The sequence below is a fragment of the Dendrobates tinctorius genome, unplaced genomic scaffold, assembly GCF_039654945.1.
Source record: "Dendrobates tinctorius isolate UK_male_01 unplaced genomic scaffold, ASM3965494v1 ptg000224l, whole genome shotgun sequence".
Taxonomy (NCBI): domain Eukaryota; kingdom Metazoa; phylum Chordata; class Amphibia; order Anura; family Dendrobatidae; genus Dendrobates; species Dendrobates tinctorius.
The window spans coordinates 1,105,267-1,657,887 of NW_027361891.1; the positions used below are offsets into that span (position 1 = coordinate 1,105,267).

Here is a 552,621-nt window from a genome sequence, read left to right on the forward strand (position 1 = left end):
CCCGAGACCGTGCAGTACCCGCAGCCCGAGACCATGCTCTACCTTCAGCCCGACACTGTGCTGTACTCTCAGCCCGAGATGGTGCTGTACGCTCAGCCCGAGACGGTGCTCTACCCGCAGCCTGAGACGGTGCTCTACCCGCAGCCTGAGACGGTGCTCTACCCGCAGCCCGAGTCCGTGCTCTACCTGCAGTCCGAGACAGTGCTGTTCCCACAGCTCGAGACCATGATGTACCCACAGCCCGAGACTGTGCTCTATACGCAGCCTGAGACCGTGCTCTACCCACAGTCCGAGACCGTGTTCTACCCGCAGCCCGAGACCGTGCTCTACCTGCAGCCCGAGATTGTTCTGTACTCGCAGCCAGAGACCATGCTGTACCTGCAGCCTGAGACCGTGCTGTACCCGCAGCCCGAGACGTTGCTCTACTTGCACCCCGAGACTATGCAGTACCCGCAGCCAAAGACTTTGCTGTATCAGCAGCCCGAGACCATGCAGTACCCGCAGTCCAAGACCATGCTGTACCCGCAGCCCGAGACCATGCTGTACCCGCTGCCAGAGACCATGCTGTACCCGCAGCCAGAGACCATGCTGTACCCGCAGCCAGAGACCATGCTGTACCAGCAGCCCGAGACCATGCAGTACCCGCAGCCCGAGTCCATGCTGGACCCGCAGCCTGAGACCATGGTGTACCCGCAGCCCGAGACCATGCAGTACCCGCAGTCCGAGACCATGCAGTACCCGCAGCCCGAGACCATGCTGTACCTGCAGCCCGAGACCATGCAGTACCCACAGCCCGAGACCATGCTGTACCCGCAGCCTGAGACCATGCTGTACCCGCAGCCCAAGACCATGCTGTACAAGCAGCCAGAGACCATGCTGTACCCGCAGCCCGAGACCATGCTGTACCCGCATCGCGAGACCATGCTGTACCTGCACCCCGAGACCATGCAGTACCTGCAGCCCAAGAACATGCTGTACCCGCAGCCCGAGACCAAGCAGTACCCGCAGCTTGAGACCACACTGTACCTGCAGCCCGAGACCATGCTGTACCTGCAGCCCAAGACCATGGTGCACCCGCAGCCCGAGACCATGCTGCACCCGCAGCCCGAGACCATGCTGCACCCGCAGCCCGAGACCATGCTGCACCCGCAGCCCGAGACCATGCTGCACCCGCAGCCCGAGACCATGCTGCACCAGCAGCCCGAGACCATGCTGCACCAGCAGCCCGAGACCATGCTGCACCAGCAGCCCGAGACCATGCTGTACCCACTGGTGGTTTAATAAATCTTCCTCTATTGAATTTATGACATCCTGAATTTCACTTCATTGCCTGCACAGAGTTTGATTACATGCTGCTCCCTACACTAGGCAAATTGCTACGCTTTATTATCTAAATTCTCAACCAGAGCTATCACTGCCTGGCCTAAGTGTCCAACGCTGCCCTCTTCCCACCCACTACACAATCATTGGCTGTTAGGCTGTTTTCACATTTGCATCTGTTTGCGCAGCGTTTCATCCACAGCAATCTGTATGCGTTATGTTTCCCTATCTTTAACATGTACGCAAGGGCATGCGTTTGCATTAGTTCGCGTGCATCAGCATATGCATGCGTTGTTTTTTGGTGTGCGGCGGAATTTGGGGAACGCATCATATTGATTTTTTGGAAGTGGCAAAAATCCGCCAAATATGCGCATTCATGTGCATGCGAATGAGTGCGTCAAATCAAAGCATTGCTGTCTAAGGGAACGTATGCGTATTCAAGGACGTGCGTACTCATGCATTAGAAATGCATGTGTTTTTCACATAATCATGTCGGGGAAATGAGACACACCCATTGGGTTTGGCTAGTGTCAAGGAAATTCTCCGAACGCATGCGCTGAAAAAAAACGCAAACACATGCAAAAAACGCATGCAAACGCAGTGTTTTTTTCCCGTCATGCTTATCCTTTGCGGATAAAAATGTGGCATAAACATGAATTTGTATGCGTTTTGACATGCGTCTGTGCATGCAGACGATACGCTGCGTACACAAATGCTAATGTGAACCTAGCCTTAGAGATCAGTGCTGGGGCAGATACTATCATTCATTCCAACATTGGAACTGACTGAGTAGTGATCCAGTAGCCGCCAGACGAGACCCGGAAGTTTGAAGGGGAGGCGGGCACGACACTGGCAGGGAGCGAGTGAAGAAAGGACAGATGGGAATAAATTGGGAATAAAGCAGGGGGGAAGGCGTGGGAAGTGACATAGGCAGAGGAAGGGTCAGGACAACAAAAGGATCTGAAAGGGGCTATTCACCCTCTTTGAACACGGACGTCCGGACAAGCAAGACCCAACCACCCACCCTAAGGAGGAGAGGATCGATCGGGTTGCAGTGGCCACATCAACGATGTTAATTTAATAATACCAATTTCATGCGGAGTTAATTTGGCAGTTACCTTCCAAGCCTAGGAGGGCAATCCGGAGCCATGGTTCCCTGGAGGTTTCCCCCACAGGGGTTTTTTCCTCTACTGAATGGCGTCGGATGGCTCTTCGTGAGCCGGAGGTTTTCTGTACACTAAATGGATTCATAATTTGGAGGATTGGTGGGTCCTCGAAGCTGGTAAAAATGATGGAATGGGGGATTCCTGCATTGCGGGGTGTCACGATCCCACCGCTGACACGGGTATGTCAGTGGACAGAGGGATGCGATGCACTGCCAACACACGGCTATCACAGGCACAGTGGGGGCTTATCTTAGTTATCCCACCACTGGCACCATGTGACAAAAATACAGCAAGCCAGTCTTCCCTAGCAATTTATCGCAGGGGGGTTATTTTGGATACCCCACCACTGCTAACAACCTTTCAAAAACTGCGGGGATTTATGGATAGCCCATTTTTCGGTTCCACTTTGGAACTCGCAGCTCTCCGGCACCCCCTTTACCCTCAGGTCAGTCAGGGAACTACACTTGGGATAATTGGTCATCAGCCAGCTGCTTCAATGAGGTCTTGCCACCCGGCATGCAGCAGTGAGGGAATTATAAACGCTCTGGCCGCAGCCACCCAATTAGCTTATAAAGTCCCTTTCTGTCACAGCCAGCAGTGCCCGGGGTCCAAATCACACTTCGCTGCCACCAGCTACGATTGACTTAATCAATGAGTTTATTAAGAGGGTCCGTAGCAAACCGCCAAATTAGTAGCGATTATCTTAAAGGCACGTGTTCGTTTCTTAGAGCATGAAGACAGAGCTAATAAGTTTGCGATTTATTCCCCAAAGTGGGGCAGTGATTACATTGATAAAAGTTGTAACAAGGTTGAGACATTAAATATGTACATTGCAAATATAAAATAACAAGGATTAAAAAAACAGAGATTAACACTTACATGTGCTTAGTTGGTATTAGGCAAACCATGTGGCAGGGGGGATGGGCAGCAGCCATCCATCCCCAGACATCTGGTGATCCCTTCAGCATGGAATCTGCAGCTCAACTACCTGGGCTGAACACTGAAAAAAAAAGATAAGGTTTTTAATATTAGACAGTGTAGGACCGTCCCGACCACAGTGTCACCTTGTCAATGGTGGGACGGCTTTTATGCTATGTTTGACCAAATACAGTATTACTAAGGACTCTGTATGATTTAAATGCACTTTTGCTTTTTACTTATTTAATTACAGCAGGGTTTTTTTCATTTTGTCTTTTGTAGGTTTTGTCTGCTTTTTGGCCATGTGAACATGCATTTATATGCTGCATGTGTAGCAACTCAAACCAAGCTCAATTTTTGTGTTTTTTCTTTGTATTTTTGCATTATGTGCAAGCTGGGGTGTGGCCTCCCTCTCCTGAGCTGGAAATTGTATTTAAAGGCTTCACCTGACTGGTGTCCGGTGGTTGGGACCCAGTCCTTGTCTGCCCTTATTCACCCAGACGTCAACTTTAACACATGATAAGGTTTTTAATATTAGACAGTGTAGGACCACCCCGACCACAGAGTCACCTTGTCGATGGTGGGACAGCTTTTATGCTATGTTTGATCAAATACAGTATTACTAAGAATTCTGTATGATTTAAATGCACTTTTGCCTATTACTTATTTAATTACATACAGCAGGGTTTTTTTCATTTTGTCTTTTGTAGGTTTTGTCTGGGTTGCAATTTAAATAAAAACTTATACGGCGTGTTTTCACTGTGTGGTGCGCCATGCTGCGGTCGCGTCACCCCGGGCGTCTCTGGCTCCTCCTCCTCTCTGACGTGTCGGACGGGGGAATGCTGAGGCAGTGGGTGGGCGTGCCTTGGAATGACGTCACACGCCGAGCACACACGGCTGCTTAACGATCGCCATTGTGGCGGTGGAGGCACGGTATGATACAGAGGTGCATGTTCACACTGACAGGAGTTGGGTGCAGTGTGTGTCAGAGCACAACATGTTGAATATCAGCACGATATGGCGGGACTATCTTTAGCACACATGCTGCATAATTTTCTAGCATTATGGGGTTATATAAGGATACTAGTCCTTGAGAACCACACAATTTACCCCCCTGGACGAAGCGGTGGCGAAACGCGTGTCGGGGATAACACCACACAAGGTTGTATGTTTCCTCAATGCACTTTGCACTTTATTTAGGCACTCTGCTTATATGCTTGAGAAATTGCATGGTGGCTGTTTTGTATAATATGCTCAACTATTGCACTATGGTCAGTCTCTGCCTGCACTAGTAGGAATGAGAGAGATATATATTGATCTCCATTGCAGGAAATAGTTGTTCTCTGATATCCGGGAATGTTTTTGTGATCAGTGATTACATAAATCTGCACCTTAAGTACACAGCCGACTCTGCGGCATAATTCTATTCAACACTGACCATTATTTTGCAAGCCATATTTAGTAATAGTCACATAGGGTCTGAGTAACATTCTCACCCCTCTGAGCAGGCATATATTGAGTGGTGAGTGCACTCAACATGCGGTTACCCAAAATTTTTTATCAATAGTATTATGCAATGAGGACACATATTATATCCTGCAGGGAATGGTGATTGAGCAGCCACTATTTGGGCATTTGCAATTCAGATATCCCTAGTAGGTACATTTTTCATGTATAGGATGTATATTTGCATACTTACCTTGTTTGGTGAATGGATTGGCATCTCTTTTTAAGTATGTGTTTTATTGTTTGCACACTGCTGTTTTAATAAAGTAGTAATTTTTATGGCTGAACTTCCTTGTCTAGTTGGATGAATTTGATATTTTGAAGTGCCATTTTTTGGTAGGCCCTTTTTTTAGGATATGTAATAAATTTTATAGTTTATTCCCCAAAAAGGGCAGTGATTACACAGATAAAAGATGTTATAAAGTTGAGATATTAGATATGTACAATGCAAATATAAAATAAAAGGGATTAACAGCAGAAATTAAACTTACAGTTATTTAGATGGTCTGTAGGCTACCATGTGGGGAGGGGGAGGGGCAGCAGCCACACGTCACCCTGCATCTGGGGGGTCCTTTAGGCATGAAAACCTCCAGCTCATCTGAATGATTTTTGGCAGGGGATACCTTAAAGCTTTGGCTTTGTGACCTCACGAAAGGGGCAGTCTGGAGAGGGTCAGCCCCCTACTCTTGGAGTTGTAATCTAACTACAAAACTTATAATAACTCTATCTCCTAGAGGGTACCTCGTATAAACTCGCACATGGTATCATTCTTTTTAGCCGGCCGAATACAATAATTCAAAGCCAAACATGCAGTAGTTATGTTACACCATAATGGAGAAATCCAGTCCTCTGTTTCTGCTGAGGTTAGAACTTTGCAAGAGCCACCGTAGTGAAGCCGGGTCAGTGCATATCACAGAAATGTCCGTTTCATTTTTCTGCTGCAAGTGGAGTGCACGCTAGGGCTTCTTTTAATATTCCCCATAGCTGAGTTGGCCTCATGGCTTCAAACAAAAGAAATCCTTTCACTTAGCTAATCAACATTCCTTAGCTGGAGAGAATGTCTGTACAGGAAATGGCTGGTGTCCTATTACAGATGCAGGCAAAGCAGTGGCTGAATAAGGGGGTTTGCAGCTGTGACAGGCAGATTTCTCATCTGTAGTGTAGAGGAATGGAAGATTCTGGAATGTTCCAGAAGTCATATCTTACTTAACATTACAGTAACCATATGAATAGAGATTGATGTAGATACACATTTAATTATACTGATATACGGCAAAAAAATAGCAGTACTCTATGCATGATATAGTGAAAAAAACTGTGGTCTTTATTCACCCAGATATGCGCGACATTTCAGCTTTTCAAACTGTGAGCCTTTCTCAAGCCATCAACATTCACAGAGTATAAACACAGTACATATAGGTTACACTCTATAATCAGTGAGTAATCAATATACATCAGGAAAGCATAGTGGATATGTACAGGGCCGGCTCAAGGTTTTCGTTGGCCCCGGGTGAAAGCGTCTCAGTGGGTCCCTTTAAGACATACCACGATACATGATTCACAGATACGGCAGAAAAATACAGGTATAGTACAATGCCAAAGATTTCACTTACTTCTTACATTACATGAGTGTTCCCTATTTAGCTCAGAAACCGGACAGTTTAGTTCTCTATACAGTATTATGTGCTCCACATAGCTCTCCATACAGGATGATGGGCCCCATATAATGCTCCAGTATACGATGGGCCCATATATTGCGCAAAGTGTAAAAAAAATTTAAAAAAATGAAAAGCTCACCTCTCTTCGCTGGCTGCTGCTCTGCTCCAGAATCCTCAGCGTCGCAGTCATCCGGCTTTTTGCATTGTGACTGTTCAGAACAGAGAGCGTTCACTAGTCACGTCATCGCACCTTCTGACGTGAAGCATCACAGAGTGAGAACACGTGAAAGACGATGCAGCGGATGAACAGGGAGAAGTAAGTATTGCTAGTACTGGGGCCATAAGCAAGCGGGGGGCCCACTTGTAGGCGCTGGCTTGTATCATGAGCCAGTCAGTAGCCTTTCTTTACTAATGCTCTTTGTGCTTTCTTATTGAGATTTGGCTTTTTCTTTAATATACATTAATTTTGATGAATGTGTACATTATGCACTATGTACTTTATATGTCATTCATTTTTTTGATATTGATTTAATAGCCTGTTTTCCTTTATTGAAGGTTGCTTGTGATTATTTATTTGTAATTTGCTTAACCCCTTTCTGCCATATGACATACTATCCCGTCCATGTGCCCTGGGACTTAATTCCCAAGGACGGGATAGTACGTCATAGCGATCAGCGGCGCCCCCGTGGGGGGAGCGCCGCTGATCGCGGCCGGGTGTCAGCTGATTATCACAGCTGACACCCAGCACTATGTGTCAGGGGCAGTCACGGACCGCCCCCAGCACATTAACCCCTGGCACACTGGGATCAAATATGATCGCAGTGTACGGGGGGATTAGAGAAGAATCACGCAGGGAGGGGCCTCCCTGCGTGCTTCCCCGAGACCCTCAGAGCAGCGTGATGTGCTGCACTGCACCGAAAGTCTCCTCCCTGCAGGCCCCCAGATCTAATATGGCCGCGGGGGCCTGCAGGGAGGTGGCTTCCTCAGTGCCTGCTGAGAGCAGGCGCCGAGAAAGCCTGCTGCAGTGCTTGTGTCAGATCGCTGATCTGACACTGCACTGCAAAATGTCAGATCAGCGATCTGACACTTCATAGTGATGTCCCTCACTGAGACAAACTAATAAAGTAAAAAAACATGTAAAAATAATTTTTAAACAAATTCCTAAATTAAAAAATATATTCCCTAGTAAATTCTTTTTTGTGTAAATAAAACAATTAAAATACACATTTAGCATTGCCGCGTCCGTAACGACCCACCCTATAAAACTGTCCCACTAGTTATCCCCTTTAGTGAACCCCTTCAAAAAAAAACTAGGCAAAAAACAATGGTTTATCATCATACCGCAGAACAAAAAGTGCAATAACGCGCAATCAAAAAGACGGATATGAATAAACATGGTACCGTTGAAAACATCATCCTGTCCCGCAAAAAACAAGCAGCCACACAGCATCATCAGCGAAAAAATAAAGTTATAACTTGCAGAATAAAGCGATGCAAAAATAATTATTTTTTATATAATTGCTTTTATTGTATAAGAGCGACAAAACATAAAAAAAGATATAAATGAGGCATCGCTGTAATCGTACTGACCCGAAGAATAAAACCGCTTTATCAATTTTACCATATGTGGAATGGTGTAAACGCCCCCAAAAAAGAAATTCTCGAAATGCTGTTTGTTTTTCATTCTGCGTCCCAAAAATCGGAATAAAAAGCGATCAAAAAATGTCACGTTACAGAAAATGGTGCCAATAAAAACGACAACTCGTCTCGCAAAAAATAAGACCTCACATGACTCTGTGGGTCAAAATGTGGAAAAATTATAGCTCTCAAAATGTGGTGATGCAAAAACTATTTTTACAATAAAAAGCGTCTTTCAGCGTATTGCAGCTGACAAACATAAAAACCCGCTAAAACTAGTAAATCAAACTCCCCTTTATCACCCCCTTAGTTAGGGCAAAATAATAAAATAAAAAAAAAAATGTATTTATTTCCATTTTCCCATTAGGGTTAGGGATAGGGTTAGAGGTGTGTTGGGGTTAGGGTTGGAGTTAGAATTGGGGGGTTTCCACTGTTTGGGCACACCAGGGGTTCTCCAAATCCAACATGGCGTCTGATGTCAATTCCAGCCAATTCTGCTTTGAAAAAGTCAAACAGTGCTCATTCCCTTCCAAGCCCTGCCATGCGCCCAAACAGTAGTTTACTCCCACATATGGGGTATCAGCCTACTCAAGACAAATTGCAAAACAACATTTGGGGTCCCATTTCTCATGTTACCCTTGGGAAAATAAAAAAATGGGGACTAAAAGGTCATGTTTGTGGAAAAAACATGATTTTTTTTATTTTCACACAGGGCGTTATAAACTTCTGTGAAGCATTTTGGGGTTCAAAGTGCTCACCACACATCTAGATAAGTTCCTTGGGGAGTCTAGTTTCCAAAATGGGGTCACTTGTGGGGGGTTTCCACAGTTTAGGCACATTAGGGGCTCTCCAAATGCAACAAAAAAAAGTCATTCTATGTGCAAGTGTGAGTATGTAGCCCATTCACTATCTCTGTCCCCCACCTTCTCAAAATGGCTGGACCATCATTGTAAATACATCATTGTAAATACACACCTGTACTTTGTATCTCCCCCACCTCATTGTAGATTGTAAGCTCTCACGAGCAGGGTCGTCTTATTTTACTTTAATTACTGTATTATTAACGTTCTTACTTATGACTTGTGTGTTGAAACTGTTAAACTGTAAAGCGCTGCGGAATATGTTGGCACTATATAAAGATTATTATCATTATTAACATGACACACGCAGACCATTCCATCAAAGTCTGCATTCCAAAATGTCATTACTTCCCTTACGAGCCCCGACTTGTGCCCACACAGTAGTTTTCTCCCACATATGTGGTATAAGCATACTCAGGACAAATTGGACAATAACTTTTAGCATCCAATTTCTCCTGTTACTCTTGGGAATATAAAAAAAATGGGGACTAAAAGATCATGTTTGTGGAAAAATTATGATTTTTTAATTTTACAGCTGTACGTTATAAACTTATGTGAAGCCCATGGGGGTTGAAAGTTCTCACCACATGTCTAGATAAGTTCATTGGGGGGTGTAGTTTCAAAAATGGTGTCATTTGTGGGGGGTTTCCACTGTTTAGGCACATCAGGGGCTCTCCAAATGCAACATGGCGTCCGATCTCAGTTCCAGCCAAAAAAGTCAAATGACACTGCCTCGCTTCCGAGCTGTGCCAAGCGCCCAAATAGTGGTTTACCTCCACGTATGAGGTATCAAGGAAAAAATCACCAGCAGGGGTAGAGGGAGTCAGCTGTCTTAAATTCAGTCAGAAACTCCAAATGTCCAATTGTCCTCCTCATTATCAGGTGGCAGGCCTCTGTTAATTAGATCAGCTCCATTACCTCCTGTAACCAACAGAGGGAGCCCAGAAAGAGAACTCACGACCCCTCTGTCAATATAACCAGCTCCACTACCTTCACTAGTAACCAGAGGTAGGCCAGAAAGTGAATTCACAACAGTACCCCCCCTTGAGGAGGGGTCACCGAACCCTCATCCACGCCACCAGGCCAATCAGGATGGGCCCGGTGAAAAACACAAACCAATCTTTCGGCATGAATGTCAGAAGCAGAGACCCAAGAATTATCCTCCTGGCCATAACCCTTCCATTTGACCAAGTACTGGAGTCTCCGTCTAGCCAAACGAGAATCCAATATTTTCTCTACCTCATATTCCACATTGCCTTTAACCAATACAGGGTCAGGAGGTGCCGCCATAGGAACTACTGGCTCCACAAACCTCTTCAGCACAGATTTATGAAACACGTTATGGATCTTAAGCGTAACTGGAAGAGCCAATCGAAAAGAACCAGGATGAAGAATCTCCAAAATCTTATAAGGTCCAATGAATCTTGGCTTGAACTTTGGAGACGCAACCTTCATAGGAATATTCTATGACGACAACCAAACCATATCACCCACTTTAAACCGGGGGCCAATGGTCCTATGCCGGTTGGAAAACCATTCGGCTTTTTCCTGAGAGGGACAACTTATCCACCACTTGGTCCTAAATCTGCTGCATTCTCTCTACCACAGTGTCCACACTTGGGCAGGTCGAAGATTCCACTTGCCCTGAAGAAAATCGAGGATGAAACCCAAAGTTACAGAAAAAGGGCGACATCAAAGTGGCAGAACTAGCTGTATTGTTTAGCGCGAATTCGGCCACGGGCAAAAATGAGACCCAGTCATCCTAATCAGCAGATATAAAACATCTCAAATAGGACTCCAAAGTCTGGTTTGTTCTCTCAGTCTGCCCATTGGTCTGAGAATGAAACGCAGAGGAGAAAGATAACTGAATTCCCAGATTGGAACAAAAAGTTCTCCAAAATCTGGAAACAAACTGGACTCCTCTGTCCGACACAACGTTCTCAGGAATCCCATGCAACCGAACCACCTGTTGTAAAAACAAGGGCACCAACTCTGAAGAAGATGGCAACTTTGGGAGCAGTACAAGATGGATCATCTTAGAAAATCTATCATAAATCACCCAGATAACAGTCATTCTCTGAGAGACAGGAAGATCAGAAATAAAATGCATTGAGATATGGGTCCATGGCCTCTTGGGCACCGGCAGGGGCATCATCAACAACCCACTAGAGCGAGAATAGGGTTTAGACCGAGAACAAGTCCCACAGGACTGCACAAAATTCCTGACATCACGAGATAAGGCAGGCCACCAAAAAGACCGACTCACCAAATCTCTGGTATCAAAAATACCTGGATGACCAGCCAATGCGGAGCAATGAATTTCAGACATTACTCTCTTCCTCCACTGGTCAGGAACATACAACTTTCCCATAGGGCAACGCTCAGGTTTGTCCTCCTGAAATTCCTCCAGGGCACGTCTCAAATCAGGCGAGATGGCGAAAAGAACTACCCCCTCACCTAGATTGGCAATAGGCTCGGTCACAATAAGAGAATCCGCAAAGAAACTCCTAGAAAGAGCGTCCGCCTTAACATTCTTAGTGCCCGGAAGAAAAGAGACCACAAAATTAAAACGCGTGAAAAACAAGGCCCACCTAGTCTGTCTAGGATTCAAGCGTTTGGCTGATTCAAGATAAATCAAATTTTTGTGGTTGGTGAGGACAACAACTTGATGTCTAGCCCCCTTCAACCAATGTCTCCACTCTTCAAATGCCCATTTTATGGCCAACAATTCCCGATTCCCCACATCATAGTTACGTTCAGATGGGGACGATTTTCGAGAAAAGAAGGCACAGGGATTCATTTTAGAAGTCACCGGATCTTTTTGGGACAAACAGCTCCTGCACCCATCTCAGAAGCATCTACTTCCACCTGAAATGGAAGTGAGACATCAGGTTGCCGTAGAACTGGAGCAGAAGTGAATCTCCGCTTAAGCTCCTGAAATGCCGAGACTGACTCTGGAGACCAATTCACCATCAGCGCCCTTTTTGGTCAGATCAGTCAGTGGTTTGACAATACCAGAAAAATTACCTATAAATTTATGATAGAAATTAGCAAAAACCAAAAACTTCTGGAGAGCCTTCAAAGAAGTGGGCTGAACTCAATCATAAATGGCCTGTACCTTTGCCGAGTCCATTTCAATAACCGACGGAGACTAAATAAATCCCAAAAATGAAATCCTCTGTACACCAAAGAGGCATTTCGATCCCTTAACATACAGAGAATTTTGCCTCAAAATCCGGAACACAGTCCGGACATGTTCCACATGAGAATCCCAATCACTGGAAAAGATCAAAATATCATCCAGATAAATGATCAAAAACTTATCCACAAAGTCCCGGAAAATATCGTTCATAAAAGATTGGAAGACTGAAGGGGCATTAGTGAGTCCAAAAGGTATCACCAGGTACTCAAAATGTCCCTCCGGAGTATTAAACGCCATCTTCCATTCATCCCCGTGCTTGATGCGAGTAAGATTATACACCCCCTGAGGTCAAGCTTGGTAAACCAGCAGGCACTTTTAGCTCTGGAAAATAAAACAGAAATCAGGGGTAACGGGTACTGATATTTAACAGTGATTTTGTTAAGGGAACGATATTCAATACAAGGCCTTAATGAACCATCTTTCTTGGTCACAAAAAAAAAAAACCCAGCACCTAAGGGTGAAGAGGATGGTCTAATATGACCCTTCTCCAACGACTCCTTGATATAAGATCGCATAACATCATGTTCGGGTACCAATAAGTTGAAAAGCCGACACTTGGGAAATTTACACCCGGGCATCAGCTCAATTGCACAGTCATAACTCATATGAGGAGGCAAAGACGCAGACTTAGGCTAGTTTCACATTAGCGCTTTTGAGCGCAGCGACGGCCTGCGCACGGCCGCCGCTAAGCCCCGCCCCTGCCGCGCCTCCGCCGGTAGCTCCGCCTACCGGTGCATGACGCTGGATGCGTCCTGTGTCCCCTATCTTTATCACTGGGGGTGCAGGCTGTGCGCAGTATGCGTTTGGCGGTGCATGCGCCTTTTTGACGGTGCGCCGAGCGCAACCAAACGCATACTGCGCACGGCCTGCACCCCCAGTGATAAAGATAGGGGACGCATGCAGCGTCATGCGCCAGTAGGCGGAGCTACCGGCGAAGGCGCAGCAGGGGGCGGGGCTTAGCGGTGGCCGAGCGCAGGCCGTTGCTGCGCTCAAAAGCGCTAATTTGAAACTAGCCTTACTCTCGCTAAATACATCAGAAAAATCAGCCAAATAATCAGGAATATCATGAGACTGGGGAGAGGTGGAGAAAACAGGAGTGTCACTAAGAACACACTGACAACCCCAACTCACCACAGACACAGATTTCCAATATCCAAAACAGGATTATGAGTTTGCAACCAGGGAAAACCCAGAACAATAGTATCATGCAAATTGTGCAGCACCAAAAATTTACAATTTTCTTGGTGGTTCAGGGCGACCCACATTATCACCTGGGTCCAAAACTGGGGTTTATTCTCCACCAAAGGAGTAGCATCAATACCCCTCAAAGGGATAGGAGTCCACAGGGGTATCATAGGAAAACCACAATGTTTAGCGAAGACCAAATCCATCTGTCATGATCCATGCTGGATCAGGACATATAAAAAGCACAGGTAACCTTTTTTTTTTTCCTAAGTTGTGCTTAAGGTTGGTCTTTGCCCCCGGTGGCCATTAGGATTATTGCACTGTGGTGTCGCTTGTTCTAAGTTTACCACCGGTGGTGGTGAGCGTCATTGCACTCTAGTTTCTTTAGATAAGTGCACATGATTATAATGCAGGTGTAATTGCTGGCTCTGCTATAAAAGAGTCACAGGTGTTGCAAACAGTGTTGGTGATTGTGTTCATTTCAACCATCCTTGGTGGAGGAAGGAGCTGGAGAGCCTTCCTTGCAGCACTGTCTTAGCCTGGTGTGAAAGGAGTCATAGGGGATTTCCTTGTAGCGCTGACAGAGCTTGGTGGCAGCGACTCAGGAGGAGAGTTGCATGCTGGTGGTGGACTCTGTTGCCAGGAGCAAGTGCAACAGAGTAAAGCTAAGTGGTGTTTCCCTGTTTGTGTTTTTCCTTAGTGTGTATTAGTACAGTGGTGGGGCCAGTGCCTGCGCCACCCAGCTCCCTAGCAAGGGATATGTGTAGGGTGTGCTAGGGCGACAGGTTCCTGATGGGCGCCCGGTGCGGAACCGGCATAGGGAACGTTAGGAGAATTAGGGACACTGACTCAGGGGAGCGAAGGAGGTCTCCACATCCCCTTTCCATATCACAGGGCCCACCATTGTAACTGTTTCCCTTCCCTTTGTCTTGTTGTTTTAGTTACCGGCCTGCAAGCCGTGTCGCACAGGACAGTATCACGTGCCGCATCCTGTTGTTCTAGTTACCGGCCTGCTAGTTGCGTCACACAGGATGGGTCCACGTGACACCATCAGATTCAAAGCTTCTCCTGAATCTACAAAAGCCTTAGTGGAAAATGTAGATAAGGAGCCTGTCAGAGTAATTGCCAAAAGGAACTTAGGTTGTACACTGCCCACAGCAAATGTGTGCGCAAAACGTTTCTCTCCACACAAAAACACAGCTTATTACGCCTTCTAAACTCCTGATGTTGCGCCCTAGACAAAACCCTATCACATTGCATGGGTTCAGACGATTGTTCAAAAGGCGGCAAAGACTCTCGTGTAGTTTTACGTTCACGTAAATGCCGATAAACTTGAATGGCTAATGACAGAGAATCATCAAGACCTGAGGGAACAGGAAATCCCACTATAACATCTTTTACGGTTTCTGATAAACCCTTCCGAAAAAGAGAGCTGCTAAGGCACTGTCATTCCATGTAGTAAGGACCACCCACTTTCGGAATTTTTGACAGTATAACTCTGCAGAATCCTGACCATGGTTCAATGCCAATAGGGTTTTCTTAGCTTGATCAATAGCATTAGGTTCATCATACAACAACCCCAAGGCTTGAAAAAATGCGTCCACATTAGTCTGGATTTACAGGTGTCAGAGAAAAAGACCAATCCTGGGGATCGCCGCGCAGCAAGGAGATGACAATTTTAACCTGCTGCACAGAGCTCCCCAATGAGTTAAGCTTCAAGGCAAGAAATAGTTTACAATTATTCTTAAAATTCAAAAATTTAGACCGATCCCCAGAAAACACATCAGGAGTAGGGATTTTTGGTTCAACAGCAGATGATTGAGATAGGCGGAAATTCCCCGCACTTCAGCAGCGAGCTGCTCAACACGATCAGACAATTTCTTAATCTCCATTAAAGAAAAAATCCTCCTACGGCCCCAGAGAAAAAGAGGAAAAAATATATATATAAAAAAAAAATCTGACACTTTTCTCTCTCTTTCTTTTTTTTTTTTTTTTTTTTTACAATTCTCTCCTGCTTTTGAGTACCCTAGAATCTGCGGTTTAGGCTGGTGATTCTGTTATGATTGGGTCACCGAGGAGGGAAAGCAAGACCAAGCCAAGCCACAGAAAAGTAGAGAGGTTGATAACTAAGCGGATTGCAGACCCCTGATCCTATCCACACAACTAGCAGTAGCTGTGGAGCGTACCTACGATGATTGTAGACGCCTTGACACAGCCCGAGAACTAAATAAGCCTAAAGCAAGAAAGGGGAAATCTAAACTGCCCCAGAGCAGACCCCAAAGGAATAGATAGCCCCCAAACATATATTGTCGGTGAGACAAGATGAAAACACAAATGCAGGTAGGAAAATAGGCTGAGAAAACGATGGGGCCCACACTAACTAGACAGGACAGGAAAGGAAAGATACTGTCTGCAATCACGCAAAAAACCCTGCAAGAAATGCCCAACACGTCTGATAGAAAAAATACTGAAGTCACTAGACTTCGCCCACTATATCAGCACTCTGGTATATTCTGAAAGCAGAGCAAAGAGAGGCCAATATAATAAGGGACAAAAACAATCTGGCACAAACAATAACATAAGGATGGAAATTCAGCACAGCCCCAGCCTGGGCTGGCTGACCACACAAAACTGAAGCAGACAAAACCAAATCAAATGTGAACAATTGCAAAAGAACACTTAGCTTGAGCATGCAGGGACTGAGCTGGAAACTAAGACCTCAGGAGGTAGGAAAAAATCACCAGCAGGGATAGAGGGAGTCGGCTGTCTTAAATCCAGTCAGAAACTCCCGTCCTCCTCATTATCAGGTGGCAGGCCTCTGTTAATTAGATCAGCTCCATTACCTCCTGTAACCACCAGAGGGAGCCCGGAAAGAGAACTTGCGATCCCTGTGTCAATATAACCAGCTCCACTACCTTCACTAGTAACCAGAGTTAGGCCAGAAAGTGAATTCACAACATATGAGTGTCTTGGCAAAGTGTCTGAATACTTATGACCATGTGATATTTCAGTTTTTCTTTTTTAATAAATTTGCAAAAATTTCCACATTTGTTTTTTTCTCAGTCAAGATGGGGTGCAGAGTGTACATTAATGAGAAAAAAATGAACTTTTTTGAATTTACCAAATGACTGCAATGAAACAAAGAGTGAAAAATTTTAAGAGGACTGAATACTTTCCAAACCCACTGTATATGGGGAAATGGGGCCATCAGACTATCTTTCTATCTATATATATGGGGAACTGGGACCACCATACTTTATATATGGGGAGAAGTAGGGCCATCATACTATTTGCATGGGGAGAACTGGGCCCATCATACTATATAAATGGGGGAACTGGTGCCATCATACTATATATGAGGGGAACTGGGGCCATCATACTATATATATATATGGGGTAACTGTGGTCATCGTACTATATATATGGGGAACTGAGGCCATCAAACTATATATGGGTGGAAACGGGCCCATCATACTATATGTATATTGGAGGAATCAGGGCCATCATACTATATATATGGGGGGAACTGGGGCCATCCTATTATATATGGGAGGAACTGGGGCCATCCTACTATATATATGGGGGGGAACTGGGGCCATCATGTTATATATATGGTGCAGTGTGGACCATCATACTATACATGTGGGGAGCAGTGGGGACCTTCAGTAATCCTAGTAATGACATAATCCTTTAATCTTGGGGGTCAGTGTCCACGCCTCAGGTGTAGACAGAGTGGGGAGTTTTTGTAGGTTGGGAATAGATGGAGATGTCGCTAGAAATGTTAGAAGTCAAATGTGTTTTTGTTGTAATCTGTGCAGATGAGTCGTGACTGATAATGGAGGTCTGGGACAAATGGAAAAGATGGGAAAAGTAAACAACCTGAATCAGAAAGATCATTATCTGTAAGTTGCTATATATAACTGTACTGCAATCACGTGTATGTTCTGCGGGACTGGAATCTACTATTGCTCTTAGTAGCATTTTTTTTCCCCTTATTTTATTTAGTAACAGCTTATTGTATTTCAGTGGTTATGCAGTAGGTGGTGTATGCTGGCATCATTGGACTTTGTATAAAGTGTTTTGTTATGTAGAGGTAATGGTCGAGGTAAAGTATCAGCCGGACATGAAAGCGAAGTAGTAGGGGGAGGCTGACATGACGATGGTAGGGAGGGACGAGAAGACTGTGGGGGGGATGAGATGACGAATAAGGGAATAGGGGGCTAAGAAAGGAAATGACATAGGGAGGTGGGGTTAAATGAGGACAAAAGGACAGGGCAAGGGGTGATTCATCCTCTATGTCCTCAGAAGACCTGCAAGGAGGAAGAAATTCCCACAGCCAAAGACCAACAAAGGACCCCCGGGCCCAGGCGCTACTCCCCTTCTTACCAGTATGGAGGCGCTGATGGAGCAGCTCCAGGCGGTGGCCAGCCTGCATCCCCCTGGCTGACTGGAAGAAACCATCAGCGGTATTATCGGGGGTAGCGGGGGAGCCGCGGCAAGTCCCCGCGGTCATCCAGGAGGCAGGAAATACCCCAGGCAATTATAGGGAGGGTTACAACAGGACATGGCCAGGGAGGGACCCCATTAGGAGCCCGTGCGCTCATGGATGCTCGGGGGTGGCATTTTATTCCGAGGGGGGAATTGAAGCTACATCATCGGAGATGGGTTTTCAGCAGAGCCAGGGCCCCTCCAAGGAAAGGGGCAATGGCCCGGAAGAGGAGCAGCATCACCACCATGATATGGAGCAGCCCGATAGGGCCTTTGAAGTATGCCGCTCGGATGGCACCCGGCAACGGACCCGAGTACAGTATGACGAGGATGATGACACCGAGGATTCCGGAACCGCAGCGGCCGGAAGGAGTTCACCTCCCAGGTGGCCCATTATTAAGATTTCATGTTATGTTCGTCCTTACATTTCGTGACATTGTACAGGGGAGGGGGGATAGACAGGGTCAGCAGTAATGCACAACAACAATATATCCCCCACTGACTCACCCAGCAGGCAGTCGATAGCCCTGCTAACAAGTCTTAAGGATGGGCTGGAACGCTTTGAAGGGTCTGGGCCAAGTCATTTAGCAGCCTGGACTACTCCCAACACTGTTCAAGGGGGGAACACAGGCGGAAGTGAAAGGGTTGTGCCTGAAACATTAATAGTGGGGAAGCAAGAGAATGGTCATTTAGATGACAGGGCGCAGGGGGAAGTATACATTTGTTTTTCTGGCCCCCTTGGCGCTCACCTTAAACAGAAGGTTAAAGAAAAAAGTTGGAAAGATGAGTACATTGATATCTTTTCATTGTTACCAATGGAAAAGACGAGTTTTGATAGATTTGGAAGAGGGGGTGGAAAAAAGGATGATGAAGAATGGCGTCGAGCTCAGGCAGTACCACAAACGTTTTCTAACTGGTGGCAAGCCTTTGTGATACTGGCTAGTGTCATAGGGGAAAAGGCACCACAAAACTGCTCGCAATTGTTCTGTTATATGGACTCCATTGGGGAAGCCTATAGAGCAGCTGGTGGACAAGGGTGGTTATGATATGACAAGCAGTTTAGACAACGTAAGGCTCTTCGCCCGTCCATGAAATAGGATCAAAAGGATATTGGACTCTGGTTAAAGTTTATGGGCCCCAATAATAACAGACATTTTAACTCCTTTCAGGGTTGGGCCGGTAACGCCGGCCAGACAGGGAACAGTTCAGGAAATCTGGCACGAGGGGAGTGAACAAAAATTGGGAGTATGTTAGCCATTTAACGATAGTCAATGCAGGTTCGCCCCCAACAATTGCAAATTTAGACACGTTTGCTCATTATGCAGCAGTGCCACACACGGGGCCAACAAATGTTTCCGAAGGAATATTGATATGTCAGGAGGCAACGGGTTTGGTCAAGGGGCTAGCACCAATCAATCTACACGCGATGCTCCCTTACCTAAATAAATATCCCGATAAAAGCAAGGCTAACTTACTAATCCATGGCTTCAGAAACGGTTTTATAATTCCTTCCCCGGCATTACATATACAACGGGGTATAAAAAATTTACGTTCGGCTTATCTGCATGCCGAGGTGGTGAAGGAGAAATTAAGTAAAGAGGTGCTGCTAGGCTGAATGGCAGGTCCATTTAATTCACAGCCCATTCCAAATTTGGTGGTCTCACCGCTGGGTATTGTACCAAAAAAGAACCGAATAAGTATCGTATGATTCACCACCTGTCTTACCCAAGTGGAAAATCTGTGAACGACGGCATTGATCCCGGCTTCTGCTCGGTACTATATGCATCCTTTGACAACGCATTGAAGTGGGTGAGGAAATGTGGTAAAGGGGGTTTAATGGCAAAAACGGATGTGGAATCAACTTTTCGGCTGTTGCCGGTGCATCCGGCTAGTCAAAGGCTGCTCGGCTGCTATTGGGAGGAGGAATACTTTGTTGACAGGTGTTTGCCCATGGATTGTTCCTTGTCTTGTACGGTGTTTGAAACTTTTAGCACCTTTTTGGAGTTGGTTGTAAAAAGGGAATCCCGGTGGGATTTATTGATCCATTATTTGGATGATTTCTGGTGTATAGGCCCGCCTGAGACACAAGTGTGTGAAACCATTTTGAGGAGCCTGGAGTGGGTAGCAAAGGAATTTGGGGTCCCATTAGCCCCTGAAAAGACAGTTCGTGCGATGACTTGTATTTCCTTTCTAGGTATTGTAATCGATACAGTTAAATGGGAATGTCGGCTGCCAGAAGAGAAGGTAATAGCGCTTAGGGCTGAGATAAATAGGGCGCTGAAACTAAAAAAATTGAGGCTAAGGGAGGTTCAGTCCTTGCTTGGCAGTCTAAACTTTGCATGTTGGGTGTTGCCCGTGGGTAGAATTTTTTCAAGACGGTTAGCCGGGGCAACGGCGGGAGTTCGATCGCCACATCATTACATCCGATTATCAGCCGAAAACAGAGCGGATCTATCGGTCTGGAATAATTTTTTGGAGAGGTGCAATGGTCGTTCCTTGGTGATGGATGACTTATGTTGCAATGTTGATATTGATCTGTACACAGAGGCAGCGGGCAGCTCAGGTTTTGGGGCATATTTCCGGGGACAATGGTGTGCGGAAAAATGGCCTGAGAATTGGGTCCGCGAGGGGTTGGTAAAGAACATAGCGTTATTGGAAATTTTCCCTATCTTAGTTGCCGTGTCATTGTGGAAGGAAGGGCTACAGAACAGTAGGGTTCGTTTTAAGTGTGATAACATGGGAGTAGTAATGGCAATTAATAATATTACCGCTTCTTCCCCTCCAGTCATCAGAGTTTTGCGCCAGTTGGTGTTGGAATGCCTATCCATCAATGCTTGTTTTACCGCATCACATGTACCAGGTGAATATAACTCAATTGCTTATGCACTTTCTCGTTTTCAGTGGGATCAGTTCCAGTCACTGGCCCCGGAGGCAGAAGAAAAGGGGTTACCCTGTTCTCCCGAACTCTGGAATGTGGTCTAAGGCCTGTCGAACCTCTAATTAGGTCATCATTAGCAGGTAGCACCTGGGCAGCCTATCAACGGGCCAGGCTGCTCTGGGAAAAATGGTTAGGGTGTGAGAGGAAACAATGTAACCGAGGAAAGACAAAGAGGATTGTTCAAAAAGGCACTTTTCAAACTTGGCGTACAGTCTGTTCTCCCTGAGCCTCTGTAAGACTAGGCGTACTTGCCTCCGATGCAAGACCAAGTTAGTGGAAAAAATCAGAATGTCATCCAGGTAGACAGCAGATCCCTGAAAATGTCATTGATGAACTCTTGGAAAACAGCGGGTGCATTGTTTAGACCAAACGGCATTACCAGGTACTCGTAGTGACCGTCACGGGTGTTGAAGGCTGTTTTCCATTCGTCTCCATCCCTGATTCGGATCAAGTTGTAGGCACCTCTGAGATCCAGCTTGGTGAAGATCTTGGCCCCTCGGAGATGGTCAAACAGTTCTGAAATTAGAGGCAAAGGGTACCTGTTTTTTACCGTGATCTGGTTCAGTCCCCAGTAGTCAAAACAGGGCCGCAAGGATCCGTCCTTTTTCTTCACGAAGAAGAAGCCTGCTCCTGCCGGTGATGATGATTTTCAGATAAACCCTCTGGCCAAATTCTCCTGGATGTAGTACGACATAGCCTGAGTCTCTGCCTGGGAAAGAGGGTAAACTTTCCCACGGGGAGGAGATGTTCCAGGAAGAAGATCTATCGGACAGTCATACAACCTGTGGGGGGGGGGGGAGTTTTTCAGCCTCCTTTTTCCCGAAGACATCCGAGAAGGACCAGTAAGCGGATGGTAATCCAGGCAGGGTAGCAGGTTGGACCGGGGGTGAAACTGGTGCAATCCGGGTTAAGCAACGGTCTGAGCAGGAATCTCCCCAACATAGAATTTAGCCTGTTCTCCAATTAAGAACTAGTTCGTGTTTCTGAAACCAAGGCAAACCTAGAAGCAAGGGGTGAGACAAACCAGGGTACACATAAAAACGGATTCTTTCAGAATGCATAAGACCTACACAGAGTTCCACTGGCACAGTCTGGAACTGGACGGGTTCAGTCAGTGGCTGGTCATCGACAGCGGTCACCCTCAGCGGATTGGGAAGAGCCTGAACTGGTAAGTGGTAACGATCCACAAGCGTTTGCTGGATAAAAAGTGGAACCTCGGGACCACGGTCCGGGGGGCTCCGAAGGGGGCGTGACTAGGGGGCCCCGGGCACCCGTAGTAAAGCCTCTCAGACAGGGCCAGAATGGAGTACCCGGAGGACACAGGTGCTACCTCCAGTTAGACCCCGAACACGTGGCAGCTGTCCAAGCGGGACCAAAAGGGATAACAGTAGTTACAGAAGAGTCCGTAATGAGCTGGGCCCTGGATCTGTGTAGATGGTAAGGAGTCAGTTCCAGTGACCTTCACACAGTCCTCAGATACGGATAGCTGTTGGCGGAACGGGATGGCTTTCGCCCAGATGGTTGCAGATATAACCAGGAAGCACAGGATACTGATATGCTGTGGAGACAGAGAGCATTAGAAAATGCACAGAGACTGCAGATGCAGTGCAGACAGGTTAGCATGAGAACCGGATGTAGCAATGATAGATGCTCATTGCTCCGGCGCTCTCCCTATGGAGGAGAGGCCAGAAATAGCAGCCAGTGCGCTGCCATTGGTTAATTGCACTTTTTGAATAATGCACGCCATCCCTTTAAGAAGGCAGGGAGCGGGCGGGTATGCCTTAATAGCCATAGCTACAGATCTCCTCACAGGACGCCAGGAGGTGGAGGCAGGCCTGAATGCTGAGCAGCAGCATGAGATCCAGAGGAGGCCGGCTGCTGACTAAGGATAGCATGTGAGGCTCGAGGTGAGTGCCCATAACGGAGGGCAGCGGCAGACCTGGATGTAGCGCCAGGACAGGTACTAGGTGTAACAGTGGCAGACCTGGGCGCCGCGCCAGGACAGGGACCGGGTGTAATAACCTATACCAGCAGATGACATGGCTCCCCAAACCATCACTGATTGTCGAAACTTCACACTTGACCTCAAGCAGCTTGGATTGTGTGCCTCTCCACTCTTCCTCCAGACTCTGGGACATTGATTTCCAAATGAAATGCAAAATTTACTTTTATCTGAAAACAACACCTTGGGCCACTGAGCAACAGTCCAGTTCTTTTTCTCCTCGGCCCACGAAAGACACTTCTGGCATTATCTATTGGCCTTGAGTGGCTTGACACAATGCGACACTTGTAGCCCATGTGTGAGGTGCTGCAAAGAAAACATAATGTCCTGTCTGTTGTGTCGTGTGGGAGTATTGCAAAAAACTCATGTTGCGTTTGCAGATCCTGTTGATCCCATAATCCCATCTCCGGATGTTATCACACACTTGTAAGAAGATGAGACGAGACAGTCAGCAGTTTCCGGTGCCCTTTATGGCCGGAACTATCGGGACTGTCACCACTGTTGCCGGGGGGAGGCTTCTTCTGGGAGGGAAGGACCTTCACGCTGGACAGTAGGGGGCGCGGGGAATATAAGGAGGACTGAGCATGGGAACGGGCCAGACTTGGCGGGTAAGAGACAGGAGAAGGTTGACTCCCTCTTCGCTGCTACGGCTGACATCTCCACACCATTCATCCCTCAGCGTACTGACTTTAAGATTGACTTTGACACTACTGACTTATCGTCTTACCCTGCTCCTTTGGACTGCTCTGTCCTGTCTACAGTTACAGATAAGCTGACCTGCTCCATTCCTAGACACTACTCCAGAAGACCGCTCGTTGCCATGGTCTGTGAGCGTGCCCACGGTTCCTGTCCGGCACCATTCCTGAGAAATCTACACAAAGGACTGTTACCACGATCCAGCGCACTCTAGCCAAGCCAAACCGGATAAATCAGCACCGTCGGGAAACAGTGCTTCTCCTTTCTCGTAATAGAGCCAGAGACTTTGTCCACGATTTGCTGCGCCGTTGGGAAATTTTCGAGCCTTTCCCCTGCAAGAACTGCAAGCAATAAGTTACCTTGTTTTTTGTATATCTTTCTCTTGTGCATTGTGTTTGTGTACAATTCCCATCGTTGCTGTTACTAGTCTTGACTCCCTGCGTGAAGTATTCCTTGTTCAATTGACTGTTCAGTAAATCCTGTTAACCCCTTCTCTGTCTCCGGCTCTCCACTGCATCCAACGAACCTGTTGATAACAAATGATCCATACCAGCTTCAGTACAGCACAAGTTCATATTTTCAGCCTGAGCTTTCCCTCTCAATGCTGGCTCCTCTAGCCTCTGAGATGCTCGTCCTGGATCTGGGGTCCCCATATTCCTGTGCCCACTTTCCCATACTGGTTTTCACTCTGACTCCCTTCGCTGTGAGATGAAATAGTTTCCTCTGTACTGATTCGAGCCTTAGACTCCGAATTCTCTAAGGGATACCATCGTGCCAAGTGAAGGCTGACCACATTCTGCTTTCCCAAGTGTTCTGTTCCTTTTCCATAATGTGTGGTCATCTGGCCTATTCTGCCTTCTCCTAAATCACTCTAAAGCACTTTATCAACGTTACAACTATAGTTTACTACTTTACACAGCTCCCACTGACTGACTGAGAATCAGGAAGTGTCCGCTAGAAAAACTCACTCAGTTTTACCCCTCCCAACTTGGAAATCCCCAACTTTAACTATTCTTATACTGGCACCCTAGTTTCTTGACTCTATTGTGCCACACTATACTAAACCCAATCCTATCCTAATTTATAGCTATCCTCTTGTGTTAACCTTTACATCATTCCCTAATCTTGTAACAATATGAAAACACATAAAGTTAGATGTTAAACCCTTATACAATATAACAATCAAATTATTATTAGCAAGGTACATATAAGCATCATTTACATTACCACGTATTAATTGTATGCACATGAACACTAGGGGGAGATGCGCATGACAGCTTCTGTAACACTCTTACACAAGTCCTGGATAAGTCATGTGTGTGGTGGCTCTTGAAGCAATGACTCCAGCAGCAGTCCACTCCTTGTGAATCTCCCCCAAATTTTTGAATGGCCTTTTCTTAACAATCCTTTCAAGGCTGCGGTTAACCTGGTTGCCTGTGCACCTTTTTCTACCACTGTTTCCTTCCACTCAACTTTCCATTAATATGCCTGGATACTGCACTCTGTGAACAGCCAGCTTTTTAGCAGTGACCTTTTGTGGCTTACCCTCCTTGTGGAGTGTGTCAATGACTGCCTTCTGGACATCTGTCATGTCAGCAATCTTGCCCATGATTGTGGAGCCTACTGAAACTGTCTAAGGGACCTTTTTAAACGCTTAGAAAGCTTTTGCAGGTATTTTTTGTTATTTATTCTAATTTACTGAGATAACGACTTTTGGGTTTTCATTGGCTGTAAGCCATAATCATCAAATAAACACTTGTAATAGATCACTCTGTTTGTAATGACTCTATATTTTATATGAGTTTCACTTTTTGTATTGAAGAACTGAAATAAATTAACTTTTTGATAGAAAAATATTCAGAATTGAGAGTCCTTAGTGGTTGATACCTTTTAATGGCTAACTGAAAAGATGGTAACACATTGCAAGCTTTCGAGACTACTCAGGTCTCTTCATCAGGCATAGACTAATACAAAATCTGAAGAGTCACATATTTATGCACAATACAGCACAGAAAAAATGCAATAGATGAGACAAGTGACGTGAAGCAGAATTATGATTATGGGAGAGGGAGAAGCATAAATATTGGACCAGTTCATAGATAAGGAGTCCGGATGTTTTATTGTCCTCTGATTGGGGTCTCCTAATGTGTTGTGATGCCCCCACAAGGTCTTAGGAGCAAATTCCTTAATTGATGTAAAAAGACATAAATCCATGCGATACATTCATTCCAGCATTTAGAGTGTCCAAGGTCGTCATAAATTTATACTCACAGACTCTTCTCTCTCTTTGAGATGTGAAGTTACCTTTCAATACCAATACGGTACAAAGATATACATCTTTCCTCTTTCAATACCAGTAATTTCATATCCCTGATGTCGTGGTCCATCATACAAAAATGTTTTGACACCGGTAGATCCATTCTTTTTTCTCTTATTGTGTGACGATGAGCATTCATCCTTGCTCTAAGCTTTTGCCCTGTCTCCCCCACATACAGACCCCCATTTGGACATTTAGTACAAATAATTGAGTACACCACATTATATGGAATGCAGCTGAAAGTACCTGAGATCTTGTAGTCCTGATGTGAATTGGGGATCTTTATCTTGTCCATGGTCATTATAGATGGACAGGTTTTACATTTTTTCTGGTTGCAAGGAAAGGTTCCTCCAGCTGTAGGAGAGGACAGGGAGCTTCTGACAGTGATGCTTCTTAGATTTGGGGTCTGCCTAAAGCACAGTAGTGGGGGGTCTGGAAAAATGGATTGTAATCGGGCATCTTTTTGTAGTAAAAGTTGTACTTTCCGTGCAGCTCCCCTTAGCACTTCCAGATTTGGGTTGTAAGTGACTACTAGAGGCACCCGGTTATTTTCTTCTTTAGCTTTGTAATGTAGCAGGTGATTCCTTGACATTCTGGTGGCCCTTGTAATTTGGTTTTCAATTGTTCTTGGATGGTAGCCCTGATTCAAAAAGGTCTTTTTGAGGCGACCAAGGTGTTTGTCTCTATCCATGGGGTTGGAACGTATGCGATTGTATCTGATGGCTTGGCTATAGATAATAGAGTTCTTTATGTGTTTTGGATGGAAACTGTCCCATTTAAGGTATGTTGGACGGTCGACTGGCTTCTGATACAGGGATGTCTCTATTTCATTGTTTTTTAGTTTAATGATGGTGTCCAAAAAGTTAATCTCAGTGCTGGAGTAGATGAGTGTTAAATTGATGGTGGGATGAAATTGATTAAACTGTTCGTGGAACATCTTTAGCTGTTGCTCAGACTCCGTCCAGATGATTAAAATATCATCAATGAAGCGGTAGTAGGCCAGGGGCCTGATAGGGCATGAGGACAAAAAGTCGCTTTCAAGCTTGGCCATGAAAAGATTTGCATACTGTGGAGCCATTTTACTTCCCATAGCTGTGCCAGTCTCCTGTAGATAGATCTTGTTGTCAAATTCAAAGTAATTGTGGGTAAGGATGAATTTTATAAGTTTCACCACAGCATCAGCATCAGTCCCTGTGTTTTCCATGAAGAATTTGCAGGCATTTAATCCATCTTGGTGTGGGATATTAGAGTACAAAGATTCCACATCCATGGTGGCCAGGATGGTTCCTTCTGGTAGAGGACCTATTGCTGCTAGTTTATTCAATAGGTCAGTTGTGTCCTGAATGTAGCTAGGTGTATCCTTTACCAGATAACTTTTTGATGATATTCTAATTTAGTGAGAAGCACTTGTAAATATATATTGTATTCACTTATTAAACATGCAAGTTTTTCCTAGATATGTCCTCATTATTGTGTTTATATGTTTACAGGAAATGTATAGTTATGCAGTTTTGCACATTTTGTACTTTGATATTTCAATATCTACATATAAATTGAGGCATCACTTTGTATGTATATTATTCCTCTGCTGTGATATTACTGTGAACATTGACCCTGTTAATGTTCACAGGGTCAATTTATGTTTTATGTTAATTTTAAGTTTAGTGTCAGCAATACAGTATATATTATTGGACTATGCTCCAAAAGGCCCCATACACATTATAGTATTGCTGGCTTCACCTGCCGATATCAAGGGATTTGGCTGACAGTCTAATGTTTATAGGGGCCCCAACAAACTGATCGTTGAGTGAAATGTCGATCGGGCATGTTCAATTTTAGAGTGACAATTGCATAGTTCACCTGGAGATAAGCCGAGGAGGGTGTGACATATTTAGGTGAGTTAACTGTCTCTTTTTGTGAGGATGGTAGGGGCTGGTCTCTCTCTGTGAGGGGGGGTGGGGGTTTATATAGAGGAGGTAAGTTTGCCTTTTTACCTCTTTCTTTCCTCCAGATGAAATGGGGAAGACATCATTCACATTCCCCATGATGGGATCCTCATTGCAGGATGTTTACGGACTGATATTTCGCTTTAGTCACAGTATTATCGATCATACTTTGGTAGAGTTGCATTGATAAAATTATTCTGTTGGAGCTCTTGAATTGTGTTACTTGTAGGCACAGTCTTTCCATAGCATATAGAAATGGTTGATGGCTTTATTAGGCATGATTGATGGCGGTCGAGTCCATTTAAGGTATCAAATGGCCTTTTGGTGGCGGTTTAGGAGTCAGGTGGAAGTTGCGGACAAGTTAACGTGGACTCATTTTAACTAATAGAGGAAGTAAAAACCTCATAGTGGTAACAGGCTCGGCTTTGGTGGCCAGCCTCAAGGACGTTGTAATGGTAACGTCAATCAGGGGCGGGCACAGTGGTTAAGCACAGGAGTGAGGATAATAGGGTCATTGGTGCCTTGAAAGTTTACTGGCTATGCTTGAATGGCAAGCCAATGAGTGCCACCCCTTTATGGTTGTCTGTCCTGGTGCTGTATGTCAGACAGCTGGGGATATCACAGTACTTGTGAATACCAATGTACAAGCACTTCACCTGACTCCTACTGTGGTTGTTTTAATCTTGTGATTTAAATAAAGCTGTGGCCAGTTTGACAACCAAAATAGAGTGTTTTGTGTATTTATTCTAGTTCCTAGGTTTACTGTAGTTATGGTGGTTTTAAGATGGAGTGGGGATCCGTCCCATATCCAAAAGTCAAGAGATCTCATGCCCTCTGTGCCTTTTTTACAGCGTAACCTGGCCTGCGCTGCTTGTTTCACATCTGCAACTTGTCAATTTCTCTGTCAAGCATGCTGAGTTTACTTGCATTAAATGCTTATTACAACAAGTCTGATGCATCCACATGGTTAAAATTAACCATATGGATAAAAGATTTAATAGCTTATCATCAATTACTACATAGAACGCATATGAAAAGGATGATCAAAAGGAAATACATAGAAAAATACAAACTTTTATTATTGCACAATTAAAATCACATAGCCACATAGTGGTAAGAAATGGAAAGGTGTAAGATGCATTCACCACTCACGACTCTCAAGGACACGCAGGTCCAGGAAAAATATCACAGATGTAAAATTAAATAATACAAATATTTATACACCAATGACTTTGTATTGGGCAATGGAAAATTGGCATTCAAGGGGCCCCTTGAGGAAGGAGGTCGAAATGCGCATTGGGGCGGACGCGTTGGCTCAGGAATCGCACCACCCACCACCGTTAATATCACAGGCAAAATTGAGAATTCTCATATGTGGTCCCTTTAGCCATCGGCAACAGGGATGTTTGGGTGTTGTGTTCACGGATGTGCAATTGTACCATGGGCTGGATTCATGGGCATACATGCATTATATTGCACATAATGTGGTGGCATTAACCCCATTATGGGGTATTATTAGTATTCATTCAAGACCATTTTTGCCACCCTATAATAGAGTTTTGGCACACTAGGTGGCGTCAGACATACATGCATTGCCATATCAGGACATATGATGGCATTTACCCCATTATAAGGGATTGTTAATATTTTAATTATTCCGTTGATCCAACACTGTTATGATATGAATATTCACTGGATGCTATTTGCCTGAATGTTTTGACTATTTTATGGCGCCAGAAACATATACATGCTTCTCTATTGGGATATATTGTTGCGATATTGAACCCCATTATAGGGGATTGTTTATCTATTTATATTTAATCTGGTTTTCTTTACCATCCCAATTTTGCATCACATATTATATATCAGATGATGTTTTGAAATAGTGTGTCTAGGTATTGGCTCCAAATTGAATGCCCATTTTCCATTGGTCATTGGTGTATAAATATTTGTATTATTTAATTTTACATCTGTGATGTTTTTCCTGGACCTGCGTGTCCTTGAGAGTCGTGAGTGGTGAATGCATCTTACACCTTTCCATTTCTTACCACTATCTGGCTATGTGATTTTAATTGTGCAATAATAAAAGTTTGTATTTTTCTATGTATTGCCTTTTGATCATCCTTTTCATATGCGTTGCATTAAATGCGGAAAATCCGCAGGTAAAAACTCTTGCATTCTGCACATGACTGTATCAATAAAGTTTTGCTATTCCAAATATTATTAAAACAACACATTGAGATGTGGGTAAGATCTGAAGAAAAGTAGAGAACTATGGAATAGTGTGAAAAACATACAAGTTTATTGAAACGAACATTTTTATAAACAATTATTAAAATGCAATAGTAAGTACCTCACTGAAAGGAACACTGTGTACCTGGAAAGAAACTGATACTTATATAGACCAAATAGAATAGCATATAGGATATGGGAAGGAAAAGTGAAGCAAGTGCATAGAAATAGTATACTTCTCCCACAATAATATAATCTTGCCAAAGACTTGATGATGAATTAATTCCGAGTACAGTCAACATATAGAAATAAACAGTGATATTGACCAGGCCATAATTTACTATTCTGATTAGTGTCACTTTATGTGCTAATAACTCTAGAACGCTTCAATGGATCCCCGTGATTCTGAGATGTTTTTTTCTTGACATATTGTACTTCATGATAGTGGTAAAATTTATTCAATATGACTTATTTGTGAAAATATCATACAATTTTCAAGTTTCAATTTTTTAATTGCTATGCCCTTAAACCAGAAAGTTATGTCACACAAAATAGCTAATACATAATATTTCCCACATGTCTACTTTACATCTGCATCATTTTTTAAGCATTTTTTTTGTTAGGAAGTTAGAAGGGTTAAAAGTTGATCAACAATTTCTAATTTTTCCAACAAGATTTACAAAATCATCTTTTTTTGGGACCACATCACATTTGATGTGACTTTAGGGGACCTATATGACAGAAAATACCTCAAAGTGACACCATTCTTAAAATTGTAAACCTCAAAAACCTCAAAACCACATTCAAGAAGTTTATTAAACCATCAGGTGAGTCACAGGAATTAATGCAATTTGGAAGGAAAAAAAAATAAACAACCTTTAAACACATGTAAAATCAAAGGACTGCTCTCAGACAGCCATCCCCATTGATGACATGATAAACCCTAAAATATACATATATCTATGATGAAACAAATCTGGATATAGTAATAACATAAAAACCCTGCGGGAAAAAGAACCATTCATAAAGTGAGCATATGTGGACATGGACAGGAACCTACAGATTCAGGTTGTACAAATATGTGATAAGTAATGTACAATTAAAGCCAAATATATATATAATTATTATATACAGTTGAAACCAGAAGTTTCCACACATTATAAAAAAAGACATATGTATGTTTTTCTCAATATCTGACATGAAATCAGAATAAACCTTTCCCGTTTTAGGTCAGTTAGGATTACCATAATTATAAATATTTGCCAAATGCCAGAATAATGAGAGAGAGAGAGAGAGAGAGAATGTTTTAAGGCATTTTTATTACTTACTGTAAAGTCAAAAGTTTACATACACTAAGGTTAGTAGGCACAAAAAACCTCAGTGGTAAGAAAAATGCCAATTGGCAAAATGCCAATACTCCCTCGCCAGTGAGAGAAGACAGCCGCTCAAACCAAACATGTGCATAAGGAGAAAAGAGAGCTACTAGGTGATTGATGTAAAAATATTGGTTGCGCTTTATTAGACAGTCAAAAAATACATAACAAATGCATAATTATAAACATCACAAGACTGCAGCAAGATAATCCAGGTGCGTCACAGGGAGATTTTACGGTGCCCATTCACGCATAAATAACATGTAAACATAGAGTTAATAGAAAGTGCATGTGCTTATGGCAAGTTATATGCATGAAGGAGGACTCCAGGTAATGGTCCAGATTGACAATAGCCCATAAGTATGGATAACCATAAGAGGTTAGATGGAAGATCGAAAGCCAGAAGACTCACCAAAGATGTAGAGGACACCGAAGGAGACCCCGGACCGGGTATAAACGCCACAACGCATGTTTCACGTGCACAAGGCTTTCTCCCTCATGCATATACAGTTGTGGCCAAAAGTATTGACACCCCTGCAATTCTGTCAGATAATACTCAGTTTCTTCCTGAAAATGATTGCAAACACAAATTCTTTGGTATTATTATCTTCATTTAATTTGTCTTAAATGAAAAAACACAAAGAATTGTCCTACAGCCAAATTGGATATAATTCCACACCAAACATAAAAAAAGAGGGTGGACAAAAGTATTGGCACTGTTCGAAAAATCATGTGATGCTTCTCTAATTTGTGTAATTAACAGCACCTGTAACTTACCTGTGGCACCTAACAGGTGTTGGCAGTAACTAAATCACACTTGCAGCCAGTTGACATGGATTAAAGATGACTCAACCTCTGTCCTGTGTCCTTGTGTGTACCACATTGAGCATGGAGAAAAGAAAGAAGACCAAAGAACTGTCTGAGGACTTGAGAAACCAAATTGTGAGGAAGCATGAGCAATCTCAAGGCTTCAAGTCCATCTCCAAAGACCTGAATGTTCCTGTGTGTACCGTGCGCAGTGTCATCAAGAAGTTTAAAGCCCCTGGCACTGTGGCTAACCTCCCTAGATGTGGACGGAAAAGAAAAATTGACAAGAGATTTCAACGCAAGATTGTGCGGATGTTGGATAAAGAACCTCGACTAACATCCAAACAAGTTCAAGCTGCCCTGCAGTCCGAGGGTACAACAGTGTCAACCCGTACTATCCGTTGGCATCTGAATGAAAAGGGACTGTATGGTAGGAGACCCAGAAAGACCCCACTTCTTACGCCGAGACATAGAAAAGCCAGGCTGGAGTTTGCCAAAACTTGTCTGAAAAAGCCTAAAACGTTTTGGAAGATTGTTCTCTGGTCAGATGAGACAAAAGTAGAGCTTTTTGGGCAAAGGCATCAACATAGAGTTTACAGGAGAAAAAAAGAGGCATTCAAAGGAAAGAACACGGTCCCTACAGTCAAACATGGAGGAGGTTCCCTGATGTTTTGGGGTTGCTTTGCTGCCTCTGGCATTGGACTGCTTGACCGTTTGCATGGCATTATGAAGTCTGAAGACTACCAACAAATTTTACAGCATAATGTAGGGCCCAGTGTGAGAAAGCTGGGTCTCCCTCAGAGGTCATGGGTCTTCCAGCAGGACAATGACCCAAAACACACTTCAAAAAGCACTAGAAAATGGTTTGAGAGAAAGCACTGGAGACTTCTAAGGTGGCCAGCAATGAGTCCAGACCTGAATCCCATAGAACACCTGTGGAGAGATCTAAAAATGGCAGTTTGGAGAAGGCACCCTTCAAATATCAGGGACCTGGAGCAGTTTGCCAAAGAAGAATGGTCTAAAATTCCAGCAGAGCATTGTAAGAAACTCATTGATGGCTACCGGAAGCGGTTGGTCGCAGTTATTTTGGCTAAAGGTTGTGCAACCAAGTATTAGGCTGAGGGTGCCAATACTTTTGTCTGGCCCATTTTTGGAGTTTTGTGCGAAATGATCAATGTTTTGCTTTTTGCTTTATTCTCTTTTGTGTTTTTTCATTTAAGACAAATTAAATGAAGATAATACCAAAGAATTTGTGTTTGCAATCATTTTCAGGAAGAAACTGAGTATTATCTGACAGAATTGCAGGGGTGTCAATACTTTTGACCACAACTGTAACTTGCCATAAACACATGCACTTTCTATTAACTCTATGTTTACATGCTATTTATGCATGAATGGGCACCGTAATTTCCCTGTGACGCACCCGGATTATCTTGCTGCAGTCTTGTGATGTTTATACTTATGCATTTGTCATTATGTATTTTTTGACTAACTGTCTAATAAAGCGCAACCAATATTTTTATATCAATCCCCTAGTAGCTCTCTTTTCTGCTTATGCACATACACTAAGATTACTATGCCTTTAAACAATTCCAGACTGCCCATATGATGATGTCATGTGTTTGGAAGCTTCTGATAGATTTTTGGCAACATCTGAGTTAATTAGATACACACCTGTGGATGTATTTTAATGCACACCTGAAACACACTGCTTCTTTGTTTAGCATCATGGAAAAGTCTAAAGACATCAGCCAAGATATCAGGAAGAGAATTGTGGATTTGCACAAGTCTGGCTTATCCTTTGCAACAATTTCAAGATACCTGAAGGTGCCTCGTTCATCTGTACAAACAATTATATGCAAGCACAAACAAGATGGGAATGTCCAGCCACCATACTGCTCGGGAAGGAGACGGGTTCTGTGTGCCAGAGATGAACGTGCTTTGGTCCGACATGTGTATATCAGCCCAAGGACAAAAGCAAAAAACCTTGTGAAAATGATGGCGGAAGCTGGTAAGATTGTGTCAATATTCACAGTGAAACCAGTACTTTATCAACATGGACTGAAAGGTCACTCTGGCCTGATTTCATGTCAGATATTGAGAAAAACAAGCATGTGTATCTTTTTATGTGGTGTATGTAAACTTCTAGTTTCAACTGTAATATGTAGGAAATACATAATGGTAATGCCAACTGTATACAGATATTACTGCAATTCCATAATATCCAACATATCTAAAAGTAGCATAAATTGCATACACCAATAAGATACACCAACATCCAACATATCTAAAAGTAGCATAAATTGCATACACCAATAAGATCACATTTCAAAGCGCACGAGGATGTTAAAATCGTATAAATATTATATCACCTTTGGTCCATATTGTCAAGGTATTATATAATCACTTAGGTTAATTTCAAGAAAGAACATGTATGAAGAAATCTCATATTAAATAAAGTACCTTACATCATTCACATTGTATGGACTAGCTAATACAAGAGTATATAGGGTCCAAACAGAAAGCAGACAGTCATACAGCATTGTAAATAGCAAAAAGGGAGCAGCATCCGTTCCGGGTGAAAATTAGCTTTATTTTGCCAATCAGAGATACAACGTTTCCACCAAAAAGGTCTTTTTATCAAGCATAACAAATGGCAGAAGGAGCGACCATATATAGTGTGGATAAACCAATCACCATCATGGAACCGCCCCTAAATCACAGTGCATACATAACATTTACAAACAAAACATCAAGTGCATATAAAAGATAATATAATATCCAAAACACAATATACAGTCATACAAATCTGAGAAATCACATTGTTTCAAAACAACAGATATATATAAACAAAGGCATTGAAGCGATCTCCCAATCAACACATGGCATAGTCGTTGTTATGGTGATATCTCACCAATCCCCAATGTCCTAGCATGGCCCACCTATTCCTACCAATAGAAGCGCCATATCACATTAGCGCCAAAATTGTGGCCAATCATTGCATAGATTCCAGCACAGACTGCAAGATAGCAGACGTGGGTACCTGTATAGGAGCTAACCAATAACCAGTCATACAGCATTGTGACACATCCCTACCTCTATGAACAGTACACAGGTAAAATAACCACATGCAGGAAGGCAGACAGATGTAAGATTCCCCAATTTTTAAAATGGCAATGAGGAACATCTGACCAAGAGGCTCAGATGTAGAGTTTTCTGCCTGAGGTAAAGGTTCATGTGGCAGAATCCTGAAATAAGAAGACAAGAAAGTTACCCACTGACATAAAGGGAAATCCGGACAGAAACGTAAAGCCCCCATCACACACAGCGATCTCGCTAGCGAGATCGCTGCTGAGTCATAAGTTTTGTGTGTGACTCTGTGTGTGACACCTATCAGCGACCGGCCCCATGCTGGGTATCACTGATCGTTATGAAAAGCCCTGGACATTTTTTTGATCATTGGTCTCCTGCTGGCCAGCACGCATCACTGTGTGTGGCAGGCGGGAGACCAGCGATCAGCGAGCTGGAGCTTGTAACCTAGGTAAACCTTAGTTACCAGCACGCTGATGTAGGGAGATGGTAACCAAGGTAAACAGTGGGTTTCTACGTGCCGCGCTGTGCTTAGAAACCCGCTGTTTACCTTGGTTACCAGCTCCCTGCACCAGCGCACTGGTATCTATGGTACACAGTGACGTGCGCGCTCGTCGTCGCTGGTGCTGATCGCTGGTGAAGCTGCCTGTTTGGCAGCACACTAGCGATCATGCAGCGACACACCAGCGATCCTGACAAGTTCATATCGTTGTCGGGATCGCTGCTGAGTCGCTATGTGTGACAGGGCCTTAAGAGCTGAGGATGCAGGGAGCTCAGGGAAAGTCCCATGCGTATCGCCGTGACAAGCACAGCTTTGCCAGGGGAATGTGAACCATAGGGCACACATAGTGTTATGATTGGGTCACCGAGGAGGAGAGCAAGACCAAGCTAAGCCACAGAAAACCAGAGAGGTTGGTAACTAAGCGGATTGCAGACCCCTGGTCCTATCCACACAACTAGCAGTAGCCGTGGAGCGTACCTACAATGATCCTAGACGCCTCGACACAGCCTGAGAACTAAATAAGCCTAAAGCAAGAAAGAGGAAATCTAAACTGCCCCAGAGCAGATCCCAAAGGAATAGATAGCCCCCAAACATATATTGTCGGTGAGACAAGATGAAAACACAAACGCAGGTAGGAAAATAGGCTGAGCAAACAATGGAGCCCACACTAACTAGACAGGACATTAAAGGAAAGACACTGTCTGCAATCACGCAAAAACCCTGCAAAAAATGTCCAACACGTCTGATAGAAAAATACTGAAGTCACTCGACTTCGCCCATTATATCAGCACTCTGGCACATTCTGAAAGCAGAGAAAAAAAGAGGCCAATCTAATAAGGGACAAAAAGAAACTGGCACAAGCAGTAACATAAGGATGGAAATTCAGCACAGCCCCAGCCGGAGCTGGCTGACCACACAAAACTGAAATAGACAAAACCAGATCAAATGTGAACATTAGCAAAGAACACTTAGCTGATCATGCAGGGACTGAGCTGGAAACTAAGACTTCAGGAGGCAGGAAAAAATCACCAGCAGGGATAGAGGGAGTCGGCTGTCTTAAATCCAGTCAGAGACTCCAGATCTCCAATCGTCCTCCTCATTATCAGGTGGCAGGCCTCTGTTAATTAGATCAGCTCCATTACCTCCAGTAACCACCAGAGGGAGCCTGGAAAGAGAACTCGCGACCCCTCTGTCAATATAACCAGCTCCACTACCTTCACTAGTAACCAGAGGTAGGCCAGAAAGCGAATTCACAACCCCATAGTATATAATATATAGACATTAGTCAATGAATTACAAACCGGTGGTGAAAGTTCTGTGGCTGCCAATCCATGGAGCCCACCGGTGTCATTTTTGACATGTCTCTCATGCGAAGCAGCAGGAGTGCAGTACTTAGTTAAGAAAGTTAACCGCCCTCAGCCAAAATTGTATGTGACGCGGTGTAAAGACAAGAGATCCCACATGCCAGAGATGCGCACTGCGTGTGTGCGAGAAGTAGATGGGTCACCTCGCAAGATCAGAGTTAGCTCATGCGTGTTGTGCATCAAGATCTGTAGAGCGCAAGTCGCTGTGGTACCTGGCGATCTGTATATGTCTGCAAATTCACAATGGCCTAAAGTCCAGATAAACACAAGAAGTACTGAGTGGGACCTCATGTGTATATGGGTCGCTCCTCACACCCAGGGCAGCGGGGTACTCGGTACCGGGCCAGTGTCAGGGGGATTTGTCACAGCAGCGGTGACCCGGTCCGTGGCCCTGGGCGCCCAATATCAATGGCGGTGATGTTAATGGTGTTAAAGTTTAATTGAATAGTTCGTGACGCCACCCGTGGTGTTTGGCAAAGGAGATGGTAAGCCAACGATGCATGCAGATCCACCAGAACTGATGGTGTGGTGCAGCAAAGATGGTGTAGCTCCCCACAGGTGGAGCTGTAGTCCAAGGGCAGTGTGGGTGCAATGGATGGGGAGAGGCGCAGAATGGTATGGATGCTGGTACCCAGATGTAGCTGTGCTGAAGGTGTTAGTGGCGAATGAATGGAGGACAACAGGGCTTGCAGTTTCAGTGCTTGACTCACAGTTCGTGGTACCCACTGGTGCCTGCCTCCATGCCGTGTCCTCCGGGGTAAAGACTCAATCAACCTCCCGGGCAAGTCAGGGTTCTCCTCTCCAACACCCCGCCAACATGTGCCTTTCCTGAATGACTCCTCTATTGCGCCTTTAGTGTGAAGAGCTCCAGTACCGTGGTTACTCTGAAGTTCCTCCTGTCAGATGTTCCTAGAACTATACTTGTATGACAGACAGCTGTAGCCTCTATCGGGGACTCCTCTCAGAGTCCTGGCTCGCTAATCGGTTGCTGTTGTGTCCCAAGTCTTGGATGGGAGTAGTGCATTTACAGCCAACTACTCCACCGGTGTCTGCTGCAGAAGCATAAGTGTCCATCCAACCTCGGGGACCGGGCCCTGGCCTTGCGCTGAGAAGCTATAGGCAGGGTTCCTCTTCCAACCCACAACTCCTCTCTGTTCTCCTACTCCTTCGTTCCGCGCTGTTCCTTCTCTCTCTTATGGAAGCTTAGGTTGCAGGTCTACGTCTTTCTCCTTCTCTTCTCTTTCCCGTGCCAGCTGGCTCAGATCACTGAGGCAGCTGCAGCACTCTTTCTAAACTGAACTCAAACTGAACTCAAAACTAACTTCAGAACTGAACTTCTCTGGGACTCACCCCAGGCTGACCTTCTGTCAGATTGATCTCCTTCTCTGGGACTCACCCCAGACTGACCTACTATCCTCAACTTTCCCTCTCTTTTATACTAACGCCACCCACCTCCCAGCACATCTCGTGTTACGAAGCAGGGTTCCACGAAGGGTGCTCTGCTACCCCCAGCCTGAAGCTGCTAGGCGGACCTACTGAACTATTCTGTGTGTGGGGGATGCAGGTGTTGGAGTGTGGAAAGCAGTTCACAACTTACCTAGTTGGTGGGGCACTACACCTTAGGAGAAGGTGCAGTACCTCTGTGGCGACTGAGCCTCAGGGGCGCCACATATAACTAGGTACAAAGTCAACAAATTTCATAGGCATTAAGGGAAAAGGAGATAATCTATCCACATTGCAATTTCATTCATTTTGTAATCAAAAGAACATATCTAAGCATGGATTACCGGAAACAGGGGAGACAACAGCCACCACACACATTCCTTTCGAAAATTAGTCTCATTAGCATGATAGATCTATGTGACATGTGGTTAACACCTGGGCTCTATGTTTAACAATGATTTTCTACCTCTGTTGTAATTGGCTGAGAGCTACTTAAATACTTCATTCATTATACTCTGCCATGTCCTATGACTAAGGGCACTTGGACACCAGAAATACGTCAGGTTTTTACATATTCTTTGTATTTCATGTTTTTAATGAATCTTTAATAAACTTTAATGAAATAATTTTATATATCATTCGATGGATCTAATGTATGTAAGATGTGACACTGCTCCGTCTACTTCTATGGGTGCAGTGGTTTAATGTGTGACCCTGTTACATCTACTATATTACTAGTCCCATAGAAGTAGAAAGAGCAGGGTCACACATTTCACCACTGCTTCCATAGAAGTGGGAGTCACATATTTCTAAGGGATCAGTGGTGTAATACATGATATCCACTCTGTTCACTTCTATAGGAGCAGTGTGACCCCGCTTTGTCCATTTCTAAGGGACTAGTGGTGTAATGCATGACCTTGTTCCATCCACTTCAGACAGCTGGGGGCTTATGCTACAAGGCTGGGAAGGGCTCTGATTATTGGGCCCTTCCCACCCTGAAAATAGTAGCCTACAGCCACCCTATAATTGGCGAATTACATTATATGCGCCAGGTCTGGAGCTTTGCCTTCGTTCTTCCCAGTTGCCCTGGTGCGGTGGCAATCAGGGTAATGGTAGTTGGGGTTGATGACAGCTATGATTTGTCAAAAATCATAGCTGGCATCAAGCCCTGGTGTTAGCAATGGAGAGACATCTATCAGACATCTCCATTACTAACCCAAAAATGAAAGAAAAAACGCACAGGCAGAAAAAAAATATAAAAAAAAAAACACATTCCCTGGTTCACCAATTTATTTTTGAAAAAAAAAAGAAACCATGCACGTCTGCCGTAGTCGAGGGAATCCACCACAGTCCACAAATGGAAACCTGAAGAAAAAGAGAAAAATAGAGGCAAGACACTGTCCCTTGTTCACCAATTTATTAGAAGACAAAAAGATCCCATGCAGGTCCGACATAGCCCATAGCTGTCATGGGTGTGTCAGAGGCTGCAGACAGTCGCACTGCATCTGGCTGCAGAAGGTCTCAGTGGTTGGCCTTGCAGACTAGTGGCCACCTCCCCAAGCTTTAATGGTCTCACCTAGATCTGGGTGTTTCTAACTACCAATTTTGTGTTGGGAGTTGTGGGTGTTATTTCCTATTTGCACTTCTCTGTTGAGGCTTGGAGCTGTAGCAGGCTGCTAGCGTCCTCTTGGAGTTTGGAGGGCGTCAGATTTTCTCTCTGAATCTACTCAAGCTAAGTGTCCCCCTTGTTTATTTTATCCTTGATGTCTTTAGTGTTAGTGGGATTGACAAGAGCTATCCTGTCCTTCCTCCTGATGCAGGGTTTATCCCCAGGGCCACACAGGGATTAAGTATCCTGCTCGGCGATAGGTGCGGAACCTATATTGGGAAGGTAAGACAGACAGGGTGACCTTAGATCAGTCCAGCGGTCTCTACTTCCCCCTTCCCTAGTGTTTGGTTCCCCTTCCCTTATCCCTTTGTGTGGAACTTAGTCTGTCCTATACTGCGTGACATTAACTCCCTCCGTTCATGTTTGCAAAAGAACAAAGATATAAAAAAATTGACAGGTGTTTATTTTTGTGTGTGTTTTTTTCCATGTAGGTTTTTTTTGCTGGGTTCATGGATCCTGTTTCTGTGCCGGCAGAGCAGAGGCAGAGGTTGTCACTGGAGGTGACTGACATTCATTCTGATGTGCAACAGCAATGGCAGCGGCTGCAGGTTCCTATTGTGGGGGATGCTGCAGGTTGTTCAGGTCCAGCTTTAACCCAAAATTGCCCTCCTGGACAGGTTTTCTGAGGGGGGGACAAGTTTTTTGTGTTTAAAGAGGCATGCAAATTGTACTTTAAACTATGTTGTTACTCCTCTGGAGATGAGGAGCAATGAGTAGGAATTGTTATTTCACTGTTGCAGGGGGAACCGCAGTCTTGGGCTTTTTGTCTACCACCGAATTCTATGTGTCTCCAGTCAGTGAAGGAGTTTTTCAGGGCTCTTGCCCTTATCTATGACAAACCTGACTGTGTTTCCTTGGCTGAATCCAGGCTGCATCACATTCAGCAAGGGAGTAGTTCAGTGGAGACTTACAGTATAGCTCTAATTTCCACAGGTGGTCAACTGATACTAAATGAAATGACCTGGCTCTCAGAAGCCAATTCCTTCAGGGTCTTACTGAAAGGTTGAAGGATGCTTTGGCAGTGTACGAAAACCCAGAGTCCTTGGAAGCAGCTATGTTCTTGGCTATTCGTGTGGATAGATGCCTCCGGGATAGGTGGGTAAGAACAACTTCTCCGCAGCCTCTTTTTAGGGGTATTGCCCCTCTGCCAGAAGAGCAGTCTAGTGGTAATCCTGTACTTGGGAGGGAGGCGGCGGCCATGCAGTTAGTGGGTGCCTCTGCATTGAACATTTCACAGGAGGTTTGTAAAAAAATGGGGGAGTTATTGTGGAAAAAAGGGACATTTTATTGGGGTCTGCCCTTTGATGTCTAAACAAAGGGAAACTTGTTTAACCCTTGGTAGTCTGGAGATAAATGAGGAAGGGGTGCATTTTCATCAACCTGCAGTTACCTGTTTGTCCTGTCAGCCGAGGTGGTGCTGGAGAGCAAAACCAAGGAAATGTCTGTGTTTCTTGACAGTGGAGATGGAGTTGATGTTGAGTTTGCCAGAACTCACAGGCTGGTTTGATATGCTTTAGCTAAGCTCATTTCCATCTTCGCCATTGACTCAGCGCCACTTGCACAGAAAGCTTTCACTCACATTGTACATAATGTAAGACTGAGGGTGGGGTTAGTTCATTGTAAAGTAATTCCTTGGTATGTCCTGGATGGTTTTCCCAATTCATTTTTTATTGGGTCTTCCCTGGTTGGTGAAACATAATCCGTTGGTGGATTGGCAAATCAGGGAAGTTATTGAGTGAGGGGTTTACTGCCAGAACTGTTTAAACATTTCTCTTTCTTCAGTCTTTACAGAAACCTTACCTGTCTTTTCATCTGGGTTTGAGGATGTTTCTTGTCAGAGGGTGGAGCCGGATATGCCTCCGCAACGTGAATATGACTGCCCTGTTAATCATGTTCCTGGAGCTAAACTGCCAAAATCCAGACTGTATAATCTTTCTGGTCGTGAGAGACAATCCTTGAAGGATTTCATTGCGGGAAGTCTGGAGAAGGGACACATCAGATCCTCATCTTCGCTTGTGGCGGAAGGGTTCTTCTTCGTGAACAAATAAAGATGGCGGGCTACTCCCCTGTTTAGATTTCCAGGAATTAAATCAAATTACCATCCGAGATCCATACCCTCTTCTTCTGATTCTGGTTCTGTTCAGCCAGGTCGTGGGAGCTAAGGTGTTCTCCAAGTTGCATTTAAGGGGGCTTACAACCTAGTTAGAATCAGAGAAGGGGATGAATGGAAAACAGCCTTTCGGTCTGACCAATGTACCTGCGGTATTCCAGCATTTCATTAACAATATTTTCCATCATTTGGTGGGTAGGTTTGTGGTGGTGTATCTAGATGATATTTTGGTTTACTCACCTGATTTGGAGACACATCGGGGGCATGTTAGACAGGTGTTGCAAATATTAAGAGATAACAAATTGTATGCCAAACTGGAAAAATGTGTTTTCGATGTCCAGGAGGTGCAGTTTCTGGGGTACCTGTTGTCATCTTCGGGTTTTCCTATGGATCCGGAGAAGATCCATGCTGTACTTGAATGAGACCATCCAGAGATCCTGAAGACCCTATAGCGTTTCCTGGGATGTAATTTTTACCGGAAATTCATCAGGAATTATTCAGTAATTGTGAAACCCCTTACTGACATGACAAGGAAGAGGTCTGATTTTCGGACGCTGCCCTGCGGCTTTTTCCTCCCTAAAGAACTGTTTTGCCAGGGCTCCTATACTCAGTCAACCCGAGGTTTCCCAACCCTTTGTTGTGGAGGTTAATGCATCTGAGGTGGGGTTTGGGGATGTGTTGCCTCAGGGTCCATCACCTGGTAAATGTTGTCAATGTTCCTTCTTTTAAAACAATTCTCTTTGGCTGAGAGAACTTATGAAGAGGGTAATAGGGAGCTTTTGGCAATCAAGTTGGCATTTGAAGAATGGCAATATTGGTTGGAGGGGGCTATCCCTCCTATTAATGTTATCACTGGCCATAAGAACTTGTCATATCTCCAGTCGGCTAAACATCTGAACCCTAGGCAGGCTAGATGGTCCTTGTTTTTTACTAGGTTCAATTTTGTGGTCACTTTCCGTCCAGGAGTCAAAACTGTCAATTCTGATGCTTTGTCCCGGAGCTTCCTTGATGGTGGTGACCAAGAGAACCCTGCCCAGATTTTCAGATTTTGCAGAAGGGGGTAGTTATTTTGGTATTGTACCCTGAGCTGGAGGGTGAAGTGTTGGAGGCCCAGGGGGATGTCCCTACCTCCTGCCCTCCAGGAAGGTTATTTGTACCACCAAATCTGCGCCGCAAAGTAATAAGGGAACATTATAACTGTGCTTGCTGGTCATCCAGGTGGTAAGGCAATTGCGGAACTAATTTCTCGTCTTTTTTGGTGGCTGGGGTTGCATCGGGATGTGGTTGAACAGGTATCTGCTTGTAGTGTCTGAGCACATTCTAAGGTATCACATACCCTTCCGTCTGGTACTCTTCTTCTGGTGCCTATTCCCAGCAGACTATGAACACAAATGTCCATGGATTTTATTACTGACCTACCGGTATCTGTGGGCAAGACTGTGGTTTTGGTGGTTGTGGATAGGTTCAGTAAAATGGTCCATTTTGTCGCATTACCGACACTTCCGAATGCCAAGACTCTTACTCAGGTATTTGTAAATGGGATTGTGAAACTTCATGGGATTCCCTCCGATGTGGTGTCAGAGGTTGTTCCCAAGTTCTGGAGGGATTTTTGTTCTCAACTGGGGATGCAGCTGTCATTTTCCTCTGCCTTCCATCTTCAGTTGAATGGACAGACTGACCACGTCAACCAGAATTTGGAGACCTACCTCCAATAAAAAAGAATTTGGAGGCCTACCTCAGGTGTTTTGTCACCGAAAATCAGGAGGATTGGGCATCCTACTTACCACTGGAAGAATTTGTCATTAATAATCACTGTCAGGAATCTACCGACAGGTCGCGGTTCTTTAGTGCATACGGTTACCATCCACAATTTAGTACTTTTAGTGGGGGAGGGGCTTTGGGAGTTCCTGACGAGGAACATTTTGCTTTGTTGCTCTCCTCTGTGTGGCGGGGGGTTCTGAGTAATTTGAAGATTATGGGAGACAGGTACAAATGTATGACTGACAGAACACATGTGCCAGGTCCGGATCTGAATGTGAATACCATTGTGTGGTTGTTCACCAGGAATATCAGGTTGAGGGTTCTGTCCTGGAAGTTGGGACTTAGATTCATTGGTCCCTATAAAATAACCACCGTCAATAATCCAGCAGCGTTTCATCTTGAGCTACCTCTGTCTCTTAAAATCCACAATGTCTTCCACAGGTGGTTACTCAAGTTACTCACCCCTACTGCCTCCCCCAATAATGGTTGATGGAAATCTGAAGTTTCAGATTTCGAGGATTGTATATTCTGGTCTCCAACGTCATTCGTGCAATGCTTGGTGCACTGGAAGAGTTATGGTCCAGAGGAAAGGATGTCTGTCTCAGCATCAGAGGTGAATGCTCCCAGATTGGTTTGTTCATTTTACACCTGTTATCCTGAGAAGCCTAGTCCTGAGTGTCCAGAGCCCACTCATAGAAGAGGAGTACTGGCATAGGTGTGTAGGCTGCAGACAGTCGCACTGCATCTAGCTGCAGAAGGTCTCAGCGGTTGGCCTTGCAGACTAGTGGCCACCTCTTCCAGCCTTAATGGTGTCACCTGGATCTGGATGTTTATAACTCCCAATTTCCAGGTGGGATTTGCTGGTGTTGTTTCCTATTTGCACTTCTCTGTTGAGGCTTGGAGCTGTAGCAGCCTGCTAGCGTCCACTTGGAGTTTGGAGGGCGTCTGCATTTCTCTCTGAATCTACTCAAGTTAAGTGTCCCCCTTGTTTAATTTATCTTTGCTGTCTTTAGTGTTAGCAGTATTGACTATCGCTCATCCTGTCCTTGCTGCTGCAGGGCTTATCACCAGGGTGACGCAGGGATTATGTATCCTGCTCGGCAATAGGTGCGGAACCTATATAGGGATGGTAGGACAGACAGTGTGACATTAGATCAGTCCAGAAGTCTCCAGTTCCCCCTTCCCTAGTGTTTGGTTCCCCTTCCCTTATCCGTTTGTGTTGCACTTAGTCTGTCCTACTGTGCGTGACAATGGCATTCCCACGACGATCCCCGAGTCCGACGGCCAAAGGTTATGGAAGCTCCTTCAGAGAACGGAAACCCAGCTGCTGTGATGAGTGGTGATTCCGATAAATTCTGGTATATTGCCCCATCCTGTGCGTTTTTCCCCATTCCTGGTATATGTCCCTCCATCCTGGTATATGGACTCCATCAGTGTATATGGCCCAATCCTGTGTATATGGCCCCCATCCTGTGTATATAGCCCCATACTGGTATATGGCTTCATCCTTTGTATATGGCCCTCTTCCTGGTATATGTCCCTCCATCATGGTATATGGTCCTACATCCTCATATATGGCCCCCATCCTGTGTATATGGCCACATCTTAGTATATGGCCCCCATCATGTGTATATGGCCCCATCCTGTGTATTTTTCCCCATTCCTGGTATATGTCCCTCCATCCTGGTATATGGACTCCATCAGTGTATATGGCCCAATCCTGTCTATATGGCCCCATCCTGTGTATATGGCTCCATCCTGTGTATATGGCCCCCATCCTGTGAATATGACCCTCATTCCTGGTATATGGCCCCCATATATTTAATGCATAGAGAAAAACAAACGCTTCTACACACCTTCCTTGCGCTCCCATGCAGCACTGTGCCTTATTCTGTGGGCTCTGGACACATCGGCGGTGAGCGGTGATCACAGCCTGTACTGTAATACTGACAGGCTGCGATTACCACTCCCCACCGCAGATACTCACCTCACCCCAAACCTCCACTTATACTGCAGGCTACACAAAGATGGCTACAATCTCCTCTCACAGCTGTGACCTGGACAGCCCAGTGGGTGTGCCCAGGTCACAGCTAGAGGCAGGAGGAGCAGCATCATTACAAGAGATTAGAGTTGAGCGACTTTTGCTTTTTTAGGGTCGCGTTTCGTTTCGTGAAACCCGACTTTTCCAAAAGTCGGGTCGAGCAAGATCGTCCGATTATAGGGAAAAGTCGGGGTCGTCCCGAAACACGAAACCCAATGTAAGTCAATGGGGAATAAAAGTCGGCAGTGAGAGGAGGACAGGAAACACACCTACAGTGCCCATTTGAATGCCAAAAGCATCAATTCTTCTTTCTTAAGCTTGTCAACCTTAATTAACTTCATAATACAAGTTACGCACTGAAAAATGGGGGTTATTTGGCTACAAACTGTGGGGGGGGAGGGCTGGCTCCAGGTTTTCATGTGCCCTGGGCGAAAGAGCGCCCCTTTAACACATACCACAACTCATCATGCTCCGATACGGCAGAGAAATAGCGGTATAGTACAATGAAAAATACCTCACTTTTTACATCTCATGACGAGGCCCATCTATTTCTCCATACAAAATCATTGGTCCCATATAATGTTTGAAACAGTATATGATGAGCTCCACATAATGCTACAGTATATGTTGGTCCCCATGGATGAAGCTCCACTGTCTTATGGGCCCAAATAATGCTCCAAACATAATGGGCCCCATTTCTAATGCTCTAGTGTATAATGGGCCCTGTAAATGCTGCTCCAGTGTCTGATGTCCACCTTTGGAATGTTCCAGTGTATCGTGGGCCCCATCTATCATTCTCCAGAGTATAGTGCTCCCCAAAAATTGCTGTCCCAACATAGAAAACAATCAAATAAGTCTCCTCGCTAGGGAATCCCTGTACTTGTCTGGACAGGTGCTGTAGCTTGCTTAACAGCTCGCCAGCCGTTCTCACGCCCAGTATGGATTGCACGTGATTGCACAAAGGTTAGAAAGGGTACCGTATCCCTGGATAACATGTATGGATAGCGTACACATTCAAAATATATGTCTATACAGCATGAGGCAGGCTCAGACGGTGTTAGGCCCAGTATGGATTGCACGTGATTGCACAAAGGTTAGAAGGGGTACCGTATCCCCGGATAACATGTATGGATAGCGTACACATTCAAAATATATGTCTATACAGCATGAGGCAGGCTCAGACGGTGTTAGGACCAGTATGGATTGCACGTCATTGCACAAAGGTTAGAAGGGGTACCGTATACCCGGATAACATGTATGGATAGCGTACACATTCAAAATATATGTCTATACAGCATGAGGCAGGCTCAGACGGTGTTAGGCCCAGTATGGATTGCACGTCATTGCACAAAGGTTAGAAAGGGTACCGTATCCCCGGATAACATGTATGGATAGCGTACACATTCAAAATATATGTCTATACAGCATGAGGCAGGCTCAGACGGTGTTAGGCCCAGTATGGATTGCACGTCATTGCACAAAGGTTAGAAGGGGTACCGTATCCCCGGATAACATGTATGGATAGCGTACACATTCAAAATATATGTCTATACAGCATGAGGCAGGCTCAGACGGTGTTAGGCCCAGTATGGATTGCACGTCATCGCACAAAGGTTAGAAGGGGTACCGTATCCCCGGATAACATGTATGGATAGCGTACACATTCAAAATATATGTCTATACAGCATGAGGCAGGCTCAGACGGTGTTAGGCCCAGTATGGATTGCACGTCATTGCACAAAGGTTAGAAAGGGTACCGTATCCCTGGATAACATGTATGGATAGCGTACACATTCAAAATATATGTCTATACAGCATGAGGCAGGCTCAGACGGTGTTAGGCCCAGTATGGATTGCACGTCATTGCACAAAGGTTAGAAAGGGTACCGTATCCCTGGATAACATGTATGGATAGCGTACACATTCAAAATATATGTCTATACAGCATGAGGCAGGCTCAGACGGTGTTAGGCCCAGTATGGATTGCACGTCATTGCACAAAGGTTAGAAGGGGTACCGTATCCCCGGATAACATGTATGGATAGCGTACACATTCAAAATATATGTCTATACATCAGGAGGCAGGCTCAGACGGTGTCAGGCACAGTATGGATTTGACGGCCCAAATTACACAGCGGAGGAGCAGGGAGAGGTAAAGATTGCAAATGCTGGGGCCCTGGCCAAGCAAGGGGGGCCCACTCGTGGGCGTCGGTACTGGCACTGGGCCCCTCATAGTACAGCGGTGTGTCTGACGGCGGGTGTGCACCACCACCGTCAGAGACACTTGATTGCACTATGAGGGACCCTGTGCCAGTGCCCGCGCCCAAGAGTCGGCCTACCCACCTGTCCAGGGCAACGGCACTCGCACGGTGTCGTGCGCTAGGTGGTGACCCCGGCCATGGGGGGGGGGAGGCAGCACAGTTAGGGAGTTTTAGAAAGTGGCATATGTTGATGTTGGACATTCAACTGATGCAAAAGGCGAAATAGGTGAAGTACCAGGAAGAGGTGGACCAAAGCAAGCCATTTTTCTGTCACCCTATGTGTCATCAGGGGAAGGTGGGACAAAATCCTTGGAAACCCATGCGTGGTTCATTTTAATGAAGGTTAGATCATCCACATTTTGGGTTGACAGACGGGTCCTTTTTTCTGTCAGGATTGATCCAGCTGCACTGAAGACTCTTTCCGATAGCACACTTGCAGCTGGGCAAGCGAGCTCCTGTAAGGCATATTGGGCCAATTCAGGCCAGGTGTCCAGTTTAGCGGCCCAATAGTCAAAGGGGAATGACCTGTGTGGGAGAACATCGATATGGGAGGAAAAGTAGTTTGTAACCATAGTTGACAACTGCTGTCTCCTGTCACTTTCTATCGATGCAGTATTACCAGTTGTGTGAGCGGTATTTGAAAAATCAGTCCACAACATTGTCATGAAACCCCTGTCTCCAACGCCACTTCTGCTGTGTGCACCACGAACACCTCTGCCAAGCTGCCCCCGGCCCGTACGGCTCGTGTGAGAACCATCACCGCTGCTGTGTGCTGGGAATGCCTCAAGCAACCGATTTACCAGAGTTGCTTGTTTATTAGCCAATATTAGGTCAAGGTTCTCCTGTGGCATGATGTTTTGTAATTTGCCTTTATAGCGTGGATCCAGGATGCTGGCCAACCAGTAGTCGTCATCGTTCATCATTTTGGCAATGCGGGGGTCCCTTTTTAGGATCCGCAAGGCATAATCTGACATGTGGGCCAATGTTCCCGGTGTCAATGATGCACTGCGAGTGCTGGGTGGAGGAACACTTTCTGGCAAATCCACATCCCTCCAGTCACGCACAAACCCTGTACCAGACCTTGCCACGCCAACATTTTCACTTGCCCCACGAGATGCATCCTCCTCCCCTAAGTAATCATCCCCATCATCCTCCTCCTCCTCCTCCTCTTCTTCCTCCACCTCGTCCAGGAGAGGTCCCTGAGCTGACAATGGCTGAATGTCATCAAGGATTCCCTCCTCCTCTTCCTCCTCATCAACATTGGCTGCAGACGCCTGCTCCTTAAGGTGCGTCAAAGTTTGCATGAGCAGACGCATAAGTGGGATGCTCATGCTTAGGATGGCGTCGTCTGCGCTTACCAGCCGTGTGCATTCCTCAAAACACTGAAGGACTTTACAAAGGTCTTTCAGCTTCGACCACTGCACGCCTGTCAACTCCATGTCTGCTCTCAAAGTGCCTGGCCGTGTATCCTCCCACAAATGCATTATGGCCTGCCTCTGCTCGCACAGCCGCTCCACCATGTGCAGGGTGGAGTTCCACCTTGTTGCAATGTCGATAATGAGGCGGTGGTTGGGAAGGTGGAGCAATCGCTGCAGCTTCTGCATACGAACGGAGTGTACAGGCGACCGGCGGATGTGCGCGCACAGTCTTCGCACCTTCTGGAGCAGGGCTGTTAACTCCGGATAATTTTTGAGGAAGCACTGCACCACCAGGTTCAAGGTGTGAGCCAAGCAAGGTATGTGGCTGAGTTTTGAAAGGGCTATGGCTGCCACAAAATTACGGCCGTTATCACTAACTACCTTGCCTGCCTCAAGATGTACACTGCCCAGCCATGACTCAGTTTGTCGCTTCAAGTACTCGGCCAGCACCTCGGCGGTGTGTCTGTCGCCCAAACACATCATCTGCAACACAGCCTGCTGACGCTTTCCACTAGCTGCTCGATAGGGGGACACATCGTGTGCAACAGTGGCAGGTGTAGATGGAGTGCTCGTACGACTGCACTCTGTGGACGAGCTGTCGCTTCTGGAGGAGGAGGAGGAGGAGGAGGGTCGAACGCCTACAGCCAACTGTTTCCTAGACCGTGGGCTAGGCAGCACTGTCCCACCACCGCTGTCCCCTGTGGACCCTGCATCCACCACATTAACCCAGTGCGCAGTGATGGACACGTAACGGCCCTGGCCATGCCGACTGGACCATGCATCAGTTGTGAGGTGCACCTTTCCGCTCACTGACTGCTTGAGTGCATGGACAATGTGGTCTTTCACATGATGGTGGAGGGCTGGGATGGCTTTGCGAGAGAAGAAGTGGCGACTGGGTAGGTCATAGCGTTGTACTGCATAGGCCATGAGTTCGCGGAAAGCTGTGCTTTCCACCAACCGAAAGGGCATCATCTCAAATGAGATTAGTTTGGCAATGTGGGCGTTCAAACCCAGTGTACGCGGATGAGAGACTGAGTACTTTCTTGACCTACTCATAGTGTCTGGGAGGGTGAGCTGGACTTGAGAGCTGCATATGGTGGAAGTAGCGGTGGACAGGGCGGACTGAGAGAGGGTTGATGATGGTGATGGAGTTGGTGTTCTTTCTGATGGCCTAGAATCAGTCTTTCGTTGATATAACAGTGGGATTCCCTGACTGCTGTGGCCTTGCAACGACACCTCAACATTTGCTGCTGTGCTAACCGGTGTGCTTACAGTGGGGGAAACAATGTAGCGTTGCTGACTACCTTCGTTGTGATCAGTTGCACATGTGGCACTTGAGGTTTGGTGTTGTGTCCACGCTTGCAAGTGCATGCTGGTTAAATGTCTAAGCATGCAACTGGTATTCAAATTTTTCAGATTTTTCCCTCGGCTAAAGGTCTTTGCGCACTTCTTACAGATAACCTTGGCCTGATCATGAGGATTTTGTTCAAAAAACTGCCACACTGCACTCTTCCTACTTTGGCAGACATTTTGCGGCCTAGCACGCTGTGATTTTTTGACCCTCTGGACAAGCTGTCCAGCAACTCTTTTGATGTTTGGAACCTGTCTTTGGAGTGCTCCGGGCCTGCCAGATAACAGCTGTTGCGATGTCGATGTCTGCTGTGGATGCTCCTCATCTGAGCTATTGGAAGCAGCACCCTCTTCCCCCAATGGATGCCAATCTGGGTCAACAACTGGGTCATCCATCACCTCCTCTTCTATGTCATGTGCACCTTTCTCTGTGTCACCGTGTATGGTGGTATAGTGTGTGGGAAGGGGCACCTGAGTCTCATCAGGGTCAAAATCTGGCTCTGTACACTGCGAGGACAATGTAGTGCTCTGAGTGAATGTACCAGCAGAATCATCCATCAGCGGCTGTGCATCAGTGCACTCCATGTCAGATTCATCTTGGCCTGGGTAATTCACCATTTGACTTGATAATCCAGGCATGGTATGTGAAAACAGCTCCATGGAGTAATCAGTAGTATGGCCTGCGTCATCCTTCAATCTTGGTTGGGGTGAAGGACACAAGGAAAGGTGTGGTTCATGAACATGAGCCTCCAATGACGACTCAGTGCTTTTACTTTTTACAACTGAAGAAGAGGAGGCGATAGAGCTGGAGGCTGAGTCAGCAATGTAAGACAAAACTTTTTCCTGATGCTCTGCCTTTAAAAGCGGTTTGCCAACTCCTAGAAAACTAAGCGTTCGAGGCCTTATGTAGACAGACGATGACGCAGGGTCAGCACCTCCTGCATTTGGTCCTATTTTGCTCTTGCCACTACCATCAGATCCACCACCAACACCATCATTACCAGCTGCCAACCCCCGCCCAATTCCACGGCCTCTTCCACCAGCCTTCCTCATTTTTGGTAGAAATGTAGACAAAATCCAACAAACTATATAGTAATGTAAAACAAGGTACAAGGTGTCTATAGGACAGGGGAGTTTTAGAATTTCTGCACACACTTGTGGACAGTGGACACTTGTGGATTGTGTGCGGCCCACTGATATCTGAGCGCTATGTGACACGCTCGATGGCACAGCTGCCTGTGACCAAAGTGACGAGAGGATAATGGAGATTTTGAATCTCTGCGTACACTTGTGGACAGTGGACACTTGTGGATTGTGTGCGGCCCACTGATATCTGAGCGCTATGTGACACGCTCGATGGCACAGCTGCCTGTGACCAAAGTGACGAGAGGATAATGGAGATTTTGAATCTCTGCGTACACTTGTGGACAGTGGACACTTGTGGATTGTGTGCGGCCCACTGATATCTGAGCGCTATGTGACACGCTCGATGGCACAGCTGCCTGTGACCAAAGTGACGAGAGGATAATGGAGATTTTGAATCTCTGCGTACACTTGTGGACAGTGGACACTTGTGGATTGTGTGCGGCCCACTGATATCTGAGCACTATGTGACACGCTCGATGGCACAGCTGCCTGTGACCAAAGTGACGAGAGGATAATGGAGATTTTGAATCTCTGCGTACACTTTTGGACACTGGACACTTGTGGATTGTGTGCGGCCCACTGATATCTGAGCGCTATGTGACACGCTCGATGGCACAGCTGCCTGTGACCAAAGTGACGAGAGGATAATGGAGATTTTGAATCTCTGCGTACACTTTTGGACACTGGACACTTGTGGATTGTGTGCGGCCCACTGATATCTGAGCGCTATGTGACACGCTCGATGGCACAGCTGCCTGTGACCAAAGTGACGAGAGGATAATGGAGATTTTGAATCTCTGCGTACACTTTTGGACACTGGACACTTGTGGATTGTGTGCGGCCCACTGATATCTGAGCGCTATGTGACACGCTCGATGGCACAGCTGCCTGTGACCAAAGTGACGAGAGGATAATGGAGATTTTGAATCTCTGCGTACACTTGTGGACAGTGGACACTTGTGGATTGTGTGCGGCCCACTGATATCTGAGCGCTATGTGACACGCTCGATGGCACAGCTGCCTGTGACCAAAGTGACGAGAGGATAATGGAGATTTTGAATCTCTGCGTACACTTGTGGACAGTGGACACTTGTGGATTGTGTGCGGCCCACTGATATCTGAGCGCTATGTGACACGCTCGATGGCACAGCTGCCTGTGACCAAAGTGACGAGAGGATAATGGAGATTTTGAATCTCTGCGTACACTTGTGGACAGTGGACACTTGTGGATTGTGTGCGGCCCACTGATATCTGAGCGCTATGTGACACGCTCGATGGCACAGCTGCCTGTGACCAAAGTGACGAGAGGATAATGGAGATTTTGAATCTCTGCGTACACTTTTGGACACTGGACACTTGTGGATTGTGTGCGGCCCACTGATATCTGAGCGCTATGTGACACGCTCGATGGCACAGCTGCCTGTGACCAAAGTGACGAGAGGATAATGGAGATTTTGAATCTCTGCGTACACTTGTGGACAGTGGACACTTGTGGATTGTGTGCGGCCCACTGATATCTGAGCGCTATGTGACACGCTCGATGGCACAGCTGCCTGTGACCAAAGTGACGAGAGGATAATGGAGATTTTGAATCTCTGCGTACACTTGTGGACAGTGGACACTTGTGGATTGTGTGCGGCCCACTGATATCTGAGCGCTATGTGACACGCTCGATGGCACAGCTGCCTGTGACCAAAGTGACGAGAGGATAATGGAGATTTTGAATCTCTGCGTACACTTTTGGACACTTGTGGATTGTGTGCGGCCCACTGATATCTGAGCGCTATGTGACACGCTCGATGGCACAGCTGCCTGTGACCAAAGTGACGAGAGGATAATGGAGATTTTGAATCTCTGCGTACACTTTTGGACACTGGACACTTGTGGATTGTGTGCGGCCCACTGATATCTGAGCGCTATGTGACACGCTCGATGGCACAGCTGCCTGTGACCAAAGTGACGAGAGGATAATGGAGATTTTGAATCTCTGCGTACACTTTTGGACACTGGACACTTGTGGATTGTGTGCGGCCCACTGATATCTGAGCGCTATGTGACACGCTCGATGGCACAGCTGCCTGTGACCAAAGTGACGAGAGGATAATGGAGATTTTGAATCTCTGCGTACACTTGTGGACAGTGGACACTTGTGGATTGTGTGCGGCCCACTGATATCTGAGCGCTATGTGACACGCTCGATGGCACAGCTGCCTGTGACCAAAGTGACGAGAGGATAATGGAGATTTTGAATCTCTGCGTACACTTGTGGACAGTGGACACTTGTGGATTGTGTGCGGCCCACTGATATCTGAGCGCTATGTGACACGCTCGATGGCACAGCTGCCTGTGACCAAAGTGACGAGAGGATAATGGAGATTTTGAATCTCTGCGTACACTTTTGGACACTGGACACTTGTGGATTGTGTGCGGCCCACTGATATCTGAGCGCTATGTGACACGCTCGATGGCACAGCTGCCTGTGACCAAAGTGACGAGAGGATAATGGAGATTTTGAATCTCTGCGTACACTTTTGGACACTGGACACTTGTGGATTGTGTGCGGCCCACTGATATCTGAGCGCTATGTGACACGCTCGATGGCACAGCTGCCTGTGACCAAAGTGACGAGAGGATAAGGGAGATTGGATTGCTTTTAAAAAAGCAGTTTGCGGAGCAGTGGGTAAACAGCAATGCCAGCGTGTCAGGAAGCCTTAGAAGGCAGCCCAACAACCAACACCACTGATACACCACAATATAGCCTCCCCTTGCACTGCACACACAGTGACTTGTGTGTTGTGCAGGCCAAATCACTAGCAGCAGAAGCAGTTTTTTTGTCTTCTTCCCTGCCTAACGCTCTCCCTACAGAATCAGCAGCAACCTCTCCCTATACTAAGATCGGCAGAAGTAAGATGGCGGTCGGCGTGCACGCCCTTTTATACCCCCTGTGACGCCCACCAAAGCAAGCCAATCACTTGCATGCCCTTCTGAAAGATGGTGGTGACCCGTGCCTATGTCATCACGTTGCCCACAGTGTCCGTGGATCCTGATTGGCTGAAAAAGAGCGCAAAACAAACTTTTGAAACGCGACTTTGGCGCGTAAGTCGCCGACCTCGTGGCCGACCTCATCCTAGGGTCGGGTTTCGTTTCATGAAACTCGACTTTGCCAAAAGTCGGCGACTTTTGAATTTTTTCGACCCGTTTCGCTCAACTCTACAAGAGATGTGGTCGCTGTCTGACCGCAGTCTCTTATGACCAAGAGCTGCTGTATTTGAGGTAAGTGTTGTGCTCAGACATTTACACACTCCCAAATGAAAATGGCAGCCTCCAGTGGCTAATATAAAAATTAATATATACAAAACTATTAAAGTTGTACATTAATTTTGTATTAAAAATAATAATTGATTATACTGTATAATCAATAATTATTCGTACAAAATAAAAAATTGCTGCACCTTCCCTTTAAGGAAGTCATCTAGGGATGTAGTGAGTATTTTGAACCCACAGGTGCCTCACAAAATTATAAAATTGAGACATGATTTCCACATTTCAATATTATAACACATTGAGATGTAGAAATATAACCTTTCAGTGGCAAAAATGTTTATTTTTCATTATCTGCAAATTTGTCAGTTATACAAGGGATAATAAGTGGAACTGGACCCCACAATTTATTGCATGATTTCTCCAGGACGCAGCGATGCCCTATATGTCATCAGAAATTACTGTTAGGCAACACACCAGGGCTGAGAGGGAAAGAGCGATATTTGGATTTTGGGGCAAAGATTTTGCGGTGCCCTTAAAGTTCCAAAACAGCAGAAAACCCCCACAAGTGACCCCATTGTAGAATTTGCACCTGTAATGAATTAATATACATCTGCAGCGACTATTTTGTAAAACCCATGGCATGCTTTATTCTAGAGAATTGCAAATATGCCAGTTTAGTACCCATACATTGTGTTCTTAGTGTAGTGCCCCATGTATGGCAGTTGCCCCTATACATTGTTACATTGTGCCCAGATGTACTTCTGAAGACATGCACCTTGCAAATTAATTGGGCTTTCCCCGCTACAATAATGTCAAACATGTGGCCGCTTACTGTGGTTTAGGCACAGTGGGGGCTCAGAAGGAGGGGGGCGTTTGAATTTAGGAGCGCAGATTTAACTGGATTTTTTTTTTTTGAGGGGGTGGGAGCCATGTCGCTGTTCTACAAGTAAAGCGGAAACCACCCTATTTCCAGTGACTGATGACGGACCTGAGTGGGGGCTTGTTTTGTGTGGGTTAAGTTATGATTTTTATTGGTAAAATTCTAAGGTACATAACATTTTTTGATAGCATTTTGTAGAAGCCTGGGATCACATTCTTGTGTTCTACTATGAGCACTTGCGCTTGGGTTTTTGGTGGAAATCCCACAAAAATGCGAAGAAGACAAAACCCCTGATGGAACCACTCACTCACCAAACCCCAAAAGTGACCCTATTGTAGAAACTGCACCTCTCAATGAATTAATCAATGGCTGCAGTGACTATTTTGTAACATCCATGCCAGGCTTTTTTTCCTGGAGAATTGCAAATCTGCCCATCTAGTGGCCATACCTTGTATCATCATACAGTGTAGTTCCTCATACATTGTAGCGCCCCCATACATTGTGACCAACTTGTGCTTCTGGAGCTAGGCACCCATAAATTAAGTGCCTGCTCTCCATTACAATAATGCCAAACATGTGGCTGCTTACAATGGTTTAGGCACAGTGGGGCTCAGAAGGAGGGGGCATTTGGATTTGGCGGGGCAGAATTCACAGGATTTTATTTGAGGGGTAGGAGCCATGTCACTTTTCCATAGTTTTTGTTTCACCAGTAGCGTGGGAATCCTTCATAGTTCCAGTGACAGATGACAGACCAGAGTGAGGGTTTGTTTTGTGTGGTATAACTTTGGATTTTTACTGGTAACATATTAGGGTACATAACATTTTTTGATCGCTTTCAGTATAAGGCTGGGATCACATTCTTGTGTTCTACACTGAGCACTTGTGTTGGGGTTTCAGTGGAAATCCCACAAAAACATGATTCAGACTAAACCTCTGATGGAACCACTCACTCCATTGAGACAGATGGAGACACTTTAGAATCTGTTTGGCGTATGTCCTGGTGGTATCCATCTTTTTAGGCGTTCAAAGAACTGTGGTTGACCACATGACACTTGTGTGCTGAAAAGAGGCCTAAAAAAATGTGACATCACCGGAACAAAGACCAAACAGAGTCCAAAGTGACTCCATCTGCCTCATAAGTGAGTGGTTCCACTGGGGATTTTGTTTGAATAGCATCTTTTTAAATTTAACCCCGACGTGCTCACTCAGCAGAGAGTGCAAGATAAATGAGAGGCCCTTAGAAAAAGCCAGTATACCGGCGAAACGCGGGTCAAGGACTTTGTCCCGGTGGAATTGCAAATACCCGATGTTTTAGTCTATAGAGTATCCAAATGATATTAGTGCAGATCGACGTTTCAGTGACAGCCTATGCATGAACACAGGCTTGTTGGATATACTTACCAACACTGACATGTGCGATCACAGCAGGAGACCATGCATGCACGAGCCGCGGTGATCAGTGTCGGACTGGGGTGCCAAGGGCCCACCAGTAACACTGACTTTGGGGGGCCCACTTTTCATCTGCATACAAATATCACACTACCTTTGTTCACAAATGTACATATATTTCTCTATAATAATAAACTAGATAACTTGGTTACTGAACGATGCTTTTTTTCTGCACAGAGTGAATAAATGGTCTACTAATAGCAAAGGTACATACCATTGGGGTACGCAAACTAGGCCTTAAGAGTCACTGGTTTATACGATACTTTCTGAGGTCATGTTCAGATTTGCGTAGAAGATTCCATTAACACAGTGTTCCCCAATTCCAGTCCTCAAGAGCCACCAACAGGTCATGTTTTCAGGATTTCCTTAGTATTGCACAGGTGATGGAATTATTGCCTATGCAGGTACTGCAGTTATCACTTGGGAAATACTAAGGAATTCCTGAAAACATGACCTGTTGGTGGTTCTTGAATACTGGATTTGGGGAACACTGCATTAGGAGGTTGCAGCACAAGATCATCATTTATACCAGAATAAAGTGCAGCATTCTTATTTTTTTCTTTAAGTAAAAAGACAGGCACTAAAGCAAATGCCATTATAAATATAGTTTGGCACGATTCCTATCCAATTATAGAACAGAGATTTTTTTGCATTAGTTCTGTTCCTATAATGGAACAGAAAAACGTAGTTCCATACGCTAGTGATCCTAGCTTGAGATAAACAGCTTTGAATCCAGACTAATATATTGTACCAAACTAAGAGCCCTGAATTGCTGCTGATGCACTCAGTTTGCAGAAGGTTAGGCCAGAGTCACACGAGCGTATAACATGGCCAAGTGCTATGCGATAAAACATCACATAGAACTCGGCCCTGTATTATTCTATGGGCTCATACCCATACGTGAGAAAATAAAACGGTCTGATTTCCGGACCGAAAAATTGGACGAGTGCCATGCGCGTGCAAAGTGATTTCTGTGCGATTTTTACATGGTACATCCGTATGACATGCGTATGCAATCCGTATGCAATACGATTTTAACATGAGCTTTTAAATACTGCAGTTCTCTGTATGTAAAAGCTCATGTTAAAATCGCATTGTAATACATAACTGTACACATTGTTTTAAAACCAAACCAAATGAGTGACTAGCGGTGACGTCACTGATGCTGCACTGCCTCACAGCCTGACCCACGCTGAACTCTCGAGCACGGGAAAATGCCTGTTCATTCTCCCACGTTCCAGAGTTCAGCGTGGGTCAGGCCGGCAGGGATGGCAGACTCAGTGACGTCAGTGCTTGTCTCTGAAGCAAGCGCTGGCATCTCATTCATTCACCAGTAGTTTGCAGCTGGAGCGGTCGCATTTAGCACCGCTCCTGGTTGTAAACTGTATAGCCCCTAGATATGGATTACGGCGTGGGACTAAACGCCAGACAGGTATGGTATATTGTTGGTTTATTATTTTTTCTTTAATTACAGGAGAACGAGGGCGTCGCACGGATTAGCAGAACAATAAAGATGGCAAACTGTGTTTATTGTTTTATTTCATTAAAATACTTTATTCTGGCTGTGTGGTTTTTTTTTTAACCCTTTCACAACTCTAGGATTAGTAATGGAGAGGTGTCTTATTGACACCTCCATTACTAAGCCAGGTTTGATGTCACCTTACAATAGAAAGGTGGCATCAACCCCCATCTATTACCCCATATGCCACCCACTACAGGGCAGTGGGAAGAGAGAGGCTAAGTGCAGGAATTGGTGCATCTTAGAGATGTGCCATTCCCGGGGTGGCTGGGGGCAGATGTTTGTAGCCAGGGCGAGTGGGGGGGAAATAACCATGGTCCCTTCCTAGGCTATGAATATCTGCCCCCAGTTGCTGGCTTTCCCTCTCTGGCACAGAAAATTGCGCAAGAGACCACGCCATTTTTTTCTCCAAAAAACCTGTATATTAATTACATACATGTCCCATAATTTGCACGCATACTATACTAATTGGATTGGTCACTGACATATACATATCTAACTATTATGCATGTGTTTACTGTATGTAAAGCATGTCTTCTATCCTGTAGTCTCCTGCATTAATTTTACAGAAGCTGACAAATGAATTACTGGCTATTCTTCTATGTATCTCTCCATGAAATATAAATACATACATATATATATATATATATATATACAGTAAGCATTTGTACTCACGTAGGTGCAGCAGGAGGAAAAACAGGAGGCGTGCTTCTTTAAAAGAGACTGTGTGGGTTTATTTGCTCCATAAACCCCAAAGCAACAACACAAGGTAACCGTCCTTCACAGCAGGCAAAAGCAACACAAAACAGTCCTTAGCTGGGCTTTGTTCCCTCAGGCCCTGTGATCACACAGGCTAGGGCAATGTCCAGCCCGAAGGCTCGGTCTTAAGCCATACACACAGGAGGCCTTCTACCTCCCAAGTCACAGGCTATGTGTGTGCTAAACCACAGCCTCCATTATATAGGCTGTAACCACACCCACAGGTGAGGTATGGATCACATGGGCTGGTCACATGGTCATGACCTCACTGCAGGTCCTGTAACACCTGCAGGATCTGAAGGAAAACAGGGGTACAGTCAGCACCCTCACCCAGAGGTGAGGTAATATGGGTAGCCAGACCCTCCCATCTCTCATAGCTACCTGCCATCCGGACCCAGGTGCACTAAATGACATCTTTAGTGCTCATGTGCACTAGACACAAAATGCTCCAGGTTGCATCGCAGGGAGCATCCAAACCTGTGACATATACCTCCCATTACCCACGCAACCACCAGTCACACCACAAATTCCCCCCCTCTGTTCAAACCTGTGGGGTTGAACACTTGTCCTAAACCGAGGGTCTCGAGACAGGGCACCCATGTCACCTTGCCCTACAAGTCGAGAGGACCATCTCAGTCAGCTTTGGGCGTCATTCAGCAACACATATTTGTTAGGCCACCCCCGCCCCCAGTGGTCAGTATGTCGGCCTTGGGCTTCAGCCCTTGAGTTACCATCTGTCTGTGTCACCAGACCCTTTTTAGTCAATCCACTTTCCAAATGTCCCTTTTCACGCGACTTTTCTTTCCATGGCCGCCTCCCACGGTTGTTGCAGTCATGAGTCCACCATCCAGTCAAGCCTACTGACTGATCTGAGTCTGACCCTTTGTCACTACATCCACTACCGTGTCTCCTGCTTATGCTACTCAGCCCTGAGATAACAAAAGGAGTCGCCACCTCTAACCCCCTTTTTTTCAGACCACGTACTGCCAGTCTCAAGAGAAGCCCCTCGTCTCTCCCTGTCCCGGGCTGGAAGCAGTTGCCATCTTCTTTCCAACTCCTGTGGCTGTACCTTAATCTGCATTTTTTTCCGGATCAGCTGCTCTACCTCTTGTAGGTACATCACCCGATATTCCAGGAGCATGCGGAGGTTCCAAATGCTTTCCACTGAGTCAACAATGAAAGGAACCATGCCATCTTCACCAGCAACCTGGACTTCACCATCCGGTGGAATCCTCACTCTCGCCACACCGGATCTATTCATGAGCTCTTGCATCACCTTTCCAAGTCTACCAATGACTTTCCCCACCAGAATTCTGGGTACCGGAATTATGTCTTCCACAAAGCCCAGCCAATTTCGAGCTTCCCTCGCAAGCTCCAGACATTGAGTGGCTTCCTTATTCCTTAACATCTGTTCATCTGTTTCGTGCGGAGGCATTGTAGATGAAAATCCCTCAGGACAGCCACCTGCTTCACTGTGACTTCCCTAGTCGACAGTATGACCAACTGCTAAGTCTCAGATGCCCACTATACGTTTCAACCGCCTTTTTAAAGGCGTCATGCACATCCTTACTGGCACACGCTTCTCTCAATTCTTCAGGTACCTCTATTATGCACTTGAAACCCGAAGTCTCACCTTCTTGAACATACTGTTGGACCTCCTCGTCATGAGAGACAGCGCAGCTTTCCAAGACGTCAACCTCCCTTGTGTGGCTGTCTGCATGGCACTTCCCCGGCTGGATTTCTTCCTCCGTAGAGGCCCCTTCTTTGGTCAGCCTCTCCAGCTCACTCTTCTTAATTGCAAACAGATTAAGAGAGCGCAACAGTTCGATTTGCCAGTCATCTGTGGTTTTCTGGAGCTGGACATTAGTCTCCTTCTCTATCTTGTGCTCTCGGAGAACTTTATCTTGCTCCTCTGCCAAGCAGCGATGCTCATCCTCTCTCCAGAGAATCTCCTGCTGATGCTTCTCTTGGGCCTCTCTGATCACCTCCATATCTTTCAATATGGCCTTGTTCATGGTTTGACATGCTGAAAGGTGACCTCTGAGCTCAGAGACTTCCTTCTCCAGCTCATCCACTCTGTGCTCAACTGCTTGTCTCAGGACCCTTTCTCACTCGACACACTCTTTCATTGTCTCTTTAAGTAGCTCTATCTTGGGATCCTGTTCTCTTTTGGCCAGCACATGTCGCACCATCAGTTCTTTAGTTAGATTTTCAGATGGGCTCTCTTGCCCACCCACACTCTGCCTCTTCAGAGTTCCACCTGTTCCTGCATCCGCAGGTTCAACTCTCTCTTGACTCTTGGTAACTTCTGAGAACAGCTTTTCAGCATCAGGTACTCTGGAGCCTTCATCATACTGAGCCATTTCACCCTTCCCTGGCATCGCAGATGTGGGTCTACTACAGATCTATATTAATTCCAGCCAGTCACCAACTAACTCTGTGCTGGGGTTTGTCATAGAAAAGGTGACCTCCTTATCAAGGACAGTAACCCGATCTGTACCTGACACTGACTCTCTCACATCCTTCTTCTGAGAGGGTGTAGCCTGTCCCGCCTTTCCGCGTTTCCTGCGACGAGAGGAAGATCTGCCATTTTTACTCGGCTCCACCTTACTGCACACTCTTTCCATTGCGTTTGAGTCACAGTCTGAATTGGAGTCACCCCCACTCCCCCTGTCATCCTGGAACAGCAAGTCCCCACTTAAACAGGTGTCGGACCCCTTTTCTGGAGCTACCCTGTTTCTCACGGTCCCCCCAGCTAAGTCCCCAAGTTGGTCAGATCCACACTTTCTTCCGGTCACCCGGAACTCTGGACCATCGACCTTAGGTGGTGCAATCTCCTTTTTATACATCACACCACCAGGAACCACTACAGCCACCTGCTGTGGTGGGGCTCCCTTAGGGTCATTCCGGCTCCCCCCTGAGCAATCAGACACTCCCCTTTCCTCCCACAAATCCCAAAACCGTTCAAAGTACTGGCCTATTACTACAGGGTATGGCAAGTCTGGGACTACAGGGACATGATGGCTGGAAATAACAGTGAACGTCTCAGTGATTACCCTTGACACCGGATAATCCCTAGCGACTCCATGAACGCAGTGGACTTCCATCTTCCTTCCGGGAATCAGATACAGAGTGTGGTGCTCAACAAGGTTACCAGGCTCCCCAAGTCCAGAAGTCCAGTCATGCACTCTCCATTGACTTCTACAGAACAACTCTGTGACACTTTGTCAGATGGAAAGTCAGTACAACATCCTGGACATGTGCTGTTTGAACACTGAACCTGGCAACAGTCCATCAGCGCATTCACTGCTGCCCCTTTTTTTGCCACCACCCCAATTTGGGTTACCGCCCCCTTTTGTGACTCTATCCCCTTTTGGGCAACAGCTCCATTTTGGGATACCACCCCCTTTCGGGACTCCGCCCCCTTTTGAGCACCCATCCGTTTTGGGTCACCGCCCCCTTTTGGGACTCCACCACTCTCTGGGGTACACAACGTGGACTCCCCCACAGTTCTCCCAGGCCCCAGTTTGCTTAGACCCTTATGTCTCTCGGTGTCACGTCGCCGTCAGACACAGGGACTGCTGTTCCTGCCTCGGCCACTTGGAGGCGCCAGACTGTCACGTCGCTGTCAGACACAGGGACTGCTGTTCCTGCTTCGGCCACTGGGAGGCACCGGACTGTCACGTTGCCGTCAGACTCGTGGACTGCTGTTCCGGTCTTGGCCACTGGGAGGCGCCAGATTGTCACGTCGCCGTCAGACTCGGGGACGGCTGTTCCTGCCTCGGCCACAAGGAGACACCATGGTTCGCCCGTGGGTGGTGCTGACAGAGAAGGGGCTCCTGCGCAGGTATCTGGTGGGCGCAGGCTCCGCTCCTCTGTCAGTCATGAAGGGATTGGTGCATCACCATCTGGCCTGGTCCTGGGAGCGGTCCAAATTATATCATCAGACTGTGAGCCTGTGAGGGATAGCCTGATCCTTCAAATACCTTGAGGCCTGTCTTGCAGGCCGCCAGATATAGTCTTGGTTTCCCCAGTGTGCTAGTGTGTTATTTGCTATTGCTATCCATGACCTTAGCCTGGATTTTGACTCTGCTACTGTCTGCCGATTTTGTACCTCTGCTGCCCTCCCGGTTAATAACTCTGACCTTGGCCTGGATTCCGACTCTGCTACTGCCTGCCGATTTTGTACCTCGGCCGCCCGCCTGGTTTAGACTACGCTTTCGGTCCCGTTAATTTATTCCTTGCTGGCAAACGTCCTGCCCTGGTCTGCTGCTCCTATACAGACAGCTACCTCCTGGGCTCTGCTGTAATTCCCGATCCCTGTATAGGGGTAAAGGGTCTCGGGGTTGCTTGGGGTGCTGTCTCAATTGCAGTCCAGTGTCGCACCAGACAGACGTCACATTATATCTGGCCCCAAAAAATCTTTTTTTATATATCCAGCGTATATATAAAAGCATTATCCCTGAACTTTTTTTTTCCTCTCCTGCCTCGCTGCCTGAGCTGATTCTTTGCCTAAAAGCACCTGTTACCTGCTTCATTGCACAGCCTGGAGGAACACTCCCATTCTCTTACACAAGCATGCCGCAGTCTGGAGACTTCAGGGAATCATAGAATCATAGAATCGTAGAGTTGGAAGGGACCTCCTGGGCCATCTGGTACAACCCCCTGCTCAAAGCAGGATTCGCTAAATCATCCCAGTCAGATGTCTGTCCAGCCTCTGTTTGAAGACTTCCATTGAAGCAGAACTCACCACTTCTCGTGGCAGCCTGTTCCACTCATTGATCACTCTAACTGTCAAAAAGTTTTTTCTAATGTCTAATCTGTGTCTCCTCCCATTCAGTTTCATCCATTTGCTTCTAGTCTTTCCTTGTGCAAATGAGAATAAAGATGATCGTTCTACAATGTGACAGCCCTTTAGATATTTGTAGACAGCTACTAAGTCTCCTCTCAGTCTTCTCTTTTGCAAACTAAACATTCCCAAATCCTGCAACCTTTCCTCATAACACAGGGTTTGCAGACCGATCACCATTCTGGTCGCTCTTTTCTGAACTTGCTCCAGTTTGTTGATGTCTTTTTTAAAATGTGGTGCCCAAAACTCGACACAATATTCCAGATGAGGTCTGACCAAAGAGGAGTGGGGGCCCAGGTACTGCCCGCAGATGCAGCTAAAGTTTTTTTACCCATCTCTCTGTCATACCTTAAGAAATCTCTGTGTTTGGAGGCTTATGCGGATAGTGGTTCTGATGAAAACTTCATGGATTTCCTGGTAGCAAGGAATCTTGGTGTACCACTGCTAAGGCTTAATGCCCCTATTAAAACCACTGCGATTAATGGCACATCTATTGTCCAAGGTGGAGTAGAGTTTATTACTGCAGAAATTGCAATGTCAGTGGGGACATTACATACTGAACATGTGTCATTTTTTGTGATTGATAATTTATCAGCAGCAGTTATTTTGGGTATGCCATGGTTGCGTAAACATAATCCGGTCATAGACTGGCATCTTGGTGATATTGTGCGCTGGAGCCCACAGTGTCAGGACAACTGTATATCGCTATCGGTGAACCAAGTTAGAGTCAAACCTCCCTTTGTACCTTATGCATTTAGAGATTATGAGGATGTTTTTTTCCATAGTGGAATCAGAGAAATTACCCCCCACAGAGGATACGATTGCCCCATAGACTTGATACCAGATTCTCGTCTCCCAAAGGGGAGAATTTAATCTCTCTGGTCCAGAGCGTCAGGCCATGAAAGACTACATAGCAGACAATTTACATAAAAGGTCCATCACCTCACCTGCTGGAGCTGGGTTCTTTTTTGTGGAAAAGAAAGATGGTGGTCTCAGACCTTGCATTGATTACCGTAAGTTAAACGCAATCACTGTAAAAAAACAGTATCCGCTTCCACTCATCCCTGATCTTTTTAATCAGCTGTTGGGAGCCCGTTGGTTTACTAAGCTTGACCTCCATGGAGAATATAATATTGTCCGTATAAGAAAGGGAGATGAGTGGAAGACCGCGTTTAACACACCCCTTGGCCATTTTGAGTACCTCGTAATGCCGTTTGGGCTCAGTAACGCACCTGCCGTGTTTCAGAATTTTGTGAATGATATCTTCAGACATCTGTGGAGTATATGTAGTCGTTTATTTGGATGACATCCTGATCTACTCTGCTGACCTTATGACGCACGTCCAACATGTCTGTTCTGTTCTCCAGAGACTTAGAGAACATTCTCTATTCGCCAAACTAGAGAAATGCGTTTTTATGGCAGAGGAGGTACAGTTTCTGGGGTACATTGTCTCAGCTAAAGGGTCTCGCACGGATCCTGCCAAGATCCAACCCATTAAGGAATGGGTACAATCCAAGTCTCTTAAAGCGCTGCATCGATTTTTAGGGTTTGCTAACTATTATCGCAAATTTATTAAAGGTTTTTCAGAGATCGCCAAACCACTCACAGATGTAACCCGGAAAGGGGCGGATGTGGTTAATTGGAAGCCTGAGGCACTTCAGGCTTTTTCTGTTTTAAAAGAATGTTTTCCTTCTAACCCGATATTGATTCAGCCTGATCTAGACCACCCCTTTGTTGTAGAGGTTGATGCCTCTGAGGTTGGAGTAGGAGCAGTGCTATCGCAAGGCACTGCATCCCTCACTCAACTTCGTCCATGTGCCTTCTTTTCCCGAAAATTCTCTTCCACTGAGAGGAATTGTGATATAGGGAATCGGGAATTGTTGGCAATAAAATGGGCCTTCCAGGAATGGTGCCACTTCCTCAAAGGTGCGAAATATAAGATCACTGTGATCACGGATCACAAGAACCTGGCCTACTTGGAGTAAGCTAAAAGACAGAATCCTAGACAGGCAAGGTGGGCCTTGTTCTTCTCGAGATTTGATTTTGTGATCACTTTTCGACCAGGTGCTAAAAATGTAAGGGCTGATGCCCTCTCTCGAAGTTTTTGCCCCTCACAGGCCAAGGACTCTGAACCAGCTCCAATATTGGCCAACGGGATTGTTGTTTCGGCTGTGTCTTTGGATCTTCTGGAGATTTGTAGATCCCCAGAACAAGCCCCTGACACTACACTTCCCCAAAAATTGTTTGGTCCGGCCACATTCCGCCTGCAAGTTCTGAAGGAATCGCATGATTCTGTCCTTGCAGGGCATCCAGGTATCAATAATACCATCAGACTGGTGACCAGGAATTTTTGGTGGTCAACTGTAGTAAAGGATTGTAAGGACTATGTACTGGCTTGTGAATTCTGTGCTCGCGCTAAGTCTCCCAATAAACACCCTGCCGGCTGGGTCCAGTCCTTGCCTACCCCTGAGGGTCCATGGACCCACATCTCCATGGACTTTATTACTGACCTACCGCCCTCAGAAGGGAAGACATGTATCTGGGTGGTAGTGGATAGGTTCAGTAAGCAGTGTCATTTTGTTCCTCTGTCTGGACTACCTAATTCCGAAACCCTAAGCAAACTGTTCATTACTCATGCTGTACGACTGCATGGCGCTCCTGTGAATATTGTGTCCGACAGGGGTACCCAGTTCGTTTCGAAATTTTGGAAGGTGTTCTGCAAACGCATTGGCATTGAATTGTCCTTCTCCTCTGCCTATCACCCTGAAACCAATGGTCAAACCGAGCGCACCATCCAAGCTCAGGAACAATAGTTCCGTTGTTATGTGTCTGAGCATCAGTCCGATTGGGTGGAACATCTGCCGTTAGCAGAGTTCGCCCTGAATAATCAGTACCAGGAGTCCATCAAAACTACCCCTTTTTTCTGTAATCTTGGGCTGCACCCACGCTTTGGTTCATTCTCTGCTAAGATGTCAGAGCTCCCTGGGGTAGAAAGATCTATACATCAGTTAAAGACGATTTGGTCAGAAGTGAACACAAACTTGAAAGGGGCTCAGGTTAGACAAGCTTTGGCTGCTAACAGACGGCGATCCAAAGGGCCGCACCTGGGAATTGGAGACAAAGTCTGGCTTTCTACTAGGAATATTAGGCTTAAAGTGCTGCCTGCAAAACTTGGTCCGAGGTTAATTGGTCCGTACGAAATTATTGAGGTGATTAACCCAGTAGCTTTTCGTCTGAAACTCCCTCAGTCATTCAAACTGCCAAATGTTTTCCACAAGTCTCTCCTCAAATTGTACTGCTCCCCAATTCATCCTGTCCAGTCCCCTCCTCCTCCAGTCTTGGTCAGGGGTGCCTTGGAATACGAAGTCCAGGGTATCCTTGACTCCCACTTAGTGAGAGGGTCCGTGCAGTATCTGGTGCACTGGAAGGGCTACGGTCCGGACGAAATTCATGCCAAGGGGTTGATCAGGAAATTTCACCTCCTTCACCCTAACAAACTAGGTTTTGAGGGTCCGGATGCCCCTATTAGAAGGGGGGGGGTACTGTCACGTTGCTGTCAGACACAGGGACTGCTGTTCCTCAATAATGAAAAAGTTTCCAGCTTCCAAACATACAAAAATGTATTCAAGGCATAAGAACAAGGATAAACGGACATGCCCCATCATAGCGGAAAGACACAGCAACGCGTATCGAACAATATGTTCTTTTTCAAGCTTGAAAATCAGTACCAGGAAGTGCTGAAGTGTGGGGAATTTCCGCCTATCTCGCTCAATCACCTGCTGTTGAACCAAAAATCCCTACTCCTGATGTGTTTTCTGGGGATCGGTCTAAATTTCTGAATTTTAAGAATAATTGTAAACTATTTCTTGCCTTGAAGCCTAACTCATCGGGGAGCTCTGTGCAGCAGGTTAAAATTGTCATCTCCTTGCTGCGAGGCGATCCCCAGGATTGGGCTTTTTCTCTGACACCTGGAAATCCTATTCTGACTAATGTGGATGCATTTTTTTCAAGTCTTGGGGTTGTCGTATGATGAACCTAATGCTATTGATCAAGCTGAGAAAACCCTATTGGCACTGAACCAGGGTCAGGATTCTGCAGTTATACTGTCAAAAATTCCGAAAGTGGGGAGTCCTAACTACATGGAATGACGGTGCCTTAGCAGCTCTCTTTCGGAAGGGTTTATCAGAAGCCATAAAAGAGGTTATGGTGGGATTTCCTGTTCCCTCTGGTCTTGATGATTCTATGTCATTAGCCATTCAAGTTGATCGGCGTTTACGTGAACGTAAAACTACACGAAAGGCGTTGCCACCTTTTGAACGAACATCTGAACCCATGCAATGTGATACAGTTTTGTCTAGGGCGCAACGTCAGGAGTTTAGAAGGCGTAATAAGCTGTGGTTTTTTTGTGGGGACGCCTCTCATACTATTTCTGTCTGCCCTAAATGAGAGAAACGTTTTGCGCACACATTTGCTGTGGGCAGTGGACAATCTAAGTTCCTTTTGGCAATTACTCTGATCTGCTCCTTATCTACATTTTCCACTAAGACTTTTGTAGATTCAGGAGCAGCTTTGAATTTGATGGATTTGGACTTTGCTAAACGTTGTGGTTTTCCTATGATACCCCTGCGGACTCCTATCCCTTTGAGGGGTATTGATGCTACTCCTTTGGCAGAGAATAAACCCCAGTTTTGGACCCAGGTGATAATGCGGGTCGCCCCGGACCACCAAGAAAATTGAAAATTTTTGGTGCTGCACAACTTGCATGATACTATTGTTCTGGGTTTTCCCTGGTTGCAAACTCATAATCCTGTTTTGGATTGGAAATCTGTGTCTGTGGTGAGTTGGGGTTGTCAGTGTGTTCTTAGTGACACTCCTGTTTTCTCCACCTCTCCCCAGTCTCATGATATTCCTGATTATTTGGCTGATTTTTCTGATGTATTTAGTGAGAGTAAGTCTGCGTCTTTGCCTCCTCATAGGAGTTATGACTTGCAATTGAGTTAATGCCCGGGTGTAAATTTCCCGAGGGTTGGCTTTTCAACTTATCGGTACCCGAACATGATGCTATGCAATTTTATATCAGGGAGTCGTTGGAGAAGGGTCATATTAGACCATCCTCTTCACCCTTAGGTGCTGGGTTTTTTTTGTGACCAAGAAAGATGGTTCATTAAGGCCTTGTATTGACTATCTTTCCCTTAACAAAATCACTGTTAAATATAAGTACCCGTTACCCCTGATTTCCAGAGTTAAAAGTGCCTGCTTGTTTACCAAGCTTGACCTCAGGGGGGCGTATAATCTTATTCGCATCAAGCATGGGGATGAATGGAAGATGGCGTTTAATACTCCAGAGGGACTTTTTGAGTACCTGGTGATGCCTTTTGGGCTCACTAATGCCCCTTCTGTCTTCCAGTCCTTTATGAACGATATTTTCCGGGACTTTGTGGATAAGTTTTTGATCATTTATCTGGATGATATTTTGATCTTTTCCAGTGATTGGGATTCTCATGTGGAACATGTCCGGACTGTGTTCCGGATTTTGAGGGAAAATTCCTTGCATGTTAAGGGATCGAAATGCCTCTTTGGTGTACAGAGGATTTCATTTTTGGGATTTATTTTGTCTCCGTCGGCTACTGAAATGGACCCGGCCAAGGTACAGTTCTATCGTAAATTTATAGGTAATTTTTCTGGTATTGTGAAACCACTGACTGATCTGACCAAAAAGGGCGCTGATGTGGTGAATTGGTCTCCAGAGGCAGTCTCAGCATTTCAGGAGGTTAAGCGGAGATTCACTTCTGCTCCGGTTCTATGGCAACCTGATGTCTCACTCTCATTTCAGGTGGAGGTAGATGCTTCTGAGATTGGTGCAGGAGCCATTTTGTCCCAAAAAGATCCGGTGACTTCTAAAATTAATCCCTGTGCCTTCTTTTCTCGAAAATTCTCCCCATCTGAACGTAACTATGACGTGGGGAATCCGGAATTGTTGGCCATGACATGGGCATTTGAAGAGTGGAGACATTGGTTGGAGGGAGCTAGACATCAAGTTGTGGTCCACACCGACCACAAGAATTTGATTTATCTTGAATCAGCCAAACGCGTGAATCCTAGACAGGCTAGGTGGGCCTTGTTTTTCACGCGTTTTAATTTTGTGGTCTCTTTTCTTCCGGGTGCTAAGAATGTTAAGGCGGACGCCCTTTCTAGGAGTTTCTTTGCGGATTCTCTTATTGTGACCAAGCCTACTACCATTCTAACATTCTAAATGAGGGAGTAGTTCTTTCCGCCATCTCACACGATTTGAGACGTGCCCTGGAGGAATTTCAGGAGGACAAACCTGAATGTTGCCCTATTGGAAAATTGTATGTTCCTGACCAGTGGAGGAAGAGAGTAATGTCTGAAATTCATTGCTCCGCGTTGGCTGGTCATCCAGGTATTTTTGGTAACAGAGATTTGGTGAGTCGGACTTTTTGGTGGCCTGCCTTATCTCGTGATGTCAGGAATTTTGTGCAGTCCTGTGGGACATGATCTCGGTCTAAACCCTGTTCTCGTTCTAGTGGGTTGTTGATGCCCCTGCCGGTGCCCAAGAGGCCATGGACCCATATCTCAATGGATTTTATTTCTGATCTTCCTGTCTCTCAGAGAATGACTGTTATCTGGGTGATTTGTGATAGATTTTCTAAGATGATCCATCTTGTACCACTCCCAAAGTTGCTATCTTCTTCAGAGTTGGTGCCCTTGTTTTTACAACAGGTGGTTCGGTTGCATGGGATTCCTGAGAACATTGTGTCAGACAGAGGAGTCCAGTTTGTTTCCGGATTTTGAAGAACTTTTTGTTCCAATCTGGGAATTCAGTTATCTTTCTCCTCTGCGTTTCATCCTCAGACCAATGGGCAGACTGAGAGAACAGACCAGACTTTGGAGTGCTATTTGAGATGCTTTATATCTGCTGATCAGGATGACTGGGTCTCATTTTTGCCCTTGGCCGAATTCGTGCTGGACAATAGAGCTAGTTCTGCCACTTTGATGTCGCCCTTTTTCTGTAACTTTGGGTTTCATCCTCGATTTTCTTCAGGGCAAGTGGAATCTTCGACCTGCCCAAGTGTGGACACTGTGGTAGAGAGAATGCAGCAGATTTGGGACCAAGTGGTGGATAAGTTGTCCCTCTCTCAGGAAAAAGCCCAATGGTTTTCCAACCGGTAGAGGACCATTGGTCCCCGGTTTAAAGTGGGTGATATGGTTTTGTTGTCGTCAAAGAATATTTCTATGAAGGTTGCATCTCCAAAGCCAAGATTCATTGGACCTTATAAGATTTTGGAGATTCTTAATCCTGTTTCTTTTCGATTGGATCTTCCAGTTACGTTTAAGATCCATAACGTGTTTCATAAATCTCTGTTGAAGAGGTTTGTGGAGCCAGTAGTTCCTATGGCGGCACCTCCTGACCCTGTATTGGTTAAAGGCAATGTGGAATATGAGGTAGAGAAAATATTGGATTCTCGTTTGGCTAGACGGAGACTCCAGTACTTGGTCAAATGGAAGGGTTATGGCCAGGATAATTCTTGGGTCTCTGCTTCTGACATTCATGCCGATAGATTGGTTCGTGCTTTTCACCGGGCCCATCCTGATCGGCCTGGTGGCGTGGATGAGGGTTTGGTGACCCCTCCTCAAGGGGGGGTAATGTTGTGAATTTACTTTCTGGCCTACCTCTGGTTACTAGTGAGGGTAGTGGAGCTGGTTATATTGACAGAGGGGTCGCGAGTTCCGGGATCCCTCTGGTGGTTACTGGAGGTAATGGAGCTGATCTAATTAACAGAGGCCTGCCACCTGATAATGAGGATGATTGGACTTCTGGAGTTTCTCACTGGATTTAAGACAGCCGACTCCCTCTATCCCTGCTGGTGATTTTTTCCTGCCTCCTGAGGTATTAGCTTCCAGCTCAGTCCCTGCATGCTCAAGCTAAGTGTTCTTTTGCTATTGTTCACATTTGATTTGGTTTTGTCTATTTCGGTTTTGTGTGGTCAGCCAGCACCAGCTGGGGCTGTGCTGAATTTCCATCCTTATGTTACTGCTTTTGCCAGTTTGTTTTTGTCCCTTATTAGATTGGCCTCTTTTTGCTCTGCTTTCAGAATATGCCAGAGTGCTGATATAGTGGGCGAAGTCGACCGACTTCAGTATTTTTCTATCAGATGTGTTGGACATTTTTTGCAGGGTTTTTTGCATGATTGCAGACAGTGTCTTTCCTTTCCTGTCCTGTTTAGTTAGTGTGTGCTGTTGTGATCTCATTTTTGGGTTTGCCTCTGGCTTCTGGTGAGGGTTATGGAGCTGGCTGTGCTGACAGAGGAGTAGTGAGTTCTCTATCTGGACTCCCTCTGTTGGTGAAGGGAGGTAATGAAGCTGATCTAAATGGCAGAGACCGGCCACCTGAGGAAGAGGACTGCGATTGGACATCAGGAGTTTCTGATTGGATTTAAGGCAGCCGACTCCCTTGTTCTTGCTGGTGATTTTTCCTGACTCTGGCTCCTGGTTTCCAGTTTGGTTCCTGTCTTCCTAAAGCTAAGTTTTCTCTGCTATTGTTCATATGAGTTTTTGTCTGGTTTACTTAGTTTTTGTGTTCAGCCAGCCCTGGCTGGGACTGGGCTGAATCCCCATTTTGTCTCTGATCAGTTGATCTCTTTTGCTCTGTCTTCAGAATATACCTGAGTGCTGATATAGTGATTTGAAGTCTAGCGACTTCAGGGTCTTTTTCTATCAGACGTGATGGACTTTCTTTTTGGCAGGGTTTTTTGCGTGATTGCAGACAGCAGCTTTTCTTTCCTGTCCTTTCTAGTTACCGAGGGCCCCATCGTTTGCTCAGCCTATCTTTCTACCTGTGTCTGTGTTTTCATCTTGTTTCACTGACAATACATGTTGGGGGCTGTCTATTGCTTTGGGGTCTGCTCTGGGGCAGTTTAGATTTTCCCTTTCTTTCTTTAGGCTTATTTAGTTCTCCAGCCATGACGAGGTGTCTAGGACCACCGTAGTCATGCTCCACGGCTACTGCTAGTTGTTGTGGATAGGATCAGGGGTCTGCAATCCGCTAGTTACCAACCTCTCCAGTTTCCTGGGCTTTGCTTGCTTTTTTTTTTCCTCCTCGGTGACTCATTCATAACAGTGTGCCCCATCGGTTGCTCAACCTATTTTCCTACCTGCGTTTGTGTTTTCATCTTGTCTCACCGACAATATATGTTTGGGGGCTATCTATTCCTTTGGGGTCTACTTTGGGGCAGTTTAGAGTTCCCCTTTCTTGCTTTAGGCTTATTTAGTTCTCCAGCTGTCGAGGCATCTAGAATCATCGTAGGTACGCTCCACGGCTACTGCTAGTTGTGTGGATAGGATCATGGGTCTGCAATCCACTAAGTTACCAACCTCTCTGGTTTTCTGTGGCTTAGCTTGGTCTTGCTTTCCTCTTCGTTGACCCAATCATAACAGGAGGCTCGGTCTTGAGCCATACACACGAGGCCTTCTACCTCTCAAGTCACAGACTATGTGCTAAACCACAGCCTCCATTATGTAGGCTGTAACCATACCCATAGGTGAGGTATGGATCACATGGGCTGGTTACATGGTCATGACCTCACTGCAGATTTTGAAACACCTGTAGGTCCTGAAGGAAAACAAGGGTACAGTCAGCACCCTCACCCACATGTGAGGTATGTGTGTAGCCAGACCCTCCCATCTCTCATAGCTACCCGCAACCCGGACCCAGGTGCACTAAACGACATATTAGTGCTCATGCGCACTAAAGACAAAATACTCCGGGTTGCATCGCAGGGAGTATCCATCCCTGTGACATATACCTCCCATTAACCACGCTACGACCAGTCACACCACAATATATATATATATACACATATACTTATTCTTTGTGTATATATGTATTCTATCTGCTGTATTTTAACCTGTCAGTGTGATTTTAATGTATAGCCGCATATGAATTGCCGACTTTACAAAGGACACCGATGTGTAAAAATTGGACAGCACTCTCATGGTGTGAGTGCTGTGAGATTTTTTTTCTCGCTCCCATTGACTTGCATTGGTGAGTCTCATCAGAGATACGCAGCAATACGCAGCATGCTGCGATTTTTTTCTCAGTTCGATTACAGCTGAGAAAAAAAAAATCGCAGATGAGATGACATCCATTGAATAACATTGGTGTGAGTGCAATCCAATTTTTTATCGGACTGCACTCGTCCGTATTTCTTTCAAGTGAGTATGAGCCCTATGGGGCAGCTCAGATCTGCGATTGCTTTCTCATGTTGATTCGCTCCACACACACCCATATGAGTACAAGTCTATGGGTGCACGTGAAACATTGAACTGCACTTGGATGTCATCCCAGTACAGTATTATATATGCTGAGGCAGGCAATGGAGGATATGCGAGAGAATTGGAGTACAGAGCACCGACACTCAGCTCACGCTTACAGCAGAGTGGCTTAGCATATCGGATCGTATGTTATACACTGGTGAGTCCAACCTTACCATGACTAGAAGCAAGTGCATCCACTTATCAGCTGAGAGCAGAACTAAATATGTACAGACAATTTTGCAACATGGCTCCGGAATAGTTCGCATACATATTTAGTGAATTATTAATTGACCAGTTATCAAAAAAAGTCACAGACAACTTAGGAATATTGAAGGCTATTATATTTATTGTGCTAATCAGACATTAAAGAAATATGTTCAACAAGCAAGCCAATTAACGTACAATCACAGACATGAAGTCTATGCAAGAGCGAGGCAAAGGTTAGAGGACATGTACAGTAGAGAACAAGAATAAAAGCAAACATTAGGGAAGCATTCTGATACTTTTGCTTCTTTACATCACCAAAATACTGTTGAAGTAAGAATTGAAAAGTAAAATGTCCAGTCTTGTGTACAGGTGACCAAGAACAGCAAAGAACAGTCTTATAAAATTTATCTCCCACAAAAATAAACAATATGTATAAAAATTTATAATGTTCTTTCTGTTTGGATGGCCACCAGCTGCTTTTGTTCAGTCTGAAAAATGAGGTATAGTAAGCCCTAAGAGGTAGTAATGTCTTTATCTGATTGTACTAAAAACATAGAAAACACAATGGGCACCACAGAGATACGAGTTCCTCAGTGCATAATGTTTCAGCGGTCAGCTTACAAGGGCCAGGGCCTCATATGTGAAAGATCACTAGAATTTAAAATCAAACTGTCAAATAGTATCTTAGATATTTTTCTTTCTTTCTTTCTTAATATATGGAAAATTTGGTCTTAGAATGTTACATTATTGGCGAGTATTACATGATCTTAATAAGGAGTCACTTATAGCAATCTGTTCTGGCATTTTTTGTGATATCTGTAAATATATAGACTATAGAAAAGATTCAGAAAAAATGCTCCAATGGAAAAAAAACAACCTGCTGCCCATGGAAAACAACAAACACAATTTTCAGTACTTACAATACTCTTGAAAAATGAAAGTTGCTATGGGCAAATAAAACCAATGGTACAATGGTCTGGTTACAGTTTTCATTTCAATGCCCCATGTCATTCATCTGAAATTTCTATTTATAAAACAGGACACTGTGGATTCATACCTTTGACAAGCATGCTATGTTTCATGTAGCAGAAAACAGTGTGCATTACAAAGGTTCACACGTCAAGTAAACACAGTCTCTGCCTTAATAGAGATGTCTCATTACAGCCATTTATGGCATATTCACGGAACATGTGATAAGTAGCTGATACTTATGGGTCCCAGAGGTGAGACTTGTATTCAACTTGCATCTCCAGAAACAGTACCAACACAAATTAATGGAAAGAGCTGTGCATTTACAGCCACCTCCATGGTAGTCGTTGCATCAGTTGGAACAGGTGATTAGATGGCCCCAGCGGATATACATGTAGGCCGGCCATAAAATTCTGTGATGAGAAGACCCCTTTAAGGATCACCAGTGGTGCATATCCCTCTGTATTCTTTGGGATAATATTGCATTTTAGAGGTACAAGCAAAATTTCACACAATGTGCATATGTGTTTTGACAAGACAAATAATACTACACATTAAAAGATTTGATAGAGAAGAGACGACTATTCAAAATTAGGCCTTATGTGAATGTCATTGTGGTCTAATCCAATTAGACAGCAGGATATAGTTTGGGTGATCTGAATATTGTAACAGCAATTTCATCAGATATGTCTTTCATCTCTACTGAGAATCTTAAAACCAAAACCATTTTCAAATTTGTAATTGGCACACAGAACAATTGCAAGTCTGCCAGAATGAGCAAAAGTACTCTTACAGGGAACCTGGCAATTCCAAAAGCACTATTTAGCAGCAGGTATCATGGTATTCTGTAGGTAAATTGCATTTAACTCCTGCTTGGAATGCCTGCTGGAGCAGCTGCTACAGGGAGAAAAGTAAAGCAGAGAATGGCTGTTCAAACGAAGTTCTGCCACTCGGTGCTTCATAGCAGGGACAATCATTTATATACACCTTCTCCCTGCTTGTTTTCCCTCAATCTTCACCCGTCCTCTTCTTTGATTGACAGCTCTGGCATCATAGAGCCAGAGAATGGTGGAGATAAATGGATACTAGGCAGGTGAGAAGGTGTATATAAATGATTGGCACCACCATGAAGCACCAAGAGCCAGTACTTGGTTTGAATAGTCATTCAGTGCTGATTCAGAGTTTTATTGTCCCAGCAGAGGCTTACTCCGAATCATCAGCTCATTGCAGGGAGCTGTTACAGTCTCCACTCACTATTCAATGAGCACACTGATATCACTTCCCTGCATATTGACATTGCTCTGCAGCGTGTCGGTATCTGTAAAGCCGGCTGTCAAAGTGCAGGGGAATGATTATAGAACACTGTGCAGTTAGCGCTGACTGTAGTAGCTCCCAGCACCGCCCTGATAACTGGAAAGAAGCAGCTGCAGAGAGAACACAACTTCATTGTTTTCCTGTAGCTTCTGCTCTAGTGAGCCAGCCACTCATGACTTAAATGCTATTATCTCTATAGCTGCAGGTACATTGTGTTTTTGGAGACTATACAGACCGCATTGATACCCCTGAGGAACTCCCTCTTGCCCAGTTATTAATACAATGTTAAGAACGTGTAAATACTGGCTAAACAAACAGAATAAAAACTCTACTTGAGAACTTATAATACATCTTAATGAAACAATATAAAATCACATTTGTGTAAAATACATGAAAATACATTTCAGTCCACTACATTAAACACATACTTATGATTGCATTATGCAAAAGACAGACTTGCATCTTCCCGCCTACAAAGCTTCAAGTTTTTTTTTTTGAAGATTTTCACTAGAAGGCATAGGCATCCATGTGAGTTAAAATAGAGTGCTATAACAGGACGCTGCTTTTAGCTCTCCAGTGTTGATGAAGGCAATATCAAACATGGACCGACATATGTGTTTACGATGTTCTACAAAATACTTGGTTAAAGATTAACTGCAGTCCTAAATATTGTTGAAATTATCTAATGGTAACTTTGTCCTAGATGGAAATCTGGAGGTACAAATGTTTGTTTTTATCATTCACTCCATTTTCCTTTAACAACACAAATTTGAGGTACACGTATGGACAGTAATATATCGAAAAGAGGCTAACAATGTTCTGTATTGTGTATTATCAGAAAGAATATCCTTAAAAACCTAGAAGAATTCAGTACAAAAATATATTCAAGTTAACAGTTCATTATACAGAAATCTAAATACAAAGCAGAAATCTAAGGAACAACCTGATGAAACAAATGATATTACTTGCATAATGGTCTTATTGTGTTTAAGTAGATACAAAATGCAATTATGAACCTTTAACTGCTCTATTGCAGGTCTCTGCAATATACTGAGTTTAGCAGCATTCAATAATGAGGCTGTAGGGATCTATGAAAATCAGAGGTAGTCATGAGTAGTGAGGAGAGTAAAACATCTGCTGGTAAGGGCATGTTCTGGGAATAGGCACGTATAATTGAACATATGACCCTGATGTTCATTGAGCTATGTCCTGTATAAAAGCAAAGTATGAAATTACTGCTCTAGAGTTTTTTCTTTTTTGCTTTTATTTGCTATTAGCTATGAGTTATCAACAAATAATGAATATAATATTCTCAGTATAAAGACACACAAAATCCCATGGAGCTGTAGATACACATGTTCCCTTTCATGGATGATGAAGACAATAACCTAAAGGCCAACTGGCACTATAACACTGGCCAAACACTTATCACTAGGATTATATCATGTTTGCTTTCTGCCATTTTTGTTATAAAGAGTTACTCGTTATTTGTGCAGTCAGTTAACTGCAAGTGCTGAGGTGTCACATGTATTTTATATGATTAAATTGTTGTCCGTTTTAATTATTTTTAATTTGTTGGTTTTCCATTCATAAAAAGGAAAAAGAAACCACAAGAACAGCTGCCTCTGGTCTTTGCGAGACTGTGGTCATGTCACGTGGCCGCTGCAGTCTAGCACTGGGCAATGTAGATGGCACACTACCCCTGATGAAGCTGTTACATGCAGCGATACGCATGGGGTCTGTCTCTTACTGACATCTAGGCTATGCTTCCATTCAATTAGGTGCTATAATTTACTCTATTTTACTAATATTCAGGCTATGTTCTATAGGACTTTGTTTCTCCAGGCTACACCTTCATTTATTGTTATAGCCTTCTTTTTGAGTTTATTTGGCTTAATCTCTCATACTATGGGCTTATTTGATACCTATGGACTTTATATTTGGTTCAATATTTGGCTACTTTGTCTTTACAGCTGTCACACTAGTTTGTTATATTACTCCACTGGTTGGTATGTAGGAAAATTTGTTACTTTTTGATCATTACCTTATTACATGCTTCTTCACAGGTTTTAGCTCGGTATTTGAAATTACATCTGTATACATAGCCGGACTGGTCAATATATTCTTAATTAGTTCATGTCTTGCTACACATGTCAATTATGTCTTTAGCTTACTGCCTATTTCTTCACTGTATACAGTGGATATCAGTATGTGATTTAAGTGTTTTCATGGTTTTGTACTTGTATTGTCTGTAATAAAAATATCATTATTTTAGGTGTGCTCATCGCTATTGTATTGCTTTTTCCTTGGTAGTCTTTCGGACTGCTCAGGAGTCACAAATAGCAACATGATGACCAGAGGCAGGAGCAGAGAGCTGGCCCAGGAGCAGCAATGGTTAAATATGGTTGTCTTTGATCTTTTTATGAACAGGGAAAATAAAAAGATAAAAAATGTAAATGGACAACCCCTTATACATTTTAAGATTGCTATTATACCCCATTTGGTTTGTAATAATTATTTTGGTTTATACCCTCACATAATGCGGGACTAGGCACAATCTATGGACAGATGTGGTGTAGCTTCTTGAAGATAGCAGCCAAGTGTTTCTAATCCTGTACAGGCACTTTGATTCTGCACATTCTCTTTGCACTGACTACACTGCAACAATTCATTTGTTACTATGTCATAGCTTCCTGATGTCCTCAATTTTGAATATACACATTTTATAAACCTGAAAATGCCAAATTCATAGAAAAAAAGGCAATTTACACTGAGCAGATGAATCACATGTAATAGAAATAGAGCCTGTCACTCAAAAGGTGTAAGTGCCATTTTACTGAATGAAAAATACAAGTCCTGTCTTCTTAGGTAACTACTGCTTCCTTACTATCCCTTCAGCAAACAAAGAACTATGTGCATGCAGACACTAGAAATCTATGTGTATATATATATATATATATTTTTTTTTTTTTCAAAAAAGCTCTAGACAATGGGGTCATGTATAAGAACAATACACTAAAGAGAAATGTATACTATATTGACAAATTATTGGGACACATCAAAAGAACTAAATAAACTTGAGCATGGTACTGTAAGAGGATGCCAACATTGCGACAAGTAAGTTTGTGAAATTTCTTCCCTTCCTAAATGTTACCCTAGTGTTTTCTCTATTGGCAGTCTGATGGATAGACTGGGTTTGGCAAATGGAGAATTGCATGCTTCCAACTTTGAGGGAAGTTTTGGGAAAGCCCTTTTCTATTCCATCATAACTACAGTGGGTACGGAAACTATTCAGACCCCTTTAAATTTTTCACTCTTTGTTTTATTGCAGCCATTTGGTAAATTCAAAGCAAGTTCATTTTTTTCTCATTAATGTACACTCTGCACCCCATCTTGACTGAAAAAAAATAGAAATGTAGAAATTTTTGCAAATTTACTAAAAAAGAAAAACTGAAATATCACATGGTCATAAGTATTCAGACTCTTTGCTCAGACACTCATATTTAAGTCACATACTGTCCATTTCCTTTTGATCCTCCTTGAGATCGTTCTACGCCTTCATTGAAGTCCAGCTGTGTTTAATTAAACTGATAGGAATTGGAAAGGCACACACCTGTCTATATAAGATCTCACAGCGCAAGTCAGACCAAATGCGAATCATAAGGTCAAAGGAACTAGCCAAGGAGCTCAGAGACAGAATTGAGGCAAGGCACAGCTCTGACCAAGGTTACAAAAGAATTTCTGCAGTACTCAATGTTCCAAAGAGCACAGTGGCCTCCATAATCCTTAAATGGAAGAAGTTTGGGACCACCAGAAGTCTTCCTAGACCTGGCCGTCCATCCAAACTAAGCAATCATGGGAGAAGAGCCTTCGTGAGAGGTAAAGAAGAACCACAAGATCACTGTGGCTGAGCTCCACAGATGCTGTAGGAAGATGGGAGAAAGTTCCACAAAGTCAACTATCACTACAGCCCTCCACCAGTCGGGCCTTTATGGCAGAGTGGCCCGACGGAAGCCTCTACTTGACCTATGAAAGGCTGCAAAGAGTTTGCTAAAAAAGGACTCCCAGACTATGAGAAATAAGATTCTCTGGTCTGATGAGATGAAGATAGAACTTTTTGGTGATAATTCTAAGTGGTATGTGTGGAGAATACCAGGCACTGCTCATCACCTGCCCAATACAATCCCAACAGTGAAACATGGTGGTGGCAGTATCATGCTATGGGGGTGTTTTTCAGCTGCAGGGACAGGATGACTGGTTGCAATTGAAGGAAACATTAAAGCAGCCAAGTACAGAGATATCCTAGATGAAAACCTCTTCCAGAGTGCTCTGGACCTCAGACTTGGCCGAAGGTTTACCTTCCAACAAGACAATGACCCTAAGCACACAGCTAAAATAAAAAAGAAGTGGCTTCAGAACAACTCTGTGACCATTCTTGACTGGCCCAGCCAGAGCCCTGACCTAAACCCAATTGAGCATCTCTGGAGAAACCTGAAAATGGCTGTCCACCAACGTTAACCATCCAAACCTGATGGAACTGGAGAGGATCTGCAAGGAAGAATGGCAGAGGATCCCCAAATCCAAGTATGAAAAACTTGTTGCATCATTCCCAAGAAGACTCATGGCTGAACTAGCTGAAAAGGGTGCTTCTACTCAATACTGAGCAAAGGGTCTGAATACTTATGACCATGTGATATTTCAGTTTTTCTTTTTTTTAATAAATTTGCAAAAATTTCCGCATTTCTGTTTTTTTTTCAGTCAAGATGGGGTACACCCCATTAATGAGAAAAAAATGAACTTTTTTTGAATTTACCAAATGGCTGCAATGAAACAAAGAGAGAAAAATGTAAAGAAAAGGACACAGAGCCCTGACCGCAAGCCATGGAACACCTTGGGGATGATCTACAATAGAGATTATAAAATAAGCCCTCTTATTGTATTTCAGTGTATGACTTCTCCAAGGTTCTTCAAGATGAATGGACAAAGAATCCCACAGACATACTCCAAAGACTTGTGGAAAGCCTTTCCACAACAGTAGAAGCTGTTACAGCTGCAAATGGGGTCATAGTAACTGTGGATTTGGAATGGGATACCATAAAAGCTGCTCTAGTTTTAATGTTTAGGTGTTCCAATAATTGTATCCATATACTATGGACCGGAACATAGAACAATTCCACATATCAACCATTTTGACAGCTCATTAAATCCTATTTTCATTTCTTATTATACATGACACCAATGAATAGATGCATTTTAGAATTTCCTTTGCAAAAACATTCCTGCTTGTGCACTTTAATTTTCACCTTCAAATATCTGTAATGTAATGAAACCAGAGGGATTTTCCTTTCAGAGAACAGTCTAAAAATATTTTTATCTGCAACTATTTCACACTAGATACCTTTTATGAGATCTTTAAAAAAATAAAAATAAATAAATTATATATATGCCATGAATGGCTAAGTTGGCTCAAACCATTATGTACCTAGATATAACTGCTATTCTGACATTTTACAGTACATCTGTCATCAGATACAAACTGTATACATTAATAAATAGGTTTATAGATCTAATATGGCTGGTATACTTTGAAAATTCATGTCACAATGGCTGCAAAATCATGATATTTAAGTGTTTGTGCCAACTGAGCCATTCATGTCATAACCATAGTATATGTGGGCCAGGTGGAATGACAATAAGACTAAACTTTCAAAAAGGATCATACATCTTTTGTGGCATAGATCTTTATAGTATGTACACCAATCTATAAAGTGGGCAGTTGTAATGAATTCTGGAGACAGATAAGTTTTATAACATTCTACACTTGCAAAAAAATGGCAAAAGCAGGAATATTATTCTGGTAATTTTTATGGTACCTAAAAAAGAGAAAACCTTGCAATATAGTTTTAAAGATGAACAGATAAAACACTGTTGTCTAGTTTTAATTTTTTTTTTTTTATCCCGCAATTTTTCACGAACTTTAAATACACAAATGAATCAGCATTCACTAGCTGTAAGACAAAGGTAGCAAAAATTTGGGATATCAAAATTCTCAATTTTTGGTTTCTATGGGGTATTGATCAAATGAAGATGTTAGCTGGTTGAAAACTACTTAAGGATATCCACCAAAGTTTCCTAGTTCAATGCCCATTTTAACATACAGATACTTGTAACTTAAAGTATGTTTATGCAGTGCAATGAGTGGCAAAAATAAAATCTGACATAAAAATGTCTGTCCAACAAAATACTTGATTAGTAGGTTAAGAATAAAACAGCATTTAAAAAATATCTCCATTTATCTTGTATCCCCGTTTTACAGCAGTTTTTTTCTCAGCACTAAAACTTGGACAATTAAAGAATTACAAAGTAATGAATTGAAAGCTCTTATAGAGTTTCGGTGACTTTGTTCCTTCCCTTAGACAAGAAGTGGAGAGATGGTGGTAGTACAAATTAAGTGGTCAAGGCAGTATCTTCATTTCTGAGATCCAGATAAACTGAAGGGACTGAATCTGAACCTAAGAAACACAACTGCTTTTTGAGGTAGAATTTCATGTTGGTTGCGGTTTAATCCTCTTCAGATTCATGTGAGGAGGCCTCTTCTGTTTTAGCCTGTAAGAAAAAGTAAAATGATTGAAAATAACTAAATTTACCATTCATGATTCAAAATAGAAAACTGAAAGAGATACAGACAGCAAAAAAAAAATTGGTGGCGTCAGTTGTTAAAAAATTAGTACCTCTGATTACTGAGGTTTACTTCCCTTGAATGAGGGTCATTCAATGGTCGTTTGGCTTCATGCACCTAATGTGACACTGTTAAAAACATACCATTGATCTGTAGTGGAACAGCGGGTGTTCTATGATAGAAACTCTACAATGGAATATGACATAGAACCATCATTATGAAATAGAGTGAGACAGATATATGGAGCATCAGGCTGACAGGTATCAGGGCGCTGGTAATAGTAATCCGATGCTGCTCCTGTCGGGTGCCTCTAGAGAGGATATAAACATGGGAAGCAGGGTAACCCGATCGCAGGGGAGCGCAAAGGAAAGGGAGAAGCTTGAAAGGTTTTCTTCTTTATTAAGTTCCACTACGTCTTCATCAGCTTGCTACCTGATGAAGACAGAGGTTATCCGTTGAAACGCGTAGTGGAACTTAATAAAGAAGAAAACATTTCAAGCTTCTCCCTTTCCTTTGTGCTCCCCTGCTTCCCACTGAACCATCATTAGGCCCACTGTTTTGTGTCTCTACATTGTATTCCTGTACCATGTTGGAACAGTAAATTATCTGGGTAAGGTCTGCCGTGGGTTCACTTGTCTTTTACATATATGTACGTATATATATATATATATATATATATATATATTGTGAAAGACAAGTGAACTCACTACAGACCTTACTCAGATAATTTATTGTTCCAAGTGGAAAGTATGACAGACAGCACTGCTGATGTTTTCCTTTAGTATGGCTAATATATATATATATATATATATATATATATATATATATATATATATATATATATATATATATGAATCAGCACTCCAGATTTAGCAAAAAATGTAAGAGTGGACTTTATTAGGCCCACATGGCGTGGTGCAATGTTTCGGCTTCAAAGGCCTTTTTCAAGCAGTGAACATACAAGTGAATACAAGCACATAAATAGGTGCATGAGATATATTTATATATATACAATGTATATATTATTATTATTTATTTATATAGCACCATTGATTCCATGGTGCTGTACATGAGAAGGGGTTAGGCCTGTTTCACACTTCAGTTTTTTGTTTCAGTCAAAATCCACCAAAATGGCTTAAAGCGGATCCGTTGCTAAAGTGATGTGAACGGATGCCACCGGACCGGTTTTTTTACGGATCCGATGAATGAAGAATTTTAAAGCAACCGTAGCCCAGGGAGGAGAGAGAGAGAGAGAATTTTTTCCGTCCGCCAGAAATGATTTCAGGGTTAAATTGCCGGCTGACTTTCTTCCTGCGCACTCTAAAATGCGGATCCTGCAGCAAAAAAAAGTTGCATGGTCCGTCCGGCCATGTCGGCGGACAGAAAAAATTTGGCGGATCCGCAAAAAAACGGATCCAACGGATGGCCATCCGTCAAGATCGGCCGCTAATGCATCTCAATGGGGAAAAAAACGGATCCGCCAAAAAAATGGCGCATCCGTTTTTTTTGAAAAACGGCGGATTTTGACTGATGGTCAAGAACGGAAGTGTGAAACAGGCCTTACATGCAAATTACAGATATCACTTACAGTAAACAAACTATTGCAGCCATTTGGTAAATTCAAAAAAGTTAATTTTTTTCCTCATCAATGTACACTCCTCTGCACTTCATCTTGAGTGAAAAAAACAGAAATGTAGAAATTTTTGCAAATTTATTAAAAAAGAAAAACTGAAATATCACATGGTCATAAGTATTCAGACCCTTTGCTCAGACACTCGCATGTTCTACTCCATTGGAGTCCAGCTGTGCTTAATTAAACTGATAAGACTTGATTTGTAAAGGCATACACCTCACCCCACAGAGCTTGTCAGACCAAATGAGAATCATGAAGTCAAAGGAACTGGCCAAGGAGCTCAGAGACAGAATTGTGGCAAGGCACAGATCTGGCCAAGGTTACAAAATAATTTCTGCAGTACTCAAGGTTCCTAACAGCACAGTGGCCTCCATAAACCTTAAATGGAAGAACACTGTGGGGGCATTGTATCTCAGTGCTCGCTCAGGTTTTGTGTGTCACTTGCCTGCTTCGCCTTTGCTTTGTCTGGAGACCCCCTGCAGCAGTTGGACCCCTTTTGTGCGTCTTCTTTAAGCCAGGACTTCCCCCCAGCTTCTCGGGACTTCATGTCTGTATTTTACCCTATTCCTTGCACTGATTACTTGAGACCAGCTGAAATGGCTGAAGTTATAATGAACACTCAACCCATGGACGAAATCGGCTTAAGTAATCGCAAAGATTCTTATCAGATCTTCCCAGACCCTTCAGACTTTGAATGATAAATACAACCCACTATGGAAACAATATATCTGTCAAACAGGCTCAACACCAAGTGGGGGAGCAGAAAGCAGAAAGATAGAAATGCGGACACTCCCAAATTAAATCCTTGTATTCACAGAAAAGAGAGGAGTTAAGGTCCAAAATACATAAAAAGGTATAGATTTATTACAAAAATTACATAATTCACAAACAGTAAGAAATCACCAATAGAAAGTACTGTAGATTTACATTTTCAGCGAGGAGATCAGATAGACATCCCAAGTGTCAACCAGACAATACCACATACATTATATGATAAAGTGCTTAGTTAATTGTAACTAAATCAATGGGAAGGTACACCAGGAGAAAGGGTGAGAAGTATACTTAAGTACAAGACATCAATACTTCCAGGGTCCAGTGCACTGTAACCGTAAATACCCCCTAAGTCCTGGTTATCTTACCCATAATGTGGCTGTATCTGGGTCCACACCTTGCATGCGCCCACCATTTTCCTCCCGGAAGAAAACGCCGATTACCGGGATCGGGGAATGCAGGAGGGTCCATGGACCCTGGAGGTACCGTGGAGGCTCGGGGGACCCCATGTGTATCTCCTCTGATGTGCTAGATCATATCAGAGGAGAGAGAAATTAAATGGGAAATCTGACTTTTTATATTTTTTTGCGGTCGCCGTTATTCTGTGAAAAACGGTGGTCGTAACACTGGAGTCGGTAAAAAACGATCCAAATCATGTTCTCTGGGGTCTCAACTACCCCCAGAAGTCGAAACCCCAGAGAAAATTCTGACCCTGGAGCGTGCTATAACCTTATTTCTCACTGCTGTTAAAAAGCGGTGCTGAGAAATAAGTATCCTTAACTGCCGCCGTTAAAAGGTGTATCAGCTGTCGGTAAGGGGTTAAACAAAGATTGTTTACACAATTGTCCCTACCTGTTTTCTCAGGATGAGTACATACATATATAATGGCACAAAATAATATCTATATAGGCAGAGTCTCATTTATATAACGCAAAATATAACATACATGGGACAAAAAAAGTAGGGCAAACAGATCAAAAAATGGAATCAATAAGTGCATAACCCCAATTTTAATCTTAGTAAAATAAGTAACAATGGTCAGATATACACTGACAGGCACCTAAGGAAGCCACTGTCAGTGGTGACACCTGTGAGGCACTTCTCTGCCACAGGTTTTCTGACTATATGTGAGTCTTGGACCGTATTGCCAAATGTATTAGCGCTATCTTTTTTCAAGCAGTTAGAAACCTTTTGCCTTATCACCTACAGTAGCAAGTAAAACTTTGGGCACTCCTGGTCAAAATTAATGTTCTTGTGAACAGTTAAGTAAGTTGAAGATGAAATGATCTATAAAAGATAAGTTAAAGATGACACATTTCTTTTGCATTTTAGGCAAAAAATACATATATATTGTAATTTTTCACATTTTAAAAATGAAAAAAAAAAAGAAAAATAGGAAGATACAAAAGTTTTAGAACCTTGGTTAGTGCCTAGTAGCACTCCTTTTTAAAAGTTATAATAAATATATGTACTGTGACAAAACGAATCCAGATATGGTTGTAATACACTTTGGTGGTTCATTCAAAGCATTTCAAAGCCTATGACTTCTTCAGGAAATTACCACAGAGACATGTGAAGACAGTGCTGTTACATCATTTATATACATTCAAAATTCAAAAACGGCGCCAAAAGACCTTCTGACATGTAACATATAGTGTCAACGTTCATGGAGCAATAATACATATAATAAAGTTATTTTCAACATATGTATATACAGATGATATAGTTATTTAAATAAACCAATATGATAAAATTTCATTCATTTTTCAGAATCCAGAAGAAAAAAGAAAATAAAGAATTTATACGAAAAAACAGGGCAAGAACCTACTTGAAGATGTGAAATAATCCCCATTCATCGTCCCATCTACCTATGCCACGCTTTCAATCACAGGAATATTACCTGAAAATTTATTATATGCGTATATAAAGTTAATTTCCACCATTAGATATATAGCTATTAGTGTATATTTAACTCACACCATCAGCACAACCATTATGCAATCAGTATAATTCATCCTATCAACTTAATTTTTATGAACTCTCAGTTGAGCACAATCAATTTGTTAGTAGGTCCAGAGCACTCTGGAAGAGGTTTACATTCAGGATATCTCAGTACTTGGCTGCATTCATGTTTCCTTCAATTGCAACCATTCGTCCTGTCCCCCATAGCATGATGCTGCCACCACCATGTTTCACTGTTGGGATTGTACTGGGCAGGTGATGAGCAGTGCCTGGCATTCTCCACACATACCGCTTAGAATTATCACCAAAAAGTTCTATCTTCTTCTCATCAGACCACAGAATCTTATTTCTCATAGTCTGTGTTCTGCCTTCTTCCACGTATGACGCTGTGTGGATTCCAGCATACGGCTAAACCATTCATCCACTCCCAGTAACAAGATTGTATGGGTGCTTAAGTCTATATTTATTGGGATGATATGGACAACAATGGGAGATGATAACAGATGGTAAATACAGTAGTAGATGAGATCAGGGATTGTTGTACAAAGGTGTAGATGATATCAGAGATTGTTGAACACAATTATGGATGATTCAGGTAAAAACAGAATCTGCTTGTTATAAGCAGTGGTTTTGCAGAGAGCTAAGCTCATGTGAGCTACTCAGAAGACCGGCTGAAATGGTTACATGTTGTTGACCAGGGAAGGAAGAAGGGTGGTTCTGAACAGGTAACCATTTAGGAAAACAGAAGATTCCAAACATATGAATAAGAGAAGGGCAACTACTGTATGACACTTACTGGCAATAGCTGGAACAGCCCTTAAAATTATCTTGCTGCCCAGAATGGGCAGAACAGTCATGGAGTCATTCATTTGTTTTGTAGCAAACTCTATGTGGGCTTTCATATGTCTGGCACTGAGGAGAGGCTTCCGTCGGGCCACTCTGCCATAAAGGCCTGACTGGTGGAGGGCTGCAGTGCTAGTTGACTTTGCAGAACTTTTTCCCATCTCCCTACTGCATCTGTGGAGCTCAGTCACAGTGATCAGTGGGTTCTTCTTTATCTCTCTCACCAAGGCTCTTTTCCCACGATTGCTCAGTTTGGCTGGACGGCCAGGTCTAGGAAGACTTCTGGTGGTCCCAAACTTCTTCCATTTAAGGATTATGGAGGCCATTGTGCTCTTAGGAACCTTGAGTATGACAGAAATTCTTTTGTAACCTTGGCCAGATCTGTCCCTTGCCACAATTCTGTCTCTGAGCTCCTTGGCCAGTTTCTTTGGCCTCATGATTCTCATTTGTTCTGATATGCACTGCGAGCTGTGAGGTCTTATATAGACAAATGTGTGCCTTTACTAATCAAGTCCTATCAGTTTAATTAAACAGCTGGACTTCAATGAAGGAGTAGAACGATCTCAAGGAGGATCACAAGGAAATGGACAGCATGTGACTTAAATATGAGTGTCTGAGCAAAGGGTCTGAATACTTATGACCATGTCATATTTCAGTTTTTCTTTAATAAATTTGAAAAAAATTCTACATTTCTGATGGGGTGCAGAGTATATACATTAATGAGAAAAATATGAACTTTTTTGAATTTACCTAATGGCTGCAATTAAACAAAGTGATTATTTTAAAGAGGTCTGCATACTTTCCGTACCCACTGTGTATATATAGATATATACAGTATATATATATATATATATATATATATATACTAGCTGAAGAGCCCGGCGCTGCCCGGGCATAGTAACTAACTGTGGTTAGTTATAGCAAATTATAATTATCCTCCATCCCATAGTCCCGTGCCCATATACCCATCATAAATATCCACGATCCCATAGACCCGTGCCCATATACCCATCATACATATCCTCCATCCCATAGTCCCATGCCCATATACCCATCATACATATTCTCCATCCCATAGTCCCATGCCCATATACCCATCATACATATTCTCCATCCCATAGTCCCATGCCCATATACCCATCATACATATTCACCATCCCATAGTCGAGTGCCTATATACCCATCACACATTCTTCATCTCATAGTCCCATGCCCATATACCCATCATACATATCCGCCATCCCATAGCCCCGTGCCCATATACCCATCATACATATCCGCCATCCCATAGTCCCGTGCCCATATACCCATCATACATATCCTCCATCCCATAGTCCAGTGCCCATATACCCATCACACATCCTCCATCCCATAGTCCCGTGCCCATATACATATCCGCCATCCCATAGTCCCGTGCCCATATACCCATCACACATCCTCATCCCATAGGCCCGTGCCCATATACCCATCATACATATCCTCCATCCCATAGTCCCATGCCCATATACCCATCATACATATCCTCCATCCCATAGTCCCGTGCCCATATACCAATTATACATATCCGCCATCCCATAGTCAAGTGCCCATATATCAATCACACATCCTTCATCTCATAGTCCCATGCCCATATACCCATCATACATATCCTCCATCCCATAGTCCCATGCCTATATACCCATCATACATATCCGCCATCCCATAGTCCCGTGCCCATATACCCATCATACATATCCTCCATCCCATAGTCCAGTGCCCATATACCCATCACACATCCTCCATCCCATAGTCCCGTGCCCATATACATATCCGCCATCCCATAGTCCCGTGCCCATATACCCATCCTACATATCCTCCATCCCATAGTGCCATGCACCCATCATACATATCCTCCATCCCATAGTCCCATGCCCATATACCCATCATACATATTCGCCATCCCATAGTCGAGTGCCCATATACCCATCACAAATCCTTCATCTCATAGTCCCATGCCCATATACCCATCATACATATCCTCTATCCCATAGTCCCGTGCCCATATACCCATCATACATATCCGCCATCCCATAGTCCCATGCCCATATACCCATCATACATATCCTCCATCCCATAGTCCAGTGCCTATATACCCATCACACATCCTCCATCCCATAGTCAACCATTATGACATCATAATGAGCGGCGGGGCTTGCAACCTATGATGACATCAGCGTCGCCATGGCAACCATTGTGACATCATAATGAGGGGCGGGGCTTGATACGCACAGTTTCCCCATTATGCAAATAGGGGCATTATGACATCATAATGAGGGGCAGGGCTTGACACGCACACACTTTTTCCCCCAGTATGTAGATAGGGGCAAAATTGTTTGGTGAATTGGAACGCGCTGGGTTAAAATTTTGCCTCACAACATAGCTTAGGACGCTCTCAGGGTCCAGATGTGTGACTGTGCCAAATTTTGTGGCTGTAGCTGCGACGGTGCGGATGCCTATCCCGGACATACACACATACATACACACATACATACACACTTTGAGCTTTATATATTACTAGCTGAAGAGCCCGGCGCTGCCCGGGCATAGTAACTAACTGTGGTTAGTTATAGAAAATTATAATTATCCTCCATCCCATAGTCCCGTGCCCATATACCCATCATACATATCCACGATCCCATAGGCCCGTGCCCATATACCCATCATACATATCCTCCATCCCATAGTCGAGTCCCTATATACCCATCACACATCCTCCATCCCATAGTCCCATGCCCATATACCCATCATACATATTCTCCATCCCATAGTCCCATGCCCATATACCCATCATACATATTCTCATCTCATAGTCCCATGCCCATATACCCATCATACATATTCGCCATCCCATAGTTGAGTGCCCATATACCCATCACACATCCCTCATCTCAGTCCCATGCCCATATACCCATAATACATATCCTCCATCCCATAGTCCCATGTCCATATACCCATCATACATATCCGCCATCTCATAGTCCCGTGCCCATATACCCATCATACATACCCTCCATCCCATAGTCCAGTGCCCATATACCCATCACACATCCTCCATCCCATAGTCCCGTGCCCATATACATATCCGCCATCCCATAGTTCCGTGCCCATATACCCATCATACATATCCTCCATCCCATAGTCCAGTGCCCATATACCCATCACACATCCTCCATCCCATAGTCCCGTGGCCATATACATATCCGCCATCCCATAGTCCCGTGCCCATATACCCATCATACATATCCTCCATCCCATAGTCTCATGCCCATATACCTGTCATACATATCCTCCATCCCATAGTCCGGTGCCCATATACTCATCACACATCCTCCATTCCATAGTCAACCATTATGACATCATAATGAGCAGCGGCGGGGCTTGCAACCTATGATGACATCACCGTCGCCATGGCAACCATTGTGACATCATAATGAGGGGCGGGGCTTGACACGCACACACTGCTTCCCCAGTATGCAAATAGGGGCATTGTGACATCATAATGAGGGGCGGGGCTTGACACACACACACTTTTCCCCCCAGTATGTAGATAGGGGCAAAATTGTTTGGTGAATTGGAACATGCGGGGTTAAAATTTCGCCTCACAACATAGCTTAGGACGCTCTCGGGGTCCAGACGTGTGACTGTGCCAAATTTTGTGGCTGTAGCTGCGACGGTGCGGATGCCTATCCCGGACATACACACATACACACACACATACATACATACACACATACATACACACTTTGAGCTTTATATATTAGATATACTGTATATATATATATATATATATATATATATATATATATATATATTACAGCTTTGGAAAAAATTAAGAGACCACTGCAAAATTTTCAGTTTGTCTGATTTTTCTCTTTATAGGTATATTTTTGAGTAAATGTAAATTGTTCTTTATTCTATAAACTACTGACAACATGTCTTCGAATTTCCAAGCACTAAATTTTGTATTTATTTTCAGAAAATGAGAAATGGTCAAAAGAACAAAAAAAATGCAGTGCTTGCAGACCTCAAATAATGCTAAGAAAACAAGTTCATAAACATTTAGAAACAATAATACTACTGTTTTAACTCAGGAAGAGTTCAGAAATCAATGTTTTGTGGAATAACCATGAATTTTCATCACAGCTTTCATGGCATGCTTTTCACCAGTCTTTCACACTGCTTTTGGGTGACCTTATGCCACTCGCCTGAGCAGAAAGAATCAACTGTTTTTCCAGGATAACCTTTTATGCGGCTTCCTTCACAAGGATTAACATGCCCAATTCCAGCCTTGCTGAAGCATCCACAGATCATTACTGATCCTCCACGAAATTTCACAGTGGGTGCAAGACACTGTGCATTGTACGCCTCTCCAGGTCTCCGCCTAACTATTAGATGACCAGGTGTTGGGCAAAGCTGAATATTAGACTCATCAGAGAAGATTACCTTACTCAAGTCCTCTATGGTCCAATCCTTATGGCCTTTGGAAAACTTCAGCCTGGCTATTCTTTGCTTCTCATTGATGAAAGGCTGTTTTCTAGCTTTACATGACTTAAGCCCTGCCTCTAGGAGCCTGTTAAAAACTGGTCTTGCCATGCACTTCCCCCAAGCTGCCATTTGCCATTCCTTTTGTAGGTCACTTGATGTCATCCTGGGGTTGCTGAGTGACATTCGAATAAGATGACGGTCATCCCGGTCAGTGGAGAGTCGTTTTCACCCTCTGCCAGTTTTTAGCTTTGTTGTCCTCAATGTTTGCTGCTTGATATTGTTGTAATGGACTGCCGTCTTAGAAATTTTAAGGATGGAGGCAACATGACGCTCACTGTATCCCTCTGCTAGTAAAGCCAGAATTGAGCCCTTCTTTTCCTCACTCAAGACTTTTTTCAACTTCTTTGGCATGGTTAAAAGTTATTTTTTCATTCCTTTTACTTTTGGGATATTACTAGCACTTGTTTTGCCATCCAGCTTGTCCTACTGCAAGAGGATTATGAACACCACAGCAGGGTTTTTTTATGCATTCCTTTGTTAAATATAATCTGGTTCAGGTGATTACCTAATCAGAAGCACATTAAGTAGAATGAGGTGTACTCTGGTTGAAATTCAACTGACACTGGAATGGAATGACTGTCAGACATGTAGAGAAGCTGATTTTAATAAAACTGTGCAGTGGTCTCTTAATTTTTTCCATAGCTGTATATATGTGTATATATAGAATAAAGTAATTATATATATATATATATACACACACATATATATAAAATAAAAGAGCAGTTTACATTTTACTCAAAAATACACCTATAAAGATCAAAATCAGACAAACTGAAAATTTTGCAGTGGTGTCTTAATTTTTGCCAGAGCAGTGTATAATATGTGTACAAAATATATATGCCCGAGCATAGTAACTAACTGTGGTTAGTTATAGCAAATTATAATTATCCTCCATCCCATAGTCCCGTGCCCATATACCCATCATACATATCCACGATACCATAGGCCCGTGCCCATATACCCATCATACATATCCACCATCCCATAGGCCCGTGCCCATATACCCATCATACATATCCTCCATCCCATAGTCGAGTGCCCATATACCCATCACACATCCTCCATCCCATAGCCCCATGCCCATATACCCATCATACATATTCTCCATCCCATAGTCCCATGCCCATATACCCATCATACATATTCGCCATCCCATAGTCGAGTGCCCATATACCCATCACACATCTTTCATCTCATAGTCCCATTCCCATATACCCATCATACATATCCTCCATCCCATAGTCCCGTACCCATATACCCATCATACATATACGCCATCCCATAGTCCCGTGCCCATATACCCGTCATACATATCCTCCATCCCATAGTCCAGTGCCCATATGCCCATCACACATCTTCCATCCCATAGTCAACCATTATGACATAATAATGAGCGGCGGGGCTTGCAACCTATGATGACATCAGCGTCGCCATGGCAACCATTATGACATCATAATGAGGGGCGGGGCTTGACACACACACACTTTTTACACATGACCTGGCCTCCACAGTCACTAGACCTGAACCCAATCGAGATGGTTTGGGGTGAGCTGGACCGCAGAGTGAAGGCAAAAGGGCCAACAAGTGCTAAGCATCTCTGGGAACTCCTTCAAGACTGTTGGAAAACCATTTCCGGTGACTACCTCTTGAAGCTCGCCAAGAGTGCAAAGCAGCAATCAAAGCAAAAGGTGGCTACTTTGAAGAACCTAGAATATAAGACATAATTTCAGTTGTTTCACACTTTTTTGTTAATTATATAATTCCACATGTGTTAATTCACAGTTTTGATGCCTTCAGAGTGAATCTACCATTTTCATAGTCATGAAAATAAAGAAAACTCTTTGAATGGGGAGGTGTGTCCAAACTTTTGGTCTGTACTGTATATATATTAATCCTGCTTTGAGCAGGGGGTTGGACCAGATGGCCCAGGAGGTCCCTTCCAACTCTACGATTCTATACACACACACTGATCAAAAAAATAAAGGGCACACTAAATATTACAATGAATTATTTAGTGTTCCCTTTATTTTTTGGGCAATATATATATATATATATATATATATATATACACATATACACACACTCATACATATACACTACAAAGGAAATTAGTCATCTTTAACTTTATGTCTTTAAGAGATGCAACTGTATTCTGCTTGTATGTCAGAGTTACTGTGCATTGTCTCTTGCCGATGGCTTAGTCCCTTTAAATGTTCATGCTGCTATGTACATTTACCTGTATATAATTGTAACATTTTGCATTGTGACATATTTTCGTACTATATGTAAGCTAGAGACAGTGCATTTAGGAAAAGGGCCACTAGATGGGGGCACTGAGTACACTGCATAGGAAGGTTTAGTTATAGGACTCTTAGAGGTTAATGCTAGGAGGGATAGCTGGGGAATAAGGTAGTGAGATTTCCTGGTTATAGTCAGTCAGGGGCAGACCCCTTTGTGTGCTCAGGGTTGCCCAGCTATCATGTAACAATAGAAGCAGAAGCCCAGCCATCCAAGGAAACAAGTGGGAGTATGAAGAGAGAAGAGTTAAGAGCACAGTATATGCAGCAACATAGTGACGAAGTTACAGAAGAAGTTTGGGTACAGAAGAAGTAGAGTAGGCCACCGTGAAAGTGCGCGGGCAGGATAACCGTAAGGGGGTGGACAACCCAGGAGATAGTATTTCCGTGTCTGGGCTGAAGTCTGTTCCAGGGAGATATATTGAAGTGGCATTTTCACCGGGCTCCTTGTCCCGTTATATCTTTGTGGCCTATTCCTGTGAAGTAGAAGAAGTTAGGGAAAGATGAAGATAATGCATTGCTGGTACTGTGACAAGTGTGCTGGAAGTGCTATGTCCTGAAGAAAATAAATCCGTTTTGTTTAAAGTTGCTTTGGACTCTGCCTCCTGTCTTTTGAATGCAAGGAAGAATGGGGGACACAGCAGGAAAGAAGCAGCAGCCAGCACAGTGAGAAGGGATTGTGCTGACATGACTACAACCCTGTCACAGTTTTACACAGACATTTACACTCATTAGTGGTTGTTTGGCTGTTTTGCTAGCTTTGGATTATTGTTTCTTAGCTGCTCTACAAATAAAAATACAAATAAGAAAGATCAATTTTCTTACCTAAGATGCCTTAGGTGATCTCAGTGCTGATTTTATTTCCTATGCACCTTTATTTGAGAGTTTCATTAACATTAACCTCTGTTTATAGTTAAGGTATCATGTTTATGCTGTGTTTTTGGTGCTGATTAGTGATGGGCAAACGTTATCACATAATGTCTTATCCGAGCATGCGCGGGCGTTATCCAAGTATCTTGGGCATGCTCGTATATTATGTTTGCATCCTTATGGCTGCATGATTTGCGGTTGTTAGACGCAACAAATGTGGGGATTCCCTAACAAACAGACAATCCTTCGGATAACACCTGAGAATGCTCGGATATGATGTTAACCGAGCATGTTTGCCATCACTAGTTCTGATCATCACATTTGGCATTTTTGTACCATTAGGCCCTGGGAACTATTGGTATATTATTATAGCTAATGTTTTTACATTCATCAGTTTGTTAATAATTTGAGATCTCTGCAACTCTATTGTTGGTCGAGGTTTACATGTCATGTTGTGACTTTTTAACCCCTTCACGCCCCCTTCAGCACTTTTTCCTTTTTGAGTTTCTATTTTTCGCTCCCCTTCTTCCTAGGACCATATCTTATTTATTTTTACTCCAGTATGTCCATACGAGGGCTTGTTTTTTGCGGGATGAGTTGTACTGCTGAACAACACCATTGGTTTTACCATATTGTGTACTTGAAAACGGGAAAAAAAATTCAAAGTGCGGTGAAATTGCAAAAAAAAAGTGCAATTCCACAACTGTTTTTTGGACTTTCTTTTTACCATGTTCACCAAATGCTAAAACTGACCTGCCATTATGATTCTCCAGGTCATTACGAGTTCATAGACACCAAACATGTCATAGTAACATAGTTAGTAAGGCTGAAAAAAGACATTAGTCCATCCAGTTCAGCCTATAAAATTCTGTTAGAATAAATCCCCAGATCTATCTACGTCCTACTAAAGAACCTAACAATAACTGTAAGATACAATATTGTTACGCTCCAGGAAGACATCCAGGCCTCTCTTGAACCCTTCGACAGAGTTCGCCTCAGGCAGGGAATTCCAGATTCTCACAGTAAAGAATCCTCTTCTATGTTGGTGGAAAAACCTTTTCTCCTCCAGACGCAGAGAATGCCCCCTTGTGACCATCACCTTCCTTGGTATAATCAGATCCTCGGAGAGATATTTGTATTGTCCCCTTATATACTTATACATGGTTATTAGATCGCCCCTCAGTCGTCTTTTTTCTAGACTAAATAATCCTAATTTTGCTAATCTCTCTGGGTATTGTAGTTCCCCCATCCCCTTTATTAATTTTGTTGCCCTCCTTTGTACCCGCTCTTGTTCCATTATATCCTTCATGAGTACCTGTGCCCAAAACTGTACACAGTACTCCATGTGCGGTCTAACCAGAGATTTGTACAGAGGCAGTATAATGCTCTCATCATGTGTATCCAGACCTCTTTTAATGCACCCCATGATCCTGTTTGCCTTGGCAGCCGCTGCCTGGCACGGGCTGCTCCAGGTAAGTTTATCATTAACTAGGATCCCCAAGTCCTTCTCCATGTCAGATTTACTCAGTGGTTTACCGTTCATTGTGTAATGGTGATATTGATTCCTTCTTCCCATGTGTATAACCTTACATTTATCATTGATAAACTGCATCTGCGACCTTTTGGACCAAGTTCCCAACTTATCTAGATCCATCTGTAGCAGAATACTATCTTCTCTTGTATTGACTGCTTTACATATTTATGTATCATCTGCAAATATCGATATTTTACTGTGCAAACCTTCTACCAGATCGTTAATAAATATGTTGAAGAGAATAGGTCCCAACACTGACCCCTGCGGTAACCCACTGGTCACAGCGACCCAGTTAGAGAATATACAATTTATAACCATCCTCTGCTTTCTACCACTAAGCCAGTTACTTACCCATTTACACACATTTTCCCCCAGACCCAGCATTCTCATTTTGTGTACCAACCTCTTGTGTGGCACGGTATCAAACGCTTTGGAAAAATCAAGATATACCACATCCAATGACTCACCTTGGTCCAGTCTATAGCTTACCTCTTCATAAAAACTGATTAGATTGGTTTGACAGGAGCGATTCCTCATAAACCCATGCAGATATGGCGTTAAACAGTTATTCTCATTGAGATAATCCAGAATAACATCCCTCAGAAACCCTTCAAATATTTTACCAACAATAGAGGTTAGACTTACTGGCCTATAATTTCCAGGTTCACTGTCATGTCTAGTGTCATGATTCCTCTGCTCAGAGTGTCTGGGAATCTCTGATGGTCAGCTCTGGCATCCTATCCTGTGCTGGGGTGTGCTGAGTTGTCGATGCGTTGATTGACATCTTGGTTGACCTATATGACTGGAAGGTGCAGAGACTTCCACAGGTGCTCCATATTCTTGGTAACTGCTCTGTTATTTAGGTGAGCTGTCTGGCCCAGATCATTGCCAGTCAAAAGCTTGTTCTAAGCTGGTGCTCTCTGGTGTGTTCGCCTGTACCCTGTGTCGTAAGTTCTGATCTTCTGCTGCTGACTTTTGGACCGTGTTCAGACTATCCATTTGTAAAATTATAGCTCTCGATATGTGGTGATGCAAAAACTATTTTTACAATAAAAAGCGTCTTTTAGCGTGTGACAGCTGCCAAAAATAAAAACCCGCTATAAATAGTAAATCAAACCCCCCGTTATCACCCCCTTAGTTAGGGAAAAATAATAAAATTAAAAGAAAATGTATTTATTTCCATTTTCCCATTAGGGCTAGGGTTAGGTCTAGGGCTGAGATTAGGGTTAGGGGTGTGTTGGGGTTAGGATTGGAGTTATAATTGGGGGGTTTCCACTGTTTGGGCACATCAGGTGCTCTCCAAATGCAACATGGCGTCTGATCTCAATTCCAGCCAATTCTGCGTTGAAAAAATTAAATGGTGCTCCTTCCCTTCCAAGCTCTGCCATGCGCCCAAACAGTGTTTTACCCCCACATATGGGGTATCAGCCTACTCAGGACAAATTGCAAAACAACTTTTGGGGTCCAATTTCTCCTGTTACCCTTAGGAAAATAAAAAATTGGGGGCAAAAATATCATTTTTGTGGAAAAAAAATATGATTTTTTTATTTTCACGCCCGGGCGTTATAAACTTCTGTGAAGCACTTGGGGGTTCAAAGTGCTCAACACACATCTAGATAAGTTCTGTGGGGGGTCTAGTTTCCAAAATGGGGTCACTTGTGGGGCGTTTCAATAGTTTAGGTACATCAGGGGCTCTCCAAACGCACATGACACCCGCAGACCATTCCATCAGTCTGCATTCCAAAACGTCACTACTTCCCTTCCGAGCCCCGACGTGTGCCCAATCGTATATGTTCCAACCCCATGGATAGAGACAAACACCTTGGTCGCCTCAAAAAGACCTTTTTGAATCAGGGTTACCATCCAAGAACAATTGAAAACCAAATTACAAGAGCCACCAGATTGTCAAGGAATCACCTGCTAAATTACAAAGCTAAAGAAGAAAATAACCGAGTGCCTCTAGTAGTCACGTACAACCCAAATCTGGAGGTGCTAAGTGGAGCTGCACGGAAATTACAACCTTTACTACAAAAAGATGCCCGATTGAAATCCATTTTTCCAGACCCCCCACTGCTGTGTTTTAGGCAGCCCCCAAATTTAAGAAGCATCATTGTCAGAAGCTCCCTCTCCTCTCCAACAGCTGCAGGAACCTTTCCTTGCAACCAGAAAAAATGTAAAACCTGTCCATTTATAATGACCACGGACAAGATAAAGATCCCCAACTCACATCAGGACTACAAGATCGCAGGTACTTTCAGCTGCATTACATCTAATGTGGTGTACTTAATTATTTGTACTAAATGTCCAACTGGGGGTCTGTATGTGGGGGAGACAGGGCAAAAGCTTAGAACAAGGATGAATGCTCATCGTCACACAATAAGAGAAAAAAGAATGGATCTACCTGTGGCAAAACATTTCTGTATGCCTGATCACAGCAGCGTAGATATGAAATTACTGGTATTGAAAGGTAACTTCAATTCTCAGAGAGAGAGACGAGTTTGGGAGTACAAATTTATGACGAACTTTGACACTCTCAGTGCTGGAATGAATGTGTTGCATGAATTTATGTCTTTTTACATCAATTAAGGAATTTCCTTTTAAAACCGTGTGAGGGCATCACAACACAGAACTAGACCCCAATCAGAGGACCATAAAACATCCGGACTCCTTATCTATGAACTGGTCCAATGTTTATATTTATGTTTCTCCCTCTCCCATATTGATAGTTCTGCTTCACGTCACTTGTCTTATCTATTGCATTTCTTCTAGGCTGTATTGTGCATAAATATGTGACTTCAGTTTTTGTATTAGTCAATGCCTGATGAAGAGACCTGAGTAGTCTCGAAAGCTTGCAATGTGTTACCATCTTTTCAGTTAGCCATTAAAAGGTATCAACTACTGAGGACTCTCAATCCTGAATATTTTTCATTTTTTTTAAATATTCAAAAGATTCCTGTGATGCACCTGAAGGGTTAATAACCTTCTTGAATGTGGTTTTGAGCACCTTAAGGGGTGCAGTTTTTAGAATGGTGTCACTTTTGGGTATTTTCTATCATATAGACCCCTCAAAGTGGGTTCAAATGTGATGTGGTCCGTAAAAATAAAATAGTGTTGCAAAAATGAGTAATCGCTGGTCAACTTTTAACCCTTATAACTTCCTAACAAAAAAAAAATTTTGGTTCCAAAATTGTGCTGATGTAAAGTAAACATGTGCAAAATGTTACTTATTAAGTTTTTTGTGTGCCGTATCTCTGTGATTTAAGGGCATAAAAATTTAAAGTTGGAAAATTGCGAAATTTAAAAAATTTTCGCCAAATTTCCGTTTTTTTCACAAATAAACGCAAGCTATATGAATGAAATTTTACCATTAACATGAAGTACAATATGTCACGAAAAAACAATGTCAGAATCACCAGGATCCATGGAAGCGTTTCAGAGTTATTACCTCATAAAGGGACAGTGGTCAGAATTGTAAAAATTGGCCTGGTCATGAACGTGCAAACCACACTTGGGGGTTAAGGGGTGAAATGCTGCTATCAGAGATTGACAGCGGCATTTAATGGGTTATCATCCGCGGGTGGATCGCGATTCCATCTGCGACTGTTAGGGGCACATATCAGTTGCTCAGAACAGCTGACATGTATAGGGAAAGATGTGGGCTCAGCGCCGTAACCCACATCAAAGGTAGAGACACAAGATGCGCAGTACATGTATGGCGCATGTCGTGAATTGGTTAAGTGTTACTAATTTTTTATGGCTAATTGTTTATCCATAAAGAATTATATTTTTATAATGATCCATGTATACACGGCAAGTTTCTTTCCCCTTCTTTGTCATAGCTTTCTTTTTTACTTGCGACAGGTGGATCTTTCATTAGATCGTGCTCTCCATTATCTGTTTGTTACATATATACTGACATTTGAGACGGTGGATGTGCAAATGCTAATAAACATTATGATTGTCCCTGGCTAGGTAGGTAGGGCCAGAGATGACAATTATGAAAAAACACTTCCTACTTTACCCTATCAGACGAACCTGCATGACTAAAGAGGTTGGAACCCTAAGGGTACGTCTCCACAGGCCGTATTGTCAGCACTTTGGACGGATCGGAAACCCCGCTCTGTGCAAAAAGCGCTGCCCCCTTCTGTATGCACGGTGATTCCGGATATGTTCATTGAACACATCCAGAATCGCCACACCACATACATAGGACTGTGTTGTTGTTTCTCTTGCGGAGACGGAGCGTCACCGTAAGGTAAACAGACATGCCGCGGTCTAAAAAGACAAGCCGCATGTCCGGAAACGCAGGGCCATCGATGCGTGTTCGCAAGCATAGTGGAGACGGGATTTCATAAAATCCCTTTCACTATGCTGGAACATCTGGACACTGCGGACTGAACGCTGCCGCTGTACGCAGTGTTCAAACCGCAGCTAATCCGGATGTAATCTGGCCCGTGGAAACATACTCTCATAGAGACAAATGAAATGGTACCTTCCCTTGTGTGTTCGCTGACCCCATATATTTGCCTTGGTAGACACCTATTCTTTAATAGAGCACTGCCACAAAAAGACAAATGCAATTCCCAATCGGTTTGCATGTAGCTGATCATTTGTAACAGCCGCGATCGTACTATGTTCCCTCAGCATTCATTTTAATAGCATTATTTTACATATTACTTGGAACATGATGTGAGGGGAAAGGAATCAGCAGCTACTCCAAGCTTAGTCTATGATACTCGTTTACACGATGGTCTAAAAATGTTTATGCCATTACAAAACTTTAGCTAAAAAGAGAAAAGAAAGCACTACCATAACATGCACACTACACCAATTAATAAACAAAGTAGTGAAAACAAGGCTTTATTGGTACACACAATAGAAAAGTGCATGATAAAACACAATTAAAAACAAGGACCCAGAACCGGGTACCTGCCAATGTGCAGACATGTCGCATAATATAATACAATATAAAAAAATCATGCTGGAGACCCAATGAGCAAATATGCGATGCAAAGAACAATGCTTGCTTAGGCTAAGGCTAATGCGAAAAATCCATCAAAGTAACATAATATATAATGGTACTAGCTGCTGAACTGCCAGGCTGCTTCAGGAGTAGGAACCAGAAGATTGCAAGTCATATATATAATAATAAAGACCGCTGTAAAAAAGGTTCACAATAATAGTGTAGATATAATCAATCCCACAAATGAGCATATAGAGTTGAATGCATTCCAAACCATAGCATGTGGGCTAAGTGTAGCCACAGAGCAGCGGTCACAATAGACCTGGGAGCAGTAGCCACAATAAATGATTCATGGTGAGAGCATAAAAGGCAAAAGGATTACCAGACCAAAATCATACATGCACAAGAAACGGCAGGACCCGTCCTGGGGACCCGAACGGTGGCCCCACGCGTATCGCCGTAGCAGGTACGGATTCGTCAGGGGAAGTACTAGTGGTGTGACCAAACCGCTGATAAATACCTTAAAAAATCAGTTACAGGAGGCACAGATGTGAGAAGGCAGCAGCCGCGATGTGGGCGGGGCTAGAACAAGAAGTCAGCGGGGGGAGGCGGAAATAGGCATGAAGCCCAAGATGCGGTGAGCAGACGTCTCAGCATTACCATATACAGGGCGCATGCGTCCAGAGGGATGCATGTAGCGTGCCCTGGAACGCAAAAGAGTAGAAGAGGGATCCCTCATGGAAGTATGTTGCTATTGGCACAGTGAAAAAAGCCTGTATCAGGCAGAGGGCTGCACCAGAGACAAGAAGTTATGCAAACACATATGGCAGAATAAGGGAAGACACAATACAAGGATGCCTGTCATCCACATATGTAAAAAAAAAACACAAAAAAAAAACACAAAACAAAAAACAGTCGGACACGGTGTATACATGAAACACAGTATGAAAATAAGCACAAACACCAAACAAGGGCACATAGCATACTTAAGGAACATGAGGGAACATGTTTCTTGTGCATGTATGATTTTGGTCTGGTAATCCTTTTGCCTTTTATGCTCTCACCATGAATCATTTATTGTGGCTACTGCTCCCAGGTCTATTGTGACCGCTGCTCTGTGTCTACACTTTGCTCACATGCTATGGTTTGGAATGCATTCATCTCTATATGCTCATTTGTGGGATTGATTATATCTACACTATTATTGTGAACCTTTTTTACAGCGGTCTTTATTATTATATATATGACTTGCAATCTTCTGGTTCCTACTCCTGAAGCAGCCTGGCAGTTCAGCAGCTAGTACCATTATATATTATGTTACTTTGATGGATTTTTCGCATTAGCCTTAGCCTAAGCAAGCATTGTTCTTTGCATTGCATATTTGCTCATTGGGTCTCCAGCATGATTTTTTGTATTGTATTATATTATGCGACATGTCTGCACATTGGCAGGTACCCGGTTCTGGGTCCTTGTTTTTAATTGTGTTTTATCATGCACTTTTCTATTGTGTGTACCAATAAAGCCTTGTTTTCACTACTTTGTTTATTAATTGGTGTAGTGTGCATGTTATGGTAGTGCTTTCTTTTTAGCATATATTTTTACTACCAATTTGCACCTCCCTCCATTTGCTACATCAATTGTGCGCCCTTTTGATATACCGTATTTTCCGCTTTGTAAGACGCACTTTTTTTCCCCCAAAATTGAGGGGAAAAAGGGGGTGCGTCTTACAAAGAGGATATACATTTGCGCTGCCACTGAGGGTACTTGCCGCGGCACTCTGTGCCCTGATGCTGCCGCTGCGCTGTCCGCCACCGCCGCGCTCCTGTCCCCCGGTGGTTTCTTCCGCCCCACCGCCGCCGCCGCGCTCTGTCCCGTTCAGCGTGGGGGGGTCTCTGTCGCTCCATGCCTGCTTTCTTCCTGGAAAATGGCCGCCGCGCATGCGCAGACGGACATCTCGGCACTGAAATCTCGGGAGATGAGATTTCAGCGCTGAAATCTCATCTCCCGAGATTTCAGTGCCGAGATGTCCGTCTGCGCATGCGCGGCGGCCATTTTCCAGGAAGAAAGCAGGCATGGAGCGACAGAGACCCCCCCACGCTGAACGGGACAGAGCGCGGCGGCGGCGGTGGGGCGGAAGAAACCACCGGGGGACAGGAGCGCGGCGGAAGAAACCACCGGGGGACAGGAGCGCGGCGGTGGCGGACAGCGCAGCGGCAGCATCAGGGCACAGAGTGCCACGGCAAGTACCCTCAGAACGGGACAGAGCGCGGCGATGGCGGCAAACACCGGGGGATAGGAGCGTGGCGGTAAGAACCGGGGGACAGAGCGTGGTGGTGGCGGTAAGAACCGGGGGAGAGCGCGGCGGTGGTGGCAAGCAGGCACCGGGGGACAGCGTGGCGGTGGTGGCAAGCACTGGGGGACAGAGTGCGGCGGTGGTGGCAAGCAGGCACCGGGGGACAGAGCGTGGCGGTGGTGGCAAGCATCAGGGGACAGAGGGCGGCGGCAGTAACAGACACCGGCAGCGGCACGCTGCACATCAAAACACCCCCTCATCCCAGCAGCAATGTTCCACTCCGGCCTCCTCCATCACCACCCCTGGTAAGCAATAAGACGCATGGATTATAAGATGCACCACCATTTTATTAAAAATAAAGTTTTTTTCCTATTTTTCTCCTCAAAATTTGGGGTGCGTCTTATAATCCGGAGCGTCTTATAAAGCGAAAAATACGGTATATACATTACAAAACTTTAGTTCAACGACAAATGAGAAAATTATTTATTTTGTACATTTTCCAGTGAAATGCTTGCTATAATTTTCACAGCAATCGCTTTGTGTGAAAGGTCCTTCAGAGCAAACATGTAAAACTAGTGGTTTAATGGAGTAAAAACCCAATTTTATAGAAGAAAAATAAAAAAATGCACACAGTCAGCCAGCATCTGATGTCTCAAAGAAAACGAAAGAACAGATAAAACTGAGTGGGCTGTTCTTGCTGGCAATAAAACTATATGGTGATAAGTGTTTTAATCTCCAAAGATCTGTCAGCTATGTAACAATGAATACTTGTTCTAGACACCAAACAGGAAACGAGAGGAAATGTAGCATATGCAAAGCTGGCATAAAAACCCAGACCTACCGTCAAAACTGAAACAGAGATATCTTATATATCCTTTTCCGATTTCATTGAATTTCTAATAATATACATAGTATACATACATATTTTTCGCACAAAAAACATGTTTATATTCTTTTACTTCCTTCCTGCAGCTGGGAAAAATCTGCACATAAACCTCAAAGTCAGAATGAGCATTCATTGATCTATAAACATACACGGATTAGTGTAACAAATAATTATTTTACATTGACATTTGCAAAGGTTCTCAGAAGCTATATTAATAGCAATTAATATGGCCATGAACATTTTATGTGATGCCAGCTGAACATGTTTTGTCCAGACAGATCAGCAGACCAGATACAGTGGGGAAGAAAGTATTTAGTCAGCCACCAATTGTGCAAGTTCTCCCACTTAAAAAGATGAGAGAGACCTGTAATTGACATCATAGGTAGACGAAAACTATGAGAGTCAAAATGAGAAAACAAATCCAGAAAATCACCTTGTCTGATTTGGCAAGATTTATTTTGCAAATTATGGTGGAGAATAAGAATTTGGTCACCTAAAACATGCAAGATTTTTGGCTCTCACAGACCTGTAACTTCTTCTTTAAGAGACTCCTCTGTCCTCCACTCATTACCTGTGGTAATAGCACCTGTTTGAAATTGTTATCAGTACAAAAGACACCTGTCCACAACCTCACAACCTGTCCACAATATATATGTAATACCAAGCCCGAGGTTTAGTAATGAACAGGTGTCAACCAGATACCCTCATTATTAAAACGGTACATAAAGAGTTAAACAAAGACAGACACACACACACACAATCTGTGTGAAACGCAATGGGTTTTTTTTCGAAAATTTTTTTTTAAAAATTGCGTGGGCTCTGGCATAATTTTCATAACCAGCAGAGGGAAAGCTGATGGTTAATGTTAATAGGAGCCAATAGCCATAAAGGTTCCAAGGCTATTAATATCAGTTCACAGATGTTTGCTTAGCCTTTACTGGCTAGTTTACAGGGGAAACAAAAAAAAAAATTGACATGGGGTCCCCTTATAAAATCAAACCAGCAAAGGCTAAGCAGACACCTGTGGGCTGATATTAATAGCCTGGAAGGGGGCCATGGATAATTGTCACCCACCCAAGCTAAAAACATCAGCTCTCAGCCACCCCAGAAATGGCGCATCTTATAGATGTGCCAATTCTGGCACTTAGCCTTGCTCTTCCCACTTGACCTGTAGCAGTGGAAAGCAGGGTTCATATTTGTGGGGTTGATGTCACCTTTGTATTGTCCAGTGATATCAAGCCCACGGCTTAGTAATGGAGAGACGTCTATAAGACACCTATCCATTACTAATCCTAGATACATGGTTAATAAACACACAGCCAGAATTAAGTCCATTATTTGAAATAATCACACAGACTCCTTTATTGAATCTTAATTTGCCATACTTACTAAATGCCTAATCCCCGATTCCCTCGCCTTCTGCAACAAAAATAAAATAATAAACCAACATATAATACTCTCTATCCACCATAGTCCATTTAATACCGAGTGTTCCACAATGATCTCATGTGTAGAACAGTCACATCGGGAGATGTGACTGCTCTACCTGGCCTACGGCGATACAATGACAGGAGGTAATCGCATCGCTGGTTTATTATTTTACATTATTTCTAGGAGACGAGGGTGTCAGGGATTTGGTGTGAGGTGAGTATAATTGGTTTTTATATTTATGTGAATATGTATTTAATTTTACTATTTTTCTTTAACTGTGAGCACAGGCGCCAGCAGATACTACTCCCCCATCTGCGGCACCTGCTGTTACTGTTATCAGTGACAGCAGACATAGCCCGATGGGAGTAGTCTTATTGGCCTACGCCTGCTTTTTTACCGCAGGTCATCTGTTACGGTACTGCAGCACAGGACTAGGGTAGGAGGGGGGAAAACTGACCCTGCACTGCAACTAGGCTGATACCCTACGATAGAGTGGGTGACCCATTCCTTGTGAATAGACCCACCGATGATCCTAGGTTAATCTCAAGTGAAGACCTATAGATAGGGGGAAGGGGGTCCCTGAAAGATCTAAGAGCTGGGTACAAAAACTGGTCACCTCCTAATAGAAAACAAAGAGAAGGCTGTAGAAACAAACTGAAAACAGAAACTAAAACTAGCAGAATCAGAGGTCCCAGAACTGCACTAATGAAACACACAGAAGGCAAAGCAAGGCTCCAAGTCAGACTTCAAGTGGATTAACACTGTTGTCCAGCAAGGAATGGAAGCAGGTTCGCCATCAGGGCATGACAGCCCTTACTGCTGTATGGGGCATGGTGAACAGCAGTACAGAAGGGGGCCCACAGATCAGGGGCCCCACTCCTGTGCTGCCAGTCATCGGTCCCCAAGTGCTGTGCATCATCGGGCGCCGGGCAGGCCCCAAGTGTGCGCTGCGGCCGGGCCTGCAGCGCACACATCAGCAGAACCGCCACAGCGCCCGACATCCGAAAGTTAGAGAAGTGCTGAAGGACCTGTGGTGACATCATTATCACAGGCCTTCAGCATTGATCAGCTCCGCCCCTGATCACATGACGATGACGTCACCACAGGTTCTTTCAGCTCACACAGCAGCAGCTCCATCTTCACCGTAGGAGCGAGGTCAGTAAGAAGAAAGTTTTTATTTTATTTTATTATTGAAAGGGGCAATATGTTTCCCTGGCAGAATGGAGACACCGGGGCGGGATTGGAGACATACAGGGGCAAATATGGAGACGGGGCAGGAATGGAGACACACAGGGGCAAATATGTAGACAGGGGACAGGATTGGAGACACACAGGGGCAAATATGGAGACGGGGCAGGATTGGAGACACACAGGGGCAAATATGGAGACAGGGGGCAAGATTGGAGACACACGGGCAAATATGGAGACAGGGGGCAGGATTGGAGACACACAGGGGCAAATATGTTGAAAAGAGGGCAAAATGCAAGACATGGGGTCAAAATGCGAGACATGGGGTCAGAATGTGAGACATGGGGGCAGGATGCGAGACATAGGGGCAGAATGCGAGACATGGGGCAGAATGCAGACATGATGGGGCAGAATGTGAGACACGGGGCAGAATGGACATGGGAGCAGAATGCAGAACGTGAGGGCAGAATACAAGACATTTGGCAGAATGCAAGATATGGAGGCAGAATGCAAGACATGGGGGCAGAATGCGAGACATGGGGGCAGAATGCGAGACATGGAGGCAGAATGCGAGACATGGAGGCAGAATGCGATACATGGGGGCAGAATGTAAGACATGGGGGCAGAATGTAAGACATGGGGGCAGAATGGACATGGGGCAGAATGTGAAACACGAGGGCAGAATGCAGGACATGGAGGCAGAATGCAAGACATGGAGACAGAATGCGAGACATGGGGGCAGAATGTGACCGTAAGACACAGGAGGGGGTAGAATGCGAGACATGGGGCAAAATGCAAGACATGGGGGCAGAATGGACACGAGGGCAGAATTCAGGACGTGGGAGCAGAATGCAAGACATGGGGCAGAATGCAGACATGGGGCAGAATGTGACAGTAAGACACAGGAGGGTGCAGAATGTGACACTGAGACACAGGAGGGGCAGAATGTGAGACATGGGGCAGAATGTGACAGTGAGACAGGAGGGGGCAGAATGTGACAGTGAGACACAGGAGGGGGCAGAATGTGAGACACAGGGGGCAGGATGGGAGACACATGGTGCAGGATCATGGGGCAGGATGGATACGATGTAGACAGATGGGACAGGATCTGGAGATCATGTGGGGGCAGAATGGATACTCATGAGGGCAGGATGAGAGACAATATGGCTGGAGCCAGGATGGGGGATATTATTACCATAGGGGCTAATTAAGGGATATTATTACTGCAGTGATGTATTTATTTTATTTTTTTGAGGATACTGTTTTAAATGGGGGGAAGTTCTGTTACTGTGCAGTGACACTATGTCACCTTTTTTTCTTCATCTGGTGTAGTGTAGAAGTTGGGAAAAAAATTAAGTAATGTGTTCTGCAAGTGGAGCTCTAGATAACTGTTATTTCCTTCAGAGACGAGCCCTGGCTGGAAGACGTGATGGCGATCTGTGCTGGATGAAAGATGAAGGACTTTGCCTAGAGACGTCACTGGTGAGTCAGTGTGTTACCTGTACAATGACACTATACACTATATACAGAGTGCCTTTGTACAGTGATCACTGTATTACCTGTACACTGGCACTATATACAGAGGTCCAGTGCATAATGTCACCGGTGATCACTGTATTACCTGTACACTGACACTATATACAGAGCTCCTGTGTATAATGTCACTGGTGATCACTGTATTACCTGTACACTGACACTACATACTAAGTACAGATCTCCTGTGTATAATGGCACTTATGGTGATAGTAATATGTTTTTTTAATTAATGATCAGTATTGTAGTATCCAGTCACCATGTGCTGGTAATATGTGGTCTGGTCATGGTGCGGTGGTATTTGTCCCTTGTATGTGCTATTATTCTGTCACTGGTGGTAATATGTGGTCTGGTCATGGTGTGGCTGTATTTGTTCCTTGTATGTGGTATTATTGGTCACCATGTGGTGGTAATATGGTGTCTGTGCACGGTGTGGTGGTATTTGTCCCTTTAGATGTGACATTATTGGTCATTTTAAAAATTGAAAAATAAATAAAAAATATACCTAAATTGTATTGGATATTTTAGCAAATGTTTAATAGGTTAGAGTAGAGTAGGGCCCAGCCAAAAGAGTCTACCTTGTCGTGGTGGCAGATTTAAAAAATCTTTTGGCCATAACAAGAGCTGCTGGCTATGTGTGTGATCTGGAGATGGGAACTGTTAATGTGTGATTGGTGAGAAGTGGAGTTTTTCCAAGAGAGAGCAGTGGAGCTGTGGACAGTTCGAGGGGTGGAACCTGGGTGGAGTCTCAAGGGGGCCCCAAAAATTTTGCCAGTATGGGGACCGAAATTCCTAGTGGCAGCCCTGAATTGAAGACAGGTGCAGGTTAATAAAGGGTGATACAATCACCTGATCCAAGACAAACCCAGCACCAGGGGAAAAAGACCAGCAGCCAGAACACTACAAGAAAATGGTGTATAGTAACAAACTGAACAGATTCTAACATCACCACTGCGGGGTACCAGTCAGCTGCAGGATCTCGCTGACATCGGCCAGCATGATCCCGCAGCGCTGTGACTGACAGTACCGGTGGTAGTGTTACCGCACACAGCCGCAGACAACCGTACACACAGACACCCGAACACAAATGCAGACCCGCGCGCGCGCGCACACACACACACACAAAGACACGCAGACACCCACAGACACACATATTCTCCGCTCGCACAGGCTCCACCCACACACATTCTCCACCCACACTCTTCCTCCTTCTGACATCATTTCGTTTTCTGAAGTGTTTTGACAGCAACTTCCCAGCAAATCCGCAAACCTTTTTACACCTGCAGTTTTGCTGCAGATTTGAATGACTCAATGGAAGCCAATGGGTCCCGAAACGCTGTAGATCCGCAAAGAGAAATGACATGCGGTGGAAAATAAAACGCTGCAAATAAGGATGGAAATGTCCGCAACATGTGCACAACAATTCAGGAATGTCATTGATTAACATTGCTTTAATAATCCATTGCGGATTTATAGCATTTCCGCATGGAAAAAATGCTGCGTAAACGCAACAAATCCGTAACGTGTGCACATAGCTTTAGGATATGGTAAATTAAAAAATTAAGTTTATTTTCTTCTTTCAAAACAGCTTCCCTGGGTGCCAGTGAGGCATCTACTAAAAAGTGCATATAAAGTCACAACATCTGACACAGTGTTAGCTACCTGCTCTCATGTACAATGGAAATTACAAAGGTCACAAATAAGGCCTCTTTCACACATCAGGTTTTCGCCGTCAGGCGCGATTCCGCGCTTTTGACAGAAACCGGATCCGGCGAAATGCAATGCCGGATCCGGTTTCCCCCCCATTGACTTGCATTTGCGCCGGATCGCGCCGGATGGCCATGCGTTTCATCCGGTTTTCGCCGGATCCGGCAATGTGTCGCGATCACACAATGAAAGCCTATGAGCGCCGCAATGCGCCTGATCCGGCGAAAGCCGGATCCGGTTTTTTTGGTCTGAGCGTGCTCAGTAGCTCTGCCCACAAGACATATATAAAAGCAAGACAGTGGGACCCACAGCCACACCCAACATGCCACCCAAGAAAGCAACCAAGCGCAGCAGGAGAAGGCAGGAGACCACTGCAGCATCATCAGCACCACCACCACCCCAAATGGAGCAGCAAATGGAACATGCTGAGGAGGGGAGGCCAGCAGCAGATGAGAGACGGTAATTATCAAATCCCCCATTCCTCCAAACTAGGGCTATTGAATATCAAGATATTCATTGGCCCTTTGTTTCTCTTTATTCAACAGCCGCCCAATAGATGCAGCAGCAGCAGCAATGGCAGCAGCTGGAACACCACCCACAGGCATGGAGTGTGGCCACCAGGAAGACAGCACATCATCTTCTGGGAGCCCTCCCTCGCATCGTCAGCGTTTGACGGTAAGTTTTTATTTCCAAAATCCATCATCTCTGTAATATATGTCTATTCATTGCCTTTTATTTCAAAACAGGATTCACAAGATGAAGAGGAGCTCCCAGAAGAAGGAAGGGGTGGACAGACACTTGGAGTGGGCTCACAATTGGTAAGTTTTTTGCATCAAACGCAGAAACACAACATCACACTACACACAACACATAGAAAACAATGTTCTGCAGACCACACACAGCAAACAAATGCCTACATCCAAAGACATAACATTTTTTGTTTTCTTCTCTAGTCTTCCCAATCTGGTGCTCGGCCAAGAGGTCCTCGCAGTGCCTCCCAGGGTCGTCGGCGACAGCAACGCGGCGGTCACCAGCGTGTAAGTATAAATATTTTTGCTTTGTTTTTTTGCACTTTTTATTTCATTTCTTTTGTGGAGGCTAATTATGTTATTTTTGTCTTTTTCTTTAACAGCCTTCACAGCGTGCTCCCGACTCTGACAGTGAGGATGGAGGACTCGATGTGGACCACCTCATCGATCTCGTCAGAGAAAGGGAGCCGCTCTGGAATATGGCTGACCGCCGCCACGCTGACCTTATCGTTACCCGACGACTCTGGGAGGAAATCTGTTCGCTCCTTGTGGGCCGCTGGGAGGACCTCGATGTTCGGGCCCAGATTAAAGAGCGTAAGTATATACAGTACCGGTTGCTTGATGTAAACCAGTGTTTTCCGAACTCCAGTCCTCGTGGTCCCCACGGATCATGTGTTCAGGATTTCTATTTACTATGGAAATCCTGAAAACATGACCCCTGGGGACCATGAGGACTGGAGTTTGTGAAACACTGATGTTGTATACTAACCACTCCTTTCTCGTTTCAGGGAACAGAATTGTGAATCGGTGGCGGTCTGTGAGGGATCGTTTCAAGAAGGAGTTCAATAAAGAGATGCGGGCCCCGAGTGGATCTGGAGGACGCAGGATCAAGTGCAAGTACGCACAAGCCCTGTCGTTCCTCCGGGAAACAATGGTCACTAGAAGGTAAATATTACACACCACATGTGAAAAAAAATGTTAGATGTAACTTTTTTTTTTCAGCCAGGGCCATACCATGTCAGTATTTTAATTGTTTTTTTTTCTCTTTATTCCACAGCACGGTGAGCAGCACTCGGGAGCCTGCACGATTGGACCCTTCTGAGGCGATCCCTGAGGAGACCGGCACCGAGGGACACTTCGACCGCCCCGGTACATCTGCACCTTCCCAGCCTTCCCACACATTCGACCCATCTGTCCCATCCACCAGCACAGGAGCATCGTGGCCGCCTACATTACATGAAGCTGCTGGTGAGGAGATCGCTTTCCCTTTACCCCACCCTTCTGCCCCTGCCACCTCTAGTACACCTGCGGGTACTGGGCGGCAGCGGCAGAGGGGTCAGGAAAAGAGTTATGCGCCAGAGTTCTTGCATCTGAATGCATCTTTCCAGAACTGTCTAAAAGTCTTGTCAGAGCAAATCTCCGCAGGCTTTCAGCAGATCAACTCCAGCATTCTGGAGGTGAAGACACTTCTGCAAACCATGCATTCAGAAGCAAGATCTTCGCCAAACCACACCTTTTTCAGGTCTGTTGTGGAGCGCATGGCAACACTATCTCCTACCCAGCAGATGCATGTAATGCATTCGTGCCACGGTGCTCTACAGCAGGTTACCTCCCAACCTCCACCTCCCACCACTGTAGTTCCTCCACCTGCACCCCCTCCAGCCACTTTCCATCCTCCCCCTCCTATTACATCTGCACCCCCTCCAGCCACTTTCCATCCTCCCCCTCCTATTACATCTGCACCCCCTCCAGCCACTTTCCATCCTCCCCCTCCTATTACATCTGCACCCCCTCCAGCCACTTTCCATCCTCCCCCTCCTATTACATACCAGCAACCTCACCAGTACCAGCAACCTTCCCAGTACCAGCAACCTCCCCAGTACCAGACATCTCCCCACTTCCAGCAACCTGCCCCGTACCAAACTCCTTCCCCGTACCAAACTCCTTCCCCATACAACTTTCCATCAACATCATCTGCTCCTACAGTCCCTGCCCAACCCTCCACTCCACCGCCCACCACCTCTTCTGCCTCCCACATGTCCACCCATTCTGTAGCTTTTTCCACACCATCACCTCTAACTGTTCCTTCCCCACCACGATCCCAGTCCTCTCTCCACACTCCCATTGTCGAAGTGTCCCGCAGCCCCTCCAGCAGTATTTCCACCCCACACTACACCGAGTTATAATGTTTTTTTTGTAACAAAAATGCCCATTTGGTTGGTTTCAAACCTTTATTAAAAAAGTTTTTTTAACTTTAAGAACAGTTTACACAAAAAAAAATATTTTAAATAAAAGTTAAATTATTGTTTACACTGGTTGTCTGTCATTTCTTTCTGCGGCGAAATATGTTTAAAAAAAAGGTTAAATACAGGGTATTTAAAAGGTAAAAAGGTATTCAAAACCAGGTATATAACTGTGGGTAAATTTTAGCTTTTTGCCACAGTTGTGTTCCTGGTTGTGTTTGAAGCAAAGTATTTCACCTGAAAAGTTGTGTTTATTGTTGGTGATTTCCTAACAATGTACACAACTTTTGTTAAAAGGTGAAATACTTTGCATAAAACACAACCAGGTACACACCTGTGGCCTAAAGCTAAAAATAGTAAGACCATGACAAGATAGCCAACTTTGGTTGGCAAAGGTATATACTGTTGGTCCAGAAGGTACACAAGTTTGGTTAGGGCACAAATCTTTCACACTCTGTCATCCTGCCAGTGTACTCTGCCTTGAGGTGACATAAAGTATAGTGCAAAAGTGTCCCTCATTACTGAAACCGTCACAGAACTTCTAGTGGTAATATTTCCAATGACAACATCCATCTTCGCCAGTAACTTGCTCTTCTCTCCAACCTGCACTTTCTCCTCTACAACCTGTCAAAGAAGGGCTGTAGGAACATGCTATATATAGTTTTCCAGTAGCCAATCCCGTTCGAAAGGCCACAAGGGTCAATTTTAAAAACCAGATCCGGCGTAATCCGTCAAAAAACGGATAGAAAAACGGATGAACCGGATGAGACGGATCCGGTTTTGTCTGTCAAGAACAAGACGGATCCGGCAGAAAACCGGATCCGGCACATCAGGTTTTACAAAACATTTGCCGGATCCGGCATTCCGGCACGACGCCGGATCGCGCCTGACGCCGAAAACCTGATGTGTGAAAGTAGCCTTATACAGTATGTTCCTCAAAAAGTAGCTACATATGCCAAAAGAGAATCTAATCATTTTCTGTCCATCTTAACTTCAGTCATCTGTCTCTTATATAGATGGCAGAAAATGTTCCAACAAATGTCAGCCATGACTGTGTGAAACCTAATTATGCTACATCATTCCTTCATTTAGGACAATACACATAACAGGAGATTGCTTGAGTGGTAAATCTTAACTAGTTGCAATACATCATGGTCAGAAGAGACCAAGTGAAGAGAACCATGGCGGATGTTTAGACAGGAAAAAATCCAGGGAAATCATCTATAGCCACAGAAAACTTAAACCTCTTAAGAAGAACTAGCTAAACCTGATTATAAAAGTCTACATACTTTACTAGATTAAATTTTGCACATGGCTTCCTTTTGTCTGTGTGGATTACTGATAGAATTTATAACCTTCTTCCTTTCCCAGGCCACTACAGTGCACCATTCAGCAAAGTATGCCTTAAAGTTTGTCTGCGTTGCGCCAGCAACGTTTCATTCATTAGTGTTTGAAGCACTTCAGCTGTGAAGGGGCTGCTAAACGCTACCACGTGTGACACTGCTGCTGGGGAGCACCCGGCTCAGAGAGAGCCTTTAATCACTGGCTAATGCTTACAGTAAACCTCATGCGGTATGCTTTAAATACATTCACAACACTGTTTGCTGTAAAATCAGAGAATAAACACATGCACACATGAATGGATGACAGCTTCAAGATGCTACAACAGCATCAAGCTGTAACATTTCACACCACTTCTGTTCAGTCTGTTTAAAGATATGTGGGAAACATGAAAGCCATGAATCAGAGAGTAGCCTTTTCCATGATAAAATTTGCCTGGAAATACACTTTGCCACAGAGAAAATACCACTGTAAATATGAATATTGACATCTGATCATTATTAAGTAGCTGAAAAAACATGCAACTATTTAAACTACTATGTTTAGACTTGCGAAAACCAGTAATTTGTATGGAAATCTCATTGTTTTCCATAATAGTCTTGAATTACGTGTTTACTGGCCAAAGGGACATAGAAAAGACAGAAAATGAAAAAAAAATGGAGTATGATGAGAATATGTATGGTGTACAAACCAGATTACCTTACCATACATAGGGTGACCCAGAGTTACAAAAATGCATGAATGCATATAGGGTTCAGTTGCCACAGTGATTCTAACATTGTAAACTCATGTGAGAAAATACAATGAAATAGTACAGGCAGAAAATGAAAGAAAATGTTCTTGGAACAAATTATAAATGCCACTCAAAACTTGTATTTTAGTTGTGGCATTTCACCTTTTGCTCTCTTACAGCTGCAATCAAAATTATTTATCCCCCGTTGCAAATTAATTTTATTAGTAACATTTACAAACGTTTTGCTGTTTGCAATAAACCAATGAAACAAGAACTAATATAGAAACACAACTAATATAACAAGTGCCTTCTCCAAAGTCAACAAGAAATGACACTTTTATTGACTATAACTACACAAACATTCAGATGTAGTAGACTGCCTTTGGCTGTCCGCCTCCTGTAGGTATACATACCACCAAGAAATTGGAGCAAACAATATGATAATATCAACAATTCTCAGTATTAAAGAAGTCTTTAATAATCATATAAATGTTAAAATACAGACATGAAGTATATCAAACAATGTATAATAGATATGAAACAGAGAAATATTTGTACCCGGGCCAGGAATGCCAGATTACAAAAAATCCTTCACAGTGGGGCAGACATCAATAGGGTAGGAAATATATAGTACAAACAGACTTCCAGGTTATAGTCACATCCCTAAATCTAAGACATAGTGCCATGGGGAAATCCCCTAAAGTCTCTAAAAATAGTACCCCCTGCAGTAAATCCTGGTGAACACCACCAATATATCATATCAAAAGACCCAGGGGTAGGAGATCAGCCACAATAGCTGTAGCTTTGGAATCTGTTGCCCCTCTCAAACATACCAAAGCTCGCAAAATCAACAGACAGCCCTGGCACACCAGTCTGACCAAAAAACTGAGGCGGGTTTCCAGGGCTGCTGGGCGGAGATGGAAAGGATCCCACTCCAGTGAGGACTTTATCACATTCAAACAGTCCCTCACAACTTTCAAGGACACACTCGCTGCAGCAATACAAACCTACTTCTCATCTCTCATATCCTCCCTGTCTCACAACCCTAAACAGTTATTCAACACCTTCAATTCTCTCCTCTGCCCCCCAGCACCTCCTCCCTCCCCACTCATCTCAGCTGAAGACTTTGCCTCATTTTTCAAGGAGAAGATTGATAACATCAGATACAGTCTTGGTCAACAACCTCCAGTGCCCTTCCTCCTAACTGCCCTGCCCTCCTCCTCCAAAACCAACTTCTCCACCATTACAGAAGATCGACTCTCCACTCTGCTCTCAAGATCACATTTCACTACCTCTGCACTTGATCCGATCCCATCCCACTTCATCCCAAACCTCACCACAGTCTTCATCCCAACCCTAGCCCACCTCTTCAACCTGTCACTAACAACTGGTGTTTTCCCCTCAAGCTTTAAATATGCCTCAATCACAGCTATCCTCAAAAAGCCCTCTCTTGACCCATCCTCTGTATCTAGCTATCGCCCTATATCACTTCTCCCCTATGCCTCAAAACTACTGGAACAACACATCCATCTTGAACTGTCCTCCCACCTCTCTTCTTGCTCCCTCCTTGACCGATTATAATCTGGTTTCCGGCCACACCACTCCACTGAAACTGCCCTAACTAAGGTCACCAATGACCTACTAGCCGCCAAGCAACACTACACTGTCCTCCTCCTCCTGGACCTGTCCTCTGCCTTTGACACAGTGGACATTCCCTATTACTACAGACCCTCTCATCTCTTGGTATCTCAGACTTGGCCCTATCTTGGATTGCTTCATACTTAACAGACCGAAAATTCAGCGTCTTCCACTCGCACACCACCTCCTCACCGCGTCCCCTATCCGTTGGAGTCCCGCAAGGTTCAGTCCTAGGGCCCCTGCTCTTCTCCATTTACACCTTGGGCCTCAGACAGCACATAGAATCTCATGGCTTTCAGTATCACCTCTATGCTGATGAGACACAGATCTACATCTCTGGACCAGATTTCACCTCCCTACTAAACAGAATCCCTCAATGTCTGTCTGCTATTTCATCCTTCTTCTCCGCTAGATTTCTAAAACTTAATATGGACAAAACAGATCTAATCATCTTTCCCCCATCTCGTGTGACCCCCCCAACGGATCTATCCATTAAAGTAAACGGCTGTCCACTCTCTCCAGTCCCACAAGCTCGCTGCCTCGGGGTTATCCTTGACACTGATCTCTCTTTCAAACCACATATCCAAGCCCTTTCCACTTCCTGCCGACTTCAACTCAAAAATATTTCACGGATCCGTACATTCCTCAACCAAGAATCTGCAAAAACCCTAGTCCATGCCCATATCATCTCCCACCTTGACTACTGCAACCTTCTGCTCTGTGGCCTCCCCTCTAACAGTCTCTCATCCCTCCAATCTATTCTAAACTCTGCTGCCCGACTAATCCACCTGTCCCCCCGCTATTCCCCGGCTTCTCCCCTGTCAATCCCTGCACTGGCTCCCCATTACCCAAAGACTCCAGTTCAAAACCCTAACCATGACATACAAAGCCATCCACAACCTAAGTCCTCCATACATCTGTGACCTGGTCTCCCGGTACTTACCTACACGAAACCTCCAATCCTCACAAGATCTCCTTCTGTACTCCCCTCTTATCTCCTCTTCCCACAATCGCATATAAGACTTCTCCCGCGCATCCCCCCTACTCTGGAACTCTCTACCACAACATATCAGATTCTCGCCTACCATGCAAACCTTCAAAAAGAACCTGAAGACCTACCTCTTCCGACAAGCCTACAACCTGCAGTAACTACCGATCCACAAAACCGCTGCACGACCAGCTCTACCCTCGCCTACTGTATCCTCACCCATTCCTTGTAGATTGTGAGCCCTCACGGGCAGGGTCCTCTCTCATCCTATACCAGTCGTGACTTGTATTGTTTAAGATTACTGTACTTGTCTGTATTATGTTATATCCCTCCTCACATGTAAAGCGCCATGGAATACATTACGCTATAATAACTAATAATAATAATTAGGAGTTTTCCTTACCCATGTCCGTGACCACATGCAGGAACGCGCCCCTAAGCGCGTTTCGCGGTCACTTCCCCAGGGGGCCTTGCTGTCTTAGGTGCCCCTCACGGCCATTTATATGCCCTGCTCATTGCCACCCTTGGCTGCGCATCTAGTCGGTCCGATAGGCGTCATGTCCGCCCGCCCCTCCCGGCGTCATAATGGTGAGGCGTTCCACAGGTGCACATGAATGACGTCAGTGGAACGTACAGGTCATCTATAGATGCCACGAGCAGCAGCAGAGGCGGGGCCGGCACCCAGAACATGTGCACTAGTCGGCAACATAATGCAGGACCATCGGTGCCATTATATGTATGGGCAAATGTTCCCTCAGATAAGGCAGACAGCTTGGGGCTAATATTAATAGATTGGATATTTGCCCCTTCCCAGCCTAATAAGACCAGACCTCAGCTGCCCCAGAAATGGAGAATTAGATTGGTTCTTCCCGATTACCCTGGTGTTGTGCAATCAGGGTAAAGGGATTATGGGGTTGATGTCAGCTGTGTAAGAGGCATCTATCAGACACCTCAGTTACTAACCCAGTAAGTAAAAAGAGAAGGAAAAAATCTTTATTTGAAAAAAATTATTAAAAAATCCACAGGTTCCACTGTAATCCATAATATGGAGGTCCCATGACAATCCCAGCCTTCTTCATCCAGTCTATGGAGCTTCGTTCAGAGAAGGCAGCTCCATAGACTGGAGCAGCAGCCACTGCCGGGTCTGACGCTATACTATGCAATACTCGACTGCTGTGAACTGAGGTGGGGTCAGTAAGGTTATGTCAGTTCACAGCAGCTGGTTCTCATGAGGGCAGCACCATTGTGAACTGAGGTAACCTTAATGACGTCACCTCAGTTCAGTGTGTGGGTCTCAAGAAGGCAGTGCGAGTGCAGGACTAATGAGCGAGTCTGGTATTCACCCCATTAATAACCTATGGGCTTGATGTCAGAAGACATTACACAGCTGACATCAACCCCAAATATTATCCCATTTGCCAATGCACAAGGCCCAGCAGGAAGAGCAAGGCAAAGTGCCAGAATTGGCACATCTAATGAAAGCGCGTTTTCAAGTGTGGCTGCAGGCTGCTACTTTTGGCTGTGGCAGACCAACTATCTATGGACCCTCCCAGCCTTAGAATACCAGCCCCCAGCTGTCTGCTTTAGAAAATAGGGAAGATCAGCAAAGATAAACCAGAAAGATGGGAACTGCAGCCATCAGCTGTCTGTTTTACCTGTGCTTGTTATCAAAAATAACGGGGACCCCACGTCTTTTTTATTTATTTATTTTTACATATTGAAACTTGGCATGGCTGTGATGGAGCCAGAAGTGGCCACACCGGAAAAGCTTGTTGATTGGCTGTGCTGCAGCCTTTCAACAAGGTTTGTTTGGGCTGCCGAACCCGAATAGTAAAACGGACTTCCGTGAAAAGTACTTGTTCAAGGTCTGTGCATGGAGAGTAAGTGTACAGTACGGATCCAAATGTTGCTGTTGAGGTTCACCCACTACTCAGGAGAGAACATCACAGTTGCGCAACATCAAGCCCATAAAAAATCTTTCATGGGATTTGAAGAATACTTTGCAGTATTCAAACCCATGCATATTAGTGAGATAGAGGCTATGGTCCATGAGAAATTGCTTATGATTCCCCAGGAACGATGATAGAAGCAGTTATCTGGCTATGCATCACATTTTCAGCAGGTCATAAGAGCCCAAAGTGCTTTAAGTACTAAACGCTTGTCATGAAGGAATAACATGATTCTGAGACTGCAGTAGTCAATAAAAGTGACATTTTTTGTTGACATTGGAGAAAGCACTTGTTATTATATTAGTTGTGTTGAGCTATTTAATTTGTTCTCATTGCACCGGTTTATTAAGAGTAAATGGATGAAAGTAAGTTTTGCTAACAAATGTAATTTGCAATCAGATTGAATAATTTTGATTGCAACTGTTTGTATATAAATAAACATAGAGAATAAAATAAAGACTCTATGGGCCAGATTCATCATTTGCAATTTAATAAAGTTACTTAACTTTTTTCTGTCTTGTGGTATTTCCTGTTGTTTTTAGCTCCAAATTCTACAAAAAGTGGCACATCATTCATGAATTTGACGCAAAATAAAAAAACGTTATTTGGTATTTGCAACTTTTCAGCACCAAAATTGCAAAACCTTAAAAACTAAAAAAAATAAAAATCGCAAAAGATACCAAGATGAAAATGCCTCCAGAAACTTTACCCCAGGTGGAGGGTACTGGAGTAAGATGTGACTTAGGCCTGTTTCACACATACGTTTTAGATGTCAGTTGCAATCTGCGAAAATGGCGGAAAACGGATCCGGCTCCGTTCTCACATCAACGTGTGCCACCGGACCGTTGTTTTGACGGATCCGGCGAAGGCTGAAATTTAAAGGAACTGCTGCCTGGAAAAAAAAAGGAGAGAGAGAGAAAATTTTTCACGATCCTGGAACGGCATTCAGGGTTAAAAATGTTCCCGGAGGAAAGCTGCCGGGCCTGCGCACTTAGAGATAGCGGACCATCAACAAAAAAAAACGTTGCAGAGTCCGTCTCATCCGCCCGGGACACGCTAAAATATCCGCCACTAATGTAAGTCCATGGGGGGAAAAAACGGATCCGCCCCTTTTTCGGCGGATCCGTTTTTTTTTTCAGAAATTGGCAGATTTTGACTGACGCCAAAAAACTGATGTGTGAAACAGGCCTTACCAAATGTCAAATTTTTTGTGCATTTCACGAATCTGACTATTATTATTTATTTATATAGCACCATTAATTCCATGGTGCTGTATATGAGAAAGGGGGTTACATACAAAGTTATAGATATCGTTAACAGTAAACAAATTTACAATGACAGACTGGTACAGAGGGGAGAGGACTCTATCCTTGCGGACTTACATTCTATGGGATAGTGGGGAAGAAGCCAGCTCACCTGCTTTCTTGGCTAGTAGTGGTGCGTGGAAGCTCGGATATTTCGTGAAGCCACACGTGGAGTAAATCAATAATGAAAAAGTTTCCAGCTTCCAAATATACAAAAATTTATTCAAGGCATCAGAACAAGGATAAACGGACATGCCCCATCATAGCGGAAAGACACAGCAACGCGTATCGAGCAATATGTTCTTTTTCAGCTTGAAAAAGAACATATTGCTCGATACGCGTTGCTGTGTCTTTCCGCTATGATGGGGCATGTCCGTTTATCCTTGTTCTTATGCCTTGATTAAATTTTTTTATATTTGGAAGCTGGAAACTTTTTCATTATTGATAGTGGGGAAGAGACAGAAGGTCGGGGGTGACTATTAAACATTTTATTTAGCAAAGTTGTCAAGGAAAAAAAAAAGATTTAAAAAAGAAAGACAACTCAAAAAGTGTCACATATCATAAAGAGAATAAAGCCAGCATCACACTACCATACAACATGGCCGAGTGCTATGCGATAAAACATTACATAGCACTCGGACCAGTGTTATTCCACGGTGCAGCTCATATCTGCGATTATTTTCTTTTGCCGATTCAGCATATGAGAACGATGGCAGCATGCTGCGATTGTCAGCGAAATTCGACTCACTCGCTCCCATACAAGTCTATGGGTGTGAGTGAGTCATTGAACTGCAATCGGATGTTAACCCAATGCAGTCCGATATCTGCTAAAACAGGCAATGGAGGACAAGGAGAAATTACTTTCTCCATCTCCTCCGCACCTGTGCTGCGATTCAGTCATGCGAGAGGATCGGAGCACAGTAGCATGACACTCAGCTCGTCACAGCAGAGCTGGAGCAAGGGTCATTAGCATATCGTATCCAAAGCCCTCACATCGAATGTCATACGCTACTCTGTTTCCAGCCTTGATATCAAATACTGAAGCCACTAAACCGGAGCAAATTACTCCAGAAAACTGGAGAAACAGCAATGATTAATCGGGGCCTATGTCTATATTTTTCATAATAATCTAATTATGGGCAGTATACTAGTCAGTTTGTCACTTTTGCCTAAGTAGAAGAACAGTCAATAGGGCAGTCAGTACACTGTGGCCAAATTAAAAATGTAATGAAAGGAGCCTGACCAGCATAAGATTCCAGGCAGAGCCATGCTTTGCTGGAAAGTGGGCAGGGCAATGGACCTACTGCCACAAAAGTGAAGATCTATGCAGGTAAGTATTTAAATGAGATTTAATGATGTTTTTGATGTGTTTAGCTGACATGGTATGTGTGAAGAGTGTGTCTGATAAGTTAGCAGTTTGTATGCAAAAGTATGTGTTTAATGTGTTATGATGAGCTCACATGTCCATTTAGGACTTTTTTGTCTGCTCCATAAAGTGGAATACATGGTTAAAATGGAATCCTGTGAATAACTGAAGGAGTTTCCACTACTGGACAACCTAGCTTAATCAATTTAGAACCCTGACTAAAGTAAAAACAGTTTATACATATCTCCCACAGAATCACCTTTCCAGTGACATCAACGTTGCTGTTCCCAGTAGTGACGTGACGTTGTGTCACGTACTGGTTGCAGCCAATGAGCATCTGCTCGTCAGCAGCAGCTTTTACTATTTTCTCAGTGTGCGTCTGCCCTAATCGAATATTGATGAACTGCAGCCAAAAAACAGACAGTATGTGCCAAATATATGAGTAGTTTGTGATGTGTGAGCCCAATATGTAAGTGGTGCAATGAATAAAACTATTATCAGTGAATCAGCTCTTCACATTCACTCCTTAGTATTGTTATAGTAGCATTAGAGAAGGGAATATCCTAAAGTTCTGGGCAGGAAATTAATAAAACAAGCGAAGACTTTGCAAAGATTTTAACCCATGGATTAAAAATAAACTTTATGAAACAATTACCTTATTTTTCAGACTATAAGACGCACCAAACCAGAAGATGCACCTAGCTTTTTCGGGGAGGAAAATTTTAAAAAAAGAAACAAAATATGTGGACATGAAGCACTGTTATGGGGGATCTGCTGCTGACACTGTTACAAGGGTAATATTCCTGTAACATGTGTGCTGCTGCAGTGCAGTACAGTGCAACCTCCACCAGGGGGTGCTGGTGAGGGAAGAGAGGTTACACACACACAGCGTAGTAACAGAGCAGCAGCAAAGGTGTCACAGGTAACAAAAGAGTCGTCAGACTAGCCGAAGTCAGCAACTGTCAGGAGCAGAAGTACCAAGGGAGACAGCAAGTGTGTAGTCAGGGACAACCAAGAAGTCAGGACCTACCGGGAACATGGTATCAGAAACGCAAGACGTAAACCGTAGTCAGGGTACAAGCTACAGGGTCAAAAGCCAGTCAGGAAGTGTGGTTTCAGAATCGGAAAAACCAGAAGCAGAGTCCAGAGATCAAGCCAAGTCATACACCAAGTCCAGGTAATCAGGGGCAGAAGGAACACTAAAGGAATACAGGTCAGAGGCACTAGCTTGGAAGCTTGCAGTATAGCTGATGCTGGCCCGCACACTGCAGAGGAATGAAATAGCCCAGCCAGCTCCAGAACGAGGCAGAGGGGATTCACCCTTGCATGACCAGTCCAGAGAGAAGACAGCAGAAAACATACTCTGGACTGGATTATGACAGTTCCCAGATCTGTACTAATATCCATCATCCTGGTATACAGTTAGGTCCATATATATTTGGACAGAGACAACATTTTTCTAATTTTGGTTCTAGACATTACCACAATGAATTTTAAACAAAACAATTCAGATGCAGTTGAAGTTCAGATTTTCAGCTTTCATTTGAGGGTATCCACATTAAAATTGGATGAAGGGTTTAGGAGTTTCAGCTCCTTAACATGTGCCACCCTGCTTTTAAAGGGACCAAAAGTAATTGGACAATTGACTCCAAGGCTATTTCAGGGACAGGTGTGGGCAATCCCTTCGTTATATCATTCTCAATTAAGCAGATAAAAGGCCTGGAGTTGATTTGAGGTGTGGTGCTTGCATGCTTGCATTTGGAAGGTTTTGCTGTGAAGGAAACATGTGGTCAAAGGAGCTCTCCATACAGGTGAAACAAGCCATCCTTACATCCTTAAGCTGCAAAAACAGAAAAAACCCATCCGAGAAATTGCTACAACATTAGGAGTGGCAAAATCTACAGTTTGGTACATCCCGAGAAAGAAAGAAAGCACTGGTAAACTCATCAATACAAAAAGACCTGGGAGCCCACGGAAGACAACAGTGGTGGATGATCGCAGAATAATCTCCATGGTGAAGAGAAACCCCTTCACAACAGCCAACCAAGTGAACAACACTCTCCAGGAGGTAGGCGTATCAATATCCAAATCTACCATAAAGAGAAGACTGCATGAAAGTAAATACAGAGGGTTCACTGCACAGTGCAAGCCACTCATAAGCATCAAGAATCAAAAGGCTAGACTGGACTTTGCTAAAAAACATCTAAAAAAGCCATCACAATTCTGGAAGAACATTCTTTGGACAGAGGAAACCAAGATCAACCTCTATCAGTATGATGGAAAGAGAAAAGTATGGCGAAGGCATGGTACAGCTCATGATCCAAAGCATACCACATCATCTGTAAAACACGGCGGAGGCAGTGTGATGGCTTGGGCATGCATGGCTGCCAGTGGCATAGTGCATAGTGTTTATTTATGATGTGACACAGGACAGAAGCAGCCGAATGAATTCTGAGGTATTCAGAGCCATACTGTGTGCTCAGATCCAGCCAAATGCAGCCAAACTGATTGGTCGCCGTTTCATACTACAGATGGACAATGACCCAAAACATAAAGCCAAAGCAACCCAGGAGTTTATTAAAGCAAAGAAGTGGGATATTCTTGAATGGCCAAGTCAGTCACCTGATCTCAACCCAATTGAGCATGCATTTCACTTCTTAATGACTAAACTTCAGACAGAAAGGCCCACAAACAAACAGCAACTGAAAACCACCGCAGTGAAGACCTGGCAGAGCATCAAAAAGGAAGAAACGCAGCGTCTGGTGATGTCCATGAGTTGAGACTTTAGGCAGTCATTGCCAACAAAGGGTTTTCAACCAAGTACTAGAAATGAACATTTTATTTACAATTATTTAACCTGTCCAATTACTTTTGGTCTCTTTGAAAACAGGGTAGCACATGTTAAGGAGCTGAAACTCCTAAACCCTTCATCCAATTTTAATGTGCATACCCTCAAATGAAAGCTGAAAGTCTGAACTTTAACTGCATCTGATTTGTTTTGTTTAAAATTCATTGTGGTAATGTCTAGAACCAAAATTAGAAAAATGTTGTCTCTGTTCAAATATATATGGACCTAACCGTATACAGGTCTGTTAAAAATTAGGAGGTCACTGCAAAATTTTTAGTTTGTCTGATTTTTCTCTTTATAGGTATATTTTTGAGTAAAATGTAAATTGCCCTTTTATTCTATAAACTACTGACAACATATCTTCGAATTTCGAAGCACTAAATTTTGTATTTATTTTCAGAAAATGAGAAATTGTTAAAAGAACAAAAAAAGCAGTGCTTGCAGTCCTCAAATAATGCTAAGAAAACAAGTTTATAATCATTTAGAAACAGCAATACTAATGTTTTAACTCAGGAAGAGTTCAAAAATCAATATTTTGTGGAATAACCATGATTTTTAGTCACAGCTTTCATGAATCTTGGCATGCTTTCGGCCAGTCTTTCACACTGCTTTTGGGTGACCTTATGCCACTCCTAGTACAAAAATTTAAGCAGTTCTTTGTTTGATGGCTTGTAACTATCCTTCTTCCTCTTGATTATATTTCAAATGTTTTCAATTGGGTTCAGGTCTGGAGATTGGGCTGGCCGTGACAGGGATTTGATGCAGTGGTCCTTCATCTACACATTGATTGACCTAGCTGTCTGGCATGGGGCATCGTCCTGCTGGAAAAACCAGTCCTCAGAGTTGGGGAACATTGCCTGAGCAGAAGGAATCAACTATTTTTCCAGGATAACCTTGTATGCGGTTTGATTCATACGTCCTTCGCTAAGAATAACCTGCCTGATTCCAACCTTGCTGAAGCATCCCCAGATCATCACCGATCCTCCACCAAATTTCACAGTGAGTGCAAGACACTGTGGCTTGTACGCCTCTCCAGGTCTCCGTCTAACCATTAGATGACCTTTTTGTTGGGCAAAGCTGAAAATTAAGACTCATCAGAGAAGATTACCTTACTCCAGTTCTCTATGGTCCAATTCTTATGGTCTTTGGCAAACTTCAGCTTGGCTCTCCTTTGCTTCTCATTGATGAAAGGCTTTTCTCTAGCTTTTCATGACTTAAGTCCTGCCTCTAGGAGCCTGTTACGAACTGTTCTTGTCATGCACTTCACCCAAGCTGCCATTTGCCATTCCTTTTGTAGGTCACTTGATGTCATTCTGCGGTTGCTGAGTGACATTAGAATAAGATGATGGTTATCCCGGTTAGTGGAGAGTTGTTTTTGCCCTCTGCTGGTCTGTAGCTTTATTGTCCCTAATGTCTGCTGCTTGACCTTGTTGTAATGGACTACCACATTAGAAATTTTAAGGATGGAGGCAACATGACGCTCACTATATCCCTCTGCTAGTAAAGCCAGAATTGAGCCCTTCTTTTCCTCACTCAAGACTTTTCTTTTCAACTCCTTTGGCATGGTTAAAAGTTATTTTTTTCATTACTGTTACTTTTGGGATATTACTAGCACTTATTTTGCCATCCAGTTTGTCCTATTGCAAGATGATTATGAACACCACGGCAGGTTTTTTTTTATTTTTTATACTTTCCTTTGTTAAATAAGAATTGCTTCAGGTGATCACCTAATCAGAAGCACATTAAGTAGAATGAGGTGTACTCTGGTTGAAATTCAACTGACACTAGAATGGAATGGCTGTCAGACATGTAGAGAAGCTGATTTTTATAAAACTATGCAGTAGTCTCTTATTTTTTGCCAGAGCTGTATGTCCCCAATCCAGGTATTCATGGCCTCCTCATCCCCATCCTGGTATACATGGCCCCCTCATCCCCATCTTGGCATACATTGCCCCTTCATCCCCATCTTGGCATACATGGCCCCCTCTTCCCCTTCCTGGTATACCTGGCCCCCTCATCCCCATGCTGGTATACATGGCCCCCTCATTCCCATCCTGGTATACATGGCCCTCTCTTCCCCATCCTGGTATACATGGCTCCCCCTTCTCCATCCTGGTATACATGGCCCCCTCATCCTCATCCTGGTATACATGGCCCCCTCATTTCCATCCTGGTATACATGACCCCATCCCCAACATAGTATACATGGTCCCCTCATCCACATCCTAGTATACACGGTCACCTCTTCCTCATCCTGGTATACATGCCCCCCATCCCCATTCTGGTATACATGTTTCCCATCCCCATCCTGGAATATATGGCTCCCATCAAGCTGCAAAAACAAAAAATAAACCATTCTTTTTTCCTTCCCTCATTGGCCTCGCAGCATTCTGTTTTGATGCCTGCAGATGATTTCAACTTGTGAGCAGCGCATGACAGTGATGTGATGTGCTGCTTACACATCGAGGTCAGCTGCTGGAACACTCACTGCTCCCCTCGCCCGGGACTATGAGCATGTAGGAGCAGTGGATATTCATCTTCTTTAACCCCTTCACCCCCAAGGGTGGTTTGCACGTTCATGACCGGGCCAATTTTTACAATTCTGACCACTGTACCTTTATGAGGTCATAACTCTGGAACGCTTCCATTGATCCCGGTGATTCTGACATTGTTTTCTCGTGACATATTGTACTTCATGTTAGTGGTAAAATTTCATTCAAATAACTTGCGTTTATTTGTGAAAAAATTGGAAATTTGGCAAAAATTTTGAAAATTTCGCAATTTTCCAACTTTGAATTTTTATGCCCTTAAATCACAGAGATACGGCACACAAAAAACTTGATAAGTAACATTTCCCACATGTTTACTTTACATCAGCACAATTTTGCAACCAAAATTTTTTTTTGTTAGGAAGTTATAAGGGTTAAAAGTTGACCAGCGATTTCTCATTTTTACAACACCATTTTATTTTTAGGACCACATCACATTTGAAGCCACTTTGAGGGGTCTATATGATAGAAAATACCCAAAAGTGACACCATTCTAAAAACTGAACCCCTTAAGGTGCTCAAAACCACATTCAAGAAGTTTATTAACTCATTAGGTGCGTCACAGGAATTTTTTTGAATATTTAAAAAGAAATGAACATCTAACTTTTTTTCACAAAAAAATACTTCAGGTTCAATTTTTTTTATTTTACCAAGGGTAACAGGAGAAATTGGACTGCAAAAGTTATTGTGCAATTTGTCCTGAGTACGCTGATACCTGATTTGTGGGGGGGAACGACTGTTTCGGCGCATGGCAGAGCTCAGAATGGAAGGAGCGCCGTTTGACTTTTCAATGCAAAATTGGCTGGAATTCAGATCGGACACCATGTCACGTTTGGAGAGTCCCTGATGTACCTAAACAGTGGAAACCCCCTACAAGTGACCCCATTTTGGAAACTAGACCCCCCAAGGAACTTATCTAGATATGTGGTGAGAACTTTGAACCCATAAGGGCTTTACAGAAGTTTATAACGTACAGCGGTACAATTAAAAAATCATATTTTTTCCACAAAAATGATCTTTTCACCCCAATTTTTATTTTCCCAAGGGTAACAGGACCCTAAAAGTTATTGTGCAATTTGTCCTGAGTACGCTGATACCCCACATGTGGGGGTAAACCACTATTTGGGCGCATGGCAGAGCTCGGAAGGGAAGCAATGCCATTTGACGTTTTTGGCTGGAATTGAGATCGGACACCATGTCGCGTTTGGAAAACTCCTGATGTACCAAAACAGTGGAAACCCCCCACAAATGACACCATTTTGGAAACTAGACCCCCTAAGGAACTTATCTAGATGTGTGGTGAGAACTTTGAACCCCCATGGGCTTCACAGAAGTTTATAACATATAGCCATACAATTAAAAAATCATATATTTTCCACAAAAATGATCTTTTCACCCTCAATTCTTATTTTTCCAAGGGTAACAGGACCCTAAAAGTTATTGTGCAATTTGTCCTGAGTACGCTGATACCCCACATGTGGGGGTAAACCACTATTTGGGCGCATGGCAGAGCTCTTAAGGGAAGCAGCGCCATTTGACGTTTTTGGCTGGAATTGAGATCGGACACCATGTCGCGTTTGGAAAACCCCTGATGTACCAAAACAGTGGAAATCCCCCACAAATGACACCATTTTGGAAACTAGACCCCCTAAGGAACTTACCTAGATGTGTGGTGAGAACTTTGAACCCCCATGGGCTTCACAGAAGTTTATAACATAAAGCCATACAATTAAAAAATCATATTTTTTCCACAAAAATGATCTTTTCACCCTCAATTCTTATTTTTCCAAGGGTAACAGGACCGTAAAAGTTATTGTGCAATTTGTTCTGAGTACGCTGATACCCAACATGTGGGGGTAAACCACTATTTGGGCGCATGGCAGAGCTCGGAAGGGAAGCAGCGCCATTTGACGTTTTTGGCTGGAATTGAGATCGGACACCATGTCGCGTTTGGAAAACTCCTGATGTACCAAAACAGTGGAAACCCCCCCACAAATGACACCATTTTGGAAACTAGACCCCCTAAGGAACTTATCTAGATGTGTGGTGAGCACTTTGACCCCCCCAGTGCTTCACAGAAGTTTATAATGCCCGGGCGTGAAAATAAATAATTCGTATTTTTTCCACAAACATGATCTTTTAGTCACCATTTTTTTATTTTCCAAAGGGTACCAGGAGAAATTGGACCCCAAAAGTTGTTGTCCAATTTGTCCTGAGTATGCTGATACCCCATATGTGGGAGAAAACTACTGTATGGGCACACGTCGGAGCTCGGAAGGGAAGTAATGACGTTTTGGAATGCAGACTTTGATGGAATGGTCTGCGGGTGTCATGTTGCCTTTGGAGAGCCCCTAATGTACCTAAACAGTGGAAACCCCCCACAAATGACACCATTTTGTAAACTAGACCCCCCAAGGAACTTATCTAGATGTGTGGTGAGCACTTTGAACCCCCCAGTGCTTCACAGAAGTTTATAACGCCCGGGCGTGAAAATAAAAAATTCGTATTTTTTCCACAAACATGATCTTTTAGTCACCATTTTTTTATTTTCCCAAGGGTACCAGGAGAAATTGGACCCCAAAAGTTGCTGTCCAATTTGTCCTGAGTATGCTGATTCCCCATATGTGGGTGAAAACTACTGTATGGGCACACGTCGGGGTTCGGAAGGGAAGTAGTGATGTTTTGGTATGCAGACTTTGATGGAATGGTCTGCGAGTGTCATGTTGCCTTTGGAGAGCCCCTAATGTACCTAAACAGTGGAAACCCCCCACAAATGACCCCATTTTGAAAACTAGACCCACTAAGGAACTTATCTAGATGTGAGGTGAGCACTTTGAACCCCCAAGGGCTTCACAGAAGTTTATAATGCCAGGGCATGAAAATAAAAAAATGGTATTTTTTCCAGAAACATGATCAATTAGTCCCCAATTTTTTCATTTTCCCAAGGGTAACAGGAGAAATTGGACCCCAAAAGTTGTTGTCCAATTTGGCCTGAGTACGCTGACACCCCATATGTGGGAGAAAACTACTGTATGGACACACGTCGGGGCTCGGAAGGGAAGCAGTGACGTTTTGGAATGCAGACTTTGATGGAATGGTCTGCGGGTGTCATGTGCGTTTGGAGAGCCCCTGATGTACCTAAACTATTGAAACTCCCCACAAGTGACCCCATTTTGGACACTAGACCCCCCACGGAACTTATCTAGATGTGTGGTGAGCACTTTGAACCCCCAAGTGCTTCACAGAAGTTTATAACACTCGGACGTGAAAATAAAAAAATCATTTTTTTCCACAAAAATGATATTTTTGCCCCCAATTTTTTATTTTCCTAAGGGTAACAGGAGAAATTGGACCCCAAAAATTGTTTTACAATTTGTCCTGAGTAGGCTGATACCCTACATGTGGGAGTAAAACACTGTTTGGGCGCATGGCAGAGCTTGGAAGGGAAGGAGCACCATTTGACTTTTTCAACTCAGAATTGGCTGGAATTGAGATCAGACGCCATGTTGCATTTGGAGAGCCCCTGATGTGCCCAAACAGTGGAAACCCCCAATTATAACTCCAACCCTAACCCCAACACACCCCTAACCCTAATCTGAGCCCTAACCCTAGCCCTAACCCTAGCCCTAACCCTAGCCCTAACCCTAGCCCTAACCCTAACCCTAGCTCTAACCCTAGCCCTAACCCTAGCCCTAACCCTAGCCCTAACCCTAAGGCTGTGTGCACACGCTGCGGATTTTGCTGCAGTTCCGCAGCGGTTTTGGCTGCTGCGGACCCCAGTACCATGATTCCCTATGGGAATCAAAAACCGCAGTGCAGACGGTGCGGAATTTTCCGCGCGGATTATCTGCGGTTTTCAATCCGCAGAAAGAATTGACATGTCAATTCTTTCTGCGGATTCTCCTGCGGTTTGCCATCTCCTCTAATGAGGAGATGAAAAACCGCAGGACAAAACCGCAGAGCAATCTGCAGGTAAAACCGCAGGTCTTTTGACCTGCGGTTTCACCTGCGGATTTTACAAAATCCGCGCGGATGAATCCGCACCTAATCCGCAGCGTGTGCACACAGCCTTACCCTAACGGGAAAATGGAGATAGATACTTTTTTTTTAGTTTTATTATTTTTCCCTAACTAAGGAGGTGATAACGGGGGGTTTGATTTACTATTTATGGCGGTTTTTATGTTTGGCGGCTGTCACACGCTAAAAGACGCTTTTTATTGTAAAATAGTTTTTGCATCACCACATTTTGAGAGCTATAATTTTTCCGTATTTTGACCCACTGAGTCATGTGAGGTCTTATTTTTTGCGGGACGAGTTGACGTTTTTATTGGTACCATTTTCGGGCACGTGACATTTTTTGATCGCTTTTTATTCCTATTTTTGGGACGCAGAATGAACAAAAACCAGCGTTTCATGAATTTCTTTTGGGGGGGTGCGTTTACACCGTTCCGCGTGCGGTAAAATTGATAAAGCGGTTTTATTCTTCGGGTCAGTACGGTTACAGCGATACCTCATTTAGGTCGTTTTTTTATGTTTTTGTCGGTTTTATGCAATGAAAACTATTTTATATAAAAAATAATTATTTTTGCATCGCTTTATTCTGTGAGCTATAACTTTTTTATTTTTTCGCTGATGATGCTGTGTGGCAGCTCGTTTTTTGCGGGACAAGATGACGTTTTCAGCGGTACCATGGATATTTCTATGTGTCTTTTTGATCGCGCGATATTACACTTTTTGTTTGGCGGTATGATAATAAATCATTATTTTTTGCTTCGTTTTTTATTTTTATTTTTTAAGGGGTTCGCTAAAAGGGTTAACTAATGGGACAGTTTTATAGGGCGGGTCATTACGGACGCGGCGATACCTAATATGTGTACTTTTATTGTTTGTTTTTTTTATTATTTTCAAAAAATGAATTTATTGGAGAATATTTTTTTTTTTTTTTTACTAATTTATTTGGCGATTTTTTTTAATTTATTTTTACATTTTTTTTTAATTTTTTTTTAACTTTATTACATAGTCCCAGGTGGGACATCACTGTCCTGTGACAGATCGCTGATCTGTCACATCACAGATCACTGTGACAGATCAGCAATCTGTCACAGGCATTGAAGCAGACTTCCTCTTGCCTGCGCTTTGCAGGCACTGAGGAAGCCAGCTTCCTCAGGTCCCCGAAGGCCCCCGTCGCCATCTTGGATTCGGGGGCCTGGAGGATAGGAGCCCCCCGCAGCAGCGCTGCACATTGCGCTGCCGTGGGGGGCTCAGGGAAGCACGGAGGGAGCCCCCTCCCTGCCGATGCTTCCCTTTAACTCCCGGTACACCGCGATCATGTTTGATCGCGGTGTGCAAGGGGTTAACGTGTCGGGGCGGTCCGTGACCGCCCCTGACACATAGTGCCGGGTGTCAGCTGTGATAATCAGCTGACACCCGGCCGCGATCAGCGGCGCTCACCACGTGGGCGCCGCTGATCGCGGTAGACGTACTATCCCGTCCACGGTCATACGGGCCCGGGTACCGTGGACGGGATAGTACGTCGGATGTCAGGAAGGGGTTAAAGAGAACCTGTCATCTGTTTTGGTCACTATAATGCTGTAGATAAATCCCCGTTCCGACCTGAAAGATAAGAAAAATAAGTTCTATTATACTCACTCGGGGGTACGGTCCGATGGGTGTCTCAGGTCCGGCGCCTCCCATCTTCTTGTGATGCCGCCCTCCGGCTTGCTTCCTTGCTCCCGGCATCACACTTCTGCGCAGGCATACTTCTCTGCCCTGTTGAGGGCAGAGCAAAGTACAGCAGTGCGCAGGGAAAGGTCACAGAGATCCAGCGCCTGTGCTTTGCAGTACTTTGCTCTGCCCTCAACAGGGCAGAGAAGTACGTCTGCGCAGAAGTGCGATGCGGGAGCAATGAATCAAGCAGGAGGAAAGCGTCACAAGAAGATGGGAGTCGCCGGACCCGGACCTGCGACACCCATCGGACCGGACCGCATTGGAACGCCTCCCGGGTGAGTATAATAAAACTTATCTTCCTCATCTTTCAGGTCGGGCCAGGGGCTTACCTAAAGAATTATAGAATGCTGTAGATAAGCCCTGAAAGGCAGTGGCCGCATCTTATAGCGGCCAAAACAGGTGACAGGTGCACTTTAATAGCGGGCACACTGTTAGCTGCAGCTGCCTACTTCCTGCTGCGGCTGGGCGATCATGTGTGCCTGCTATTAAAGAGAATGACTATTCACTCCTCTCCACTACCATGGGTGTGTGGAGCAGTGAATATTCATTTTTTTAAATAACGAGCATGTGATCGTCCATCCACTGCAGGAAGTTGGCAGCTGTGCCTGCTATTAAAGAAAATGGATATCACTGCTCCAAAGGCCTACAGTTCCTCACACCTTTCAGCGCCGGCTTCAGTGCATACAGGTGGGAGGGACTATGGATTGGGGAGCAGTGAATATTCATTTTCTTTAACAGCAGGCACAGGTGTTGGTCACAGCAGCTGGCTTCTGCTTCCTGTGACCTGAACATCCACTCCCCCATCCACAGCCACAGCAGGTACACCCAGACTATAAGATGCAACCCCCATTTTCCTCCAAAATGTTAGAAGAAAAGAGTGTGTCTTATAGTCTGAAAAATATGGTACTTTCTGTTAATGCATTGTGTGGCAAACATAAAGTTTCTGTCTAGTTGCCCCATGAATAACATTAATTTACAAACAGAATTTTTTTAAAATACTTATTAACTGTAGGCACAAAGCTATAAAACAGATGATTTCTAAATATAAGCAAGTTTGTAATAATATAGTCTAGAATACAGGTGAGCTAGTCTAAGCACGCGTGGCACTTAGTTACCCGCTGTTTACCTTGGATACCAGCTCCCTGCGCCAGCACACTTGTATGCAAGGTACACAGCGGGTAACTAAGCGACGCCCGCGCTTAGTTACCCGCGGTTTACCTTGGATACCAGCTCCAGCTCGCTGATCGATGGTCTCCCGCTGCCACACGCAGCGATGCGGCTGACAAGCGGGAGACCAACGATCAAAAAAATGTCCAGGGCATTCGAGCATGATCAGCGATACCCGGAGGGGGGGGGGCGGTCGCTGATACATGTCACACACAGCGAGATCGCTGGTGAGATCGCTGTTGTATCACAAAACTTGTGACTCAGCAGCGATCTTGCTAGCGATCTCGCTCTGTGTGACGGGGGCTTAAGTATTCCCTCACTATCTTTCTGTTTATAGTGTGGATTCTTCTATTCCTTCAATAGTACAGTAAAGATCAGTTGATGTTACATTTACTTTCTGAGAGAAAACAGATGAAAAATAGGAATTTAAAAGCTCAGTCTTCTCAACATCATTTACCACTTCATCCTGTAAAAATCATACAGCATTTCTGACTTTTCTTCTACTTTTGACGTACCTGACAAATCTTTGTTTTATTGCTTTTGACATATCTTGCAATGCTTAATTTATCATCAACTTTAGATAATCTGCAGACAACATTATATTCTTCTTTAGATATGCCTCCCTCTTTTCCATTTGATAAACATTTCTTTCTTCTTTTTTAGCATGTGTTTAAGTTCTGTATTCATCCGTCATTGGTTTCCTTAAATGCTTTCTATTCTTCCCTTTTAGCGATTGTTAATGATTGTGCTTTGAGGATCTCATTTTTCAAAACTTCTCATCCTTTCTGGACATTTCTGTCCTTTACGACATCTAGCCATTGGATCTCTCCTACCCTCGTTTGGAGTCCTTTAAAATCTATCTTTCTGAAATAGAACCTTGAAGTCTGATTCTTCACAGGTCTTCCTCCTCTATTTATGCAAAATTCTATGATAGCATGATTGGTGCCTCCTAGGGTCGCAGCCACCCTTACCTCCTCAACCATTTCCTTTGAGTATATAGTGAATATCATGGCTTATTTTGAAGCTCATCCTGTGGATGAGCTTCACAGGAGTACCAAGATAGCATCATAGAACCCTTTTGCAGGTCCCCGGTTGCCATAGTAACTCATCCACGCCCCACAGTCAAGTCATTTAAATGCAGCTGTCAATGATTGACAACAGCATCTACATAGTTAACAGTTATGGTCAGAGCTCAGCTGTTAGGCACAGATGCTGGCTATTGAACAAACACCAGTATCAGACACATTGTTGAGTGAGCCTCCTCATCATCTCAGGACTTACAGTTATGTCAATATGTGTAAACGGGTTATAAATTATTATTACTAACATTATTAATGATCTTAATTTTAAAACTTTTTTTTAATAACTAATTGAGCAATTTAGGCTGAAAATCAGTATCCAAGAGATACATATACACCCCTCATTAAGGCATAGCTATGTGGTAAGGCCAAGCTGCAGCTTCCAGGTCAAGCCACTTAGCCATTCGAAAGGGACTTCAGGAAAGCGACATAAAAGAGCCTTTCAAAGTGGAAGTGTATAGTGACGTTTTTATGAGTACCAGACATGAGGGCTGCTGAACACTGAACAGCTCACACAGTCACTTCTGTAACCACTTCACAAAGAAAATGAACACCGAATTGCACAGAACATTCTTCAGACAGGGAAATTCTGAGGCTGAAGGAATGAGGGAAAGGTAAAGTTTCAGTTTGAAATCTTTGTATTCTGCTACATAACAGAATACACACAAGGACACCCACTGAGTAGAGCATTGTTTGGTTAAAAAGGGGTAACAAGGATCTTTTAGACAAGCTGATAATTGGGAATGAGAGTTTGTTTTTCAATTATTGACATGTGTAAATACGGCATCAGTCACAAAATGAATGAGCAAATTATTTTCCATCAGGTGAATGGATCGTTCATGCAAGCATTAAAATGATAGTTATCATCAGCACATCATCCTGTGTTGAGATGTGCTGTTGTTAACAATGATATTGTATGCACACAGAATGATCATTGTATGTGCACAGAATTCTGATCGGCCTGTATAATAAGCGATTAAATTACCATCAATCTGCATGCTTAAAGCCGATTGGCAGTTCTCCAACAACCACGGTAAGCAAGCATAAAAAAGCTTTTAATGTAAGGAATGAATAAATTGAAAATGAAGTTGATTAAATAACTGATCGTATCTCATAGTCTAGAACAGAAATTAGAACTTTTTTATTCACTGCAATGCGGGTATCAAAAATATCGCCATGAAGCTAAAGTTAAAGCTCTTTACATTTGTAAACATTTTTGCTGATTTTTTTAATTTTTATTTTCACGGCCACACACACACAAATAATATTCTAGTTTCCAGCATGGCCACTCACAGAGCATTCATAGTAAACATACTTACTGCATTGGGCAAGTCATTTCTTACCTATGCTTAGCAGATGAAGGTGTTTTACTAGAATGACCTTCTTATCATTGACAGATGACACTTTGACTATACGGCTGAGCTATACAACCAAGATATACAAGAAGGGGTGCATTTGTGTATGTTCACTGTATTTGATTCTCAAGGCTACTAACTTTGAAAACTAGCAAATAGGGGCAAAATCTTGTGTCTTGCTACGTACGCTAAAATTTTTTTATTTACACCAAGCCATTTCCATAACCTTGCTCTGTCTTTTATATGTGCTGTGACAAAGTCACTGGTAATGTAATAGAGGGGAGATATGTCACTGCGCTTAATGGCATCAGTGATTTGAAACCAGAGTATTTTCCTCCAGCACACTATGTATTATGAAGGTTAAGTTATGTTTGGGCTGGTTTTAGTGGACCTTCATAGAGCAGGTGGAAGGATGTTGTGAACTCTCTTAATCCGACTTTTGAGGCAGGGCTCCCTCTGGTGGATACTGCTGGTAGTGGAGCTGGTCAACATGATGTTAATCCAACAGCTGCAGAGGATGATTGGAGGAGTGGGGGTGGTGACTGTGAGTACATAAGCGAGCTTCTCTCAGTGGCTGCCGGTGATACTCCTTTCTGTGCTTTTTGAGGATATCTGTCTCCTGCCTGATCCTGCATTTTTCAGCTAAGTGTCATTTGCTAAATCCTTTGCATCTGACTTTGACTTTCTGTCAGGGGTCAGCTTGCTCCCCCTGGGGCTGCTGGCTCCTGCCCTGTATTATGCATCTTGTGTTTTCTTGCTCAGTCCCCTGCTGTATTAGCCTGTTGCTTGCTGCCAGTTCACACCTGAGTGCTGATATAGTGGGGGCGAGGTTATTTAAACCTCAGTATTTTTGTACATCATACGTGTTGGAATTTTTTGGGTTTTTGCGTGATTGCAGACAGTGCCTTTTCTGTCCTGTCCTATCTCGTCAGTGTGGGCCCCATCATTTAATCAGTCTATTTTCTGTGTGTCTGTGTTTCATCTTGTCTCACCGACAATACAGTTAGGTCCATATATATTTGGACAGAGACAACATTTCTCTAATTTTGGTTCTAGACATTACTACAATAAATTTTAAACAAAACAATTCAGATGCAGTTGAAGTTCAGACTTTCAGCTTTCATTTGAGGGTATCCACATTAAAATTGGATGAAGGGTTTAGGAGTTTCATCTCCTTAACATGTGCCACCCTGTTTTTAAAGGGACCAAAAGTAATTGGACAGATTAAATAATTGTAAATTAAATGTTCATTTCTAGTACTTGGTTGAAAACCCTTTGCGTCTAGGGCATCGTAGGAACGCTCCATGGCTACTGCTAGTTGTGTTGATAAGATTAGGGGTCTGCAATCCGCTAGTGACCAACCTCTCTGGTGTTCTGGTGGCATAGCCTTTTTGGTGCTTTCCTCCTCGGGGACCCATTCATAACAGAAGGAGGTCCACTGTACCTCCACATGCTGAGTCCTGACTGGACCTGTGTGATGTCAAGATCATGTGATCAGTCACATGATGGAGGAGTCACATGGTCTTGGATTGAAATAACTGACCTCTAGAGGCAGTCTTTGGTCAGCAAGACTGGAGAGAGGATTCTCCAGTGGTTTGTGTCTTGTGGCGGAAAGACAACCTGTATTGCTCCAGAGCAAGATGTTACCTGCACAAGTATGGACTGTTTTGCAGAGTTTTGTTTTTGTTTGCTTTCCTGTTTTAGCTGGAAAGAATGCATTTATTTTCCCCTCTTGTTGGATTATGCCACACAGTAATAAACCAACCGAAGATTTAAAGAGATGGTGGTCCTATTTTCTAAATCCATATACCGCCACGTGAGTTCAACTACCACAGTGCCCATACTTCAGTCTCTATCAAGTTGAATGGTAAAGCTAGGATCTAACGGCTCCCTGTTCTGCCATTATATTCAAGTATATCCGTGTCCTAAGGACACAGATGCAGTTGAAATCGAGAAACAATACCACAGTTCTCCTATAATTGCCAGTCACATCCTTGCCATAACCGTCAGCTCTCGGTATAACAGCTAACCAGTTTTCCCCATAATTGTCAGCCACACCGCTCTATAACTGCCAGCCTCAGCCATCTATACCAGCTAGCCACTGTCCCTAAATAAAAGCCGTCCACAGTTCTACCATAACTGTAGTCTCAGCCCACATGATAATTGCAAGTGACAGCCCCCTATGGTGCCTGCCGTCCAGAGTTTCAGGCTACGTCCCACTTTGAACAGTACAAAAGTTAAGAGGGAGCTTGATCAGTACACACTACAGTATTATGCACACTGCCTACTACAAGGCAAATCTATAGAACTGTTGTTCTCAGCTTGGAAGATCAGATCTATAGAATATGGCTGCCCCATAAAATAAAATAGTAAAAAAATAATATAAATTGGTATATACAAAGATGTCCTTGCTGTAAAAGAAAGTCCCCAATCCAGTCTGCAGATCCCCAAAAATTATACTCAAATTATTATTACCATCTTTATACATGGGTTTTGTCAGGTAGTGTTTGTATATATCAGCAATTTTTAAAACTCACTGCTTATTAAAATTTTCAGCTGTTCTTGAAATACATGCTCATTCTTTACCCCCCAAAATTGTTGTAACTTCTAAAAGAGATGATGTATCATACTGAAATTTGGATTGTATAAACCTTGGTTTATGAGAACCTGGCATTTTGAATTGTTGAAAATGTCCACCGTTCGCATCCAAGCAAGCGCTGTTCCATTTCATTGAATGTATTCCACAGGACATATGGGGTCATAGCCTGAATTTCTTGCTATATGTTCTCCCGTAGCTCCTGTAATGTTTGTTGCTTGTTACTGTACACCTGACCTTTCAAATGGCTCCAAAGGAAGGAATCTGGTGGTGTTAAATCAGGTGATCTTAATGGCCACAATCCCTTGGAGATTACTCTGTCATCAAAGAAAGCTTCAATGCACAGTTTGGCCGGCGGATTTCGATCTCCAAACTTCTTTGGAAACTCACTTTGGCACCGCTTTAGGGGTTCTGGAAGCAATAGCCAATTTCCTCACTTTGCTAATCAGAGTTTCAGCATGTCCCTCTTGCAGACTGTTTCTTATTGTCAGCTGCAGCGTGTGCACAACAGTGCATGTGATAAATAGGAAAGAGGTGTGAAGCAGCTTCAACAAAATCATCTAATTGTAAATAATCATTTTGCTGTTCTTCTGTAGTAATATCTGTTTGTCCTGGGAACAGGACCGTGGCCTTCCATCTCCAACATACTGAATGTGAAATGTTCTTCTAGCTGCTGTTCACCTTCATTATTCTCATTCATCAGTTTAATTGTACTTATGTTTGAAGCATTATCAGTTACAATAGCAAGAACCAGTTCTTTTATGAGTTCATAATCTTGCAGAACTTTTTCCACTAAGGTCAGGAAAAACTGGACTATTGATTTATGCACAGTTTCTTGAAAGTTTAGTTATGCTTTAACCCCTTCATGACCCAGCCTATTTTGACCTTAATGACCTGGCCATTTTTTGCAATTCTGACCATTGTCCCTTTATGAGGTAATAACTCTGGAACACTTCAACGCATCTTAGTGATTCTGAGATTGTTTTTTCGTGACATATTGGGCTTCATGTTAGTGGTAAACTTAGGTCGATAATTTTTGCGTTTATTTGTGAAAAAAAAACAGAAATTTGGCGAAAATGTTGAAAATTTCGCAATTTTCAAATTTTGAATTTTTATTCCGTTAAACCAGAGAGTGATGTGACACAAAATAGTTACTAAATAACATTTCCCACATGTCTACTTTACATCAGCACAATTTTGTAAACAATTTTTTTTTGTTGTAAGGAAGTTATAAGGGTTAAAAGTTGACCAGCGATTTCTCATTTTTACAACAATATTTACAAAACCATTTTTTTTAGGGACCACCTCACATTTGAAGTCACTTTGAGGGGTCTATATGGCAGAAAATACCCAAAAGTGACACCATTCTAAAAACTGCACCCCTCAAGCTACTCAAAACTATATTCTAGGAGATTATTAACCCTTCAGGTGCTTCACAGGAACTAAAGCAACGTGGAAGGAAAAAATGGACATTTTATTTTTTGCACCACAAATTTTCTTTTAGCATCAATTTTTTCATTTTCACATGGGCTACAGGATAAAATGGATCCTAAAATTTGTTGGGCAATTTCTCCTGAGTACACTGATACCTCATATGTGGTCATAAACCACTGTTTGGGCGCACGGCAGGGCTCAGAAGGGAAGGAGCACATTTTACTTTTTGAATGGAAAATATGCTGGAATATTTAGCGCTTGCCATGTCGCGTTTGGAGAGTCGCTGTGCGCCTAAGCACTGGAGATTCCCCCCAAGTGACCCCATTTTGGAAACTAGACCCCCCAAGGAACTTATCTACATGCATAGTGATCACTTTGAACCCCCCAAGTGCTTCACAAATTGATCGGTAAAAAAAAAAAGTACTTTTTTTTCACAAAAATTTTCTTTTGGTCTCAGTTTTTTCATTTTCACATGGGCAACAGGATAAAGTGGATCCTAAAATGTGTTGGGCAATTTTTCCTGAGTGCACAGATACCTTACATGTGGTCATAAACCACGCACGGCAGGGTCCGTAAGTGAAGGAGCGCTATTTGACTTTTTGAATGGAAAATTCGCTCCAATCGTTATCGGACACCATGTCGCATTTGGAGAGCCCCTGTGTACCTAAACACTGGAGCTCCCCCACAAGTGACACCGTTTTGGAAACTAGACCCCTTAAGGAACTTATCTAGATGTGTAGGGAGCACTTTGAACCCCCAAGTGCTTCACAAAAGTTTATAACGTAGAGCAGTGAAAATAAAAAATCATTTTTTTTCCTCAAAAAAGATTTTTTAGCACGCTATTTTTTATTTTCACAAGGGTAACAGGAGAAATTGGACCACTAAAGTTGTTGTCCAGTTTGTCCTGAGTACGCTGGTACCCCATATGTGGGGGGGAACCACTGTTTGGGCACACGGCAGGGCTCAGAAGGGAAGGAGTGCCATTTGACTTTTTGAAATGAAAATTAGCTCCAATCGTTAGCGGACACCATGTCGTGTTTGGAGAGCCCCTGTGTGCCTAAACTTTGGAGCTCCCCCACAAATGACCCCATTTTGGAAACTAGACCCCCCTAAGGAACTTATCTAGATGTGTGGTGAGCACTTTGAACCCCCAGGTGCTTCACAGAAGTTTATAACGCAGAGCCGTGAAAATAAAAAATATTTTTTTTTTAAAAAAAAATATTTTTAGTCCGCAATTTTTTATTTTCACAGGGGTACCAGGATAAATTGGACCCCAAAAGTTGTTGTACAGTTAGTCCTGAGTACACTGGTACCCCATATGTGGGGGGGGACCACTGTTTGGGCACAAGTCAGGGCTCAGCAGGGAGGTAGTGACATTTTGAAATGCTGACTTTGATGGCATGGTCTGAGGGTGTCATGTTACATTTGCTGAGCCCCTGTGTGCCTAAACAGTAGAAACCCCTGGCATGTGACCTCATTTTGGAAACTAGACCCCCCAAGGAACTTATCTAGATGTGTGGTGAGCACTTTGAACCCCCAGGTGCTTCACAGAAGTTTATAACGCAGAGCCGTGAAAATAAAAAATATTTTTTTTTCTTAAAAAAAATATTTTTAGTCCGCAATTTTTTATTTTCACAGGGGTACCAGGATAAATTGGACCCCAAAAGTTGTTGTACAGTTAGTCCTGAGTACACGGTACCCCATATGTGGGGGGGACCACTGTTTGGGCACACGTCAGGGCTCAGCAGGGAGGTAGTGACATTTTGAAATGCTGACTTTGATGGCATGGTCTGAGGGTGTCATGTTACATTTGCAGAGCCCCTGTGTGCCTAAACAGTAGAAACCCCCGGCATGTGACCTCATTTTGGAAACTAGACCCCCCAAGGAACTTATCTAGATGTGTGGTGAGCACCTTGAACCCCCAAGGGCTTCACAGAAGTTTATAACGCAGAGCCGTGAAAATAAAAAATCATTTTTTTTCCCTCAAAAAAAAAAAGATTTTTAGCCCGCAATTTTTTTTCACAACAGTATCAGGATGAATTGGACCCCAAAAGTTGTTGTACAGTTTGTCCTGAGTACGCTGGTACCCCATATGTGGGGGGGAACCACTGTTTGGGCACACGTCAGGGCTCGGAAGGGAAGTAGTGACATTTTGAAATGCTGACTTTGATGGCATCGTCTGCGGGCGTCATGTTACATTTGCAGAGCCCTTGATGTACCTAAACTGTTGAAACCCCCCACAAGTGACCCCATTTTGGAAACTATACCCCATAAGGAAGTTGCCTAGATGTGTAGTGAGCACACTGAACCCCCAAGTGCTTCACAGAAGATTATAACGCAGAGCCATGAAAATAAAAAAAAAAATTTTCCTCAAAAAAATGATTTTTTAGCTTGCAATTTTTTATTTTCACAAGGGTAACAGGAGAAATTGGACCCCAAAAGTTGTTGTCCAGTTTGTCCTGAGTACGCTGGTACCCCATATGTGGGGGGGAACCATTGTTTGGGCACACGTCAGGGCTCGGAATGGAAGTAGTGACGTTTTGAAATGCAGACTTTGATGGAATAGTCTGCGGTCGTAAATACGTTTGCAGAGCCCCTGATGTGCCTAAACAGTGGAAACCCACCACAAGTGACCCCATTTTGGAAACTAGACCCCTTATGGAACTTACCTAGATGTGTTGTGAGCACTTTGTACCCCCAAGTGCTTCACAGAAGTTTATAATGCAGAGACGTGAAAATGAAAAAATAATTTTTTTCCCCAAAAATAATTTTTTAGCCCCCAATTTTTTATTTTCCCAAGGGTAACACGGGAAATTAGTCCCCAAAAGTTGTTGTGCAATTTTTCCTGAGTACGCTGATACCCCATATGTTGGGGTAAACCACTGTTTGGGCACATGTCAGGGCTTGGAAGGGAGGGTGCACCGTTTGACGTTTTGAACGCAAAATTGGCTGGAATCAATGGTTGCACCATGTCGCGTTTGGAGACCCCCTGATGTGCCTAAACAGTGGAAACCCCTCAATTCTAACTCCAACCCTAACCCCAACACACCCCTAACCACAGCCCTAACCCTAACACATCCCTAACCACAAGCCTAACCCTAATTCCAACGCTAACCCTAATTCTAACCCTAATTCCAACCCTAACCCTAATTCCAACCCTAACCCTAATTCCAACCCTAACCCTCTTTCCAACCCTAACCCTCTTTCCAACCCTAACCCTAACCCTCTTTCCAACCCTAACCCTCTTTCCAACCCTAACCTTAACCCTCTTTCCAACCCTAACCCTCTTTCCAACCCTAACCCTAACCCTCTTTTCAACCCTAACCCTCTTTTCAACCCTAACCCTAACCCTAATGGAAAAATAAAAATATTTTCTTTACTTTATTAGTTGTGCCTACCTATGGGGGTGATAATCGGGGGGTTTATTTACTTTTTCTTTCATTTTGATCACTGTGAGAGTGATCAAAATGAAAGAATGGAATCTGCAGCCGGCAGATTCGGGCGGGCGCACTGCGCATGCGCCCGCCATTTTCAAGATGGCGGCGCCCATGAACCGGACCCGCCGGACACCGGGAGCGACAGGGGTACTTAGAAGGTGCCGGGGAGGTGAGATGGGGTGAGGGGGTTATCGGAAGCTGGCGGGGAGCAGAGGGAATGCGAGGGGGGCAGATGATGACAGCGGCGGCAGATCGCCGCTGTCATTCAGTTGCGGGGGGGGGGGCGATCGCCGGTGGGGGGGGTGGAATCGGTGTTTCCAGCCATGTCCGATGCTACAGCAGCATCGGCCATGGCTGGATTGTAATATTTCATCAATTTTCATTGATGAAATATTACTATCGCTCTGATTGGCTGTTTCACTTTTAACAGCCAATCAGAGCGATCGTAGCCACGTGGGGGCGAAGCCATGCCCCCTGTGGCGAAGAACAAAGCCCCCTGTATCTGCGGGTCGGGTGACCTTTCAGTGACCCCGGTCACCCGACCCGCAGGGGGGCTTTAAAGTCATGACGCCACATAGGCGTCATGGGTCGTTCTGGCACGACTTTTCATGACGCCTACGTGGCGTCAAAGGTCGTGAAGGGGTTAAGTACTTACCTTAATCCTGCTTTCCTGTTCACTCCAGAAGTTGAGAGTAATGCAGGCATTCCTTCCCTATGTGTTATTTTTCCCCTTATCTGTAGAGGAGGAGCTTCACTGCTTATCATGAACATAAACTGCAGCAGATTCATCTCAGCTAAAAGTCTAGACCTTAGATCAGGAATAGGACAGACATTTATAGGACACTAGCTGCTGGCCCGATTCTAAAGCATCGGATACTCTAGAATATGACCAGCGGCAGATTAAAATAAAAAATGTGATATACTTACCATCCGACGGCCCACGGAATCTCTCCCTCCTCTCCACGCTGCTGGCATCTTCTCTTCCCAGTACTGCTTTGCGCCAAAGACCGCTGCTGACGTCCTCTCGCGAGAGCGCGATGTCATCAGTGGTATTTCGCGCAAAGCAGTACTGGGAACGGAAGATGCCTGCAGCGTGGAGAGGAGGGACAGAATACGTGGGCCATGAGTAGATCGCTATTTTTTATTTTAATTCTATTTTTTACACGTTTATGGCACCGAGGGTCTGAAGGAGTCTCTTCTCCTCCGGACCCTGGTTACCGGCTAGCGCCGGGCATCTCCGGCTGCATCGCCGCTGACTCCCGTGCGCCCGGAGATGACCCGCGGCAACCGTCGGAAGATCAGCGGCTAGCGCCGCTGATCTCCCGTCGGCACGGTAGCGATGGCGTGCGTCCTGCTAATTGCGGACTGCGCCGGTTGCTGATTGGTTGCGGCAAGCGGCTGCGACCTGTCAGCGCAGCGGGATTTCGGTTACAGACAGACATGATAAGGCATTTATATATATATAGATTTCATAACTTTTCCAAATTCTTAAGAAAAAAATATTGCCCACAAACTGCATTGAACTACTGTACCCCATTTTTTATATACTAGTTGACCCGTGCAAAATTTTTGCACATTGGTCGTCGGGGGCGCAAGCAATTTTAGAAAAAGCAAGCTGGTCAAATGTAAATGTATTTCATGAGATGATGAACACAGACAGGTATTTACAGTGGGGAAAAAAAGTATTTAGTCAGTCAGCAATAGTGCAAGTTCCACCACTTAAAAAGATGAGAGGTGTCTGTAATTTACATCATAGGTAGACCTCAACTATGGGAGACAAACTGAGAAAAAAAAATCCAGAAAATCACATTGTCTGTTTTTTTTTTCATTTTATTTGCATATTATGGTGGAAAATAAGTATTTGGTCAGAAACAAAATTTCATCTCAATACTTTGTGATATATCCTTTGTTGGCAATGACAGAGGTCAAACGTTTTGTGTAAGTCTTCACAAGGTTGCCACACACTGTTGTTGGTATGTTGGCCCATTCCTCCATGCAGATCTCCTCTAGAGCAGTGATGTTTTTGGCTTTTCGCTTGGCAACACGGACTTTCAACTCCCTCCAAAGGTTTTCTATAGGGTTGACATCTGGAGACTGGCTAGGCCACTCCAGGACCTTGAAATGCTTCTTACGAAGCCACTCCTTCGTTACCCTGGCGGTGTGCTTTGGATCATTGTCATGTTGAAAGACCCAGCCACGTTTCATCTTCAATGCCCTTGCTGATGGAAGGAGGTTTGCACTCAAAATCTCACGATACATGGCCCCATTCATTCTTTCATGTACCCGGATCAGTCGTCCTGGCCCCTTTGCAGAGAAACAGCCCCAAAGCATGATGTTTCCACCACCATGCTTTACAGTAGGTATGGTGTTTGATGGATGCAACTCAGTATTCTTTTTCCTCCAAACACGACAAGTTGTGTTTCTACCAAACAGTTCCAGTTTGGTTTCATCAGACCATAGGACATTCTCCCAAAACTCCTCTGGATCATCCAAATGCTCTCTAGCAAACTTCAGATGGGCCCGGACATGTACAGGCTTAAGCAGTGGGACACGTCTGGCACTGCAGGATCTGAGTCCATGGTGGCGTAGTGTGTTACTTATGGTAGGCCTTGTTACATTGGTCCCAGCTCTCTGCAGTTCATTCACTAGGTCCCCCCGCGTGGTTCTGGGATTTTTGCTCACCGTTCTTGTGATCATTCTGACCCCACGGGGTGGGATTTTGCGTGGAGCACCAGATCGAGGGAGATTATCAGTGGTCTTGCATGTCTTCCATTTTCTAATTATTGCTCCCACAGTTGATTTCTTCACTCCAAGCTGGTTGGCTATTGCAGATTCAGTCTTCCCAGCCTGGTGCAGGGCTACAATTTTGTTTCTGGTGTCCTTTGACAGCTCTTTGGTCTTCACCATAGTGGAGTTTGGAGTCAGACTGTTTGAGGGTGTGCACAGGTGTCTTTTTATACTGATAACAAGTTTAAACAGGTGCCATTACTACAGGTAATGAGTGGAGGAAAGAGGAGACTCTTAAAGAAGAAGTTACAGGTCTGTGAGAGCCAGAAATCTTGACTGCTTGTTTCTGACCAAATACTTATTTTCCACCATAATATGCAAATAAAATGAAAAAAAAACAGACAATGTGATTTTCTGGATTTTTTTTTCTCAGTTTGTCTCCCATAGTTGAGGTCTACCTATGATGTAAATTACAGACGCCTCTCATCTTTTTAAGTGGTGGAACTTGCACTATTGCTGACTGACTAAATACTTTTTTCCCCACTGTATATATGTAGATTGGTAATACAATAAATTGTTTTTTATAAGTAGAGGCCAAAAAATGTTTTCTGGTTGAGGTGCCACCTGCAGGTCATTGTTTCTTTCTGCAGGTTTATAAAAATGAATGTTTAAACTGCATTTAGTGATAAAATCATGAATGTGTGGTTTGATTGGCTCTTTTCTTGCTGAAGGGGGCAAGTTTACCTTTCAAATGGTGTATTACTTGTGTGTGGGGCGAAGTAATCTGTGAAAAAGCAGTGCATGTTTACAAATGTGTTTGCATACGTGACTCACTATTTGTGCATGTGGGGCGAAGTAATCACTGAAAAAGCAGCGCATGTTTACAAATGTGTGCATACGTGACACACCTGCAGTGAAGTGTGCAATCTTCCAATGTGCCTGAAATAGGCTGAGCAAGCACTTGGGCAAGCTGTAAAGACCCCAAGGCAAATGTTTGGATTTGTTTGTGTTGTCTGTAAGCAGCTTTGTGGTAGTGTGCTTTGGAGTAGTGTGGTGCTACATGCAGATCATTTGACCTTTCAAATGGTGTATCATTTGTGTGGGTGGAGTATGAACGGAGCAAGTGTGCAATTTAATAGGCAATGCTTGTTTATAAATATTTTTGCATATGTGACTCACCCGCAGTGAAGTGTGCAATCCTCCAATTTGCCTGAAATAGGCTGGGCAAGCAGTTCGGCAAGCTGGAAAGCCCCCAAGGCAAATGTTTGGATTTGTTTGTGATGTCTGTAAGCAGCTTTGTGGTAGTTTGCTTTGGAGTAGTGTGGTGCCACCTGCAGGTCATTTTTCCTTACTGCAGGTTTATAAAAATTAATGTTTAAACTGTATTTTGTGATCAAATCGTGGATGTGTGGTTTGTTTGGCTATTTTCTTGCCGAAGGGGGCAAATTTACCTTTCAAATGGTGTATCATTTGTGTCTGTGGGTGGAGTATGAACAGAGATACAAAGTAATCATCGAACAACATTGTTTAGAAATAACAGAATAGATTTTAGGAGTCGGTCCATTTTATACCAACTCTGACTCCACCAAAATGGGCTCTGACTCGGACTCCATGACTCCATGGCCCTGATTCCAAAATCAATTATTAACATACAGTATAAGGTCAGTAATCTTGCATTAAATTTTGAATGTATAGTGCTTGTTAAAAACCACTGAGAGTGTGAAGTCCCCAGGCAGCATTGTTAGAAAAAGGATAAGCTTCAAACTAAATTCTCATTGCCACATGGAAAAGACATCAATGGGGATATTCTCAAGGAAACAGATGGAAAAGGAAAAGATTCCTGTGAATGCCGTTTAAGATTTACATTATCCTCCATGAACTTGCATATAGTTCCCATGTTTATATAATTTATCACTATTTCCTTGCACCATTCAGATTAGGATGCTGGTATGAGCTAATGTCCTTGTTCTTAAATCTTACCCTGAACTCCTCTGCTTTAAAAGGGAAACTTATATTAACACAAAGAAGAACTATGGAGCAGTCTGACATGGGACTGGCATCCATAGGAGTTTGGCATCCTTTCAACAACAAATAAATTATGTTATATAGGGTAGGAGTTTTCCCCACGAATTACATCTTTCACCTATCCGCAGGATAGGTGATCAATGTCAGCTCATTAATGGCTCTGGTGCTAGTATTCCAAACAGTCACTAGACTGGGGTCCAAATATTAGGTTCCTCCTTGCTTTTCTCAAGACCAAAGCAGTGACATGGTTGGAAATGCGCACTGCTGCTTTATCCATTCTATGAAACTTCGAGATAACCAACAAGACCTATGATGATGTGTCAAGTGGTATCTTGCACCAAAATGCTATTAAATAGAGCATTCAAATTTTGATATCTTCAAAATAAATTCTCCATGGACAAGACCTGTTTTTATGACACATTACCTCCAAATTCTCAAAATGCCAATCAAAATTGTGTAAGGTCACTACGTTGAATTCTATGTCTGGTTTCCTCAAACCATTCCTGAACATTGTTTTTTAGTGTGGCAGGGCGGATATCTTACTAAAAGAGGCCACAGAATATGGTTACCATGAATGGGTGTACTTGGTGTATAATCATATTCAGGTAAAAAATGTGATTCATTAGACCAGTTCGCCTTCATCTATTGTTCTATGGTCCAGTTCTAATGCTCATATGTCCTCTGCAGACACTTTTGGCAGTAGAAATTGGTATGCATGGGCACTCTGCAGACTGCACAAGCATTAATGTTTTCTGCAATGTGGGCTAGCCTTTATGTGAGATTTAATTAGATGGGCCAGTTTTAGCTAGATGTTAAGGTTGTTCAGTTTTTAAACACACTCCTGACATCGGCTGTATATGTATGGCGCAGCAGGCAGTGCGTTCCTTCAAACTGCCATGCATATGCGGCACAATGATTTTGCCGGCTCACAAGATGAGCCGGCAAAATCATCAGCATTTGTTAGAAGTATATTGTAGATGACATCCTGCTGTAATGGCAACAATCAGTTCTAGTTCCATTTGTGAGAGGTTAACCCCTCAGATGCCACAATCACGACGGCACAACGTCATTATCATCACCCACCTCCTCCTTTAAAAGTCAGCTGATCACTTCCGGGAAACAAACCGTGTGTTTATACACCTTTTTCTTGGAGAGATGCAGACAGACGTGTATACAATAGTACATTTATTTATGTGTTTTTATTGCACAACTTTTCATGAGTTGTACTTTCCTTGGCAACTTTTTTTCCTGTAGCTCTCTATTATTCTTTTCTGAGGGATTCTCTTATTCCCCTTCTAGGCTTTTCAATATGGAACATTCGTGAGGCTATGTACACACAGTGCTGATTCTGCTGCGGATCCGCATCATTTCTGGCCCTGCGGGTCCGCAGCAGTTTCTGCTGCGTTGTACAGTACCATTGTTTCCAATGGTAAAACCAAAAACGCTGTGCACATGCTGCGGATTTTTCCGCACGGTTTTGCTGCGGGTTACAATCCGCAGCATGTCAATTCTTTGTGCGGATTCCGCTGCGGTTTCACTCCTTATCCATTATGAGGTGTGAAACCGCAGGTAAACCGCAGGACTTTTGACCTGCGGATTTACCTGCGGTTTTTTACAAATCCGCGGGGACAAATCCGTAGCTCTCAAAAGTACGTGTGCACATGGCCTCAGTGACCTTATGGCTTTTCACTTCTAATATTATAGCCCTCTGCTACATGTCCTTATGTTATCCTATTTCTTTTGATTACAACTTTGGTTATTTTTTTCTTTAGAGATAGAGTATACCTGAAGGAATTTCCGTTTCTAAGAAATCTTTGAAAAGTCTAGTCTGATTGTTTCATGTGTATTAATTATATAACGGTTTAACATTCGTTACAATGAAATTGCATTTACATTTAATCTTGTGAACCACCTTTTGATATTATTAATGTAGGTATACCTCGTGTTTCATATTGTCCTTATGATATATTTTCTATTTCATTAGCGACATATGGCCACAATATCTGTTATGTATTTATACAGATATTGATAAAGGCCAGATGGGCCGGAACGTTGAAAATTAATTCTGCCATATATAGGCTTCTACACTTGAGATCGCCATGGGACACTCGGGATTACATGGACTATGGCGGACAGGTGAGTATATGTTGGTTTATTATTTTACATTATTTCTAGGAGACAAGGGCATCAGGGAATTGGTGTTAGGTGAGTATAATGGATTTTGTATTTTTATTTGAATATGTATGTAATTATTTTCCTTTTTTTTTTTTTAAACTGTGAGCACATGCGCCGCCACAAACAGTTTTAAACCTGCATTTTTGCTGTGGATTTGACTGACTCAATTGAAGTCAATGGGTGAAAAATGCTACAGAAACGCACAAAACAATGACATGTTGCAAAAAAAAAGCACTATAAATACTGAAAAGGGAATTTACTGATCATGAGCACAACACTTCAGGACTGTCACTGAATTAGCTTGAACAAGGTTACCAAAGCGTGTAAACACAGGCTTAAACTGAAAAAAGCAACCAAAAAATTATATACAGTATATACTCGTGTATAAGCCGACCCCCCCTAATTTTGGCACAAAAAAACGGGAAAACTTATTGACTCGAGTATAAGCCTAGTGTCATGGTCACGTGTGACTGGACACACCGCCTCCAGCAGGGCGAATTTATATGACACGCGTGACCCTGGATACACCACCTCCAGCAGGGTGAATTTAAATAATAAAACGTGCAGCCGGATACATTGCCTCCAGCAGGCGAATTTCAGTAGTACACGTATGTCTGGATACACCGCCTCCAGCAGGGCGAATTTCAGAATAAAGGGGAAAACCAGGAAAACAATTACAATGGTGGCCCTGCAATAGGGAACGGGGACGTGGAGACCTCCTGCACTCCCCTGAGTCATTGTGTCTCTACACTCCTATCGATGATCCCTAGGCCGGTTCCGCACCGGGCACCGATCAGGATACCTGAAATCCCTAGCTCGCCCTGAATCAATCCCTTTCTAGTGAAATGGACGGTGCAGAAACTAATCCCACCACTGCACTAAAACACACATTGAGGAAAGTGACAAACAGGGAAACACCACTTAGCTTTTCTCTGTTGCTAATGCTCCAAGCAACAGAGTCCGACACCTGAGTGCATCTTTTCCTCCAACCGGATCCAACAACTGAGTGCAGCTTTCCAGCAACAGAGTCCCGCATCTGAGTGCAGCTTTCCAGCAACAGAGTCCAGCATCCGAGTGCAGCTTTCCAGCAACATCCGAGTGCAGCTTTCCAGCAACAGAGTGTAGCATCTGAGTGCAGCTCTCTTCCAGCAAGAGTCCAGCATCTGAGTGCAGCTCTCTTCCAGAAACATAATCCAGCATCTGAGTGCAGCTTTCCAGCAACAGAGTCCAGCATCTGAGTGCAGCTTTCCAGCAACAGAGTCCAGCATCTGAGTGCAGCTCTCTTCCAGCAACAGAGTCCAGCATCTGAGTGCAGCTTTACAGCAACAGAGTCCAGCATCCAAGTGCAGCTTTCCAGCAACAGAGTCCAGCATCCGAGTGCAGCTTTCCAGCAACAGAGTCCAGCATCTGAGTGCAGCTCTCTTCCAGCAACAGAGTCCAGCATCTGAGTGCAGCTTTCACCATAGCTGCACTCCACTGTTATGAATGGGAAACCAAGGAGGAAAAAAAGACAACAAGCTAAGTCTCAGAAAACCAGAGAAGTTGGTAACTATGCAGATTTCAGATCCCTGATCTTACTCGCACAATTAGCGGCAGTTGTGGAGCGTTCCTACGTTGGTCCTAGACGCCTCGTCACAACCGGAGAACTACATAAGCCTAAAGCAGGAAAAGAGGAAAACTAACTGCCCCAGAGCACACCCCAAAGGAAAGACAGCCCCCCACATGTATTGATGGTGAAACAAGATGAAAATACAAACACAGGCAGGAAAATAGGCTGAGCAAACGATGGGGACCGGCTAAATAAAAAGGACAGAAAAGGAAAGACACTGTCTGCAATCTGCCAAAAAAACCTACAAAAATATTGTCCAACACTTCTGATAGCAAAATTAACCCCGAAGTCACTAGACTTTTAAACCTATATCAGCACTCTGAAATATTCTGAGACAGAGCAAAAAAGAGGCCAATCTAATAAGGGACAAAAAGCAGATTGGCAAATACTGATTAATAGGAGTGGAATTTCAGCATAGCCCCTGAAGGGGCAGGCTGATTACACAAAAAAACTGAATTGACCAACAAGCGCAAGTGTGAACATTAGCAAAAAACAAACTTAACTTGAGAAGACTGGAAGAGAGCTGAAGTCCAGGATCTGAGAAACAGACTGAATCACCAGCACCCGGATAGGGTGTCGGCTGTCTTATATCCAGTCTGATACTCCAGAGATCCAATCGTTATCTTCCTCATCAGGTGGCTGATCACTACCACTTAAACCAACCTCACTACCTCCTGTCACCACCAGAGGGAGAACAGAAGGGGAACTCTCAACTGGTGGAGCAGAAAATGAGTTCATGACACTCCACCAAGCTTTGCAAGAACTCCTCGCTGACACCAAAGCTGCCACTCCACCATGCTTTACAAGAACGCCTCGCTGACACCATAGCTGCCACTCCTCCAAACTTTGCAAGAACTTGCTGACACCATAGCTGCCACTCTAGGATTCTGACTGGGCTGCCCGGGACTCTTCTCAAGTTCCTTCCTTCACCAAGGATGGTGGGAAAACACCAATATCACCAACAGTGAGTGAGAACACCTGACACACCTTTATAGTTAGGAGCCAGTGTCTCACACCTGTTAGAGATTCCCGTGCAATAACGCTCACCACCACCGGGGGCAAACTAGAACAAAAGACACCACTGTGCAATAACCCCAATGACCACCGGGGGCAAAACCAACTCCAAGCAACCAGTTCAAAGGAAAAAAATGGTTACTTATTCAAAACCTGTCATATCCAACCTGGATCATGACACCTAGGGTGGAAAATGCAGCAGCTACTGGTAAATTTAAAAAATAAAAATAGATACCAATAAAAGTAAAATTAATTGAGACATCAGTAGGATAAATGTTTTTGAATATCCATAGTGAATCAGGAGCTCCATAAGATGCTCCATACAAAATACACCCCATATAATGCTGCACAAAAGTTAATAATGCCCCCATAAGATGCTCCATAGAATAATATGCCCCATATAATACGCCATAAAGGTTATGGCCCCATAAGATGCTCCATAGATTATGCCCCATAAGATGCTCCAGAGATTATTCCCCCATAAGATGCTCCATAGATTATGCCCCATAAAATGCTCCATAGATTATGCCCCCATAAAATGCTCCATAGATTATGCCCCATATGATGCTCCATAGATTATGGCCTCATATACTGCCCCATAGAATATGCCCCATATTCTGCTCCATAGACTATGTCCCCATATGCTGCCCCATAGAATATGCCCCCATATGCTGCCCCCTTATGCTGCTCCATAAAATATGCCCCCATATGCTGCTCCATAGAATATGCCCCCATATGCTGCCCCATAGAATATGCCCCCATATGCTGCCCCATAGAATATGCTCCCATATGCTGCCCCATAGAATATGCTCCCATATGCTGCCCCATAGAATATGCCCCCATATGCTGCTCCATAGAATATGCTCCCATATGCTGCCCCATAGAATATACCTCCATATGCTCCTCCATAGAATATGCCCCCATATGCTTCCCCATAGAATATGCCCCCATATGCTGCCCCATAGAATATGCCCCCATATGCTGCCCCATAGAATATACCTCCATATGCTCCTCCATAGAATATGCCCCCATATGCTGCCCCATAGAATATGCCCCCATATGCTGCCCCATAGAATATGCCCCCATATGCTGCCCCATAGAATATGCCCCCATATGCTGCCACATAGAATATGTCCCCATATTCTGCTCCACAGAATATGCCCCCATATGCTGCCCCATAGAAAATGCCCCCATATGCTTCCCCATAAAATATGCCCCCATATGCAGCTCCATAGAATATGCCCCCATATGCTGCCCCATAGAATATGCCCCCATTTGCTGCCCCATAGAATATGCTCCCATATGCTGCTCTATAGAATATGCACCCATATGCTGCTCCATAGAATATACCCCACATATGCTGCCCCATAGAAAATCACCCATATGCTGCCCATAGAATATACCCCATATGCTCATCCATAGAATATGCCCCCATATGCTGCCCCATAGAATATACCCACATATGCTGCCCCATAGAATATGCCCCCATATGCTGCTCCACAGAATATGCCCCCATATGCTGCCCCATAGAATATGCCCCCATATGCTGCTCCATAGAATATTCCCCTTTATGCTGCCCCATAGAATATGCTCCATATGCTGCTCCATAGAATATGCCCCCATATGCTGTCCAATAGAATATGCCCCCATGTTGCCCCATAGAATATGCCCCCATATGCTGCTCCATAGAATATGCCCCCATATGCTGCTCCACAGAATATGCCCCCATATGCTGCTCCATAGAATATGCCCCTATATGCTGCCCCATAGAATATGCCCCCATATGCTGCCCCATAGAATATGCCCACATATGCTGCCCCCATAAGATGCTCCATATATTATGCCCCCATATGCTGCTGCAAAAAAAAATGCCATACTCACCTCTCCTGCTCAGGACCCGGGACCTAAGATATTCACCTGTCCCCTGGTCCATCGCTGCTCACCACTGTCTGTCACGTCGTCTGTCAGTGACGTTCAGGCAGCAGAGGGCACGGCACGCACTAACCATGTCATCGCACCCTCTGCTGGCTAAACGTCACAGACAGAGGACGCAGCAGAGAGCGGTGAGCAGCGATGGACCGGGGGACAGGTGAATATCGCCCTACTTACCCCCTTCTGGCACGCTCTCTGCAGCCCCGTTTCTCCACGGTCTCCCTTCCTGCCTTTAGCGGTCACGTGATACCGCTCATTACACTCATGAATATGCGCATATTCATGAGTTTAATGAGCGGTACCACGTGACCGCTGAAGGCAGGAAGGGAGACCGTGGAGAAGCGGGGGGGTGCAGAGACTGCACCAGGGGGGTCAGTATGATCTCTGACACCCCCGCTCCCGTGCCGACCCCCAGGTACATGACGTGTATAAGCCGAGAGGGGGACTTTAAGCCAGGGCCGGACTGACCATTGGGCACTTCAGGCAAATGCCAGAAGGGCCTGTGCCGCTCGATCCCATTCCGGCTTCCAGTGCACTGCACACAAATGCGGGGTCTCCCTCCTGCAATGACGGGTTGGGATGAGACTCTGCACGGCACTTCTGACCATCCCGCGTGCAGCTCCGTTCTCAGGCTGCAATTAGCTGCTCTGTGCGCACAGGACCTGTGATGAGGTCACAGGAGGGGAGGAGTCAGGGGTCACATGATCGGGGCCTCGGTATGTGCTGGACTCTGCTGTGCTGGTTGTCATGGTGCACTGCTGGATGTGAGTAAGTTTCTGTGTGAGGTCAGGAGGGGTTTACAGGGTCGATGTAGCAAGCCGCGTGTGTACAAGGTGTATGGAGCGGAGCCGCGTGTGTACGAGGTGAATGTGAGCGGAGCCGCGTGTACGAGGTGTACGGAGCGGAGCCGCGTGTGTATGAGGTGTACGGAGCAGAGCCGTGTGTGTACGAGGTGTACGGAGCCGTGAGTGTATGAGGTGTACAGAGCGGAGCTGTGTGTGTGTGAGGTGTACGGAGCGGAGCCGTGGGTGTACAAGGTGTACGGAGCCACTTGTGCATGAGGTGTACGGAGTGGAGCCATGTGTGTGTACGAGGTGTACGGAGCGGAGCCGTGTGTGTACGAGGTGTACGGAGCGGAGCCGTGTGTGTACGAGGTGTACGGAGCGGAGCCGTGTGTACGAGGTGTACGGAGCGGAATCGTGTGTGTACGAGGTGTACGGAGCAGAGCCATGCGTGTACGAGGTGTACGGAGCGGAGCCACGCGTGTACGAGGCGTACGGAGCAGAGCCACGGGTGTACGAGGTGTACGGAGCAGAGCCACGCGTGTACGATGTGTACGGAGCAGAGCCACGCGTGTACGATGTGTACGGAGCAGAGCCACGCGTGTACGATGTGTACGGAGCAGAGTCACGCGTGTACGAGGTGTACGGAGCAGAGCCACGCGTGTACGAGGTGTACGGAGCAGAGCCGTGTGTGTACAAGGTGTACGGATCAGAGCCACGTGTGTACGGGGCGTGCGGAGCCGCGTGTGTACGAGGTGTACAGAGCGGAGTCGTGTGTGTACTTGGTGTACGGAGCGGAGCCGTGTGGGTATGGAGTGGAGCCATATGTGTACTGGATGTACGGAGCGGAGCCGCGTGTGTATGGGGTATGCGGTGCCGTGTGTGTACGGAGTGGAGCCATATGTGTACTGGATGTACGGAGCGGAGCCAAGTGTGTATGAGGCATACAAAGTGGGCTTTTCCCATGGACACAGGAGTACACGGCGGAGCCCCGATGAGCATTTTAAAACCCGCACATGACGTTCCACCAGAAGTGATGTGTTGGAAGCTGACCGGAAATTAGATAATTTCATGAGGAGATTGTGACGGAACTAGGAATGCTTCAGATCCATCACCATGTCCTCCGACAGCGCAGACAGCAGGATCGCCTTGGAATCGGGGATGCCGGCCATGTGAGCGGATCATGATATGTCCTGCACCGGGAGGCTCAGGTGGGCACTACAATGGAAGCCGGGCTGCTATAGTATCTTTGTAGAATCTTTCTTTATTTCTTTCTCTCTGTTTCTTTCTTTCTCTGTTCTTTCTTTCTCATTCTCTGTTCTGTATTTCCCTCATTTTCTTTCTCTCTGTTCTTTCTTTTTCTCTCTGTTCTTTCTTTTTCTCTCTAATCTTTCTTTTTTCTTTCTCTCTCTTTCTTTTTCTTTCCTCTCTTTCTTTCTCTCTGTTCTTTCTTTCTTTCTCTCTCGGTTCTTTCTCTGTCTCTCTCTGTTCTTTCTTTCCCCTCTTTCTTTCTCTCTCTATTGTTTCTTCTTTCTCTCTGTTCTTTCTTTCTCTCTCGCTCTCCTTTCTTTCTTTCTCTCTGTTTTCTTTTCTCTCTCTCTCTGTTTACTCTCTTCCTTAGTACCAGTCAGTGTGCCCACAGTACCAGCAAATGTGCCCATAATGCCAGCCACTGTGCAATAAGTACCAGTCAGTGTGATCAGCAGTGCTAAATGGGTACGGTTGGGCGTGGCCATGGGTGTGATTAGTTGTGAAATGGGTGTGGCTGAGGCGTGGCCTAAAATTTGCACGCACCGCAGTCTTTGTCCCTCTTTCCCTTCTTCAAAAGTTGGGAGGTATGATAGGGGCGGCTATGACCCGGGGGTCTGGTTGCCCAATGGACAGGAATTCTGTCACCGTGCGTACAAAAGGGGACAGGGCTTTGGGAGGAGTACTGCAACTAAAAGCAATAAATAGGACTGAGCTGAAATACTGGGCACAGCTGTGACTACATGCTATATAGTCGTGTTAATCTCCTCTCACTTCTTGTAAACTACAAGTGTACAAAGATATCATATAGTCACCATGTGACTAGTGGGCCTGTGTAACTTCAAATGCCAGGGCTGAATTTTAGTCCCAGTCCAGCCCTGCTTTCAGCCCAAAGAAATGGGCTGAAAATCTCGGCTTATACACGAGTATAAACGGTAGTCCAAAATGGTAGCAATAAGAACTTCAAGTTATCCCACAAAAAACAAGCCCCCACACAGCATTTCGGGGCAGAAAACTAAAAAAGTTAGATTATACCATACTCAGATAATGGTGATGCAAAACCAAATACATTTTTGTAAAACAATGTTTTTAGTGTGCAATACCGAAGACTAGAAGATAAGTCGTTTTTTCACTTTTACCGCATCATGAATAATTAAAAAAAAAAAAAAAGATTATTAAAGACAATTATTTATTAATTATGTCTCTCAAAAACTGATCGAAAAGCACTTAAAAATATTATGTACTGCCAAATGATACTAAGGCTGGAGTCACACATAGCGACTCACCAGCGATCCTGACAACAATGTCAATGTGTCAGGATCGCTGGTGAATAGCTATGTGATCGCTGGTGAGCTGAAACAGACAGCTTCACCAGCGATCAGCACAGCGACCCCCAGCGCCGCTGTGCACGTTAGTAACCAGCGCGCTGATGCAGGAAGCTGGTAATTAACGTACACATCGGGTATCCAAGGGACGTGCGTCCCTAGACACCCGATGTGTACGTTAGTTACCAGCTCCCTGCATCAGCGCGCTGGTAACTTACGTACACATCGGGTATCTAAGGGACGCACGTCCCTTGGATACCCGATGTGTACATTAGTTACCAGCAGATCGCTGGTCTCCCGCCTGTCACACGCAGCGATGCGTGGTGGCCAGCGGGAGACCAGCGACCAAAAAAAAGTCCTGGTCTTTCCTGCAGCGATCAGCGATACCGGCAAGGGGGCCGGTCGCTGATCGCTGTCACACACAGCGATCTCGCTGGTGAGATCGCTGTTGTGTCACAAAAATTGTGACTCAGCAGCAATCTCGCTAGCGAGATCGCTATGTGTGACGGGGCCTTAAGTAAAACTCATCCCACAAACACAATACCCTATTCAGATCAACAGAAAAGTAGTTTTTTTTCTACATTACTAACTAGTTTTCTACGTTTAGGCTGAGTGCACACGTAGCAGAAAATTTCTGCTGAAAAACCTGACTCCCTTCCCAGAAACCGAGCGTTTTTTTTCTGCGCGTTTTCGGCACAGAAAACGCACGGTTTTTATGCGTTTTTTCCTGCGCGTTTTCAAAGTGCATAGAAATAGCCAGAAACGCGGAAAAATCCGCGAAAGTAATGAGCATGCTGCGGTTTTTACCGTGATGCGTTTTTTTCGCGGTAAAAAAACGCATCAATATGCACAAAAAGTGCAAAATGCATAGAAATGAATGGGAAGCTTATTTTTAGCGGTTTTATTGGAAAAACTGCTAAAAATACCGCTAAAAACGCTGTGTGTGAACACAGCCTAATAGTTGCTGAAAAAGCAACATGGCTCCCAAAAACTAATCCAGCAAAATCCATGCTCCCAGAGTCAAATGGCCTTTCTTTTTGAGCCTTTCAACCCGCCTAAATAACAGTTAATGTCAACATGCATGGGACTTCTGCAAAAGCACAAACCACTTCAATGGAACCCGTCCAACAGAACTGTGCACAAAGTGTCAGGTCGACATACTGAATAAAATGATACCTGGGTGATGAAATCTGTCTTTTGGTTGTTGTTTAACCTTTATTTGTAGCTTTCAGTTAATGATATGCCCGTGCTCTGGAGCGGCCTGTGGATGGGGTCTTGATCCCTCACTGACCTGCCTCCTAGTTTACATAATGAATACCTGCACATACTGAAGAAAACAAAAAACCCTTCTGCAGGCAGCAGCCAGCCGTGGCACCTGCACTGCAGCATAATTGCATGTTTAGTGTGCTAGTAATCACTGTCCTTCATGTTATTGATAAAGTCCAAAAAAAAATCCATTTGAAAATGGCTGTAGAGTAGCAGCTATTGGTGTATATAGAGGTGATTCGATAGGTGCTATTGTGCAGGCAGCACCATCTTGCTGGCGAAGAAAAAAAAAATTCTTCCTCCAAGATGGCGCCGTCTGTGCAGTAGCAGCTATCGGTGTGTATAGAGATCCAAAGCTGCTACTGCGCAGGCGCCATTTTCAAATTTTTTTGTACTTCAATTACATGAAGAACAGTGATTACAAGGACACTAAACATGCAATTGATGAGGAGAATAGGTCATCAATGTGAGATCATCTGAAAACTGCTTTATTTGTGGCCAGAACTAAGCAATGTACTGGCAGATCATAACATAAAAGCCAGCCCCATATATTGCTTAGTGACCGTAAATGAGTACTGCACTTTATCTCCTATTGAATACTGCAGTTCTTGGCAGCAGCCACTAAGTAATGCATGGTGCTGCTGTATATTGCTCATACATTGCTTAATTTTGGCCATAGCCACCACAGTTTTCCACTGATCAATGGGGATCTCGGTCCCCTATTGTTCTCATATTGAGAGAGGTCACCAACTGTTAACGTCTGGCAAACCGTTTACTGCCCTCTATGACCTTTTATTTAGGCCAGCAACTGTATATTGACTGCCACCCGCCCTTTAATTTCTTCTTGCTCTGTGAGCACATGGAGATGATGTAATAGTAGGGTGCTGTATGCACATCATGAATTATTGTTTATCCTGAAAGACCCTGATGATGGCATGTGTTTAAATGAACCTTTGATAAGTATTAATGTTACATTTACAAATATCTGTGGCTTTTTGGATACCTTTCAATTTTATATATGGTGCAATTTCATAATTTCTGTGTTGCTTTAACTATACCGAATGAGTTTATATGTCCTAATGTATATATTGGTGCTTTCAATACCTAAGTGCTTTACGTATATTTTTCAGCCACATTTTTAGTTGATATGTTCCACTTTATTGATGTATTAGAGAGATACAGTATAGTTTTATATATATTTTACTGACACCTGTAGTTTTTTATGCACTTTATTTAGTATCATTTTCCAACATATTGGTGCATTTTACTCACCGTTACACTATTGACACTAAAATTTCACAATTTTGGTCATCTCACTTTCATTTTTTTATTACACTCTTTTAAGAAAATGTCATACAATTTCAGGGTGTAATACTACTCATGTATTGTGTATTACTATACCATTAATAATTTGCTCACCTTCCTCTTTTATGGAGCAAAAATATATTTTTGGAATTCATAAAAATAGTTTTCAATAATTAATGAGGTTTTAATAATTATACACTTTTGAGGTTTATGTCAGATATTAATGAGGTTTTAATAATTATACACTTTTGAGGTTTATGTCAGACGATGCATCTAGTTTTGACTCCCGATGTGGGATGTTCACTATATTATATAGTTATCCTGTAATTACCACTTCTTACATTTATTTTGCTATCTACTTGTTTTTTCAATTTTTGTATGCACTTTAGTACTTTTTATGGTATAGATGCATCGATTTTTTTTTTCTACACACCCATATATATAATTGTGATTCTGATATCATGTGCAAAAATTATATCATTAAATTATGTATAGAAATTGTAAACTATATGTCCCCCCCACTTTCACATTTTCATTTATGCACATATGTATCCCTGATTTCACAGTATGATATTTGAATATTAATTATGCTTTTATATTTTTTTATATACAACTTTTTATGATATCATAACCTGTAAAAATATTTATTATCAATGGTTCTATTCCATGAACTTGCATTCACTCAATGATTTTGTCCAGACTCAGGTACGCATACGCGGTTGTTCCTCCGACACGGACGCACTGTCAAGTGTGGCCAGTTTGCGTGCTTACACCTGCGCCATCTCATTATGACAGCCCGATGCTCGAGCTTGAGGGGTTGTAAGAAAAGAAACCGGCCTAGGAATGCCTTTCTTGTGCCAGGTACGGAACTGTTGGAGCTGTTTCCTCTGTTGTCTGGGGGAAACTTTAGGCAACCGGACCGATCTTTACACTTGCTGATAAGGGGCGTGGCTAAGTGTTAGCAGGTGCAGCGCATCACGCGAGCACAGACAGAATTGGTGGCAAAGAGCAGCTCTAGCCTGAGAATAGTGAGAAATTCTGCTTCAGAGATCGTTAGTGACGCAGATTCGTGTCCGGCCGAGACAGGAACTTACCGCAGGGACTCGGACCAGAAGCCGGCTGTGTGCAGGTTGACTCCATCCTATCGAGGTGTCAACCGCTCCGCTACAGTCAGGGGTGCTTCCGTGACACCTGATGGAGACTGTGACTTTTACCGGAGACGGTTTCTCGAACCCTTGGTGAATAATCGTCGAGCCTCGCTTAACTCTGTATGCACAGGGGCCAGTACCCTGACAGGTCACAGGAGTCTCCGTGTTGAGGACTTCACAGGACGCTTTAAAGATTCAAAGTTGCTGACTGGCCAAGTACCTTCTCCCCCCTACAGGAGCATACCGGATCCATGTCCTGCCGACGGCTATTGGCGCCATCATTTACTCTGTGAACTTTTCTGTCAGGAAGACATCCGATTGATAAGTGACTTCTTTGAGAATCGCTTGATTTATTTCTCCTGCGTTGATTTTCCCCAACCATACTCCTGAATTCTCTATACTGGCTGCATTTTACATCACGTTTGCCCTATCTCTCTGCGTGGGGTAATACCCTGTTAAGTAAAAATTTTTAACCCTTGATCTGCCTCTTGACTGTCACTGCATCTGCCAACCTGCTCACACAGTCGTGACTCGGTGCATCCCTATGGTGATTGCAGGTAAACAACGCATGCACTGTTCATAGGGCTGGACGCGTCATCAGTCAGATCACATGATCATCATGTGTCTTCTCACGTGATCAGCACGCCAGCTGAACTTTATGTCAATCACACATACCTCCCCAGCCAGACAATGTGATTTGCTTGTTACTTCTTTAAATATGGCATCTATCCCCTCCCAAACACACACCTCCTGATGAAGTACTAGATGAAACGTGCAATGGCGCAGTGGAGATGCTTTAACAAGTAGAATTATTTTTATGCAAGTATATGCTTTCATACCTAAATCTATTTTGTATAAACTGTAGGGGATGTTTTACCCCTAGTACTGCTTTATATGTAGATTGATAAGCTATGACAAGCATACTATCTTATGTAATTTGTACTCTATAGCATCTCCATTTAGTAGGTTCAGCAGCTTCTTTGTTTCTATTTTAATTTGTGTCGATTTTAACATGATGTTTAATAAAAATCAAACTTTTTAAGGGTATATACACTATCTCTATGCTTACTTATTTAACCTCTTCTTGTGTTTGTGTTTATATATACACACTATATGAGTTTTATTACCCTAAATTACATTTCTAGATGGTTTTTCTGCTGTTCATTCTAAAAAACAAGTAGCATTTCTTCCCTTCTAAGGCCTGTCATGTATTCAAAGAGTAACTTTTGTTCATTAGAATTTGCTTAACAATTTTTTTTGTGCATTTTCGCATTACAGCTTGTGAAAAAGTTGAGACTGAAGCAACATTTTTGTTCATAGAATCTGAATGCGATTTTGATTACTTTGAGGGCTGGAGTTTAAAAAAAAAAGAAGATTCCACTTTTGGGGGGTTTCTGACATATAGGCACCTTAAAGTCACTTCAGAACTGAATAGATCTGTACAACAAATTTTGTAAAATTTGTTGAAAAAAAATAAACAAATTCTTGCTAAACATTTACATAGTAACATAGTTTTTAAGGTTGAAGGAAGACTTTTAAGTCCATCTAGTTCAACCCATATCCTATCCTAATTTGACCTAACATGGTGATCCAGAGGAAGGCAAAAATAAAACCCATGTGGCAAACAGTAAGCGTCACATTGGGGAAAAAAATTCCTTCCCGATGCCACATACGGCAATCAGACTAGCTCCCTGAATCAACGCAATATTATGGAAACTAGTGTATATACCCTGTAATATTATACTTTTCAAGAAAGGCATCCAGTCCCTTCTTAAATTTTAGTAGGGAATCACTCATTACAACATCATATGGCAGAGAGTTCCATAGTCTCACTGCTCTCACAGTAAAGAATCCGCGTCTGTGAGTATGCTTAAACCTTCTTTCCTCCAGACGTAGAGGATGCCCCCTTGTCCCTGTCACACGTCTAAGAGTAAAAAGATCATTAGAAAGGTCTATGTACTGTCCCCGTATATATTTATACATTGACTCTTCTAACATCCTAACAAACTAAAAGGATGTTTCAAAGATATGAAAAAGAATCCACTATGGAAATAAAAGTAGCACGCTACTGATTACCCAAATTGAATGTCAAGTGGGGTAATCCTCATGTGAATCTGCTGCGTAATTTGCAGCACAGCAACAGCATATAAGTAATAATCGAGGATCAGTACAGCAGGACAAACATAGTCAACGAGTAACAACTTTGGGGGAAAAGGCTAAGGCTTAGCAATGATTAATGTGATTATACATTACAGAAAAAATATTGGTTAAAAATATATTTACCTGACCAGACTTTTTTTCCTGCTGCGGCTGCAAAAAAGAACAAAACAAAAAAGGGTGACTTTAATGAAAATATCTAGTTCACGTACTCATCCATATATGCATTCACAGTTATGCAGTCTCTTGAGCTAAATCAGTCTCAAAAAAACAGTAAATGTGGGGAGACTAGGATTACCCAACATAAAAAATACATCTTTAGATGTGTTTAAAATTACTAAAATACTGTCATTATGAAATATTCACCAATATCTCACTGTCTGTGTCAATTCCAGCAGTTTCATTTCTTGCTTAAAGGGAATCTGTCACAGTATTTGACCTATCTAAACTACTAATATGGGCATACAGGTTATAGTTTGCTGAAAACAGTCCTCCCTTTGTGTCTCATATCAGCTGTGTTGTTGTAGAGAAATCATCTTTTATCACTTTATATAAATTAACTCTTTCAGGCTTAGAGGAGGATGCTTCCTAGAAGATAACTCTGTCTACAGAGATTGTTTTATATGACGGGGGAATTATCAGTGAGACAAGTAACTAACAAAGAACAGGAGAAATGAATTTTGTCTTCTTGCAAATACATGTTTTGCTTCTCTCTCAGCTCTGCTGTATTGCAACAATATTGCAACCCTGTGACATGCAAGCTGAAGCTCAGAGGAACCTGCACATGTGTCAGTTATAATCACACACAGCTCTGCAGTGATATCAGGGGAGCAGAGAGCGGCCATTACACATCACACTGGTAACTCCCCCTTCATGTAAAACAAGCTATGGAGGCAGAGTTGTCTTCCAGGCAGCGTCTTCCCCAGAGCTTGGAAGAGGTAATTTATAAAAAACGATAAAAGATGATTTATCAGCAACAAGAAAGATGTATATCTTTGTACCATGTTAGCCAGTAGATAGAAAAATATTCAGAATTGAGAGTCCTCAGTGGTTGATACCTTTTAATGGCTAACTGAAAAGATGGTAACAAATTGCAAGGTTTCGAGACTACTCAGGTCTCTTCATCAGGCATTGACTAATACAAAATCTGAAGAATCACATATTTATCACATATTTATGCCCAACACAGCACAATGATGTTATGCACAACGCATCAAAAGTAGGCAAAATAACTCTTCTTGAAGAGGAACGAGAAATAGGGGAATGAATCAGAAACTTAGTAAACGGTAAACAAACCATTTTGCACAGTGAACCAGAAGTCTACTTTGGAGTAAAAAATAACTTTCAAAACCTCATGTGCCTTCTTGCCTCCTAATCATGGCTCATTAAGATGTCAAACACTGACTTATAATTTAATCAACTTAAAGAGAAAATAAAACGTGTCACTTTTCTAGCATGAATACATTAAAAATATGTTTAGGCCAAATGCTATATCTATACATTTTGGGCTCTTTTTTATATACTTGTGACCTTAAGTTTTGAGACTGACAAATTTTTGGTTTCACAAATTTTGCTGCTTCAATGTTTCAGTCAGATGATTCTATGGTTACTGATGTATAATTATAAGCATTTCATAAGTTATCAAACTTTTATTGACCAATGCATCAAATTTATGCAGAGATTCAAAATATTTCCTTTATTTTTCAGGACTTCTGCAATTTCCCCTGCCATGCTGGATATCAGCTTCTGGGCCAAATCCTGAATGAGGACAACCCATTCTTGTCTAAACAGTGCTTGGAGTTTATAATAATTGCTGTGTTTTTGTTTGTCCACCCGCTTTTTGGAGGATAGACCACAGGTTCTCAAAAGGCATAGAGATCTGGGAGTTTCCAGGCCATAGATCCAAAAATTCAATGTTTTGCTCACTTGGGACATGGAGCTCGATCATGACTTACAAACCTTAGAATATCCCTTTAATAGATTGTTTCAGATTTCTATGTAGGTTTGATAAAAGAACACAATTGGAATATCCACAATAAATTGGATATATTAACAAAAAATGGAAATGTTGGCTCTATATGGCTTAGGCTATCATACAGTTTGGTATGCATTTTAAATAAAACATGATCACTGTGACAAAAAAAAATTGACACCTAAAACTCAGAATTGCCGGACACAAGGAAAACTTGCAAAAGCTGACAGCCAGATATCTGCTTTATATGTATGGCACCATTATGGGTACCCTTTTCAGCTGAAAAACAAATATGCTTTTTACACATGTGCTCCAAATTCTGTGACCACACTGTACTGACAGAAAATCAGAACAGGAAGAGTCATTATAGTCAGAAAGTGTTTAGGGCCTACAAATACAAACAATGCATAGCATCGAAAAAGAAAAAGCGATCAACATTTTTACCATTGATGCATAGGTTTCAGGAAACTATATAAACCAGACCTCGGCATCTGTAGCTGTGGGTGTCTGAGTCCGGCCCGTCAAGGAGACCTCTGGTTGTTGTGCCGATGAACTAATGAGCCCTGATCATGTTACGGGGGCCAGTGGTGCGTGTATTTCCGGCACGACGGCCGGAAGCGCCATTTAAAAGCAGCTGTCAACGTTTGACAGCGGCATTTAACTAGTTAATAGGCGCGAGTGGATCATGATTTCAATCACGCCTATTGCGGGCACATGTCAGCTGTTCAAAATAGCCGACATGTCCCGACTTTGATGCGGGTTCACTGCCGAAGCCCTCATCAAAACGGGGGAAACTGTCAGCTGACGTACTATTCAGTCAGCTGGCAGTGAGAGGTTAAACAGGAGACTCCAATATACCAAGTCGTGGAGAGGATGACTGTGGGTAGTCATTCAGTCCCCCCGCCCCGAGCTTTTCAGCCTTGGCTTCTACCGAAAGAAGCTAAGGGCGAAATGCGAGTCAGGGCGGGGGGGGGGGGACACTGAATGACTACCCCCAGTCATCCTCTCCACCACTTGGTATATTGGAGTCGCCTGTTTAGATGTTTCTTGTTTACTTTCAACCTTGATTAAGGTGCTAATATTTATTGTACATTAGGGTTTTTACCACTTCTATTTTGTCAAAGACTCCCTTTACTTATTTATCGTGTGTGGGTTTGGTATATTTTGTCCCCCCGGGTATTTCTTGTGCATCCATGATGTATGTCTTTTCTTAATAGTAATAAAGCTGATATTTTAATTTTTACATTGGATCTCTTCATTTGGTTGGCTGGTTAATTCCACTTCTGACCTATTGAATTAATTTAAAGGAAAATATGTAAGGAAATAAACATGTGTATAACGATACAAATGTAATTACAATAATTTTCTGGGAGAAATATTTCATTTTCATGTAAGCCCACCCTCTGTATCAGTCTGTGATTTTTAGTTTGTTTATTGTAAGTGATATCTGTAATTTGTATGTAACCCCTTCTCATGTACAGCACCATTAAATCAATGGTGCTATATAAATAATAATAATAATAATAATAATAATAATAATAATAATTTTCTGGAACTATTTCAAAGGTGCCAACACTTTCCGCCATGACTGTATGTCAATAAAATCGTAAAAGTCAAATCAGGGAGTTCCAAAAACAAAGCATCTTTATTTCAAGCACAACACACCAACAAGAGACAAAAACTGCAGTACCAAAAACAGATGTTAAAAAAATGCAAGTAGCCCTAATTTAAATAATAGGTGCAGAAATTCTGCAACACCAAAAACTCAAGGCTATGTTCACTGTGGGAACATAGCCTTAAAAAACAATGCTTTATCTTTCCAACTTCAATATTATTGATAAATAAGCTGAACTGTTTGCCTTGTATTCCATATGAATACTCTCATAGCATATCTGCTAATCTATTTCACATGACTGTTTTTGAAAATAAAATGGAAATAAATCTCAATGAAAATGGAATAAAAATTAAATACATGCAAAAATCCAGGGTACCGAATAAACACAAAAATTAATATACAATTATTTCCCAGTAAAAAAAATTTTTTTTAAATAAATATTGTTAAAATCCCAAAACAACTTTCTCTTTGCATTACTGTGATATTAATCACACCTGAAATGATGTTAAAACCACATCAAACAGAGAAATTCTTTTAGCCTGACTGATTCTTACTCCTCACTAAATCACTGTGCATCGCTTGGCTTGAGGTCCTGAACTCATGTGACTTTGCCACACTGGAACTCAATGAAAGATCTGCCAGCTTTACCAAATGTTCCATGAATTACTTTCTGACACTTCAATGAGGGGAAAAACAAAGTCTGAAAATGGGCCAGCTTTGGCATCTTGCCTAGTATGTGTCAGAGTAATTCTGAAAGCTGCCCCTCTAGAAAAAAAAAAGAAATGAACTCCATACTTCTCAGACAACCGTACAAACAGACCCTTGAAAGTTTTAGTGCTTGTCAGGGTTATAACCGTGTGCATGTTTTTCCAGCTTGTGGCACCCAGTGGCTCCAGACACTACATGGAGGGCTTTTCTTCATGTGTTTTTAGATTTATGAAAAGTGTGCGCTCTTGAACTTCTAGCACATTCACACACTCAGAAAATGAACCTTCGTTTAACTGGAAAGAAAGGCAGCCAACTATTTTATTTGTCTACAATATATAAGGCAGGTATTTAATGTGTACTGATTTCCTTTCCATTGAATACTTGTAACATAGGGTCCTGAGTAAATGCAAAAAAATACAGTGTGTTTGGTGAAACAAAGGCAGGTACTGCAGAATGTGAACCCATATAATTTAGCAATTTTTCCAAGTTTAAACCATAATGTCTTGGTGTCTTCTCAGGAGCATGGATGATAGTATTAGTACAGTTTAATGACATTAGTAATATGTGTTAAAGTAAACAATGCCCTAGGAATGTATTGCCCTACCATTGTGTAAAAAATAAACAATGCCCTACCAACTCAGTGCCCAACCAATGTATTGAAGTGATTCTGACAATACAGAATGAATGTTCAAAATAAAGTACAGGCGCTTGGTGCATCATGGTGTAACCAATCATTTAAATACACCTTCCCAGCTGCTTGTTTTCCATTCATTTCCACCCTTCTCTGGCCCAATGAAGCCAGAGCTGTCAATCACAGAAAAGGGTGGAGATAGAGAAAACAATCAGGTGGGAAGATGCCTGTGCTTGAATTGGACAGTCATTCTGTGCTGACACAGTCACTTTAAGTAAACAATGCCCTACCAAATCAACTTTCCCCACTGTTTTTACATTTGCAATTGTGTCTTTTTTCATGAACTCATGTAATTTTAGTTCACGTTTTTTAATTGTTTAGAATAGTCACTATTTTCATAGATCTAAACATTTTTTCCCCTAAATAATTTGATCAAATTGCCCTTTTTTCTAAAAAAATATTCTATGGTTTAACATACGTCTTCCATTGATGGTCTCTCATCTTGTATTGTTCATGCTTGCAAGATAGAAGCAAAGCTAAACTTTGGAATCCTGAAAAAGACAGCAAAAAACGCAGCAAGTAAAGCAGCAAAACCTGCGTTTTAGCTGTGGATTTTTTACTGCCAAAAGATCAGGTTTTGGTGGTAGAAAAAAAAAGAAAAAAGCAGTGTGTAAATATAGCCTTAATCTTCTGTAACTGATATTACTGTACTTACATAATATGTACAATAACATACAGAAATAAAACACGTAATATACACATTATACACATTACATACAATATAAAATATTCCCTCAAATAAATCTATATACCGTATATACTCGTGTATAAGGCGACCCCCCCTAATTTTGCCACAAAAAACTGGGAAAACGTATTGACTCATGTATAAGCCGAGGGTTAATGGTGGTCCAAGAAGATGCTCCATAGATAAAAAAAACCCCATATGCTGCTGCACAAGGGTTAATGCTGGCCCAAGAAGATACTCCATAAATACCCCCATATGCTGCTGCACAAGGGTTAATGCTGCCCCATAAGATGCTCAATAAATACCCCCCATATGCTGCTGCACAAAGGTTAATGCTGCCCCGTAAGATGCTCCATAAATACCTCCCATATGCTGCTGCACAAGGGTTAATGCTGCCCCATAAGATGCTCCATAAATACCCCCCATAATATGCTGCTGCACAAGGATTAATGCTGCCCCATAAGATGCTCCATAAATACCCCCCATAATATGCTGCTGCACAAGGATTAATGCTGCCCCATATGTTGCTCCATAAATACCTGCCATAATATGCTGCTGCACAAGGATTAATGCTGCCCCATAAGATGCTCCATAAATACCCCCCATAATATGCTGCTGCACAAGGGTTAATGCTGCCCCATATGATACTCCATAAATACCCCTAATTTGCTGCTGCCGTTGCTGCTGCAAATGAAAAAAAAAATAACATACTCACCTCTCCGTCGCTGGAGACCAGGTACCGGTGTCCTGAGCCCCCGGCACTGGCGATATTTATCGGCCCCCGTTCCATCGCCGTCCACCCCTCTGTCTCCTGGGTCTCTGCAGTGACATTCAGCAGAGGGCGCGCACTGACTACGTCATCACGCCCTCTGCTGAACGTCACAACAGGAGAACACGGAGACACAGCGGTGCATGGCGATGGAACGGGGACAGTCAAAATATTGCTCTGCCCCCGTCATACTCACCCCCTCCTGGCGCATGGTCTCCTCTGCAGCCCCTGCTTCTCCCTCGGTCATCTTCTTCCTGAGTTCTGTTATCACATGGTACCACTCGTTAAACTCATGAATATGCGCATATTCATGAGTTTAATGAGCGGAACCACGAGACTGCTGAACGCAGGAAGACAACCGAGGGAGAAGCAGGGGCTGCAGAGACGTGCCAGGAAGGGTGAGTATGGTCTCTGACACCCTCGTTCCCCCTCCCCCACTCCCCCCGGTATATGACTTGCGTATAAGCCGAGAGGGAGACTTTTAGCTAAAAAAAATGGGCTCAAAATGTCGGCTTATACGTGAGTATATAAGATTTTATATATATATATATATATATATATATATACACACAGTTGTGGCCAAAAGTATTGACACCCCTGCAATTCTGTCAGATAATACTCAGTTTCTTCCTGAAAATGATTGCAAACACAAATTCTTTGTTATTATTATCTTAATTTAATTTGTCATAAATGAAAAAACACAAAAAGAATTGTCCTAAAGCCAAATTGGATATAATTCCACACCAAACATAAAAAAGAGGGTGGACAAAAGTATTGTCACAGTTCGAAAAATCATGTGATGCTTCTCTAATTTGTGTAATTAACAGCACCTGTAACTTACCTGTGGCCCCTAACAGGTGTTGGCAATAACTAAATCACACTTGCAGTCAGTTGACATGGATTAAAGTTGACTCAACCTCTGTCCTGTGTCCTTGTGTGTACCACATTGAGCATGGAGAAAAGAAAGAAGGCCAAAAGAACTGTCTGAGGACTTGAGAAACCAAATTGTGAGGAAGCATGAGCAATCTCAAGGCTACAAGTCCATCTCCAAAGACCTGAATGGTCCTGTGTCTACCGTGCACAGTGTCATCAAGAAGTTTAAAGCCCATGGCACTGTGGCTAACCTCCCTAGATGTGGACGGAAAAGAAAAATTGACAAGAGATTTCAACACAAGATTGTGCGGATGTTGGTTAAAGAACCTCGACTAACATCCAAACAAGTTCAAGCTGCCCTGCAGTCCGAGGGTACAACAGTGTCAACCCGTACTATTCGTCGACGTCTGAATGAAAAGGGACTGTATGGTAGGAGACCCAGGAAGACCCCACTTCTTACCCCGCGACATAAAAAAGCCAGGCGGGAGTTTGCTAAAACTTACCTGAAAAAGCCTAAAACCTTTTGGAAGAATGTTCTCTGGTCAGATGAGACAAAAGTAGAGCTTTTTGGGCCAAGGCTTCAACATAGAGTTTATAGGAGAAAAAAAGAGGCATTCAAAGAAAAGAACACGGTCCCTACAGTCAAACAAGGCGGAGGTTCCCTGATGTTTTGGGTTTGCTTTGCTGCCTCTGGCACTGGACTGCTTGACCGTGTGCATGGCATTATGAAGTCAGAAGACTACCAACAAATTTTGCAGCATAATGTAGGGCCCAGTGTGAGAAAGCTGGGTCTCCCTCAGAGGTCATGGGTCTTCCAGCAGGACATTGACCCAAAACACACTTCAAAAAGCACTAGAAAATGGTTTGAGAGAAAGCACTGGAGACTTCTAAGGTGGCCAGCAATGAGTCCAGACCTGAATTCCATAGAACACCTGTGGAGAGATCTAAAAATGGCAGTTTGGAGAAGGCACCCTTCAAATATCAGGGACCTCGAGCAGTTTGCCAAAGAAGAATGGTCTAAAATTCCAGCAGAGCATTGTAAGAAACTCATTGATGGTTACCGGAAGCGATTGGTCGGTTATTTTGGCTAAAGGTTGTGCAACCAAGTATTAGGCTGAGAGTGCCAATACTTTTGTCTGGCCCATTTTTGGAGTTTTGTGTGAAATGATCAATGTTTTGCTTTTTGCTTCATTCTCTTTTGTGATTTCTCATTTAAGACAAATTAAATGAAGATAAAAATACCAAAGAATTTGTGTTTGCAATCATTTTCAGGAAGAAACTGAGTATTATCTGACAGAATTGCAGGGGTTTCAATGCTTTTGGCCACAACTGTATACATCTTATAGCACACATTATAAAATATACACAACAACCTTTTGAGCTTTAAGATGTTCTACTACTTAAAGTTAACCTGCCAACTGATGTTGACGACATGGCAATTTTTGTTTTTCTTCTTTGCCTTCCGAGAGACGTAGCTTTTTAACTGTTTTCATGGACATAGCCATAGGCATTTTTTTAAGGGACAAGTTTTATCTATGCACCTTTGGTATTTATTGCTTTATTGCCATACCTGTATTGTCCAGAAGTATCATCTGATTAATTTTTACTGTATATTAAACAGTTTATTTTGAAAAAAATTGTCGAATTGTACTTTTTTCTGCAATTTCTGCAGTTTCGCAGCACTGGGAATTTTTTACCCTGCTTTCCAGTACATTACATGAAAATATGAATGGTGTAATTAAAAAATACAACTCGTTCTGCGAAAAATAAGCAAAAAAATAAGCCCTCATATAGCTATTTCGACTGAAAAATAAAAAAAGTTATGGTTCTTGGAAGAAAAAAAAAAAGGAAAAAACAAAAAAGCAAAAACTGAAAATAGTCATGACTAAAAGATCTAAAAATGAGTGAAGAAGTAAAATGCGAAGAACAAAATTTGTGTCAGTCTCAAATGTTTTGCCAGGACTGTATAATCCCACCCTCATAATTGATTGCTTTGTCTATACTTTGCATAAACAGAAACCTGCCAATCAGTGGTGAGGGATAGACTAATCTCATAATATTCAAGAACTACATTACTGCAGTCCTCTTCTGCTGATAAAACAGTGCTTTATCAAAACTACAGCAAGGAGCTTAGCATGTGACCATGCACTGGAACTGGGGTCTGCTCTGAAATAAAGTAACAAAAACCTGGTGAAAGTCTCTAAAGAGTAGCCGTTATTAAAAATTGTATATTATAAATCAATAATACACATGAAAATATGCAACTTTGTAATACATCTTATCAAAGACATACACGCCTTTCTCCATCAGAACTAGTGATGAGCGAGCATGCTCAGATATCTTATTATCCCAACAAGCTCGGGTGTTATCCAAGTATCTTGGGCGTGTTCGAGTAATATGTTTGAATTCAAGCGGCTGCATGTTTTTCCACTGTTAGACAGCCGCAACACATGTGGGGATTGCCTAACAGCCGTGAAACATGCAGCCACGAGGACTAGAACATATTGAGCACGCCCAAGATACTCACATAACACTCAAGCTTGTTGGGATAAGACGATATCTAAGCACGCTTGCTCATCACTAACCAGGACTGATCTAAATTTTTCAACATTCTCAATTTGCGGTAAAATCTGTATTTAGCGTACTACATTTGTGAGATAGAAAATGAAAGTGGCTACTAATAAGATTCTAAGTAGAAGTGAGGAAACAGGAAAATGTAGATACTCTGCATTTAGCTACTCCTTCCTCCTCTTTATCCCATCCTTCTACATCAGACCTGCACAACATATAGCCCGTAGGCCACATGCGGCCCAGCAAATGATGTGCGGCCAGCGGACCTGTCCTGGAGACACCACTCCCTTCTTCCCATATTCAAATGCAAATATATTTGAACACTGCGTTGCCGGGACTGAGACAGAGAGAGCACTTGTCAGTACTCACCCCAATGTACATCAGAGTGATGAGGTCAGCACACTGCTGATCTCATCACAATGTTGCTGGGGTTGCACAGGCAGAAGAGACATTGGGCACTGGTAAGCGCTCCATGGAGGAGCAGAAGATTAAATATCATGTTATTTTAGATGAGGGGCTGGGGGAATGAAGAGTTGTGTTACTACAAGGCCACATAATGTGGCAATTTGGGAAATTATGGGGCAATTTTTGGAAATTGTGGGAAATTTGGGACATTATGGTGGACATTGCTCTGCAATTTGGGACATTTAGGGGAACATTATGGGGGGATTATGAAAAGAGGCATTATATAGAGAGAAGTAGTGGACTTGGAAAGGAGCAGCTTGGGGGGAGATATCGAAAGAAGAGGTATGTGGGGGTATAACAGAGAGGGGCAGTGTGGGTGGGATATTTTGGAAAGGGGCAGTGTGGGAGGGCATATTTCTTCAGAGGGCAGTGTTTGGGGGATAGTATTTTGGGCAGGAAGCAAAGTGAGGGACAATTCTTTATTCAGGGGCAGAGAATGGGAGGTAATTTTATTTATGGAGCAGTATAATGATGCTTTTATTTTTAACCCCTTTCTGACGTCAGGCGTAAGGGTATGTTTCCACAGTCAGTATTGGCAGCGCTTTGGACCCAGCACATGTCCACTCGGTCCAAAGCGCTGCCGGCTTTTATACGTGCGGTGATTCCACATGTGTTCAATGAACCATACGGAATCACTGCATCCTATACATTGTATGGGTGACTTTGTCTTGCGGAGATGGAGTGCCTCCGCAAGATAAATAGACATGCTGCGGTCTGGAAAGATGCACCGCATGTCCAGTTACGCAGGGAAATCCCCTCCACTATGCTGTAACATCTGGCTGCTGCGGGTTGGACACTGCAGCTGTACGCAGCGCCCAACCCGCAGCGTTTACTGATTGTGGAAACATACCCTAATAGTACGTTGATAGATGTCTCATAGCGACCTCTATGGTTGTCGGCGCTCATAGCAAGTGAGTAATTCTGCTATACAGAAGCGATCTGATCATCGCCTGTATGTAGCAGAGCCGATTGGGTTGTGACAGCTTCTAATCTCCCATGGAGACTATTGAAGCATGCCAAAAGTAATTTAAAAAAAGTGTTTAAAAATATAAAAAAAAATAAAAAAAATATAAATGTTCATATCACCCCCCCTTCGCCTCATTCATGGGCAGCACGGTGGCTCAGTGGTTAGCACTGCAGCCTTGCCGGGACTGAGACAGAGAGAGCACTTGTCAGTACTCACCCCAATGTACATCAGAGTGATGAGGTCAGCACACTGCTGATCTCATCACAATGAGAATCCCACCAAGGACAACATCTGCAAGGAGTTTGTATGTTCTCCCCGTGTTTGCGTGGGTTTCCTCCCACATTCCAAAGACATACTGCTAGGGAATTTAGATTGTGAGCCCCATCGGGGACAGTGATGATAATGTGTGCAAACTGTAAAGCGCTGCGGAATATGTTAGCGCTATATAAAAATAAAGATTATTATTATTATTATTATTAAACAATAAAAAAAAATATCAAACATACACATATTTGGTATGGCTGCATTCAGAATCACTCGATCTATCAATAAAGAAAAGGATTAACCTGATCGCTAAACGGCATAGCGAGAAAAAAGTCAAAACGCCAGAATTATTTTTTTTTATTGTCGTAACATTGCAATAAAATGCAATAACGGACGATTATCTGCACCAAAATGGTATCATTAAAAATGTCAGCTTGGCAGGCAAAAATTAGCCCTCACCCAACCCGAGATCACGAAAAATGGAGATGCTACCGGTATTGGAAAATGGCGCAATTTTTCTTGTCCTCAACAAAGTTTGGAATTTTTTTTCACCACTTAGAAAAAAAGAATCTAGACATGTTTGGTGTCTATGAACTCGTAATGACCTGGAGAATCATAATGGCAGGTCAGTTTTAGCATTTAGTGAATTTAGTAAAAAAGCCATACAAAAAACCAGTGTGGGTTTGCACTTTTTTTTGCAATTTCACCGCAATTAGAATTTTTTTCCCATTTTCTAGTACACGACATGGTAAAACCAATGGTGTCGTTCAAAAGTACAACTCGTCCCGCAAAAAAAAAAAGCCCTCACATGGCCATATTGACAGAAAAATAAAAAAGTTATGGCTCTGAGAAGAAGGGGAGCAAAAAACGAAAAAAGCTCCGGTCATGAAGGGGTTAAGGGCACAGTGTTGGTATGTGATGCTGAATATAGAGAAGAGGAAAGTCTGCATTCATGTACTGATGGTGATTTTGATGCTTTATTCATGTACTAATGGTGGTTCTGGTGCTGCACTCATGTGCTAATAGTGGTTCTGATCTTGTGCACATATAGCAATCCAAAACATTTTTTATGGCTATGTTACTACTTTAAAAGGGTCAAAACATAAAAATTTGAGAATATGAGGAGGATTTGGCAAGTTTCTGCTGCAAAAAAAGTCAGTTTAAGTTGGAGTTTAAATGAGTTGTTCACACTGAATTTTTTTTGTAACAGAAACATTCCAAATCCTTCTCAAATATTCAAAATTTGGTTCTTGTGATGCATTAATGCAATTATGGTGGTTCTGGTGATGTATTTCATGCAACTACACTTTTTAAAAAATGTGCTGCCTTTGGGATTGGTTCAGTATGACAATGTGGCCTTTGAACCAATAAATGTTGTGCAACCCTGTTCTTCATAGAATGTTTTCAGCAGCAACTGTCATCTCTTATCTCAGTAATGTAAAAAGCTGTCTTCATTGAATACACATTTTACCAGTGAATTGAGGATTTTGGGAATGAATTATCAGTTCTGGTGGAGAAAGAAGCAGATTTCTCTGATATATTACAAAGTTTCTTATTTTTCATGTGTACTATTGAATTATGAATTAAAAATTAAAATGACAGTTACTCTTTAAGCATATATGCATGTAAATTATATATACACTGCAATCCATACAACCCACTAAGCTAAACCAATACTTTTAATTATGTAGTGTGTATTGCTTGGCAGGTCCACTGTATGAAAATATTCTTCACAAAAGACTTTGATATTAGCATCCAAAAATTAAAAGTCCACTGATCTAGTTTTAGTTACCGACCATAAGTGTGTTTTTTAAAACAAAAGTTAGGATTCTCAAAAATTTAAAGTCCACTGATCAAGTGTATTAAAACAAAGTTAGAAATTCCCAAGCTAAAATAAAAGCATGCAATAAAAACAAAAGGTCACTTGAAATTCACAATCACATTCTCACAAAGCAATGCCAGTGTCAACATGTAGCCTAATAAACATACATAAAACCAGTAGAAAACACTTTGTTTCCACGTCATCTATGACAGATTTTAATGGCCAACATGTAGGAATAACAGAGGCTGCTGCTAACAGTGTAATTAAAGTGCTGAACTTGGTGGCAGTGCATACTTAATCCTGATATAACATTTGTTATATAAAACGGCAAGCTATTATTTCAGCTTCCTGCCTTACAACCTCCTACATTCCACAGGTAATAGATTTTCTTTTGGATAAGACAAGTCTTAACTCATTAGGTACATAATAATCCCTGATTACTTCCCTCCAATTGAGAGAAGAAATAGTATGATGTGCTTCATCAAGTATGACTAGAAAACTGAATACAGTGCAGTAATATGAGATGACAGCTTTGAAAATTCAACTAAGATAAATTAGTCACTGTCTTTAGTGCATGGATAGAACAGTAATTTTAAAGTCCACAATTATGTACTTTCAAAGAATAATAAGATTTATTAACACATATTACTTTGGAAAAAGAATAAAGAGGATATGATATGAGAAATGTTACATACCATTTGGCTTTTCAGACAAATTACTTTTGTGGCATATTCACTGGATATGCCATGAAAGTCAAAATAGATTGGGTTTGACAAATTGGAACCTCACTGCTCGTAAGATTGGTAGTCCCGACCTCCCATCATTTTCATTTTTCTGCACTTGTTAAGAAAAGAAAACCAGAAATAATAACATACAGTGGGGAAAAAAAGTATTTAGTCAGCCACCAATTGCGCGAGTTCTCCCACTTAAAAAAATGAGAGAGGCCTATAAGGGTAGCATCACACTTGCATTGTGTAGTACTGTGGATGGCAGCCTACTTCCTTCTTTCTTCCTCCATTAAGCTCCACCCACTGCCGCACCTCTTCCTTCAGCTCCGCCTATGCCTGCATGCGCCCTGCATACCTATGCGTCAGCATACATCCACATTGCCTGCATACCCAATGTTAAAAATAGGTATGCAGGATGCATGCAGACGTAGGCGGAGCTGAAGGAAGAGGTGTGGCAGTGGGCGGGGCTTAAAGGAGGAAGAAAGAAGGAAGTAGGCTGTCATCCGCAGAGCTACACAACACAAGTGTGAAGCCAGCCTAATTGACATCATAGGTAGACCACAACTATGAAAGACAAAATGAGAAAAGAAATCCAGAAAATCACCTTGTCTGATTTGGCAAGATTTATTTTGCAAATTATGGTGGAAAATAAGTATTTGGTCACCTAAAAACCATGCAAGATTTCTGGCTCTCACAGACCTGTACCTTCAAGAGGCTCCTCTGTCCTCCACTCATTACCTGTAGTAATGGCACCTGTTTGAACTTATCAGTATAAAAGACACCTGTCCTCAATCTCAAACAGTCACGCTCAAAACCCCACTATGGTGAAGACCAAAGAGCTGTCGAAGGACACCAGAAACAAAACTGTAGCCCTGCACCAGACTGGGAAGATTGAATCTTCCATAGGCAAGCATGATTGTTGTGATGAAATCAACTGTGGGAGCAAAAATAAGAAAATGGAAGACATAAATGACCACTGATAATCTCCTTCGATCTGTGGCTCCACGCAAGATCTCACACCGTGGGGTCAAAATGATCACAAGAACAGTGAGCAAAAATCCCAGAACCAAACGGGGGAACTAGTGAAAGACCTGCATAGAGCTGGGACCACTGTAACAAAGGCTACTATCAGTAAAACACTACACTGCCAAGGATGCACATCCTGCAGCGCCAGATGTGCCCCCCTGCTTAAGCCAGTACATGTCCACGCCCATCTGAAGTTTGCTAGAGAGCATTTGCATTATCCAGAAAAGTAGTGGGAGAATGTCATATGGTTTCATGAAACCAAAGTAGAAATGTTTGTTAGAAACAAAACTCGTCATGTTTGGAGGAGACAGAATGCTGAGTTGCATCCACAGCACCATACCTACTGTGAAGCATGGGGGTGGCAACATCATGCTTTGGGGCTGTTTCTCTGCAAAGGGACCAGGACGACTGATCCTTGTACATGATATAATGAATTGGGGCCATGTATCATGAGATTTTTAGTGCAAACTTCCTTCAATAAGCAAGGGCATTGAATATGAAACGTGGATGGGTCTTTCAGCATGATAATGATCCCAAGCACATCGCCGGGGCAACAAAGGAGTGGCTTCGTAAGAAGTGTATGAAGGTCCTGGAGTGGCCTAGCCAGTCTCCAGATCTCAACCCCATAGAAAACCTTTGGAGGGATTTGAAAGTCCGTGTTGCCCAGAGACAGGCCCAAAACATCACTGCTCTAGAGGAGATCAGCATGGAGGAATGGGCCAACATACCACCAATAGTGTGTGCCAACCTTGTGAAGACTTGCAGAAAACGTTTGACCTCTGTCGTTGCCAACAAAGGATATATAACAAAATATTGAGATGAACTTTTGTTAATGACCAAATATTTATTTTACACCATAATTTGCTAAATAAATCTTGCCAAATCAGTCGAGGTGATTTTCTGGATTTGTTTTCTCATTTTGTCTCTCATAGTTGTGGTCTACGTATGATGTCAATTACAGGCCTCTCTCATCTTTTTAAGTGGGAAAACTTGCACAATTGGTGGCTGACTAAATACTTTTTCACCCCACTGTAGGAGTTGTGTCCCCAACCTAAAGGCACATTTAGACAAGTCAATTTCAATCCATTAATGAGCACATATTGACTTTATGCAAGTCGTATATTGCTGATTAATGCACATTTTACATGGGCTGACAAAAACTGATGGTAACATGGGAATGTTCTCATCATTGTTTAACAATGATGATTTTCATACCAGTTTAATAAAATCAGATCACTTGATGAGCTAGCATTTTGTTAGTTTGTCAGATGATCAACAGCATTTCGAATGCAATCTTCTTTTACAATTGTCTAAATGGGCTTTAAAGAGAAACTGTCATCTGATTCTTGCTGTCCAAACCGCAAGCACCATGTATCAGATCCTGGCTGCACAATTACAGATAGGTATACATTTCTCTGAAATCTCTGGCTGTGGACCCCAGACGGACGTTTCAGAGAAATATATACTTGGTTGCAAATTTGAAGCCAAGATCTGTTTCAGTTTGGGCAGAATGAATCAGATGACAAGTTCCTTTGAAGGGAACCTGTTATGTCCCCAACCACTATTAACCTGTAGATATAGGGTTGCTCTGCTGGATCACGTTACATTGCTGTCCGGCCTCCTTACTGAAAGTGATACTACAGAGAAAATTAACTTTATTCCTCCAGGCAGCCACCAGCTTTCAGTCAGAGACTTGCACAGAGTGAGTATGGTATATTCATCGCTCAGCACTCAGTGAGTGAAGGATGTTAGCATGCCTTTGCACTTTGACTGATGGCTCGGTTTGCAGCTCCTTTGTGCAGAGCAAGCTGTCAAAGTGCAGAAGCATTCTTACGGCCGTTGCTCACAATTCTATGAGCAATGACTGAAGCCACTGCGTGTACGCCTCTATGAATAAACGCCACTGAATCCCAGAAGGAAAGGTTAATTTTCTCCCAGTAGCCGTGCTACCAAAATACCTTTCTAACAGTAATGAATTTGCTAGCACTACATAAAGATCATTATTTTGAACATTACTAATACACTTTTACATTTATCATTAGGGAATATCCAATTTCACATTTGGATACATCTTTATTTAAATGGGTTGTCCAGGCAAAATTAACATTTTACTGGGGGCTTGGTATATTAATAAATAACATACAGTTGTGGCCAAAAGTATTGACACCCCTGCAATTTTGTCAGATAATGCTCAGTTTCTTCCTGAAAATGATTGCAAACACAAATTCTTTGTTATTATTATCTTCATTTAAATTGTCTTAAATGAAAAAACACAAAAAGAATTGTCCTAAAGCCAAATTGGATATATTTCCACACCAAACATAAAAAAGAGGGTGGACAAAAGTATTGGCACTGTTCAAAAAATCATGTGATGCTTCTCTAATTTGTGTAATTAACAGCACCTGTAACTTACCTGTGGAACCTAACAGGTGTTGGCAATAACTAAATCACACTTGCAGCCAGTTGACATGGATTAAAGTTGACTCAACCTCTGTCCTGTGTCCTTGTGTGTACCACATTGAGCATGGAGAAAAGAAAGAAGACCAAAGAACTGTCTGAGGACTTGAGAAACCAAATTGTGAGGAAGCATGAGCAATCTCAAGGCTACAAGTCCATCTCCAAAGACCTGAATGTTCCTGTGTCTACCGTGCGCAGTGTCATCAAGAAGTTTAAAGCCCATGGCACTGTGGCTAACCTCCCTAGATGTGGACGGAAAAGAAAAATTGACAAGAGATTTCAACACAAGATTGTGTCGATGTTGGATTAAGAACCTCGACTAACATCCAAACAAGTTCAAGCTGCCCTGCAGTCCGAGGTTACAACAGTGTCAACCCGTACTATCCGTCGGCGTCTGAATGAAAAGGGACTGTATGGTAGGAGACCCAGGAAGACCCCACTTCTTACCCCGAGACATAAAAAAGCCAGGCTGGAGTTTGCCAAAACTTACCTGAAAAAGCCTAAAACGTTTTGGAAGAATGTTCTCTGGTCAGATGAGACAAAAGTAGAGCTTTTTGGGCAAAGGCATCAACATAGAGTTTACAGGAGAAAAAAAAGAGGCATTCAAAGAAAAAAACACGGTCCCTACAGTCAAACATGGCGGAGGTTCCCTGATGTTTTGGGTCTGCTTTGTTGCCTCTGGCACTGGACTGCTTGACCGTGTGTATGGCTTTATGAAGTCTGAAGACTACCAACAAATTTTGCAGCATAATGTAGGGCCCAGTGTGAAAAAGCTGGGTCTCCCTCAGAGGTCATGGGTCTTCCAGCAGGACATTGACCCAAAACACACTTCAAAAAGCACTAGAAAATGGTTTGAGAGAAAGCACTGGAGACTTCTAAGGTGGCCAGCAATGAGTCCAGACCTGAATCCCATAGAACACCTGTGGAGAGATCTAAAAATGGCAGTTTGGAGAAGGCACCCTTCAAACATCAGGGACCTGGAGCAGTTTGCCAAAGAAGAATGGTCTAAAATTCCAGCAGAGCATTGTAAGAAACTCACTTATGGTTACCGGAAGCGGTTGGTCGCAGTTATTTTGGTTAAAGGTTATGCAACCAAGTATTAGGCTGAGGGTGCCAATACTTTTGTCTGGCCCATTTTTGGAGTTTTGTGTGAAATGATCAATGTTTTGCTTTTTCCTTCATTCTCTTTTGTGTTTTTCATTTAAGACAAATTAAATGAAGATAATAATACCAAAGAATTTGTGTTTGCAATCATTTTCAGGTAGAAACTGAGTATTATCTGACAAAATTGCAGGGGTGTCAATACTTTTGGCCACAACTGTACAAAGCAATACTCCCCTACTGGCACTTACTTGGATCCAGTAAAGACCACTCCATGGTCTGCTCAGACACCGAAAGAGGAGACATTACAATTCCACCAGCAACAGGACAGCAGCAGTCTGTGATTGGCTGCAGTGATCAGCAACACATAATAATAATAATAATCTTTATTTTTATATAGCGCTAACATATTCCGCAGCGCTTTACAGTTTGCACACATTATCATCACTGTCCCCGATGGACTCACAATCTACACTCCCTATCAGTATGTCACTGAATGCTTTTCTCACTGGCTCAAGTCACCTAACTGTGGCAGCCAGTCACAAGCCACATTGTTCTGCTGGTGCTGAAACTGTGAGATCTCCCTCCTGGCCAAATGAAGACCACAAAGCTGCCTGCAGGCAAGTGTCGGTAGGTGAGCATCGCTCTGTTTGTTGTCTTTTAACCCCTTAATGACCGCCAATACGTCTTTTAACTGACCTGAGATATAAGAGAATAGCATCCCCATAAAGGTGATAATTCAGCAGCTGTTGGCTGTACACTCTAGCTGACAACTTGCTGCATCAGCCACGATCAGTGTTTTCACCGTCCAAATCTGTTTAACCTCTTAGATGCTGCTGTCAATAGTGACTACCTCATATAAATGGTTAACAGAGTGTGGCTTCTCCCTCTTTATCCCCATCGGCACCCTGAGATCATGATTGTGTGGTCCTAATGTTTACCATGGCAATTCACAACCAAATAGCGGCCTTAGAGTCTGATGGCTATTGTAACCGGTTCAGAAGTTTGTGCCATTTAGGTGGTAAAAATACACATTTTCATTCCTGACATGCCACTTTGCATTATTCCTGAAAATCACCAGAAGGGTTAATAAATTAACTGACTGCAGTTTTCAATATGTCAGGAGGTGCTGTTTTTAAAATGGCATCACTTTTGGGGTTTTCCAATATATATGACCCTGAAAGTCACTTAAAACATGGATAGGTCCCTTAAAAAAATAAATTTTGTAAATTTCCTTGAAAAAATGAAAAATTACTGCTACATTTTTAAACCTCCTAAAAGGCTAATAAAATAAAATAATATTTTACAAATGGTGCTGATGTAGAGCAGACATGTGGGAAATGTAATTTATTAATGTTTTGCTATGGTATGACTATCTGGATTAAAGGGATAATCATTCAAAGTTTGAAAATTGCTAATTTTTTAACATTTTTCTAAAATTTCTGATATTTTTTATAAATAAGCAAAATATATCAACCTAAATTTACCATTATCATAGAGTATAATGTGTCACGAAAAAACAATCTCAAAATCACTGGGATTTGTTGAAGAGTTCCAGAGTTATTACCAGATAAATTGACAATGGTCAGATTTAAAAAATCTGGCTCCGTCAGTAAGGGGTTAATATACCAAGCCACTGGTAAAATATTCATCTCACTCAGACGACTCCTTTAAAATATTATATATATATATATATATATATATATATATATATACACACACACACACAGTGTGTTATCTTTCATCTAGATTTATAATACAGGGAGCCATAGACATAACTTATGCCTGCTCGTGGACCTTACATGTTCTGTATTAGTTTGCAGATTATCTTGAGAACTATGCTTTGAAATAGTCCAATGACTTGCTGGATTGAAAGCAGGTCACATGGTCATTAATTCAAAGTGATAAATAAGTATTTGGAGGACCATTCAAAAATAAGCTTGCTAGGGGAAAGGAACATTGGTGAGGAACCAGTTCCCTACTTTGCAACTGCAGTTTTGTAATTCTTCTAGTAATGTTACACATTTTTCTGTACTAAAAGATTCCATTAATGCCTGTGCCCCATCACATAGCAGACTGTTCATGAATGGCACCTATCAGAGTCTAGGATAAATCCAGTGATTAGAGAAAATTTGCCAAAGGCCCTTTGTAGCACAGAAAAATGCCTACTCCAGAATGGAATGCAGTGAATTCCTGGGAGCACAGGTCCTTCTTTGTTGGAAGTCTAGTGGTATTCTGGAGCAAATAACGGCACAAAAAGTGATCTGAGAGGCAATAAGTATTTGGAAAAATGTTCAAAGGCTTAATTTAAACATTCCTTGCTTTTTTAACTAAATCAATCTGTTTAGAATAATATACAGCCAGTATAACTATCATTTTGTTGAGTTACATTATGTGAAATCTAGTTTCATATCTTTATCCTCCCAGAGACAAAAAGAAGGAAGGAAAAAAAAATAAACAAACGAGACCAAAAGTAAATAGATAGATATAAACAAACGTGGGTCATGCTGCCTAAGGGAAAAAAAAATCATGCTAAATGAGAAATGTGGTTGAGTATTAGGCCGGAGTCACACTGGCGATTAAAACGGTCGAATGCAATGCGATAAAAAATCGCATTGCATTCGAACCCATGTTATTCTATGGTGCTGCTCACATCATGCGATTTTTTATCGCATCCGATCCTCGGACCGAGACAATCGCAGCATGCTGCGATTGTCACCGATTTTCGGATCGGATTCCCCAATGCAAGTCTATGGATGCGATAAAAAAACGCATGGAAAACGCACCAAACGTGTGACTTGCGATTAAATCGCACAACTTCTCCAGGTCTACAGGATAGGGCATCAGGCATTGGCATTGGATGTCAATTTGATGCTTAGATGCGATTAAAATTGGTTCCTTGCCGGAAAATGGGATGACAGACGGATATCTGGCCAAGAATTCTTTGTGCGATTTCCTACTGTTAAAATGGGACTGATTTTTTAATGGTTGTGTGTGACTCCAGCCTTAGAAATATATTAGTCACGCACAAAACATTTTCCACTCAAAATACTATATACCGCCCAAAAGTAGTAATATTTATTCATATAGAGCTAATACATTATGTAACACAATATAAATGAAAAAAAATAAGAAACAGTTTTTTAATTTAGCAGTATCACAACAATCACTTAATGCAAAAAATTCTACAAAAAGTGTATTTTTTGAACAACGCAAACATTTTTAGGTTAACACGCAGGTTTTACATTGGTCCAGGCAAAGACCTTACTTGAACTCAATAAAGATGATGTGGCAAGACCTAAAATGTAAAGCTCATACACAACAATGCTAATGTGTCCTAATTAAAGCAGTTCTGGAAAGAAATTTAGGCTAAAATTCCTCAAAGGCGTTATGAAAGACTTCTCAAATTATAGGAAGCATTTGGTTACAATTATTGCTTCTAAAGATGGTGCAACCAGTTCAACTTAAAGTAAAGCTTCACCTTCTGACACAGATTTTCCATTTAAACGAACGAGGTTATAATTAGTCTTGTACATTTAAAAAGGAACACACATTGACATAGTTGAAGAGCTGAAAATCTCCATATTAAAAGCTGAAAGGGTTAGTTGCTAACAAGTGATATTAAACCCTTCATTCTAGAGGTTGGTGGACAGCTGTAACAATAGATTTTCACTGATGGTATCTTCTGACATGTCTTAATGAGATTTAAGACCAAGAGTTTAAAACCTACCCAACTTCTTTCCTCCAGGGAGTGGGAAATACAATGGAGGTAAAGGAAGAGAGGACCGTCCAGGATGAGATGTTTGGAAAGTTAGTCAAAAAGGAAGCTATTAGTATTTCCATTCATGATAACATACAGAGTTTAATACTTGATGAATGGGAATTTCAACGGCTGAGCACTCTGGTTAAAATTTGGAGAGAAGATATGGTTTCTAAGTCCAAGCTTTGCTCCATTCCCTTCAGAGGGGAATATGCATTCAAATCTGCCCTGTATGATCTTTTAGAAAAGGCACTGGATAAGAGAAAAATCGCTTCCAGTGCCAAAAATCTTTAAGAAAAGATCCTTTAAGAAAAAAAACTTTAAAGGGAATCTGTCACCTCATTTTTGGCCTATGAGATGCAGCCACCAACATCAGGGGCTTATCTACAGCATTCTGTAATGCTGTAGATAAGCCCCCGATGTAACCTGAACGATAAGAAAAACGAGTTAGATTATACTCACCGGGGGGGGGGCGCAGTCCGGGGCAGTGGGTGTCGCGGTCTGCTGCCTCCCATCTCTTAGCGATGACATCTTCCTTCTTACTTCTGCCATGGCTCCTGCACAGGCGTCTTGCACTGCCCTGTTGAGGGAAGAGTAAAGTACTGCAGTGCGCAGGACCTCTGACCTTTCCCGGCGCCTGTGCACTGCAATACTTTACTCTGCCCTCAACAGGGCAGCTAAAGTATGCCTGCGCAGGAGCCGCGGCAGAAGTAAGGAGGACATCATCGCTAGAAGATGGGAGGCGCCGGACCGGATTGCGACACCCATCGGACCGGACCCCCGGGTGAGTATAATTTAACTCGTTTTTCCTATCTTTCAGGGTACATCGGGGGCTTATCTACAGCATTACAGAATACTGTAGATAAGCCCCTGATGGCAGTGGCCGCATCTCATAGGCCAAAAATGAGGTGAGATTTCCTTTACGAAACGATTCTTTCATCCATTACAGGCCCAAACACTACAGCACAGAGGGAAGGGCAAGTTGGGATGCTGGAGTTATCCTAAAGGAGGAAGAGGAACAATATTTTCCAGAACCAGTGATGAGACAATGATCCGATACTTAGACATTTTCTTAATAATGGCTCCCTCTGTTCCACAACTCAAGGAGCATCTGCAGACCACTCTCCAGATTCTGGCATCACTAGGATGGCAGATGATTCAGGAAAAATCACACCTGGATCTCTCTACCAAGAAGATTTTCCTGGGTATTTCCTTAGATTCCCCAAAGCAGACCTCTTTTCTACCAAAAGAATAGCAAATACAGTTATGATCTATAGTCTGAACAACCAGAAGACGGTCTCTATAAAATCTGCTATGTCGGTCCTAGGGTCCATGACATCCTGTATCCAAGCTGGGACAGATCTCAGGGTTCTCTCAACAACAGAATCCACCTTACATACCATGTAAAAACACCCATGAATTGGTCGCTCTGTCTGGAAAATTTGGGTAAAGGAACACCATGGATTCAGCATCCTCTGATACCAGTGAAAACGGACGCAGCAACTGAGATTGGGGAGCTGTAATTTCCAAAGTGGCCTTCCAAGGAACCTGGCCACAAGAGATTGCTAGTCAGTACTTGAACCTCAGGGAATTAAAGGCAGTAGAAGAGACCCTCAAAACAGCAACAAGGGGTTATCAAGAGGTAAAAGTGAAACCATACTTTTCCCAGATACCAAAGACACTTCACTGGGGGGTGGGGGGATGGGGGGGAATAGATGCATTTGCCCACCCATGGAAGGACAAGCTCATTTATGTGTTTCCTCCGATCCCCTTGCTGTCAAGAACACTGCAGAATATCAAGGCAGAAGGTGTGAGGACTAACTTCATAGCAACGATATGGTCAAAAAGAGGACTGTTCAGGACTCTAAACAGCCTGAAGATCTCAGAGGCTAGTCCTTCCTCCAATCCACAACCTGCTGCATCAGGGTCAGATTTATCATCTGGCCCCCAGAACCTACTGTGGGTGAAATAAGTATTTGATCCCTTGCTGATTTTGAAAGTTTGCCCACTGACAAAGACTTGAACAGTCTATAATTTTAAGGGTAGGATAATTTTAACATTGAGAGATAGAATATCAAAAATAAATCCAGAAAATCCCATTGTATAAATTACAGTAAATACAATTGCATTTCGCATGGAGAATAAGTATTTGATCCCTCTGGCAAACAAGATTTAATATTTGGTGGCAAAACCCTTGTTGGCAAGCATAGCAGTCACTTTTTTGTAGTTGATGATGAGGTTTGAACACTTATCTGGAGGAATTTTTGTCCGCTCCTCTTTGCAGATCATCTTTAAATCATTAAGATTTTGAGGCTACCGCTTGGCAACTCGGAGCTTCAACTCCTTCCATAAGCTTTCTATGGGATTATGGTCTGGAGACTGGCTAGGCCATTCCATGACCTTAATGTGCTTCTTTTTGAGACACTCCTTTGTTGCCTTGGCTGTATGTTTTGGGTTATTGTCTTGCTGAAAGACCCAGCCATGACCCATTTTTAATGTCCTGGCGGAGGGAAGGAGGTTATCACTCAGGATTTTACGGTACGTGGCTCCAACCATTCTCCCACTGATGCACTGAAGTAGTCCTGTGCCCTTAACAGAGAAACACCCCCAAAACATAATGTTTCCACCTCCATGCTTGACAGTGGGGACGGTGTTCTTTGGGTCAAAGGCAGCATTTCTCTTCCTTCAAACACTGCAAATTGAGTTTAATGCCAAAGAGCTCAATTTTTGTCTCATTTGACCACAGCACTTTCTCCCAATCACTCACAGAATCATCCAGGTGTTCATTAGCAAACTTCAGAAGGGCCTGCACATGTGACTTCTTGAGATCCCCATATCTTGCGGGCACTGCAGGATTTTAAACATTTACGGCGTAATGTGTGATCAATGGTTTTCTTTGTGACTGTTGTCACAGCTGCCTTGAGAACATTAAAAAGTTCCCCCCATGTAGTTTTAGGCTGATCTCTCACCTTCCTCATGATCAAGGATACCCCACAAGGTGAGATTTTTCATGGTGCCCCAGATCGATGTCGATTGAGTGTCATTTTGTATTTCTGCCATTTTCTTGCTATTGCACCAACAGTTGTCTCCTTCTCATCCAGCGTCTTGTGTTTTTTATGGCCCATTCCAACCTTTTGTAGGTCTATGATTTTGTCCCTGACATCCTTATAAAGCTCTTTGATCTTGCCCATGTTGTAGAGGTTAGAATCTGACTGATTAATTGAGTCTGTGGCAGGGCTGTGGAGTCGGAGTCGGAGTCGTGGAGTCGGAGCTCATTTTGGTGGAGTCGGAGTCGGTATAAAATGGACTGACTCCGACTCCTAAAATATATAATAAATAGGATACAGTAGTTCAATGCAGGATGTGCTGAATATTTTTTCATAGGAGTTTGGGAAAGTTATGAAATGTCCTATAAATGGCTGTTATATTCCTGATCTAAGGCTACATTCACACACAGCGTTTTTCCTGTGTTTTTTGAGGATACGTTTTTCAGCTGCAAAAGCTGATCATCTTTTTAAAAAAACTGCATCACCTGAAAGGTTTTTGAGCTCATAGATAATGTTTTCAATAGCAAAAGCAGATTAGAAATCTGCTCTATCTATCCATTTATCCATATCGGTCTATCCATATCGTATCTGTACCAAAAAGAATGAAAACCGGGTAGTACACCAATATATATTCTGTTCTATCTAAATATCTTGATTATTGGATCATAAAAATGATTAAATGTCTGAGGTTCACATTGTACTACAATAAATTTTTCGCTTAAATATAAGCAATATGTGTGGGAGTCGGAGTCGGAGTTGGAGTCGGAGTCGCAGGTTTGGCTTACCGACTCCACAGCCCTGGTCTGTGGACAGGAGTCTTTTATAAAGGTGACTATGTAAGACAGCTGTCTTTAATGCAGGTAACGAGTTGATTAGGAGCATCTAACTGGTCTGAAGAAGCCAGAACTCTTAATGGTCGGTAGGGTATCAAATACTTATTTCTCGCTGCAAAATGCAAATAAAATTTATATAATTTATACAATGAGATTTTATGGATTTTAATTTTGATATTCTATCTCTCAATGTTAAAATTAACCTATCCTTAAAATTATAGAATGCTCATGTCTTTGTCAGTGGGCAAACTTACAAAATCAGCAATGGATCAATTATTTCCCCCACTGTAGGTCTAGCTGCCTGACTTCAGAGGACTCAATCTTAAGAGCTAGAGGCCTGTCAGAGGGAATTATCTATATCCTTTAAGAGGAAAAGGGGGTTATCCAGCTATACCCATCATTCTTACCTAAAGTCACAACAGTCTTTTATATGTCTCAGCAGATAGTCCTCCCTTCATTTTATCAAAATCCGACAAATAATAGAGAATCCATGCTTTTGATGGGCAGAGAACTATTCTCTTCTACTTGCAACAGACAGAACCTTGGAGGAGAGATCAGACTCATTTTGTACAATACAGTGGAGTCAGACCCAACAAAGAGAAGAAAATCTCAAAACCTAAGTTAGGATACTGGATTAAGAAGGCAATCTGTGAGACATAGAGACAGGATCTATCTCCTCCAGAATCGCAGAAATCTCATTCCACTAGACCAAATGTCTATCTCCTCGGCTGCAAGGGCTAGTGCCTCCATCCAGCAGATCTGCAGAGCCACTACCTGGTCCTCAGTCCATACATTCTCAAAATATTATAGGCTACATTTTTTTGTCAAAAAGGGATTTAGCCTTTGGAAGGAAAGTTCTCCAGGCAATTGTCCCTACCTAGCATTATCCTTTGGTATTGCTCCTGTGGTGCTGTAGTGGAGGGGATTGGAGAAAATAGGATTACACTTACAAGTAATTCAGTTTTTAAGACCCTCCATGACAGCACAGGTAATTCCCCCGCCCTCTCTTTTTGTTCTTTATGATTATGCCCTGCTGTTGATAAATATTTGAAATATTCATACCGTTGTGGTCGTTTAGAAAAACACTGAGGATAGATGGTTGAGAGAGGCTATTTAACCTCTGTGTTTGCTGTCCCTAATTAGGAAGGGACATTAACCTCGTGTTGAGGTGTTGTGGAGGGTCTTAGAAACCAAATTACCGTTAAGTGTAATTTTATTTTTATTCTGTTCGGGAGTGGACAACTTCCTATCAGAACCCGCCAAAGAATGAGCATGAGCAGCTCTTGAATGAAAAAAATACGGTCATGTGAGCTTGGCTATAAAAGATCAGCCACTAAAGGAGAGCCTGGGTGAGGAGAAGCTGCTGGGGCCTAGCTATTAACATACATTTTCTTTGAAATGAAACGAGCTATCGAGTAAAATATTACTTGCTGAAAAAACAGGCTATAGTGCCGGATACATGTTGGTCATGGTTTGATCAGCATGAATCAGCTGTCAAGTTCCCTCTAAGCACTAAAACTTTAAATAATAAATAGGGTATTAAAAAAGTTACATTCTATTCATTATTTTCCGCTAATGAGTATTAGGTTATGTGCGCACGTTGAGGATTTGCTTGCAGAAATTTCTGCATCTCCTGGCAGAAAATTCCAGTGGAAAATCAGCGAGTTTTTTATGCGTCTTTTCATGCAGATTTTCGTATGTTTTTGTAAATCCATAGAGCTAAAGATATATTATATAAAAAAAAGTTGTGATGTCTTTTCCTTGTTCAACGTCTTCTTTTTCATTCTCCAATGAATACCATATCATTACATACCATGTTAAAATTTATAATGTAAACACACACGAAACAAAGATATATGTATATATATATATATATATATACACATACACACACACGCGTACATACATACATGCTTATACACACACACACACACAGCTCTAGCAAAAATTAAGAGACCACTGCAAAACTTTCAGTTTGTCTGATTTTTCTCTTTATAGGTATATTTTTGAGTAAAATGTAAATTGCTCTTTTATTCTATTAACTACTGACAACATGTCTTCGAATTTCCAAGCACGAAATTTTGTATTTATTTTCAGAAAATGAGAAATGGTCAAAATAACAAAAAAAAAAAAAATGCTGGGCTTGCAGACCTCAAATAATGCTAAGAAAACAAGTTCATAATCACTCAGAAACAACAATACTAATGTTTTAACTCAGGAAGAGTTCAGAAATCAATATTTTGTGGAATAACCATGATTTTTAATCACAGCTTTCATGCATCTTGGCATGCTTTCCACCGGTCTTTCACACTGCTTTTGGGTGACCTTATGCCACTCCTGGTACAAAAATTTAAGCAGTACTTCTTTGATGGCTTGTGACTATTCATCTTCCTCTTGTTTACATTGCAGAGGTTTTCAGTGGGGTTCAGTTCTGGAGATTGGGCTGGCCATGACAGGGATTTGATGTTGTGGTCCTTCAACCACACATTGACTGGTGTGTGGCATGGCGCATTCTCCTGCTGGAAAAAAACAGTCCTCAGAGTTGGGAAACATTGCCTGAGCAGAAGGAATCAACTGTTTTTTCAGGATAACCTTGTATGCAGCTTGATTCATACGTCCTTCGTAAAGATTAACCTGCCAAATTCCAGCCTTGCTGAAGCATCCCCAGATCATCACTGATCCTCCACCAAATTTCACAGTGGGTGCAACACTGTGGCTTTTACGCCTCTCCAGGTATCCGTCTATCCATTAGATGATCAGGTGTTGGGCAAAGCTGAAAATTAGATTCATCAGAGAAGATTACCTTACCCCAGTCCTCTATAGTCCAATTCTTATGGTCTTTGGCAAACTTCAGCCTGGTTCTCCTTTGCTTCTCATTGATGAAAGGCTTTTTCTATCTTTACATGACTTGAGCCCTGCCTCTAGGAGCCTGTTACGAACTGTTCTTGCCATGCACTTCACCCCAGCTGCCATTTGCCATTGCTTTTGTAGGTCACTTGATGTCATCCTGCGGTTGCTGAGTGCCAATCGAATAAGATAACGGTCATCCCGGTCAGTGGAGAGTCGTTTTCGCTCTCTGCCGGTCTGTAGCTTCTTTGTCCCCAATGTCTGCTGCTTGACCTTGTTGTAATGGACTACCGTCTTAGAAATTTTAAGGATGGAGGCAACACAACGCTCACTGTATCCCTCTGCTAGTAAAGCCAGAATTGAGCCCTTCTTTTCCTCACTCATGACTTTTTTTTTAACTCCTTTGGCATGGTTAAAAGTTACTTTTTCATTCCTATTACTTTTGGGATATTACTAGCCCTTGTTTTGCCATCCAGCTTATCCTATTGCAAGGGAATTGTGAACACCACAGCGGGGTTTTTTATACTTTCCTTCGTTTCAGCAATTGTCAGAAATCTGCGTGAAATGCAATATGTTTATTTTTAAAAAATTAAAGAAAAAAAATAATTGCGTGGGCTGATGTTATATTTCTGGGAAGGAGCCGATAGCCAAAAAGGTTCCCAAGCTTTTAATATCAGCTCACAGATGTTTGCTTAGCCTTTACTGAATAGTTTACAGAGAACCCCCCAAAAAAATTGACATTGGGTCCCCCTATAAAATTGAACCAGCAAAGGCTAGGCAGACAGCTGTGGGCTGATATTAATAGCCTGGGAAGGGGCCATGTATATTTGCACTGCCCAGGCTAAAAACATCAGCTCCCAGACGCCCCAAAAATGGCGCATCTTATAGATGCGCCAATTCTGGCACTTAGCCTCGCTCTTCCCACTTGCCCTGTAGCGGTGGCAAGTGGGGTTCATATTCGTGGGGTTGATGTCACCCTTGTATTGTCAGGTGACATCAAGCCCACAGGTTAGTAATGGAGAAGCGTCTATAAGACACCTATTCATTACTAATCCTATCGCTATAATGGTAAATAAACACACAGCCAGAATAAAGTCCTTTATTTGAAACAATCACACAGACACTTTTATTAAATCTAAATTAACTATACTTACAAAATACCTAATCTCTGACGCCCTCGTCTCCTGCAAGCAAACAAAAAATAATAAAACAACATATAATACTATCCTGTCCGACGTAGTCCAATTAATACCAAGTGTCACACGACGATATCACGTGCGAGAAGAGTCACATCGGGAGACGTGACCGCGCTACCCCGCCACCGGGAGGTAGTCGCTCCCGCCGTGCATCACTGCGCTGCCGTGAGAGTTCACCAGAGTTCATCAGCTCCGGTGCTCTCACTTACAGCACTACCGCTGTGTGAGAACTTCCTCACGCAGTGGTGCCATAAGTGAGCGCAACGGAGCTGATCAGCTGATGTACTCCGGTGAACTCACGGTGGCTCAGTGATACACTGCGGGAGCAATTACCTCCTGTCAGTGTATCACCGGCGGCCGGGTGACATTGATGTGGGACACTCGGTATTAAATGGACTACGGCGGACAGGGATTAGATGTTTGTCGAGTATGTATATTGTATGTGAATATGTATATGATTATGCCAATGTTTTGATTTTTTTTTTTACAATTGAACTCAGGCGCTGGATGATTCTCTCATGATCAGCGCATGCTGTCTCTGTTACATGTGACAGCAGACATAGCCCGATGGGAGTAGTAGTCCCATCAGACGACGCTTAAGTACAATCATTATGGGCTGTTCATCACCCGCAGACAGATGTATACAGACGCGTACAGTCACCCGCAGACAGACAAGCACATATTCTCCGCTCACACATATTCTGCACCCACACACTCTTCCTCCTTCTGACATCATTTCCTTTGACAATTCCACAGTGTTTTTTAGCAGCAAATCTGCTGCAAATCCGCAATCCTTTTAACAACTGCGTTTTTGCTACAGACTCAATGGAAGTCAATGGGTGAAAAATGCTGGAGATGAGCAAAAAGAATTGACATGCTGCGGAAAATAAAATGCTGCAAATAAGGATGGAAATTTACGGATCATGTGCACAACACTTCAGGATTGTCATTGATTAACCTTGCTTTAGTAATCCATTGCGTTTTTAGAGCATTTCCGCACAAAAAAAAACCGTAACAAATCCGCATTGTGTGCATTACAGGTCGCAACTGGAACTGGTTACTGAAGAAAATACTCACAGCTTTCGACTTACAACATTGATCTACCCATGTGCATAATCAACAGAGACAATGATATTCGGGAAAACTGCATGAGCAACAGTTTTAAATATCCAATCACTTTTGTGACCTCTTTGCATAAATTACAGAATAGAAGCTGTGGAAATCTGTGCACATGCTGCAAAACATGAACATGATCACATCAATTAAACAGACATTTAATCCAAGAAATTCCATTAACAAGTATGCCACTGAATAACGTTACACTGGACTAAAATAGGCAATAATTGAATTTCTTTAAGTAGATGGTATGCATGCAGTAGGTTCAAAAAGAAAAGAAAAAGGGAAAGAAAACTATTATTAGCCTTTATACACTCTGGAAGGACGATTACTCTAAAATATTCTGACTACATAGAGTATGTGAACAGACAACTTCTGCTGTACTGTATTTGTTAAAGTTATTCCTGTGCTAAAAGCAATTAGAAAGGCTCAGCTGTAATTTCACCCTTTATTCATACAAGACCTTCTCTCACCTTAAACAGGAAGCAAGGGGCTGGTTTACTGAAGATTGAATATAATAGAAGCCTGTGACTATAGTGAAGCATAGTAATCAATATAAATCTGTCACAGACACAGGCAATAAGGGAGAGGTGCATGTGCTCTACACATCTAAATTTATTGAGCAACCAACTAAACCGTTTTGCAATTAATCAGACCTTGCCTTTTACAAAGCATTTTTTTCAAAGGTGTTTTTCACCTCTAAATCAAAAACATTGAGGCCAGACATTACATTAAAATGTATAGCAGAATACTACAAAATGTATATTCACAGTTTTTTTTTGTTTTCGGTGATTTGTGTGCTTTGTTTCCCACTATAAGTTTCTTGGCAAAGGATCAGCAAAAGTTATATACTGTAAGTATCAGGTCCATAAAGGTTACCAAATTATGTGAACACACAAAATTTCAGGACCTCACCCTGCTCCCTCTGTCAAATGATCCAGCGGCAAGCAGCACTTCTTAAAGCAAATCCGACCTCCCCAAAAACAAGGGAATATAATGATTAAAGCAGCGGCTTTGTCATCTCAGTGGATGTCATCAGTTTCTATGAGGAGCACAGCAGTTGAGAAGGGTATGTTACTGGCTGCTGCACTCTGCACTGGCATTTGGGAATGTCCAAAAATACAAAGTCTCAGCAAGACAGTATTGCATCATGTACTAGTAATGTGCTCTTCTTCAGCTCTCTGCCTCTCCTGTTGCTTGTACTTTAGTGAGACAGAAAACAGAAAGATGCAGTTAGAATTGTCCTAATTTTAATCAAAGCGTCGCATGTAAAAAAATAACAATGAAAAAATAAACACTAACATAAAATTTACGTTTTTATGAACTTTTTACAACCCTAACTATGGTTAAGGTGAGGGATAAGGCAAGGGTTATAAAGTGTGAGGGTATGTTCACACTGGGCATTTTTGCTGCGTTTTTTTATGCTAATTTTCAGTTGTTTTTACAGTACCAGCAAAGCTTATGAGATTTCAGAAATCTCATACACACACATTGGTTTTTTGTGTCATCAGTATTTTTAGCTTTGCTGCATTTTTTGGGCATGGAGCATGTCACTTCTTTCAGCGTTTTTCACCCATTGACTTGAATGGGTGTTGAAAAAACGCTGCAAAAATGCAGGTATCATTATTTGCAGCGCTTTTTCTGCAGAAAAGGCATGGACAAACACACAAAAATCCACACCAAAAACGCACTTAAACCTGCGTTTTTGCTGCAGATTCTTTCCTGCCGAGAAAATCAGGTTTTGCTGCAGAAAAAAAAGCAGCAAAAATGCCCTGTGTGAACTTACCCTTATGCAGGAAATCTAGCTTCAGTAATTCCAGTAAAAAGTTGCAGCCTCAGGACTCAAAAGCAAAGCATTATATCCATATACACACACACATGTAATTTTTGCCCCAAGTACTAGTATTCCTCTCTAGCCCCAGGTTTTTGTTGATATGGATGCAGTGGTGACATCACAATAATCTCATATGTGTGTTGCAGCCAATTAATGGTCCCTGTAGATGGCACAAGTCTGCTGATTATTGTTGTCATGTCATCAATGCACCCATATCAGCAAAGACGAGAGCATCAGAGACAAAGCTGTGGTGACAGAGAGTAAGTAAAGCTAACTTATTTTTACATGCAGGAAGCCTTTGGCATAAAAAAAAAAAACTTATTTAAATACAAAACCCTTAAAAAAAAACAAACCACTGAATCTAAATCAAAATGTACTCCTCTTGTAAAAAAACAAAAAAAAATCTGGGGCAAATGTCTGAAAATGTCAGCTTTATTTTTAAAATCAAAATATAAAATGAAATCTATTCTGGGATTACTTGATATTGGCAAGAAAGAGGTTTCCTTTTAGTTTCATAAATCTTCCCATTGGTCTCATAATGTTTAATATAATGTTTCCTACATCCCTGCAACCAAGTGCACACTGATTAAGTGGATGACTTATGCAGAGAGAGCGAGAGATCATAAGTGGGCTGTGTTGGGAAGCCTCAAAAGCGAAGTTTAATATTTGCATCAGACATGCCTGTACTATAAAAAGCATGTGATGTCCAAGTGTGACTGTATTGCAGTGCTCTGGCAGAGAAATCCTTTTTGAGCTTTCCTTATTTCAAAAGTACGAAATGAATCACAATCATGTGGCTCAGATCTCTGCCAAATTCCTTTGTACAGCTACCACTATGAGTGTCTCCGAGCACTGCCAATAGTATTTGTCTGCTTGCCAACACTATCGTCTAAGTTCCGAAATGGAAAGCAAGATTTCCTTCTCTTCCTTCATTCTTTTTTTATGATGCATATAGGCAATGAATTAAAATGTTACACTCCAAGCATCTATACAGTCTGCAAGAAATAATACTCTCTACTACACAAAATGCGTCAGTTTTTTTTATATCCCCCTGTATATGTTTTATCATTTTTCAATGGCTCTTCAACAAAATAACTAAATTACTTTTTCATATTACCTATGGATGGATGTTCTAGGGGACGCGGGACCTGACAGGTTCTCTTTATGTAGTGCCATTAGCCAGCATGAAGCATGGGATTGCAGAAAGACGGTTGTGAACGGGCTGACATCACGGGGAAGCATACATAAATTCATTGAGGACAAGAATCTCTAAAGTCTGAATGAAAATGTATTTTGGCTCAGATCCTTGAAGACATAACAGGCATGTTTAATTTTACATCAGATTGAAATCACATTACAAACAAATAGCAGACAGAGGGAGCAAATTGCATGTAAGTGCAACTCAGCTGTGTTTAACGTGGCAAAAAAAAGAGAACATGGAGTTTGAAGAATACAGAAAAAATACAGTGAAAAGGTATAATAAGGCCACTGCAGCGTGAAACAGCTGTCGTCATCTCCACTCCTGCTCCCATCCTCCCTATGCCGATGTTTTAAAGAAATAGAAGATTTTAACCGGTGAGTGCCATCTGTATTTCTTTTTTGGTGAAATAAATGAAAAGTGAGATATGTGATGACAGTCTGCTCTCCTGACCTACATGTCTCACACTGGTAATGCCCGCTTTCATTTAAAATAAGCTCTGGAGGCAGATTCTCATGGAGCTCAGTGTCCAATCATAGATCTTAACAGCTCGATTACATATTAAGAAAAACAGACTTCTCAGGAATTAAACATTGGATTGCAGATATTAAAGGTATCATTTTATTCAGCTTCCTATGACCTGCACTCCTTATACAGACTTCTTAGGAGGGTTGCTCTTAATGACAGATTCCCAGACTCCCTTTAAGGCTGGGTTCACACATGCGAGAAACACGGCCGAGTCTCGCATGTTAATATCCGGCACTGCCGCCGGTACTCAGGAGTATAGCGTTCAAGCTGCATGTATTGCTATGCAGCCGCACGCTCCGCTCCCGAGTGTCGGTGGCAGTGCCGGGCATTAACATAAAAAATCAACCGTGTTTCTTGCATGCGTGATCCCAGTCTAAAAGTTAAAGGGAACCTGTCATCAGCATTAGCATTACTAATCTGACCAGCAGCTGCATGCAGCCGAATGCTGCGGGGAAAAAATAAACTATATTCTGCCTCGTAGCAGCAACAGGATTCGATTTCAATCAGTATACAGAGTGCGGCTGTAATCACTCCCCCAGCCCTGACTGACACTCGCTCTGCATTGGGGCCGGCTGTCAGTCAGGAGCGGGAGCACGGTTACAGCCACCACTCTATATTCTCAGAGTGGTGACTGAACCAGCATCGGCGCTGCCCATGTGACTGAAACAGAATGATGACATGGAGAATAAAGTTAATTTTCTCTCCGTAGAGTTCGGCTACATGCAGGTGCCGTGCTAATTAACCCTTTCACGCCACAGCTTGTTTTTGCCTTTGTGAAACTTTTACAATTCAGACTACTGTCACTGTGAGGTTATAACTCTGCAACACTTCAACGTATCCCACTGATTCTGAAACAACGTATCCCACTGATTCTGAGAATGTTTTTTTGTGACATATTGTAATTCACGCTAGTGGTAAAATTTGTTCAATATCACTTGCGTTTATTTCTTAAAATATCGGAAATTTGGCAAAACTTTTGAAAATTTCACTATTTTCTAAATTTTAATCTTTATGATCTTAAACCAGAGCGGTATGTTGCACAAAATAGTTAACAAATAACATTTCCCACATGTCTACTTTACATCAGCACAATTTTGGAAACAATGTTTTTTTTTTGTTACAGAGTTACAAGGGTTAAAATTTGATCACCAATTTCTAATTTTTCCATAAAATTTACAAAACCTTTTTTTTTTTTTTTTAGGACCATATCACATTTGAAGCAACTTTTAGGAGCCCATATGACAGAAAATGCCCCAAACTGACACCATTCTTAAAAATACACCCCTCAAGGTGCTCAAAACCACATTCAAGAAGTTTATTAACCCTTTAGGTGCTTCACAAGAATTAATGGAATGTGGAAGGAAAAAATTAACATTTACATTTTTCTCAATGTTATTTTAGCGCCATATTTTCCATTTTGACAAGGGTAACAGAAGAAAACGCACCATAAAATTTGTTGTGTGATTTCTCCTGAGTATGCCGATACCATATATGTTGAGGAAAACTATTGTTTGGATGCAAGGCAGGGCTTGGAAGGGTAAGAGCGCTATTTGACTTTTGAAATATAAATTTGTCTTGAATCAATGGCTGACGTCATGTCGCGTTTGGAAAGTCCCTGAGGTGCCTAAACAGTAGAAATCCCGACAAAGCACCCCATTTTGGAAACTAGACCTCTCAAGGAATTTATCTAGATGTGTATTGAGCACCTTGAAACCTCAAGGGCTTCACAAAATTTTAAAATATTGAGCCGTGAAAATTAAAATACACATTTTTTCCACAAAAATGTTATTTTAGCCTCAATTTTTTTATTTTCACATTGATAGTAAGAAAAAAAATGGTTCCCTAAATTTGATGTGCAATTTCTCCTGTGTACGCCGATACCACATTTGTGGAGGAAAACTATTGTTTGGGCGCATAGTAGGGCTTGGAAGGGAAGGCGCGTCAGTTGACTATTGGAATACAAAATTGGCTTGAATCAATAGCCGACGCCATGTCGCGATTTGGAGAGCCCCTGAGGTGCCTAAACAGTAGAAACCCGCTCCACAAATGGCCCCATTTTGGAAACTAGACCCCTCAAGGACTTTATCTAGATGTCTGGTGACCACTTTGAACCCTCAGGGGCTTCACAGAATTTTATAATGTGAAGACGTGAAAATTAAAAAAAACTTTTTTTCCCAACAAAAATGTTGTTTCAGCCCAATTTTTTTTAATTTTCACAATGTTAACAGGAGAAAGGGGATGCCAAAATTTGTTGAGAAAATTTTCCAAAGTACGCAGGTACCCCATATTTGTTAAGAAATGACTGCTTGGGCGCATGGTAGGGCAGGAAAGAGAATGAGCGCTATTTTGGATGCAATAGGTTGCGGATACCATGTCACATTTGAAGTTCCCCTGACATACCAAAAGAGCATAAACCCCCACAGGTGATCCTATTTTGTAAACTCCACCTCTCAAGAGATCATCTAGGGGAGTAGTGTGTTTAACCCTCAGGCGATTCACAAACTGAGTAAATTAAATATTACTATTTTGTTTCCACTAAAATGTCGCTTTGACCCCAAGTTTAAAATTTTCAAAAGGGGTAACAGGAGAAAACGAACAGTACAATCTGATATGCAATTTCTCCTGAGTACATCAATACCCCGTAAGTGGTCAAAAACAACTTTTGAGGCACAGTACAGTGCTCAAAAGGGAAGGAGCACCATATTACAGTGCAGATTTTGCTGAACTGTTTTGAGGGGGCCATGTCACATTGGCAGAGCCCCTAAGGTGCCAGAACAGCAGAAACTCCCATAAGTGACCCCTTTTTACAAACTACACCTCAATGAATTCATCTAGGGGTGCAGTGATCATATTGACACAACAAGTGTGTCACAGAATTTTATACCATTGGCAGTGAAGAAAAAAATAATTACATTTTTTACCACAAAAAAGTTGTTTTAGCCCCAGATTTTACATTTTCACACTGGGAAATGTGTAAAAATGGTGCCAAAATGTGTCACATAATTTCTGCTGAACTTGGCAAGAAACAATATGTGGCTGTATAATACTGCAATACTGAGCGAGACTCAGGAGGGACGGAGCGCTATTTGACTCTTGGAGAAGAAATTATTATAGAATAGTTTTCAGACTCCATAGAAAGAGCACCTAAATGCCAGAAAAGCAGAATACCCCCTCAAGTGACTTCAGTTTGGAAATTACACCCCTTTGGGAATTTACTTACAGGTGTAGTGTTGATTTTGACTCCATAAGTGTTTTCCAGAAACAAGCAGCAGTGGATGTTGCTGAGTGAAAATTGTAAACTGCCATTGTAGTGACCAGAATGCTGTAGTGATCAGTATTTTGCAGTCACCAGTACATTATGCCCAGCCCGTGCTTCTGGAGACATGCACCCATAAATTAGGTGTGCTCTCATCACTGCAGAAATGCCAAAGATGTGGACGCTATACGTAGTTTAGACACACTGGGACTCAGAAGTGAGGGGGACATTTGAATTTGGGAACGCAGAATTTCTTTTAGGGGATGAGAAGCCATAATGCTTTTCCAGAGCCTTTATACTAGCAGTAAAGTGGAAGCCCCCTATATTACCATTAACAGATGACGGACTTGAGTGGGGACTTGCTTTTTTTGTGGATTGAGTTGAAGCTTTTATTGGGAACAATTTACATAACGTTAGGGATCACATTTATCCGGCGCTCTAAGCTGACCACTTACTTTGGGGTTTCCATCTAAATCTCTGAGTAACATGATTCAGATGAAACTTCCAAGGGATCCATTCACTATAATGTGGCAGCAAAGTTAAGCTGAACTCCATCTGGCCTCTGTCCAAGTATGCAGAAAATTCCTGACTGAAAACCGGACTCCTTCCCAGAAAACGCACGTTTTTTTCCAGCACGTTTTCTGCGCGTTTTTTTTCCGTAGCATCCCCAGTTTCATAGAAAGTAGCTAGAAATGCGAAATTAATGAGCATGCTGCGTTTTTTTACAGCGATGCGTTTTTTTCACGGAAAAAAGCGCATCAATATGCACAAAAAGTGCGGAATTCATTAAAATGAATGGGATGCTTCTTTAAAGCGTTTTTTAAGCATTTGTTTTGGTAAAAACGCAAAAAAAATGCTTACGTGTGCACATACCCTTATGTATGACAAAAAAGACGGGCACCACCGGATCACAGGTTCTATGGCATCCACAGTGCCTCCATCTGCCTCATTATAGAGAATCTTCCGTATGAATCACGCATTTCAGAGATTTACACAGAAACCCCGACATAAGGGCTCAATGCAGAGCGCAGGATAAATGTGCAACGAGCCTTAGGCTACTTTCACACATCAGTTTTTTGCCGTCAGGCAGGATCCGGCTTTTTTTAGAAAAAACGGATCCGGCATAAATTTTGGAGAACTGTAGAAACGGATCTGTTTTTTTGCTGGATCCGTCTCTGTTCCTGGCGGCTGGCCAATTGGATCTGAGCATGCGCAGACTTAAAAAAACCGGATCCGGTGGCTGGATCCGTCTTTTTCTGGATCCGGCGCATTCCGGCGCCCATAGACTTTCATTGTAGCAAAAAGCTGGAAGCGCCGGATCCGGCGCTTCCGGCTTTTTCGCCGGAGACAAAAGACGTTACAGTAGCCGTTTTTTCCAGACGCCGGAATGAGACAAGTTGCCGGATCCGGCAAAAAACGGATGAAACGCAATGCCATCCGGCACGATCCGGCGCTAATGCAAGTCAATGGGGAAAAACCGGATCCGGCATTGCATTTTGCCGGATCCGGTTTTACAAAAAAAAGCCGGATCGCGCCTGAAGGCAAAAAACTGATGTGTGAAAGAGGCCTTACTGCGATCTCTGGAAGGCAGAATGAAAAAAAAAAAATCAACAGCAGGTGAAGAATTGATTTTATTTATATTTTATGTTGTTTCTCATGTGGTATACGTGATTAGGCAACTTTATTCTTTACGTTGGTGCGATTACAGCGATACCAGATTTATATCAGGTTTTTATGTTTGGCTGCTGTCACAGACTAAAAGACACTTTTTATTGCAAAAATGAGTGCTTGCATCACCATAGTTTGAGAGCTGTAATTTTTCCATATTTCGGCCGACAGTCATGTGAGGACTTGTTTTTTGCGGGTCAAGCTGACGTTTTTATTGGTACCATTTTCGGGTACATGACATTTTTTTATCGCTTTCTATTCTGATTTTTGGGACACGGAATGATCAAACACCAGGCATTCAGGAATTGTTTTAGAGGTTGTATTTATTGCCATTCCACGTGTGGTAAAATTGATAAGGCAGCTTTATTCTTTGGGTCAGAACGATTACAGTGATACCACATTTATATTTTTTTTTAGGATTTGCTGCTTTTTCACAATAAAAACTACTTTATAGAAAAAATTATTGTTTTTGCACCCCTTTATTCTGAGAGCTATAACTTTTTTATTTTTTCGATGTTGGAAATGTATGGCAGCTTGTTTTTTTTTGTGGGACACGATGATGTTTTCATTCACCTTTTGCTTGGCGGCATGATGAAAAAGCAAAGGTATTTACTCTGTTTTTTTTTACGGTGTGCACTGAAGTAGTTAACAAGTGTGACAGTTTTATAGGTCGGCTCAGAAGTCAATGCATTGTATGAAATCTGACAGTTTTATACTGTCAGATTGCTTGTACGACTCAGCTGCTGGCTGAGTCTAACAAGCCACTGCAGTAGGCAGACCCGGAAGTCATGGGGGGACACGCGGGATTCCCCTGTGATGTGATCAGATCTCATCACGGGGTGGCGTCGGAGAGGTGAGTATAGCAGTGGTCTCCCTCGGCTATCTTCTAAATGACGCAATTGCGGAATCTAGACGACAGCAAAGGCTTAGGCTATGTGCACACGTAGTTTTAGGTGCTGCAGATTTGGAAAAATCTGCAGGTAAATTCTCAGGTCAAAAGACCTGTGGTTTACCTTCGGATTAGCCCTGCTGTTTCTCACCTTAACAATGGAGGTGTGAAACCACTGCGGATTCCGCACAAAGAATTGACATGCTGTGGATTTGAACCCACAGCAAATCCACGTGGAAAATCCGCAGCATGTGCACAGCATTTTTCAGATTACCATTGAAAACAATGGTACTGTACAACGCAGCTAAAACTGCTGCGGACCCGCAGAGCCTGAAACGCTGCGGATCCGCAGCAGTATCCGCAACGTGTGCACATGGCCTTAACATCATTGGGACCTGATCTAATCAGGTGCCGATGATGTCACCTTTCAGAGCTACCACTATGCACAGGAATTGCAACGCTTGCAGGACCATGGGGGTCCTGAGTGCTGTAAGACCACCGACCGCTTATAAACGTTGGCGCTGCATAGAGCCCAGCAAGCGCCGACGTTTATGTCCCATAGGGATCGGGAAGCGGTTAATAATGCTACCAACCTGCAGATTAAGCCCATATCTGCAGTTTAATAGCATTTTTTTCTGGTGACTGGTTCCCTTAAATGGCAGTGAGACGATGCAAGTATTAGGAATTCGAGGTTTAGGCCTCATACCCATTGGCGATAAAATCGGACGATTGCAATCTGATTTTAAATCGGATTGCACGCTGACCCATGTTAGTGAATGGGTGACATCTCACTTGTGATTTTTTTCTCAGCCAAAATCGGTCTGAGAAAAAAATCGCAGCATGCTGCGATTTGCAGCGATTTTCACCTATAGAAGTCAATGGGTGCGATTAAAAAAATGGACCATCTGTTTTCCATCCGTTTTTAACGGATACATCATCATTCTGTGGTATAGAACACTGTAAATGGTCCTATAAATGACTGTAGAAAAAGAGTGGTTGGGAAAAAAAACGGATGGAAAACGGATGGAAAAATAAAAAAATCGCACACTGGCATAACACTCCACCCTTTTTTACAGTCCAGAAATCGGACTCTTTTTTTAATCGCCAATGGGTATGAGGCCTTAGGCTCCTAATCTTAAAGTGAACCTGTCATGTCCCCAAATGCTATTAACCTGCAGACATAGGGCTAAAAGTCCCGAGAAGAATAAAGTTAATAATTATTCTTCGCACTTTCAGTAACACCACTTCTGGGATTATGGGGTGGCATACTGTATAGTAGCTAGACCTCTCTGGTCTTCATTTCAGTTGCATTCACAGCTCGGATTTACAAGATTTTTGGGAGAACAAGTGGTACAGATATTTCTCCAAAGTGTTTGGCCATATTTCAATTTAACAGTGCAAAGTCATTTTGCTCATTTTAGTGTGAGAAGTCTGCAAGGCCCAAACATGCTACCATGGCCTGTAGCATCTCTGGACTTGTTTACCTTGGAGCACATTTGGGGCATCATTTTTCAGCAATTGCAAAGGAAACATCTGCTGATCAACTTACATGTAGCTGAACCACCAGGAGCGTAACTACCACGGTCGCAGGAGTCGCCACTGCGACCGTTCCCGGGGGGAGTCAGGGGCCCGGCAGGCATATCTCCCAATCATCCCGATTCTCGCGGGACAGTCTCATTTTTGACCCCACCCACCTGCGTTCCACACTGCACTGAGCCGCCACGCCCCCCCATCCTCGCCCTCCCTCAGAGACCCACCGCACTGACAGCAGCCCGTCGCTAGGCTGTTTTCTCCAATGTGTGCACAGGACCTGTGATGAGGTCACAGGAGGGGTGGAGTCAGGGATCACATGATCAGGGGCTTCGGTGTTTGCAGGACTCTGCTGTGCTGGTTGTCATGGTGCTGGATGAGGGGAAGTTTATGTGTGGGGTTTACAGTGTGGATGTAGCAGAGCCGTGTGTACAATTTTGAACGGAGCAGACGTGTGTGTGTGTAGGTGTACGGAGCGGAGCCGCGTGTGTAGGAGCTGTATGGAGCAGAGCCGTGTGTTTAGGAGGTGTACGGAACAGAGCCGCGTGTGTAGGAGGTGTACGGAGCAGAGCAGCGTGTGTACGAGGTGTACGGAGCAGAGCCGCGTGTGTAGGAGGTGAGCGGAGCTGTGTGTATGAGGTGTATGGAGCGGAGCCGCATGTGTACGAGGTGAGCGGAGCCGTGTGTACGAGGTGTACGGAGCGGAGCCGTGTGTATGAGGTGTGCAGAGTGGAGCCACGCGTATACGAGGTGTACAGAGTAGAGCCGCGTGTGTACGAGGTGTACGGAGCAGAGCCGCGTGTGTACGAGGTGTACGGAGCAGAGCCGCGTGTGTTCGAGGTGAGCGAAGCAGAGCCGCATGTGTACGAGGTAAGCGGAGCCGCATGTGTACGAGGTGAGCGGACCTGTGTGTACGAGGTGTACGGAGCAACGCATGTACGAGGTGTACGAAGTGGAGCCATGCGTGTACGGAGCGGAGCCGCGTATGTACAAGGTAAGCGGAGCCGTGTAGGAGGTGTGGGGAGCGGAGCCGCATGTGTACGAGGTGCGCGGATCTGTGTGTATGAGGTGTATGGAGCGGAGCCGCATGTGTACGAGGTGAGCGGAGCCATGTGTACGAGGTGTACGGAGCGGAGCAACGCATGTACGAGGTATACGGAGCGGAGCCACGTGTGTACAAGGTTACGGAGCGGAGCCACGTGTGTACAAGGTGAGCGGATCCGTGTGTACAAGGTGTACGGAGCGGAGCAATGCGTGTACGGCGCAGAGTCGCGTGTGTACGAGGTGTAAGGCGTGGAGCCGCGCATGTACAAGGTGTACGGCGCAGAGCCGCGCGTGTACGAGGTGTACGGCGTGGAGCCGCGCATGTACGAGGTGTACGACGCGAAGCCGCGCGTGTACGAGGTGTATGGCGCGGAGCCGCACGTGTACGAGGTGTACGGAGCGGAGCCGCGCGTGTACGAGGTGTACGGAGCGGAGCCGCGTGTGTACGAGTTGTACAGAGCGGAGCCGCGCGTGTACGAGGTGTACGGAGGAGAGATGTGCATGTATTTTGGCATGGGGGGCCCAATTTGAAAGTTCGCACCGGGGCCCATAACTTTGTAGTTACGCCACTGCGAACCACAGTCATTTAGTGGCAAACATAAACTGAGCCTGATAGTACATTGACAGTTTCAGCAAATAGACAATTAAAACCACTAATGTTTGGGCTGCTCAATTCCACATGGGGCAGAAATGCAGCGGATTTTCCTTCAGATTTTAGTGGTGAAAAATGCTTTCACGCAAAGTCAACAAAATTTAATGAAATCTCATGCACTCCTAATATAAAAAATCAGCGTAAAATCAAAACAGAAAATTGGAGCACTGTCATTGGAAGACCAACAGATCTTAAAAAAGGGCTTCCATGGAAAAGGTTTGTGCAAGTCACTCCATCTAGCAGGTCACCCTTTAACCCCTATACAAAAATATGAACTTACGAAGGGCCCACTGGGTTGTGTCCACGGAGAGTATGCCAGCTGATGGACTGGGCTGGCAGATAATAGTCAGAATGCTGGGTCAGAACTAGGACATCAAGGTCAGGAACAAAACGGAGAGGCACTTGGGTAGCTTAAACACAAGCCTAAACATAAGATGAGGTAAAGAATGGTAATAATAAGGCAGAGTCAGAGCAAAGAAGCAGGAGTGAACCAGAGTAAGTAGGCTAGGTTCAGATTTGCATTCTGGAGTGCTGCGGATGGCTGCCTACTTCCTCCTTTCTTCCTCCGTGAAGCTCCGCCTACTTCTGCATACGTCCTGCGTTTCCCTGCGTACCTATTTTTAACATTGGGTAAACAGGCACATGCGTTGTATGTGGAGGCGTCCGCATGCAGCGATTTGACGTGTGCGGCAACCGTACGAAAACGCAAAATTTTGCGTTTCCATGCGGTCACCGCACACATCAAATTGCCACATACGGACGCGTCCGCATACAACGCATGTCCCTGCGTACCCAATGTTAAAAATAGGTACGCAGGGAAACGCGGGATGCAAACAGAAGTAGACAGAGATTCACGGAGGAAGAAAAGAGGAAGAAGGCAGCCATCCGCAGCCCTCCTGAATGCAAATCTGAAACCAGCCTAACCAGTAACTATTTGTCAGAGATTATGCCCTGTCCATGTCTCACAGCAGGGAGCTACGGTAGTTACAATAACAACCAGCCCTCTCCTGCAAAACAAAGATGACGTGGAGGAATGAACAATAAATCCTAGCTATTCGAAAGTGAAACACACTACCATTGCCCAGTGGCATCCACAGTATTAGTGCGGCACCGCCTAGCAATAAAGAGAAAGGTGGTAGCAGCGTGATCAGACACGAATGTTACAGAAGTAAATCTTCACTTTAAAAGTATATTTTGTGACTTTAATATTGATAGCCCAAAAAGATATTCCATCCATTAACATTAGTGGTAGCCCATTGCAGAACACCCTCATGAACAGATGATGGAAGGAGATAAAGCACTCTGCCAAGCATTGCAGCTCAGTCCCATTCACTTGAATGGCATTAGCCAGTAGTGTCTGCAAAACTAAGTTCCGAAACCACAAAATATACAAAACTGTGCCTGGTAAAAGAAAGTGAAATCTACTAAATGTTATTGTTGCAGCCAATAAATGACCTCCGAAGTACACTGCTGAGACCAGTGTTTGGCAGAAGTGGTCATATGGCATCTCATGCAGATTCATGCTATAGACATCAAATATTGTGAAACCTGCCAAATCAGTTCTTTAAAGGGAATCTGTTACCCCCCGGGATGTATATGACCTTTTAATGTGGGCATACAGATAATAAAAGTGTTACACTAGTCCTACATGTATGCCTCATATTAATGGTCTTCTTGCTGAGAAATGTTATATTCTGTCTTTATGTTAATGATTTCTTCCAGGTTCTGGGGTGTGCGGTGCCTGGAAGAACTCATTGCCTCCTCTCCTCATTACAATCCAACCCCCTCCCATCAGCGTCAGTTACGGCCCTCAAATCCTGTGCCCTGCACTTCCTCGGAAATACATACCTCATCCTCCCTTCTGTGGGCACTGCATTCAGGGATTTTTTGCGCAGGCGAGTCACTGTGACCGGTCTGCGCGCTAATAAGGTGCTCTCCCCACTTCCTCCCTGTCATCACTAGGAACCATGTGTACATAGTGTTGACTATGTAGGGAGAAGTGGGGAGAGCACCTTATCAGTACGCACACCAGAGGTCACAGTGACTCACCGGCGCCTGCGACCAATCAGTGACAGGCGCAGTCGGGCGCAGCGCTCAATCGGGTGCAGCGCTTAATCTGTAAAAAATAGAATTAAAATAAAAAAAGGTTATTCTCACCTTCCGACGGCCTCCGATCTCCTTTCCACGCGCCCGGAATCGCGGTCCCAGTAATGCTTAGTGCAAAGAACCGGAGATGACGTCACTCTCGCGAGAGCGCAACGTCATCAGCGGTCTAAGGCGCAAAGCATTACTGGGACCGGAAGATGCCGGGCGCGTGGAGAGTGGAGTGGAGATCAGGGGGCGTCGGAAGGTGAGTATATAACTATTTTTTATTTTAACAGAGACTCTAGAATACCCGATGCGATAGAATCGGGCCACCATCTAGTAGGTCATATACGTCCTGGGGTGACAGATTCCAATTAACCCTTACATATCTTTTGTTCCCAATTATGTTATTGTTGGTATTCATCATAATTATATTTTTACTTCTAAAGTATATCAGTTTTTAGAATTGAAATGTGTGTTTTTGTATTTTGTGAGTGCCACAAAAAAACAAACAAACCACTGAATAGTCATTTGAGTCTTAATAAATGCCTGTGTCCAACATTTGTGAATGGATTTCAAAATGTAGTGGCACCTCCCATCGTTAGGAGTCTACATATTTGTAACCACTTGCATACTTTTGGTAAACCACTGTAAAATAAACACACTTTTCCAAAGCCGAGCAATAACTCATTTAAAAAGGCGTGTGGTATAATAGCAATTTAACGTTGTTGTAACATTGCCCTACCCAATAATTATGCCTATGAAATTTCTATTCAACTGAAAGACAAGAGAATCTGGTATACAGTATATAGAAGAAAATCATTACAATTAACACACACACATATAATTATATACATTTAGCTCTGGCAAAAATTAAGAGACCACTGCACAGTTTTATAAAAGTCAGCTTCTCTACATGTCTGACAGCCATTCCGTTCCAGTGTCAGTTGCATTCCAACCGAAGTACATTTCATTCTTCTTAAGGTGCTTCTGATTAGGTGATCACCTGAACCAAATCTTATTTAACGAAGGAAAGTATAAAAAACCCTGCTGTGGTGCTCAATAGGACAAGCTGGATGGCAAAACAAGTGCTAGTAATATCCCAAAAGTAATAGGAATGAAAAAAATAACTTTTAACCACGTCAAAGGAGTTGAAAAAAAAGTCTTGAGTGAGGAAAAGAAGGGCTCAATTCTGGCTTTACTAGCAGAGGGATACAGTGAGCATTATGTTGCCTCCATCCTTAAAATTTCTAAGACGGTAGTCCATTACAACAAGGTCAAGCAGCAGATATTGGGGACAACGAAGCTACAGACCGGCACAGGGCAAAAACGACTCTCCACTGACCGGGATGACGGTCATCTTATTTGAATGTCACTCAGCAACCGCAGGATGATAACATCAAGTGACCTACAAAAGAAATGGCAAATGGCAGCTGGGGTGAAGTGCATGGCAAGAACAGTTCGTAATAGACTCCTAGACGCAGGGCTCAAGTCATGTAAAGGTAGAGAAAAGCCTTTCATCAATGAGAAGCAAAGGAGAGCCAGGCTGAAGTTTGCCAAAGACCATAATGATTGGACCATAGAGGACTGTAGTAAGGTAATCTTCTCTGATGAGTCTAATTTCCAGCTTGGCCAAACACCTGGTCATCTAATGGTTAGATGGAGACTTGTAGAGGCGTACAAGCCACAGTTTCTTGCACCCACTGTGAAATTTGGTGGAGGATCGGTGATATGGGGATGCTTCAACAAGGCTGGAATTGGGCAGGTTAATCTTTGCGAAGGACATATGAATCAAGCCGCATACAAGGTTATCCAGGAAAAACAGTTGATTCCTTCTGCTCAGGCAATGTTCCCTAACTCTGAGGACTGTTTTTTCCAGAAGAACAATGCGCAATGCCACACAACTAGGTCAATCAATATGTAGATGAAGGACCACCACATCAAATCCCTGTCATGGCCAGCCCAATCTCCAGACCTGAACCCCACTGAAAACCTCTGGAATGTAATCAAGATGAATAGTCACAAGCCATCAAACAAAGAAAAACTGTTTACATTTTTCTACCAGCAGTGGCATAAAGTCACCCAAAAGCAGTGTGAAAAACTGGTGGAAAGCATGCCAAGACGCATGAACGATGTGATTAAAAATCATGGTTATTCCACAAAATATTGATTTCTGAACTCTTCCTGAGTTAAAACATTAGTATTGTTGTTTCTAAATGATTATGAACTTGTTTTCTTAGCATTATTTGAGGTCCGCAAGCACTGCATTTTTTTGTTCTTTGGACCATTTCTCATTTTCTGAAAATAAATGCAAAGATTAGAGCTTGGAAATTTGAAGACATGTTGTCAGTAGTTTATAGAATAAAAGAGCAGTTTACATTTTACTCAAAAATATACCTATAAAGATAAAAATCAGACAAACTGAAAATTTTGCAGTGGGGTCTTAATTTTTGCCAGAGCTGTGTATAATATGTGTACAATATATATATACTAGCAGAAGAGCCCGGCCCTGCCCGGGCATAGTAACTATCTGTGGATAGTTATAGCAAATTATAATTATCCTCCATCCCATAGTCCTGTGCCCATATACCCAACATACCTATCCTCCATCCCATAGTCGAGTGCCCATATACCCATCACACATATTCTCCATCCCATAGTCCCGTGCCCATATACCCATCATACATATCCACGATCCCATAGGCCTGTGCCCATATACCCATCATACATATCCTCCATCCCATAGTCGAGTGCCCATATACCCATCACACATCCTTCATCTCATAGTCCCATGCCCATATATCCATCATACATATTCTCCATCCCATAGTCCCGTGCCCATATACCCATCATACATATCCGCCATCCAATAGTACCGTGCCCATATACCCGTCATACATATCCTCCATCCCATCGTCCAGTGCTAGTCCCGTGCCCATACACCCGTCATACATATCCTCCATCCCATAGTCCAGTGCCCATATACCCATCACACATCCTCCATCCCATAGTCAAACATTATGACATCATAATGAGCGGCGGGGCTTGCAACCTATTACATCAGCGCCGCCATGGCAACCATTATGACATCATAATGAGGGGCGGGGCTTGATACACACTTTTTCCCCATTATGTAGATAGGGGCAAAATTGTTTGGTGAATTGGAACGCGCGGGGTTAAAATTTCGCCTCACAACATAGCCTAGGACGCTCTCGGGGTCCAGACGCGTGACTGTGCCAAATTTTGTGGCTGTAGCTGCGACGGTGCAGATGCCAATGCCGGACATACATACATACATACACACACTTGAGCTTTATATAATAGATATATATGTATATATATATATATATATATATATATATATATATAGTGGTGTAGTAACCACTATGTCCGCTAGGGGGCGCGCTGTGGAGGTTCCAAGGGAGAGGATGAGTGGCAGAATCCTGAAGGATGGTTCTGTATCTCAAAGGGGGTGGCTTTGAAATGGAGACTTAGTTATGCGTATTGATCAGCAATGGTATTGCTGAGGTGTTATTTCAAGGTATAAGGGAGAAGTCTCTAGGTAACTTGGGAGTTGGGCAGGCCAGTTACCTACAAGCCCACCCAGGGGTGTGTCTGAAAACGTCTGTAGTAAAAGACTATGTGAGGGTGTGAAGGACCTGTGATGAGGTCATAGTCACGTGACCCGGTGGGTGTGGCTATAGACCATATAATGTGGCCAGGGTAGGTCACATGTGGTGAATGCTGGGACCTGGTTGGTCCAGTGTGGAAGGTCCTGCAGAGATGGAACTTCCTGCCAGACAGCACGTGTGAAGTGGCTGGGAGCAATGGCGATGTGTGCCTGAGAGTTCCCTGGAGGGAACGAACGTGTGCGGAATGCTGCAGCCGCATGAGGAACCCTGACGTGGGTGAGATAATTGTGAGGCTAAGTGAGCCTGCGTACTGGACATTGATAATAAGAGTGAAGCATTATAATGGACGCTATGCTGGTAATGCTATTAAGTGAACTTTCTGTTGCTGCTGTGGTTTATGAGGCGTGAATAAACCTCAAGGACTGTATGATTTGATGGAAAATCCGTGCCGGAACTGGTTTTTGCTCGCTGCAAGCGAGAATCCCCTAAGTAAATGACAGCGCTACCTCACATTTGGTGGAGAATGCGGGCAATGTTGTAGCCTTGTTGCTGGGAGCAATGGAAGAGGACTGCAAAGTTTGTTGCTAAGGGCAACGGTTTACAAAAAGTGCATATTGCAGTGCTGGCAACGCTGAGCCAGGAAGGCTGACGAGGAAGCCACTGCCCGGCTGTGGTTCTGGAACCGTAGGGCGGCCTAGTGAGTAAGGCACTCTCCGAATCGGTGAGCGCAGTGCGGCCGTTTCCTCAGGAGAAAGAGACTGGTATTTACTAGGATACCTCTGCGGTAGAGGGGTCCGAGAACCTGCGCGGCCAGCAGGTGACGGTCGTGAAAACCGTGTTGTACTGATCGGGCTCAGTGAGCAAGAGACTGGTGATTGCTATAGGGTGCCTCTGCGGATAAGAGGTACCCGAGAACCTGTGTGGCCGACACAGGCAATGGACTGGTGTTCGTGTGGTACTGACCTGGGTCAGTGGGAAAGACTGTGTTCCTGGAGGGTTCAGTGAGCAAGGTCCTGGAGGGTCAGTGTTGGGAAGATCCCTGGAGCACGTGGTATGACCTTGGACCTGGTGAGGTGTAAGTGTTGGGCAGTCTCAGCCGAGACGGATGTACTGAATAGCACCCGCTAAGCCCCTGGACCTGGTGAGGCCGGTGTGTTGGGAAACCCTGGAAAGAGGGTCGGCTCCCTGAATAGCACCCGGTGCGCCCTGTGTGTTGGACGGTCTCAGGCTGAGACGGTGCATCCTGAATAGCACACAGACAGGACACGTGAGTTTTGTGTTGGTGAGGCTGGTGTTGGGAAACCCTGGGAGGAGGGTCGCTCCCTGAATAGCACCCGGTGCGCCCTGTGTGTTGGATGGTCTCAGGCGGAGACGGTACGTCCTGAATAGCACACAGAAAGGACACGTGAGTTTTTGAGGTTTTTTTGTTGTGTTTTTCTTTTCTTCTTTTCTCAACTCAACCGGCGGTGGCTCAGTGGGAGTCAAGAAGGTGACAAGCGGCTTGAGGTGGCTCAGTGGGGTCACGAAGGTGACAAGCGTCTTCCAGTAACTCGGCAGGGTTACGAAGGTGACAAGCGGCTTCTGGTGGATCGGCGGGTCCACGAAGACGGCGCAGCAGGAGCTGCAGTGATTCCAGCCGCTGTGTGGGTGATCAGCAGCCGGTGGTGTCGTGATCGGTGACAGCAGGAGCTGTGGTGGTGACAACAAGGACTTGTGTGGTATCGTTAAGACATAAACTGTGTTGTGTGAACTGTGGTCTGAGAAGACCGGTATAACAGACATGGGGAGATCCCGAAAGGGGGGTGGCGTCCCAGAAGGGGGCGGTGACCCAAAGCGGGGTGGTAACCCAAAAAGGGGTGGAGTCCCGGGAGGGGGCGGTAACCCAATTTGGGGTGGTTCAGGAAATGGCAGCACTGGTTGACTCAGTGGGTATGTCTGGAGTACCGCAGTGTATGTGTATGTCTTGGGAGGAATGTGGGATATCCTTTCCGGGTAGTAACGATGAGCCGCAGGTGTGTACCGTGATGCTGTACCAGGAAGGAGTCTCTGGTAGGCTGGACTCCAAGAGTCAGGTGACTCTAACAGGAACTCCGCTCGTTTTATCTCTGACCGAGAAAAACGTCAGAGTTCGCTGCGTCCATGGGGGCATTGTGAATTATAAGGTGGACAGAGTCCTGATTGAGATGAAAAAGGGGGAGTGCCAAGGCGGTAGGATACCACCAAACTTAGTGCATACCTTTGAGAAGCGCCGGGACTTTGTCATATTTGATGATATGGGGGAGGAGGATAGAGACGCTTCTACTGTGGGCCTAGCAGACACTGAGACGCTGACGCCTCCTAACGTGGACAGGCCAGACGTAGGGGCGACCGGAGAAAGAATTGCGTCGGACGAATTTACTGACCTGATGTCACCTGAAGGGTACATCAGTGTGAATGAGAAGGGTGTGGTAAACAAAAAGAGCAGGGCTGACACACGGATAGAGAGTACCTTGGGGGTTTACCGTAGATTGTGGTGTGATTGTGACGTGTTGTTGCCAGTAGCCACCACTAGGACAGAATCTAGTGCTGTGCTGACTGAAACTCGTGACAGGACTGATGGGAACCTGGTCGAGAAGATAATGGAAGTAGAAACACGGTCAGAGGGTAACGGGGGCTCGACTGACAGGACTAACCCAGGAGTACCCTTTGACGATATAATTAAAGAAGTAATGGTGCAACACATACTGGCCAAAAGAGAACTAGAGCAGGAGATACAGTTAATAAAAGAGACAGTGAAGGAACAGCTCGAACGAGAAAGTGTGATGAGACAAACGGCCGAGCACAGAGTGAAGGAGCTCGAGAAAGAAGTCTTGAACCTCAGAGGTCACCTGTCAACGTTGCACAGTGTGAACAACACCTTAAGAGAGGATGTGGTAGGGCTTGAGAAAGAAGTCTTGGAGCTCAAAAGTCACCTGTCAACGTGGCAAAATGTGAACAAGACCCTTACAGAAGAAGTGGAGGAACTCAGAGGAGTAGTTAAAAGTCTTCTGCGGGAGAAGTTGGATGAAGACTTACCATGGGTGAGCGCAAGTGATAACAGGACAGAACGGCCAGGAGCCCTCAGGGCAAAGGGTCATGAAGGGACCTAGTCATGTGAAGTCGATGAGTTAAGAACGGAAGAAGACAGTCACCCGGTCAGGTCAACGGCAGTGAGGGAAGTGTCCGTGGTAAAGCTAGAGCCTTCGGTCCAGGAAGAGAGCAAGACCACAACGTTCCAGTTTGTGATTGATGTACCAGAGGACATGCAAGGGGCCTGTGCAGGGGAAGGTGTGCATGAGGCTTTCAAGGAAGCAGTCAAGGCGTGTGAGGTGCACTGGGCACCTGAGACTCGGCAGTTGGTGATAGAATCGGACAGAGAAGATACGTCTACCCGAGTAGCTGTCCTAAAGGAGATGCATCTACAATGTCTCTACACTAAACAAAAGGTCAGGCAGAGTAATGTGAACGCTGCTCGACGCCTAGAGTTAGCCGAGTAGCTGTCCTAAAGGAGATGCATCTACAATGTCTCTACACTAAACAAAAGGTCAGGCAGAGTAATGTGAATGCTGCTCGACGCCTAGAGTTAGCAAGGGAGGCTATGGATCAGCTGGGTTTGCAGAAAGAGGTGGTGCCGGTACCCAAAGCTCTGATTGGGAGAATCATTGGAAGATCCGGGAAGGTAATGCAAGACCTTGTAAATATCTCCGGTGTGGTGAGAGTGAGGATCCCTCCTGATGATGAAGACCAAGTATCTAGTGAGGTGGGTAGGATTCCCATCCTGGTGGTTGGCTCCGTGGAAAGCCTGAGAGACTTTCAGATGCTCTTGGAGTATCGAGTGAGGTACCTGCAAGAGATCGAGCAGTTGAGGCAGGACCGCCGGCGAATTAATAAAGAAGTACGGAATACCAGGTGGCGGCCGCCTGCAACCCAACCAGATGTAAGAACTTGAAGAGTTCCGCCAAGAAGTGACAGGGCACATGGCCGAAGAATGTCAGCAAGTGGTAGTTCGACTGGCAGGATGACGTTGAGAGACCATAGTTCCTGTGAGACCCTGAAGGAATCAGACTCAGGCCAGACAGTAGGCCTGATTAGGACTGATGACCATACCAACCGGGGGAGCTGGTCGGGGAACGGAATAAACATAGAGAGGAAGGTGGTGACTGGACCGTGTCTGATGACGCACTGTAACTGGAGGGTCAAAGAGCAGGACCGATATTCTGACCGCTGGGGGCAGGGGAGGCCTAACGTAGAGAGGAGGCCGTATGGCAGGTGGAAAAGGTTCTCTCGACCTGTAGGGCAAGGTGTGGTGAGTGCCCGGTCTCGAGAGCCTGATGTAATGTTGTGTGTTCAACCCCACAAGTTTGAACAGAGGGGCGAGGTATGTGGTGTAGTAACCACTATGTCCGCTAGGGGGCGCGCTGTGGAGGCTCCAAGGGAGAGGATGAGTGGCAGAATCCTGAAGGATGGTTGTGTATCTCAAAGGGGGTGGCTTTGAGATGGAGACTTAGTTATGCGTATTGATCAGCAATGGTATTGCTGAGGTGTTATTTCAAGGTATAAGGGAGAAGTCTCTAGGTAACTTGGGAGTTGGGGCCAGTTACCTACAAACCCACCCAGGGGTGTGTCTGAAAACGCCTGTAGTAAAAGACTATGTGAGGGTGTGAAGGACCTGTGATGAGGTCATAGTCACGTGACCCGATGGGTGTGGCTATAGACCATATAATGTGGCCAGGGTAGGTCACATGTGGTGAATGCTGGGACCTGGTTGGTCCAGTGTGGAAGGTCCTGCAGAGATGGAACTTCCTGCCAGACAGCACGTGTGAAGTGGCTGGGAGCAATGGCGATGTGTGCCTGAGAGTTCCCTGGAGGGAACGAACGTGTGCGGAATGCTGCAGCCGCATGAGGAACCCTGTCGTGGGTGAGATAATTGTGAGGCTAAGTGAGCCTGCGTACTGGACATTGATTATAAGAGTGAAGCATTATAATGGATGCTATGCTGGTAATGCTATTAAGTGAACTTTCTGTTGCTGCTGTGGTTTATGAGGCGTGAATAAACCGCAAGGACTGTATGATTTGATGGAAAATCTGTGCCGGAACTGGTTTTTGTTCGCTGCAAGCGAGAATCCCCTAAGTAAATGACAGCACTACTGTAACAACCCTGCTGGCATCACTGCATGGCCTCCCATCCCCCGCACACCAACTTACCTGCTGCTTCAAGCCATGCTGTGAATTCTGTCTGTTGCCAGCCCTGAGCTCTAGGTGCTATGCCTCTTGTTTTCCTGCTTGCTCTCCATGTTTCCTGACTGTGTGTATAGGGGGGCGGCGCCTGAACTCTCTGGTTCTTATGCAGTCAGGGTGCACCTGGCTAATGGGTCCCTGACCAATTACCTAGATCCCTGGACTATTTAACCCTGCCACATCCACTGAGACATTGCCTGTGCAATGTCTATACTCAGTTAGTATCTTGCTGCTGAGGAAGCCAGACCCTGTTCTGTGTATCTCCTTCTCTGTAGGAATACTCTTTGTCTCGCTTTGTACCTTGTCCGCCTGTCAGGAGGCAGAATATCCTGGCCCTTGAGTCTTGTTCCCAGTACCTTGTCTGTACTCTGTCCGCCTGCCAGGAGGCAGAATATCCTGGTCCATGTGTCTTTGTCCCGGTGTCTCTGTCTGAACTCAGTCTTACCTCTGTCTGTCAGTCTCCTTGTTTGTGGTTCCTTCTCTGCTGTGTCTTTCCTTGTGTCCTCCCTGTCTGTGCATCTGCACCCTCGCAGCTTTATCTGTGCATCTGCACCCTAGCAGCTTTATCTGTGCATCTGCACCCTCGCAGCTTTATCTGTGCATCTGCACCCTCGCAGCTTTATCTGTGCATCTGCACCCTCGCAGCTTCATCTGTGCATCTGCACCCTAGCCGCTCTGTCTGCACGGCTCCCTAGGCGCTCTGTCTGCACAGCTCCCTAGCCGCTCTGTCTGCTCCGCACTCCTGCGGCTCTGCCTACCTCACCTCCTGTGTGAACAGGTCCAAACCTGTTCCTTCATATTCCACTCCTTCCTGCCTATATCCATACCTGCACCTCCTGTGTGAACAGGTCCAGATCCTGTTCCAGCATACACCACTCCCTCCTGCCTACACCTGCTGTGTGAACAGGTCCCTACCTGCTCCTTCTCATACCACGCCAATCTGTCCTGTGTCTCCAAGCCGTGCCCGCCTGTCCTGTCTCTAAGCCGTGCCCGCCTGTCCTGTGTCTCCAAGCCGTGCCCGCCTGTCCTGTGTCTCCAAGCCGCGCCCGCCTGTCCTGTGTCTCCAAGCCGTGCCCGCCTGTCCTGTGTCTCCAAGCCGTGCCCGCCTGTCCTGTGTCTCCAAGCCGTGCCCGCCTGTCCTGTGTCTCCAAGCCGTGCCTGTTGTGTCTACCTGCCTGCCTGTCTATAGCCTCTGTCAAAGTGACTTTTCCCCGAGTGGGACCAGCAGCCACAGCCAGACACCACCCTGGAGTGGCACCCGGCAGCTATCTGCCGCACAAGCCTGACCTCACCATCAGAGGCTCCAGTGAAGACCGAGGTAGCTGTCGTAGTCATGCCCCTTCCAGGGTAGTCTGGTTTGTGGCACAGTGGGGCCACAACCCCCCGGTTCGTGCCATTCAGCCAAGGCGCGAGCGTGACAACTACCTCACAATATATATACAGTACAGACCAAAAGTTTGGACACACCTCATTCAAAGAGTTTTCTTTATTTTCATGACTATGAAAATTGTAATTCACTCTGAAGACAACAAAACTATGAATTAACACATGTGGAATTATATAATTATCAAAAAAGTGTGAAACTGTCAGAGACACCGCACTACACTCGCTCACAGAGCCAGTGCGCGTGTCCTGAGTACAGAAACAGTGCTAAAAGATACCTGTGGAGCAGGGCAGCAGAGGTGACAATGCGTGCTTCAAACTATTAGTGTCAGGGTCCAGTCAGCGCCGGAAAGTAAAGAGGCACAGGACCTGCAGACACTGAAATTAGCAAGCTGGCACAGGACCTATGGTCAGGTGACTGCAAGGGGGCGGGGCTTAGCGTCCTGCTTTCAGATATGACAGGACACCATACAACTCAGAGTCAGGCAAAACGGAGGTCACAACAGTACGGGCAAATGAGGCACAGGAGGGACAAACAGACGGGTAGTCAGACAAAGCCAAAGGTCATACACAAGAGGGCGACGTGGTACCAAGGGGACGAGCAAAGAGAAGTCGGGTCACAAGCAGAGAGTCATACACGAGAGGTAGCGCAGTACAAGAGGGGCAGGCAGAACTCGCAACAGGGACAGAACCGGATCAAAACCAAACAAGCAAGCAAGATATCAGGCACAAAGCACACGTACGCACAAGGTCAACTAACTCAGCCGAGGGCCAGAGTATAACTGACACCGGACCTAGGTCCAGTGAGCATTAAATAGCCGCCCTCTGCTAGAGAGAGGCGGAACAATTAACCCCCAGTCTGATCAGGACGGGCCAAAGCGAAACCCCGTCCTGGATCATGACAGAAACAACTGAAAACATGTCTTATATTCTAGGTTCTTCAAAGTAGCCACATTTTGCTTTGATTACTGCTTTGCACACTCTTGGCATTCTCTAGATGAGCTTCAAGAGGTAGTCACCGGAAATGGTTCACTTCACAGGTGTGCCCTGTCAGGTTTAATAAGTGGGATTTCTTGACTTATAAATGGGGTTGGGACAATCAGTTGGGTTGTGCAGAAGTCTGGTGGATACACAGCTGATAGTCCTACTGAATAGACTATTAGAATTTGTTTTATGGCAAGAAAAAAACAGCTAAGTAAAGAAAAACGAGTGGCCATCATTACTTTAAGAAATGAAGGTCAGTCAGTCCAAAAAATTGGGAAAACTTTGAAAGTGTCCCCAAGTGCAGTGGCAAAAACCATCAAGCGCTACAAAGAAACTGGCTCACATGAGGACCGCCCCAGGAAAGGAAGACCAAGAGTCACCTTTGCTACGGAGGATAAGTTCATCCGAGTCACCAGCCTCAGAAATCGCAGGTTAACAGCAGCTCAGATTAGAGACCAGGTCAATGCCACACAGAGTTCTAGCAGCAGACACTTCTCTACAACAACTGTTAAGATCATACAAAATGCTCATGAACACAACCAGTAATAAAAGGCATGACCCTGGCATTGTGCTGTATACCAAGGTTCCTCCAAAGGACCGTTGTGCATGACATCAAATATAGATCTATCGCAATATAGCATCAACAACATACAATGCTGCAAATTGCCCAATTGCCCGTCACGCCCCCTGACGAAGGACGAGCATCTGAAACACGCGTCGGGGCAGACGCGCAGACCCCTGCGACCCTTATTGTGCCGCTCACTAGAGGTAATGTTAACAGTAAGATTGGGCAATTTGCAGTGTCGTATAACACATGACACTTGTCACTGATTTTAAAGCAATCGCTAACAAGCATGGCCCTGGCTGGTAGTCAATCGTTAACATGATATTTGTAAGGCAGCTATATTTGAGACATAATTATTACCATGGGTTTATTATTTTTTATATCAAACTAACTGATTCATGCTTGGGTCTTGGGGGTCTAAGCGTTTTTTCCAAATATTGGCGCGGTTTGTCCTTGTCTGCATCTACTTGTGACTGTCTTTGTCTTTTTCCTGCACTGCATAAATATTTAATAAAGTTGTATAATATTTTTACTATTGGATCTTTAGTTGTTTATTAGTGGTTTTCCACTACCCCCTTGTTAACAACTGTTAAGAGGAGACTTTGTGCAGCAGGCCTTCATGGTAAAATAACTGCTAGGAAACCACTGCTAAGGACAGGCAACAAGCAGAAGAGACTTGTTTGGGCTAAAGGACACAAGGTATGGACATTAGACCAGTGGAAATCTGTGCTTTGGTCTGATGAGTCCAAATTTGAGACCTTTGGTTCCAACCACCGTGTCTTTGTACGACGCAGAAAAGGTGAACGGATGGACTCTACATGCCTTGTTCCCACCATGAAGCATGGAGGAGGAGGTGTGATGGTGTGGGGTGCTTTGCTGGTGACACTGTTGGGGATTTATTCAAAATTGAAGGCATACTGAACCAGCATGGGTACCACAGCATCTTGCAGCGGCATGCTATTCCATCCGGTTTGTGTTTAGTTGGACCATCATTTATTTTTCAACAGGACAATGACCCCAAACACACCTCCAGGCTGTGATAGGGCTATTTGACCAAGAAGGAGAGTGATGGGGTGCTACGCCACATGACCTGGCCTCCACAGTCATCAGACCTGAATCCAATCGAGATGGCTTGGGGTGAGCTGCACCGCAGAGTGAAGGCAAAAGGGCCAACAAGTGCTAAGCATCTCTGGGAACTCCTTCAAGACTGTTGCAAGACCATTTCTGGTGACTACCTCTTGAAGCTCATAAAGAGAATGCCAAGAGTGTGCAAAGCAGTAATCAAAGCAAAAGGTGGCTACTTTGAAGAACCTAGAATATAAGAAATATTTTCAGTTGTTTCACACTTTTTTGTTAATTATATAATTCCACATGTGTTAATTCATAGTTTTGATGCCTTCAGAGTGAATCTACAATTTTCATAGTCATGAAAATAAAGAAAACTCTTTGAATGAGAAGGTGTGTCCAAACTTTCGGTCTGTACTGTATATATATATATATATATATATATATATATATATATATATATATACATATACACAGTGGGGAAAAAAAGTATTTAGTCAGTCAGCAATAGTGCAAGTTCCACCACTTAAAAAGATGAGAGGCGTCTGTAATTTACATCATAGGTAGACCTCAACTATGGGAGACAAACTGAGAAAAAAAATCCAGAAAATCACATTGTCTGTTTTTTTTTTCATTTTATTTGCATATTATGGTGGAAAATAAGTATTTGGTCAGAAACAAGCAATCAAGATTTCTGGCTCTCACAGACCTGTAACTTCTTCTTTAAGAGTCTCCTCTTTCCTCCACTCATTACCTGTAGTAATGGCACCTGTTTAAACTTGTTATCAGTATAAAAAGACACCTGTGCACACCCTCAAACAGTCTGACTCCAAACTCCACTATGGTGAAGACCAAAGAGCTGTCAAAGGACACCAGAAACAAAATTGTAGCCCTGCACCAGGCTGGGAAGACTGAATCTGCAATAGCCAACCAGCTTGGAGTGAAGAAATCAACTGTGGGAGCAATAATTAGAAAATGGAAGACATACAAGACCACTGATAATCTCCCTCGATCTGGTGCTCCACGCAAAATCCCACCCCGTGGGGTCAGAATGATCACAAGAACGGTGAGCAAAAATCCCAGAACCACGCGGGGGGACCTAGTGAATGAACTGCAGAGAGCTGGGACCAATGTAACAAGGCCTACCATAAGTAACACACTACGCCACCATGGACTCAGATCCTGCAGTGCCAGACGTGTCCCACTGCTTAAGCCTGTACATGTCCGGGCCCGTCTGAAGTTTGCTAGAGAGCATTTGGATGATCCAGAGGAGTTTTGGGAGAATGTCCTATGGTCTGATGAAACCAAACTGGAACTGTTTGGTAGAAACACAACTTGTCGTGTTTGGAGGAAAAAGAATACTGAGTTGCATCCATCAAACACCATACCTACTGTAAAGCATGATGGTGGAAACATCATGCTTTGGGGCTGTTTCTCTGCAAAAGGGCCAGGACGACTGATCCGGGTACATGAAAGAATGAATGGGGCCATGTATCGTGAGATTTTGAGTGCAAACCTCCTTCCATCAGCAAGGGCATTGAAGATGAAACGTGGCTGGGTCTTTCAACATGACAATGATCCAAAGCACGCCGCCAGGGCAACGAAGGAGTGGCTTCGTAAGAAGAATTTCAAGGTCCTGGAGTGGCCTAGCCAGTCTCCAGATCTCAACCCTATAGAAAACCTTTGGAGGGAGTTGAAAGTCCGTGTTGCCAAGCGAAAAGCCAAAAACATCACTGCTCTAGAGGAGATCTGCATGGAGGAATGGGCCAACATACCAACAACAGTGTGTGGCAACCTTGTGAAGACTTACAGAAAACGTTTGACCTCTGTCATTGCCAACAAAGGATATATCACAAAGTATTGAGATGAAATTTTGTTTCTGACCAAATACTTATTTTCCACCATAATATGCAAATAAATTGAAAAAAAAACAGACAATGTGATTTTCTGGATTTTTTTTTCTCAGTTTGTCTCCCATAGTTGAGGTCTACCTATGATGTAAATTACAGACGCCTCTCATCTTTTTAAGTGGTGGAACTTGCACTATTGCTGACTGACTAAATACTTTTTTTCCCCACTGTATAATTTTATACACTGGTCAAAACAAAGGAACAATTAAACACCACAATGTAGCTCCAAGTCAATCACACTTCTGTACAGTTATGAAGCAACACTGATTGTGAATCAATTTCTCCTGCTGTTGTAGTTTTAAAAATCTTAATTCCACCAAAATTTTCTATAATTTATTAACTGGAAGTCATTTTAATAATCACATTTTGATTACGGGCTATCTGGTATATGACTTTAATTTTTTGAGCAGTTCAAAATATTCAGATTGTCGATAAAAGCTTCAAATTTACTTTAACCTTGAATTATAATTTAGGAATTTAAATTTCTCATTTAAAGACATGCTCAAAGCCTCTCTTTAGACAACCGAGCATGAGTTCCACCTGCGCTTCTGGCACTTGCTGGAGACCTAGTAGTACTACCTCACAGCTTCTCCAGCAGAGAGCACTGAAACACTGCCTGCTTCTTATACAGAAAAAAAATACGTTTTTCACAAGTATGGGAATCACCCACCCCCAAAATGATGAGTGTGGCTTAGGATGTCATACCGTAAATGTCAGCTGCCATTACAGCAACAGATGTTATGCAAAAGTCAATCTAATACATTGTAATATATACATGTTGGGTGTATATGGTATCAGGAGACAGATGCAGATAAGCATTAATGTCAAAGTTGTACAAAATACTAGAACAAGGGAAATGCTAACATCTAGAATTCTTAAACAAAAAGTAGCCACTGCAAGTTTCTAAAGCAGCACTCTAAATATAGGTCTGGACTTGCCACAGCTTTTAGTATAATAATTTCTTATGGCATTTATTATGATGTATTGATTGAGTACAAAGGAAATATACCGTATATACTCGAGTATAAGCCGACCCGAGTATAAGCCGACCCCCCCTAATTTTGCCACAAAAAAACTGGGAGAACTTATTTACTCGAGTATAAGGCTAGGGTGGGAAATGCTCCATAGATTATTCCCCCATATCGTGTACCCAGAAGAAGCTCCATAGATTATTCCCCCATATGCTGCCCCCATAAGAAGCTCCATAGATTGTTCCCCCATATGCTGCCCCAAAAGAAGCTCCAGATTGTTCCCCCATATGCTGACCCCAGAAGAAGCTCCAGATTGTTCCCCCATATGCTGCCCCCATGCTGCTGCTGCTGCATGTAAAAATAAAAAAAATGACATACTCACCTCTCCGTCGCTGGGTGTCAGGTGCCGGTGTCACTGCTGGCACCTGAGATACTCACGTGTCCTGCGTCCATGGCTGCTCACCGCTATCTGCCACGTCATCAGTCAGTGACGTTCAGACTGCAGGGGGCGCGGCGCGCACTAACCACGTCACTGCGCCCTCTGCTGTCTGAAGTCACTGACCGATGACAGACAACAGCAAGCAGCCATGGACGCAGGACAGGTGAGTATCGCTATACTTACCCGTCCTGATGCTGTGTCTTGAGCCCCCAGCTTCTCCGCGCTCTCTCTTCCTGCCTTCAGCGGTCACGTGGTACTGCTCATTAAAACTCATGAATATGCGCATATTCATGAGTTTTAATGAGCGGCACCACGTGACCGCTGAAGGCAGGAAGAGAGAGCACGGGGAGAAGCTGGGGGCTCAAGACACAGCGTCAGGACGGGTAAGTATGATCTGACACCCCCGCCCCCCCCCTCCCCCTCTGACCCCCTTTGCATATGACTCGAATATAAGATGAGAGGGGGACTTGCAGCCCAATTTTTTGGGCTGAAAATCTCGGCTTATATTCGAGTATATACGGTACTAAGAATTCCATTTTATATGCTGGTTTTAACAAGTGGAACGTTGGAGTGAAATGTGTTAAACATATTAGTAGGAAAATTTTTCACATCTTTCCCTAACAATGTGCTAGAAAAATAAATGTATGTACATTTGCAGTATAATTTACCACAATTTCTGGAAGAAATTATAGTAAGGCCTGTTTCACATGTCCTAATATTTTCGGTAGCGGAAAAAACAGAACCGGAGATATCTGTTGTCCGTCCGTGTGCGCAATATTTGTGGCATACGCGTGTCAAAGGTATTCCACATCAGTACCACACATACCAGAGCCTAGGAAACATCAGTACAGTTAGCGCTGTTCCCTGGCGCCGGGTGCTGAAGTCGGCTCTCATCATTCTCCCCTGCTCTGCTGGCGATCAGCATAAGCAGGGTAGAATGTTGAGGGTTAAATTCTACTGATAACAGCGAGAGCAGGACGACTATAACTCCCATCAGCCTACACTTGCTGCCGCTAATAAAAGTGGGAGCAGGCGGTAGCTGATGGGAGTATTAATCAGCTGCTGCCTGTGCAATAAATAAATAAAAGCATGGGTTCCCCTGTATTTTTGATAAGCAGCAAGGCAAAACTGACAGCTGTGGGCTGCAACTCCCAGCTGTCAGCTTCAGAGAGGCTTTTTTTTTAAATTATTTAAATAATTTTAAAAAACGGTGTGGGGACCCTCTATTTTGTCAACCAACCTTGCTAAAGCAGACAGCTGGGGGCTGGTATTCTCAGGCTGGTAGAGAGCCATGGGTATTTATCACTCCTGACTAAAAATAGCAGCCCGCAGCCACCCAGAAAAGGCACATCTATTATATGTGCCAATTCTGGCACTATGCCAGGCTCTTCCCATTTGCCCTGTAGTGGTGACAAAGTGGGGTTCATATTTGTGGGGTTGATGTTACCCTTGTATTTTCTGATGACATCAAGCCCACAGATTAGTAATGTCTATGTCTATAAGACGCCTATCAATTACTAATCCTATAGTTGTATTGTAAATAAACACAATACCAGAGTAAAGTCTTATTTGAAATCAAAACGAAACACACTTTTTCATTTTTATTTAAAAATAACAAATACAGTTATACTCACCTAAAGCCGATTCTATTGAAGCCAAGGTCTCATGTAATAAAACAAAAATAAGAAAACAACAATGTTCCTCACCTGTCCAATGTTCTGTCCCACTGTAATCCATGTCTGGGGATAAATAGTTTTCAACCTGGATGGCGCCAAGATACGACCATCCATGCTGAGAACCACTGATAAATGAGCTGCTGTGAGCACAGAACCAGTGAGCAGCAGTGACCTCATCGAGGATACCGTGCGTCACTGAGCCAGTGTTCCCAGCCAGACTGAACTGCAGTGACCTTAGCCCTGTGAGTGAGCTGGGAACGCAGCCTCAGTGACCTGCAGTAACCTTGATGAGGTCACCGCTGCTCATTGATGCTGTGCTCGCAGTAGCTCATTCATCAGTGGTTCTCAGCCTAGATGGTCGCATCTTGGCACCGTCCAGACTGAAAACTATTTATCAAGCCCACAAATATGAACCACACTTGCCATCAATCCAAACATGGATTACGGCATGTGACAGAACGTCGGACAGATGAGGGATATTGGTTTTTTTTTCATGTTTGTTTTATTAGAATACACGTTGGCTTCATTAGAAAGGGCGTTAAGGGAGTTTAACCCCTTAGTGACGGAGACAATTTGCAGATAAATGACCAGGCCAATTTTTACAATTCTGACCACTGTCATTTTATGAGGTTATATCTCTGGAACGCTTTAACGGATCCTGCTGATTCTTAGAATGTTTTTTCATGACATATTATACCTCATGTTAGCGGTAAAATCTCTTTGATATGACGTGCGTTTATTTATGAAAAAAATGGAAATATGGCAAAAAAATTCAAAATTTTGAAATGTTCAAACTTTTAATTTTTATGACCTTTAATCAGAGAGATATGCCACACAAAATACTTAATAAAAAACATTTCACAAATGTCTACTTTACATCAGCTCAATTTAGGAAACAATTTTTTTTTTGTTAGGAACTTATAAGGGTTAAAATTTGACCAGCGATTTCTCATTTTTTACAACAAAATTTACAAAACCATTTTTTTCAGGGACCACATCACATTTGAAGTCACCTTGAGGGGTCAATATGACAGGAAATATTCAGAAGTGACAACATTCTAATAACTGCACTCCTCAAGGTGCTCAAAACCACATTAAAGAAGTTTACTAACCCTTTATGTGCTTCACAGGAGCTCAAGCAATGTGAAAGGAAAAAATTAACATTAAACTTTTTCTCTTTTTTTTTACAAACATTTTACTTCAGAACCATTTTTTTTATTTTCACAAGTGTAAAAAGAGAAAATGAACCACAAGATTTGTTGTGCAATTTCTCCTGAATACGCCGATACCCCATATATGGGGGTAAACCACTGTTTTGGCACACGGCAGGGCTTAGAGCGCCGTTTGACTTTTGCAATGCAGATTTGGCTGAAATTGAGATCGGATGCCATGTCACGTTTGGAGAGCCCCTGATGTGCCTAAACAATGAAAACCCCCCACAAGTGACACCATTTTGGAAACTAGACCTGTTGTGAATTCTCTTCCTTCTGAGTCGGGGCTCCCTCTGGTGGTTACTGTGTGTAGTGGAGCTGGCCGGATTGACAGAGGTCTGCCACCTGATGATTTTGATTGGAGATCTGGGGTTACTGATTGGAGTATTTAAGTCAGCAGGCTTCCTTCAATCCCTGCTGGTGATTAGTTCTTCCTGTGCATTCTGAGGTCTGATGTCTCCTGCCTGATCCTGCATTTTCAGTTAAGTTGTTTATTTGCTAATCCTCTGCATCTGATCTGGTTTTGCCTCTTTCTGCTCGTTGTGAGTTCAGCGTGCTCCACCCGGCTCCATATGTTAGAGCTGGTGTCAGTTTGTTCAGTCCCCTGTTATATTAGTCTCTTTTGCTTTGCTGCCAGTTCATACCAGAATGCTGATATAGTGGGGGCGAGGTCGTGAGACCTCAGTAGTCTTTTTGTACATCAGACGTGTTGGATTTTTTAGGGAATTTGAGTAATTGCAGACAGTGTCTGTTAGGAATGGCGGAACGCACTAAATAAATAATAAAGTGCGTTCGCCGCTCGGGGTCCACCGTGCAGAAGGTGTTATCACTGCTGCTGAGTAATGGCAGACGCGCTATATGGCGGTATAACGCGCACGGGTTAAACGTCACCCGATGTGCGCTGAGCGGACTCTGTTAGCTCACAGAGGCGCTGTAACATAAACATAACAAACGCTGAGACAAACTGTGGACTCACAGGTCTCAGCTAAATTGCACGCGAGGTATACGGTCACAGGACACGGGCCCAAGGCTGGCGTCGATGTCCGTCTAGACCTACCGTGCGTGCTGCATCGCTACCGCGGTCGCCGATAAGTGCTGCTGACTGCAGCGCAGCAACAAACCCAGCCGCTATACGATAGTGCCGTGAGTCACCAGAATCATACATCCATCACCATTCACACATCTAGCAAGTAAAGTCTATACTAGCGCATGGCCGAGCGGCCAGGCGGGCCTATTAAAGCCATGCGCTGTCGGGACCTTCCAGATCTCTGAGATGGACCAGTCAGATCTGGAGAAGGACCTGAGCACGTGACTCCTGACCTCCAATGAGAAATCATCTCGTGAGCATGCTCAGTGGAGCAGCAGAGGGACTTAGCCTCAGGAATGGCTTGCTGCAGAGCAGCATGTGAGGCTTTGCATTCCTGTTGTGTCGCTGCAGGAATCCGACGCCTAACAGTATCTTTCCTTTTCTATCCTATCTAGTCAGTTCGGGCCACATCATTTGCTCAGCCTATTTTCTGCCTGTATTTGTTTCATCTTGTCTAACCGACAATATATGTTTGGGGGCTATCTATTTCTTTGGGGTTCTACTTCGGGGCAGTTTAGATTTCACCTTTCTTGCTTTAGGCCTAGTTAGTTCTCCGGCTGTGTCAAGGTGTCTAGAGCATCGCAGGTACGCTCCACGGCTACTGTTAGTTGTGTTGTTAGGATTAGGGGTTTGCAATCCGCTAAGCTACCAACCTTTGTGGTTTCCTGGTGGCCTAACCTATTCCTGCCATCCTCCTCGGTGACCTGTTCATAACATAGACCACTTAAGGAGCTTATCTAGATGTGTGGTGAGCACTTTGAGCCCCCAAGTGCTTCACAGAAGTTTATAATGCAGAGCCATGAAAATAAAAAATCATTTTTTTCCTCAAAAATGATTTTTTAGACCGCTATTTTTTATTTTAACAAGGGTAACAGGAGAAATTGGACCACAAAATTTGTTTTGCAGTTTGTCCTGAGTACGCTGATACCCCATACGTGGGGGGGGAACCACTGTTTGGGTGCATAGCAGAGCTCAGAAGGGAAGGAGCGCCTTTTGGAAAACAGACTTTGATGGAATGGTCTGCGGGCATCATGTTGCGTTTACAGAGCCCCTGATGTGCCTAAACAGTAGAAACCCCCACAAGTGACCCCATTTTGGAAAGTAGACCCCCAAGGAGCTTATCTAGATGTGTGTTGAGCACTTTGAGCCCCTAAGTAACATAGTAATTAAGGTTGAAGGAAGACTTTAAGTCCATCTAGTTCAACCCATATCCTATCCTAACTTGCCCTATCATGTTGATCCAGAGGAAGGCAAAGAAAGCCCATGTGGCAAATAGTAAGCTTCACATTGGGGAAAAAAAATTCCTTCCCGACTCCACATACGGTAATCAGACTAGCTCCCTGGATCAACAGAATATCAAGGAAACTAGTGTATATAACCTGTGATATTATACTTTTCAAGAAAGGCATCCAGACCCTTCTTAAATTTTAGAAGGGAATCACTCATTACAACATCATATGGCAGAGAGTTCCATAGTCTCACAGGTCTTACAGCAAAGAATCCGCATCTGTGAGTATCCTTAAACCTTCTTTCCTTCAGACGTAGAGGATGCCCCCTTGTCCCCGTCACAGATCTAAGAGTAGAAAGATCATTATAAAGGTCTTTGTTATAAGATCACCTCTGAGCCTTCGTTTTTCCAAACTAAATAACCGCAAGTGTAATAACCTGTCTTGGTTTTGCAGTCCCCCCAGTTCCCTAATAACCTTAGTCGCTCTTCTCTGCACCCGCTCCAGTTCAGCTATGTCTTTCTTATACACCGGAGACCAGAACTGTACACAGTATTCTAAGTGTGGGCGCACTAGTAACTTATATAGAGGTAAAATTATGTTCTCCTCATGAGCATCTATGCCTCTTTTAATGCATCCCATTATTTTATTTGCCTTTGCAGCAGCTGTCTGACACTGGCCACTAAATGTGAGTTTGTCGTCCACCCATACACCCAGGTCTTTTTCAGTGACAGTTTTGCCCAGTGTTTTACAATTAAGCACATAATTATACATCTTGTTCGTTCTACCCAAGTGCATGACCTTACATTTATCCCCATTAAAGCTCATTTGCTATTTATCAGCCCAAGCTTTTAGTTTACATAAATCCTCCTGTAATATAACATTGTCCTCTGTATTGATTACCCTGCAGACTTTAGTGTCATCTGCAAATATTGAAATTCTACTCTCTATGCCCCCTGCATACAACAGAGACACAATTGAGTTCAAAAACGCCCAATAAATAAGAACTACATTGTTCAATATAAAGTACACACAGAATAGTATCTTGTGCAAAAAGTATAAATATTTTATTAGATTATTAGGTCATTAAAATATCAGTAATTACAAAATATGAGTCAGTACATTGGTGAAAGACAACATGGCCAGAACACTCGGTATAGTTACGGTGATCAGGTGAATAAGGGCTAACAAAAGGAAATTATAAGGGGGATGGGTATCCCCAAGTCCTAAATTGGGCACATAGTCAAAAGCTATGTATCAATATGAATGCATGTAATGCCGCACACAACGGGCTTCCTCGGGGGGGCCGTATGGCTAATAGTCAGGCGGAGGGATCTTTTATAATGAACCTGAAGTGAGTGCCAGTTCAATTTTGGTGCGCGCGGCCATTATGGACGCCAGCGCATGCTCAGTGGATCCTTCAGTCCCGTCGCGTCACTTCCGGCCATCCCGGAAGTCGGCGCACGTCAGAGCTCACATGGTAACCATGGGAACCCGACGCAGCGCCGCCACCGTTAGGATGCCTTATGCAACGCGGACAGGCGCGTCCACCACGCAGGCGCAGACCAATGCCTGCCATCTGCAGCTCACAGCACTAAACATATATCAAGTACACAACCATCATTCTTTCAGGTGCCAGTGCAAATAACAGGAATTGGCAGCAATGTACAATAGATCATATGCAACCAGAGGGCAAAGATATATAAAATTTCAATTCCATAAAGGTGCTTTGCAAAGCGCGGCAGATACATCCACCGCGCAGGCGCAGACCATTGCCTGCCGTTTACTGTTCTAAGTATATATCAAATGCATAATAATAATTCAAGTACAAATAACAATGAACAGAGTATGGCAGCAATATACAGTAGGTCATGAGACAAAGGTTCTTATGTACATACAGGAATATATAAGATATACGCGCAAAATGGTAACAGCAACAAACAAGGATCATTGATGTCAGAAACGATGATCTTCCTCTTTTTCCAACGAGATGGATATCAAACTTCAGCATTTAGCAGTATAATTGCAGACATCAAGGTAATAGATTCACATTTACCAAAAACTGATAAAATAAAAAGAAGAAAACAATTAAAAAACACCCTAAACCAATTAAAATAGAGAAACCAAGGAACTATAATATTGATCAGAGAAATGGTGAAAAAGTTAACTTTTCATTAAGGCCATGTGGGGTCATTGTACCAAGCAGAACAATCCATCGACATTCCAACTGCGCAAGTTTTTTCTTCATATCTCCACCCCTGATGCCACAGTGGACTTTGTCTATCCCCTGTACTTTTAAACCCGATGGATTTGAATCATGATGTAATTTAAAGTGCTTCGGTATGGTTTTAAGAATGGAGGGATCAGTAATATCTCTAGAGGCCAGGATATCCCTGACATGCTCTCGGGTTCTGACGCGCAATTCTCGCGACGTCAGACCCACATATATCAGATTGCAAGGGCATGTCGCATAATATACAACATACCGCGTATTGCAAGAAATGTAGGTTAAGATACGATATTCCTTTTTGCCATCAGAGGATAAAAAGGACGTGGTCCGTATTATATTACTACACGCACGGCACGAACTGCAGGGGTAGCAACCCAAACGCTGTCCTTGTATGCCAAATATTTTAGGGACAGGTGCCACATAGTGACTTTTAACTAAAAGATCACGCAAATTTTTCCCCCTTCTCGCTGTCATCAACGGATGATCAGGTAAGATCTCACTCAGAATTGCATCTGTCTTAAGCACCGGCCAATGTTTTTGGAGGATCAAACGCATCTCAGACCATTGATTATTGAAAGTTGTAATATATCGCAACGGCTGTTCCCCACCAGTGTTGCGTTTAGTACCACATAGGAGCTGGCTACGTGGAGTGCCCCGGGCACGGCGATAGCCTCTCTTGATACATCTATTGCTATATCCGCGCTCGGAACGTTATGTGGATAAGGGCCTGATAACCCGGGGCTTACGGGTACAGGTCTTCCCTTCTTTTTCCATTGATGATGACAATTTTAGGAGGCAGTGGGAGGAGCTGTCCTCCAATTGTTCGAAGGGTTACATGGGCCTTTTGATTAAAAATAATGAGACGATTTTTAATCAATTGGAAGTAGAAATTGGCTCTGCTCAGGCAGACCTTCGGGTGAAATTAACAAGTGAAGCTTTATTAAAAATGAATAAAGAATTGGAGGAGGACTTTACAAAGTGGGAAAAGGATATTGTTGCTTCTAAAACCAAAAAATACCAGAGGGATATATCCGACTACTCAATGGATAGAGTATATAGATGGAGGAAAAAACAGCCATCTGTGCGAATGCCTACTAAAAATCATCGCAACTCATTCTCATCAGCATCATCTATGGATGAGGACGGGAATGCGGGTCCTTCTCTCCCATTTCATCTGAGCGAGAGATTAGGATATGTTAAAGCCAATACAAGAAAAGGCAAGACACAAAATAAGCGAAAATTGACCCCACCTCAGTCTTTAGAAAAGAAACCCAAAAATACATTGGAGGTAATTAATTTATCTAATCATATTCTTACCCATGCTCAGGCAGAGGTTTTGAGTATGGGTTTGACTTTTGTTCCCACTAACTCTTTCGATTTCTTCTCAGCGATGAAGGACTTACAACTGTTTTTGAGGAAAGTGGTCCTGCGTAAACTCCACCATAAACCTGAGGGGTCTATGGATTTATCTACCACTCAGGAGCAGGAGGCCTTGGTCGCTTTGGAGGAACTCGAAACGGGAGCAACTTCCTCCAATACAGGTACTTTTCCTGCATCCATCTTACCTAGGTCAGCCACGTTCCCCTCCTTCTCCATCTATCCACAAATTGAAATCTTTAATAAATTAGTTTTGGAGGACTTCAAAAACCTCTCAAGGAGTAGGAGTCGCTGCAATCTCACCAGGGCACAGAATGATGCCATTAGGGAATTGCGCAGTCTTGTGGATGTGGTTATTAAGCCAGCGGATAAGGGTGGGAACGTGGTTATTTGGCCGGTGGGGATGTATGAGGAGGCTTTACGGCAGTTGAGAGATCGAGAGGCATATCTTCAGCTGCATAGTAACCCTATGGGGAAATTTTGGGGTGATCTATTTAAGATCTTGGATGGTGCCTTAACCTCGGGCACGATTCCACAAAAGGTGTTCGATGGTTTAATGGTGAAGGACCCGGTAATTCCCACCTTTTACTTGCTACCAAAGGTGCATAAGGATCCGTTGTCTCCCCCGGGGCGTCCGATTGTCTCTGGCATCGGGGGGCTGTGTGACCCCGTGTGCAAGTTTATAGACCATTACTTGCAGTCACTGGTCGAGTCCCTGCCCTCCCATGTCAGAGACACTACGGACGTCCTGAGGAAGATAGACGGACTATGCATTGACTCAGACATGCATCTGGCTACTATTGATGTTGAATCACTCTACACGAGCATCCGCCATGTAGATGGTTTGCTGGCCGTGGAGTACTTCTTGGGCATGAGCAATTATGATCCTGCTCTTCGCTCACTGATCCTGGAGCTTTTAGATTTCATTTTGACACATAATTTCTTTACCTTTAAGGATAAATTTTATTTACAGCAACGCAGCACTGCGATGGGTGCGGCCTGTGCGCCGTCATACGCTAATCTCTTTTTGGGATATTGGGAGCGTGAGATTTTCGGTGGCGGCGCTCAGGCCACATCCCAGGCGCAGTGCTGGTATAGATTTATCGATGACGTTTTTTTGATTTGGCAGGGTACCGAGGCTGACTTTCGGGGCTTCATCCAGGAGCTGAATCAGAACCCGTATAACATCAAATTGACATATAAGATTGATGCAAGAGTCATTGACTTCCTGGATGTGAAGATTATGGTCGATGGGGAAGGGAAAATTCAAACCGATATCTTTCGTAAAGAAACTGCAGTCAATTCCTTGCTGCATGCTACATCTGCCCATACCCCATCGACCATACGAGCTATACCAACAGGACAATTTTTACGTATGAGACGGGTTTGCTCCTCGGATGAGGCCTTCGAGGGTCAGTCTCGGGACCTAAGCTCCAGGTTCCGCGAGCGCGGATATAGCAATAGATGTATCAAGAGAGGCTATCGCCGTGCCCGGGGCACTCCACGTAGCCAGCTCCTATGTGGTACTAAACGCAACACTGGTGGGGAACAGCCGTTGCGATATATTACAACTTTCAATAATCAATGGTCTGAGATGCGTTTGATCCTCCAAAAACATTGGCCGGTGCTTAAGACAGATGCAATTCTGAGTGAGATCTTACCTGATCATCCATTGATGACAGCGAGAAGGGGGAAAAATTTGCGTGATCTTTTAGTTAAAAGTCACTATGTGGCACCTGTCCCTAAAATATTTGGCATACAAGGACAGCGTTTGGGTTGCTACCCCTGCGGTTCGTGCCGTGCGTGTAGCAATATAATACGGGCCACGTCCTTTTTATCCTCTGATGGCAAAAAGGAATATCGTATCTTAACCTACATTTCTTGCAATACGCGGTATGTTGTATATTATGCGACATGCCCTTGCAATCTGATATATGTGGGTCTGACGTCGCGAGAATTGTGCGTCAGAACCCGAGAGCATGTCAGGGATATCCTGGCCTCTAGAGATATTACTGATCCCTCCATTCTTAAAACCATACCGAAGCACTTTAAATTACATCATGATTCAAATCCATCGGGTTTAAAAGTACAGGGGATAGACAAAGTCCACTGTGGCATCAGGGGTGGAGATATGAAGAAAAAACTTGCGCAGTTGGAATGTCGATGGATTGTTCTGCTTGGTACAATGACCCCACATGGCCTTAATGAAAAGTTAACTTTTTCACCATTTCTCTGATCAATATTATAGTTCCTTGGTTTCTCTATTTTAATTGGTTTAGGGTGTTTTTTAATTGTTTTCTTCTTTTTATTTTATCAGTTTTTGGTAAATGTGAATCTATTACCTTGATGTCTGCAATTATTCTGCTAAATGCTGAAGTTTGATATCCATCTTGTTGGAAAAAGAGGAAGATCATCATTTCTGACGTCAATGATCCTTGTTTGTTGCTGTTACCATTTTGCGCGTATATCTTATATATTCCTGTATGTACATAAGAACCTTTGTCTCATGACCTACTGTATATTGCTGCCATACTCTGTTCATTGTTATTTGTACTTGAATTATTATTATGCATTTGATATATACTTAGAACAGTAAACGGCAGGCAATGGTCTGCGCCTGCGCAGTGGATGTATCTGCCGCGCTTTGCAAAGCACCTTTATGGAATTGAAATTTATATATCTTTGCCCTCTGGTTGCATATGATCTATTGTACATTGCTGCCAATTCCTGTTATTTGCACTGGCACCTGAAAGAATGATGGTTGTGTACTTGATATATGTTTAGTGCTGTGAGCTGCAGATGGCAGGCATTGGTTTGCGCCTGCGTGGTGGACGCGCCTGTCGCGTTGCATAAGGCATCCTAACGGTGGCGGCGCTGCGTCGGGTTCCCATGGTTACCATGTGAGCTCTGACGTGCGCCGACTTCCGGGATGGCCGGAAGTGACGCGACGGGACTGAAGGATCCACTGCGCATGCGCTGGCGTCCATAATGGCCGCGCGCACCAAAATTGAACTGGCACTCACTTCAGGTTCATTATAAAATATCCCTCAGCCTGACTATTAGCCATACGGCCCCCCGAGGAAGCCCGTTGTGTGCGAAACGCGTAGGGGCGGTGGCGGGACCCCCGGTATTACCACTATGGGTAAGAAAAAATTCTTTTATGACTTGTATTGATGATTGAATTTGTAGGAGCTCAGGAAGTTATTATGGGACTGATGGGTTGGCTACTGAGCCGTGTAATAGTACACTTTAGTACTTACTCCAGTCAGGGCATTACATGCATTCATATTGATACATAGCTTTTGACTATGTGCCCAATTTAGGACTTGGGGATACCCATCCCCCTTATAATTTCCTTTTGTTAGCCCTTATTCACCTGATCACCGTAACTATACCAAGTGTTCTGGCCATGTTGTCTTTCACCAATGTACTGACTCATATTTTGTAATTACTGATATTTTAATGACCTAATAATCTAATAAAATATTTATACTTTTTGCACAAGATACTATTCTGTGTGTACTTTATATTGAACAATGTAGTTCTTATTTATTGGGCGTTTTTGAACTCAATTGTGTCTCTGTTGTATGCTTTAGTACTGAGTTGCCCTTCCTTTTCTTTGGACTTAAGTCCATCTGTGATTAAATATAGGCATGATATTCTATATTCATCTCTATGCCCCCTACAAGGTCATTAATAAATATGTTAAAAAGAAGCGGGCCCAAAACTGACCCCTGTGGTACCCCACTGCTAACCGTGACCCAGTCCGAGTGTGCTCCATTAATAGCACCCTTTGTTTCCTATCCCTGAGCCAGCTTTTAACCCACTTACACATATTTTCCCCTATCCCCATTGTTCTCATTTTATGTATCAACCTTTTGTGTGGCACCGTATCAAAAGCTTTTGAAAAGTCCATGTACACCACGTCCACTGGATTTCCTTGGTCCAGTCCGGAACTTACCTCTTCATAAAAGCTTATCAGATTAGTCTGACAGGAATGGTCCCTCGTAAACCCATGTTAATATTGGGTCATGCGGTTATTCTTCTTCAGATACTCCAGTATAGTATCTCTTAGAAAACCCTCCAGGATTTTACCCACAGTAGAGGTTAAGCTCACTGGCCTATAATATCCAAGTCCAGTTTTTGCTCCCTTTTTGAATATTGACACCACAAAAATGATTTTTTTAGCCCTCAATTTTTTATTTTCCCAAGGGTAACAGGAGAAAATAGACCCCCAAAGTTGGTGTGCAATTTGTCCTGAGTACGCTGATGCCCCATATGTTGGGGTAAATTACTGTTTGGGCACACATTGGGGCTCGGAAGGGAGGGAGCACCGTTTGACTTTTTGAACGCAAAATTGGCTATAATCAATGATGGTGCCATGTCATGTTTGGAGACCCCCTGATGTGCCTAAATAATGGAAACCCCTCAATTCTAACTCAACCCTAACCCCAACACACCCATAGCCCTAATCACAACCCTAACCCCAACACACCCCTAACCCTAATCCCAACCCCAGCCATAACCACAAACCTAACCCCAACACACCGCTAACCGTAATTCCAACCCCAAATTTAATTCCAATCCTAACCTTAATTCCAACCCTAAACCTAACTTTAGCCTAACTCTAACACTAATGGAAAATGAAAATAAATATATTTTCTTTATTTCATTATTTTTCCCTATCTAAGGGAGTGATAAAGGGGGTTATTTACCATTTTTTTTATTTTGATCACTGTGATAGGGTTTATCACAGTGATCAAAATGTACCTTGAATGAATTAATGAAATCTTGCCGGGTGCCGGCCTGCAGATCTCGTCGGGCACACTGCACCCGTCATTTTCTTCCCGGAAGATGGCGGCGCCAATGGAGGGGAAGCACGCGGGCCGAGGACCATCGGGAGGTACCGGAGGGGATATCGGGGACCCTATTTTTCTTTCATTTGATGTGTGATCACATCAGAGGAGAGGGAAATTAAACGATACATTGGACTTTTTTTTAGATGTCGCCGTTATACGGTTAATAACGGCGATTGCAAAAGCAGAGTCGGTAAAAACTGACCCGAATCGTGTTCTCTGGGGTCTCGGCTACCCCCGGCAGCCGAGATTCCGGAGAAAATCCGACTCTGGGGGCGTTATACACTTTCTCCACAGTGTCGTGAATTCACGGCCCTGTGGTTTAAGTACCCTTAACTACCGCCGTTAAAAGGCGTATCGGCGGTCGCTAAGGGGTTAACTGTTTGCTATTTTTAAATAAAAATGGAAGAGTGTGTTTTGTTTTTATTTCAAATAAAAGACTTTATGCTAGCTGTGTCTTTATTTACCATACTACTATAGGATTAGTAATGGATAGGTGTCTTATAGCCGCCTCTCCATTACTAACCCATGGAATTGATGTCACCAGACAATACAAAAGTGACATCAACCCCACAAATATTACCCCACTTGCCATTGCTACAGGGCAAGTGCGAAGAGCCGAGCAAAGCGCCAGAATTTCTGGGCAGCTGCGGGCTGCTATTTTTAGGCTGGGGGGGTAAATATCCATGGCCCCCTATCAGCCTGAGAATATCAACCCACAGCTGTCTGCTTTAGGAAGGCTGGTTGTCAAAAATGGGGGGACCCCACGCAATTTAAAATTAATTTAAATAATTAAAAAAAAACAACTTGGGGACCCCTCTATTCTTGATAACCAACCTTGCTGAAGCTGACAGTTGCAGCCCTCAGCTGTCAGTTTTGCTGGCTGGTTGTCAAAAATACAGGGGAACCCATGCGTTTTTTTATTTATTTAGTTACTACCATCAAGCGCCTCCTCTCAATGTTATTAGCGGCAGCAGGTGTAGGCTGATGGGAGTAATAGTCCCATCAGCCGCTGCGTGCTGCTATCAGTTGAATATAATGCTCAATATTCTCCCCTGCTTGCGCTGATCGATGGCACACCAGGGGAGAATGAAAGGTCTTCAGCACCTGGCACCGGGAAACAGCACAACCTGTACTGCTGCTTCCTTGGCGCCTGTACGTGTCACACTGATGACACACAGATGTCATCCATGTGTCATCAGTATGCACGTGTGTGGGACATTTTGCAGACCGTGGTGCTGTTAACAAACGGACATGTCAATGTATTTTGCCTAAGGATACATAGTCTATTGAAACACACTGATATGTGCGCAGACCTCTTCACTTAAATTGGTCTACGCATGTACAGTACAGACCAAAAGTTTGGACACACCTTCTCATTCAAAGAGTTTTCTTTATTTTCATGACTATGAAAATTGTAGATTCACTCTGAAGGCATCAAAACTATGAATTAACACATGTGGAATTATATAATTAACAAAAAAGTGTGAAACAACTGAACATACTGTATGTCTTATATTCTAGGTTCTTCAAAGTAGCCACCTTTTGCTTTGATTACTGCTTTGCACACTCTTAGCATTCTCTTGATGAGCTTCAAGAGGTAGTCACCGGAAATGGTCTTCCAACAGTCTTGAAGGAGTTCCCAGAGATGCTTAGCACTTGTTGGCCCTTTTGCCTTCACTCTGCGGTCCAGCTCACCCCAAACCATCTCGATTGGGTTCAGGTCTGGTGACTGTGGAGGCCAGGTCATCTGGCGTAGCACCCCATCACTCTGCTTCTTGGTCAAATAGCCCTTACACAGCCTGGAGGTGTGTTTTGGGTCATTGTCCTGTTGAAAAATAAATGATGGTCCAACTAAATGCAAACCTGATGGAATAGCATGGCGCTGCAAGATGCTGTGGTAGCCATGCTTGTTCAGTATGCCTTCAATTTTGAATAAATCCTCAACAGTGTCACCAGCAAAGCAACCCCACACAATCACAGTGTCTCGAGTACGAATGAAAACGGTCACTACACGTATCAGACACAGTGACATCAGAAAGAGCCATAAATCTGTATGGCTGTGGCAGGCCCCAACCCTACAGATGAAAAACACCCCCATAGCATGATGCCGCCACCACCATGTTTCACTATTGGGCAGGTGTTGAGCAGTGCCTGGTTTTCTCCATACATACCGCTTAGAATTATCACTAAAAAGTTCTATCTTCGTCTCATCAGACTAGAGAATCTGATTTCTCATAGTCTGGGAGTCCCTGATGTGCTTTTTTTTAGCAAACTCTATGGAGGATTTCATATATCTTGCACTGAGGATTGGCTTCCATCGGGCCAGTCTGCCATAAAGGCCCGACTGGTGGAGGGCTGCAGTGATAGTTGCCTTTGTAGAACTTTTTCCCATCTCCCTACTGCATATGTGGAGCTCAGCCACAGTGATCTTTAGGTTTTTTTTTTTACCTCTCTCACCAAGGCTCTTCTCCCATGATTGCTCAGTTTGGCTGGACAGCCAGGTCTAGGAAGACTTCTGGTGGTCCCAAACTTCTTCCATTTAAGGATTATGGAAGCCATTGTGCTCTTAGGAACCAATTTGTCAAAGTTTGCTGATTCCCATCTTCAAAAGATAGGCTGGCAGCATCGGAACTATCTGAGGGACAGCACACACTGCAACTGCTGGGAGATGTAGTGTGGTAGGATCATTACATTTTAGGCTTCCTGGATATCACCTCCCTATACACGGTGATCAAACATGACAACGGCTGCCAGGCTGCAACTCACTTTTTAAAAAAACATGGAACAGTTCCAGACAGACAAATTGAATTTTTAGAGGATTGTATGTTTTTTATTTTAACGCATAATTATTTTAAATACTTGGCGGACTACTACACTCAGCAGTGGGGGACCCGATGAGTACCAGGTTCGCGCCTAGCTATGCCAATCTCTATGTAGGCAGATGGGAGGAGGACACTATATACCCATCTGGCGAGCTACGCACGGGCCTGGTGCTAGGGAAACGCTTCATTGATTATGTTATTTTTATCTGGTCTGGTGGTCAAGACACTTTAGACATATTTTTAGCCGATATTAATAAAAATGAATATTTTTAAACTTCCCCTCTACCACCAGTACAAGCAGCATCAATTTTTTAGATCTTAAGATTTTTATTGAGGACAATTTAATCCAGACTAGGGTTTTTCATAAACCAACAGATTCAAACAGCTATATTCCAACAGACAGCTGCCATCTGCCAAATTGGCTATTAAATGTTCCCAAGAGCCAATAGACACGTATCCGAAGGAATTGCTCTAAAATGCAGGACTATGGCTCTGAGGCCTCTCTACTTACCCATCACTTTTTGGAGAAGGGTTACAATAATTCACTTTTAGAGGAAGCAAGGATATCAGTAAGAAATAAGCCCAGAACTATCCTGAGAAGGATAAATAAGGACAATAATAAAAGAAATAACCCTTTAAATGATTATATTCCTATCATAACAGAGTACAATTCCAATTATCACATTCTGACTAGAATAGCGAAAAGACACTGGGCTATACTGAAGATAAAACCATAGGATCAGTAATTCCACCAGGTCCAAAATTTGTGTTTAGGAAGGCCCGCAATATTAGGAATATTATTGCCCCCACTATACAACAAAAAAATTGCCCAAAGGAACCTACATTATCTTTTGCAAACAACGTTAAAGGTTTCTTTCCCTGTAGAAAATGCAGGGCATGCCAATTAACCAGGAGCCCCAAAAAACAATGGGTTATGGGGGGAAATAATGCCAATAAATATGAAATATTGAATTATATTTCATGCACAACGGAAAGTGTTATTTATACTATCAGATGCCCTTGTGATAAGGTATATGTAGGGCGTACCAAAAGATCACTGCAGACCAGGATTAATGAACACATAAGGAATATAAAGAAAAAATTCCTGGGCCACCCTTTATCCAAACATTCTGCAGAGTGTCATGGAGGATCCATAAGTAATATGACCTTCATGGGGGTCGAACATATAAAGCCACAAATGCGGAAAGGCAACCACATAAAATTAATGTCACGTGCGGAAAGCAGATGGATGTTCACCTTGGACACTCTGATGCCGAAAGGGTTAAATAGTGAGATCGAACTGTTTGGTTTTTATTAAGCAAATTGGGTAGCAATTACTGAAAACGGCGGCACTCCATAAATAATCCTCTCATTGTGTGGGGGGACCATCCCTGAGGAAGAAGACAGTTGGTCTTTGAAACGCGTTGGAATTGTTCTGGTTCCTGCCGCAATCAGTAATCAAAGGAGCCGGTGAAGTCACGTGCTCACTGACGTAACAAATGTCCTGTTCAGTCAGTGGAACCAACAGACGCCGGGAGCACGCTGCAATCCTCACGGCTACGGTCTAACCTGAGGTCTACTGACAAGTGGCAGTCACCGGCCGGGACTGCCCTTGCTTCCCACGAGTATACCTCTCCTTGTCCTATCTTGCATGCTGACACTCTGCACCACCTCGCGTATTGGAAGGAGGACGTTAACTATATCACTGCCACAGGTACTGTTTTCAAAAGCTCAATTTCTGGTGCCTAAAATTTGGATTATATATTTTTTTCTGGACTACTCACTTTACACGCGGGTGGACTAATGAGTCAACTGACCTAACATTACCGCAGATATATAGACCCCAATAATACTTTATGAGTTTTTAAAGCGCATGCCTTTTTATTTTGTCTAGGTGTTGAGCAGTGCCTGGTTTTCTCCATACATACCGCTTAGAATTATCACTAAAAAGTTCTATCTTTGTCTCATCAGACTAGAGAATCTGATTTCTCATAGTCTGGGAGTCCCTGATGTGTGGTTTTTTAGCAAACTCTATGGGTCTTTCATATATCTTGCACTGAGGATTGGCTTCTGTCCGGCCAGTCTGCCATAAAGGCCCGACTGATGGAGGGCTGCAGTGATAGTTGCCTTTATGGAACTTTTTCCCATCTCCCTACTGCATCTGTGGAGCTCAGCCACAGTGATCTTTAGGTTTTTTTTTTACCTCTCTCACCAAGGCTCTTCTCCCATGATTGCTCAGTTTGGCTGGACAGCCAGGTCTAGGAAGACTTCTGAAGGTGGGGCCAAACTTCTTCCATTTAAGGATTATGGAGGCCATTGTGCTCTTAGGAAGCTTGAGTACTGCAGAAATTCTTTTGTAACCTTGGCCAGATCTGTGTCTTGCCACAATTCTGTCTCTGAGCTTTCTGGCCAGTTTCTTTGACCTCATGATTCTCATTTAGTCTGACATGCACTGTGAGCTGTGAGGTCTTATATAGACAGGTGTGTGACTTTGCAAATTAATTCCTATTAGTTTAATTTAACACAGCTGGACGCCAATGAAGGAGTAGAACCATCTCAAGGAGGATCACAAGGAAATGGACAGCATGTGATTTAAATACGAGTGTCTGAGCAAAGTATCTGAATACATAGAACCATGTGATATTTCAGTTTTTCTTTTTTAATACATTTGCAAAAATTTCTACATTTCTGTTTTTTTTCAGTCAAGATGGGATGCAGAGTGTACATTAACAAGATATAAATGAACTTTTTTGAATTTAAAGGGTTCTGAATACTTTCTGTACCCACTGTATGTACAGACAATAAAGACATTACAAAGTAACACATAGTTCAAAAGTTACAGGAGGAGAGAGGGTCCTGCTTAAAAGCTTACAATCTATAAGGAGATGGGAGAGGGAAAAATAGGTAGAACGTGCTTGTCAAAACTTTATGTACATGCTGCAGAAACAAACATTCAAAAGTTTGAAATAGATTTTTAATTGCAGACATTTCTGCAACTTTTCTGCCATCTGTTAGGCTATGTGCACACGCTGCGGTTTTTGCTGCGGTTTTTGCTGCGGATCTGCAGCAGTTCTGCAGACAGTGTACAGTAGCATGTAAGTCTATGTGATTTACTTTCTGCTGTGCACATGCTGCGGATTTTCAAGTGTGGAAAAGCTGCGGTTTTGAATCCGCAGAAAGAACTGACATGTTAATTCTTTCTGCGGATTCCACTGTCCAGTTGGCAAACCGCAGGCCAATCCGCAGGTAAAACCGCAGGTCACATTTTCTGGAGACCATTGAGAAATTGGCAGAAAAGTACTCAAGGCACAGATCAGTAAAATGTTGCTATGTGTTGATGTTTTTGTTACATCAGTAGAAGCCTAGCCAAGGCCACATATAAAGGCAGATATCAATAGACGGTTTGCTGATTTATATGCTGACCAAACCAACAACCTTCACAGACTAAGGGGACTATTCATCAAAGTGTTTTGCCAGAAAACTAGTGTAAAACACTATGGAAAATTGCAAAATTTTTGTGCAAAGTGGACTTGCACAAAAATTTTGCGGCTTTCCACATTTTCACTCCAGTTTGAAACAGCTTTTCAAAATGGGTAGTCCTGAAATGGAGCTGGGACAAGGTGTGACTATGCCCACCCATGAAATTTAGCAAACATGGCAGCATTTTTTATGCCAGGAATGTTACTCCAGTTTGTGAATGGAGAAACATTTCTGGCAAGACGCTCGGAGGCTTAAGTGAATTTGGCGCATCTTATCCCTGCACGGCTAACAACCAGCATAATGTACAAGAAGCCTCTCTTAATTAATCAAAGTCCAAGTGTGCAATTACACTACATTTGCACTGGTGGGTTGTTCCTGGGAAAAGAAATCGACGTAGACAGGCTGCCAATCACCTGACAACCGAGCAACATTGTTCTCAATAAATAGAAAATGTGCTGTTTAAAAAAGAAAATTCAGAAGTTAAAAGTCAGTTCAAAGGGGACAACTAGATTATTAGTGTTATATAGTTATATACAGTAGAGCTAATCAGCACAAGGGTCTAAGCAGCTGAATGAAGACAATAGCCAACCAAATGTCATTAGACATAAAAGATAATAAAAATGTATATTCGCGCTTAGACCTCAAGTGCTAGTGTAATATGGTGTTCCTTATGGGAACCCTACTAGCAGCAAAAAGGAAGAAAAGTCATCCAGTGTGCAAATGTTCAGGCAAAAAATGTCCCCGCGATGATTTATGTAAAATCCTGGGCTGGGACTTCTAGTATGAACATTGCAGGCTATTTAGACTGATAAAAAGGGAGTGCTGTCCCGGCCAGTGACAGCAGCTCCGCGCTCCGGCACCAGCGGTACACAATAAGTCAGTCACACTGTTCAGGTATAATCTGCTTTTGGTCGATGCAGGACCTGACCTGTGTGATGTTAACGGCATGTGACTGAAGCTGCTGTGGAGCGTGCAAAGGACCAAACTTCCTACACGTTTCAGAGACAGTGGTCTCCTTCTTCAGGGATGAGCATTAATACTAGAAGTTCCAGACTAGGGAAATCAACATCAGGTTAAGAATTGGTTTTATTTATTTTTATGCTCTTCCTTGTGTGGTATAAGTGATTAGGCTAGGGAAAATGGGTAAAAATGGCACCAAAATTTATCAACTTCTGCTGAATGTAAAAATATCCCATATGTGGCTGTACAGTCCTGCTTAGCAACACGACGACAGAGCACTATTTGCCTCCTGGAGAGCAGATTTTCCTAGAATAGTTTGCAGAGCACATAAGTACTAAAAGAGCAGAATACCCCCCCTCAAGTGACCTCATTTTGGAAATTATACGCTTTTGGGAATTTACATTTTCCCATGCGAAGATGTAAAATCTGGGGCCAAATAATTTTTGTGGTAAAAATGTAATTTTTTCTTCACTGCCCAATGGTATAAAATTGTGCAACATATCTGTGGTGTCAATATGATCACTGCACCCCTAGATGAAGTCCTTAAAAAAGTGTAGTTTGTAAAGAGGGGTTACTTATGGGAGTTGCTGCTGTTCTGGCACCTCAAGGGCTCTGCCAAGGTGACATGGCACCCTCAAACCACTCCAGCAAAATCTGAACTCCAATATGGCACTTCTTCCCTTCTAAGCTTTACACTATGCATAAAAAGTAGTTTTCGACCACATAAGGAGAAATTGCACAACAAATTGATGGAATTTCTCCTTTTACCCTGAAAATAAAAAAATTGGGACTTATTTTTTATTTTCACACCTCAATGTTATAAACTTCTGTGAAGTACCTTGGGGTTCAAGGTGTTCACCAAACATTTAGAAGCATTCTTTAGGTCTAATTTCCTAAATGACATCACTTGTGGGGGATTGCCTTGTTTAGGCATATCAAAAGCTCTCCTCTAATGATTACAGCAAATTTTGCGTTCAAGAACTCAAACCGTACAGTGTGCCCAAATAGAAGTTTTACCCCACATGGGGTATTGGTGTGCTCAGGAGAAATTGCACAACAACATTTTGGGGTTCATTTTCTCCTTTTACAATTGTGAAAATAAAAAATGAGTTTAAAGTCTTAAAGTAACATTTTTGTGAAAAAAGTTAAATGTTAATTTTTTCTTTCCAAATTTCATTAATTCCTGTGAAGCATCTGAAGGGTTAATAAACTTCTTGAATGTGGTTATGAGGACTTTGAGGGGTGCAGTTTTTGTAATGGTGTCATTTTGGGGCATTTTCTGTCATATAGACCCATCAAAGTCACTCCAATTGTGATGTGGTGCCTAAAAATGGTTTTGTAAATTTTGTTGGAAAAATGAGAACTTGCTGGTCAACTTTTAACCCTTCTAAGTTCAAAAACAATTATGCTTAAAAAATTATGCTGATGTAAAGTAGACATGTGGGAAATATTGTTTATTAACTATTTTGTGTGACAAAAAGAATGCTGTAGATAAGACCCTGATGGCGGTGGCCGCATCTTATATGCGAAAAAATAGGTGACAGATTCCCTTTAAGGGTATGAAAACTAAAAGTTTTAAAAATGCAAAATTTTCCAAATTTTCGACAAATTTCAGATTTTTTCGCAAATAAATGCAAGTCACATTGAACAAATTTTAGAACCATCATAAAGTACAGTATGTCACAAAAATAAACAACTTAGAATCAGTGGGATCCGTTGAAGAGTTCCAAAGTAAGGCTGGTCCGTACTTTACAGCTGTAATACGGATAAATGGTCCCAAAATTGTGATCCACATGTCTTCCGCTTTCAAGGTGTGGCCACATACTTTGCGCATGTAAGCATCCGTATGCAATCCGTATGGCATCCGTATGCCGTGAATTTCTCGCTGGCTTGCAAAATGGACATGTAATGGAGCCCAATGACAGGTTTTCAAACACAAACAAACGAATAGATATAGACACAATAAAATGCATTATATATACTAGCTGAAGAGCCCGGCGTTGCCTGGGCATAGTAACCAACTGTGGTTAGTTATAACAAATTATAATGATTATATTGCACATAAAAACCATGCATCTAATCCTATCCTGTGTGATACTGACTGTTGAGCTGTGTATCTAATCCTATTCTGTGTGATACTGTCTGCTGAGCCGTGTATCTAATTCTATTCTGTATGATACTGTGTGCTGAGATGCATATCTAATCCTATCCTGTGTGATACTGACTGCTGAGCTGTGTATCTAATCCTATCCTCTGTGATACTGCCTGCTGAGCCATGTGTCTAATCCTCTCCTGTGTGATACTGACTGCTGAGCTGTGTATCTAAACTTATCCTGTGTGATACTGACTACTGAGCTGTGTATCTAATCCTATCCTGTGTGATACTGGGCTCCCCCTGCAGTCTGTGTCAGAGGGTGGTCTGTGTTGGCACGGTAATAAATTATTTCCAGCTTTACAGAAGGACGATAACACCATAGAAATGATAAGAATAATAGGCCTCAGTTACCACAACTTTCTACAAAGAAACTGTTGCTGATACCAACCAATCACAGCTAATTTTTCATCTTTTAAACAGCTCTGGGACAGAATGGAGAGTTTTGAGTGGCGACTTTTGTGTTTCGACTTTTATGTGGGGAGGTTGGCGTATGTGTGGTGAAATGTGTGCTGAGGGTGGTATATGTGTTGAAGCATGTGGTAGTGTGTGGCGCATTTTGTGTGTGTGTTCATATCCCCGTGTGGTGAGTATCCCATGTCAGGGCCCCACCTTAGCAACTGTATGGTATATACTGTTTGGCGCCATCACTCTCATTCTTTAAGTCCCCCTTGTTCACATCTGGCAGCTGTCAAATTGCCTCCAACACTTTTCCTTTGACTTTTTCCCCATTATGTGCCGTATTTTTCGGACAATAAGACGCACCGGACCATAAGACGCACCCCAATTTTCAGAAGGAAAATAGGGAAAAAAATAATGTGTCAAATGGGGGTCTGTCTTACAGTCCGAATTCAGCTTACCTGGGAAGGGATCCGGCACAGGTGGAGGAGTGGTCACAGGGGTCATTCAGTGGTCCAGGTTTGTGCGGTGGCGGCTCTGTGCTGGGGCAGGTTGGTTGTGCTGGAGCAGCTGGGCTGTACTGGGGCAGCTGGGCTGTGCTGAGGCAAGTGGGTTGTGCTGGGGCAGGTGGGCTGTGCTGGGGAAGCTGGGCTGGGGCAGCTGTGCTGGGGCAGCTGGGCTGTGCTGGGGTAGCTGTGCTGGGGCAGCAGGGCTGTGCTGGGCTGGGGCAGCTGTGCTGTGCTGGGGCTGGAGCAGGTGGGCTCTGTGGGGTGAGGGTGGCGGCTCTCTGTGCTCCGATGCAGGGGTGGCGGCGGCTCCGCCGGCATTTCCTCCAAGCCCGGAGGCCCCCGCACATCCCTTGCTGGCCACCGCCATGTTGCGGTGGCCTCCGGGAACATGGACACCGGGAAGATGGCCGCCGGTCCGGGGACGGCGCATGCGCAGGTTCAGATCTCGTCCAGAGATCTCGGGGAACGAGATTCAAATCTCGGCAACGAGATCTCGTCCCCCGAGATCTTGTGACGAGATCTGAACCTGCGCATGAGCCATCCCCGGATTGGCGGCCATCTTCCCGGCGTCCATGTTCCCGGAGGCCACTGCAACATGGCGGCGGCCAGCAAGGGATGTGCGGGGGCCTCCGGGCTTGGAGGAAATGCCGGCGGAGCTGCCGCCCCTGCATTGGAGCACAGAGAGCCGCTACCCCTGCACCGGAGCACAGCCCGCTGCCACCACCACACTACAGAGCCCCGCGGCACCCGCACCAGCCACCGTAGGTTAGTATATTTCGACCATAAGACGCACCCCCCACTTTCCCCTAAAATTTTGGGGGAAAAAAGTGCGTCTTATGGTCCGAAAAATACGGTAGATAGGGGCAAAATTGGTGAACTGTAACGCACAGGGTTAAAATTTCGCCTCACAACATAGCCTACGATGCTCTCGGGGTCCAGACGTGTGACTATGCAAAATTTTGTGGCTGTAGTTACGACGGTGCAGGTGCCAATACATACATACACTTTTTTCCCCATTATGTAGATAGGGGCAAAATTGTTTGGTGAATTGGAACGCGCGGGGTTAAAATTTCGCCTCACAACATAGCCTATGACGCTCTCGGGGTCCAGATGTGTGACTGTACCAAATATATCCATCACACATCCTTCATCTCATAGTCCCATGCCCATATACCCATCATACATATCCTCCATCTTATAGTCCCGTGCCCATATACCCATCATACATATCTGCCATTCCATAGTCCCGTGCCCATATACCCATCATACATATCCTCCATCCCATAGTCGAGTGCCCATATACCCATCACACATCCTCCATCCCATAGTCCCATGCCCATATACCCATCACACATCCTCCATCCCATAGTCCCATGCCCATATACCCATCATACATATTCGCCATCCCATAGTTGAGTGCCCATATACCCATCATACAAATCCTCCATCCCATAGTCCAGTGCCCATATACCCATCACACATCCTCCATCCCATAGTCCCGTGCCCATATACCGGTCATACATATCGTCCATCCCATAGTCCCGTGCCCATATACCCGTCATACATATCCTCCATCCCATAGTCCAGTGCCCATATACCCATCACACACATCCTCCATCCCATAGTCCAGTGCCCATATACCCATCACACACATCCTCCATCCCATAGTCCCGTACCCATATACCCATCATATATATCCTCCATCCCATAGTCCAGTGCCCATATACCCATCACACATCCTCCATTCCATAGTCAACCATTATGACATCATAATGAGCGGCGTGGCTTGCAACCTATGATGACATCAGCGTCGCCATGGTAACCATTGTGACATCATAATGAGGGGCGGGGCTTGATACGCACACACTGTTTCCTCAGTATGCAAATAGGTGCATTATGATATCATAATGAGGGGCGGGGCTTGACGCGCACACACTTTTTCCCCAGTATGTAGATAAGGGCAATATTGTTTGGTGAATTGGAATGCGCGGGATTAAAATTTCGCATCACAACATAGCTTAGGACGCTCTCGGAGTCCAGACATGTGACTGTGCCAAATTTTGTGGCTGTAGCTGCGACGGTGCGGATGCCTATCCCGGACATACACACATACATACATACACACACACATACATACACACTTTGAGCTTTATATATTAGATATATAGATATATATATAGATACATACACACACACACATGTTGTAGAGACACACACACATATATATATATATATATATACTGTATATATATGTTTATATTTCATATAGTTCTATATGGCCAAATAGCCGCTGAAACATTTGCCGGCTTCATTAATATCATTCCAAAACCTGACATGAAATGACACATGGTTAACATACAGTAAACTATTTCATTTCATGTTTTTTTTATATGTCTTTCACTAGTAATTAGATGAGGGTTTGTGTGTAAAATTTGGGAGGTGTAGTTAAGGGGTTCATTGTAGAAAATTGCGTGGGCACCCGAGGTAATTTGTCAACCAGAGAGGTAAAGCAAGTGAGAGAGGGCAGATTTTAATAGCCTTGAGAGGACCATTGTTTTTGGCCCCCCGGCTACAAAAATCTGCCCCCAGACACCCCAGAAAAGGCGCATCTATAAGATGTGCCTTTTCTGGCACTTATCCTCTCTATTCCCATTGCCCTGTAGCGGTGGCGAATGGGTTAATAGCAAAGGGTTAATGTCACCATTCGATTGGAAGGTGACATTAAGCTGATTAATAATGGAGAGGTATCAATAAGACACCGATCCATTATTAACCCTAGACTATGAAGGTTACAAAACACACACACAGACATTAATTAAAAAGTCTTTTAATGAAATTAAGACACCAGGTTTTTGACCAATTTTTATTACTCTGCTATTCCAAAATAAAACCATGATCTGCAAAAAATAAATAAAAAATAAACAATATCCTTACCTCTCAGCAGTTCAGTCATGTCCAACGCTGTAATCCTTTACAAGGGGTTAAATAGTTTACAATGAGGACCGGTGCTAATGCAACCAGCCCCACTGTAAACTACTTCAGAATGAATTAGTTCAGCTCTGCGCAGCCTCACTCGCTGCCTGGAGATGAACTAATTAGCGTGGGAAAGTTTCTGACTTTTTTCCCACGCTCATCAGTTCACCTCAGGTCAGCCGGGGACTCCTGCTGATGTCACTGAGGCTATGTGGAGTCCCCTGGCTGACCTGAGGTGAACTAATGAGCGTGAGAAAAAAAGCAGAAACTTTCCAACGGTAATTAGTTCATCTTCGAGCAGCTAGGGAGACTGTGCAGAGATGAAATAATTCATTTTTAGCAGTGGTTTACATAGGGCTGGTCGCGTTAGCACCGGTCCCTGTGTAAACCACTTAACCCTTTCTGATGGATTGCAGCAGGGGACCTGACTAAGCAGTGGAGAGGTAAGGATATGGTTGTTTTTTTGTTTTATTTTTGTTACAGGTGGATGGTTTATTTTTGGATTGCCAGAGCAATAAATCTTGTCAAAAGCTAGGTGTCTTTATTTCATTAAAATGATTTTTAATTAATGTCTGTGTGTGTTTTTTAACCGTTTAATAGTCTAGGGTTAATAATGGATAAGTGACTAATTGACACCTCTCCATTATTAATCGGCTTATTGTCACCTCTGTTATGATGAGTCACCGAAGGAGGAAAAAACAAAATACCAGCTAAGTCCAGAAAAACCAGAGAGGTTGGCAGCTATCGGATTGCAGACCCCTGAACCTATCCACAACAACTAGCAGTAGCCGTGGGGGGTTCCTACGGTGCCCTAGACCCCTCGATCACAGCCGGAGAGGTACATGGCCTAAAGACAGAAAGGGGAAAAACTAAACTGCCCCAGAGCAGACCCCAAAGCAATAGGCAGCCCCCAACATATAATGACGGTGAAGCAAGATGAAAACACTAACACAGATAGAAAGATAGGTTGAGCAAACGATGGGGCCCAAGCTAACTACATAGGACAGGATAGGAAAGCTGCTGTCTGCCATCCGCAAAAACCCTATCAAAATGAGCCAACCGACTGATAGGAAAAACAGGCCCTGAAGTCGCTAGGCTTCAAAAGACTATATCAGCACTCAGGTATATTCTGAAGACAGAGCAAAAGATCAACAGATCAGAGACAAAAATGGAATTCAGCTCACCCCCGGCCGGGGATGGCAGAACTCCCAAAAAACAAGGTAAAACAAAAACAAAACTGAAGAGTACAAAGCAGAGCAGAAAAACTTAGCTTTGAGACGCAGGAATCAGACTGGTCTCCAAGAATCCAGCAGGAAAATCACCAGCCAGGAAGGGCGTCGGCAGCCTTAAATCCAGTCCTCAATTCCAGCCACCCAGTTATCATCTAGCTGCCCAGGTGTTTGGTAATCAGTCTCACTACCTTCCTTCACCAGAGGAGGGAGTTCATCAGACCTCAATGGTGAAGGGAAAAATGAACTCACAACACACCTCCCAATTGCAAGGTGACATTAAGCCATTAATATTAACCCATTAGCCACTGCTACAGGGCAATGGGAATAGAGAGGATAAGTGCCAGAAAAGGTGCATCTTATAGATGTGCCTTTTCTGGGGTATCTGGGGGCACATTTTTGTAGCCAGGGGGGGCAAAATGGTCTCTCTCAAGGCTATTAAAATCTGCCCTCACTCACCTGCTTTACTTCTCCGGTTGCGATTTTGTAGCGGGAGCCCACACATTTTTTCCAACAAATTAACCCCTTAATTTAACACCTAGACGTCCCAAATTTTACACATAAACCCTAATTTAATTACCGTATATACTCGTGTATAAGCCGAGATTTTCAGCTCATTTTTTTGGGCTGAAAGTCCCCCTCTCGGCTTATACACGAGTCATATACTTGGGGGTTGGCGGGGGAGGGGAAGCGGGGGTGTCAGAGATCATACTTACCCCCCCACGGTCTCTGCAGCCCCCCTGCTTCTCCACGGTCTCCCTTCCTGCCTTCAGAGGTCATGTGGTCCCCTCATTAAACTCATGAATATGCGCATATTCATGAGTGTAATGAGCTGTATCAAGTGACCGCTGAAGGCAGGAAGGGAGACTGTGGAGAAGCGGGGCTGCAAAGACCGCGCCAGGAGGGGATAAGTATAGCGATATTCACCTGTCCTGGGTCCATCGCTGCTCAGTCACCGCTGTCTGCTGCATCCTGTGTCAGTGATGTTTAGCCAGCAGGGGGCGTGGTGACGTGGTTAGTGCATGCTGCGGCCTCTGCTGGCTGAACTGTCACTGACACAGGAAGCAGCAGACAGCGGTGAGCAGCAATGAACCCCGGACAGGTGAATATCTCAGGTGCCGGGTCCTGAGCAGGAGAGATGAGTATGGCATTTTTTTTTTGCAGCAGCATATGGGGCATAATATATGGAGCATCTTATGGGGGCAGCATATGGGGGCATATTCTATGGAGCAGCATATCGGGGCATATTCTATGGAGCAGCATATGGGGGCATATCCTATGGGGCAGCATATGGGGGCACATCCTATGGGGCAGCATATGGGGCACATCCTATGGGGCAGCATACGGGGGCAAAGTCTATGGAGCAGCATATGAGGCATATTCTATGGAGCAGCATATGGGGACATATCCTATGGGGGCACATCCTATAGGGCAGCATATGGGGGCACATCCTATGGGGCAGCATATGGGGCACATCCTATGGGGCAGCATATGGGGCATATTCTATGGAGCAGCATATGAGGGCATATTCTATGGAGCAGCATATGAGGGCATAATCTATGGAGCAGCATATGGGGGCATATTCTATGGAGCATCATATGGGGCATAATCCATGGAGCATTCTATGGGGGCATAATCTATGGAGCATCTTATTGGGGCATAATCTATGGAGCATTTTATGGGGGCACAATCTATGGAACATCTTATGGGGCCATAACCTTTATGGAGCAACATACTGTATGGGGCATAATCTATGGAGCATCTTATGGGGCCATAACTTTTATGGAGCATTATGTGGGGCATATTATTCTATGCAGCATCTTATGGGGCCATTATTAACCTTTGTGCAGCATTATGTGGTGTATTTTGTATGGACCATCTTATGGGGTCATCATGAACTGTATGGAGCATTATATGGGGCTACTGATTCAAAATGGATATTCCAAAACATTTATCCTACTGATGTCTCAATTAATTTTACTTTTATTGGTATCTATTTTTATTTTTGAAATTTACTAGCAGCTGCTGCATTTTCTACGCTTATACGCGAGTCAATAAGTTTTCTCAGTTTTTTGTGGCAAAATTAGGGGGGTCGGCTTGTAAACGGGTCGGCTTATACACAAGTAAATACGGTATTAGTCAGGGACATATAAAAAAAATACATGAAATGAAATGGTTTACTGTATGTAAACCATGTGTCATTTCATGTTGGGTTTGGGAATGATTTTACAGAAGCGGGCAATTGATTTTGCGGCTATTACGCTATGTAGAACTCTATGAAATAAAAAAATATATACAGTGCCTACAAGTAGTATTCAACCCCCTGCAGATTTAGCAGGTTTACACATTCGGAATTAACTTGGCATTGTGACATTTGGACTGTAGATCAGCCTGGAAGTGTGAAATGCACTGCAGCAAAAAAGAATGTTATTTCTTTGTGTAATTTTTTTTTAAATTGTGAAAAGTTTATTCAGAGGGTCATTTATTATTCAACCCCTCAAACCACCAGAATTCTGTTTGGTTCCCCTAAAGTATTAAGAAGTATTTCAGGCACAAGGAACAATGAGCTTCATAAGTTTGGATTAATTATCTTTTTTTCCAGCCTTTTCTGACTATTTAAGACCCTCCCCAAACTTGTGAACAGCACTCATACATCGTCAACATGGGAAAGACAAAGGAGCATTCCAAGGCCATCAGAGACAAGATCGTGGAGGGTCACAAGGCTGGCAAGGGGTACAAAACCCTTTCCAATGAGTTGGGCCTACCTGTCTCCACTGTTGGGAGCATCATCCGGAAGTGGAAGGCTTATGGAACTACTGTTAGCCTTCCACGGCCTGGACAGCCTTTGAAAGTTTCCTCCCGTGCCGAGGCCAGGCTTGTCCGAAGAGTCAAGGCTAACCCAAGGACAACAAGGAAGGAGCTCCGGGAAGATCTCATGGCAGTGGGGACATTGGTTTCAGTCAATACCATAAGTAACGTACTCCACCGCAATGGTCTCCGTTCCAGACGAGCCCGTAAGGTACCTTTACTTTCAAAGCGTCATGTCAAGGCTCGTCTACAGTTTGCTCTTGATCACTTGGAGGACTCTGAGACAGACTGGTTCAAGGTTCTCTGGTCTGATGAGACCAAGATCGAGATCTTTGGTGCCAAACACACACGTGACGTTTGGAGACTGGATGGCACTGCATACGACCCCAAGAATACCATCCCTACAGTCAAGCACGGTGGTGGCAGCATCATGCTGTGGGGCTGTTTCTCAGCCAAGGGGCCTGGCCATCTGGTCCGCATCCATGGGAAGATGGATAGCACGGCCTACCTGGAGATTTTGGCCAAGAACCTCCGCTCCTCCATCAAGGATCTTAAGATGGGTCGTCATTTCATCTTCCAACAAGACAACGACCCAAAGCACACAGCCAAGAAAACCAAGGCCTGGTTCAAGAGGGAAAAAATCAAGGTGTTGGAGTGGCCTAGTCAGTCTCCTGACCTTAACCCAATTGAAAACTTGTGGAAGGAGCTCAAGATTAAAGTCCACATGAGACACCCAAAGAACCTAGATAACTTGGAGAAGATCTGCATGGAGGAGTGGGCCAAGATAACTCCAGAGACCTGTGCCGGCCTGATCAGGTCTTATAAAAGACGATTATTAGCTGTAATTGCAAACAAGGGTTATTCCACAAAATATTAAACCTAGGGGTTGAATAATAATTGACCCACACTTTTATGTTTAAAATTGATTAAAATTTAACTGAGCAACATAACTTTTTGGTTTGTAAGATTTATGCATCTGTTAATAAATCCTGCTCTTGTGTGAAGTTTGAAGGCTCTAACTTATTTGCATCTTATCAAACCTGCTAAATCTGCAGGGGGTTGAATACTACTTGTAGGCACTGTATATGTGTGTCTCAATGACATGTGTATGTATATATATATATATATACATACATACAGTATATATATGTATTCTATGTGTATATATCTATTCTTTCGCTTCTTTAGTAAACCTGTCAGTGTGATTTTACTGTATCGCGCACTGAATTGCAGGCTTTTCTAAAGGACACCGGGAGCATATTTCTCGCAAGTCAGACATTTGGTCCGTGTGTAATGTGTTTTTTTGGCACACCCATAGACTTGCATTGGCGCATTTCGTCCAGAATACGCTGACAAAGTTCTTTTTTTTACCTAGTCCCTTTATGGGACTTTCACTTTTTACACTTTGGTTGCAGGTATAATACATTGCAATGCAATAGAATTGCAGTGCATTATACCTATATTGAAAGATTCTGACACTATGCTGTTGGCATGGTCTCAGAGGCTTTCCATAGCTTGATGACCCAGGGTTCGTCATGACGACCCCGGGTCACCATGGCAATGATCGGGCCCTGCGATTACATCGCTGGGACACCGATCTGAAGGCAGAAGGAGCTCCCGTCCCACTGCCCCCCTCCTGAACACTGCGATCATGCTCGATCACAGGAATTAGGGGGTTAACAGCCAGGGGTGGTGTGGTCATCGCTCCTGGCGGTTAGTGCAGAAGCTCAGTCACTGGCAGCGCTGAGCTGCTGCATTGACCGGGTGGGAAGTACTGATATTTCAGCATCTTATGCGCGGTCATGCTGTGCTCGGTCAGTCACATTCACTGACCGATTACAGCGTTCCGGGTGCGGAGACTGATGGCATGGGTCCATTGCACCCCTTGCCGTGCCTCTCTGCTGTCACAGATAGCTGTCAGCACTGAACTACCACTGGGTGTTTTACAGAACTTACACCCGGCCATGATGGACTGTGTCTGTCAATGGATGTTAAGGGGGGTTATTTAAACTTATGTTTTTTTTTTCAACTTTCTACTTGTTTTAATAATCCCCTTTGGAGACTTGAAGCTGCTTTGTAAGGAATGGGACTTATGGATAATCATCTGTTTACTGCAGCTTTGCATTATACAGTATAAAGCAATATTTTTGATTACAAAAATACATTTAATGAAAAAATTACGTTTTAAGAATACAATCTATATATACTGCTCAAAAAAATAAAAGGGAGCACAAACAGCATGTTGCAAATTGAATAGTGTTCCCTTTATTTTTTTGAGCAGTATATATAAAGCTGTGTGTGTGTGTGTGTATCAAGCTCCGCATTATGTCATAATGGTTGCCATGGTGACGCTGATGCCATAATGGGTTGCAATGGTGACGGTTATATCATAACGGTTGCCATGGCGACGATGATGTCATAACGGTTGCTGTGGTGACAATGTCATAACAGGTGCCATGGTGACGATGATGTCATAATAGGTTGCCATGGCGAAGATGATGTCATAATGGGTATATGGGCACGGAGCTATGGGATGGAGGATGTGTGATGGGTATATGGGCATGGGACTATGGGATGGAGGATGTGAGATGGGTATAAGGGCACTGGACTATGGGATGGCAGATATGTATGATGGGTATATGGGCACGGGACTATGGGATGGAGGATAATAATTACAATTTGTTATATCTAACCACAGTTAGTTACTATGCCTGTGCAACGCCGGGCTCTTCAGCTAGTTATACATATAATTGACCCAATAATAATTGATCCATGGTAGCTGATAATACTCTTATGATGCATACTGACAACGGGAAGTATCAAATTGTATCTCCACAAGTATGTAATGAACAACCAAACAAGTCATGGTCGGAAAGGGGTTCTAGCAAAATGATGTAAATTTCTGTAACTGTGATCATCAAGCACAGGAGCAGTGCTCCCACGATTGCCGATGGGATCTTAGTGAAAGCTGAGCCTCAGCTGTCACTACCAGAGGCAGTGAGCAAAATTTAACTCCCTATCTACTACAATCGATTGCGATCAAAGCATTTAGAAGGCAGGGAAAGGAAGGGCACTCCCTTCAGTTTGGCACGTCATTGTGAGGGCCCTATCATTGCCATGGCAACCCAAGTTCATCATGATGACTTCCGGATTGGCCAGCTACAGCACACCTGTCAGAGCAGTACACACAGGTCTAATGCATTGCAATGCTGCTACAGTGCAATACATTATACAAGCAATCAGACTAATAAAAGTCCCATACAGGGACTAAGTAAAAAAGTTTTGTTTTTTTTTTAAATACTTTAAAATATGTAAACAAAATTTTTTTTAAAAAATATTACACCAATAGGTATATTTATGGGAAAAAAAAAAAAGAAAAACACACCACATTTGGTACTGCAACTTCCGGAACGACCCGACCTTTAAAACTGCCACCCTATTTAATCGCTTCAGTCAACTGTAGAAAAAAAAAACATGTCAAGAAAACCTATGGTTTTTCATCAAAACGCCAAACAAAAGTGGAATAAGACGTGATAGAAAAGTTAAATGGAAATAGAAATGGCATAGCTAAAAACATCATCTCACACAAAAAATAAGCCACCATACAGCTTAGTCAGCGGAGAAATAAAAAAGTTATAGCTCTCAGAATATAGTAATGCAAAAACAATTTTTTTCTATAAAACTGATTTTATTGTGTAAAAGCAGCAAAATATTTAAAAAAGGATATAAATAAGGTATTGCTATAATCGTACTAACCTGAAGAATAAAGCTGTTTTCTCACATTTACCATATGGTGAATGGTATAAAAAATAAAAAAAACGATTCCTGAATTGCTGGCCTCACGAAAATTAGAATAGAAAGCGATCAAAATATGTCATGTGCCCGAAAATTGTACCAATAAAAACATCATCTCTTATCGCAAAAAACAAGCCCTCACATGACAGTCAGCAGAAATATAGAAAAATTATAGCTCTCAAAATATGGCGAGGAAAAAACTTTATTTTGCAAAAAGAAAAAAAGCATCCTTTGGTGCGTGACAGCAGCAAAACATAAAAAACTGTAAATCTGGTATCGCAGTAATCACACAGACCTAAAAAATAAAGTTGTATAATCACTAAGGATAAGTTCACACAGGGCATTTTTGCTGCTTTTTTTCTGCAGTAAAACCTGATCTTCTTGGCACGAAAGAAGCTGTGGCAAAAACGCAGGTTTAGTTGCGTTTTTTGGTACGGATTTTATGCGGGTTTTTTTCTCTTTGTCCATACTAATGTCTTAGGCTTTTCAAGAGCAAAAACGCTGCAAAGAATGATACCTGTGTTTTTGCAGCGTTTTCTCAACACTCATTTAAGCTAGTGGGTGAAAAACGCTGCAAAGACGCAGAAAAAACACTCGAAGAAGTGACATGCTCCATTCTCAAAAAACGCAGCAAAGCACAAAATCCTGATGACACAAAAAAACAATGTGTGTGCATGAGATTTCTGAAATCTCATAGGCTTTGCTGGTACTGTAAAAAGCAGCTGAAAATTAGCATAAAAAAGCAGCCAAAAAACGCCCAGTGTGAACGTACACCCTTATAATGAAAGAGAAACGGCGTGAAAAATAAAACAAATTCTTGAACTGATGTTGATTTGTTCGTTCTGTTTCTCAAAGATCGCTGTAAGGCTTGGCTCACATTTATCCTGTGCTTTGCTCTGAGAACATACACTGGGATTTCTGTGTAATGCTATGTGCACACGTGTGGAATTGCCATGGAAGTTTCTGCGGCAATTCCGCAACTCCCTGCCGCGGGAAATTCGAGGGAAATCAACATGCGGAATGCCCGCCAAAAACTAGCATTTTGCAAGCGTAATTAGCTTGCAGAATGCTAGCGTTTTCCAAGCGATCTGTAGCATCCCTTGGAAAACTGATTGACAGGTTGGTCACACTCGTCAAACATAGTGTTTGACGAGTGTGACCAACTTTTTACTATTGATGCTGCCTATGCAGCATCAATAGTAAAAGATAGTATGCAAAAAAATAATAAAAAAAATAAAAAATAATGTTATTCTCACCTTCCGATGGCCCCCGATCTGCTCTGCGGCGCTCCCAGCATCTTCTGGTCCCAGTAATGCTTTGCGCGAAGGACCTGCGATGACATCACGCTCGCGAGAGCGCGACATCATCGCGGTCATTCGCACAAAGCATTACTGCGACCGTAAGATGCCGGGAGCATGGTGAGAGGCGGGAAGGACTCCGGTTGCCGTCGGAAGGTGAGAATAACAATATTTTTTATTTTTATTCTATTTTTTACAGGATTAAGGTACCCAGGGCCTGGAGGACAGTCTCCCCTCCTCCAGACCCTGGGTACCATCCGCACAAGAAGCACTCATATCATGCATGGTGGGCATAGCCACATGCGAAAAATGAGCGTTTCAATGCAATCTTATGGGTGCCGAATCCCCACGATTCCGCAAAAAGAATGAGCATGCTGTGGATTTTTCCGCTATGTGATTCCGTGGCGGAAAAATCTGCAGCATTAGCACAAGATTGCGGAATCCCATAGGATTGCATGGGATGCGGTTTTTGCATCTCTGAAATACACGGTGGCTCAGTTGTTAGCACTGCAGCCTTGCAGCGCTGGAGTCCTGGGTTCCAATCCCACCAAGGACAATATCTGCAATCTGTATGTTCTGTGTTTGTGTGGGTTTCCTCCGGGTACTCTGGTTTCCTCCCACATTCCAAAGACATAATGATAAGGAATTTAGGTTGTGAGCCCCATCGGGAAAGGCCAATGATGTCTGTAAAGCACTGTGGAATTAATGGCGCTATATAAGGCCTCATTCACACGGCAGTATTTTTCATCAGTGTTTGTATGCCAAAACCAGGAGTGGACCTTACAGAGAAAAAATATAATTGAAAGACTGACACCTGTTCTTTGTTTTAGAGACACTCCTGGTTTTGGCATACAAATACTGATGAAATACTGATCAAAAATACTGATGTGTGAATGAGGCCTAAATGAGTGAAATTAAAAAATAAATAAATACATGATTGAGACAGAACCCTATGGCACAGTTTTGCACACCTCTAAGAAGAAGGACACTGTTAGACTGAGGACAGAAATCCAGCAAATTCTGCACTCCAAAATTCAAATGCCCTTCTCCCTTCTGAACCTCACAGTGTGCCTAAAACACATATAGCATTCACATGTTTGGCATTTCTATAGCAATGAGAGCCTGATTAATTTACAGGTGAATGACTCCAGAAGTACGCGCTGGTTATAAGGTATGGGTACTACAATGTACTGGGCACTACATTGGCAGATTTGCAATTTTCACTCAGCAACATTCACTGCCGCTTGCTTCTGGTAAACACCCATTAAATCAAAAACATCACTACACCTGTAGATAAGTTCCTATAGGGGTGTAATCTCCAAAACAATGTCACTAAAGAGGGGAAGCTGCTCTTCTGGCACTTGGGGGCTCTGTATATGGAGTCCACAAACTATTTTACAAAAATTTGTTCTCCGAGAGTCATAATGCTCCTTCCCTGTCATGATCCATGCTGGATCAGGACTGATAAAGCACAGGTAACCTTTTTTTTTTCCTAAGCTGTGCTTAAGGTTGGTTTTTGCCCCCAGTGGCCATTAGGATTATTGCACCGTGGTGTCGTTTGTTCTAAGTTTGCCCCCGGTTGTGGTGAGCGTCATTGCACTCTAGTTTCTTTAGTTAAGTGCACATGATTATAATGCAGGTGTGATTGCTGGCTCTGCTATAAAAGAGTCACAGGTGTTGCAATCAGTGTTGGTGATAGTGTTCATTTCAACCATCCTTGGTGGAGGAAGGAGCTGGAGAGCGTTCCTGGCAGCACTGTCTTAGCCCTGGTGTGGAAGGAATCATAGGGGATTTGCTTAGCTCTGACAGAGCTTGGTGGCAGCGATTCAGGAGGAGAGCTGCATGCTGGTGGTGGACTCTGTTGCCAGGAGCAAGTGCAACAGAGTAAAGCTAAGTGGTGTTTCCCTGTTTGTGTTTTTCCTTAGTGTGTATTAGTACAGCGATGACCAGTGCCTGCGCCACCCAGCTCCCTAGCAAGGGATAGGTGTAGGGTGTTGTGAGTTCATTCTCTGGTTCACCAGTTGTGAGTTCCCCTTCCAGACTCCCTCTGGTGGTAACAGGAGGTAGTGAGGCTGATTTGATCGGTGGAAATCTGCCACCTGAGAATGAGGATGACGATTGGACCTCAGGATTCTCAGATTGGATTTAAGTCAGCCGACGCCCTATTCAGTTGCTGGTGATTCCTTCTGGCTTGTCAGCTCTTGGTTTTCAGCTCTGTTCCAGTCATCTAAAGCTAAGTTTTTCTGCTAATGTTCACACTTGATTTTGTTGGTCTATTCAGTTTTTTGTGTGGTCAGCCAGCCCGGCTGGGGGCTGTGCTGAAGTTCCACTCTTATTTATCAGTATTTTGCCAATTGGCTTTTTGTCCCTTACTAGTTCGGTCTCTTTTTGCTCTGTCTCAGAATATTTCAGAGTGCTGATATAGTGGGAGAAGTCTAGTGACTTCAGGGTTAATTTTGCTATCAGAAGTGTTGGACATGATTTTTGTAGGGCTTTTTGCAGGTTGCAGACAGTGTCTTTCCTTTCCTTTCCTGTCTAGTTAGTTTGGGCCCCATCATTTGCTCAGCCTATTTTCCTGCCTGTGTTTGTGCCTTCATCTTGTTTCACCATCAATACATGTGTGGGGGCTATCTATTCCTTTGGGGTCTGCTCTGGGGCAGTTATTTTTCCCTTTTCTTGCTTTAGGCTTACTTTGTCCTCCGGCCGTGACGAGGCATCTAGGAACATCGTAGGCACGCTCCACGGCTATTGCTAGTTGTGTGGTAAGATCAGGGATCTGCAATCTGCATAGTTACCAACCTCTCTGGTTTTCTGTGACTTAGCTTGTTTTGCTTTTTTCTCCTCGGTGACCCATTCATAACAGAATCACCAGCCATACTGCAGATTCTAGGGTACTCAAAAGCAGGAGGGAGTTGTTAAAAAAAAAGAAAGAAAAGTGTCAGAATTTTTTTTTTTTTTTTAATATATTCTTTCCTCTTTTTCTCTGGGGCCGTAGGATTTTTTTTTTCCTTTTTCCTAATGGAGATTAAGCAATTGTCTGGGAATTTTCACCTACCTCATTCAGTCACATGCTGCTGAACCTAAGATCCCTACTCCTGATTTGTTTTCTGGGGATCGGTCTAAATTTCTGAATTTTAAGAATAATTGTAAATTATTTCTGGCCTTGAAGCCTAGTTCATCGGGGAGCTCTATGCAGCATGTTAAAATTGTCATCTCCTTGCTGCGCGGCGATCCCCAGGATTGGGCTTTTTCTCTGACACCTAAAAATCCTATTCTGACTAATGTGGATGCATTTTTTCAAGCCTTGGGGTTGTTGTATGATGAACATAATGCTGTTGATCAAGCTGAGAGAACCCTGTTGGCATTAAACCAGGGTCAGGATTCTGCAGAGTTACACTGTCAAAAATTCCGAAAGTGGGCAGTCCTTACTACATGGAATGATAGTGCATTGGCAGCTCTCTTTCGGAAGGGTTTATCAGAGACCGTAAAAGATGTTATGGTGGGATTTCCTGTTCCCTCTGGTCTGGATGATTCTATGTCATTAGCCATTCAAGTTGATCGGCGTTTACGTGAACGTAAAACTACACGGGAGGCGCTGCCACCTTTTGAACAAACGTCTGAACCTATGCAATGTGATGGGGTTTTGTCTAGGGCGCAACGTCAGGAGTTTAGAAGGCGTAATAAGCTGTGTTTTTTCTGTGGAGACGTCTCTCATACTATTTCTGTCTGCCCAAAACGAGAGAAACGTTTTGCACACAAATTTGCTGTGGGCAGTATACAACCTAAGTTTCTTTTGGCAATTAATCTAATCTGCTCCTTATCCACATTTTCCACGAAGGCTTTTGTGGATTCAGGAGCAGCGTTGAATCTGATGGATTTGGACTTTGCTAAATGTTGTGGTTTTTCCATGACGCCTCTGCAGACGCCTATTCCTTTGAGGGGTATTGATGCTACTCCTTTGGCGGAGAATAAACCTCAGTTTTGGACCCAGGTGATAATGCGAGTTGCCCCAGACCACCAAGAAAATTGTAAATTTTTGGTGCTGCATAATTTGCATGATACTATTGTTCTGGGTTTTCCTTGGTTGCAAACTCATAATCCAGTTTTGGATTGGAAATCTGGGTCTGTGGTGAGTTGGGGTTGTCAGTGTGTTCTTAGGGACGCTCCTGTTTTCTCCACCTCTCCTCAGTCTCATGATATTCCTGATTATCTGGCCGATTTTTCTGATGTATTTAGTGAGAGCAAGTCTGCGTCTTTGCCTCCTCATAGGAGTTATGACTGTGCAATTGAGTTGATGCCTGGGTGTAAATTTCCCAAGGGTCGGCTTTTCAACTTATCAGTACCCGAACATGATGCAATGCGATCCTATATTAAGGAATCATTGGAGAAGGGTCATATTAGACCATCCTCGTCACCTTTAGGTGCTGATTTTATTTTTTTGTGGCCAAGAAAGATGGTCCATTAAGACCGTGTATTGATTATCGTTCCCTTAACAAGATGACGGTTAAATATCAGTACCCGTTACCTCTGATGTCTGATTTATTCTCCAGAGTTAAGAGTGCCTGCTGGTTTACTAAGCTTGACCTCAGGGGGGCGTATAATCTTATTCGCATCAAGCACGGGGATGAATGGAAGACGGCGTTTAATACTCCGGAGGGACATTTTGAGTACCTGGTGATGCCTTTAGGGCTCACTAATGCCCCTTCTGTCTTCCGGTCCTTTATGAATGATATTTTCCGTGACTTTGTGGATACGTTTTTGATCATCTATCTGGATGATATTTTGATCTTTTCTAGTGATTGGGATTCTCATGTGGAACAGGTCCGAACTGTGTTCCGGATTTTGAGGGAGAATTCCCTGTTTGTTAAGGGATCGAAATTCCTCTTTGGTGTACAGAGGATTTCATTTTTGGGATTGATCTTCTCTCCATCGACTATTGAAATGGACCCGGCCAAGGTACAGGCCATTTATGATTGGGTTCAGCCTACTTCTTTGAAGGCCCTCCAGAAGTTTTTGGGTTTTGCTAATTTCTATCGTAAATTTATAAGTAATTTTTCTGGTATTGTCAAACCACTGACTGATCTGACCAAGAAGGGCGCTGATGTGCTGAATTGGTCTCCTGAGGCTATCTCAGCATTTCAGGAGCTTAAGCAGAGATTTACCTCAGCTCCAGTTTTACGGCAACCTGATGTCTCACTTCCATTTCAGGTGGAGGTAGATGCTTCTGAGATTGGTGCAGGAGCTGTTTTGTCCCAAAAAGACCCTGTGACTTCTAAGATGAATCCCTCTGCCTTCTTTTCTCGAAAGTTCTCCCCATCTGAACGCAACTATGACGTGGGGAATCGGGAATTATTGGCCATGAAGTGGGCATTTGAGGAGTGGAGACATTGGTTGGAGGGAGCTAGACATCAAGTTGTGGTCCTCACCGATCACAAGAATTTGATTTATCTGGAGTCGGCCAAACGCTTGAATCCTAGACAGGCTAGATGGGCCTTGTTTTTCACGCGTTTTAATTTTGTGGTCTCTTTTCTTCCAGGCACTAAGAATGTTAAGGCAGACGCCCTTTCTAGGAGTTTCTTTGCCGATTCTCTTAGTGTAACCGAGCCTACTACCATCCTAGGTGAGGGGGTAGTTCTTTCTGCCATTTCGCCCGATTTGAGACGCGCCCTGGAGGAATTTCAGGAGGATAAACCTGAGCGCTGCCCTATGGGAAAACTGTATGTTCCTGACCAGTGGAGAAAGAGAGTGATGTCTGAAATTCATTGCTCCGCATTGGCTGGTCATCCAGGTATTTTTGGTACCAGAGATTTGGTGAGTTGGTCCTTTTGGTGGCCTGCCATATCTCGTGACGTCAGGAATTTTGTACAGTCCTGTGGGACTTGTTCTCGGTCTAAACCCTGTTCTCATTCTAGTGGGTTGCTGATGCCCTTGCCAGTGCCCAAGAGGCCATTGGCCCATATCTCAATGGATTTTATTTCTGATCTTCCTGTCTCTCAGAGAATGACTGTTATCTGGGTGATTTGTGATAGATTTTCGAAGATGGTCCATCTTGTGCCACTCCCAAAGTTGCCATCTTCCGCTGAGTTGGTGCCCTTGTTTTTACAACAGGTGGTTCGGTTACATGGGATTCCTGACAACATTGTGTCCGACAGAGGAGTCCAGTTTGTTTCCAGATTCTGGAAAGCCTTTTGTTCCAATCTGGGAATTCAGTTTTCCTTCTCCTCCGCGTTTCATTCCCAGACCAATGGACAGACTGAGAGAACAAACCAGACCTTGGAGTCTTATTTGAGATGTTTTATATCTGCTGATCAGGATGATTGGGTCTCATTTTTGCCCTTGGCCGAATTCGCACTGAACAATAGAGCTAGTTCTGCCACTTTGATGTCACCCTTTTTCTGTAATTTTGGGTTTCATCCTCGATTCTCTTCAGGGCAAGTGGAATCTTCGTCCTGCCCAGGTGTGGACACTGTGGTTAAGAGAATGCAGCAGATATGGGACCAAGTGGTGGATAAGTTGTCACTCTCTCAGGAAAAAGCCCAGCGATTTTCCAACCGGCATAGGACCATTGGTCCCCGGTTTAAAGTGGGTGATATGGTTTGGTTGTCGTCTAAGAATATTCCTATGAAGGTTGCATCTTCTAAATTTAAGCCAAGATTTATTGGTCCTTATAAGATTTTGGAAATTCTTAATCCTGTTTCGTTTCGATTGGCTCTTCCAGTTACGTTCAAGATCCATAACGTATTTCAACAAATCTCTGTTGAAGAGGTTTGTTGAGTCAGTGGTTCCTATGGCAGCACCTCCTGACCCTGTGTTGGTCGAAGGCAATGTGGAATATGAGGTAGAGAAAATATTGGATTCTCGTTTGGTTAGACGGAGACTCCAGTATTTGGTCAATTGGAAGGGTTATGGTCAGGAGGATAATTCTTGGGTCTCTGCCTCCGATATTCATGCCAATAGATTGGTTCGTGCTTTTCACCGGGCCCATCCTGATCGGCCTGGTGGTGTGGATGAGGGTTCGTTGACCCCTCCTCAATGGGGGGGTACTGTTGTGAGTTCATTCTCTAGTTCACCAGTTGTGAGTTCTCCTTCCAGACTCCATCTGGTGGTAACAGGTGGTAGTGAGGCTGATTTGATCGGTGGAAATCTGCCACCTGAGAATGAGGATGACGATTGGACCTCAGGATTCCCAGATTGGATTTAAGACAGCAGACGCCCTATTCAGTTGCTGGTGATTCCTTCTGGCTTGTCAGCTCTTGGTTTTCAGCTCTGTTCCAGTCATCTAAAGCTAAGTTTTTCTGCTAATGTTCACACTTGATTTTGTTGGTCTATTCAGTTTTTTGTGTGGTCAGCCAGCCCCAGCTGGGGGCTGTGCTGAATTTCCACTCTTATATTTTGCCAATTGGCTTTTTCTCTCTTACTAGTTCGGTCTCTTTTTGCTCTGTCTCAGAATATTTCAGTGCTGATATAGTGGGAGAAGTCTAGTGACTTCAGGGTTAATTTTGCTATCAGAAGTGTTGGACATGATTTTTGTAGGGTTTTTTGCAGGTTGCAGACAGTGTCTTTCCTTTCCTGTCTAGTTAGTTTGGGCCCCATCATATGCTCAGCCTATTTTCCTGCCAGTATTTGTGCCTTCATCTTGTTTCACCGTCAATACATGTGTGGGGGCTATTTATTCCTTTGGGGTCTGCTCTGGGGCAGTTAGTTTTCCCTTTTCTTGCTTTAGGCTTATTTAGTCCTCCGGCCGTGATGAGGCGTCTAGGAACATCGTAGACACGCTCCACAGCTACTGCTAGCTGTGTGGTAAGATCAGGGATCTGCAATCTGCATAGTTGCCAACCTCTCTGGTTTTCTGTGACTTAGCTTGTTTTGCTTTTTTCTCCTCGGTGACCCATTCATAACAGTAGGGTGTGCTAGGGCGACAGGATCCTGATCGGCGCCCGGTGCGGAACCGGCATAGGGAACGTTAGGAGCATTAGGGACACTGACTCAGGGGAGTGCAGGAGGTCTCCACGTCCCCTTTCCCTATCACAGGGCCCACCTTTGTAACTGTTTCCCTACCCTTTGTCTTGTTGTTTTAGCTACCGGCCTGCGAGCCGTGTCACACAGGACAGTATCACGTGCCGCGTCCTGTTCTAGTTACCGGCCTGCTGGTCACGTCACACGGGACGGGTCCACGTGACATTCCCTCCCGATTCTCGCTGTGTTTTGCTAAGTAATAACGTACAGAAACATATGGGGTATTTCCATGTTCAGCAGAAATTTTGTGATACATTTTGATGCCATTTTTCCTATTTCTGTGCAATCATATAATCCCTTTAATAAACTGAGGTAAAAAACACCCCCCCAGTGCAATAACACAATTGACAAACTCTAAACATTAATAACCTACGATAGCCCTACGCTAGCCTGTTATCCCTTCCTGACAGTGGAGGTTGGCACCCTAAAAGATACGATTATTTGGCGCCACCACTCTGCGGTGGCTGTCCCAGACTCGCCCTAAATGACCCTTATAAACTACAGGTGGGAAAACAATAAGCAAATAAGAGATGAAAAAGATAGTACTTAACATACGGTAATACACAGGCTATTAATGTACAATATATAAAGGACAGTTTCATGTTTTTAAAGGGATTATATGATTGCACTTTTGATATTTCTTCCCTGGTACTGTGGACATTTTTTTGATTCACTTTTCCTATTTCCCCATATGAAAATGTAAAGTTTGGGGCAAAAACAAAATTTTTGTGGTAAAAATTTAAATAATTTTATATGATTGGGCAGCAAAGAAAAACAATGTGACACATTTGTGGTGTCAATATGTCGTTTGTTCTCGTGCAGACGCAGCACGAGTTTAATCATCCTTGTACATAATTGGATCGAAAAAGAGCACAATGATTGTCTTTAGGGATATTAGACCCTAACCAATCATAAGTGCGGACACTGTTCCTACCATATTACAGGTCGTTGCCTACACATTGGTGCGGTTTCACATAGTTTTTTTCTATTTCATCTCTTGCTACCTATGTGGTATATGTAATTTTTTGTCCTTGTAAACTCCTCTATATAGGGAAAACCATACGTCCTTTATATGTTAGGTTCAGAGAATATTTTAATTCTATTAATACAGGAAAAGGCGTACCATGTCTGATTAATCATATCAGAGATATTCACAGTGGGAATCCTAACGTCTTATCTTTTGCAGGCATAGAGAAAGTGACTTTACCTCCACAGGGGGGTGATCTGCATAAACTTCTTCTTAGAAGAGATGCCAGGTGGATCATGCGCACACGAGAATAAGGGTACCGTTACACTAAACGATGCACCAGCGATCCCGACAATGATACGACCTGGTAAGGATGGCTGGTGCATCGCTAAATGGTCACTAGTAAGCTGTCAAACAGACAGACAGGATTGATATGTCCATTTTTCTCTGAATTCTTTTCCACCTTAGGGTAAATTGTTTTTAATTGTTATGTATGTTATTGTCACACTGAATGTGTATTTTTTAATGCATTTTTGTTTTTAACTTCGTTCAGAGTGAGAGGTTTTTGGAGGAGGAGTTTGCCTTACCTCAGGTAATGATCCTCCGTCATTTCCCCTCACCCATGTGACCCGTAGAAGCGCATTTGCACGAAACAGCCGTCGTCATTCCTGCACCCCTGCTCCTTTTCTCCCGTTGAAGATGTCCCAATAAAGATTGAATTCGAGCCTGGTGAGTGCTATTCATCTTTCTTCACTATGTCTCTAGAATGGAACTGTTAATTTCTGGATGAGCACCTGAAGGTTTCAAGTTTACATGCCGGCTGCATTTCCTGCATATTAGCACATATCAGTGCTCGAGGTGTCTCCGTGGTGCGGATTTCTTTAGGCTTGTATAGACCCATAAGTGACCCCATGTTGAAAACTACACCCCTCAAGGAACCTATTTAGAGGTGTGGTAAACACCTTGAACCCACAGGTGCTTCACAGAATTTTACAACGTTCAACTGTAAAAATGAAAAAAAAAATAACTTTCCTGCAAAAATCTTGGTTTTGCCCTAATTTTTTTCATTTTCACAAGGGTAACTCGATAAAGTAGACCATACAATTTATTGTGCAATTTCTTCTGAGTGCACAGATACCCCATATGTGGTAGAAAACTACTGTTTGGGTGCACAGCAGGGTTTGGAAGGGAGCGCCAACTGAATTCTCAATTTTGACTGAAATAGATTGTGGATGCCATGCCATATTTGACGAGGTCCTGACATGCCAGAAGAGCAAAAAGATTGATCCTATTTTAGAAACTACACTGCACTTGAGGAATTCATCTACTGTTGCAGTGAGTATTTTTAACCTTCAGGAGATTCACAGAATTATAGAACATTAGCCTGAGTAAATGGAAATTACCATTTTTTTCCACTATAGTGTTGCTTTGGCACCAAGTTTTTAATTTTCAAAAGGGATAATATGAGAAAATGAACTGTACAATTGTTACACAATTTCTCCTGAGTACACCAATACCCCAAATCTGGTCAAAACCTACTTATAGGGCAAAGTGCAAAGCTCAGAAGAGAAGTGCCATATTGGCGTTCAGATTTTGCTAGAATGGTTTAACCCCTTTCCTACATTGGACATAATATTCCGTCCATGTGACCTGGGCCCTAAGTCCCATGGATGGAATATTACGTCATAGCGATCAGCGGCGCCCACGTGGTGAGCGCTGCTGATCGCGGCCGGGTGTCAGCTGATTATGACAGCTGACACCCGGCACAATGTGTCAGGGGCAGTCACGGACCGCCCCCGACATGTTAACCCCTTGCACACCGCGATCAAACACGATCGCGGTGTACCGGGGGTTAAAGGGAAGCATCGGCAGGGAGGGGGCTCCCTCCGTGCTTCCCTGAGCCCCCCACAGCAGCGCAATGTGCAGCGCTGCTGCGGGCGGCTCTTTCCCTGCAGGTTCCCGGATCCAAGATGGCGACGGGGACCTTCGGGGGCCTGCAGGGAGTTGACTTCCTCAGTGCCTGCAAAGCGCAGGCATGAGGAAGTCTGCATCTATGCCTGTGACAGATCACTGATCTGTCACAGTGATCTGTGATGTGACAGATCAGCGATCTGTCACAGGACAGTTATGTCCCCCCTGGGAAAATGTAATAAAGTAAAAAAAAAAAGTGTAAAAATAATTTTTTAAAAATCGCTAAATAAATTAAAAAAAAAAAAATCCCTAATAATTTCATTTTTTGGAAATAAAAACAAAACCAATAAAAGTACACACATTTGGTATCGCCGCATCCGTAACGACCCGCCCTATAAAACTGTCCCATTAGTTAACCCCTTTAGCGAACCCCTTAAAAAATAAAAATAAAAAACAAAGCAAAAAATAATGATTTATTATCATACCGCCGAACAAAAAGTGAAATAACGCGCAGTCAAAACGACGCATATAAATATCCATGGCACCGCTTAAAACGTCATCTTGTCCCGCAAAAAACTAGCCGCCATACAGCATCATCAGCAAAAAAATATAAAAGTTAAAGCTCGCAGAATAAAGCAATGCAAAAATAATTATTTTTTATATAAAATTGTTTTCATTGCATAAAACCGACAAAACATAAAAAAAAGATCTAAATGAGGTATCGCTGTAACCGTACTGACCCGAAGAATAAAACCGCTTTATCAATTTTACCGCACGCGGAACGGTGTAAACGCACACCCCAAAAGAAATTCATGAAACGCTGGTTTTTGTTCATTCTGCGTCCCAAAAATCGGAATAAAAAGTGATCAAAAGATGTCACGTGCCCGAAAATGATACCAATAAAAACGTCAACTCGTCCCGCAAAAAATAAGACCTCATATGACTCAGTGGGTCAAAATAAGGAAAAATTATCAATATGAGGTGATGTAAAAAGTATTTTTACAATAAAAAGCGTCTTTTAGCGTGTGACAGCTGCCAAAAATAAAAACCGCCATAAATAGTAAATCAAACCCCCCGTTATCACCCCCTTAGTTAGTGAAAAATAATAAAATTAAAATAAAATGTATTTATTTCCATTTTCATTAGGGCTAGGGTTACTGGTTACTGGTGACTAAAACATAATGTTTGTGGAAAAAATACGATTTTTTTATTTTCATGCCCGGGCGTTATAAACTTCTGTGAAGCCAGGGGGGTGGTTCAAAGTGCTCACCACACATCTAGATAAGTTCCTTGGGGGGTCTAGTTTCCAAAATGGTGTCATTTGTGGGGGGTTTTCACTGTTTTGGTACATCAGGGGCTTTCCAAACGCGACATGGTGTCCGATCTCAATTCCAGCCAAAAACGTCAAATGGTGCTGCTTCCCTTCCGAGCTCTGCCATGCGCCCAAATAGTGGTTTACCCCCACATGTGGGGTATCAGCGTACTCAGGACAAATTGCACAATAACTTTTAGGGTCCTGTTATCCTTGGGAAAATAAAAATTGGGGGTGAAAAGATCATTTTTGTGGAAAAAATATGATTTATTAATTGTACCGCTGTACGTTATAAACTTCTGTGAAGCCCTTGTGGGTTTAAAGTTCTCACGACATATCTAGATAAGTTCCTTGGGGGGTCTAGTTTCCAAAATGGGGTCACTTGTGGGGGGTTTCCACTGTTTAGGTACATCAGAGGCTCTCCAAACGTGACATTGCGTCCGATCTGAATTCCAGCCAATTTTGCACTGAAAAAATCAAACGGCGCTCCTTCCATTCTGAGCTCTGCCATGCGCCGAAACAGTGGTTCCCCCCCACATCTCAGGTATCAGCGTACTCAGGACAAATTGCACAATAACTTTTCCAGTCCAATTTCTCCTGTTACCCTTGGTAAAATAAAAAAAATTGAACCTGAAGTATTTTTTTTGTGAAAAAAAGCTAAATGTTCATTTGTTTTTAAATATTCAAACAAATTCCTGTGACGCACCCGAAGGGTTAATAAACTTCTTGAATGTGGTTTTGAGCAGGGGTGCAGTTTTTAGAATGGTGTCACTTTTGGGTATTTTCTATCATATAGACACCTCAAAGTGGCTTCAAATGTGATGTGGTCCGTAAAAATAAAATGGTGTTGCAAAAATGAGAAATCGCTGGTCAACTTTTAACCCTTATAACTTCCTAACAAAAAAAATGTTGGTTCCAAAATTGTGGTGATGTAAAGTAAACATGTGGGAAATGTTATTTATTAAGTTTTTTGTGTGCCGTATCTCTGTGATTTAAGGGCATAAAAATTCAAAGTTGGAAAATTGCGAAATTTTAAAAATTTTCGCCAAATTTCCATTTTTTTCACAAATAAACGCAAGTTATTTGAATGAACTTTTACCACTATCATGAAGTACAATATGCCCCGAGAAAACAATGTCAGAATCACTGGGATCCATGGAAGCGTTTCAGAGTTATTACCTCATAAAGGGACAGTGGTCAGAATTGTAAAATTTGGCCCGGGAGTTAACGTGCAAACCACCCTTGGTAGTGAAGGGGTTAAGGGTGCCTTGTCACATTGGCAGAGCCCCTGAGGTGCCAGAACAGCAGAGTCAATCCATAAGTGAACATATTTTACGAACTACACTCCCGCAATGAATTCATCTAGGGGTGCGGTGAGCATGTTGACACCACATATACCATTTATACCATTAGGGGGTGATGAAAGAAGAATTACATTTTTACCACTAAAATGTTTTTAGCCCCAAGTGTTTAACTTTTATAAGGCCTGATTGGAAAAAAAATGGACTTCAGTTTGTTGTACAATTTCTCCCAAGTGTGCCATTACACTATATGTAATAGGGAACTACTTTACAGGCACTGTGAAAACCTCAGATGGGAAGGAGCGCCATATTACATAGTTACATAGTTTTGAAGGCTGAAGGAAGACCTTATGTCCATCTAGTTCAGCCTATTTTTAGTGCAACTGTTCTGCATTGTTGATCCTGGGGAAGGCAAAAAACCCACAGAGTAGAAGCCAATTTTCTCCATAGGGAAAAAAATTCCTTCCCCTAAGCTGGGTCAACCATCTACCTATAATATTCTGTTATTCGTAACCTTCTATACTGTTACTCACAAGAAAAGCATCCATTCCTTTCTTAAATTCATTCAGTGAGTTGGCCATCACCACTTCCTCAGGAAGAGAATTCCAGAGCCTCACTGCTCTTGCCGTGAAGAACCCTCTTCTATGCTGGTGCAGAAATTGTCTTTCCTCCAAACGAAGAGAATGCCCCCTTGTTCTTGTCACAGTCCTTGGTACAAACAGTTCATTGGAGAGATCTCTGTATTGCCCTCTGATATACTTGTACATATATATTAGGTCTCCCCTAAGTCTTCTCTTTTCTAGGGTAAATAGACCTAATTTTGATAACCTTTCTGGGTATTGTAGTGAACCAACTCCATTCATCATTTTAGTAGCCCGCCTTTGAACCCTTTCAAGTTCAGTAATGTCTTTCTTGAGCACCGGCGTCCAAAATTGCACACAATACTCCAAATCTCAGAAGGAAAGAAGCGCGTTATTGGAGTTTACATTTTGCTGGACTGGTTTGAGAGTGCCATGTCACATTGGCAGAACCCCTCATAAGAGACCCCATTTTACAAACTACACCTCTCAATCAATTCATCTAGGGGTGCAGTGATCATATTGACATCACAGGTGAGTCACAAAATTTTATACTATTGGGCAATGAAGAAAAAAATAATTATATTTTTACAACAAAAATTTTGTTTGTTTGCCCCAGATTTTACATTGTCATACATGGAAATTGGTAAAAATGGCACCAAACTTTGTCCCACAAGTGCTATTCGCTGACGGAGCGCTGTTATATAGGAGGCATCCTCGAGAGCAAAATTTTCTATAATAGTTTGCAGACTCCATATACAGAGCCCCTAAGTGCTAGAAGAGCAGCATCCCCCCTCAAGTGAGTCCATTTTGGAAATTATACCCCTTTGGGAATTTATGTACAAATGTAGTGACGATTTTGACTCCATGGGAGTTTTCCAGAAACAAGCAGCAGTGGATGTTGTTGAGTGAAAATTGCAAACTGCCGTTGTAGTGACCAGTACATTGTAGTGACCAGTACGTTGTGCCCAGCTCATGCACCTATAAGTTAGGCGGGCTCTCATCGCCACAGAAATGCCAAACATGTGGATGCTAGATGTGGATTACGCACACTGGGGCTTAGAAGGGAGGGGGAGCATTTGGATTTTTGGAGTGCAGAATTTGCTGAATTTCTTTTGGGGGGCAGAGCCGTTTCACTTTTCCAGAGCCTTTGTGCTACCAGTAACATGGAAATCCCCTATAATTTCCGTTAAAAGATGACGGACCTGAGTGAGGACTTGCTTTTTTGTGGATTGAGTTGAAGCTTTTATTGGGAACATTTTACATAACAATTTGGATCACATTTATCTGGCGCTCTTAAAGGACTTACATCAGGGTTTCCATCTAAATCTCTGAGTGACGTGATTCAGATAAAACACCCAAGGGAGGCACTCACTATAATGAGGCAGCAGAGTTACTCTGGACTCCAACTGGCCTCTGTTCAGCGATGTCCTTTTTATCAGAGGTACAAAAAATTGTGGCCGACGGCACTTTTATGCACTCCTAATAAAAAGCGTCCACAGTGCCTCCATGTGCCTGATTATAGGGAATCTTCTGCCTGGGGTTCCGTTTGCATCACTTATTTCAGAGATTAAACAGAAACCCCAGCATAAGCGTTCAGAAAAGAGTGCAGGATAAATGTGAGCCAAGCCTTAGGCCGAGCTGCAGACTTCCTGTGAAGTTCCGCCCACTGCTGCACCCCCTCTGGTTGGCTCCACCTACATCTGCAAGCGGCCTGCATACCCATCTTTAACATTGGGTTTGCAGGCCGTGCGGATGTACGCGGATGCCTCCGAATGCGTTGTTTTGACGATGCACGAACCGTGTCGAACAGAACATGTTGCAATTTGATGCGGTTGCCGCATCGTCAAAACGACACATGCGGAGGCATCCACATGGCCTGCATACCCAATGTTAACGATAGGTACGCAGGCCGCATGCAGACGTAGGCGGAGCTGACTGGAGGAGGTGCGGCAGTGGGTGGAGCTTCACGTAGGAAGTCCGCAGCTCGGCCATCCGCAAATGTGAACCTAGCCTTAATTCTTCATCCCAAAGATGGCAGTAACAAATCAACAGCAGGTGAAGAATTGGTTTTATTTATTTTTTAAGCCATTTCTCATGCAGTATAAGGGATAAGACAACTTTATTCTTCCTGTCGGTGCGATTACAGAAATACCAGATTTATATTGCGTTTTTGGGTTTGGCTGCTCACACACTAAAAGACGCTGTTTTTGTTTTCAAAAACTAGTTTTTTGCATCCCCATGTTTTGAAAGCTATAATTTTTCCATATTTATGCTGACAAAGTCATGCGAGGGCCTGTTTTTTTGCGGGACGAGTTGATGTTTTTATTGGTATCATTTTCGGGCTCATGACAATTTTGATCGCTTTCTATTTTGATTTTTGGGAGGCAGAACAAAAACAAACAGCAATGCAGGAATTGTTTTGGGGGCTTTTTAAATGTGGTAAAATTGATAAGGCAGCTTCATTCTTCGGGTCAGTACGATTACAGCGATGCCATTTTTTACTTACCATTACTATACCATTTTTACTTACCGGTACATTCGTCTTTTTGATCGCAATTTATTCCACTTTTTGCTCGGCGATATTGTGATAATGCATTGTTGTATACATTGTTTCTTTTTTTCCTTTTTTTTTTAAACGGTGTTACATAAAGGGGTTAACTAGTGGGACAGTTTTATAGGTCGGGTCGTTCCGGACGTGGCGATACCAGATATGTGTACTTTATGGGTACAATATACTTTTACTTTCTGCACTTTGATCGCCGTTATAAGGTATAGCAATGCTATACCTTATAGCCTGTCGGCCCTGCAGACACAAGTTAGTTAGATCATGCATTGCGCATGATCTAACAAACTTCCTAGTGCCTGGTGACCTGGATGTTGTCATGATTAGAGATGACATCATCGGCTCCCTCCTTATTCATCAAGCTATAGCGCTCACCGAAGAAGCTGCATCGGGTATCCGGATACCTGGAGCGCTCCTGATCGGCTGCTCGGTGCCGCAGCTGCATGTGTCATGGCTGTGTGACAGCCACAACACATAGACTCTCGATGCATGTGCTGTGACTGTCACACAGCCGTGACACATGCAGCTGCGGCGCCGAACAGTTGATCATCGGGAGCTCTCCATGTATCCGGGTTCCCAATGCAGCTTCTTCGGTGAGCGCTATAGCTTGCCGAATAAGGAGGGAGCCGACGATGTTCGCTCATGTCTAGTCATGATGACATCGGGTCACCATAGCAACGATTGGGACCCTGCGACGTTCATGGGCAGAGAGGATTTCTTACCTCAGCCTACTCTCTAAATACTGCAATCTCACCGATCACAGCATATAGAGGCTTAAAGTGTGTCAGCCAGGTGTCAGCTGTCAGAATCAGCTGAAACCTGGTGGCGACAGCCTGCGCACAGCCCCTTGTGCACGGGCCATTTTCAAGACGTACATGTACTGTTGATCAGGAAAGGGTGAAAAGCGTAACAATTAAGGTTGAAAACTGCGAAATGTTTTACATTTTCGCCAAAATTCCGGTATTTTTACAAATAAACGCAAGAAAAATTGTTCTAAATTTACCACTAACAGGAAGTACGGTATGTGTCACGAAAAGACACACAATCTCAGAACTGGGATATGTTGAAGCGTTCCAGAGTTATTACCACATAAAGTGGTCAGAAATGTAATACTTGGCCTGGTCAGTATTGTGAAAATATGCTCGGCGATGAGAAATGGATTTCTACAAATATGTACATAAATAAAAAAGGGAAAGGCTAGATTAAAATGGACATGGTAAACCCGAGAAATCCGAGATCACTAATTTATTTGGATTTCCTCGTACACAGTACAGAATTGGCTGATCTGTACACCTAATGTCAATTGAAGATTTTAGCATGCAAAGCTTGGGAAAGTGCAGCCCTGCTGCTCAATGTCATCTTTCCACCCCCTCTGCCTTTCCCAAGGTCTCAGGCAGAAAACCCTTTTTTTGTTCTTATCAGTTCAAACAAGAACAATGAATTCCTCTAATGCACAAGAATGTGACAAGGTGCCAACAAAGCCAATTAAGAAGGTGATGTATAGCTTATATGCTAAAGTTTAAATCACAAAACTTTTTTTTTTTTTTTTTTTTTTTAAATATTCAAAATCTGCTGATTTGACTTGCCAAGAAAAATGGATATACAAGATATCAGGTCTTTGCTAGGGGAACTAATAACAATTAAATAAGCACTACCATAAAATGCTTTATCCTATTATCATATTACTAGATGGTAGCCCGATTCCAACGCATCAGGTATTCTAGAATATGGCCAGCGGGAGACCGACGTTCAAAAGATGGGCCAGGACGATATTCCACGATCGGCGATCTCACAGCGGGGGCCTGGTTGCTGCTGTGCGTCACACTGAGGCTAAGTACCTACGTTGCAGAAATGCTGTGGAAATTTCCGCAGCATTTCCACCGTGGGAAAAACGCATGCGAATTCGCATGTGTTTTCCTGCAGAAAACATGCGTTTTCACACGATTTTCGTGTGTGGAATTCAAGTGCATTCCAAGCGATTTGAAGCATCACTTGGAATGTGATTGACACATCAATAGTAAAAGATAGAATGTAAAAAATAATTTAAAAAAATTAAAAAAGAAGGTTATTCTCACCTTCCGACGGCCCCCGATCTCCTCTCCACGTGAAGGACAAGAGATGACGTTACTCTCGCGATATCGCAACGTCATCAGCGGTCTTTGGCGCAAAGCATTACTGGGACCAGAAGATGCCGGGAGTGTGGTGAGAGGAGGGAAAGAGTCCGGGGGCCGTCGGAAGGCGAGTATATCACTATTTTTCATTTTAATTCTATTTTTTACAGGTTTTTGGTACCCAGGGCCTGGAGGACAGTCTCCTCTCCTCCGGACCCTGGGTACCATCCGCACATTGAGCGCTGCGCCGGTCATCTCCCGGCTGCATCGCCGCTGGCCTCCATGCGGCAGGAGATGACCCGCGGCAACCGTCAGGAGATCAGCGGCTAGTGCCGCAGATCTCCCGACGGCAGCGGTGGGGTGCGTCGTTCGAATGCCGCACAAATTCGCGGCCGGACTGCGCCTAGCGCTGATTGGTCGTGCCCGGCAGGGCGTGACCAATCAGCGATGCGGAATTTCCGTTACAGACAGACAGAATTAGACGGATTTTATAGTAGATATGCCACCAAGTACCTATAATTGCTTATTTTGCACTTCTACCCAATTAATTATGTTTTCCATTAGGTCTCTGACATCATGTAATTAAAAACTGAATAGCTGAATCCTTCTAAGCTCCATGTAACAACCAGTCAATTTTCTCTGTAAATCAGCTGAATCAGGAGTTGAAGAGGGGATTGATAAATGCAGGGACAAGAGAATTCCTCTTTTTACATAGAGCAGAGAAAAGAGAAGAATTAGCTGGGTGGAAAGGCAAAATGAGCAATTGTAAAATCACGGTGCTATATAATATGATGACTGCAATATGATAAATTTTGATGGGAGTGCTTCTTTAAATGAAAATTAACCTTTCAAAAGAGATACAAAGACAACATAAAAAGTTTGTACAGTTTGCAAATGCAAATATGAAATAGGTTGTCTATTATTTTTTATTGGTGTATAGGCTTGAGGACAAAATGACCAACTACAGCATTACTCATTCTACCCATGTCTAGTAAAACTTTTCCTACCACTACCCTATCTTTGTTGACTGGTTGAAACTGTGACATCACCCTACAGCACACATGACTACTGTAACCAATCACTCGTCCCAGCTGAGTTTATTAGATAAGCAAACCTCCTTGTACATCATGATTGATCCAGAGACCAAGAGGTGTGCCTTATCCAATTAACTGAGCTTGCTTGATGGAAAGCCCCTTGGTGTAATAAATTTGTTTTGCAAGAAATATGTTATCGTTCAATAAAAGCAAAGTTAAATGTGCATGGCATTATGAAGTGTCACAATAACAATCATCCTTAAAAATGAGTTGTCTGTTTTATCTTTATTTTAACAAATTATTGGGAAACAATCTGGTGCTTGTAACTATGGCCTTTCTCGTATACTGCACAACTCTCCTGTTCTGAAAATGGCAGCTGATAGAGGAGCATATGATGACACATTTCCATCAGCCTCCTTCGATCTAAACACTCTGCTCCTGGGAACTCTGTTTTTCAACTGGAGGAGGCTAAAGCAGCATTTATTTTAAAAAATTATATACGTCATGATAATCTTTTAGTCTAAACAGGCTGCCGATCACCCAATGAATAAGCAAAATGGTTGTTCATCGGGTGAAATTATCTTTTGTGCAGTGCAAAAGATCATAGTTCTTGGTGGTGCATCGTTCTGTGTAATCAGGACACTGATGAGAACAATGGCAGCCTATATGCATTGAAAAATCCATTACATTTCGTTCAGTGTGCATTGTTTACCGCCATCTGCCTATGTTAACAGACTATTAAACTACCGCTGATCGGTAAGCGTTTACAGATGAGCGGTCATTTCGTGCTGCCAGTCTGTTTGTGTAAACATCTCCTAATTTACAGTTTTATCAAATGTATATAAATCTATATTACAAGAAAAGAAAAGGCAAATGAAAGCCTTTAATTTACTTATTACCATTCTCCCCTTGCTTCATGTACTGATTATGGACTTAAAATTCACTGTTAACATGAATCTTTAGAGAGTTAAAAAGGATATAGATTTTCAGCATAAGTTAATCTGTTGACCATAGAGGTCAATAGAGAGAATTTTAAGAGGAAGCTGAGGAGACAGATTGGGAGCTGATCCACAAAGAGCAGTGCAAAGACAGAAGACCCTTGTTGGAATAGTGAGAGGGTTTTCCAGTGGCGAGATCCCCTTTGTTTCAACAATGATCACTTAACCACTGGATAGAGCAATGCTATTGAAATCAAATTTTGGTTTCAAATGTCCTTGCAAGTATGATGACTACGGTACATTGATTTTACCCCTTCCTGAAACAGGACATAACTATACGTCCAGATAGCATACAAAAAGCACAATCCTCATAATAGCATTTATTTCCATATACACATAAGCACTGGGAGTACTGTACATCGAGATCCAAATGAAAGCATGAACAAAATATACATTTTGTTAACTGAAAACGGAATAATAGGCTGAACAAATACCAGTGTCTGCATTTTCATTTACAAACTGGAAAATTTACAATATATACTGAAATTTCTTTACAGAGTTAGCTTTTCTGTTAATATATATATATATATATATATATATATATATATACAGTATATATATATATATAACCTTTAATTTCTGATTACTCCTTTAATTGTGTAGCATGGAGTCAACTAACATCTGAGACCTGCAAACAGATATTTCAGCCCAAGCTGACTGGACTACATTCCGTAGTTCTTTTGCATTCTTAGGATTTGTATCAGAAACAGGATTTTTGATGTCACTCAACAAATCAGATTAAGGTCTGGGGATTGGGCTGGCAACTTCATAACATCAATTTTGTTGGTCTGGAACCAGGATGTTGCCGACTTGCTGGTGTGTGTTTGTGGTCATTGTCCTGGTGAAACCCCCATTTCAAGGGCATTTGTTCTTCAGTATAAAAGCAACAATTAAATTAAATTTGCATGCACACGAGCGAACACATATCAAGCGTTTTCATTCATGTGATCACTGTGGTCTCGTTATACATGGGATCGACAAGGTCAATTGTGGCATCAGGGAGAGGTAATGTGAAGCAGGTCTTAGCTCAACTCAAGTACCGATGAATAACTAGGTTCAAAACCATGGCCACAATCAGTCTCAATGAAAAATTTAACTTTGCATGGCTTCTTTAGGTTGATGTCTCTTCTTTCTTTAGTGCACACTAACCAGGGCCTTTTTTTCACATGGTATACTCTTTAGCGTGGTGACAACATGGAATCTAGATCAGCTATGGCCTCTTTCACATGATTACCTTCATGGTGTTGCATTAGTACTGAAGGTGTTCTACAACATGTAAATATGCTGGGATATTCTCCTGGTTTTTAACATCTGAACTATGATTTTCTCATAAAGGTGACCGTGGGTGTATAGGTTTTTTTTATTTCTATTTATTTTTTTATTATTTGTCTCGATGTTTAATAATTTTACTGCACTTTAATATTTGTGTACAATATTTATACACTATATTTTATCAAATGTTTATTATTATGCAATGAATGCATAGTGGAACTGATCTGGCTATACTCCATTTTGCTAACTATACTACAGTATTAAGCAGTAGGCTATGTGCCCACGTAGCGTTTTAATCCGGACACTGAAAACCGGACTCCTTCCCAGAAATCGCGCAGTTTTTTCTGCACGGTTTTTACCGCGATTATGTTCGCGATTTTGCCGCGATTTTCACGTGCGATATTCAAGCACTTTCCACGCGATTTGAAGCATCGCTTGGAAAGTGATCGACAGGTTGGTCACACTCGTCAAACATAGTGTTTGACAAGTGTGACCAGCTTTTTACTATTGAGGCCGCCTATGCGGCATCAACAGTAAAAGATAGAATATAAAAAATAATTAAAAAATCGGGGTATATTTACCTTCCAACTTCCCGCGCTGCATTCCCGGGCCTCAGCGTTTCCAGTAATGCCTTGCGAGACCTGTGATGACGTTGGTCTCGCGTTGCTATAGCGATCTCACGAGACCGCTAGAGTCACGCGAGACTACGCCATCACAGGACCTTGCCGCAAGGCATTACTGGGAACGCTGAGGCCCGGGAATGTAGCGCGGGACGTCGGAAGGTAAATATACCCCGATTTTTTATTTTTTATTCTTTTTTACAGGGGTATGGTACCCAGGGCCTGGAGGACAGTCTCCACTCCTCCAGACCGTGGGTACCAACCGCACATGAGACGCTTAACTTCGTGCATGGTGGGCATAGCCACATGCGGGAAGTAAGCGGTTCTCATGCATTCCTATGGGTGCGGAATCGCGGCAATTCTTTGCGATTCCGCACAAAAGAATGAGCATGCTGCGATTTTTTCTGCGATGCGATTCCGCCGCGGAAAAAAGCACAGCATGTGCGGAATGCCATATGAATGCATGGGGTGCGTTCTGTACAAGATTTTTAAACGTTTTGGTGCCGAAAATCGCGGCAAAAACGCTTAAAAAATTGCATCGTGGGCACACAGCCTAAATTATGCTATTGATTTTCTGGACTTTATCTTATGTTCTATATGAATAGCATCTTTCTATGGACGACCATACTCTTCACTTTATGCATGTGATACGTATGATATAGCCTTGGGTTTTAATATTGATTACAATAGACAGCTATACCCCTTGGCCTTACCAAATACATATTAGTGTGACATACAGCTCGGGGAAAAATTAAGACAACACTGCACAGTTTTATAAAAATTCAGCTTCTCTACATGGTCTGACAGTCATTCCATTCCAGTGTCAGTTGAATTCCAACCAGAGGACACCTCATTCTACTTAATGTGCTTCTGATTAGGTGATCACCTGAACCAAATCTTATTTAATGAAAGAAAGTGTATAAATCCCTGCTGTGGTGTTCACAATCCTCTTGCAATAGGACAAGCTGGATGGCAAAACAAGTGCTAGTAATATCCCAAAAGTAATAGGAATGAAAAAAAATAACTTTTAACCATGCCAAAGGAGTTGAAAAGAAAAGTCTTGAGTGAGGAAAAGAATGGCTCAATTCTGGTTTTATTAGTAGAGGGATACAGTGAGCGTCATGTTGCCTCCATCCTTAAAATTTCTAAGACGGCAGTCCATTACAAGGCCAAGCAACAGACATTGGGGACAACAAAGCTACAGATCGGCAGACGACGAAAACGACTCTCTACTGACCGGGATGACCATCATCTTATTCGAATGTCACTCAGCAACCGCAGGATGACATCAAGTGACCTACAAAAGGAATGTCAAATAGCAGCTGCGGTGAAGTGCATGGCAAGAACAGTTCGTAACAGGCTCCTAGACGCAGGGCTCAAGTCATGTAAAGGTAGAAAAAAAAGCCTTTAATCAATAAGAAGCAAAGGAGAGCCAGGCTGAAGTTTGCCAAAGACCATAAGGATTAGACCATAGAGGACTGGAGTAAGGTTATCTTCTCTGATGAATCTAACTTTCAGCTTTGCCCAACACCTGGTTATCTATATAATGGTTAGACAGAGATCTGGAGAGGCGTACAAGCCAGAGCGTCTTGCACCCACTGTGAAATTTGGTGGAGGATTGGTGATGATATGGGGATGTTTCAGCAAGGCTGGAATTGGGCAATCTTTGCAAAGGATGTTTTAATCAAGCCGTATACAAGGTTATCCTGGAAAAAAAACAGTTGATTCCTTCTGCTAGGGCAATGTTCACCAACTCTGAGGACTGTTTTTTCCAGCAGGACAATGCGCCATGCCACACAACTAGGTCAATTAATCTGTGGATGAAGGACCACCACATCAAATCCCTGTCATGGCCAGCCCAATCTCCAGACCTGAACCCCATTGAAAACCTCTGGAATGTAATCAAGAGGGATATGGATAGTCACAAGCCATCAAACTAAGAAGAACTGCTTACATTTTTGTACCAGGAGTGGCATAAGTTGACCCAAAAGCAGTGTGAAAAACTGGTGGAAAGCATGCCAAGAAAAATCATGGCTATTCACACAAAATATTGATTTCTGAACTCTTCCTGAGTTAAAACATTAGTTTTGTTGTTTATAAATGTTTATGAACTTGTTTTCTTAGCATTATTTGAGGTCTGCAAGCACTGTACTTTTTTGTTATTTGACCATTTCTCATTTTCTGAAAATAAATTCAAAATTTAGTGGTTGGAAATTCGAAGACATGTTGTCAGTAGTTTATAGAATAAAAGAGCATTTTACATTTTACTCAAAATATACTGTGATAAAACACTCCGGGATCGCCTTTGCTGGGGTCAAAGGTCACGTGCGTTCAGCATGAAACTCAGGCGCACATCCGGGGTCCGGGTTTAACTGACACTGGGTCAGGTTTATTAAAGGTGAAAGCAACGCATAAAGAAAAAAAACATAAAACAAATCCTCGCCTGTCCGGCACTAACTAAACAAAGTACAACCTAACTACCAACTGGCGGGCTTCTCCCATCCAGCCAAACCACAGTTGCAGTGGGCACTGCTTTCACTCACGTGTGTCTCTCACACAGACAGGCTCTCTGTGTTCCCAGGCTGAGACACTCACACAACCACCTGGCATCCTTTTATATCCGCCCTCCCAAGTATCTGGGCGAGAAATACCTGCCCTCATCCACTATTCCCACATGATTCTCACATATCCCCCCCCTCTGCTCAGACCACTCTGGTCGAGCAATGACACCCGCCAAACAGTGCACTCGGGACAGGGCATCTGCATTCCCCATCTCTACCCCTGGGCGGTGCGCCACCGTAAAAGTGTAGGCCTGCAGGGCAAGGAACCACCGGGTCACCCGGCTATTCCGTTCCTCGTGCAAGTGCATCCACTTGAGAGGGGCATGGTCAGTGATCAGCCTGAACTTTCGGCCCCCCAGGTAATATTTGAGGGCCTCTAGAGCTCACTTAATGGCTAGGCACTCTTTTTCCATGACTGCAAACTTTTGCTCATGTTTATTCAGCTTCCTGCTGAGATAGAGGACTGGGTGTTCCACTCCGTCCCTCACTTGTGAAAGTACAGCCCCGATACTGGTATCAGAGGCATCCGTTTGTACCACAAACTCGCTGCAGAAGTCCGGAGTCACCAGTACGGGTTGAGAGCAAAGTGCCCGTTTTAGGCTATGGAAGGCTTTTTCAGCCGCTAAACTCCATTTAATCATGACGGAGTCTTTCCCTTTTGCAAGATCCGTCAGGGGGGTAACGATGGCTGCAAAATTGGGTATGAACCGGCGATAATAGCCGGCGATCCCCAGGAAGGCTTGCACCTGCTTCTTGTTGACAGGTTGCGGCCAGTCCTGAACCGCCTGAATCTTATCGAGCTGGGGTTTAACAATACCCCTCCCAATTACATACCCCAAATACCGGGCTTCTTCTAGCCCGATATGACATTTCTTGGGGTTCGCGGTTAGACCTGCCTCCCACAGGTCGTCAATCACAGCTTGTACTTTCTGGAGATGAGTCTCCCAGTCCAAGCTGTAAATGACAATGTCATCCAAATAGGCCGAAGCGTACTGCCTATGAGGCCTCAGGACTCGATCCATCAGTCTCTGGAAGGTCGCTGGTGCCCCGTGCAGTCCAAACGGCATATACACATACTGAAATAAACCTTCCGGCGTAGCAAATGCCATCTTTCCTCTGGCAGCCTCCGCCAGAGGGATCTGCCAATACCCCTTTGTTAGATCTAGGGTCGTAATATACCGGGCTTTTCCTAATCAATCTATTAACTCGTCGACCCGGGGCATAGGGTAGGCATCAAATTTTGAGACCGCATTCAGTTTCCTGAAGTCATTGCAGAACTGGATGGTGCCGTCCGGTTTAGGAATTAACACAATCGGGCTGGACCAAGCACTGTGCGATTCCTCAATAACACCTAACTCTAACATTGCCTTCACTTCTCGGGAAACGGCTACACGGCGCGCTTCCGGAATTCTGTAGGGTTTCACGTGAACTGCGACACCAGGTTCCATTACGATGTCATGTTTCATTAGCGTAGTCTGCCCGGGTTTTTCTGAGTAAAACTTTTGGTTGTGAAGCAGAAACTGCCTGACCTCAGTCTTTTGCCGCTCCAAGAGAGTCTCTGCAACCCATACCTCCGATACGGTATGCGAGCAGACGGGACGGGCCAGCTCCGCTGTCAAGGCAGACCGATCTTTCCAGGGTTTTATCAGATTTACATGATAAACCTGTTCAGGTTTCCGTTTACCTGCCTGGTATACTTTGTAGTTTACTTCACCAATTCTTTCCTTAATCTCAAAGGGGCCCTGCCACTTTGCTAGGAACTTACTGTCCACTGTGGGAACCAGGATCAACACCCTATCTCCGGGTGCGAACGTACGGATCTTGACACCCCTATTATAGATTCTTTTTTGGGCTCCTTGAGCCTGCATCATGTGTTCTTTGACAATAGGCATAACAGCCACAATACGGTCCTGCATTTGGGATATGTGATCTATCACCGTTTTAAATGGAGTGACCTGACCCTCCCAGGTTTCTTTGGCGACGTCTAACAGTCCGCGAGGACGTCGGGCGTACAATAACTCGAAAGGCAAGAATCCCGTGGAAGACTGGGGTACTTCCCTGATGGCAAAAAGCAAATACGGATGTAAATAGTCCCAGTTCTTCCCATCTTTGTCTATCACCTTTCTCAGCATCTGCTTCAGAGTTTTATTGAACCGTTCGACCAACCCGTCTGTTTGAGGGTGATACACGGATGTGCGTAACGGTTCGATTTGTAACAACCGGCAGAGCTCCTTCATTACCCTGGGCATAAAGGGGGTCCCCTGGTCGGTGAGAATCTGTTTTGGTATACCAACCCGACTAAACACATGCACCAGTTCCTTGGCAATCGTCTTGGTAGCCGTATTACGCAAAGGGATGGCCTCCGGGTAACGAATGGCATAATCCAAGATGACCAGGATATGTTGATGTCCACATGCAGACCGTGGAAGGGGCCCAACTAAATCCATCCCAATCCTCTCAAACGGGACTTCAATAATAGGTAGGGGTACCAAAGGGCTACAGAACCATGGCTTAGGTGCAGAGGCTTGGCAGTCAGGACAAGACTCACAATATACACGAATATCGTGATGCATGCCTGGCCAAACAAAACAGTGTAATATCCTTTCGGTGGTTTTCTGGACTCCCAGGTGACCTCCCATCACATGTCCGTGGGCCAGGTCCAGCACCTGCCGCCGGTAGGGTTTTGGCACGACTAATAGTTGCACCGTGTCTTCCCCCTTTTTCTCTATCTGATATAGCAAATCATTCTCCAGGACCATGTAAGGATATGCCAGCCTAGAGCCAGTTTCTACAGGTACCCCATTTATCACTTTTACATTTGTCCTACCCTGAGAAAGGGTAGGATCCTTCATTTGCTCGCTTTGGAAGTCATCTTTCTGGACTTCCAAATCCGGCAAATGGGGAGGTGGACGGCTGTCGGCCTCCTCCTCTTCCCTGGTCTCCTCCGTATCACCCGCCAAGACTGAAAACGGGAACTGCAGGTCATTTCCAGCAGACTCTTCCCCCGAGTCTTCCTGGGGGACCTCTTCCAGGGGTTCGGGACCCACACGCGCCCTGGGAGAAGAATCATGTACACTATTACCCGGGGGCATCAACTGATTCTCCCACAATTGCCAGAAGTGGGGAAAATCCCGGCCCAAGATAACATCATGCAATAACGCAGGGACGAGTCCCACTTTATGTTGCACAGACCCATAGGAAGTAGTAATGCATATGACCGTGGTGAGGTACGAACAGGTGTCTCCATGCACACACGTTACAGAAAATTTGTCTGATGGTCCAGTCGGGGCTGACACCAGACTGGCCTTCACCAGAGTCACCACACTTCCCGAGTCTAACAATGCCACCACATTTTTGCCATCAACAGTTAAATCACACAAGTGTTTTTCCACATCCTTTAGACCGGCATTCACACTCACTACCCGTGCAACTATAGACATGTGGTTTTTAGAGTCTGTGACGTCGCACTGCATGGGTTCAGTAGTGACCAGACAGTTCGCAGCAATGCGTCCCATCTCTTGGCAGCGGAAACACCTAATGGGCCCCTTGCTTAGACCATAGTTCGTTATTCTCGGCCTCGCAGTGCGGGCAGTCCCGTTTTCCTCCCCCTCTGTCTTAGGGATTTTTCCTTCTCCCCTACTCCCTGGAACAGTCTTACCGGTTTCCATGTGGAGATGATGAAGAACGAGGTGGGGTAGCGTCATCTCGGAGTCCTTCCGCCACGGAGTAACGTTCAATCAGATCTACCAGTTGATCTGCCGTCGTAGGATTTCCATGGCTTACCCACTTCCTCAGGGCTGGCGGTAGAGCTCTCAGGTACTTGTCCATGACGACTCTCTGGATTATCTCTGGCGCTGTCAACACCTCGGGTTGTAGCCACTTCTTCGTCACGTGCATCATTTCGAACATCTGTGACCGTGAAGGTTTATCCAGCTGATAAGTCCATTGATGCACTCTCTGTGCACGGACAGCGGTCGTCACTTCCAGCCAGGCCAAGATCTCGGCTTTCAGTTTGTCAAAGTCCTGTGCAGCTTCAGGTTCTAAGTCATAATAAGCCTTTTGGGCCTCACCGGAAAGAAACGGGGCAATCAGGCCGGCCCATCGTCCCTTCGGCCATTTTTCTTGCACCGCCGTCCGTTCAAACGTGGTCCGGTATGCCTCGACGTCATCTTCGGTTGTCATCTTCAGCCAGTACCGACTCACGTGAATCACTCTCGACTCGGCTTCCAGGTTAACCTCAGGTAAGCTTGCCAGGCGCTGCGCCACCTGCTGGAGAAGTGAACGATCGGTAGCTGTCATGTCCACCAACTCCTTCACCTGGGCCATCATCACCCGATTAGCTTCTTGCTGGACGGCGGTGGACTGTACCAGCGCTTTCACCATGTCCTCCATGTTCATGCTTCCAACGTGATGCCCACGTCCTCCACCACAATGTGATAAAACACTCCGGGATCGCCTTTGCTGGGGTCAAAGGTCACGTGCGTTCAGCATGAAACTCAGGCGCACAGCCGGGGTCCGGGTTTAACTGACACTGGGTCAGGTTTATTAAAGGTGAAAGCAATGCATAAAGAAAAAAAAACATAAAACAAATCCTCGCCTGTCCGGCACTAACTAAACAAAGTACAACCTAACTACCAACTGGCGGGCTTCTCCCGTCCAGCCAAACCACAGTTGCAGTGGGCACTGCTTTCACTCACGTGTATCTCTCACACAGACAAGCTCTCTGTGTTCCCAGGCTGAGACACTCAAAAACCACCTGGCATCCTTTTATAGCCGCCCTCCCATTGTTCATTAGAAACCAGGTGAGATACTGACCAGACTAGGCCACATAGGAAAGGTATCTGGGCGAGATATACCTGCCCTCATCCACTATTCCCTCACGATTCTCACAATACCTATAAAGAGAAAAATCAGACAAAATAAAAATTTTGCAGTGATCTCTTAATTTTTGCCAGAGCTGTAATAATAATAATAATCTTTATTTTTATATAGCGCTAACGTATTCCGCAGCGCTTTACAGTTTTGCACACATTATCATCACTGTCCTCAATGGGGCTCACAATCTAAATTCCCTAACAGTATGTCTTTGGAATGTGGGAGGAAACCCACGCAAACACGGGGAGAACATACAAACTCCTTGCAGATGTTGTCCTTGGTGGGATTTGAACCCAGGACCCCAGCGCTGCAAGGCTGCAGCACTAACCACTGAGCCACCGTGCTGTATATATATTTCTCGTGTAAATCACACTGATTCACATAGTGTTCACCTCTTACTGTTTCACATCTGTTCTTACATTATTAATTTTGTTTTTAATTTCTGTGTTTTATTTTCTCATTTTGTCCCTATTCACATCTGGTGCATACCTTCCTGGTTTAATAATTGTCAGAATTATATATAATGTTTCACTTTATTATATTTATCTTTAATTACAGTGTATACTTACTTTTACCCCTCTCAACACTTTTTGACGCTATTCCAGCCCGGGTCATCGAATTTGGTATGATCTTTTGTCCATTCTTTGATATACTCTAACTGTCCTCATGTTGGTACTTCAGAATAATGGCCGCTGTTCAGTTTCTGTGATATCTTAATTGTCCTTATATTGGGTACTTTAGAAAAATAGCCGCTGTGGTGTGCGTCTCGCCACTCCCTCCTGACGCTTTCCAATGGCCTGTCATATGATCCTGACAAAGAGGTCTCGGGGAATACCTTCCTTAGCGAGGTGATGGAGCGGGAATACCGGAACTGACGTTCTTCGGCTGGGGGGTGGCATCTTTCACATGCGCCACATAGAGCAGCGGATCTATTTAACTTGCATGCTGGGCAGGAAAATAAATACTGTGTATGCATACTGTGTATGTACTGTGGATATAAAAAAATCTAAATACCACGTTAAAATGCCAGGTTTTTGTCATAAAAATCATACGAAGAAAAAAAATTTCAGAATTATGTCCTCTTGTAAAAGCAAGAGGTGATACGCGCATCAGGGCTTGGCGGGTGGTTTCCCTTCTCCCATTATGGGTAAGTGGTTTACTGCATTTGTTGGCTTCCATGAGCAGACTGTGCATGTGCATGATATTGGACTTAGACTTTTAGGTTAAGTGAGTAAAAATTTAAAAAATGATTATCACTACATGATTGAATTTTTATGATGGGAACCCTTCAGGTTTACCTTTACATAACGTGTATACACTTGTCACTTTCCAGCATTTGCCACTTTGATGTTAGTTGTCCTTATCTAAATTGTATTATTTGCATATATTACTGATTGATGCTAAATCATTTTGTAATCAGTTAAGGTACTGTCACACTTAGCGATGTACCAGTGATCCCGACCAGCGATATGACGCGGTCAGGATCGCTGGTACATCGCTAAGTGGTCGCTAGTGAGCTGCCACACAGGCAGATCTTACCAGCGACATCGCTGGGGACAGGGGTCGCTACTTACCTGTCACACTAGGCGATCCTGCGTCCTCCCGCCCGCGTCCACGCTCGTCTCTCCACAGGAAGCGCCGCAGGAAGCTGACGACGAGAAACAGTCCTGAATGTTCTCGCGCGATCAGCGATAACCAGCGGGGGAGCGGTCGTTGGTAAGTATCAGACACAGCGATATCACTAGCAATATCGCTATAACGTCACAAGTTATAGCGATATTGCTAGCGATATCGCTTAGTGTGACAGTACCTTTACAGTGTTCTCCTAATATAAATAATTGACTTACTTACACTGTGTAAACTATACACAGTTGTGATGTACACGATTCTGCATTCATTGTTTATACTATAGGAAATATTACCGCCTATCTAATCCTTGATTGGAGATTACCCCTTCCAGGTTCTCCTTTACTTGTATCATTAGGTTTTGACCTTCTACAAAACGTTAGTGTCATTATTTTATGTATCAATAAAGTAAAGTCATTTTTTTAACACTTTTGTGATGTGTTTGGTGTTTCTAGTTTACTCCCTTCTTTCTGGTTTGTTATAATAATTATACAGCAGTACATCACAATCACTGTTTTCATTATATTGTGGGGGAATCAATGTATCATTATTCATATATACAGAATAGGACCCTTTTCTTGTCCTGTATACTGGGTGTAAAGCTCAGCCTCTGCTCTTATTATTTATGTACATACACTGTACAGTAACACTCCCCCCTTCCGTAAACTAGATGTACAGTAATTCTCAGTATCTTCTCTTATATATGGACGCTATACAATATCACTTCTCCAATCCTGTATACTGAATGCAATTCTCAGTATTTGTATTATTCTGTTTATATGGTTCTTGCACACTAAGGCTATGTGCACACGTTGAGTAAATGGATGCAGAAATTTCTTCACCATTTCTGCATCTCTTGGTAGGAAAAATGCAGCTGCAAAAACAAGCCTTTTTGATGCGTTCTTGCACTGTGTTTTTTGACTGATTTGAGTGAAGTCAATGGTGAAAAAACGCAGTGCAAAAACACACAGAATTGACACGCTCCAGATTATTTTCTGCACCAAATCTGCAATTCAAAAATACGGTACTCAACGTGTCCATGACACTACAGATTTATCATTCACTTTGCTGGCATCAGGATTGTTTCAGGTTTTGCTAGCAAATCGTCATGGCAAAAACTCATCAAAAACGCACCAAATCTGCACTGTGTGCACAAGCCCTAACACTCCTGTCCTGTCCCGTATGGAGAGTGTAATTCAGTGTGTTTTAGCAATGGTGGTCTTTATCTGGAGAGCGGTCGTTACTAAGGAGCAGCATTTCCAAATGTTGATCAAAATGTGGGACCTTCTGAATTTTGGTAGTGATGTCCAGAAAAAAATTGAATAGTAGGTTGACAACCCAGGAAGAAACTAGTGTACGGTACTAACTTTTATGTGAGAATTGCTAAATAAACCTTCTGGAAATGTATCTTGTCCAAAATTAAAATGAGCATTTTAAGTCCAATTCTAGGTTGTTAAAAAGAAGTGAAAGAAGTTGCCTATTTACCCCTCACATTTAATGCAATATTAAAGATTGCATATATTGTGTTTTTCTTCCAGGAAAAAATGTTGCTAAATGGCAGCTCAAACAACTGGATTTTAGCTGACCTGACCTTGCTGTAGATCTTACAAATTGACAACAGGAATGCTTTGAAGTTTTAATGATAAAACATAGTTTTCTGTGCAAAGATTTCTATCTTAGGTGCATATTGTATGAAACTCACTAGTTGTATCTAAAGTGTGTAAATCCCCATAAGAATAAGCTTTAGAACCAAAAGTTTACATTTAGAGAAAAAAACTGTAGCAATATTTTCTTAATAAAGACCCTGCATAAACAAACAAAAAACGACTGTAAAAAAATTTAAATATATGAAATACAAGTAGAATATAGATGTGAAATTTAGTAACAAAATACATTTCTATATCAGAGAGTTTGCATTAGGGCTCGCTAACACTGGAGAGTAGCATCCGATGGTTCTCTCAGAGGGAATCGTATGTTACAGTGGGTACGGAAAGTATGGTGTCCCTTTAAATTTTCACTCTTTGTTTCATTGCAGCCATTTGTTAAATTATTATTATTATAGATTTATATAGCGCCATTTATTCCATGACGCTTTACATGTGAAAAGGGGAAATATAGACAGGTACAATAAACATGTGTAAGACAAGGGACACACAAGTACAGGAGGAGAGAGGACCCTGCCCACGAGGGCTCACAGTCTACAGGGACAGGACGACTGGTTGCAATTGAAGGAAACATGAATACGGCCAAGTACAGAGATATCCTGGATGAAAACTTCTTCCAGAGTGCTATGGACCTCAGACTTGGCCAAAGGTCAATGACCCTAAGCACACAGCTAAAATAACAAAGGAGTGGCTTCAGAACAACTCTGACCATTCTTGACTGGCCCAGCCAGAGCCCTGACCTAAACCCAATTGAGCATCTCTGGAGAGACCTGAAAATGGCTGTCCACCAACGTTCACCATCCAACCTGACAGAAATGGGGAGGATCTGCAAGGAAGAATGGCAGAGGATCCCCAAATCCAGGTGTGAAAAACTTGTTGCATCATTCCCAAGAAGACTCATGGCTGTACTAGCTCAGAAGGGTGCTTCTACTCAAGTGTGCAAAGGGTCTGAATACTTATGACCATGTGATATTTCAGTTTTTCTTTTTTAATAAATTTGCAAACATTTCTACATTTGTTTTTTTCAGTCAAGATGGGGTGCAAAGTGTACATTAATGAGAAAAAAAATGAACTTTTTTGAATTTACTAAATGGCTGCAATGAAACAAAGAATGAAAAATGTAAAGGGGGGTCTGAATATTTTCCGTACCCACTGTATATGCTAATGACCCTTTGGTCAAACTCTTCTGCGAGCATGAGACAAGTGTAATTTTACTGTGATCAGATTCTCTTGCATGCGAGAATCAACTCACAGGTGCGGAGAAGATCAAGAACTTAATTTCTCCCTCATCTCTATTCTGTGAATTCGCGTATATATCGGACTGCAATTGGATGACATCCGAGTACAGTCCAATGTTTTGCACGCACCCATAGACTTGTAAAATAAAAAAGGACAAACACATCCTTTTTTATGTCCATATGCAGACTGTTTTTTTATTGTATTCAATGTGTCCATGTGAAAAACCTGAAGACAAGTCCTTTTTTTTTCCACGCAGTAGGGACGAAATGCGTGCTGCACACTGATGTCACACGGATGACATCCGTGTGTCATTAGTTTGACACGTACCAGAATTAAAAGCTTCCGCGGGATCCACCAGTGTCTGGGAACAGCAGTACAGTTTGCTCTGTTCACAGGCGTCAGGCGGTGAATCCAGCTCTCGTCATTGTCGCCTGGTCTCCCTGCGATCAGCAAGACTCGTCAACACTGAGGCTCTGTGCCCACGTAGCGTTTTTGATGCAGAATATTCCTGAGCGGAAACGCACACCCTCTTCCCGGGAAAACGCATGCGTTTTATGAAGCACTTTTGTAAGCATTTTTGACGCTTAGCATTTCCGCAGCGAAAAAAAACGCACCATTAGCACAACATGTGAGTTTTCCATTATAATTAATTGGATGCTTTTCTTAAGCTTTTCCGCAGCAGAAACGCTTGTCTAAAAGCACTGCGGAAACGCTTAATAAAAGCTTAATAAACGCTGGGCACACAGCATGATGGGAGTTGGGAGTCAGCACCCACTGTGTGTGTATATATTGTGGAATAAATAATTTAAAAATGGCATGGGGTCCCCCTTCGTTTTCCTAACTAGCTGAGGGATGGGGAAAAGTCGACAGCTGGGGGGGGGGGCTGAAGTTAATTTTCTGGGAAAGGACCAATAACCATAAAAGTTCCCAGGCTGTTTGCTTAGCCTTTACTAGTTATTATAGGGGTCTCCCTTTATTTACTATCCAAAGGCTAAACAGACAGCTGTGGGCTGTTATTAATAGCCTAGGAAGGGATCATCGATATAGACTCCCTCCCAGACAAAGAACATCAACCCTCAACCGCCCCAGAAATGGTGCATCCATTAGATGTACCAATTCTGGTGCTTAGCCTCCGCTAATCCTACGTGCTTGGTGAGATAGCAAGTGGGGTAATAGTTGTGGGGTTGATGTCAATTGTTTTACGTTTGTTGACATCAAGCCCAGGGGTTAGTAAAGGAAAGGTGTCTATCAGACACCCCATTAATAACCCCATAGTCAAATTTAATTAAAAAACACACAAAGTAAAATACTTTATTTAAATAAACACTCCACGGCCCTCTTTTACCCATTTGCTAACCAAAAAATAAAAAATCAAAGTAATACTTATCTTTCCGCCAATAATCCATTAATGGTCAGGTCCCACAACGATCAGGCTGGTTTAGTGAGTGCTCGCATCACTGATGCGAACGCTCAACACGCCAGCCCAAACATACCAATCTGATCTTGAGAATGCGGCTGCCTGTGACAGACAGTAACCTTAATTACGTCACCGCCAGTCACAAGCAGCTGCATGCTCACACTCAGCTCAGTGTGTTCTGGTTGGCGTGGTCGCATCGCTCACCAAACCATGCGGATCGTTGTGCGACATAGGCATTAATGGATTATCGTCAGAAAGGTGAGTATAACTTTACTTTTTATTTTTTGGTGAATAAATAGGTAAATGACATTCAGTGTGTATTTCAATTAAAGGACTTTACTCTGCAATTAATTAAAGGGCCACATGATATGGACCCACTAGTTCTCTGCTGAGATTATCCCTGATTATGTCACACAACCACTACAGGATTGGTTGAGCTCTATATACAGTCATGGCCAGAAGTGCTGGCACTTTGAAGTTGTTCCAGAAAATGAAGCATTTCTCACAGAAAATTATTGCAATTAGACATGTTTTGTTATAAACATGTATATTTCATTGGACATAATTTCACACAAAACCCCAAATATGGGTTGGACAAAATTGTTGGCACTCTCAACTTAATATTTATTTAAAGGGTGTGCAGCCAAATAACTGCAATCAATCACTTCCTATAACCATCAACAAGCTTTGTACACCTGGAGTTTTGGACCACTCTGCTTTTGCAAACTGCTCCAGGTCTTTCACATTTATGGGTGTCTTTTCCCCAGGGCTGTGGAGTCGGAGTCAGAGTCGTGGAGTCGGTGCTCATTTTGGTGGAGTCGGAGTCGGTATAAAATGGACCGACTCCGACTCCTAAAATATATAATAAATTGGGTACAGTAGTTCAATGCAGGATGTGCTGAATATTTTTTCATAGGAGTTTGGGAAAGTTATGAAATGTCCTATAAATGGCTGTTATATTCCTGATCTAAGGCTACATTCACACACAGCGTTTTTCCTGTGTTTTTTTAGGATACGTTTTTCAGCTGCAAAAGCTGATCATCTTTTTAAAAAACTGCATCATCTGAAAGGTTTTGGAGCTCATAGATAATGTTTTCAATAGCAAATGCAGATTAGAAATCTGCTCTATCTATCCATTTATCCATATCTGTCTATCCATATCGTATCTGTACCAAAAAGAATGAAAACCGGGTAGTACACCAATATATATTCTGTTCTATCTAAATATCTTGATTATTGGATCATAAAAATGATTAAATGTCTGATGTTCACATTGTACTACAATAAATTTTTCACTTAAATATAAGCAATATGTGTGGGAGTCGGAGTTGGAGTCGTGGAGTCGGAGTCGGTGTAAGGGAAATTGAGGAGTCGGAGTCGGAGTCGCAGGTTTGGCTTACCGACTCCACAGCCCTGCTTTTCCCAACAGTAATTTTAAGATTTTTCTACAGGTGTTCAATGCAATTTAGATCCAGATTCATTGCGGTCCACTTCAGAACTCTTCAGCCATTTGTTTCCATCCATTTCTGGGTGCTTCTTGGAAGTATGTTTGGGGTCATTGTCCTGTTGGAAGATGCCCCATGACCTAGCACACAAACCCAGCTTTCTGACACTGGGCACTACATTGCAACCCAAAATCCTTTGGTAGTCTTCATATTTCATGATGCCTTGCACATGTAAAGGCACCAAGTACCAGACACAGCAAAACAATCTGAAAACATCATTGAAATTCCAACAAATTTGACTGAAGGTACTGTGATCTTTTCTTTATAGGCGTCATTCCACTTTCAGTGAACAACAGAATGATGTAACTTACCAAAAGGCTCTATCTTGGTCACATCTGTCCACAAGACACTTTCTCAAAAGAATTTTGGCTTACTCATCTACTTACTGCCATAGTGGTTTATTTCATTCAAATGTGGATGGATAGTTTGCGCTGACTCTGATGCACCCTGAGACTGTAGGACAGCTTGAATTTTTTTTAGTCCTTAATTATCCACTATTCGGATTATCCTGCATTGCAACCTTTCATAATAATAATAATCTTTATTTTTATATAGCGCTAACATATTCCGCAGCGCTTTACAGTTTGCACACATTATCATCACAGTCCCCGATGGGGCTCACAATCTAAATTCCCTATCAGTATGTCTTTGGAATGTGGGAGGAAACCGGAGAACCAGGAGGAAACCCACGCAAACACGGGGAGAACATACAAACTCCTTGCAGATGTTGCCCTTGGTGGGATTCAAACCCAGGACTCCAGCGCTGCAATGCTATCCGCTGAGCCACCGTGCTGCCCTTTCATCAATTTTTCTCTGCCATTCACATCCAGGGAGATTAACTACAGTGCCATGGGATGTAAACATCTTGATTATGTTGAGCACCGTGGACAAAGGAACACAAAGATCTCTGGAGATGGACTTGTAACCTTGAGATGGTTGATATTTTTCAACAATTTTGTTTCTCAAGCCCTCAGACCGTTCTCCTCATTTTGTTCTATGTGCTTAGTGTGTCACACACAGACACACAATGCAGAAATTGAGTTATCTTCTCCTTTTAGCTGGTTTCAGGTGTGATTTTCATATTGCCTACACCTCTTACTTGCCATAGATGAGTATGTACAATCATCATAGGCTTGAAACACAATTACCCACAATTTTGGAAAGGTGCCAACAATTTTGTCCATTTTGGGGGTTTTGTGTGAAATTATGTCCAGTTTGCCTTTTTTTCTGATTTCTTGTATTGTTCCAATACACAAAAGGAAATAAACATGTGTATAACAAAACGTGTAATTGTTTAGGAGGAATGTTCTATTTTCTGGAATAATTTCACGGGTGCCAATACTTTCGGTCATGACCAATTATTTTTTGTAATATGTTAAACTTATTCATATTATGCTTTATTGTGATTTTGGCTATGCATTCATCTGACATTAGTTCTCACCAAATTTTGAGGGTTGTTTATGCACCTATGATCCCTTTTACATCCTGAAATTGCACTGGGGCTGTATATATTAAGTTTTTATTTATACATTCATGGTCCCTGTTATAATTTGTCATTGCCCTGAGGCTGTACACAGTATGTTATTTATACATCCATAACTTGACATTGCTGTATACATTATGTGGATCGATAACAATTTTGGTTTGCTTCCTGATTGGTGGGTCTAAAACATGTTGTAGACTCAGTAGTGTGGGAAAAACTTATGTGGCTATTAGACTCTGTCATTGTGTGATTGTTGATAATGGTAGTCACCTTCTGTGGGGATTCTAGTATTACTATTTATTCCCGATTTTTGCTAATAATGGTGCGCACATTGTGTCTGTTTAATTCTGTGGAATAAGTTTAATTGTGTGGATATTGTGTAGGTATGCCTCTAGACATTTTAACCCCTTCATGACCGGAGCTTTTTTCGGTTTTGCATTTTCGTTTCTCGCTCCCCTTCTTTTCAGAGCCATAACTTTTATTTTTCCGTCAATATGGCCACGTGAGGCCTTAATTTTTGCGGCACGAGTTGTACTTTTGAACAACATCATTGGTTTAACATGTCGTGTACTCAAAAACAGTAAAAAAATTCCAAGTGCGATGAAATTGCAAAAAAAGTGCAATCCCACACTTGTTTTTTGCTTGGCTTTTTTGCTAGGTTCACTAAATGCTAAAACTGACCTGCCATTTTGATTTTCCAGATCATTACGAGTTCATAGACAGGTTCCTTTTTATCTAAGTGGTGAAAGGAAATTCCAAAGTTTCCCAAAAAGAAAAAAAAAAAAGCGCCATTTTCCGATACCCCTAGCGTCTCCATTTTTCATGATCTCAGGTTGGATGAGGGCTTATTTTTGCACGCAGAGCTGATGTTTTTATTGATACCGCTTTTGTGCAGATATGTTCTTTTGATCGCCCGTTATTACATTTTAATGCAATGTCGCAGTGACCAAAAAACGTAATTCTGGTGTTTCGTTTTTTTTCCCCCGCTAGGCCATTTAGCGATTAGGTTAATCCTTTTTTTTTATTCATAGATCGGGCGATTCAGAACGTGGCGATACCAAATATGTGTATGTTTGATTTTTTTTTTTAATTGTTTTAGTTTGAATGGGGCGAAAGGGGGGTGATTTAAACTTAATTTTTTTATATTTTTAAAACTATTTTTCTTTAACTTTTGGCATGCTTCAATAGCCTCCATGGGAGGCTAGAAGCTGCCACAACTTGATCGGCTCTGCTACATAGAGGCAATGCTCAGATCGCCTATATGTAGCAGAATTACTGCATTGCTATGAGCGCCGACCACAGGGTGGCGCTCATAGCAATCTGGCATCAACAACCATAGAGGTCTTCAGAAGACCTCTGGTTGTTATGTCGACGAACCGATGACCCCCGATTACATGACGGGGGTCACCGGTAAGCGCATTTCCGGCTGGATGGCCGAGAGCGCTTGTTAAATGCCACTGTCAGATTTTGACAGCGGCATTTAACTAGTTAATAGGTGCAGGTGGCTCGCGATTCCACCCGCGCCTATTGCGGGCACATGTCAGCTGTTCAAAACATGTCCTGGCTTTGATGCGGGCTCACATCAAAGCGGGGGTACTGCTATTGGACAAGCTATCCCATCCAATGGCAGTGTTAATATACCGTATTTTTCGGATTATAAGACAATTTTTTTCCTCCAATTTTGGGAGGAAAATCAGGGTGCGTCTTAAAATCTGATGAAAGCTTATCGGGAGCGGCAATGGTCGAGCTGTGTCACAGAAAGCAGGGTTGCTGCTTCAGGAGGCAGAAGTGGGGCGATGCTGAGGTGCCTGTGCTCTCAGATAATATCGGTGCTGGCGAGCAGAGTCCACCTTTCTCATTGCTTTCCCTGTGGTGAACTTTGGGAAGATGGCCATTGAGATTTCAATCTGCGTAAATGCTGCCGGAGGCATCCATTTTCCCTAAACCCACCGCAGGATAACTATTGAGAAAAGGGGACTCCGCTCACCGGCTCCGACAATTTTAGAGAGCACAGGCATCGCCCCACTCCTGCTGCTGCCGCCGGTCTCCTGAAGCAGCAACCCTGCCTCCTGTGACCCTGTTCCACTGCCACCGTTCCTGAGTAAGCTACTGTTAAAATGGACTATAAGACGTACCAGCATTTTATTTAAAAAGAAATTATTTTCCACCCCAAAATTTGGGGTGTGTCTTATGGTATGGAGAGTCTTCTAAGCCTCAAAATACAGTATTTATTAAAAATTAATTCTTAATTATGTTTTTTTGCTTTTTATTTCCTAGAGAGATTATTTTGCCTACCCCAACACTACTAGAGGGTTGATCTATATTGCTGTGTGGACTCTGAAAATGATGAAGGGGAATGGACAGTATATTGGTAATTATTTTGAATCTGCTTTTTCAGCATTTAGGACAATGCATAGAAGAGGTGCAAATTGCATTACTATACTTTTTCTGTGTTCATGTTCAGCTTCAGATTTTGTCTTACAAAACATGAAAAACACGAACCAAAACACACCCTGGTTAAAAATGTGGCAAATGAAAAAACGTGTAGTGAACTGCCACATGACATTTTAAAAAAAGAGTTACAAACAGTAGATACCTGTTGGGTGAACACTTATTCAGCAAGTTTCCTCAAATTCTCTATGAAGATGAATGCTTGAACATAGAGTAAATTAATAAATACTAACCCATTTTCTTGGACGCCCTCTTGGACGCTTTTCACCACTGCCCTCTTCTTTCTTAAATGAAAGAAAATATATAAATATAAAAAAAATATAAAAAATATAAATATAAAAAAACACTATGGGATACTGAATAGTATATGGAAAAATAACATTAATGCTGATCAGTCTCTATAATGTGCCAGATACCAAATTTCAAAGTACACCCTGACTGATAATAACATTGTTAAGAAGAAAACTACTTTTTTTTTACCTTGAATGCAAAGAAACACATTTTTTTGTAGTCTACATACAAAATTATACATGCTTACATAGAATCCAGTAATTACTATATTAATTCCTTGGTTTTATCTTAGTGTATGGTATATCCAGAGTTTGGCAATGTATAAACTAATCTAGTATGCAAGTATTTGTCACTAAATGTTAAAGGGAATCTGTAACCAAGTTTTTGCTACCAATTCTAAGAGCAGCATTTTGTAGAGGCAAAGACCCTGATTCTAATGATATATCACTTACTGGGTTGTCTGCTGTATCTTCAATAAAGTCACTCTAAACTACAGTAAACCCATCCCTGCAAAGGCTATGTGTGCACGTTGAATATTTACTTGCAGAAATTTCTGCAAGGTTTCTGCATCTCTTGGCAAGAAATATGCAGCGGAAAAAACACTTTTTTTGCATGCGTTTTTGTACAGCAATGAATGCTTTTTGAGCTAAAAAAAGATATTTAAAAAAAAGTTTTGTGCTGCAATTTCTTGGTTCAACACCACTTTTTCATGCTGTAGCAGTAGGAATCAGAATAATGGGATAAGGGCTTGGTGTCAGCAGCTGTCATTGACACCTAACTCTAGGCTAAGGGTATGTGCACACGCTGCGGAATGCTGTGCGGATTTGTCCGCGCGGATTTTGTAAAATCCGCAGGTAAATCCGCAGGTCAGAAGACCTGCGGTTTATCTGCGGATTAGCCTGCAGGTTTGCCCTGCGGTTTTCCATCTCTACAAAGGAGCAGATGGAAAACCGCAGCGAAATCCGCAGAAAGAATTGACATGTCAATTCTTTCTACGGTTTGGAAACCGCAGCAAATCTGCGCGGAAAATTCCGCAGCGTCTGCACTGCGGTTTTCATTTTCCATAGGCTATAAAGGTACTGTACAACGCAGCAGAAACTGCTGCGGATTCGCAGCAGAATCCGCAGCGTATGCACACACCCCTAGTAAAGAAAAGGTGTCAGCCCGACACACTTATTACTAAGCCGAAAAGTAAACACAAACACACACACTGTCACCAGCCTATGAAGAAGAACGAACATACATAGGCTGTAACCGGACAGCAACTGTTAATTTTAAAGAACAAAAAAAAATGAAAATAAATAGTGTGGGTTCCCGCGTAGTTTGAATAACCAGCAGAGGGAAAGCTGACAGCTGAGGGCTGCTGTTAATATTCTGGGAAGGAGCCAATAGCCAGGCTATTAATATCAGCTCACAGCGGTTTGCTTAGACTTTACTGGCTAGTTTACAGGGGATCCAAGAAAAAAATTGACATAGGATCCCTCTACAAAATCTAACCAACAAAAGTTAGGCAGACAGCTGTGGGCTGATATTAATAGCCTAGGAAGGGGCCATGGATATTGGCCCCCTCCCAGACTAAAAACATCAGCTCTCAGCTGCCCCAGAAAAGGCACATCTGTAAGATGCGCTAAATCTGGCACTTAGCCTCGCTCTTCCACTTGCCCTGTAGCGGTGGCAAGTGGGGTTCTTATTTGTGGGATTGATGTCACCTTTGTATTATTGGGTAACATCAAGCCCACATGATAGTAATGGCATCTATAAGACACCTATCCATTAGTAACCCCATAGTGATATTGTATAAAAAAACACACACCCAGAGGAAAGTCCTTTATTTAAAATAATGACACAGACTCCTTTAACTCCTATCCGACCTTTGACGCATACGTAGACGTCATGAAAATTCATGCCATTCCGACCTGTAAAGCCAACGTAGGCGTCATGGCAGAAATCGCGTTCCTGAAAGGTCACCCGACCTGCAGGTACAGGAGGATTTGTACTTCACCCCGGGGGGGTGGCTTTACCCCCCGTGGCTACGATTACTCTGATTGGCTGTTGAAAGTGAAACAGCCAGTCAGAGCAATTGTAACATTTCAGCAATGAAACTTGGTGAAATATTACAATCCAGCCATTGCCAATGCTGCAGTATCATTGGCGATGGGTGGAGAACGCGATCTGCTGCCACAGACTGACGACGGCGATTTGCCACCGCCGTCAGTATTTGCTCCCATCTTCTGCGCTCCACTCCCCCTGCCTTCCGATTCCCACCCCCTCCCCACAGTACCTTTCGAGTCCCGGTGTCCCTCCGTCTTCCCCCATGGGTGCCACCATCTTCCGGCAGGTTCATTCATTCCAGGTACATTTTGCTCACAGTGATCAAAAAAAAAAAAAGTAAATAAACCCCCCTTTATCACCCCCATAGGTAGGGAAAAATTATGAAATAAAGAAAGTATTTATTTTTATTTTTCCATTAGGGTTAGGGTTGGAATTAGGGTCAGGGTTGGAATTAGGGTTAGGGGTGTGTTGGGTTTAGGCTTGTGATTAGGGTTATGGTTGGGAATAGGTTTAGGGATGTGTTGGGGTTAGGGTTGGAGCTAGAATTGAGGAGTTTCCACTGTTTCGGCACATCAGGGGCTCTGCAAAAACGAGACATGGAGCCACCATTGATTCCAGCCAATTTTGCGTTCAAAAAGTCAAACGGTGCTCCCTCCTTTCCAAGCCCCAATGAGTGCCCGAACAGTAGTTTACCCCAACATATGGGGTATCAGCGTACTCAAGAAAAATTGCACATCAACTGTGTGGGTCTAATTTCTCCTGTTACCCTTGGGAAAATGAAAATTTGGGGGCTAAAAAGTTATTTTTGTGGAAAAAAAATAATTTTTTTTTCATGGCTCTGTGTTATAAACTTCTGTGAAGCACTTTGGTTTTCAAAGTGCTCACCACTCATCTAGATGAGTTCCTTGGGAGGTCTAGTTTTCAAAATGGGGTCACTTGTGGGGAAGCTCCAACGTTTAGGCACACAGGGGCTCTCCATACACGACATGGTGTCCGCTAACGATTGGAGCTAATTTTCCATTCAAAAAGTCAAATGGCGCTCCTTCCCTTCCGACCCCTGCCGTGCGCCCAAACAGTGGTTTATGACCACATATGAGGTATCGGTGTACTCAGGAGAAATTGCCCAACAAATTTTAGGATCCATTTTATCTTGTTACCGATGTGAAAAAGAAAAAGTTGAGGCTAAAAGAAAATTTGTGAAAAAAAAGTACTTTTTCATTTTTATGGATCAATTTGTGAAGCACCTGGGGATTCAAAGTGCTCACTATGCCTCTAGATAAGTTCCTTGGGGGTGTCTAGTTTCCAAAATGGGGGACACTCCAAAGTTTAGGCACACAGGGGCTCTCCAAAGGCGACATGGTGTCCGCTAACGATTGGAGCTAATTTTCCATTCAAGAAGTCAAATGGCGCTCCTTCCCTTCTGAGCCCTGCTGTGCGCCCAAACAGTGGTTCCCCCCACATATGGGGTTTCAGCGTACTCAGGACAAATTGGACAACTTTTGGGGTCCAGTTTCTCCTTTTACCCTTGGGAAAATAAAAAAATTGTTGCTAAATGATCATTTTGTGACTAAAAATGTTCATTTTTTTCCATCCATGTTACTTCTGCTGCTGTAAAATACCCGAAGGGTTAATAAATTTCTTGAATGTGGTTTTAATCAGCTTGAGGGGTGCCGTTTTTAGAATGGTAGAATGGTGTCACTTTGTAATATTTTCAGCCATATAGACCCCTAATACTGACTTGAAATGTGAGGTGGTCCCTAAAAAAAATGGTTTTGTAAATTTTGCTGTAAAAATGAGAAATCGCTGGTAACTTTTAACCCTTATAACTTCCTAACAAAAAAAAATTGTTTCTAAAATTGTACTGATGTAAAGTAGACATGTGGAAAACGTTATTTATTAACTATTTTGTTCCACATAACTCTCTGGTTATGGTAATAAAACTCTCTGGTAACAGAATAAAAATTTAAAATTTGAAAATTGTGAAATTTTCAAAATTTTCGCCAAATTTCCGCTTTTTTCACAAATAACCGCAAAAATTATTGACCTAAATTTACCACTAACATGAAGCCCAATATGTCACGAAAAAACAATCTCAGATTCGCTAGGATCTGTTGAAGTGTTGCTGAGTTATTACCTCATAAAGGGAAACTGGTCAGAATTGCAAAAAATGGCCAGGTCATGGGTTAGGGCAGTTTCACAGGTCCAGATAATCCCAGTACCGGAAAAACCGGGTCACCGGTTCAAAACAGCTGACGTGCCGAGAAAGATGTGGGCTCAACGCCAGAGCCCACATCAAAGGGGGAGACACGAAATGTGCTTTACTAGCACGGTTCATGTCGTGAAGGGGTTAAAAATAAAGAAATGAAAAAAACCAATGAACATATTTGTCATCACCAAATCCGTAAAATTGTAGTCAAACTATAAAAATAGTTAACGGTAGATGACAGAGGAGAAAGAAAAAAACGCTAAATTGTGGTTATTCGGTCACCACACTTACCTCCCAAAAAAGTGCAAAAAAACCTTATGAAAACATTGTTATCATTAAAAAAAGTCAAATGAGGGCGCAAAAAAAACCAAGCAGTTACTTAGCTCCTTTGATGGAAAAATTAAAACACAAAATGGCAACACAAAAGAAAAGTAAAAGAAAAAATCTATACAAGATTAATATCTCCGGAATTGTAATAATCTGTAGAATCAGATTTCCAGATCATTTTTACTATACAATGAAAATTGTGAAAACAAAAATAAAAAAAAATTTGCAGAATTATTTTTCTTGTTAACATTTCATCTCACTTGGATTTTTTTTCCCCTTTTTTGAGAACACTGTATAGCATAATGGATATCAATGAAAACTCCAACTGGTCCTGCAAAAAACAAGCCCTCAAATGACTGTGTCGATGGTGAAATAAAAAAGTTGTGCCTCTTGGAAGAAAGGTAGGAAAAAATGAAGATGAAAACATTAAAATGGACTGTGAAGTTAAGGAATTAAATCCCTAACAAAATCTAAACTTCTGATTATTAACCCCTTTCTGACATCAGACGTACTATCCCATCCACGGTACCCGGGCCCGTGTGACCGGGGACGGGATAGTACATCAACGCGGTCAACGGCACCCCCAGGGGGAGCGCCGCTGATCCCGGCCGAGTGTCAGCTGATTATCACAGCTGACACCCGGCATATTAACCCCTGGTACACTGCAATCAAACATGATCACAGTGTACCAGGGGATTAGGGAAGCATCGGGCTCCCTGCGTGCTTCCCTGAGACCCCCGGAGCAGCGGGATGTGCTGCGCTGCTCCGAGGGTCTCCTTCCCTGCAGGCCCCCGAAGGCCCCTGTGGCCATCTTTGATCCGGGGTCCTGCAGGTAGGCGGCTTCTTCAGTGCCTGCTGAGAGCAGGCGCTGAGAAAGCCTGCAGCAGCGCCTGTCAGATCGCTGATCTGACACAGTGCTGTGCATTGTGTCACTAGATCTTACACTAGACAGTGATGTCCCGCCCTGGGACAATAAAATAAATTTAAAAAAAAAAAAAAAGTGTAAAAATAATATATAAAAAATCCCTAAATAAATTTAAAAAAAATATTCCCTAAAATTAATTTTTTGGAAATAAAAACAAACAAACAATGAAAGTACACATATTTAGTATCTCCACGTCCGTAACGACCCGCCCTATAAAACTATCCCACTGGTTAACAGCTTAAAAAATAAAAATAATAAACAAAGCAAAAAACAATGCTTTATCATCATACCGCCGAACAAAAAGTGCAATAACACACAATCAAAAAGACGTATATAAAAAAACATGGTACCGCTGAAAACGTCATCTTGTCCCGCCAAAAAAAAAGAAGGGAGCCACCATACAACGTCATCAGCGAAAAAATAAAAAAGTTATAGCTCGCAGAATAAAGCGATGCAAAAATAATTATTTTTTATATAAAATTATTTTCTTTGCATAAAAGCGCCAAAACATAAAAAACTACATAAATGAGGTATCGCTGTAATCGTACTGACCAGAACAATAAAACCACTTTATCAATTTTACCACATGCGGAACGGTGTAAACGCACTCCACAAAAGAAATTCATGAAATGCTGGTTTTTGTTCATTCTGCGTCCCAAAAATCGGAATAAAAAGCGGTCAAAAAATCTCACATGTCCGAAAACGGTACCAATAAAAATGTCAACTCGTCCCACAAAAAATAAGACCTCACATGACTCGATGGGTCAAAATATGGAAAAATTATAGCTCTCAAAATGTGGTGATGCAAAAAGTATTTTTACAATAAAATGCGTCTTTTAGCGTATGACAGCTGACAAACATAAAAACCCGCTAAAAATAGTAAATCAAACCCCCATTATCACACCCTTAGTTAGGGAAAAATAATAAAATGAAAAAAAAAAATGTATTTATTTCCATTTTCCCATTAGGGCTAGGGTTAGGGCTGAGGTTAGGGGTGTGTTGGGGTTAGGGTTGGAGTTAGAATGGGGGGTTTCCACTGTTTCTCTAAACGCAAAATGGCGTCTGATTTCAATTCCAGCCAATTCTGAGTTGAAAAAGTCAAAAGGTGCTACTTCCCTTCCAAGCTCTGCTATGCGCCCAAACAGTGGTTTACTCCCACATATGGGGTATTAGCCTACTCAGGACAAATTGCACAACAACTTTTGGGGTCCAATTTCTCATGTTAACCTTGGGAAAATACAAAATTGGGGGCAAAAATATCATTTTTGTGGGAAAAAATATGATTTTTGTATTTTTATGGCTCTACGTTATAAACTTCTGTGTAGCACTTGGGGGTTCAAAGTGCTCACCACACATCTAGATAAGATCCTTGGAGGGTCTAGTTTTGAAAATGGGGTCACTTGTGGTGGGTTTCCACAGTTTAGGCACATCAAGGGCTCTCCAAAGGCAACATTACACCCGCAGACCATTCCACCAAAGTCTGCATTCCAAAATGTCACTACTTCCCTTCCGAGGTGTGCCCATACAGTAGTTTTCTCCCACATATGGGATATCAGCGTACTCAGGACAAATTGTACAACAACTTTTGGGGTCCAATTTCTCCTGTTACCCTTGGGAAAATAAAAAAATTGGGGACTAAACAATCATGTTTCTGGAAAAAATATGATTTTTTTATTTTCATGCCCGGGCATTATAAACTTCTGTGAAGCACTGGGGGGTTCAAAGTGCTCACCACACATCTAGATAAGTTCCTTGTGGGGTCTAGTTTCCAAAATGGGGTCACTTGTGGGGGGTTTCCACAGTTTAGGGCAGTTTCACACGTCCAGATAATTACGGTACCGGAAAAACTGTTACCGGAGCTATACGTGTCCGTGTGCATACGTAGGCCATCCGTGTGACATCCGTGTGCTATCCGTATGTCCGTGTATACCATCCGTGTGCTGTCCGTGTGCTCTCCGTGTATTTGAAAAATTAGTTGCAATGTTAACCCTTCGACTTATAAAAACGCACACGGATCGCACACGGACAGCATCCGTGTGTGGTACGTGTTTACACGGACCCATTGACTTGTATGGGTCCGTGTGATCCGAGCTGTTGCACAAAAACGGACATGTCAGCGTGTTTTGCACACGGACACACGGTCCGTGAAAACACGCTGACATCTGCATAGACACATTCAATAGAATGTGTCTACGTGTGTCAGTGTCTCCGGTACGTGAGAAAACTGTCACTACACGTACCGGAGACAATTACGTGTGAAACTGCCCTTAGGCACATCAGGGGCTCTCCAAATGTGACATGGCGTCTGACCAAATTCAAGCCAATTTTGTGTTGAAAGTCAAACGGCGCTCCTTTCCTTCTGAGCTCTGCCATGCGCCAAAACAGTGGCTCCCCCCCCCACATATCATGCATCAGCTTACTCAGGACAAATTGCACTACAACTTTTGCAGTCCAATTTCTCCTGTTACCCTTGGTAAAATAAACAAAATTGGACCTGAAGTAATTTTTTTGTGAAAAAAAAGTTAAATGTTCATTTTTTTAAATATTCAAAAAATTCCTATTAAGCACCTGAAGGGTTAATAAACTTCTTGAATGTGGTTTTGAGTACCGTCTGGGGTGCAGTTTTTAGAATGGTGTCACTTTTGGGTATTTTCTATCATATAGACCCCTCAAAGCGCCTTCAAGTGTGATGTGGTCCCTAAAAAAAAAAAAAATGGTGTTGTAAAAATGAGAAATCGCTGGTCAACTTTTAACCCTTATCGCTGGTCAACTTTTAACCCTTATAACTTCCTAACAAAAAAAATTTTGGTTCCAAAATTGTGCTGATGTAAAGTAAACATGTGGAAAATTTCCGCTTTTTTTTTTTTTTTTTTACAAATAAACACAAGTTATATCAATGAAATTTTACCACTAACATGGAGTACAATATGTCACGAGAAAACAATGTCAGAATCACCGGGATCCATGGAAGCGTTCCAGAGTTATTACCTCATAAAGGGACAGTGGACAGAATTGTAAAAATTGGCCCGGTCATTAAGGTGCAAATCACCCTTGGGGATAAAGGGCATAAAAGCAAGCTTTTGTTGACCTAAACACAAGGGTGGGACCAAAAAGAAGCAAATGTACACAGGAAAAACGGATAGTTCTCTATTATATCCACTCCTGCCTTAGACTAAAAATAAAAACAAACACAATATAAAAACTACTATAAGGCTCTGTGCACACGGTGCGGTTTCTACTGCGGATCCGCAGCGGATTTGCCGCTGCGGATCTGCAGCAGAACTGCAGGTGATGTACAGTACCATTATCGCCTATGAAAAAAAAAACCGCTGTGCACACGCTGAGGATTTTTCCGCGCGGTTTCTGTGCGGTAAAAAAAAAGCAGCATGTCACTTTTTTTGTGCGGTTTTGCTGCAGTTTTCCACCTGCTCCATTCTACAAATCCGCAGGTGGAAAACCGCAGTGGAAAACCGCACTAAAACTGCAGTAAAACTGCAAAAAAAAGGAAGAGATCCGCAGGAAAAATGCAGGTCATTTGACCTGCGGATTTCGTAAAATCCGCGCGGGAGATTCCGCTGTGGGATACGCACTGTGTGCACATAGCCTAAAACGTGTATATGTAATACTAGCCTCAGGCTAATGTTTACGCAATGATTTTGTAATTTTTCACTAATAATATACATCTTTACCCAAAATAAGTACAGATATTATTAGCACTTTATGCATTCTTATATATGTACTGTATACTGATCTACTCCTGAGCTACTAGTAGTTCATTTCAAACAAAAATACTTACATAGCAGTAAGTTTTTGGTGTTCAATTTAATGTAATATATTTTAATAATTGTGATGAATATGTTAAAGGCAACAACACCATGAGATTTGTAGTATGTGCTGAAACCTCTAACCCTGCAAAAGAGGTGAACTATAAATAAAGGTGACATACACAGATCTCTAAACATCTGACCATATATGATATGATATGATATGCTTCCTTCAAACAGCTGACATTTGAAATGCTTGAAACACATCACAACATTATATAAAAAGAACTTGCTAAAAGCAGACTGGACATCCTGACAAAAATCTCCCAGAAAAACCTATTCACATAATAGTTGAGAAAAAAACTGAATTTTTATTGCCAATGGTAACATATTCACATATTACTTTACAGTCAAGTGCTATTTCGAACAATAGTACTTATGACATCCACAGGATGGATGGATATGAAACGTATTATTCAGTTAACCCCTTCACTACCAAGGGTGGTTTGCACGTTAACTCCCGGGCCAATTTTTACAATTCTGACCACTGTCACTTTATGAGGCCATAACTCTGGAACGCTTCCATGGATCCCGGTGATTCTGACACTGTTTTCTCATGACATATTGTACTTCATGTTAGTGGTAAAATTTCATTCATATAACTTGCGTTTATTTGTGAAAAAAACGGAAATTTGGCGAAAATTTTGCAATTTTCCAACTTTGAATTTTTATGCCCTTAAATCACAGAGATACGGCACACAAAAAACTTGATAAGTAACATTTCCCACATGTTTACTTTACATCAGCACAATTTTGGAACCAAAATTTTTTTTTTGTTAGGAAGTTATAAGGGTTAAAATTTGACCAGCGATTTCTCATTTTTGCAACACCATTTTATTTTTACGGACACATCACATTTGAAGTCACTTTGAAGGGTCTATATGATAGAAAATACCCAAAAGTGACACCATTCTAAAAACTGCACCCCTTAAGGTGCTCAAAACCACATTCAAGGAGTTTATTAACCCTTCAGGTGCTTCACAGGAATTTTTTGAATATTTAAAAAAAAAATGAACATTTAACTTTTTTTCACAAAAAAAATACTTCAGGTTCAATTTTTTTAATTTTACCAAGGGTAACAGGAGAAATTGGACTGCAAAAAGTATTTTGCAATTTGTCCTGAGTACGCTGATACCTGATATGTGGGGGGGAACCACTGTTTCGGCGCATGGCTGAGCTCAGAAGAGAAGGAGCGCCGTTTGACTTTTACAATGCAAAATTGGCTGGAATTCAGATCGGACGTCATGTCACGTTTGGAGAGCCCCTGATGTACCTAAACAGTGGAAACCCCCCCACAAGTGACCCCATTTTCGAAACTAGACCCCCCAAGGAACTTATCTAGATATGTGGTGAGAACTTTGAACCCACAAGGGCTTCACAGAAGTTTATAACGCCCAGGCGTGAAAATAAAAAAATCATATTTTTTCCACAAAATGATCTTTTCACCCCCAATTTTTATTTTCCCAAGGGTAACAGGACCCTAAAAGTTATTGTGCAATTTGTCCTGAGTACGCTGATACCCCATATGTGGGGGTAAACCACTATTTGGGCGCATGGCAGAGCTCGGAAGGGAAGCAACACCATTTGACTTTTTTGGCTGGAATTGAGATCGGACACCATGTCGCGTTTGGAAAGCCCCTGATGTACCAAAACAGTGGAATCCCCCCACAAATGACACCATTTTGGAAACTAGACCCCCAAGGAACTTATCTAGATGTGTGGTGAGAACTTTGAACCCCCAAGTGCTTCACAGAAGTTTATAACGCCCAGGCGTGAAAATAAAAAAATCATATTTTTTCCCACAAAAATGATATTTTTGCCCCCAATTTTTTATTTTCCTAAGGGAAACAGGAGAAATAGGACCCCAAAAGTTGTTTTGCAAATTGTCCTGAGTAGGCTGATACCCCATATGAGGGGGTAAAACACTGTTTGGGCGCATGGCAGAGCTTGGAAGGGAAGGAGCACCATTTGACTTTTTCAACGCAGAATTGGCTGGAATTGAGATCAGACGCCATGTTGCGTTTGGAGAGCACCTGATGTGCGCAAATAGTGGAAACCCCCAATTTTAACTCCAACCTTAACCCCAACACACCCCTAACCCTAGCCCTAACCCTAGCCCTAACCCTAATGGGAAAATGGAAATAAATACATTTTTTTAATTTTATTATTTTTCCCTAACTAAGGGGGTGATAACGGGGGGTTTGATTTACTATTTATGGCGGTATTTATATTTGGCAGCTGTCACACGCTAAAAGACGCTTTTTATTGTAAAAATAGTTTTTGCATCACCACATATTGAGAGCTCTAATTTTTCCATATTTTGACTCACCGAGTCATGTGAGGTCTTATTTTTTGCGGGACGAGTTGACGTTTTTATTGGTACCATGTTCGGGCATGTGACATTTTTTGATCGCTTTTTATTTCGCTTTTTGGGACGCAGAATTTACAAAAACCAGCGTTTCATGAATTTCTTTTGGGTGGTGCGTTTACGCCGTTCCGCGTTCGATAAAATTGATAAAGCGGCTTTATTCTTCGGGTCGGTACGGTTACAGCGATACCTCATTTATGTCTTTTTTTATGTTTTGGCGCTTTTATGCAATGAAAACAATTTTATATAAAAAATAATTATTTTTACATCGCTTTATTCTGCGAGCTATAACTTTTTTATTTTTTAGCTGATGATGCTGTATGATGGCTCGTTTTTTGCGGGACAAGATGACATTTTCAGCGGTACCATGGATATTTATATGCATCTTTTTGATCGCGCGTTATTGCACTTTTTGTTCGGCGGTGTGATAATAAATCATTATTTTTTGCTTCGTTTTTTATTTTTTAAGGAGTTCGCTTAAGGGGTTAACTAATGGGACAGTTTTATAGGGCGGGTCGTTACGGACGCGGCGATACCAAATATGTGTACTTTTATTGTTTTTTTTTATTATTTCCAAAAAATGAATTTATTGGGGAATATTTTTTTTTTTTAATTTATTTAGCGATTTTTTTTATATTATTTTTACACTTTTTTTTTTTTTTACTTTATTACAATGTCCCAGGGGGGACATAACTGTCATGTGATAGATCGCTGATCTGTCACATCACAGATCGCTGTGACAGATCAGCGATCTGTCACAGGCACTGCTGCAGGCTTCCTCATGCCTGCGCTCTGCAGACAGTGAGGAAGCCAGCTTCCTGCAGGCCCCCAGAGGTCCCCGCCGCCATATTGGATCCGGGGACCTGCAGGAAAGGAGCCCCCCGCAGCAGCGCTGCACATTGCGCTGCCGTGGGGGGCTCAGGGAAGCATGGAGGGAGCCCCCTCCCTGCCGATGCTTCCCTTTAACATCGTGTTTGATCGCGGTGTACAAGGGGTCAACGTCTCGGGGGCGGTCCGTGACCGCCCCTGACACATTGTGCCGGGTGTCAGCTATGATAATTAGCTGACACCCGGCCGCGATAAGCGGCGCTCACCACGTGGGCGCCGCTTATCGCTATGACGTAATATTCCGTCCATGGTAATTAGGGCCCAGGGCACATGGACGGAATATTACGTCCAATGAAGGAAAGGGGTTAAGGGGCAAATATTGAAAGAACAGTAGTCTCTGATCAGTTTCAAGACTAACAGGGGCTATCAGAAGGCTCTCAATAGTATAAATGCTATGTACAGTATATCAATCTTAGAGATAATCAGTTAACATCAGTGCACTACCAAACTCATTGGCAGGTGGGTTTCACATATTGCATCTACAGTTTTTATTTCCTGCGGTTTTCTGCAATCATAAAAAAGCAAAAAAACTGTGATTTCATCTCCATTTCTAAAAATATAAAATAAAAAATGCATGGTGGAAGCAAAGTCTGTCTGCTTTTCTACGTCGAGGGAAATTTACCGTACATCCAGGAATATTAATTATTGTATAGACTCAGAGTGGTATCAAAAAGTCAAGTAAAAAGGAAAATAAGTCCACAGCACCTCATAGCATCATAGAGTCCCTCTTGGAATACGTTCAATCATCACAGAGTAGAGACAGCGCTTCACAGGTTGGTAGATTTTACATCTTTATTCTGCCTTCTGTGGCAACGTTTTGTGTGATTGAAACGTTGCCACAGTGATTTTATTAAGCATCTCAGTAAGTGATACATTGATGGAATCAGACACCATGTTCATACATCATGCTGGTCTCAGATGAGGTAGCAAAATCCTTTAAGTCAAAGTAATAATAATAATAATAATAAATTTTATTTTTATAGCGCCGACATATTCCGCAGCACTTTACATTTCAGAGGGGATTTGTACAGACAATAGACATTACAGCATAACAATAATCACATACAGTAGATTATAACAAATACCAAGAGGAGTGAGGGCCCTGCTCGCAAGCTTACAGTCTATGAGGAAAGAGGGAGACACGAAAGGTGGGTGGTAACAGTTGCTCTGATTGTATGGACCAGCCATAATGTTAAGTGTGTAACAGTACAGACACAGAGGGCTAATGGATGCATAAAGCATGTGGGAACATGATGCTGGGAACCTGGTTATGGTAAAACTTTTGGCTCTGCCACACAGGGATAGGTTAGGTTAATGTGTTGAGGCGATAGGCCAGTCTGAATAAATGCGTTTTCAGGACACGCTTAAAATTGTGGGGATTGGGGACTAATCGTATTGACCTGGGAAGTGCATTCCAAAGAATTGGCGCGGCACGTGTAAAGTCTTGGAGACGGGAGTGGGAGGTTCTGACTATTGAGGATACTAACCTCAGGTCATCAGCAGAACGGAGGGCGCGGGTAGGGTGGTATACTGAAACAAGGGAGGAGATGTAGGGTGGTGCTGAGCCATGGAGGGCTTTGTGGGTGAGGGTAATAAGTTTATACTGAATTCTGGAGTGGATGGGTAGCCAGTGTAATGACTGGCACAAGGTAGAGGCATCGGTGTAACGATTGGTGAGGAATATGATCCTGGCTGCAGCATTCAAGACAGATTGGAGAGGGGAGAGTTTGGTAAGAGGGAGACCGATTAGAAGAGAGTTACAATAGTCGAGACGAGAATGAATAAGAGAAACAGTAAGAGTTTTTGCAGAGTCAAAAGTAAGAAAAGGTCGAATTCTACAAATGTTTTTGAGGTGCAGATGACAAGAGCGAGCCAGTGATCGAATGTGGGGGGCAAAGGAAAGCTCGGAATCAAGTATGACCCCAAGACAGCGGGCATGTTGCTGGGGAGTAATAGTGGAACCACACACGGAAATGGCAATGTCGGGTGTAGGTACATTAGTAGCGGGAGGAAACACCAGGAGTTCAGTCTTTGACAGGTTCAGTTTCAGATATAGTGAGGACATGATATTAGACACAGCGTTTAGACAATTGCCAGTGTTTTCTAGAAAGGCTGGCGTGATGTCAGGAGAAGAAGCGTATAATTGGGTGTCATCAGCATAGAGATGGTACTGGAAACCAAATCTACTGATTGTTTGACCAATAGGGGCAGTGTACAAGGAGAAGAGGAGGGGGCCTAGAACCGATCCAACAGTAAGGGGAAGGTGAGAGGAGGAGGAACCGGCAAAAGAAACAGTAAAGGAGCGGTCGGAGATAGGAGGAGAACCAGGAGAGAACGGTGTCCTTGAGGCCAATGGAATGGAGCATAGTGAGGAGGAGCTGATGATCCACAGTGTCGAATGCTGCAGAGAGATCCAAGAGAATTAGCATGGAGTAATGACCATTTGATTTAGCTGTTAGCAGATCATTAGAGACTTTAGTGAGGGCAGTTTCAGTGGAGTGTAAAGAGCGGAAACCGGATTGGAGAGGGTCGAGAACAGAGTTTTCTGAGAGATAGCGGATAAGACGGGAGTGGACCAGGCGTTCCAGGAGTTTAGAGATGAAGGGAAGATTAGAGACAAGTCTATAGTTAGCGGCACAGTTTTGGTCGAGGGATGGTTTTTTAAGTAGTGGATGTATGATGGCATGCTTAAATGAGGAGGGAAAAATACCAGAAGAGAGAGAGAGGTTAAATATTTTAGTTAGGTGAGGGGTGACAGCAGGGGAAAGGGACTGGAGGAGATGTGACGGAAATGGGTCACTGGTGCAAGTAGTTGGGCGAGAAGATGCAAGGAGCCTGCTTACTTCTGTGACTGGTTCAAAATCAGAGAGTGAGTTAGATGCAGTGGGGGAGGGAGGACAGTGCATGGTATGAGGGGATTTGGAGATAATTTCCTGTCGGATCTGGTCAATTTTTTCTTTGAAGTAATTGGCCAGATCGTCAGCTCGGAGCTCCGTGGTTGGGGCCTGTACTCTTGGATTGAGTAGAGAATGAAAAGTGTCAAAGAGACGTTTCGGGTTATTGGACAGTGAGGTGATGAGGGTGTTGAAATAGGTTTGTTTGGAGAGGTGAAGGGCAGTGTTGTATGTTCTAAGCATAAACTTAAAATGGATGAAATCTTCGTGTAGATTGGATTTTCTCCACAAAGTATTGTAGTCTAAGGCTGGGGTCACACTAAAAGACGAGAAATACGGTCCGTATTTTACAGGCGTAATACGGATGAATGGCCCCTAAATAGTGATCCGTATGTCATCCGTAATCAAGGTGTGATCGCGTATTTTGCGCATGTAAGCATCCGTACGTAATCCATTTGGCATCCGTATGTCGAGATTTTCTCGCAGGCTTGCAAAATGGACATATAATGGATCCCTATGACAGGTTAAAACCCAAACGAAAGAATAGACATATACACATACAATATATATATATATATATCTATATATATATATATATATATATATATATATATATACAGAGTATATACACACACATTATATATATATCTAATATATGAAGCTCAAAGTGTGTATGTATGTGTGTATGTATGTGTGTGTGTGTGTATGTGTGTGTGTGTGTGTGTGTGTATATCCGGGATTGGCATCCGCACCGTCGCAGCTACAGACACAAAATTTGGCACAGTCGCACGTCTGGACCCCGAGAGTGTCCTAAGCTATGTTGTGAGGTGAAATTTTAACCCCGAGTGTTCCAATTCACCAATTTTGCCCCCATCTACATACTGGGGAAAAAGTGTGTGCGTGTCAAGCCCCGCCCCTCATTATGATGTCATAATGCCCCTATTTGCATACTGGGGAAACAGTGTGTGCGTATTAAGCCCCGCCTGTGACGTTTCAGAAGCAGACAACGTCTAAGAGACTGTGACGCTTCAGGAGCAGACAAGGTCTAAGAGTGGACCCTCTGGGTCGCGGATCTGGAGCCCCTGGGCCGAGCACGCCAGGTGATGACCGACCCCTATACAGGGATCGTTAGGGGCAGGACCGCAGAGGTCAGAACCGCGACAGCCGGTACCAAGAGGGGCGGCTCACAGGAGGCACGGATGGGTGTATGGGAACTGGGTCCCAGGAACACAAGGAGTGTAAGCAGACCCAGCCAGGAAGCACAACAATAATCAGGCACCTCCCACAGGGGAGGATGGCCTGATATAGCACATGACCAAGACAGGTTCCGGGTCAAATCCTAGCCAGAAAGCACATGACCACTACAGCTTCCGGGTCAGGTCCACCATTACCATAGAGGAGACTGACCCGGAGACAGCACTGACAGGAGCACGCAAGCGCAAACGTGACATGGAGGAGGAGCCCCTAGGACGAGAGCTGCGCGTGCGCACCCGATGGAGTCCCCGGAGGGACCGCCGTACCGGAGGGAGTGATGTCGGGACCGAAGCCCCGCCTCCTGGTGAGCGCGGCATGACACCTCCCCTCATTATGATGTCACAATGGTTGCCATGGCGACGCTGATGTCATCATAGTTTGCAAGCCCTGCCGCCGCTCATTATGATGTCATAATGGTTGACTATGGGATGGAGGATGTGTGATGGGTATATGGGCACTGGACTATGGGATGGAGGATATGTATGACGGGTATATGGGCACGGGACTATGGGATGGCGGATATGTATATGGGCACAGGACTATGGGATGGAGGATGTGTGATGGGTATATGGGCACTTGACTATGGGATGGAGGATATGTTTGACGGGTATATGGGCACGGGACTATGGGATGGCGGATATGTATATGGGCACGGGACTATGGGATGGAGGATGTGTGATGGGTATATGGGCACTGGACTATGGGATGGAGGATATGTATGACGGGTATATGGGCCCGGGACTATGAGATGGCGGATATGTATGATGGGTATATGGGCACGGGACTATGGGATGGAGGATATGTATGATGGGTATATGGGCATGGGAATATGAGATGAAGGATGTGTGATGGGTATATGGGCACTCGACTATGGGATGGCGAATATGTAAGATGGGTATATGGGCATAGGACTATGGGATGGAGAATATGTATGATGGGTATATGGGCATGGGACTATGGGATGGAGAATATGTATGATGGGTATATGGGAATGGGACTATGGGATGGAGGATGCGTGATGGTATATGGGCACTCAACTATGGGATGGAGGATATGTATGATGGGTATATGGGCATGGGACTATGGGATGGAGAATATGTATGATGGGTAAATGGGCATGGGACTATGTGATGGAGAATATGTATGATGGGTATATGGGCATGGGACTATGGGATGAAGGATGTGTGATGGGTATATGGGCACTCGACTATGGGATGGAGGATATGTATGATGGGTATATGGGCACGGGCCTATGGGATCGTGGATATGTACGATGGGTATATGGGCACGGGATTATGGGATGGAGGATAATTATAATTTGCTATAACTAACCACAGTTAGTTACTATGCCCAGGCAGTGCTGGGCTCTTCAACTAGTAATATATATAAATGGAAAAAAATTAGGCAGCACTCCAGTTAAAGGAAAAATGTGGACTTTAATCCAGCGCCAAGTGGTGCAACGTTTCGATCTCACAGCACGGTCTTTGTCAAGCACAGTGTTACCATAGAATAGTGCACTTTTTATACATATCTCTTCAATTTACCAATATACAAAAATTAGCATATCTAATATATAAAGCTCAATGTGTGTGTGTGTGTGTGTATGTGTGTGTATGTCCGGGAGTTGCATCCGCACCGTCGTAGCTACAGCCACAAAATTTGGCACAGTCACAAGTCTGGAACCCGAGAGCGTCACAGGCTATGTTGTGAGGCAAAATTTTAACCCTGCGCGTTCCAATTCACCAAACAATTTTGCCCCTATCTACATAATGGGGAAAAAGTGTATGTATTGGCATCTGCACCGTCGTATCTACAGCCACAAAATTTTGCACAGTCACATGTCTGGACCCGAGAGCATCATAGGCTATGTTGTGAGGTGAAATTTTAACCCCGCGCGTTCCAATTCACCAAACAATTTTGCACCTCTCTACATAATGGGGAAAAAGTGAAAGGAAAAGTGTTGGAGGCAAATTGACAGCTGCCAGATGTGAACAAGGGGGACTTAAAGAATGAGAGTGATGGTGCCAAAGAGTATATACCGTACAGTTGCTAAGGTGGGGCCCTGACATGGGATACTCACCACACGGGGCTATGAACACACACACAAAATGCGCCACACACTACCGTGTGCTTCAACACATATACCACCCTCAGCACACATTTCACCACACATACACCAACCTCTCCACATAAAAGTCGAAACACAAAAGTCGCCACTCAAAACTCGCCACGCTGTCCCAGAGCTGTTTAAAAGATGAAAAATGAGCTGTGATTGGTTGCTGTCAGCAACAGTTTTCTTTGTAGCCAGTTGTGGTAACTAAGGTCTATTATTCTTTTCATTTCTATGGTGCTATCGTCCTTCTGTAAAGCTGGAAATAACACAATTTATTACCGTGCCAACACAGACCACCCTCTGACACTGCAGGGGGAGCCCAGTATCACACAGGATAGGATTAGATACAGGGCTCAGCAGTCAGTATCACACAGGCTAGGATTAGATACACAGCTCTGCAGTCAGTATCACACAGGAGAGGATTAGACACATGGCTCAGCAGGCAGGATAGGATACAGGATAGACACAGGATAGGAATAGATACACGGCTCAACAGACAGTATCACACAGAATAGGATTAGATACACCGCTCAGCAGACAGTATCACACAGGATAGGATTAGATACACAGTATCACACAGAATAGTATTAGATACATAGCTCAGCAGACAGTATCACACAAATTAGGATTAGATACACGGCTCAGCAGTCAGTATCACACAGGATAGGATTAGATGCATGGTTTTTATGTGCAATATAATCATTATAATTTGTTATAACTAACCACAGTTGGTTACTATGCCCAGGCAACGCCGGGCTCTTCAGCTAGTATTAAATATAAATCATAATCAAAGTGTATAAAAAATTACATTGCAGTAAATAGGACCATCATAGTGTTTACATATATAAGGTGCATGTTAAAGTGTGTGTGTGTATATATATATATATATATATACACAAGTCATTGAGATATATATATATATATATATTAATTTACATTTCATAGAGTTCTAATAGCCGCTAATTCAATTGCCGGCTTCTGTAAAATCATTCTAAAACCCGACATGAAATGACACATGGTGACACATGGTGTACATATAGTAAACCATTTCATTTCATGTATTTTTTATATGTCCATGACTAATAATTAAATTAGGGTTTGTGTGTAAAATTTGAGTCGTCTAGGTGTTAAATTAAGGGGTTAATTAGTTGGGAAAAAAATGTGTGGGCTCCCGCGGCAAAATCGCAACCAGAGAGGTAAAGCAGGTGAGTGAGGGCAGATTTTAATAGCCTTGAGAGAGACCATTCTTTCCCCCCCCCCCACTGGCTACAAAAATCTGCCCCCAGACACCCCAGAAAAGGCGCATCTATAAAATGCGCCTTTTCTGTCACTTATCCTCTCTATTCCCATTGCCCTGTTGCGGAGGCTAATGGTTTAATATTAATGGGTTAATGTCATCTTGCAATTGGAAGGTGACATTAAGCCAATTAATAATGGAGAGGTGTCAATTAGACACTTAGAATGATTTTACAGAAGCCGGCAATTGAATTAGCGGCTATTCGGCTATTTTGAACTCTATGAAAGTATATACTGTATATATACATATATATATATATATATATATATATATATATATATATATATATATATACACACTGTATGAGAGCAAAAAAGAAATCCAGCAAGAACTCAGCAAACCAGGGTAGGAGTAAAATGATGCTTTTCTTTATTTCTTCAACAAGGTTAAAAAGACGACCCACAAGGATCAGGAACCAAAGTGCATGGCAGAAATAAACGCAAATGGGACTACGCGTTTCGGCGACCTAATCCGCCTTCTTCACAGTCCAAACCTAATCTGCTCCTTGTATGTGGAGCCATTTAAAAGGCAATCCTGAATAAAATTAGTGCAAATGGTTAAAAACATAAGTGCAGAAAAAGGGTTTAACCAATTCGCTACTGAGGATTAACTAACAGCATTGCTACAAAATAGACAACTTTTTCTTATATAATAAAAAATACAAATAAACGTCCTAAGTAATGACATGATATATAATAGGATGATAAAAAGAATAAACAACGTGGAGGTTTCATACAAAAAAAAAAAATATATATATTTGACATAAATAAAATATGCTCCACTGAAACCTCAATAATGTAGAATAATATCTGTACGGCTATTAAATCCTAAAGGAGTTCTTGTACCCATTTCAAAAATCCATTTACTTTCTCTAGCTAGAACCTTCCTACGTAAGTCCCCCCCTCTAAGAGGTTTTTTTACTTGTTCAATTCCCATGAAGGAAAAACTAGATAAATTACCACTATGAATTTTAGAGAAATGGCGTGAAACAACTGAAGCTCCAACCAAAGGTAAATTTTTAGCATCGGATATGTGTTTTCTCATCCTGGTTTTCAATGAATTCATAGTACAACCAATATACTGAAGTCTACAAGAGCTGCAGCTGATCAAATAGATCACATTTTCAGTGTTGCAGTTAATGAAAGATGCAACACTAAACTCTTTATTATTAGAAAATGAAGAAAAAACTTTTGATTTATTGGCAAAGCCGCAGAAGATGCAGACATTAGTCCACATTTAAAGAAACCCACAGTTTGTATAGTTTTTAACCAATTATTGGACTTCTTATTCTGATCAATAAACATGCTAGGAGACCATAAAGACGCTAAGGTAGGTGCCCGTTTAGCTACAAACGCCACATTGTGATTGTTCACAATATTTTTTAAAACATCATCCTGCGTTAAGAGTGGCAAGTACCGTTTTATAATGCTAACTATGGTATTATATTGTGGGCTGTAATTAGTACTAAATACCACCTTCGAATCAAATGAGTTCATTAAACGTCTCTCAGTTTTCTCCTGAAGAAATGAACTTCTATCAATATTATTAACAATTCCTCTAGCTCTGCTAAGTGACCACTTAGAATATCCTCTTTTTAATAGGTTAGTGCAGGTTTTGTTGGCTTCCATCTCAAAGTCCGTATCCAAAGTGCTGTTTCTTTTTAATCTAGTAAGTTCACCTACTGGAATATTTTTTACTAGATTAAGGCCCGATGCTATCGCATCGAGAGGATAGTGACACACCTCTTGCCATGTTAACCCTCAATACACACACACCTCCTCAACACACACTCCTCTCACCTTTCACCATCTCCACTCACATCCACTCACTCTTTCACTCCACATACGACCCTTTCTCTCACTCCGTCTCTCATACTCACACTGTCATCGTCGCTGCTCCATAATCCCCGACATCTTCTTCCGCCGGCGCGATCCTGGATCCCGACGTTGTCCACGCCGGCGACATGTTCTTGCGGCCATGCCATCTTGAGTATTCTGAAATCCTGCGAGTGGACATTAGTGGAGATAGTGAAAGGTGAGAGGAGTGTGTGTTGAGGAGTGGTGTGTTGAGGGTTAACATGGCAAGAGGTGTGCTGTGACGTCACCAGTTACAACTGGACGGAAGTTGTTACAACCCGGAAGCTGCTTAGCGCATTTATTATAGTAGATTAAGGCCCGATGCTATCGCATCGAGAGGATAGTGACACACCTCTTGCCATGTTAACCCTCAATACACACACACCTCCTCAACACACCACACCGCCTCAACACACACTCCTCTCACCTTTCACCATCTCCACTCACGTCCATTCATTCTTTCACTCCACATACGACCCTTTCTCTCACTCCGTCTCTCATACTCACACCGTCATCGTCGCTGCTCCACGATCCCCGACATCTTCTTCCGCCGGCGCCATCCTGGATCCCGACATTGTCCACGCTGGCGACATGTTCTTGCGGCCATGCCATCTTGAGTATTCTGAAATCCTGCGAGTGGACATTAGTGGCTCACCATTGTCATTTTGAAACACGACTGCTACTTCACTGACAGTGGGATTATTGTAGCGTCAAGGGTCTTGAGTACGATCTTGTTTAATAGCCATAGTGATGTTTGGCATGACAGTTCCGTTTTGTACATTTTTGATTATCTTTACATCGTAAGCGTTGTTCGTTTGCGGTAGTGGTATTGAGAATGTAAAGTTGGGCAAATGCGCGTTGCTGGTCATCTGAGGGATGTAGTGTTCCAGTTCTATGATAGATCTGGCCATGTATGCGGAAACAGTATGGGCCATATCCAGGAGGTGGTGAAATATTTGCACCCATGGAGGCAAAAGCAAAGGAACTGTTAATACTTCGAATATTATCCATGAAATTTTTGCTAAATTCACTTTGCCCTTTCAGCAAACGTGTAAAGATATCAGGATATTGTAGTATGGGTACATGGACTTTACCCTTCTGACAGCAGAGCGTAAAGTTGTTATCAGAAGGTATCTCTGCTACAAAATGCAAAGCTTCGCAATGCTCACATACATGGGTCATGTCACCACAGCTGTGTTCGGTAATACTATTTTCATCATTAGTGAAAATGTGAGGTTGTAGTAGAAGTGCATGTCCAACCGATGGGGTGCGCCTAGTTTTGAGACCAACGTATATTTGTCTTGGTTGCACTTTCTGCGGGCTAACTGCAGCTTGTATGTGAAGAAACTGTGCGTTGGTATTGACTAATGGTGGTATTGATAGGGCAGAATTAGTTATGTCAGTGAACGGCATATAGGATGAAGTGTGGTAGTAACTTGTTCCACATGCTGATGTGGAAGCATCCTGTTGTGAGTCTACTAATAATGATGAGATGAAGCTCAACAAAAAGATGATTTATAGGCAATAATTGTATATAACAAAGTAAGTTTATTAGAAAACAATTTAAAACCACATGCCAAGATATGGGGAAAGAAGGGAGTGGGCTATAGGCTCACCGCCATGATCATAAATCAACGTGCATAGCCAGTCAACAGACAGTACAATGATATATAAGAGATAAGAGGGGATGATGATGTGTCTGCTATGAATAATTAAATCAACATCATATCATAATAACATGGACAATTTCAAATGAGACCCTCATCTCCTTATGATAGTAACACCTGTGTACCCTAGGTAACATATAGCCAAACGGCATAGCAGAAAAAAATTCCTTTCCTAATGGTAAAATTACCTCCAAGGGATAACACAGCAGTACCGCTGTCAGCTGGGGGCTGCACGTTAAGAGAAAATTTCGCACTCATACTCATGCCCTGTATCTGGAGAAAATACCTCTCATCAAAAGAAAAGTAATTATGCGTAAGTAAGAATCGTATGGCCTTCAAAAGGAAAGTTTGAATATGTGCTGGATATTTGCTGTACTTAGATAGATAGTATTCGGCACAGCTTATAGCAACATGATGGGGGATAGAAGGATACAGTCATACTACATCACAAGAGAGCCAAGAATAATCAGCCTGCCATTGAATTTTCTCTAATATAGAAACAGTGACTTTTGTGTCTCTCAAATAACTTGGTGTCAATGGTACCAAAGGTTGAAGGTAGTGATCCACCCATTCCCCCAGTCTTTCACTAAATGAGCCTATCCCTGAGACTATTGGTCTAAAAGGAGGGGGAAAGATTTCTTTATGTACCTTGGGAAGTGAGTGGTACACTGGAATAATAGGTGAATCACAATAGATATACTTTTGTATTTTTTCAGAAATAGCACCCTCATTAACACCCTCTTGTAGCAGCTGGGATAATTTTAAATTGAAAAAGGAGGTCGGATTAGAATGTAATTCATTATAAACATTAGTATCTTCTAGACTGGAAAGATTAATTTTTTTTATAAAGTCCCGAATTGAGGATCACAATAGCCCCCCCCCCTTGTCAGCCGAAGTGACAAGGAGGTCACCATTTGCCCTCAACTCACGGATCGCCCTGTGCTCAGCTATACTTAAGTTGTATTTAACCCGGGCTGAACCCTCAGCATGATATAATGAAACCAGTTCATTCTCTATGGCTTCCTGAAAAAAATCTAAAGAAGGTGGCCTGGATTTAATTGGATAAAACTGTATGTTTTAAAGGCATTATTTAAATTAACCTCACTTAATATGTTATTATCACTATCCAGTTGTCTAAGATTTTGCAGGGTACATTGATCAGAAAAATACAAACAATCAGTATTAATACTGGTAGCAGGTAAAGCAGAATCATAAGCAGATTGTACAGCCTCTTTGCTGAAATGAACTTTCAGAGTCAAGTTACGCGCAAATCTATTAATATCTACTATAGTGTCATAAAGATCAAATTTTTTACAAGGTGAAAAACCCAGTCTTTTTGATAGCAGCGATATCTGCGGTTCTGTAAGAATATAACTCGATAGATTTAAGATAGGAATGTTCATATTTTCCGCTTCCTTGTTCTCAGACATGAGCCGATTGGCCCTGTGTTTTCTGCCATCCCTCCTCCTCGATCGTTTTTTGGCATGGCTCCTTCTTGCAAAAAATCTCTTTTATAATGTTTATTATTTATATTCTGATCAATAGGTAATGAGGAAATAGAAGAGTCCGTTAGTTCATCAGAGGTTTCTCCAAATGAGGTATCTGAAATAGCAGAGGAATTGCTGAAGGAGACTTTGGATTTTTTAAACCAAGATTTTTTTCTTTTGAGTATAGATGGAGGGTAATGAGACCAGTTGTAAACTTTGTTACTCTTATAGTCCTCCAAATCTCTTATAAACTTTCTTTTTTTGGTGGATACTATGGAGTTCTCCCTTCTTTTTAAGTTGTTATGCATTCTCTCCAAAAACTTGGTTTTATTGTCGGATATAGGCAAATCATTAACAGACTTTTTCACCATCTCAATTTCAACATTCAGTTTATCCAGCTCTTTGGATTCCTCATCTATAATCAGTTTAATTAATTTTAGTGAACATTCACTTAAAACCTTATTCCAATTGGTCTGGAAATCCATACCATAAGAAGTTGTGGATTGTTTATTCAAACGCAGTCCATGGGGGATCATTTTTCTCTCCAGATAACCATTGAGAGAGTTATGATCCCACCAAAGTTTCTGTTCCTTTTTTAATAGTTGATCCAGCTTATTCAGCATGGAATCAGAATCCACTTGTATGGTATCCCCTAAAGATGAATCATCCTGGAGGGGTGGCAGAAAACACAGGGCCAATCGGCTCATGTCTGAGAACAAGGCAGATTAAACCCGGGCAGATTACCACATCATGATTATGAAGGTGGCCACTTATCATGTATGGGGTGACTCCATACATGATAAGTGGCCACCTTCATAATCGCTGTTTATTTCTGCTCCATAGTCAGGGCATGTTTATTGCAATATAATGCAGATACATGGTGGACCTGTGATTATCATGATGTGGTAATCTGTTTCTATTGGTGTATATTTCACTGAGATTGTGTGCATTTACCCAGGGCATTCTGATTATTAATTCCTGCACTATTGGATATTGTTTTCCCACCTGTGATATTAGGGACTGGTATGGAAGCGAGGGACAGTCCTCGTTGAGTGGGGGCGCCAAAAAATCGTTGTTTAGGGAGCCAACCTCCCAGACAGGAAGGGATCAGACAGGCCTAACATAGGGCTGTGCAGCTTCTCAGATTAGGTTATTGTGGCGCCCCTGAGGCTCAGTCGCCACAGAGGTACTGCACCTTCTCCTAAGGTGTAGTGCCCCACCAACTAGGTAAGTTGGGAACTCCTTTCCACACTCTAACACCTGCATCCCACACACAAGATAGTTCAGTAGGTCCACCTAGCAGCTTCAGGCTGGGGGTAGCAGAGCACCCTTCGTGGAACCCTGCTTCGTAACACGAGATGTGCTGGGAGGTGGGTGGAGTTAGTTTAAAAGAGAGGGAAAGTTGAGGATAGTGGGTCAGTCTGGGGTGAGTCCCAGAGAAGGAGGTCAGTCTGATGGGAGGTCAGGCGAGAGGAGTTCAGTTCTGAAGTTAGTTTTGAGTTCAGTTTGAGTTCAGTTCAGAAAGAGTGCTGCAGCTGTCTCTGTGATCTGAACCAGCTGGCACGGGAAAGAGAAGAGGAGAAATACGTAGACCTGCAACCTGAGCTTCCATAAGAGAGAGAAGGAACAGCACGGAACGAAGGAGTAAGAGACCAGAGAGGAGTTGTGGGTTGGAAGAGGAACCCTGCCTATAGGTTCTCAGCGCAAGGCCAGGGCCCGGTCCCCGAGGTTGTACGGACACTTATGGTTCTGCAGCAGACACCGATGGAGTAGCTGGCTGTAAATGCACTACTCCCATCAGAGACTTGGGACACAACAGCAACTGATTTGCGAGCCAGGACTCTGAGAGGAGTCCCTGATAGAGGCTACAGCTGTCTGTCATACAAGTAAGGTTCTAGGAACATCTGACAGGAGGAATTCCAGAGAACTACGGTACTGGAGCTCTTCACACTAAAAGGCGCAATAGAGGAGTCGTTCAGGAAAGGCACATGTTGGCAGAGTGTTGGAGAGGAGAACCCTGACTTGCCCGGGAGGTTGATTGAGTCTCTACCCCGGAGGACACGGCACGGAGGCGGGCACCAGTGGGTACCACGAACTGTGAGTAAAGCTTTGAAACTGCAAGCCCCGGTGTTCTCCATTCATTCGTCGCTAACACCTTCAGCACCGCTACATCTGGGTACCAGCATCTATACCATTCTGCGCCTCTCCTCATCCATTGCATCTACACTGCCCTGGGACTACAGCTCCACCTGTGGGGAGCTATACCATCTTTGCTGCACCACACCATCAGTCCCAGTGGATCTGCATGCAGCGTTGGCTTACCAGCTACCTTGCCGAGCACCACGGGTGGCGTCACGAACTATTCAATTAAACCTTAACACCATTAACATCACCGCCATTGATATTGGGTGACCAAGGCCACGGACCGGGTTGCCGCTGCTGTGACACATCCCCCTGACACCGGCCCGGTACCGAGTACCCCGCTGCCCTGGGTGTGAGGGGCGACCCATTATGCTTTTTATTTTTTGGCATTTGCCGTTTTTCACTGGGAAGGTGTTGTTTTTAATATCATTTAATAAACTAGCTTTTTAAGGGATTATATGTTCACATCCGTGTGCAATGCGTGTTTTTTATGCCTATCACTCATCCGTATTTCGCTCTAGTGTGACCCCAGTCTAATACAGCTAAAAATGCTCAATTAGAGGATTTAAAACGATTTCAAGAATTATTTATCACACTAAAAAAAATAATAAGGGATGCACCAATGTGTAATGTATGTTGATATCTGCATATTTTTGACAAATGTGGAGAGTAAAATTGTAGAAAAAAATATAGTGAAAACGACAAACCTCTACTTTTTTTGTGACGAAAGAAAAAAAAAAAGTGTATTCTTGATGTATTAAGCAAAATGATACACCATGCCTACAAGATTTCAAGGATATCCCAAATAATGCACATTACATGAAAGGTAGACTCACCAGAACCTTAACTAATGCACTAGAAGGATGCAGCAGACCTCCATTGATAAAGGTTGGGGCAGCACAGGTGCATTCCACTGAAAACAACCAGTCACCCAACCAGACAATGGAGGGGCTGGCTGCCTAGTGGAAAAATGCTCAAAAATATTCCAAATTATGGCTTTCTCTTAATTGGTTTCTCTAAATTGGTTTGCAAACAGACTACAGAAATTTACTGAGACAAGAAAACACATATAAATTAAGTTCAGACATTTGTGTTGTAGTGTAGACTCAGAAGTTCTAGAAAATATTACTTCAAATTAAATATGGGAAAAATGCAACTTCAGTAAAGTGTGCTTTTTTCATAAAAATCAACTGTGGGAGCAATAATAAGAAAATGGAAGACATACAAGACCACTGATAACCTTCTTCGATATGGGACTCCAAGCAAGATCTCACACAGTGGGGTCAAAATGATCATAAGAACGGTGAGCAAAAATCCCAGAACCGGAGGACCTAGTGAATGACCTGCATAGAGCTGGGACCACCATAACAAAGGCTACCATCAGTAACACACTAAGCTGCCAGGGACTCAGATCCTGCAGTGCCAGACATGTCGCCCTGCTTAAGTCAGTACATGTCCGGGCCCATCTGAAGTTTGCTAGAGAGCATTTGGATTATCCAGAAGAGTATTGGGAGAATGTCATATGGTCTGATGAAACCAAAGTAGAACTGTTTGGTAAAAACAAAACTCGTCGTGTTGAGAGGAGACAGAATGATGAGTTGCATCCAAAGAACACCATACCTACTGTGAAGCATGTGGGTGGCAACATCATGCTTTGAGGCTGTTTCTCTGCAAAGGGACCAGGGCGATTGATCCATGTATATGAAAGAATTAATGGGGCCATGTATCGTGAGATTTTGAGTGCAAACCTCCTTCCAACAGCAAGGGCATTGAAGATGAAATATGGATGATCTTTCAGCATGATAATGATCCCAAGCACACCACCAGGGCAATGAAGGAGTGGCTTCGCAAGAAGCATATGAAGGTCTTAGTCAGTCTCCAGATCTCAACCCCACAGCAAACCTTTGGAAGGATTTGAAAGTCCGTGTTGCCCAGGGATAGGCCCAAAACATCACTGCTCTAGAGGAGATCTGCATGGAGGAATGGGCCAACATACCACCAACAGCGTGTGCCAACCTTGTAAAGACTTACAGAAAACGTTTGACCTCTGTCATTGCCAACAAACGATATATAAGAAAATATTGAGATGAACTTTTGCAAATGACCATATACCATACTTATTTTCCACCATAATTTGCAAAATAAATCTTGCCAAATCAGACAAGGTGATTTTCTGGATTTGTTTTCTCATTTTGACTCTCATAATTGTGGTCTACCTATGATGTCAATTACAGACCTCTCATCTTTTTAAGTGCGAGAACTTGCACAATTGGCGGCTGAATAAATACTTTTTTCCCCCACTGTATACATTCCATGTACCTGGGTGGGTCACACCCTGAGGAATAAGGACTGCATCTCCTTTGAAACATATGAGTTTGTGGCCGTACCGAGGTCCTTCAACTTAGCTTTCAGTTATGTCATTCTGTTCACAGCCCCCGCTTGTTCCGCGGCTCAATAGGACCGCTTCCGGCTGGAGCTGGTACGGTACCGGAGCTATCCGTATCCATGTGTCCGTGTTGATACGTGGTACATATGTGTGGCACACGTGTGGCAACCGTGTGCCACATCAGGACCACACGGACGGCCGCCAGGGAAGAAGCGCTACAGTAAGCGCTGTTCCCCGGCGGCTGTTGCTGAACGCGGCTGTCATTCTTCTCTCCTGCTCTGCCGGCAACAGCGAACAAGAAAGAAAGAATGAATGAAAACCCAATGTGGAGTCCCCCACTGTTTGTGAACCAATCCGGCAAAACTCACAGCTGGGGACTGCTATTCTCAGGCTGGTAACTAGCAATTGATCTTGGCCCCCACCCCAGCCTAAAAACAGCAGCCCGCAGCTGCCCAGAAAAGGCGCATCTATTAGATGCGACTATTCTGGAGCTTTGTCGGGTTCTTCCCACTTGCCTTGTAGCGGTGGCAACTGGGGTTAATGCCGGACAGGTATGAATATTGTTGGTTTATTATTTTTTGATTTTTTTTTTTTACAATGGCTTCGATATGGGATTAGGAGTATAATAAAGATTTTAAAACTGTGTAGTGCTATCTTTCATTAAAATACTTTGTTCTTATTCTGTGTGTGTTTATTTAACCGTTGAATAACTCTAGGATTAAAAATGGATACGTGTCTTATTGACACCTCTCCATTACTAAGCTGGGCTTAATGTCACCTTACAATAGCAAGGTGACATTAACCCCTTATTAACCCCACTTGCCACCGCTACAGGGCAAGTGGGAAGAACCCGACAAAGCTCCAAAATAGGCGCATCTTATAGATGCGCCTTTTCTGGGCAGCTACGGGCTGCTGTTTTTAGGTTGTGGGGGCCCAAGATCAATGGTCCCTTACCAGCCTGAGAATAGCAGCCCCCAGCTGTGAGCTTTGCCGGGTTGGTTCACAAATAGAGGGGGACCCCACGTCAGGTTATTTTCATTCATTCTCTCCTGCTCGCTGTTGCCGTCAGAGCAGGAGAGAAGAATGACAGCCGCGTTCAGCACCAGCCGCCGGGGAACAGCGGCTTACAGTAGCGCTTCTTCCCTGGCGGCCGTCCGTGAACACGGAGGACAGTGTGACCTCTTCTCCGTGTGCACGAGTTCAGCACGCTTTGTGGACTGTGCGCTCCCACAAACACTGACATGTCTCCGTGCTTTGCACACGGACAGTGTGTCCGTGAAAACACGCTGATATGTGCAGAGAGCCATTCCTATTAATGTGTGTACGTGTGTCAGTGTCTCCGGTACATGACAAAACTGTCACTACATGTACCGGAGCCACTGACATGTGAAACCAGCCTTAGATGCTTGCCTAAGTCACAGTAAGGCTGGTTTCACATTTGCGTATGGAGGAGCTGCAGAGGGATGCGGACTTCCTCCGTGAAGCTCTGCCCCCTGCCGCGCCTCCTCCGTAAAGCGCCACCTCTGTCGGCATGCGGCCTGCATACCCTATCTTTAGCATTGTATACGCAGGCCATGCTGCTGTATGCGGATGCCTCCACATGCGTCGTTCTGACGATGCGGCGGCCTGAAATACGCACATCGCCGACCCCGTCACGTGATCGGGGCTCAGCGATGCGTTGCCATAACAACCTAAAGTCTCATAGACCTCTATGGTTGTTGATGAGGTATTGCTATGAGCGCCACCCGTGGTTGGCGCTCATAGCAACGCTGTAATTCTGCTACATATAGGCAATCTGCTCATCGCCTATATGTGGCAGAGCCGATCAAGTAATGGAAGCTTCTAGCCTCCCATAGAGGCTATTGAAGCATGCCAAAATTTTAAATGTTTTAAAAAATATGAAAAAAATAAAAAAAATGAAAGTTTAAATCGCCCCCCTTTCACGCTATTCAAAATAAAATAATAATAAAAACAAATCACACATACACATATTACCATATATACTCGTGTATAAGCAGAGTTTTTCAGCCCCCTTTTTTGGCTGAAAAAGACCCCCCTTGGCTTATACTCGAGTCACGGTCCCTGCAATTAAAAAAAAATGACACACCTCTCGTCGCTGGGGGCCAGGTGCCGGTGTCCTGAGCAGGCAAGGAAGCCGGCGTGCTATGGGGGGTCAGGTGCCAGTGTCACCGCTTGCTCAGGCCACCGGCACTGGCTATATTCACCTGTCCGCGTTTCACCGCTGCGCGCCGCTCTGTCTTCCGGGTCCTCTGGCTGTGACATTCAGGTCAGAGGGTGCGATGACGTGGTTAGTGCGCACCCTCTGCCTGAACAGTCACTGCAGAGGACCCGGAAGACAGAGCGGCGTGCAGCGGTGTAACGCATACAGGTGAATATAGCCAGTGCTGGGGGCCTGAGCAAGCGGCAAAATGGGTACCTGACCCCCGTAGCGCGCCGGTGTCCCCGCCTGCTCAGGACACCGGCACCTGGCCCCCAGCAACGAGAGAGATGAGTATGTCATTTTTTTTCTAATTGCAGCAGCAACAGCATTATTACAGTTGTGGCCAAAAGTATTGACACCCCTGCAATTCTGTCAGATAATACTCAGTTTCTTCCTGAAAATAATTGCAAGCACAAATTCTTTGCTATTATTATCTTTATTTAATTTGTCTTAAATGAAAAAACACAAAAGAGAATTAAGCAAAAAGCAAAACATTGATCATTTCACACAAAACTCCAAAAATGGGCCAGACAAAAGTATTGGCACCCTCAGCCTAATACTTGGTTGCACAACCTTTAGCCAAAATAACTGCGACCAACCGCTTCCAGTAACCATCAATGAGTTTCTTACAATGCTCTACTGGAATTTTAGACCATTCTTCTTTGGCAAACTGCTCCAGGTCCCTGATATTTGAAGGGGGCCTTCTCCAAACTGCCATTTTTAGATCTCTCCATTCCCATATAATGCTACAGCTCAGGCCAAAGCATCACCAGATAGAGAGGAAACAATATGTTCAATTTCGACTGGTCGGAAAAAAATGATGGGGATGAATCTTAAAGTGTGCAGTGTATATGAGTCACAATCTCCCAGCAGATCTTAGGATCTCCATCAAAAGGAGCAGGAATAGGTAAATGCTAAATTCCTCCAAGATAAGAATTAGGCTGCAGCAGTTATTGAAGAGCTGGAAGTTTACCCGCAGGAGTTTGAGGCAGCGCATTCATACATGCTGAGAGATATCGCACAGCCTAGACAACCTCCAATTGGCGAACAGTAAGGGTGGGTTCACATTGCGTTAGTGCCCTGCGTTGAACGCATCCGTTACACAGGGGCACTAACGCTATGTAAGGCCTGGTTCACACTTCAGTTTTTTCTGTCAGTCTAAATCCGCCAAAATAGCGGAAAACGGATCCGCAGGGGGACTGACAGCGGATCGGCGGATGTACGGATCCGCCGATGGTAAAAATGTAAAGGAACCGCGGCAGGAAAAAATTAAAAAAAATTAAAAAATTAATACCGGTCATCTCGCGGGATGGGGCTGGAGATCGCGCGATGAGAGATGTGGGGCTGGAGATCGCGCGATGTGGAGCTGGAGATCGCGCGCGAGGAATGGAGGTTGCTGGTAAGGAGAGAGAGAGACACTTGATTCAGGGTTAAAAGGCAAATATGCGGATCCGGACTGCAAAAAAACGTTGCATGGTCCGTTCGGTGATCTCTGCGGACGCCAAAATTTTGGCGGATCCGCAGAAATACGGATGCAACGGACAGTCGTCAGTCAAAATCCGCCGATAATGAAAGTCAATGGGGAAAAAAACGGATCCGCAAGGAAAATTGGCGGATCCGTTTTTTTTCACAAAACGGCGGATCTTGACTGATTGTGAAAAACTGATATGTGAAACAGGCCTAACGGTTGCGTTAACACACCCATTGGCCGCAATGTTAATAACGCATCCTAAGGGTGTGTACACACGCTGCAGATTCTGTAAAATGAAAACCGCAGTGCACATGCTGCGGATTTTTCCGTGCGGATTTACCTGCTGCTTTTCTCAAATCCGCACGGAAAATTCCGCAGAGTAATCTGCAGCGTGTGCACGCAGCCTAATTCGACATGTGTTAGCGATGATGCGTTACTTTGTGATGCACCCGAGAACGCGGTCTGCAGCGTTTTCAGGTGCGTCAGGTCTAACTAATCTCGTTAGGGTCAGATTTAGGGGTTTATAAGTTAGTGTGGGTATACCATAATAGAATATACAAATCCAGCTTAATCAACAGTACTTCTAAGGGCTCATACCCATTTGCGATTAAAAAAACGGTCCGATTTCTGGACTGTAAAAAAGGATGGAGTGCTATGCAAGTGTCATGCGATTTCTATGCGATTTTTAATCTTTCCATCCATTTTCTATCCATTTTGCATCCGTTTTACATCTGTTTGCAATCCATTTTTTTTTACAGCAACTATTATTCTACAGTCATTTCCAGGACCACTTACACTGTTCTATGCCACAGAGTGGTAATGTATCCGTTTAAAACGGATGGAAAACGGATGGTCCGTTTTTGGTCCTTTTTTTAATCGCACCCATTGACTTGCATTGACGAAAATTGCAGCAAATTGCAGCATGCTGCGATTTTTTTCTCAGTCCGATTTTGGATGGGAAAAAAAAATCGCAAGTGAGATGTCACCCATTGACTAACATTGGTCAGAGTGCAATCCGATTTTAAATCGGATTGCAAACATCCGATTTTATCGCCAGTGAGTATGAGCCCTAAAGCCTAATTACGGGGTATAGAGATTGCAGTGCTAGGTAGGCAGGGAGTGTCTGTGGGTATATAGATATCAGTATCAGGCAGGCACTGTATGTGGCATACTTCACTGCATACATCAAGAGGGTCCATTCCATTACTGTCTGCTACTGCTGCTGCCTACTACATATATTGACATATTGACTGTATATACATAGCTCCAGGTATGTATATACAGGTAGGGCAGGAATATTTTTTTTTGTATCTTAATCCTGATTATTTTATTCCAAAGCAAACCAGAACCCCCGTTTTTTTTTCTTCATTTGCTTGTTGACACTGCAGAATACAGCCAAATTCTTTTCATAGTACAGAGTGAAAATTCAGCTATTTTAAACGGGTTTGCCCATCCCAGCCATCACATCTGAGTGCGCAGAAAATTCTGGCATTTTTGTGGTACTGTAAAAAATTTTATTTCTTGATACCATTTTGCTGCCAAAAAAATATTTAGCTACAGGGCAGATATTTTACACTGGCTTTTGTCCGCCACACGAATCACATATCATTGCACTCAAAATTGTGGTATTTCAGGCCTAGAATTTTTTTTGTTGTGTCTTAGGCCTGTTTCACACTTCAGTTTTTTTGTGTCAGTTAAAATCCGCCAAAATGGCGAATAGCGGATCCGTTGCTAAGTGATGCGAACGGATGCCACCGGACCGTTTTTTTGACGGATCCGATGAATGAAGAATTTTAAAGGAACCGCTGCCCGGGAAGGGGGGGGGGGGAGAGGAGAGAGAGAGCGAGAATTTTTTCAGTCCGCCAGATATGATTTCAGGGTTAAATTTCCGGCTGACTTCATTCCTCCGGGCATGCGCACTATAAAAATGCGGATCCTGCAGCAAAAAAAACGTTGCATGGTCCGTCCAGGCATCTCGGCGGACGCAAAAAAATTGACGGATCCACAAAAAAAGGGATCCAACGGATGGCCATCCGTCAAGATCCGCCGCTAATGCAAATCAATGGGGAAAAAAACGGATCCGCCAAAATGGTGGATCCGTTTTTTTTCAAAAACGGCGGATTTTGACTGATGGTCAAAAACGGAAGTGTGAAACAGGCCTTAGCCTACTTATTGACACAATTTAGCTGGGGAAAAAAAATTAAAAAGTACAGGCCAGATATGTGAAAGTGGGCTATCACCGTCAGACGCCTCATCAATCTGTGGACTCCAAATTGTGGCATTTGAGGCCTCCATTCAACTGTTTTCGCTGTCCTGATCCTAGTACTACAGTTGTGGCCAAAAGTATTGACACCCCTGCAATTTTGTCAGATAATACTCCGTTTCTTCCTGAAAATGATTGCAATCACAAATTCTTTGGTATTATTATCTTCATTTAATTTGTCTTAAATGAAAAAACACAAAAGAGAATGAAGCAAAAAGCAAAACATTGATCATTTCACACAAAACTCCAAAAATGGGCCAGACAAAAGTATTGGCCCCCTCAGCCTAATACTTGGTTGCACAACCTTTAGCCAAAATAACTGCGACCAACCGCTTCCGGTAACCATCACTGAGTTTCTTACAATCCTCTGCTGGAATTTTAGACCATTCTTCTTTGGCAAACTGCTCCAGGTCCCTGATATTTGAAGGGTGCCTTCTCCAAACAGCCATTTTTAGATCTCTCCACAGGTGTTCTATGGGATTCAGGTCTGGACTCATTGCTGGCCACCTTAGAAGTCTCCAGTGCTTTCTCTCAAACCATTTTCTAGTGCTTTTTGAAGTGTGTTTTGGGTCATTGTCCTGCTGGAAGACCCATGACCTCTGAGGGAGACCCAGCTTTCTCACACTGGGCCCTACATTATGCTGCAAAATTTGTTGGTAGTCTTCAGACTTCATAAGGCCATGCACACGGTAAAGCAGTCCAGTGCCAGAGGCAGCAAAGCAACCCCCCAAAACATCAGGGAACCTCCGCCATGTTTGACTGTAGTGACCGTGGTTTTTTCTTTGAATGCCTCTTTTTTTCTCCTGTAAACTCTATGTTGATGCCTTTGCCCAAAAAGCTCTACTTTTGTCTCATCTGACCAGAGACCATTCTTTCAAAACGTTTTAGGCTTTTTCAGGTAAGTTTTGGCAAACTCCAGCCTGGCTTTTTTATGTCTTGGGGTAAGAAGTGGGGTCTTCCTGGGTCTCCTACCATACAGTCCCTTTTCATCCAGACGCCGACGGATAGTACGGGTTGACACTGTTGTACCCTCGGACTGCAGGGCAGCTTGAACTTGTTTGGATGTTAGTCGAGGTTCTTTATCCAACATCCACACAATCTTGCATTGAAATCTCTTGTCAATTTTTCTTTTCCGTCCAAATCTAGGGAGGTTAGCCACAGTGCCATGGGCTTTAAACTTCTTGATGACACTGCGCACGGTAGACACAGGAACATTCAGGTCTTTGGAGATGGACTTGTAGCCTTGAGATTGCTCATGCTTCCTCACAATTTGGTTTCTCAAGTCCTCAAACAGTTCTTTGGTCTTCCTTCTTTTCTCCATGCTCAATGTGGTACACACAAGGACACAGGACAGAGGTTGAGTCAACTTTAATCCATGTCAACTGGCTGCAAGTGTGATTTAGTTATTGCCAATACCTGTTAGGTGCCACAGGTAAGTTACAGGTGCTGTTAATTACACAAATTAGAGAAGCATCACATGATTTTTAAAACAGTGCCAATACTTTTGTCCACCCTCTTTTTTATGTTTGGTGTGGAATTATATCCAATTTGGCTTTAGGACAATTCTTTTTGTTTTTTCATTTAAGACAAATTAAATGAAGATAATAATAACAAATAATTTGTGTTTGCAATAATTTTCAGGAAGAAACTGAGTATTATCTGACAAAATTGCAGGGGTGTCAATACTTTTGGCCACAACTGTATACAATATTTTGCATTATAAAATGAAAAATACAGGCCACATATTAAACAGTTTGGTATCTCCGTCAGACTGCTCATCTATCTGTGGGCTACAAATTGTGGCATTTGAGGCCTCCATTCAACTCTTTTTGCTGTGCTGTACCCTAGTTATTGACACCAGTTTGCCAAAAAAAAAAAAATTGTTACCTACTGTCCAGATATTTTAAACTGTGATTTTCCCACACAAGGAGATCATATATAAGTTCGCTCCCAATTCAGCCATTGTAGTGAACGTGGAAAATATTGTAGTCCATTTAAAACGGGCAAAGTGTGTGGCAAGAGAAAGGGAAATGGACGTGATGTTGTATGCAGAAGCCGAGGCCGTGGGCAAGCTGAAATTGTGCCACAACAAACACCCACATGTTCTCGCCCGACCTTCCAGTCTGAATTACTAGGGGATCCCAGAACACACCTATTGAACCCAGAGCTGTGTCAAAAGGTTGTTGGTTGGATAGCGGATAATGCTTCCAGTGACTTTGCCACCACCACCAGCACCCTGTCTTCAACACGGTCAAGTCTGAGTAGCCTTGAGTCTGGACCACATATTCCTCACCCTGATCCTCCTTTCTCCCACCATGCCGAGTGCACAAAGACAACTGATCCTACACTTGGACACTCTGAAGAGCTGTTCACTTTTCTATTAATCCATTCGGGCCTCTCGCCCGATCCACTTGAAGCGGGGCAAGATGAAATCGCATGTAGCGATGCCCAAATATTTGGGCAGCCACGGTCACATGAAGGCAACGGTGGGAACAAGTCACAAGAGGTGGACGAAGAGGAGACACAATTGCCAGAAAGTCAGGAGGAGGACCAGGGTGCGGAAGTGGAAGATGAGGTGGTGAATGATATAGTAACTGACCCAACCTGGTAGGAGAACATGCAGAGTGAGGACAGCAGCACACGGGGGGGGAGGCATAGCACCACAACACCCCAACAAGCAGGAAGCAGCGTGGTGTCTACAGACAGAAGGTGGGCAACCGTTCCTCGTAACAACAACACGACTGAAGTTGCCGGTACAAGTGTTAGGTCTTCCCGAGTCTGGTTGTTTTTTAATGACTCTGCCGATAACCACAAACAGGCCATTTGCACCACCTGCCATGCCCGCATCAGTAGGGGTAGCAAAATTATCAGCCTGACTACCACCAGCATGATCAGGCACATGGCAGCAAAGCACCCGACTTTGTGGGCCGAACCCCAGGGTCCAGGAGCACTGTCTGCAGGTGATACCACTGCTTCTTCTGCTGTTCTGCGTGGAAGCCAATCCCCTATCCATGGTGCCTGCGAAGATGCCTCCTGCCCTGCACCTGTCGTTGCATACACTCAACTACCACCACCATCAAGCACGTCCATGTCCTTGTCCCAGTCTGCTTGTGCAAGGATTGTTGCCTTTTAGGCTCGTGAAGACAGAAGCTTTCCGCAACCTGATAGTGACGGCCGTCCCAAGGTACTCGGTCCCCAGGCGCCACTATTTCTCCCTGTGTGCCGTCCCAGCATTACACAAGCACATGTCCCACAACATTACCTGTGCCCTCAACAATGCTGTTACTGGGAAAGCCCACCTAACCACGGACAGGTGGACAAGTGCTTGTGGGCAGGGACAGTACATCTCGCTGACAGCACACTGGGTTAACATAGTGGAAGCTGAGACCCATTCGGACCTTGGGATGGAACATGTCCTCCCAATGCTGAGGATTGCGGGCCCTACGTTAATCAGGGTTGCCCCCTAGTCTACAACTCCTGCACCTCCTCTTCAACCTCCATCTCCAAAATGAGCACATCAATCACAAGCTCAAAGCACTGCCGCACTGCCTCAGCCAAGCAGCAACAGTCTGAGCTGAAGCTAATATGCTTAGGTGACAAACCGCACATTGCTGAAGTATTGTGGACAGCTCTGAAAGAGCAAGCAGATCTGTGGCGGACACCGATGAACCTACAGCCAGGCATGGTCCTGTGTGACAATAACCTGAACCTGGTGGTGTCTCTGAGGCGAGGAGAGGCAAGCTCACACACGTACCATGCTTGGCCCATGTGCTTAACCCTCATGGTTCAGCGGTTTCTCAAAACCCACTCGGAGCTGCCAGGTCTGCTTGTCAAAGTACATCGACTGTGTGCACATTTTAGAAAGTCAGCTACAGCTTCAGGTGCCCTTGCCGTGTTTCAGCAGCGTTTGCAGCTTCTGGCTCAACGACTGGTGTGTGATGTCCGCACTTATTGGAACTCTACACTGCAAGTGTTGGAAAGGATTTGTGGGCAGAAGAGGGCAGTTGTTGACTACAAGCATCAACAAGGCTGTCGGTATTCAGTTGAGACTCCACATATAAGACCTGAGGAGTGGACATGGATGTCAGACATACAGCTCTGGCAAAGTGAGAAATAGTCAAAATAACAAAAAAAAAAAGTGCTTGCAGACCTCAAATAATGCTAAGAAAACAAGTTCATAATCATTCAGAAACAACAATACTAATGTTTAAAATCTGGAAGAGTTCAGAAATCAATATTTTGTGGAATAATCATGATTTTTAATCACAGCTTTCATGTGTCTTGGCATGCTTTCCACCAGTCTTTCACACTGCTTTTGGGTGACCTTATGCCACTCCTGATACAAAAATTTAAGCAGTTCTTCTTTGCTTGATGGCTTGTGACTATCCATCTTCCTCTTGATTACATTTCAGAGCTTTTCAAAGGGGTTAAGGTCTGGAGATTGGACTGACCATGACAGGGATTTGATGTGGTGGCCCTTCATCCACATATTGATTGACCTAGCAGTGTGGCATGGCGCATTGTCCTGCTGGAAAAAACAGTCCTCAGAGTTGGGGAACATTGCCTGAGCAGAAGGAATCAACTATTTTTGCAGGATAACCTTGTATGTGGCTTGATTGATACGTCCTTCGCAAAGATTAACCTGTCCAATTCCAGCCTTGCTGAAGCATCCCCAGATCATCACCGATCCACCAAATTTCACAGTGGGTGCAAGACAATGTGGCTTGTACGCCTCTCCAGGTCTCCGTCTATCCATTAGACGACCAGGTGTTGGGCAAAGCTGAAAATTAGACTCACAGAAAATTACCTTACTCCAGTTCTCTATAGTCCAATCCTTATGGTCTTTGGCAAACTTCAGCCTGGCTCTCCTTTGCTTCTCATTGATGAAAGGCTTTTTTCTAGATTTACATGACTTGAGCCATGCCTCTAGGAGACTGTTACGAACTGTTATTGCCGTGCACTTCACCCGAGCTGCCATTTGCCATTCCTTTTGTAGGTCACTTGATGTCATCCTGTGCTTGCTGAGTGACATTCAAATAAGATGACGGTCATCCCGGTCAGTGGAGTCGTTTTCGCCCTCTACCAGTCTGTAGCTTTGTTGTCCCCAATGTCTGCTGCTTGACCTCATTGTAATGGACTGCCGTCTTAAAAATTTTAAGGATGGAGGCAACATGACGCTCACTGTATCCTTCTGAAAATGCTGACAGGCTGACTCTTATAAAAATTAACAAGGGCTGGATTGGGTCAGACTTCTCTACACCATCGAATGATAACAGCGAAACATAACCTCCAATACAGTGTCTTTTTTTGGGAGGTGTATTCCCCATGCACCTCTTCACACCCAAAAATAAGTATATGCCTCCTGATTTTGGCTATTTGGTGTTAACCTCCTACTTCTCCTCCTCATCATCCACCAGCACTAGATCGCCATGGTGACAGTGGTCTGTGATGAAACACCCACTTATTGTGTAAAAGTGTGTTTTTGATGCCCTTTAAAAAATTTTTTACATAGTACCGTATATACTCTTGTATAAGCTGAGATTTTCAACACATTTTTTTGACAGCGTGGCATCCATATTCATGACCTTAATGAGCGGTACCACGTGACCGCTCAATGCAGGAAGAAGCTGTCAGCCCTGGGACAACGGAGGATGCAGGGGACTTTCAGCAATTGCACAGGAGGGTGAGTATGACAGAGCAGGACGGGGGGAGCACAGTGCAGGAGGAATACAGGGCGGAAGGATACCTACCTCCCGACACTGGTTTCCTGGAGCCCGTAGAGAACGGTAGCATCAGCTGATGCTGCTGTTCTCCACGCAAGATCGTCGTGGGACACTAGTGGACTTCTGCGGATCAGGGGTAAGTATATTGGTGGTTTGTTATTTTAATATTTATTCCATAGATGACAATGGCTTCGGGGATCAAAGTGACAAGTGATGGTGAGTATGTACTCTATGTTATATGTACTGTATGTCTATATGTATGTATTGTATAAATGTATTGTATGTACTATATATGTATGTTGCATGCATGTAGTATATATGTAGTATATATGTAGTATGTATGTTGCATGCATGTGGTATATATGTAGTATGTATGTATGTTGCATGCATGTAGTATATATGTATGTTGCATGCATGTAGTATATATGTAGTATATATGTAGTATGCATGTTGCATGCATGTGGTATATATGTAGTATGTATGTAGTATGTATGTTGCATGTAGTATATATGTATTATATATGTATGTTGCATGCATGTAGTATATATGTAGTATATATGTATGTTGCATGCATGTAGTATATATGTGGTATATATGTAGTATGCATGTTGCATGCATGTAGTATATATGTAGTATGCATGTTGCATGCATGTGGTATATATGTAGTATGTATGTTGCATGCATGTAGTATATATGTATGTTGCATGCATGTAGTATATATGTAGTATGCATGTTGCATGCATGTGGTATATGTAGTATGTATGTATGTTGCATGCATGTAGTATATATGTATGTTGCATGCATGTAGTATATATGTAGTATGCATGTTGCATGCATGTGGTATATATGTAGTATGTATGTAGTATATATGTATTATATATGTATGTTGCATGCATGTAGTATATATGTGGTATATATGTAGTATATATGTATGTTGCATGCATGTAGTATATATGTGGTATATATGTAGTATGCATGTTGCATGCATGTGGTATATATGTAGTATGTATGTATGTTGCATGCATGTAGTATATATGTAGTATGCATGTTGCATGTAGTATATATGTGGTATATATGTAGTATGCATGTAGTATATATGTAGTATATATGTATGTTGCATGCATGTAGTATATATGTGGTATATATGTAGTATGCATGTTGCATGCATGTAGTATATATGTTGTATATATGTATGTTGCATGCATGTGGTATATATGTTATATATGTAGTATGTATGTATGTTGCATGTAGTATATATGTAGTATATATGCATGTTGCATGCATGTAGTATATATGTTGTATGTATGTATGTTGCATGTATGTAGCATATATGTAGTATTAATGTTGCATGTAGTATATATGTAGTATGCATGTTGCATGCATGTGGTATATATGTAGCATGTATGTATGTTGCATGCATGTAGTATATATGTAGTATGTATGTAGCATGTATGTTGCATGTATGTAGCATGTATGTAGTATGTAGCATGTATATAGTATGTATTTTTTATTTTTTTTGTACATTCAACACATTAGCCGGATGATGGGACTACTACTGTCCCATCATTTGCTAATGTGTCAATCACCGTCATGGTAGCAGGCATCGCCCAATGGGACTTGTAGTCCCATCGGACGATCCTGCACAGACCCCCGCAGCCTGCACAGACCCCCGGACAGTCGGTATAGACCACCGGCAGGCCGGCACAGCCCCCCGGCAGGCCGGTACAGACCCCCGCAGCCTGCACAGACCCCCGGACAGTCGGTACAGACCGCTGGCAGGCCGGCACAGCCCCCCGCAGCCTGCACAGACCCCCGGACAGTCGGTACAGACCACCGGCAGGCCAGCACAGCCCCCCGGCAGGCCGGTACAGACCCCCAGCAGTCCGCACAGACCCCCGGGCAGTCGGCACAGACCCCCGGAAGGTCCGTACACCCCCCCAAGAGGCTGTACAAGGACAGAAAAGGGCTTTTCTTATTCCGATACCGGAAGTCCCATAGACTTGAATGGGACTTCCGGTATCGGAATCGGCGATACCCGATACTTTTTTCGTATCGGACCGATACCATCCGATCCGATATTTTAGGGTATCGGATGGTATTTTTGTTTTGAGTTATTTATTTTGCCTTACATACAAATCATTACACTGGAAAGGATGTTCCTTAACATATTTCCCAGGTATATCCATTTTGGTTTTGTATGTTTTATTGTGCACCTATAAAAGTGGTGTAAGACTCTGACAACATTGTTAATAGCTGTGACCTGGGAGTCAGAAATGCTTCCAGGGGAATTCCCCATGATGTTACCATGTCATTTAAGCACTGTTTCCATCAATTTCAGACGTTTTTAGACCCTAAAAGGACCCCGGGGGGGAGCCAAAAATGCTCAGCTTTCCCATAGACTTACATTGGGATCGTTGCTCTGGACGAGCACCCAAACATTCCAATTTGCTCGACTTGACCAACGAGCACTGGAGCATTTTAATGCTCACCCATCACTAAAGCTCACACTTATAATAGCAGTGGATGGGAGACTGCAGAAACACAGGAGATTATGGAAGATATTGCAGCAGACAAAACTGGATTATGCAAATTCCAACAAATAGCAACTGAACTGACTAATGTATTCAAGACACACAGGTGTTTCCGTATTGGCTTTAAAGGGCTATAGCAAAATTAGGTAGGCTAGGGTTAAATCCTAGCTCTAGGGATTCTGATTAGATCATCTGACTATCCTTGCATATAACTAAGCTAGCTGTTCTCCTTAGTCATTCAGTTCAGAGAAGTTGACCAGACTGGATTTGTCTTTGAGCTGAAGAGACAGGCCACAATCTCTCTCTAAAAACGAGTCTGCACATACTGTGTGCAGAGAATAATAATAATAATAATCTTTATTTAGCGCTAACATATTCCGCAGCGCTTTACAGTTTGCACACAACACATTATCATCACTGTCCCCAATGGGGCTCACAATCTAAATTCCCTATTAGAATGTGGGAGGAAACAGGAGTACCCAGAGGAAACCCAAGCAAACATGGGGAGAACATACAAACTCCTTGCAGATATTGTCCTTGGTGGGATTCGAACCCATGACCCCAGCGCTGCAAGGCTGCAGTGCTAACCACTGAGCCACCGTGCCGCCCTACTGCAAGTATCTGTGGTTGTTATGGACAATAGCTGTTTTGTTTGTCCGAACTGGGGCTAGTTCAGCCATGTAAAAGTAGATAAGGGTATATTCTGTTTAGTTAAAGCGCCTAGACAAGCCTAGGGATTTATGTTTATGAGTTTGTTTTGGTGCTGTTTAACCTGTGGAAAGCAATAAAACTGCACATTTGGCCAAAACTGCATTGCCTGTGTGAACGATACCTAAGGCTGAATGCCTAATGTGTACCAGATAGTAAATCCCTACCGGACCTTGAATTATACAGTAAGTGAGGCATGCTAAGCAACCAGTAAAACCTGAAATGGAGCACAGCAAAGGTAGGCAGCCATAGCGGTAGGAAGTAGAGACTGGCCATGGAGTAAAGATTTGTGAGTAAAAAATACTTCCCAAAAAAGTGGAAGCTATTATAGCTGCAAAGCTGGACCAATGCCATATTGTCTACAGATTTAGAATAGGCTGCCGTAAATGCTCCTGTAGGTATAATCTGTAGGTGTAACAAAGGCTGTGGAGTCGTAATCGTGGAGTTGGAGCCCATTTTGGTGGAGTCGGAGTCATGGAAATTGAGGAGTCGTAGTTTTGGCTTATCGACTGCACAGCCCTGGGAATGAGGGAGGCGGAGTAATGGAAATTGAGGAGTAGGAGGTTTGGTTAACCGACTCCACAGCCCTGGATGTAACAAAACATTGCTACATAAGGTGGAGAAATACCATTTCTCGGGTACAAAATTATTTCTTATACAATTTGCATAGTTTTAATCTTCATTAAAAAAAAATGTAATATGGAAAATGTAGTAAAAAATTTAAAAATGTTTGCACTGTGAGAAAGCTTTTTGGAGAGACGTTGACCACAGTGCCAATGTATGCAAAGCACTGTGGAATTAATGGCGCTATATAAATGAGTAAAATAAATCAAATATAGGATGGAGAACCTTTTGACCCAAGAAGAGAAGGGATTGAGTTTGAGCATGTCGAAAGGCTTTGTTATATACTAGCAATCAGTAGGTACGTATTTTATCTTCCTCAAATGCTGCCAGACTTTCAAGTGGTCAACAGCAATGAATGTGACGTCACATGTCATAATAATATTAATTGCTGACATAACTGTGCACTGAGAAATTAGGGAGCTTTAGGTAGTATAAAGTGAGGACACAGGTAACCAGCTCCTTTAGCTTTTTGGCAATCGTAAATTGTTTGCTATTTTAAATACAGTGTTATGCAAAAGTTTTAGACAGGAATGGAAAAAACTGCCACGTAAGGATGCTTTAAAATTACAAGTGTTATTTTTTTTTATCAATTAACAAAATGCAAATTGGATGAACAACAGAGATATCTGAATCAAATAAATATTTGTTGTAATCACCATATACCTTCAAAAACGGCAACAGGAGCATCAATTCTTTATTTAGGTACCTTGCACACAGATTTTGTCAGAGAGGTTCCCAAAAATTTTAGCTACATATCTTCTGTGGATTTAGGCTTGTGTAACTCCTTCTGTCTCATCATGTAATCCCAGAAAGACTCAATGATGTTGAGATCAGGGTTCTCTGAAAGCCATATCATGATTAACCCCTTTCTGCCATATGACGTACTATCCCGTCCATGTGCCCTGGGACTTAATTCCCATGGACGAGATAGTACGTCACAGTCGATCAGCGGGGCTCACGGGGGGGGGGACGCCGCTGATCGCGGCGGGGTGTCAGCTGATTATCACAGCTGACACCCAGTACTATGTGCCAGGGGTGGTCATGGACCGCCCCGGCACATTAACCCCTGGCACACTGCGATCAAACATGATCGCAGTGTACCAGGGGCATAGGGAAGAATCGCACAGGGTGGGGGCTCCCTGCATGCTTCCCTAAGACCCTTAGAGCAACGCGATGTGCTCGCATTGCTTCAAGGGCCTCCTCCCTGCATGCCCACAGATCCAATATGGCCGTGGAGGCCTTCGGGGTCCTTCAGGGAGGTGGCTTTCTCGGTGCCTACTTTCAGCAGGCACTGAGAAAGCCTCCTGCAGGGCCTGTCAGATCATCGATCTGACACTTTACAGTAATGTCCCACATTGGGACAATATAATAAAGTAAAAAAAAAATCATGTGTAAAAATAATTTAAAATTTGCTAAATGAATAAAAAATTCCCTAATAAATCCTTTTTTTGTAAATAAAAAAACAATAAAGATACACATATCTAGTATTGCCGTGTCCGTAATGACCCGCCCTATAAAAGTGTCCCACTAGTTAACCCCTTTAGTGAACCCCTTAAAAAAAATAAAAAAAGCAAAAAACAATGCTTTATCATCATACTGCCGAACACAAAGTGCAATAACATGCGATCAAAAAGACGGATATAAATAAACATGATACCGCTGAAAACGTCATCTTGCTCAGCAAAAAACAAGCTGCCACACAGCGTCATCAGCGAAAAAATAAAAAAGTTATAGCTCGCAGAATAAAGTGATGCAAAAATAATAATTTTGATATAAAATTGCTTTTATTGTATAAAAGCGCCAAAACATAGAAAAAAGATATAAATGAGGTATCGCTGCAATCATACTGACCAGAAGAATGAAACCGCTTTATCAATTTTACCAAACGTGGAACGGTGTAAACGCCCCCCCAAAGAAATTCATGAAATGCTGGTTTTTGTTCATTCTGCGTCCCAAAAATCGGAATGAAAAGCGATCAAAAAATGTCACATGCCCGAAAATGGTACCAATAAAACATCAACTCATCCCGCAAAAAATAATACCTCACATGACGCTGTGGGTCAGGATATGGAAAAATTATAGCTCTCAAAATGTGGTAATGCAAAAACTATTTTTACAATAAAAAGCGTCTTTTAGCGTGTGACAGCTGCCAAACATAAAAACCCGCCATAAATAGTAAATCAAACCCCCCTTTATCACCCCCTTAGTTAGGGAAAAATACAATTTAAAAAAATGAATTTATTTCCATTTTCCCATTAGGGTTAGGATTAGAGCTAGGGTTAGGGCTAGGGTTAGTGCTAGGGTTAGGGCTAGGGTTAGAGCTATGGTTAGGGCTAGGGCAAGGGTTAGGGCTAGGGTTAGGAGTGTGTTGGGGTTAGGGTTGGAGTTAGAATTGGGGGGGTTTTCACTGTTTAGACACATCAGGGGCTCTTCAAATGCAACATGGCATCTGATCTCAATTCCAGCCAATTCTGCGTTGAAAAGGTCAAATGGTGCTCCTTCCCTTCCGAGCTCTGCCATGTGCCCAAACAATGGTTTACCCCCACATATGGGGTATCAGCCTACTCAGGACAAATTGCACAACAACCAGTTTCTCCTGTTACCCTTGGGAAAATACAAAAAATTGGGGGCAAAAATATCATTTTTGTGGAAAAAAATGTTTTTTTTATTTTTATGGCTCTATGTTATAAACTTCTGTGAAGCACTTGTGGGTTCAAAGTGCTCACCACACATCTAGATAAGTTACTTTGGGGGGTCTAGTTTCCAAAATGGGGTCAGTTGAGTGGGGTTTCCACAGTTTAGGCACATCAGGGGCTCTCCAAATGGGATATGGCGTCAAGCCAATTCTGCGTTGAAAAAGTCAAACGGCGCTCATTCCCTTCCGAGCTCTGCCATGCGCCCAAACAGTGGTTTTCCCCCACATGTCAGGCATCAGTGTACTCAGGACAAATTGCACAATAACTTTTGGGGTTCTGTTTCCCTTGGGAAAATAAAAATTGGGGGGGAAAGATCTTTTTTGTGGAAAAATGATTTTTTTCATTGTACGGCTGTACGTTACAAACTTCTGTGAAAGTTCTCACCACATATCTAGAAAAGTTCCTTGGGGGGGGTCTAGTTTCCAAAATGGGGTCACTTGTGGGGGGTTTCCACTGTTTAGGCACATCAGGGGCTCTCCAAACGTGACATGGCGTGCGATCTCAATTCCAGCCAATTTTGCGTTGAAAAAGTAAAACGACGCTCCTTCCCTTCCAAGCTCTGCCATGCGCCGAAAGAGTGGTTCCCCCCAACTTCTCAGGTATCTGCATACTCAGGACAAGTTGCACAATAACTTTTGCAGTCCAATTTCTCCTGTTACCCTTGGTAAAATAAAAAAATTGGACCTGAAAAAAATTTTTGTGGAAAAAAAGTTAAATGTTCATTTTTTTAAACATTCAAAAAATTGCTGTGAAGCACCTGAAGGGTTAATGAACTTCTTGAATGTGGTTTTGAGTACTGTCAGGGGTGCAGTTTTTAAGTGGTGTCACTTTTGGATATTTTCCATCCTATAGACCCCTCAAAGTGACTTCAAATGTGATATGGTCCCTAAAAAAAAAATGGTGTTGTAAAAATGAGAAATCGCTGGTCAACTTTTAACCCTTATAACTTGCTAACAAAAAAAATTTTGGTTCCAAAATTGTGCTGATGTAAAGTAAACATGTGGGAAATGTTACTTATTAAGTTTTTTGTGTGCCATATCTCTGTGATTTAAGGGCATAAAAATTCAAAGTTGGAAAATTGCGAAATTTTCGCCAAATTTCCTTTTTTTCACAAATAAACGCAAGTTACATGAATGAAATTTTACCACTAACATAAAGTACAATATGTCATGAGAAAACAATGTCAGAATCACCAGGATCCATGGAAGCGTTCCAGAGTTATTACCTCATAAAGGGACAGTGGTCAGAATTGTAAAAATTGGCCCGGTCATTAACGTGCAAACCACCCTTGGTGGTTAAGGGGTTAACAGGACACTTTTTGTACGCTGAAAATAGTTCCTAATGATATTGACTGTTTGCGATCATTGTCCTAATGTAGAATAAATTTGGAACCAATCAGAAGCCTCCCTGATGATACTGCATGAAGGATAATTATCTGCCTTTATTTGTTGACATTGAGGACACCACTAATCCTGACCAAATCTCCAACTACATCTGTTGAAATGCGGTCCATAACTTGCAGAGAATCTGCACTATGCTTCACTGTTGCAAGCAGACATTCATTATTGTACCACCCTCCAGCTTTCCTGAGAACAAACTGCATTCTGTTACAGCCAAATATTTCAATTTTTGACTCATCAGTCCAGAGCACATGCTGCCATTTTCCTGTACCAGAGTTGCTATATTTTCATGCATAGTTAAGTAGCATTGCCTTGCTACTATATACTTTATGGTCCTCAACATTGCCATATGTTGTTCTGATTACTGTGAATTAATTATTAACTGAGACTTAAGCCCCCGTCACACATAACGCTGTCCCAGCGATCCCACCAACGATCCGACATGGATGGGATCGCTGGGACATTGTTAGACAGCCCCAGCGATCAGGATCAGCGACGCTGGACGCTGGTTTCTAATGTAAACGTCGGGTACCTAGGAGCCGCACGACTCCTGGCTACCCGCTGTTTGCCTTGGAAACCAGCGTGTACGCCGGTTTCCAAGGCAAACAGCGGGTATCCAGGAGCCGCGGCTCTTGGATACCCGACGTTTACATTAGAAACCAGCATCCAGCGACGCTGATCGCTGGTCTCTCACTGCCACACGCAGCGATGCATGCTGGGCAGCGGGAGACCAGCGATGGAAAAACGGCCCAGGCCTCTCGAGCACGATCAGCGATAACCGGCAGGGAGGCCGGTCGCTGATCCCCGTCACACACAGCGATCTAGATGGCGAGATCGCTGATGTGTCACAAAATCAGCAATCTCGCTAGCGAGATCGCTGTTTGTGACGGGACTCTTATCCATCATGCAATGCCATCCAGGAGGTATCAGATTGACTACAACTCTTAAGTTCCCATTTCACATAGCGATGCACCAGCGATCCCGACAACGATACGACCTGGTAAGGATCTCTGGTGCGTCGCTACATGGTCGTTAGTAAGCTGCCAAACAGGAAGATCTCTTCAACGATGCAGCAACGATACGGCAATCTGTATAACGACCTCGACGGTCGTTGGTACCTTGTCACACAGCAGCTTTTCTAACGACTCATGCCTGTGTCCCCGAGTTCTGCGTCGCCAACGAGGTCGCTCATCGGCGTCAAACACAGCGATGCATGCTGGCCAGCGGGACGCCAACAATGAAAAAATGGCCCAGGACATTCGAGCACGATCAACGATATCCAGCGGGGGTGCCGGTCGCCGCTATGTATCACATGTAGCGAGATCGATGGCGAGATCGCTGTTGCGTCACAAAATCTGTGACGTTTCAGTGATCTCATTATGTGAGACGGGGCCTTTACACACCTGTCCCGGATATCACAGGCTCTGGGTTCTTCACCTTGATCCACTGCCCTCTGTTGTGGTACACGTCAGGCTTTGCAGGTTGCCTGACGTGGCTCAACGACATCCAATTCCTAATCCTATTTAAGGCCCGTTAGGAAACACACCTATGTCTTAATATTGAGTCTCTAGTCCTCTATGTTTGTGAACACTGTGCTTCAATTTGCTTCCTTCACTGCTGGGTTCCATTTCATCAGTCCTGCTGCTCCTAGAAAACCTAGTGTCATGATCCATGCTGGATTATGACAGATAACTGCACTAGTAACCTTTCTTTTTTTTCCTTAAGCTGTGTGCTTAAAGATAGTTTTGCCCCTGGTGGCCGTTAGGGTCATTGCACTCTGGTTACTTTAGTTTAGTGCACGTGATTATAAAGCAGGTGTGATTGCTCTGGCTCTGCTATAAGAGAGTGTCAGGTGTTGCAATCACTGTTGGAGATAGCGTCTCTTTGGGATTACAACCACAGTGAAGGGAGCAGTTGGCTTGAAGGTTGGAGCCACTGCTGAAACTGGTGTTGAACTCTGGCTGCCCGGTGCCCGCAGGAGAGTGAGATGGTGAAGGTGGCAGCTGGCTCTGAGGTGTGGAGCCACTGCGAAAAGTGCTGCAGCAGAGCAAGATAAGTCTTTTTGTGTTTCCCCTGTTTGTATTTTTCCCTGGTGTGTATTAGTACAGCGGTGGAGCCAGTGCCTGCACCACCCAGCTCCCTAGCAAGGGATAGGTGTAGGGTGTGCTAGGGTGACAGGTATCCTGATCGGCGCCCGGTGCGGAACCGGCCTAGGGATCGTTTGGAGTGGAGGGACACTGACTCAGGGGAGTGCAGGTCTCCACGTCCCCGTTCCCTATCGCAGGGCCCACCGTTGTAACTGTTTCCCCTTTCCCCGTGTCTTGCTGTTTCAGTTACCGGCCTGCGGGTCGTGTCACACAGGACAGTTACACGTGCCTTGTCTTGTTGTTTCAGTTACCGACCTGCGGGTCGTGTCACACAAGACGGGTCCACGTGACACCTAGCTGAGCCAAGTCCGCACTGCATCTACGTGCCTTCCAGTTCAGTGCATAGGTGACCGAGGTCCATGTGCCCACCTGGACCTGAGGCTTAGAGGATCCACCTCAGCAGGTAAACCTAAACAACAAGTTTATTCTACAGCAGGACAGCACCCCAAACATACAACCAATGTTATTAAGAAACATTTTCAGAGGAATAATGAGTCCTAAAAGTTATGACAGAGTCCTGATCACAACATTGAGTCTATCTGGGATTATATTAAGGGTTAAAAGAATTTACACAAGCCTATGTCCACAGAAGATCTGTGGTTAGTTCTCCAAGATATTTGGAAAAACATCCCTGCTGTATTCCATCAAAAACTGTGTGCAACTGTACCCAAAAGAATTGATGCTTTGCATGAAGCTTGTTACTACATACAGACACATCATGACGTGGGGAAGTTAGGGAGTTAGAGGTCAAAAGCCAGGAGGGTACATCATAAACAGGGAAGCTTGCAGCATCTGCCATACCAAGCTGAGAAGAGGCAAGAACACTTCCAACCTGACCACCACCAGACAAAGGTGTAGTCAGATAACAGTCATCTGTCAATAAATTCCATCTTGGAGGAGGAAATTTTTTTTTCTTCTCCATCAAGATGGTGCCGCCATTGTAACCCATTCATGAGTAAGTTTTTCATAGTCAATAGTACAAAAGAAATTAAAAAACTTCAAAATATGCTTCAGATAAATCTGTTCTTTCTCTGCTCATTCACAATCAATACATGGGTAAAGTCTGTCTTTAACCAAAATAGATTTTGAGATTACTGAGATAGGAGATAACAGTTGCCACTCAAAGATCTATGGAGGGTTGAGGAGAGCTAGTGTTGTATCAGGGCGCTAAGGGGTTCTCTGCTCCCTCACATTGTTTAACTATATTGCGTCAAAACTGCAAACACAATTAAAATCAGGCAAGCCCCCCTTTATCAATGGCATGGTTGCATTCCCTGCGACCATGATTGATACATCCCTGGTGTTACCACTTATTGTACTCCTGTCTCTTCTGATAAGAAGCTTTCCTGAAAACTTTTCCTGATCAATGGGAAAATTACTAAATCACTAATTTTGTTTTTTTTTTTTTAAAGATTGTGATATGAACAATAATAAAAACATTCCCAATTTTTTTTTGTTCAAGAAATGCATATTTAACACAAAACTTGATTTAAACATTTTCTGGTCATTTTCTGTTAATAGCTTCCCTTTAAATGATATGCTGGTTAGATCTTGGTTCTAAACATAGCATACCTTTACCTTCAGAGGTCTTGTGAAAACTATACCACAATAGATCCAAACTGTTTTCGTGGTACACAATGTTATGCAAGTAATAATAATTTTTATTTTTATATATTCTGGAGCATTTTACAATCTTAGAGGGGACTTGTTCAGACAATAAACACATTACAGAATAAGCATAACGCAGATATCAAAAGGAAGGTTTCTAGTTGAGGTGATCTTACAGTGCTGCCCATGAACGTCTAGTCTAGAAAGAGAAAAGTAGGTTTTAAAACATGGTTATGCGTTTTGGAGCAGTTCATACTCATTCTTCAGGCAAGCATATAGCATGTGTGATGATATACAAAGCAGTGATTACTGGCTAACAAATCAAATGCTTGACACAGATGGTATTCCAGTTAAACAAATGGACCTCTTGGTCATCAGCAAATACCATAACACCAGGGCTGTGGAGTCGGTAAGCCAAACCTGCGACTCCGACTCCTCAATTTCCCTTACACCGACTCCGACTCCAACTCCGACTCCGACTCCACGACTCCGACTCCGACTCCCACACATATTGCTTATATTTAAGTGAAAAATTTATTGTAGTACAATGTGAACCTCAGACATTTAATCATTTTTATGATCCAATAATCAAGATATTTATATAGAACAGAATATATATTGGTGTACTACCCGGTTTTCATTCTTTTTGGTACAGATACGATATGGATAGACAGATATGGATAAATGGATAGATAGAGCAGATTTCTAATCTGCTTTTGCTATTGAAAACATTATCTATGTCTATGAGCTCAAAAACCTTTCAGGTGATGCAGTTTTTTAAAAAGATGATCAGCTTTTGCAGCTGAAAAACGTATCCTCAAAAAACACAGGAAAAACGCTGTGTGTGAATGTAGCCTTAGATCAGGAATATAACAGCCATTTATAGGACATTTCATAACTTTCCCAAACTCCTATGAAAAAATATTCAGCACATCCTGCATTGAATTACTGTACCCAATTTATTATATATTTTAGGAGTCGGAGTCGGTCCATTTTATACCGACTCCAACTCCACCAAAATGAGCACCGACTCCGACTCCACGACTCCGACTCCACAGCCCTGCATAACACTGTATAAACTTTACCAAACATTTGAAGAGATGTACAAATTTGAAAAATTTGTATGCAAGAAGCACAAAAATTCCAAAGAAAATACAAGTGCTTCTCACAAAATTAGAATATCATCAAAAAGTTAATTTATTTCAGTTCTTCAATACAAAAAGTAAAACTCTTATATTATATAGAGTCATTACAACAGAGTGATCTATTTCAAGTGTTTATTTCTGTTAATATTCATGATTATGACTTATAGTCAATGAAAACCCAAAAGTAATTATCTCAGTAAATTAGAATACTTTATAACACCAGCGTGAAAAATGATTTAAAAATCTGAAATGTTGGTCTACGGAAATGTATGTTCAGTAAATGCACTTGGTTGGGGCTCCTTTTGCATTCATTACTGTGTAAGGGTCGGCCAGGACTGTAGTCGTGGCCGAGGACTCAGGGGCAACGGTGTCCAGGCCTGACGTTGCACCCTAGACAAAACTCTATCACATTGCATAGGTTCAGACATTTGTTCAACAGGTGGCAACATCTCTCGTGTAGTTTTGCATTCACGTAAACGCCGATCCACCTGAATGGCTAATGACATAGAATCGCCAAGACCAGAGGGAACAGGAAATCCCACCATAGTATCTTTTACAGTTTCTGACAAACCCTTCCGAAAGAGGGCTGCCAAGGCACCATCATTCCAGGTAGTAAGGACCGCCCACTTTCGGAATTTTTGACAGTACAACTCTGCCGAATCCCGACCCTGGCTTAATGCCAACAGGGTCTTTTCAGCCTGATCAATAGCATTAGGTTCATCATACAACAACCCCAAGGCTTGAAAAAATGCATTCACATTATTCAGAATAGGATCATCAGGTTTCAAAGAAAACGCCCAATCCTGGGGATCGCTGCGCAGCAAAGAGATGACAATTTTAACCTGCTGCGCGGAGTTCCCCGACGAGTTAGGCTTCAAGGCAAAAAATAATTTACAATTATTCTTGAAATTCAAGAATTTAGACCGATCCCCAAAAAACACATCAGGAGTAGGAATCTTTGGTTCAGCAGCATGTGAATGAGCAAGATAGGCGGAAATTCCCCGCACTTCAGCAGCGAGCTGCTCCACACGATCAGACAATTGCTTCATCTCCATTGAGAGAAAAATTCCCCCTACGGCCTCAGAGACATAGAGGAAAAAATATGCACAAAAAAAAAATTCTGATACTTTTTTTTTTTTCCTTACAATTCTCTCCTGCTATTGAGTACCCTAGGATCTGCGGTATGGCTGGTGATTCTGTTATGATGAGTCACCGAAGGAGGAAAAAACAAAATACCAGCTAAGTCCAGAAAAACCAGAGAGGTTGGCAGCTATCGGATTGCAGACCCCTGAACCTATCCACAACAATTAGCAGTAGCCGTGGGGGGTTCCTACGGTGCCCTAGACCCCTCGATCACAGCCGGAGAGCTACATAGCCTAAAGACAGAAAGGGGAAAAACTAAACTGCCCCAGAGCAGACCCCAAAGCAATAGGCAGCCCCCAACATATAATGACGGTGAAGCAAGATGAAAACACTAACACAGATAGAAAGATAGGTTGAGCAAACGATGGGGCCCAAGCTAACTACATAGGACAGGATAGGAAAGCTGCTGTCTGCCATCCGCAAAAACCCTATCAAAATGAGCCAACCGACTGATAGGAAAAACAGGCCCTGAAGTCGCTAGGCTTCAAAAGACTATATCAGCACTCAGGTATATTCTGAAGACAGAGCAAAAGATCAACAGATCAGAGACAAAAATGGAATTCAGCTCACCCCCGGCCGGGGATGGCAGAACTCCAAAAAAAAAGGCAAAACAAAAACAAAACTGAAGAGTACAAAGCAGAGCAGAAAAACTTAGCTTTGAGACGCAGGAATCAGACTGGTCTCCAAGAATCCAGCAGGAAAATCACCAGCCAGGAAGAAGGGCGTCGGCAGCCTTATATCCAGTCCTCAATTCCAGCCACCCAGTTATCATCTAGCTGCCCAGGTGTTTGGTAATCAGTCTCACTACCTTCCTTCACCAGAGGAGGGAGTTCATCAGACCTCAATGATGAAGGGAAAAATGAACTCACAACACAGCATTCTGTGAACAGCCAGCTTCTTTAGCAATGACCTTTTGTGGATTACCCTCCTTGTGGAGTGTGTCATTGACTGCCTTCTGGACATCTGTCAAGTCAGCAGTCTTCCCCATGATTGTGGAGCCTACTGAAACAGACTAAGGGACCTTTTAAAACACTTAGGAAGCCTTTGCAGGTGTTTTTTGTTAATTATTCTAATTTACTGAAATAATGACTTTTGGGTTTTCATTGGCTGTAAGCCATAATCATCAACATTAACCCCTTCATGACCAAGCCTAGTTTGACCTTAATGACCAGGACATTTTTTGCAATTCTGACCAGTGTCCCTTTATGAGGTAATAACTCAGGAACACTTCAACAGATCCTAGCGATTCTGAGAATGTTTTTTCGTGACATATTGGGCTTCATGTTAGTGGTAAATTTAGGTCGATAATTTTTGAGTTTATTTGTGAAAAAAATCAGAAATTTGGCAAAAAATTTAGAAAATTTCACAATTTTCACATTTTGAATTTTTATTCTGTTAAACCAGAGAGTTATGTGACACAAAGTGGTTACTAAATAACATTTCCCACATGTCTACTTTACATCAGCACAATCTTGGAAACAAAATCTTTTTTGTTAGGAAGTTATAAGGGTTAAAAGTTGACCAGTAATTACTCATTTTTACAACAAAATTTACAAAACCATTTTTTTTAGGGACCACCTCACATTTGAAGTCACTTTGAGGGGTCTATAAGGCAGAAAATACCCAAAAGTGACACCATTCTAAAAACTGCACCCCTCAAGCTACTCAAAACTACATTCAATAAGATTATTAACCCTTCAGGTGTTTCACAGGAACTAAAGCAACATGGAAAGAAAAAATGGACATTTTAATTTTTCCAACAAAAATTTTCTTTTAGCATCAATTTTTTCATTTTCACATGGGCAACAGGATAAAATGGATCCTAAAATTTGTTGGGCAATTTCTCCTGAGTACACCGATACCTCATATGTGGTCATAAACCACTGTTTGGGTGCATGGCAGGCTCAGAAGGGAAGGAGCGCCATTTGACTTTTTGAATGGAAAACATGCTGGAATATTTAGCAGTTGCCATGTCGTGTTTGGAGAGCCCCTGTGTGCCTAAACATTGGAGCTCCCCCACAAGTGACCCCATTTTGGAAACTAGACCCCCCAAGGAACTTATCTACATGCATAGTGATCACTTTGAACCCCCAGGTGCTTCACAAATTGATCCGTAATAAAAAGTACTTTTTTTTCACAAAAATATTCTTTTAGCCTCAGTTTTTTCATTTTCACATGGGCAACAGGATAAAATGGATGCTAAAATTTGTTGGGCAATTTCTCCTGAGTGCACAGATACCTCATTTGTGGTCATAAACCACTGTTTGGGCGCACGGTAGGGTCCGGAAGGGAAATTGTTCATGATATCCTCACTACACCAACTAGACGTTCTCTGACGATACCTAAACCTTCAAGTTACCCTAAGGGGACGTTTATCCTCTTCGAGTGCCCTAGGTCCGCTATTAACTATATTGAGTGTACCCCATCAATAAGATCGGGGAGGATAGAAACGTCGGGTATTCTGTTTGTACATTGTTTAAATTCTACTTGGGCACATCCTTCCTCTGTTGATGGATTGGACACATTCAATAAATATATGAATTTTTGCATACTATCAACGAGTTGAGTGCGGTGAATCATTCTTTTTCATTTGGTATATATGCATATATATATATATTCTTTTTTATGTGTACAAGGCCCCAGCGGTCTAATTCACCTGCACCTACTTTTTCCCGGACCTGAGTGTGCACCATTCCCACGAATATAATTAAATACTAAATGAAACAGCCAGCCTACAATCAGGGATTGGCCGTGTGGTTCACCAGTGCAGAAGAAATAATCCGCATGTGGCAGTGTTCACACAGGGAATGTAGGGCTTCTGGTTCACAATCTCTTAGTAACACCATATAGGGGGGCTGCCCAGTGCCAACTAGAATGCATCCGGTGTGAACAGAGGCCACAAGTTTGCAGAACCAATTGGGCCCAACTGCACCCTGAAAGAAATATAAAAAGTGCACAAAAAACATATCAATATATGTAAGGTATTGGTTGATATTAAGGCCTTAATACGGAAGCTGGCAAACTGCGTCAAAGTTCCTTGCCAGTCCTACTCTAACATGAAAACCTCAAAAAGAGGAAAAAATCCTCCAAAAAATTCAGATTCAAACCAGACAGGCCTAAATGCATCTGCACTAATACAAGGTGCAGCGGACCCAAGTAAAATGGCAGCTGCACAGGTGCATAAATACCAAATGAAACAGCCAGCCTACAATCAAGGATTGGCCGTGTGGTAACCAGTGCAGAAGAAATAATTTGCATGTGGCAGTGTTCACACAGGGAATGCAGGGTTTCTGGTTCACAACCGTACAATGAAAACAATCATTTTTCCACAAAAATGATCTCCCCCCCAATTTTTATTTTCCCAAGGGAAACAGGACCCTGAAAGTTATTATTGTGCAATTTGTCCTGAGTACACTGATACCTGACATGTGGGGGAAAACTACTGTTTGGGCGCATGGCAGAGCTCGGAAGGGAATGAGCGCCGTTTGACTTTTTCAACGCAGAATTGGCTTGACGCCATATCCCATTTGGAGAGCCCCTGATGTACCTAAACTGTGGAAACCCCCTACAAATGACCCCATTTTGGAAACTAGACACCCCAAGGAACTTATCTAGATGGTGGTGAGCACCTTGAACCCCCAAGTGCTTCACAGAAGTTTATAACGCAGAGCCGTGAAAATAAAAAATCATTTTTTTCCTCAAAAAAAAAATGATTTTTAGCCAGCAATTTTTTTTTTCCACAAGGGTAGCAGGATAAATTGGACCCCAAAAGTTGTTGTCCAGTTTGTCCTGAGTACGCTGGTACCCCATATGTGGGTGGGGACCACTGTTTGGGCACACGTCGGGGCTCGGAAGGGAAGTAGTGACATTATGAAATGCTGACTTTGATGGAATAGTCTGTGGGCGTCATGTTACATTTGCAGAGCCCCTGATGTACCTAAACTGTGGAAACCCCCCACAAGTGACCCCATTTTGGAAACTAGACCCCCCAAGGAACTTATCTAGATGTGTGGTGAGCACCTTGAACCCCCAAGTGCTTCACAGAAGTTTATAACGCAGAGCCGTTAAAATAAAAAATCATTTTTTTCCCCCCAAAAAAATGATTTTTAGCCCACAATTTTTTTTCACAAGGGTAACAGGATAAATTGGACCCCAAAAGTTGTTGTCCAGTTTGTCCTGAGTACGCTTGTACCCCATATATGGGGAGGAACCATTGTTTGGGCACACGTAAGGGCTCAGAATGGAAGTAGTGACGTTTTGAAATGCTGACTTTGATGGAAAGGTCTGCGGTCGTTGTTACGTTTGCAGAGCCCCTGATGTGCCTAAACAGTAGAAACCCCCACAATTGACCCCATTTTGGAAACTAGACCTTCCAAGGAGCTTAACTAGATGTCTGGTAAGCACTTTGAACCCCCAAGTGCTTCACAGAAGTTTATAACGCAGAGACGCGAAAATAAAAAAAATCAACGGTTTTGGCCGTTGCAGCTGAAAAGAGGAAATCGGAAAACCAGGGGAAGAGTCTTGAGGAGATCATTTGCATATTCCCAGTGCCTTCTGGGATAAGTGAAGAGTCTCCGCGAGCTCAACGATCACTGGGTTTTGGCCGTTGCAGCTGAAAAGAGGAAATCGGAAAAACCTCGGAATTTCCGAATCGGAATTTTGGCTCATCTTTCATCGTTTTTAAGAAATCTCAAGATGGAAGAGGCCAGGAGCCATTTGGTGAGCTGCATTTCTTGCTACATGTTCACAGATTTACCAGTGGAAAAGCCAAACTTCACATGCCACAAATGCAAGCTTGTGTCCCTGTTGGAGGAAAAGTTGCAAAATCTCGAAGAGAGGTTAGCTACGTTGAAGATCATTAAGGAAGGTGAAGAGTTCTTGGACAGAGCAGAATTATCTCTTCATGTTACAGAAAGAGAAGAAATTCGAAGTGCACCTGAAGAAACAGAGGAATGGAGACATGTGACCCACAGAAGCAGGAGGATCAGGAGGCAGTCAGCACCCATACTGCTCAGAAACCAGTACCAGGCTCTCACGCAGGAAAACGATGAAGAAATACATCAGGATAAGACTTTGCCAACAAACAGCAACCTTGTACGCCTTCAGAGTCCTCCTGGATGGAGAAAGAAAAATGTTGTGAAGAAGAAACGGAGAGTGGTGGTCATGGGGGATTCCCTGTTGAGAGGAACAGAGGCCGCTATCTGAAGACCGGATATAACTTCAAGAGAAATGTGCTGTCTTCCAGGTGCAAAAATTAAAGATGTGTCTGACAGGATATCAGGACTCTTCAGACCTACAGATGACTACCCATTCCTGCTACTACATGTGGGGACAAATGACGCCGCAAGAAACGACCTGGAAACCATCTGCAGAGACTTTGAAGACTTAGGCAAGAAAGTGAAAGAACTGGGAGCGCAGGTAGTCTTCTCTTCCATCCTCCCAGTGGATGGCCATGGAACAAGGAGGTGGAATAAGATTCTGCAGGTGAACAACTGGCTACGTCGATGGTGCCGTCAGCAACGATTTGGATTTCTGGATCACGGAGTGAACTACTTATACGATGGACTACTTGCTAGAGATGGGGTGCACCTTACGAAGACTGGAAAGCATGTATTTGGAAGTCGCCTTGCTACACTTGTAAGGAGAGCTTTAAACTAGAACAACATGGGAAGGGAAGCAAAAGACCAGAAAAAGCCATACACCTGACAAATGCTATTGAGAAATCTGCTATTAGAAGTGGAAAGGAAGAGCAAAGACGAAAGAATCTAATTAATAAAAATATTGGAGAAAGAGAAACCAATCACAAACTAAAATGTTTCTATACTAATGCACAAAGCATGGGCAACAAACAAGGAGAATTGGAACTACTAACACAGGAAAAGAAATATGATGTCGTTGGAATCACTGAAACTTGGTGGGACAATACACATGATTGGAATACAAGACTAGAAGGATACAACTTATTTGCAAGAAACAGACTTGATAAACGAGGAGGGGGTGTTGCATTGTATGTTAGAAACGCGTATATCTGCACAGAGATTGAAGCTTCAGACACTGGGAGTTCTGTGGAAACTGTTTGGGTAAGAATACAAGGACAGAACAATGGAAAGGACACCATTGTAGCAGGGCTGTGGAGTCGGAGTCGGAGTCGTGGAGTCGGAGTCGGTGCTCATTTTGGTGGAGTCGGAGTCGGAGTTGGAGTCGGTATAAAATGGACCGACTCCGACTCCTAAAATATATAATAAATTGGGTACAGTAATTCAATGCAGGATGTGCTGAATATTTTTTCATAGGAGTTTGGGAAAGTTATGAAATGTCCTATAAATGGCTGTTATATTCCTGATCTAAGGCTACATTCACACACAGCGTTTTTCCTGTGTTTTTTGAGGATACGTTTTTCAGCTGCAAAAGCTGATCATCTTTTTAAAAAACTGCATCACCTGAAAGGTTTTTGAGCTCATAGATAATGTTTTCAATAGCAAAAGCAGATTAGAAATCTGCTCTATCTATCCATTTATCCATATCTGTCTATCCATATCGTATCTGTACCAAAAAGAATGAAAACCGGGTAGTACACCAATATATATTCTGTTCTATCTAAATATCTTGATTATTGGATCATAAAAATGATTAAATGTCTGAGGTTCACATTGTACTACAATAAATTTTTCACTTAAATATAAGCAATATGTGTGGGAGTCGGAGTCGGAGTCATGGAGTCGGAGTCGGTGTAAGGGAAATTGAGGAGTCGGAGTCACAGGTTTGGCTTACCGACTCCACAGCCCTGCATTGTAGGCATTTACTACAGGCCGCCTGTGCAAGCTGAAGATATGGATGAACTCTTTATGCATCAAATGGCCAAGTTCTCCAAAAAATATGACATAGTTGTCATGGGAGATTTCAACTATCCAGACATTTGTTGGGAATCTCTCTCAGGCAAAACTAACAGGTCAAGGAAATTCTTATCCTCTCTTGCTGACAACTTTATCTTCCAAAAGGTAAGGGAGAAAACAAGGGGAACTGCTACCTTGGATCTAATCCTTATAAACAGGGAGGAAATGGTTGAGGAGGTAAAAGTGGCTGGGACCCTAGGAGGTAGCGACCATGCTATTTTAGAATTTTGGATAACTAGAGGCGGAAGACCTGTGAAGACTCAGACGTCAAGGTTAGATTTCAGAAAGGCAGATTTTAAGGGATTCAGAAAGAGAATTGGAGGGATCCAATGGCTGGATATCCTTAAAGACAAAAATGTCCAGGAAGGTGGGAAATCTTGAAAAATGAAATTCTCAAAGCACAGTTGTTAACAATTCCGAAAAGAGGGAAGAATAGGAAGCATTTAAGGAAACCAGGATGGATGAACACAGAACTTAAGCACATGCTAAAAAGGAAGAAAAAAATGTTTATAAAATGGAAAGAGGGAGGCATATCTAAAGAAGAATATAATGCTGTCTGCAGAACCTGCAGGGCACAAATCAGATTATCTAAAGCTGAAAATGAATTGAGGCTTGCAAGAGATGTCAAAAGCAATAATAAAGGATTTTGGGGATATGTCAAAAGTAAAAGAAAAGTCAAAGATGCTATAGGATTTTTACAGGATGAAAATGATGAAATGGTAAGACAGGATGTTGAGAAGGCTGAACTTTTAAATTCCTATTTTGCATCTGTTTTCTCTCAGAAAGGAAATGTAACATCAACTGTTATTCACTGTCCTATTAAGGGAATAGAAGAATCCAGGATATCTATAAACAGAAAGATAGTGAGGAAACACTTAGCTAACCTAAATGAATTCAAGTCTCCAGGTCCAGATGAATTACACCCCAGAGTACTGAAGGAGAAAGCAGAAGAAATTTTTGAACCCCTCTCCATAATCTTTGAAAAATTTTGGAGAACAGGAGAAGTGCCAGAAGACTGGAGAAGAGCAAATGTTGTTCCTATCTTCAAAAAGGGGAAGAAGGTGGACCCAGGCAACTATAGGCCGGTGAGTCTGACTTCTATACCAGGAAAGATCTTTGAACAAATTATTAAACAACATGTATGTCAATACCTGGATAAGAATGAAGTGATTAAACAGAGTCAGCATGGGTTTGTAACTAATAAGTCATGTCAGACTAACTTAATTTCCTTCTATGACAGTATCACTGATTGGGTGGATCAAGGAAATGCAGTAGATATAGTATATCTTGACTTCAGCAAAGCATTTGACAAAGTATCTCATACAATCCTTATTGAAAAAATGACTAAGTATGGAATGGACAAGGCAACTGTTAGGTGGATTCATAACTGGCTTAGTGATCGGACCCAAAGAGTGGTCGTAAATGGCTGCACATCCGGTTGGAAGAATGTCTCAAGAGGGGTACCACAGGGCTCTGTCCTGGGCCCTGTATTGTTCAACATCTTTATCAACGATTTAGATGAAGGAATTGAGGGTAAACTGATTAAATATGCTGATGACACAAAGCTAGGAGGGATAGCTAAAACTAGAGAAGAGAGAGAGAGGATTCAAAAAGATTTAAATAAACTGGAGAAGTGGGCAGCAACTAACAGAATGGTTTTTAACAGGGAGAAATGCAAAGTACTACATCTGGGCAATAAAAATGAAAAAAGCATATATAGAATGGGAGGAATAGGGCTAAGTGACAGCACATGTGAAAAAGACTTGGGTATACTAATAGATCACAGACTGAATATGAGTCAACAGTGTGATGCAGCAGCAAAAAAGGCAAATGCAATTCTAGGATGTATTAACAGAAGCATACAGTCTAGATCACGTGAAGTCATTATTTCCCTCTACTCCTCTTTGGTCAGACCTCATCTGGAATATTGTGTCCAGTTTTGGGCACCACATTTTAAAAAAGACATCAACAAACTGGAGCAAGTTCAGAAAAGAGCGACCAGAATGGTGACCGGTCTGCAAACCCTGTCTTATGAGGAAAGGTTGCAGGATTTGGGAATGTTTAGTTTGCAAAAGAGAAGACTGAGAGGAGACTTAATAGCTGTCTACAAATATCTAAAGGGCTGTCACATTGTAGAAGGATCAACTTTATTCTCATTTGCACAAGGAAAGACTAGAAGCAATGGGATGAAATTGAATGGGAGGAGACACAGATTAGATATTAGAAAAAACTTTTTGACAGTTAGAGTGATCAATGAGTGGAACAGGCTGCCACGAGAAGTGGTGAGTTCTCCTTCAATGGAAGTCTTCAAACAGAGGCTGGACAGACATCTGACTGGGATGATTTAGCGAATCCTGCTTTGAGCAGGGGGTTGGACCAGATGGCCCAGGAGGTCCCTTCCAACTCTACGATTCTATGATTTTTTTTTTCCACAAAAATAATTTTTAGCCCCCAATTTGTTATTTTCCCCCTGATGTGCCTAAACAGTGGAAACCCCTCAACTCTAACTCCAACCCTAACCCCAACACACTCCTAACCACAGCCCTAACCCCAACACATCCCTAACCCTAATCCCAACCCTAACCATAACCCTAACCCCAACACACCCCTAACCGTATCCCTAACCCTAACTCCAACCCTAGCCCTAATTCCAACCCTAAACCTAGTTCTAACCCTAATTCCAACCCTAACCCTAATTCCACTCTAACCCTAATTCCACCCTAAGCCTAACTCCAACCCTAACCCTAATGCCAACCCTAACCCTATTTCCAACCCTAACAAGACAAGACAAGAATACAAGACTAGAAGGATACAACTTATTTGCAAGAAACAGACTTGATAAACGAGGAGGGGGTGTCGCATTGTATGTTAGAAACGCGTATATCTGCACATAGATTGAAGCTTCAGACACTGGGAGTTCTGTGGAAACTGTTTGGGTAAGAATACAAGGACAGAACAATGGAAAGGACACCATTGTAGGCATTTACTACAGGCCGCCTGTGCAAGCTGAAGATATGGATGAACTCTTTATGCGTCAAATGGCCAGGTTCTCCAAAAAATATGACATAGTTGTCATGGGAGATTTCAACTATCCAGACATTTGTTGGGAATCTCTCTCAGGCAAAACTAACAGGTCAAGGAAATTCTTATCCTCTCTTGCTGACAACTTTATCTTCCAAAAGGTAAGGGAGAAAACAAGGGGAACTGCTACCTTGGATCCAATGCTTATAAACAGGGAGAAAATGGTTGAGGAGGTAAAAGTGGCTGGGACCCTAGGAGGTAGCGACCATGCTATTTTAGAATTTTGGATAACTAGAGGCGGAAGACCTGTGAAGACTCAGACGTCAAGGTTAGATTTCAGAAAGGCAGATTTTAAGGGATTCAGAAAGAGAATTGGAGGGATCCAATGGCTGGATATCCTTAAAGACAAAAATGTCCAGGAAGGATGGGAAATCTTGAAAAATGAAATTCTCAAAGCACAGTTGTTAACAATTCTGAAAAGAGGGAAGAATAGGAAGCATTTAAGGAAACCAGGATGGATGAACACAGAACTTAAGCACATGCTAAAAAGGAAGAAAAAAATGTTTATAAAATGGAAAGAGGGAGGCATATCTAAAGAAGAATATAATGCTGTCTGCAGAACCTGCAGGGCACAAATCAGATTATCTAAAGCTGAAAATGAATTGAGGCTTGCAAGAGATGTCAAAAGCAATAATAAAGGATTTTGGGGATATGTCAAAAGTAAAAGAAAAGTCAAAGATGCTATAGGATTTTTACAGGATGAAAATGATGAAATGGTAAGACAGGATGTTGAGAAGGCTGAACTTTTAAATTCCTATTTTGCATCTGTTTTCTCTCAGAAAGGAAATGTAACATCAACTGTTATTCACTGTCCTATTAAGGGAATAGAAGAATCCAGGATATCTATAAACAGAAAGATAGTGAGGAAACACTTAGCTAACCTAAATGAATTCAAGTCTCCAGGTCCAGATTAATTACACCCCAGAGTACTGAAGGAGATAGCAGAAGAAATTTTTGAACCCCTCTCCATAATCTTTGAAAATTCTTGGAGAACAGGAGAAGTGCCAGAAGACTGGAGAAGAGCAAATGTTGTTCCTATCTTCAAAAAGGGGAAGAAGGTGGACCCAGGCAACTATAGGCCGGTGAGTCTGACTTCTATACCAGGAAAGATCTTTGAACAAATTATTAAACAACATGTATGTCAATACCTGGATAAGAATGAAGTGATTAAACAGAGTCAGCATGGGTTTGTAACTAATAAGTCATGTCAGACTAACTTAATTTCCTTCTATGACGGCATCACTGATTGGGTGGATCAAGGAAATGCTGTAGATATAGTATATCTTGACTTCAGCAAAGCATTTGACAAAGTATCTCATACAATCCTTATTGAAAAAATGACTAAGTATGGAATGGACAAGGCAACTGTTAGGTGGATTCATAACTGGCTTAGTGATCGGACCCAAAGAGTGGTCGTAAATGGCTGCACATCCAGTTGGAAGAATGTCTCAAGTGGGGTACAACAGGGCTCTGTCCTGGGCCCTGTATTGTTCAACATCTTTATCAACGATTTAGATGAAGGAATTGAGGGTAAACTGATTAAATTTGCTGATGACACAAAGCTAGGAGGGATAGCTAATACTAGAGAAGAGAGAGAGAGGATTCAAAAAGATTTAAATAAACTGGAGAAGTGGGCAGCAACTAACAGAATGGTTTTTAACAGGGAGAAATGCAAAGTACTACATCTGGGCAATAAAAATGAAAAAAGCATATATAGAATGGGAGGAATAGGGCTAAGTGACAGCACATGTGAAAAAGACTTGGGTATACTAATAGATCACAGACTGAATATGAGTCAACAGTGTGATGCAGCAGCAAAAAAGGCAAATGCAATTCTAGGATGTATTAACAGAAGCATACAGTCTAGATCACGTGAAGTCATTATTTCCCTCTACTCCTCTTTGGTCAGACCTCATCTGGAATATTGTGTCCAGTTTTGGGCACCACATTTTAAAAAAGACATCAACAAACTGGAGCAAGTTCAGAAAAGAGCGACCAGAATGGTGACCGGTCTGCAAACCCTGTCTTATGAGGAAAGGTTGCAGGATTTGGGAATGTTTAGTTTGCAAAAGAGAAGACTGAGAGGAGACTTAATAGCTGTCTACAAATATCTAAAGGGCTGTCACATTGTAGAAGGATCAACTTTATTCTCATTTGCACAAGGAAAGACTAGAAGCAATGGGATGAAACTGAATGGGAGGAGACACAGATTAGATATTAGAAAAAACTTTTTGACAGTTAGAGTGATCAATGAGTGGAACAGGCTGCCACGAGAAGTGGTGAGTTCTCCTTCAATGGAAGTCTTCAAACAGAGGCTGGACAGACATCTGACTGGGATGATTTAGCGAATCCTGCTTTGAGCAGGGGGTTGGACCAGATGGCCCAGGAGATCCCTTCCAACTCTACGATTCTATGATTCTATGATTTTTTTTTTCCACAAAAATAATTTTTAGCCCCCAATTTGTTATTTTCCCCCTGATGTGCCTAAACAGTGGAAACCCCTCAACTCTAACTCCAACCCTAACCCCAACACACTCCTAACCACAGCCCTAACCCCAACACATCCCTAACCCTAATCCCAACCCTAACCATAACCCTAACCCCAACACACCCCTAACCGTATCCCTAACCCTAACTCCAACCCTAGCACTAATTCCAACCCTAAACCTAGTTCTAACCCTAATTCCAACCCTAACCCTAATTCCACCCTAAGCCTAACTCCAACCCTAACCCTAATGCCAACCCTAACCCTATTTCCAACCCTAACCCTAGCCCTAACCCTATTTCCAACCCTAACCTTAATGGAAAAGCAAAAATAATTTATTTTATAATTTGATCCTGCCTATGGGGGTGATAAAGGGGGGGTTTATTTACTTTTCATTCTATTTTGATCACTGTGAGAGTTTATCACAGTGATCAAAATGAATGAATGAATCTGCAACCATTTTCCAAGATGGCGGCGCCCATGGTCTGGGACCGCGGGACACCGGGAGCCACGGCGGCACTCGGTAAGTTCCGGGGGGTGGGAGGGGGGTAATAGGAAGGCGGGGGGAGCGGAGGGATGGCGGGGGGAGCAGATAATGACAGCGGCGGCGCATCGTCGCTGTCATTCAGTGGCGGGGGGCAGATCGCCCCCGTTAACCGTAGGGGGGGGTCGGATCGGTGTCACCAGCCATGTCCGATGCTACTGCAGCATCGGCCATGGCTGGATTGTAATATTTCATCAATTTTCATTGATGAAATATTACTATCGCTCTGATTGGCTGTTAAAAGTGAAACAGCCAATCAAAGCGATCGTAACCACGTGGGTGCGAAGCCACTCCCCCTGTGGTGAAGAACAAAGCCCCCTGTATCTGCGGGTCGGGTGACCTTTTAGTGACCCCGGTCACCCGACCCGCAGGGGGGCTTTAAAGTCATGATGCCACATAGGCGTCACTGGTCGGATTGGCACAGGTTTTCATGACGCCTATGTGGCGTCATTGGTCGTGAAGGGGTTAACAGAAATAAACACTTGAAATAGATCACTCTGTAATGAATCTATATAATACATGAGACTCACTTTTTGTATTGAAGAACTGAAATAAATTAACTTTTTGATGATACTTGAATTTTATGAGAAGCATCAGTACAACTCCAATTTTTAAAAAAATGGGACGATGTGTAAAATGCGAGGATAACAAGAATGCAATAATTTAGAAATCTAGTCATATTGTATTCACAACAGAACAAAGAACACAGATCAGAAGTTGAAAGTTAGACAATTTTCGATTTAACTTTTTCAAGTAATTAATTTAGAAAATGATATCAACAACACATCTCAAAAAGGTTGGGACAGGGCCATGTCTTCCATTGTGTACCATCCTTTTTTTTATAAAACCATTTGTAAACCTGTGGAAAGCGAGCAGACCAATTGCTGGAGGTTTTTTGAGAAAATGTTGTTCCATGCTTGCCTGTTGTAGAACTTTAGCTGCTCAACATTCCTGAGTTTTTGCTGGATTTTTCGCTTTATAACACTTATTGTAAAAATATAGATCTGGAGATATGTAAGTTTACACACTCAAAACAAAAAATATGTACATTTAAAAATACGAGGTATAGTTTTATGGCACCCATAAGAGACTCAATATGACCTTAATTATATTCAGATCTCCTCAAACTATAAAGTGCATGAAGGACCTTAGATGCCCTTTCCAAACTTAGAAACTGAAAAAGCATGCTGCATGGCTATCTGGAGAATCATTGTCTATACTTTGAAACATATAAACATAGCTCTGATATGTTTTCTTCTACACAACTGGAAGATATAGAATTCAACTACCTTAATAAACATTACATGATGAACCTTAGGAAAAGCCTTGCTCCTAAACATGAGTGTTTAGAGCCTCAACCCCCATAGATTAAATACAAGCCATGATAGCGTTAAAGGTAAAAGGGTAATATTTATAAAAATTTCAGGGAAATGCAGGTTTCATTTTCAGTCAAATTAACATTAAGCACAAGCATATAGAAAAGATCAAACAATATGTGCAGACTGGAATATCTCGTTTTGTACCAATTATGTTAAATAATAAGGGAAAAGCAGCTGACTTTGCAACATGACAGCTTTGTGTGTGTCTGTTGAATGTTCTAGTTTTGCTATTATAGCATTTATGTTGAATGCTCAGCTAATGGAAAATAAAATATATGCCTCATATTAGAGCAAAAAAATTCTATACAATCACAACTGTACATAACAAAAAAACAACAAGCAACTATGTTATGGGAGTCATTACGCTGATATATCTGCACTTCAATAAACACATGTAAATATAATGATTCTGTTTTAAAGAATTTATTCTTATAGATTTTTGACAGCTTTTCAGCAATCCTATAATACAAGCACACATTCATAGACATTTCTGTGGAAGCATGTGCTGATAAGCTCACCTTTTGTGCTGATTTTGAAGGACCTTTGTTTTTGCTCCCCTTAGGTCTTCCTCTGGGTCTTTTGGGAGAGGGTTCCCCAGCTGCTGGCTCCTAAATACAGAAATAAACTTGATATACTGGAAGGACTTTAATATGGGAAAATATAGTGCATTCTCTTAAGGCAATTAAACTTTTTTCTGCCATGATATACTGAACTATTAAAACCTTAAGGGAAACATATGTAACTAATGTACAAATGTGATGATTTACAGGAAAAGAAAACATTTACACACTGAGATAGGCAGTAAAAATGAAGTTGTGCACTTAAGGGCTGTAATATTTCCTAATGAATGGCATACAGCTCATCACTGCATAGATACAGCAGAAAAAAAAAGTGATCTACTGTGGTGCAGTTGAGACAAGCGCACCAAATATAAGTGTTATATATAAATATATACAGAAGTGAGTGTATGTAAATAAAGCCCTGGTTTTAATTTGGTCAGATCAACATATTCCCCTCACTCTGCAAACACAACATCATGTGACCTGATTACAGCATAATATCATCAACCAGATGAATACATTGTTATTTTCATGGTCCTTGTGGAGACTTACTGAACCCTTGTAGAGCTGAAACCTCTTATTCTCTGCTTACATGTGAACATACATATCTAGCAACGATAAGACAGTATCAGGAGAACACCAACAGTGTCTAAACCTGTTTTCCCTGCCTGTAAAACCACATACTACCAGTAGTGAAACATTCAGTAGTCTCTATAAATACCCTGTGAATGTAAGCATGGACGTAATCCAATATAATACACACACACATATATATATATATATATATATATATATATATATATATATATATTGTAAGCTTGCTAAATTAATTGGAATTAACCCTAAGGTTCTCAAAAATAACCAGTCTACTATTCAAGTGAGGGTAATGTATGTAGGCTTGTACAGTGCAGTGCCGGTGTGAGGCGGATATATACATGCATTTTGGTGTTGTATGCTGTCTGTGAGGCAGATAGCTCCATGTATATTGTATGATATGGTGCAAGTGTGAAGCAGATACATACATGTTTTCGTGTAAGATGTCTGGGTGAGGCAGATACACATGCATTCTTGTAATGTATAGTTACTCTATGAAGCAGATACACATGCATTCTTGTATGGTGACTGTGAGGTAGATACACATGTATTCTTGTATGGTAACCGTGTGAGGTAGATACACATGTATTCTTGTATGGTGACTGTGAGGTAGATACACATGTATTCTTGTATGGTGGCCGTGTGAGGTAGATACACATGTATTCTTGTATGGTGGCCGTGTGAGGTAGATACACATGTATTCTTGTATGATGACCGTGTGATGTAGATACACATGTATTCTTGCATGGTGACTGTGAGGTAGATGCACATGTATTTTTGTATGGTGGCCGTGTGAGGTAGATACACATGTATTCTTGTATGGTGACTGTGAGGTAGATACACATGTATTCTTGTATGGTGACTGTGAGGTAGATACACATGTATTCTTGTATGGTAACCGTGTGAGGTAGATACACATGTATTCTTGTATGGTGGCCGTGTGAGGTAGATACACATGTATTCTTGTATGGTGACTGTGAGGTAGATACACATGTATTCTTGTATGGTGGCCGTGTGAGGTAGATACACATGTATTCTTGTATGGTGGCCGTGTGAGGTAGATACACATGTATTCTTGTATGGTGACCGTGTGAGGTAGATACACATGTATTCTTGCATGGAGACCATGTGAGGCATAAATTCTTGCACTGTATGGTGCCCGTGTGCGACATATATATATTATTGTACTGTACGGTGCCTGTGTGCGGCATATATATATTCTTGTACTGTATGGTACCCGTGTGCGGCATATACATATATATATATATGTTTTTGTACTTTAAGGTGCCAGTGTGAGGCAAATATATATATATTATTGTACTGTACAGTGCCCGTGTGCAGCATATATATATTCTTGTACTGTAAGGTGCCTGTGTGAGGCATATATACATTGTTTTTGCACTGTACAGTGCCCGTCTGAGGCAGATATATACACAAGGATGCCTTTGGTGCAGACAGCTTGCCATGGAAGTCCTATTGAAGAGGTCAGCACTACCACTGGGTGAGATGTATGGCATTCAGTGCAATATTGCATTATGCAGCCAAGAGGACAGAGAGCAGTTCCCCTTCCCCCAAGTCATGGTGACGAGCTGGCACAGGGAGACCCCCATGGTGGATTTGTACGAATGAGAGCGCACATTGCAGGGAGTTCTGTGCTTCTAGCCCGCAGTGCACCACTAATTGTGTGAGGTGAGGTGTGAGGTAAAGTGTGCGCCCTGTGAGGTGCAGCCAGGCAATGTGCGCCTTGTGTGGCAGTGTGCGCCCTGTGAGGTGCAGGGTGAGGTAAGGATGCAGTACTGACTTTTTGCGGTTTCCGAGGTCTTCCCCTCGCTCTCTTCGGTGATTCTGATGAGGGGGATGCAGGATGCTCCACAGATGTGGACTGGCGGCCACTTTCCTTTGAACTCATGGTATCTGCTCTCCCCCAACGATGATCTGCTGCACCTCCAGGGATCCAGGCGAGGAGCCGCCGCCGCCGCACCGGACGTCCTGCTGCTGCCACCAAAGTGAGAGGAGGAGAGCGCAGCGATGTGTCTCCTGAGGTCCTGGCACAGGACTTCACTATGCACACTGCTAGTAGACAGGGGGATGAAGAGGAGATATGTGATGTGCCGGGGACAATGGAGGTCACAGGGCAGCGGAGGTAACGACTAGTGAGCGCTGACACAACGCTGCTGCAAGGCTCTGGCCACATCTAAGTATTGCTGCACGGCCACACGTGTGTGTGATTTTGGGGGGTAAGGGAGGGCTTGTGTTTGTGTGAGTAGAGCATGTGATACAAGGCCAGCCCACGGATTATAGTGGGATGGGTAAAAAAAACACCTTTACCCGTGGGTGGAAAAAATAGGAGGAGGCAAAGCGCAGAAGGAGGCAGCGAGTGGAGGCTGGATGCCGGCCAGATATAACACAAGTACAGCAGCGCTGCTGGTGAGGGAAGCACGGGGCGACCTAACGTGGCTGCATGCTACAAGCGCAGAGTGGCCCTGCTCCAAGCCAGGGAATCCCTCCTGAGGAGGAGGCGACACAGAGCAGCGCTGCGACTGCTATATCGGGACATATACTGGCTGTATACGGCAGGTCAACAAGTACAGCGCTGCGAGTGCTATATCGGGACATACAGTATACTGGCTGTATATAGCACGTCTACAACTAGAGCGCAGCGCTGCGAGTGCTATATCGGGACATATACTGGCTGTATACAGCACGTCTACAACTAGAGAGCAGCGCTGCGAGTGCTATATCGGGACATACAGTATACCTGCTGTATATAGCACGTCTACAACTAGAGCGCAGCGCTGCGTGTGTTATATCGGGACATATACTGGCTGTATACAGCACGTCTACAACTAGAGAGCAGCGCTGCGAGTGTTATATCGGGACATACAGTATACTGGCTGTATACGGCAGGTCAACAAGTACAGCGCTGCGAGTGCTATATCGGGACATACAGTATACTGGCTGTATACAGCACGTCTACAACTAGAGAGCAGCGCTGCGAGTGCTATATCGGGACATATACTGGCTGTATACGGCACGTCTACAACTAGAGAGCAGCGCTGCGAGTGCTATATCGGGACATATACTGGCTGTATACAGCACGTCTACAACTAGAGCGCAGCGCTGCGTGTGTTATATCGGGACATACAGTATACTGGCTGTATATAGCACGTCTACAACTAGAGCGCAGCGCTGCGAGTGTTATATCGGGACATACAGTATACTGGCTGTATACGGCAGGTCAACAAGTACAGCGCTGCGAGTGCTATATCGGGACATATACTGGCTGTATACAGTACGTCTACAACTAGAGAGCAGCGCTGCGAGTGCTATATCGGGACATATACTGGCTGTATACAGCACGTCTACAACTAGAGCGCAGCGCTGCGTGTGTTATATCGGGACATACAGTATACTGGCTGTATACAGCACGTCTACAACTAGAGCGCAGCGCTGCGAGTGCTATATCGGGACATATACTGGCTGTATACAGCACGTCTACAACTAGAGCGCAGCGCTGCGAGTGTTATATCGGGACATACAGTATACTGGCTGTATACAGCACGTCTACAACTAGAGAGCAGCGCTGCGAGTGCTATATCGGGACATATACTGGCTGTATACAGCACGTCTACAACTAGAGCGCAGCGCTGCGAGTGTTATATCGGGACATACAGTATACTGGCTGTATACAGCACGTCTACAACTAGAGAGCAGCGCTGCGAGTGCTATATCGGGACATATACTGGCTGTATACAGCACGTCTACAACTAGAGCGCAGCGCTGCGAGTGCTATATCGGGACATACAGTATACTGGCTGTATATAGCACGTCTACAACTAGAGAGCAGCGCTGCGAGTGCTATATCGGGACATACAATATACTGGCTGTATACAGCACGTCTACAACTAGAGCGCAGCGCTGCGTGTGTTATATCGGGACATACAGTAGGCTGGCTGTATACAGCACGTCTACAACTAGAGCGCGCGCTGCGTGTGTTATATCGGGACATATACTGGCTGTATACAGCACGTCTACAACTAGAGCGCAGCGCTGCGAGTGCTATATCGGGACATATACTGGCTGTATACGGCAGGTCAACAAGTACAGCGCTGCGAGTGCTATATCGGGACATATACTGGATGTATACGGCAGGTCTACAACTAGAGAGCAGCGCTGCGAGTGCTATATCGGGACATATACTGGCTGTATACGGCAGGTCAACAAGTACAGCGCTGCGAGTGCTATATCGGGACATACAGTATACTGGCTGTATACAGCACGTCTACAACTAGAGAGCAGCGCTGCGAGTGCTATATCGGGACATATACTGGCTGTATACGGCAGGTCAACAAGTACAGCGCTGCGAGTGCTATATCGGGACATATACTGGATGTATACGGCAGGTCTACAACTAGAGAGCAGCGCTGCGAGTGCTATATCGGGACATATACTGGCTGTATACGGCAGGTCAACAAGTACAGCGCTGCGAGTGCTATATCGGGACATACAGTATACTGGCTGTATACAGCACGTCTACAACTAGAGAGCAGCGCTGCGAGTGCTATATCGGGACATATACTGGCTGTATACAGCACGTCTACAACTAGAGCGCAGCGCTGCGTGTGTTATATCGGGACATACAGTATACTGGCTGTATACAGCACGTCTACAACTAGAGCGCAGCGCTGCGAGTGCTATATCGGGACATATACTGGCTGTATACAGCACGTCTACAACTAGAGCGCAGCGCTGCGAGTGTTATATCGGGACATACAGTATACTGGCTGTATACAGCACGTCTACAACTAGAGAGCAGCGCTGCGAGTGCTATATCGGGACATATACTGGCTGTATACAGCACGTCTACAACTAGAGCGCAGCGCTGCGAGTGTTATATCGGGACATACAGTATACTGGCTGTATACAGCACGTCTACAACTAGAGAGCAGCGCTGCGAGTGCTATATCGGGACATATACTGGCTGTATACAGCACGTCTACAACTAGAGCGCAGCGCTGCGAGTGCTATATCGGGACATACAGTATACTGGCTGTATATAGCACGTCTACAACTAGAGAGCAGCGCTGCGAGTGCTATATCGGGACATACAATATACTGGCTGTATACAGCACGTCTACAACTAGAGCGCAGCGCTGCGTGTGTTATATCGGGACATACAGTAGGCTGGCTGTATACAGCACGTCTACAACTAGAGCGCGCGCTGCGTGTGTTATATCGGGACATATACTGGCTGTATACAGCACGTCTACAACTAGAGCGCAGCGCTGCGAGTGCTATATCGGGACATATACTGGCTGTATACGGCAGGTCAACAAGTACAGCGCTGCGAGTGCTATATCGGGACATATACTGGATGTATACGGCAGGTCTACAACTAGAGAGCAGCGCTGCGAGTGCTATATCGGGACATATACTGGCTGTATACGGCAGGTCAACAAGTACAGCGCTGCGAGTGCTATATCGGGACATACAGTATACTGGCTGTATACAGCACGTCTACAACTAGAGAGCAGCGCTGCGAGTGCTATATCGGGACATATACTGGCTGTATACGGCAGGTCAACAAGTACAGCGCTGCGAGTGCTATATCGGGACATATACTGGATGTATACGGCAGGTCTACAACTAGAGAGCAGCGCTGCGAGTGCTATATCGGGACATATACTGGCTGTATACGGCAGGTCAACAAGTACAGCGCTGCGAGTGCTATATCGGGACATACAGTATACTGGCTGTATACAGCACGTCTACAACTAGAGAGCAGCGCTGCGAGTGCTATATCGGGACATATACTGGCTGTATACAGCACGTCTACAACTAGAGCGCAGCGCTGCGTGTGTTATATCGGGACATACAGTATACTGGCTGTATACAGCACGTCTACAACTAGAGCGCAGCGCTGCGAGTGCTATATCGGGACATATACTGGCTGTATACAGCACGTCTACAACTAGAGCGCAGCGCTGCGAGTGTTATATCGGGACATACAGTATACTGGCTGTATACAGCACGTCTACAACTAGAGAGCAGCGCTGCGAGTGCTATATCGGGACATATACTGGCTGTATACAGCACGTCTACAACTAGAGCGCAGCGCTGCGAGTGTTATATCGGGACATACAGTATACTGGCTGTATACAGCACGTCTACAACTAGAGAGCAGCGCTGCGAGTGCTATATCGGGACATATACTGGCTGTATACAGCACGTCTACAACTAGAGCGCAGCGCTGCGAGTGCTATATCGGGACATACAGTATACTGGCTGTATATAGCACGTCTACAACTAGAGAGCAGCGCTGCGAGTGCTATATCGGGACATACAATATACTGGCTGTATACAGCACGTCTACAACTAGAGCGCAGCGCTGCGTGTGTTATATCGGGACATACAGTAGGCTGGCTGTATACAGCACGTCTACAACTAGAGCGCGCGCTGCGTGTGTTATATCGGGACATATACTGGCTGTATACAGCACGTCTACAACTAGAGCGCAGCGCTGCGAGTGCTATATCGGGACATATACTGGCTGTATACGGCAGGTCAACAAGTACAGCGCTGCGAGTGCTATATCGGGACATATACTGGATGTATACGGCAGGTCTACAACTAGAGAGCAGCGCTGCGAGTGCTATATCGGGACATATACTGGCTGTATACGGCAGGTCAACAAGTACAGCGCTGCGAGTGCTATATCGGGACATACAGTATACTGGCTGTATACAGCACGTCTACAACTAGAGAGCAGCGCTGCGAGTGCTATATCGGGACATATACTGGCTGTATACGGCAGGTCAACAAGTACAGCGCTGCGAGTGCTATATCGGGACATATACTGGCTGTATACAGCACGTCTACAACTAGAGAGCAGCGCTGCGAGTGCTATATCGGGACATACAGTATACCTGCTGTATATAGCACGTCTACAACTAGAGCGCAGCGCTGCGTGTGTTATATCGGGACATATACTGGCTGTATACAGCACGTCTACAACTAGAGAGCAGCGCTGCGAGTGTTATATCGGGACATACAGTATACTGGCTGTATACGGCAGGTCAACAAGTACAGCGCTGCGAGTGCTATATCGGGACATACAGTATACTGGCTGTATACAGCACGTCTACAACTAGAGAGCAGCGCTGCGAGTGCTATATCGGGACATATACTGGCTGTATACGGCACGTCTACAACTAGAGAGCAGCGCTGCGAGTGCTATATCGGGACATATACTGGCTGTATACAGCACGTCTACAACTAGAGCGCAGCGCTGCGTGTGTTATATCGGGACATACAGTATACTGGCTGTATATAGCACGTCTACAACTAGAGCGCAGCGCTGCGAGTGTTATATCGGGACATACAGTATACTGGCTGTATACGGCAGGTCAACAAGTACAGCGCTGCGAGTGCTATATCGGGACATATACTGGCTGTATACAGTACGTCTACAACTAGAGAGCAGCGCTGCGAGTGCTATATCGGGACATATACTGGCTGTATACAGCACGTCTACAACTAGAGCGCAGCGCTGCGTGTGTTATATCGGGACATACAGTATACTGGCTGTATACAGCACGTCTACAACTAGAGCGCAGCGCTGCGAGTGCTATATCGGGACATATACTGGCTGTATACAGCACGTCTACAACTAGAGCGCAGCGCTGCGAGTGTTATATCGGGACATACAGTATACTGGCTGTATACAGCACGTCTACAACTAGAGAGCAGCGCTGCGAGTGCTATATCGGGACATATACTGGCTGTATACAGCACGTCTACAACTAGAGCGCAGCGCTGCGAGTGTTATATCGGGACATACAGTATACTGGCTGTATACAGCACGTCTACAACTAGAGAGCAGCGCTGCGAGTGCTATATCGGGACATATACTGGCTGTATACAGCACGTCTACAACTAGAGCGCAGCGCTGCGAGTGCTATATCGGGACATACAGTATACTGGCTGTATATAGCACGTCTACAACTAGAGAGCAGCGCTGCGAGTGCTATATCGGGACATACAATATACTGGCTGTATACAGCACGTCTACAACTAGAGCGCAGCGCTGCGTGTGTTATATCGGGACATACAGTAGGCTGGCTGTATACAGCACGTCTACAACTAGAGCGCGCGCTGCGTGTGTTATATCGGGACATATACTGGCTGTATACAGCACGTCTACAACTAGAGCGCAGCGCTGCGAGTGCTATATCGGGACATATACTGGCTGTATACGGCAGGTCAACAAGTACAGCGCTGCGAGTGCTATATCGGGACATATACTGGATGTATACGGCAGGTCTACAACTAGAGAGCAGCGCTGCGAGTGCTATATCGGGACATATACTGGCTGTATACGGCAGGTCAACAAGTACAGCGCTGCGAGTGCTATATCGGGACATACAGTATACTGGCTGTATACAGCACGTCTACAACTAGAGAGCAGCGCTGCGAGTGCTATATCGGGACATATACTGGCTGTATACGGCAGGTCAACAAGTACAGCGCTGCGAGTGCTATATCGGGACATATACTGGATGTATACGGCAGGTCTACAACTAGAGAGCAGCGCTGCGAGTGCTATATCGGGACATATACTGGCTGTATACGGCAGGTCAACAAGTACAGCGCTGCGAGTGCTATATCGGGACATACAGTATACTGGCTGTATACAGCACGTCTACAACTAGAGAGCAGCGCTGCGAGTGCTATATCGGGACATATACTGGCTGTATACAGCACGTCTACAACTAGAGCGCAGCGCTGCGTGTGTTATATCGGGACATACAGTATACTGGCTGTATACAGCACGTCTACAACTAGAGCGCAGCGCTGCGAGTGCTATATCGGGACATATACTGGCTGTATACAGCACGTCTACAACTAGAGCGCAGCGCTGCGAGTGTTATATCGGGACATACAGTATACTGGCTGTATACAGCACGTCTACAACTAGAGAGCAGCGCTGCGAGTGCTATATCGGGACATATACTGGCTGTATACAGCACGTCTACAACTAGAGCGCAGCGCTGCGAGTGTTATATCGGGACATACAGTATACTGGCTGTATACAGCACGTCTACAACTAGAGAGCAGCGCTGCGAGTGCTATATCGGGACATATACTGGCTGTATACAGCACGTCTACAACTAGAGCGCAGCGCTGCGAGTGCTATATCGGGACATACAGTATACTGGCTGTATATAGCACGTCTACAACTAGAGAGCAGCGCTGCGAGTGCTATATCGGGACATACAATATACTGGCTGTATACAGCACGTCTACAACTAGAGCGCAGCGCTGCGTGTGTTATATCGGGACATACAGTAGGCTGGCTGTATACAGCACGTCTACAACTAGAGCGCGCGCTGCGTGTGTTATATCGGGACATATACTGGCTGTATACAGCACGTCTACAACTAGAGCGCAGCGCTGCGAGTGCTATATCGGGACATATACTGGCTGTATACGGCAGGTCAACAAGTACAGCGCTGCGAGTGCTATATCGGGACATATACTGGATGTATACGGCAGGTCTACAACTAGAGAGCAGCGCTGCGAGTGCTATATCGGGACATATACTGGCTGTATACGGCAGGTCAACAAGTACAGCGCTGCGAGTGCTATATCTGGACATACAGTATACTGGCTGTATACAGCACGTCTACAACTAGAGAGCAGCGCTGCGAGTGCTATATCGGGACATATACTGGCTGTATACGGCAGGTCAACAAGTACAGCGCTGCGAGTGCTATATCGGGACATATACTGGATGTATACGGCAGGTCTACAACTAGAGAGCAGCGCTGCGAGTGCTATATCGGGACATATACTGGCTGTATACGGCAGGTCAACAAGTACAGCGCTGCGAGTGCTATATCGGGACATACAGTATACTGGCTGTATACAGCACGTCTACAACTAGAGAGCAGCGCTGCGAGTGCTATATCGGGACATATACTGGCTGTATACAGCACGTCTACAACTAGAGCGCAGCGCTGCGTGTGTTATATCGGGACATACAGTATACTGGCTGTATACAGCACGTCTACAACTAGAGCGCAGCGCTGCGAGTGCTATATCGGGACATATACTGGCTGTATACAGCACGTCTACAACTAGAGCGCAGCGCTGCGAGTGTTATATCGGGACATACAGTATACTGGCTGTATACAGCACGTCTACAACTAGAGAGCAGCGCTGCGAGTGCTATATCGGGACATATACTGGCTGTATGCAGCACGTCTACAACTAGAGCGCAGCGCTGCGAGTGTTATATCGGGACATACAGTATACTGGCTGTATACAGCACGTCTACAACTAGAGAGCAGCGCTGCGAGTGCTATATCGGGACATATACTGGCTGTATACAGCACGTCTACAACTAGAGCGCAGCGCTGCGAGTGCTATATCGGGACATACAGTATACTGGCTGTATATAGCACGTCTACAACTAGAGAGCAGCGCTGCGAGTGCTATATCGGGACATACAATATACTGGCTGTATACAGCACGTCTACAACTAGAGCGCAGCGCTGCGTGTGTTATATCGGGACATACAGTAGGCTGGCTGTATACAGCACGTCTACAACTAGAGCGCGCGCTGCGTGTGTTATATCGGGACATATACTGGCTGTATACAGCACGTCTACAACTAGAGCGCAGCGCTGCGAGTGCTATATCGGGACATATACTGGCTGTATACGGCAGGTCAACAAGTACAGCGCTGCGAGTGCTATATCGGGACATATACTGGATGTATACGGCAGGTCTACAACTAGAGAGCAGCGCTGCGAGTGCTATATCGGGACATATACTGGCTGTATACGGCAGGTCAACAAGTACAGCGCTGCGAGTGCTATATCGGGACATACAGTATACTGGCTGTATACAGCACGTCTACAACTAGAGAGCAGCGCTGCGAGTGCTATATCGGGACATATACTGGCTGTATACGGCAGGTCAACAAGTACAGCGCTGCGAGTGCTATATCGGGACATACAGTATACTGGCTGTATATAGCACGTCTACAACTAGAGAGCAGCGCTGCGAGTGCTATATCGGGACATACAGTATACTGGCTGTATATAGCACGTCTACAACTAGAGCGCAGCGCTGCGTGTGTTATATCGGGACATACAGTATACTGGCTGTATATAGCACGTCTACAACTAGAGCGCAGCGCTGCGAGTGCTATATCGGGACATACAGTATACTGGCTGTATATAGCACGTCTACAACTAGAGCGCAGCGCTGCGTGTGTTATATCGGGACATACAGTATACTGGCTGTATATAGCACGTCTACAACTAGAGCGCAGCGCTGCGAGTGCTATATCGGGACATACAGTATACTGGCTGTATATAGCACATCTACAACTAGAGTGCAGCGCTGCGAGTGTTATATCGGGACATACAGTATACTGGCTGTATATAGCACGTCTACAACTAGAGAGCAGCGCTGCGAGTGCTATATCGGGACATATACTGGCTGTATACGGCAGGTCAACAAGTACAGCGCTGCGAGTGCTATATCGGGACATACAGTATACTGACTGTATACAGCACGTCTACAACTAGAGCGCAGCGCTGCGTGTGTTATATCGGGACATACAGTAGGCTGGCTGTATACAGCACGTCTACAACTAGAGCGCGCGCTGCGTGTGTTATATCGGGACATATACTGGCTGTATACAGCACGTCTACAACTAGAGCGCAGCGCTGCGAGTGCTATATCGGGACATATACTGGCTGTATACGGCAGGTCAACAAGTACAGCGCTGCGAGTGCTATATCGGGACATATACTGGATGTATACGGCAGGTCTACAACTAGAGAGCAGCGCTGCGAGTGCTATATCGGGACATATACTGGCTGTATACGGCAGGTCAACAAGTACAGCGCTGCGAGTGCTATATCGGGACATACAGTATACTGGCTGTATACAGCACGTCTACAACTAGAGAGCAGCGCTGCGAGTGCTATATCGGGACATATACTGGCTGTATACAGCACGTCTACAACTAGAGCGCAGCGCTGCGTGTGTTATATCGGGACATACAGTATACTGGCTGTATACAGCACGTCTACAACTAGAGCGCAGCGCTGCGAGTGCTATATCGGGACATATACTGGCTGTATACAGCACGTCTACAACTAGAGCGCAGCGCTGCGAGTGTTATATCGGGACATACAGTATACTGGCTGTATACAGCACGTCTACAACTAGAGAGCAGCGCTGCGAGTGCTATATCGGGACATATACTGGCTGTATACAGCACGTCTACAACTAGAGCGCAGCGCTGCGAGTGTTATATCGGGACATACAGTATACTGGCTGTATACAGCACGTCTACAACTAGAGAGCAGCGCTGCGAGTGCTATATCGGGACATATACTGGCTGTATACAGCACGTCTACAACTAGAGCGCAGCGCTGCGAGTGCTATATCGGGACATACAGTATACTGGCTGTATATAGCACGTCTACAACTAGAGAGCAGCGCTGCGAGTGCTATATCGGGACATACAGTATACTGGCTGTATATAGCACGTCTACAACTAGAGCGCAGCGCTGCGTGTGTTATATCGGGACATACAGTATACTGGCTGTATATAGCACGTCTACAACTAGAGCGCAGCGCTGCGAGTGCTATATCGGGACATACAGTATACTGGCTGTATATAGCACGTCTACAACTAGAGCGCAGCGCTGCGTGTGTTATATCGGGACATACAGTATACTGGCTGTATATAGCACGTCTACAACTAGAGCGCAGCGCTGCGAGTGCTATATCGGGACATACAGTATACTGGCTGTATATAGCACATCTACAACTAGAGCGCAGCGCTGCGAGTGTTATATCGGGACATACAGTATACTGGCTGTATATAGCACGTCTACAACTAGAGAGCAGCGCTGCGAGTGCTATATCGGGACATACAGTATACTGGCTGTATATAGCACGTCTACAACTAGAGCGCAGCGCTGGGAGTGTTATATCTGGACATACAGTATACTGGCTGTATATAGCACGTCTACAACTAGAGCGCAGCTCTGCGAGTGTTATATCGGGACATACAGTATACTGGCTGTATACAGCACGTCTACAACTAGAGAGCAGCGCTGGGAGTGTTATATCGGGACATACAGTATACTGGCAGTATATAGCATGTCTACAACTAGAGCGCAGCTCTGCGAGTGTTATATCGGGACATACAGTATACTGGCTGTATACAGCACGTCTACAACTAGAGAGCAGCGCTGCGAGTGCTATATCGGGACATACAGTATACTGGCTGTATATAGCACGTCTACAACTAGAGCGCAGCGCTGGGAGTGTTATATCGGGACATACAGTATACTGGCTGTATATAGCATGTCTACAACTAGAGAGCAGCGCTGCGAGTGCTATATCGGGACATACAGTATACTAACTGTATACAGCACGTCTACAACTAGAGAGCAGCGCTGCGAGTGTTATATCGGGACATACAGTATACTGGCTGTATATAGCACGTCTACAACTAGAGCGCAGCGCTGGGAGTGTTATATCGGGACATACAGTATACTGGCTGTATATAGCATGTCTACAACTAGAGCGCAGCGCTGCGAGTGCTATATCGGGACATACAGTATACTGGCTGTATATAGCACGTCTACAACTAGAGCGCAGCGCTGGGAGTGTTATATCGGGACATACAGTATACTGGCTGTATATAGCATGTCTACAACTAGAGAGCAGCGCTGCGAGTGCTATATCGGGACATACAGTATACTGACTGTATACAGCACGTCTACAACTAGAGAGCAGCGCTGCGAGTGTTATATCGGGACATACAGTATACTGGCTGTATATAGCACGTCTACAACTAGAGAGCAGCGCTGCGAGTGTTATATCGGGACATACAGTATACTGGCTGTATATAGCACGTCTGCAACTAGAGCGCAGCGCTGCGAGTGCTATATCGGGACATACAGTATACTGGCTGTATATAGCATGTCTACAACTAGAGCGCAGCGCTGCGAGTGCTATATCGGGACATACAGTATACTGGCTGTATACAGCACGTCTACAACTAGAGCGCAGCGCTGCGAGTGCTATATCGGGACATATACTGGCTGTATACGGCAGGTCAACAAGTACAGCGCTGCGAGTGCTATATCGGGACATATACTGGATGTATACGGTAGGTCTACAACTAGAGAGCAGCGCTGCGAGTGCTATATCGGGACATATACTGGCTGTATACGGCAGGTCAACAAGTACAGCGCTGCGAGTGCTATATCGGGACATACAGTATACTGGCTGTATACAGCACGTCTACAACTAGAGAGCAGCGCTGCGAGTGCTATATCGGGACATATACTGGCTGTATACAGCACGTCTACAACTAGAGCGCAGCGCTGCGAGTGTTATATCGGGACATACAGTATACTGGCTGTATACAGCACGTCTACAACTAGAGAGCAGCGCTGCGAGTGCTATATCGGGACATATACTGGCTGTATACAGCACGTCTACAACTAGAGCGCAGCGCTGCGAGTGCTATATCGGGACATACAGTATACTGGCTGTATATAGCACGTCTACAACTAGAGAGCAGCGCTGCGAGTGCTATATCGGGACATACAGTATACTGGCTGTATATAGCACGTCTACAACTAGAGCGCAGCGCTGCGTGTGTTATATCGGGACATACAGTATACTGGCTGTATATAGCACGTCTACAACTAGAGCGCAGTGCTGCGAGTGCTATATCGGGACATACAGTATACTGGCTGTATATAGCACGTCTACAACTAGAGCGCAGCGCTGCGTGTGTTATATCGGGACATACAGTATACTGGCTGTATATAGCACGTCTACAACTAGAGCGCAGCGCTGCGAGTGCTATATCGGGACATACAGTATACTGGCTGTATATAGCACATCTACAACTAGAGCGCAGCGCTGCGAGTGTTATATCGGGACATACAGTATACTGGCTGTATATAGCACGTCTACAACTAGAGAGCAGCGCTGCGAGTGCTATATCGGGACATACAGTATACTGGCTGTATATAGCACGTCTACAACTAGAGCGCAGCGCTGGGAGTGTTATATCTGGACATACAGTATACTGGCTGTATATAGCACGTCTACAACTAGAGCGCAGCTCTGCGAGTGTTATATCGGGACATACAGTATACTGGCTGTATACAGCACGTCTACAACTAGAGAGCAGCGCTGGGAGTGTTATATCGGGACATACAGTATACTGGCTGTATATAGCATGTCTACAACTAGAGCGCAGCTCTGCGAGTGTTATATCGGGACATACAGTATACTGGCTGTATACAGCACGTCTACAACTAGAGAGCAGCGCTGCGAGTGCTATATCGGGACATACAGTATACTGGCTGTATATAGCACGTCTACAACTAGAGCGCAGCGCTGGGAGTGTTATATCGGGACATACAGTATACTGGCTGTATATAGCATGTCTACAACTAGAGAGCAGCGCTGCGAGTGCTATATCGGGACATACAGTATACTAACTGTATACAGCACGTCTACAACTAGAGAGCAGCGCTGCGAGTGTTATATCGGGACATACAGTATACTGGCTGTATATAGCACGTCTACAACTAGAGCGCAGCGCTGGGAGTGTTATATCGGGACATACAGTATACTGGCTGTATATAGCATGTCTACAACTAGAGCGCAGCGCTGCGAGTGTTATATCGGGACATACAGTATACTGGCTGTATATAGCACGTCTACAACTAGAGCGCAGCGCTGGGAGTGTTATATCGGGACATACAGTATACTGGCTGTATATAGCATGTCTACAACTAGAGAGCAGCGCTGCGAGTGCTATATCGGGACATACAGTATACTGACTGTATACAGCACGTCTACAACTAGAGAGAAGCGCTGCGAGTGTTATATCGGGACATACAGTATACTGGCTGTATATAGCACGTCTACAACTAGAGAGCAGCGCTGCGAGTGTTATATCGGGACATACAGTATACTGGCTGTATATAGCACGTCTGCAACTAGAGCGCAGCGCTGCGAGTGCTATATCGGGACATACAGTATACTGGCTGTATATAGCACGTCTACAACTAGAGCGCAGCGCTGGGAGTGTTATATCGGGACATACAGTATACTGGCTGTATATAGCATGTCTACAACTAGAGAGCAGCGCTGCGAGTGCTATATCGGGACATACAGTATACTAACTGTATACAGCACGTCTACAACTAGAGAGCAGCGCTGCGAGTGTTATATCGGGACATACAGTATACTGGCTGTATATAGCACGTCTACAACTAGAGCGCAGCGCTGGGAGTGTTATATCGGGACATACAGTATACTGGCTGTATATAGCATGTCTACAACTAGAGCGCAGCGCTGCGAGTGCTATATCGGGACATACAGTATACTGGCTGTATATAGCACGTCTACAACTAGAGCGCAGCGCTGGGAGTGTTATATCGGGACATACAGTATACTGGCTGTATATAGCATGTCTACAACTAGAGCGCAGCGCTGCGAGTGTTATATCGGGACATACAGTATACTGGCTGTATATAGCACGTCTACAACTAGAGCGCAGCGCTGGGAGTGTTATATCGGGACATACAGTATACTGGCTGTATATAGCATGTCTACAACTAGAGAGCAGCGCTGCGAGTGCTATATCGGGACATACAGTATACTGACTGTATACAGCACGTCTACAACTAGAGAGAAGCGCTGCGAGTGTTATATCGGGACATACAGTATACTGGCTGTATATAGCACGTCTGCAACTAGAGCGCAGCGCTGCGAGTGCTATATCGGGACATACAGTATACTGACTGTATATAGCACGTCTACAACTAGAGCGCAGCGCTGCGAGTGCTATATCGGGACATACAGTATACTGGCTGTATATAGCACGTCTACAACTAGAGCGCAGCGCTGCGTGTGTTATATCGGGACATACAGTATACTGGCTGTATATAGCACGTCTACAACTAGAGCGCAGCGCTGCGAGTGCTATATCGGGACATACAGTATACTGGCTGTATATAGCACATCTACAACTAGAGCGCAGCGCTGCGAGTGTTATATCGGGACATACAGTATACTGGCTGTATATAGCACGTCTACAACTAGAGAGCAGCGCTGCGAGTGCTATATCGGGACATACAGTATACTGGCTGTATATAGCATGTCTACAACTAGAGCGCAGCGCTGGGAGTGTTATATCTGGACATACAGTATACTGGCTGTATATAGCACGTCTACAACTAGAGCGCAGCTCTGCGAGTGTTATATCGGGACATACAGTATACTGGCTGTATACAGCACGTCTACAACTAGAGAGCAGCGCTGGGAGTGTTATATCGGGACATACAGTATACTGGCTGTATATAGCATGTCTACAACTAGAGCGCAGCTCTGCGAGTGTTATATCGGGACATACAGTATACTGGCTGTATACAGCACGTCTACAACTAGAGAGCAGCGCTGCGAGTGCTATATCGGGACATACAGTATACTGGCTGTATATAGCACGTCTACAACTAGAGCGCAGCGCTGGGAGTGTTATATCGGGACATACAGTATACTGGCTGTATATAGCATGTCTACAACTAGAGAGCAGCGCTGCGAGTGCTATATCGGGACATACAGTATACTAACTGTATACAGCACGTCTACAACTAGAGAGCAGCGCTGCGAGTGTTATATCGGGACATACAGTATACTGGCTGTATATAGCACGTCTACAACTAGAGCGCAGCGCTGGGAGTGTTATATCGGGACATACAGTATACTGGCTGTATATAGCATGTCTACAACTAGAGCGCAGCGCTGCGAGTGTTATATCGGGACATACAGTATACTGGCTGTATATAGCACGTCTACAACTAGAGCGCAGCGCTGGGAGTGTTATATCGGGACATACAGTATACTGGCTGTATATAGCATGTCTACAACTAGAGAGCAGCGCTGCGAGTGCTATATCGGGACATACAGTATACTGACTGTATACAGCACGTCTACAACTAGAGAGAAGCGCTGCGAGTGTTATATCGGGACATACAGTATACTGGCTGTATATAGCACGTCTACAACTAGAGAGCAGCGCTGCGAGTGTTATATCGGGACATACAGTATACTGGCTGTATATAGCACGTCTGCAACTAGAGCGCAGCGCTGCGAGTGCTATATCGGGACATACAGTATACTGGCTGTATATAGCACGTCTACAACTAGAGCGCAGCGCTGGGAGTGTTATATCGGGACATACAGTATACTGGCTGTATATAGCATGTCTACAACTAGAGAGCAGCGCTGCGAGTGCTATATCGGGACATACAGTATACTAACTGTATACAGCACGTCTACAACTAGAGAGCAGCGCTGCGAGTGTTATATCGGGACATACAGTATACTGGCTGTATATAGCACGTCTACAACTAGAGCGCAGCGCTGGGAGTGTTATATCGGGACATACAGTATACTGGCTGTATATAGCATGTCTACAACTAGAGCGCAGCGCTGCGAGTGCTATATCGGGACATACAGTATACTGGCTGTATATAGCACGTCTACAACTAGAGCGCAGCGCTGGGAGTGTTATATCGGGACATACAGTATACTGGCTGTATATAGCATGTCTACAACTAGAGAGCAGCGCTGCGAGTGCTATATCGGGACATACAGTATACTGACTGTATACAGCACGTCTACAACTAGAGAGCAGCGCTGCGAGTGTTATATCGGGACATACAGTATACTGGCTGTATATAGCACGTCTACAACTAGAGAGCAGCGCTGCGAGTGTTATATCGGGACATACAGTATACTGGCTGTATATAGCACGTCTGCAACTAGAGCGCAGCGCTGCGAGTGCTATATCGGGACATACAGTATACTGACTGTATATAGCATGTCTACAACTAGAGCGCAGCGCTGCGAGTGCTATATCGGGACATACAGTATACTGGCTGTATACAGCACGTCTACAACTTGAGCGCAGCGCTGCGAGTGCTATATCGGGACATACAGTATACTGGCTGTATATAGCACGTCTACAACTAGAGAGCAGCGCTGCGAGTGCTATATCGGGACATACAGTATACTGGCTGTATATAGCACATCTACAACTAGAGCGCAGCGCTGCGAGTGTTATATCGGGACATACAGTATACTGGCTGTATATAGCACGTCTACAACTAGAGAGCAGCGCTGCGAGTGCTATATCGGGACATACAGTATACTGGCTGTATATAGCACGTCTACAACTAGAGCGCAGCGCTGGGAGTGTTATATCTGGACATACAGTATACTGGCTGTATATAGCACGTCTACAACTAGAGCGCAGCTCTGCGAGTGTTATATCGGGACATACAGTATACTGGCTGTATACAGCACGTCTACAACTAGAGAGCAGCGCTGGGAGTGTTATATCGGGACATACAGTATACTGGCTGTATATAGCATGTCTACAACTAGAGCGCAGCTCTGCGAGTGTTATATCGGGACATACAGTATACTGGCTGTATACAGCACGTCTACAACTAGAGAGCAGCGCTGCGAGTGCTATATCGGGACATACAGTATACTGGCTGTATATAGCACGTCTACAACTAGAGCGCAGCGCTGGGAGTGTTATATCGGGACATACAGTATACTGGCTGTATATAGCATGTCTACAACTAGAGAGCAGCGCTGCGAGTGCTATATCGGGACATACAGTATACTAACTGTATACAGCACGTCTACAACTAGAGAGCAGCGCTGCGAGTGTTATATCGGGACATACAGTATACTGGCTGTATATAGCACGTCTACAACTAGAGCGCAGCGCTGGGAGTGTTATATCGGGACATACAGTATACTGGCTGTATATAGCATGTCTACAACTAGAGCGCAGCGCTGCGAGTGCTATATCGGGACATACAGTATACTGGCTGTATATAGCACGTCTACAACTAGAGCGCAGCGCTGGGAGTGTTATATCGGGACATACAGTATACTGGCTGTATATAGCATGTCTACAACTAGAGAGCAGCGCTGCGAGTGCTATATCGGGACATACAGTATACTGACTGTATACAGCACGTCTACAACTAGAGAGCAGCGCTGCGAGTGTTATATCGGGACATACAGTATACTGGCTGTATATAGCATGTCTACAACTAGAGCGCAGCGCTGCGAGTGCTATATCGGGACATACAGTATACTGGCTGTATATAGCATGTCTACAACTAGAGCGCAGCGCTGCGAGTGCTATATCGGGACATACAGTATACTGGCTGTATACAGCACGTCTACAACTAGAGCGCAGCGCTGCGAGTGCTATATCGGGACATACAGTATACTGGCTGTATATAGCACATCTACAACTAGAGCGCAGCGCTGCGAGTGCTATATCGGGACATACAGTATACTGGCTGTATATAGCACATCTACAACTAGAGAGCAGCGCTGCGAGTGTTATATCGGGACATACAGTATACTGGCTGTATACAGCACGTCTACAACTAGAGAGCAGCGCTGCGTGTGCTATATCGGGACATACAGTATACTGGCTGTATACAGCACGTCTACAACTAGAGAGCAGCGCTGCGTGTGCTATATCGGGACATACAGTATACTGGCTGTATATAGCACATCTACAACTAGAGCGCAGCGCTGCGAGTGCTATATCGGGACATACAGTATACTGGCTGTATATAGCACATCTACAACTAGAGAGCAGCGCTGCGAGTGTTATATCGGGACATACAGTATACTGGCTGTATACAGCACGTCTACAACTAGGGAGCAGCGCTGCGAGTGCTATATCGGGACATACAGTATACTGGCTGTATATAGCACGTCTACAACTAGAGCGCAGCGCTGCGAGTGCTATATCGGGACATACAGTATACTGGCTGTATATAGCATGTCTACAACTAGAGCGCAGCGCTGCGAGTGCTATATCGGGACATACAGTATACTGGCTGTATACAGCACGTCTACAACTAGAGCGCAGCGCTGCGAGTGCTATATCGGGACATACAGTATACTGGCTGTATATAGCACATCTACAACTAGAGCGCAGCGCTGCGAGTGCTATAGCGGGACATACAGTATACTGGCTGTATATAGCACATCTACAACTAGAGAGCAGCGCTGCGAGTGTTATATCGGGACATACAGTATACTGGCTGTATACAGCACGTCTACAACTAGAGATCAGCGCTGCGAGTGCTATATCGGGACATACAGTATACTGGCTGTATATAGCACGTCTACAACTAGAGCGCAGCGCTGGGAGTGTTATATCGGGACATACAGTATACTGGCTGTATATAGCACGTCTACAACTAGAGCGCAGCTCTGCGAGTGTTATATCGGGACATACAGTATACTGGCTGTATACAGCACGTCTACAACTAGAGAGCAGCGCTGGGAGTGTTATATCGGGACATACAGTATACTGGCTGTATATAGCATGTCTACAACTAGAGCGCAGCTCTGCGAGTGTTATATCGGGACATACAGTATACTGGCTGTATACAGCACGTCTACAACTAGAGAGCAGCGCTGCGAGTGCTATATCGGGACATACAGTATACTGGCTGTATATAGCACGTCTACAACTAGAGCGCAGCGCTGGGAGTGTTATATCGGGACATACAGTATACTGGCTGTATATAGCATGTCTACAACTAGAGAGCAGCGCTGCGAGTGCTATATCGGGACATACAGTATACTGGCTGTATATAGCACATCTACAACTAGAGCGCAGCGCTGCGAGTGCTATAGCGGGACATACAGTATACTGGCTGTATATAGCACATCTACAACTAGAGAGCAGCGCTGCGAGTGTTATATCGGGACATACAGTATACTGGCTGTATACAGCACGTCTACAACTAGAGATCAGCGCTGCGAGTGCTATATCGGGACATACAGTATACTGGCTGTATATAGCACGTCTACAACTAGAGCGCAGCGCTGGGAGTGTTATATCGGGACATACAGTATACTGGCTGTATATAGCACGTCTACAACTAGAGCGCAGCTCTGCGAGTGTTATATCGGGACATACAGTATACTGGCTGTATACAGCACGTCTACAACTAGAGAGCAGCGCTGGGAGTGTTATATCGGGACATACAGTATACTGGCTGTATATAGCATGTCTACAACTAGAGCGCAGCTCTGCGAGTGTTATATCGGGACATACAGTATACTGGCTGTATACAGCACGTCTACAACTAGAGAGCAGCGCTGCGAGTGCTATATCGGGACATACAGTATACTGGCTGTATATAGCACGTCTACAACTAGAGCGCAGCGCTGGGAGTGTTATATCGGGACATACAGTATACTGGCTGTATATAGCATGTCTACAACTAGAGAGCAGCGCTGCGAGTGCTATATCGGGACATACAGTATACTAACTGTATACAGCACGTCTACAACTAGAGAGCAGCGCTGCGAGTGTTATATCGGGACATACAGTATACTGGCTGTATATAGCACGTCTACAACTAGAGCGCAGCGCTGGGAGTGTTATATCGGTACATACAGTATACTGGCTGTATATAGCATGTCTACAACTAGAGAGCAGCGCTGCGAGTGCTATATCGGGACATACAGTATACTGACTGTATACAGCACGTCTACAACTAGAGAGCAGCGCTGCGAGTGTTATATCGGGACATACAGTATACTGGCTGTATATAGCACGTCTACAACTAGAGAGCAGCGCTGCGAGTGTTATATCGGGACATACAGTATACTGGCTGTATATAGCACGTCTACAACTAGAGCGCAGCGCTGCGAGTGCTATATCGGGACATACAGTATACTGGCTGTATATAGCACATCTACAACTAGAGCGCAGCGCTGCGAGTGCTATATCGGGACATACAGTATACTGGCTGTATATAGCACATCTACAACTAGAGCGCAGCGCTGCGAGTGCTATATCGGGACATACAGTATACTGACTGTATATAGCACGTCTACAACTAGAGAGCAGCGCTGCGAGTGTTATATCGGGACATACAGTATACTGGCTGTATATAGCATGTCTACAACTAGAGAGCAGCGCTGCGAGTGCTATATCGGGACATACAGTATACTGACTGTATACAGCACGTCTACAACTAGAGAGCAGCGCTGCGAGTGTTATATCGGGACATACAGTATACTGGCTGTATATAGCACGTCTACACCTAGAGAGCAGCGCTGCGAGTGTTATATCGGGACATACAGTATACTGGCTGTATATAGCACGTCTACAACTAGAGCGCAGCGCTGCGAGTGCTATATCGGGACATACAGTATACTGGCTGTATATAGCACATCTACAACTAGAGCGCAGCGCTGCGAGTGCTATATCGGGACATACAGTATACTGGCTGTATATAGCACATCTACAACTAGAGCGCAGCGCTGCGAGTGCTATATCGGGACATACAGTATACTGACTGTATATAGCACGTCTACAACTAGAGAGCAGCGCTGCGAGTGTTATATCGGGACATACAGTATACTGGCTGTATACAGCACGTCTACAACTAGAGATCAGCGCTGCGTGTGTTATATCGGGACATACAGTATACTGACTGTATACAGCACGTCTACAACTAGAGCGCAGCGCTGCGAGTGTTATATCGGGACATACAGTATACTGACTGTATACAGCACGTCTACAACTAGAGCGCAGCGCTGCGAGTGCTATATCGGGACATATACTGGCTGTATACGGCAGGTCAACAAGTACAGCACAGCGCTGCGAGTGCTATATCGGGACATACAGTATACTGGCTGTATATAGCACGTCTACAACTAGAGCGCAGCGCTGCGAGTGCTATATCGGGACATACAGTATACTGGCTGTATATAGCACATCTACAACTAGAGAGCAGCGCTGCGAGTGTTATATCGGGACATACAGTATACTGGCTGTATATAGCACGTCTACAACTAGAGCGCAGCGCTGCGAGTGCTATATCGGGACATACAGTATACTGGCTGTATATAGCACATCTACAACTAGAGCGCAGCGCTGCGAGTGCTATATCGGGACATATACTGGCTGTATACGGCAGGTCAACAAGTACAGCACAGCGCCGCGAGTGTTATATCGGGACATATACTGTCTGTATACAGCACGTCTACAACTAGAGCACAGCGCTGCGAGTGTTATATCGGGACATACAGTATACTGGCTGTATACAGCACGTCTACAACTAGAGCGCGCGCTGCGAGTGTTATATCAGGACATACAGTATACTGGCTGTATACAGCACGTCTACAACTAGAGCGCGTGCTGCGAGTGTTATATCGGGACATATACTGGCTGTATCCAGCACGTCTACAACTAGAGCGCAGCGCTGCGTGTGTTATATCGGGACATACAGTATACTGGCTGTATACGGCAGGTCAACAACTAGAGCGCGCGCTGCGAGTGTTATATCGGGACATACAGTATACTGGCTGTATACAGCACGTCTACAACTAGAGCGCGCGCTGCGAGTGTTATATCGGGACATATACTGGCTGTATACAGCACGTCTACAACTAGAGCAGAGCACTGAGTGTGTTATATCGGGACATACAGTATACTGGCTGTATACAGCACGTCTACAACTAGAGCGCAGCGCTGCGAGTGTTATATCGGGACTTATACTGACTGTATACAGCACGTCTACAACTAGAGCGCGCGCTGCGAGTGTTATATCGGGACATATACTGGCTGTATACAGCACGTCTACAACTAGAGCGCGCGCTGCGAGTGTTATATCGGGACATATACTGGCTGTATACAGCACGTCTACAACTAGAGAGCAGCGCTGCGAGTGTTATATCGGGACATACAGTATACTGACTGTATACAGCACGTCTACAACTAGAGCGCAGCGCTGCGAGTGTTATATTGGGACATACAGTATACTGACTGTATACAGCACGTCTACAACTAGAGCGCAGCGCTGCGTGTGTTATATCGGGACATACAGTATACTGGCTGTATATAGCACGTCTACAACTAGAGAGCAGCGCTGCGAGTGTTATATCGGGACATAGAGTATACTGACTGTATACAGCACGTCTACAACTAGAGCGCAGCGCTGCGAGTTTTATATCGGGACATACAGTATACTGACTGTATACAGCACGTCTACAACTAGAGCGCAGCGCTGCGTGTGCTATATCGGGACATACAGTATACTGGCTGTATATAGCACGTCTACAACTAGAGCGCAGCGCTGCGAGTGTTATATCGGGACATATACTGGCTGTATATAGTACGTCTACAACTAGAGCGCAGCGCTGCGAGTGTTATATCGGGACATACAGTATACTGACTGTATACAGCACGTCTACAACTAGAGCGCAGCGCTGCGTGTGCTATATCGGGACATACAGTATACTGGCTGTATATAGCACGTCTACAACTAGAGCGCAGCGCTGCGAGTGTTATATCGGGACATACAGTATACTGGCTGTATATAGCACGTCTACAACTAGAGCGCGCACTGCGAGTGTTATATCGGGACATACAGTATACTGACTGTATATAGCACGTCTACAACTAGAGCGCGCGCTGCGAGTGTTATATCGGGACATACAGTATACTGGCTGTATACAGCACGTCTACAACTAGAGAGCAGCGCTGCGTGTGTTATATCGGGACATACAGTATACTGGCTGTATATAGCACGTCTACAACTAGAGCGCAGCGCTGCGAGTGCTATATCGGGACATATACTGGCTGTATACAGCACGTCTACAACTAGAGCGCGCGCTGCGAGTGTTATATCGGGACATATACTGGCTGTATACAGCACGTCTACAACTAGAGAGCAGCGCTGCGAGTGTTATATCGGGACATATAATGGCTGTATACGGCACGTCTACAACTAGAGCGCAGCGCTGCGAGTGCTATATCGGGACATACAGTATACTGGCTGTATACAGCATGTCTACAACTAGAGCACAGCGCTGGGAGTGCTATATCGGGACATACAGTATACTGGCTGTATATAGCACGTCTACAACTAGAGCGCAGCGCTGCGAGTGCTATATCGGGACATACAGTATACTGGCTGTATATAGCACATCTACAACTAGAGCGCAGCGCTGCGAGTGCTATATCGGGACATACAGTATACTGGCTGTATATAGCACGTCTACAACTAGAGCGCAGCGCTGGGAGTGTTATATCGGGACATACAGTATACTGGATGTATATAGCACGTCTACAACTAGAGCGCAGCGCTGCGAGTGCTATATCGGGACTTATACTGACTGTATACAGCACGTCTACAACTAGAGCGCGCGCTGCGAGTGTTATATCGGGACATATACTGGCTGTATACAGCACGTCTACAACTAGAGCGCGCGCTGCGAGTGTTATATCGGGACATATACTGGCTGTATACAGCACGTCTACAACTAGAGAGCAGCGCTGCGAGTGTTATATCGGGACATACAGTATACTGACTGTATACAGCACGTCTACAACTAGAGCGCAGCGCTGCGAGTGTTATATTGGGACATACAGTATACTGACTGTATACAGCACGTCTACAACTAGAGCGCAGCGCTGCGTGTGTTATATCGGGACATACAGTATACTGGCTGTATATAGCACGTCTACAACTAGAGAGCAGCGCTGCGAGTGTTATGTCGGGACATAGAGTATACTGACTGTATACAGCACGTCTACAACTAGAGCGCAGCGCTGCGAGTGTTATATCGGGACATACAGTATACTGACTGTATACAGCACGTCTACAACTAGAGCGCAGCGCTGCGTGTGCTATATCGGGACATACAGTATACTGGCTGTATATAGCACGTCTACAACTAGAGCGCAGCGCTGCGAGTGTTATATCGGGACATATACTGGCTGTATATAGTACGTCTACAACTAGAGCGCAGCGCTGCGAGTGTTATATCGGGACATACAGTATACTGACTGTATACAGCACGTCTACAACTAGAGCGCAGCGCTGCGTGTGCTATATCGGGACATACAGTATACTGGCTGTATATAGCACGTCTACAACTAGAGCGCAGCGCTGCGAGTGTTATATCGGGACATACAGTATACTGGCTGTATATAGCACGTCTACAACTAGAGCGCGCGCTGCGAGTGTTATATCGGGACATACAGTATACTGGCTGTATATAGCACGTCTACAACTAGAGCGCGCGCTGCGAGTGTTATATCGGGACATACAGTATACTGGCTGTATACAGCACGTCTACAACTAGAGAGCAGCGCTGCGTGTGTTATATCGGGACATACAGTATACTGGCTGTATATAGCACGTCTACAACTAGAGCGCAGCGCTGCGAGTGCTATATCGGGACATATACTGGCTGTATACGGCAGGTCAACAAGTACAGCACAGCGCTGCGAGTGCTATATCGGGACATACAGTATACTGGCTGTATATAGCACGTCTACAACTAGAGCGCAGCGCTGCGAGTGTTATATCGGGACATATACTGGCTGTATACGGCACGTCTACAACTAGAGCGCAGCGCTGCGAGTGCTATATCGGGACATACAGTATACTGGCTGTATATAGCACATCTACAACTAGAGCGCAGCGCTGCGAGTGCTATATCGGGACATACAGTATACTGGCTGTATATAGCACGTCTACAACTAGAGCGCAGCGCTGGGAGTGTTATATCGGGACATACAGTATACTGGATGTATATAGCACGTCTACAACTAGAGCGCAGCGCTGCGAGTGCTATATCGGGACATACAGTATACTGACTGTATATAGCATGTCTACAACTAGAGCGCAGCTCTGCGAGTGTTATATCGGGACATACAGTATACTGGCTGTATACAGCACGTCTACAACTAGAGGGCAGCGCTGGGAGTGTTATATCGGGACATACAGTATACTGGCTGTATATAGCATGTCTACAACTAGAGCGCAGCTCTGCGAGTGTTATGTCGGGACATACAGTATACTGGCTGTATACAGCACGTCTACAACTAGAGAGCAGCGCTGCGAGTGCTATATCGGGACATACAGTATACTGGCTGTATATAGCACGTCTACAACTAGAGCGCAGCGCTGGGAGTGTTATATCGGGACATACAGTATACTGGCTGTATATAGCATGTCTACAACTAGAGAGCAGCGCTGCGAGTGCTATATCGGGACATACAGTATACTAATTGTATACAGCACGTCTACAACTAGAGCGCAGCGCTGGGAGTGTTATATCGGGACATACAGTATACTGGCTGTATATAGCACGTCTACAACTAGAGCGCAGCGCTGGGAGTGTTATATCGGGACATACAGTATACTGGCTGTATATAGCATGTCTACAACTTGAGCGCAGCGCTGCGAGTGCTATATCGGGACATACAGTATACTGGCTGTATATAGCACGTCTACAACTAGAGCGCAGCGCTGGGAGTGTTATATCGGGACATACAGTATACTGGCTGTATATAGCATGTCTACAACTAGAGAGCAGCGCTGCGAGTGCTATATCGGGACATACAGTATACTGACTGTATACAGCACGTCTACAACTAGAGAGCAGCGCTGCGAGTGTTATATCGGGACATACAGTATACTGGCTGTATATAGCACGTATACAACTAGAGCGCAGCGCTGGGAGTGTTATATCGGGACATACAGTATACTGGCTGTATATAGCATGTCTACAACTAGAGAGCAGCGCTGCGAGTGTTATATCGGGACATACAGTATACTGGCTGTATACAGCACGTCTACAAGTAGAGAACAGCGCTGCATGTGTTATATCGGGACATACAGTATACTGGCTGTATATAGCACGTCTACAACTAGAGCGCAGCGCTGGGAGTGTTATATTGGGACATACAGTATACTGGCTGTATATAGCACGTCTACAACTAGAGCGCAGCGCTGGGAGTGTTATATCGGGACATACAGTATACTGGCTGTATATAGCACGTCTACAACTAGAGCGCAGCGCTGGGAGTGTTATATCGGGTCATACAGTATACTGGCTGTATACAGCATGTCTACAACTAGAGCGCAGCGCTGCGTGTGTTATATCGGGACATACAGTATACTGGCTGTATATAGCACGTCTACAACTAGAGAGCAGCACTGCGAGTGTTATATCGGGACATACAGTATACTGACTGTATACAGCACATCTACAACTAGAGCGCAGCGCTGCGAGTGTTATATCGGGACATACAGTATACTGACTGTATACAGCACGTCTACAACTAGAGCGCAGCGCTGCGTGTGTTATATCGGGACATACAGTATACTGGCTGTATATAGCACGTCTACAACTAGAGAGCAGCGCTGCGAGTGTTATATCGGGACATACAGTATACTGGCTGTATATAGCACGTCTACAACTAGAGAGCAGCGCTGCGAGTGCTATATCGGGACATACAGTATACTGACTGTATACAGCACGTCTACAACTAGAGCGCAGCGCTGGGAGTGTTATATCGGGACATACAGTATACTGGCTGTATATAGCACGTCTACAACTTGAGCGCAGCGCTGCGAGTGTTATATCGGGACATACAGTATACTGGCTGTATACAGCACGTCTACAACTAGAGCGCAGCGCTGCGAGTGTTATATCGGGACATACAGTATACTGGCTGTATACAGCACGTCTACAACTAGAGAGCAGCGCTGCGTGTGTTATATCGGGACATACAGTATACTGGCTGTATATAGCACGTCTACAACTAGAGCGCAGCGCTGGGAGTGTTATATCGGGACATACAGTATACTGGCTGTATATAGCACGTCTACAACTAGAGCGCAGCGCTGGGAGTGTTATATCGGGACATACAGTATACTGGCTGTATACAGCATGTCTACAACTAGAGCGCAGCGCTGCGTGTGTTATATCGGGACATACAGTATACTGGCTGTATATAGCACGTCTACAACTAGAGAGCAGCGCTGCGAGTGTTATATCGGGACATACAGTATACTGACTGTATACAGCACGTCTACAACTAGAGCGAAGCGCTGCGAGTGTTATATCGGGACATACAGTATACTGACTGTATACAGCACGTCTACAACTAGAGCGCAGCGCTGCGTGTGTTATATCGGGACATACAGTATACTGGCTGTATATAGCACGTCTACAACTAGAGACCAGCGCTGCGAGTGTTATATCGGGACATACAGTATACTGGCTGTATATAGCACGTCTACAACTAGAGAGCAGCGCTGCGAGTGTTATATCGGGACATACAGTATACTGACTGTATACAGCATGTCTACAACTAGAGCGCAGCGCTGCGAGTGTTATATCGGGACATACAGTATACTGACTGTATACAGCACGTCTACAACTAGAGCGCAGCGCTGCGTGTGCTATATCGGGACATACAGTATACTGGCTGTATATAGCACGTCTACAACTAGAGAGCAGCGCTGCGAGTGTTATATCGGGACATACAGTATACTGACTGTATACAGCACGTCTACAACTAGAGCGCAGCGCTGTGAGTGTTATATCGGGACATACAGTATACTGACTGTATATAGCACGTCTACAACTAGAGCGCAGCGCTGCGTGTGCTATATCGGGACATACAGTATACTGGCTGTATATAGCACGTCTACAACTAGAGCGCAGCGCTGCGAGTGTTATATCGGGACATATACTGGCTGTATATAGCACGTCTACAACTAGAGCGCAGCGCTGCGAGTGTTATATCGGGACATACAGTATACTGACTGTATACAGCACGTCTACAACTAGAGCGCAGCGCTGCGTGTGCTATATCGGGACATACAGTATACTGGCTGTATATAGCACGTCTACAACTAGAGCGCAGCGCTGCGAGTGTTATATCGGGACATACAGTATACTGGCTGTATATAGCACGTCTACAACTAGAGCACGCGCTGCGAGTGTTATATCGGGAAATACAGTATACTGGCTGTATATAGCACGTCTACAACTATAGCGCGCGCTGCGATTGTTATATCGGGACATACAGTATACTGGCTGTATACAGCACGCCTACAACTAGAGAGCAGCGCTGCGTGTGTTATATCGGGACATACAGTATACTGGCTGTATATAGCACGTCTACAACTAGAGCGCAGCGCTGGGAGTGTTATATCGGGACATACAGTATACTGGCTGTATACAGCATGTCTACAACTAGAGCGCAGCGCTGCGTGTGTTATATCGGGACATACAGTATACTGGCTGTATATAGCACGTCTACAACTAGAGAGCAGCGCTGCGAGTGTTATATCGGGACATACAGTATACTGGCTGTATATAGCACGTCTACAACTAGAGAGCAGCGCTGCGAGTGTTATATCGGGACATACAGTATACTGGCTGTATATAGCACGTCTACAACTAGAGCGCAGCGCTGCGAGTGCTATATCGGGACATACAGTATACTGGCTGTATATAGCATGTCTACAACTAGAGCGCAGCGCTGCGAGTGCTATATCGGGACATACAGTATACTGGCTGTATACAGCACGTCTACAACTAGAGCGCAGCGCTGCGAGTGCTATATCGGGACATACAGTATACTGGCTGTATATAGCACATCTACAACTAGAGCGCAGCGCTGCGAGTGCTATATCGGGACATACAGTATACTGGCTGTATATAGCACATCTACAACTAGAGAGCAGCGCTGCGAGTGTTATATCGGGACATACAGTATACTGGCTGTATACAGCACGTCTACAACTAGAGAGCAGCGCTGCGTGTGCTATATCGGGACATACAGTATACTGGCTGTATACAGCACGTCTACAACTAGAGAGCAGCGCTGCGTGTGCTATATCGGGACATACAGTATACTGGCTGTATATAGCACATCTACAACTAGAGCGCAGCGCTGCGAGTGCTATATCGGGACATACAGTATACTGGCTGTATATAGCACATCTACAACTAGAGAGCAGCGCTGCGAGTGTTATATCGGGACATACAGTATACTGGCTGTATACAGCACGTCTACAACTAGGGAGCAGCGCTGCGAGTGCTATATCGGGACATACAGTATACTGGCTGTATATAGCACGTCTACAACTAGAGCGCAGCGCTGCGAGTGCTATATCGGGACATACAGTATACTGGCTGTATATAGCATGTCTACAACTAGAGCGCAGCGCTGCGAGTGCTATATCGGGACATACAGTATACTGGCTGTATACAGCACGTCTACAACTAGAGCGCAGCGCTGCGAGTGCTATATCGGGACATACAGTATACTGGCTGTATATAGCACATCTACAACTAGAGCGCAGCGCTGCGAGTGCTATAGCGGGACATACAGTATACTGGCTGTATATAGCACATCTACAACTAGAGAGCAGCGCTGCGAGTGTTATATCGGGACATACAGTATACTGGCTGTATACAGCACGTCTACAACTAGAGATCAGCGCTCCGAGTGCTATATCGGGACATACAGTATACTGGCTGTATATAGCACGTCTACAACTAGAGCGCAGCGCTGGGAGTGTTATATCGGGACATACAGTATACTGGCTGTATATAGCACGTCTACAACTAGAGCGCAGCTCTGCGAGTGTTATATCGGGACATACAGTATACTGGCTGTATACAGCACGTCTACAACTAGAGAGCAGCGCTGGGAGTGTTATATCGGGACATACAGTATACTGGCTGTATATAGCATGTCTACAACTAGAGCGCAGCTCTGCGAGTGTTATATCGGGACATACAGTATACTGGCTGTATACAGCACGTCTACAACTAGAGAGCAGCGCTGCGAGTGCTATATCGGGACATACAGTATACTGGCTGTATATAGCACGTCTACAACTAGAGCGCAGCGCTGGGAGTGTTATATCGGGACATACAGTATACTGGCTGTATATAGCATGTCTACAACTAGAGAGCAGCGCTGCGAGTGCTATATCGGGACATACAGTATACTGGCTGTATATAGCACATCTACAACTAGAGCGCAGCGCTGCGAGTGCTATAGCGGGACATACAGTATACTGGCTGTATATAGCACATCTACAACTAGAGAGCAGCGCTGCGAGTGTTATATCGGGACATACAGTATACTGGCTGTATACAGCACGTCTACAACTAGAGATCAGCGCTGCGAGTGCTATATCGGGACATACAGTATACTGGCTGTATATAGCACGTCTACAACTAGAGCGCAGCTCTGCGAGTGTTATATCGGGACATACAGTATACTGGCTGTATACAGCACGTCTACAACTAGAGAGCAGCGCTGGGAGTGTTATATCGGGACATACAGTATACTGGCTGTATATAGCATGTCTACAACTAGAGCGCAGCTCTGCGAGTGTTATATCGGGACATACAGTATACTGGCTGTATACAGCACGTCTACAACTAGAGAGCAGCGCTGCGAGTGCTATATCGGGACATACAGTATACTGGCTGTATATAGCACGTCTACAACTAGAGCGCAGCGCTGGGAGTGTTATATCGGGACATACAGTATACTGGCTGTATATAGCATGTCTACAACTAGAGAGCAGCGCTGCGAGTGCTATATCGGGACATACAGTATACTAACTGTATACAGCACGTCTACAACTAGAGAGCAGCGCTGCGAGTGTTATATCGGGACATACAGTATACTGGCTGTATATAGCACGTCTACAACTAGAGCGCAGCGCTGGGAGTGTTATATCGGTACATACAGTATACTGGCTGTATATAGCATGTCTACAACTAGAGAGCAGCGCTGCGAGTGCTATATCGGGACATACAGTATACTGACTGTATATAGCACGTCTACAACTAGAGCGCAGCTCTGCGAGTGTTATATCGGGACATACAGTATACTGGCTGTATACAGCACGTCTACAACTAGAGAGCAGCGCTGGGAGTGTTATATCGGGACATACAGTATACTGGCTGTATACAGCATGTCTACAACTAGAGCGCAGCGCTGCGTGTGTTATATCGGGACATACAGTATACTGGCTGTATATAGCACGTCTACAACTAGAGAGCAGCGCTGCGAGTGTTATATCGGGACATACAGTATACTGACTGTATACAGCACGTCTACAACTAGAGCGCAGCGCTGCGAGTGTTATATCGGGACATACAGTATACTGACTGTATACAGCACGTCTACAACTAGAGCGCAGCGCTGCGTGTGTTATATCGGGACATACAGTATACTGGCTGTATATAGCATGTCTACAACTAGAGAGCAGCGCTGCGAGTGCTATATCGGGACATACAGTATACTAACTGTATACAGCACGTCTACAACTAGAGAGCAGCGCTGCGAGTGTTATATCGGGACATACAGTATACTGGCTGTATATAGCACGTCTACAACTAGAGCGCAGCGCTGGGAGTGTTATATCGGTACATACAGTATACTGGCTGTATATAGCATGTCTACAACTAGAGAGCAGCGCTGCGAGTGCTATATCGGGACATACAGTATACTGACTGTATACAGCACGTCTACAACTAGAGAGCAGCGCTGCGAGTGTTATATCGGGACATACAGTATACTGGCTGTATATAGCACGTCTACAACTAGAGAGCAGCGCTGCGAGTGTTATATCGGGACATACAGTATACTGGCTGTATATAGCACGTCTACAACTAGAGCGCAGCGCTGCGAGTGCTATATCGGGACATACAGTATACTGGCTGTATATAGCACATCTACAACTAGAGCGCAGCGCTGCGAGTGCTATATCGGGACATACAGTATACTGGCTGTATATAGCACATCTACAACTAGAGCGCAGCGCTGCGAGTGCTATATCGGGACATACAGTATACTGACTGTATATAGCACGTCTACAACTAGAGAGCAGCGCTGCGAGTGTTATATCGGGACATACAGTATACTGGCTGTATATAGCATGTCTACAACTAGAGAGCAGCGCTGCGAGTGCTATATCGGGACATACAGTATACTGACTGTATACAGCACGTCTACAACTAGAGAGCAGCGCTGCGAGTGTTATATCGGGACATACAGTATACTGGCTGTATATAGCACGTCTACACCTAGAGAGCAGCGCTGCGAGTGTTATATCGGGACATACAGTATACTGGCTGTATATAGCACGTCTACAACTAGAGCGCAGCGCTGCGAGTGCTATATCGGGACATACAGTATACTGGCTGTATATAGCACATCTACAACTAGAGCGCAGCGCTGCGAGTGCTATATCGGGACATACAGTATACTGGCTGTATATAGCACATCTACAACTAGAGCGCAGCGCTGCGAGTGCTATATCGGGACATACAGTATGCTGACTGTATATAGCACGTCTACAACTAGAGAGCAGCGCTGCGAGTGTTATATCGGGACATACAGTATACTGGCTGTATACAGCACGTCTACAACTAGAGAGCAGCGCTGCGTGTGTTATATCGGGACATACAGTATACTGACTGTATACAGCACGTCTACAACTAGAGCGCAGCGCTGCGAGTGCTATATCGGGACATATACTGGCTGTATACGGCAGGTCAACAAGTACAGCACAGCGCTGCGAGTGCTATATCGGGACATACAGTATACTGGCTGTATATAGCACGTCTACAACTAGAGCGCAGCGCTGCGAGTGCTATATCGGGACATACAGTATACTGGCTGTATATAGCACATCTACAACTAGAGAGCAGCGCTGCGAGTGTTATATCGGGACATACAGTATACTGGCTGTATATAGCACGTCTACAACTAGAGCGCAGCGCTGCGAGTGCTATATCGGGACATACAGTATACTGGCTGTATATAGCACATCTACAACTAGAGCGCAGCGCTGCGAGTGCTATATCGGGACATATACTGGCTGTATACGGCAGGTCAACAAGTACAGCACAGCGCTGCGAGTGTTATATCGGGACATATACTGTCTGTATACAGCACGTCTACAACTAGAGCACAGCGCTGCGAGTGTTATATCGGGACATACAGTATACTGGCTGTATACAGCACGTCTACAACTAGAGCGCGCGCTGCGAGTGTTATATCAGGACATACAGTATACTGGCTGTATACAGCACGTCTACAACTAGAGCGCGTGCTGCGAGTGTTATATCGGGACATATACTGGCTGTATCCAGCACGTCTACAACTAGAGCGCAGCGCTGCGTGTGTTATATCGGGACATACAGTATACTGGCTGTATACGGCAGGTCAACAACTAGAGCGCGCGCTGCGAGTGTTATATCGGGACATACAGTATACTGGCTGTATACAGCACGTCTACAACTAGAGCGCGCACTGCGAGTGTTATATCGGGACATATACTGGCTGTATACAGCACGTCTACAACTAGAGCAGAGCACTGAGTGTGTTATATCGGGACATACAGTATACTGGCTGTATACAGCACGTCTACAACTAGAGCGCAGCGCTGCGAGTGTTATATCGGGACTTATACTGACTGTATACAGCACGTCTACAACTAGAGCGCGCGCTGCGAGTGTTATATCGGGACATATACTGGCTGTATACAGCACGTCTACAACTAGAGCGCGCGCTGCGAGTGTTATATCGGGACATATACTGGCTGTATACAGCACGTCTACAACTAGAGAGCAGCGCTGCGAGTGTTATATCGGGACATACAGTATACTGACTGTATACAGCACGTCTACAACTAGAGCGCAGCGCTGCGAGTGTTATATTGGGACATACAGTATACTGACTGTATACAGCACGTCTACAACTAGAGCGCAGCGCTGCGTGTGTTATAACGGGACATACAGTATACTGGCTGTATATAGCACGTCTACAACTAGAGAGCAGCGCTGCGAGTGTTATATCGGGACATAGAGTATACTGACTGTATACAGCACGTCTACAACTAGAGCGCAGCGCTGCGAGTTTTATATCGGGACATACAGTATACTGACTGTATACAGCACGTCTACAACTAGAGCGCAGCGCTGCGTGTGCTATATCGGGACATACAGTATACTGGCTGTATATAGCACGTCTACAACTAGAGCGCAGCGCTGCGAGTGTTATATCGGGACATATACTGGCTGTATATAGTACGTCTACAACTAGAGCGCAGCGCTGCGAGTGTTATATCGGGACATACAGTATACTGACTGTTTACAGCACGTCTACAACTAGAGCGCAGCGCTGCGTGTGCTATATCGGGACATACAGTATACTGGCTGTATATAGCACGTCTACAACTAGAGCGCAGCGCTGCGAGTGTTATATCGGGACATACAGTATACTGGCTGTATATAGCACGTCTACAACTAGAGCGCGCACTGCGAGTGTTATATCGGGACATACAGTATACTGGCTGTATATAGCACGTCTACAACTAGAGCGCGCGCTGCGAGTGTTATATCGGGACATACAGTATACTGGCTGTATACAGCACGTCTACAACTAGAGAGCAGCGCTGCGTGTGTTATATCGGGACATACAGTATACTGGCTGTATATAGCACGTCTACAACTAGAGCGCAGCGCTGCGAGTGCTATATCGGGACATATACTGGCTGTATACAGCACGTCTACAACTAGAGCGCGCGCTGCGAGTGTTATATCGGGACATATACTGGCTGTATACAGCACGTCTACAACTAGAGAGCAGCGCTGCGAGTGTTATATCGGGACATATAATGGCTGTATACGGCACGTCTACAACTAGAGCGCAGCGCTGCGAGTGCTATATCGGGACATACAGTATACTGGCTGTATACAGCATGTCTACAACTAGAGCACAGCGCTGGGAGTGCTATATCGGGACATACAGTATACTGGCTGTATATAGCACATCTACAACTAGAGCGCAGCGCTGCGAGTGCTATATCGTGACATACAGTATACTGGCTGTATATAGCACGTCTACAACTAGAGCGCAGCGCTGGGAGTGTTATATCGGGACATACAGTATACTGGATGTATATAGCACGTCTACAACTAGAGCGCAGCGCTGCGAGTGCTATATCGGGACTTATACTGACTGTATACAGCACGTCTACAACTAGAGCGCGCGCTGCGAGTGTTATATCGGGACATATACTGGCTGTATACAGCACGTCTACAACTAGAGCGCGCGCTGCGAGTGTTATATCGGGACATATACTGGCTGTATACAGCACGTCTACAACTAGAGAGCAGCGCTGCGAGTGTTATATCGGGACATACAGTATACTGACTGTATACAGCACGTCTACAACTAGAGCGCAGCGCTGCGAGTGTTATATTGGGACATACAGTATACTGACTGTATACAGCACGTCTACAACTAGAGCGCAGCGCTGCGTGTGTTATATCGGGACATACAGTATACTGGCTGTATATAGCACGTCTACAACTAGAGAGCAGCGCTGCGAGTGTTATGTCGGGACATAGAGTATACTGACTGTATACAGCACGTCTACAACTAGAGCGCAGCGCTGCGAGTGTTATATCGGGACATACAGTATACTGACTGTATACAGCACGTCTACAACTAGAGTGCAGCGCTGCGTGTGCTATATCGGGACATACAGTATACTGGCTGTATATAGCACGTCTACAACTAGAGCGCAGCGCTGCGAGTGTTATATCGGGACATATACTGGCTGTATATAGTACGTCTACAACTAGAGCGCAGCGCTGCGAGTGTTATATCGGGACATACAGTATACTGACTGTATACAGCACGTTTACAACTAGAGCGCAGCGCTGCGTGTGCTATATCGGGACATACAGTATACTGGCTGTATATAGCACGTCTACAACTAGAGCGCAGCGCTGCGAGTGTTATATCGGGACATACAGTATACTGGCTGTATATAGCACGTCTACAACTAGAGCGCGCGCTGCGAGTGTTATATCGGGACATACAGTATACTGGCTGTATATAGCACGTCTACAACTAGAGCTCGCGCTGCGAGTGTTATATCGGGACATACAGTATACTGGCTGTATACAGCACGTCTACAACTAGAGAGCAGCGCTGCGTGTGTTATATCGGGACATACAGTATACTGGCTGTATATAGCACGTCTACAACTAGAGCGCAGCGCTGCGAGTGCTATATCGGGACATATACTGGCTGTATACGGCTGGTCAACAAGTACAGCACAGCGCTGCGAGTGCTATATCGGGACATACAGTATACTGGCTGTATATAGCACGTCTACAACTAGAGCGCAGCGCTGCGAGTGTTATATCGGGACATATACTGGCTGTATACGGCACGTCTACAACTAGAGCGCAGCGCTGCGAGTGCTATATCGGGACATACAGTATACTGGCTGTATATAGCACATCTACAACTAGAGCGCAGCGCTGCGACTGCTATATCGGGACATACAGTATACTGGCTGTATATAGCACGTCTACAACTAGAGCGCAGCGCTGGGAGTGTTATATCGGGACATACAGTATACTGGATGTATATAGCACGTCTACAACTAGAGCGCAGCGCTGCGAGTGCTATATCGGGACATACAGTATACTGGCTGTATATAGCATGTCTACAACTAGAGCGCAGCTCTGCGAGTGTTATATCGGGACATACAGTATACTGGCTGTATACAGCACGTCTACAACTAGAGGGCAGCGCTGGGAGTGTTATATCGGGACATACAGTATACTGGCTGTATATAGCATGTCTACAACTAGAGCGCAGCTCTGCGAGTGTTATGTCGGGACATACAGTATACTGGCTGTATACAGCACGTCTACAACTAGAGCGCAGCGCTGCGAGTGCTATATCGGGACATACAGTATACTGGCTGTATATAGCACGTCTACAACTAGAGCGCAGCGCTGGGAGTGTTATATCGGGACATACAGTATACTGGCTGTATATAGCATGTCTACAACTAGAGAGCAGCGCTGCGAGTGCTATATCGGGACATACAGTATACTAATTGTATACAGCACGTCTACAACTAGAGCGCAGCGCTGGGAGTGTTATATCGGGACATACAGTATACTGGCTGTATATAGCACGTCTACAACTAGAGCGCAGCGCTGGGAGTGTTATATCGGGACATACAGTATACTGGCTGTATATAGCATGTCTACAACTAGAGCGCAGCGCTGCGAGTGCTATATCGGGACATACAGTATACTGGCTGTATATAGCACGTCTACAACTAGAGCGCAGCGCTGGGAGTGTTATATCGGGACATACAGTATACTGGCTGTATATAGCATGTCTACAACTAGAGAGCAGCGCTGCGAGTGCTATATCGGGACATACAGTATACTGACTGTATACAGCACGTCTACAACTAGAGAGCAGCGCTGCGAGTGTTATATCGGGACATACAGTATACTGGCTGTATATAGCACGTATACAACTAGAGCGCAGCGCTGGGAGTGTTATATCGGGACATACAGTATACTGGCTGTATATAGCATGTCTACAACTAGAGAGCAGCGCTGCGAGTGTTATATCGGGACATACAGTATACTGGCTGTATACAGCACGTCTACAACTAGAGAACAGCGCTGCATGTGTTATATCGGGACATACAGTATACTGGCTGTATATAGCACGTCTACAACTAGAGCGAAGCGCTGGGAGTGTTATATCGGGACATACAGTATACTGGCTGTATATAGCACGTCTACAACTAGAGCGCAGCGCTGGGAGTGTTATATCGGGACATACAGTATACTGGCTGTATATAGCACGTCTACAACTAGAGCGCAGCGCTGGGAGTGTTATATCGGGTCATACAGTATACTGGCTGTATACAGCATGTCTACAACTAGAGCGCAGCGCTGCGTGTGTTATATCGGGACATACAGTATACTGGCTGTATATAGCACGTCTACAACTAGAGAGCAGCACTGCGAGTGTTATATCGGGACATACAGTATACTGACTGTATACAGCACGTCTACAACTAGAGCGCAGCGCTGCGAGTGTTATATCGGGACATACAGTATACTGACTGTATACAGCACGTCTACAACTAGAGCGCAGCGCTGCGTGTGTTATATCGGGACATACAGTATACTGGCTGTATATAGCACGTCTACAACTAGAGAGCAGCGCTGCGAGTGTTATATCGGGACATACAGTATACTGGCTGTATATAGCACGTCTACAACTAGAGAGCAGCGCTGCGAGTGCTATATCGGGACATACAGTATACTGACTGTATACAGCACGTCTACAACTAGAGCGCAGCGCTGGGAGTGTTATATCGGGACATACAGTATACTGGCTGTATATAGCACGTCTACAACTAGAGCGCAGTGCTGCGAGTGTTATATCGGGACATACAGTATACTGGCTGTATACAGCACGTCTACAACTAGAGCGCAGCGCTGCGAGTGTTATATCGGGACATACAGTATACTGGCTGTATACAGCACGTCTACAACTAGAGAGCAGCGCTGCGTGTGTTATATCGGGACATACAGTATACTGGCTGTATATAGCACGTCTCCAACTAGAGCGCAGCGCTGGGAGTGTTATATCGGGACATACAGTATACTGGCTGTATATAGCACGTCTACAACTAGAGCGCAGCGCTGGGAGTGTTATATCGGGACATACAGTATACTGGCTGTATACAGCATGTCTACAACTAGAGCGCAGCGCTGCGTGTGTTATATCGGGACATACAGTATACTGGCTGTATATAGCACGTCTACAACTAGAGAGCAGCGCTGCGAGTGTTATATCGGGACATACAGTATACTGACTGTATACAGCACGTCTACAACTAGAGCGAAGCGCTGCGAGTGTTATATCGGGACATACAGTATACTGACTGTATACAGCACGTCTACAACTAGAGCGCAGCGCTGCGTGTGTTATATCGGGACATACAGTATACTGGCTGTATATAGCACGTCTACAACTAGAGACCAGCGCTGCGAGTGTTATATCGGGACATACAGTATACTGGCTGTATATAGCACGTCTACAACTAGAGAGCAGCGCTGCGAGTGTTATATCGGGACATACAGTATACTGACTGTATACAGCATGTCTACAACTAGAGCGCAGCGCTGCGAGTGTTATATCGGGACATACAGTATACTGACTGTATACAGCACGTCTACAACTAGAGCGCAGCGCTGCGTGTGCTATATCGGGACATACAGTATACTGGCTGTATATAGCACGTCTACAACTAGAGAGCAGCGCTGCGAGTGTTATATCGGGACATACAGTATACTGACTGTATACAGGACGTCTACAACTAGAGCGCAGCGCTGCGAGTGTTATATCGGGACATACAGTATACTGACTGTATATAGCACGTCTACAACTAGAGCGCAGAGCTGCGTGTGCTATATCGGGACATACAGTATACTGGCTGTATATAGCACGTCTACAACTAGAGCGCAGCGCTGCGAGTGTTATATCGGGACATATACTGGCTGTATATAGCACGTCTACAGCTAGAGCGCAGCGCTGCGAGTGTTATATCGGGACATACAGTATACTGACTGTATACAGCACGTCTACAACTAGAGCGCAGCGCTGCGTGTGCTATATCGGGACATACAGTATACTGGCTGTATATAGCACGTCTACAACTAGAGCGCAGCGCTGCGAGTGTTATATCGGGACATACAGTATACTGGCTGTATATAGCACGTCTACAACTAGAGCGCGCGCTGCGAGTGTTATATCGGGAAATACAGTATACTGGCTGTATATAGCACGTCTACAACTATAGCGCGCGCTGCGATTGTTATATCGGGACATACAGTATACTGGCTGTATACAGCACGCCTACAACTAGAGAGCAGCGCTGCGTGTGTTATATCGGGACATACAGTATACTGGCTGTATATAGCACGTCTACAACTAGAGCGCAGCGCTGGGAGTGTTATATCGGGACATACAGTATACTGGCTGTATACAGCATGTCTACAACTAGAGCGCAGCGCTGCGTGTGTTATATCGGGACATACAGTATACTGGCTGTATATAGCACGTCTACAACTAGAGAGCAGCGCTGCGAGTGTTATATCGGGACATACAGTATACTGGCTGTATAAAGCACGTCTACAACTAGAGAGCAGCGCTGCGTGTGTTATATCGGGACATACAGTATACTGGCTGTATATAGCACGTCTACAACTAGAGCGCAGCGCTGGGAGTGTTATATCGGGACATACAGTATACTGGCTGTATACAGCATGTCTACAACTAGAGCGCAGCGCTGCGTGTGTTATATCGGGACATACAGTATACTGGCTGTATATAGCACGTCTACAACTAGAGAGCAGCGCTGCGAGTGTTATATCGGGACATACAGTATACTGACTGTATACAGCACGTCTACAACTAGAGCGCAGCGCTGCGAGTGTTATATCGGGACATACAGTATACTGACTGTATACAGCACGTCTACAACTAGAGCGCAGCGCTGCGTGTGTTATATCGGGACATACAGTATACTGGCTGTATATAGCACGTCTATAACTAGAGAGCAGCGCTGCGAGTGTTATATCGGGACATACAGTATACTGGCTGTATATAGCACGTCTACAACTAGAGAGCAGCGCTGCGAGTGCTATATCGGGACATACAGTATACTGACTGTATACAGCACGTCTACAACTAGAGCGCAGCGCTGCGTGTGTTATATCGGGACATACAGTATACTGGCTGTATATAGCACGTCTACAACTAGATAGCAGCGCTGCGAGTGTTATATCGGGACATACAGTATACTGACTATATACAGCACGTCTACAACTAGAGCGCAGCGCTGCGAGTGGTATATCGGGACATACAGTATACTGACTGTATACAGCACGTCTACAACTAGAGCGCAGCGCTGCGTGTGCTATATCGGGACATACAGTATACTGACTGTATATAGCACGTCTACAACTAGAGCGCAGCGCTGCGAGTGTTATATCGGGACATATACTGGCTGTATATAGCACGTCTACAACTAGAGCGCAGCGCTGCGAGTGTTATATCGGGACATACAGTATACTGACTGTATACAGCACGTCTACAACTAGAGCGCAGCGCTGCGTGTGCTATATCGGGACATACAGTATACTGGCTGTATATAGCACGTCTACAACTATAGCGCAGCGCTGCGAGTGTTATATCGGGACATACAGTATACTGGCTGTATATAGCACGTCTACAACTAGAGCGCGCGCTGCGAGTGTTATATCGGGACATACAGTATACTGGCTGTATATAGCACGTCTACAACTAGAGCGCGTGCTGCGAGTGTTATATCGGGACATACAGTATACTGGCTGTATACAGCACGTCTACAACTAGAGAGCAGCGCTGCGTGTGTTATATCGGGACATACAGTATACTGGCTGTATATAGCACGTCTACAACTAGAGCGCAGCGCTGCGAGTGCTATATCGGGACATATACTGGCTGTATACGGCAGGTCAACAAGTACAGCACAGCGCTGCGAGTGCTATATCGGGACATACAGTATACTGGCTGTATATAGCACGTCTACAGCTAGAGCGCAGCGCTGCGAGTGTTATATCGGGACATATACTATCTGTATACGGCACGTCTACTACTAGAGCGCAGCGCTGCGAGTGCTATATCGGGACATACAGTATACTGGCTGTATACAGCATGTCTACAACTAGAGCACAGCGCTGGGAGTGCTATATCGGGACATACAGTATACTGGCTGTATATAGCACGTCTACAACTAGAGCGCAGCGCTGCGAGTGCTATATCGGGACATACAGTATACTGGCTGTATATAGCACATCTACAACTAGAGCGCAGCGCTGCGAGTGCTATATCGGGACATACAGTATACTGGCTGTATATAGCACGTCTACAACTAGAGCGCAGCGCTGGGAGTGTTATATCGGGACATACAGTATACTGGCTGTATATAGCACGTCTACAACTAGAGCGCAGCGCTGCGAGTGCTATATCGGGACATACAGTATACTGGCTGTATATAGCATGTCTACAACTAGAGCGCAGCTCTGCGAGTGTTATATCTGGACATACAGTATACTGGCTGTATACAGCACGTCTACAACTAGAGAGCAGCGCTGGGAGTGTTATATCGGGACATACAGTATACTGGCTGTATATAGCATGTCTACAACTAGAGCGCAGCTCTGCGAGTGTTATATCGGGACATACAGTATACTGGCTGTATACAGCACGTCTACAACTAGAGAGCAGCGCTGCGAGTGCTATATCGGGACATACAGTATACTGGCTGTATATAGCACGTCTACAAATAGAGCGCAGCGCTGGGAGTGTTATATCGGGACATACAGTATACTGGCTGTATATAGCATGTCTACAACTAGAGAGCAGCGCTGAGAGTGCTATGTCGGGACATACTGTATACTAACTGTATACAGCACGTCTACAACTAGAGAGCAGCGCTGCGAGTGTTATATCGGGACATACAGTATACTGGCTGTATATAGCACGTCTACAACTAGAGCGCAGCGCTGGGAGTGTTATATCGGGACATACAGTATACTGGCTGTATATAGCATGTCTACAACTAGAGCGCAGCGCTGCGTGTGTTATATCGGGACATACAGTATACTCGCTGTATATAGCACGTCTACAACTAGAGAGCAGCGCTGCGAGTGTTATATCGGGACATACAGTATACTGACTGTATACAGCACGTCTACAACTAGAGCGCAGAGCTGCGAGTGGTATATCGGGACATCCAGTATACTGACTGTATACAGCACGGCTACAACTAGATCGCAGCGCTGCGTGTGCTATATCGGGACATACAGTATACTGACTGTATATAGCACATCTACAACTAGAGCGCAGCGCTGCGAGTGTTATATCGGGACATATACTGGCTGTATATAGCACGTCTACAACTAGAGCGCAGCGCTGCGAGTGTTATATCGGGACATACAGTATACTGACTGTATACAGCACGTCTACAACTAGAGCGCAGCGCTGCGTGTGCTATATCGGGACATACAGTATACTGGCTGTATATAGCACGTCTACAACTATAGCGCAGCGCTGCGAGTGTTATATCGGGACATACAGTGTACTGGCTGTATATAGCACGTCTACAACTAGAGCGCCCGCTGCGAGTGTTATATCGGGACATACAGTATACTGGCTGTATATAGCACGTCTACAACTAGAGCGCGTGCTGCGAGTGTTATATCGGGACATACAGTATACTGACTGTATACAGCACGTCTACAACTAGAGAGCAGCGCTGCGTGTGTTATATCGGGACATACAGTATACTGGCTGTATATAGCACGTCTACAACTAGAGCGCAGCGCTGCGAGTGCTATATCCGGACATATACTGGCTGTATACGGCAGGTCAACAAGTACAGCACAGCTCTGCGAGTGCTATATCGGGACATACAGTATACTGGCTGTATATAGCACGTCTACAACTAGAGCGCAGCGCTGCGAGTGTTATATCGGGACATATACTGGCTGTATACGGCACGTCTACAACTAGAGCGCAGCGCTGCGAGTGCTATATCGGGACATACAGTATACTGGCTGTATACAGCATGTCTACAACTAGAGCCCAGCGCTGGGAGTGCTATATCGGGACATACAGTATACTGGCTGTATATAGCACGTCTACAATTAGAGCGCAGCGCTGCGAGTGCTATATCGGGACATACAGTATACTGGCTGTATATAGCACATCTACAACTAGAGCGCAGCGCTGCGAGTGCTATATCGGGAAATACAGTATACTGGCTGTATATAGCACGTCTACAACTAGAGCGCAGCGCTGGGAGTGTTATATCGGGACATACAGTATACTGGCTGTATATAGCACGTCTACAACTAGAGCGCAGCGCTGCGAGTGCTATATCGGGACATACAGTATACTGGCTGTATATAGCATGTCTACAACTAGAGCGCAGCTCTGCGAGTGTTATATCGGGACATACAGTATACTGGCTGTATACAGCACGTCTACAACTAGAGAGCAGCGCTGGGAGTGTTATATCGGGACATACAGTATACTGGCTGTATATAGCATGTCTACAACTAGAGCGCAGCTCTGCGAGTGTTATATCGGGACATACAGTATACTGGCTGTATACAGCACGTCTACAACTAGAGAGCAGCGCTGCGAGTGCTATATCGGGACATACAGTATACTGGCTGTATATAGCACGTCTACAAATAGAGCGCTGCGCTGGGAGTGTTATATCGGGACATACAGTATACTGGCTGTATATAGCATGTCTACAACTAGAGAGCAGCGCTGCGAGTGCTATATCGGGACATACAGTATACTAACTGTATACAGCACGTCTACAACTAGAGAGCAGCGCTGCGAGTGTTATATCGGGACATACAGTATACTGGCTGTATATAGCACGTCTACAACTAGAGCGCAGCGCTGGGAGTGTTATATCGCGACATACAGTATACTGGCTGTATATAGCATGTCTACAACTAGAGCGCAGCGCTGCGAGTGCTATATCGGGACATACAGTATACTGGCTGTATATAGCACGTCTACAACTAGAGCGCAGCGCTGGGAGTGTTATATCGGGACATACAGTATACTGGCTGTATATAGCATGTCTACAACTAGAGAGCAGCGCTGCGAGTGCTATATCGGGACATACAGTATACTGACTGTATACAGCACGTCTACAACTAGAGAGCAGCGCTGCGAGTGTTATATCGGGACATACAGAATACTGGCTGTATATAGCACGTCTACAACTAGAGCGCAGCGCTGGGAGTGTTATATCGGGACATACAGTATACTGGCTGTATATAGCATGTCTACAACTAGAGCGCAGCGCTGCGAGTGTTATATCGGGACATACAGTATACTGACTGTATACAGCACGTCTACAACTAGAGCGCAGCGCTGCGTGTGCTATATCGGGACATACAGTATACTGGCTGTATATAGCACGTCTACAACTAGAGCGCAGCGCTGCGAGTGTTATATCGGGACATATACTGGCTGTATATAGCACGTCTACAACTAGAGCGCAGCGCTGCGAGTGTTATATCGGGACATACAGTATACTGACTGTATACAGCACGTCTACAACTAGAGCGCAGCGCTGCGTGTGCTATATCGGGACATACAGTATACTGGCTGTATATAGCACGTCTACAACTATAGCGCAGCGCTGCGAGTGTTATATCGGCACATACAGTATACTGGCTGTATATACAACGACTACAACTAGAGCGCGCGCTGCGAGTGTTATATCGGGACATACAGTATACTGGCTGTATATAGCACGTCTACAACTAGAGCGCGCGCTGCGAGTGTTATATCGGGACATACAGTATACTGGCTGTATACAGCACGTCTACTACTACAGAGCAGCGCTGCGTGTGTTATATCGGGACATACAGTATACTGGCTGTATATAGCACGTCTACAACTAGAGCGCAGCGCTGCGAGTGCTATATCGGGACATATACTGGCTGTATACGGCAGGTCAACAAGTACAGCACAGCGCTGCGAGTGCTATATCGGGACATACAGTATACTGGCTGTATATAGCACGTCTACAACTAGAGCGCAGCGCTGCGAGTGTTATATCGGGACATATACTGGCTGTATACGGCACGTCTACAACTAGAGCGCAGCGCTGCGAGTGCTATATCGGGACATACAGTATACTGGCTGTATACAGCATGTCTACAACTAGAGCACAGCGCTGGGAGTGCTATATCGGGACATACAGTATACTGGCTGTATATAGCACGTCTACAACTAGAGCGCAGCGCTGCTAGTGCTATATCGGGACATACAGTATACTGGCTGTATATAGCACATCTACAACTAGAGCGCAGCGCTGCGAGTGCTATATCGGGACATACAGTATACTGGCTGTATATAGCACGTCTACAACTAGAGCGCAGCGCTGGGAGTGTTATATCGGCACATACAGTATACTGGCTGTATATAGCACGTCTACAACTAGAGCGCAGCGCTGCGAGTGCTATATCGGGACATACAGTATACTGGCTGTATATAGCATGTCTACAACTAGAGCGCAGCTCTGCGAGTGTTATATCGGGACATACAGTATACTGGCTGTATACAGCACGTCTACAACTAGAGAGCAGCGCTGGAAGTGTTATATCGGGACATACAGTATACTGGCTGTATATAGCATGTCTACAACTAGAGCGCAGCTCTGCGAGTGTTATATCGGGACATACAGTATACTGGCTGTATAAAGCACGTCTACAACTAGAGAGCAGCGCTGCGAGTGCTATATCGGGACATACAGTATACTGGCTGTATATAGCACGTCTACAACTAGAGCGCAGCGCTGGGAGTGTTATATCGGGACATACAGTATACTGGCTGTATATAGCATGTCTACAACTAGAGAGCAGCGCTGCGAGTGCTATATCGGGACATACAGTATACTAACTGTATACAGCACGTCTACAACTAGAGCGCAGCGCTGCGTGTGTTATATCGGGACATACAGTATACTGGCTGTATATAGCACGTCTACAACTAGAGAGCAGCGCTGCGAGTGTTATATCGGGACATACAGTATACTGACTGTATACAGCACATCTACAACTAGAGCGCAGCGCTGCGAGTGTTATATCGGGACATACAGTATACTGACTGTATACAGCACGTCTACAACTAGAGCGCAGCGCTGCGTGTGCTATATCGGGACATACAGTATACTGGCTGTATATAGCACGTCTACAACTAGAGCGCAGCGCTGCGAGTATTATATCGGGACATATACTGGCTGTATATAGCACGTCTACAACTAGAGCGCAGCGCTGCGAGTGTTATATCGGGACATACAGTATACTGGCTGAATATAGCACGTCTACAACTAGAGCGCGCGCTGCGAGTGTTATATCGGGACATACAGTATACTGGCTGTATATAGCACGTCTACAACTAGAGCGCGCGCTGCGAGTGTTATATTGGGACATACAGTATACTGGCTGTATACAGCACGTCTACAACTAGAGCGCAGTGCTGCGAGTGTTATATCGGGACATACAGTATACTGGCTGTATATAGCACGTCTACAACTAGAGCGCGCGCTGCGAGTGTTATATCGGGACATATACTGGCTGTATACGGCAGGTCAACAAGTACAGCACAGCGCTGCGAGTGTTATATCGGGACATATACTGACTGTATACAGCACGTCTACAACTAGAGCACAGCGCTGCGAGTGTTATATCGGGACATACAGTATACTGGCTGTATACAGCACGTCTACAACTAGAGCGCGCGCTGCGAGTGTTATATCAGGACATACAGTATACTGGCTGTATACAGCACGTCTACAACTAGAGCGCGTGCTGCGAGTGTTATATCGGGACATATACTGGCTGTATACAGCACGTCTACAACTAGAGCGCAGCGCTGCGTGTGTTATATCGGGACATACAGTATACTGGCTGTATACGGCAGGTCAACAACTAGAGCGCGCGCTGCGAGTGTTATATCGGGACATACAGTATACTGGCTGTATACGGCAGGTCAACAACTAGAGCGCGCGCTGTGAGTGTTATATCGGGACATACAGTAGGCTGGCTGTATACAGCACGTCTACAACTAGAGCGCAGCGCTGGGAGTGTTATATCGGGACATACAGTATACTGGCTGTATATAGCACGTCTACAACTAGAGCGCAGCGCTGCGAGTGTTATATCGGGACATACAGTATACTGGCTGTATATAGCACGTCTACAACTAGAGCGCAGCGCTGCGAGTGTTATATCGGGACATACAGTATACTGGCTGTATACAGCACGTGTACAACTAGAGAGCAGCGCTGCGTGTGTTATATCGGGACATACAGTATACTGGCTGTATATAGCACGTCTACAACTAGAGCGCAGCGCTGGGAGTGTTATATCGGGACATACAGTATACTGGCTGTATACGGCATGTCTACAACTAGAGAGCAGCGCTGCGAGTGTTATATCGGGACATACAGTATACTGACTGTATATAGCACGTCTACAACTAGAGCGCAGCGCTGCGAGTGTTATATCGGGACATACAGTATACTGACTGTATACAGCACGTCTACAACTAGAGCGCAGCGCTGCGTGTGTTATATCGGGACATACAGTATACTGGCTGTATATAGCACGTCTACAACTAGAGAGCAGCGCTGCGAGTGTTATATCGGGACATACAGTATACTGGCTGTATATAGCACGTCTACAACTAGAGAGCAGCGCTGCGAGTGCTATATCGGGACATACAGTATACTGACTGTATACAGCACGTCTACAACTAGAGCGCAGCGCTGGGAGTGTTATATCGGGACATACAGTATACTGGCTGTATATAGCACGTCTACAACTAGAGCGCAGCGCTGCGAGTGTTATATCGGGACATACAGTATACTGGCTGTATACAGCACGTCTACAACTAGAGCGCAGCGCTGCGAGTGTTATATCGGGACATACAGTATACTGGCTGTATACAGCACGTCTACAACTAGAGAGCAGCGCTGCGTGTGTTATATCGGGACATACAGTATACTGGCTGTATATAGCACGTCTACAACTAGAGCGCAGCGCTGGGAGTGTTATATCGGGACATACAGTATACTGGCTGTATATAGCACGTCTACAACTAGAGCGCAGCGCTGGGAGTGTTATATCGGGACATACAGTATACTGGCTGTATACAGCATGTCTACAACTAGAGCGCAGCGCTGCGAGTGCTATATCGGGACATACAGTATACTGACTGTATACAGCACGTCTACAACTAGAGCGCAGCGCTGCGTGTGTTATATCGGGACATACAGTATACTGGCTGTATATAGCACGTCTACAACTAGAGAGCAGCGCTGCGAGTGTTATATCGGGACATACAGTATACTGACTGTATACAGCACGTCTACAACTAGAGCGCAGCGCTGCGAGTGTTATATCGGGACATACAGTATACTGACTGTATACAGCACGTCTACAACTAGAGCGCAGCGCTGCGTGTGCTATATCGGGACATACAGTATACTGGCTGTATATAGCATGTCTACAACTAGAGCGCAGCGCTGCGAGTGTTATATCGGGACATACAGTATACTGGCTGTATACAGCACGTCAACAACTAGAGAGCAGCGCTGCGTGTGTTATATCGGGACATACAGTATACTGGCTGTATATAGCACGTCTACAACTAGAGCGCAGCGCTGGGAGTGTTATATCGGGACATACAGTATACTGGCTGTATATAGCACGTCTACAACTAGAGCGCAGCGCTGGGAGTGTTATATCGGGACATACAGTATACTGGCTGTATACAGCATGTCTACAACTAGAGCGCAGCGCTGCGTGTGTTATATCGGGACATACAGTATACTGGCTGTATATAGCACGTCTACAACTAGAGAGCAGCGCTGCGAGTGTTATATCGGGACATACAGTATACTGACTGTATGCAGCACGTCTACAACTAGAGCGCAGCGCTGCGAGTGTTATATCGGGACATACAGTATACTGACTATACAGCACGTCTACAACTAGAGCGCAGCGCTGCGTGTGTTATATCAGGACATACAGTATACTGGCTGTATATAGCACGTCTACAACTAGAGAGCAGCGCTGCGAGTGTTATATCGGGACATACAGTATACTGGCTGTATATAGCACGTCTACAACTAGAGAGCAGCGCTGCGAGTGCTATATCGGGACATACAGTATACTGACTGTATACAGCACGTCTACAACTAGAGCGCAGCGCTGCGTGTGTTATATCGGGACATACAGTATACTGGCTGTATATAGCACGTCTACAACTAGAGAGCAGCGCTGCGAGTGTTATATCGGGACATACAGTATACTGACTGTATACAGCACGTCTACAACTAGAGCGCAGCGCTGCGAGTGTTATATCGGGACATACAGTATACTGACTGTATACAGCACGTCTACAACTAGAGCGCAGCGCTGCGTGTGCTATATCGGGACATACAGTATACTGGCTGTATATAGCATGTCTACAACTAGAGCGCAGCGCTGCGAGTGTTATATCGGGACATATACTGGCTGTATATAGCACGTCTACAACTAGAGCGCAGCGCTCCGAGTGTTATATCGGGACATACAGTATACTGACTGTATACAGCACGTCTACAACTAGAGCGCAGCGCTGCGTGTGCTATATCGGGACATACAGTATACTGGCTGTATATTGCACGTCTACAACTAGAGCGCAGCGCTGCGAGTGTTATATCGGGACATACAGTATACTGGCTGTATATAGCACGTCTACAACTAGAGCGCGCGCTGCGAGTGTTATATCGGGACATACAGTATACTGGCTGTATATAGCACGTCTACAACTAGAGCGCGCGCTGCGAGTGTTATATCGGGACATACAGTATACTGGCTGTATACAGCACGTCTACAACTAGAGAGCAGCGCTGCGTGTGTTATATCGGGACATACAGTATACTGGCTGTATATAGCACGACTACAACTAGAGCGCAGCGCTGGGAGTGTTATATCGGGACATAAAGTATACTGGCTGTATACAGCATGTCTACAACTAGAGCGCAGCGCTGCGTGTGTTATATCGGGACATACAGTATACTGGCTGTATATAGCACGTCTACAACTAGAGAGCAGCGCTGCGAGTGTTATATCGGGACATACAGTATACTGGCTGTATACAGCACGTCTACAACTAGAGAGCAGCGCTGCGTGTGTTATATCGGGACATACAGTATACTGGCTGTATATAGCACGTCTACAACTAGAGCGCAGCGCTGGGTGTGTTATATCGGGACATACAGTATACTGGCTGTGTACAGCATGTCTACAACTAGAGCGCAGCGCTGCGTGTGTTATATCGGGACATACAGTATACTGGCTGTATATAGCACGTCTACAACTAGAGAGCAGCGCTGCGAGTGTTATATCGGGACATACAGTATACTGACTGTATACAGCACGTCTACAACTAGAGCGCAGCGCTGCGAGTGTTATATCGGGACATACAGTATACTGACTGTATACAGCACGTCTACAACTAGAGCGCAGCACTGCGTGTGTTATATCGGGACATACAGTATACTGGCTGTATATAGCACGTCTACAGCTAGAGAGCAGCGCTGCGAGTGTTATATCGGGACATACAGTATACTGGCTGTATATAGCACGTCTACAACTAGAGAGCAGCGCTGCGAGTGCTATATCGGGACATACAGTATACTGACTGTATACAGCACGTCTACAACTAGAGCGCAGCGCTGCGTGTGTTATATCGGGACATACTGTACTGGCTGTATATAGCACGTTTACAACTAGAGAGCAGCGCTGCGAGTGTTATATCGGGACATACAGTATACTGACTGTATACAGCACGTCTACAACTAGAGCGCAGCTCTGCGAGTGTTATATCGGGACATACAGTATACTGACTGTATACAGCACGTCTACAACTAGAGCGCAGCGCTGCGTGTGCTATATCGGGACATACAGTATACTGGCTGTATATAGCACGTCTACAACTAGAGCGCAGCGCTGCGAGTGTTATATCGGGACATATACTGGCTGTATATAGCACGTCTACAACTAGAGCGCAGCGCTGCGAGTGTTATATCGGGACATACAGTATACTGGCTGTATATAGCACGTCTACAACTAGAGCGCGCGCTGCGAGTGTTATATCGGGACATACAGTATACTGGCTGTATATAGCACGTCTACAACTAGAGCGCGCGCTGCGAGTGTTATATCGGGACATACAGTATACTGGCTGTATACAGCACGTCTACAACTAGAGCGCGCGCTGCGAGTGTTATATCGGGACATATACTGGCTGTATACGGCAGGTCAACAAGTACAGCACAGCGCTGCGAGTGTTATATCGGGACATATACTGACTGTATACAGCACGTCTACAACTAGAGCACAGCGCTGCGAGTGTTATATCGGGACATACAGTATACTGGCTGTATACAGTACGTCTACAACTAGAGTGCGCGCTGCGAGTGTTATATCAGGAAATACAGTATACTGGCTGTATACAGCACGTCTACAACTAGAGCGCGTGCTGCGAGTGTTATATCGGGACATATACTGGCTGTATACAGCACGTCTACAACTAGAGCACAGCGCTGCGTGTGTTATATCGGGACATACAGTATACTGGCTGTATACGGCAGGTCAACAACTAGAGCGCGCGCTGCGAGTGTTATATCGGGACATACAGTATACTGGCTGTATACGGCAGGTCAACAACTAGAGCGCGCGCTGCGAGTGTTATATCGGGACATACAGTAGGCTGGCTGTATATAGCACGTCTACAACTAGAGCGCAGCGCTGCGAGTGTTATATCGGGACATACAGTATACTGGCTGTATATAGCACGTCTACAGCTTGAGCGCAGCTCAGCGCTGCGAGTGTTATATTGGGACATACAGTATACTGGCTGTATACAGCACGTCTACAACTAGAGAGCAGCGCTGCGTGTGTTATATCGGGACATACAGTATACTGGCTGTATATAGCACGTCTACAACTAGAGCTCAGCGCTGGGAGTGTTATATCGGGACATACAGTATACTGGCTGTATACAGCATGTCTACAACTAGAGCGCAGCGCTGCGTGTGTTATATCGGGACATACAGTATACTGACTGTATACAGCACGTCTACAACTAGAGCGCAGCGCTGCGTGTGTTATATCGGGACATACAATATACTGGATGTATATAGCACATCTACAACTAGAGAGCAGCGCTGCGAGTGTTATATCGGGACATACAGTATACTGGCTGTATATAGCACGTCTACAACTAGAGAGCAGCGCTGCGAGTGCTATATCGGGACATACAGTATACTGACTGTATACAGCACATCTACAACTAGAGCGCAGCGCTGCGTGTGTTATATCGGGACATACAGTATACTGGCTGTATATAGCACGTCTACAACTAGAGAGCAGCGCTGCGAGTGTTATATCGGGACATACAGTATACTGACTGTATACAGCACGTCTACAACTAGAGCGCAGCGCTGCGAGTGTTATATCGGGACATACAGTATACTGACTGTATACAGCACGTCTACAACTAGAGCGCAGCGCTGCGTGTGCTATATCGGGACATACAGTATACTGGCTGTATATAGCACGTCTACAACTAGAGCGCAGCGCTGCGAGTGTTATATCGGGACATATACTGGCTGTATATAGCACGTCTACAACTAGAGCGCAGCGCTGCGAGTGTTATATCGGGACATACAGTATACTGGCTGTATATAGCACTTCTACAACTAGAGCGCGCGCTGCGAGTGTTATATCGGGACATACAGTATACTGGCTGTATATAGCACGTCTACAACTAGAGCGCGCGCTGCGAGTGTTATATCGGGACATACAGTATACTGACTGTATGCAGCACGTCTACAACTAGAGCGCAGCGCTGCGAGTGTTATATCGGGACATACAGTATACTGACTATACAGCACGTCTACAACTAGAGCGCAGCGCTGCGTGTGTTATATCAGGACATACAGTATACTGGCTGTATATAGCACGTCTACAACTAGAGAGCAGCGCTGCGAGTGTTATATCGGGACATACAGTATACTGGCTGTATATAGCACGTCTACAACTAGAGAGCAGCGCTGCGAGTGCTATATCGGGACATACAGTATACTGACTGTATACAGCACGTCTACAACTAGAGCGCAGCGCTGCGTGTGTTATATCGGGACATACAGTATACTGGCTGTATATAGCACGTCTACAACTAGAGAGCAGCGCTGCGAGTGTTATATCGGGACATACAGTATACTGACTGTATACAGCACGTCTACAACTAGAGCGCAGCGCTGCGAGTGTTATATCGGGACATACAGTATACTGACTGTATACAGCACGTCTACAACTAGAGCGCAGCGCTGCGTGTGCTATATCGGGACATACAGTATACTGGCTGTATATAGCATGTCTACAACTAGAGCGCAGCGCTGCGAGTGTTATATCGGGACATATACTGGCTGTATATAGCACGTCTACAACTAGAGCGCAGCGCTCCGAGTGTTATATCGGGACATACAGTATACTGACTGTATACAGCACGTCTACAACTAGAGCGCAGCGCTGCGTGTGCTATATCGGGACATACAGTATACTGGCTGTATATTGCACGTCTACAACTAGAGCGCAGCGCTGCGAGTGTTATATCGGGACATACAGTATACTGGCTGTATATAGCACGTCTACAACTAGAGCGCGCGCTGCGAGTGTTATATCGGGACATACAGTATACTGGCTGTATATAGCACGTCTACAACTAGAGCGCGCGCTGCGAGTGTTATATCGGGACATACAGTATACTGGCTGTATACAGCACGTCTACAACTAGAGAGCAGCGCTGCGTGTGTTATATCGGGACATACAGTATACTGGCTGTATATAGCACGACTACAACTAGAGCGCAGCGCTGGGAGTGTTATATCGGGACATAAAGTATACTGGCTGTATACAGCATGTCTACAACTAGAGCGCAGCGCTGCGTGTGTTATATCGGGACATACAGTATACTGGCTGTATATAGCACGTCTACAACTAGAGAGCAGCGCTGCGAGTGTTATATCGGGACATACAGTATACTGGCTGTATACAGCACGTCTACAACTAGAGAGCAGCGCTGCGTGTGTTATATCGGGACATACAGTATACTGGCTGTATATAGCACGTCTACAACTAGAGCGCAGCGCTGGGAGTGTTATATCGGGACATACAGTATACTGGCTGTGTACAGCATGTCTACAACTAGAGCGCAGCGCTGCGTGTGTTATATCGGGACATACAGTATACTGGCTGTATATAGCACGTCTACAACTAGAGAGCAGCGCTGCGAGTGTTATATCGGGACATACAGTATACTGACTGTATACAGCACGTCTACAACTAGAGCGCAGCGCTGCGAGTGTTATATCGGGACATACAGTATACTGACTGTATACAGCACGTCTACAACTAGAGCGCAGCACTGCGTGTGTTATATCGGGACATACAGTATACTGGCTGTATATAGCACGTCTACAGCTAGAGAGCAGCGCTGCGAGTGTTATATCGGGACATACAGTATACTGGCTGTATATAGCACGTCTACAACTAGAGAGCAGCGCTGCGAGTGCTATATCGGGACATACAGTATACTGACTGTATACAGCACGTCTACAACTAGAGCGCAGCGCTGCGTGTGTTATATCGGGACATACTGTACTGGCTGTATATAGCACGTTTACAACTAGAGAGCAGCGCTGCGAGTGTTATATCGGGACATACAGTATACTGACTGTATACAGCACGTCTACAACTAGAGCGCAGCTCTGCGAGTGTTATATCGGGACATACAGTATACTGACTGTATACAGCACGTCTACAACTAGAGCGCAGCGCTGCGTGTGCTATATCGGGACATACAGTATACTGGCTGTATATAGCACGTCTACAACTAGAGCGCAGCGCTGCGAGTGTTATATCGGGACATATACTGGCTGTATATAGCACGTCTACAACTAGAGCGCAGCGCTGCGAGTGTTATATCGGGACATACAGTATACTGGCTGTATATAGCACGTCTACAACTAGAGCGCGCGCTGCGAGTGTTATATCGGGACATACAGTATACTGGCTGTATATAGCACGTCTACAACTAGAGCGCGCGCTGCGAGTGTTATATCGGGACATACAGTATACTGGCTGTATACAGCACGTCTACAACTAGAGCGCGCGCTGCGAGTGTTATATCGGGACATATACTGGCTGTATACGGCAGGTCAACAAGTACAGCACAGCGCTGCGAGTGTTATATCGGGACATATACTGACTGTATACAGCACGTCTACAACTAGAGCACAGCGCTGCGAGTGTTATATCGTGACATACAGTATACTGGCTGTATACAGTACGTCTACAACTAGAGTGCGCGCTGCGAGTGTTATATCAGGAAATACAGTATACTGGCTGTATACAGCACGTCTACAACTAGAGCGCGTGCTGCGAGTGTTATATCGGGACATATACTGGCTGTATACAGCACGTCTACAACTAGAGCACAGCGCTGCGTGTGTTATATCGGGACATACAGTATACTGGCTGTATACGGCAGGTCAACAACTAGAGCGCGCGCTGCGAGTGTTATATCGGGACATACAGTATACTGGCTGTATACGGCAGGTCAACAACTAGAGCGCGCGCTGCGAGTGTTATATCGGGACATACAGTAGGCTGGCTGTATATAGCACGTCTACAACTAGAGCGCAGCGCTGCGAGTGTTATATCGGGACATACAGTATACTGGCTGTATATAGCACGTCTACAGCTTGAGCGCAGCTCAGCGCTGCGAGTGTTATATTGGGACATACAGTATACTGGCTGTATACAGCACGTCTACAACTAGAGAGCAGCGCTGCGTGTGTTATATCGGGACATACAGTATACTGGCTGTATATAGCACGTCTACAACTAGAGCTCAGCGCTGGGAGTGTTATATCTGGACATACAGTATACTGGCTGTATACAGCATGTCTACAACTAGAGCGCAGCGCTGCGTGTGTTATATCGGGACATAAAGTATACTGGCTGTATATAGCACGTCTACAACTAGAGAGCAGCGCTGCGAGTGTTATATCGGGACATACAGTATACTGACTGTATACAGCACGTCTACAACTAGAGCGCAGCGCTGCGAGTGTTATATCGGGACATACAGTATACTGACTGTATACAGCACGTCTACAACTAGAGCGCAGCGCTGCGTGTGTTATATCGGGACATACAATATACTGGATGTATATAGCACATCTACAACTAGAGAGCAGCGCTGCGAGTGTTATATCGGGACATACAGTATACTGGCTGTATATAGCACGTCTACAACTAGAGAGCAGCGCTGCGAGTGCTATATCGGGACATACAGTATACTGACTGTATACAGCACATCTACAACTAGAGCGCAGCGCTGCGTGTGTTATATCGGGACATACAGTATACTGGCTGTATATAGCACGTCTACAACTAGAGAGCAGCGCTGCGAGTGTTATATCGGGACATACAGTATACTGACTGTATACAGCACGTCTACAACTAGAGCGCAGCGCTGCGAGTGTTATATCGGGACATACAGTATACTGACTGTATACAGCACGTCTACAACTAGAGCGCAGCGCTGCGTGTGCTATATCGGGACATACAGTATACTGGCTGTATATAGCACGTCTACAACTAGAGCGCAGCGCTGCGAGTGTTATATCGGGACATATACTGGCTGTATATAGCACGTCTACAACTAGAGCGCAGCGCTGCGAGTGTTATATCGGGACATACAGTATACTGGCTGTATATAGCACTTCTACAACTAGAGCGCGCGCTGCGAGTGTTATATCGGGACATACAGTATACTGGCTGTATATAGCACGTCTACAACTAGAGCGCGCGCTGCGAGTGTTATATCGGGACATACAGTTTACTGGCTGTATACAGCACGTCTACAACTAGAGCGCAGTGCTGCGAGTGTTATATCGGGACATACAGTATACTGGCTATATATAGCACGTCTACAACTAGAGCGCGCGCTGCGAGTGTTATATCGGGACATATACTGGCTGTATACGGCAGGTCAACAAGTGCAGCACAGCGCTGCGAGTGTTATATCGGGACATATACTGTCTGTATACAGCACGTCTACAACTAGAGCACAGCGCTGCGAGTGTTATATCGGGACATATACTGGCTGTATACAGCACGTCTACAACTAGAGCACAGCATTGAGTGTGTTATATCGGGACATACAGTATACTGGCTGTATACAGCACGTCTACAACTAGAGCGCAGCGCTGCGAGTGTTATATCGGGACTTATACTGACTGTATACAGCACGTCTACAACTAGAGAGCAGCGCTGCGAGTGCTATATCGGGACATATACTGGCTGTATATAGCACGTCTACAACTAGAGAGCAGCGCTGCGTGTGTTATATCGGGACATACAGTATACTGGCTGTATACAGCACGTCTACAACTAGAGCGCAGCTCTGCGAGTGTTATATCGGGACATATACTGGCTGTATACAGCACGTCTACAACTAGAGAGCAGCGCTACGAGTGCTATATCGGGACATATACTGGCTGTATACAGCACGTCTACAACTAGAGAGCAGCGCTGCGAGTGCTATATCGGGACATATACTGGCTGTATACAGCACGTCTACAACTAGAGCATGCGCTGCGAGTGTTATATCGGGACATATACTGGCTGTATACAGCACGTCTACAACTAGAGCGCAGCGATGCGAGTGTTATATCGGGACTTATACTGACTGTATACAACACGTCTACAACTAGAGCGTGCGCTGCGAGTGTTATATCGGGACATATACTGGCTGTATACAGCACGTCTACAACTAGAGAGCAGCGCTGCGAGTTCTATATCGGGACATATACTGGCTGTATACAGCACGTCTACAACTAGCGCGCGCGCTGCGAGTGTTATATCGGGACATATACTGGCTGTATACAGCACGTCTACAACTAGAGCGCAGCGCTGCAAGTGTTATATCGGGACTTATACTGACTGTATACAGCACGTCTACAACTAGAGAGCAGCGCTGCGAGTGCTGTATCGGGACATATACTGGCTATACAGCACGTCTACAACTAGAGCGCAGCGCTGCGAGTGTTATATCGGGACTTATACTGGCTGTATACAGCACGTCTACAACTAGAGAGCAGCGCTGCGAGTGCTATATCGGGACATATACTGGCTGTATACATCACGTCTACAACTAGAGAGCAGCGCTGCGAGTGCTATATCGGGACATATACTGGCTGTATACAGCACGTCTACAACTAGAGAGCAGCGCTGCGAGTGCTATATCGGGACATATACTGGCTGTATACAGCACCTCTACAACTAGAGAGCAGCGCTGCGAGTGCTATATCGGGACATATACTGGCTGTATACAGCACGTCTACAACTAGAGCGCACGCTGCGAGTGTTATATCGGGACATATACTGGCTGTATACAGCACGTCTACAACTAGAGCGCAGCGCTGCGAGTGTTATATCGGGACTTATACTGACTGTATACAGCACGTCTACAACTAAAGCGCGCGCTGCGAGTGTTATATCGGGACATATACTGGCTGTATACAGCACGTCTAGAACTAGAACGCGCGCTGCGAGTGTTATATCGGGACATATACTGGCTGTATACAGCACGTCTACAACTAGAGCGCAGCGCTGCGAGTGTTTTATCGGGACTTATACTGACTGTATACAGCACGTCTACAACTAGAGCGCGCGCTGCGAGTGTTATATCGGGACATACAGTATACTGGCTGTATACGGCAGGTCAACAAGTAGAGTGCAGCGCTGGGAGTGTTATATCGGGACATACAGTATACTGGCTGTATACGGCAGGTCAACAAGTAGAGCGCAGCGCTGCGAGTGTTATATCGGGACATACAGTATACTGGCTGTATACGGCAGGTCAACAAGTAGAGCGCAGCGCTGCGAGTGCTATATCGGGACATATATTGGCAGTATACAGCACGTCTACAACTAGAGCGCGCGCTGCGAGTGTTATATCGGGACATATACTGGCTGTATACAGCACGTCTACAACTAGAGAGCAGCGCTGCGAGTGCTATATCGGGACATATACTGGCTGTATACAGCACCTCTACAACTAGAGAGCAGCGCTGCGAGTGCTATATCGGGACATATACTGGCTGTATACAGCACGTCTACAACTAGAGCGCACGCTGCGAGTGTTATATCGGGACATATACTGGCTGTATACAGCACGTCTACAACTAGAGCGCAGCGCTGCGAGTGTTATATCGGGACTTATACTGACTGTATACAGCACGTCTACAACTAAAGCGCGCGCTGCGAGTGTTATATCGGGACATATACTGGCTGTATACAGCACGTCTACAACTAGAACGCGCGCTGCGAGTGTTATATCGGGACATATACTGGCTGTATACAGCACGTCTACAACTAGAGCGCAGCGCTGCGAGTGTTATATCGGGACTTATACTGACTGTATACAGCACGTCTACAACTAGAGCGCGCGCTGCGAGTGTTATATCGGGACATACAGTATACTGGCTGTATACGGCAGGTCAACAAGTAGAGTGCAGCGCTGGGAGTGTTATATCGGGACATACAGTATACTGGCTGTATGCGGCAGGTCAACAAGTAGAGCGCAGCGCTGCGAGTGTTATATCGGGACATACAGTATACTGGCTGTATACGGCAGGTCAACAAGTAGAGCGCAGCGCTGCGAGTGCTATATCGGGACATATACTGGCTGTATACAGCACGTCTACAACTAGAGCGCAGCGCTGCGAGTGTTATATCGGGACTTATACTGACTGTATACGGCGGGTCAACAAGTACAGCACAGCGCTGCGAGTGTTATATCGGGACATACAGTATACTGGCTGTATACGGCAGGTCAACAAGTAGAGCGCAGCGCTGGGAGTGTTATATCGGGACATACAGTATACTGGCTGTATACGGCAGGTCAACAAGTAGAGCGCAGCGCTGCGAGTGTTATATCGGGATATACAGTATACTGGCTGTATACGGCAGGTCAACAAGTAGAGCGCAGCGCTGCGAGTGTTATATCGGGACATACAGTATACTGGCTGTATACAGTACGTCTACAACTAGAGTGCGCGCTGCGAGTGTTATATCGGGACATACAGTAGGCTGGCTGTATACAGCACGTCTACAACTAGAGCGCAGCGCTGGGAGTGTTATATCGGGACATACAGTATACTGGCTGTATATAGCACGTCTACAACTAGAACGCAGCGCTGCGAGTGTTATATTGGGACATACAGTATACTGGCTGTATATAGCACGTCTACAACTAGAGCGCAGCGCTGCGAGTGTTATATCGGGACATACAGTATACTGGCTGTATACAGCACGTCTACAACTAGAGAGCAGCGCTGCGTGTGTTATATCGGGACATACAGTATACTGGCTGTATATAGCACGTCTACAACTAGAGCTCAGCGCTGGGAGTGTTATATCGGGACATACAGTATACTGCCTGTATACAGCATGTCTACAACTAGAGCGCAGCGCTGCGTGTGTTATATCGGGACATACAGTATACTGGCTGTATATAGCACGTCTACAACTAGAGAGCAGCGCTGCGAGTGTTATATCGGGACATACAGTATACTGACTGTATACAGCACGTCTACAACTAGAGCGCAGCGCTGCGAGTGTTATATCGGGACATACAGTATACTGACTGTATACAGCACGTCTACAACTAGAGCGCAGCGCTGCGTGTGTTATATCGGGACATACAGTATACTGGCTGTATATAGCACATCTACAACTAGAGAGCAGCGCTGCGAGTGTTATATCGGGACATACAGTATACTGGCTGTATATAGCACGTCTACAACTAGAGAGCAGCGCTGCGAGTGCTATATCGGGACATACAGTATACTGACTGTATACAGCACGTCTACAACTAGAGCGCAGCGCTGCGTGTGTTATATCGGGACATACAGTATACTGGCTGTATATAGGACGTCTACAACTAGAGAGCATCGCTGCGAGTGTTATATCGGGACATACAGTATACTGACTGTATACAGCACGTCTACAACTAGAGCGCAGCGCTGCGAGTGTTATATCGGGACATACAGTATACTGACTGTATACAGCACGTCTACAACTAGAGCGCAGCGCTGCGTGTGCTATATCGGGACATACAGTATACTGGCTGTATATAGCACGTCTACAACTAGAGCGCAGCGCTGCGAGTGTTATATCGGGACATATACTGGCTGTATATAGCACGTCTACAACTAGAGCGCAGCGCTGCGAGTGTTATATCGGGACATACAGTATACTGGCTGTATATAGCACGTCTACAACTAGAGCGCGCGCTGCGAGTGTTATATCGGGACATATACTGGCTGTATACAGCACGTCTACAACTAGAACGCGCGCTGCGAGTGTTATATCGGGACATATACTGGCTGTATACAGCACGTCTACAACTAGAGCGCTGCGCTGCGAGTGTTATATCGGGACTTATACTGACTGTATACAGCACGTCTACAACTAGAGCGCGCGCTGCGAGTGTTATATCGGGACATACAGTATACTGGCTGTATACGGCAGGTCAACAAGTAGAGTGCAGCGCTGGGAGTGTTATATCGGGACATACAGTATACTGGCTGTATACGGCAGGTCAACAAGTAGAGCGCAGCGCTGCGAGTGTTATATCGGGACATACAGTATACTGGCTGTATACGGCAGGTCAACAAGTAGAGCGCAGCGCTGCGAGTGCTATATCGGGACATATACTGGCTGTATACAGCACGTCTACAACTAGAGCGCAGCGCTGCGAGTGTTATATCGGGACTTATACTGACTGTATACGGCGGGTCAACAAGTACAGCACTGCGCTGCGAGTGTTATATCGGGACATACAGTATACTGGCTGTATACGGCAGGTCAACAAGTAGAGCGCAGCGCTGGGAGTGTTATATCGGGACATACAGTATACTGGCTGTGTACGGCAGGTCAACAAGTAGAGCGCAGCGCTGCGAGTGTTATATCGGGATATACAGTATACTGGCTGTATACGGCAGGTCAACAAGTAGAGCGCAGCGCTGCGAGTGTTATATCGGGACATACAGTATACTGGCTGTATACAGTACGTCTACAACTAGAGTGCGCGCTGCGAGTGTTATATCAGGACATACAGTATACTGGCTGTATACAGCACGTCTACAACTAGAGCGCGTGCTGCGAGTGTTATATCGGGACATATACTGGCTGTATACAGCACGTCTACAACTAGAGCGCAGCGCTGCGTGTGTTATATCGGGACATACAGTATACTGGCTGTATACGGCAGGTCAACAACTAGAGCGCGCGCTGCGAGTGTTATATCGGGACATACAGTATACTGGCTGTATACGGCAGGTCAACAACTAGAGCGCGCGCTGCGAGTGTTATATCGGGACATACAGTAGGCTGGCTGTATACAGCACGTCTACAACTAGAGCGCAGCGCTGGGAGTGTTATATCGGGACATACAGTATACTGGCTGTATATAGCACGTCTACAACTAGAGCGCAGCGCTGCGAGTGTTATATCGGGACATACAGTATACTGGCTGTATATAGCACGTCTACAACTAGAGCGCAGCGCTGCGAGTCTTATATCGGGACATACAGTATACTGGCTGTATACAGCACGTCTACAACTAGAGAGCAGCGCTTCGTGTGTTATATCGGGACATACAGTATACTGGCTGTATATAGCACGTCTACAACTAGAGCTCAGCGCTGGGAGTGTTATATCGGGACATACAGTATACTGGCTGTATACAGCATGTCTACAACTAGAGCGCAGCGCTGCGTGTGTTATATCGGGACATACAGTATACTGGCTGTATATAGCACGTCTACAACTAGAGAGCAGCGCTGCGAGTGTTATATCGGGACATACAGTATACTGACTGTATACAGCACGTCTACAACTAGAGCGCAGCGCTGCGAGTGTTATATCGGGACATACAGTATACTGACTGTATACAGCACGTCTACAACTAGAGCGCAGCGCTGCGTGTGTTATATCGGGACATACAGTATACTGGCTGTATATAGCACATCTACAACTAGAGAGCAGCGCTGCGAGTGTTATATCGGGACATACAGTATACTGGCTGTATATAGCACGTCTACAACTAGAGAGCAGCGCTGCGAGTGCTATATCGGGACATACAGTATACTGACTGTATACAGCACGTCTACAACTAGAGCGCAGCGCTGCGTGTGTTATATCGGGACATACAGTATACTGGCTGTATATAGCACGTCTACAACTAGAGAGCAGCGCTGCGAGTGTTATATCGGGACATACAGTATACTGACTGTATACAGCACGTCTACAACTAGAGCGCAGCGCTGCGAGTGTTATATCGGGACATACAGTATACTGACTGTATACAGCACGTCTACAACTAGAGCGCAGCGCTGCGTGTGCTATATCGGGACATACAGTATACTGGCTGTATATAGCACGTCTACAACTAGAGCGCAGCGCTGCGAGTGCTATATCGGGACATACAGTATACTGGCTGTATATAGCACGTCTACAACTAGAGCGCGCGCTGCGAGTGTTATATCGGGACATACAGTATACTGGCTGTATATAGCACGTCTACAACTAGAGCGCGCGCTGCGAGTGTTATATCGGGACATACAGTATACTGGCTGTATACAGCACGTCTACAACTAGAGCGCAGTGCTTCGAGTGTTATATCGGGACATACAGTATACTGGCTGTATATAGCACGTCTACAACTAGAGCGCGCGCTGCGAGTGTTATATCGGGACATATACTGGCTGTATACGGCAGGTCAACATGTGCAGCACAGCGCTGCGAGTGTTATATCGGGACATATACTGTCTGTATACAGCACGTCTACAACTAGAGCACAGCGCTGCGAGTGTTATATCGGGACATACAGTATACTGGCTGTATACGGCAGGTCAACAACTAGAGCGCGCGCTGCGAGTGTTATATCGGGACATACAGTATACTGGCTGTATACAGCACGTCTACAACTAGAGCGCGCGCTGCGAGTGTTATATCGGGACATATACTGGCTGTATACAGCACGTCTACAACTAGAGCACAGCACTGAGTGTGTTATATCGGGACATACAGTATACTGGCTGTATACAGCACGTCTACAACTAGAGCGCAGCGCTGCGAGTGTTATATCGGGACTTATACTGACTGTATACAGCACGTCTACAACTAGAGAGCAGCGCTGCGAGTGCTATATCGGGACATATACTGGCTGTATATAGCACGTCTACAACTAGAGAGCAGCGCTGCGTGTGTTATATCGGGACATACAGTATACTGGCTGTATACAGCACGTCTACAACTAGAGCGCAGCGCTGCGAGTGTTATATCGGGACATATACTGACTGTATACAGCACGTCTACAACTAGAGAGCAGCGCTGCGAGTGCTATATCGGGACATATACTGGCTGTATACAGCACGTCTACAACTAGAGAGCAGCGCTGCGAGTGCTATATCGGGACATATACTGGCTGTATACAGCACGTCTACAACTAGAGCGCGCGCTGCGAGTGTTATATCGGGACATATACTGGCTGTATACAGCACGTCTACAACTAGAGCGCAGCGCTGCGAGTGTTATATCGGGACTTATACTGACTGTATACAACATGTCTACATCTAGAGCGCGCGCTGCGAGTGTTATATCGGGACATATACTGGCTGTATACAGCACGTCTACAACTAGAGAGCAGCGCTGCGAGTGCTATATCGGGACATATACTGGCTGTATACAGCACGTCTACAACTAGAGCGCGCGCTGCGAGTGTTATATCGGGACATATACTGGCTGTATACAGCACGTCTACAACTAGAGCGCAGCGCTGCAAGTGTTATATCGGGACTTATACTGACTGTATACAGCACGTCTACAACTAGAGAGCAGCGCTGCGAGTGCTATATCGGGACATATACTGGCTATACAGCACGTCTACAACTAGAGCGCAGCGCTGCGAGTGTTATATCGGGACTTATACTGGCTGTATACAGCACGTCTACAACTAGAGAGCAGCACTGCGAGTGCTATATCGGGACATATACTGGCTGTATACATCACGTCTACAACTAGAGAGCAGCGCTGCGAGTGCTATATCGGGACATATACTGGCTGTATACAGCACGTCTACAACTAGAGAGCAGCGCTGCGAGTGCTATATCGGGACATATACTGGCTGTATACAGCACCTCTACAACTAGAGAGCAGCGCTGCGAGTGCTATATCGGGACATATACTGGCTGTATACAGCACGTCTACAACTAGAGCGCGCGCTGCGAGTGTTATATCGGGACATATACTGGCTGTATACAGCACGTCTACAACTAGAGCGCAGCGCTGCGAGTGTTATATCGGGACTTATACTGACTGTATACAGCACGTCTACAACTAAAGCGCGCGCTGCGAGTGTTATATCGGGACATATACTGGCTGTATACAGCACGTCTACAACTAGAGCGCGCGCTGCGAGTGTTATATCGGGACATATACTGGCTGTATACAGCACGTCTACAACTAGAGCGCAGCGCTGCGAGTGTTATATCGGGACTTATACTGACTGTATACAGCACGTCTACAACTAGAGCGCGCGCTGCGAGTGTTATATCGGGACATACAGTATACTGGCTGTATACGGCAGGTCAACAAGTAGAGTGCAGCGCTGGGAGTGTTATATCGGGACATACAGTATACTGGCTGTATACGGCAGGTCAACAAGTAGAGCGCAGCGCTGCGAGTGTTATATCGGGACATACAGTATACTGGCTGTATACGGCAGGTCAACAAGTAGAGCGCAGCGCTGCGAGTGCTATATCGGGACATATACTGGCTGTATACAGCACGTCTACAACTAGAGCGCAGCGCTGCGAGTGTTATATCGGGACTTATACTGACTGTATACGGCGGGTCAACAAGTACAGCACAGCGCTGCGAGTGTTATATCGGGACATACAGTATACTGGCTGTATACGGCAGGTCAACAAGTAGAGCGCAGCGCTGGGAGTGTTATATCGGGACATACAGTATACTGGCTGTATACGGCAGGTCAACAAGTAGAGCGCAGCGCTGCGAGTGTTATATCGGGATATACAGTATACTGGCTGTATACGGCAGGTCAACAAGTAGAGCGCAGCGCTGCGAGTGTTATATCGGGACATACAGTATACTGGCTGTATACGGCAGGTCAACAACTAGAGCGCAGCCCTGCAAGTGTTATATCAGGACTTATACTGGCTGTATATAGCATGTCTACAACTAGAGAGCAGCGCTGCGAATGTTATATCGGGACATATACTGGCTGTATATAGCATGTCTACAACTAGAGTGCAGAGCTGCGAGTGTTATATCTGGACATACAGGATACTGGCTCTATACGGCAGGTCAACAACTAGAGCGCAGCACTGCAAGTGTTATATCAGGACTTATACTGACTGTATATAGCATGTCTACAAACAGAGCGCAGCGCTGCAAGTTTTATATCGGGACATACAAAATACTGGCTGTAAACGGCAGGTCAACACCTAGAGTAGAGAGCTGCGTGTGTTCTATCGGGACTTATACTGACTGTATATAGCATATCTACAAACAGAGCGCAGCGCTGCGAGTGTTATCTCAGGACATACAGTATACTGTCTGTATATGGCAGGTCAACACCTAGAGCAGAGAGCTGCGTGTGTTCTGTCGGGACATATACTGACTGTATATAGCATGTCTACAAACAGAGCGCAGCGCTGCGAGTGGTATATCGGGACATACAGTATACTGGCTGTATACGGCAGGTCAACAAGTAAAGCTCAGCGCTGCGAGTGTTATATCGGGACATACAGTATACTGGCTGTATACGGCAGGTCAACAACTAGAGCGCAGAGCTGCGTGTGTTATATCGGGACTTATACTGACTGTATATAGCATGTCTACAAACAGAACGCAGCGCTGCGAGTGTTATATCGGGACTTATACTGACTGTATATAGCATGTCTACAAACAGAGCGCAGCGCTGCGAGTGTTATATCAGGACATACAATATACTGAATATACTGGCTGTATACGGCAGGTCAACACCTAGAGCGCAGCGCTGGGAGTGTTATATCGGGACATACAGTATACTGGCTGTATACGGCAGGTCAACAAGTAGAGCGCAGCGCTGCGAGTGTTATATCGGGACATACAGTATACTGGCTGTATACGGCAGGTCAACAACTAGAGCGCAGCGCTGCAAGTGTTATATCAGGACTTATACTGGCTGTATATAGCATGTCTACAACTAGAGAGCAGCGCTGCGAGTGTTATATCGGGACATATACTGGCTGTATATAGCATGTCTACAACTAGAGTGCAGAGCTGCGAGTGTTATATCGGGACATACAGGATACTGGCTCTATACGGCAGGTCAACAACTAGAGCGCAGCGCTGCAAGTGTTATATCAGGACTTATACTGACTGTATATAGCATGTCTACAAACAGAGCGCAGCGCTGCGAGTGTTATTTCGGGACATACAAAATACTGGCTGTATACGGCAGGTCAACACCTAGAGCGGAGAGCTGCGTGTGTTCTATCGGGACTTATACTGACTGTATATAGCATATCTACAAACAGACCGCAGCGTTGCGAGTGTTATCTCAGGACACACAGTATACTGGCTGTATACGGCAGGTCAACACCTAGAGCGGAGAGCTGCGTGTGTTCTGTCGGGACATATACTGACTGTATATAGCATGTCTACAAACAGAACGCAGCGCTGCGAGTGTTATATCGGGACTTATACTGACTGTATATAGCATGTCTACAAACAGAGCGCAGCGCTGCGAGTGTTATATCAGGACATACAATATACTGGCTGTATACGGCAGGTCAACACCTAGAGCGCAGCGCTGGGAGTGTTATATCGGGACATACAGTATACTGGCTGTATACGGCAGGTCAACAAGTAGAGCGCAGCGCTGCGAGTGTTATATCGGGACATACAGTATACTGGCTGTATACGGCAGGTCAACAACTAGAGCGCAGCGCTGCAAGTGTTATATCAGGACTTATACTGGCTGTATATAGCATGTCTACAACTAGAGAGCAGCGCTGCGAGTGTTATATCGGGACATATTCTGGCTGTATATAGCATGTCTACAACTAGAGTGCAGAGCTGCGAGTGTTATATCGGGACATACAGGATACTGGCTCTATACGGCAGGTCAACAACTAGAGCGCAGCGCTGCAAGTGTTATATCAGAACTTATACTGACTGTATATAGCATGTCTACAAACAGAGCGCAGCGCTGCGAGTGTTATATCGGGACATACAAAATACTGGCTGTATACGGCAGGTCAACACCTAGAGCGGAGAGCTGCGTGTGTTCTATCGGGACTTATACTGACTGTATATAGCATATCTACAAACACAGCGCAGCGCTGCGAGTGTTATCTCAGGACATACAGTATACTGGCTGTATACGGCAGGTCAACACCTAGAGCGGAGAGCTGCGTGTGTTCTGTCGGGACATATACTGACTGTATATAGCATGTCTACAAACAGAGCGCAGCGCTGCGAGTGTTATATCGGGACATACAGTATACTGGCTGTATACGGCAGGTCAACAAGTAGAGCTCAGCGCTGCGAGTGTTATATCGGGACATACAGTATACTGGCTGTATACGGCAGGTCAACAACTAGAGCGCAGAGCTGCGTGTGTTATATCGGGACTTATACTGACTGTATATAGCATGTCTACAAACAACGCAGCGCTGCGAGTGTTATATCGGGACTTATACTGACTGTATATAGCATGTCTACAAACAGAGCGCAGCGCTGCGAGTGTTATATCAGGACATACAATATACTGGCTGTATACGGCAGGTCAGCACCTAGAGCGCAGCGCTGGGAGTGTTATATCGGGACATACAGTATACTGGCTGTATACAGCATGTCAACATGTAGAGCGCAGAGTTGCAAGTGTTATATCAGGACATACAATATACTGGCTGTATACGGCAGGTCAACAACTAGAGCGCAGCGCTGCGAGTGTTATATCGGGACTTATACTGACTGTATATAGCATGTCTACAAACAGAGCGCAGCACTGCGAGTGTTATATCAGGACATACAATATGCTGGCTGTATACGGCAGGTCAACAAGTAGAGCGCAGCGCTGCTAGTGTTATATCGGGACATACAGTATACTGTCTGTATACGGCAGGTCAACAAGTAGAGCGCTGAGCTGCGTGTGTTATATCGGGACATACAGTATACTGGCTGTATACGGCAGGTCAACAACTAGAGCGCAGAGCTGCGTGTGTTATATCGGGACTTATACTGACTGTATATAGCATGTCTACAAACAGAACGCAGCGCTGCGAGTGTTATATCGGGACTTATACTCACTGTATATAGCATGTCTACAAACAGAGCGCAGCGCTGCGAGTGTTATATCAGGACATACAATATACTGGCTGTATACGGCAGATCAACACCTAGAGCGCAGCGCTGGGAGTGTTATATCGGTACATACAGTATACTGGCTGTATACGGCATGTCAACATGTAGAGCGCAGAGTTGCGAGTGTTATATCAGGACATACAATATACTGGCTGTATACGGGAGGTCAACAACTAGAGCGCAGCGCTGCGAGTGTTATATCGGGACTTATACTGACTGTATATAGCATTTCTACAAACAGAGCGCAGCAATGCGAGTGTTATATCAGGACATACAATATACTGGCTGTATACGGCAGGTCAACAAGTAGAGCGCAGCGCTGCGAGTGTTATATCGGGACATACAGTATACTGGCTGTATACGGCAGGTCAACAAGTAGAGCGCAGAGCTGCGTGTGTTATATCGGGACATATACTGACTGTATATAGCATGTCTACAAACAGAGCGCAGCGCTGCGAGTGTTATATCGGGACATACAAAATACTGGCTGTATACGGCAGGTCAACACCTAGAGCGCAGAGCTGCGTGTGTTATATCGGGACATATATTGACTGTATATAGCATTTCTACAAGCAGAGCGCAGCGCTGCGAGTGTTATATCGGGACATACAGTATACTGGCTGTATACGGCAGGTCAACAACTAGAGCGCAGAGCTTCGTGTGTTATATCGGGACTTATACTGACTGTATATAGCATGTCTACAAACAGAGCGCTGCGCTGCGAGTGTTATATCGGGACATACAATATACTGGCTGTATACGGCAGGTCAACAACAAGAGCGCAGCGCTGCGAGTGTTATATCGGGACATACAGTATGCTGGCTGTATACGTCAGGTCAACAATTAGAGCGCAGAGCTGCGAGTGTTATATCAGGACATACAATATACTGGCTGTATACGGTAGGTCAACAAGTAGAGCGCAGCGCTGCGAGTGTTATATCGGGACATACAGTATACTGGCTGTATACGGCAGGTCAACAACTAGAGCGCAGAGCTGCGTGTGTTATATCGGGACATATACTGGCTGTATACGGCAGGTCAACCAGTAGAGCGCAGCGCTGCGAGTGTTATATTGGGACCTACAGTATACTGGCTGTATACGGCAGGTCAACAACTAGAGCGCAGAGCTGCGTGTGTTATATCGGGACTTATACTGACTGTATATAGCATGTCTACAAACAGAGCGCAGCGCTGCGAGTGTTATATCAGGACATACAATATACTGGCTGTATATGGCCGGTCAACAACTAGAGCGCAGCGCTGCGAGTGTTATATCGGGACTTATACTGACTGTATATAGCATGTCTACAAACAGCGCAGCACTGCGAGTGTTATATCAGGACATACAATATACTGGCTGTATACGGCAGGTCAACAAGTAGAGCGCAGCGCTGCGAGTGTTATATCGGGACATACAGTATACTGGCTGTATACGGCAGGTCAACAAGTAGAGCGCAGAGCTGCGTGTGTTATATCGGGACATATACTGACTGTATATAGCATGTCTACAAACAGAGCGCAGCGCGGCGAGTGTTGTATCGGGACATATAAAATACTGGCTGTATACGGCAGGTCAACACCTAGAGCGCAGAGCTGCGTGTGTTATATCGGGACATATACTGACTGTATATAGCATGTCTACAAACAGAGCGCAGCGCTGCGAGTGTTATATCGGGACATACAATATACTGGCTGTATACGGCAGGTCAACAACAAGAGCGCAGCGCTGCGAGTGTTATATCGGGACATACAGTATGCTGGCTGTATACGGCAGGTCAACAATTAGAGCGCAGAGCTGCGAGTGTTATATCAGGACATACAATATACTGGCTGTATACGGTAGGTCAACAAGTAGAGCGCAGCGCTGCGAGTGTTATATCGGGACATACAGTATACTGGCTGTATACGGCAGGTCAACAACTAGAGCGCAGAGCTGCGTGTGTTATATCGGGACATATACTGGCTGTATACGGCAGGTCAACCAGTAGAGCGCAGCGCTGCGAGTGTTATATTGGGACCTACAGTATACTGGCTGTATACGGCAGGTCAACAACTAGAGCGCAGAGCTGCGTGTGTTATATCGGGACTTATACTGACTGTATATAGCATGTCTACAAACAGAGCGCAGCGCTGCGAGTGTTATATCAGGACATACAATATACTGGCTGTATATGTCCGGTCAACAACTAGAGCGCAGCGCTGCGAGTGTTATATCGGGACTTATACTGACTGTATATAGCATGTCTACAAACAGCGCAGCACTGCGAGTGTTATATCAGGACATACAATATACTGGCTGTATACGGCAGGTCAACAAGTAGAGCGCAGCGCTGCGAGTGTTATATCGGGACATACAGTATACTGGCTATATACGGCAGGTCAACAAGTAGAGCGCAGAGCTGCGTGTGTTATATCGGGACATATACTGACTGTATATAGCATGTCTACAAACAGAGCGCAGCGCGGCGAGTGTTGTATCGGGACATATAAAATACTGGCTGTATACGGCAGGTCAACACCTAGAGCGCAGAGCTGCGTGTGTTATATCGGGACATATACTGACTGTATATAGCATGTCTACAAACAGAGCGCAGCACTGCGAGTGTTATATTAGAACATACAATATACTGGCTGTATACGGCAGGTCAACAAGTAGAGCGCAGCGCTGCGAGTGTTATATCGGGACATACAGTATACTGGCTGTATACGGCAGGTCAACAACTAGAGCGCAGAGCTGCGTGTGTTATATCGGGACATACAATATACTGGCTGTATACGGCAGGTCAACTAGAGCTCAGCGCTGCGAGTGTTATATCAGGACATACAATATACTGGCTGTATACGGCGGGTCAACAACTAGTGCGCAGCGCTGCGAGTGTTATATCAGGACATACAATATACTGGCTGTATACGGCAGGTCAACACCTAGAGCGCAGCAATGCGAGTGTTATATCGGGACATACAGTATACTGGCTGTATACGGCAGGTCAACAACTAGAGCGCAGCGCTGCGAGTGTTATATCAGGACATACAATATACTGGCTGTATACAGCAGGTCAACAACTAGAGCGCAGCGCTGCGAGTGTTATATCAGGACATACAATATACTGGCTGTATACGACAGGTCAACAACTAGAGCGCAGCGCTGCGAGTGTTATATCGGAACATACAGTATACTGGCTGTATACGGCAGGTCAACAACTACAGTAGAGTACAGAGCTGCGTGTGTTATATCGGGACATACAATATACTGGCTGTATACGGCAGGTCAACAAGTAGAGCGCAGAGCTGCGTGTGTTATATCGGGACTGTAACGGGGTCTTCCAAGCTGAGGTACCTCTTTCAGTACCACCCCGTGTTTTCGGAGGTCCGCTCTGCGTTGGCTGGAGTCTGCATGAATGACGCTGGCTGGAATTCCTTGGTTACATGGGCGCATATAAATGATCACTGCTTCTCCATGTATTTCCAGTCTGACTACACTTTACTCACAGGACACAGAATATATCACACAGATACAGATGGCCGGCCAATAGACAAGCGTCAGACCAGACATGCATTACAAAAGCCGCAGGTGGCCGGAGCCTGCCATGTTTACTGTGGGAATTACAAAGGTGGGGGGACGGTGGACACTGCTGTTACATTAGGGACATGCATCTCACATGGAACCTATTATCTATACATATAACTGCACAACATATTCTGGGTGCTGAGTGGTTCTGTAACACGGCTCCCCCTTTTTAGCGACGCGATCGGCATACACAGTCTGATCCTCAACGGATCGGTTTGGGGATGACCGAAGTTTATGAGGTTGGTACAAGTTCCGTTTGTCGACTTAGTCCATCGGCGTTACCGTTTTGTTTGCCGGGTCTGTGGTGGATGGTGAAGTCCAGAGGTTGTAGGGCTAAACTCCACCGCAGCAATCTGGCGTTGTCTCCGGAGACCCGATTAAGCCAGACTAGGGGATTATGGTCCGTTAGGAGGGAAAACTGTCATCCATACAAATATGGTTGCAACTTTTTGAGTTCCCATACTACCGCCAGGCACTCCTTCTCGATGGCCGCATAGTTTACTTCACGGGGCAGTAGTTTCCGACTCAGGTAAGCTACCGGGTGTTCTTGGCCGTCCGGCCCGACTTGGCTCAGTACTGCCCCCAATCCAAACATAGAAGCATCTGTGTGAACCAGGAAACGTTTAGTTGAATCGGGTGCAGCCAATACAGGGGTATTGGTAAGGGCGTCCTTTAGGTTAACTGGCGGGGTTGGTTCTTACAGGTCAAATCAGTGAGGGGCTTGGCTACGCTGTTGTAATTGGGAACAAATTTCCTGTAATACCCCGCTGTCCCTAGAAACGCCATGACCTGGGTTTTAGTGCGTGGGATGGGCCATTTGGCTATGGCCTCAATCTTGGCTGGTTCTGGTCGCTGTTTCCCACTTCCCACCCAATGCCCTAAATACTGAACCTCTGCTTTGCCCACGTGATACTTGTTTGAGTTCAGGGTGATTCCGGCCTGGTGGATCCTGTCCAATACTGTCTCTAGGTGATTTAGATGCTCTTCCCATGTCGCACTGTAGATGGCGATGTCGTCCAGGTAGGCACAAGCATAGTCCTGGAGACCATCCAGAAGCCGGTCAGCCAGACTCTGGAAGGTCGCCGGGGCATTCTTCATCCCGAATGGCATAACTCGAAACTGGAATAAGCCGAACGGGGTGACAAATGCCGACTTGGGAATAGCGTCAGGACTAAGGGGAATCTGCCAGTAGCCTTTGCATAGATCGATGGTGGTCAAATACTTTGCCCCCGCCAGCTGGTCTAACAACTCATCCACACGCGGCATGGGATATGCATCCGTCACTGTTTCCTCATTGAGCTTACGATAGTCTACACAAAACCGTGTAGTCCCATCCTTCTTGGGCACTAACACTACGGGGGATGCCCAGGGACTATCTGACTCTTCAATGACCCCTAAACGCAACATCTCTTGTATCTCTTGTCGCATCCCCTCTCGTACAGACTCAGGGACGCGGAAGGGGTTTTGTCGCAGGAGGGTCTGATCCTGGGTCTCAACCTTGTGTTGTGCCAGGCGAGTGTACCCCGGTCTCTCTGAAAACATCCTCTGTCGCAGCCTCAACAACGCCTCCGCCCGCTGTCTCTCCCGGGGGGCCTAGGTCTTCACCCAAGTGTACCTGTATAGGTTGTGTCGGCTATTTTCCCCACTACCTGGTAGGGCCCCTGCCATGCAGCTTGGAACTTGTTCTGCTTAGTGGGCTCTAACACCTTCTGTCCTATTTCCAAGGTGCGCTCTCTGGCCCTCAAATCGTACCATATGCGCTGGCGCCGCTGAGTCACCTGCAGGTTCTCACGTACAACCTGGGTCAGCTTCTGTAGGCGGTCCCGGAATTCCAGCACATAGGGTACAATAGGTACCCCTTCTATGAGGCCCTCCCCTTCCCAGTGTTCCAGCACTAAGTCGAGGGGTCCCCTTACCCGTCTCCCGTATACCAGCTCGAACGGGGAGAACCCCGTGGATTCTTGGGGCACCTCCCGATAGGCAAACAGGAGGTGTGGCAAGAATTTCTCCCAGTCCCTGTAGGTCCTGGTAAAAGTCCCAATGAGCTGTTTTAATGTCCCGTTAAAGCGTTCACACAACCCATTGGTTTGCGGGTGGTATGGGGCGCTTCTAATGGACTTTACGCCGCACAGCTTCCACAGTTTGTTGGTCACCTCTGCTGTAAACTGGGTACCCTGGTCCGAGATAATCTCCCGGGGAAATCCAACCCGTGAGAAAACCTGGAGCAGGGCGGCCACCACCGTCTCTGCCAGTATGTTAGGTAACGCAACCGCCTCTGGATACCGTGTGGCATAATCTACCACTGTCAATATATACTTTTTCCCGGACGGACTGGGTTTGGCTAACGGTCCTATCTGATCGACCGCTACTCGGCTAAATGGTTCTTCCACAATGGGGAGGGGGCGTAATTTGGCCTTGCATCGATCCCCCCTCTTGCCAATGCGCTGACAACTGTCACAGGTCTGGCAGTACTGACGAACATCATAGGTTACCCCTGGCCAAAAGAAGTTTTGTGTCAGACGATGCCTGGTGCGACTGACGCCGAAGTGCCCGGCCAAGGGTATATCATGAGAGATTAGCAGTAACTCCTGCCTATACTTCTTGGGAACTACCAGCTGTTGTTTTATAGTGGGGCTCGTCCCTGTGTGGTGCTGCTCTGCGATCCGGTAGAGGAGTCCCTGCTTCCATACAAACTGTTCCCCTTCCAGCACCCCTCTCCCCTCCTGTGCCTTCCCACGATATCCCTCTAATGAAGGATCCTCAAGTAACTCCCTCTTAAATTCATCTGGGGTGGCCCAAGAAATGTGTCCGGCTATGGGAATACGTGCAGGGCTGGGATGTCTTACCTGGGCCTCCTCTGAGTGTGATTCCGCCTCCGCAGCTCGAGCTTGTCTACGTGTGATCACAGGATATGTCTCAGCCAGAGGGGCCACCGAGAATGCAGACAACATGGGCCCCAAGTCATTTCCCAGCAAGACGTCTGCAGGCAAATCCTCCATCAAGCCGACCTCAACAAGACCATCCCCGACTCCCCAGTTCAGGTGAATCCTGGCAGTGGGCAGTCAATGTATGGCTCCCCCTGCTACACGGACGGCCACTGTCCGGTCCATCTTCTCTTGGTCCCGGACGAGATGAGGCTTCACAAGGGTCAAAGTTGACCCGGAATCTCTTAGTCCCTGCATACGTTTCCCATTAACCCACACGACCTGTCGATGCTGTTGTCGATTATCTGCCCGGGCTGCCTGCACGGGGTCTACTTCATGCAGCACTTCCTCCATCTCTTCCACCCCTTGGTTAATCGTAGCCCCCAATGCCGGGACAGCTTCGCCTTGCTAGCAGTGTACAGCAGCCCGGCTGAAGGTAGCTGTTCCCGCCTTTGGCCACTGAGTATGCTGAGTCCGTTTGGGACATTGTCTTTGCAGGTGGCCCAGCTGACGGCAGGTGTGGCATTGCGCCCCAGGGGGACTGTGGTAGGCCGGGTTTCTAGCTGGTCCCCCTACAATCTTCGGTGGTTTGGGGCCCTCCAGGTCCATGGGCGGGCCCCTAGTGACCACCTTTGAACCGGACAACTGCGGCCTCCTGGCATCATGATGTTCATCGGCCAGACGAGCGGCTTCCTCAAGAGTCGTTGGCCGCCTGTCCTGAAGCCATTCCTGTGTCTCGGGGTTTAGTCCATTAAAGAATCGTTCTAACAGGAAGACCTGGAGGACGTCCTCCTTAGTGGTTGCTTGGCTCCCTTGTACCCACTGTAGCAGTGACCACTGTAATTTACAGGCCCATTCAGCGTGGGTATCTGATACGCGTTTTATAAGTCCGCGGAACTTTTGGCGGTAGGCCTCTGGTGTCAACGCATACTGGGCTAAGATCACTTCTTTGATTCGCTCATAGTCCATACAGTCCTCATCAGGTACCGTGCGATTGGCATCCGCTGCCCGGCCTGTCAGCTTGCTGGCCAGAATCTGAACCCGTTCCTCCGGCTTTACTTGATGAAGGGCACACTGCCGCTCAAAGTCCTGCAGAAAGCCATCAATGTCTTCCTCTGCCTCCCCCAACTGTCGGAACGCATAGTACTGAATCTTTTTGTGGCTTACTGTTGAAGGTACCTGGTCGAAGGCCAGAGCTCCCCCTGCTCGCTGGCTCTCCTCTCTCCGCTCTGCCATCTCCATCTTGGCCAGCTCCACTTTGGTCCGCTCTGCCATCTCCATCTTGGCTAGCTCTATCCTGGTCCGCTCGGCCATCTTTTCCTTCAGATCAGTACTCACATCCGCCATCACCTCTCGTATGATCTCTACTGCAGGGTTTAGGCCATAGAACGCCAGTCTGCTCTTTATCTCCCTCTGGAATTCGGTCTCCTCCACATTCACATTGGGGGGCGCTGCACTGTCGTGTTCCATGATGGCTGCTATCAAATCCACTTTTGTTTTGTTGCTGGCGATCAACCCTCAGGCTTCCACCAGATCTTTTAATGTAGTCCTCTTTAACTTCTGGTAGTTATTTTCCATTCATTCCTTTTCTCCTGTAGAAGGGGTATGAAATCCCGCTGGCTGCCACCAGTGTAACGGGGTCTTCCAAGCTGGGGTACCTCTTTCAGTACCACCCCGTGTTTTCGTAGGTCCGCTTTGCGTTGGCTGGAGTCTGAATGAATGACGCTGGCTTGAATTCCTTGGTTACATGGGCGCATATAAAAGATCAATGCTTCTGCATGTATTTCCAGTCTGACTACACTTTACTCACAGGACACAGAATATATCACACAGATACAGAGGGCCGGCCAATAGACAAGCGTCAGGCCAGACATGCATTACAAAATCCGCAGGTGGCCGGAGCCTGCCATGTTTACTGTGGGAATTACAAAGGTGGGGGGAGGGCGGACACTGCTGATACATTAGGGACATGCATCTCACATGGAACCTATTATATATACATATAACTGCACAACATATTCTGGGTGCTGAGTGGTTCTGTAACATGGACATACAGTATACTGGCTGTATACAGCAGGTCAACAACTAGAGCGCAGCGCTGCGAGTGTTATATCGGGACATACAGTATACTGGCTGTATACGGCAGGTCAACAACTAGAGCGCAGAGCTGCGTGTGTTATATCGGGACATACAGTATACTGGCTGTATACAGCAGGTCAACAAGTAGAGCGCAGCGCTGCGAGTGTTATATCGGGACATACAATATTCTGGCTGTATACGGCAGGTCAACAAGTAGAGCGCAGCGCTGCGAGTGTTATATCGGGACATACAGTATACTGGCTGTATACGGCAGGTGAACAAGTAGAGCTGCGAGTGTTATGTCGGGACATACAGTAGGCTGGCTGTATACGGCAGGTCAACAAGTAGAGCGCAGCGCTGCGAGTGTTATATCGGGACATACAGTATACTGGCTGTATACGGCAGGTGAACAAGTAGAGCTGCGAGTGTTATGTCGGGACATACAGTAGGCTGGCTGTATACGGCAGGTCAACAACTAAAGCGCAGCGCTGTGAGTGTTATGTCGGAACATACAGTATACTGGCTGTATACGGCAGGTCAACAACTAGAGCGCAGAGCTGCGTGTGTTATATCGGGACATATAATATACTGGCTGTATACGGCAGGTCAACAACTAGAGCGCAGAGCTTCGTGTGTTATATCGGGACTTATACTGACTGTATATAGCATGTCTACAAACAGAGCGCAGCGCTGCGAGTGTTATATCGGGACATACAGTATACTGGCTGTATATGGCAGGTCAACAAGTAGAGCGCAGCGCTGCGAGTGTTATATCGGGACATACAGTATACTACCTGTATACAGCAGGTCAACAAGTAGAGCGCAGCGCTGCGAGTGTTATATCGGGACATACAGTATACTACCTGTATACAGCAGGTCAACAAGTAAAGCGCAGAGCTGCGTGTGTTATATCGGGACTTATACTGACTGTATATAGCATGTCTACAAACAGAGCGCAGCGCTGTGAGTGTTATATCGGTACATACAATATACTGGCTGTATACGGCAGGCCAACAACTAGAGCGCAGCGCTGCGAGTGTTATATCGGGACATACAGTATACTGGCTGTATACGGCAGGTCAACAAGTAGAGCGCAGAGCTGCGTGTGTTATATCAGGACATACAGTATACTGGCTGTATACGGCAGGTCAACAAGTAGAGCGCAGCGCTGCGAGTGTTATATCGGTACATACAATATACTGGCTGTATACGGCAGGCCAACAACTAGAGCGCAGCGCTGCGAGTGTTATATCGGGACATACAGTATACTAGCAGTATACGGCAGGTCAACAAGTAGAGCGCAGAGCTGCGTGTGTTATATCGGGACTTATACTGACTGTATGTAGCATGTCTACAAACAGAGCGCAGCGTTGCGAGTGTTATATCGGGACATACAGTATACTGACTGTATACGGCAGGTCAACAAGTAGAGCGCAGAGCTGCATGTGTTATATCGGGACTTATACTGACTATATAGCATGTCTACAAACAGAGCGCAGCGCTGCGAGTGGTATATCGGGACATACAGTATACTGGCTGTATGCGGTAGGTCAACAAGTAGAGCGCAGAGCTGCGTGTGTTATATCGGGACTTATACTTACTGTATATAGAATGTCTCCAAACAGAGTGCAGCGCTGCGAGTGTTATATCGGGACATACAGTATACTGGCTGTATACGGCAGGTCAACAAGTAGAGCGCAGAACTGCGTGTGTTATATCGGGACTTATACTGACTGTATATAGCATGTCTCCAAACAGAGCACAGCGCTGCGAGTGTTATATCGGGACATACAGTATACTGGCTGTATACGGCAGGTCAACAAGTAGAGCGCAGAACTGCGTGTGTTATATCGGGACTTATACTGACTGTATATAGCATGTCTCCAAACAGAGCGCAGCGCTGCGACTGTTATATCGGGACATACAGTATACTGGCTGTATACGGCAGGTCAACAAGTAGAGCGCAGCGCTGCGAGTGTTATATCGGGACATACAGTATACTCCCTGTATGCGGCAAGTCAACAAGTAGAGCGCAGAGCTGAGTGTGTTTTATCGGTACTAATACTTACCGTATATAGCATGTCTACAAACAGAGAGCAGCGCTGCGAGTGTTATATCGGGACATACAGTATACTGGCTTTATACGGCAGGTCAACAAGTAGAGCGCAGAGCTGCGTGTGTTATATCGGGACATATACTGGCTGTATACAGCACGTCTACAACTAGAGCGCAGCGCTGCGTGTGTTATATCGGGACATATATTGGCTGTATACAGCACTTCTAAAAACAGAGCACAGCGCTGCATGTGTTATATCGGGACATATACTGACTATACAGCACGTCTACAACTAGAGCGCAGCGCTGCGTGTGTTATATCGGGACATATACTGGCTGTATACAGCACGTCTACAACTAGAGCGCAGCGCTGCGTGTGTTATTTCGGGACATAGGCCGGGGTCACACTAACCGACGCAAAATACGGTCCGTAGTTTACATGCGTAATACGGATGAATGACCCCTAAATAGCGCTCCGTATGTCATCCGTAAGCAAGGTGTGGTCGCGTATTTTGCGCATGTAAGCATCCGTATGCCATCCGTATGCTGAGATTTTCTCGCCGGCTTGCAAAATGGACATATAATGGAGCCCTATGACAGGGTTTCTAACACAAAACAAAGAATAGATATAGACACATATGTAGTGTCGGTAGTGGGCCGAGCTGGGGGATGATAGGGGGTGGTCCCACTTCTTACCGTGCAGAGATGATAACAGAGACACGATGGAGGCAGATCCTGGGTGCAACAGGTCCAAGTTTATTCACGCTGGCCGTCCGACTGACGGCACACCTCGCGGCCCTCCGTTTCTAGAGCCGCTTCTCACACCGTACACTAGGGACGTGTCTGCACACACCGTCCCCTCCTTTACTGTCGACGCTCCTGACAGGTCCGTCACTGTGGCCGCCTTAGGCCCGTAAACCAACAGCGCTTCTACTGCTCAGTCGTCGTGTTACATACGGTGTCCTTCACCCAGAGCCTTGTCTCTGCTGAGGTCCTTTCCTGTCAGGACCACCCCCCTGACGTTTCCTCTCCTCAGTCCCCTTGGTCGGATTCTCCTCAGGGCACACAGACTGGCGTAGTCCTCCTGTCACCTGAGCTCCCCCTGGGGACTGGAACTTTCTGGAACCCTCCCTCAGTATTTATAACTCCCCCGGTTCCTTGAAACTGTCACTCTAACTGTCACCACGCCCCCCATGACCAACGGTTTCTAAAGCCCTAAGCTGCTGTAAAGTCCTTTGCTCACACTCCACCCTGCCATCTAATGGTCATCCCAAGGTACTGCACGTCCACTACACTTTCCTAGTTGTTTCCCAACTGTAATCACTGACTCCTACCTACACTGTGCAAACCTATCTTTCTTCACTCTGACTAGTCCGTCCGTCCGTCAGGTCACCTTCCCTACACTCCCCCTTCCTTTGTCCATTGTCGTCCTCGACAATCGTCATCCCTGCCTTCGTCGTTCTGAATCTACACCTACATTCTGTTGTCGGACCAGAAGTTGAGCCAAACCCACTATCTGCGGGGGCTGAACTATACTGGGAGCACTATGCTCTGAGCAGCCTACTGCTACTCACCAGCGCGCACGCCACATGACAACGTCTTTCAAATTGGGCAAGGTACACCCGTATTCTCTCTACGGCGTGTATCTTTCCCCTACTCTCCCCTACTGTTACCTTTCACTATCCGGTACGCCATGATCGAGGCCACTCACCTACCAGATCATTGCCGGCGCCCTCCTTTCCTTCTTCAGGGGTGTCCGTGGTGTTGGGGACCTGACCTAGGACGGCTGTCTTTCTCACGTCTTCCCACTCATTTTCCTTCTTTCAATTACATGTCATGGTCGGCGTCCCGGTCTCCCAGACCTCAACTCTTAGATCCCTACCGGATCTCACACTTTCCTTTGGTCCCGCAGACCTTCCCTTACCCGGACCTGTTGCATTTTACTTTGGCATATCATACAATAAACAACTTTATAATAGCACAAGTACCCATTTTTATATTATTTTTTTTTTTCATTTTCTTTTGCTTTAAAACTCAACGTTCAACAATAAACATCGCCAGTACTCCTTTTCCCTCCCCCTTCCTTGGACATGAACACTCCCTCTTGTCTTCGTATCCTCGTTCTGTCAAGTTTAAAAAGTAAACACAATCTATCCTGTAAGAGGAACATAGAAAAACAGACATAAAAATCACAGATAAACATTTCTTTTTTTTTTAAAAGCTGACCGCGAACTGTCCTTTTGACCTGCACAACGGTGCAACGAACTCCTGACAGTTCAATCCTCCTTTCGGTGGTCAGTAGTATGGGACCCCACAACCGTGGAGCTCCCAGGATGCAAGAAGTGTCCCTTTCTGCAAGATAGTATAAACGAGCCGTCCCGGGGGTCGTGCAGCCGCCATGCCAGCCTCTCCCCTCTCATGGAGCAGGTTCCAGACTTCCTGCCCCCTGGCCCTCTTCTTCTCTATAACTCCTGCGACCCAAACAGAGGGTCCGGCATGAGCCCTGGACTCCGGTGGGCGGGCCTCCACTGAAAAAGACCGCAAGACAGAAACGGCCGAAGATTTCTGTGGCCCAGCAGCCGCTGGGGTCAGGTGGCAAATGGGGACAACCGGGTCCTCGGGGGCTGGAATCACAGGGCCCGCTAAGTCGGTCGCAGCCGACTCCAGCAGCGGCATAACCGCGGCCTCAGGACAGGCCGCATCCACTACTTCCAACGGAGTCGGAGTAACGGCCGATTTCAACAATGCAGCTGCTATTAGCAGGGAAAGCGCAGCAGCATCTTCTTTGGGTGAGCTCTGCACTGGTGACTCCGGGCGGGGTAGTTCGGGGACATGAGCGGGGACCTCGCTCAGCTCTGCATACACCACGGGGCCCGTGGTAACTAGGCCTTCCGGTGCGCAGGGGGCCGCGTGCTGCAGCAGAATGGTGGGGGCCGCTTGCGGAGGCACTGGTAGGGCCGGGGGTACTCTCACCTTCCCCGGCGCTGCGGCCTCCGTTCCATCATCACGCAGTTTCCCCCGCAGCCTCCGTTCCTTGCTCCACTGTCCTGCGGGCCTTCCCTCCGGACTCGGGGGCTCCGCTGAGAAGTCCTCTGCTGGTATTGGTGGCAGCCGTTCTCGCTGACTCCCCTCAGGCTCCGCTCCCCGGCTCAGCATCCCGCTGCCTGCCCGTAAATCTGAAGATGACTTCTGGTGCAGCTCCATCTCTCGCCGCCATTGCCACTCTAGGCGGCCGATGCCCCGACACCCGCAGCATCTCATACCGTCCGTTGGGCAGCACTTGAATGGCGTCAGACAGCCGCAGCCAAGTTTTTCTTCTGTGCCACTCCTGCTGGGTGGGGCGTTGGCAGACCTTTCCATCCATCTGCCAGGGTCCAATATATGGAAACGTCGGTCTCCGGGCATATATTGCTTCCTTTTGGGGTACGTTGGAGGGGGTCCCAGTCCATTCTGAACAACTGCAAACACCCGGACCTCTCCTCTGCGCTGAAGTAATACCGCCATCTTGGGCAGAATCAGCTACTGCCTTGGATCCTCTGCAAGCAACACAGATCCGACACAGCGTCCCAATTTGTAATCCACAGGTCAGTAATTGGTAGTCCACAGGTGTTTATAATCCGAAATAGAGCAGTCCAAGTTTTCCTCAGTCCTTCAGTTGCAGGCCTGCCGTAGAAGATAGCGTATTAGCGGCGGCGATCCTGCCGACTACGCCAAATGTAGGGTCGGTAGGGCGAGCTGGAGGGGTGGTCCCTCTTCTTACCGCGCAGAGACGAAAACAGAGACACGATGAGGCAGATTCTGGGTGCAACAGGTCCAAGTTTATTGTTCACCGTCCGACTGACGGTCCTCGCAGCACACCGCGATATCTCTCTCTCAGCCCTCCGTGTCCAGGGCCGCTTCAACACCGTACGTTACACTAGGGACGTATTTATACGTACCGTCCCGTCTCACACTGTGACAATCCTGACAGCTCAGTCACTGTGGCCGCCTTAGGCCCGTACACCATCAGCACTTTACTGGCCAGTTTCGTCGTTACACATACGGTGTCCTTCACCCAGAGCCTCGTCTCTGCTGCGGTCCTTTCCTGTCAGGACCACCCCCCTGACGTTTCCTCTCCTCAGTCCCCTTGGTCGGATTCTCCTCAGGGCACACAGACTGGCGTAGTCCTCCTGTCACCTGAGCTCCCCCTGGGGACTGGAACTTTCTGGAACCCTCCCTCAGTATTTATAACTCCCCCGGTTCCTTGAAACTGTCACTCTAACTGTCACCACGCCCCCCATGACCAACGGTTTCTAAAGCCCTAAGCTGCTGTAAAGTCCTTTGCTCACACTCCACCCTGCCATCTAATGGTCATCCCAAGGTACTGCACGTCCACTACACTTTCCTAGTTGTTTCCCCACTGTAATCACTGACTCCTACCTACACTGTGCAAACCTATCTTTCTTCACTCTGACTAGTCCGTCTGTCCGTCAGGTCACCTTCCCTACACATAGAATACATATATATATATATATATATATATACACACATGTCATTGAGACACATATATATATATATATATATATATATATTTATATTTCACAGAGTTCTTCATAGCAGAATAGCCGCTAATTCAATTGCCGGCTTTTGTCAAGTCATTCCCCAACCCAACATGAAATGACACATGGTTTACATACAGTAAACCATTTCATTTCATGTTTTTTTTGTATGTCTTTCATTAGTAATTAGATGAGGGTTGATGTGTAAAATTTGGGAGGTGTAGGTGTTAATTTAAGGGGTTAATTCGTTGTAAAAAATTGTGTGGGCTCCCGCGGTAATTTGTCAATGCGGGAGCCCACACATTTTTTTACAACAACTCAATTTGTGTCTCAATGACATGTATGTATATATATATATATACTGTATGTATTCTATGTGTCTATATCTGTTCTTTCGTTTGTGTTATAAAACCTGTCAGTGTGATTTTACTGTATCGCGCACTGAATTGCCGGCTTTGCTAAAGGACACTGGGTGCGTATTTCTCGCAAGTCACACATCTGGTCCGTGTGTAATGCGTATTTTTAGCGCACCCTTAGACTTGCATTGGCGTACTACGGGCGTAGTATGCTGACAATCGCTGTATGCTGCGATTGGCACGGACCGTAGAATATAGACGAGAAATATACGGCTGTTGGGAGCTGCCCCATAGAGAATCATTTGTCCATGTGTAATGCGTGCTTTTAACGCCTCTCACTCGTCCGTATTCCTCTCTAGTGTGACCCCGGCCATATACTGACTATACAGCACGTCTACAACTAGAGAACAGCGCTGCGTGTGTTAAATTGGGACATATACTGGCTGTATACAGCACGTCTACAAATAGAGCGCAGCACTGCATGTGTTATATCGGGACATATACTGGCTGTATACAGCACGTCTACAACTAGAGCGCAGCGCTGAGTATGTTAGATCAGGACATATACTGGCTATACAGCACATCTACAACTAGAGCACGGCGCTGATTGTGTTATATCGGGACATATACTGGCTGTATACAGCACGTCTACAACTAGAGCACAGAGCTGCGTGCGCTATATCGGGACATATACTGGCTGTATATAGCACGTCTACAAATAGAGCCCAACACTGCGTGTGTTATATCGGGACATATACTGACTATACAGCACGTCGACAACTAGAACACAACGCTGCGTGTGTTATATCGGGACATATACTGGCTGTATACAGCACGTCTACAACTAGAGCACAGCGCTGCGTGTGTTATATCGGGACATATACTGACTATACAGCACGTCTACAACTAGAGCACAGCGCTGCGTGTGTTATATCGGGACATGTGCTGGCTGTATACTGCACGTCTACAAATAGAGCGCAGAGCTGCATGTGTTATATCGGGACATGTGCTGGCTGTATACAGAACGTCTACAAACAGCACAGCGCTGCATGTGTTATATCGGGACATATACTGACTATACAGCACGTCCACAACTAGAGCACAGCGCTGCGTGTGTTATATCGGGACATACTGTATTCTGGCTGTATACAGCATATCTACAAATAGAGCGCAGCGCTGTATGTATTATATCCTGACATATACTGGCTGTATACAGCACGTCTACAAATAGAGCGCAGCGCTGCGAGTGTTATTTCGGGACATATACTGACTATACAGCACGTCTACAAATAGAGTGCAGCACTGCGTGTGTTATATCGGGACATATACTGGCTGTATACAGCACATCTACAACTAGAGCGCAGCGCTGAGTATGTTAGATCAGGACATACACTCACTGGCCACTTTATTAGGTACACCATGCTAGTAACGGGTTGGACCCCCTTTTGCCTTCAGAACTGCCTCAATTCTTCGTGGCAGAGATTCAACAAGGTGCTGGAAGCATTCCTCAGAGATTTTGGACCATATTGACATGATGGCATCACACAGTTGGCGCAGATTTGTCGGCTGCACATCCCTGATGCGAATCTCCCGTTCCACCACATCCCAAAGATGCTCTATTGGATTGAGATCTGGTGACTGAGGAGGCCATTTGAGTACAGTGAACTCATTGTCATGTTCAAGAAACCAATCTGAGATGATTCGAGCTTTATGACATGGCGCATTATCCTGCTGAAAGTAGCCATCAGATGTTGGGTACATTGTGGTCATAAAGGGATGGACATGGTCAGCAACAATACTCAGGTAGGCTGTGGCGTTGCAACGATGCTCAATTGGTACCAAGGGGCCCAAAGAGTGCCAAGAAAAAATTCCCCACACCATGACACCACCACCACCAGCCTGAACCGTTGATACAAGGCTGGATGGATCCATGCATTCATGTTGTTTACGCCAAATTCTGACCCTACCATCCGAATGTCGCAGCAGAAATCGAGACTCATCAGACCAGGCAACGTTTTTCCAATCTTCTACTGTCCAATTTCGATGAGCTTGTGCAAATTGTAGCCTCAGTTTCCTGTTCTTAGCTGAGAGGAGTGGTACCCAGTGTGGTCTTCTGCTGCTGTAGCCCATCTGCCTCAAAGTTCGACGCACTGTGCGTTCAGAGATGCTCTTCTGCCTACCTTGGTTGTAACGGGTGGCAATTTGAGTCACTGTTGCCTTTCTATCAGCTCGAACCAGTATGCCCATTCTCCTCTGACCTCTGGCATCAACAAGGCATTTCCGCCCACAGAACTGCCGCTCACTGGATTTTTTTTCTTTTTCGGACCATTCTCTGTAAACCCTAGAGATGGTTGTGCGTGAAAATCCCAGTAGATCAGCAGTTTCTGAAATTCTCAGACCAGCCCTTCTGGCACCAACAATCATGCCACGTTCAAAGGCACTCAAATCACCTTTCTTCCCCATACTGATGCTCGGTTTGAACTGCAGGAGATTGTCTTGACCATGTCTACATGCCTAAATGCACTGAGTTGCCGCCATGTGATTGGCTGATTAGAAATTAAGTCTTAACACACAGTTGGACAGGTGTACCTAATAAAGTGGCCAGTGAGTGTATACTGGCTATACAGCACGTCTACAACTAGAGCACGGCGCTGATTGTGTTATATCAAGACATATACTGGCTGTATACAGCACGTCTACAGCTAGAGCGCAGAGCTGCGTGTGCTATATCGGGACATATGCTGGCCGTATACAACACGTCTACAAATAGAGCCCAGTGCTGCGTGTGTTATATCGGGATATATACTGGCTGTATACAGCACGTCTACAACTAGAGCGCAGCGCTGCATATGTTATATCGGGACATATACTGGCTGTATACAGCACGTCTACAAATATAGCGCAGCGCTGCGTGTGTTATATCGGGACATATACTGGCTGTATACAGCACGTCTACAACTAGAGCGCAGCGCTGCATGTGTTATATCGCGACATATACTGACTATATAGCACGTCTACAACTAGAGCGCAGTGCTGCGTGTGTTATATCGGGATATATACTGGCTGTATACAGCACGTCTACAACTAGAGCGCAACACTGAGTGTGTTATATGAGGACATATACTGGCTGTATACAGCACTTCTACAACTAGAGCGCAGCGCTGCGTGTGTTATATCGGGACATATATTGGCTGTATACAGCACGTCTACAAACAGAGCACAGCTCTGCATGTGTTATATCGGGACATATACTGACTATACAGCACATCTACAACTAGAGCACAGCGCTGCGTGTGTTATATCGGGACATACTGTATACTGGCTGTATACAGCATGTCTACAAATAGAGCGCAGCGCTGTATGTATTATATCCTGACATATACTGGCTGTATACAGCACGTCTACAAATAGAGCGCAGCGCTGCGTGTGTTATTTCGGGACATAGGCCGGGGTCACACTAACCGACGCAAAATACGGTCCGTAGTTTACATGCGTAATACGGATGAATGACCCCTAAATAGCGCTCCGTATGTCATCCGTAAGCAAGGTATGGTCGCGTATTTTGCGCATGTAAGCATCCGTATGCCATCCGAATGCTGAGATTTTCTCGCCGGCTTGCAAAATGGACATATAATGGAGCCCTATGACAGGGTTTCTAACACAAAACAAAGAATAGATATAGACACATAGAATACATATATATATATATATATATATATATATATATATATATATATATATATACACATGTCATTGAGACACACATATATATATATATATATATATATATATATATATATATTTCACAGAGTTCTTCATAGCAGAATAGCCGCTAATTCAATTGCCGGCTTTTGTCAAGTCATTCCCCAACCCAACATGAAATGACACATGGTTTACATACAGTAAACCATTTCATTTCATGTTTTTTTTGTATGTCTTTCATTAGTAATTAGATGAGGGTTGATGTGTAAAATTTGGGAGGTGTAGGTGTTAATTTAAGGGGTTAATTCGTTGTAAAAAAAATGTGTGGGCTCCCGCGGTAATTTGTCAATGCAGGAGCCCACACATTTTTTTACAACAACTCAATTTGTGTCTCAATGACATGTATGTATATATATATATATGTATTCTATGTGTCTATATCTGTTCTTTCGTTTGTGTTATAAAACCTGTCAGTGTGATTTTACTGTATCGCACACTGAATTGCCGGCTTTGCTAAAGGACACTGGGTGCGTATTTCTCGCAAGTCACACATCTGGTCCGTGTGTAATGCGTATTTTTAGCGCACCCATAGACTTGCATTGGCGTACTATGGGCGTAGTATGCTGACAATCGCTGCATGCTGCGATTGGCACGGACCGTAGAATATAGACGAGAAATATAAACGTCCGTTGGGAGCTGCCCCATAGAGAATCATTTGTCCGTGTGTAGTGCGTGCTTTTAACGCCTCTCACTCGTCCGTATTCCTCTCTAGTGTGACCCCGGCCATATACTGACTATACAGCACGTCTACAACTAGAGAACAGCGCTACGTGTGTTAAATTGGGACATATACTGGCTGTATACAGCACGTCTACAAATAGAGCGCAGCACTGCATGTGTTATATCGGGACATATACTGGCTGTATACAGCACGTCTACAACTAGAGCGCAGCGCTGAGTATGTTAGATCAGGACATATACTGGCTATACAGCACGTCTACAACTAGAGCACGGCGCTGATTGTGTTATATCAGGACATATACTGGCTGTATACAGCACGTCTACAACTAGAGCACAGAGCTGCGTGTGCTATATCGGGACATATACTGGCTGTATACAGCACGTCTACAACTAGAGCACAGAGCTGCGTGTGCTATATCGGGACATATACTGGCTGTATATAGCACGTCTACAAATAGAGCCCAGCACTGAGTGTGTTATATCGGGACATATACTGACTATACAGCACGTCGACAACTAGAACACAACGCTGCGTGTGTTATATCGGGACATATACTGGCTGTATACAGCACGTCTACAACTAGAGCACAGCGCTGCGTGTGTTATATCGGGACATGTGCTGGCTGTATACAGCACGTCTACAAACAGAGCACAGCACTGCATGTGTTATATCGGGACATATATTGACTATACAGCACGTCTACAACTAGAGCACAGCACTGCGTGTGTTATATCGGGACATATACTGGCTGTATACAGCACGTCTACAAACAGAGCACAGCGCTGCATGTGTTATATCGGGACATATACTGACTATACAGCACGTCTACAACTAGAGCACAGCCCTGCGTGTGTTATATCGGGACATACACTGGCTGTATATAGCATGTCTACAAATAGAGCGCAGCGCTGCGTTTGTTATATCGGGACATATATTGGCTGCATACAGCACGTCTACAAACAGAGCACAGCGCTGCATGTGTTATATCGGGACATATACTGACTATACAGCACGTCTACAACTAGAGCACAGCGCTGCGTGTGTTATATCGGGACATACTGTATTCTGGCTGTATACAGCATATCTACAAATAGAGCGCAGCGCTGTATGTATTATATCCTGACATATACTGGCTGTATACAGCACGTCTACAACTAGAGCGCAGCGCTGAGTATGTTAGATCAGGACATATACTGGCTATACAGCACGTCTACAACTAGAGCACGGCGCTGATTGTGTTATATCAGGACATATACTGGCTGTATACAGCATGTGTACAACTAGAGCACAGAGCTGCGTGTGCTATATCGGGACATATACTGGCTGTATACAGCACGTCTACAACTAGAGCACAGAGCTGCGTGTGCTATATCGGGACATATACTGGCTGTATATAGCACGTCTACAAATAGAGCCCAGCACTGAGTGTGTTATATCGGGACATATACTGACTATACAGCACGTCGACAACTAGAACACAACACTGCGTGTGTTATATCGGGACATATGCTGGCTGTATACAGCACGTCTACAACTAGAGCACAGCGCTGCGTGTGTTATATCGGGACATGTGCTGGCTGTATACTGCACGTCTACAAATAGAGTGCAGAGCTGCATGTGTTATATCGGGACATGTGCTGGCTGTATACAGCACGTCTACAAACAGAGCACAGCACTGCATGTGTTATATCGGGACATATACTGACTATACAGCACGTCTACAACTAGAGCACAGCACTGCGTGTGTTATATCGGGACATATACTGGCTGTATACAGCACGTCTACAAACAGAGCACAGCGCTGCATGTGTTATATCGGGACATATACTGACTATACAGCACGTCTACAACTAGAGCACAGCACTGCGTGTGTTATATCGGGACATACACTGGCTGTATATAGCATGTCTACAAATAGAGCGCAGCGCTGCGTTTGTTATATCGGGACATACACTCACTGGCCACTTTATTAGGTACACCTGTCCAACTGTGTGTTAAGACTTAATTTCTAATCAGCCAATCACATGGCGGCAACTCAGTGCATTTAGGCATGTAGACATGGTCAAGACAATCTCCTGCAGTTCAAACCGAGCATCAGTATGGGGAAGAAAGGTGATTTGAGTGCCTTTGAACGTGGCATGATTGTTGGTGCCAGAAGGGCTGGTCTGAGAATTTCAGAAACTGCTGATCTACTGGGATTTTCACGCACAACCATCTCTAGGGTTTACAGAGAATGGTCCGAAAAAGAAAAAAAATCCAGTGAGCGGCAGTTCTGTGGCCGGAAATGCCATGTTGATGCCAGAGGTCAGAGGAGAATGGGCAGACTGGTTCGAGCTGATAGAAAGGCAACAGTGACTCAAATTGCCACCCGTTACAACCAAGGTAGGCAGAAGAGCATCTCTGAACGCACAGTGCGTCGAACTTTGAGGCAGATGGGCTACAGCAGCAGAAGACCACACTGGGTACCACTCCTCTCAGCTAAGAACAGGAAACTGAGGCTACAATTTGCACAAGCTCATCGAAATTGGACAGTAGAAGATTGGAAAAACGTTGCCTGGTCTGATGAGTCTCGATTTCTGCTGCGACATTCGGATGGTAGGGTCAGAATTTGGCGTAAACAACATGAAAGCATGGATCCATCCTGCCTTGTATCAACGGTTCAGGCTGGTGGTGGTGGTGTCATGGTGTGGGGAATTTTTTCTGGGCACTCTTTGGGCCCCTTGGTACCAATTGAGCATCGTTGCAACGCCACAGCCTACCTGAGTATTGTTGCTGACCATGTCCATCCCTTTATGACCACAATGTACCCAACATCTGATGGCTACTTTCAGCAGGATAATGCGCCATGTCATAAAGCTCGAATCATCTCAGATTGGTTTCTTGAACATGACAATGAGTTTACTGTACTCAAATGGCCTCCTCAGTCACCAGATCTCAATCCAATAGAGCATCTTTGGGATGTGGTGGAACGGGAGATTCGCATCAGGGATGTGCAGCCGACAAATCTGCGCCAACTGTGTGATGCCATCATGTCAATATGGTCCAAAATCTCTGAGGAATGCTTCCAGCACCTTGTTGAATCTCTGCCACAAAGAATTGAGGCAGTTCTGAAGGCAAAAGGGGGTCCAACCCCTTACTAGCATGGTGTACCTAATAAAGTGGCCAGTGAGTGTATATTGGCTGTATACAGCACGTCTACAAACAGAGCACAGCGCTGCATGTGTTATATCGGGACATATACTGACTATACAGCACGTCTACAACTAGAGCACAGCGCTGCGTGTGTTATATCGGGACATACTGTATTCTGGCTGTATACAGCATATCTACAAATAGAGCGCAGCGCTGTATGTATTATATCCTGACATATACTGGCTGTATACAGCACGTCTACAAATAGAGCGCAGCGCTGCGAGTGTTATTTCGGGACATATACTGACTATACAGCACGTCTACAACTAGAGCACGGCGCTGATTGTGTTATATCAAGACATATACTGGCTGTATACAGCACGTCTACAGCTAGAGCGCAGAGCTGCGTGTGCTATATCGGGACATATGCTGGCCGTATACAACACGTCTACAAATAGAGCCCAGCGCTGCGTGTGTTATATCGGGATATATACTGGCTGTATACAGCACGTCTACAACTAGAGCGCAGCGCTGCATATGTTATATCGGGACATTTACTGGCTGTATACAGCACGTCTACAAATATAGCGCAGCGCTGCGTGTGTTATATCGGGACATATACTGGCTGTATACAGCACGTCTACAACTAGAGCGCAGCGCTGCATGTGTTATATCGTGGCATATACTGACTATATAGCACGTCTACAACTAGAGCGCAGTGCTGCGTGTGTTATATCGGGATATATACTGGCTGTATACAGCACGTCTACAACTAGAGCGCAGCGCTGCATATGTTATATCGGGACATATACTGGCTGTATACAGCACGTCTACAAAGAGAGCGCAGCGCTGCGTGTGTTATATCGGGACATACAGTCATATGTTAAAGTTTGGGCACCCCTATGAATGTTAACCTTTTAACTTTTGCATCGGTCAAATTTTGTTTAAATGCAGATTGCACATTTTCTGTTAGTACAATAAACCTCATTTGAATCCAGAAATATAACTGAGTCCATCAGTTATTAGATATATGAAACTGAAATAGCTGTTGCAAAAACCAAAATTGTTATAAAGAAAAAAGGTTAACTTTAATAGGGGTACCCAAACTTTTACATATGACTGTATACTGGCTGTATACAGCACGTCTACAACTAGAACGCAGCGCTGCGTGTCTTATATCCTGACATATACTGGCTGCATACAGCACCTCTACAAATAGAGCACAGTGCTGTATGTGTTATAGCGAGACATATACTAGCTGTATACAGCACGTCTACAAATAGAGCGCAGCGCTGCGTGTGTTATATATCGGGACATATACTGACTATACAGCACAGCACGTCTACAAATAGAGCGCAGCGCTGCGTGTGTTATATCAGGACATATACTGATTATACAGCGCGTCTACAACTAGAGCGCAGCGCTGCATGTGTTATATCGGGACATATACTGACTGTATACAGCACAGCACGTCTACAAATAGAGCGCAGCGCTGCATGTGTAATATTATGACATATACTAGCTGTATTCTCAGGCCAGTGAATGTGTATATTAAGGAAGCGCAAAGACAGCTAACCAATGTGACTTGCTACAGGATTTTACCCACAGATCCAATGGACAATTTCACATCTATAATTGATCGGCTGATCAAACAAGCATTTGACTTGGGTATTATAAATAAGAAGGAACGTGATTTTTTGATCACTAAACATCCAATTGTGCCGACTTTTTATATGCTTCCCAAAGTTCACAAGTCCCTAGAGGAACCCCCGGGGCGGCCCATAGTCTCAGGCATTGGGAGTTTATTTGAGCGTCCCTGTATGTATTTGGACTTCTATTTACAGGCGTTTGTTTTGTCCTTAGGCTCTTACATCAGGGATTCGTCTCATTTGGTCAATCAGTTGGATGGGTTTACTATCCATGAAGAAACCTTAATGGTAACCATGGACGTAGAATCTCTTTACACCAGTATAGAGCATTCAGTGGGCCTGCAGGCTGTGTCATTCTTTCTGGATTCCAAAACTACAGGTGACCGTCCACACGATTCCTTCATTCTTGATGTTTTGAAATTTGTGTTGGAAAATCATTATTTTGTCTTTGATCGCACCTTTTATAAACAAATCTCTGGGACCGCTATGGGTGCCAGATGTGCTCCCTCCTACGCCAACCTTTTTCTAGGTTGGCGGGAGGAGACGCATGTGCGTTCTTTGACTGCATTTCAAACACATGTGGTGCGATGGTATCGTTATATTGACGATGTACTTTTCTTTTGGTCGGGGTCTCGTGCGGATTGTGAGAGATTCATTGAGGGCTTAAATGCTAATTTATGGAATATTTCTCTCACCTCTAGCATCTCTGTGGAGACTGTCGACTTCTTGGATTTACGGATTACCAAGAAGGATAATAAGATCTGTACATCGCTTTTTCGAAAAACAACTGCTTCCAACAGTTTGCTTCATTATGGAAGTTTCCACCCGCCACATGTACGGAATGGGATACCACGAGGGCAATTCCATCGTGTTAAACGCAATTGCAGCTAGCCGGATTCTTTCCGAATGGCAGCAAGATCCCTTACATCACGTTTTAGGGAGAGGGGTTACCCTAAGCTCGTTATTTCACATGCATTTCAAGCTACGGAGAAAAATGAGCGGAGTGAATTATTACAACCGAAACCCAAGAGAGACTTTTCTACTACGAACATTATTACACCCTATAACAACCATTGGACAGAGGTGTATAACATACTGTCCAGAAATTGAAATATTTTGCTAAGTGAACCTAAGGTGTTACCATTTGTTGGTGAACGGCCAAGACTTATTGCTAAACGTGCTAAAAACTTCAAGGACATTTTGTGTTCAAGTCATTTTAAGCGCCCAACCCAATCTTTGGAAAGGGGTTTCAAACTTAAGGGGACATACCCGTGTGGGGGCTGTACTGTGTGCCCCTTCATTGTTGCTAGTGACAACATTGTCCTTCCGGGTCGTGTTGATTCGATTAAAACACATTGTTATGCCAACTGTCGCACAAGAAATGTTTATATCCTTGTATGTAGCTGTCCAAAGGTCTATGTTGGACAAACAGGCCAGGAATTACGTCGACGTATACAGCATCATGTTTCAAATATAGTTTGTGCAAGAAAAGATAAAGCTCTGGGCAGACCTATTACATCAGTGGCTAACCATTTTCTTATGGCACACAATGGTGCCCCTGGACATCTAAGGGTTATTGTTGCTGAAAAAATTGATACTACAATTAGAGGGGGGTCCTGTACTGATGAGTTATTAAGATGGGAATCAAGGTGGATTTTCAAACTTAATAGTTTAGCTCCTGGGGGGCTTAATGAGGAGTTGTTATTCACTGGTTTCTATAACAAAAATAAATAAAAGACTAATTAAAAAATCAATCAAGTATATATTCTTCTTGTTTCTTTTTTTATTTATTTTTTGTTCGCTTTTTTTAGCACCAGTTCTCTTTTGTTTTTTGATTACTGGGAGCTATGTTTATTTATATTTTATTTTATTTTCTTTCTTATTTTCCACACTTTTTTTTATTTTTTGATCTTTCTCACCTTTTTATTTACTTTTTGTCAGATATATGTCGTTTACCTTTTCTTGTTATACACATTGCCAAATGATATGTTTTTTTCTTCCTTCCGCTGTTCATTGCGCATGTCTCATTTACATTGCCCTTTGACGGGATAACACATTCCTCCATATGCCTTCTACTGCGCACGCGCGGTTTCCATTTTTGCTTCCTGCCGCTTCCATGGAGGCGCCCGGAGCGGCGGTGTCTTGTTGCTAGGTAGCCGCGCATGCGCGGCTGCCACTTCCGGACGCCGTCACATCGGACGCCAGGCCGTCAAGATTGTAAGCAATCAAACTTTGATTATTTTCATTATTTATAGCACGCTACTTGGACATAACAGTCCACTCTCCCCTGAGGAAGCCACGCTCTTAGTGGCGATACGCGTGGGGTTGCTTTACACACCACACCATTACCCTGGCCATGGGCTGCGGACTTTATCTATTATTCTCTTGAGCTGTGAGGTATTATCGGCCTTCATTGGATTGATTGGACTTTTTCGTTGTCCTCTTCTCTTGCTAACAAGGGGTTTTCCATGATTTTCCCTTTTTTTCATTCAGGTCATTATACCATTTCTATGGTTGTGCTGCCACATAGGGCCATCCAATATTACCACATATTCCTAAGGGTTTTTTATTTTTAGACCTATCATATCATTCTCTAGGAATCTGTATCTATTCTATTTGGGATGTTGGTGCAGACGATTATTGTCACAATTTTTTATGTCAATTTGGGACTCCTTTGTTCGCTATTTATTGGGTCATTTATCCCTCCCAGCTCAGGTTTTAGGCCACATTAATAGTATATTGCTCATATGCCCTTTGAACTTGTGCTGTTATTTCTAATGATTATTAGATTGGTCTTTATCATCTGCATGCATGTTTATGTACACATTTATTCTTCTCAGTTCAGGTCGTAGGCCGCTTTAATATTATATTGCTTATAAGTCCTTTGAACCTGTGTTGTTATTTCCATTAATTATCAGATTGGTCTTTATCATCTGCATGCATGTCTATGTGCATATTGTTAGACCTCCATCGACAGCCAGCTTGGTGTTAGTGTGCTCATAAGGGTCCTTATATGGACTCTTTGTGGTGACATTTTGGCCTTTTTTTAGGCTTTTTTAATGGTTTTTATAGCTGTTTGTTCAAATTAGTGTGTTTTTGTTAAATAAAATTTATATTTTTTATATATTGCCATTATTTGTCTATTATCTTTGGGTGATCTTGACTCCTATACACACTGCCTTTTTCTCTATAATTGATTCTTGTCTATATTGTGTGTTGTCATAGATCCCCTCTATTTATTCTGGAGTGCCCTCTAACCTCCCCTTTTCCATACTAGCTGTATACAGCACATCTACAAATAGAGCTCCTGTACAGACGCCAGTACAATTGAAGCCCTGACCGCCTGGTCATGTGATCATGCTGCTGACGTCACTCGCCGGCACCCAGGACACTGGTGGTAAGTGTGCTCCACTCTGGAGCTGAAGAACCACTGAAGATTAAGGGTATGTGCACACAGTGCGGATTCTGCAGCGGTTCCGCAGCGTTTCTGCAGCTGCGGGTCAGCAGCAGATTCTGCTGCGTTGTACAGTACCTTTATTTCCTATGGAAATTAAAAAACGCTGTGCACATGCTGCGGATTTTTCCGCACGGTTTTGCTGCGGTTTACAATCCGCAGCATGTCAATTGTTTGGTGCAGAAACGTTGCAGTTTTACACCTCATCCATTATGAGGTGTAAAACCGCAGGGCAAAACCGCAGGCAAAACCGCAACTTTTGTCCTGCGGATTTACCTGCGGTTTTCTCTCCAAAATCCGCACACCAAAAAAACTACGTGTGCACATAGCCTAAGGGGGGAATTAGGAGTGGGGATGGTGGGCACTTTATGTGTGCGGGTGGATTTGGCGTGGGGAGGGGGGTTACTTAATGTGTAGGGGCATTTGGAGTTGGGATGGGGGTTATTTAATGTGTGGGGGGATTTAGAGTGGGGATGGGGGATATTTAATGTGTGTAGGCATTTGGAGTGGGGATTATTTAATGTGTGGGAGGATTTGGAGTGGGAATGGAGGGGTTATTTAATGTGTGGGGGGATTTGGCATGGGGATGGGGGATTTAATGTGCGTGGGGATTTGGAGTGAGAATGGAGGGTGTTGTGAACTCATTTTCTGGTCTGCCTCTGGTTTCTGGTGAGGGAGCTGGTTGTGCTGACAGAGGAGTTGTGAGTTCTCTTTCCGGGCTCCCTCTGGTGGTGGCAGGAGGTAGTGAAGCTGATCTAATTAACAGAGACCTGCCACCTGATAATGAGGAAGAGGATTGGACATCTGGAGTCTCAGAATGGATTTAAGACAGCCGACTCCCTATTCCCATTGTAGGGATTCAACTCGCTCAGGAGCCACAGGAGTCAATCAGGAGGCACGTTTCTTTTAAAAGTTCACAGGATTTATTGCTTCATAACCCGTAAACCAGCACATAACATAAGGAATAGCCTTTAGCTCAGGCGAAAGCAAGTATAAGTGTCCATTGTTTCAGGCTCAGTCCTGGAGCCTCAGCAAACACAGGAGGCTTATCCCTCCTTGCATACAGCCAATATACACAGGCCTCACCAGGTCAGCAGCCTCAGCATGTGGTCTTCAGGAAGGTAGCACACCTTCCTCCACTTAGGCCTGCCGGGACCTTCCACATGGCCCAATCAGATCCATGTGCTCTCTCTCATGTGACCTACTCTGGTTACCTTATATGGTCTGTAGCCACACCCACCGGGTTACATGGCTATGACCTCATCACAGGTCCTACAAGCATTCATACACTCTATTAAGGTGTTCTAGACACCGCCCCTAGGTGGGTTTGTAGGTAGCTCTCGCTGACACAGTGTAACAACAGCTCAGCAGTGCCTCTGTTGATCAACACACATATTCAAGCTTCCATCCCAAGGACACCTACCTTGGGATACATAACTGTAATTCAGCATCCTATACCCATTACCACAATGGAAATGCCTGTAGGCCCGTCCTGGGACACCCACACAGCGCCCCCTAGCGGACATAGTGGTCACTGCACCACACCATGCTGGTGATTTTTTCCTGCCTCCTGAGGTCTTAGTTTCCAGCTCAGTTCCTGCCTTCTCAAACTAAGTTGTTCTCTGCTTATGTTCTCATTTGATTTGGTTTGGTCTATTCAGTTTTTTGTGCAGTCAGCCAGCCCCGGCTGGGGCTGTGCTGAATTTTCACTCTTATGTCATTGTATGTGCTAGTTTGCTTTTTGTCCCTTATTAGATTGGCCTCTTTTTGCTCTGTTCTCAGAATAAGCCAGTGCTGATATAGTGGGAGAAGTCTAGTGACTTCAGGGTATTTTTTGCTATCAGAAGTGTTGGACGTTTTTGCAGGGTTTTTTGGTGTGATTGCAGACAGTATCTTTCCTTTCCTGTCTTTCTAGTTAGTGTGGGCCCCATCATTTGCTCAGCCTATTTTCCTACCTGTGTTTGTGCTTTCATCTTGTCTCACCGTCAGTACATGTGTGAGGGCTGTCTATTCCTTTGGGGTCTGCTCTGGGGCAGTTTTAGATTTCCCCTTTTCGTGCTTTAGGCTTATTTAGTCCTCTGGCTGTGACGAGGCGTCTAGAATCATCGTAGGTATGCTCCACAACTGCTGTTAGTTGTGTGTTTAGGATCAGGGGTCTGCAATCGGCGTAGTTACCAAGCTCTCTGGCTTTCTGTGACTTAGCTTGGTCTTGTTTTCCTCCTCGGTGACCCATTCATAACAGAATCACCAGCCATACCGCAGATTCTAGGGTACTCAAAAGCAGGAAAGAATTGTTAAAAAGAAAAAAAAAAGTGTCAGAATTTTTTTTATATGTATTTTTTCCTCTTTTTCTCTGGGGCTGTAGAAGGATTTTTTTCTCTAATGGAGATTAAGCAATTATCTGATCATGTGGAGCAGCTCGCTGCTGAAGTGCGGGGAATTTCCGCCTACCTCACTCAGTCACATGCTGTTGAACCAAAGATCCCTACTTCTGATGTGTTTTCTGGGGTTCGGTCTAAATTTTTAAATTTTAAGAATAATTGTAAATTATTTCTTGCCTTGAAGCCTAACTCATCGGGGAACTCTGTGCAGCAGGTTAAAATTGTCATCTCCTTGCTACGTGGCGATCCCCAGGATTGGGCATTTTCTCTGACACCTGAAAATCCTATTCTGACTAATGTGGATGCATTTTTGCATTTTTTCAAGCCTTGGGGTTATTGTATGATGAACCTAATGCTGTTGATCAGGCTGAGAAAACCCTATTGGCATTGAACCAGGGTCAGGATTCTGCAGAGTTATACTGTCAAAAATTCCGAAAGTGGGCGGTCCTTACTACATGGAATGATGATGCATTGGCAGCTCTCTTTCGGAAGGGTTTATCAGAGACCATAAAAGATGTTATGGTGGGATTTCCTGTTCCCTCTGGTCTTGATGATTTTATGTCTTTAGCCATTCAAGTGGATCGGCGCTTACATGAACGTAAAACTACACAAGAGGCATTGCCACCTTTTGAACAAATGTCTGAACCTATGCAATGTGATAGGATTTGTCTAGGGCTCAACGTCAGGAGTTTAGAAGGCGTAATAAGCTGTGTTTTTTCTGTGGAGATGCCTCTCATACTATTTCTGTCTGCCCTAAACGAGAGAAACGTTTTGCACACACATTTGCTTTGGCAGTGTACAACCTAAATTTCTTTTGGCAATTACTCTGCTCTGCTCCTTATCCACATTTTCCGCTAAGGCTTTTGTAGATTCAGGAGCAGCTTTGAATCTGATGGATTTGGACTTTGCTAAACGTGGTTTTCCTATGATACCTCTGCGGACGCCTATTCCTTTGAGGGGTATTGATGCTACTCCTTTGGCGGAGAATAAACCTCAGTTTTGGACCCAGGTGTTAATGCGAGTTGTTCCAGACCACCAAGAAAATTGTAAATTTTTGGTGCTGCACAATTTGCATGATACTATTGTTCTTGGTTTTCCCTGGTTGCAAACTCATAATCCAGTTTTGGATTGGAAATCTGTGTCTGTGGTGAGTTGGGGTTGTCAGTGTATTCTTAGGGACACTCCTGTTTTCTCCACCTCTCCTCAGTCTCATGATATTCCTGATTATTTGGCTGATTTTTCTGATGTATTTAGTGAGAGTAAGTCTGCGTCTTTGCCTCATAGGAGTTATGACTGTGCAATTGAGTTGATGCCTGGGTGTAAATTTCCCAAGGGTCGGCTTTTCAACTTATCAGTACCCGAACATGATGCTATGCGATCCTATATTAAGGAGTCGTTGGAGAAGGGTCATATTACACCATCCTCTTCACCCTTAGGTGCTGGGGGTTTTTTTGTGGCCAAGTAAGATGGTCCATCTTGTACCACTCCCAAAGTTGCCATCTTCCTCAGAGTTGGTGCCCTTGTTTTTACAACAGGTGGTTCGGTTGCATGGGATTCCTGAGAACATTGTGTCGGACAGAGGAGTCCAGTTTGTTTCCAGATTCTGGAAAGCCTTTTGTTCCAATCTGGGAATTCAGTTATCTTTCTCCTCTGGGTTTCATCCTCAGACCAATGGGCAGACTGAGAGAACAAACCAGACTTTGGAGTCCTATTTGAGATGTTTTATATCTGCTGATCAGGATGACTCGGTCTCATTTTTGCCCTTGGCCGAATTCGCGCTAAACATTAGAGCTAGTTCTGCCACTTTGATGCTGCGCTTTTTCTGTAACTTTGATTTTGATCCTCGATTTTCTTCAGGGCAAGTGGAATCTTCAACCTGCCCAAGTGTGGACACTGTGGTAGAGAGAATGCAGCAGATTTGGGGCCAAGTGGTGAATAAGTTGTCACTCTCTCAGGAAAAGGCCCAGCGGTTTTCCAACCGGCATAGGACCATTGGTCCCCGGTTTAAAGTGGGTGATATGGTTTGGTTGTCGTCAAAGAATATCTCTATGAAGGTTGCGTCTCCAAAGTTCAAGCCAATATTTATTGGACCTTATAAGATCTTGGAGATTCTTAATCCTGTTTCTTTTCGATTGGCTCTTCCAGTTACATTTAAGATCCATAACGTATTTCACAAATCTCTGTTGAAGAGGTTTGTTGAGCCAGTAGTTCCTGTGGCGGCGCCTCCTGACCCTGTATTGGTTGAAGGCAATGTGGAATATGAGGTAGAGAAAATATTGGATTCTCCTTTGGCTAGACGGAGACTCCAGTATTTGGTCAAATGGAAGGGTTATGGCCAGGAGGATAATTCTTGGGTCTCTGCCTCTGACATTCATACCAATAGATTGGTTCATGCTTTTCACCGGGTCTGTTATGAATGAGTCACCAGAGGAGGAAAAAAAAATACAAGCTAAGTCCAGAAAGCCGGAGAGGTTGGTAGCTAGCGGATTGCAGACCCCTGATCCTATTCACAACAACTAACAGTAGCCGTGGAGCGTTCCTACGGTGGTCCTAGACACCTCTTCACAGCCAGAGAGCTAAATAAGCCTAAAGAAAGAAAGAGGAAATCTAAACTGCCCCAGAGCAGACCCCAAAGCAATAGACAGCCCCCAACATGTATTGATGGTGAAAACAGATGAAAACAGACAGAAAGACAGGCAGAGCAAACGATGGGGCCCAACTAACTAGATAGGAAAGGACAGAAAAGATGCTGGCTGCAATCCGCAAAAACCCTACCAAAAATGTCCCAACACGTCTGATAGGAAAAACAGCCCTGAAGTCACTAGACTTCAAAATCCCTATATCAGCACTCCGATATATTCTGAAGACAGAGCAAAAGAGAATTAACCGATCAGGGACAAAAATGGAAATTCAGCAAAGCCCCAGCCAGGGCTGGCTGAACACAAAACTAAGCAAATCAGACAAAATCTCATGGAACAATAACAGAGCAAAAACTTAGCTTTAGAAGACAGGAACTGAACTGGAGGCCAGAGCTCAGAGCAGAGAAATCACCGGCAACCCTACAGGGCGTCGGCTGCCTTATATCCACTCAGAGATTCCGGATGTCCAATCGCAATCCACCTGTTCAGGTGACAGGTTTCTCCCATCCAAATCAGTTTCACCACCTCCTTTCACCAGCAGAGGGAGTTCATCGGACATCAAAGGTGAACGAGAAAATGAGCTCATGACACTACCTCCCCCTTGAGAAGGGGTCACCGAACCCTCATCCACGCCACCAGGCCGATCAGGATGGGCCCGATGAAAAGCAAGAACCAATCTTTCGGCATGAATATCGGATGCAGAGACCCAAGAATTATCCTCCTGGCCATAACCCTTCCACTTAACCAAATACTGGAGTCTCCGTCTAGCCAGACGAGAATCCAGTATCTTCTCAACCTCATATTCCACATTACCTTCAACCAATACAGGGTTAGGAGGTGCCACCACAGGAACTACTGGCTCAACAAACCTCTTCAACAGAGACTTATGAAACACGTTATGGATCTTAAATGTAACAGGAAGAGTCAATCGAAAAGAGACCGGATTAAGAATCTCCAAAATCTTGTAAGGTCCAATAAATCTAGGGAAGAAAGTTCCAGCGCCAGGAATGGAAAATTAAAAATCCATTTTATTGTGCCAATGCATATTAAAATTCCAGCAAGTTCTGAACATGATTAAGACCTGAGGCGTCGAAACGCGTTGTTCTGCAGTCATCCGACTGATATGCTGTACCTGCTGGAATTTTAATATGCATTGGCACAATAAAATGGATTTTTAATTTTCCATTCCTGGCGCTGGAACTTTCTTCCCTTTTTTCTACTATTGATTGACTGCCTAGTCAAATCCGTGCGCAGGATTTGGATCCTACCAGCAAGGCAGTGCGGTGAGCTGGATTATTCTGTTCTTTTAGTCCAATAAATCTAGGTTTAAACTTTGTAGAAGCCACCTTCATAAAGATATTCTTTGATGACTACCAAACCATATCACCCACCTTAAACCGGGGACCAATGGTCCTATGCCGGTTGGAAAACTGCTGGGCCTTTTCCTGGGAGAGAGACAACTTATCCACCACTTGGTCCCAAATCTGGTGCATTCTCTCCACCACAGTGTCAACACCTGGGCAGGCAGAAGATTCCACCTGCCCTGAAGGTAATCGAGGATGAAACCCAAAGTTACAAAAAAAAGGTGACATCAAAGTGGCAGAACTAGCTCTATTATTTAAAGCAAATTTGGCCAAGGGCAAAAATGAGACTCAATCATCCTTATCAGCAGAGATAAAACATCTCAAATAAGACTCCAAAGTCTGGTTTGTTCTCTCCGTCTGCCCATTGGTCTGAGGGTGAAACGCAGAGGAGAAGGACAACTGAATTCCCAGCTTGGAACAAAAAGTCCTCCAAAATCTAGAAACAAACTGAACTCCTCTGTCAGATACAATGTTCTCAGGAATCCCATGCAAGCGAACCACCTGTTGCAAAAACAAGGGCACCAACTCTGAGGAAGATGGCAACTTAGGAAGTGGTACAAGATGGACCATCTTAGAGAATCTATCACAAATCACCCAGATAACAGTCATTCTCTGAGAGACAGGCATATCAGAAATAAAATCCATTGAAATAAGGGTCCATGGCCTCCTGGGCACCGGCAAAGGCATCAACAACCCACTAGAGCGAGAACAAGGTTTAGACCGGGAGCAAGTCCCACAGGACTGCACAAAATTCCTGACATCACGAGATAAAGCGGGCCACCAAAAAGACCGACTCACCAAATCTCTAGTACCAAAAATACCTGGATGACCAGCCAATGCGGAGCAATGAACTTCAGACATTACTCTCTCAATCCACTGGTCAGGAACATACAATTTTCCAATTGGCAACGCTCAGGTTTGTCCTCCTGAAACTCTTCCAGAGCACGTCTCAAATCGGGCGAGATGGCAGAAAGAACTACCCCCTCACCTAAGATGGTAGCAGGCTTGGTCACAATAGGAGAATCAGCAAAGAAACTCCTAGAGAGGGCGTCTGCCTTGACATTCTTAGTGCCCGGAAGAAAAGAGGCCACAAAATCAAAACATGTTAAAACAAGGCCCACCTAGCCCGTCTAGGATTCAAGCGTTTGGCCGACTCAAGATAAATCAAATTCTTGTGGTCAGTGAGGACCACAACTTGATGTCTAGCTCCCTCCAACCAATGTCTCCACTCCTCAAATGCCCATTTCATGGCTAACAGTTCCCGATTCCCCACATCATAGTTGTGTTCAGATGGGGAGAACTTTCGGGAAAAGAAAGCACAGGGATTCATTTTAGATGTTACCGGATCTTTTTGGGACAAAACAGCTCCTGCACCAATCTCAGAAGCGTCCACCTCTACCTGAAACGGGAGTGAGACATCAGGTTGCCGCAAAACCGGAGCAGAAGTGAACCTCCGCTTCAGCTCCTGAAAGGAAGAAACAGCCTCTGGAGACCAATTCAGCACATCAGCACCCTTCTTAGTCAAATCAGTCAATGGTTTGGCAATACCAGAAAAATTAGCTATAAATTTACGATAAAAATTAGCAAAACCCAAAAACTTCTGGAGGGCCTTCAAAGAAGTGGGCTGAACCTAATGATAAATGGCCTGTACCTTGGCTGGGTCCATTTCAATAGTTGACGGAGACAAAATAAATCCCAAAAATGAAATCCTCTGTACACCAAAAAGGCATTTCGATCCCTTAACATACAGGGAATTCTCCCTCAAAATCCGGAACACTGTCCGAACATGTTCCACATGAGAGTCCCAATCCCTGGAAAAGATCAAAATATCATCCAGATAGATGATCAAAAATTTATCCACAAAGTCCTGGAAAATATAATTCATGAAGCACTGGAAGACAGAAGGGGCATTAGTGAGCCCAAAAGGCATCACCAGGCACTCAAAATGTCCCTCCGGAGTATTAAACGGCGTCTTCCATTCATCCCCATGCTTAATGCGAATAAGATTAAACGCCCCCTGAGGTTAAGCTTGGTAAACCAGCAAGCACCTTTAACTCTGGAGAATAGATCAGAAATCAGGGGTAACGGATACTGATATTTAACAGTAATTTTGTTGAGGGAACGATAGTCAATACAAGGCCATAATGAACCATCTTTCTTGGCCACGAAAAAAAACCCAGCACCCAAGGGTGAAGAGGATGGTCTAATATGACCCTTCTCCAATGACTCCTTAATATAAGATCGCATAGCCTCGTGCTCGGGTACAGATAAATTGAAAAGTCGACCCTTGGGAAATTTACACCCAGGGCTCAACTCAATTGCACAGTCATAACTCCTATGAGGAGGCAAAGACGCAGACTTATTCTCACTAAATACATCAGGAGCATCACTAAGAGCACACCGACAACCCCAACTCACCACAGACACAGATTTCCAATCCAAAACTGGATTATGGATTTGCAACCAATGAAATCCCAGAACAATGGTATCATGCAAATTATGCAACACCAAAAATCTGCAATTTTCTTGATCGTCTGGGGCGACCCGCATTACCACATGGGTCCAAAACTGAGGTTTATTATTCTCCAAAGGAGTAGCATCAATACCCCTCAAAGGGATAGGCGTCTGCAGAGGTGTCATAGGAAACCCACAACGTTTAGCAAAATCCAAGTCCATCAGGTTCAGAGCCGCTCCTGAATCCACAAAAGCCTTAGCGGAAAATGTGGACAGGGAGCAGATCAGAGTAATTGCCAGAAGAAACTTAGGTTGAACACCACCCATAGCAAATGTGTCAAATGTGTGTGCAAAATGTTTCTCTCATTTAGGGCAGACAGAAATAATATGAGAGGCATCTCCACAGAAAAAACACAGCTTATTACGCCTTCTGAACTCCTGACGTTGCGCCCTAGACAAAACTCTATCACATTGCATAGGTTCAGACATTTGTTCAACAGGTGGCAACATTTCTCGTGTAATTTTACGTTCACGTAAACGCCGATCAACCTGAATGGCTAATGACATAGAATTATCAAGACCAGAGGGAACAGGAAATCCCACCATAGTATCTTTTACGGTTTCTGACAAACCCTTCCGAAAGAGAGCTGCCAAGGCACCATCATTCCAGGTAGTAAGGACCGCCCACTTTCGGAATTTTTGACAGTACGACTCTGCAGAATCCTGACCCTGGCTCAATGCGAACAGGGCTTTCTCAGCTTGATCAATAGCATTAGGTTCATCATACAACAACCCCAAGGCTTGAAAAAATGCGTCCACATTAGTTAGAATAGGATCACCAGGTGTCAAAGAAAATGCCCAATCCTGGGGATCGCCGCGCAGCAAAGAGATGACAATTTTAACCTGCTGCGCAGTGCTCCCCGATGAGTTAGGCTTCAAGGCAAGAAATAATTTACAATTATTCTTAAAATTCAAAAATTTAGACAGATCCCCAAAAAACACATCAGGAGTAGGAATCTTTGGTTCAGCAGCATGTGAATGAGCAAGATAGGCGGAAATTCCCCGCACTTCAGCAGTGAGCTGCTCCACACGATCAGACAATTGCTTAATCTCCATTAAGAAAAAAAAATTCCTCCTATGGCCCCAGAGAAAAAGAGGAAAAGATATACTTAAAAAAATTCTGACACTTTTTTTTTTTTTTTTTTTACAATTCTTTCCTGCTATTGAGTACCCTAGAATCTGCAGTATGGCTGGTGATTCTGTTATGAATGAGTCACCGGAGGAGGAAAAAACAAAAATACAAGCTAAGTCCAGAAAGCTGGAGAGGTTGGTAGCTAGCGGATTGCAGACCCCTGATCCTATTCACAACAACTAACAGTAGCCGTGGAGCGTTCCTACGGTGGTCTTAGATGCCTCGTCACAGCCAGAGAACTAAATAAGCCTAAAGAAAGAAAGGGGAAATCTAAACTGCCCCAGAGCAGACCCCAAAGCAGTAGACAGCCCCCAACATGTATTGATGGTGAAAACAGATGAAAACACAAACAGAAAGACAGGCAGAGCAAACGATGGGGCCCAACTAACTAGATAGGAAAGGACAGAAAAGATGCTGGCTGCAATCTGCAAAAACCCTTCCAAAAATGTCCCAACACGTCTGATAGGAAAAACAGCCCTGAAGTCACTAGACTTCAAAATCCCTATATCAGCACTCCGATATATTCTGAAGACAGAGCAAAAGAGAATTAACCGATCAGGAACAAAAATGGAAATTCAGCAAAGCCCCAGCCGGGGCTGGCTGAACACAAAACTAAGCAAATCAGACAAAATCTCATGGAACAATAACAGAGCAAAAACTTAGCTTTAGAAGACAGGAACTGAACTGGAGGCCAGAGCTCAGAGCAGAGAAATCACCAGCAACCCTACAGGATGTCGGCTGCCTTATATCCACTCAGAGATTCCGGATGTCCAATCGCAATCCACCTGTTCAGGTGACAGGTTTCTCCCATCCAAATCAGTTTCACCACCTCCTTTCACCAGCAGAGGGAGTTCATCGGACATCAAAGGTGAACGAGAAAATGAGCTCATAACACAGGCCCATCCTGATCGGCCTGGTGGCATGGATGAGGATTTGGTGACCCCTCCTCAAGGGGGGGGTACTGTTGTGAACTCATTTTCTGGTCTGCCTCTGGTTTCTGGTGAGGGAGCTGGTTGTGCTGACAGAGAAGTTGTGAGTTCTCTTTCCGGGCTCCCTCTGGTGGTGGCAGGAGGTAGTGAAGCTGATCTAATTAACAGATACCTGCCACCTGATAATGAGGAAGAGGATTGAACATCTGGAGTCTCAGAATGGATTTAAGACAGCCGACTCCCTATTCCCATGCTGGTGATTTTTTCCTGCCTCCTGAGGTCTTAGTTTCCAGCTCAGTTCCTGCCTTCTCAAGCTAATTTGTTCTCTGCTTATGTTCTCATTTGATTTGGTTTGGTCTATTCAGTTTTTTGTGCGGTCAGCCAGCCCCACTGGGGCTGTGCTGAATTTCCACTCTTATGTCATTGTATGTGCTAGTTTGCATTTTGTCCCTTATTAGATTGGCCTCTTTTTGCTCTGTTCTCAGAATATGCCAGTGTGCTGATATAGTGGGAGTAGTCTAGTGACTTTAGCGTATTTTTTGCTATCAGAAGTGTTTGACATTTTTGCAGGTTTTTTTGGCGTGATTGCAGACAGTATCTTTCCTTTCCTGTCCTTTCTAGTTAGTGTGGGCCCCATCATTTGCTCAGCCTATTTTCCTACCTGTGTTTGTGCTTTCATCTTGTCTCACCGTCAATACATGTGTGGGGGCTGTCTATTCCTTTGGGGTCTGCTCTGGGGCAGTTTTAGATTTCCCCTTTTCTTGCTTTAGGCTTATTTAGTCCTCCGGCTGTGATGAGGCGTCTAGAATCATCGTAGGTACGCTCCACGGCTGCTGTTAGTTGTGTGGTTAGGATCAGGGGTCTGCAATCCACGTAGTTACCAACCTCTCTGTTTTTTTGTGACTTAGCTTGGTCTTGTTTTCCTCCTCGGTGACCCATTCATAACAGGAGGGGTTATTGTCATGATCTCAGTGCAGGTTTGACTCGCACACGTGGGGTTAATGTCTGGAACCAGTGCTGATGACTGGCATTTCTAGGGTTAAAGGTTGTGATCCCGGTGTAGGCTTACCTGCTCACCTGGGGCTATGATTGTGGCCTCTCCCTGGTTCTGGGAGAGGCTTCTTATAGCCTCAGGATGCTCCCATCCCTGTCATTTATACTCTTGCCCTTGGCATAGTGTGGTGACCCCTGAGCGTGTTTTTGCTGTGTTCTGGTTGCTTGATAATCTGTGTATGACTCTGTGTGTTCTCTGGATATTGCTTTGGATTCTGCTTGGTACCTTCTATGTCTGTTTGGTTTTGACTGCTGCTTGGCCCTGACTATCCGCTCTGTCTCATCCTTGGTACGTTACGGCTATCTCTGTGTATGAACCCCGTTTTGCCTGTCTCTGAGTAATTCTGTATAGTGTCTTTCCATCTCACTAAGCAGGACGCTAAGCCCCGCCCCCTTGCAGTCACATGACCGTAGGTCCCGTGTCTGCTTGCTAAACTTCAGCATCCACAGGTCCTGTGCATCGGTACTTTCTGGCTGTACCTGACCCCGGTACCCCTACAGTGCGGGTGAGTCCCTGCTCAGTGGAGGCTGCACACCGGCGCTGACAGGATCCTGACACTCAGGACACGCGCACTGGCTCAGTGAGCAAGTACAGTGCGGTGTTCCTGACATAACTGACCATTAAGTTTTTTTTTTGTGTTTTTTTTCTCTGCTGAGAAATATGGATCCCATACAATCTCTTGCTGAACAAATGAAAAATCTGAGTCAGATGTTTCAGGGTTTATCTCTGGAGCAGCAAGCTCTGGCTCGTTCTCAGCAGCAGGTTTCTGAGACAGTGCGGGGGGCTTTAGCTACTGGGTCTCTGGGGGCTGGGGCGAGTGATGTTGTTTTGGTGTCCCCAGAACCACCTGTTAAACTGCCTGATTTTTTTTCTGGGAACAAAAAGGAGTTCAGGGTCGTCATGGAGGGGTGCAAACTCTTCTTTAGTTTGAGGCCACGTTCCTCTGGGGACGAAAGTCAGAAGGTAGGGGTCATTATGTCTCTGTTAAGAGGGTCCCCACAAGCTTGGGCTTTCTCCCTTCCTCCCACTGCCCCTGAGAGAGTGTCTGTGAATGCGGTTTTTGAGGCCCTCTGGCACATATATGATGAGCCGGACCGAGTGCGATTGGCAGAGGACATGGTGATGAGTGTCTGTCAGGGGAAACACTCGGCTGAGTGGTTTTGCACAGAATTCTGCCGCTGGGCCGCAGAGGTCTCTTGGGACGCTGCTGCACTCCGAGGACTCTTTCGCAGAGGCTTGTCCGAGCGGTTACAGGATGCCTTGGCATTACATCCCCCACCTAACTCTCGAGGACGCCATGACCGAGACCGTCCAGATGGGCTGCGGGCCAGGGGGGTGATGCAGGCGGAGACTCCATTGTTCCCTAGTGGAAAAGAGACTGTTTCTGTACCCATGGACGTAGGGGCTCTCTCCCTGAAGGAAAAGGAGAGACAACGCCGGAGAGAAAAGCAGTTATCCTTCTATGGTGGTAAAACGGGACATTGGAAAAGGGAGTGTCCTGATTGTCCATCCTCAACCCGGTCGACGGGAAATGACTAGGTCTGGGTAGTCAGCGGGGAGACTACTCAGACCCTCAGGTACCCTTTTCCTCGTTTTCTAAGGTGTTGCTTCATGTGGAACTGTTAGTGGACGATTGTTTTCCCTCTACAGCTTTCGTGGACTGCGGATCATCCATCAATCTCATTGACTCCCAATTGGTCACACGCTGTAAGATAGGGACAGTTAGACTTAAGGTTCCGATCAAAGTGGTGGCCATTGACTCCTTCCCCCTCACTAAAGAGGGAATTCTCTTTATGTCTGACTTGTTTTCACTCAAAGTGGGCGCTACCCATGTGGAAAAATTAAGTTGTTTGGTTCTAGACAATCTACCAGCAGGATTGGTGTTGGGCATGCCCTGGTTACAATGCCATAACCCAGTCATTAACTGGAAAACGGGGGAGATTGTTCAGTGGGGGTTTAATGATTCGATGTTATGTGATAAGTCTGCACTATTGGTTGAACCTGTTAATATCTGTATCTGTGTCATCTGTCGAGCTGGAAGGTATTCCGGAGTACCTGAAAGAATTCGAATATGTGTTCTCTGAAAGCGAGGCCGAGACGTTGCTGCCACATAGACCCTTTGACTGCGCTATCGAGTTAGTCCCGGGGGCTAAATTGCCTAAAGCCCGTCTGTTTAATTTATCTGGCCCTGAGCGCTTGGCCATGAAAGATTACATTGCTGAGAGTCTTCGCAAAGGACACATACGTCCCTCAGTCTCACCTGTGGCGGCAGGGTTTTTTTGTTAAGAAAAAAGATGGTAGTTTACGTCCCTGCCTCGATTTTCGTGAGCTGAACAAGATTACTGTACGAAATACGTACCCCCTTCCGTTGATTCCCGATTTGTGTAACCAACTTTCAGGGGCAAAATGGTTCTCCAAACTGGATCTTCGGGGGGCATATAATTTGATAAGGGTCCGGGAGGGGGATGAATGGAAAACCGCGTTTCTCACGACCGAGGGACTGTTTGAAAATTTAGTCATGCCGTTTGGTCTTACCAATGCCCCAGCCATATTTCAGAATTTCATCAACATGGCATTCTCGGATCTCATTGGTCGTTTTGTTGTCATTTACTTAGACGATATTCTGATATACTCACACGACAGTCAATCTCATCTGAATCATGTACGGACCGTTCTCCAAAGACTGAGGGAAAATCATCTGTATGCCAAATTGGAGAAATGTGTGTTTTTTGTTCAAGAATTGTCTTTTTTGGGACTAACTGTGTCCTGTGAGGGTTTTCGCATGGACCCTAAGAAGGTGCAGGCCATTGCAGATTGGGTGCAACCCCGAGACCTTATGGGTCTTCAGCGCTTCTTGGGGTTCGCCAATTATTACCGCAAATTTATTCGGGGGTTTTCACAGGTGGTCAAACCACTCACAGATCTTACTTGTAAAGGTGCGGATGTGAGAAACTGGTCCTCGCTCGCAAAAGAGGCCTTTGCGACCCTGAAAAGAAGCTTTATGTCTACTCCTGTGTTAGTACAGCCAGATCCGTCCAAACCATTCGTCGTGGAAGTGGACGCCTCTGAGGTGGGGGTGGGGGCGGTGTTGTCCCAAGGGCCTGCCACTCTAACCAACCTCAGACCATGTGCTTTCTTTTCCAAGAAGTTCTCTGCTGCGGAAAGATATTACGACGTAGGCAATAGAGAGCTTCTTGCGGTCAAATTGGCATTTGATGAATGGTGCACTTTTTGGAGGGGGCCAGTCACCCGGTTACGGTGATCACGGATCACAAAAATTTGTCATACATTGAGTCTGCTAAAAGACTAACGCCCAGACAGGCCCGTTGGTCACTTTTTTTTCCCATTTTCAGTTTACGATTACATTTCGTCCAGGGTCTAAGAATGTCAAGGCTGACGCCTTATCGCGCAGTTTCCAGCCGGTGTCGCCCCCTGAGCCACCGTCCTCCATTCTTCACCCTGGGGTTGTGATAGCAGAGGTTTCATCTGAATTGGAACGGGAGATTCAGGGGGCCCAGTCGCGGGCCCCGGCGGCCAAGCCGGAGGGGAAGTTGTTTGTCCCAGAGCAACTTCGCCTGAAACTCTTGCAGGAGTTCCATGAATCCAAGCTGAGTGCTCACCCTGGTATTTCAGCCACACGTCTGGCGGTGGCTAGGATCTTTTGGTGGCCTACCCTTGGTTCGGACATAAAAAAGTTCATTGCTGGTTGTGGGGTCTGTGCTCGTTCTAAAAGCTCTCATAGCCGGCCGGCAGGGGAGCTGATGCCCTTGGCAGTACCCGAAAGACCGTGGACTCACTTATCCATGGATTTTGTTACCAATCTCCCTCCATCTAAGGGTAATACAGTGGTATGGGTAGTGGTGGACAGGTTTTCTAAGCAGGTTCATTTTGTACTCCTGTCCGCACTACCGTCAGCTGAGACGTTGTCCAGGTTGTTTGTGCAGCATGTGATCCGGTTGCATGGGGGTACCCCTGAATGTGGTGTCTGATCGTGGTGTGCAGTTTGTGGCTAAGTTTTGGCGTGCTTTCTGCAAAAAATTAGGGATGTCTCTGTCCTTTTCGTCTGCATACCATCCTGAGAGCAATGGTCAGACGGAGCGCACTAACCAGTCCCTGGAACAGATCCTCAGGTGTATAACCTCTGCTAGACAGAATGACTGGTGCGATGCACTGCCGTTGGCTGAATTTGCCTTCAATAGTCGGGTGAGTCAATCCACGGGTATGACTCCTTTTTTGATCAATTATGGGTTCAGTCCTCATTTTGGTGAGTTTTCTCGTCTGGACTCGGGGTGTCCCGGGGCTGAGGGCTCTGTTCAGTGATTACAGAATACGTGGGCAGAAGTTCAGCAGAGTATATCTAGGTCTCGGGGCAGGTATAAGTTTTTCGCGGACAGGAAACGAACACCAGGGCCCAAGTTTCAGGTTGGAGACAAGGTTTGGCTCTCCACTCGAAACATTAAGTTGAAGGTTCCTTCAGCCAAGTTGGGGCCCAAATTCATTGGCCCATACAAGATTGTGGAAAAAATCAATCCAGTGGCGTATAGGCTGTGCTTTCCACCCTCTTTCAGATCCCTAACGTCTTCCACAAATCTCTACTGAAACCTTTTGAAGCAGTCCGGGGAGACTCGGAGTCTGCTGCTTCTCCTGTTTTGGTCGAGGGTCAGGGACATTAAATTACCCCCATCCCCACTCCAAATGCCTCCACACATTAAATAACCCCCATCCCCACTCTAAATCTCTCCCACACAATAAATAACCCCCATCCCCATGCCAATTCCTCCCACACATTAAGTACTAAGTACCCCCATCCCCACTCTAATTCCCCCCACACATAAAGTGCCCCCATCCCCACTCTAAATCCCCCCACACATTAAATAACCCTCCATCCCCACTCTAAATCCCCCCCACACATAACATGCCCCCATCCCCACTCTAAATCCCCCCCACTTTATGCATCCCCCTTATTCTTTGGTGGTTTCTTCAGCTCCAGAGTGGAGCACGCTTACCACCAGTGTCCTGGGCTCCGGCGAGTGACGTCAGCAGCGTGTTCAGAGCTTCAATTGTACTGGTGTCTGTATAGACGGCAGTACAATTCATCCCTGGTAGCCGGCGCACGGCAGCTTCTCTGCGTCAGCTGTCAGTTTGACAGCTGACACAAAGAATGGCCGACTTCCAGGCTGGGGGGCGGCAGAATGCAGCAGCCAGGGGAGACACTGCGGACCGCCGCATTAGGCGGCCCGACTGCTCCCCCCCTACCAGCTGTGCCTGGGGCACATGCCCTTGCTGCCCCCCCTGGATACGCCTTTGCATACACCTTCCATGCTTCCAACACTGATAGTGAGAGAGAGGATTCCACCTTCCTTTATTTTTCCTCCTCAAGTGATAACGAACTGCCACGCAGACTCCCCAGAATAGAAAATGTTCTCACTGTTAGTGACCCCCTATGGATCTCACCTCCCTAAAATTATGAGCCACAGATTCCTGATTTTGTGGCGCAATTAGGAATCCAATTTGACACTAGCGGCCTAACAGAAATGTTCTTTTTCAAAGTATTTTTCTCTGACAATTTTGTAGATGTCATGTTGTCCCAGACAAATTTGTACACCCAATAATTTTTGACCCTAAATCCAACTTCATCATTTGCCAAGCAGACATCTGTAGACACCATAGAAATGATGACGTATTGGCGCCTTGGCTTTTTCATGGGGATAGTGAAAAAGTCAGAAATTCGGCAATATTAGAGTGGACCTTCGCCGAATTGATTGGGACAATGTCCTCAAAAATAGGAGCACAGAAAATAAATGGGAAATATTTAAATCAGTTTTACACACCCACTGCGAGCTAGCCATACCGTACAGAAATAAAATGGCTAGGAACAGTAGAACACCAATGTGGCTAAATAAGGATGTAAAAAGGGCAATAAATAACAAGAACAAGGCATTTAGGAAGCTAAAACAAGAAGGCAATGGAGAAACATTAAAAAGTTATAGAGAAAAAAATAAAATGTGTAAAAAACAAATACATTTAGCAAAAGTGGAAACTGAGAGACTCATTGCTAAGGAAAGTAAAACAAACCTCAAACTATTCTTTAATTATATAAACAGTAAAAAGATTAAAATTGATGGTGTCGGCCCTTTAAAGAACAATGAGGGTGAAATCATAGAGAGCGATGTGGGAAAAGCAAATGTTTTAAATACTTTTTCTCAACATGGTTCACACAGGAAAACAATTTGCCAGGGGAAATGCAGAGTGATAATGTAAACTCCCCATTAAGTATTACCTTCCTAACCCAGGAAGAAGTGCAGAACCACCTTAGTAAGATTAAAATTGACAATCACCACGCCCTGATGGCATTCACCCTCGGGTATTAAGGGAGTTAAGTAATGTGATAGACAGGCCTCTATTCCTCATACTTAAAGACTCTATAGAAACAGGGTCTGTTCCTTTTGATTGGCGGCAAGCAAATGTGGTACCAATATTCAAAAAGGGGTGTAAAAGGGAACCTGGAAATTATAGGCCGGTAAGCTTAACATCTGTTGTGGGTAAAATTTTTGAAGGGTTTCTAAGGGATACCATTATGGAATATCTCAATGTTAATAAATGTTTAACTCCATATCAACATGGATTTATGAAGGATCGCTCCTGTCAAACTAACCTGATCAGCTTCTATGAGGATGTAAGCTCTCAAATGGACCAAGGAGAATCATTGGATGTCATTATCTCGACTTCTCTAAAGCATTTGACACTGTCCCACATAAAAGATTGGTAAGTAAGATGAGAAAGCTTGGGCTAGGGGAAAATGTGTGTAGATGGGTAGGTTGCTGGCTTAGTGATAGAAAACAAAGAGTGGTTATTAATGGGGCATACTCAGATTGGGCCAGGGTTACTAGTGGGGTACCACAGGGTTCTGTATTGGGCCCCCTACTATTTAATATATTTATTAATGATCTAGTGGCTGGCTTACATAGTAAAATATCAGTATTTGCAGATGATACAAAACTATGTAAGGTAGTTAACACAAAGGAGGACAGTTTGCAACTACAGACAGATTTGAGTAAATTGGAGAATTGGGCTGAAAAATGGCAAATGAGGTTTAACACAGATAAGTGTAAAGTTATGCACATGGGAAGGAGAAACAGATGCTACAATTACTTACTAAATGGGAAACTGCTGGGGAAATCAGACATAGAAAAGACTTAGGCATCTTAGTCAATAAGAAGCTAAATTGGAGTGCCCAGTATCAGGCAGCTGCCACCAAAGCAAATAGGGTCATGGGATGCATTAGAAGAGGTCTGGGGACACGAGATGAAAACATAATTCTCCCTCCGTACAAATCACGCGTCAGACCACACTTGGAGTATTTTGTGCAATTTTGGACGCCGGTGCTCAAGAAAGACATTACTGAACTTGAAAGGGTTCAAAGGCGGGCTACTAAAATGATAAATGGAGTTGGTTCACTACAATACCCAGAAAGGTTATCAAAATTAGGTCTATTTACTCTAGAAAAGAGAAGACTTAGGGGAGACTTAATATATATGTACAAGTAGATCAGAGGGCAATACAGAGATCTCTCCAAAGAACTGTTTGTACCAAGGACTGTGACAAGAACAAGGGGGCATTCTCTTCATTTGGAGGAAAGACAATTTCTGCACCAGCATAGAAGAGGGTTCTTCACGGTAAGAGCAGTGAGGCTCTGGAATTCTCTTCCTGAGGAAGTGGTGATGGCCAACTCACTGAATGAATTTAAGAAAGGAATGGATGCTTTTCTTGTGAGTAACAGTATAGAAGGTTAAGAATAACAGAATATTATAGGTAGATGGTTGAGCCAGCTTAGGGGAAGGAACTTTTTTCCCTATGGAGAAAATTGGCTTCTACTCTGTGGGTTTTTTGCCTTCCCCAGGATCAACAATGCAGAACAGCTGCACTAAAAATAGGCTGAATTTGATGGACATAAGGTCTTCCTTCAGCCTTCAAAACTATGTTACTATGTTATATAACACTCCACTGTTCCGCATGGCTATGCCCCGGACACGCTTTGAGGAAGACCACAAATTTTTGCATTACAATTATAATGTACTCCCTGAGATGACACCAACTTTGAGCGACTTTTTAAAGTTCGGTCGATAATTGATCACTACAGCATCAAGTTTGATGAAGTGTTCATTCCCCTAAGAGACATCTGCATAGACGAGTCCCTAATACATTTCAAGGGGAGGCTCAAATTCCAGCAATACCTGCCCAGTAAGAGGGCCAGGTATGAAATTAAACACTATAAGCTGTGTGAGAGTACCATAGGTTACACCCAGGGGTTTAGGGTTTATGAAGGGAAGGACACCCAGATTCAACCCCCTAAATGCCTCCCTGTCCTGAGAGTGAGTGGGAAAATTGTGTGGGAATTAGTGCACCCACTGCTGGATCAAGATTATCACCTCTATATAGATAACTTTATACTAGCATCTCTCTCTGCCAGAGCTACTGCAGCTTGTGATACTGTGTGCAAAAATCAGAGAGGAGTCGCTAGTATGCTAATTGGGCAGTTCCTTAGAAAGGGTGGGAGCAGAGTCCAATGTAGGGACAACATGCTGGTGGTCAAGGACAAGAAGGATGTCCTTTTCTTAACCACCATACATGATTATAGCAGCATCCCCACCACTTTACAAGGTTCCTCTAAACAGGGGGAGTTGATCTACCTGATCAAGTCCTCCAGTCCTACAGTGCCATATGAAAATCTGAGGTGTGGTACAAGAAGCTAGCCATGCACACTGTACAGATGGCATCGTATAACACTTTTGTCCTATCACTAAGTGCATGTGATATGGGGACCTTCCTTCAGTTCCAGGAGGTAGTGATCAAGGTCCTAATTATTGGAAGTCAGGAAGGAGCGGATTCCAGTACTTCAGGAACTGAAGGTGCCTGTGTTGTACGAAGGCAACATTTCTTTGGTGAGGTCTCTTAAATTGCAAAGAGAGGAAGGTCACAAAAAAAAGGTGCAAAGTGTGTTACAGAAGTGGAATTTGAAAGGACACCTTCAATGAAAAACTTGCTCTGTGTATGAAAGATTGTTTCAGAGTCTACCATTCATCATTGGACTGCTACATTTATTTCTGATTTAAACAACTCACATATGCCATCCTGATGCACTCCACACAACTCACGTATGCCAACCTGATGGACTCTACACAACTTTCGTATGCCAACCTGATGCACTCTACACTACCCATGTACAGTATGCCAACGTAATGCACTCTACACAGCTTACATATGCCAACCTGATGCAATCTACACAACTTACGTACGTCAACCTGATGCATTCTACACAACTCACGTATGTCAACCTGATGCACTCTACATGACTCACGTATGTCAGCTTGATGCACTCTACACAAGTCACTTATGCCAATCTAATCCACTCTACAGAACTCACATATGCTAACCTGATGCAATCTACACAACTTACGTTGACGTTTTTCTCCACATACGGGGTATTGATGTACTCAGAAGAAATATGCATAACAATTTTTTGGGTCCATTTTCTTATGTTACACTTGTGAAAATTAAAAATTTGGGGCTCAAACAACATTTTCGTGAAAAAATTTAGATTTTTTTAATTTTCCCCAATCAACATTATAAACTTTTGTGAGGCACCCAGGAGTTCAAGGTGCTTACCACACATTTGTATAAATTCAATGAGAGGTCTAGTTTCCAAAATGGGGTCACTTGTGGGGGGTTTCCACTGTTTACGCACGTCAGAGGCTCTCCAAACGCGACATGGCGTGCACTCTCGATTCCAGCCAATTTTGCATTCAAAAAGTCAAACTGTGCTCCTTCCCTTCTGAGCCATGCCATGTGTCATAACTCAGGACGGGATGGTTCTGCTTCCATCCCTCAGGTCAGGGTTAATGCTAGTTCGCCTCTCTTTGGTTCTGGGGCAGCTATTTAATGCTGGTTGTTCCTGGGTCTGGTGTCAGTGATGCTTCCATTTTACTCGGCTAGTGTAGTTGACCCAGGTTACTCAGTTAACTATCGTTCCTCTGTATGCGTGTGCTTATCTGTGTATGACCCGGCTTGTTACTTGACTCGTTCCTGTCTCCTTTTCTGTACTGTCCTGACTTCTCTGGTTTCTGACACTCGGCTCCCCTCCTGGCCATTCTCCTGTCCTGCCCTTTGGATAATGTGCTCCCTCCCTGCCTCTGACTCCTGGCTCATTATTGACCTCTCTCTTGTCTCACCCTTCGACTCCTGCTATCCCTGTCTGGCTTCCAACCTTCTGCTCGCTCCTGACTACGTCCCCGTTACTACATCCAGTCGGCTCCCGTTCCATCGCATGGTTGGCTCTGCCCCCATCGTTCCCTCTGACCTTGCACGTCCAGCTGGGCTCCAGTTTGGTGTGAATGGCACCTTGCGGTGCTCTCACTACTCCCTTGCTGACCCTTGCAACAGTGAAATCACAATTCCCACAAGTTGGTCATCCCCAGAGGAGTGAGGACGAAGTTTAAAATACAGTTTACAAGCTTCTTCAAATATAAATAACCTGTCCCTACCTCCTGAAAACCTGTCCGGGAGGGAAATTTTGGGTTCAAGCTGGACTGGCTCACCCACAGAGTCCCCCACAGTAGGAGTCTGTGGCCTCTGCTATTGCTGCTGAACTTTAGAATGTAGGTTGGTCACCTCCAATGACAACCTCTGTAGGTGCTCTGCCAGCAAAGAAATGGGAACCATGAACCAGAAAAAAACCCACATCAAAAAAACACACAAAAAGAACAAGTGTCAGTTAGTTTTTTTTTCTTTTGCAAAAGTGTACGGCTGGTGATAATGTCATGCTGGGTGAAGGATAAGTAAGTGCACAATAACGGGGAGATGGAGGGGGAGCCCAAACACTAGGGAAGTTGGGAGTGGAGACCCCTAGGCAGATCTAAAATCAACCTATCTGCCCTAACCATCTCTATATAGGTTCTGCACCTATCACTGAGCAGGAGCCTAATCCCTGCCTAACCCTAGTGAGAGGCCCTGGTTGGGGATGGGATGGGATGTGCACTAATCAGTCCCCACTACAACTAAAGACAGAGAGGGTAGACGAATGAGGGGAACACTTAGCTTGAGAAGACAACCGAGATGTCACACAGCAATCCTCCAAGAGTCCTCTGAGAAGGAACTAACCGACTGTTAGTACTTTCAACTAAACAGACAAGTAAGAGCTAACACCAGCACCACGCTGCAGCAATTGAATGTATTTAAACCTACAGCACAGGTGTGTAATTAGCAGCAGAAGGCGGAGGTAACTGTTGAGTTCTAGATAGAGAAGGAAATCGTTCCATAACAGAGATGAAAAAATCAAGAAGGTGCTTGAGCTAATCGCAAAGACCTTCTACAGCTGAATCCAGGATGACTGTCTGTCACATATGACACACCCGTGACACCTTGTCAAAAATGTTGTTTGTGAAAAAATGTTATATTTTTTCTTTCCACATTGCTTTTATTCCTGTGAAGCACATGAAGGGTTAATAAACATCTTGAATGTGGTTTTCAGCACTTTGAGGGGCGCAGTTTTTAGAATGAAGTCACTTTGGGGTATTTTCTGCCATGCGGGCCCCTCAAAGTCATTTCAAATGTGATGTAGTTTGTGAAAAAATTATTTTGTAAATTTTATTGGAAAATTTTAAAATTTCTGATCAACTTTTAACCCCTCTAGCTTCCTATAAAAAAAAGTTTCCAAAATTGTGCTGATGTAAAGTAGTCATGTGGGAAAAGTTATTTATTAACTATACTGTGTGACATGACTCTGGTTTAAAGACATAAAAATGAAAACTTTAAAAAAAGCGACATTTTCAAAATATTTGCCAAATTTCCAATATTTTCGCAAACAAGCACAAATCATATTGACCAAATTTTACCAATATCATGATGCACAATGTGTCATACAAAACAATGTTAGAATCACCAGGATCCACTGAAGCATTCCAGAGTTATTACCACATAAATTGACAATGGTCAGAATTGTAAAATTTGGTCTGATCATGAAGGTGAAAACAGGCTAGGGGGTGAAGGGGTTAACTATGCATGTCTGTTTTTTTTTTTGCATATTTGTTTTACTGGTCCAATTTGGCAACTGTTCATGGTACATCTATACTGCAGCATGCTGCCACATTTTGCTTTCTGTACATATATCTACTTAGCATTTCTTATCTCGTCTTTTTTGGCATGGGTTGAATAATTGGGGTTGAAAAGTTTGTAAAAACTTTATTTGCAGTGTTGTACAAAATGTATGGTAAATGAGAACAAAGTAACAATGGATGAGGTAGTGTATAAAAAAAACCTTTACCACAGTTAAGAATGTGGGAGCCACCAACAGCATCAAAAACCCCACCATCATGGCTCCAGACAGTAATACTACCAAATGCAGACCACAGTTGGCCTTCTTTGTTTTCAGCAAGTGTATTAGTGAAGTGGAAGCAAATGCCGTTATGAAATATATAACACATCACTCATTTCAGCCACAGCAGAATTATCTTATCTCTAACAGTTTGAGTTAGTATTCTTCATAGTTGACTAAGGTGGATAATTTTTGGACTGTTTTTCTCATTTAAAAAAACATGAATTACAGTGGGGCAAAAAAGTATTTAGTCAGTCAGCAATAGTGCAAGTTCCACCACTTAAAAAGATGAGAGGCGTCTGTAATTTACATCATAGGTAGACCTCAACTATGGGAGACAAACTGAGAAAAAAAAATCCAGAAAATCACATTGTCTTGTTTTTTTTTCATTTTATTTGCATATTATGGTGGAAAATAAGTATTTGGTCAGAAACAAGCAATCAAGATTTCTGGCTCTCACAGACCTGTAACTTCTTCTTTAAGAGTCTCCTCTTTCCTCCACTCATTACCTGTAGTAATGGCACCTGTTTAAACTTGTTATCAGTATAAAAAGACACCTGTGCACACCCTCAAACTGTCTGACTCCAAACTCCACTATGGTGAAGACCAAAGAGCTGTCAAAGGACACCAGAAACAAAATTGTAGCCCTGCACCAGGCTGGGAAGACTGAATCTGCAATAGCCAACCAGCTTGGAGTGAAGAAATCAACTGTGGGAGCAATAATTAGAAAATGGAAGACATACAAGACCACTGATAATCTCCCTCGATCTGGTGCTCCACGCAAAATCCCACCCCGTGGGGTCAGAATGATCACAAGAACGGTGAGCAAAAATCCCAGAACCATGCGGGGGGACCTAGTGAATGAACTGCAGAGAGCTGGGACCAATGTAACAAGGCCTACCATAAGTAACACACTACGCCACCATGGACTCAGATCCTGCAGTGCCAGACGTGTCCCACTGCTTAAGCCTGTACATGTCCGGGCCCGTCTGAAGTTTGCTAGAGAGCATTTGGATGATCCAGAGGAGTTTTGGGAGAATGTCCTATGGTCTGATGAAACCAAACTGGAACTGTTTGGTAGAAACACAACTTGTCGTGTTTGGAGGAAAAAGAATACTGAGTTGCATCCATCAAACACCTTACCTACTGTAAAGCATGGTGGTGGAAACATCATGCTTTGGGGCTGTTTCTCTGCAAAGGGGCCAGGACGACTGATCCGGGTACATGAAAGAATGAATGGGGCCATGTATCGTGAGATTTTGAGTGCAAACCTCCTTCCATCAGCAAGGGCATTGAATATGAAACGTGGCTGGGTCTTTCAACATGACAGTGATCCAAAGCACACCGCCAGGGCAATGAAGGAGTGGCTTCGTAAGAAGCATTTCAAGGTCCTGGAGTGGCCTAGCCAGTCTCCAGATCTCAACCCTATAGAAAACCTTTGGAGGGAGTTGAAAGTCCGTGTTGCCAAGCGAAAAGCCAAAAACATCACTGCTCTAGAGGAGATCTGCATGGAGGAATGGGCCAACATACCAACAATAGTGTGTGGCAACCTTGTGAAGACTTACAGAAAACGTTTGACCTCTGTCATTGCCAACAAAGGATATATCACAAAGTATTGAGATGAAATTTTGTTTCTGACCAAATACTTATTTTCCACCATAATATGCAAATAAAATGAAAAAAAAACAGACAATGTGATTTTCTGGATTTTTTTTTCTCAGTTTGTCTCCCATAGTTGAGGTCTACCTATGATGTAAATTACAGACGCCTCTCATCTTTTTAAGTGGTGGAACTTGCACTATTGCTGACTGACTAAATACTTTTTTGCCCCACTGTATGTGGTCAGTGCACTGTGCAATTAAATGGACCAGGTTGCCATACGTTTCTATCATATCACTTCTATCCCTTTAATATTACTAAAGCTGAGTTTGCTTTAAAGAGATTGAAAGAGGTTGAATACAGTCCTATGAGACCTCCCTCAGTATGCTATACACATCTTATTTTGCCTCGAATCAAATGTTTGTGAAAAATTCTCTGAACCTGGCAAATTCAAATTTAAAAAATTTCGATTATCTCTAGAAGACAGCGCTAAGAAATGTCAGAGGGAAAACTCTGTAATAGTTATATATTAGTAAGTGCCACTAAATCATGTCCCCAACACATTTGTTAAAATATAAATATAGTGGCCAACTTCTTAAATTACAGTACATGCATATATACAGCATACAATGTGTTTGTCACAACCCAAGATAATTTCTCCATGCCTTGCTAAGGAACAATAAAGTTGTGATAAAATAAATTCTTGATTGTGCATATGTAGATATGACGTGTAGGCGGAATCTATACAGCGGACCCAACAAGAAGCCCCTGCTGAGCATTTTGCACAACATACAAAAGTGCTACAGCCATTGGTCTTTCCTGGGAAGGCAGCTGTTTCCATTGCATAGACCTACATATAACAGGCATTTAACTTCCGTCCAGGACAGGATTTCCTCCTGTCTGTGGTTAAGCTGGTTGATTTTATGCTTGTTTTTCTGCAGGACTCTGTAGTTGAAACGGCTGCTTGTGTCCAAGAAATCCGCTCATTTTCTCGAAGAAGAATTGAGCCAAAACCCTTCTATTCTTCATAGTTAAAACATTAAAATATTAATTTAACTAATCATATATTTATAGCATGTAAATAAGTAGTAAAGTACAAAATGCGTGTTTCAAATAAAAGATAAAAAATAACCTCCTACTACAGGATTTAAGTATACTGGATTTGTATTTTGAATAGTTCAATCACACTTTTAAATTCATAAATTTACCCCAAAAGATCTGAATTGTGAACTGACTTATTGGTGTGTGCATCTTTCCAAAGTATTGAACTCGTCCTTTTTTCTGTAGAATTCTATATCTCTGCATAGCATGTGTATACAGAAATAATGCCATTAAACATTTCCTTTATATTTATAGAAAAATATATATTAGAGGAATGTTTTATGCATATCCTGTAGAAGAGAAGCGGACAACTGCTGAAGTACTCTAATCTGATGCCAGTCACACTCCATAAATGTTGGACTTCAAGTCTTGTGCCTGATGGTGTTTTGTGTAATGCTTAAGTGACTAAGCAGTGAGTCATGACTCTGTTCAGTACAAGTGCTCATGAGTAAGGGTGAATCATAATTCAAAACTTAAAACCAATTGTATATTTATTTGCACGTTTTAGATGAATATTTAAGTGGGAAATGGAAAGGATGCCATAGCAGGGGTGTGTGCAGTTTAAAGAATCATCTCTGCAAACGTTAATATATTTTGCTTTATTGACTCTTTCACGTCTAATGCCTAAATTAATTCCCTAAGTCTTTTTCAAACACTACTACTATAGATTCTCAAAGCCTTACTCCAGCGTTTGTTTTTTTTTATTGCAGCGCTGCAGTGGTGCTACTAATGTAAGTTCCCTGGGTCTACCCCTATACTTACTAGTTGCTGTCTTAAGGTACTGTCACACTAAGAGATATCGCTAGCAATATCGCTATAACTTGTGACGTTATAGCGATATTGCTAGCGACATCGCTGTGTCTGATACTTACCTACAACCCGCTCCCCCGCTGGTTATCGCTGATCGAGCGAGAACAGGCTTTGACTGTTTCTCGTCGTCAGCTTCCTACGGCGTTCCTGCTGTGACGACGAGCGACGCGTGGAGCCGGGCGGGAGGACGCAGGATCGCCTGGTGTGACAGGTAAGTAGCGACCCCCGTCCCCAGCGATGTCGCTAGTGAGATCTGCCTGTGTGGCAGCTCACTAGCGACCACTTAGCGATGTACCAGCGATCCTGACCACGTCATATCGCTGGTCGGGATCGCTGGTTCATCGCTAAGTGTGACAGTACCTTTAAGGCTCATACCCATCACTGTGAAAAAAAGGGTCTGATTTTTGACCAGTAAAGTCTGATGAGTGTCATTCGATTTTCATGAGTGTACAATCTGGTTTTAACACCTAGCATCCAATTTGCATCATACTATTGAAATGTATGTAAAGTAAGTTATAAAAATGCCTTAAAACACTCTCTCTCTCATTATTTTGGCATTTGGCAAATATTAATAATTATGGTAATCCTAATTGACCTAAAACTGGAAAGGTTTATTCTGATTTCATGTCAGATATTGAGAAAAACATGCATATGTCTTTTTATATAGTGTATATAAACTTCTGGTTTCAACTGTATATATGTATAAATACACCGTATTTTTAGGCCTAAAAGATGAACTTTTTCCTCCAAAAATGTGAAGGACAATGGGAGTGCGTCTTATAGTTCAGATGTACCCGCTCTAGCTGTTGTGGGGAGGTGGAGGAGCAGCAGCGGTGGAGCAACAGGTCACAGGAGGCAAGGAAACCGGCAGTTGCGGCTTTCTCCCGAGTCCGCTGCTAAAGATAAATTAATATTCACTGCATTTCACGCCCATGGGTGTGGAGGGCCGTGAATATTAATTTCTCTAATAGCATCCTGGTATGCATGGCCCCGTTTTTATGCTCATATGATTGGCCCCATCCCCGTCCTGGTATGCATGGCCCCATCCTTATCCTGGTATGATTGACCCCCATACCCATCCTGGTACGCATTGCCCCATCCTTATCCTGCTATGATTAGCCCCCATTCCCATCTTGGTATGCAGGGCCTCATCAGAAAAACAAAAAAACATTAAACATATCTTCCTGCGCTTCTGAGTTAATTGGCTGTGAACTCCCGGGACTTTTCTGAGAGCACCACGAGTGTGAAAACTTTTTCACACTCTTGTTGATGCCAGTGAGATGAAAGGTGTTCATTGCAAGACACTGAGCTGAGCAAGCAAGCGCATCCCAGAGTCTCTGCTAGATGGCAGGCTGTATAGTCGCATCATGCAACAATGCAGTTTGCCATCTAAGTGTAGTTGACACGGCCCCCGTCGCGCCCCGCTGTACTTACCTGCCTGCCTCCACGTCACAGCCTGCCTCTTCCTGTTAGCCATGGTGTCGTGTGACTGGCCCGCGGCCTGCGACGTCATTGCATGCTTTGCGCATGCGCCGTAGGCCGCGGCCGCGTCTCTCCTCTGCTTCTTATGCTCTGGCGGTGCCCTGACCCGGAAGCACCGCTGGACCAATGGGGGCCGCTCTCAGGGTATTTCAGGCCTCCCTCCTGTAATGGAGGCGCCTGATCATCGTGTTCACTCCCGCACGCTAGGCCCCCATGCTCTTGCCCTGTGCTCTTGGCCCGGTTCTCACTTCTCCCTGTGCTTCCTCCTACAGCCCTGCTCCATCCTGCCTACCCGTGCCTGATTCCTGTCACCCTACTCCAGTCCTGTGCCCTTGCTCCGTCCTGCCTGCTTGTGCCTGATTTCTGTCGTCCTACCTACTCCGGTCCTGTGCCCTTGCTCCATCCTGCCTGCCTGTGCCTGATTTCTGTCGTCCTACCTACTCCAGTCCTGTGCCCTTGCTCCGTCCTGCCTGCTTGTGCCTGATTTCTGTCCTACCTACTCCGGTCCTGTGCCCTTGCTCCATCCTGCCTGCCTGTGCCTGATTCCTGTCATCCTACTCCGGTCCAGTGCCCTTGCTCCGTCCTGCCTGCCCGTGCCTGATTCCTGTCATCCTACTCCGGTCCTGTGCCCTTGCTCCGTCCTGCCTGCCCGTGCCTGGTTCCTGTCGTTCTACTCCGGTCCTCTGTCCTTTCTCTGCTCGGCTGCCCTTGTCTGTTTCCTCTCACCCTACTCCGGCCCTGTGCCCTGGTTCCGTCCTGCTGTCCTTCTCTATCTCCTGCTGTCCAACTCCAGTCTCACCACCAGAACCCCTACTCTGTCTTTGTGCTCGTGGCACTAGGTACTCTGTCCTACTTCAGTCCATCCCAAGCCGCCCCTCTTGGTACCGGCTGCCATGGCATTTGAACCCCTGGGCCTGCTCCTAACGGTCCCTGTATAGGGGTCGGCTCCACCTGGTTGCTCGACAGGGAGCCCCTCGGTGCCACGGTCCAGAGGGTCCTGTTGTGAGTTCATTTTTCCCTTCACCGTTGAGGTCTGATGAACTCCCTCCTCTGGTGAAGGAAGGTCGTGAGGCTGATTACCAAACACCTGGGCAGCTAGATGATGACTGGGTGGCTGGAATTGAGGACTGGATATAAGGCAGCCGATGCCCTTCTGCCTTGCTGGTGATCCTGCTGGATTCTTGGAGACCAGTCTGATTCCTGCGTCTCAAAGCTAAGTTTTTCTGCTCTGCTTTGTACTCTTCAGTTTTGTTTTTGTTTTGCCTTGTTTTTTGGGAGTTCTGCCATCCCCGACCGGGGGTGAGCTGAATTCCATTTTTGTCTCTGATCTGTTGATCTTTTGCTCTGTCTTCAGAATATACCTGAGTGCTGATATAGTCTTTTGAAGCCTAGCGACTTCAGGGCCTGTTTTTCCTATCAGTCGGTTGGCACATTTTGGATAGGGTTTTTGCGGATGGCAGACAGCAGCTTTCCTATCCTGTCCTATTTAGTTTGCTCAACCTATCTTTCTATCTGTGTTAGTGTTTTCATCTTGCTTCACCGTCATTATATGTTGGGGGCTGCCTATTGCTTGGGGTCTGCTCTGGGGCAGTTTAGTTTTTCCCCTTTCTGTCTTTAGGCTATGTAGTTCTCTGGCTGTGATCGAGGGGTCTAGGGCACCGTAGGAACCCCCACGGCTACTGCTAGTTGTTGTGGATAGGTTCAGGGGTCTGCAATCTGATAGCTGCCAACCTCTCTGGTTTTTCTGGACTTAGCTAGTATTTTGTTTTTTCCTCCTTCGGTGACTCATCATAACAGGGTCCACTCCTGGAGTCCTGCCTCCCCTAGCGGAACGCTAACAGTAGTAGAGCTAGACGCGTTGTGGGACAAATGGATTATTATCTTCTTGACGGACTGGTGAGGAATATGGTTGTTTATTATTTTCATTCTGTTATAGGTGACATTGGATTCAATCGACTGAGCATTGACGTGAGTTTAGTTGGTTTGATTTAATTTAGATTCATTAAAGGGAATCTTTCATCAATTTTTTTTGCCTATCAGCTGTGGCCACCAGCATTCTGTAATGCTGTAGATAAGCTCCCGATGTTACCTGAAAGAGAAGAAAAAAGAGTTAGATTATACTCACCCAGGGGCGTTCCGGGTCTGGTTCGGGTCCGGAGGGAGTCGCAGTACGGTCCGGTGCCTCCCATCTTGCAGCGATGACATCATCTTCATTCCTGGCCGTCGCGGCTCAGGTGCATTGCTCTGCCCTGTTGAGGGCAGAGCAGAGTCCTGCAGTGGGCAGGCGCAGGACCTCTTCCGGGGCCTGCGCACTGCAGTAATCTGCTCTGCCCTCAACAGTGCACCTGCGCCTGAGCCGCGATGGACAGGAATGAAGAGGACGTCGTCGCTGCAAGATGGGAGGCGCCGGACCGCGACTCCCTCCAGACCCGAACCACACCCGGAACGCCCCTGGGTGGGTATAATCTAACTCTTTTTTCTTCTCTTTCAGGTAACATCGGGGGGCTTATCTACAGCATTACAGAATGCTGTAGATAAGCCCCTGATGCTGGTGGCCACAACTGATAGGCAAAAAAATTGATGACAGATTCCCTTTAAAGAAGTCTGTGTCATTATTCCAATTAAAGGAATTTATTCTGGATGTGTATTTTTTATACAATATCAGTATGGGGTTAGTAATGGGGGTGTCTTATAGATGCCCCTCCATTACTAACCTCTGGGCTTTATGTCACCTGAAAATACAAAGGCTACATCAACCCCCCCAACTATCACTCCCCTTTCCACCGCACCAGAGCAAGTGGGAAGAGCAAGGCTAAGTGACAGATTTGGCGCATCTCATGGATGTGCCATTTCTGGGGCAGCTGAGAGGTGATGTTTTTAGTCTGGGAGAGGGCCAATATCCATGGCCTCTTCTTAGGCTATTAATAGGACCTGCAGCTGTCTGCCTAGCCTTTGCTGGTTATTAATTATAGGGATACCCTGCATTATTTTTTTAGGGTCGCCATTTTAAATAAACAAGGAAAGCAAAGTATACAGCTGTGAGCTGATATTAATGGCCTAGGAAGCTCCATGGATATTAACCCCTTCCCATGCTATAAATATCTGCCCCCAGCTGTCCGCTTTCCCTCTGCTGGTTAATAAAATGTTGGTGATACCACCATTGGCGAATCTCATTCGAGATACGAGGTCAATTGCAGCATGCTGCGATTTTTTTCTCAGTATGATTTCAGCTCAGAAAAAAATCTCACTCCAGTGTTTGCTGGTTGAGTCAGAAGCCACTTTCAGTGCAAGTCTATGACAGCCTCGTTCATCAACTTACACTGAAAGCCTGTTACCATTATTTCTGACTTGCAGTCAGTCAGAAGTTGCTGTCACAAAATGTCAGCTCAGTACCGGAGTGGAGCCGGGATGAGCTGAAGATGACAGGTGGTGAGTAAAATATCAGGAGCAGAGATCTTGCATTAGTAGCACCACTCCAGCGCTGAAATAAAATAAATGCTGGAGTGGTGCTTAAAAGATTTCATTTGTTTCCTAACAGAGGAAAGTTGGGCAATGTTAAAGGGGATATACAGGAATATTTTATTTTTTTGCTGCTGAGCTAAGAACTGACAGGCAGGTAGCTGATAACCCAGTGCTGGCTCAGACAGACCGCTCCTAGCAATTTTGCTGCTTCACGTCAATGAAACAATGATTTATCTTCAAGGCTGCTCTGTCAATGGGACATGACTGCTAAAATCAAGCTGATTGCCAGCTGACTTCCTCAGTTAGGCAGCAGAGTGTCAGCACTCAATCAGCATGATATTGGCAGTCAAACTCCGTTACCAGAGCAGAGCGGAGAAGAAGTAGCTGCTCTGTCAAGGTGACATCACTGGAAACCATAGACTCACCTGCAGGAACAGTCTGTGACTTCTCTGAGCTGGCAGAGATTGGTGCTGGGCACAACAGGCAGGTAATTAGGAACTACCTGTCTGTAAATTCTTAGACTTATGAGAAAAAAATGTTCCCAGATAACCTCTTTAATTTGCACTTATATGAATTAATTCCTTACATGCACATTATTGTGAATATGACTTAATGTAACGCATTTCTAGAGTTTATTGCATTTATTCTTTTTGACCTTAAGCAAACCTTTCAAATATATAGCATTTTTTTTTACTGCTAAAAATATTTCGAGAGAATAAAGCACTTACATTATGGGGGGAACATAGACAGGAATCACCAAACGACCTGTCAAGCACAGGTTTTAATAAACAATACAAAAATCTTCCTCCAATTCCAGTACACCATTATAATAGTATCAAATGTGAACATATAGCGGAAGCATGGTATTTGTTACATAGATGGCAGACAGATCAAACAATGTTCAAGTCCATGAAAATAATGAAGAAGAGCTGGCTACGCACAGGCAGATGTTTCTCAGCACATCATTGAGTTTTGTTGAGGTACATCCTTGTTTCCGTTTTCTGACTACTTTTTAATGTGCATTTTTTTTACTTTCTGAAGAGCTGTGTTTTATAGGACTCTTGAGTGGACTGGTGATCCTTTTTTATCTTTTTAAGGTTTAGTTAACCATGGGTTTGCTCACATTTTACTATAGGAAAATACAAATGTGCATTAACATTTGCACTTAAAAAATGCAATGCATGGTTAATGAAAGACAAAAAGTAATCTCTAGGTAACCATACATTCTATAGTTACTGATGCATTTAAATACCCTTTTTGGAGTAAAAGAATGTATGAGATACACACATACACTCATTTCCTCATTTGTTCCTCATTTGATGTACTTTGAGGCATAGAATAACATTGAAGGCTGTCCTGAGGAAAGTAAGTTGATGAATGTTTGTTTGGACGAGACAATGTCGTAGTAGGAGGCAAAAAAGGCAATATTAACTTTGTCTAAACCTGGAGCTCTTTCACACTTTTTTTTAATGGGTTTTGTATTGAAAGGGTTGTCTCATGATAGACATTTATGGCATATCCAAGCTTTATTAAAAGTAAAGTTTTAATGGATAGCTACAGTTTAGCAGTAGTGACCTATTGTTAGAATAGTTCTGGCACCCCTGCATGTGTCCCGTTTCTCCTCCCAGCAGGGACGCCGGCATGTTCACTTACCCATCTGCACTCCCCCTGATGTCTAATTCTTTCCCGGAACTGCACACGGCACGCAGGTTTTTTTGGGAGAGTACTTAGGGTGCGCGCGCATGGGCTTCTGGAAACTTCCACAGCCAATAGCTGGGAGGAGTCTGATATTTAAAACACCCTCCCCTACTGTGAGGTGACTTAGAAACTGTAGTATTCAGTGTGTTTCCTGTTACTAAGTTGTAAGGTCCCTCTACCTGTGCTCCCTGAATCTGGTCCTGTCCATCCTGTTAGCTCTGTCTGAACCTGAGTTTGTCTGTCCTGTCTGCATCTGATCCTGTCTGCCCTGTCTCAACTGATTCCTGTCCGCCCTGTTGTAACTTGTTCCTGAGTGCGTCCTGCATTTACCAAGTCTAGAGCTTGATCTGCCTTGTACGCACCTGTACCACTACCCTCCCCAGTCCAGTTTGAACCTGCACCAATGATCCTGTACCTGAGTCCATTCTGTGTTCCTGAACTTATCCTGTCTGTTCCAGTTCCAGAACCTGTTCTGTCTGCCATCTGCACGTCCCCCTGTTATCCAGTTCCTGGCTGGTCCTGGTTCCCTGCCCTCTTGGGGGTCAAGTGCTATGGCTCAGGAGTCTGTCCTGGAGTAGAATCTGGGGTTTACCTGTGTTCAAGTCTTACCACACCATCAGGGCCTCTAGAGAAGAACTAGGTGGCTAAATGTTACACCTCTCCTGGCTCTCCCTGGACCATGGCACAGTGGTTCCACAACCACATGGGTAACATTTTGCTAAGGCCATGGAACCCACTGACTCTCATACCCCTCCAGTCTCTGACCTATATCAAGAGATGACCCATCAGAGAGATCAGCAAGACAAGATCCTATCTTATCACTGGACTGTTAACACCCACCTGGACGCTCTGACTTCAGTCCCCGCAACAGCTCTGGTTCAAGCTGCGGCAACCTCGGCAATGACTTGAGTCCACAAGTTATGCTCCATGTTATGGACACCATCTGTCTGCACAATCACGTTTCAACAGGATTCCAGAGCAATGCCGAGGGATCACTAACAACAGTACTCACTGCACTTTGAGCTACTGGCTCATCAGTTCCCCTCTGATGGGGGAAAAGTAGTCTTTTTAATGTTTCATCTTGGAGGATCTAGTTTCCCTGGCCACCTAAATCATTCTCCAGTTCCAGGAGCGCTGAGAGACAGCAAGTGAAAGAAAGACTCTCCGTCTAGCTCTGTCCTTTCAAAGGTCGCTCATTCCTCAGCCATCCTATTCAGGTTGATAATGTGGGGGGTGGCAGAGGAACAGTAGGAGCTCTGTAAAGTCAAAGTATTTTGATTCTATTGTGGAGACATCGGACACCTCATTCGCTTTTATCCCAAGAAGCCAAGAAACTTCCAAGCCTAGGGCCGGTAGGAGAGCAATTCCTCTCCACAGTTAATTCTGACCATATCCATGAGTTTTGGAGGCTCCTGGTTCATTGAGACAGTGTACCAGGATTATGGTGCAGCAGTGAAATTCATAAAGCAAACAGTGGTAGATCGTTACCAGATCCCCATTCGACAGCTCCAGAATCCGTTGTTGGTATCATCTGGTGATGGGAGGCCTCTAACACAAGTCATTTGTGAGATTACCGATCAAGTAGAACTCCGAATAGCAATGCCGCACACTGAGAAGATAGTCCTCTACGCTCTTCCTAGTCTGTCTCATCCACTTCTCCTGGGTGTTCCTTGACTTCGAGTGCATGAACCTTTGATTGGAGATCAGGAGACGTGCTACTTTGGGAACAGTCTTTTTATGAGAAGTGTCTTGCACCTGTATGACCTCTTCGGCCGCCAGTGGCACCATCTTTCCTGCCGAGGTAACTGTTTGCCTACTGATCACATCCTGACATCTTCGACAGGAAGGAAGCAGAGACGCTACAGCCACATAGGCCATATGAATGCTTATAGTCCTGCTTTCAGGATCCTCACCTCCTGTACTGCCTGCCCTGTCTGAACCTGAGGTTGTCCGCTTTGCCTGTAGCTGATCCTACCTGCCTTATCAGAACTGATTACAGTAGCTGAGACCCTGGAAAGCATGATTTTGGGTCGGTTTTACCGTCCCCAGTGTTGCAATCACCGTTATTCATCGAATAACGGTGACCACAAAAAAGTCATATTTACCATTTATTTCTCTCTCCTCTGATATGATCTAGCACTTCAGAGGAGAGAGAAATGTGGTCCCCTGGGCCCCCTTGGTACCTCCAATGTCCCCCCGGTCCCTCTTAATTCCTCAGGAAGAATGTTCCAAAAGAAGCAGCTGTTGCAGTAGTTGAGGAGTTGGAGGCTTAACAGCAGAGTTAAAGGCAATGCATATAAGCTGAGAAGACACACAGGACAGTAGGCTATGTAGGACGGCAGACAAAAAGTGGAGAACATAGCACAGTTGACGTAGAATCTGGTATATGGATATACACAGGATCAATAGCAGTGTAGGAAACTAATACGTATCTCTTGGCAGGAAAGCAATTAATCCCAAAATCCAGTCTGGTATCTTCTGGGCAATGATGAAACTCAGGATGGACCAAAAAATAATTACAATCTGCAATCTTACAGCAGGGCAATGGTTAATAGAGCGAGTGTAACACATGTAAATGAAGTCTGGTATCTATTAGCAGGTCCATAGTTAATAGCAGCTATGTAATGCAGTAGAAGCAAAGTTAGATTTACCGCACTTAAAGAGTGTGAACAGTTGTGAGAAGTTCATAACTTTCTCAGAGGTTGGTGTGAACAACATATTTAATTAAACTGAACAAAGCTTGGAAATATCTGAGATTGCAGCATGGAAGTCAGAAAAAGCTGAGGAGATGACAGACACCTGGACCTTGTGGGGGCTGATGCAAGCAAAGTAGCAGAAAACTTCTGACCAACTTGAGGCAACTAAAGTAATGCTACTTAATGCATAGGTATCTGAATTGTGTAAACTCAACCATAAAATGCCTAGCGTGATGACTTCAGAAGAGTCTGCCTAGCCAACTGTGAGATCTGATGTGGATTGCTGGAAAGGGAGACAACGATAAGAAAAGAGATTATGTACCAGTTCTGGTGATGGGACAGGTGAGTTACAACAAGGTGACTCAGGGCCGGGATAAATATAGTTGTAAAGTTGAAAATAAGGTTGGATGGCTTAGACTCAAGTGGACATGTGGTAAAATGTGATTTGGAAAGTAGGGTAGAAACCTTTTACTGGTAGAGAAGCCAATTATGAGAGAAAAGGACTTGACAGTTTTTCAGAGATTAGTGGAGAGTAAAGGCCCCGTCACACACAGGAATCTCGCTAGCGAGATTGCTGATTTTGTGACGCCGCAGCGATCTCGCCAGCGATGGGGATCAGCAACCGGCCCCCCCGCCGGGTATCGCTGATCGTGCTCGATCGGCCTGGGCCATTTTTTCATCATTGCTCTCCCGCTGGCCAGCGCGCATCGCTGTTACGGCGGCGGAACCTGCTTAAAAAAATATAAATAAGCGTGTTCGCCGCCCGGGGTCCACCGTGCGGCAGATGGAAAGACCGCTGCTAACAGAGGCAAAGCACTACGGCGATAGTGTGCACTGGGTATAACTGCACCCAATATGCACTGAGGCAAGCTCTGTTCACACACAGAGCTGCACGCACAGAGTATACAATAACGCTGAATCTGTTCTATGTCACAGACTGGCAGCAACACAGATACGGTATTTTAAGGTCACAGGAGTAGCCTTAAACCGCAGGTCTACTCCGTCTAGACCTACCGTAACAAAAGATGCGGAACGTCGCAACTGTGAACGTCCGACAGACTGCAACCGCAGTGCGGTGTGCACGGAGCCACAGAGGAGACACCGCAAACTCGCTGGCGCGATGCAGGATGCTAGCTGCTGGAAAAGTATAGCTGGAGCGTGCTGACGCTAGCGCTGCTACTGGCGGCTGCCCAATCACTCACACAATCGTAATATCAGAGGAAAGGGGTTTCATAATAAGTCAGTCACCAGTCCAAGCATCCATCACCATACATACAGCAGCAGTATGAAAATACTAGCGCATGGCATAGCAGCCATGCGGGACCTGCCGGAAATCTCCAAAGCCCTGAGCATAACCAATCAAATCAGGAGCAGGACCTGAGCACCTGAACTCCAATGACAGCTAGTCCCGTGAGCATGCTCAGAAGCTGGGACAAAGGACTTAGCCTCTGGAGACAAATGTGTGAATCTGGATTCCCGCATAGGCATTATAGAACCTAGATTCCTAACAATCGCTGCGTTTGGCAGCGGGAGCCAACGATCAGCGACGCTCCCAGTGCTCTAAGCAGCCGCTGGGAGCTGGTCTCTAAGGTAAATATTGGGCTACTAAGCGGCACGCAGCACTTAGTTACCTGATGTGTACCTTAGAAACCTGCGTGCTGGCAGCTCCCGGCGAGCACGCAGGTTTCTAAGGTACACATTGGGTAACTAAGTGACACGCACCACTTAGTAACCCGATATTTACCTTAGAGACCAGCGTCCTCGCTGGTGCTGATCGCTGGTAAAGCTGCCTGTTTGGCAGCTCATGAGCGATCATGTAGCGATGCACCAGCGATTCTGACAAGGTCGTATCGTTGTCAGGATCGCTGGTGCATCTTTATGTGTGACGGGACCTTAAGTTAAAGTTTTTTCGTCTTTTAATATACATCAACTAAGATGTGGGAGTGGACACCACAGGAGAAAGGGTCAAGGGGAGAGTGAGAGCAGTAGAAAGTTTAAAGCTCTGAATATTTAGGTACGTGGGACAAAGAAGATAATTAGAATAATGCTGTAATTCTGCTTAACAGATGTGAATGCAGACTTTTAGATGAGAACTTACTGATTTGTTGAGATTGATTGTGTATGAAAGGAGAGCCTAAGTTGAGAGCGGAGGTAACTTTTCATGTATTAGACTCAGAGAGAGATGAGCAGATCAAGCAAAATTCGAAGTTGCCTGTGCAGTTCTACCCAAGAAATTCGATTTGCAATTAAGGTATTCTCCATGCTAAAAAAAATCACTCTTATGCTCTGGGGTCTCCCTAGACCCTAGAGTATAATATATATAATATGTTAAAAAATTTAAAAAAATCTTTATACTCACCTTACCAATCTCCTCTCTGGCCCGTCCACTACTCACTGCCACCCTTCTGGTCCTTGTTACATCTTTTGATCCCCCTCCCCTCTGGAATCCCAAGATACTAACATATTGAAAAACCCTCTATAAAAGATGTACTTTATTGATAATATATTAAAAAGTAAGCAAGAAAAATTCCAATCAGACATATAAAAGCTGTCCCAATACAAGTATATTTGTCACAATCATAAACAAACAATCAGACCAGCGCAAGATAGGATACAAATATGCATTATGGGGGGCAAAGGAGGTCACAACATGATAAGTGCCTGTACACTCAACCTAATCGATAACCTTTCAAGGTTTGGTTTGGTTTGATTCGCTGAACGATTTGACATTCGCCGAATGGTTTGACAAACATACCCAAACCCCATTAGATTCAATGGGAGGCCAAACCAAACGTATACAGAACACCTTAAGGGGTGACAAAAAGCTTCACAAACAGCTAAAATTATCTGTAGACTCCTTGAAAACTGGCATCAATTAACCTCCAGTAGCAATTTGTAAATGGCACAGCAGCAGTCAGCCATGGGCCATGCATGAGGTATCAGGGTCTGGCTCAGAATTTACAGCTTGGAACTGAAGTTTCAATGAGGACCTGGTAGCTAAGGGAGTGGTGTAAGACTTCTTAGCTGGGAGACATGATACCTCATGCAACAGCTCAATTTTTTAAGCTTCCTAGCCACACTCAGGTGGCACAAAATCAGTTTCATACACTACTATTGGTAGAAAAATGTAAGAATAGTAGCACAGGTAGTTAACTGATCAATTGACCCACAGTGGAACCTTTTATAATGGCATAGAAGCAGTCAGCCATAGCATATGCATGAAGTATCAGGGTCTAGTCCAGCATTTAGAGCTTGGAATTGAAGTTTTAATGTGAACCTGGTGATTAAGGGAGCAGTGTAAGTCTTTTTAGTTGGAAGTCCAGATACCTCATGCAACAGCTCAATTTTTTTCAGTTTCCCAGCCACACTCGGGACACAATCATCCGTTTCATAGACTACTATTGGTAGAAAAATGTAAGGATAGTAACACTGATCAATTGACCCACAGTAGAACATTTTATAGTGGCACGGCAGCAGTCAACAATATGCCATGCATGTGGTATCAGGGTTTGGGCCAGCATTTTAAATTATGACGAGTGGGTGATGGACCAGTTTAAGCCGGCTATGCTGGGAGCCCTGATACCTCATGCAACAGCTCATTTTTTCCCCCAGCCAGACTGAGGCGGCCAAATATCAGCTTGGTAGAGCACTTATGTTAAAAAAATGTAAGCATAGTAACACTGGTAGTTGACTAAAATTAACTGCAGGCCATACTGCAACAGGCACCACACATGAAGGAGATCCAACTTGAAGTACAAATATTTCCCAAAATTAGGGGCAAACAACAGGAAATGTGGCATCAATTTAACTACAGTAGAAATTTGATAATGACTCAGCAGAAGTCAGCCATGTGCCATTAACCCCTTTCCGACGTTAGGCGTAATAATACGCCCACGTCGGACTCCCCATGTCAGTGCCTGAGCCCGCACCTTTCTGGACACATGACAGCTGATCTATACAGCTGACATGTGCCCACAACAGCAGCAGATGGAGTCGCGATCCACCCGAGGCTGTTAATTAGTTAAATGCCATTGTCAAACACTGACAGTGGCATTTAACTCACTCTTAAAGGAAGTGCGTCTCTAATCCCGCACATCTGTGATCCCGCCACATTATCGTGGGCCACTGATTGGTCAGCATGACAACCAGAGGTCTGCAATGGTTGTTAATACCAGATTTCTATGAGTGCCATCCCGTGGCCAGCTCTCATAGCAAGTGAACATTTCTGCTACACACAGGCTATCTGATCATCGCGTGTGTGGCGCTGAGGTGATTGATGTGCTGCAGCTTCTAGTTTCCCATGGAGACTATTGAAGCATGCAAGTAAAAAAAAGTTTTACAAAATATTAAAAAAAAATAAAAGTTCAAATCACCCCTTTTCACCACATTCAAAATAAAACTATAGAAAAATCAAATATACACATAATCTCCACGTTCAGAATTGCCCAATCTATCAATATATAAAAAAGAATTAACCTGATCGCTAAACGGTGTAACGAGAAAAAAATTCTAATTCACAATTACGTTTTTTTGGGCACCGCTACATTGCAATAAAATGCAGTAACGGATGATAATATCATTTCTACACCAAAATGGTATCGATGAAAAAGTCAGCTCGGCATGCAAACAATAAGCCCTCAACGAGCCTCAGATCACGAAAAATGGAGACACTACAGGTCTCGGAAAATGGCGCCCTTTTTTAAACAAAGTTTGGAATTTATTTCACCACTTAACTAAAAAAGAACCTATACATGGTTCATGTCTGTGAACTCATAATGGCCTGTAGAATCATAGTATGTCACTTTTAGCATTTACTGAACATGGTAAAAAAAACAAAAAAACAAATGTGGAATTGCACATATTTTTGCAATTTCAGCTCATTTGGAATTTTTTTCCCATTTTCCAGTACACAATATGTTAAAAAACAATAGTGTTGTTCAAAATTACAACATGTCCCACGAAAAACAAGCCATCACATGGCTATATTGACAGAAAAATAAAAAAATTATGGCTCTGGAAAGAAGGGGAGCAAAAACAGAAGTTGAAAAACTGAAATACCCCTGGTTGTTAAGGGGTTAATGAGGTATCAGGGTCTGGGCCAGTATTTAAAACTTTGAATTGAAGCTTCAATTAAGATGTGGTGGCTAAGGTAAGGCTGGAGTCACACTAGCGAGAAATACGGACGAGTGCTATGCGCAAAATCAACGCATTGCACTCGGACCGATTTTTATACGGACTGAGAAAATCACAGCATGCTGCGATTGTCAGCGTATTACGCCCGTAATACGCCAATGCAAGTCTATGGGGGCGAGAAAACTACGGATCACACACGGACCAGACGTGTGACTTGCGAGAACTATGCACCGGTGTCCTTTAACAAAAGCAATTCAATTTGTGATACAGTAAAATCACACATTTTTAATAAAGAATAGAAAGAATAGATATATACACATAGAATACATATATATATATATCTAATATATAAAGCTCAAGTGTGTGTATGTATGTACAGTATGTATGTGTGTGTGTGTGTGTTTGTCCGGGATTGGCATCCGCACTGTCGCAGCTACAGCCACAAAATTTGGCACAGTCACACGTCTGGACCCCGAGAGTGTCCTAAGCCATGTTGTGAGGCGAAATTTTAACCCCGCGCGTTCCAATTCACCAAACAATTTTGCCCCTATCTACATAATGGGGAAAAAGTGTGTGTGTATCAAGCCCCACCCCTTATTATGATGTCATAATGGTTGCAATGGCGATGCTGATGTCATCATAGGTTGCAAGCCCTGTCGCTCATTATGATGTCATAGTGGTTGTCTATGGGATGGAGGATGTGTGATGGGTATATGGGCACTGGACTATGGGATGGAGGATATGTATACCTGCAGGACTGGTATTGGGAATTCCTTGGTTGCAACGCCACAATCCTCTTATTGATTGGGTGAAGGGGGAGATCACCCGATGGGGATGTAATGATAATGGTCTGTGTTGTAACCCGGTTCCTTTTGTCAGTGCGATAAAATCTGTATCTCTGTCATCTGTCGGTCTGGAGGGTATTCTGGAGTACCTGAGAGACTTTGAAGATGTGTTTTCCGAAAGCGAGGCTGAGGCGCTCCCACCACATAGACCATATGATTGTGCTATAGATTTAGTACCTGGAGCTAAATTACCCAAGGCTCGTTTGTTTAATTTGTCCGGGCCTGAGCGCCAAGCTATGAAAGAGTACATCAAAGAAAGCCTTCGCAAGGGGCATATTGGCCCTCGGTCTCACCCGTAGCAGCGGGGTTTTTCTTTGTAAAGAAAAAAGATGGTGCCTCGACTTTCGGGAACTGAACAAAATTACTGTTAAGAACACGTACCCTCTCCCGTTGATTCCTGATCTATGCAACAACTCACTGGGGCCAAATGGTTTTCTAAGCGCGATCTACGAGGGGCTTATAACCTTATAAGGATCCGGGAGGGGGATGAATGGAAAACAGCGTTCCTGACAACTGAGGGGCTGTTTGAAAACCTGGTTATGTCCTTCGGCCTCACTAACGCTCCTGCTGTTTTTCAGAACTTTATTAATGTTGTTTTTTCTGACTTGATTGTACGTTATGTAGTCATTTACCTGGATGACATCTTGATTTACTCTGAAGACAGTCAGTCACACTTACACCATCTACGTACGGTTCTTATGAGACTCCGGGAGAACCATTTGTATGCTAAGCTGGAGAAGTGCTCATTTTTTATGCAAGAACTATCTTTTCTGGGTATAATTGTATCCGGGGAGGGATTCCGCATGGATGCAGGGAAGGTTTAGGCCATTACAGATTGGGTGCAGCCTCATGACCTGAAGGGGTTGCAGCGATTTCTGGGCTTCGCTAATTATTATAGGAAGTTCATTAAAGGGTTCTCGCAGGTGGTGAAACCCTTGACGGACCTCACTCTTAAAGGGGCAGATGTAAAAAAAATTGGTCCGTGGCCGCAAAAAATTCCTTCATTAAATTAAAGAAGTGTTTTACTACAGCCCCTGTGTTGGTCCAATCCGATTCGTCAAGACCTTTTATCGTCGAGGTCGACTTCGGAGGTGGGGGTGGGGGCTGTATTGTCACAGGGCCCCCCTACCCTGACTAACCTCAAACCCTGTGCCTTTTTCTCTAAGAAGTTCTCTTTGGCCGAGAGAAACTATGTTGTCGGTAACAGGGAATTGTTAGCAGTTAAATTGGCCTTCGAAGAATGGAGGCATTTTTGGAGGGGACCGCTCATCCCATTACGGTCATCACTGATCATGAAAACCTGGCCTATATCGAGTCTGCTAAGAGGTTGACACCCAGACAGGCTCGGTGGGCACTTTTTTTTTCTTGATTTCATTTTACCATCACGTTCCGATCAGGGTCTAAAAATGTAAAGGCGGATGCCTTATCCTGAAGTTTTGATTCTGTGTCCCCTCCAGAACCTCCTTCCTCCATTCTTCAACCGAGAGTGGTTGTAGCCGAAATCTCCTCTGAGCTACAGAGAGAGATTCTGGAAGCACAAACTCCCAGGAATAAACCCCCAGGTAAATTGTTTGTACCCGAACAATTCCGTCTCACACTACTTCAAGAATTTCATGATTCTGTGTTAAGTGCACACCCTGGTATTCCAGCTACCTGGGGGGGCAGTAGTTAGGGGTTTTTGGTGGCCCTCTATGGGTACTGATATAAAAAGGTTTGTGAATATTTGTGGGGTGTGCGCTCGCTCTAAAAGCTCTCAGGTCCGGCCGGCCCGGGAATTGGTGCCTTTGCCAATTCCGGATAAACCATGGACACACCTGTCCATGGACTTTATCACTAATCTTCCAAGGGCAACTCGGTGGTATGGGTAGTGGTTGATAGATTTTCTAAGCAAGCCCACTTTGTGCCATTACCTGCATTACCATCTGCTGAAACCTTGGCCCGCTTGTTTATACAGCACATTGTTCAGCTGCATGGAGTGCCTGTGAACGTGGTTTCGGACAGGGGTGTGCAAATTGTGGCCAGGTTTTGGAGAGCGTTTTGTATGAAGTTGGGGGTCATGTTGTCATTCTCCTCTGCCTATCACCCAGAATCCAACGGACAAACTGAACCCACCAACCAGTCATTGGAGCAGATTCTGAGATGCCTGGCCTCCTCCAGACAGTAAGACTGGTGTGAGGTATTACCCATGGCAGAATTTGCATTCAACTGTCGGATTAATCAGTCTACCGGAAAGTCTCCCTTTCAGGTCAATTATGAGTTTGTTCCACAGTTTGGGGAATTTTCCCGTATGGATTCGGATTGCCCTGGTGCCAAGGGGATGGTACATCAGTTAAATACCCTCTGGAAGAAGGTGCAGGGGAACATCTCCAAAGTCCAGAAGAAGTTCAAACATTTTGCGGACAGGAGGAGGGGGGTGGTTCCTGCGTTGATAGTGGGGGAATAAGTCTGGTTGTCCACCCGTAACATCAAACTTAAAATACCCTCTATGAAGTTGGGCCCCAAATTTATTGGCCCTTACAAGATTGTAGAGGTGATCAACCCGGTGGCATACAGATTACAGTTGCCCACCACCTTCAAAATTTCTAACGTCTTCCACAGGTCCCTATTAAACCCTGTGGGGACAGTTAGAGAAGATCCCTCATCCATGGCTCCACCAGTGTTGGTAGCGGGTCAACTGGAGTACGAGGTAGGGTGCATCGTTGATTCACGGTGGGTGCGCCGGAGACTTCAGTACCTTATTTATTGGAAGGGATATTCTGTTGAGGATCAGTCATGGGTTCTGGCCAGTTCGGTGCACGCTGATCGACTGGTGCGGGCTTTTCATGCCAGATACCCTGAGAAACCTGGGGGTCCAGTGGCCCCCCATTAAGAGGGGGGTACTGTCATGATTAGGACATGGTTAATGTCCTGTTCTCACAGGGTTAACTTTTGCCGGCCTCTCTTTGGATCTGGGAGGGGTATTTATACTTACTCCAGACTAGGATTCCCTGTCAGCTATACTGTTATTCTGGCTGTGTGTCTGACCCCCCCTGGTGTGCGTGGATACTGCATTGCTTGTTTGATTCCCGTGTATGACCCGGTCTGTCCCCTCACTCTGAACTCCGTCTCTCGTTTTTGTACTATTGTCTTCTCAGGCTCTGACCTCCTGGCTTGGCTATTTTTCTCCGTTACAGTTTGTCCCTATTGTACCGTCCATTGCCCGTTCTGGTTTTCTGATCTATTGCTACGTCCTGACTATTCGCTCTGTCTAACCCTTCGGTACTGTCCTGCTATCTCGTGCTTTGACCCCGGCTTGATCTGGTTTCTGTCTCTGTCTATGCCCCTTGGTAACTTGTCCCATAGTTACCTTTCTAGGAGTTTCCCTGCAGCTCCTAGCTCTGTGGAGCTTAGGTCACGCCCCCAGCAGTCACGTGCTTCAGGTCCTGATAGTCTGAAGCACGCATCGTCACCGCTGCTGTCCCACTCCACAGGTATCTTTGAGCACTGTTTTTCTACTCAGGACACTTGCACTGGCTCAGTGAGCAAGTGCAGTGCAGTGTTCCTGACACATATCTTCTGGTGTACTGGCTGTCATGATCTCAGCGCAGGGTTTTGAGCTGCACGTCAGGGGTTAATGTCTGGAGCTCAGTGCAGGTTTTGACCTGCACACCTGGGGTTAATGATTGTGGCCTCTGGTTCTGGGAGAGCTTCTTAAACCCCTGGGAAGCTCCAATCCCTGTCAGTTATACTTTTGCCTTTGGCCGAGTGTGGTGACCTCTGTGTGCCTGTGCCTGTTCATTGTTATAGCTTGTTTATATGGTTCTGACCCGGTTCTGTTCCCCATTGTGAGTTTGCCTGTTGATTCTGTACTGCGCTTCCCTCTCCGTGTATGACTCATTGCCTGTGATCTGACTACTCTCTCCTCGCCCCACTTGCATCTTGCAGCTATCTCTGTGCATGACTCATTGGCTACGTCCTGACTATCCTCCCTGTCTATGCCCCTTGGTAACTTTGTCTCACAGCTACCCTGTTAGGAGTTCTCTTGCAGCTCCTAGCTCTCTGGAGTTTAGACCATGCCCCTAGCAGTCATGTGCTTCAGGTCCTGCTGCTCTGAAGTACGCATCTACTCGGCTGCTGCCCGCTCCACAGGTATCTTTGAGCACAGTTCGCTTTACTCAGGACACACGCACTGGCTCAGTGAGCAAGTTCAGTGCGGTGTTCCTGACATTATAACTGACCCTGAATTTTTTTTTCTCTCCTCACTTCTGCAGCATGGATCCAATGTGTGCTTTATCTGAGCAGGTGAAATGCTTGACTCAGTCGCTGCAGAAGCTTAATTTGGAACACCAAGCTCTGGCCCAGTCCCAACGGCGGGTTGAGGACTCAGTTCAGGGGGTACTTTCCACAGGCTTTCAGCAGGTGGGGAATAGAGATGTCATTTTAGTCCCACCCGAATCCCCTGTTAAATTGCCAGAGACGTTTGCTGGTAACAAAGATGAATTCAGAGCATTTAAGGAGGGCTGTAAGCTCTTTTTCTCTTTGAGACCCCGCTCCTCTGGGGATGAGAAGCAGAGAGTGGGGGTGGTTATGTCTCTGCTTAGGGGGTCCCCACAAGCCTGGGCATTTTTGCTTTCCTCTTCTGCCCCTGAGAAAATGTCTGTGGATGCGTTTTTTGAAGCCTTAGGGTTTATTTATGGTGATCCTGATAGAGTGCGTTTGGCTGAGGACAAGGGGATGAGTGTCTGTCAGGGGAAGCACTTGGCCGAGTGGTTCTGTACTGAATTCAGACGCTGGGCAGCTGAGATTTCTTGGAGTGATGCCGCCCTTCAGGGGCTGTTCCATAGAGGCCTGTGTGAACGTCTGAAGGATGCCTTGGCATTCCATTCTCCACCTGACTCCTTGGAGGATGCCATGACCCAAGCGGTTCACATGGATCGCAGACTGCGGGATAGAGGCGTTATGCAACTGGAAACACCATTATTCTTCACTGGAGATGAGACCCAGACTCTTCCTGTGGCTATGGAGGTGAGTGCTGCTACCTGTTTACCTGTGAGGAAAAGGAAAGAAGACGCCGCCGGGAGAAGCAGTTGTGCTTCTATTGTGGGGAATCTGGACACTGGAAGAAGGACTGCCCCTCCTGTCCGTCATCCTCTAAGATGGCGGGAAACAACTAGGTCTGGGTAGTAGTCGAGGAGGCTACCCAGACCTTCAGGTACAATTTTCCTCACGTGCAAAAATGGTGCTGCAGGTGGAACTGGAACTTGATAATGGTCCGGTTCAGACTACTGCTTTTGTTGACTGTGGTTCTGCTGTGAACCTGATTGATACCAAAATTATGACTCTTAATAAGATAGGGACAGTCAGGCTTCAGGATCCTGTTAAACTTGTGGCAATTGACTCGTCCCCACTTACCCAGGACGGTATCTGTTGCAGGTCTGAACTTTTTTTCTCTAAAAGTGGGTTCCACTCATGTGGAAAAACTAAGCTGTTTTGTGCTAGATAACTTGCCTGCAGGGCTGGTACTGGGGATGCCTTGGCTTCAACGCCATAATCCTACCATTGATTGGGTTACAGGGGAGATCACTCAATGGGGATGCAAGGATAAATGTGGTAACCTGGGACATCTTGTTAACGCTGTTAAATCCGTATCTGTGTCGTCTGTCGGTCTGGAAGGTATTCCAGAGTACCTGAAGGATTTGGAAGACGTTTTTTCCGAAAGTGAGGCTGAGGCGCTGCCACCACATAGACCCTACGATTGTGCCATTGATTTAGTACCCTGTTATGAATGAGTCACAGAAGGAGGAAAACACAAAAATACAAGCTAAGTCCAGAAAACCAGAGAGGTTGGTAGCTATCGGATTGCAGACGCCTGATCCTATTCACCACAACTAACAGTATCCGTGGGGGGGTACCTACGGTGCCCTAGACCCCTCGTTCACAGCCGGAGAACTAAATAAGCCTAAAGAAAGAAAGGGGAAATCTAAACTGCCCCAGAGCAGACCCCAAAGCAATAGACAGCCCCCAACATATATTGTCGGTGAAAAGCAGATGAAAACACAAACACAGACAGAAAGACAGGTTGAGCAAACGATGGGGCCCAACTAACTAAATAGGAAAGGACAGAAAAGATGCTGGCTGCAATCCGCAAAAAACCCTACCAAAAATGTCCCAACCGTCTGATAGGGAAAAAGGCCCTGAAGTCGCTAGACTTCAAAATCACTATATCAGCACTCAGGTATATTCTGAAAACAGAGCAAAGAGATAAACTGATCAGAGACAAAAATGGAGCTCAGCCCGTCCCAACAAAGGCAGGCTGAACACAAAACACGAAGCAAACAGAGAAAATCTCAAGGAAAAATAAGAGAGCAAAAACTTAGCTTTCAGTAGACAGGACTAACTGGTTGCAAGAGCTCAGAGCAGACAGGATCACCAGCACCCCTGTAGGGCGTCGGCTGCCTTATATCCACTCAGTGATTCCAGGTGTCGAATCAGGCTCCACCTGTTCAGATGACAGGTTCCTCTCAACCCAATCAATTTCACTACCTCTCTTCACCAGCAGAGGGAGTTCATCAGACATCAACGGTGAAGGGGAAAATGAACTCACAACAGTACCCGGAGCCAAGTTACCTAAGGCTCGATTGTTCAATTTGTCTGGGCCTGAGCGCCAAGCAATGAAGGAGTACATAGCTGAGAGTCTCCGCAAAGGGCATATCAGGCCTTCTGTGTCACCTGTGGCAGCAGGATTCTTCTTTGTGAAGAAGAAAGATGGTGGGTTGCGGCTGTGCCTCGACTTTCGGGAACTGAACAAGATAACGGTTAGGAACACTTACCCAGTTCCCCTCATCCCAAACTTATGTAACCAGTTAGCTGGAGCCCAATGGTTCTCCAAGTTAGATCTCCGGGGGGCCTACAATCTGATAAGGGTTTGGGAAGGAGACAACTGGAAAACTGCGTTCCTCACATCAGAAGGACTCTTTGAAAACCTGGTAATGCCCAGTTTGGGTTAACAAATGCACCCGCTATTTTCCAGAATTTCATCAATGTTGTGTTTTCCGACCTGATAGGCCATTTTGTTATTATTTATTTGGATGACATTTTGGTGTATTCCCAGGACAGCCAATCTCACTTGCAACATCTACAGACAGTTCTCCAGAGACTTAGGGAGAACCAATTGTTCGCTAAATTGGAAAAATGTTCATTTTTTGTACAGGAACTGTCTTTTTTGGGGTTGATTGTGTCCTGTGAGGGGTTTCGTATGGATCCTAAGAAGGTGCTGGCGATCGCTGACTGGGTTAAGCCTCGAGATCTCAAGGGGCTCCAGCGCTTCTTAGGATTTGCAAACTATTATAGGAGATTCATTAAAGGTTTCTCACAAGTGGTTAAACCACTCACGGATCTTACCCAGAATGGCGCTGATGTAAAAAATTGGTCTGTACTCGCTAAGGAGTCCTTCTCAGCTATTAAGAAATGTTTCATGTCCGCCCCGGTGTTGGTACAACCAGACCCGTCCAAACCATTCATTGTGGAGGTGGATGCTTCTGAAGTGGGGGTGGGGGCTGTGCTGTCCCAGGGTCCGGCCACCCTTACCAATCTCAAACCCTGTGCCTTCTCTGTCAAGCTGGCGTTTGAGGAATGGAGGCACTTTTTGGAAGGGGCGGCTCACCCTACCACGGTTGTCACGGATCACAAAAATTTGGCATACCTTGAATCTGCTAAGAGGCTTACTCCTAGACAAGCCCGTTGGTCACTTTTTTTTTCACGATTTCAGTTCTCCATTACTTTTAGACCGGGGTCCAAAAATGTTAAAGCGGATGCCCTGTCCAGAACATTTGACGCAGTGTCTCCCCCTGAGCCTTAGTCCTCCATTCTTTCCCCAGGGGTGGTAGTGGCGGGGGTCTCATCTGAGTTGGAGCAAGAAACTCTAAGGGCTCAGGCCTTAGCTCCGGCAACCAGGCCAGGGGATAAATTGTTTGTTCCAGATTTATTGCGGCCTAGACTTCTGCAGGAGTTTCATGAGTCTAGGCTGAGTGCTCCTCCAGGTATTACGGCCACTAGAGAGGCAGTAGCCAGGGGTTTTTGGTGGCCTTCACTAAGGTCCGATGTCAAGAAATTTGTTTCTGCTTGTGGCGTTTGTGCCTGTTCCAAAAGCTCGCATAACCGGCTGGCTGGGGAACTCATACCTTTACCGGCTCCTGATAGGCCATGGACTCATCTTTCCATGGATTTTATTACCGGCCTTCCACCTTCCAGGGGCAATACTGTGATCTGGGTGGTGGTGGATAGGTTTTCTAAACAGGCCCATTTCATTCCCTTGGCAGCATTACCCTCAGCAGAAACATTGCCAAGGTTGTTTGTGCAGCATGTGGTCCGATTGCATGGGGTACCCCTGAATGTTGTGTCTGACAGAAGTGTGCAGTTTGTGGCCAAATTTTGGAGGGCGTTCTGTATGAAATTGGGCATCTCACTCTCCTCGTCGGCATATCACCCGGAGAGTATTGGTCAGACAGAACGCACCAATCAATCCCTGGAACAAATTCTCAGGTGTCTGACCTCCGCCATACAGGAGAATTGGTGTGATGCGATACCGTTGGCGGAATTCGCTTTTAACAACTGGGTGAGTCAGTCCACCAACATGTCCCCATTCCTGATTAACTAAGGGATTAATCCGCATTTTGGGAATTTTTTACGGGTGGATTCCGGTTGTGCAGGGTTAGAGGGGTCAGTTCAATGGTTAAAAAACCTCTGGGCGGAAGTCCAGCATAATATCTCTTGGACCCAGAGGAGGTACAAATATTTTGCTGACAAAAAGAGAGCCTCGGAAGACATGTTTCAGGTGGGAGAGAAGGTTTGGCTTTCCACACGTAACATCAACTTTAAGGTACCATCAGCTAAGTTGGGACCAAAGTTCATTGGTCCGTACGAGATTATGGAGATAGTCAACCCAGTGGAATATAGGTTGCGTCTCCCCGCCTCCTTAAAAATATCCAATGTGTTCCTTAAATCTCTGTTGAAATCCGTAGGGTCTGTCAAAGAGGACTCCGAGCCTGTTGTTCCTCCAGTGCTGGTGGAGGGTCAGTTGGAGTATGAGGTCGGACATATTGTGGACTCTCGGCGGGTGCGCCGCTCTTTGCAGTACCTGGTCCACTGGAAGGGATATGGACCAGAGGAACGCTCATGGATCCCTGCTCGCTCTGTACATGCAGATCGCCTGGTTCGCGTTTTCCATGCCAAGTACCCGGGGAAACCTGGGGTCCAGAGGCCCCCCCGTTAAGAGGGGGGTACTGTTATGAATGAGTCACCGGAGGAGGAAAAAACAAAAGGCAAGCTAAGCCCAGAAAACCGGAGAGGTTGGTAACTAGCGGATTGCAGACCCCTGATCCTATCCACAACAACTAGCAGTAGCTGTGGAGCGTGCCTACGGTGGTCCTAAACGCCTCGTCACGGCCGGAGAACTAAATAAGCCTAAAGAAAGAAAGGGAAAATCTAAACTGCCCCAGAGCAGACCCCAAAGAAATAGACAGCCCCCAACATGTATTGTCGGTGAAACAAGATGAAAACACACACAGATAGAAAGATAGGCTGAGCAAACGATGGGGCCCTCACTAACTAGAAAGGACAGGAAAGAAAAGCTGCTGTCTGCAATCACGCAAAAAACCCTGCCAAAAAAATGTCCAACACGTCTGATAGAAAAAGGCCCTGAAGTCGCTAGACTTCAAATCACTATATAAGCACTCAGATATATTCTGAAGACAGAGCAAAAGAGATTAACTGATCAGAGACAAAATGGGAATTCAGCCCAGTCCCAGCCAGGGCTGGCTGAACACAAAAACTAAGTAAACCAGACAAAACTCATATGAACAATAGCAGAGAAAACTTAGCTTTAGGATGGCAGGAACCAAACTGGAAACCAGAAGCCACAGTCAGGAAAAATCACCAGCAAGAAACTAGGGAGTCGGCTGCCTTAAATCCAATCAGAAACTCCTGATGTCCAATCACAGTCCTCTTCCTCAGGTGGCCGGTCTCTGCCATTTAGATCAGCTTCATTACCTCCCTTCACCAACAGAGGGAGTCCAGATAGAGAACTCACTACTCCTCTGTCAGCACAGCCAGCTCCATAACCCTCACCAGAAGTCAGAGGCAACCCCGAAAATGAGCTCACAACAGGTTACTGTCATGATCCCAGTGCAGGGCTTTGAGCTGCATGTCAGGGGTTAATGTCTGGAGCTCAGTGCAGGTTTTGACCTGCACACCTGGGGTTAATGATTGTGGCCTCTCTTTGGTTCTGGGAGAGCTTCTTAAACCCCTGGGAAGCTCCAATCCCTGTCAGTTATACTTTTGCCTTTGGCTGAGTGTGGTGACCTCTGTGTGCCTGTGCCTGTTCGTTGTTATAGCTTGATTATATGGTTCTGACACGGTTCTGTTCCCCGTTGTGAGTTTGCTTGTTATTCTGTATTGCGCTTCCCTCTCCGTGTATGACTCATTGCCTGTGATCTGACTACTCTCTGCTCGCCCCTCTTGTATCTTGCAGCTATCTCTGTGTATGACTCATTGGCTACATCCTGACTATCCTCCCTGTCTATGCCCCTTGGTAACTTTGTCTCGCAGTTACCCTGTTAGGAGTTCTCTTGCAGCTCCTAGCTCTCTGGAGTTTAGGCCACGCCCCTAGCAGTCACGTGCTTCAGGTCCTGCTGCTCTGAAGTACGCATCTACTCGGCTGCTGCCCGCTCCACAGGTATCTTTGAGCACAGTTCGCTTTACTCAGGACACACGCACTGGCTCAGTGAGCAAGTTCAGTGCAGTGTTCCTGACACTGGCCTGTCTCCTGGTAGTGCCTCCAGCCTCTGGACACTAAGCTGACAGACACAGCAAACCTTGCCACAGCTCGCATTGATGTGCCATCCTGGATGAGCTGCACTACCTGAGCCACTTGTGTGGGTTGTAGAGTCCGCGTCATGCTACCACGAATGTGAAAGCACAACCAATATTCAAAACTGACCAAAACATCAGCCAGAAAGCATTGGTACTGAGATGTGGTCTGTGATCCCCATCTGCAGAACCACGCCTTTATTGAGTATGTCTTGATAATTACCAATAATTTCCATCTGTTGTCTACTCCATTTGCACAACAGCATGTGAAAATGATTGTCAAACAGTGTTACTTCCTAAGTGGACAGTTTGATTTCAAAGAAGTTTGATTTACTTGGAGTTATATTCTGCTGTTTACATGTTCCCTTTAATTTTTGAGCAGTGTATATAGATTTATATTTCATGGAGTTCTACATAGCATAATAGCCGCTAAATCAATTGCCGGCTTCTGTAAAATTATTCCAAAACCCGACATGAACTGACACATGGTTTAGATACAGTAAACCATTTCATTTAGTTTTTTATATGTCTTTGACTAACAATTAGATTGGGGTATGTGTGTAAAATTTTGGACATGTAGGTGTTAAATTAACGGGTTAATTCGTTGAGAAAAATTGTGTGGGCTCCTGCGGTAATTTCTCCGCCAGAGAGGGAAAGCCAGTGACTGAGGGCAGATATTAATAGCCTAGAGATGGACCTTTGTTTTTGGCCCCCCCCCCGGCTAAAAAATAATCTGCCCCCAGCCACCTCAGAAAAGGTGCATCTATAAGATGCGCCTTTTCTGGCGCTTTGCCTCTCTATTCCCATTGCCTTTAGCGATGGCTCATTTATATATATAAAAAACTGAATGTATGTATGCGTGTATCACCAACCAATCATGAAGCATCTTTCATTTCACCAGAGCTGTTCAAAAGAAGCTGAGCTGTGATTGGTTGCTATGAGCAACAGTTTTCCTTGCAACCAATCACTAGACATCTCTCATTTCACCTGAGCTGGTTAAAAGAAACTGAGCTATGATTGGTTGCTATGAGCAAGTTTTCCCACTTGACAACACCTCAGCAGACACTGACATGGTGGGAGAAATCTAGCATCCCTGGGAATATAAGCTCCCAGCCATTGTCTGCCCCCCCAGAAAGGATCAGCGAGCACATGACAGAAATGAATCACCCCTCCCGTGCCTATATACCCATCACACATCCTCCATACCAAACCGTCAAAGTGTGAAAAACGGATCCGTTGCAGATTTGCAAAAAACTGATGCACCAGATCCGGTTTTTGGACGGATCCGTCGCAGCAGCCAGTGTATGAAATTTAAAGGAACAGAACTCTGGAAAAGGGGAGAGAGAGAGAACCCAGGGTATCTTAAAGGGATCATTGGTATGGAAGTTAGGGCAAATCCACACTGCGCTTTGGTACTGACCCCAGGCCTTTCTTAAAGGGATCTCCGGTATGGAAGTCGGCAAATCCATCCAGCGCTTTGGTTCTGACCCCAGGCCTCTCTTAAAGGGATCCTTGGTATGGAAGTCAGGGCAATTGCCTTCAAATGCTCTGGTACTGACCCCAGGCTCTCTTAAAGGGATCTCCTGTATGGAAGATAGGGCAAATCCCTCAGCGGTCTGATTCTGATCCCAGAGTTCTATTAAAGGGATCATTGGTATGCAAATAAGGGCAAATCCACTCAGCTCTCTGGTTCTGATCCAAGGCTCTCTTAAAGGGATCCCCGGTATGGAAGTTGGGGCAAATCCACTCAGCTCTCTGGTTCTGACCCAAGGCCCCTCTTAAAGGATCCCCGGTATGGAAGTGAGGGCAAATCCACTCTATGCTTTGGTACTGACCCCAGACTGACGTGATTATGTGGGATATTAGCGGTAGTAGTCCGGTGGCTCTGGTTGATAGGATGATGTGGGATATTAGGGGGAGTAGTCCGGTGGCTCTGGCTGATGGGATGATGTGGGATATTAGGGGTAGTAGTCCGGTGGCTCTGGCAGATGGGATGATGTGGGATATTATGGGTAGTAGTCTGGCATCTGTGACGGGATGATGTGGGATATTAGTGGCAGTTGTCCGGTGGCTCTGGCTGATGGGATGATGCAGGATATTAGGGGTAGTAGTCCGGCGGCTGTGACGGGAAGATGTGGGATATTAGTGGTAGTTTTCTGGTGGCTCTGGCTGACGGGATGATGTGGGCTAGTAGTCCGGTGGCTTTGACGGCATGATGTGGGATATTAGGTGTAGTAGTCCGGTGGCACTGGCTGACGGGACGATGTGGGATATTCGGGGTAGTAGTCCGGTAGCTTTGGCTGATGAGATGATGTGGGATATTATAGTGAATGTGGCTATGCGGAGTGGGTGGGGCTCTACCCTCAGCTTTATATATATAGATATCATTATAATTTGTTATAACCAACCCTAGTTAGTTACTATGCCCGGGCAGCGCTGGGCTCTTCAGCTAGTGGGTTAATAATAATGAGTTAATGTCGCCTTGCTATTGAAAGGTGACATTAAGCCGGGTTACTAATGGAGAGGTGTCAATAAGACACCTTTCCATTATTAATCCTATAATAGTAAAGGGTTAAAAAAGACTCACACACACATTAATTAAAAAGTCTTTTAATGAAATATTCAAAGTTTTTGACCAAATTTATTATTCTGCTAATCCAACAGAATCCCTTGTTGCCCTGTAAAAAAGCAAAAAATAAAAAAAACAACAATATCCATACCTCTCTGCCGTTCAGTCAGGTCCCCCGCTGCAATCCATCATAAGGGGTTAACTAGTTTACAACATGGACCGGTGCTAATGCTACCGGCCCCGCTGTAAACCACTGCAGAATGAATTGGCCTCTGACACACCTTCCACCCCAGGCAACCCACCTGATGGAGACACAACTTATTTCAAAAAAATAATTGTCACACAGCACTAAAGTGGGATCAATTTCCACAGAGTAGAAACAATATTATAGGCCTTTGAGACACCTTCTTCTACAGGCAACCCACCAGTTAGAGACTCAACTTGGAGTCTCCACATTTACAAAAAAATTGTCACATAGCACTAAAGTGGTATCAATTTCCACAGAGTAGAACAGTATAATAGGCCAGAGGAGAAACAGTATAATAGGCCTCTGACACACCTTCCACAACAGCCAACCCACCAGATGGAGACCTAACTTGGAGTCTCCACATTTCCAAAAATATTTGACACACAGCACTAAAGTGACATCAATTTCCACAGAATAGAAACAGTATAACAGGCCTCTGGCATACCTTCTACTACAGGCAGCCCACTAGAAGGAGACCCAAAAAATTGTAACATCAGCAGCAGTAGCAATAGCAGGAACAGAAGACACCACAAAGATGGCACAGACTGCAATAACGCGAGATCAATACATGACACTAAAAACGACACCATCACCTAGTCTGCCCAATCTGCGACTGGGGTGCAAAAGTCATCATAGATCCATGACTTGAACATTTTCATGAAAGTCTACACTTTGAGGGGACAGCCAGATGCACTTATCTGTCAGGACACCATCAGCAGCGCTGAAGATACGTTCTGAGAGAACGGTGACTGCTAGACATGACAAAACCTCCAAGGCGTGACAGGCAAGCTCAGGTCACTCTTTCATCTTTTGAAGACCATAATGTAAAAGGGGACAAATCCCCCCTGATGGCATTGATGTTAAGCTCTAGATACTCCTGCACCATCCTCTCCAGTCATTCGCAACGTGTCAGACTTATACTCTGTTCTGCTGCAGCACGGGCTGGTCTAAAAAATGTGTTAAACGACTCACAGAAATTGCTTATGCCACTTACACTGCTGCTGCTGCTAATGTTTTGACGATGACACGTTGACGTTCCTGGTGTTGGACGTCTAAAACTGGGATGCACATTGTGTGCCTCACTGCTGTCTTGGGGAAAACTACTCTTAAAATTATCTACAAGCGTATTTCAATACTCCAGCATGCGCGCATCTCTTTCCAGATGGGGAAGCATCTGGCTAAATTTAGTCTTGCCACTAAAGAAGACTCAAGGTCTCCAAAAATTCATTTTTAAACGGCAGACAAAAATGCAGCAACACTTACCTGCCCAGATCTAGGAACAATTGCACTGCAGTGTGCAGCCAGCCCATAAAGCAAGATGTTAGCAACACAGGTGCAAAATACCAGATAAACAGCCACTCTCCACCTACCCATTCCGGGGGGCGTGACTGCCCAGTATACAATTGCACAATAAAGGCCCGCATAGGGTGTTGTTCACACAAGGGAACTGCATAGTCTCTGGTTCACAGCCTATTAGTCACGCCACTACTATTCCATTAGGCGGGCTGGTCAGCACACCCTCAATGCATGCCAGTGTGAACACCCCCTCATACGAGACCAGACGTGTCTGGGCTCGGCTGCACCCCGAAAAATATAGTGCAAAAAGTACAAAATTAGTGAGGTATTAGCTGATATTTTGGCCAAAATACGTGAGCCCGTAACCTGCGCCAAAAGTCCCCACGCTTACGGGTCCCTACACTAAACTAAATAGCAAAGCCACTAAAGAAGACTCAAGGTCTCCAAAAATTCATTTTTAAACAGCAGACAAAAAGGCAGCAACACGTATTTTGGCCAAAATATCAGCTAATACTACACTAATTTTGTACTTTTTGCACTGTATTTTTCAGGGTGCAGCCGAGCCCAGACACGTCTGGTCTCGTAAGAGGGGTGTTCACACTGGGATGCATTGAGAGTGTGCTGGCTAGCCTGCCTAATCGAATAGTAGGGGCGTGACTAATAGGCTGTGAACCAGACGCTATGCCGTTCCCTTGTGTGAACAACACCCTATGCGGGCCTTTATTGTGCAATTGTATACTGGGCGAAGGAGTTCTTTTCTCCGAAACGCGCGTCGGGGCGCGTTCTCAGGCATCCATCCTTGGCTCATGAGGTATTAACCCTTTAACATTCTTTTTGCTCCCCATTGTACAAAGCGATTTTTGCTTTTTGCACGATGAATCTTTATTGCACACTGGAACTTATGGTTCTTTGATCTATGCATATTTATATTGTTATTGCATTTCTTAATAGCACTACATATTATATATAACTTTCTTGGGGACCCTATTCAGTAGACACATTTTTTGTATTTCTTTTATTTTTGAGCCTGCATTATATGGCTATTTATACAATTTCATGTTATAGCTTACTATGCTATCGTGTTATGTATAAATTTTGATGATGCCTTTCTATGTTTAATGTGTACACCCATTTTTTAATAAAGGGTATTTTATCTACTTTTTGTGTGTTGCCATATCTATTATAAGCATATGATACCTTGTCAGTTTCAACTTCCACCTTACTCAGTGTGCATAGTAGTTTTTTACCGGATGGTCTGCGATCCATTTTTTCAGAGGGGTTGTTTGTATATTTAGTTTATATTATTATATTGGATTTATTATTAAATTAATATTGAACATCATCCCCACTGTTTTAATACTGATTGCGGTGAGCCATAGCTGCACAGTACGGAGGTGGAAGAGATTCTATCTGCACTGATTAAGGGAGAGGTTGAGAGCACTGGTGGATGCCCTAGAGGAGGTGGAGGAGGCAGAAGCAATGGAGGAACTGTTAAATACAGAGGTTTGTCCTGCAAACATTGGGGATTCAAAGACTTGAGCAACCCCTTGACTGCCTGCCCCCACAGCCACCAGAGTCACCCAGTGCCCAGTCTGCAGGATATAATGCCCCTGCTTATGATTGCTCGTCCAGGTGTCAGTGGTGAAATGTACCCTGGCAGGTGGTGAAATGCACCTGGCAGACAGATTTTTTCAGGGAACTGATGATGTTGTCAGCGAATTGCTGGTGTGGCACAGGCACTGCTTTCTTAGAGAAGTAATGCCGACTGGGCAACTGGTACTGGGGACTGCGTTGGCCATCAACTTTCGGAAACATTCTGTATCCACAAGGCAGAAAAGCAGCATTTCCATGGCCAACGGATTGGAGGTGGCAGAGTTCGAACTCTTATCTTTGCCATGTGTAGAAGGAAGCATTCTTTTACGTGCCCAAAACTGTGGGACAGAGCCCTTGGTGCTGTGCTGAGAGAGGGCAGAGTACAAAGAACAGGACAAACTGCTGGACTGTGAGTGAGGTGCAGGCAGAGATGTTATCATGGATTGAGAAAGATGTGGTGTGCTAGGTGACACAAAAGCAGGAGTATGTCTGCCTCCATAACAGCTGACCATTGTTAGGATCCCCGAGGGTGAACCCACTGGACCACGGCAACGAACCTCCCCTGGGCGAGCAGACCAGGTGGACCACCCCCTATACAGGGAGTGTTACGGACAGGCCCAGGGGAAACTATTACCGTGGCAGCTGGTACCCAGGGCAGATGGTGAAGACCAGACAGGTGGTAGGCAAGGAAGCCGGAAAAGCGATGAGATCAGGAAATGCGGAGATAAAAGCAGGTACAGAGGGAACCCAGGAACTTGGGCAGGACAGAGACACAGGGTGGTACAGCTGGAACACTGGGGTACAGGCTGGACGAAGACACTGGATAGCACGGCAGGCACACTGGAGACAGGACTGGAGCAGGACGGCAGGAACACAGGAGGCTGGACAGGAGTAGAACGGCAGGAACACAGGGGGCAGGGCTGGCATTGGACGGCAGAAATACAGGAAGCTGGAGACACGGGATGGCAAGGCAGGAACACTGGAAACAGGAGAGAACAGGTAACTTGGATGGGAGAAAATGCAAAGCAGCGGGGAGCGGAGGAAGCAGCGGCGAAAGCCAGCAAGTGTGGGGCCAGAATCACCAGGAAGTACCAGTGACGATCAGGCAGCGTCACTTGGGAGCGACGACCTGATAAGGAAGAGTGGGGAGGAGCTTCCGGACCCGGATCCTCCCGACCATAGAGAGGACCGGGGGGAGCGGGCGGCTAACAAAGAAGGATGTGCGCGTGCGCGGCGAGACCTGCGGGGAGCGCACGCCCGGGAGGAATCAAGCACCATGATCCGGGCAGGAGGACCGATGGGGACACGCCTGGAAGCTGTGGGCTGGTAAGCATGATGGGGCACGGGAGGCGGCGTCGCGACAGGGGAGAGCGGCGGCATGACAACCGTCTCTCACTCAACCCAACTGTGGTGGGTAAACAATTGTAGTTTCCATGCCGAAGACGTGTGTGTGAAGACTTGGAATGGTGACGGAGAAGGAATAAGCAGCAGATGGGGTTAATGTGATGGCCAGTGGTTGGTGAGGCCCGCTAGTCTGCATTTTAGTGCAGTGAGATTCCCACACTAAGGCATGTTGATCGTGCATGTGCCTCTTCATGCATGTAGTTGTTAGATTATTGCAATTTTTGACTCTACTGAGTTTTTTTGCAAATTTGACAGAAATAGTTTGTTGGGTCATTCTTTGCAGTTTCAAAAAATGCCCAGGCTAGACAACCCTTGCCACCCCTGCGAACTGCACACTTGCGACCGATGCTGGCCACAGCCAGAGTTGGGGCTATGGATACAGAGCTTGTCGTGGAGCATCACTTTGTGTTGCTGTGGGAAGCTGTAACGTAACCTCAACTTCTCAACTTGATACTCCTCCACTTCCTCTGCTAAGCTACTCAGCTTCGCACCTCTGGGTTCACACCAAGTGGGATCTACAACCTCATCGTCATCCTCTCTGTTCTCACACTCCTCACCCTGAGAGTGACTCTCTTCTTGCCCTGACACCACAGCACAGTCCACGTGCACCTCTGGTATCTGAGTCTCATTAGAATCACCTCCACCCTGGTAACATCTGGTGATGATGGTCTGCATTCTGCTTGGATCCTACTTCGTCTGAAAACATTTTGGGCATCAGTGCTGATGCTTTCCTCCTCTGGATTCTGTGATTCTTCAGAGCAGACCTCTGGAATAGAATGTGTGAACAACCCTTCAGAATTGCCAATCTGAGATTCCCTACAGTCAGTGGGGTGTTTGGAAATAATAGTGATTGCCGTGCCAATTCTCAAGATTGTACTGTGCGTTAAGGTGGAGAAAGATGAAGAGAAGTCACTTGATGCAGCGCTTGCCATCCACAGGAGCATATGCTCTTTCTGAGCCTCATCTACAAGGTGTACCACTGTGCGGCTGCCAAAGAAAGTGAGTCCAGTAGGCCGGCCAGTAACAGATGTTGTCAGTGGTCTTTGGATAGGACTAGATGGTGTTTCTTCAGTTGAGCTTTCATTCACATTAACACCTAATCCACGTACACTTTGAACACCAAACCTATTCCTCCTTCCACCATGACCTCACTTTTTCCCACTCATGTTGTAAGTAGCCTTCCCCTCTTGTACCCTGCTGTTTCACAACCTTAGGAGCCCCTCACACATAGCAACTCACCAGCGATCCCAACAACGATATCAACTTGTCAGGATCACTGGTGTGTCGCTACATGATCGCTGGTGAGCTGCCAAACAGGCAGCTTCACCAGTGATCAGCACCAGCGACGACGAGCGCTGGCGTCGCTTTGTACCTTAGTTACCAGCGCGCTGGTGCAAGGAGCTGGTAACCAAGGTAAACAGCGGGTTTCTAAGCGCCACGCGGCGCTTGGGAAACCCGATGTTTACCTTGGTTACCAGCTCCCTGCATCAGCGCGCTGGTAACTAAGGTACACAGAGGGTTTATAAGCGCCGTGGGGTGCTTAGAAACCCTCTGTTTACCTTGGTTACAAGCTCCTGCTCGCTGATTGCTGGTCTCCCGCCTGTCACATGCAGCAATGCGTGCTGGCCAGTGCGAGACCAGCGACCAAAAAAAGTCCTGGCCTTTCCAGCATGATCAGTGATACCGGCAGTGGGGGGGGTCGGTCGCTGATAGGTGTCACACACAGCGATATCGCTGGTGAGATCGCTGTTGTGTCACAAAACTTGTGACTCAGCAGCGATCTCGCTAGCGAGATCACTGTGTGTGACGGGGGCTTTAGACCCACACTAAATAAACAATCACTATTTATTTTCTTAGTGTGCTTGAACAACACTGTCATGCCTAATGATTTTTATCTGGAAATCTGGCCTTCTGATTTGCCACTGAAACACAGTTTTAGTACAAACGATTTGGAGTAGCTAACTGGGCCTCGTGACTGGACCACTATATTAGGCCTAACAATTTTTAAGTGGAAATCTGGCCTTTTGATTTGCCACTGAAACACAGTTTTATCACAAAAGATTTTGAATAGCAAATTCAGCTTCGTGGCTGCACCACTATAATAGGCCTACCAATTTTTAAGTGGAAATCTGGCCTTCTGATTTGGTTTCTGTGCCCTGATTGGTTGCCGGAATCAACACACATAAAGTTGAAGGGAAAAAAAGTGCGCTCCACCCCTATAATCTCTTCAGATGCTCCTCTAACCTCTCCACACCCTCTCCCCTCATCAAACACATCCCCTCATTCCCCCCGCTCATCATACAGCACCACTATTCTAGCCAATGTAATAGAAAAGCATTAGTGTAAACGCAATGATTTACCGAACTGTGACCAACTTTGAGTAAAAATGCTCATGAAAGTGAACACAATTTGAGATTGGCAAACGTTTTCCAAACACAATTGTTCATCTCTACTAATGATGTCCCAAATGTGCTCGATTGTAGACAAGTCCGAACAAAATGCAGGCCATGGTAGCCCTTTTAGGTCATTCCGGTTGCTCACAATTGCATAAGCAATAGTGTTGTGTTGAGAAATGGCTACTGATACACTTTCATGTTCATTCGTAATGGCCTCATCATTACGTTCTAGACCAATCTCTGGCTATAATTGCATCCAAGATTAATGCAAAACTCATTGCTGAAGAGGATAGTCCTCCAATCCGTCTTCCATTGCTATCTTGTTCTGCACCATGATAGGCATTGAAAGAGATGGCGTCAGGTCAATAGAAAACTTGTAGCTGATCGACTGGCTCATAGCCCAATATCTTGCAACCACTTTATGACAGTTTGGGTAGACAATGTTTGACAAATGAGGCTCAGTATGTGACGTATAATTTCACTTGCAGTACAGAATGGATCACTATGCGCCATTCTTTGAAACTGAAAAGATCCTGTGGGCACCACATGAAGGTACCTTCATGGGGGAACTTCACACTAGTTCCCCAGAGATAACATGACAAAATGTATGGTAGCCGTATCCCTGTAGTCTTCATTCCAGATACACTAACAGCTCGGCCTGTGGCGTGCACAGACACCCTGTGCATGAAAAGTATATGAGCCCCTCTTTTGTTTGTGACAAAAGCTGCATGATGTTTTGAGGGTGGAAGTAGGTCCTCATACCTCTTGGGATACTGTGCAGCTGCACAAGTTGCATCAATAGGGTGTCTGCCCCTGACATCGGTGTTACATTGATTTAGTTGTGGTACCAGTGGCACAGCGATTTCTCCAAAGGGTCTCTGGAGCCATTTTTTAGCATAACAACACCAGGCCACATAATGCTCATTCTACACTTAGCAGCCTGCATAATTCAAATGTGCAACCATAGCCTCCACGTGCAACCATAGACTGCACAGTCTCTGGACTTGTTTCCCATTGTTGCTTGACAATTGTAAAGGGAGCTGCCAGCAGTGGATTTTGATGATTTCAGTGATTAATTGCATTCAGTGTGGCAGACTATTCCTCAGACAGCCATAAATAACCTCATAAATAGCCTGACAAGGCATGAACGTGTGTGTAATTGTCAAGCTCATAGTAATACTGAAAAATTAAGATGTTTTGAAAATATTTTCAGTTTTTCATCATTTGCATAACATTAACATGTCTATTGATACTGTGATTTTTGTAACTACAAGACTTTTCCTTCTTGGTGTTGCAATTTCAACGTGGAGGATTGTATTCAAATTAAATGGAACATAAACTGAATAATAGGCTTAGAAAGGAAGTTCTTAGTAATTTTGCAATAAGCCAAATTAATCCAACTTACATTAACATTTGTGGTTAAAACCAAAAACTGAGAAATCTTAATGTTCTGGAATGTAGACAGACCTGTCTCAATAAGGGTTAATAAGTAACCAAAATGTAAGCAAAGTAAGTTTGACTATATTATCTTACATAGGCTCATATTTCATAAGCAGTAGAAAAGTATGTCACATTAATAATAGTACACAGAACTGTAAATTCAGTTCTATCTTCCCATACTCTGTCCGCATGGGAATAAAACTACTTATCTATTTAAAAATACACATGTTTTTGTTTTGTTTGTTTTGAATGACTAAATCTCTGAGTCATGGCTTTGCCACTCGTGACTGAGAGTTGTTCACAACTTTTGACACAAAAACATGATCTCTTTAGTAAACACAAAGTATGAAAGTCAGGTTTTGTTTCCTATTTGAAATTATGGTTACAGAATAATAGGGTTATTAATTCAGTCATAAAACAGGGTCTTTCTTTTTAGGCGGTCCCAAGATGTCCAATACCCTTGGGGTCGTGTGAAAGTCAAGGATGATAAATAGAGTGTAGTAAAAATGCAATAACTTATTTCAATATATACAGCGAGTGAAATAAGTATTGAACACTTCACCAATTTTCTAAGCAAATATATTTCTAAAGCTGCTATTGACCTAAAAATATCAACAGATGTCGGTAACAACCCATCCAATCCGCAAAGGGAAAGAAATCAAACCATAGATTTCCATAAATTAGGTTTTGTGTAATAATGAGAATTGACACAGAAAAAAAAAAAAGAACAAATGAAGAAAGAGAGGCGCAAAAACCCATGGAAAGTCATGACACCATCTGAAATCTATCAGTCATTAGAAAGCAATCCTTCCACTTAGTGAAAAATAATATAAGCTGGTTCAACAGATGGCCTATAAAAAGTGTCTCATTATCAAGGTGCCACAAAAAACATCTCATGGTGGGTAAAACTAGTGAGCTGTCTCAAGACCTTTGCAACCTTATGGCCAAACATACTGATGTCATTGGTTACAGAGGATTTTATAAACTGCTGAAGGTTTCAGTAAGCGTTGTTGGGGCCATAATCCAGAAATGGAAAGTACATCATTTGCCCAACCAGCCATGACCAGGTGCTCCCCTGAAGATTTCAGACAAAGTAAATATCAGAAGAGTTGTTCAAGATCAAAGGACCACTCGTGGAGAGCTATAGAAAGACGTGGCATCAGCAGGTAAAGTTGTTTCAAAGAAAACTATGAGTAATGAAGTCAACCTTTGCTGAACAAAATGCATGTTCAAGTGCATTTAAAAGGGTACTCTGGGGAGATAGAAAAAAGTTATTCTATTGCTCATACCTTCATAGACTATTAGCATAACGTTAATAGTGCTGTTTTTCATCCTCAGAGTAGCTGTAAGGCCGGAGTCACACTAGAGAGGAATACAGATGAGTGAGAGGCGTTAAAAGCACGCATTACACACGGACCAATGATTCTCTATGGGTTTGCTCCCAACAGCTGTATATTTCTCGTCCGTATTCTACGGTCCGTGCCAATCGCAGCATGCTGCGATTGTTAGCGTACTACGCCCGTAGTACGCCAATGCAAGTCTATGGGTGCGCAAAAAATACGGATTACACACGGACCACACGTGTGACTTGCGAGAAATACGCAGGTCTTTTGGCTGGTGACAGGAAATGGGCCAATCCATCATCAGGAAGCCTAGACATGCAAATGAGCTCAAAAAGCGCTCCAGATATCCAGGAAGTACGCCTCCACGGAGTACAGCAGCGTCATGGCGCCATATTTCCTAAATGTGGAGATGCTCATTGTACTGGTGCAGGAGCGGCCAGAACTCTGGGACCAACGTGATGCCCATTATGCGAACCAGGCAAGAAAGGAGGCGTCATGGAGGCGCATATGTCGCCAGATGTTCCATGATTTTGGTGATCAGCCACGTGAGGAGCAGCAGAAACTGAGTAAGTACAAGCCAAAAAATGATTAAAATTACCTCACATCAAAAAATGCATATAGAATCAGCCCCCCCCTTCCTGTGCTTGTACTTTTTTCCTCATGAGGCGGGTAGATTTTGATGTGACACATGGTTTGTCACTGCCATAATTAGACCCAGGCCACAAGCTCCTCATCCTCTTAGCCAACCAAGTTATTAAGTGTAGTTACTTGATACATTAACTATTCTGACCCTGTGTATCTGGCCTGGATGCCCCAATTAGATATGCCACCCTGGGTAGAAAGCGCTCCCCAGAAGGCCACATGTCTAGACTACTGGTAGCAAATTTGACCGATCAAATAAGTTAAATTGAGAATATTTCCTGTCACATTGCAGTGGAAGATGCGATGAGACGCTGGCGTAGCATCCGCGATCAGTACAGGTGGGAACGTCAGCAGCCGTCCAGGAGTGGTGATGCGGGCTACGTCAAGCGAAAATGCATCTATTATGACCGCCTCTCCTTCCTCACCCCTATTCTGGATCTGAGACCGTAAGTAGATACCTCACACCACATTACACAGATACTTTACAGGGTCAAAAATATTAATGTATTTTTGGCTCTGTTCTATTTCATAACAGAACTCAGTCCAACCTTATGGATAGAGGAACATGCTCAGATACAGAGCCCATCATCGATCCTGTAGGGGATGAGGTGGCAGTCCCATTTTCTCCCCCTACAAGAAGCATGGGTGAAGAATCCTCTCAGTAGAACCCATTGCCTGCGCCACAAACCCCACCACCAGGACCATCTGCTGCTGCACCATCACCCATACTGGAGGAGCAGGGCAACATGAGCAGCAGCCCAACTGGCCAGATCTGGGGCTCCCCACAGCCTGCAGTAACATTCCGGCGAGGAGGAAGAAGGCGCCAGATCCCTGCCCAAGATACTCGGATCAATGTGGACACAGGGGTCCTCAACTATCTGGCTAAAGTGAAAACAGATGATGGGAAGGAGGCATACTCACGTAGCCTGGCCCTTTATCTACGTGCCCTTTCCCGTGAGGTGAGGCTCCATATTTGAGGATGTTTTCAGATCCTGCTTGATGCAAGCACACCCCCCAATACCCCATATGAGCTGTTTGAATATCTGGAGAGGTGGCAGCTTTCCCCTCCCCCTGAAATCTAATGCGCATGAGACCACCCACACAGATGCTTGCTCAAGCAGGCTCTGAGGATCCTCAAATACGTGGGCCTACACCTCACCCCCTTCCTCCCCCTACCCAACCTTTACAACACCAGCAACATATGTCTGCCTCTAGCGAACCCCAACAATATGGCCACTTTTTCCCACCCAGTGTTCGAGGCTGGTCCCAACCTGGTTGGGGACAACATGGCTATATTGGTGGGTATGAGACACAGGCCTACCCGAGCCAACAAGATGCCCCTCTTCATTATTACTCTAGCCAGTACCCCAAACAATCCCAGGAGGAAGGACACTACCCACATCATGGGCAACAGTATGCCCCCACACAGGGCGATGTTGGCCAAAGTAGCCAGCAGCAACCACAGGCTGCTCTTCCGCCTTCTCCTTCCCCAACTTTCTACAATTTATAAGAGCATAAAAACATGCAAATTCTTTACGCATACCGTACATCAGTGTCCATAAGCGGTCTGATGCCAGGAGATGTCCTGTGTGGTTCAACTGGTGCTCTAAATCCCAATCCAAAGGAAAAAAAAGAGGTGGTCTCCATCATCAAAATGATATAAAAAAGAAAAAACTCACATTTATTAGGAAGGTTTTCAAATCATATTAATAAGCCACCATGACAGGCAAGGCGTTACGTTACGCGTTTCTGACACATTTTATGTCTGTAAAAAAGACAATATTTCACCACGCTATACTGGGAAAGTCAAAGGATCAAAATAGACTACTCACTTTAATACATAGAGAGAGCATGATGTCCTTGAGGCTGTTCGCCTTGATTTGGGAATATATTTAGCTGCCAAAAAAGTGACTAATTGAATAAGGGCAGCACGCCTTTTCTAGGCATTATCAAGTGAGTAGTCTATTTTGATCCTTTGACTTTCCCAGTATAGCGTGGTGAAATATTGTCTTTTTTACAGACATGTAATATGTGTCAGAAATGCGTAAGGTAGCCTAGCCTGTCATGGTGGCTTATTAATAGGATTTGAAAACCTTCCTAATAAATGTGAGTTTTATCTTTTTTATATCATTTTGATGATGGAGACCACCTCTTTTCTCCTTTGGATTCAAAATGTCTAATGTAGCAATTTTGTTCTTGCATTCTGTTTTTTTTGGATGTGTGAAAATTGTATTTTACTAAAATGTTCACATCTGCAAAAAGGCCAATTTGGCCCATTGCCCCAGTTATCATATGGCAATAATATGTTTGCCTTTAAAAAAAAAAAAAAAATTTGTCTACTACAGTTTACATCTCTGTCTCAATTCTGAAAAACCGTGTCAGCATACTAACATACGCTTACCAATGCAATTAAACAGTCATAGAATCAGAAGGGGTAGAAATATATATATTTAGCCACACATAAAAACAAAAATTATAACATAGATACAGCATGCTCTTGCCAAGAAGTTTCCCCCTCAGGTGACAAAGTAATTAGTGAAAATATCACGCACTTTGAGTCCAGAGAGCGGTCTACGTTGAGGGTTGATAGGTGGTCTCACCCTACGCACATTGTCCGGCCTACGCACAACACTGCCGAGAAGGAACAATCATGTATCCTGGTGAAGTTATGAAGAACCACACAGGCTTTAACTACTTCATTAACATTTTGTTCACTCAGCTGAATAGCAGACTGGAGTACCCATCATTTGGCACAAAGAATGCCAAAGGAACACTCCACCAGTCGCCAAGCACGTGATAGGCGCAAGTTAAAAATTCTGCGCCTGTGGTCAAGGTTGCGCCGGGGATATGGCCTCATGACATTGCGTGTTAACTGAAACGCCTCATCTGCAACAAGGACATAAAGGACAGATTATTGAGTGGAGCCTGGTAGCTGGCGTGGTGGTGGTAGATCCAACTGTTTGGTGCGTAGCCGCCGAGCCATAATGGAAGTATTGAAGACTCGAGAGTCTCCCGTCCTTCCATAGGCCCCAATGTCAACAATTATAAACTTGTATTGAGGGTCGGCCAGTGCCAACAATACAACAGAAAAGTATTGTTTATAATTGAAGAATTGGGAGCCAGAGTTCGGCGGCTTACGCACCCGGATATGTTTGCCATCAAGGGCCCCGATACAATTTTGAAACTGGCATTCCTCCTCAAAGTCCCTTGATATCCTCAACCAGTCTTCCATCCTGGGCTCGGGCATGACGACTTGATGTAGTCTTGTCCAGATTTCAATACATGTTGACCTGACTATGCCAGAAATGGTAGATCTTCCAATGAGAAACTCATGGTGGAGGACGGCATAAGACAGGCCAGTGGACAGGAAGCTGAAGAACAACAGAAAAGGAACATTTTAGAATGCACAAATTCCAAAAAAAGCAGGTACATACATACCAAACTTGTTAGGAATTCAGAGCGACTAACACACACATATTTGGTTGCACAATGAGTTAGTGCTATTCAGTACATATTACACATAACATTCTGGTCTGTAAGTTGAAACATATGTGGACTAAGATGAGGGCATTAAACTTAGTCTAATAATCCAAAAATACATACTTTGGCCAACACATTATGAACATAGAGAATGTGGTTGTGTAGTACATACCGAATTGTGAGTAGAAGTCGCTCCTCTGCAGATATAGCTTTGCGCATCCTTGTGTCCTGAAAGGTTATCCCAGGGCGCACTGTCTCCAAGAGTCGATCAAATGTTGCAAGGCTCATGCGACAGTATTGGTAGAATTTTACAGGATGCTCCCGCATAGAAGAATAGGGGCGGTGAAAATGACCTCTTGTGAGTCGTTGCCTCAAAAGTGGATGGACGCACATGCGTCTCCTCCTCCACGGATCCACTATCACTGGGTATGGTTGGCCAAAGCGGCGTGACAAAAGCCAGTTGAAGAGAACCTGCTCAGTTGTGTTGAAACTCAGACTGTTCGCCATGTTGCACATACAACACCAACACACCTAGTGAAGGCAAGGTCACAAATGGACAGAATGGAGGCAGCCACCTGTTCCTGAGGCAATAAATAGGGTGCAGGCTAATGATTTAAATAGTTAGCAGGCCTCAAAACCGTTAAATGTCCATTTTGCAAGGCTGCGAGAAAATCTCGCCATACGGATTGCATACGGATGCCATACGGATTACATACGGATGCAGACATGCGCAAAATACGCAACAACACCTTGCTTACGGATGACATACGGAGAACTATTTAGGGGTCATTCATCCGTATTACGCATGTAAACTACGGACCATATTTTGCGCCGGTTAGTGTGACCCCGGCCTAATTCTGTGACACTGGAGCTGCTCCTTGGAGCTTCCCATCCCTTATGGGACGTTAAGTCACATACAAGGGTCGTGGCCCGCTCCTGGCTGCTAACAGCCGCCTGTTCTCTGATACCAACTGCTTGTATTCAGTCTTATATCAGGGGTTGTGGAGGGGGCATGGTCTGTATTCAGTCTGAAATCAGGGGAGTGGCCTTCTCCAGGTTGCTATCAGCAGCCTGCCCCCTTAATCTGTTTGTATTTATTCTGATATCAAGAGGTGAGGCCTACTCCCCGCTGCTAGCAGCAGTCAGCCCTGTAATAATCTCTTCTTCACTGCAGTGTTAAGGCCCCGTCACACTAAGCGAGATCGCTAGTGATATCGCTTAAGCGTCACCGATTTGATGACGCAACAGCGACATAGTCAGCGATGTCGTTTACGCATCACCGATTTGATGATGCAACAGCGACGTCGTCAGTGATGTCGCTATGTGTGACATGCAGCGGCGATGTGGCCCCTGCTGCGATGATGATGATCGGGCTC

At 44.4% G+C, this 552,621-nt stretch overlaps 1 protein-coding gene across 2 annotated transcripts; it reads right to left on the reverse strand.

The window, feature by feature from the left end:
• Nucleotides 1-82,830: 82,830 nt before the first annotated feature.
• Nucleotides 82,831-381,756, reverse strand: HMGA2 (high mobility group AT-hook 2). Of its 2 annotated transcripts, XM_073555428.1 has the most exons (5): nt 381,337-381,756; nt 378,900-378,989; nt 308,576-308,626; nt 168,469-168,495; nt 82,831-84,558 (listed from the first exon to the last, which is right to left on the reverse strand). In XM_073555428.1, exons 1-5 carry the CDS (start codon nt 381,727-381,729, stop codon nt 84,514-84,516), a joined length of 606 nt encoding a protein of 201 aa, XP_073411529.1. In that variant the 5' UTR covers nt 381,730-381,756; the 3' UTR covers nt 82,831-84,513. The 2 variants fall into 2 exon arrangements, with proteins under 2 accessions (XP_073411529.1, XP_073411528.1); XM_073555427.1 differs by lacking the exons at nt 82,831-84,558; nt 168,469-168,495 and adding an exon at nt 245,727-246,235.
• Nucleotides 381,757-552,621: the final 170,865 nt, after the last annotated feature.

What these genes read in the sequence shown, in the direction of transcription:
- HMGA2 (XM_073555427.1), bottom strand. Translation starts at nt 381,729, where the DNA reads ATGTGGCCAGAGCCTTGCAGCAGCGTTGTGTCAGCGCTCACTAGTCGT. An exon ending in GACCTCGGAAACCGCAAAAA is followed by an intron (nt 378,990 to 381,336) that starts GTCAGTACTGCA and finishes TTCTGTATTTAG; the next exon opens with GAGCCAGCAGCTGGGGAACC. An exon ending in GAGGGCGTCCAAGAAAATGG is followed by an intron (nt 246,236 to 308,575) that starts GTTAGTATTTAT and finishes ATTTTTCAACAG; the next exon opens with GACAATGACCCAAAACACAC.